This window comes from Platalea leucorodia (assembly GCF_965183815.1).
Source record: "Platalea leucorodia genome assembly, chromosome: 5".
Classification (NCBI taxonomy): Eukaryota; Metazoa; Chordata; class Aves; order Pelecaniformes; family Threskiornithidae; genus Platalea; species Platalea leucorodia.
This window is the reverse complement of record NC_138827.1, coordinates 102,339,338-102,916,053: the sequence shown is the minus strand read 5'-3', so window position 1 is coordinate 102,916,053 and position 576,716 is coordinate 102,339,338. Positions and strand designations below refer to the sequence as shown.

The following is a 576,716-nucleotide window of genomic DNA, read 5'->3' as shown; positions in this document are numbered from 1 at the left end:
GCACCTCCCGGGCGGCGAGAGCGGCGCTTCCTTACCGGGAGGCAGCAACGGCTGCGGCGGCATCGCCCCGCGGGCGCCGCGCTGTCGCATGCCCGGTACCGGCCACCGGCACCGGGGATCACGTGCACGCCACCGCCCCTGCGCGGCTCCCGGCCTGCAGTACCCGCTTTTGGACGCCAGGCGGCAGCACCGAGGCACGGCCAAAACGCCCCACCGCCCCCGGGCGCCACCCGAGCTGCAGTACCCGCTTTTGGACGCCAGGCGGCAGCACCACACCGAGCCCCGCGCCCCGAGCGCTCCCCGCGGGGACAAAGGACTCGCACCCCGGCCCGCCTTGGGCCGCCCGCAGCCGCCGCCGCCGCCTTACGGGGGGGGGGGGGGGGGGGGGCCACAAGCCTCGCCCTTCTCTGCCCCTGCTCCCGCTCACAGCCCACGCAGCCAGAGCCATTGCCTCGCCCCCAAAAAGCACCCAAGCGGCTCGAGCATTTCAGTCCTCTGCGCTTGACAGCTCGCAGAGGGCTGCTGGCCCTTTCTCTCCGCGCCCCTCACCCCAGGACCCAGCCGGGGGAAGCAGCGCAGGGAACCTGGTCAATACCTTTGCCTTGGCTCGGCTTTTTTGCCCCCAGAGTAAGCCCCCGGGATTGCTGGATTCATCTGCAGGTGGCATCAGGGGTGGGAGAGTGACACCAGCGAGCCAACAGACCCTGGAGAGATTTTATTAAAAAAAAAGAAAAAAAAAGCGACACTGATGACATCCTGAAGGCACGCGAGGAGATACTGAAAGCTGCTTTGTGTGAGAGGGGCAGCTACGATTATCAGGAAGCGGTGCACGCGAGCAGACCGCCGGCAAGCGCGCGATCTGCGAGCGAGCGATACGCCGGTGACCCTCGGGCTCTGCCGCGGTGCCCTCCGCTCATCCTGCGCCGCCCCGGGCTTCCCGCGCAGGGCTTGCCACTTAAATAAGACCTGCGCGATGTTACTTACCACCCTGCCCTGCGGCACGCAAAGGAATTAGACGTGAAACAGGGAAAGCAAAGAGGCCCGTCGGCTGGCCGCACCAGATGGCCCTAGAGCCCTGCCGGTTCCCTCGCCGCTCTGGACGGCAGCGCAGCTCTGCGCTCCCGCCAGCGAGCGCGGCGCCTGCGCTTTGACCGCCTGCGGCGCGCCAGACTCGGGAGGCTGGAGGGGCTGGTCCACCAAGGCAGCTGAGCCGCTCGCTTCCTTCGGCTGCCTCATTTGCCGCCTTCAAACAACCACTTCCACGCTCCCTTTCTTTGTTTCAGACCCCTCTCAACATCTCCTGGCCTGCAAGCCATTTGCAGCAAGCAACACGGCTGAAATACCGTGCTGCTAGAGACCTAGCTGTCATCTTGCTCCCACGTCCAAAGGCTTTGGGAACCTGAACCCCCTGCTTGTTTTGGCATCGAGACTGCGAGGCGAGAAACACGCCTGGACTCCAACAAGCCAGACGCCTGCCCCGTCGCTCAGCACAGTGCTACGCGGCTGCCCGACCGACACCTTCTGCCGCTAAAACCAGAGCGCGGTTCCCTTCTGAAGAGCCACCGGCAGCGCGGAGAGTCCCTCGCCTTTCCCTGCGCCAGGTCCCCCGGGAACAGCGTCTCGCTCGGACCGGAGCGTGCGGCAGCCTCCGGTCGTCCCAGCCCCTCGCCCGTCCAGAAAGCGCCTGCCTGTAGCAGCGGCAGAACCGCTGCTGCCCAGGGGGGAAAGGAACGGCTCGGGGTGAAGCTCCCCAGGCTGCCCGTGGCCCGTGCGGAGCTGGGGGTCCAGAAGCAAAGGGGTTAGGGGAGGGGTGGAGCAGGGGAGCGGGGGCGCGAGACTGGAGGGCAGGGGACGCGGGGGGCACGGCCCAGGGAAAAAAAAAAAAAAACCCGCACGGGGGGAAAAACCTTGTGTGGGGGGACGTTCGGGTGGAGAGCACTCGGGAGGGCGGAGAGACACGCAGAGGAGGACAGGGGGGAGGAGACGGACACGGACGGACGGACGGACGGCGGCTATGTGTGGGTACAAAGGTGCACGGGGGGACACGGGTGGGGATGACCTACACCAGGGGGTCCACCCGGCATAATCCACAGCAGATAACTCACCTGGGATAACCCGCAACGGATATTCCGCTCCGGAGAAGGAATCCACGCCAGATAATCCCCAGCAATGCCCCTCAAACTGTCCGCGGTTCACCCCAGATTTGGCCCAAATTGGCGCCGGTTTTTCGTTTGGGGTTTTTTTGTTTGTTGTTGTTCTTCTTTTTTGTTTTTTCTTTTACGTCATACAAAACTTGGGGGTTTCTGCTTTTCCAAAATATTCAGTTCTGGGGTTTTCCGGCGCTTTTCCACATCATAACAATGGGTCATTTTTGGTTTTCTGCGTTAAAATGCGGGGGGGGGGGGGGGGGTGTGAGTGTGTGCGTGTGCGTGTGCGGTGTGTTTGTGCTTGCTTTCCAGCTGCACAAATCCAGGCGGATTCAGCTTTCCTGGGAGCCCCAAACTGTGTTGCTCTTGGATATTGGATATTTTGCTCTTGGACTTGCATATTTTGACACTTTGATATCTTCGACTTCTCTCTTTAGACTTCGGTATCTACTTACAATCCTACCTCTTTAGACTTAGTTATCTGTTTACACTTCCATAGAACCTTTACTTCGATTACACGGGATACCTACTTAGGCTTACTCGGTGACACAGGGTAAGCGTAGGTACTTCTACCTATCCAGACTGACTTCTGGTTTAAATTCCTTCACCTACATCATCTCTTTTTGCAATTTAAACTCCTTTATTTCTTAACATAGAGACAAGTTCTTTTTTATTTTAAAACCTTATCTATCTCCATTGAGATTTTTTAATAATTTCTATAACATAGCAGGTACAGGTTTGTATTTTGAAATCCTTTTACATATATATATATACACACACATAAAAACGAATATTATTTTTCAATATATATATATATATAAAGGCGAGAGATTTTTTTCTACTGCAATGCCTCGCACCCGTATTTCCAGTTCTTCACATGGTTAATCACACACACACACACACACACACACACGAGTTTTCAGGCATTTTGGGACTGTGACCCCCCTTCTCTGGGGGGAAACCTCCCCGTGACACCTTCATCCCCCACTCACCTGCTCCTCTGTTTCATCATCACGCCCCCGCCCCCCGTGACGTTGGGGGGCCCCAAATGACATCATCACCCCCCAGGCCCCTCCACACTTTTTAATCACCCCCCCCAAAAAGGCACAGAACAAGGAAAACAGCTACTTTAATAATGCCATTTACATATGTAGGCGCCCCCCCGAAAAGGGGAGCTCCGCCAGAAAAATAAAATGGGGGCAGCCCCCCCAAACGGCTGCAGCCCCCCCCGGCCCCCGTCCCGCAAGCCGGCGGCTGCCCCACGCCGCGGGGGGAGCCTGCCGGGGGACGGTGCCGCACCTCTCGCTCAGGCTCTGCTCTGCCGTGCTCCCCCTCCGTTCCCGCGCTGGGACGGGCTCCCCGGGGCAACGAACCTCCCCGCTCCCTCTTGGCCCGGGACTCGCCCCACCACGCAGCCCTCGCTGCCGCACCCGCGGGGCACCCGCCGGAGACAGAGCCGGGAGCCTCCAGGCACGGGGCCGGCCCCTTACCCTCGGGACGCTTCACGACAGGCAGGCCAACCTGGGCCGGGGGGTACCTAGCGAGCACCACGAGACGCTTGCAACAAGACACCTGAAAAACAAAAAGCCCAAGCGATATTTCAGCATGTGAAAAAAATAGCACAGCAGCGAGTACAGGAATTCAGTCAGAGCAAGGGAGAGGAGAGCAGCTGAGCTCAAGGAGGATTCGAGGTAAGCAGGTCAGCTCCAAATACAAGACATCCTTTAAAAGCTAGAGCGACCTGAACGCTTCCCATCAGCATTAAGACTAACCGGTACGATTCCGAACATGTTCTTCGCATACAAGCACACGCTCTTGCCGGCGTTGGAAAACGTCTCACCCCTTCCTTACGGCACGGCTGCAGGGAGACGTCCCTGCGAGGCTGCAGGACGAGGGCGTACCGCAATCAGAATCTACGCTTACAGGTCCGCCGCAACAGCTACGGCCCTCGCAGCTGCTGCTGCACATCTTGCTGGCTCGGTCGACAAAGCTGGAAGCGAAGCGTAACGCTTTCGAGGGGAAAAGGAAAAGCAAAGGACAAATCGCAGCAATTCGCTTCATACTAAAAAAGCTGTGCGTGTGTTTATAAACATCCAATAAAAATACTTCTGCTGGAGAAGGACTGGATTTTCCTTTGGCGTTAATTTAACTTGCACAGCTGTGAATCGATACCAGTAGATTATCTGTCTCCAAGATACGCAGTTATCATTTGACCAGGGGTTTTTTGCGCCTTACGTCATTAGGAGCGACATCTGGCCAGCCACGCCGCCCAAGAGAGATGCTGCTGAACTGCCAGGGAAACGCACCCTTGAAAGCCAGACAGAAAGAAAGTACTTCAGAGCACTCCGTCAAAAGAGCGGGGGGGAAAACACCCCGTAACGTTCAGTTGCCTCTCCTGGTCAACGTTCAGAACAAATACCTAACTGCTTAAACACACCTAAGCAATTGTACGCCACAGCTAGTTGGTAGTTACAGCTGAAACAACGCAAGGCAGTTTGTAGATCCAATTTTAACTTTTTTTTCCTGAAGTTACATCTAGGAGAGAAAAATCCGTGACAGAAGAGATCCCCCATACGGTTTTACTTTGGGGGCAGAATCCAATCCCCGGGGCTGCAACGCGTAAGGCTACCAAAAAGGACCGGCAGATTTGCTAACGCTTTTGGCTGCGCCGAAGCACGCAGAGGAACGCGTGTTGATGACATCTCGGCTGTTGCAACTGAGAACCAGCGATGCCATCAACTTCTGGAAGACGCGCTGTGCTCGGGTCTTTGGAAGCAAACGGACTTTTTTTTTTTTTTTTTTTTAAGAGAGTGGAAAGTCTTGCTGCTGCTGACTTCCACTGCCAAGCGCATCATCTCTGAAGATCCCCACTCTGATGGGGAGCTCATAAAACACAACTTCTTTGAATGAGAAAGATTTCCATTCTGGAAAATCTCTTTCCAGCTGAAGTAAGAAATCACACGCTGTAGGTTAAGAAAAAAGGATGCTGCCGAAGCAGTAACTCACCGAAACCACGTCAGGACTCGCTGTCGCTACTTACAAGGCTGGCAATGCTTCTCGGGAAAGCGACGCCGATTCCTCCTCTTTTGTCCACGTCTCTCCTTGGACCTTGATCGCTTTTAGTACGGACGCTAGTATCGCAGTAAGCTTTTCAAGACCTACTGTAAGATATTTTAAAAACTTATTGACTGAAAAAGCACACAGCTTTTATGACAAAAACAAAGCCTGTTTCTTCCGAACGCCTGAACTCTCACAAACATTGTCTTTCCTCTTTTAGGATAAAATTGTTTTCCCGATATCCTTTCCTAGTAAGCGCACAGAAACACAAGATTGCGCTTTCGGGAAGGCAAAATAAACGGAGGGAAGCCGACTTTGCACAGGCGTTAACACGCTCCAGCGCAGACCTTCTTTGACTTTTAGTATCTGCCTTAAAACAGTTCCTAGAAAAACTACAGAAGGAAGGAGAGCCGGCACATTCTTGACGTTAACTTTGAAGTCCGTACTACAAGCGCCTTAGGAAAAACGCGGACACGCATCGCGGACGTACCTTGTACTCGCAGACCGCTATGGAGCCTTTCCGTCCGTCTTGCACTTTCACGGCAGAAGAAAGGGCGACCACGGTGAAACGGCGGCAGCTGACGCTCTGCTGAGAGAGGAAAAAAAAAAAACCCGTAGCATAAAGCTGGGTAGGAGTCCCAAGCTTCCTGGTTTTGTGAAGTTTTGCAAAGACTACAACCGAGGGAAGGAAAAAATAGCCGTTTGGAACATGTTGCCAAACAACATTTGGCCGTAAAACTCGGATGCGTTTGACACGCGCCCATTTTTTGGGAACTTGCTATTTGCTTCCCGTTATCGTTGTTCTTCCTTCAGAACCTCTGCTTGTAGCCAACTTGATTTGCTACCGGTTCAAGCGCTTCCCTTCCCGGTATTACTGGCACACGGACCCAGGCAAGTCACTGAACCGCTCTTCTGAACTTCTCCAAACGACAATTACAGCCACGAAAGAGGAGTTCAAGAGAGGAAAAGGAGAGGTCGGGCAGCAAAAGAGCCCTGCAGGCTGCCACCAGTCAACACTGCGCTCTTTTTTTTCTTTTAAATCCACCCCCCCCCCCCCGCCCCCAAATACAAACAAAACCAACCCCCACGACCTTGTATTTTTTGCCTTTGGGAGCTCATCCCTGTCTCAGCACGAAGCGCAGACGACCCGTATCCCGATTTGCACGTGACGAATCCGTGTTCGGAAGAAATAGGCCAGATCCGTAAGACTGGTGTTATTTTGCGGGTTTTAACAATCGCAACGCAATCGCATCGACCGACGCGTTTGTGACAAAACTCATTAACTTCTAAACGTAGCACCTCCTTGGGTAAAAAAACGTGTTTGAGACTGAAAACAAAATGATGATTCAGAGCTCCCGCTCCTGATGGAGCCGTGGGGGAAGGAAGGAAAGTGAAGACAAACAGCAGCAACATCAAGTGAAATTCGCCTCCAATTCCGAGCACGTGCCTAAGAGACTCTGCAAGTCCACACCTCAATCCTAGGAGCGACTAGCCCTTTTCTGGAAGGACAAACTTCCTTACTTCAAAGTCCTAGACCGAAGGCTCCACGGAACAGAACGTGGACCGAGCCACAGGACACCGTGCCATCCACGCCCGTACGGCAAAGAAAAATCACGGAAAACTAAATTTAAGTATCAGTTCCCATCGAGCTTCATTCCTTACGTTTCCACTGGCACCTGGGTGCTCAAAAATGAACTCTACTGACACCGCGTATTACTAACAATTGACTTCTGCGTATCAAAACAAAAGGCTATTTCCAGCTCGCCCATCCAATTAGCACGACCAACCAGAAGTGAAACACCGGAGCCTAAAGAAGGGAACAGGCAGCTCTTCATTTCTCCTAAGGCAAAGTCTGTTCTTTTGCCTGGAAGGCAAACATCCGTAACTCCCAAGGGAGCACTGCAGGAACGAGGTGCGCTCTCTTACCTGCAGTTTGTCCTCGGCTTTTCTGCACGGGCAGCAGATTTGCCTTTCCTCTGGCTTTGATGTGGCGCACCTGTGGCGTCCTTGAACCGGCAAGTGTTTCTCCCCGCTCCCGCAGCCCCAGACGCGCCATTACCTGAGCAGCGAGCGGAATCAAGCACGCAGGATTTTCTGCACGGGACGCAGAAGGTGACACTGGAAAGGAGGAGGCAAAAAGAGAAGCGGTTTGCCCGGCAGCCACGACCATAGAAACTACACCTGCCGGCACGGCCCGGGGAACCAACGTGGCCGACCAAAAGCCCCGGGCTCCAAGATGCCGCGAGACGCAGCCCTCCCTGCTTTTGACCCTGCGGGGACACCGTTCCCCACGCCATCGCCGCACGTGGAAGCCCCGCCGAGCCCCCAGCACGGCTCCGGGCAGCCCCCGCCACCGGCTCCGGCCGGCCTCCCACCACCGGCGCCGACCCGCCGACCCCCGCCGCCCGGCCCCGAAGCGGCGCGGTGCCCCCCGCCGCCCGGCCCCGGAGCGGCGCGGCGCGGCGCAGCGCCTCCCCGCCGCCCGGCCCCGGAGCGGCGCGGCGCGGCTCGGCGCCTCCCCGCCGCCCGGCCCCGGAGCGGCTCGGCTCGGCGCGGCGCCTCCCCGCCGCCCGGCCCCGGAGCGGCGCGGCTCGGCGCGGCGCCTCCCCGCCGCCCGGCCCCGGAGCGGCGCGGCGCGGCTCGGCGCCTCCCCGCCGCCCGGCCCCGGAGCGGCGCGGCTCGGCGCCCGGCCCCGGAGCGGCGCGGCCCCCCCCCCCGCCGCCCGGCCCCGGAGCGGCGCGGCTCGGCGCGGCGCCTCCCCGCCGCCCGGCCCCGGAGCGGCGCGGCTCGGCGCGGCGCCTCCCCGCCGCCCGGCCCCGGAGCGGGGCGGCTCGGCGCCCGGCCCCGGAGCGGCTCGGCGCCTCCCCGCCGCCCGGCCCCGGAGCGGCGCGGCTCGGCGCCCGGCCCCGGAGCGGCTCGGCGCGGCGCCTCCCCGCCGCCCGGCCCCGGAGCGGCGCGGCTCGGCGCCCCCCCGCCGCCCGGCCCCGGAGCGGCGCAGCGCCTCCCCGCCGCCCGGCCCCGGAGCGGCACGGCTCCCCCCCGCCGCCCGGCCCCGGAGCGGCGCGGCCCCCCCCCCGCCGCCAGGCCCCGGAGCGGCGCGGCTCGGCTCGGCGCCCCCCCGCCGCCCGGCCCTCGAGCGGAGCGGCGCGGCGCCCCCGGCCCCGACCGGCTCCAGGAAGCTCCGCCCGCCGGCTCCCACACGGCACCGCACCTTCCCCGCTCCGTGCCTCCCGCCGGCCCGGCCGCTCCCCCGCAGGCACCGCCGTCCTCCTCGGGGCTTTCCCCGCTCACCTCCTCGCTGCCTGCAGCCGCAGCCCAACGACCGCGCCGCTCCGCTCCGCGCGGGGAACCTCCGCCCACCGCCCCATGCCCACCCCCGACGCACCGCGCATGCGCCGGTTGGGACCGCCAGTTTAATCTCGAGGCGCTCGGCGACCTTCTGGATCATCCAGGGGACCTCTGGTTTCATCTCTATGCTCTGGACGACCTTCTCTATCGTCTGGGTCGACTTTCGCTGTCATCTCGATGGTCTGCGGAGCCGCTCTATACTCCGGGAGGACTTCTCCTTGCAGCTCTATGGTCTGAAGGACAGTCTTTCTCATCGGGGAGGACTTTCTGGCTCATCTCTATGCTCTGGAGGACCTTCTCTGTCATCCGGGAGGACTGTGTCGGCTAGTTTGGTGCTTTGGACGAGTTCGGTTTTTGCCGCGCTGGGTTTTGCTTTTTACACTTTTGTGTGCTGTGTACAATTTTGTTTGAATGATTGTGGTTGCATTTCTCGTTGTTTATTGTTTCTTTTGTTTTGTAGGGGGTGCCAGAGAAATGTAACTGCTTTGAATAATTAGTTGATTCAGTTTCATAACAAGATGGTAATTGCCCTTCCATGTGGGAGGAATGAATTTTTATAGGAATATGTGGTGTTACTAGTTTAATCATTGCTTCCTCCCACCTGGGAGGGTGTATGTATATATTTGTATACATATTTATATAGTACAAAGGAAAAAAAAACCAAATAACAAACACTATAAAAAAAATGAACTAAAAAAAAAATTAAAAAATGGTAAGGCTGGTGCAGCAGTAGCAACCAGCTCCTACCCTGGGAGTAATTTTTTTTTTAATTTAAATTAATTATGACTCCCAGGGATAATTGTCATAATTGTCATTTTGTTTTCATTTCTACATGTCTGCAAAGGAAAAATTTCAATTCCACCTGGAACCTGCAAAGAAACAAAGCACCCCCACACCATCATAAAAGGTTAGATACATTCCAAACGCACCGCTCATTCAGCTACCACCCAAACCACGCCTCGGTCTCGGCCGATCCATTCCACCACCAGCACGCCACAACGGACCGTCGCCCTGCCTCTGCGGCGCTCCCTGGGAACGGTGTTCCCGAGGGCCTCAAAAAAAAAAAAAAAAAAATCGCCCTGCCTGAGAAAACCCCGGCCCGAGCCTGACCTCCGCCCAAACCTTGGCGATGATCATCGCCTCGCAGAGCAGCCGGGACCGGGGGAAAAAAAACGCAGCGGGGGGGAGGGAAATGCCCCAGCTGGGGTTTTTTTATTCTATAGTATATATGAAATAAATTACTCTCAACATTACATACGACCTGCAATAAAATACTTCACACGTACAAGGTTAGGCACATTCAGGAACCGAACAATCCTTCAACCACCGCTCACTCAAACCACTACACTTACACCACCCAGCTGCCACTGCAGCACAGCCCCCCGGTTCCAGAGCTATCCCTGCAACTGCCTCGCCGCGCACCTCTAAACAACCTTGGGCTCCGTACGATTCCCAAGTTTCACCTTCCGCTACGGCAAGGCGAAGAAGACGCTTCGCTACGTGCGCCGGTCCAGCCTCCGGCACCCGCAAAACACAACAGAAGTAACTGCGGCACCTGTCTACAGCTGCTTGCCTCGAGATGGCCCGTACAATCTTTGCCTACAGATACTGTACAAATGGACGTATCACCGTGAGGCTATGCTACCCCCAACTCCAATATCGCAACGCTCCTGGGCAGAGCGGCTCCAACCCCGACACACAGACAGACACTGCACACAGATGCCACAAACGACGTGACCTCGAGACCCGAGAAGATCACGAGCGGGAACGACTCCGGTAGGGAAGACGCCTCCGGCACGGAACCCCTACGGTGCCTGCCGTGGCCCAGGAGATAAAACTACCATCTAAAAAAGATAAATGGATGCATGACAAGCCAGGATTTAAGACCTAAGACCATTAAGGAACCAGGGATGAAACCCCTGAAGACGACCGTAGAAACGTAACTCTCAAAAGCAGACCTGCGGAGACCGCCCGGCCGGCCACCGCAACAGACGATCCCTCGGAAACATCTGGAACGCGACGCTTCCCGGACACGTCCGTGCTTTAAGCTACGACGGCAAGATAAGCAGGGCTCAAGAAACGCTATGCCGATGAGGCGATGCGTTCGAGACGCCCTCGAGGTAAGCCTCCCGAGGGGCCCGATGATCACAAAGAGCTACGGAAACATCGAGACCTGAGAAAGCCATGGTACGAGACACAGAAGACAGACAGACTACGCAAAAGCAAAACGCACAGACACAGGATGGAACTGCCCTGCTCAGCAAACGTCAGCAGCGCGCTAACAACAGTAACCCGCTCCTTTGCCCTTCCCAAAGGAGACTGCTCCTGGACAGGCCTCTCCCCGACACCAACTTTATAACCCCTCCCTGCAATTCCTATCCTTGTTACCTCCTCAGCCCTGATCCCGCAACTGAGCTTTCAGAGGGCCAGGGATCTGAATCCACCCTCAAAAAAAAAAGAAAACCACCACACACCTAACTAGAACATTCCTGCACTCACCCGGTTCCTCTTCGTCATCTAAAACAAAACAAAAAAAACACAAAAACCACACAACAAAAAAAAACAAAAAAACCCAAACCAAAACAAAAAACCACAGAAACCACAGAAACCACAGAAACCACAGAAACCACAGAAACCACAGAAACCACAGAAACCACACAAACCACAGAAACCACAGAAACCACAGAAACCACAGAAACCACAGAAACCACAGAAACCACAGAAACCACAGAAACCACAGAAACCACAGAAACCACAGAAACCACAGAAACCACAGAAACCACAGAAACCACAGAAACCACACAAACCACACAAACCACACAAACCACACAAACCACACAAACCACACAAACCACACAAACCACACAAACCACACAAACCACACAAACCACACAAACCACACAAACCACACAAACCACACAAACACAACAAAAAAACCCAAAACAAACAAAAAAACCAACACCAAACTCCCAACCCACAAACCCACAACCCACTAACAAACTAAAACACAGCGCTGGTATTCAGCATCGGTCTGGTTACTGCCAACCGCTTCTGCGACACCCTCCTCCTCAAAAGCACCCTACCGCTCCGCTCACCTGCTCCACGCCTATTCTAAAGAAAGATGCTGCGACTGTCACTCGGTGCGCCTAGGATGCCAGGAGACACAAAGTGTCCGTGGCGCTCGGGTGAAATAGCCAGCCCCGGGTGCCTCCCCTCTACAACCCAGCTCACCTCAAATTCTCAGCTGATTCTAAAGGCAGCCAGCACAGCTCCCACAAAACCAAAAGGTAAATGATTAATCAACGTGCCATTTCATACTTTACTATTAAATGATGACCCGGCTGACAACCACCTCGCCTCCTCCAACCGCTCCTCAGCGGGAAGCTACGCCCCCTCCGAGGCTGTTAAAAGGGAGGACCCTAAGGAAAGAGAAGAACTAACTGCAAACTAAAGACAGGGAACGGGATAAAAGCAAAAAAAAATTCAAGAGTGACGGGAATTAGGGCAACAAAGAGAAAAAAATGAAAAACAGGGACAGTGAACTAAAAGAGAGACGTAGGAAGAAAACGGACAAAGCAAAGGTACTAATAGAGACAAGGAAGAATTAAAAAATGGAAACGGCAGACGGAATACAAGTCGACAGAAGCTTTTGTCGTGGTTTAACCCCAGCCAGCAGCCAAGCACCACACAGCCGCTACGCGGGAGAAAATTGCAAGGGTCGAAGTCAGAAAACTCGGGGGTTAAGGTAAGAACAGTTTAACAATTGAAGGAAAAGACAACAGAATAGTAGTAACACTAGTAGTAGCAGTAGTAGCAGTAATAAACCAATAAGAGTATACAAAGCAAGCGCTTCACTAGACAGGGGCTCACCACTCGCCGACCGATGCCAAGCACGTCCCCGAGCTGCCATCGCTGACTCCTGGCCAACGCCCCCCCAGTTTCCATACCGAGCGTGACGTCCCACGGTAGGGAATAGCGCTGCAGCCGGTCTGGGGCAGCTGAGCTGCCTGTGGCGCCTCCCAGCTTCTTGCGCACCGGGCAGAGCACGGGAAGCTGAAAGGTCCTTGAGTGGTGTCAGCGCTACTTAGCGACAAACAAAACGTCAGCGCGTTACCAACATGATGCTCATCCGAAATCCAAACGGCAGCACTGTGCCAGCTACTAGGAAGAACCTTAACTCTCTGCCAGCCGAAAGCAGGACGTTTGAACAGCAAGGGCGACGGAAGAAATAAGGAAAAAACTTAATAAATAGCGACAGGGAGCTCCATCGGGGAAGGAAAATTTAGAAAGCGAGGGCACTGAGGGAACACTAAGGGAAGAGAAGAAACAATTAAACCCAGCTAAACCCCCAGGGGAAAAGTCAACCTAGAACATGGAAAAAGCCACAGGGATTAGGGAAATAAATGGGAAAATTAAAAAACAGGACAGCGAACTAGAGGGACGGAGAAGGAAGATTCAAAAAACGAGGGCCCTAAGGAAAGACAAGAAAGAATTAAAACAGAAATACAGGGGAATAAAGGCAGCAGCAAAGAGGAGAAAAGGAGTCAGGAAAGTGTTTAAAGGAAGCGGCGATTAAGAACATCGGGAAGTGATTTAAAAACCCGCATGGGTGAACTAAAACGGAGACGGAAAAAAGGGAAAAAGACAGAAAATTATTTTTTAATAATTTATATAATACAGCAGATACAGGTTTGTATTTTGAAATCCTCCTTTTTAAAAACTTATTGACTGAAAAAGCACACAGCTTTTATGACAAAAACAAAGCCTGTTTCTTCTGAACTCTTGCAAACATTGCCTTTCCTCTTTTCGGATAAAATTGTTTTCCCGATATCCTTTCCTAGTAAGCGCACAGAAACACAAGATTGCGCTTTCGGGAAGGCAAAATAAACGGAGGGAAGCCGACTTTGCACAGGCGTTAACACGCTCCAGCGCAGACCTTCTTTGACTTTTAGTATCTGCCTTAAAACAGTTCCTAGAAAAACTACAGAAGGAAGGAGAGCCGGCACATTCTTGACGTTAACTTTGAAGTCCGTACTACAAGCGCCTTAGGAAAAACGCGGACACGCATCGCGGACGTACCTTGTACTCGCAGACCGCTATGGAGCCTTTCCGTCCGTCTTGCACTTTCACGGCAGAAGAAAGGGCGACCATGGTGAAACGGCGGCAGCTGACGCTCTGCTGAGAGAGGAAAAAAAAAAAACCCGTAGCATAAAGCTGGGTAGGAGTCCCAAGCTTCCTGGTTTTGTGAAGTTTTGCAAAGACTACAACCGAGGGAAGGAAAAAATAGCCGTTTGGAACATGTTGCCAAACAACATTTGGCCGTAAAACTCGGATGCGTTTGACACGCGCCCATTTTTTGGGAACTTGCTATTTGCTTCCCGTTATCGTTGTTCTTCCTTCAGAACCTCTGCTTGTAGCCAACTTGATTTGCTACCGGTTCAAGCGCTTCCCTTCCCGGTATTACTGGCACACGGACCCAGGCAAGTCACTGAACCGCTCTTCTGAACTTCTCCAAACGACAATTACAGCCACGAAAGAGGAGTTCAAGAGAGGAAAAGGAGAGGTCGGGCAGCAAAAGAGCCCTGCAGGCTGCCACCAGTCAACACTGCGCTCTTTTTTTTCTTTTAAATCCACCCCCCCCCCCCGCCCCCAAATACAAACAAAACCAACCCCCACGACCTTGTATTTTTTGCCTTTGGGAGCTCATCCCTGTCTCAGCACGAAGCGCAGACGACCTGTATCCCGATTTGCACGTGACGAATCCGTGTTCGGAAGAAATAGGCCAGATCCGTAAGACTGGTGTTATTTTGCGGGTTTTAACAATCGCAACGCAATCGCATCGACCGACGCGTTTGTGACAAAACTCATTAACTTCTAAACGCAGCACCTCCTTGGGTAAAAAAACGTGTTTGAGACTGAAAACAAAATGATGATTCAGAGCTCCCGCTCCTGATGGAGCCGTGGGGGAAGGAAGGAAAGTGAAGACAAACAGCAGCAACATCAAGTGAAATTCGCCTCCAATTCCGAGCACGTGCCTAAGAGACTCTGCAAGTCCACACCTCAATCCTAGGAGCGACTAGCCCTTTTCTGGAAGGACAAACTTCCTTACTTCAAAGTCCTAGACCGAAGGCTCCACGGAACAGAACGTGGACCGAGCCACAGGACACCGTGCCATCCACGCCCGTACGGCAAAGAAAAATCACGGAAAACTAAATTTAAGTATCAGTTCCCATCGAGCTTCATTCCTTACGTTTCCACTGGCACCTGGGTGCTCAAAAATGAACTCTACTGACACCGCGTATTACTAACAATTGACTTCTGCGTATCAAAACAAAAGGCTATTTCCAGCTCGCCCATCCAATTAGCACGACCAACCAGAAGTGAAACACCGGAGCCTAAAGAAGGGAACAGGCAGCTCTTCATTTCTCCTAAGGCAAAGTCTGTTCTTTTGCCTGGAAGGCAAACATCCGTAACTCCCAAGGGAGCACTGCAGGAACGAGGTGCGCTCTCTTACCTGCAGTTTGTCCTCGGCTTTTCTGCACGGGCAGCAGATTTGCCTTTCCTCTGGCTTTGATGTGGCGCACCTGTGGCGTCCTTGAACCGGCAAGTGTTTCTCCCCGCTCCCGCAGCCCCAGACGCGCCATTACCTGAGCAGCGAGCGGAATCAAGCACGCAGGATTTTCTGCACGGGACGCAGAAGGTGACACTGGAAAGGAGGAGGCAAAAAGAGAAGCGGTTTGCCCGGCAGCCACGACCATAGAAACTACACCTGCCGGCACGGCCCGGGGAACCAACGTGGCCGACCAAAAGCCCCGGGCTCCAAGATGCCGCGAGACGCAGCCCTCCCTGCTTTTGACCCTGCGGGGACACCGTTCCCCACGCCATCGCCGCACGTGGAAGCCCCGCCGAGCCCCCAGCACGGCTCCGGGCAGCCCCCGCCACCGGCTCCGGCCGGCCTCCCACCACCGGCGCCGACCCGCCGACCCCCGCCGCCCGGCCCCGAAGCGGCGCGGTGCCCCCCGCCGCCCGGCCCCGGAGCGGCGCGGCGCAGCGCCTCCCCGCCGCCCGGCCCCGGAGCGGCGCGGCGCGGCTCGGCGCCTCCCCGCCGCCCGGCCCCGGAGCGGAGCGGCTCGGCGCCCGGCCCCGGAGCGGCTCGGCGCGGCGCGGCGCCTCCCCGCCGCCCGGCCCCGGAGCGGCGCGGCTCGGCGCCCGGCCCCGGAGCGGCGCGGCCCCCCCCCCCGCCGCCCGGCCCCGGAGCGGCGCGGCTCGGCGCGGCGCCTCCCCGCCGCCCGGCCCCGGAGCGGCGCGGCTCGGCGTCCGGCCCCGGAGCGGCTCGGCGCCTCCCCGCCGCCCGGCCCCGGAGCGGCGCGGCTCGGCGCCCGGCCCCGGAGCGGCTCGGCGCGGCGCCTCCCCGCCGCCCGGCCCCGGAGCGGCGCGGCTCGGCGCCCCCCCGCCGCCCGGCCCCGGAGCGGCGCGGCTCGGCGCCCGGCCCCGGAGCGGCGCGGCGCCTCCCCGCCGCCCGGCCCCGGAGCGGCACGGCTCCCCCCCGCCGCCCGGCCCCGGAGCGGCGCGGCCCCCCCCCCGCCGCCAGGCCCCGGAGCGGCGCGGCTCGGCGCCCCCCCGCCGCCCGGCCCCCGAGCGGAGCGGCGCGGCGCCCCCGGCCCCGACCGGCTCCAGGAAGCTCCGCCCGCCGGCTCCCACACGGCACCGCACCTTCCCCGCTCCGTGCCTCCCGCCGGCCCGGCCGCTCCCCCTCGGGGCTTTCCCCGCTCACCTCCTCGCTGTCTGCAGCCGCAGCCCAACGACCGCGCCGCTCCGCTCCGCGCGGGGAACCTCCGCCCACCGCCCCATGCCCGCCCCCGACGCACCGCGCATGCGCCGGTTGGGACCGCCAGTTTAATCTCGAGGCGCTCGGCGACCTTCTGGATCATCCAGGGGACCTCTGGTTTCATCTCTATGCTCTGGACGACCTTCTCTATCGTCTGGGTCGACTTTCGCTGTCATCTCGATGGTCTGCGGAGCCGCTCTATACTCCGGGAGGACTTCTCCTTGCAGCTCTATGGTCTGAAGGACAGTCTTTCTCATCGGGGAGGACTTTCTGGCTCATCTCTATGCTCTGGAGGACCTTCTCTGTCATCCGGGAGGACTGTGTCGGCTAGTTTGGTGCTTTGGACGAGTTCGGTTTTTGCCGCGCTGGGTTTTGCTTTTTACACTTTTGTGTGCTGTGTACAATTTTGTTTGAATGATTGTGGTTGCATTTCTCGTTGTTTATTGTTTCTTTTGTTTTGTAGGGGGTGCCAGAGAAATGTAACTGCTTTGAATAATTAGTTGATTCAGTTTCATAACAAGATGGTAATTGCCCTTCCATGTGGGAGGAATGAATTGTTATAGGAAGATGTGGTGTTACTAGTTTAATCATTGCTTCCTCCCACCTGGGAGGGTGTATGTATATATTTGTATACATATTTATATAGTACAAAGGAAAAAAAAACCAAATAACAAACACTATAAAAAAAATGAACTAAAAAAAAATTAAAAAATGGTAAGGCTGGTGCAGCAGTAGCAACCAGCTCCTACCCTGGGAGTAATTTTTTTTTTAATTTAAATTAATTATGACTCCCAGGGATAATTGTCATAATTGTCATTTTGTTTTCATTTCTACATGTCTGCAAAGGAAAAATTTCAATTCCACCTGGAACCTGCAAAGAAACAAAGCACCCCCACACCATCATAAAAGGTTAGATACATTCCAAACGCACCGCTCATTCAGCTACCACCCAAACCACGCCTCGGTCTCGGCCGATCCATTCCACCACCAGCACGCCACAACGGACCGTCGCCCTGCCTCTGCGGCGCTCCCTGGGAACGGTGTTCCCGAGGGCCTCAAAAAAAAAAAAAAAAAAAATCGCCCTGCCTGAGAAAACCCCGGCCCGAGCCTGACCTCCGCCCAAACCTTGGCGATGATCATCGCCTCGCAGAGCAGCCGGGACCGGGGGAAAAAAAACGCAGCGGGGGGGAGGGAAATGCCCCAGCTGGGGTTTTTTTATTCTATAGTATATATGAAATAAATTACTCTCAACATTACATACGACCTGCAATAAAATACTTCACACGTACAAGGTTAGGCACATTCAGGAACCGAACAATCCTTCAACCACCGCTCACTCAAACCACTACACTTACACCACCCAGCTGCCACTGCAGCACAGCCCCCCGGTTCCAGAGCTATCCCTGCAACTGCCTCGCCGCGCACCTCTAAACAACCTTGGGCTCCGTACGATTCCCAAGTTTCACCTTCCGCTACGGCAAGGCGAAGAAGACGCTTCGCTACGTGCGCCGGTCCAGCCTCCGGCACCCGCAAAACACAACAGAAGTAACTGCGGCACCTGTCTACAGCTGCTTGCCTCGAGATGGCCCGTACAATCTTTGCCTACAGATACTGTACAAATGGACGTATCACCGTGAGGCTATGCTACCCCCAACTCCAATATCGCAACGCTCCTGGGCAGAGCGGCTCCAACCCCGACACACAGACAGACACTGCACACAGATGCCACAAACGACGTGACCTCGAGACCCGAGAAGATCACGAGCGGGAACGACTCCGGTAGGGAAGACGCCTCCGGCACGGAACCCCTACGGTGCCTGCCGTGGCCCAGGAGATAAAACTACCATCTAAAAAAGATAAATGGATGCATGACAAGCCAGGATTTAAGACCTAAGACCATTAAGGAACCAGGGATGAAACCCCTGAAGACGACCGTAGAAACGTAACTCTCAAAAGCAGACCTGCGGAGACCGCCCGGCCGGCCACCGCAACAGACGATCCCTCGGAAACATCTGGAACGCGACGCTTCCCGGACACGTCCGTGCTTTAAGCTACGACGGCAAGATAAGCAGGGCTCAAGAAACGCTATGCCGATGAGGCGATGCGTTCGAGACGCCCTCGAGGTAAGCCTCCCGAGGGGCCCGATGATCACAAAGAGCTACGGAAACATCGAGACCTGAGAAAGCCATGGTACGAGACACAGAAGACAGACAGACTACGCAAAAGCAAAACGCACAGACACAGGATGGAACTGCCCTGCTCAGCAAACGTCAGCAGCGCGCTAACAACAGTAACCCGCTCCTTTGCCCTTCCCAAAGGAGACTGCTCCTGGACAGGCCTCTCCCCGACACCAACTTTATAACCCCTCCCTGCAATTCCTATCCTTGTTACCTCCTCAGCCCTGATCCCGCAACTGAGCTTTCAGAGGGCCAGGGATCTGAATCCACCCTCAAAAAAAAAAGAAAACCACCACACACCTAACTAGAACATTCCTGCACTCACCCAGTTCCTCTTCGTCATCTAAAACAAAACAAAAAAAACACAAAAACCACACAACAAAAAAAACAAAAAAAAAACAAACCAAAACAAAAAACCACACAAACCACACAAACCACACAAACCACACAAACCACACAAACCACACAAACCACACAAACCACACAAACCACACAAACCACACAAACCACACAAACCACACAAACCACACAAACCACACAAACCACACAAACCACACAAACCACACAAACCACACAAACCACACAAACCACACAAACCACACAAACCACACAAACCACACAAACCACACAAACCACACAAACCACACAAACACAACAAAAAAACCCAAAACAAACAAAAAAACCAACACCAAACTCCCAACCCACAAACCCACAACCCACTAACAAACTAAAACACAGCGCTGGTATTCAGCATCGGTCTGGTTACTGCCAACCGCTTCTGCGACACCCTCCTCCTCAAAAGCACCCTACCGCTCCGCTCACCTGCTCCACGCCTATTCTAAAGAAAGATGCTGCGACTGTCACTCGGTGCGCCTAGGATGCCAGGAGACACAAAGTGCCCGTGGCGCTCGGGTGAAATAGCCAGCCCCGGGTGCCTCCCCTCTACAACCCAGCTCACCTCAAATTCTCAGCTGATTCTAAAGGCAGCCAGCACAGCTCCCACAAAACCAAAAGGTAAATGATTAATCAACGTGCCATTTCATACTTTACTATTAAATGATGACCCGGCTGACAACCACCTCGCCTCCTCCAACCGCTCCTCAGCGGGAAGCTACGCCCCCTCCGAGGCTGTTAAAAGGGAGGACCCTAAGGAAAGAGAAGAACTAACTGCAAACTAAAGACAGGGAACGGGATAAAAGCAAAAAAAAATTCAAGAGTGACGGGAATTAGGGCAACAAAGAGAAAAAAATGAAAAACAGGGACAGTGAACTAAAAGAGAGACGTAGGAAGAAAACGGACAAAGCAAAGGTACTAATAGAGACAAGGAAGAATTAAAAAATGGAAATGGCAGACGGAATACAAGTCGACAGAAGCTTTTGTCGTGGTTTAACCCCAGCCAGCAGCCAAGCACCACACAGCCGCTACGCGGGAGAAAATTGCAAGGGTCGAAGTCAGAAAACTCGGGGGTTAAGGTAAGAACAGTTTAACAATTGAAGGAAAAGACAACAGAATAGTAGTAACACTAGTAGTAGCAGTAGTAGCAGTAATAAACCAATAAGAGTATACAAAGCAAGCGCTTCACTAGACAGGGGCTCACCACTCGCCGACCGATGCCAAGCACGTCCCCGAGCTGCCATCGCTGACTCCTGGCCAACGCCCCCCCAGTTTCCATACCGAGCGTGACGTCCCACGGTAGGGAATAGCACTGCAGCCGGTCTGGGGCAGCTGAGCTGCCTGTGGCGCCTCCCAGCTTCTTGCGCACCGGGCAGAGCACGGGAAGCTGAAAGGTCCTTGAGTGGTGTCAGCGCTACTTAGCGACAAACAAAACGTCAGCGCGTTACCAACATGATGCTCATCCGAAATCCAAACGGCAGCACTGTGCCAGCTACTAGGAAGAACCTTAACTCTCTGCCAGCCGAAAGCAGGACGTTTGAACAGCAAGGGCGACGGAAGAAATAAGGAAAAAACTTAATAAATAGCGACAGGGAGCTCCATCGGGGAAGGAAAATTTAGAAAGCGAGGGCACTGAGGGAACACTAAGGGAAGAGAAGAAACAATTAAACCCAGCTAAACCCCCAGGGGAAAAGTCAACCTAGAACATGGAAAAAGCCACAGGGATTAGGGAAATAAATGGGAAAATTAAAAAACAGGACAGCGAACTAGAGGGACGGAGAAGGAAGATTCAAAAAACGAGGGCCCTAAGGAAAGACAAGAAAGAATTAAAACAGAAATACAGGGGAATAAAGGCAGCAGCAAAGAGGAGAAAAGGAGTCAGGAAAGTGTTTAAAGGAAGCGGCGATTAAGAACATCGGGAAGTGATTTAAAAACCCGCATGGGTGAACTAAAACGGAGACGGAAAAAAGGGAAAAAGACAGAAAATTATTTTTTAATAATTTATATAATACAGCAGATACAGGTTTGTATTTTGAAATCCTCCTTTTTAAAAACTTATTGACTGAAAAAGCACACAGCTTTTATGACAAAAACAAAGCCTGTTTCTTCTGAACTCTTGCAAACATTGCCTTTCCTCTTTTCGGATAAAATTGTTTTCCCGATATCCTTTCCTAGTAAGCGCACAGAAACACAAGATTGCGCTTTCGGGAAGGCAAAATAAACGGAGGGAAGCCGACTTTGCACAGGCGTTAACACGCTCCAGCGCAGACCTTCTTTGACTTTTAGTATCTGCCTTAAAACAGTTCCTAGAAAAACTACAGAAGGAAGGAGAGCCGGCACATTCTTGACGTTAACTTTGAAGTCCGTACTACAAGCGCCTTAGGAAAAACGCGGACACGCATCGCGGACGTACCTTGTACTCGCAGACCGCTATGGAGCCTTTCCGTCCGTCTTGCACTTTCACGGCAGAAGAAAGGGCGACCATGGTGAAACGGCGGCAGCTGACGCTCTGCTGAGAGAGGAAAAAAAAAAACCCGTAGCATAAAGCTGGGTAGGAGTCCCAAGCTTCCTGGTTTTGTGAAGTTTTGCAAAGACTACAACCGAGGGAAGGAAAAAATAGCCGTTTGGAACATGTTGCCAAACAACATTTGGCCGTAAAACTCGGATGCGTTTGACACGCGCCCATTTTTTGGGAACTTGCTATTTGCTTCCCGTTATCGTTGTTCTTCCTTCAGAACCTCTGCTTGTAGCCAACTTGATTTGCTACCGGTTCAAGCGCTTCCCTTCCCGGTATTACTGGCACACGGACCCAGGCAAGTCACTGAACCGCTCTTCTGAACTTCTCCAAACGACAATTACAGCCACGAAAGAGGAGTTCAAGAGAGGAAAAGGAGAGGTCGGGCAGCAAAAGAGCTCTGCAGGCTGCCACCAGTCAACACTGCGCTCTTTTTTTTCTTTTAAATCCACCCCCCCCCGCCCCCAAATACAAACAAAACCAACCCCCACGACCTTGTATTTTTTGCCTTTGGGAGCTCATCCCTGTCTCAGCACGAAGCGCAGACGACCCGTATCCCGATTTGCACGTGACGAATCCGTGTTCGGAAGAAATAGGCCAGATCCGTAAGACTGGTGTTATTTTGCGGGTTTTAACAATCGCAACGCAATCGCATCGACCGACGCGTTTGTGACAAAACTCATTAACTTCTAAACGTAGCACCTCCTTGGGTAAAAAAACGTGTTTGAGACTGAAAACAAAATGATGATTCAGAGCTCCCGCTCCTGATGGAGCCGTGGGGAAAGGAAGGAAAGTGAAGACAAACAGCAGCAACATCAAGTGAAATTCGCCTCCAATTCCGAGCACGTGCCTAAGAGACTCTGCAAGTCCACACCTCAATCCTAGGAGCGACTAGCCCTTTTCTGGAAGGACAAACTTCCTTACTTCAAAGTCCTAGACCGAAGGCTCCACGGAACAGAACGTGGACCGAGCCACAGGACACCGTGCCATCCACGCCCGAACGGCAAAGAAAAATCACGGAAAACTAAATTTAAGTATCAGTTCCCATCGAGCTTCATTCCTTACGTTTCCACTGGCACCTAGGTGCTCAAAAATGAACTCTACTGACACCGCGTATTACTAACAATTGACTTCTGCGTATCAAAACAAAAGGCTATTTCCAGCTCGCCCATCCAATTAGCACGACCAACCAGAAGTGAAACACCGGAGCCTAAAGAAGGGAACAGGCAGCTCTTCATTTCTCCTAGAGCAAAGTCTGTTCTTTTGCCTGGAAGGCAAACATCCGTAACTCCCAAGGGAGCACTGCAGGAACGAGGTGCGCTCTCTTACCTGCAGTTTGTCCTCGGCTTTTCTGCACGGGCAGCAGATTTGCCTTTCCTCTGGCTTTGATGTGGCGCACCTGTGGCGTCCTTGAACCGGCAAGTGTTTCTCCCCGCTCCCGCAGCCCCAGACGCGCCATTACCTGAGCAGCGAGCGGAATCAAGCACGCAGGATTTTCTGCACGGGACGCAGAAGGTGACACTGGAAAGAAGGAGGCAAAAGAGAAGCGGTTTGCCCGGCAGCCACGACCATAGAAACTACACCTCCCGGCATGGCCCGGGGAACCAACGTGGCCGACCAAAAGCCCCGGGCTCCAAAATGCCGCGAGACGCAGCCCTCCCTGCTTTTGGACCCTGCGGGGACACCGTTCCCCACGCCACCGCCGCACGTGGAAGCCCCGCCGAGCCCCCAGCGCGGCTCCGGGCAGCCCCCGCCACCGGCTCCGGCCGGCGCCCCCCCACCGGCACCGACCCGGCGCCCCCCCACCGCCCGGCACAAGCGGCGCGGCGCGGCTCGGCGCCCCCCCGCCGCGCGGCCCCGGAGCGGAGCGGCTCGGCGCGGCGCCCCCCCCGCCGCGCGGCCCCGGAGCGGAGCGGCTCGGCGCGGCGCCCCCCCCGCCGCGCGGCCCCGGAGCGGAGCGGCTCGGCGCGGCGCCCCCCCGCCGCCCGGCCCCGGAGCGGAGCGGCTCGGCGCGGCGCCCCCCCCGCCGCCCGGCCCCGGAGCGGAGCGGCTCGGCGCGGCGCCCCCCCCGCCGCCCGGCCCCGGAGCGGAGCGGCTCGGCGCGGCGCCCCCCCCGCCGCCCGGCCCCGGAGCGGAGCGGCTCGGCGCGGCGCCCCCCCGCCGCCCGGCCCCGGAGCGGAGCGGCTCGGCGCGGCGCCCCCCCCGCCGCCCGGCCCCGGAGCTCAGCGGCTCGGCGCGGCGCCCCCCCGCCGCCCGGCCCCGGAGCTCAGCGGCTCGGCGCGGCGCCCCCCCGCCGCCCGGCCCCGGAGCTCAGCGGCTCGGCGCGGCGCCCCCCCCGCCGCCCGGCCCCGGAGCTCAGCGGCTCGGCGCGGCGCCCCCCCCGCCGCCCGGCCCCGGAGCTCAGCGGCTCGGCGCGGCGCCCCCCCCGCCGCCCGGCCCCGGAGCTCAGCGGCTCGGCGCGGCGCCCCCCCCGCCGCCCGGCCCCGGAGCTCAGCGGCTCGGCGCGGCGCCCCCCCGCCGCCCGGCCCCGGAGCTCAGCGGCTCGGCGCGGCGCCCCCCCCGCCGCCCGGCACAAGCGGCGCGGCGCCCCCCCGCCGCCCGGCACAAGCGGCGCGGCGCCCTCCCGCCGCCTGGCCCCGGAGCGGCGCGGCTCGGCGCGGCGCGGCGCCCCCCCCGCCGCCCGGCCCCGGAGCGGCGCGGCGCGGCGCCCCCCCGGACCGGCTCCAGGAAGCTCCGCCCGCCCGGCTCCCACACGGCACCGCACCCTCCCCGCTCCGTGCCTCCCGCCGCCCTCCTCGGGGCTTTCCCCGCTCACCTCCTCGCTGCCTGCAGCCGCAGCCCAACGACCGCTCCGCTCCCCTCCGCCCCGGGCTCACCCCGGCCCCTCCGCGCGGGGAACCTCCGCCCACCGCGCGATTCCCGCCCCCGACGCACCGCGCATGCGCTGGCGAAGCTCCGCCCTCCCCGCGGCAAACCCCGCCCTCTGCAGCAAAGCTCCGCCCTGCACACACCACGCATGCGCCAGCGAAGCTCCGCCCTCTCCGCGGCAAGGCTCCGCCCCACGCGGCAAAGCTCCGCCCTGACACAGCGCGCATGCGCCCGTGGAGCTCCGCCCTCACACGGCAAAGCTCCGCCTTACCACCGCAACGCTCCGCCCCCCGCGGCTAAGCTCCGCCCCCGACACAGCACGCATGCGCCAGCGAAGCTCCGCCCTCCCCGCGGCAAGGCTCCGCCCCACGCCGCAAAGCTCCGCCCCAACACAGCGCGCATGCGCCCGTGGAGCTCCGCCCTCACACGGCAAAGCTCCGCCCCCCGCGGCTAAGCTCCGCCCCTGACACAGCACGCATGCTCGGCCAAAGCTCCGCCCTTCAGGGCAAAGCTCCGCCCTCCCGCTGCAAAGCTCCGCCCCCCCATGCACTGCGCATGCGCTGGTGAGGCCCCGCCCCCACGCGGCAAAGCTCCGCCTTACCACCGCAAGGCTCCGCCCCACGCGGCTAAGCCCCGCCCCTGACACAGCGCGCATGCTCGGCCAAAGCTCCGCCCTCCCACTGCAAAGCTCCGCCCCCCCGTGCACTGCGCATGCGCCGATGAGGCTCCGCCCTCACGCGGCAAAGCTCCGCCTTACCACCGCAAGGCTCCGCCCCACGCGGCTAAGCTCCGCCCCCGACACAGCGCGCATGCTCGGCCAAAGCTCCGCCCTTCAGGGCAAAGCTCCGCCCCCCCGCGGCAAGGCTCCGCCCCCTACGCACCGCGCATGCGCCGGTGAAGCTCCGCCCTCACATGGCAAAGCTCCGCCTTACCACCGCAAGGCTCCGCCCCCCGCGGCTAAGCTCCGCCCTGACACACCGCACGGGGTGGTCTCCAGGGGCGGGGCCTGTCGCTAGGGGTGGTGCCCTTCCCCTGCCGGGGAGCTCCAGGGGCGGGGCCCGTCGCTAGGGGAGGGGCCGCTCCACACCAGGACGGGGGCGTGGGCCGGGGCGGGGCTGCAGCGGAGGCCGAGGCAGCCGTGCCAGCAGCAGCCAGCACCTCCCGGGCGGCGAGAGCGGCGCTTCCTTACCGGGAGGCAGCAACGGCTGCGGCGGCATCGCCCCGCGGGCGCCGCGCTGTCGCATGCCCGGTACCGGCCACCGGCACCGGGGATCACGTGCACGCCACCGCCCCTGCGCGGCTCCCGGCCTGCAGTACCCGCTTTTGGACGCCAGGCGGCAGCACCGAGGCACGGCCAAAACGCCCCACCGCCCCCGGGCGCCACCCGAGCTGCAGTACCCGCTTTTGGACGCCAGGCGGCAGCACCACACCGAGCCCCGCGCCCCGAGCGCTCCCCGCGGGGACAAAGGACTCGCACCCCGGCCCGCCTTGGGCCGCCCGCAGCCGCCGCCGCCGCCTTACGGGGGGGGGGGGGGGGGGGGGGCCACAAGCCTCGCCCTTCTCTGCCCCTGCTCCCGCTCACAGCCCACGCAGCCAGAGCCATTGCCTCGCCCCCAAAAAGCACCCAAGCGGCTCGAGCATTTCAGTCCTCTGCGCTTGACAGCTCGCAGAGGGCTGCTGGCCCTTTCTCTCCGCGCCCCTCACCCCAGGACCCAGCCGGGGGAAGCAGCGCAGGGAACCTGGTCAATACCTTTGCCTTGGCTCGGCTTTTTTGCCCCCAGAGTAAGCCCCCGGGATTGCTGGATTCATCTGCAGGTGGCATCAGGGGTGGGAGAGTGACACCAGCGAGCCAACAGACCCTGGAGAGATTTTATTAAAAAAAAAGAAAAAAAAAGCGACACTGATGACATCCTGAAGGCACGCGAGGAGATACTGAAAGCTGCTTTGTGTGAGAGGGGCAGCTACGATTATCAGGAAGCGGTGCACGCGAGCAGACCGCCGGCAAGCGCGCGATCTGCGAGCGAGCGATACGCCGGTGACCCTCGGGCTCTGCCGCGGTGCCCTCCGCTCATCCTGCGCCGCCCCGGGCTTCCCGCGCAGGGCTTGCCACTTAAATAAGACCTGCGCGATGTTACTTACCACCCTGCCCTGCGGCACGCAAAGGAATTAGACGTGAAACAGGGAAAGCAAAGAGGCCCGTCGGCTGGCCGCACCAGATGGCCCTAGAGCCCTGCCGGTTCCCTCGCCGCTCTGGACGGCAGCGCAGCTCTGCGCTCCCTGCCGCTCCCGCCAGCGAGCGCGGCGCCTGCGCTTTGACCGCCTGCGGCGCGCCAGACTCGGGAGGCTGGAGGGGCTGGTCCGCCGAGGCAGCTGAGCCGCTCGCTTCCTTCGGCTGCCTCATTTGCCGCCTTCAAACAACCACTTCCACGCTCCCTTTCTTTGTTTCAGACCCCTCTCAACATCTCCTGGCCTGCAAGCCATTTGCAGCAAGCAACACGGCTGAAATACCGTGCTGCTAGAGACCTAGCTGTCATCTTGCTCCCACGTCCAAAGGCTTTGGGAACCTGAACCCCCTGCTTGTTTTGGCATCGAGACTGCGAGGCGAGAAACACGCCTGGACTCCAACAAGCCAGACGCCTGCCCCGTCGCTCAGCACAGTGCTACGCGGCTGCCCGACCGACACCTTCTGCCGCTAAAACCAGAGCGCGGTTCCCTTCTGAAGAGCCACCGGCAGCGCGGAGAGTCCCTCGCCTTTCCCTGCGCCAGGTCCCCCGGGAACAGCGTCTCGCTCGGACCGGAGCGTGCGGCAGCCTCCGGTCGTCCCAGCCCCTCGCCCGTCCAGAAAGCGCCTGCCTGTAGCAGCGGCAGAACCGCTGCTGCCCAGGGGGGAAAGGAACGGCTCGGGGTGAAGCTCCCCAGGCTGCCCGTGGCCCGTGCGGAGCTGGGGGTCCAGAAGCAAAGGGGTTAGGGGAGGGGTGGAGCAGGGGAGCGGGGGCGCGAGACTGGAGGGCAGGGGACGCGGGGGGCACGGCCCAGGGAAAAAAAAAAAAAAACCCGCACGGGGGGAAAAACCTTGTGTGGGGGGACGTTCGGGTGGAGAGCACTCGGGAGGGCGGAGAGACACGCAGAGGAGGACAGGGGGGAGGAGACGGACACGGACGGACGGACGGACGGCGGCTATGTGTGGGTACAAAGGTGCACGGGGGGACACGGGTGGGGATGACCTACACCAGGGGGTCCACCCGGCATAATCCACAGCAGATAACTCACCTGGGATAACCCGCAACGGATATTCCGCTCCGGAGAAGGAATCCACGCCAGATAATCCCCAGCAATGCCCCTCAAACTGTCCGCGGTTCACCCCAGATTTGGCCCAAATTGGCGCCGGTTTTTCGTTTGGGGTTTTTTTGTTTGTTGTTGTTCTTCTTTTTTGTTTTTTCTTTTACGTCATACAAAACTTGGGGGTTTCTGCTTTTCCAAAATATTCAGTTCTGGGGTTTTCCGGCGCTTTTCCACATCATAACAATGGGTCATTTTTGGTTTTCTGCGTTAAAATGCGGGGGGGCGGGGGGGGTGTGAGTGTGTGCGTGTGCGTGTGCGGTGTGTTTGTGCTTGCTTTCCAGCTGCACAAATCCAGGCGGATTCAGCTTTCCTGGGAGCCCCAAACTGTGTTGCTCTTGGATATTGGATATTTTGCTCTTGGACTTGCATATTTTGACACTTTGATATCTTCGACTTCTCTCTTTAGACTTCGGTATCTACTTACAATCCTACCTCTTTAGACTTAGTTATCTGTTTACACTTCCATAGAACCTTTACTTCGATTACACGGGATACCTACTTAGGCTTACTCGGTGACACAGGGTAAGCGTAGGTACTTCTACCTATCCAGACTGACTTCTGGTTTAAATTCCTTCACCTACATCATCTCTTTTTGCAATTTAAACTCCTTTATTTCTTAACATAGAGACAAGTTCTTTTTTATTTTAAAACCTTATCTATCTCCATTGAGATTTTTTAATAATTTCTATAACATAGCAGGTACAGGTTTGTATTTTGAAATCCTTTTACATATATATATATACACACACATAAAAACGAATATTATTTTTCAATATATATATATATATAAAGGCGAGAGATTTTTTTCTACTGCAATGCCTCGCACCCGTATTTCCAGTTCTTCACATGGTTAATCACACACACACACACACACACGAGTTTTCAGGCATTTTGGGACTGTGACCCCCCTTCTCTGGGGGGAAACCTCCCCGTGACACCTTCATCCCCCACTCACCTGCTCCTCTGTTTCATCATCACGCCCCCGCCCCCCGTGACGTTGGGGGGCCCCAAATGACATCATCACCCCCCAGGCCCCTCCACACTTTTTAATCACCCCCCCCAAAAAGGCACAGAACAAGGAAAACAGCTACTTTAATAATGCCATTTACATATGTAGGCGCCCCCCCGAAAAGGGGAGCTCCGCCAGAAAAATAAAATGGGGGCAGCCCCCCCAAACGGCTGCAGCCCCCCCCGGCCCCCGTCCCGCAAGCCGGCGGCTGCCCCACGCCGCGGGGGGAGCCTGCCGGGGGACGGTGCCGCACCTCTCGCTCAGGCTCTGCTCTGCCGTGCTCCCCCTCCGTTCCCGCGCTGGGACGGGCTCCCCGGGGCAACGAACCTCCCCGCTCCCTCTTGGCCCGGGACTCGCCCCACCACGCAGCCCTCGCTGCCGCACCCGCGGGGCACCCGCCGGAGACAGAGCCGGGAGCCTCCAGGCACGGGGCCGGCCCCTTACCCTCGGGACGCTTCACGACAGGCAGGCCAACCTGGGCCGGGGGGTACCTAGCGAGCACCACGAGACGCTTGCAACAAGACACCTGAAAAACAAAAAGCCCAAGCGATATTTCAGCATGTGAAAAAAATAGCACAGCAGCGAGTACAGGAATTCAGTCAGAGCAAGGGAGAGGAGAGCAGCTGAGCTCAAGGAGGATTCGAGGTAAGCAGGTCAGCTCCAAATACAAGACATCCTTTAAAAGCTAGAGCGACCTGAACGCTTCCCATCAGCATTAAGACTAACCGGTACGATTCCGAACATGTTCTTCGCATACAAGCACACGCTCTTGCCGGCGTTGGAAAACGTCTCACCCCTTCCTTACGGCACGGCTGCAGGGAGACGTCCCTGCGAGGCTGCAGGACGAGGGCGTACCGCAATCAGAATCTACGCTTACAGGTCCGCCGCAACAGCTACGGCCCTCGCAGCTGCTGCTGCACATCTTGCTGGCTCGGTCGACAAAGCTGGAAGCGAAGCGTAACGCTTTCGAGGGGAAAAGGAAAAGCAAAGGACAAATCGCAGCAATTCGCTTCATACTAAAAAAGCTGTGCGTGTGTTTATAAACATCCAATAAAAATACTTCTGCTGGAGAAGGACTGGATTTTCCTTTGGCGTTAATTTAACTTGCACAGCTGTGAATCGATACCAGTAGATTATCTGTCTCCAAGATACGCAGTTATCATTTGACCAGGGGTTTTTTGCGCCTTACGTCATTAGGAGCGACATCTGGCCAGCCACGCCGCCCAAGAGAGATGCTGCTGAACTGCCAGGGAAACGCACCCTTGAAAGCCAGACAGAAAGAAAGTACTTCAGAGCACTCCGTCAAAAGAGCGGGGGGGAAAACACCCCGTAACGTTCAGTTGCCTCTCCTGGTCAACGTTCAGAACAAATACCTAACTGCTTAAACACACCTAAGCAATTGTACGCCACAGCTAGTTGGTAGTTACAGCTGAAACAACGCAAGGCAGTTTGTAGATCCAATTTTAACTTTTTTTTCCTGAAGTTACATCTAGGAGAGAAAAATCCGTGACAGAAGAGATCCCCCATACGGTTTTACTTTGGGGGCAGAATCCAATCCCCGGGGCTGCAACGCGTAAGGCTACCAAAAAGGACCGGCAGATTTGCTAACGCTTTTGGCTGCGCCGAAGCACGCAGAGGAACGCGTGTTGATGACATCTCGGCTGTTGCAACTGAGAACCAGCGATGCCATCAACTTCTGGAAGACGTGCTGTGCTCGGGTCTTTGGAAGCAAACGGACTTTTTTTTTTTTTTTTTTTTAAGAGAGTGGAAAGTCTTGCTGCTGCTGACTTCCACTGCCAAGCGCATCATCTCTGAAGATCCCCACTCTGATGGGGAGCTCATAAAACACAACTTCTTTGAATGAGAAAGATTTCCATTCTGGAAAATCTCTTTCCAGCTGAAGTAAGAAATCACACGCTGTAGGTTAAGAAAAAAGGATGCTGCCGAAGCAGTAACTCACCGAAACCACGTCAGGACTCGCTGTCGCTACTTACAAGGCTGGCAATGCTTCTCGGGAAAGCGACGCCGATTCCTCCTCTTTTGTCCACGTCTCTCCTTGGACCTTGATCGCTTTTAGTACGGACGCTAGTATCGCAGTAAGCTTTTCAAGACCTACTGTAAGATATTTTAAAAACTTATTGACTGAAAAAGCACACAGCTTTTATGACAAAAACAAAGCCTGTTTCTTCCGAACGCCTGAACTCTCACAAACATTGTCTTTCCTCTTTTAGGATAAAATTGTTTTCCCGATATCCTTTCCTAGTAAGCGCACAGAAACACAAGATTGCGCTTTCGGGAAGGCAAAATAAACGGAGGGAAGCCGACTTTGCACAGGCGTTAACACGCTCCAGCGCAGACCTTCTTTGACTTTTAGTATCTGCCTTAAAACAGTTCCTAGAAAAACTACAGAAGGAAGGAGAGCCGGCACATTCTTGACGTTAACTTTGAAGTCCGTACTACAAGCGCCTTAGGAAAAACGCGGACACGCATCGCGGACGTACCTTGTACTCGCAGACCGCTATGGAGCCTTTCCGTCCGTCTTGCACTTTCACGGCAGAAGAAAGGGCGACCACGGTGAAACGGCGGCAGCTGACACTCTGCTGAGAGAGGAAAAAAAAAAAACCCGTAGCATAAAGCTGGGTAGGAGTCCCAAGCTTCCTGGTTTTGTGAAGTTTTGCAAAGACTACAACCGAGGGAAGGAAAAAATAGCCGTTTGGAACATGTTGCCAAACAACATTTGGCCGTAAAACTCGGATGCGTTTGACACGCGCCCATTTTTTGGGAACTTGCTATTTGCTTCCCGTTATCGTTGTTCTTCCTTCAGAACCTCTGCTTGTAGCCAACTTGATTTGCTACCGGTTCAAGCGCTTCCCTTCCCGGTATTACTGGCACACGGACCCAGGCAAGTCACTGAACCGCTCTTCTGAACTTCTCCAAACGACAATTACAGCCACGAAAGAGGAGTTCAAGAGAGGAAAAGGAGAGGTCGGGCAGCAAAAGAGCCCTGCAGGCTGCCACCAGTCAACACTGCGCTCTTTTTTTTCTTTTAAATCCACCCCCCCCCCCGCCCCCAAATACAAACAAAACCAACCCCCACGACCTTGTATTTTTTGCCTTTGGGAGCTCATCCCTGTCTCAGCACGAAGCGCAGACGACCTGTATCCCGATTTGCACGTGACGAATCCGTGTTCGGAAGAAATAGGCCAGATCCGTAAGACTGGTGTTATTTTGCGGGTTTTAACAATCGCAACGCAATCGCATCGACCGACGCGTTTGTGACAAAACTCATTAACTTCTAAACGTAGCACCTCCTTGGGTAAAAAAACGTGTTTGAGACTGAAAACAAAATGATGATTCAGAGCTCCCGCTCCTGATGGAGCCGTGGGGGAAGGAAGGAAAGTGAAGACAAACAGCAGCAACATCAAGTGAAATTCGCCTCCAATTCCGAGCACGTGCCTAAGAGACTCTGCAAGTCCACACCTCAATCCTAGGAGCGACTAGCCCTTTTCTGGAAGGACAAACTTCCTTACTTCAAAGTCCTAGACCGAAGGCTCCACGGAACAGAACGTGGACCGAGCCACAGGACACCGTGCCATCCACGCCCGTACGGCAAAGAAAAATCACGGAAAACTAAATTTAAGTATCAGTTCCCATCGAGCTTCATTCCTTACGTTTCCACTGGCACCTGGGTGCTCAAAAATGAACTCTACTGACACCGCGTATTACTAACAATTGACTTCTGCGTATCAAAACAAAAGGCTATTTCCAGCTCGCCCATCCAATTAGCACGACCAACCAGAAGTGAAACACCGGAGCCTAAAGAAGGGAACAGGCAGCTCTTCATTTCTCCTAAGGCAAAGTCTGTTCTTTTGCCTGGAAGGCAAACATCCGTAACTCCCAAGGGAGCACTGCAGGAACGAGGTGCGCTCTCTTACCTGCAGTTTGTCCTCGGCTTTTCTGCACGGGCAGCAGATTTGCCTTTCCTCTGGCTTTGATGTGGCGCACCTGTGGCGTCCTTGAACCGGCAAGTGTTTCTCCCCGCTCCCGCAGCCCCAGACGCGCCATTACCTGAGCAGCGAGCGGAATCAAGCACGCAGGATTTTCTGCACGGGACGCAGAAGGTGACACTGGAAAGGAGGAGGCAAAAAGAGAAGCGGTTTGCCCGGCAGCCACGACCATAGAAACTACACCTGCCGGCACGGCCCGGGGAACCAACGTGGCCGACCAAAAGCCCCGGGCTCCAAGATGCCGCGAGACGCAGCCCTCCCTGCTTTTGACCCTGCGGGGACACCGTTCCCCACGCCATCGCCGCACGTGGAAGCCCCGCCGAGCCCCCAGCACGGCTCCGGGCAGCCCCCGCCACCGGCTCCGGCCGGCCTCCCACCACCGGCGCCGACCCGCCGACCCCCGCCGCCCGGCCCCGAAGCGGCGCGGTGCCCCCCGCCGCCCGGCCCCGGAGCGGCGCGGCGCAGCGCCTCCCCGCCGCCCGGCCCCGGAGCGGCGCGGCGCGGCTCGGCGCCTCCCCGCCGCCCGGCCCCGGAGCGGAGCGGCTCGGCGCCCGGCCCCGGAGCGGCTCGGCGCGGCGCGGCGCCTCCCCGCCGCCCGGCCCCGGAGCGGCGCGGCTCGGCGCCCGGCCCCGGAGCGGCGCGGCCCCCCCCCCCGCCGCCCGGCCCCGGAGCGGCGCGGCTCGGCGCGGCGCCTCCCCGCCGCCCGGCCCCGGAGCGGCGCGGCTCGGCGTCCGGCCCCGGAGCGGCTCGGCGCCTCCCCGCCGCCCGGCCCCGGAGCGGCGCGGCTCGGCGCCCGGCCCCGGAGCGGCTCGGCGCGGCGCGGCGCCTCCCCGCCGCCCGGCCCCGGAGCGGCGCGGCTCGGCGCCCGGCCCCGGAGCGGCGCGGCGCCTCCCCGCCGCCCGGCCCCGGAGCGGCACGGCTCCCCCCCGCCGCCCGGCCCCGGAGCGGCGCGGCCCCCCCCCGCCGCCAGGCCCCGGAGCGGCGCGGCTCGGCTCGGCGCCCCCCCGCCGCCCGGCCCCCGAGCGGAGCGGCGCGGCGCCCCCGGCCCCGACCGGCTCCAGGAAGCTCCGCCCGCCGGCTCCCACACGGCACCGCACCTTCCCCGCTCCGTGCCTCCCGCCGGCCCGGCCGCTCCCCCGCAGGCACCGCCGTCCTCCTCGGGGCTTTCCCCGCTCACCTCCTCGCTGCCTGCAGCCGCAGCCCAACGACCGCGCCGCTCCGCTCCGCGCGGGGAACCTCCGCCCACCGCCCCATGCCCGCCCCCGACGCACCGCGCATGCGCCGGTTGGGACCGCCAGTTTAATCTCGAGGCGCTCGGCGACCTTCTGGATCATCCAGGGGACCTCTGGTTTCATCTCTATGCTCTGGACGACCTTCTCTATCGTCTGGGTCGACTTTCGCTGTCATCTCGATGGTCTGCGGAGCCGCTCTATACTCCGGGAGGACTTCTCCTTGCAGCTCTATGGTCTGAAGGACAGTCTTTCTCATCGGGGAGGACTTTCTGGCTCATCTCTATGCTCTGGAGGACCTTCTCTGTCATCCGGGAGGACTGTGTCGGCTAGTTTGGTGCTTTGGACGAGTTCGGTTTTTGCCGCGCTGGGTTTTGCTTTTTACACTTTTGTGTGCTGTGTACAATTTTGTTTGAATGATTGTGGTTGCATTTCTCGTTGTTTATTGTTTCTTTTGTTTTGTAGGGGGTGCCAGAGAAATGTAACTGCTTTGAATAATTAGTTGATTCAGTTTCATAACAAGATGGTAATTGCCCTTCCATGTGGGAGGAATGAATTGTTATAGGAATATGTGGTGTTACTAGTTTAATCATTGCTTCCTCCCACCTGGGAGGGTGTATGTATATATTTGTATACATATTTATATAGTACAAAGGAAAAAAAAACCAAATAACAAACACTATAAAAAAAATGAACTAAAAAAAAAATTAAAAAATGGTAAGGCTGGTGCAGCAGTAGCAACCAGCTCCTACCCTGGGAGTAATTTTTTTTTTAATTTAAATTAATTATGACTCCCAGGGATAATTGTCATAATTGTCATTTTGTTTTCATTTCTACATGTCTGCAAAGGAAAAATTTCAATTCCACCTGGAACCTGCAAAGAAACAAAGCACCCCCACACCATCATAAAAGGTTAGATACATTCCAAACGCACCGCTCATTCAGCTACCACCCAAACCACGCCTCGGTCTCGGCCGATCCATTCCACCACCAGCACGCCACAACGGACCGTCGCCCTGCCTCTGCGGCGCTCCCTGGGAACGGTGTTCCCGAGGGCCTCAAAAAAAAAAAAAAAAAAAATCGCCCTGCCTGAGAAAACCCCGGCCCGAGCCTGACCTCCGCCCAAACCTTGGCGATGATCATCGCCTCGCAGAGCAGCCGGGACCGGGGGAAAAAAAACGCAGCGGGGGGGAGGGAAATGCCCCAGCTGGGGTTTTTTTATTCTATAGTATATATGAAATAAATTACTCTCAACATTACATACGACCTGCAATAAAATACTTCACACGTACAAGGTTAGGCACATTCAGGAACCGAACAATCCTTCAACCACCGCTCACTCAAACCACTACACTTACACCACCCAGCTGCCACTGCAGCACAGCCCCCCGGTTCCAGAGCTATCCCTGCAACTGCCTCGCCGCGCACCTCTAAACAACCTTGGGCTCCGTACGATTCCCAAGTTTCACCTTCCGCTACGGCAAGGCGAAGAAGACGCTTCGCTACGTGCGCCGGTCCAGCCTCCGGCACCCGCAAAACACAACAGAAGTAACTGCGGCACCTGTCTACAGCTGCTTGCCTCGAGATGGCCCGTACAATCTTTGCCTACAGATACTGTACAAATGGACGTATCACCGTGAGGCTATGCTACCCCCAACTCCAATATCGCAACGCTCCTGGGCAGAGCGGCTCCAACCCCGACACACAGACAGACACTGCACACAGATGCCACAAACGACGTGACCTCGAGACCCGAGAAGATCACGAGCGGGAACGACTCCGGTAGGGAAGACGCCTCCGGCACGGAACCCCTACGGTGCCTGCCGTGGCCCAGGAGATAAAACTACCATCTAAAAAAGATAAATGGATGCATGACAAGCCAGGATTTAAGACCTAAGACCATTAAGGAACCAGGGATGAAACCCCTGAAGACGACCGTAGAAACGTAACTCTCAAAAGCAGACCTGCGGAGACCGCCCGGCCGGCCACCGCAACAGACGATCCCTCGGAAACATCTGGAACGCGACGCTTCCCGGACACGTCCGTGCTTTAAGCTACGACGGCAAGATAAGCAGGGCTCAAGAAACGCTATGCCGATGAGGCGATGCGTTCGAGACGCCCTCGAGGTAAGCCTCCCGAGGGGCCCGATGATCACAAAGAGCTACGGAAACATCGAGACCTGAGAAAGCCATGGTACGAGACACAGAAGACAGACAGACTACGCAAAAGCAAAACGCACAGACACAGGATGGAACTGCCCTGCTCAGCAAACGTCAGCAGCGCGCTAACAACAGTAACCCGCTCCTTTGCCCTTCCCAAAGGAGACTGCTCCTGGACAGGCCTCTCCCCGACACCAACTTTATAACCCCTCCCTGCAATTCCTATCCTTGTTACCTCCTCAGCCCTGATCCCGCAACTGAGCTTTCAGAGGGCCAGGGATCTGAATCCACCCTCAAAAAAAAAAGAAAACCACCACACACCTAACTAGAACATTCCTGCACTCACCCAGTTCCTCTTCGTCATCTAAAACAAAACAAAAAAAACACAAAAACCACACAACAAAAAAAAACAAAAAAAACCAAACCAAAACAAGAAACCACAGAAACCACAGAAACCACAGAAACCACACAAACCACACAAACCACACAAACCACACAAACCACACAAACCACACAAACCACACAAACCACACAAACCACACAAACCACACAAACCACACAAACCACACAAACCACACAAACCACACAAACCACACAAACCACACAAACCACACAAACCACACAAACCACACAAACCACACAAACCACACAAACCACACAAACCACACAAACCACACAAACCACACAAACCACACAAACCACACAAACCACACAAACCACACAAACCACACAAACCACACAAACCACACAAACCACACAAACCACACAACAAAAAAAACAACAAAAAAACCCAAAACAAACAAAAAAACCAACACCAAACTCCCAACCCACAAACCCACAACCCACTAACAAACTAAAACACAGCGCTGGTATTCAGCATCGGTCTGGTTACTGCCAACCGCTTCTGCGACACCCTCCTCCTCAAAAGCACCCTACCGCTCCGCTCACCTGCTCCACGCCTATTCTAAAGAAAGATGCTGCGACTGTCACTCGGTGCGCCTAGGATGCCAGGAGACACAAAGTGCCCGTGGCGCTCGGGTGAAATAGCCAGCCCCGGGTGCCTCCCCTCTACAACCCAGCTCACCTCAAATTCTCAGCTGATTCTAAAGGCAGCCAGCACAGCTCCCACAAAACCAAAAGGTAAATGATTAATCAACGTGCCATTTCATACTTTACTATTAAATGATGACCCGGCTGACAACCACCTCGCCTCCTCCAACCGCTCCTCAGCGGGAAGCTACGCCCCCTCCGAGGCTGTTAAAAGGGAGGACCCTAAGGAAAGAGAAGAACTAACTGCAAACTAAAGACAGGGAACGGGATAAAAGCAAAAAAAAATTCAAGAGTGACGGGAATTAGGGCAACAAAGAGAAAAAAATGAAAAACAGGGACAGTGAACTAAAAGAGAGACGTAGGAAGAAAACGGACAAAGCAAAGGTACTAATAGAGACAAGGAAGAATTAAAAAATGGAAACGGCAGACGGAATACAAGTCGACAGAAGCTTTTGTCGTGGTTTAACCCCAGCCAGCAGCTAAGCACCACGCAGCCGCTACGCGGGAGAAAATTGCAAGGGTCGAAGTCAGAAAACTCGGGGGTTAAGGTAAGAACAGTTTAACAATTGAAGGAAAAGACAACAGAATAGTAGTAACACTAGTAGTAGCAGTAGTAGCAGTAATAAACCAATAAGAGTATACAAAGCAAGCGCTTCACTAGACAGGGGCTCACCACTCGCCGACCGATGCCAAGCACGTCCCCGAGCTGCCATCGCTGACTCCTGGCCAACGCCCCCCCAGTTTCCATACCGAGTGTGACGTCCCACGGTAGGGAATAGCGCTGCAGCCGGTCTGGGGCAGCTGAGCTGCCTGTGGCGCCTCCCAGCTTCTTGCGCACCGGGCAGAGCACGGGAAGCTGAAAGGTCCTTGAGTGGTGTCAGCGCTACTTAGCGACAAACAAAACGTCAGCGCGTTACCAACATGATGCTCATCCGAAATCCAAACGGCAGCACTGTGCCAGCTACTAGGAAGAACCTTAACTCTCTGCCAGCCGAAAGCAGGACGTTTGAACAGCAAGGGCGACGGAAGAAATAAGGAAAAAACTTAATAAATAGCGACAGGGAGCTCCATCGGGGAAGGAAAATTTAGAAAGCGAGGGCACTGAGGGAACACTAAGGGAAGAGAAGAAACAATTAAACCCAGCTAAACCCCCAGGGGAAAAGTCAACCTAGAACATGGAAAAAGCCACAGGGATTAGGGAAATAAATGGGAAAATTAAAAAACAGGACAGCGAACTAGAGGGACGGAGAAGGAAGATTCAAAAAACGAGGGCCCTAAGGAAAGACAAGAAAGAATTAAAACAGAAATACAGGGGAATAAAGGCAGCAGCAAAGAGGAGAAAAGGAGTCAGGAAAGTGTTTAAAGGAAGCGGCGATTAAGAACATCGGGAAGTGATTTAAAAACCCGCATGGGTGAACTAAAACGGAGACGGAAAAAAGGGAAAAAGACAGAAAATTATTTTTTAATAATTTATATAATACAGCAGATACAGGTTTGTATTTTGAAATCCTCCTTTTTAAAAACTTATTGACTGAAAAAGCACACAGCTTTTATGACAAAAACAAAGCCTGTTTCTTCTGAACTCTTGCAAACATTGCCTTTCCTCTTTTCGGATAAAATTGTTTTCCCGATATCCTTTCCTAGTAAGCGCACAGAAACACAAGATTGCGCTTTCGGGAAGGCAAAATAAACGGAGGGAAGCCGACTTTGCACAGGCGTTAACACGCTCCAGCGCAGACCTTCTTTGACTTTTAGTATCTGCCTTAAAACAGTTCCTAGAAAAACTACAGAAGGAAGGAGAGCCGGCACATTCTTGACGTTAACTTTGAAGTCCGTACTACAAGCGCCTTAGGAAAAACGCGGACACGCATCGCGGACGTACCTTGTACTCGCAGACCGCTATGGAGCCTTTCCGTCCGTCTTGCACTTTCACGGCAGAAGAAAGGGCGACCACGGTGAAACGGCGGCAGCTGACACTCTGCTGAGAGAGGAAAAAAAAAAAACCCGTAGCATAAAGCTGGGTAGGAGTCCCAAGCTTCCTGGTTTTGTGAAGTTTTGCAAAGACTACAACCGAGGGAAGGAAAAAATAGCCGTTTGGAACATGTTGCCAAACAACATTTGGCCGTAAAACTCGGATGCGTTTGACACGCGCCCATTTTTTGGGAACTTGCTATTTGCTTCCCGTTATCGTTGTTCTTCCTTCAGAACCTCTGCTTGTAGCCAACTTGATTTGCTACCGGTTCAAGCGCTTCCCTTCCCGGTATTACTGGCACACGGACCCAGGCAAGTCACTGAACCACTCTTCTGAACTTCTCCAAACGACAATTACAGCCACGAAAGAGGAGTTCAAGAGAGGAAAAGGAGAGGTCGGGCAGCAAAAGAGCTCTGCAGGCTGCCACCAGTCAACACTGCGCTCTTTTTTTTCTTTTAAATCCACCCCCCCCCGCCCCCAAATACAAACAAAACCAACCCCCACGACCTTGTATTTTTTGCCTTTGGGAGCTCATCCCTGTCTCAGCACGAAGCGCAGACGACCCGTATCCCGATTTGCACGTGACGAATCCGTGTTCGGAAGAAATAGGCCAGATCCGTAAGACTGGTGTTATTTTGCGGGTTTTAACAATCGCAACGCAATCGCATCGACCGACGCGTTTGTGACAAAACTCATTAACTTCTAAACGTAGCACCTCCTTGGGTAAAAAAACGTGTTTGAGACTGAAAACAAAATGATGATTCAGAGCTCCCACTCCTGATGGAGCCGTGGGGAAAGGAAGGAAAGTGAAGACAAACAGCAGCAACATCAAGTGAAATTCGCCTCCAATTCCGAGCACGTGCCTAAGAGACTCTGCAAGTCCACACCTCAATCCTAGGAGCGACTAGCCCTTTTCTGGAAGGACAAACTTCCTTACTTCAAAGTCCTAGACCGAAGGCTCCACGGAACAGAACGTGGACCGAGCCACAGGACACCGTGCCATCCACGCCCGAACGGCAAAGAAAAATCACGGAAAACTAAATTTAAGTATCAGTTCCCATCGAGCTTCATTCCTTACGTTTCCACTGGCACCTGGGTGCTCAAAAATGAACTCTACTGACACCGCGTATTACTAACAATTGACTTCTGCGTATCAAAACAAAAGGCTATTTCCAGCTCGCCCATCCAATTAGCACGACCAACCAGAAGTGAAACACCGGAGCCTAAAGAAGGGAACAGGCAGCTCTTCATTTCTCCTAGAGCAAAGTCTGTTCTTTTGCCTGGAAGGCAAACATCCGTAACTCCCAAGGGAGCACTGCAGGAACGAGGTGCGCTCTCTTACCTGCAGTTTGTCCTCGGCTTTTCTGCACGGGCAGCAGATTTGCCTTTCCTCTGGCTTTGATGTGGCGCACCTGTGGCGTCCTTGAACCGGCAAGTGTTTCTCCCCGCTCCCGCAGCCCCAGACGCGCCATTACCTGAGCAGCGAGCGGAATCAAGCACGCAGGATTTTCTGCACGGGACGCAGAAGGTGACACTGGAAAGAAGGAGGCAAAAGAGAAGCGGTTTGCCCGGCAGCCACGACCATAGAAACTACACCTCCCGGCATGGCCCGGGGAACCAACGTGGCCGACCAAAAGCCCCGGGCTCCAAAATGCCGCGAGACGCAGCCCTCCCTGCTTTTGGACCCTGCGGGGACACCGTTCCCCACGCCACCGCCGCACGTGGAAGCCCCGCCGAGCCCCCAGCGCGGCTCCGGGCAGCCCCCGCCACCGGCTCCGGCCGGCGCCCCCCCACCGGCACCGACCCGGCGCCCCCCCCGCCGCCCGGCCCCGGAGCTCAGCGGCTCGGCGCGGCGCCCCCCCCGCCGCGCGACCCCGGAGCGGAGCGGCTCGGCGCGGCGCCCCCCCCGCCGCCCGGCCCCGGAGCTCAGCGGCTCGGCGCGGCGCCCCCCCCGCCGCGCGGCCCCGGAGCGGAGCGGCTCGGCGCGGCGCCCCCCCCGCCGCCCGGCCCCGGAGCTCAGCGGCTCGGCGCGGCGCCCCCCCCGCCGCCCGGCCCCGGAGCTCAGCGGCTCGGCGCGGCGCCCCCCCCGCCGCCCGGCCCCGGAGCTCAGCGGCTCGGCGCGGCGCCCCCCCCGCCGCCCGGCCCCGGAGCTCAGCGGCTCGGCGCGGCGCCCCCCCCGCCGCCCGGCCCCGGAGCTCAGCGGCTCGGCGCGGCGCCCCCCCCGCCGCCCGGCCCCGGAGCTCAGCGGCTCGGCGCGGCGCCCCCCCCGCCGCCCGGCCCCGGAGCTCAGCGGCTCGGCGCGGCGCCCCCCCCGCCGCCCGGCACAAGCGGCGCGGCGCCCTCCCGCCGCCCGGCCCCGGAGCGGCGCGGCTCGGCGCGGCGCGGCGCCCCCCCGCCGCCCGGCCCCGGAGCGGCGCGGCGCGGCGCGGCGCCCCCCCGGACCGGCTCCAGGAAGCTCCGCCCGCCCGGCTCCCACACGGCACCGCACCCTCCCCGCTCCGTGCCTCCCGCCGCCCTCCTCGGGGCTTTCCCCGCTCACCTCCTCGCTGCCTGCAGCCGCAGCCCAACGACCGCTCCGCTCCCCTCCGCCCCGGGCTCACCCCGGCCCCTCCGCGCGGGGAACCTCCGCCCACCGCGCCATTCCCGCCCCCGACGCACCGCGCATGCGCTGGCGAAGCTCCGCCCTCCCCGCGGCAAACCCCGCCCTCTGCAGCAAAGCTCCGCCCTGCACACACCACGCATGCGCCAGCGAAGCTCCGCCCTCTCCGCGGCAAGGCTCCGCCCCACGCGGCAAAGCTCCGCCCTGACACAGCGCGCATGCGCCCGTGGAGCTCCGCCCTCACACGGCAAAGCTCCGCCTTACCACCGCAACGCTCCGCCCCCCGCGGCTAAGCTCCGCCCCCGACACAGCACGCATGCGCCAGCGAAGCTCCGCCCTCCCCGCGGCAAGGCTCCGCCCCACGCCGCAAAGCTCCGCCCCAACACAGCGCGCATGCGCCCGTGGAGCTCCGCCCTCACACGGCAAAGCTCCGCCCCCCGCGGCTAAGCTCCGCCCCTGACACAGCACGCATGCTCGGCCAAAGCTCCGCCCTTCAGGGCAAAGCTCCGCCCTCCCGCTGCAAAGCTCCGCCCCCATGCACTGCGCATGCGCTGGTGAGGCCCCGCCCCCACGCGGCAAAGCTCCGCCTTACCACCGCAAGGCTCCGCCCCACGCGGCTAAGCCCCGCCCCTGACACAGCGCGCATGCTCGGCCAAAGCTCCGCCCTTCAGGGCAAAGCTCCGCCCTCCCACTGCAAAGCTCCGCCCCCCCGTGCACTGCGCATGCGCCGATGAGGCTCCGCCCTCACGCGGCAAAGCTCCGCCTTACCACCGCAAGGCTCCGCCCCACGCGGCTAAGCTCCGCCCCCGACACAGCGCGCATGCTCGGCCAAAGCTCCGCCCTTCAGGGCAAAGCTCCGCCCCCCCGCGGCAAGGCTCCGCCCCCTACGCACCGCGCATGCGCCGGTGAAGCTCCGCCCTCACATGGCAAAGCTCCGCCTTACCACCGCAAGGCTCCGCCCCCCGCGGCTAAGCTCCGCCCTGACACACCGCACGGGGTGGTCTCCAGGGGCGGGGCCTGTCGCTAGGGGTGGTGCCCTTCCCCTGCCGGGGAGCTCCAGGGGCGGGGCCCGTCGCTAGGGGAGGGGCCGCTCCACACCAGGACGGGGGCGTGGGCCGGGGCGGGGCTGCAGCGGAGGCCGAGGCAGCCGTGCCAGCAGCAGCCAGCACCTCCCGGGCGGCGAGAGCGGCGCTTCCTTACCGGGAGGCAGCAACGGCTGCGGCGGCATCGCCCCGCGGGCGCCGCGCTGTCGCATGCCCGGTACCGGCCACCGGCACCGGGGATCACGTGCACGCCACCGCCCCTGCGCGGCTCCCGGCCTGCAGTACCCGCTTTTGGACGCCAGGCGGCAGCACCGAGGCACGGCCAAAACGCCCCACCGCCCCCGGGCGCCACCCGAGCTGCAGTACCCGCTTTTGGACGCCAGGCGGCAGCACCACACCGAGCCCCGCGCCCCGAGCGCTCCCCGCGGGGACAAAGGACTCGCACCCCGGCCCGCCTTGGGCCGCCCGCAGCCGCCGCCGCCGCCTTACGGGGGGGGGGGGGGGGGGGCCACAAGCCTCGCCCTTCTCTGCCCCTGCTCCCGCTCACAGCCCACGCAGCCAGAGCCATTGCCTCGCCCCCAAAAAGCACCCAAGCGGCTCGAGCATTTCAGTCCTCTGCGCTTGACAGCTCGCAGAGGGCTGCTGGCCCTTTCTCTCCGCGCCCCTCACCCCAGGACCCAGCCGGGGGAAGCAGCGCAGGGAACCTGGTCAATACCTTTGCCTTGGCTCGGCTTTTTTGCCCCCAGAGTAAGCCCCCGGGATTGCTGGATTCATCTGCAGGTGGCATCAGGGGTGGGAGAGTGACACCAGCGAGCCAACAGACCCTGGAGAGATTTTATTAAAAAAAAAGAAAAAAAAAGCGACACTGATGACATCCTGAAGGCACGCGAGGAGATACTGAAAGCTGCTTTGTGTGAGAGGGGCAGCTACGATTATCAGGAAGCGGTGCACGCGAGCAGACCGCCGGCAAGCGCGCGATCTGCGAGCGAGCGATACGCCGGTGACCCTCGGGCTCTGCCGCGGTGCCCTCCGCTCATCCTGCGCCGCCCCGGGCTTCCCGCGCAGGGCTTGCCACTTAAATAAGACCTGCGCGATGTTACTTACCACCCTGCCCTGCGGCACGCAAAGGAATTAGACGTGAAACAGGGAAAGCAAAGAGGCCCGTCGGCTGGCCGCACCAGATGGCCCTAGAGCCCTGCCGGTTCCCTCGCCGCTCTGGACGGCAGCGCAGCTCTGCGCTCCCGCCAGCGAGCGCGGCGCCTGCGCTTTGACCGCCTGCGGCGCGCCAGACTCGGGAGGCTGGAGGGGCTGGTCCACCAAGGCAGCTGAGCCGCTCGCTTCCTTCGGCTGCCTCATTTGCCGCCTTCAAACAACCACTTCCACGCTCCCTTTCTTTGTTTCAGACCCCTCTCAACATCTCCTGGCCTGCAAGCCATTTGCAGCAAGCAACACGGCTGAAATACCGTGCTGCTAGAGACCTAGCTGTCATCTTGCTCCCACGTCCAAAGGCTTTGGGAACCTGAACCCCCTGCTTGTTTTGGCATCGAGACTGCGAGGCGAGAAACACGCCTGGACTCCAACAAGCCAGACGCCTGCCCCGTCGCTCAGCACAGTGCTACGCGGCTGCCCGACCGACACCTTCTGCCGCTAAAACCAGAGCGCGGTTCCCTTCTGAAGAGCCACCGGCAGCGCGGAGAGTCCCTCGCCTTTCCCTGCGCCAGGTCCCCCGGGAACAGGGTCTCGCTCGGACCGGAGCGTGCGGCAGCCTCCGGTCGTCCCAGCCCCTCGCCCGTCCAGAAAGCGCCTGCCTGTAGCAGCGGCAGAACCGCTGCTGCCCAGGGGGGAAAGGAACGGCTCGGGGTGAAGCTCCCCAGGCTGCCCGTGGCCCGTGCGGAGCTGGGGGTCCAGAAGCAAAGGGGTTAGGGGAGGGGTGGAGCAGGGGAGCGGGGGCGCGAGACTGGAGGGCAGGGGACGCGGGGGGCACGGCCCGGGGAAAAAAAAAAAAAAAACCCGCACGGGGGGAAAAACCTTGTGTGGGGGGACGTTCGGGTGGAGAGCACTCGGGAGGGCGGAGAGACACGCAGAGGAGGACAGGGGGGAGGAGACGGACACGGACGGACGGACGGACGGCGGCTATGTGTGGGTACAAAGGTGCACGGGGGGACACGGGTGGGGATGACCTACACCAGGGGGTCCACCCGGCATAATCCACAGCAGATAACTCACCTGGGATAACCCGCAACGGATATTCCGCTCCGGAGAAGGAATCCACGCCAGATAATCCCCAGCAATGCCCCTCAAACTGTCCGCGGTTCACCCCAGATTTGGCCCAAATTGGCGCCGGTTTTTCGTTTGGGGTTTTTTTGTTTGTTGTTGTTCTTCTTTTTTGTTTTTTCTTTTACGTCATACAAAACTTGGGGGTTTCTGCTTTTCCAAAATATTCAGTTCTGGGGTTTTCCGGCGCTTTTCCACATCATAACAATGGGTCATTTTTGGTTTTCTGCGTTAAAATGCGGGGGGGGGGGGGGGGGTGTGAGTGTGTGCGTGTGCGTGTGCGGTGTGTTTGTGCTTGCTTTCCAGCTGCACAAATCCAGGCGGATTCAGCTTTCCTGGGAGCCCCAAACTGTGTTGCTCTTGGATATTGGATATTTTGCTCTTGGACTTGCATATTTTGACACTTTGATATCTTCGACTTCTCTCTTTAGACTTCGGTATCTACTTACAATCCTACCTCTTTAGACTTAGTTATCTGTTTACACTTCCATAGAACCTTTACTTCGATTACACGGGATACCTACTTAGGCTTACTCGGTGACACAGGGTAAGCGTAGGTACTTCTACCTATCCAGACTGACTTCTGGTTTAAATTCCTTCACCTACATCATCTCTTTTTGCAATTTAAACTCCTTTATTTCTTAACATAGAGACAAGTTCTTTTTTATTTTAAAACCTTATCTATCTCCATTGAGATTTTTTAATAATTTCTATAACATAGCAGGTACAGGTTTGTATTTTGAAATCCTTTTACATATATATATATACACACACATAAAAACGAATATTATTTTTCAATATATATATATATATAAAGGCGAGAGATTTTTTTCTACTGCAATGCCTCGCACCCGTATTTCCAGTTCTTCACATGGTTAATCACACACACACACACACACGAGTTTTCAGGCATTTTGGGACTGTGACCCCCCTTCTCTGGGGGGAAACCTCCCCGTGACACCTTCATCCCCCACTCACCTGCTCCTCTGTTTCATCATCACGCCCCCGCCCCCCGTGACGTTGGGGGGCCCCAAATGACATCATCACCCCCCAGGCCCCTCCACACTTTTTAATCACCCCCCCCAAAAAGGCACAGAACAAGGAAAACAGCTACTTTAATAATGCCATTTACATATGTAGGCGCCCCCCCGAAAAGGGGAGCTCCGCCAGAAAAATAAAATGGGGGCAGCCCCCCCAAACGGCTGCAGCCCCCCCCGGCCCCCGTCCCGCAAGCCGGCGGCTGCCCCACGCCGCGGGGGGAGCCTGCCGGGGGACGGTGCCGCACCTCTCGCTCAGGCTCTGCTCTGCCGTGCTCCCCCTCCGTTCCCGCGCTGGGACGGGCTCCCCGGGGCAACGAACCTCCCCGCTCCCTCTTGGCCCGGGACTCGCCCCACCACGCAGCCCTCGCTGCCGCACCCGCGGGGCACCCGCCGGAGACAGAGCCGGGAGCCTCCAGGCACGGGGCCGGCCCCTTACCCTCGGGACGCTTCACGAACAGGCAGGCCAACCTGGGCCGGGGGGTACCTAGCGAGCACCACGAGACGCTTGCAACAAGACACCTGAAAAACAAAAAGCCCAAGCGATATTTCAGCATGTGAAAAAAATAGCACAGCAGCGAGTACAGGAATTCAGTCAGAGCAAGGGAGAGGAGAGCAGCTGAGCTCAAGGAGGATTCGAGGTAAGCAGGTCAGCTCCAAATACAAGACATCCTTTAAAAGCTAGAGCGACCTGAACGCTTCCCATCAGCATTAAGACTAACCGGTACGATTCCGAACATGTTCTTCGCATACAAGCACACGCTCTTGCCGGCGTTGGAAAACGTCTCACCCCTTCCTTACGGCACGGCTGCAGGGAGACGTCCCTGCGAGGCTGCAGGACGAGGGCGTACCGCAATCAGAATCTACGCTTACAGGTCCGCCGCAACAGCTACGGCCCTCGCAGCTGCTGCTGCACATCTTGCTGGCTCGGTCGACAAAGCTGGAAGCGAAGCGTAACGCTTTCGAGGGGAAAAGGAAAAGCAAAGGACAAATCGCAGCAATTCGCTTCATACTAAAAAAGCTGTGCGTGTGTTTATAAACATCCAATAAAAATACTTCTGCTGGAGAAGGACTGGATTTTCCTTTGGCGTTAATTTAACTTGCACAGCTGTGAATCGATACCAGTAGATTATCTGTCTCCAAGATACGCAGTTATCATTTGACCAGGGGTTTTTTGCGCCTTACGTCATTAGGAGCGACATCTGGCCAGCCGCGCCGCCCAAGAGAGATGCTGCTGAACTGCCAGGGAAACGCACCCTTGAAAGCCAGACAGAAAGAAAGTACTTCAGAGCACTCCATCAAAAGAGCGGGGGGGAAAACACCCCGTAACGTTCAGTTGCCTCTCCTGGTCAACGTTCAGAACAAATACCTAACTGCTTAAACACACCTAAGCAATTGTACGCCACAGCTAGTTGGCAGTTACAGCTGAAACAACGCAAGGCAGTTTGTAGATCCAATTTTAACTTTTTTTTCCTGAAGTTACATCTAGGAGAGAAAAATCCGTGACAGAAGAGATCCCCCATACGGTTTTACTTTGGGGGCAGAATCCAATCCCCGGGGCTGCAACGCGTAAGGCTACCAAAAAGGACCGGCAGATTTGCTAACGCTTTTGGCTGCGCCGAAGCACGCAGAGGAACGCGTGTTGATGACATCTCGGCTGTTGCAACTGAGAACCAGCGATGCCATCAACTTCTGGAAGACGTGCTGTGCTCGGGTCTTTGGAAGCAAACGGACTTTTTTTTTTTTTTTTTTTTTTTAAGAGAGTGGAAAGTCTTGCTGCTGCTGACTTCCACTGCCAAGCGCATCATCTCTGAAGATCCCCACTCTGATGGGGAGCTCATAAAACACAACTTCTTTGAATGAGAAAGATTTCCATTCTGGAAAATCTCTTTCCAGCTGAAGTAAGAAATCACACGCTGTAGGTTAAGAAAAAAGGATGCTGCCGAAGCAGTAACTCACCGAAACCACGTCAGGACTCGCTGTCGCTACTTACAAGGCTGGCAATGCTTCTCGGGAAAGCGACGCCGATTCCTCCTCTTTTGTCCACGTCTCTCCTTGGACCTTGATCGCTTTTAGTATGGACGCTAGTATCGCAGTAAGCTTTTCAAGACCTACTGTAAGATATTTTAAAAACTTATTGACTGAAAAAGCACACAGCTTTTATGACAAAAACAAAGCCTGTTTCTTCCGAACGCCTGAACTCTCACAAACATTGTCTTTCCTCTTTTAGGATAAAATTGTTTTCCCGATATCCTTTCCTAGTAAGCGCACAGAAACACAAGATTGCGCTTTCGGGAAGGCAAAATAAACGGAGGGAAGCCGACTTTGCACAGGCGTTAACACGCTCCAGCGCAGACCTTCTTTGACTTTTAGTATCTGCGTTAAAACAGTTCCTAGAAAAACTACAGAAGGAAGGAGAGCCGGCACATTCTTGACGTTAACTTTGAAGTCCGTACTACAAGCGCCTTAGGAAAAACGCGGACACGCATCGCGGACGTACCTTGTACTCGCAGACCGCTATGGAGCCTTTCCGTCCGTCTTGCACTTTCACGGCAGAAGAAAGGGCGACCACGGTGAAACGGCGGCAGCTGACACTCTGCTGAGAGAGGAAAAAAAAAAAAACCCGTAGCATAAAGCTGGGTAGGAGTCCCAAGCTTCCTGGTTTTGTGAAGTTTTGCAAAGACTACAACCGAGGGAAGGAAAAAATAGCCGTTTGGAACATGTTGCCAAACAACATTTGGCCGTAAAACTCGGATGCGTTTGACACGCGCCCATTTTTTGGGAACTTGCTATTTGCTTCCCGTTATCGTTGTTCTTCCTTCAGAACCTCTGCTTGTAGCCAACTTGATTTGCTACCGGTTCAAGCGCTTCCCTTCCCGGTATTACTGGCACACGGACCCAGGCAAGTCACTGAACCGCTCTTCTGAACTTCTCCAAACGACAATTACAGCCACGAAAGAGGAGTTCAAGAGAGGAAAAGGAGAGGTCGGGCAGCAAAAGAGCCCTGCAGGCTGCCACCAGTCAACACTGCGCTCTTTTTTTTCTTTTAAATCCACCCCCCTCCGCCCCCAAATACAAACAAAACCAACCCCCACGACCTTGTATTTTTTGCCTTTGGGAGCTCATCCCTGTCTCAGCACGAAGCGCAGACGACCTGTATCCCGATTTGCACGTGACGAATCCGTGTTCGGAAGAAATAGGCCAGATCCGTAAGACTGGTGTTATTTTGCGGGTTTTAACAATCGCAACGCAATCGCATCGACCGACGCGTTTGTGACAAAACTCATTAACTTCTAAACGTAGCACCTCCTTGGGTAAAAAAACGTGTTTGAGACTGAAAACAAAATGATGATTCAGAGCTCCCGCTCCTGATGGAGCCGTGGGGGAAGGAAGGAAAGTGAAGACAAACAGCAGCAACATCAAGTGAAATTCGCCTCCAATTCCGAGCACGTGCCTAAGAGACTCTGCAAGTCCACACCTCAATCCTAGGAGCGACTAGCCCTTTTCTGGAAGGACAAACTTCCTTACTTCAAAGTCCTAGACCGAAGGCTCCACGGAACAGAACGTGGACCGAGCCACAGGACACCGTGCCATCCACGCCCGTACGGCAAAGAAAAATCACGGAAAACTAAATTTAAGTATCAGTTCCCATCGAGCTTCATTCCTTACGTTTCCACTGGCACCTGGGTGCTCAAAAATGAACTCTACTGACACCGCGTATTACTAACAATTGACTTCTGCGTATCAAAACAAAAGGCTATTTCCAGCTCGCCCATCCAATTAGCACGACCAACCAGAAGTGAAACACCGGAGCCTAAAGAAGGGAACAGGCAGCTCTTCATTTCTCCTAAGGCAAAGTCTGTTCTTTTGCCTGGAAGGCAAACATCCGTAACTCCCAAGGGAGCACTGCAGGAACGAGGTGCGCTCTCTTACCTGCAGTTTGTCCTCGGCTTTTCTGCACGGGCAGCAGATTTGCCTTTCCTCTGGCTTTGATGTGGCGCACCTGTGGCGTCCTTGAACCGGCAAGTGTTTCTCCCCGCTCCCGCAGCCCCAGACGCGCCATTACCTGAGCAGCGAGCGGAATCAAGCACGCAGGATTTTCTGCACGGGACGCAGAAGGTGACACTGGAAAGGAGGAGGCAAAAAGAGAAGCGGTTTGCCCGGCGGCCACGACCATAGAAACTACACCTGCCGGCACGGCCCGGGGAACCAACGTGGCCGACCAAAAGCCCCGGGCTCCAAGATGCCGCGAGACGCAGCCCTCCCTGCTTTTGACCCTGCGGGGACACCGTTCCCCACGCCACCGCCGCACGTGGAAGCCCCGCCGAGCCCCCAGCACGGCTCCGGGCAGCCCCCGCCACCGGCTCCGGCCGGCCTCCCACCACCGGCGCCGACCCGCCGACCCCCGCCGCCCGGCCCCGAAGCGGCGCGGTGCCCCCCGCCGCCCGGCCCCGGAGCGGCGCGGCGCGGCGCAGCGCCTCCCCGCCGCCCGGCCCCGGAGCGGCGCGGCGCGGCTCGGCGCCTCCCCGCCGCCCGGCCCCGGAGCGGCGCGGCTCGGCGCGGCGCCTCCCCGCCGCCCGGCCCTGGAGCGGCTCGGCTCGGCGCGGCGCCTCCCCGCCGCCCGGCCCCGGAGCGGCGCGGCTCGGCGCGGCGCCTCCCCGCCGCCCGGCCCCGGAGCGGCGCGGCGCGGCTCGGCGCCTCCCCGCCGCCCGGCCCCGGAGCGGCGCGGCGCGGCGCCCGGCCCCGGAGCGGCTCGGCTCGGCGCGGCGCCTCCCCGCCGCCCGGCCCCGGAGCGGCGCGGCTCGGCGCGGCGCCTCCCCGCCGCCCGGCCCCGGAGCGGGGCGGCTCGGCGCCCGGCCCCGGAGCGGCTCGGCGCCTCCCCGCCGCCCGGCCCCGGAGCGGCGCGGCTCGGCGCCCGGCCCCGGAGCGGCTCGGCGCGGCGCCTCCCCGCCGCCCGGCCCCGGAGCGGCACGGCTCCCCCCCGCCGCCCGGCCCCGGAGCGGCGCGGCCCCCCCCCCGCCGCCAGGCCCCGGAGCGGCGCGGCTCGGCTCGGCGCCCCCCCGCCGCCCGGCCCTCGAGCGGAGCGGCGCGGCGCCCCCGGCCCCGACCGGCTCCAGGAAGCTCCGCCCGCCGGCTCCCACACGGCACCGCACCTTCCCCGCTCCGTGCCTCCCGCCGGCCCGGCCGCTCCCCCGCAGGCACCGCCGTCCTCCTCGGGGCTTTCCCCGCTCACCTCCTCGCTGCCTGCAGCCGCAGCCCAACGACCGCGCCGCTCCGCTCCGCGCGGGGAACCTCCGCCCACCGCCCCATGCCCACCCCCGACGCACCGCGCATGCGCCGGTTGGGACCGCCAGTTTAATCTCGAGGCGCTCGGCGACCTTCTGGATCATCCAGGGGACCTCTGGTTTCATCTCTATGCTCTGGACGACCTTCTCTATCGTCTGGGTCGACTTTCGCTGTCATCTCGATGGTCTGCGGAGCCGCTCTATACTCCGGGAGGACTTCTCCTTGCAGCTCTATGGTCTGAAGGACAGTCTTTCTCATCGGGGAGGACTTTCTGGCTCATCTCTATGCTCTGGAGGACCTTCTCTGTCATCCGGGAGGACTGTGTCGGCTAGTTTGGTGCTTTGGACGAGTTCGGTTTTTGCCGCGCTGGGTTTTGCTTTTTACACTTTTGTGTGCTGTGTACAATTTTGTTTGAATGATTGTGGTTGCATTTCTCGTTGTTTATTGTTTCTTTTGTTTTGTAGGGGGTGCCAGAGAAATGTAACTGCTTTGAATAATTAGTTGATTCAGTTTCATAACAAGATGGTAATTGCCCTTCCATGTGGGAGGAATGAATTTTTATAGGAATATGTGGTGTTACTAGTTTAATCATTGCTTCCTCCCACCTGGGAGGGTGTATGTATATATTTGTATACATATTTATATAGTACAAAGGAAAAAAAAACCAAATAACAAACACTATAAAAAAAATGAACTAAAAAAAAAATTAAAAAATGGTAAGGCTGGTGCAGCAGTAGCAACCAGCTCCTACCCTGGGAGTAATTTTTTTTTTAATTTAAATTAATTATGACTCCCAGGGATAATTGTCATAATTGTCATTTTGTTTTCATTTCTACATGTCTGCAAAGGAAAAATTTCAATTCCACCTGGAACCTGCAAAGAAACAAAGCACCCCCACACCATCATAAAAGGTTAGATACATTCCAAACGCACCGCTCATTCAGCTACCACCCAAACCACGCCTCGGTCTCGGCCGATCCATTCCACCACCAGCACGCCACAACGGACCGTCGCCCTGCCTCTGCGGCGCTCCCTGGGAACGGTGTTCCCGAGGGCCTCAAAAAAAAAAAAAAAAAAAATCGCCCTGCCTGAGAAAACCCCGGCCCGAGCCTGACCTCCGCCCAAACCTTGGCGATGATCATCGCCTCGCAGAGCAGCCGGGACCGGGGGAAAAAAAACGCAGCGGGGGGGAGGGAAATGCCCCAGCTGGGGTTTTTTTATTCTATAGTATATATGAAATAAATTACTCTCAACATTACATACGACCTGCAATAAAATACTTCACACGTACAAGGTTAGGCACATTCAGGAACCGAACAATCCTTCAACCACCGCTCACTCAAACCACTACACTTACACCACCCAGCTGCCACTGCAGCACAGCCCCCCGGTTCCAGAGCTATCCCTGCAACTGCCTCGCCGCGCACCTCTAAACAACCTTGGGCTCCGTACGATTCCCAAGTTTCACCTTCCGCTACGGCAAGGCGAAGAAGACGCTTCGCTACGTGCGCCGGTCCAGCCTCCGGCACCCGCAAAACACAACAGAAGTAACTGCGGCACCTGTCTACAGCTGCTTGCCTCGAGATGGCCCGTACAATCTTTGCCTACAGATACTGTACAAATGGACGTATCACCGTGAGGCTATGCTACCCCCAACTCCAATATCGCAACGCTCCTGGGCAGAGCGGCTCCAACCCCGACACACAGACAGACACTGCACACAGATGCCACAAACGACGTGACCTCGAGACCCGAGAAGATCACGAGCGGGAACGACTCCGGTAGGGAAGACGCCTCCGGCACGGAACCCCTACGGTGCCTGCCGTGGCCCAGGAGATAAAACTACCATCTAAAAAAGATAAATGGATGCATGACAAGCCAGGATTTAAGACCTAAGACCATTAAGGAACCAGGGATGAAACCCCTGAAGACGACCGTAGAAACGTAACTCTCAAAAGCAGACCTGCGGAGACCGCCCGGCCGGCCACCGCAACAGACGATCCCTCGGAAACATCTGGAACGCGACGCTTCCCGGACACGTCCGTGCTTTAAGCTACGACGGCAAGATAAGCAGGGCTCAAGAAACGCTATGCCGATGAGGCGATGCGTTCGAGACGCCCTCGAGGTAAGCCTCCCGAGGGGCCCGATGATCACAAAGAGCTACGGAAACATCGAGACCTGAGAAAGCCATGGTACGAGACACAGAAGACAGACAGACTACGCAAAAGCAAAACGCACAGACACAGGATGGAACTGCCCTGCTCAGCAAACGTCAGCAGCGCGCTAACAACAGTAACCCGCTCCTTTGCCCTTCCCAAAGGAGACTGCTCCTGGACAGGCCTCTCCCCGACACCAACTTTATAACCCCTCCCTGCAATTCCTATCCTTGTTACCTCCTCAGCCCTGATCCCGCAACTGAGCTTTCAGAGGGCCAGGGATCTGAATCCACCCTCAAAAAAAAAAGAAAACCACCACACACCTAACTAGAACATTCCTGCACTCACCCAGTTCCTCTTCGTCATCTAAAACAAAACAAAAAAAACACAAAAACCACACAACAAAAAAAAACAAAAAAAACCAAACCAAAACAAGAAACCACAGAAACCACAGAAACCACAGAAACCACAGAAACCACAGAAACCACAGAAACCACAGAAACCACAGAAACCACAGAAACCACAGAAACCACAGAAACCACACAAACCACAGAAACCACACAAACCACACAAACCACACAAACCACACAAACCACACAAACCACACAAACCACACAAACCACACAAACCACACAAACCACACAAACCACACAAACCACACAAACCACACAAACCACACAAACCACACAACAAAAAAAACAACAAAAAAACCCAAAACAAACAAAAAAACCAACACCAAACTCCCAACCCACAAACCCACAACCCACTAACAAACTAAAACACAGCGCTGGTATTCAGCATCGGTCTGGTTACTGCCAACCGCTTCTGCGACACCCTCCTCCTCAAAAGCACCCTACCGCTCCGCTCACCTGCTCCACGCCTATTCTAAAGAAAGATGCTGCGACTGTCACTCGGTGCGCCTAGGATGCCAGGAGACACAAAGTGCCCGTGGCGCTCGGGTGAAATAGCCAGCCCCGGGTGCCTCCCCTCTACAACCCAGCTCACCTCAAATTCTCAGCTGATTCTAAAGGCAGCCAGCACAGCTCCCACAAAACCAAAAGGTAAATGATTAATCAACGTGCCATTTCATACTTTACTATTAAATGATGACCCGGCTGACAACCACCTCGCCTCCTCCAACCGCTCCTCAGCGGGAAGCTACGCCCCCTCCGAGGCTGTTAAAAGGGAGGACCCTAAGGAAAGAGAAGAACTAACTGCAAACTAAAGACAGGGAACGGGATAAAAGCAAAAAAAAATTCAAGAGTGACGGGAATTAGGGCAACAAAGAGAAAAAAATGAAAAACAGGGACAGTGAACTAAAAGAGAGACGTAGGAAGAAAACGGACAAAGCAAAGGTACTAATAGAGACAAGGAAGAATTAAAAAATGGAAACGGCAGACGGAATACAAGTCGACAGAAGCTTTTGTCGTGGTTTAACCCCAGCCAGCAGCTAAGCACCACGCAGCCGCTACGCGGGAGAAAATTGCAAGGGTCGAAGTCAGAAAACTCGGGGGTTAAGGTAAGAACAGTTTAACAATTGAAGGAAAAGACAACAGAATAGTAGTAACACTAGTAGTAGCAGTAGTAGCAGTAATAAACCAATAAGAGTATACAAAGCAAGCGCTTCACTAGACAGGGGCTCACCACTCGCCGACCGATGCCAAGCACGTCCCCGAGCTGCCATCGCTGACTCCTGGCCAACGCCCCCCCAGTTTCCATACCGAGCGTGACGTCCCACGGTAGGGAATAGCGCTGCAGCCGGTCTGGGGCAGCTGAGCTGCCTGTGGCGCCTCCCAGCTTCTTGCGCACCGGGCAGAGCACGGGAAGCTGAAAGGTCCTTGAGTGGTGTCAGCGCTACTTAGCGACAAACAAAACGTCAGCGCGTTACCAACATGATGCTCATCCGAAATCCAAACGGCAGCACTGTGCCAGCTACTAGGAAGAACCTTAACTCTCTGCCAGCCGAAAGCAGGACGTTTGAACAGCAAGGGCGACGGAAGAAATAAGGAAAAAACTTAATAAATAGCGACAGGGAGCTCCATCGGGGAAGGAAAATTTAGAAAGCGAGGGCACTGAGGGAACACTAAGGGAAGAGAAGAAACAATTAAACCCAGCTAAACCCCCAGGGGAAAAGTCAACCTAGAACATGGAAAAAGCCACAGGGATTAGGGAAATAAATGGGAAAATTAAAAAACAGGACAGCGAACTAGAGGGACGGAGAAGGAAGATTCAAAAAACGAGGGCCCTAAGGAAAGACAAGAAAGAATTAAAACAGAAATACAGGGGAATAAAGGCAGCAGCAAAGAGGAGAAAAGGAGTCAGGAAAGTGTTTAAAGGAAGCGGCGATTAAGAACATCGGGAAGTGATTTAAAAACCCGCATGGGTGAACTAAAACGGAGACGGAAAAAAGGGAAAAAGACAGAAAATTATTTTTTAATAATTTATATAATACAGCAGATACAGGTTTGTATTTTGAAATCCTCCTTTTTAAAAACTTATTGACTGAAAAAGCACACAGCTTTTATGACAAAAACAAAGCCTGTTTCTTCTGAACTCTTGCAAACATTGCCTTTCCTCTTTTCGGATAAAATTGTTTTCCCGATATCCTTTCCTAGTAAGCGCACAGAAACACAAGATTGCGCTTTCGGGAAGGCAAAATAAACGGAGGGAAGCCGACTTTGCACAGGCGTTAACACGCTCCAGCGCAGACCTTCTTTGACTTTTAGTATCTGCCTTAAAACAGTTCCTAGAAAAACTACAGAAGGAAGGAGAGCCGGCACATTCTTGACGTTAACTTTGAAGTCCGTACTACAAGCGCCTTAGGAAAAACGCGGACACGCATCGCGGACGTACCTTGTACTCGCAGACCGCTATGGAGCCTTTCCGTCCGTCTTGCACTTTCACGGCAGAAGAAAGGGCGACCATGGTGAAACGGCGGCAGCTGACGCTCTGCTGAGAGAGGAAAAAAAAAAACCCGTAGCATAAAGCTGGGTAGGAGTCCCAAGCTTCCTGGTTTTGTGAAGTTTTGCAAAGACTACAACCGAGGGAAGGAAAAAATAGCCGTTTGGAACATGTTGCCAAACAACATTTGGCCGTAAAACTCGGATGCGTTTGACACGCGCCCATTTTTTGGGAACTTGCTATTTGCTTCCCGTTATCGTTGTTCTTCCTTCAGAACCTCTGCTTGTAGCCAACTTGATTTGCTACCGGTTCAAGCGCTTCCCTTCCCGGTATTACTGGCACACGGACCCAGGCAAGTCACTGAACCGCTCTTCTGAACTTCTCCAAACGACAATTACAGCCACGAAAGAGGAGTTCAAGAGAGGAAAAGGAGAGGTCGGGCAGCAAAAGAGCTCTGCAGGCTGCCACCAGTCAACACTGCGCTCTTTTTTTTCTTTTAAATCCACCCCCCCCCGCCCCCAAATACAAACAAAACCAACCCCCACGACCTTGTATTTTTTGCCTTTGGGAGCTCATCCCTGTCTCAGCACGAAGCGCAGACGACCCGTATCCCGATTTGCACGTGACGAATCCGTGTTCGGAAGAAATAGGCCAGATCCGTAAGACTGGTGTTATTTTGCGGGTTTTAACAATCGCAACGCAATCGCATCGACCGACGCGTTTGTGACAAAACTCATTAACTTCTAAACGTAGCACCTCCTTGGGTAAAAAAACGTGTTTGAGACTGAAAACAAAATGATGATTCAGAGCTCCCGCTCCTGATGGAGCCGTGGGGAAAGGAAGGAAAGTGAAGACAAACAGCAGCAACATCAAGTGAAATTCGCCTCCAATTCCGAGCACGTGCCTAAGAGACTCTGCAAGTCCACACCTCAATCCTAGGAGCGACTAGCCCTTTTCTGGAAGGACAAACTTCCTTACTTCAAAGTCCTAGACCGAAGGCTCCACGGAACAGAACGTGGACCGAGCCACAGGACACCGTGCCATCCACGCCCGAACGGCAAAGAAAAATCACGGAAAACTAAATTTAAGTATCAGTTCCCATCGAGCTTCATTCCTTACGTTTCCACTGGCACCTAGGTGCTCAAAAATGAACTCTACTGACACCGCGTATTACTAACAATTGACTTCTGCGTATCAAAACAAAAGGCTATTTCCAGCTCGCCCATCCAATTAGCACGACCAACCAGAAGTGAAACACCGGAGCCTAAAGAAGGGAACAGGCAGCTCTTCATTTCTCCTAGAGCAAAGTCTGTTCTTTTGCCTGGAAGGCAAACATCCGTAACTCCCAAGGGAGCACTGCAGGAACGAGGTGCGCTCTCTTACCTGCAGTTTGTCCTCGGCTTTTCTGCACGGGCAGCAGATTTGCCTTTCCTCTGGCTTTGATGTGGCGCACCTGTGGCGTCCTTGAACCGGCAAGTGTTTCTCCCCGCTCCCGCAGCCCCAGACGCGCCATTACCTGAGCAGCGAGCGGAATCAAGCACGCAGGATTTTCTGCACGGGACGCAGAAGGTGACACTGGAAAGAAGGAGGCAAAAGAGAAGCGGTTTGCCCGGCAGCCACGACCATAGAAACTACACCTCCCGGCATGGCCCGGGGAACCAACGTGGCCGACCAAAAGCCCCGGGCTCCAAAATGCCGCGAGACGCAGCCCTCCCTGCTTTTGGACCCTGCGGGGACACCGTTCCCCACGCCACCGCCGCACGTGGAAGCCCCGCCGAGCCCCCAGCGCGGCTCCGGGCAGCCCCCGCCACCGGCTCCGGCCGGCGCCCCCCCACCGGCACCGACCCGGCGCCCCCCCACCGCCCGGCACAAGCGGCGCGGCGCGGCGCGGCTCGGCGCCCCCCCCGCCGCGCGGCCCCGGAGCGGAGCGGCTCGGCGCGGCGCCCCCCCCGCCGCGCGGCCCCGGAGCGGAGCGGCTCGGCGCGGCGCCCCCCCGCCGCGCGGCCCCGGAGCGGAGCGGCTCGGCGCGGCGCCCCCCCCGCCGCGCGGCCCCGGAGCGGAGCGGCTCGGCGCGGCGCCCCCCCCGCCGCGCGGCCCCGGAGCGGAGCGGCTCGGCGCGGCGCCCCCCCCGCCGCCCGGCCCCGGAGCGGAGCGGCTCGGCGCGGCGCCCCCCCCGCCGCCCGGCCCCGGAGCGGAGCGGCTCGGCGCGGCGCCCCCCCGCCGCCCGGCCCCGGAGCGGAGCGGCTCGGCGCGGCGCCCCCCCCGCCGCCCGGCCCCGGAGCTCAGCGGCTCGGCGCGGCGCCCCCCCCGCCGCCCGGCCCCGGAGCTCAGCGGCTCGGCGCGGCGCCCCCCCCGCCGCCCGGCCCCGGAGCTCAGCGGCTCGGCGCGGCGCCCCCCCGCCGCCCGGCCCCGGAGCTCAGCGGCTCGGCGCGGCGCCCCCCCCGCCGCCCGGCCCCGGAGCTCAGCGGCTCGGCGCGGCGCCCCCCCCGCCGCCCGGCCCCGGAGCTCAGCGGCTCGGCGCGGCGCCCCCCCCGCCGCCCGGCCCCGGAGCTCAGCGGCTCGGCGCGGCGCCCCCCCGCCGCCCGGCCCCGGAGCTCAGCGGCTCGGCGCGGCGCCCCCCCCGCCGCCCGGCCCCGGAGCTCAGCGGCTCGGCGCGGCGCCCCCCCGCCGCCCGGCACAAGCGGCGCGGCGCCCCCCCGCCGCCCGGCACAAGCGGCGCGGCGCCCTCCCGCCGCCTGGCCCCGGAGCGGCGCGGCTCGGCGCGGCGCGGCGCCCCCCCGCCGCCCGGCCCCGGAGCGGCGCGGCGCGGCGCCCCCCCCGGACCGGCTCCAGGAAGCTCCGCCCGCCCGGCTCCCACACGGCACCGCACCCTCCCCGCTCCGTGCCTCCCGCCGCCCTCCTCGGGGCTTTCCCCGCTCACCTCCTCGCTGCCTGCAGCCGCAGCCCAACGACCGCTCCGCTCCCCTCCGCCCCGGGCTCACCCCGGCCCCTCCGCGCGGGGAACCTCCGCCCACCGCGCGATTCCCGCCCCCGACGCACCGCGCATGCGCTGGCGAAGCTCCGCCCTCCCCGCGGCAAACCCCGCCCTCTGCAGCAAAGCTCCGCCCTGCACACACCACGCATGCGCCAGCGAAGCTCCGCCCTCTCCGCGGCAAGGCTCCGCCCCACGCGGCAAAGCTCCGCCCTGACACAGCGCGCATGCGCCCGTGGAGCTCCGCCCTCACACGGCAAAGCTCCGCCTTACCACCGCAACGCTCCGCCCCCCGCGGCTAAGCTCCGCCCCCGACACAGCACGCATGCGCCAGCGAAGCTCCGCCCTCCCCGCGGCAAGGCTCCGCCCCACGCCGCAAAGCTCCGCCCCAACACAGCGCGCATGCGCCCGTGGAGCTCCGCCCTCACACGGCAAAGCTCCGCCCCCCGCGGCTAAGCTCCGCCCCTGACACAGCACGCATGCTCGGCCAAAGCTCCGCCCTTCAGGGCAAAGCTCCGCCCTCCCGCTGCAAAGCTCCGCCCCCCATGCACTGCGCATGCGCTGGTGAGGCCCCGCCCCCACGCGGCAAAGCTCCGCCTTACCACCGCAAGGCTCCGCCCCACGCGGCTAAGCCCCGCCCCTGACACAGCGCGCATGCTCGGCCAAAGCTCCGCCCTCCCACTGCAAAGCTCCGCCCCCCCGTGCACTGCGCATGCGCCGATGAGGCTCCGCCCTCACGCGGCAAAGCTCCGCCTTACCACCGCAAGGCTCCGCCCCACGCGGCTAAGCTCCGCCCCCGACACAGCGCGCATGCTCGGCCAAAGCTCCGCCCTTCAGGGCAAAGCTCCGCCCCCCCGCGGCAAGGCTCCGCCCCCTACGCACCGCGCATGCGCCGGTGAAGCTCCGCCCTCACATGGCAAAGCTCCGCCTTACCACCGCAAGGCTCCGCCCCCCGCGGCTAAGCTCCGCCCTGACACACCGCACGGGGTGGTCTCCAGGGGCGGGGCCTGTCGCTAGGGGTGGTGCCCTTCCCCTGCCGGGGAGCTCCAGGGGCGGGGCCCGTCGCTAGGGGAGGGGCCGCTCCACACCAGGACGGGGGCGTGGGCCGGGGCGGGGCTGCAGCGGAGGCCGAGGCAGCCGTGCCAGCAGCAGCCAGCACCTCCCGGGCGGCGAGAGCGGCGCTTCCTTACCGGGAGGCAGCAACGGCTGCGGCGGCATCGCCCCGCGGGCGCCGCGCTGTCGCATGCCCGGTACCGGCCACCGGCACCGGGGATCACGTGCACGCCACCGCCCCTGCGCGGCTCCCGGCCTGCAGTACCCGCTTTTGGACGCCAGGCGGCAGCACCGAGGCACGGCCAAAACGCCCCACCGCCCCCGGGCGCCACCCGAGCTGCAGTACCCGCTTTTGGACGCCAGGCGGCAGCACCACACCGAGCCCCGCGCCCCGAGCGCTCCCCGCGGGGACAAAGGACTCGCACCCCGGCCCGCCTTGGGCCGCCCGCAGCCGCCGCCGCCGCCTTACGGGGGGGGGGGGGGGGGGGGGGCCACAAGCCTCGCCCTTCTCTGCCCCTGCTCCCGCTCACAGCCCACGCAGCCAGAGCCATTGCCTCGCCCCCAAAAAGCACCCAAGCGGCTCGAGCATTTCAGTCCTCTGCGCTTGACAGCTCGCAGAGGGCTGCTGGCCCTTTCTCTCCGCGCCCCTCACCCCAGGACCCAGCCGGGGGAAGCAGCGCAGGGAACCTGGTCAATACCTTTGCCTTGGCTCGGCTTTTTTGCCCCCAGAGTAAGCCCCCGGGATTGCTGGATTCATCTGCAGGTGGCATCAGGGGTGGGAGAGTGACACCAGCGAGCCAACAGACCCTGGAGAGATTTTATTAAAAAAAAAGAAAAAAAAAGCGACACTGATGACATCCTGAAGGCACGCGAGGAGATACTGAAAGCTGCTTTGTGTGAGAGGGGCAGCTACGATTATCAGGAAGCGGTGCACGCGAGCAGACCGCCGGCAAGCGCGCGATCTGCGAGCGAGCGATACGCCGGTGACCCTCGGGCTCTGCCGCGGTGCCCTCCGCTCATCCTGCGCACGCCCCGGGCTTCCCGCGCAGGGCTTGCCACTTAAATAAGACCTGCGCGATGTTACTTACCACCCTGCCCTGCGGCACGCAAAGGAATTAGACGTGAAACAGGGAAAGCAAAGAGGCCCGTCGGCTGGCCGCACCAGATGGCCCTAGAGCCCTGCCGGTTCCCTCGCCGCTCTGGACGGCAGCGCAGCTCTGCGCTCCCTGCCGCTCCCGCCAGCGAGCGCGGCGCCTGCGCTTTGACCGCCTGCGGCGCGCCAGACTCGGGAGGCTGGAGGGGCTGGTCCACCAAGGCAGCTGAGCCGCTCGCTTCCTTCGGCTGCCTCATTTGCCGCCTTCAAACAACCACTTCCACGCTCCCTTTCTTTGTTTCAGACCCCTCTCAACATCTCCTGGCCTGCAAGCCATTTGCAGCAAGCAACACGGCTGAAATACCGTGCTGCTAGAGACCTAGCTGTCATCTTGCTCCCACGTCCAAAGGCTTTGGGAACCTGAACCCCCTGCTTGTTTTGGCATCGAGACTGCGAGGCGAGAAACACGCCTGGACTCCAACAAGCCAGACGCCTGCCCCGTCGCTCAGCACAGTGCTACGCGGCTGCCCGACCGACACCTTCTGCCGCTAAAACCAGAGCGCGGTTCCCTTCTGAAGAGCCACCGGCAGCGCGGAGAGTCCCTCGCCTTTCCCTGCGCCAGGTCCCCCGGGAACAGCGTCTCGCTCGGACCGGAGCGTGCGGCAGCCTCCGGTCGTCCCAGCCCCTCGCCCGTCCAGAAAGCGCCTGCCTGTAGCAGCGGCAGAACCGCTGCTGCCCAGGGGGGAAAGGAACGGCTCGGGGTGAAGCTCCCCAGGCTGCCCGTGGCCCGTGCGGAGCTGGGGGTCCAGAAGCAAAGGGGTTAGGGGAGGGGTGGAGCAGGGGAGCGGGGGCGCGAGACTGGAGGGCAGGGGACGCGGGGGGCACGGCCCAGGGAAAAAAAAAAAAAAAACCCGCACGGGGGGAAAAACCTTGTGTGGGGGGACGTTCGGGTGGAGAGCACTCGGGAGGGCGGAGAGACACGCAGAGGAGGACAGGGGGGAGGAGACGGACACGGACGGATGGACGGACGGCGGCTATGTGTGGGTACAAAGGTGCACGGGGGGACACGGGTGGGGATGACCTACACCAGGGGGTCCACCCGGCATAATCCACAGCGGATAACTCACCTGGGATAACCCGCAACGGATATTCCGCTCCGGAGAAGGAATCCACGCCAGATAATCCCCAGCAATGCCCCTCAAACTGTCCGTGGTTCACCCCAGATTTGGCCCAAATTGGCGCCGGTTTTTCGTTTGGGGTTTTTTTGTTTGTTGTTGTTCTTCTTTTTTGTTTTTTCTTTTACGTCATACAAAACTTGGGGGTTTCTGCTTTTCCAAAATATTCAGTTCTGGGGTTCTCCGGCGCTTTTCCACATCATAACAATGGGTCATTTTTGGTTTTCTGCGTTAAAATGCGGGGGGGCGGGGGGGGTGTGAGTGTGTGCGTGTGCGGTGTGGTGTGTTTGTGCTTGCTTTCCAGCTGCACAAATCCAGGCGGATTCAGCTTTCCTGGGAGCCCCAAACTGTGTTGCTCTTGGATATTGGATATTTTGCTCTTGGACTTGCATATTTTGACACTTTGATATCTTCGACTTCTCTCTTTAGACTTCGGTATCTACTTACAATCCTACCTCTTTAGACTTAGTTATCTGTTTACACTTCCATAGAACCTTTACTTCGATTACACGGGATACCTACTTAGGCTTACTCGGTGACACAGGGTAAGCGTAGGTACTTCTACCTATCCAGACTGACTTCTGTTTTAAATTCCTTCACCTACATCATCTCTTTTTGCATTTTAAACTCCTTTATTTCTTAACATAGAGACAAGTTCTTTTTTATTTTAAAACCCTATCTATCTCCATTGAGATTTTTTAATAATTTCTATAACATAGCAGGTACAGGTTTGTATTTTGAAATCCTTTTACATATATATATACACACACACATAAAAACGAATATTATTTTTCAATATATATATATATAAAGGCGAGAGGTTTTTTTCTACTGCAATGCCTCGCACCCGTATTTCCAGTTCTTCACATGGTTAATCACACACACACACACACACACACGAGTTTTCAGGCATTTTGGGACTGTGACCCCCCTTCTCTGGGGGGAAACCTCCCCGTGACACCTTCATCCCCCACTCACCTGCTCCTCTGTTTCATCATCACGCCCCCGCCCCCCGTGACGTTGGGGGGCCCCAAATGACATCATCACCCCCCAGGCCCCTCCACACTTTTTAATCACCCCCCCCAAAAAGGCACAGAACAAGGAAAACAGCTACTTTAATAATGCCATTTACATATGTAGGCGCCCCCCCGAAAAGGGGAGCTCCGCCAGAAAAATAAAATGGGGGCAGCCCCCCCAAACGGCTGCAGCCCCCCCCGGCCCCCGTCCCGCAAGCCGGCGGCTGCCCCACGCCGCGGGGGGAGCCTGCCGGGGGACGGTGCCGCACCTCTCGCTCAGGCTCTGCTCTGCCGTGCTCCCCCTCCGTTCCCGCGCTGGGACGGGCTCCCCGGGGCAACGAACCTCCCCGCTCCCTCTTGGCCCGGGACTCGCCCCACCACGCAGCCCTCGCTGCCGCACCCGCGGGGCACCCGCCGGAGACAGAGCCGGGAGCCTCCAGGCACGGGGCCGGCCCCTTACCCTCGGGACGCTTCACGACAGGCAGGCCAACCTGGGCCGGGGGGTACCTAGCGAGCACCACGAGACGCTTGCAACAAGACACCTGAAAAACAAAAAGCCCAAGCGATATTTCAGCATGTGAAAAAAATAGCACAGCAGCGAGTACAGGAATTCAGTCAGAGCAAGGGAGAGGAGAGCAGCTGAGCTCAAGGAGGATTCGAGGTAAGCAGGTCAGCTCCAAATACAAGACATCCTTTAAAAGCTAGAGCGACCTGAACGCTTCCCATCAGCATTAAGACTAACCGGTACGATTCCGAACACGTTCTTCGCATACAAGCACACGCTCTTGCCGGCGTTGGAAAACGTCTCACCCCTTCCTTACGGCACGGCTGCAGGGAGACGACCCTGCGAGGCTGCAGGACGAGGGCGTACCGCAATCAGAATCTACGCTTACAGGTCCGCCGCAACAGCTACGGCCCTCGCAGCTGCTGCTGCACATCTTGCTGGCTCGGTCGACAAAGCTGGAAGCGAAGCGTAACGCTTTCGAGGGGAAAAGGAAAAGCAAAGGACAAATCGCAGCAATTCGCTTCATACTAAAAAAGCTGTGCGTGTGTTTATAAACATCCAATAAAAATACTTCTGCTGGAGAAGGACTGGATTTTCCTTTGGCGTTAATTTAACTTGCACAGCTGTGAATCGATACCAGTAGATTATCTGTCTCCAAGATACGCAGTCATCATTTGACCAGGGGTTTTTTGCGCCTTACGTCATTAGGAGCGACATCTGGCCAGCCGCGCCGCCCAAGAGAGATGCTGCTGAACTGCCAGGGAAACGCACCCTTGAAAGCCAGACAGAAAGAAAGTACTTCGGAGCACTCCGTCAAAAGAGCGGGGGGGAAAACACCCCGTAACGTTCAGTTGCCTCTCCTGGTCAACGTTCAGAACAAATACCTAACTGCTTAAACACACCTAAGCAATTGTACGCCACAGCTAGTTGGCAGTTACAGCTGAAACAACGCAAGGCAGTTTGTAGATCCAATTTTAACTTTTTTTTCCTGAAGTTACATCTAGGAGAGAAAAATCCGTGACAGAAGAGATCCCCCATACGGTTTTACTTTGGGGGCAGAATCCAATCCCCGGGGCTGCAACGCGTAAGGCTACCAAAAAGGACCGGCAGATTTGCTAACGCTTTTGGCTGCGCCGAAGCACGCAGAGGAACGCGTGTTGATGACATCTCGGCTGTTGCAACTGAGAACCAGCGATGCCATCAACTTCTGGAAGACGTGCTGTGCTCGGGTCTTTGGAAGCAAACGGACTTTTTTTTTTTTTTTTTTTTTAAGAGAGTGGAAAGTCTTGCTGCTGCTGACTTCCACTGCCAAGCGCATCATCTCTGAAGATCCCCACTCTGATGGGGAGCTCATAAAACACAACTTCTTTGAATGAGAAAGATTTCCATTCTGGAAAATCTCTTTCCAGCTGAAGTAAGAAATCACACGCTGTAGGTTAAGAAAAAAGGATGCTGCCGAAGCAGTAACTCACCGAAACCACGTCAGGACTCGCTGTCGCTACTTACAAGGCTGGCAATGCTTCTCGGGAAAGCGACGCCGATTCCTCCTCTTTTGTCCACGTCTCTCCTTGGACCTTGATCGCTTTTAGTACGGACGCTAGTATCGCAGTAAGCTTTTCAAGACCTACTGTAAGATATTTTAAAAACTTATTGACTGAAAAAGCACACAGCTTTTATGACAAAAACAAAGCCTGTTTCTTCCGAACGCCTGAACTCTCACAAACATTGTCTTTCCTCTTTTAGGATAAAATTGTTTTCCCGATATCCTTTCCTAGTAAGCGCACAGAAACACAAGATTGCGCTTTCGGGAAGGCAAAATAAACGGAGGGAAGCCGACTTTGCACAGGCGTTAACACGCTCCAGCGCAGACCTTCTTTGACTTTTAGTATCTGCCTTAAAACAGTTCCTAGAAAAACTACAGAAGGAAGGAGAGCCGGCACATTCTTGACGTTAACTTTGAAGTCCGTACTACAAGCGCCTTAGGAAAAACGCGGACACGCATCGCGGACGTACCTTGTACTCGCAGACCGCTATGGAGCCTTTCCGTCCGTCTTGCACTTTCACGGCAGAAGAAAGGGCGACCATGGTGAAACGGCGGCAGCTGACACTCTGCTGAGAGAGGAAAAAAAAAAACCCGTAGCATAAAGCTGGGTAGGAGTCCCAAGCTTCCTGGTTTTGTGAAGTTTTGCAAAGACTACAACCGAGGGAAGGAAAAAATAGCCGTTTGGAACATGTTGCCAAACAACATTTGGCCGTAAAACTCGGATGCGTTTGACACGCGCCCATTTTTTGGGAACTTGCTATTTGCTTCCCGTTATCGTTGTTCTTCCTTCAGAACCTCTGCTTGTAGCCAACTTGATTTGCTACCGGTTCAAGCGCTTCCCTTCCCGGTATTACTGGCACACGGACCCAGGCAAGTCACTGAACCGCTCTTCTGAACTTCTCCAAACGACAATTACAGCCACGAAAGAGGAGTTCAAGAGAGGAAAAGGAGAGGTCGGGCAGCAAAAGAGCCCTGCAGGCTGCCACCAGTCAACACTGCGCTCTTTTTTTTCTTTTAAATCCACCCCCCCCCGCCCCCAAATACAAACAAAACCAACCCCCACGACCTTGTATTTTTTGCCTTTGGGAGCTCATCCCTGTCTCAGCACGAAGCGCAGACGACCTGTATCCCGATTTGCACGTGACGAATCCGTGTTCGGAAGAAATAGGCCAGATCCGTAAGACTGGTGTTATTTTGCGGGTTTTAACAATCGCAACGCAATCGCATCGACCGACGCGTTTGTGACAAAACTCATTAACTTCTAAACGTAGCACCTCCTTGGGTAAAAAAACGTGTTTGAGACTGAAAACAAAATGATGATTCAGAGCTCCCGCTCCTGATGGAGCCGTGGGGGAAGGAAGGAAAGTGAAGACAAACAGCAGCAACATCAAGTGAAATTCGCCTCCAATTCCGAGCACGTGCCTAAGAGACTCTGCAAGTCCACACCTCAATCCTAGGAGCGACTAGCCCTTTTCTGGAAGGACAAACTTCCTTACTTCAAAGTCCTAGACCGAAGGCTCCACGGAACAGAACGTGGACCGAGCCACAGGACACCGTGCCATCCACGCCCGTACGGCAAAGAAAAATCACGGAAAACTAAATTTAAGTATCAGTTCCCATCGAGCTTCATTCCTTACGTTTCCACTGGCACCTGGGTGCTCAAAAATGAACTCTACTGACACCGCGTATTACTAACAATTTACTTCTGCGTATCAAAACAAAAGGCTATTTCCAGCTCGCCCATCCAATTAGCACGACCAACCAGAAGTGAAACACCGGACCCTAAAGAAGGGAACAGGCAGCTCTTCATTTCTCCTAAGGCAAAGTCTGTTCTTTTGCCTGGAAGGCAAACATCCGTAACTCCCAAGGGAGCACTGCAGGAACGAGGTGCGCTCTCTTACCTGCAGTTTGTCCTCGGCTTTTCTGCACGGGCAGCAGATTTGCCTTTCCTCTGGCTTTGATGTGGCGCACCCGTGGCGTCCTTGAACCGGCAAGTGTTTCTCCCCGCTCCCGCAGCCCCAGACGCGCCATTACCTGAGCAGCGAGCGGAATCAAGCACGCAGGATTTTCTGCACGGGACGCAGAAGGTGACACTGGAAAGGAGGAGGCAAAAAGAGAAGCGGTTTGCCCGGCAGCCACGACCATAGAAACTACACCTGCCGGCACGGCCCGGGGAACCAACGTGGCCGACCAAAAGCCCCGGGCTCCAAGACGCCGCGAGACGCAGCCCTCCCTGCTTTTGACCCTGCGGGGACACCGTTCCCCACGCCATCGCCGCACGTGGAAGCCCCGCCGAGCCCCCAGCACGGCTCCGGGCAGCCCCCGCCACCGGCTCCGGCCGGCCTCCCACCACCGGCGCCGACCCGCCGACCCCCGCCGCCCGGCCCCGAAGCGGCGCGGTGCCCCCCGCCGCCCGGCCCCGGAGCGGCGCGGCGCAGCGCCTCCCCGCCGCCCGGCCCCGGAGCGGTTCGGCGCGGCTCGGCGCCTCCCCGCCGCCCGGCCCCGGAGCGGCGCGGCTCGGCGCCCGGCCCCGGAGCGGCGCGGCCCCCCCCCCCGCCGCCCGGCCCCGGAGCGGCGCGGCTCGGCGCCTCCCCGCCGCCCGGCCCCGGAGCGGCGCGGCTCGGCGCCCGGCCCCGGAGCGGCGCGGCTCGGCGCCTCCCCGCCGCCCGGCCCCGGAGCGGCGCGGCTCGGCGCCCCCCCGCCGCCCGGCCCCGGAGCGGCGCGGCTCGGCGCCCCCCCCGCCGCCCGGCCCCGGAGCGGCACGGCCCCCCCCCCGCCGCCAGGCCCCGGAGCGGCGCGGCCCCCCCCCCGCCGCCAGGCCCCGGAGCGGCGCGGCTCGGCGCCCCCCCGCCGCCCGGCCCCCGAGCGGAGCGGCGCGGCGCCCCCGGCCCCGACCGGCTCCAGGAAGCTCCGCCCGCCGGCTCCCACACGGCACCGCACCTTCCCCGCTCCGTGCCTCCCGCCGGCCCGGCCGCTCCCCCGCAGGCACCGCCGTCCTCCTCGGGGCTTTCCCCGCTCACCTCCTCGCTGTCTGCAGCCGCAGCCCAACGACCGCGCCGCTCCGCTCCGCGCGGGGAACCTCCGCCCACCGCCCCATGCCCGCCCCCGACGCACCGCGCATGCGCCGGTTGGGACCGCCAGTTTAATCTCGAGGCGCTCGGCGACCTTCTGGATCATCCAGGGGACCTCTGGTTTCATCTCTATGCTCTGGACGACCTTCTCTATCGTCTGGGTCGACTTTCGCTGTCATCTCGATGGTCTGCGGAGCCGCTCTATACTCCGGGAGGACTTCTCCTTGCAGCTCTATGGTCTGAAGGACAGTCTTTCTCATCGGGGAGGACTTTCTGGCTCATCTCTATGCTCTGGAGGACCTTCTCTGTCATCCGGGAGGACTGTGTCGGCTAGTTTGGTGCTTTGGACGAGTTCGGTTTTTGCCGCACTGGGTTTTGCTTTTTACACTTTTGTGTGCTGTGTACAATTTTGTTTGAATGATTGTGTTTGCATTTCTCGTTGTTTATTGTTTCTTTTGTTTTGTAGGGGGTGCCAGAGAAATGTAACTGCTTTGAATAATTAGTTGATTCAGTTTCATAACAAGATGGTAATTGCCCTTCCATGTGGGAGGAATGAATTGTTATAGGAAGATGTGGTGTTACTAGTTTAATCATTGCTTCCTCCCACCTGGGAGGGTGTATGTATATATTTGTATACATATTTATATAGTACAAAGGAAAAAAAAAACAAATAACAAACACTATAAAAAAAATGAACTAAAAAAAAATTAAAAAATGGTAAGGCTGGTGCAGCAGTAGCAACCAGCTCCTACCCTGGGAGTAATTTTTTTTTTAATTTAAATTAATTATGACTCCCAGGGATAATTGTCATAATTGTCATTTTGTTTTCATTTCTACATGTCTGCAAAGGAAAAATTTCAATTCCACCTGGAACCTGCAAAGAAACAAAGCACCCCCACACCATCATAAAAGGTTAGATACATTCCAAACGCACCGCTCATTCAGCTACCACCCAAACCACGCCTCGGTCTCGGCCGATCCATTCCACCACCAGCACGCCACAACGGACCGTCGCCCTGCCTCTGCGGCGCTCCCTGGGAACGGTGTTCCCGAGGGCCTCAAAAAAAAAAAAAAAAAAATCGCCCTGCCTGAGAAAACCCCGGCCCGAGCCTGACCTCCGCCCAAACCTTGGCGATGATCATCGCCTCGCAGAGCAGCCGGGACCGGGGGAAAAAAAACGCAGCGGGGGGGAGGGAAATGCCCCAGCTGGGGTTTTTTTATTCTATAGTATATATGAAATAAATTACTCTCAACATTACATACGACCTGCAATAAAATACTTCACACGTACAAGGTTAGGCACATTCAGGGAACCGAACAATCCTTCAACCACCGCTCACTCAAACCACTACACTTACACCACCCAGCTGCCACTGCAGCACAGCCCCCCGGTTCCAGAGCTATCCCTGCAACTGCCTCGCCGCGCACCTCTAAACAACCTTGGGCTCCGTACGATTCCCAAGTTTCACCTTCCGCTACGGCAAGGCGAAGAAGACGCTTCGCTACGTGCGCCGGTCCAGCCTCCGGCACCCGCAAAACACAACAGAAGTAACTGCGGCACCTGTCTACAGCTGCTTGCCTCGAGATGGCCCGTACAATCTTTGCCTACAGATACTGTACAAATGGACGTATCACCGTGAGGCTATGCTACCCCCAACTCCAATATCGCAACGCTCCTGGGCAGAGCGGCTCCAACCCCGACACACAGACAGACACTGCACACAGATGCCACAAACGACGTGACCTCGAGACCCGAGAAGATCACGAGCGGGAACGACTCCGGTAGGGAAGACGCCTCCGGCACGGAACCCCTACGGTGCCTGCCGTGGCCCAGGAGATAAAACTACCATCTAAAAAAGATAAATGGATGCATGACAAGCCAGGATTTAAGACCTAAGACCATTAAGGAACCAGGGATGAAACCCCTGAAGACGACCGTAGAAACGTAACTCTCAAAAGCAGACCTGCGGAGACCGCCCGGCCGGCCACCGCAACAGACGATCCCTCGGAAACATCTGGAACGCGACGCTTCCCGGACACGTCCGTGCTTTAAGCTACGACGGCAAGATAAGCAGGGCTCAAGAAACGCTATGCCGATGAGGCGATGCGTTCGAGACGCCCTCGAGGTAAGCCTCCCGAGGGGCCCGATGATCACAAAGAGCTACGGAAACATCGAGACCTGAGAAAGCCATGGTACGAGACACAGAAGACAGACAGACTACGCAAAAGCAAAACGCACAGACACAGGATGGAACTGCCCTGCTCAGCAAACGTCAGCAGCGCGCTAACAACAGTAACCCGCTCCTTTGCCCTTCCCAAAGGAGACTGCTCCTGGACAGGCCTCTCCCCGACACCAACTTTATAACCCCTCCCTGCAATTCCTATCCTTGTTACCTCCTCAGCCCTGATCCCGCAACTGAGCTTTCAGAGGGCCAGGGATCTGAATCCACCCTCAAAAAAAAAAAGAAAACCACCACACACCTAACTAGAACATTCCTGCACTCACCCAGTTCCTCTTCGTCATCTAAAACAAAACAAAAAAAACACAAAAACCACACAAAAAAAAAACAAAAACAAAACAAAAAACCACAGAAACCACAGAAACCACAGAAACCACAGAAACCACAGAAACCACAGAAACCACAGAAACCACAGAAACCACAGAAACCACAGAAACCACAGAAACCACAGAAACCACACAACAAAAAAAACAACAAAAAAACCCAAAACAAACAAAAAAACCAACACCAAACTCCCAACCCACAAACCCACAACCCACTAACAAACTAAAACACAGCGCTGGTATTCAGCATCGGTCTGGTTACTGCCAACCGCTTCTGCGACACCCTCCTCCTCAAAAGCACCGTACCGCTCCGCTCACCTGCTCCACGCCTATTCTAAAGAAAGATGCTGCGACTGTCACTCGGTGCGCCTAGGATGCCAGGAGACACAAAGTGCCCGTGGCGCTCGGGTGAAATAGCCAGCCCCGGGTGCCTCCCCTCTACAACCCAGCTCACCTCAAATTCTCAGCTGATTCTAAAGGCAGCCAGCACAGCTCCCACAAAACCAAAAGGTAAATGATTAATCAACGTGCCATTTCATACTTTACTATTAAATGATGACCCGGCTGACAACCACCTCGCCTCCTCCAACCGCTCCTCAGCGGGAAGCTACGCCCCCTCCGAGGCTGTTAAAAGGGAGGACCCTAAGGAAAGAGAAGAACTAACTGCAAACTAAAGACAGGGAACGGGATAAAAGCAAAAAAAAATTCAAGAGTGACGGGAATTAGGGCAACAAAGAGAAAAAAATGAAAAACAGGGACAGTGAACTAAAAGAGAGACGTAGGAAGAAAACGGACAAAGCAAAGGCACTAATAGAGACAAGGAAGAATTAAAAAATGGAAACGGCAGACGGAATACAAGTCGACAGAAGCTTTTGTCGTGGTTTAACCCCAGCCAGCAGCCAAGCACCACACAGCCGCTACGCGGGAGAAAATTGCAAGGGTCGAAGTCAGAAAACTCGGGGGTTAAGGTAAGAACAGTTTAACAATTGAAGGAAAAGACAACAGAATAGTAGTAACACTAGTAGTAGCAGTAGTAGCAGTAATAAACCAATAAGAGTATACAAAGCAAGCGCTTCACTAGACAGGGGCTCACCACTCGCCGACCGATGCCAAGCACGTCCCCGAGCTGCCATCGCTGACTCCTGGCCAACGCCCCCCCAGTTTCCAGACCGAGCGTGACGTCCCACGGTAGGGAATAGCGCTGCGGCCGGTCTGGGGCAGCTGAGCTGCCTGTGGCGCCTCCCAGCTTCTTGCGCACCGGGCAGAGCACGGGAAGCTGAAAGGTCCTTGAGTGGTGTCAGCGCTACTTAGCGACAAACAAAACGTCAGCGCGTTACCAACATGATGCTCATCCGAAATCCAAACGGCAGCACTGTGCCAGCTACTAGGAAGAACCTTAACTCTCTGCCAGCCGAAAGCAGGACGTTTGAACAGCAAGGGCGACGGAAGAAATAAGGAAAAAACTTAATAAATAGCGACAGGGAGCTCCATCGGGGAAGGAAAATTTAGAAAGCGAGGGCACTGAGGGAACACTAAGGGAAGAGAAGAAACAATTAAACCCAGCTAAACCCCCAGGGGAAAAGTCAACCTAGAACATGGAAAAAGCCACAGGGATTAGGGAAATAAATGGGAAAATTAAAAAACAGGACAGCGAACTAGAGGGACGGAGAAGGAAGATTCAAAAAACGAGGGCCCTAAGGAAAGACAAGAAAGAATTAAAACAGAAATACAGGGGAATAAAGGCAGCAGCAAAGAGGAGAAAAGGAGTCAGGAAAGTGTTTAAAGGAAGCGGCGATTAAGAACATCGGGAAGTGATTTAAAAACCCGCATGGGTGAACTAAAACGGAGACGGAAAAAAGGGAAAAAGACAGAAAATTATTTTTTAATAGTTTATATAATACAGCAGATACAGGTTTGTATTTTGAAATCCTCCTTTTTAAAAACTTATTGACTGAAAAAGCACACAGCTTTTATGACAAAAACAAAGCCTGTTTCTTCTGAACTCTTGCAAACATTGCCTTTCCTCTTTTCGGATAAAATTGTTTTCCCGATATCCTTTCCTAGTAAGCGCACAGAAACACAAGATTGCGCTTTCGGGAAGGCAAAATAAACGGAGGGAAGCCGACTTTGCACAGGCGTTAACACGCTCCAGCGCAGACCTTCTTTGACTTTTAGTATCTGCCTTAAAACAGTTCCTAGAAAAACTACAGAAGGAAGGAGAGCCGGCACATTCTTGACGTTAACTTTGAAGTCCGTACTACAAGCGCCTTAGGAAAAACGCGGACACGCATCGCGGACGTACCTTGTACTCGCAGACCGCTATGGAGCCTTTCCGTCCGTCTTGCACTTTCACGGCAGAAGAAAGGGCGACCACGGTGAAACGGCGGCAGCTGACACTCTGCTGAGAGAGGAAAAAAAAAAAACCCGTAGCATAAAGCTGGGTAGGAGTCCCAAGCTTCCTGGTTTTGTGAAGTTTTGCAAAGACTACAACCGAGGGAAGGAAAAAATAGCCGTTTGGAACATGTTGCCAAACAACATTTGGCCGTAAAACTCGGATGCGTTTGACACGCGCCCATTTTTTGGGAACTTGCTATTTGCTTCCCGTTATCGTTGTTCTTCCTTCAGAACCTCTGCTTGTAGCCAACTTGATTTGCTACCGGTTCAAGCGCTTCCCTTCCCGGTATTACTGGCACACGGACCCAGGCAAGTCACTGAACCGCTCTTCTGAACTTCTCCAAACGACAATTACAGCCACGAAAGAGGAGTTCAAGAGAGGAAAAGGAGAGGTCGGGCAGCAAAAGAGCTCTGCAGGCTGCCACCAGTCAACACTGCGCTCTTTTTTTTCTTTTAAATCCACCCCCCCCCCCGCCCCCAAATACAAACAAAACCAACCCCCACGACCTTGTATTTTTTGCCTTTGGGAGCTCATCCCTGTCTCAGCACGAAGCGCAGACGACCCGTATCCCGATTTGCACGTGACGAATCCGTGTTCGGAAGAAATAGGCCAGATCCGTAAGACTGGTGTTATTTTGCGGGTTTTAACAATCGCAACGCAATCGCATCGACCGACGCGTTTGTGACAAAACTCATTAACTTCTAAACGTAGCACCTCCTTGGGTAAAAAAACGTGTTTGAGACTGAAAACAAAATGATGATTCAGAGCTCCCACTCCTGATGGAGCCGTGGGGAAAGGAAGGAAAGTGAAGACAAACAGCAGCAACATCAAGTGAAATTCGCCTCCAATTCCGAGCACGTGCCTAAGAGACTCTGCAAGTCCACACCTCAATCCTAGGAGCGACTAGCCCTTTTCTGGAAGGACAAACTTCCTTACTTCAAAGTCCTAGACCGAAGGCTCCACGGAACAGAACGTGGACCGAGCCACAGGACACCGTGCCATCCACGCCCGAACGGCAAAGAAAAATCACGGAAAACTAAATTTAAGTATCAGTTCCCATCGAGCTTCATTCCTTACGTTTCCACTGGCACCTGGGTGCTCAAAAATGAACTCTACTGACACCGCGTATTACTAACAATTGACTTCTGCGTATCAAAACAAAAGGCTATTTCCAGCTCGCCCATCCAATTAGCACGACCAACCAGAAGTGAAACACCGGAGCCTAAAGAAGGGAACAGGCAGCTCTTCATTTCTCCTAGAGCAAAGTCTGTTCTTTTGCCTGGAAGGCAAACATCCGTAACTCCCAAGGGAGCACTGCAGGAACGAGGTGCGCTCTCTTACCTGCAGTTTGTCCTCGGCTTTTCTGCACGGGCAGCAGATTTGCCTTTCCTCTGGCTTTGATGTGGCGCACCTGTGGCGTCCTTGAACCGGCAAGTGTTTCTCCCCGCTCCCGCAGCCCCAGACGCGCCATTACCTGAGCAGCGAGCGGAATCAAGCACGCAGGATTTTCTGCACGGGACGCAGAAGGTGACACTGGAAAGAAGGAGGCAAAAAGAGAAGCGGTTTGCCCGGCAGCCACGACCATAGAAACTACACCTCCCGGCATGGCCCGGGGAACCAACGTGGCCGACCAAAAGCCCCGGGCTCCAAGATGCCGCGAGACGCAGCCCTCCCTGCTTTTGACCCTGCGGGGACACCGTTCCCCACGCCACCGCCGCACGTGGAAGCCCCGCCGAGCCCCCAGCGCGGCTCCGGGCAGCCCCCGCCACCGGCTCCGGCCGGCGCCCCCCCACCGGCACCGACCCGGCGCCCCCCCACCGCCCGTCCCCGGAGCGGAGCGGCTCGGCGCGGCGCCCCCCCGCCGCCCGTCCCCGGAGCGGAGCGGCTCGGCGCGGCGCCCCCCCGCCGCGCGGCCCCGGAGCGGAGCGGCTCGGCGCGGCGCCCCCCCGCCGCGCGGCCCCGGAGCGGAGCGGCTCGGCGCGGCGCCCCCCCCGCCGCGCGGCCCCGGAGCGGAGCGGCTCGGCGCGGCGCCCCCCCGCCGCGCGGCCCCGGAGCGGAGCGGCTCGGCGCGGCGCCCCCCCCGCCGCGCGGCCCCGGAGCGGAGCGGCTCGGCGCGGCGCCCCCCCGCCGCGCGGCCCCGGAGCGGAGCGGCTCGGCGCGGCGCCCCCCCCGCCGCCCGGCCCCGGAGCTCAGCGGCTCGGCGCGGCGCCCCCCCCGCCGCCCGGCCCCGGAGCTCAGCGGCGCGGCGCGGCGCCTCCCCGCCGCCCGGCCCCGGAGCGGCGCGGCTCGGCGCCCGGCCCCGGAGCGGCTCGGCGCGGCGCGGCGCCTCCCCGCCGCCCGGCCCCGGAGCGGCGCGGCTCGGCGCCCGGCCCCGGAGCGGCTCGGCGCGGCGCATCCCCGCCGCCCGGCCCCGGAGCGGCGCGGCTCGGCGCCCCCCCCGCCGCCCGGCCCCGGAGCGGCGCGGCTCCCCCCCCGCCGCCAGGCCCCGGAGCGGCGCGGCCCCCCCCCCGCCGCCAGGCCCCGGAGCGGCGCGGCTCGGCTCGGCGCCCCCCCGCCGCCCGGCCCCCGAGCGGAGCGGCGCGGCGCCCCCGGCCCCGACCGGCTCCAGGAAGCTCCGCCCGCCGGCTCCCACACGGCACCGCACCTTCCCCGCTCCGTGCCTCCCGCCGGCCCGGCCGCTCCCCCGCAGGCACCGCCGTCCTCCTCGGGGCTTTCCCCGCTCACCTCCTCGCTGCCTGCAGCCGCAGCCCAACGACCGCGCCGCTCCCCTCCGCCCCGGGCTCACCCCGGCCCCTCCGCGCGGGGAACCTCCGCCCACCGCGCCATTCCCGCCCCCGACGCACCGCGCATGCGCTGGCGAAGCTCCGCCCTCCCCGCGGCAAACCCCGCCCTCTGCAGCAAAGCTCCGCCCTGCACACACCACGCATGCGCCAGCGAAGCTCCGCCCTCTCCGCGGCAAGGCTCCGCCCCACGCGGCAAAGCTCCGCCCTGACACAGCGCGCATGCGCCCGTGGAGCTCCGCCCTCACACGGCAAAGCTCCGCCTTACCACCGCAACGCTCAGCCCCCCGCGGCTAAGCTCCGCCCCTGACACAGCACGCATGCTCGGCCAAAAGCTCCGCCCTTCAGGGCAAAGCTCCGCCCTCCCACTGCAAAGCTCCGCCCCCCATGCACTGCGCATGCGCTGCTGAGGCCCCGCCCCCACGCGGCAAAGCTCCGCCTTACCACCGCAAGGCTCCGCCCCACGCGGCTAAGCCCCGCCCCTGACACAGCGCGCATGCTCGGCCAAAGCTCCGCCCTTCAGGGCAAAGCTCCGCCCTCCCACTGCAAATCTCCGCCCCCCCGTGCACTGCGCATGCGCCGGTGAGGCTCCGCCCTCACGCGGCAAAGCTCCGCCTTACCACCGCAAGGCTCCGCCCCACGCGGCTAAGCTCCGCCCCCGACACAGCGCGCATGCTCGGCCAAAGCTCCGCCCTTCAGGGCAAAGCTCCGCCCTCCCACTGCAAAGCTCCGCCCCCTACGCACCGCGCATGCGCCGGTGAAGCTCCGCCCTCACGTGGCAAAGCTCCGCCTTACCACCGCAAGGCTCCGCCCCCCGCGGCTAAGCTCCGCCCTGACACACCGCACGGGGTGGTCTCCAGGGGCGGGGCCTGTCGCTAGGGGTGGTGCCCTTCCCCTGCCGGGGAGCTCCAGGGGCGGGGCCCGTCCCTAGGGGCGGGGCCGCTCCACACCAGGACAGGGGCGTGGGCCGGGGCGGGGCTGCAGCGGAGGCCGAGGCGGCCGTGCCAGCAGCAGCCAGCACCTCCCGGGCGGCGAGAGCGGCGCTTCCTTACCGGGAGGCAGCAACGGCTGCGGCGGCATCGCCCCGCGGGCGCCGCGCTGTCGCATGCCCGGTACCGGCCACCGGCACCGGGGATCACGTGCACGCCACCGCCCCTGCGCGGCTCCCGGCCTGCAGTACCCGCTTTTGGACGCCAGGCGGCAGCACCGAGGCACGGCCAAAACGCCCCACCGCCCCCGGGCGCCACCCGAGCTGCAGTACCCGCTTTTGGACGCCAGGCGGCAGCACCACACCGAGCCCCGCGCCCCGAGCGCTCCCCGCGGGGACAAAGGACTCGCACCCCGGCCCGCCTTGGGCCGCCCGCAGCCGCCGCCGCCGCCTTACGGGGGGGGGGGGGGGGGGGGCCACAAGCCTCGCCCTTCTCTGCCCCTGCTCCCGCTCACAGCCCACGCAGCCAGAGCCATTGCCTCGCCCCCAAAAAGCACCCAAGCGGCTCCAGCATTTCAGTCCTCTGCGCTTGACAGCTCGCAGAGGGCTGCTGGCCCTTTCTCTCCCCGCCCCTCACCCCAGGACCCAGCCGGGGGAAGCAGCGCAGGGAACCTGGTCAATACCTTTGCCTTGGCTCGGCTTTTTTGCCCCCAGAGTAAGCCCCCGGGATTGCTGGATTCATCTGCAGGTGGCATCAGGGGTGGGAGAGTGACACCAGCGAGCCAACAGACCCTGGAGAGATTTTATTAAAAAAAAAGAAAAAAAAAGCGACACTGATGACATCCTGAAGGCACGCGAGGAGATACTGAAAGCTGCTTTGTGTGAGAGGGGCAGCTACGATTATCAGGAAGCGGTGCACGCGAGCAGACCGCCGGCAAGCGCGCGATCTGCGAGCGAGCGATACGCCGGTGACCCTCGGGCTCTGCCGCGGTGCCCTCCGCTCATCCTGCGCCGCCCCGGGCTTCCCGCGCAGGGCTTGCCACTTAAATAAGACCTGCGCGATGTTACTTACCACCCTGCCCTGCGGCACGCAAAGGAATTAGACGTGAAACAGGGAAAGCAAAGAGGCCCGTCGGCTGGCCGCACCAGATGGCCCTAGAGCCCTGCCGGTTCCCTCGCCGCTCTGGACGGCAGCGCAGCTCTGCGCTCCCGCCAGCGAGCGCGGCGCCTGCGCTTTGACCGCCTGCGGCGCGCCAGACTCGGGAGGCTGGAGGGGCTGGTCCACCAAGGCAGCTGAGCCGCTCGCTTCCTTCGGCTGCCTCATTTGCCGCCTTCAAACAACCACTTCCACGCTCCCTTTCTTTGTTTCAGACCCCTCTCAACATCTCCTGGCCTGCAAGCCATTTGCAGCAAGCAACACGGCTGAAATACCGTGCTGCTAGAGACCTAGCTGTCATCTTGCTCCCACGTCCAAAGGCTTTGGGAACCTGAACCCCCTGCTTGTTTTGGCATCGAGACTGCGAGGCGAGAAACACGCCTGGACTCCAACAAGCCAGACGCCTGCCCCGTCGCTCAGCACAGTGCTACGCGGCTGCCCGACCGACACCTTCTGCCGCTAAAACCAGAGCGCGGTTCCCTTCTGAAGAGCCACCGGCAGCGCGGAGAGTCCCTCGCCTTTCCCTGCGCCAGGTCCCCCGGGAACAGCGTCTCGCTCGGACCGGAGCGTGCGGCAGCCTCCGGTCGTCCCAGCCCCTCGCCCGTCCAGAAAGCGCCTGCCTGTAGCAGCGGCAGAACCGCTGCTGCCCAGGGGGGAAAGGAACGGCTCGGGGTGAAGCTCCCCAGGCTGCCTGTGGCCCGTGCGGAGCTGGGGGTCCAGAAGCAAAGGGGTTAGGGGAGGGGTGGAGCAGGGGAGCGGGGGCGCGAGACTGGAGGGCAGGGGACGCGGGGGGCACGGCCCAGGGAAAAAAAAAAAAAAAACCCGCACGGGGGGAAAAACCTTGTGTGGGGGGACGTTCGGGTGGAGAGCACTCGGGAGGGCGGAGAGACACGCAGAGGAGGACAGGGGGGAGGAGACGGACACGGACGGATGGACGGACGGCGGCTATGTGTGGGTACAAAGGTGCACGGGGGGACACGGGTGGGGATGACCTACACCAGGGGGTCCACCCGGCATAATCCACAGCGGATAACTCACCTGGGATAACCCGCAACGGATATTCCGCTCCGGAGAAGGAATCCACGCCAGATAATCCCCAGCAATGCCCCTCAAACTGTCCGTGGTTCACCCCAGATTTGGCCCAAATTGGCGCCGGTTTTTCGTTTGGGGTTTTTTTGTTTGTTGTTGTTCTTCTTTTTTGTTTTTTCTTTTACGTCATACAAAACTTGGGGGTTTCTGCTTTTCCAAAATATTCAGTTCTGGGGTTCTCCGGCGCTTTTCCACATCATAACAATGGGTCATTTTTGGTTTTCTGCGTTAAAATGCGGGGGGGCGGGGGGGGGTGTGAGTGTGTGCGTGTGCGGTGTGGTGTGTTTGTGCTTGCTTTCCAGCTGCACAAATCCAGGCGGATTCAGCTTTCCTGGGAGCCCCAAACTGTGTTGCTCTTGGATATTGGATATTTTGCTCTTGGACTTGCATATTTTGACACTTTGATATCTTCGACTTCTCTCTTTAGACTTCGGTATCTACTTACAATCCTACCTCTTTAGACTTAGTTATCTGTTTACACTTCCATAGAACCTTTACTTCGATTACACGGGATACCTACTTAGGCTTACTCGGTGACACAGGGTAAGCGTAGGTACTTCTACCTATCCAGACTGACTTCTGTTTTAAATTCCTTCACCTACATCATCTCTTTTTGCATTTTAAACTCCTTTATTTCTTAACATAGAGACAAGTTCTTTTTTATTTTAAAACCCTATCTATCTCCATTGAGATTTTTTAATAATTTCTATAACATAGCAGGTACAGGTTTGTATTTTGAAATCCTTTTACATATATATATACACACACACATAAAAACGAATATTATTTTTCAATATATATATATATAAAGGCGAGAGGTTTTTTTCTACTGCAATGCCTCGCACCCGTATTTCCAGTTCTTCACATGGTTAATCACACACACACACACACACACACGAGTTTTCAGGCATTTTGGGACTGTGACCCCCCTTCTCTGGGGGGAAACCTCCCCGTGACACCTTCATCCCCCACTCACCTGCTCCTCTGTTTCATCATCACGCCCCCGCCCCCCGTGACGTTGGGGGGCCCCAAATGACATCATCACCCCCCAGGCCCCTCCACACTTTTTAATCACCCCCCCCAAAAAGGCACAGAACAAGGAAAACAGCTACTTTAATAATGCCATTTACATATGTAGGCGCCCCCCCGAAAAGGGGAGCTCCGCCAGAAAAATAAAATGGGGGCAGCCCCCCCAAACGGCTGCAGCCCCCCCCGGCCCCCGTCCCGCAAGCCGGCGGCTGCCCCACGCCGCGGGGGGAGCCTGCCGGGGGACGGTGCCGCACCTCTCGCTCAGGCTCTGCTCTGCCGTGCTCCCCCTCCGTTCCCGCGCTGGGACGGGCTCCCCGGGGCAACGAACCTCCCCGCTCCCTCTTGGCCCGGGACTCGCCCCACCACGCAGCCCTCGCTGCCGCACCCGCGGGGCACCCGCCGGAGACAGAGCCGGGAGCCTCCAGGCACGGGGCCGGCCCCTTACCCTCGGGACGCTTCACGACAGGCAGGCCAACCTGGGCCGGGGGGTACCTAGCGAGCACCACGAGACGCTTGCAACAAGACACCTGAAAAACAAAAAGCCCAAGCGATATTTCAGCATGTGAAAAAAATAGCACAGCAGCGAGTACAGGAATTCAGTCAGAGCAAGGGAGAGGAGAGCAGCTGAGCTCAAGGAGGATTCGAGGTAAGCAGGTCAGCTCCAAATACAAGACATCCTTTAAAAGCTAGAGCGACCTGAACGCTTCCCATCAGCATTAAGACTAACCGGTACGATTCCGAACACGTTCTTCGCATACAAGCACACGCTCTTGCCGGCGTTGGAAAACGTCTCACCCCTTCCTTACGGCACGGCTGCAGGGAGACGACCCTGCGAGGCTGCAGGACGAGGGCGTACCGCAATCAGAATCTACGCTTACAGGTCCGCCGCAACAGCTACGGCCCTCGCAGCTGCTGCTGCACATCTTGCTGGCTCGGTCGACAAAGCTGGAAGCGAAGCGTAACGCTTTCGAGGGGAAAAGGAAAAGCAAAGGACAAATCGCAGCAATTCGCTTCATACTAAAAAAGCTGTGCGTGTGTTTATAAACATCCAATAAAAATACTTCTGCTGGAGAAGGACTGGATTCTCCTTTGGCGTTAATTTAACTTGCACAGCTGTGAATCGATACCAGTAGATTATCTGTCTCCAAGATACGCAGTTATCATTTGACCAGGGGTTTTTTGCGCCTTACGTCATTAGGAGCGACATCTGGCCAGCCGCGCCACCCAAGAGAGATGCTGCTGAACTGCCAGGGAAACACACCCTTGAAAGCCAGACAGAAAGTACTTCAGAGCACTCCGTCAAAAGAGCGGGGGGGAAAACACCCCGTAACGTTCAGTTGCCTCTCCTGGTCAACGTTCAGAACAAATACCTAACTGCTTAAACACACCTAAGCAATTGTACGCCACAGCTAGTTGGCAGTTACAGCTGAAACAACGCAAGGCAGTTTGTAGATCCGATTTTAACTTTTTTTTCCTAAAGTTACATCTAGGAGAGAAAAATCCGTGACAGAAGAGATCCCCCATACGGTTTTACTTTGGGGGCAGAATCCAATCCCCGGGGCTGCAACGCGTAAGGCTACCAAAAAGGACCGGCAGATTTGCTAACGCTTTTGGCTGCGCCGAAGCACGCAGAGGAACGCGTGTTGATGACATCTCGGCTGTTGCAACTGAGAACCAGCGATGCCATCAACTTCTGGAAGACGTGCTGTGCTCGGGTCTTTGGAAGCAAACGGACTTTTTTTTTTTTTTTTTTTTTAAGAGAGTGGAAAGTCTTGCTGCTGCTGACTTCCACTGCCAAGCGCATCATCTCTGAAGATCCCCACTCTGATGGGGAGCTCATAAAACACAACTTCTTTGAATGAGAAAGATTTCCATTCTGGAAAATCTCTTTCCAGCTGAAGTAAGAAATCACACGCTGTAGGTTAAGAAAAAAGGATGCTGCCGAAGCAGTAACTCACCGAAACCACGTCAGGACTCGCTGTCGCTACTTACAAGGCTGGCAATGCTTCTCGGGAAAGCGACGCCGATTCCTCCTCTTTTGTCCACGTCTCTCCTTGGACCTTGATCGCTTTTAGTACGGACGCTAGTATCGCAGTAAGCTTTTCAAGACCTACTGTAAGATATTTTAAAAACTTATTGACTGAAAAAGCACACAGCTTTTATGACAAAAACAAAGCCTGTTTCTTCCGAACGCCTGAACTCTCACAAACATTGTCTTTCCTCTTTTAGGATAAAATTGTTTTCCCGATATCCTTTCCTAGTAAGCGCACAGAAACACAAGATTGCGCTTTCGGGAAGGCAAAATAAACGGAGGGAAGCCGACTTTGCACAGGCGTTAACACGCTCCAGCGCAGACCTTCTTTGACTTTTAGTATCTGCCTTAAAACAGTTCCTAGAAAAACTACAGAAGGAAGGAGAGCCGGCACATTCTTGACGTTAACTTTGAAGTCCGTACTACAAGCGCCTTAGGAAAAACGCGGACACGCATCGCGGACGTACCTTGTACTCGCAGACCGCTATGGATCACAGCAGCGTGCAAAAGAGAGGGGGCCAGGGGAGCGGCAGGGAGGGCCTGGCACCCACCGCAGCTCTCGCTCTCGGCGCTGCCGGGAGAATTGGCCAGTTCAGACGCTTCTTTCTCCTTCTCTCCTCCCTTCCTCTTCTGTAACTCCGGTCACTCAGCTGTCCTGTACCTAAGAGGAAATGTGGGTGTCTTACAGCTCTTATGAGACAAGGCTTCCTAGGCACGTAACCTCTGTCTCTCACGCGCTACGCAGCTGCACCGTGCTTTGGGTTACGTGTACCAGCCCTGCGGTGGATGTTGGTGGTCTTGATACCTGCGAATATAGATAGAAGCTATCAATTCAAGTTGTTAGAATCATTGCACAACAGGTGTAACCAAACAAAAGTAAATCTTTGTGAATAGTTAGGACACTTGTAAGATAAGAAGCTCCTGAATAATCCCCCTTTAGACAGCTAGCCCTTGGGAGAGCAGATGTGCAGAACCATAAAGTAAGAAAGGTGCAAAATGGCCACTAGACCAGAACAAACCGACCTTGAAGGACATCATATACGTGATCCCAGAACCGAGTTTGTGCAGAAGTAAAGGTCAGTCAGCGAACACAGTGAAGAAGACTATGAGCCTTCATCTGAAGACCCCAAAGATCACCTGAAGACCACCACAGAAGGCGACTGCGCATGCAGATCGGACATTTACATATGTTAATAAGTTCCAGGAAATCCCATGTTTATGTAAACAAATTCTCAGAAATCCTATGAATGTGTATGATTTCATCATATGTAATTACTGAAAGTTTATCGAGCTGTCAGAGCCGTCATGGTGGAATGATCCCCAGTGCTGCCCAGCACCGCAATAAAGAATGCCTGCTTTCTAAAACGCCAAAATTAAGTTTTAGAGAGTGAATTATTTTGCCGCTTTCCGTAACAGATTTTGGCACCCCAGGTGGGACACTGCTCTTGAACATCAACAGATCCGAGGGATCGTAGGACCTCCGTCCGGCACCAAGGGATTCTCGGGGAGAACCTCCGATCCCCGGACCGAAGAGCTCTGAGCAAGGACCGGCAATAAGGTAAAGGCATTCTTTCAGCATTATTTTCTGTTGCCTGCCCATCAGTCCTAGCGAAAGCTGCGCAGGGTTGGGCTGTATCCCTGGGGCAAAGGGAAAGCCCCCTTGGATGCAAACTGAAGGATAGGTCTCCTTCCAGAAACCGAGGCTGGGGAGTTTGTCTGATCTGCGAATTTGAATGCTGAATACGGTCATGACTGTAACTGGGTGCTTTTGTGTGTTTGTTGCGCTAAGAGTTTGTAATTGTGTGGTGGTGTTATAAAAAGCTTGGTTTAAATTGTTTTGTGTCTTGTTTTTAAAATGGGAACTGCAACTTCTAAAGGGGAAACGATCTTAAAGAAATCTCCTCTCGGGTGCATTTTACACAATTGGAAGCAAACAGCAGGACCCCGGGAGGAGCTGCAAAGAAAGCTGATCTAATCAAACACTGTAATCAGTGGTGGCCATTGTATAAACTGGGGGATGGAGAAAAGTGGAGGTTAACGGAACTTTGAATTGCCATTATACTTTGTTGCAATTGCTGTGATACTTTGTTGCAATTGCTGATACTTTGTTGCTATTGCTGATACTTTGTTGCGATTGCTGTGATACTTTGTTGCGATTGCTGTGATACTTTGTTGCAAGCGCCGTTATTTTTAGGACGGGAAGGAAAGTGGGATGAAGTCCTGTATGCGGATATGTTTTTCACTTTACGTTCACACCCTGAATGGCTGAAGTGCGGGATAAATTTGGCTCCCTCAGATCCTTTGGTGCTGGCATTGGAAAAAAGAGAGTAAGAGCAATGGAAAAGGGAAAGGTTTGAAAAAATGTTGTTCTGCTGGTCGTATTGGACAGAGGTGTTTACAGTGAGTCCAGGATGAGCCAGAGGATGACCCAGAAGCGTTGGTTGCCCCCGGGCCGAGGCAGAGATGGCAGAATGACAAACCCGAGCCCCTTGACGCGGGCGACTGAGAGCAGAGGAGGACGCCGGTGGCTGGGAGAACGCGTGGCCGGCAGGAGCAGCGCTGCCAGCGCCATTGGGACGGCTGTCGGGAACGAAGGACCCCTGACTGTGAGGGGGCCCTTTTCAATTGCTGAGTTAAATAATTGGAAGCAGGCAGCGGGCAATTATAGCGATAACCCTGATAAAGTGGGTAAAGCCTTTGATACAATGATCAGAACTACAGACCCTGATGGGAAGGATATCGATGCTCTTATGTCGGTATTGTTTGATAGCGCAGAAAGAGAAGTCCTCTTTAGAAGGGCAAGAACTCAAACAGAGGGACAAATTGCTACAGGACAATTGCAGTAAGGCAAAAGCAATACCCTTTGAAACTAGAAGCTAGAATCGGGTTAATGCCAATTATTGAGAAATTTATAGAATATGGTCTGCTGAGGGAATGTGAATCAGAATACAACACCCCCATCTTGCCAGTAAAAAAGGCAGATGGGAAAAGTTATTGATTGGTACAAGATTTAAGAGCTATTCATCAAATTGTTCACGATATTCATCCAGTAGCTGCAAACCCATACACTTTACTGACAACGATAAATGAAAACCAAGAATAGTTCACAGTTATAGATTTGAAAGATGCCTTTTTCTGCATACCTCTTGAGCGAGAAAGTCAAAATATATTTGCCTTTGAGTGGGAAAATCCGGAAACTGGTCATAAATCACAGTACACTTGGACAGTGTTGCCACAGGGATTCAAAAATGGTCCTACAATATTTGGAAATTAATTAGCCAAAGAACTGGAAACCTGGAAAAGAGGATACAAGACAGGGACTGTGATGCAGTATGTCGATGATATTCTAATTGCAGCTGTAACCCGGGAAGAGTGCTTACAATTAACTATTGATCTTTTGAATTTTCTGGGAATGAATGGTTACCGAGTTTCAAAAGAAAAGGCACAAGTCATTCAAGAATCTGTCAGGTATCTGGGATTTGAACTTTTGAAAGGACGAAGACTGAGCACAGAAAGGAAGGAAGCTATCTGCCAGCGTCCCGAGCCCCAGAATGCACGGGAGCTGCGGACCTTCCTGGGAACGGTGGGGTGGTGCAGGCTGTGGATTGCAGGCTATGGACTCATTGTGAAATCTTTATATGAGCTACTGAAAACTTCACCGCCTGGATGTTTGGAATGGGACGACAGCACCAGAAGTGCTTTCAAACGAATAAAAAGAACTCTGATGAAGGCACCAGCTTTAGGACTCCCTGATCCAACTAAAACTTTTGACTTGTTCGTTCACGAGCGACAAGCTATGGCTCTGTCTCCTGGCATCCGAGAGCACTCCCAACAGACGCGCTGTGGGCTATTTCTCCAAGCAATGGGGCCATACTGGCAAAGGATGGCCAGGTGGTCCGAGGGCTGTCGCCGCTGCTGTGCTGTTAATCCAAGAAGCCCGGAAACTGACACTGGGACAGAACATGACTGGGTTTCTAGCACACATGGTACTCACTGTCCTGGACCAAAGAGGTGGGCACTGGTTGTCTCCGAGCCAGCTGTTGAAGTACCAGGCAGCACTTCTTGAACAAGATGATGCTGTTTTAAAATCAACTGCAGTAGTAAACCCAGTAGTTTTCCTGTCATCTCGACAACTGGAACAAGAAGAACCCACACATGACTGTTTACAGCCGCCCGGCAGCCGAGTGCTGCAAGACTACAGCTCCCAGCATGCTCTGCAGAACAACATGGCTACCAGAAGTCCCACGCCTCAGGACTACAGCTCCCAGAATGCTCTGCGGAACAAACACGGCCTACCGGAAGCCCCGTGCCCCGGGACTACACCTCCCATCATGCTCTGCAAAACCAACATGGCCGACGGGCAGCCTCGTGCCCCGGGACTACAGCTCCCGGCATGCCGCGAGAGGCAGCCCTCCCCTCCCCGCGTGCCGACCCCGCGGGGACACCGCCCCCCCCGCCCCCGCCCCCGGGCTCGCGGCAGCCCTCGCCACCGGCTCTGGCACGGCAGGGGGCCCCCGCCGCCCCGTGCTTCCCACAGGGACCCCGCCGGCCCGGCCGCTTCCCCGCAGGCACCGCCACCCGCCCCGGGGCTTTCCCCGGGACCCGCCGGCCCGCAGCCCGGCCCCTGCTCACCTTCTCCCGCGGCGCAGCCGCAGCCCGGCGACTGCTGCGCTCCTCCCGTGCCTGACACCGGCCCCTCCGCAGCCACGCGGGGCAGGGCAGCCCCGGCCCCTCCACCGGCAGCCCCGGCCCCTCCCCACGCAGCCACCCTTCTCAAGGGAGGCTCAGCACCAGCAGCCTCACTGCCCGCACCTGGGCCTTCTGCAGCCCCGGCCCCCAGCTGGAGCCCAGCAGGAGCAGGGGGCCCTCGCCCGACCCCCACAGTGCATCAGTCACCCCCTGCCCTGGGCTGCGCCACAGCCCCTTGCCCGGTGCAAAGGGAGCACAGCCGCAGGTGTGCGGGACAAAGGAGAAGGCGACTGTTGATTCGGTCAGGCACGGAACAAGTCCCAGGAGCGAGGGTGCTCCTGTGCTCGGGACCCGCGATGCTCCCTCTGGTCCCCGGGCAATTCGGGAGTTGTTCCCAGAGCCACGCTCGTCAGCTCGGTGGGGAAGGGACAGACGGTCGTCTGGCTCCTGGAGCCATGGTCTGCTGGGCAGAGGTGGAGGGCACCAAAAATGAGAAGCAGGGCGAAGGACACGAAAGAGAGGAGAGAGACGGCAGGCGGCTGGACGGGTGGGTGTAGCAAGAAAGCATGAGGCAGGAAGCGGGAGAGCAGGAGAAGGACGGGGACAAGGGAGCCTGACAGAGGTGGGGAAAGAAGCAGCCAAGAACAAGGAAGAGAGGGGGCAGAAAGGAGGAGAGGGAACAGGACAGTGACCGACAAGGAAGGACGGGGAGCAGGATGGAGACGCGGCAAAAACCTGGGAGAGGCAACGGGACAGAGAGGGCGATATCCTGCAGAAAGTGGAATTTTCCACGGAGCAAGACTATGAAGCACCTGTGCTCTGAGCAAGGAATCTGGGAAGGAGCTAAAAGATACAGAAGGTTTTGTTTAATTAAGAAACTGTGGAAAAGTAAGGGCTATGGCCTTGAAGAAGAGCTAAGAGACTGAGAAAGGGGACCATCTTGGCACCAAAGACTGGATGGCAGCCAGAAAAACATGGAAGCTGATTGAACTGCAGTAACTGGGTGAAAGGTAAATGCAGCGAGGGGAGATGGCGAGCATCGACTCAATTCCGGACTGAGAAGACTTGCCCCCGCCCGCCTCGAAGTAGCATGCGTGCTAATTTAGATAGCAAGTGAGGCTAATTTCAATAGAGTAATATGAAGAGAATAAAAGACCTCGGCTCTGTGTGTTAATTGGCATTTGCAGACGGGGCTAAGGACCTTGCCTATGGGACAAGAAGAGAGGAAATAAGCCTAGGGGCAGGAAGGCAGACAGAGAAATGGAGAAAGGCAAAAAAGTGAGCAGAAGAGGGCAGAGAGGGAGGAATGCAAAAGTAGGGAGCGGGAGCCAGCCAAAGAGAGACGGAGAAAGGAGCAAGAGTTTAAGCATGGTTTAAGAGAGTTAGGTAAATACAAAAACTGGTGAGCGACCCACTCTTTTCCCCATTTCATTTTCAAAGGTTTGATGAAGGGTCTCACCTCCTGAGCTCCTGTCACACCAACAACGCTTCTATTCTCCGAAATGAGTTCCCCTTCTAAAGTATTCAAAACCAAATCAGTTGCTCCAGTATCCGCTAACAATTGCATGTTTTCTTCCCTCCGCTTTGCTGTAACCAGAGGTTCCGCTGGGAAAGACTCCTCCGGTCCCTATCAGACATTCTTGCTTGGTTCAGCGAGAAATGAGGGAGGGGAATTAGAGTGTGTCTTCAGGGGACAATTCTGCTCCCAGCGTCCCTCTTTTCTGCAGTACGCTCACTGGTTCTCTCCTAGCCGAGGACCCGGTCGAGTGCTTCCTCCATACTTTGTTCCGCGTCTGCGTCCTCTCCCTTGTCCCCTAAAAGGGGCTCCTCTTCCTCCTCCTCTACCCATTTCTAGAGCCGCGCTCAATCTATTCTTTACAGATTCATTTTGTCTTTCTCGATTCCTATATGCAATCCATGCCACAGCCCATAACTTTCCCAAATCTCTAGCTTCATTCCCTTGCATTTTCCGCAACTTCCTTCTCATGTCATCTGAGGACTTGCCCAATAAACAAGGGAGCTAACTGGTTTCTGCCTTCCTCTGAGTCCGCATCTACGGTAGTATATTTTCGCACCTCGTTTTTCAATTTATTCATAAATTCAGTAGGTGACTCCTTCCTATCTTGCCTTACCTTCATAGAACTTGGACCAATTGATCACTTTAGGTATCGCATTCCTGATCCCAAATAGGATTCACTTCTGATACTGGGCTCAGAGTTGTCTCACTCTCTGCGCATTCGGGTCCCGGTTAGGATCCACTGAGGGAAAGTGGGTCTCTGCTGTCCCCTCCAGGGCTCCGGAGGCAACCTGCGCTTCCGCTTGCGTTCTAGCAGCTTTACAAATTATTTCTCTCTCTCAGTACTAGCAAACAGCACTTGCGTAACTGCCTCAATATCTTTCCAGTCAGGATCCTGAGGTTTCACCATCATTTCAAAAGCGCTGGCTACCTTATCCTGGTCATCTCGACAACTTCCAGCTGCTAGTTTCCAATGATCAAGATCTGTAATGGAGAATGGAACCTTTACGGTTACCGGTCCCTCGTTCCCCACCGCCTGACGGAAAGGGGCTTGTGTAATTCCACCCTGTCTGTTTCTTGGACATCCCGCTAGCGCACTAGACCCTTCCGCTCCTCTTCCCCATTCATTGCTCTGCTCTGTCCCCGGCTCATCATTTTCAGCATTCCGCTGTCCCAGACGGCGCTGGGGAGCTATTTTTAGTTCCGTTCCTCCTGCTCTCCTCGTTTCAGGCATCTCTGCCCAATGCTACAACCAGAACAACACCTCTTCAGGTTCCTGCCTCTTTCTTTCTCTAATGCCAAAACCAAGGGATCAGAGGGAGCCACAGGAAGACCACATTCCTTCTGCCATCCTGGGTGATTCCGCAATGTTCCCAGGGACCTGCAGGAAGGACAGGAAGCAGGAGGAGGCAGTGCTACCAGGGACCCCGGGCTGGTGCTGGGAATCACGGAGCGGCAGTCTGCGTTCTGTAGTGGCTTCTGGGTCTGGGCAGGAGAAACAGCCTGTACCTAAGTTTACACATGACACAGCAGCATGCACCACAGCCTGCCAGGAGTTGTAGTCCTTTGGCACAGGGATGCCACCCAGCCAGATTGTTCCACGCTGGGCACCGAGCTTCTGGTGCAGCAGAGGTGTATTGTGGCTCCCGGGAACAGCTTGCTGAAAGCTAAAGAGAGCACCCTGAAGTAGTATTAAGGGACAAGAGAACAAATGGAGAGTCTAGCGGTGCAACAAAAGCGGGGGGGGGGGGGGGGGAAGAGAGAAACACCATGTGGTGATGGGGCAGACAGATGACTCGGAGCAAAGAAAAGCAAATGGAGGGCCTTGGTACACACCAAAAGGCTCCTAATGCATGCAGTGGGAATCAGCGGGGCCGAGGGGAAGTCAGCTATCATCATGGAAACTCCATCTCCCACCCCTGCCAGCGAAGGCCCCACCCCTTGCCACCAGACATGCTGGGAACAGCTCAGGATGCTGACAGCAAATCCAGGGGCAACCTGAGGACGCAGGACTGGAGGAACCCTGGCTGCCCCCAGGACGATGCAAGGCATTTCGAACAGCCGAATGTTGATGGAACTGCAAGAAAAATCCCCTGCAGCCCTGCGAACAGCACTGGGGGTGTCCTGGAACATATTGAGGAACGCTTAAGTGGTCCAAGAACCCTTGGGACTGGTCCCCAGCCTCTCAGACACAACGTGTAACCTCCTCTCTGGGGCACGGTGTTGAGGCACTTCTGGCTGAGCACAAAGGGACATGGTGTAGCAGTCATGACCTGATCTGCAGGTGTGTAAAGATCATGACCGTGGGGTTCTCAGGATTCCGCAGTACACAAGGACATGAAATTCTCAGAAACCCAGATGTCCTTTATTACAAATTGCTAACAAAACTACTATTAAAACCAAATATACATATGTATCTATAAAAGTAATATATATAGTGGGTGTATATATACACACACACACACTACAAGTCACTACAAAATTACCACTAGGAAAGCAAGTATATATATTACAAGAGTAAAGCAAATATATACGTATTACATGATAGCACAGAATTCCAACTAGTGAAGCAAGTACATATTTATAAACTTTTACCTGTGTGCATGCCTGTAAGTATATTATGTGAGGTATTACCAGTATGACACTCACCAAACGGCTCCCAGGAGCGAGGCTAATTCGACAACAGAAGAGTCTCCCTTCAAAGATGGCCTGCGTTGTGGAGCCTGGAGCCAGCCACGCATCCCCCGCGAGGGTCCCGTCTGTCCAGTAGATCTCGTGCAAGGAAGGTCAGGCAGAGAAGCTCATTTTGGGTAGGTAGCGAGTTACTTTTTGTACCTTTTTGGTGTGGATACATAAGTATCCATAGATGGTCAGTTCGTTATCACAATTTATTTGTCCTGCTGACTACTCCTCATCAAGGATGCTTTGGCTGAGCTTATCAGGCACATCTCGGGGAGATATCTTTCTTTGTCAGTATGTTTACTGGGTCACCTTTGTGGCGGCTCCGTTGTATGGACATGACTTGAAAGAAGAAAGCAATTGCTTATTAATTAATGCAGATAAATGACACCTGGGAGCGAGTGTATCACACAGCTCGGTGCCGGCATGATCCCCCTTCCCCTGTGACACCCGAGGAGCCATTCCACTGTTCATCAGTCCAGGAGGGAAGGAGGCAAGAAACTTAAGTAGCTGTCAAACCCACCCCTCGCCCCTCTTTTCCTTCAGGGATAGGATTCAGCTCTGGTATTTGAGAGGAAAAGCCTTGATTTCACCTGTTCGTACTTCTGCCTGCCTCTGGAATAAAATCCCGCAAGAAATTTTCATGGCTTTCAGCTCGCTCATCACCTTAGCGGTCTGACTGTGTGAGGTGGCTGTACCACATCAAATCTAAACCCTATATGAGAGCACAGAGCTGAACCCGGGTTGGCACAGGGAAGGTTACAAACCCCGTGGAGGGGTTCACAGCCTAGTGTTGAGAGTTCAGGGCAGGCAGTGTATTATCTTAGGATTTAGATATTTCCATTTTTGTAAGTCATCAGTCCTGAATCTAAGTTGTACACTTAAAATGGTTGTTGGGGATTTAAAGTTTATGGATGATGATAGATTTTAAACCCTGATGTCTGATCAATAAATGAGTAAACTATAAACCCTGACAAATACTGAGCCTTACAAAAGAAACTATAACCCTCTGAGTAAGCAACCCTCAGCTACAAACTCTAAAAAATAAACCGTAAGTGAAAGAGACTGAACCCTCAGTTTTACGTAAGAAACACCAAAGCACATATGAGCAGGAAAACAGTAAAAAGAATCTGAGGAATTTTTTGCCCACAGCTTTAAAAGTTTCCAAGGAAGACACGCAGCTGAATGCACTCCCACTGAACCTACCTGCAACACCGTAAGCACTAATTCATTTGTATTAGGGACAATTAACATAATTTTTGGGGTCCTCTCAGCTCCACTGGCAAACATCCAGAGCCAGTCACATTTATTACCAGCAACCAGCCTTTCCTTAAGGAAAGCAGAACCTGCTGAGAGACAAAGAAGCATTTGTAACAACTGGCAACGTTCCTCCCGCAGTCACTAACAGCGCCTCAAAAACCTTTTCCTCTCGCCAGTAAATCCAACCCTCAAGACTAACGAGAAAATGCCTCAGAGTAGTCAGAACAAGGGTAGAACACTGGGGAAATGTTTTTGGGTTTGTTTGTTTGTTTGTTTTATGATGTAGAAGAGATGTTTTTTAGCATACTAGTCACATGATGAACATTGTAGTCCAAGCTACCTAACTACTTGGCACATCACTGAGATTCACACTGCCTCTGGCACACACCTAATGCTTGCAGCTTCAGCCTGACAAAAACAACCTCCAGCTCCCTTCACCAGCAGCACCCAGACTGTCCCCATCTGCCCTCTGTCCTGCAGGGCTCTGCCCGCTTGCCGGGCACCACCGGAGCCTGCCCGCACACTGGGTTTGAGCCTTGGGTACTCTCTTCCTCTCTCTCTCTGGCCACTAGAATACCATCCATAAGACTATGCCTTTCCTTTATTCTCTGGAAACAGCTTTTCTAACATTTTTCAAACGTGACCATGTGTTACTGCAAGTGTGTTGTGAAACCCCTGCAATACCCGAGTAAAGGTGTTTGTCTCTAAGCATACAAGCAAATCTGTAGACTGGTTCTTCAGTTAGCATGATGGCAAAGAAACAGATCTGTAACTGAAAATCACTTGTTTTCTTCTTGTAACTTACCAATACTCTTAAGGTATGCTTGGTGCAATAAGAGCCATTGTCTGGGTGAACTTGCCTATCTGGTGGTAAGCCACCATCATTTGCCAAAGTTTTCCATCGGCCTTCCTAACAAGCCAAAACTGAGAACTGTATGGGTTTAATTACTTGCACAGCACCTTATTTGAAGTATTCTTTAACCATTTAACAGTTGCAGCTTCTTTAAGATATAGGTATTATTTAAACAGATGAACTGAGGGTCTCTGCGGAAGAACTGTGTCTCCAGCCACCCATCTATGGAAGGCACTCACACAAACTCAGCAGAAGGGGCTTTCGTGACACCTTGACAGCCTGAGAAAGGGCACCTGTGCAACAGTGTCAGGGAACCAAGCTCACAGCAGTCAGCTCAGTAGAGAAAACAAGCTTGAATGAAGCAGTCCTTAGCAGTCCAAAGTTCCCATCCTCCTAACCCCTCTTCTCCACCTCAGAAAGACCAGATCACAATAGGAACTTGGGGCCTTCTATTGGGACACCAGGCAACGCAAAAATCAGCATCGAGTCATCACAGATTACCTGACTCTACAAAGGAACGTGCCACAAATTTAGCAAACCCTCACACATATTTGGAGATGCAACACATCCGTGAGCTGCCTGTCCTGCCACATCCCCATCCCCCTCCCCATCCCTCCACTCGTCACAGACACTGCTACATTGACAGCGGGGGAAGAAAATTTGCACTTGTGGTACTGATTTTCACGGACCAGTGTACAAAACTACCTGTTTTCTATTAGCTGTATAATCATTATGTTTAGACAAGCATTTGATCTCCGTCTTCGTAGTTAATAAAATCATGCATGCATTAAGATGGCTGAGGGATCGGGGCGTCATATGAGAGGCTGAAAGAGCTAGGATTGCTTAGCCTCGTGAAGGGAAGGCTCGGGGCGGGGGTGAATCCTACCAATGTGCGTAAGTACCTGATGGGAGGAAGTAAAGATGGAACCCAGCTCTTCTCAGTGGTGCCCAGCAACAGGACCAGAGACAACAGACACAAAACAAAATACAGGAAATGCCATTTAAACAATTTTTTAATTTTATTTTTTTTGACTGTGAGCATGGTTAAACAGTGGAATAGGTCACCCACAGAAGTTGCCAATTTTCCACCCTTGGAGATATTAAGAACCTGACTGGGCATGGTCCTGAGCAACCGGCTCCACTTAACTGCTTTAAGCGGGATATGTGTATGCATGGATGGTGGTGATGTTTGGACTCATGACCCCTAACACTCTTCACCACTCTGTCATTCTATGAATTGGAGGGCTCTGGGTCATACCGAAAGAACAATGGAGGGGTCCTGAAGAGTTTGAAGGGCAGATGGAGAATCCTCACAGCAAACAGAAGGCTCTGGGGTGGGCAACAGTGCGACATATGACACACAGAAAGGCAAATGGAGAGGCAATAAGGGGATCTGAGAACACCAGAGGAGCAGGGTGCCCTGGGTGCAAGGAGGGCAGATGAGGCATGAGAAGACAGGGTGACAAATCAATGGGTCCTGAAGGAACTGGATGACCATCAGAGGGATATGGGGAACACTGAAATGGAGGGATCCTGAGGGGGATCAGAGGACGAATCAGAGGCGGTCCTGAAGGAACTAGAAAACAAAGAGGGGGGGATCCTGATGGGAGTGACAGCACATGAGGGTGTCCCGAGGGGATCAGAGCATAGGCAAAGGGCTCTGGGATGCAATAGAGGCAAAGAAAAGGGCTCTATGGCAGACTATAAGGACAACGAAGTAGCCCTGAGGGGGTCTGAATTCTAATGGAGGGCTGTGGGGCATAATGCAGGCAAATGGAGATGTCTGGGTTGCACCAAAAAGCAAACTGAGGGGTCCTCGGCGAACCAGAAGGCACTGGAGGCAATTGGAGGAGTGCGTGGGGTACACCAGAAGACTTGAGGGCTCTCAAGGGGGTCAGAGGGCAAATGATGTGTCTAAGGAGTCTGGAAGGCAGAGGGATTTGGGGAAACAGAAAGGAAAATGGACTGGCAATTAGAGAATCTGACTGAAACAGAGGACATCTGAAGGGGCTGACGGGCCAATAGAGGGCTCTGTGATGCACAGGAAGGCAAACACAGGCAGCGCGAGGGGAAAGGGTGGCAGGTGGGGCAGTCCCAAGTAGCCTAGAAGGCAATTCTCTGTATTTACCCATTTCCATGCTGTTTGCTGGAAATCAAGGGCACAACTCAGGAACTTCTTCAGCCACCCTCAGCTGACAATTCTTCTCAAGTGCTCAGACTGCAGAGAAAGCCAAGACTGCAAGTCATTTTCTGTAACACAGAAACGCATTACAGTCTCCTATCCAATTCCATTTTCATCCCAGCGACCTATCCCAGACACACAAGGTTACATACATATGTAGAAACCAACAACAAAGCCTGCCCCCACGTCCTTTACGAGAGGTCCCAAGACTTCAGCGTTGCACCAGTTGTACCACACAGCTATCAAGCACGTGTGGTGGTCCACACAGAACACCCCCTTCGTTTTCCAAACCAGAAGCACACAGAATTCCACGCACAGAACCCACCTGACTCTAGAACGGAACAGTTCAGTTGGAAGGGGTCTACAATAATCATCTAGTCCAACTGCCTGAAGCACAGATACCATAGCTAGAATTAAACCCTCTACCCTTCCAACTCCAGTGCTATTACATGCTAGATGACCCAGAACTCCAGGCTATTCTCATTAAGCTCACTGAAAGCTTACACTGCTCATCCTTTGCTGTTCCAGCATCTTTCTAGACCTGGTGTGTAAGACACTTGTCCAGAGGTACTGGTATCGAGCCTGAAGTCACTTCCTCATAATGAAAGAGTGGCGGAAGAGCCAGGACCACGGCCAGGTTTGGGAGGAGCCTAAGAACGCACAAGATGAAGGACATTGAAACAATACAGCTCAGCGCAGTACAAGCAGCCTGGAAGATGAGGCTGGCACACAACAAGAGTAGTACACAGTAGCAAAAGTCAGAATTGTCACATGGAAAAACACGCTCTCCCCCTCACCCACAACACAGAAGCTGCTGTAGAACCCCAGGATGGACGCTTGCAAGCACCTCCATCTGAGGGTGCCAAGGACGTCTGTGGGAGCCACAGCCCTAAGGACTCACAATGGCACTGAGCAACACCTTTGGGCCCTATCAACCCTGCAGCTCTCAGCTGGCCCCAGGATGAGATGAGACACTCAACTCTGCAGCTTATGCCCATCAGCATGACATCATCCACACCCGAATCTGTCATCACTGGCCTCATCGTGGAGATCTGGGCCCACCACTGAGGATCAGGTACACCTGAGAACAGCTAGAACCAGCAACAAGCTATGGCCATTCCCTATGCCTCCAAACCCTGGGAAAGAGCATGGTGCAGGCATGAGACAGCATCAGCAGACAAGACAAATGCATGCTTGCACAGACACTTGCATGAACACACGTATGCTTTGTGCTGACACAAATACAGATGCATGGATCCACAAGGGCTTGCACAAACAGATGCTCCCATGGACAGAGATCTCACAGCACAAACATATGGAAGACAACAAATCCTGGCTGCTCCCAGCCTCTACCCTTCTATAGCTAGGGAGGGTCTGGGTTGCAAGGCAGAGCTCTCTTCAGGGGAAGCAACTGGGGCTGGTGGCAGCATTGTTCCCAACTCATGCATTCAGACCCTCTGCTCTTCACTGATTCCACCATGATATTCTCCCATGTCACTCCTTCATTCACACTGGAGCTCAACCAGGCTGCAGGACAACAAAGTGACAATTCACTTGAACCGAATTTGGATGTGGAACTGCAGCTACTTAAATTGCTCACCTCCATGGAATGCTATTTGTTACAAGGACAGAAAACAAATCTTAAAAATATCAAGTCATCAATTTATTAGGCTACCAGAGCTCATGCTTGTAACTCTAGATGTATTGAGTGCGTATGAAATACTGTCTGCTTCACTGTATGATGTTTTATTAAGCTATACCAACTAACTCAGAAAGGATGAAACATTTAACTTTTATTATAAACCTGAATTTACTTTCTCCAGAAATGAGTTAGAAACATTTTCACGTATGCCTGGACCTTCACTTTTCAAATTAAGGTCTGAAAGAGAGCTGCATTATAACTACTTGCTGGAATGATACTTCTGAGCGTTGGCACTGAATACCCAATGCCTAAGGTTACCAGAATGAGCATGGAAATGTGCAATTTCCTTAGCATTCCATCTTCTTTCAAGTCTTACAGATGACAGGCCATCTCATGTAATGCTAGCAAAGTTAACTCTTAAAATCACACGAGTTCATTTCAGCTGTTAAGGCACATCCTTTCTTCCACACAAGTTAGTTTTACATACTGTAACAATAAACTAAACTCAAGGTATTTCAACATACTGCACTCTTTGCAGATACATTGTTACGGTAGTAATTAAAAAAGCTAACATAAATATTTATAGCAAATACAATTCCAATACATGTATGACAATTTATTGTACCACCATTCATATAAAGCATTTCAATCGAAAATGGTCAGAAACAATCTTAAATAACGGCATAAGAATTTACAAACATTAGTAAGTAAAGATATACCACAGACTATAGTTTTCTAAGTTTTCAAGTGTAAGTTCTGGTAGATATCCATGTTTAAATAAAATGGACAATACCAGTAGAGATGCATACCTCTATCATCTTTATTTATAAAGAAGTGACAACACTAGAAAACACATTGATAACCAGTGCTTTGAACAGTGAAGGTGGGATCTAAAAAAGTCTGATTAAACTAAACAACCTTAGGTCTTTACCAAGTTGCATATCTGCCAGGAATGCTGAAATGCAAGAGTTTACACCTGCAATATTCCATAATGGAACAGCCACATAATATCAAATATAATCTCCAATTTCTAAACCAGTACATAAAAAAGCCATCACTAACACTAAGTATTAGAAGACCACTGCAAGTTCTTATTGCTTCTTGAGTTAAATAATAATCTTCAAATAAACCAAAACCCAAACAATCTCTACAGCATTTTGCTCATCCTCCTGTTCATTCATTAACACTGGAAGCAATCAGTTATTATATGATGCAGCAACAGAGGCATTTAAAAAAAAAAAATAAAACCCCAAACAAAACCTATTTTAGTACATGGACACCCCCACCCTCCCTGCCCACCCTCACCCTGAAACCCACTATAACCACTTAGTGCCAGCAGAGGAGCAAAACTCGATAGACAAAACCAGAAATCTGACTACAGTAAGAAGGAAACATAAAGGGAGATATAGCTTCCTTAAATATTCAAAATCTGATGTCTTCCAAAACAAAGCACATCATCCTCATCATTTAAAAAGGGAAGTTGCTTTATATGTATCTAATCCTCACACATGCTGAGTAGTTCTCAAGTCCACCGAGTTCCACTGTGCAGCAGTTGATTTTGAATTCAACAATGCTTCAAAAACTACGGTAATAGTCAATGCACTTTTTACTGAGAGAAAAAAAACCAAATGCATGTTGATATTGTTCTTGCTAGTTCAGCATTTCTGCAGCAAATCCATTTGTCTCTTGCAGTATGAAAGTTCTACCAGCATCAGTCTTCAGAATCATCCTCAGAAGCTGTTGGAACAACACAGTATAATCAGAAGCCTTGATAAAGGTCTGTGAAATTAGAGTACTTTAAGATGAGTAGTGGAAATAAAGGTAATTTTATAATATTAAATAGCAGATTGTAATACCCGCCCAAACCTTACGTAATTACATAGCTTAATTTTTAAATGCATGTCATGTCTGAAAAATATAGCATTTTCAAATAAAAACTCGACATTACAGAATGCAGTGTCCTCCTGCTGTTCTTCCTCAAAAATAAAAGGAAGAAAACTTAATTACGCCAGAGATTCAACTTTTATGTTGTGTTTACAGTGGCTAATTCCAACAGTAGTCAGAGGAGAATATATTCAATCCATGACAGCAGCACCCAACACAAGGGAAAGAAATGACTCACAAAGTTGACAATTTGGATACTGAAATATCTAGGAAGGTTCAGCAGCCTAAACAAGCAGAAAGACTCTTAAAAAGTTTTTATATATATATGTTGCTTAATGCAATTAAGTCAGGCTTACTTGGAAGCAGCTCCTCTCTCCACCCCCATTCTTTCAGCATATGCAAAATGAACATAAAGCCCACATATGCATAGGATTTTGTTGTTGCAAGGTGAATTAAAAGACAAATACACACTTGTCAACTATGATAAAAAAGTCAGTAAGCACATCTACAATAGGTTTGTAAAATGTTAGCTTGTCCATAACAGGAATTTAATCTGTCTTCTTAAGCAAACTCTGCAGTCAAGAAAATATTCACACTTGAGTAACTTGTTCCATCTCTGAAGACAGAAAGAAGCAAGGTCTGTCTCCTCACTTTTCCAGTTCTTAGAAGAGAAATGTAACTAAAGTAGCATCAATAATAAATCTAAAACTCAGTATTTCTTACCTGCAAGTTAGACAAAGCCTGAATCAAATAATAGATTAAATTACTGTGTAAAATGGCACTCAAAGATTATTTTTTACTCTAATAAGGATGCACATAACTTAGGAATAAATTCTGAACTCAAGTCCACCTCTGTCTGCTCTGAATACAGAAATAATCACCTGGTCCTTGAACTAAAACTTACACACGCACACACACCCCATTCCTTATCATACTCCAAATACATCCTATGCACTGAAAATTCATACGCAAACTTTGAATGTTGACAGACATTCATATGCCCACTGCGGGGGGGGGGGGGGGGGGGGGGGGGAAGGTAGATCAACTACCCTTCTACTGCCTACTCATCATGCCCAGAAATAATACTTAGATTCAGGATACGTTTACCAGAAGTCAGCATATAGTTCTGAATTTAAGCACGCTGAAGAAGCCATTATGTGAAAAGCAGGCTAGTGTTTTGCCAAAATTGGCAACTGTTAAATTTTGTTCCTGAAGTGGCTCAAGAAATATGTACAACCAAAAAGTGTGTGTGGACAGAAAAAAAGAAAGGGGAGAAAAGGGGGGGGGGGGGGGGGGGAGGAAGAAAGGGGGAGAAGAGGGGGGAAAAAAAGGGGGGGGGGAGAAGAGGAAACGGCAAGAGAAGTATGGTAATTTAAGTGCAGTGAAATTCAACTTTAAATGTTTCTTTTCTACTAGGACTCATGTAAAAGGCTACAACCTGAAGGTAACCACTAATTCCATAACTACATATTACTAGAATTACAATAGCCAAACTGTAACTAGTGAGGAATCTTATCACTTCCAGAAAACACTTCTGTTGTCTAAACAACTCTATGCTGTTGGGAAATTAATCATGGAGAATTAAAACCAGTTCCCCCTCGGAATAATTCTACTGATAATGGAAAAAGCACTGCTGGGTAAAGTCAAATTTTCCGTAATTAAGTTCAGTACTATGAATCTTGGCAAGGAGGATTGTACCCATTTAACTTTGAGTTGATCTAAAGGGAGGGGAAGGGAAGAGGGGAAGCACCTACTTTCAATATCTTCCATATGTGCCTGAAGAGTTCTTGCAAGGTTAATAAACTAGAAACAAGGCAGAGAGAAAGTAGTTTAAAAGTTGCAAAGTTATCTGCAGAAATTTGCAACAAGTTAGCAAAGTTTTCTTCACTTTTTCTTCACTTTTTACATCCCAAAGCTTCATTCCAGATGTCGGTTATCCTAACACATTTGCCCAACTTGCAAAAATCAATGCAAAATTTAATATAAATCCCCACACATTAGACTTCAAATTGCTATTGCACAGTTATTTCAGCTCCCACTCTATGTCAAATGTCTCTGGTAGCAGTTAGTGGCATCATCTTCATGTTCTACAGTCTGTAAAACACATCAATTTTGAAAGTAGCACACATAAACAAGTGCCAGTTTTATTAAAGCTGTTCCTAGAAATTGTAATGCAGAAAAACATAATCTGTAAGGATTGCATTATTTGGATCCAGTTCATGTACTTCACTATTAATATGGCAAAACAGAGCCCTCTGACTGAATGAGGTTAATGAAAAATACATAAATACACTTAAGATTTTAACTGTAAATAAAAAGTTTAAGAGCAGGATTACAATTAGGCAATAGTGGCAGTTTAACGAGAGGGGTACGTGGTACCAAAATCCAAAGCCAAAATCCCTGAGAATATAAGCTCCTTAGGCAACTAACAAAAAAAAACACTTGGCTGAGACTTTCGATCTACATCACTGTTTCAGTGATAGTCCAGATGTTGAGACACAGAAAATAAATTGAACAAGAATATGACGCTACAGTTTTCATAGCTCAGTTGTATGCTCGGTATCAAACACACATTGGTGCTCTCACTGGTTTAAAATGCAGTGTCACACAACTGTGTAATGTTACCTCTCATGAAAAAACAGTAAAAACATCTGAGTTCTGCAATACACTCAAGCTAATAACCTGTACTGGATGCTGGCTGCTATTAGATCATGTGTCTTTTACATCTCTACACCTGTAGCAGAGAAAACTGGACATTTCATTTGTACATCATGGAACACAAGCTCCACATTAGATGGATACAGAAAAGAGGACCACCGTTCTAACACAGTAAGAGATGAGAGCACAGTCCTGCCTCTACCCCAAAAGGCCTACTACCTGCTAGCAACCATTCCAGTAAGCATATATTGTCAATTCTTTGTATGTAATTTAAAAAAAAAAAAAAAAAAAAAAAAAAAAAAAAAATCAGCTTTTCAGGAGCTCAGCTGATGAAGAGCACTGATTCATTATCTAGCATCAAATAAACGTGTAAAATACAGGATTTCTAAAGAGTCACTATGCAGAAATAATTTTGCATGATGATCTCACACTGGTAAAATGTGTACTTACTGCATTTCTAAGCCAAGCCATTTAAGAGACAAGAATCCAGTCAAATACAACTAATAAGAGTTTTGACTAATGCCAGAAAATCATACTATAGCTAGTCAGTTTCAGAATGTAATATTCAAGTACATATTTAGGCACAATCCAGCAGACAAGCAATGCAAGGTTTAGACCTTTGCAACGTAGACTGGCATCATGAGAAAAAAATTAATCAAATAAGATAGACCAACATTCTCAACTGCACGTTTTGTATAGAGGGAGGTTAACCTTCCAGTTTTGCATAAATTCAGAACAATCATGACAACATACATGCAAAGCAGTGAATTACCAACAACCATGACAAAAATGATTTTGCAACACAGTAACTGCAATAAAGTAGTACCTTCGGTTTCAAATCAAACATTGTGTTACTGCATTGACAAAGCCAGACCATTTTAGACCTAAATTTGTTAAATAAGCATGCTTCTTGGGTATCTAGTTCCTAGGTCGCTCAAGGTGACAATCTAGTTCCAAGTTCTCTGTACAAGCAATTCCTGCCATAAAATCACTGCATACTTACTCTAACACGCGTGCTGGCCTCACTTGCCGTTCCTAGCATATCAGAAAAGCGCTGCTCGCATAAGTGTAACAACACTACAAGGTAGAGACCAGAGCTGATAAATTCATAGTCTGCCTTAAAGGAGATCAAAAGAAACATTCAGAATGTCAGTGATATGTTTGCATATACGATTCAAGAAGTAGAATAAGAATTACATTTTACTGGAAACATTACCTCTTTGATCTCTAGTTGTTCCAAGAGAATTAGGGAAATGTAATACTACAAAATTTTAATTACTGAAAAGCTATTTATACTTCTGGTTCTTCCCACGCACCCACCCCAGATCTAACATGTTATCCTTGAAGATAAATAGACATGAGTTCTACAAATAAAATCTCAGACAGCATGATTAGTTTACAGGAGGGAATCTGAGAATCAGAGTATTATACCACTGGGAAAATAAAAACAACAAACTTTGCTGTTTTCTTTTCAGTGGTCCCAATGCTTTACAGAAAGCAAAACCAAAGGGAAATATTATAAAAGAACTTTATGATGTTATAAATACTTTGAGAAATTATTTTCCCTGCTAAGATAAACTTTCAAAATGCTACTGCTGAACTGATCATTTAGGCTCAATTCTTTAGGAAAAAGTTTCAACTCTCTTATTTCTATCAAAGTACAGTGACAGTAACCAACAATCAGTAGTGGTAAAACATAAGATGATGGCACTCTTGAGAAAGACTTCTCAGAGTCTGGCCCAAGTGACAGGAACTAGAGTACTAGGGTAAGAGCTTACTCTAGTAAGAAAATTAGAGGTTGATGGTTGGCCCCAAAACTGATGTCACTTTGTATTTTCTTTCAATTTCTGAGGTAGACAAATTTCATTAGTCTTTCTATATTCACAGAATACAACCCAGAGAATAAGGAAAACCCTCTGAATAAAGTTCATTAAAATAACACCAGCTGTTTGTTATTTATTCATTTTTTAATACTACACAATCCAGTAGTTCTAAGGTAATGTATTTTATATAATGAGAGTAATACTAATGGGCCTTTAATTATTTTTAATTTAGGAAAGGACTTGAAGGAGCAGCAGGAAGCTGTTAGAAAAGAGGTTAATTTCTACCACTCTAATGAAACAAAAAAAAAAAAAAGAAAAAAAAAGAAAGAAGTTTTTAATGGTATGTTTAAAGCAACTGCTAAGTGTGTTAAAAAACAGCTAAAAGCAAAGACAATTCATGACTTAATGTGAAATTCAATCTAATCATACTAATACTCCCACTGCACCTATGTGGCAGAGACACTGGACTGCAAAGCTAGATGACAGATCTGCAACGAAGAAAAGGATAAGAGATATATTACACTTACTGAAAGCTCAGCTATAGGAAGCACAGCAGGAAGATAGAATTTGTCTGAATATTGAGGAGAAAGATCTGTTCCATGTTGACATTACTTTATGTGTGTAACAGTCCTTCTGAAAAGGAGACGCATTTTCCTTCTCTAAAGAACAGCGCCCTCCCAGCACTAAACCAACACTTACCAAATTAGGCAAAATATACTAACTTGTTCATTTGCATGTGCCCTATAGAGTTCATGAATGTCAAAGTCTTCCAGATTGAGATGCAACTTCTCCTTGCACAGTTCACAAGTTGTTACTGCTTCCAAAGAAGAACCTGGTGGGGAGGGGCAGGGGGAAAGTCAGTGTCAAGTTGCAACAATCTTTAATAACACAGGACACAATTATACAAGCATTACAAACTGTAACTACTTCTTGGCTTTATTTTGCAGAGCACGGCAAGAAGAAAGCCTCTTATACGAATGTAGTGACTATCTGCTACTGTCAGAATTTAAATGCGATAGAATGTTTATTCCCTATCCATCTCCACATTCTGGACACCATATGCCTCTTACTGGAAGTCTGCCATAAAAATCGTTGCTTGGGCCGTTTGAATTCTACAGTGTAATCCACACATACACAAAATAATAAGTATACTGGAATAGCTTAAGGTTATTGCCAGAGTAACATTTTGTCTTAAAGTACCAGGTTTAAAACAAGCTGCTCCATAAGCAACACGATGAAGAAAGCAAGTTTATGTGGATTTATGTCTTACATAGTTAAATACCTCAAATTAATTTATCTTACAGGCTGAGACTTCTAATACATCCCTACTCTGATGTGGGTCCTCTGATACAGAGTAAAAAAGTAAACAGATGCTAGTATCTTTGGTAAAAAGTATTCCATGATCTTCATGTCTTCTACCAAGCCACCTGTTTTTAAGTCTTAAAAATACTACAGATAAATTGATTGACTGGTTTGTAACTAAGTTACTACAAAAACGTTCGTACAGTGTGCAATTTCTGAAGTGTTTCTTAAAAAAATTCTATATGCACTTTGAAGTAATTTTTTGAACAAGCAGTTTTAACTGCCTTGAACAGGAGTTAGTATCTTTAAAAAAATATTAAGTATAGTTACAACAGAAAACCATTTTTGGATTTTCAACTTCGTATCACTCTACTACAGTCAGCCTGGCTATGAAAGTCAAAAACTAGAACCACATGCATGAGGAAGGGTGGGGAACAAACTCACCCAAAGTAGTAGAGTAGCTCTAAAGCTACATTTCTGCAATGTTATATTTTATCTAGTATCTTAGTAGACAATCCCAAAAATGTAGTTCTCTGAATGACAATTACAGTTCTTGGAACTACTCACACGAGAAGCTGCACAGACACACAATAAGCCTGGAAGTGGCACACTGTTGTTTGTCCCCAACCGCTTGTTCTTCAAACAAATGCCTTCATATTAGTAAGAGTAATCCTCCCGATAAGCCTCCCAATATAACCGAAGTCTACCTTGGTCTAGAGTGTGCTTTACCTGAATTAATCTTGGACTGCAGCCATTTTTTCATGCACTCCTGGTGAACATACTGCAGACTTCCAGTGCACTTGCATGGCTCTATTAAAAGGTTGTCAGAACTTGCAGAGGACATCTGACAGATTCTGCATAAGTCACCCTCTTCATCTTCAGAATCTTCTAGAAGCAGGCTGCATAGGAAGGAATATCAACAAACGCTGTGACACAGTTCATGTAAGACTTTTTATAATGACAATTCCATTCATCAAACTGTTCTCAAACCTATGAGGATTAAAACAAGTTTCTCTAAAGACAAAAGTCAGAATGCAGGTGACAGAGGAGTGAGTTGCCACCTCCTCTGAAGCAAAGTTTCCTTTTAACATCATGGTTACAGAAAACCCTCTCATTTTAAGTCAGCTACATTTTATTATCTCAAAAGAATATACTAATTTACCTCTCTTTAATCTTCTGGAGTCTTTCTGGATCTCTTGAGGGTGGTATTTTAGACTTGCCACTTTCTTGTCCATCAGACTGATTCCAGCCAGAGGGAATAATATCTACAGTTATCATAAGATTGTCAGACAGACTGCTCCCTAATGTTGGAGGCACTGCAAAGCGAAAGAGAGAACCAGGCAGAATTCCAGAACTTCTCCTACTGTGGGCTGAATCTGGTGGGGAGGCAGTAGCTGTAGGAATACCAGATACTGCAGGTGTTGGTGGTCTGCTAACAGAAGCCCGAGGAGGGCTATCTGATGCTTCAAGAGAGGTCTCCTCACCTGACTCTCTTCTTCTGAAGACACGTTGTGATCTAGCAGTTGTATCAGAGGTAGAGATCCTTGCAGATTCATCTCTTCCTTCTCTTCTTCTTCTGGAGAAGAGAGGTGTACATCTGTTCCTCAAAGATGATGATAACCAGGATCCTGTGCTCCTGCTTTCAGAGTCTGGTCTGTAACTTTCCCCATCTGATTCAGGGTTATGATTTTGTGAAACTCCTGATAAACCCCATCTTCGTCTAAGAAAACTAAATCCCTGAGAAGCTTCAGATGTCTGAAGTCCTGGAACTTCTGGAGTTGAGGCTCCATTACTGCTTGACAGAGTAGAAGCTTGAACTCTTGGGACCACTGTTGACTCTTCAGAGCCTAATGATCGTGTATGCAATGAGTCTTGGCTAGACCTTCGAGAGAAAAATGTAGATGACATACTAGATGCTAAACGAGACAGCAGCTGCCTGGTTGTGCGCCTCCCTTCGCTGTCAGCTGCAGGCTCATTCAACGACCTCTGAGAAGATAAAACCCTTTCAGAACTACTTGAGGAAGGAGTTTCATCTCTAATGGCAGTAAGAGAAAATGCTGGCTGCATGCTCCTCTGCGGAGATTCCAATTCATTTCTCCTTTGTCTTGAAGAATAGCTGGATCTCGAAGAGCTCATGTTAGAGTCTCTGTTGAAAAAAGATGGCTGATGATCAGAAGGCAACTGGCGGTTCATGGATGCATTCAGCCTCAAAGTGCTTAATGAGTTCTCTTTTGGTCTTGCTCCCTCTGCATATGAAGAGGCAGGCCTTTCTTGAAGATCTGTTGCAGAAAAGCAGAGGAAAATACTATGACAAGATGTGCTCTAATTATTACATTCCGGATGGATAACTCTAAAGTGTAAATGCAGCAGTTCAGGATTTCGTGATCCTTACGCAAAATTGTTTTGAATTTGGAGGTAGATTCCAAAGTAATATTAAGTTGAAATTTACTTACCAGAATTCTAAAGTTAAACTGAAACTTAGACTGGTTTCAGTCTGATAAATCCATTTGGAATCTAAGATCCCCAAAATCTTCAAATTATCAAGGCATGACTTGCTTTCTTATACGGAAATATGAAAATTCTGACCATCTGTCAGAAGTTACATAAGAACAGCATCTGAATTAATAACAGCAAACTATATACAATACTATTTATAACTTAAAGGTCCATCCTGCCTGTAGACTGAGAAAGACAGGTTAAATCAAAATTTCAGCAATGTAGCAGACACCAGAGCACCCGAAACAAATGCATGGATGAAGCCAAGTATATCCTCCATCTACTACAAGCTACCCTTATTCTTCTCATCATAAGTAGTGTTTGTAACTGCAGCTCTTGATGTTCTTAAAGGTAGCACAAAATTATTGACTCTGGATAACAGAAATAGAATAGTATCTAAATTAGATGTGTATCTTGCTCTAATAATGTTTTAAACCAGGAACGCAAAAATAAAAAGAATACCCTAGAAACACTGTAATTCCATTGCTCCAGCCCCAAACAGTTATCTACCTATTGCTTTTATCAAAGAAATGCAACAACTAAGTTAGTTCACATGTTCAGCTATGCCACTGGCTTAAGCGCAATCAGACTTAACAATTCTGGATTAGTAATCTCATCTGCTCTCTCAATTACCTTCATTACCTACAGTCAATTAGATAACTACCACCACATTGTTGTGTCCTCCCCTGCTTTTTAAGTGTACATTTGATCACCCAATGCTTCCCAGTGGCCTGCAGGTTAAATGAGGCAATTCTGCTCCTCTACTCTGCTCTGGTGAGACCCCACCTGGAGCACTGCATCCAGCTCTGGAGTCTTCAGTATAAGACAGACATGGACCCGCTAGAGCAGGTCCTGGAGAAGAGAAGAGTCCAGGGAGACCTTATTGCAGCCTTTCAATATATAAAGGGGGCTTACAAGAAAGATGGGGACAGACTTTTTAACAGGGCCTGTAGTGACAGGACAAGGGGTAACGGTTTTAAACTAAAAGAGGGTAGATTCAGACTAGATACAAGGAAGAAATTTTTTACAATGAGGGTGGTGAAACACTAGAACAAGTTGCCCAGAGAGGTGGTAGATGCCCCATTCCCGGAAACATTCAAGGTCAGGTTGGACGGGGCTCTGAGCAACCTGATCTGGTTGGAGATGTCCCTGCCCACTGCAGGGGGGATGGACTAGATGATCTTTAAAGGTCCCTTCCAACCCACACCATTCTGATTCTTATAAGCGTATTTTCTGTAAACACTGTGTAAGTACCTCAACATACTGAGCAGAATTCTGCTGTAGCTGAACTGTAGTTAGTAGGACATGAATCAGCTGAGGATGCTAATATCAGCTAGTCTCCTTCCTCAAATGGCTAGATTTGCAGGGCATGGGGGCAGGAAGAGGTGGAAGGAGGAAGCAGCTGAAGCCCACTAACCTCATAAGAAGGGAAACTTCTTCAGTATTTTAACAACTTAAGCATAGGTAGATTAAGGTATAAGGCAGAAGCTTTCTCTATGTATTCTGGAATTTAAACCTTTCATGTTTGTAGTTTTGGTGGGTTTGTTTGTTGGTTTGGGTTTTTTTTTTTTCATGGGTTCTGCATTGCAATCACCATTTATTGCTGAAGCTGAGGTTTATGCATCTGGCAGACTCTAACTAAACATCCTCACAGATGCCAAGCGTCTGCCATATGGTTTTGATTACACGGCAGGGAACGCAGTTGGGAGATATTTTTATAGCACTTAACAGTGGCACTACTGCTAGAAATGCAGCATGGACAGTACAAAGCATGGCTGTCCATCCATCTATTTCTCCCATTAGGCTCTACCAGGTAAACTCCAACTGTCCACTTATTAAGGAAATGTAGAGTATGATGACATTAAAACATACTCTTCTGGTAAGGCAAGACTGCAGGATGAAATCTTGAACTAGTTTTTATCTTTTCTGCTTATCTTCTTTTCCTGGTTTCAGCTGGGATAGAGTTAATTTTCTTCCTAGTAGCTGGTATAGTGCTGTGGTTTAGATTTAGCATGAGAATAATGTTGGTAACACACTGATGTTTTAGTTGTTGCTTGTAAAAATGGCATTTTTTTTTTTTAAATTCTGCATTATAAAATACCACTAATGCACCTGCAAAAAATGGCAGATCAAGACTGATGATGAGCTTCCCGCGAGACAGCTCTAAAAGGCCACAACGCTCCAAACAGAAAGTGAAAATGACAGTGCAGGAGTCCGCACTAGTCCTAGCAGTTACTATGGAACAAACCTCTCACCCCATGCAAAGTATGTGTTTATTCATTTTTATTTTCAGTGGTCTAGCAGTTTTCCCCAATAACCACTCAAGAACCCAAGTGGAAAGAGATAATATGATATGGGCACCTTCATGAAAACCCTTTCCTGAGTCAAATTAACATTATTTCTTTTCCCGTACCTAAAACAAAGAGATCTTAAGATGAACAAGAAGAAAAGAGGCTTACTGACATTCACACAGTTACAGTGGCAAACACTGATAGCACTTTCTTATGACTGAATATACCTACAAGCTAGACCATTCATATATTCTTTGATGGTTTAGCCAATGCATGGCAAGTGGCCAACCAATATTATTTAAAAGGATACCTTAAAATTAAATAGATCTTTTGGCTTTGCATTTTAAAAAAAATGTTAAAAGAACATGTGAAGAAACTAAGAGGCATGCAACCTATGGGTTTACAAGCTTTCAGCTGTACAATACGTACATGTTGAAGATGAAAAGTCACTGTTTCTGTAGCTGTGATCCACCAGGTTATTAACGGACAGATCTGTTCTTCTTTCTAACTCTCTTCGCTCTCTCACCAGCTCAGTTCCAAGGGAGCCAAGCATCACTGATGAAGATCTAGGAATCCTACTGTACCTCCAAGAGGAATCTAGAAAAAAAAAAAATCAATCCCGTTTTTGTAAACATTTAAAAATCCATTAAAGCTGGTACTTATGCATGCATTCTCGTTATACCATATCAAGGGTGAATTTAACAATACCACTAAGCTGATCAAGTGGCCAGCTGCCAACACAAAGCCAAGAGTAAGCAGCACTCTGCTGATGCTGGCACTTATTTAATCTTGCAGCGAGTTAGTTCTGAAAGCTAAACTGGAAAAAAGTAGTAAAACTTCTGTGAAGAGTTAGATCTAGTAACAGTCATACAGGACAGGAGGAGGAAGAGAAATAGCATCTTGCTTTCTAATGGTACCTAGTTATTAAATAGGCTTCACAATATGGCAGAACAGCAGCTTGAGACTTAGTAAATGCTGCCATTCTAATGATGCTTCGTAAATGCTCCTAAAATTAATTTTCCAGAAAGACAGCTGAAGCTTAAATGCAGCTTAGACACAACTTTAAGAACAATGACTAATACTGTTCTTGCTCATATTGCAGAGTAAAACACTTCAGTTTAAAAAGGGATCTTGTTTTTTTGCTAACAGCTCCACCAACTAAATAGGGAACTGTACATACTTCAGCTGTGAACAAAACTCTTGTTCTAAAAAAAGTGTTATTCAATAGCTCTGAAAAATCCTCCTTGATTTTGTTTTACTGCTAACTTATAAATCCAAATTTAAGCATTCATTGGTCAGCAGTGTGATGATAAGCCAATCTAGAAAGACAGATAGTCCTATACCATAATGAGAAATGTTAATGGTGGTCATTTTATTAACAAAGAGTAAGAAAGCATCAACAATACTGGGTTTTGAGCAAGAATTTATTAACTTTTATTTGGATGTCTGTGTGGTTCCATAAGGGGATATAAAAAGAACATTGATCCATACTCACAAGGGTAACCTGAATGGATCTTATGGTCTGTTTTGAAACATTCTAGAAATATTTTCAATATAAGTTTTTGATTGTTATTTCCTGACCGTTAGACTTTGGTTAGCATATTGCTTAACTTACATCTATCCAAGTATCACATACTTATTTACAGCTTTAATGAAAATCTCACTTCCTCCTGAAAGAGCTCCTAGTGTAGAATGTTTATTTTTGCCTGGCCTATAGAATGAGTTTAGGCCCTGCTAAAAAAGAACTCTTTCTTCCCTGACAGCAGTGCTCTAACGAGCCATGACACTGTGCTTCTTGGAACACAGAGCTAAGCAAGGCAAAGATTTCCTTTCTGCTGTCCCTGGCACACATAGGTTTACCAATACAATATGACTCATGAAATAACAGCAGCTGCACTCATTCTTTCTTTGAAATCTTAACCAATTAAGACATATTTGAGCCATGAAGTTCAGCTTTACTGCAAGTAGAATAGGTACAGTTAATAATTTTGAAATGACATGAGTACAATTGGGTTTTCAAAAGACTATGTTAACAGCATTCTCAGTAGTTTGGATACTGCTATTGGTGCGAACATACTCTTCTGTTAGGCATATGTTTTAATATTTAAGAATAATAGAAGTGTAGTATTACAAAGCAAGTCTTTTAAAACTTGATAAAACCTGATCTTACTACTCAGACAATTTTCATGTAACTCACCTGCAAAGGCAGTCAAGCCATTACTTCTCACAGAAGAGGTAGATGTACAAGATAGCTTAGGTCTCTTTGAATCACTATCTCGCTGCTGGCTATGCAGTCTTGAATATGCTCCCTGAGTTCTCTCAGACTCACCGTAACACCCAGATGTAAAATGAGAGGAAGAAGATGTAGACTGAAATAACAGTTAAAAAAAAAAAATTAATGACACAGTATTTCAGATGTACTTACGCTGAACAAAAGTGTACATAATGCAAGACTCACAAAGATGGTAAAAAATAACATTAAGATGCAAAGCCTTTTTATTTAAAAATAATGTAGGATTTATGCTTGTGCTTTTGATCAGTATTCCCAGGTTTACCCAAAGACACCTCTACCAACAAAAGCCAGTTTCTATTACAATCAGTGTTATCTTTTCTTTATGGATAGATGTGGCTTACAGGGGAAAAAGCTATTCCTGACTTGTAAGATGCTATAAACATGATCCAATACAGCTTTACAGATCTCTGAGGAAACAATTTTGCTGTCCAGAAATGGCCAAAACTGATCAGCTTCATTATTTTATTTACTATTTTAACTAATCCAGCTTATTTTTTACCAATCTAAAATATACTCAGCTAAGGAGTCAGCTCTAGCTTCTAGTAAGCTGTTTGGACCAGACATATTTTGATTGCATTAAGCTCAAGTGCAACTGAAACAGTCCAGAGTAAAGAATGGGTACAAAACAATTTTTGCAGTGTACAGCACTGAAATAAAACAATTTTCAGAAACTAGTACTTGGGAAAAAAAAAAAAAGGATAGCCTATAAAGCTGTTAGTCTGGTTACTTGCAGCCAAGGCATTAACTTTCTATTTGAAATGTTTTTATTTTATTTTTGGATACAAAAAACTTGAGCTCAATCAAAAAGCTTAATTGAGCTGTTTGTCCTCCCAGAAACTATCTATAACCAAGATCCTTTACGGATCAACCAAATTAGAGTAGATGTTATAGCTGTGTTTATTTTTATTGTTATGTTTTTCACTAAGCTTATGCCACTACTTTTTACTCTTTAAAACTGATTAGTACCTAAGTATTTCTCTTATCCCATTAGAAAAGACAGATGGGGATATACAGAAACTAACATCACAAACCAAGTACAAAGCCAGGTTAATTTCCCTCATGAATCATCTGTTTAACATACAACTTATCTTTTAATCATTTGCTATTTGATAAGTGGAAGTTTCAGAGTGTCTTCTGCAATGTTCACTTGCATTAGAACTTAATTTGAAAGAAAAATTAACCTTAAGGGGAAAAGGTGTATCATTTTGAAAACTCCGTATCACCAACTTAACTAGCTAGGTAAGCCACTTACAACCACAGACTCCGTTTGCATTTCAACTATATGTAGAGACACCTACTATGACTTCCCCTGAATGCCAGCATCTCCACACTAGTTCCTCCCTCACCCTCACTTACTTCAAAGTGTCTTCACCTTTAAGTCACAGTAAGAAAACAAACACCTATTTAAGGTGCGAGCACTCTCAAGTACCCAACATCTTTCAGTTTGAAACTGAGCAGAGTTTTCACTTGTTCACTATCTTCCTGCCAAGGATCTTCACATTGTTCTGCTTTTCCCATCTTAATATTTCTACTGCAACTGAAAGTGTTTTATTGTCACTCTACAGTGCATAAGCATGTCAAAGCAGCAAACTACTTTATTTTTGGAGTTATGAAGGCATATTCTGGAGCCAAGTTAAGACAAGCTGCTAAGGCCTGAGCTTTGGATCTCAGTCAGGTGACAGTTCAGCCTCCTTCTTCTTTGACAGTATGCTGTAAGCAGCATGTAAGTAAGCACAGTCAGACCATGAACTGCTACTCCACAACTAAGTTTTCTAAAGCAGGTCTCCAAAACCATGAGCTTTGTGTTAAAACTCACAAAGCTGCCACCATCCAAAAAACACACCCCCTAGAAATACCTGATGGAACAAGCTGAGTGTAAACAATATTAATTTTGTCATCCATAGGACTAGAACATGTATGAGATTCTGATCACCCCCTCCTTTTTTCTTTTTAAATGGATAACTGCAGAGCCACTCTCACTTCAAATTTATTTCTTAATTATTAGTAAAACTAATATACATTATTATTTTCATCCTCTGAATAATTTCTTAACACCTCTATCTTCTTGCCTTCCCTCCATCTTGACTTAATAAGACCTGCTTATCTAGAAACCTTACAGTGAGCCCCTGCTAGCAGCTTTTCAAATTGGGAAGGCTAAGGTAAAACTCTGTTGGTTTTTTTTTGTTTTTTTGTTTTTGGTTTTTTTTTTTGTTTGTTTTTGTTTTTTTTTAATTGTTTTGAAGTATTACACATTAACAATTCTCACCAATCTGCTTCTGCTTCCCAAAAATCTTCCAGAATGTGGATGATCAAGTGTCCCTGAGTAGCGAGTTGGAGAGGATGTTGTAAGCTTCCAAGGAGTTTCATGGGTGTCTCTTTCTCCAGTTCCCCAGTCTCTACTGGAACTATTCAATACACTGGATTCCTGAAGAACAACATACTTATCATATGCATCTTGCAACTCAAAATGAGCTCGATATCTTACCTGAATATTGAAAATACAGGGAAGTGGACGTACTAACAAATCTGGAAACCTTTAATGAGAAACCTCAAGGGATGCCCATGGTTCTCTTAAGCCTGTTTCATTTATTCTTGGGTAAAAAGAGATTTTATTTTTTTTTTAACTACTGTCTAGCAATTATCAGCTCATTCATCTGTCCTCTCATTTGACTGTGGCCAACAAAAAGCTTAAGTGTAAGGCTTTTGAGGCACTACCCCAACATAGATACTCCAGCAACAAGGCAGAATTAAGGACCCCACTTTCAAGTGTTAAGTAAAAAAACCCCACACATGTCGAAAAAGAGTCTCCGTGACAGCAAAAGTGCCACAGCAGAAGTGGCTTTTTGGCTACTAAAGCAAGCCATCTGTCTTGTCCTGGTCATAACTTTTAATACAGGAAAGGGGCGGGGGGGGAGAAAAATCATGTTTTGGGCCTATTAACAGATAATTATTTTTACGTAAGGAGCATAATCTGTCCTAGTAAAATAGATGGGACAACAAATGTAAACTATGTCATCAAGTTATTCCTTAAAAAAGAATATCACGCTACTGCAAATTACACAGTGTCTTCTCTGAGTCTTAAACACTTCCTTTTTACCACTATTTAAGTTTTTTATTTCTCTGCAGTCTAATAATCCATCATTGTGCTATTGGCAGGGAAGGCTTGCAAATTAGTCACTATTAATTCCAATTACATTTAATGCAACCAGCAAAAATACATTCCCATCTTTCATTACAAAATCGAAACTTTTCCATCTCTAAGATTCTTATAAATCACTAACATTGAAGACCACCATAAAACAGTAAACAGCACTGGGTACAAAACCACTTTGGGCTTAAGAAATAAGATAAATAGTTCTAGTGGCTGAGTTCAGACACAGTGCAAAGATACTGAATCCACAGTTTGATATGCCTAACAAACTAAGACTGTTTGGCAAAACAACCCTGCAAATAAATACTGTTTGCTGCACTACCTCAGAGCAACGTGCTCAAATTATATGAAGTCTGATGTCTGCAGGGCAATGACTGTAACTGTTCTTTTTGTGTTTTCTCTTCCAAGATACTCAGGAGCTCTAATCTTTACCTTCGCTACACAGGCAAGTTTCTAACAATGAAACTGGGAACCGTTTAAAATACAAATCTGTCTATCTTTAAGAGAACTTTAGGTTCTACACTACTAGTTTCACTGAATTTCAATGAATAGATGATAATTAAGGAAAGACATTGCCATTTAATTTGCTCCACAGAATAATTGTTGAAATTAGTAAAATTAATAGAAATAACAGAAATCCAACAATTTTTTTTACAGCTAAGCAGAGTTTGTAAGTGATTATTTGTCCATCCTCTTTCTATGAGCTATTAATACTACAACTACAGTAGTTTCTGTCACTGTTTCTTAGAAGTTGTAGCATTAGGATTTAAAAAGCTGAAGAAATATTCATGCTCATCATTCTCACAAACAAAATTAAACCTGAAAATAAAGCATCAGCCAGTAAGTTTTCTCATATTTCAAAGTCTCAGTAGGATTCATCAGGTTTTTAAATTAGTTCATATATGGGTAATCTGCCCATGGGCACAACACTACACAACTTTAAGATAAAGGTAAAGCTCTCTTAAAATGTTGTTAATATGAGCCATACCTGCAGACTTAACTGATCTTGAAATACTTGCCTGTCCTTTTTCTCCAGCTGTTAATATTCTGAAGATCTGAGAATTTAATCTTATTTTAAGTGTCTGGATAAGCACAGGAAAGACCTTAATCCAGGAACACCACACTCACACCAGCACAGCACTGAGAGCCAGTTCATGGAACTACACCACCTACCGTTCTAATGCCAACACAGCTTTTGGCAGCTGTGGCATCTCTGCACTGTGCTCATTCCTTTGAAAGATGTCCCAAGGCCAAAATAGAAAGGAAAAAACCAACGTATTGGGTATCAAAAAAGTGACTTTAAGAGAAAGCAGATGATCAGGCATGATGTCAGGAAAGCTCAACCTAATTGCTATATCTGAAACTAAAAAAAAAAACAAAACAAAACCAAAAAACTCAGTTCACTTTCTTCCTTCAGTTCAGCTTAAGACTTTTTAAAATCCCTTGTCAGAAGTTAACAATTAAAGTATTACACAAGGTATTCTATTTTTGCTGTCTATTTTCAGTAGCAGAAAAATGTGATTAGGAAAACATTCAAAACAATTTTATACATTACACTTGACCCTATCACTCCTTTAAAAAAAACAAAAACAAACAAACAAAAAAAGCCAAAAACCCCAAACTTCCACTTCATTTCTCACAAAATGGTTAACAAAGTTGCATCATAAAGCATACGACTTTTTATTTTTGGACTTTAAGTCACCTAGAAACAACGCTATGTCATATACATCAGATTAGTTTACAATTAACCTGCTTGTTATGCCTCCTCAGATGAGCAGGGGCTACTACCCAAACTGATCTCAAAAGTGTATGACATATGAGAATTCATGCCTATATGAAAAAAAAGGGAAGGGGAAAGAAAATAAACCCACCTGACAGAAACCTTTTTTTTTTTTTTTTAGCCCTAGTCAAAACCAACTACTCAAAATTTGACTGCTCTGTCTCCAAAAGTTTTTGAGTTAGCTATAATCAAGGATGGTCTCTAGCTGCAGAAATTACTTTATATTAAAAAGCCAAGTCTCCAAGTTCCCTTTCCTCTATATACCCAAAGCACTACTGATAGTCATACATTTTTTTTCTTCTAAATGACGAATCTTTTAAATGATTTGGAACTGAAGCAGCTCTTAATATTTTAAGGTAGGCTTCTGAATGGATTAACAAAGCAAAAAGGCCTACCCATTCCATTCCTATCTGACTGGACTTAATCTTATTTAGACTATTTGTTTCTTCTTGCCCCTCGTAATCTTAACTTGCAAGCAATAATGGAATTTGCTCCTACCAGCTCTGTAAGTACCAAGAGTTAGTAAAGAGAGGGAGCTTCCCTGTGCTTTTATCACTAAGCACTAGTCTTGTGTAACAAGCTCTCGGACTACCTTCTATGAATTGGAGTGGAAAGAAGGAATACAACATCATCTTCTATACAATTATTTCCCCCTCTGTTTTAACTGGAAGTGTTATAAAGATCATTCCTCAGATTAGAAGCACTTTCCTCAACAGCAAATAGCCACAAGATAATATGCAGTGCAGTGAACACACTGCAGTTCATGTAAGAAATGAAATAACATAAAGTAAATAACTCTCTGGTGTTATGATTTCATAACAGTGGTAACACATCTAACTTCACAGCACCAGTTCAGCTCAAGACTCATCTTCTGATCAACAGCTTTCAGCGTGATATGTAGACTGTGTGTGTCCATAAATCCCTACAAAAGAGTAAGACTATCCAATTTGGTTTTGCTGAGCAGACAGCCAGTGAAAAATGTGTAGGAATCCAAAAAGCAAAAATGACTGAAGACTACCCTTAGACACTCCCTATAGCCTATATACTAGTGAACACATGCATGCTAGATATGGCAAAATATAACACATATACATATAATTGTGCTAAAAATAATTAATGCGCTATCACTCGTAAAACTCTCTCTGGAAAAGGCATTATATAATGCAATGTCCCAGATAGCTTGTCAGCAGGGACCAAACTCATAACCATTTTATCAAAAAATACGAACATTTAATCACAGAGTTAAGTTTCTGCAATTTCAAAGATCAAGATGGGTTTACATTTCTGGGCCCAGAATTGAGGTGAGAAACGCTGACAGGAGCAGAAACAAAATAATAAGAGAATTGAGCCAAAGAGACATCTGTTGTTTCCAAGTGCCCAAAATAATTTCTGAAGTAGTTTAACCTCTACTTCCCATAATATCCTTTCAAAGTGAAAGTACCTGCACAGTGTGACTTCTTGTTCCTGAGCATGGCTCCCCTCCCCCAAAAAACCAATCTGGTTAGTGTAAAATGTTGTATGTGAAACAGCAAACGCTGTTACCTCCATCCTGTCTACCGCACCCAGAGCCCAGCTGTATTAACATACTGACATGACAGTATGGTGTAAGCCTAAAGGTCCTCTTCTTACCTTCACAAAATGCAAAGAAAGTAGATGCTGCAGAGCAATGTAGCCTACTGTCAACTCTTAGAACCGCAACATATTCCTGTACTTTTTGCATCATCCACACATGAAGTGTAATGCCGTACACACATCAAAATTCAAACAAAATCCTCACCTCCCCTCAACAGAAAACCCCTTTTAGCCAGGTTTAAGACTGCAGTGTCTAGTGCCAAAACAGATCCACAGTATCAGGGTGCCCTTCATTCATCAAATGGCTGATTTTTAAAGGTACAGCTACAAACAAAAGCAGGTAAAGATGTAAAACCTAGAACTACCAGTTCACACTGCAGAATACTGTCTGTCATTGGCCTGGTTATTAAATCCTTGCATTTTAGAATTAATCTTGCTTTTTATTCACAAATGCAAGGCCCTGGGTGGGACTTTTCCTTGTATTTCCCTTCCTGTCCGTTGTGTGTCCCCCTGCTGGGGTTTTAAGGTTTTTCTTGGTGAAAAATAGACATTAAATTAATTTATACTTTACAGAAGGAGACAAAACACATTACCTGGTATCCAGATTCTAATCTCCGTGAACATTCTCTTGCACTATATGCACCAGCTAAACTGTTTCCAGTCAATGTTCTAGATCCTAGTGAAGAGCTGGAAGCCTGAACAGATATCCTTCGAGGAATTCTTGAGGGTTTTGACTCCATTCTTTGTATTCTGTGTAAGGACACACTGATTATTTTTTCTTTTAGAAGCAGGGACCTACATGCAAAACATTCACAAGTCATTCTGAGTGTATCATAAATATGACTCACACATACAAATATTTACACAGCGCTTTCCTCTGACTGTGCATCAGCAAGATAGGGAAATGAGTTGTTATCCTAGTTTTTGTAACCTCTTCTTTACATCTCCTCCCATTCCATGTTAGAAAACTAGAAACATAGCCCCTTTTGCTATTCTTATTGTTATATTACAATATCTTCTTGCTATTATATTACAAGTGGGACTCCCTGAAGAACTCTGCAGCACTAGTATTAACACAAAATGAGCCAGGAGTCAGGGAAGGAGTCCTCAGATTTCCTAAATTCATATATTAATTTTTGTTACTGGACTGTATCTCAACACTTGCAGAAACTACACTCAGAGTTATTCTTCAGAGTCAAAACCATGAAACTTCACACTCCTATTAAAAAAAAAAAAAAAAACCACCACACACAAAAACATTTGCGGTCTACCTGTCTCAAAGAAATGTTTAACTTCTCCAAAGACTACTCCCATGAAAACTAATGTTTAAAAAAGAGCACATGCTGTCTCACAGGTATATATAAATTCATGTTTGAGTTGCTGAGTGTTTATTTGCTCTTTTGATATTTCTAGGTATTTCAAAAGAAAGGCTGGTGCCTTTTCCACAGGCAAAGTGATGCTGTAGTCATTCCTGTCCTTGAAAGGATATCTTGACTTAGTGTTGCTCAAAAACTCCAGAGAGATAGCTAGCTGGTTTGCTAACATTCCCAGATTCTTCCTCCTTAGGATAGTACAGACAGAATCAGACCACAAAGGGTAGTTCTTAAATAAATTTAAGAGAACTGTAGTATCCTCAGTGGTGTGGTACGGGAAGAGTAGCGTGATAACTAACAACTCTAAAACAGATGGCTGAGAACTCCATTGGTATAAGGTGATTTGCAGAAGTGGTACAATCTGTTTTATTTAACCACTTTTAATTCTGGCCTAACCTTCCAAGAATGGCAATAAGCTGTATCAGAAAAAAAAAAAAAAAAAAAAAAAAATCACTCAGTAAAGCACATTTTTTCCCCACACATCAGCCATGCTCATCAGTAACACAGTCTGTGAAAAGCTGCTGCATCAATCCTGATGCACCTCATGTCTGGCTGCAGTTTCAAGTTAAGTTCACATACTCAGGACTTTTAATCTTAGGTGAAAGTCATACTGCATTACATATTCTACCTGGTAAAAGCTGGTTTGTACAGAACTCCATTGACCAAACAGTTGGACAGCTGAGGTTAATCTCCTTAATGGAAGGTTTTTTAACCACTGTTCTGGTGCATGTTCAGTTGCCAGCTTTACAACACAGGTCACAACATAAAGTAGCCTAAATGCTTAATCTTGCAAAAAATTATAACATGAAGCATACCAAGTTTAAGTGAATGTTTACATTCGCGTACAAAAGAGCTACTGGGTTGTATTATGGAGAGGCACACCAGCTTCTAGACCATCCTTCAGACATTTGCAACCCATTCAGTTTTGCCAGAGACATCACCAGTTAAATAAGATCAGTTCAGGAATCTGAAATCCTCTCTTGCCTAACTTTGCATTAGGAACCTGAAGTCATGAATTCATTAAATTTCCCAGATCACATTTAAACCCCTAAGTAAATATTGAGCAATCGTATGCAATTCTCAAAGCTGTAAATACAGCTGTATTGATAAGAATGCTCTCAGCAGTGTTCCAAAGTACAGAAGAACACTGTCAATCGTGGAAGTTCAAAAGAAATTCAGTAAGGACAAATGTAACCATCTAAGCTACACCACTTCAAGTGGATTGTTTGTGCAATAAAATGTAACAATCGTATTTCTTCATATTTGTAACATTAGATAAGACACTGTAATGATGATTAATTTAAGCTTTAGAGTCATCTCCATAATGTGCACTGCAAGTCTAGTACTTGTCTGAAGCTGCACTGAGCGTGAAAAAGTAACTATTCAAGTTGCAAACTGTGAAGCTAAACTAATGTCACAGTAATACAGACTAGGGTGTATGCTGGACAGGACAGCTGTAGGTCGTGATGAGATCCGACATCCAAAGCACTGTTTATCTACGTTTTACCCTGATACAAAATATAAGGGACAGACACACAGAATTATGGATCCAATTCTGTACTATTAAGCACTTGACAAAGAGCACCAGCATTATCACTTTCGTTATGGATCATTCTGCTTCTGGATCACTTTGCTTCAGACAGGTGTGGAATCAGATGAATTAAATAACATAGATAAGAGTCAGACACAAACACACGTAGAATACGCAAAGGTTCTAGAAGAAGGGACGGAAGCTGCTACCAGTAGAAATTAATGTCCAGATGAACACGGGGAAGAGACAGAAGTGTAAGAAGTTATAAGAACTTCAAGACTGAATTATAGATCATCTAATACTAATAAAATTGCTTATGCACCATCCTCAGAACAGACAAAATAAGAGCATTCGGATAGGAAAGGACAGGGTGGAAGACTGTGGATGCCAGAGCCAACTATCTCTAGAAGCTGAAATGGAGTCCAAGATTAGCAAATTGCTTCTACAAACACATAGAAAGGCACAAGACTGATTTTTTCCTCCGGTGGTAACCCCAAGAGGACAATGTTATCAATCAGCTTAATCTTGCAAATTAGCACAGGTTGTGACTTCAACCTGATTATGTCAGGATGATACTATATAATATTTTCTTTCTCTAAGTAACGAAATCTTGCAGAAACTATACACCAAAAATGTGTTAAAACAAGATAAAGGCAGCACGTTAGAAAATGCAAGATTTAATACGTCAGTTTATGCATACACATTATGATTAATTTCTTACTGTACATTTCTTCTGCAGTCCTGGCCTCAGCCAGCAAACAAAAAGGATCTGTCACAAAGATTCAGCGACATGAAGTATGTCATTCAGATTAATAATTTTTTAAAAACCACTACACAAGAGCTCTTAAATTTCTGGTTATCCATTATAAAATTTACTTGAAATCCAACTAGCAGAAATCACAAAAGCCTGTACCTGCAACTGAAGTCAATGGAGCCATGACTTGAATATATTAGATACATAAAACTAGATACTAGGCATCTCAACTTTGGTAATCAACACTAGTAAGAAGTCTTCTGGGTTTTTTGGTTGGGTTTTTGGGGGGGGGGTGGTGGTGGTGTTTGTTTTTGTCCAGAGTTTTTTGAAAACCATTTTAAGCACTGTACCTTGGAAGCTTGAGAAGCAACCATCTTCACAGTTGGCTTGAATACACACAATACACAAATAAGGCTTATGCTGATCGTAGTAACACAATGAGGTGGTCAAGAGGTGAACATGCTAAGCTATCTCAGAACACAGGACAGAGCAAGACAGTGGTCTCTCTCTCTCTCTCTCTCAAAAAAAATCATATTATTAAAGTCACAATAATACTTTTCTGCAAGGGGAATATCGTGGTTTTATAGGATATTTCAGAATGAGAATGGTTTCCTTTTACAGTATCAGCATCTTAAGGGTTTTTTGACTGAGCACAAAGACAAATTAAAACCTCGAACATTTTGTTTACCCACACAGGAACTCAACAAATCCCAAGTGGTAATTAACATGCTGTAATGAGTTCTATAATGACAATGTAGTCACCTCAATTTACACAGAAAGCAGCAAGGCCAAAAAATACTTAAGTGACTTCTCTGAGGAACAAAAAAAAAAACCAAACCAAACCAAACCAAACAAACAAAAAAAAATCTAAGTTGTGTTGCAGTCTGAACTGATTTAAAAGCCTGTTGTTGACACAAACGAAAGGAATACCTTACTCAAATACGACACCTCCTGTGTCCTTCATTGAGCAACCTCAACACACTATCCTGGCAAAACACACTTCTGGCTTCTCTGTCGTTTTGACACTACTCACACTGGTATCCAACAAGACAGAAATGAGAAAAGGAACAGCAGGGCGAGAAGCACTTCTCATCAAAGCAACATCGTGCCATGTTATGCAACTTAGCAATCAAAACCTCATGGAAAAATCTGGAAACAACTCTTGTGTCTCCTGGAATAAGGGATACATGTGGTAACTCTCAAGACTTGGTAAGAAACCAAGTTCTGAAATCAAACTTTAAATTTAAAGTTGTACCTGGGAAACAGATGACCAACTTGTAACAGGAGGTGGAGCTGAACAGCCTATTTTGAGTACACAGCTCAAATGTCCTGCCCTTCTTGATCTGTCATCCCTCCAACTAAATTATAAAATATCAACTAGACCTAACATAGCCACGGATAGAGATAACAAGAGATAAAAGATCAAAGAGGTCTTTGCAGTAAAGCAGAGTAATCTCAAAACGTAAAAAATAACACAAAGAGCAAATATTTCTAATAAAAACCTCTCACTCCTCGTCTCTTCTGCTCTGACCCCCTCTACTGAGAAACGAGGAGCAATTTGAGGTAGTAATGTCTACCAGTAAGGGAAGCCTTCACTAGCTTTAATGTTTTCTACTAACAGCTTAAAGCATTCTTGCGCCCTCAATCAGAGAGGAGCACAGGCTTCACTCCCAGCTCCCGCATTCAAGTTTTCTACCTTGGAACTATGTGGTGACACTTCTACCTACGACTGGAGCTTTTATGCCTACAGAGTTTTGGATGGTCTGATACACAACTGTTCATAAGCCTTTCTCCCGAGCAACTTGTTATCACGCATCTTCCTCGGTGTTTACTCGGAATCATGTTTTTATGACAAACAAGATGGAGTTCAGGGACAATTCTCTCACGCTGTGAAATTCTTTGTTCGGGGTATTTTCTCAACCTTCAATCAACGAAGACTGACGAAAAACTCAGCAGCCTCTCAGGAGTCCCGTAAGCAAGAAAAATGTTTACAAATGCCGGTCGCCGGCCTACGCTGCGGCAGCTGGTGCCATGACGCCGGGCCGCTCCCCCAGGCGGGGGCCAGCGGGCTCTGGACAGCGGGTGCCCCGCGGAGCCGCTGAAGAGGGCACCGCACCCGGCTCCCCATGCTCGAAGGGAGAGGCCCGGCCAGCGGGGCTCCGGCCCCGGCCAGGACCGCCCGGCCGCACCCCTGCTGCGCCCCCGCTCCCGGCCAGCGCCGAACGGGGCCGGCGCCAGGCTGAAGGGCACGGCCGACCCCCCTGCCCCGGCCCCGAAGGGCGGGGGCTCCTCAGCGGGAGGAAAGGAACGGGGGGGGCAGAGGCGTCACACAGCTCCGCTGCCAGAGACGGCGCGGGGGCGTGCGGCCGCCAGAGGTGCTCCGCGGGGAGAAGGGCGGAGGAGCCAGGCGCCAGCCCCGAGACAAAATGGTTCCCCCCGGCCCCGCACACAAGCGCGAGCCGGGCCGTGCAGGGCCATCTTCCCCCTGGACACCGCCAGCGGTCTGCACTCACTCTCACGGCACAGGCCTCACGGCGCGGACATTCAGGAGCCGAGGATCCACCGGAGAGGCCGAGTCGGGCCGGGCCCAGCGGCTGCCACGCCGAGCCAGCCGCCTCTCCCTGCAACACAATGGCGACAGCGCGGAGACCGCACGGCTGTCAATCACCACCCGCGCCCCGCCCACGCCCGCCTCTCGCGAGAACTGCGGCGGGAGCGGCCGGGGGGGCGGGGCGGGTGGCCCCCGGCGAGTGGCCCCCGGCGAGTCGCCTTGCCCGGCCGGGGCTGGCCCGGGAGGCGGGAGCTGGGGGGCGGCCGCCGCCGGGCTGCGTTTGCACACAGCGCATGGTGCCCCGAGGGGACCCAGGATCGCGTTTAGCACTGCTCACCTCAGCTGCTGGAGATTAAAATGACGGCATTCCGCAAAATGAAGGCGATCTGAAAAACCCTCATATTAAAGACAGAATTTCTTTTCTTTTTGTGGAGAAGCATCCCAAAAGCCACAGTTTGAATCGACTTTCAAGTTCAATGTTCAGCCTTAAAACTGCAAGCGGAGGTTTTGAGTTTTCTTCCTATGCTACATACTCTTCCTAGTTCCAATATTTCATAAATGAAGCCACTGTATCCCGTGAACAGCCGCTGTATGGCTGCAGTTCCCTGGAGGACGTGGTGGGATGGGGATGCTGGAGAAAGCCTCCTCAATTGCAAAGCTATGGAAATGCCATTCATTTTAATTTTATTCAGACTTCAGTTTTGTCCTCTTGAAAGTAATAGACATTGGCAGCCATTTTTACTTGAGGGGAAGATTTTGCATGACTTAGGAAATCAGGAGATAATCTTACCAAATTCTGAAAACGCCAAGCCTTCGCAAAGTCTCTGTCAATCCTAAACAAATGGTGGTTTCCAGCGCCCCTGCCCATTACAGAATATGGCAGAGATCTCACACTGTTGTTTTTTCTGAACCAGGCTCTGAAGAAGACACGTTGTGTTATTACTATGGAGTCTAGGCTTCTATGACTGCAGTCACAAGTCTCAGTATGTGACTGACCCAATATCCATCTGTCACCAGTCTACAGCAGGGCTTTCCTGAATCCCAGCGCCACAGCGAGTGCCCTAGACTGCATTGTTGCAAGTCAGATAAAGGGGTGTACAATAGTGGCAGGCTGGCCATTCTTTAAGGGAGGGGAAAAAAAAACCCAAACAAACCAAAAAAACAGAAAACACAACCAGCCACCCTGGCACAGGGCTACAACACATACAAATTCAATGTGTGCATGTCTAATAGCTCTGACAGATCTGGGACACATGTAAGACCAGCCAGGCTGGTTAGAAACTAGCCAGGTGGCATCTCTAAATTATAGGACAGTCCTATGTTTAGCAATATCCTTGATTCTGTTTCTCATTCATGCTTTTAAATGTGTTTTTCCATATGTTTGGATTGTGGCGGGTTTTGTTCACTGATTCTCTTCCGTAGAGAAATGGTGGGCAAAGTACTAGTGAATTGGAGATGAGGACAAAGGGCTGGGAAGAGCTGTAAACAGAGAGAGAAGCAATTGAACAAAAACTGATAGGAGAGAAAGGCTGCCTTTTTTTGCTGATGGGCATGTTGCCTATCACCAGCATGCCCAAAGCAATGCTTATTGGACTTGGAAAAATCTTGTCTATAGCAGCCAGAAGCAGGCTGCTGCCCCAGCCAATACCATTTATTCGGCATATCCATCTCCAGCGAAAGAGGACAGCTGGGAATGGACTTTGTGAATCATTCCAGCAGTAGCGGCCACCCTTTTCCCTGGTTAGCAAATATAGAAAGAGTTACATCTACATTAAATTCAATCCTTAAAGGAGGCATTCTGTCTTTTAGTCATGCACAAATCAACCGTAATTCACAGATCAAGTAAAATGACTGTGTGAATGTAGAGGACAGAGCACACAGCCCTCCTGCAGCCAGAACAGATTATGGCCACCACTAAGCAAGTCCATTACGCTTTTCTTTTTAAAAGGAAGTTAGAAGGTAAGCAGGGTAAGCTCTATCCGATACAAAACTTCAGAGCTCTTCAACTCAGTCTCACTATCATCAGAAGAGGGTTTACTGGGGGTGCTAAGAAAGATGTTACCATTCACTACATTAGCCCTGTCCAATGCAATGCACAATTTGTATTACTTGAGGGTTAATGCAATACCCTTTTATTAGAAATCTATGAGCCATTTGTTGGCCATACTCTTGACACAACTTTGTTCCTCTTATTGGAATAAAAAAAATTGCACTATCACCTGAGCTCATAGGCTTGCATTTTTTTAAATCTGCATGATGGATCAAAGATCTACCCTGTAATATTGCAACACTGCATAAGAAAATTAGCTTAATTACAAATATACAAAATTGGGAAAGGTTAAGATATAATGATCAGTATCACCACATTGCACAAAGACTTCTCTACATTGTGAATCATTGCTTAAATGGAACCATCTAATGAGCCTGGAATACAGTTTGGGATTTGTCTTAAGGAAAATGTCAAAATGTTGGGTGGTAGTGGCTGAAGTCACAAAAGCCTGTGTAATAATGTGCTTGTAGATGGCAAAGCAGCAGGTTTAGAGTACATCTGCTTCACCATGTCCTTTGACCATATCAAGAATATGGAAATAGGCAGATTCAAGTCAGATAATTATTAACAGACTTACTATCCTAACTGTCCATTGTTACATCCTCTCAGAAAAGCTGTTTTTCCACAAATGACTGAACTTTTCATAGAGTCTGTCCTTAACTTCAGTAGATCATAGTCTGAAATTTTAAGATGATCTGAAATTGGTGTTGTCTAGTTGTCTAGTTTTAATCTACCAATGTTAGTAAGTCATTCTTAAGTAAAATTCACTTCTAATAACCATCTGGAGATAGACACTTTCCAAAGAGTTTTCATAACATTTCTGACCGGACTGCAAGAATTTTATTAGAGAGCAGTAATATTTTTAATTTTTTTTATGCAGTTTAGATTGCATCTTGAATATTAATTTGTTATGAAGGACTTCAGGCAATATCGTAAGAATTTTGACTCTCTCCTTTCAGTAAGAAATAGCAGCAAAAAGGTCCCAAATCAAGAAAAGGGTTTGGGATGTGGTATGTCTTCACATAGATGGTCCCAAATATTACAGTAACCATTCACATTTGTAAAGCTGGGCACAGGCAGGAGGAAGACCTCCATGGATAGCAGACATTGTGTCCTAGAAAAAGGAAAATGCATCCTTGAGTCAAAAGTCAGTCCATTCAACACTTACTATGAAATACAGTTTTTGGAATACACCACCTGCTGTCTATGTGTAGCTTAGACTGCAGAAAAGGAATTGGTTGAAGAACTTGCAGACCGACAAAACCAGGGCAATCTCAAATCATCCTTTTACTCTGTTTTTTTCTGCATTGAAGAGTTATTCTGGGTTATATGTGGACTTGTTCTTTTTATTGTATCAGCTAAAACAAGTACTATGGAAATAGTCCATACAGTTGACTCTATACAGATGCCAAGGGCTATCTTCAATTAGTTTAACCCTTGCCTTTTCTTCTTTGTGCTGTACTTTACCAGCAGGCTGTCATGTGCACTATGGTTACGGAGCATGGCACTAAATGTAATAGGTTCCCTGGCTTCCAGCCTGCCAGGAGGAGTTGTGGGGATGCTCCTGGTTGACTTGCTAAACAATAAGGCTGCACCACATAAGTAAGTTTAGAACATGTTACAGAGAAGGGAAAACTGGGATGCGAGGAAAAGCAGAGTTCATGTTAGACTGTCTACAGTCAGCATTACACAGGAAAGATTTCTGAAAGTGGATAGTGAACTAGAAAGTTGTCCTCAGAGGACAAATCCAAATCACAGTCCGTGGCTTGAACAAACCTTGTAAGTATGGTGACTGTCAAAGGCTCATTCTAACCATGCAAACTGCAAAGTACACAGTAGTGATACAAAAAAAAAAAAAAAATTATTGCAGAGACAAAAGAATTTAGGATAGATAAAGCCTTAAAGAAACTACTGTAATACTGCCAGTGAGAAACATTGCATAATTCTTATAGAAATAAGTAATTTATCAAACTATATGTCTAGCCTTTATTGAAATCAAACTGAAATAATTTTGGCCCATACAGATTCCAGTTTTGTGAGATAAAATGCTGCAGTGCACGCCCATTTTAAAAAGGTTTTCTTCTTGTTACTTTACCTTACAAATCTGTACTTCCTTTTCCAAAAAAATCACTGTCCAGTGTTCCTGATAATTAATATTTTTCAAGCATAAAAATATTTACTTCATTCTGTTAACAATTTATTTTAATCAGGAAGGTTTTATGTGCCTTCTCAATTACATCTGTTCTTGCTTTAAGAGAGTGTAAAGTAGAAGGCAATTAAACCATATTAATAGATTAAATTTGTCAGGTAATAATACTGTGGGTAGACAGACTAAGAGTACCTGTATCTTCTTTTAAAATTTTAGTTTTAGGCTACAGATATATTTTGCAAACTAAAAGAATGCATCTTAAAACTTACAGAAATATTTTAGAATTGTTAAAAATTATTTGGTTTTGTTTTATTAAGGTGGTCAGTTCATTTTTTACTGTAGTTACTATTTCTGGAATTCTAATATTATAGAAAATGTCAATATGTTTTAAAATCTTTGTTTAAAGTCTACTTCCTTCAACTGCATACTCCAAGTCAGGAAGAAGCCTAAAGCTCTATGAGGCACAGAATTCAACTTTTAGTAATGTTTTATTCACCAAGGAGCTCTTACAGCTGATTTGAATTAAAAACTTAGATCAAAATACTTCTGCTTGTTTGTCTTCTCAGAATACCTATATTCTCTTTCATTTGTTTCTGTGGAATACTAGTCGTCTTTCTAAAGCCAAGGCAAATGTTAGAGAGAGATACATAAACTTAAAACAAAAAAATAATTCAGAACTAACATATTATTCAGCAGACAACAGGAACCACAACTACCTTTCCCCTTTCCAATAGCTTTTATTATATGCTTAAAAAAAAGAAAAAGCTATGTATTTGTATACCTTGTATAGGAATATCCTAATAAATAGGAAGAATTCTTCACCTGCAATCACATATATGGATCGATACGCTTTTTTAATATATGAAGCTAATAGTGAAAAGCCACAAAACATTTCAGAGAAAACAGAATGTTTAGACATCAATATTCTCTTCCGCCTTCCTACCCAGGATGATGTCTTCGGTTAGGGACAGTGCTTGCAGATTTAAGAATACCTGATCTCTGCAGGTGCAGAAAAACCCAGGTGGCAGTTAGTTTCTATTGCTTAACCCAGGCCAGAGCAGTAGAAATTACTCCTTTGAAGATGAAAATGTCTTTGCTTATGGTCATTTAAAAAGAATTTTTGCTACTGAAAACTTAAGAAAACTTGGATAGCCTTAAGATATTTTTCTATGTGCCTAAGTTTTAAGAATCAAATAATTGCACAAAACCAACACATATATATATATACACATAAACATATGGGGTTAAAAAACTTTTTGAACAAGAATAATAGCAATGTAAGATTTTATTGAAATCTACCTGAGCTCTGTTACTGAGGGTAGTATGTAAGTAGGGTAGGGAGTACAACATGTTTTACTACTGTGTTGATGAGAATGACCGGAATCCATGCACAACATAATTATTGTTACTGTGTTATTGTGACTAATTTAGTGTTAAAGCAGAGAAGGAAGTGGGAGGAGCAAAGCATCAGGAATTATTAGTTGCACGTACACACAACAAGGGGATGATTGTGCGTTTCCTGTAATTGAAATACAGGCGGTAAAGTTGTCTCTCTCTCTCCCCCCCTCTCAAAATAACTACTTGAATTTATTTGTTTATTTATTTTCCTTAATTTGTATTTTGTCCATCACTTTTATGGGTAGGAACAAATTACTGTGATTGAAACAGAAGACACTTTCAACTCTTGGTGAAGCTACACCTCTCTGTTGCTCTTGTTATATGGTTGAAAAGATGAATATCCCTTTCTTGAGGTTCAACTAAGAAAAAGTCAAAATGAACAACTGTGTTTTGCTGTACACTTAATAAGACCAGAGTAAATCCCTTCGTCTTGTGCCTAACACAAATGAGAAAATAAATATCAAGAAGATTTGACTTAATAAACCAAGTGTAGGATTAGGAACATAGTCCTGGCTTCTACTGTTATATGTACCAGAAGTGTGTTTCACCTGTGGAAAAGCTGCTCAGCTACTCCCTGGCCACCTGACTTTCTTCTGCTTTACAGTGCAGATGTGGTAAAGTAATAAAGTAATGTAATTTAAAAAAAAAATAAATTATTGATTTAAAACAAAAGGGCATGTACCTAAATACAACAAAGGCCTAGTTAGAGTGTACCTGATAGCAAGTGATTTGCACTAATAAAAACCCCATATATTCTATTGTGTCCCTTTTATACCGGCTTAAGATAAAGAAATTGAAGGAGGAAAGAAAAGGATTTTGTTTTTACCAAGGATGGGAAGCCACCAGTCAGCAGAGATGGCAAGCGGGAAGAGAGGAGATGAGGTCACGCTTCTGCTTTTGGTGTAGGGTATTCTTGGAGATTTTTATCAGGGAGGCCCACATGGGCCTGAGACAGCATATCTTCACCTTTGCCTCCCAGAGAGAGGATTGGAAATAACAAGAGGACAACATAGACAATGCTGGAAACAGATCAGGGAGTAAAGATGCTCCTTGACTCCATGGGGTATTGGACAACTGAGGCCTTTTTGTTGCCTTTTGTTGAGTTTGTCACTGATGTGATGATATGCGCTACCAGTGTGTCACAGACTGTGATATTGGACACTCACTGTTTTTGTGAAGAGACACCAAATAACAGACTCGCAGTCCAGAGCTATACGTTGAAAACAGGTGGTGACACACATCTTCAGTCTTCATTTTTATGATGACTGATTATTTTATCCTCACAGAGGCAGACTGGTGCTACAAGATATTTTTTTCTTTCTTAGGTGCCGTTAAGGGTCAAGCAAGAACATAACTGGTTCATGTCTTTTTTCTGAGAATGTGCTATAGGCCAGTTACCTGAAGCAGGTTTCTGTGTTCATCTAATTTGAATGAACTCGGGGGAATCTCAGACAGCACACGATACTTCTAGCCGTGGACTCCTGAGTGCAGTGTGCAGTCCCAGTAAGCAGGTCCAGCCTTTCCTTCTGCACTCTCTTACTCTTTGTGTGCTGAATCACACTAAGTTGTTCTGACCTCCATATAAATGTTCTCATTTATTTTTATGTCTCCCAATGGAACAAGCTGCCCATAGCGTACTGCTATTATATGCTGACTTTCAGGATTTGCTTTTTGCCAGTACTTTACATGAGGTCAATACAATTTGCTTGTATTTGGCAGCAGAAAAAAATTGTTTCACACTAGACAACCCTAAAATATTTTCATACTTCATTATGCGTCTGTTTTCTGCACTCCTCACTCTTTGGGAGAGTGCTCAGCTTTGCCGCTCCTTTCCACAATCCCACACTCTCCCTCATGAGACCCCAAAGCTGTGGGCTGTTGCATTACTGTTAAAAGAAATGTCAGCGAGAGGGAGCTAGGTGGGGGGGGGGGTGTATGTGTGTTGGAAAGGAGATTTATAAATAAGAGACATGAGTGTTGGCACTTATGGTGACTAATGAATGGGAAATACTAAGGGGCAGCATACCTGTGCAATTGCATTCCACATTGCCTGTCATGACTGGTAAAGCCCAGTATGCTTTGCATGTGAGCAGAGCTATACTGTCATCTGTTTCTAAAAATGAGTATGACTGAAATAAAAATGCAATGTGTGTCCTAGCCCTGGCACAATTAGGCATACCGTGCTGCAGGGCCGACCTGCTAGTTTTGAACAAAACCAGCATCCAGCATACGTTCCCACATGCATACTGCAATAATGGACGTAGTACCACCGTCTATCAGAGCCCATCATGGGCACTAGCTTCTAGATAAGGATGTGGTCTTACAAAGAGGAGTGTATTAGCATTATCTCTGGATCTGATGTTACACAAGGATAGTTGTTGGAAAATCCCTTCTGAAATAACGAGTACAGCAAAATCACAGGGCAACATCTTAGCTGGAATCAATTGGAATACTCCAGTCTTAGCTGTAATCAATTTTTTTTAAGACTTTGTAACTTAGAACCAAAAATTTAAGTCATCTTGAAATGTGTGGAAAACTACTGATACACATGCACATAAGTGTGTATATATACACACACACATATTTATAAGTGTACTTATACACACATTACAAGCGATGTCTTCTCACTCTCCATTTTATACAGTGAGGGGATGTTCTTGGAGATTTGTCCTTGAAGTAAGTATGGATCTTGCTAAGAAGTGAGTAGGCTCAATCCGAAATAAGGAGGATCTAGTTCTGGGTGAGTCGTCACGAGAAAGGAATTTGAGTGCAGTAAGCCAGGGGGTCAGGGTGGAACCGAACTGCGCTCCCTTGTTAGAACATAAGAATAGCCGTATTAGGCTGATGAAAGGTCCGGTCAGTGTGGTCTCTCATCTCAAACAATGGCTGGTAGACACATCTAGCAAAGAGTATACGAACAGGGCAAAGCACGCTGTGAAACTTTCCTCTGTTTCACCAATCCCAGATTTCAGCAATTTGGACATAATACCCATGTTTTCAACAGCCTTTGATGGATCATAGTTTTACTTAATTGTTTTTTGGAACTTTTTGGATATTTTTATACATCCTGTAGAAGTAATTCCAGAATTTAGCTTTGTGCTGTGCAAAAAAAGGATCCTCTTGTTGTTTGTTTTGAACTTGCTATTTGATAATTTAATTTGATACTCCCTAATTCTTGCAATAAGAGAAACAGCGAATAATTGTTTCCTTTTCAAGTTCTGACTTTATAGATGCCTATCATCTTGACTTTAAGTTTTGCCTTTTCTGAGTTACAAGATTCTAGTCCATTTTTCAATCCATAAGTTCTTCTATAACTTTGAACATCCTTTCTTTTCATTTTTTATATCCTATTATATCTTTTCTGACAGGAGTAGCTGGAACAGAACTGATTATTCAGGATGTAGGCACAACATGGATTAATAGTGGTTTAGTGGTGCTTCCACTTTTATACTGTATTCCCTTCCTAAGCATTTGTAACATTGTACTTGGGTTTCACACCACTACAGAGCATGAAGAAGTACAGGTGCCTCAGGATTCAGTCTGGAATGAGTTTCATACTGCTTCCCAGAAGGAGGGTTGAAAAGTGCCTCCTCTGTATGCTAGGTTCTAAAGCAGATCGGAGAAGCTGCCGGTCACTGTGTCTTGTGTTATTGCTGTACTCTGACTAGACACTTGCTGTTAGCCTGGGTTGTGTTTGCGTGGCAAGGGTTTGGTAGTGGGGGGGCTGCAGGCGTGGCTTCTGTGAGGAGACGCCAGGAGCTGCCCCATGTCTGACAGAGCCAGTTCCAACTGGCTCCAAGACAGACGCACCGGTGGCCAAAGCTGAGCCCTTCAGCAATGTCTGTTGTGCCTCTGTGATAACATATTTAAGAAAGGGTAAAAACACTGTGCAGCAGCTGTGTGAGAGAGGAGTGAGAAAAACGTGAAACAGCCCTGCAGCCACTGAGGTCGGTGAAGAAGGAGGGGGAGGAGGTGGTCCAGGCACCGGAGCAGACATTCCCCTGCAGCCCGTGGGGAAGACCACGGTGATGCAGGTTGACCCCCTGCAGCCCATGGAGGACCACAGTGGAGCAGAGATCCACCTGCAGCCCGTGGGGGACCCCACGCTGGAGCAGGGTCCTGGCAGACACTGTGGCCCATGCAGAGCAGTCCACACAGGAGCGGGTTTTCTGGCAGGAGCTGTGGCCCATGAGGGACCCCCGCTGGAGCAGTCTCTTCCTGAAGGACTGCAGCCCATGGGAAGGACCCATGCTGGAACAGTTTGTGAAGGACTGTATCCTGTGGGAGGGACCCCATGCTGGAGAAGGGGAACAGTGTGAAGAGGAAGGAGCGGTAGAGAAGCGTGTACTGGTTCTGTTCAAGATAGAGGTAATTTTCTTCATAGTAGCTTGTATGGTCCCGTGTTTTGGATTTGTGATTAAAACAGTGTTGATAACAGGAATGTTTTATTGCTGAACAGTGCAAAGCCCATTCCCCATCCCCGCTGTGCCGCTCATGGGGGAGGAGGTAGAAGAGTCAGAACAAAGAGTAAAGTTGAGCCTGGGAAGAAGGGGGGTGGAGGGAGGGTGATTTTTGTTTTGGCTTTGTTTCTCACCATCCGTCTCAATTTTAAATTGGCAATAAATTAAATTAATCTTCCCCCAGTCAGTTCTGTTTTGTCCCTGATGGTAATTAATAAGTGATCTCCCTGTCTTTATCTTGAGCCGTGAGATTTTTCATCTTATTTTCTCCCCCTGAGCTGTTGAGGAGGGGGAGCGGGAGAGCAGCTTAGTGGGCATCTGGCAGCCGGCCAAGGTTAACCCACCCCATAGATGCTGTTGGAAACAAGATACTGGCCTGGATATGCTCATTTTCTGAACCAGTATAGGCAGACTTGTGTGTTTATTCACATTTTTTGAATGTCCCAGAAGTGGGAAAGGTGTCATACTAAATCTCTGCCAATTACTGAGTTGTTCCTTTCTTGCAGTGTGAGTTTGATAGCTCTACTGGCAAGATGACTCTACATCAACCTGAGGAGAGGTCTCTTAATCAGACTAGATAGTTGCTTGACAGAAGGAGAGTTAGAGATGAATGACACATAGCTGTCACGTAGCAAATATCTTCACTGTTTTCACTATGTCTGAGCCGTTGGAGATTTCAGTACAGCAAGTTGAAAACGCCAGGCTATGGAACAATCTCATGACATGGTGAACTCAGAGTTCCAAATAATTTTGTTCAGCTCCATTTCTAGAAACATTTAGGTTCTGAAGCGGAATTTAATTTTATACATCTGGGAGTAGGACTCAGAAAAGCAAAAACAAAACAAAAAAAGCAGGTAACCTCTTTTGTGTCTGTCTGTAGGTGACTATGTTTTTTCCACTGGTGTTTTGTAGGCACTTGCTGTTCTGCCACCTTAAGGAGCTAAAGATACTGCCACAGATCTCCAAAGTCTCTTTGCATGTACAAATAGGCATCTTTAAGGCCTCTAATGATGGAGATTTGATAGCATAACTAGCACACAGACAATACATTCAGCATAGAGCACATCATTAGCAATTTAATTCAGCTGGAGGGAGAGGTAGCGATCTCCACTGCTTTACAAAGTAGCCTAATGATTCGCAAACTTTGTTACTGCTATGCATGTGCCCCTAAATAAATCTGAAATCTTCCTGCCTGGAAGGACTGAACCTGAAATCAGAATCTATAGTTAGTGATACATGGCTTTTTAATTTAAGGAAAGCTTGTGTGAAAGTTGGCAAGTCTGAAACAAATTAATTAGATTATTTCCTTCCTAATACTGTATCTAAAACCATTGGGTGTCTCATATGCAGCACCTTACATAAAAAGGGATTAATTTTTGATCATACTGCCTTGATCCAGAAAAGGAATTTATATGTGTTAATTTCTGCTCCAGTTATTGTAGTACATCCAGCCCTTATCCACATGCATAAAGGAAGCAGCAGCTGTTAATACCCTTTCCTTCTTTCTTTTTATATGCAATCTGAAAGATCATTTTTTGTCCTCTCCTGCATGCCAGAACAGGTGTGTGATCTGGAGAGGTTCTAAAAGCTTTGGCCCAGTGTCTCAGCTGTTGCGGACAGGGAGAGGATTATCCAGGATGTGCTGTTGTGAGTGAGGTAGCATGTTCCCACCCCGCAGATACCATTTAATGGTAAGAATGTCTTTTTCTCCCCTAGCTTCATGTAATTTATTTCTGTTTCTTTCTTCATTTTAAATGTCAAATACAATATAAAAGGCTTCCCTTTAGATGGTTTGTACATTTTTTGGTTTTGTAAATAATAAATTGTTTTTATCTGACCTCTATAGCCTGAATAACAGATATATAACATCACATTCATAAGATAGAATAAGAAAAATTAGATCTTACGTTTTTAATCATGTTCTTAATATAGTTATTTAGCACTTCTTAACCTTTTCATTATTAGACCTTAAGACTACTAACAAATCTATTGCTTCCTAAAGTAGTCAAGGGAGAGTTTGGCCACAAGCTGTGAAAATAAGAAATTATCACAGCTAGAAGTATCTGCTGTCTTTGTAAATGTTTGTTGGGTAGATGGGAACTAAAATGTTAGTGAAACAATCACATTTTTCAAATCACTATTCAAATTATTCTTATTGTTAACATAAAAAAGTTAGTGTTTTGACTGCTGATTTAGCTGTGCTTGGCAGAAAGTCATAGAAAGAAAATGCATGGCAGACTACTAGCATTTTCACTTCTCATTAAAGATATAAAGAATAAAAAAAATCTAAAAATACGACCAGTAACATTTTACTCCTAAAACAACGATATGTGGGAGAAAAGGCTTTTACAATGGGAGCAGCTCTTACACACTGAATAGCAGCTGGTAGAGGCCTATTTAGAAGACTTTTGTGTGAATACTATGCTGAACAAAACATGGAATTTAAGCTGTTGTTGAATGCAGATAGAGGTCAGAGATCATGATCTCCAGAAATGATCATTTGCAATATTTCTAACTTCCTTTATGCACAGGAGGGATGTGCAATGCAAAAAAGTAGACAAATCACTGCAAAATAAGGTTTTCTTGGCTACCAGGAGGAATTTACTGCTCCTAACAAAGGCCAGCATACAAATGGGTTTGAAATTCAGACACAGACAACTGTTGGAAAAGAACTGCAGAATAGTATTTGTCTTGCATCAGCTGGCTGCTAGGGAAAGGATAGAATATGTCATTTTTTCTAGAAAGTTTCCCCTTTGTTGCTTGAGCAATTTCTTTTGAGTTCATACTTAGAATTTGTAAACTTCATTTTTAGTTATAACCATTTACAGATGTAAATAATGTTACAGAAACTGAGTTCATACATATTAACAGACCTGTCCCATTTACTTTTATTACAAAAATGTATGTAAACATTCCTACCCATACTGTTGTAGAAATGGAGTAGCACTTACCGTGGTATATTTATCACCTTATCTATTAAAAAATGAACATATGTATTATGGTTTGCATGGGTTTTTTTGTTTATTTTTCATATATCCTCCAATGAATCACAGGTATGTGTTTTGGTTTTGACCTGTGCAGATATTGACATCTTATCATGCTCTTCACATTCTAGTAAAAACTAATACTGCGTCTAGTATCTGCTAGAGGAGTGATTACTGATATATTGGAATTGGTCCTGCAGACTTCACTCAAATAAATAAGCTTTGTATATGCAACTGACAATTTAATACTAAACTTATATTTACAGATGTTACTGACATCCTCTATAAAGACAGCCTGTGACATTCATACTTAGATCTCTAGCCTGATTATCAAGCAGCTGCCCTTATATACTATGTGGGTTATGGAACTTCTCACAAACCATAAAGGTTTGCATACTCATAAATCTTTGTAATGCTAGAGGTTAAGAGTAGCAAAATATAAAATTGTAACAATATGGAGATGCTGGATGTACCAGCCGTGTGTTCCTAAGTTTGCAATAGGAACTTGGGCTTGGATGCTATTGCCACATATTAAAAAGTATGTTTTATAATTTATTGAAAACATACTGGTTTTCTCTGGAAACAATTTTGGGATAGCTGTTTTAACTGGTTTGGAAATGTAGCCTTGCTTTTACTCACTGATTACCTTGAGATCTTGCCACTCTACTGAACTAACTCCAGTAATTTTCTTTATCTTGCAAAGACTGAGAAATCTCCAGTCAGGTTGCTTGTATAATGTACACTGCATTTCTCTTTTCCAGTGAGACCTGCACAAAACTAGAAAGCAGTTTAATTTCCTTTTTTGAAATGTACATAGTCTTAATGGTTTTGTATAAATGCATCAAAGCTTAGTTCTACTTAATATCCATCTAATATATTTATGATCAACAAAAATATAACCAATGATTCCGAGCCATCTCAAATGTTTTCAAAGAAGCATTTATCCAAGCAAAGTCAAACTGCATAGGGTTAACTTATGCTTGTGATGGTAATTTAAATCAATTTTTAAATGGAAAATGTACATAAGAACTTTATGTATGGGCGCGCACGGAAATGCTTGCAAACATTTCTGCTTATATTGCTTGCCTGTAGGGCACCCAGTAAATGTATTATTTAGTACATAAGACCAATTACATCTACTGGTAGCAAAATTAACATAGCTTATTTTGTGTTTCAGGGAAGATAGAATTCCTCATGTAAGCTGTTTCACAATAGATACCGTTTAGCACAGGGCTATTATACCCTTTTTTCATCTATGTTATAGCAAGTTAAAATTCTTTTTCATGTTTCCCTTCAGATGAAGCTCCCTGCACCTGCAACATAATGGGCTTTGACATGAATCAAAATAGGCAGTATAGAGAAAAGAATAACAGAACGTAAACTTGTTTTAGCAAACTAGAAATTCACACCCCTCTGCTGAGTTTTCCTTTGGGGTCATATTCAAGACTGGGTGGGGAAGCAATGGATCATGCTAACATACTTTTGCCCTAGAACAAATAGGAAGATCAGTTCATGGCAACTGATGTGGTTTTGCTGATCTACCAACTTCCATTTTTACCTGACATGACACTCCTGCAATTCACGGAAGCTTTCCCCTAGATATTAAATCTCACTACTGGGTCATATACTTTCTGGAATCTTTCAAACATTTGCCCACATCAAGATCCTTGCAACTTCTTTGACTGAAATATATTTTGGTATACTGAGATTCAGTGTGTCCAGGACTGATATTCAGGCAGATAAGGTTTTTGTCCTGGATTTAACTTTAGCAAAGCTTTTGGCAACCCAAACTTGAATTTCATTACTAATACACACTGAAGAGTGTTCAGTTGTTGCATAAAAACTCACAATCTGTTTCCTTTGATCACATCTCCATTCAGTGATCATTTGCTTGCATGGTTTTAGTATTCTTCCCCTCGGCTTTGTCTTTCTATGTACACAATTCTCAATCTAACGAGTTACAGTTTGTTTCACTAGTGAAAGAAGTATTCATCCTGCTGCTTTTAATAATTTTGAGACTGAATATCAAAGCGATCTTGGACAGTGAGGATTGTTTGCTACTGAAATTTCTTTCAGAGCTAGATGTGAATTTGCAATGAGCTAATTTCAACAACTATCTTACTTCAGTAAATATTTATGTATTGAGTGGGAAGCAAACAAGATTTAAGTATACAATTGAGAACTAAGTATCACTGTAATCAGGTCAGAGTCCACATCCCTCTCCAACACTCACTACACTCATTATAATGTCTTTCACTTTTGTAGCTTGTACTGTTATTTCTAAATGAAGTTACAGAATTCTCAAACCATAAAGAATCTGCAAACATAAGTTAATGTTTTATGTCCTTCTCTGTATCCACCTAAGAACAAGTCTAAAAAACAATAAAAATCTTATTGCAAAATGTTGCTTAATTTCTCTTTTTTTTTTTTTTCCAGAGGCTCAATTTCAAACCAGAGAAGCCATAAAAAATTTACTTGCCAAGCTACTGGCTACCAGCATCTCACTTCTTCCCCACAATCATAGCACATTCAAAATCCCACTTGGAGTGCATTTGATTGTGGTGGTGTGATTGACCTGCTTGCTTATGAGTACCACTAAACATCTTTCATGCATGTGATTTTTCTTCTATTCTTCACCTTGATTAAATATAGAATCTCAAAATACTTTTGGAAACAAGTTTATACAAGCCAGTATTTGCTTAATGCAGTGTCAAAAGCTTGAAATGTGATTAAACTGACACCATCCTGTAGCTATGGATGTGTTGAACTGCATTCCCCAAATAGGAATGCAGTTTTGTTTTGCAGAAACCTTATGACTGACTATGAAAGTGGATTAGGTGCTACGGTGTATATTTATTTTTTATATAGATATGCATATTTCTGCTGAGCTTTTGAAGTAACATATGCAAATGCAAGGTACAAGGTCCTATGCAAACCTGCAGAATAATTTACTGACTTATCAAACCAGCTGAATCACTTTTAAACAAGAAGTTAAATGGTTTTCACCTTTTTGGAGCAAAGACTTAAAAGGAAGGAAAAAAAAGGGGGCTGCATAGGAGAAAACACTCTGAATGTGATAAAGGCAGACACTTTAAAGTGCATCTGAATCAAAACAACAGACCATTACCAGAGTTATTATAATTAAATACTGATCGATTTATAATACAGGTGTAATGCGTTGCTTGTTACACAGAAGCAATGGTATAGATATACAAAAGCAAGAGCTGTAGTAGCTGGGAATGAGTTTGATGGCTACATGAATTTACAGCAACAGTCACTTTGACATTGCAACCTACATCCCATTTTAATGCTTCTCAAGACTACACCTGTGCTTGTGGTCTGGATGCTAGGAGGGGGAGATGTGCACTGCACTGAGTTAGGACTTATCCACAGGAACAAGTTCTTGTAGCTAAACAAGATCCTGCTTGTTTACTGAGCTATGTGCACTCTGGTAGAGGGCACAGTCTTGGACCATGGTAAATATTAGGTGATGTATCCTAATTTAAGCCTCTTCCCTTTCAATGTAAGCCAAATTAACCTCAGGTTTGCTATGGGTAAGGAGCACTCATGGGTAGTTAGGATAGCTCAGCCGATATGCCGTTAAACTCCAGTAATTTGAGCTTCCATCTTCTTCCAGGTGTCCTTAGGGTGTAGCTCAACAGTACCACAGACTCATCTGTACTAGCACTGGCAGGGTCCTTTCCTCCTACCTAGCCACAGGCCTGTTCAAAGGCACTAGTACTTGTGCAACCTAGTGATGTTCTGGTTCAAGGACCGGATCTGGCCATAAGCTTTTTACTATTTACTGTGTTAACTGTCTGTCCTTAGGCTAGCTCCATGGGCAGCTGAGCTCATCTAGTGGCTCATGACTATCAAAAGGTAATCTTATTGCCTTTTCCATCTGCTCATTCTTGCTGATCCCCTTTCCTGCTCCTCCTTAGCTCCCGACTGTCCGCTAGTGGATATTCACAGATCGTACCCTTCCTTTATATTGATTCTCCTCTGTGATTCTTATGTGTGTGAATTTGTATCACTAAACTGCTGAAAACAATCTATGTTGGCAGGGGTGGGGGGTTGTTTTGTATCACTTTAATTGAAGTCAAAATAAAGTCACAGTACAAGTTAAGGGCAAGAGTGAATAGCTGGGAGTTGGGAGGAAGATGTGAGCTGAATGGTGTCTCCCTTTTTTCTCTGTAGTTACCTAGTAAATCAGCTTAAGTGTCTAATACAAACACAGCCTTAAACTCATTTCTGCATTTAGGGCAATAATTCAAGGGGATCAGTGATTAAGTAGTATTGGACTTAATGACAAATGAGATAAAGTATCAGACAGGTTGTAATAAAATGGATGGATATCTTAAAACAAAGATATTGTATAACTAACTCAGCCAAAAGGTTTTGAATAGAATAGACTATTTCAGTTGGAAGGGACCTAGAATGATCATCTAGTCCACCTGCCTGACCAATTCAGGGCTGACCAAGTTAAAGCATGTTATTAAGGGCACTGTCCAAATGCCTCTTGAAAACTGACAGGCTTGGGGCATCGACCACCTCTCCAGGAAGCCTGTTCCGGTGTTTGACCACCCTCTCGGTAAAGAAATGCTTCCTCATGTGCAGCTTGAACCTCCCCTGGTGCAGCTTTGAACCATTCCCAACGCGTCCTTTCACTGGATCCCAGGGAGAAGAGCTCAGCACCTCCCTCTCCATGTCCCCTCCTCAGGAAGCCGTAGGGAGCAATGAGGTCACCCCTCAGTGACCTCCAAACTAGACAAACCCAAAGTCCTCAGCCACTCCTCAGAGGACATGCCTTCCAGCCCTGTCACCAGCTTTGTTGCCCTCCTCTGGACACGTTCAAGGACCTTCACATCCTTCTTAAATTGTGGGACCCAGAACTGCACAGTGCTCACGGTGAGGCACGCCAACGCTGAATATGGCGGGTGAATCCCCTCTCTTGACCGGCTGGTTACGCTGTGTTTGATGCACCCCAGGATGCGTTTGCCCTCTTGGTGCCAGGGCACACTGCTGGCTCCTGTTGAGCCTGCTGCTGACCAGCACCCCCAGTTTGCCTAAGGCCTTTGGGAATTGCTTTGAAAGTATAACATAGCCATTCATGCTGGAACACAAAAAGTAAATGAAAAAAACATACGCAAATACTCAGAGTCAGAAACTCAGGAAACATGCCGTTTAGGCTAAACAGAGGAATGCCAGATCATTCTTAAATAATGTCAAGTCATCAAAAACGCAAACTATGACTTGAATCTATAAGAGGAGTTAGGTATATAATACAAGAATTGCATCTCTTTGTGGTCAACTGACCCCTTGCCTAGGAGAGGTAAAAATCAAGCTCAGTCTCCTTCTGGGGAAACTCTCTCATATCTTTTATGAAATGTCCTTACGTTACACTATTGGCTAGGCTGCGTATATGAGAGAGTGAGGAGGGTGGGTCCTGTCATTAGAAGCTCTTATGCAGAAAAAGGTTAAAAATAATTCAATATCCATGAAACCAGGAAATAAGGTTATCTCTTTTAAAACATTATGGCTTTTCCACTAATAATCAGATAGATTCATATATGCATAATTTGTTTGTTTTCACAGAAACAAATTATTCTTCTGGATGAAAAGATAACTTTTACGTACAGATTTTCACATCCAAGGCATTACTTAAAAATTAAGGGTCTATTTGGAATGTTAATGAGACTAAATGCATTTATGAAGGCCTCATCCAAAATTCAATTAGAAAAATTGTTTCTTGCAAAGACATAATTTTCTTTTGCTGATTTATTATATTTTCTTCCCTTTCCAAGAATTCTAGTTTTGTATTGCATATATTTCTCATGCCTTATTGACACTTCGTATATGGTCCATGAGGCTTTAGTCAATGCCTCAGTGATAACTTTCTGTTATATTATCTATCTATCTGTAGCGTGAAGCACACGTAAGCTGCAATGACCCATTGGATCTTTTTGAAATAGCTGCTGTTCTAATACAGAAAGAAAAAAAAAGATGGTCTTAACCTCAATAGCATGTAAAGTAAGTAGATAGGAAACAGGAGACTAGACAATGAGAGCATATTTCTCACTAGATAGGCAGTGGTCTCAGCAAAACGTCATCATGTATTTAAAGGCTGAATCCTAATCCATATGTTCAGGAAACCAATGTAAAGATGGTTAAGATGCAAGTGCTTAAAGATTTCTAAATGCAAGATGCTCTTTATCAGGTTATGCTGGGAAATAAATTGCTTATGTACATTGGCAATTCAGCAGATGGCACACTTTCCTCTGAGTAACTTAAATACAAATGTCCTGTACTGTAATGGGGGACAGCATTCTTCTAGAGGTGACAGGCTATTAGTTTCTCAGTTTGGATACAAAATCAAGATCCTCAGCATTTATAATTACTTATTCTAGGTCAATATTTGCAAGAGCTAAAATACTGATACTTGTGTACTCCTTATATCCTCATTTGGGAAGTATGAGTCTCTGCCTTTTTGCAGTTTCAGATTTAACACTATTCCTCTTTGTTTTAATCTGTAATGTTGCCATATATTGTCAGAGAGATGTTGAGTTCCACTTCAAGAATGGATTCAGTTAGCACTGAGTGACAGGATCCCTATATACGGTTTGCATCTTGGCTTGCTGTGGTACAGTTACAAAATATTTTGAATCTTCAGGATGAAAATTGCTAAATATCTGTAAAATAATTACTGCTGTAAGAGAGATACTGCAAAGCCTGGGTAAATAAAATGTATTTAGTTTTTAATTGAATTTCAAGTAGAAAAATAAGAAGAATATAGCCAGAAACAAATAAGGAGAGAGTTCTAAATGTACAGGCTATCAACTACATAAATCCATTGGCAATTTTTAAGTTTAAGACCGCTAGGTGGGGTTGTAAACAATATTGTAGTGGTGTTATTTGTTAGATTTGTTAGATTTCCCTGAAACTATACACTGCCAAAAATGTAATCTCCAGGAAATAAAGAAAGCAATAGTACACTAACAAAACAGAAATAAGGCTTTCACAATGATTTATTTACCTTAAAACACCAAGTCCCATATGTAGGTAGAAAAAAGTTTCTAAAACATAATCCAGGCTCAATGCCTCTGTTGTGTAATCACACAATATCATGTTGTGCCTTTTTTTCCTTTTTGTATCTCAGTGTCCATTTTCCTCACTGATGCAGCGTGGTTCTTCCCCTTTGTTGTAATAGTTTATTATCACCAGTTGACAGAGTAACACTGACTGGTGAAATTGGAAACCTTATGCTGCAGTAAAAACTGATTTTGATGTACTCTTCCTATTTCTGCTTCCTCTTGGGAGGAAAACCATTCAGATGAGTAGATCTTACTCTGGAAAGCTACACATTGAAGCAATTTTATAACTGAATTCTTATTGATTAACTGTATCCCAGTGATGTACAAAGAGGGGCAAGACCGCGCAGCAAGACAAATGGTACCACCCCAATCCTACTACTCTCACACTGCTTTTAAATACCCTTTTAGAAATTGCTTTGTTGCAAGACATTATGCTGCTTTGTTGTGTAATTTATGCATACTTTTTGAATGTAATGTGAGAAGGACAAGGTCACTTATTACATCACTGAAATGGCTGAGTGTATATTCTGGGGATAAGCTATCCTCTTTAATTTTGGAGCATATCCATTGCATCTTCTAATAAATTTACTCCTTTTCTTTGTCTCCCTTGCAAATAAGGCTTGCATCCATGTAACTACATGCAAAAACACCAGTCTTGTTTGTTTATATGTCACTATCAATGTTAAAGATTCTTTTGGTAATATATGAGAGACTTTCTATTCAGTTACAATCATAAAGGTTGATGTTATTTTCTTTTTGCCTTCTGAGTCTCGAGCAGTTAAGCATTGGTCAGCTTTGAAATCAGTCATGGATTTTTTAACTGTCTCTTGCTTCATCTTCAAGATCATCTGTCTTCTTAGCTCAGGCTATAATAAGAGTTTAGCATATTGCTGAACAAGTAATATTGTCTGGAATTTAAATAATGTAGATCCAGTAAGAAAAATATTTGCATTTGAGGAAGAGTGGATTGAATTATGGATTATTGCTTATCTGTGAACTTAAAAACCCTGGATTTGAATCTAGCTCCGGAGAGCAAAATAAGGGTCTGACAAAAAGAAAGTTTATGTCTTAAATTTTTTATAACATAACTCGGTCTACTTCTATTTACTGTGCAGAATTATAATATTCTTGTGCTAATATATTTAGATTCCTGTGATTACACATGACATAATTAAATTTAGATTGTGTTTTGTTTGGAAGGTGTCATTTAGCCTCTGCATTATTGTCACTTAATAAGATAAAGAACAAGTATGGTAAGAAATACTCATAATTTCTCATAATTTAAAGCACATTCATGGAATTAGTTAAATCACTTAATATCTTTTATTTGATATCAAAACCATAGGTTCTTTTGTTTGCCTTAATAAATAAGCATGACTGGCAGTTTCATATGAAAAGATAATGCAGAGGAAAAGAGAACACATGATTTTAGTTCCATCACCAAGCTCTGTGAGCTGCAAGTGAGAGGTGAAAATAAATACAGTACTCCTTTAAAATAATCAGTCTGCATTTATCATTGTCAGCTCTAAAATAACTAGTTAAGGATAATGTTTACTGTATGATAAACAGTCATCCAAGCAATTATCCAAAATAAATACATGCAATTAACATTGATTATGGTCCTGAATCCAACTAGTTACTAACCTTAAAAAAAAAAAAAGAAAGAAAGAGAGAAAGAAAACTCCCAAATGACCAGAATAGGGGAACTGAGTTTGCATATTACACCCTCCCAGCAATTTTGTCAGAAATCATTTAGGCAACAGTTTTAGACTTTTAAAAGCCTAGAGCCATCTGAAGATTCACACAGGATTTTTAAAAGTCCCGATAAAACTGATGTTCAAAGCCTTGGGCTCACAGGTACCTATTTGATTGGCATAATATTAAGTGCTTTACAAGAACCCGAATTGCTCTTTTCTGTCAAAGTCTAAAATAAAGGTTATAACGTGGCTCCCCAAAGCTTTGTTTACTAATAGGCTTGGTGCTTTTTGCAGTGTCTTTTCTTCAGATGGGTAGTTATTATCCTGGCCTGAGATATTGGTGACAATGATCCCCAAAACCATCAGTGGGGCTTTCTGTGCTCACCTTCACCTGTCATTACATCCTAAGACATGGAAGTTTTGGCTGATACAGCATTTGGAAAAAAGTCCTGAAATGTAAGTCCACTGCCTGTAGAAGGCTAATACTTATGATGCTTACTATCTGTCAGAATTGCTTCTGAATGATGGAGGGAAAGGTGACGTATGACAAGGGGAAAAATTAACCACTAATACAGTAATTCACTTAATGATAGTCTACTTATTCCACCCAACTTCTGTTGTACTTCTCTTTCTGAAGTTAGTAAAATTGTTCTCTGTGTTCTTTGCTTCCTCTATGTTGTGTAAACATAGCGACTGATTTGGGAGTCCTCCAAATATGAACTGGGGTAGCTTTTTTAACATTATACTTGACCAACTATTTATTTTACTTTTTTGTCCACTTTTAGTGGTGGTACTTTATAATGAGAAAAAGGAGTATCCTGTTAGAGCCAACAACCTAACAGTCATGAGAAACCATCATTATTGTCAAAGTAAAAAGAACAAACAAACATGAGAAACTTGCCTCTTTATCATGTGGAAACAAAGCTAATGAAAGAAAGTATAGGAATAATGCAAAGAGCTGAAAGAGAGTCATATTATTTCAAGGTAATTTCCTCCATGTGTACTGAAAACATTTTACTAAAAAGATTGTGTCTATCCCAGCATCTTCTCCAATCCTCTACAATAAAAAAACACAGATAGCAATATATACACATTCTTGGAGGAGTCTGCAGTCGACCATATGCATCCATTAAGGACCCAGCAGAACAGCTAGTCCCATACTTCTGGAAAACATGCAAATGCCAGGAATCAGCTGCTGCCTTCTTACCATTTACTTACTTAAAATGAAACCTTTCTGAAACTATTAACCAATGTGTGTGTGGCAATTGTTTGCTTTGTCTAGAAGATTGCCAAAAGAGTCTTACTCCTAAGTCTTGTATAAAGACAATGTACCTGCTTAGTTTTACATACTGAGCCAGTCTGTTAGTTTGAGTGCACTGTGTCGAAGTACATCTTGGCAGGCTTCTGCTCCTGCTTAGAAGATTAACTTCAAGCGAAGATCAGAGTCAATCTTAAAAATCTATTTGAAACAAATTTTGGTAGAGATTCCTTTTCATAGCCCTAAGTCATTAATTTTTCCCCCCAACATGCCTCTGTTTATATTGAGAAGAATCTTTTGCAGATGTCAGGAACCCATAGCTCCCCAAAATACCTCTGTGTTTTTGCCTGCCTTCTTCCTTTCTTCTTGCACACAGCTGCCTCCTGCTGCCTTTCCAGTAAGGTTCACTTTCAGCTCCTCTGCCATTCCTGGTTATCACCTTCCTTTGGACTTGAAAAAGGCATGAATAATTGTGTAAGTCAGTCAGTCATTTACCGGTTGCTTTTTCTTTCACACGTTATCTGTCTAATGTAAACATTTAGCATACATGAATTCCAGTGTTTTGTTAGAGACTTCTTGTACAACCACAGAAGTGAATGTGCCTAGGCCTGATGGACAGACTATAATGGAGGTGTGTTCTCAAAGGGGACAATTGTCTATCTCTGCTTACCTTGTAACTGGAGCCACTTTGACCCTTGCATAGGTTACAATGCTCTCACCAGCACGGTTGGGAGACATAATTCTAGTGTGCTTTCCTAAGGAAATGAGGCTCATACAAACGCCCTGTCAATCACATCATTCAATGTCTTGACCAATTTCAACCCATTTGAAAGATGGATAGAAATCTCTAAGATAACTGTGTTCCTACAAGTTTTTTGAAAATCAGTGGCTGTACAGAGGTAAATGCCAAAATAATAGTAGACATTTCAGCGATAAACCCAGGGTCCCTGAGAGCAGAGATTTCTAAATCTGAGCCTGAACAGACAGAGAGAGAAGTTGCTTGCTGAGACAGAGATGCCCAGTGAAGATCCTGGGCGAGCAGTAAAAGCAGACAGCAAGAATACATACTGGAGGTCTCAGTGGCTGAATCTTTCCACGCATGAAGGAGAGTAGTATGAATTAATATGTTCAGAGAGGAAAAGACTGGCACGATGCATATGCTGTATGTTCTGGTTGGAACAAATCTCCTGGCCAGTCAACACTCGTATGGATTTACATTAGCATAATATGTGTTGTCTCCTGCCCTGGAAAGGATGTCAAAGGGATCCTGGGATAAACTGGACTACTGCGGTACAAGAGGAGTCAAAGGACAAAAATCCATAGAAAGAATGCTTTCCTGATTCTTCTGTTCACTGAAAACTTGTGTTTTGTGCAAACATAAATATTCAGGTGAATATTAAGGACACCAATAAACACAAATTAAATAGGTCTATGACTAGTGGAACTAGCAAAGGCTAGTTTCCTTTCGCTCTTCCAGAAGGCCGTATTACAGCTTTTTCTGTAGTTAACAGGAGGTTAGTAGGAGGTAGGACATCGAATCAATGCATGGGTTATTACATAGTTTTTAGACAAAAATCTCTATTTTTTAAATTCAGTTTCCTTGAACAAGTTGTATTTTTAAATGAGAACTAAGCTTATGGAAAACCAAATGTTTAATTTATGGAGACAAAAATACTCCTGAAATTAGTGACAAAATAAAATAGATTCGTCACCTTTTTCACAAAGCGAGGACTTTGAGAAAATATTTTTTATTTCATTTGCCACGCTTACAAAGCAACAGTAATAAGAATCACCTTTGGATTGAGATGCATGAGTAAAATCATTCTGTCAGAAATGGCAGCATTCTGAGAGCAGGAATCTGTAATGAAACTACCTCTCCAGTCATAGGTCTCAAATTGCTGCTGTGTAATTTTAGCAATGGCAATACACATCAGATAGATTACAAGGAGATATTTTAAACAAGTCCTCATATGTTTGTTACTGCATTGACCGTAAATGAATTGCCCTGTTTGAAAGCAACTGAAGTCAAACTACAAAGCCAGATTATGTTGACAATTGCTTGTGTGTGCAAAATGAAGAAGGACAACAAGCTTCTACTTCTTGTACTGTAGCAAGGTACACACTAGAAAGGCACATGAGGAATTTATCAATTCAGAGGCAAGAAGTAGGCTATAACTAATGATTTTCTTACAGGTGAAAATTAATCTGGAACAAGAGCAGACATGAATTTAAAGTACATTCTTTATAATATGGTGATTAGGCCATGCATGAGACCTTGTTTATGTGATGGTTTATTCTGGAATAAGTAGTCCTGATTTGGCATACCTGTTTATATGTATTACGAATTATTTTCTCACTTTTCATATGTGGCATATTGGAACATATACCTGCTAACTTTGCTTGACCAGTTTGGATACTCAGATCAAGCACCTGTGTTTTGTGAAGATCTTTGCTCAAACAACAGGTCTAAATTTATGTCAATTGCAGTTGTGAATACCCTATACTTTCAGAAACCAGGTGGTCAAACTGCATATTTAGGTAATGAAGATTAATTACTGACCAGCTCTGAAAATTCAGTTTAAGAAAAAACATTTCATGTCAGAGGTAGAGATAGAAAGCCTGCTCTCCTGCGTGGAGTTCATTTTCCTTAACTTAAAGACCAGCAACTCAATATTTCATTAATTCTGTGCTCCAACTTCTGCAGCAAATGAGTCAGGAATTCAATAGACAACTGCCTCCTTTGTGTATAGCCCTGCTACCCCACCAAACCACTCTAGAATAATAAGCTCATGAGCACAAGGAGGCCAAATTCATGTCACACCTGCAGCTTTAGCTCTGTTTGTTCTTAACTCAGAGAGCTTGTCTTTGCAGTCTTGACAATATTTTTTTTATATAACAGCAAAATGTAAGGCCAATGAAGAGGCACGGGATTATTTCTATAATATATGTACATTGTTGGTCCTTAGGCCTGCTCAGCTCATAGATGACTGACATTTAATAGCTGTCAACTTTGTAGTCCCTGACAGGAAGCTAAATCTGAGATCCTTGTCTATTGAGTTTACTGAAAAATTTAAACCAATGGAATAGGAATCGAAGTTGTCAGTTCTCACTGCTCCCCTCCAAAAGTCTGTTCTTTCTTTCTTCTTTTACAGCTGCCACCCAGGATTTAGGAATCCAGACAATTCTTCCGTGGCCATCCAAATAGCTATTGCACTGGAGTGTTATTACTGATGCACACAGCAGTATGTAGTCGTCTTTTGTGATGAAGCTCTTGTGCATATGAGCAACCCCAGTACTGTCCTCTGGTGTGGATTTTCAAGCATCCATGAAAGAGGGATATTTGGAATTTTGACTTTCTTAGGTCAAAAAAAAAAAAAATCAAAAGATGATGGACAGTTGCACTTATTATTGTGCATATGTCTTAATATACAAACATATAAATGAAGCTACAGAATGTGAAGCCAGCATAGCTGCACTTAGAATAGATCAGATTAAAAGGGATCTCATGAACACCATTTGTAGTCGACTCAAGTTAATAACCAATGGGCAGGTGTGGAAGAGATCATTTCCAGGGCTGAATGCATCAAGCCAGACGTTCAAAACCTAAGTTGTTATTAGTGGGAGAGTTGTGCCGTGCTTTCAACCTAGCCCTTGTTGAAATCCAGCTAGTGTTTGGACTTGAGAGCAAAAAGCCTCATTTCTCAACTTCCTCAAACTGTGTAGGAAGCTTGGGCTTGTTAGACCAAGGAACCTGCCCCCCAATTTATTTTGATTCCATATACTTCAGTGCACATAGAAGACAGCCAAGAAATCTATAAATGCTGATGACTGCATGAGGGAAGATAAAGGTAAGTCGCAGACAACCTGAAGAGGTAACTTAATAGCTAATAGTAAATACGTGCTGGTGTGCTTATAGAACTCAGACATTTATCATAGAATCATAGAATCGTTAAGGTTGGAAAAGACCCTTAAGATCATCGAGTCCAACCGTTAACCCATCACTGCCAAGTCTACCACTAAACCATGTCCCTAAGCACCACATCGCCCCTTCTTTTAAATCCCTCCAGGGATGGAGACTCAACCACTTCCCTGGGTAGCCTGTTCCAGTGCCTGACTACCCTTTCAGTGAAGAAGTTTTTCCTTATATCCTACCTAGACCTCCCCTGGTGCAGCTTGAGGCCGTTTCCTCTTGTCCTGTCCCTTGTTACTTGGGAGAAGAGACCAACCCCCACCTCGCTACAACCTCCTTTCAGGTAGTTGTAGAGAGTGATAAGGTCTCCCCTCAGCCTCCTCTTCTCCAAACAACCCCAGCTCCCTCAGCCGCTCCTCGTAAGACTTGTGCTCCAGACCCTTCACCAGCCTTGTCGCCCTCCTCTGGACACGCTCCAGCACCTCGATGTCCTTCTTGGAGTGAGGGGCCCAAAACTGAACACAGGATTCAAGGTGCAGCCTCACCAGTGCCCAGTACAGGGGCACCATCACCTCCCTGCTCCTGCTGGCCACACTATTCCTGATACAAGCCAGGATGCCATTGGCCCTCTTAGCCACCTGAGCACACTGCTGGCTCATGGTCAGGCGCCTGTCGACCAACACCCCCAGGTCCTTTTCTGCCAGGCAGCTCTCCAGCCACTCCTCCCCAAGCCTGTAGCGTTGCATGGGGTTGTTGGGACCCAAGTGCAGGACCTGGCACTGAGCCTTGTTGACCCTCACACAGTTGGCCCCGCCCCAACAATCCAGCCTGTCCAGGTCCCTCTGTAGGGCCTTCCTACCCTCCAGCAGATCGACACTTCCACCCAACTTGGTGTCATCTGCAAACTTACTGAGGGTGCACTCAATCCCCCCATCCAGATCATCGATAAAGATGAGGAAATGAAAGGACATAGTATCAATCAATACAATTAATATTAGGCAGCAAAAGCAGGGCAAAGAAATCAGAACTCAGATTACTTTTGTCAATTCATTTGACTTGAGACAAATTGGCAGAAGTTAGGATGGCTCAGAGAACTGAACTAATACATTTGACATTGGGGAAAATAAAAACCCTTATTTTTATCAGAACTCTTCAGTAGAGTGAATGGAAAAAATATTAGTAAAAAACAATGCATAGTTCAAGGTCTTAGAGCAGAAGCATACCCTTTTGTACCCTGTAAGTTGGAAAATTAATGCTTGGTAAGAATGGGTCCAGAAATTCAGTGTTTCCTGAGTAAATACATTTTATTAATAAATGCTCCATGGAGGAAAAGACAGATTACTGAGGACTTGCTTAGTGATAGGTTTCAAATATAACTACAGGAATTCTTTGCTAGCAGTTTCCTTGCCAGCATCTAGATTTCTTGACAGTAGCACTATAATGATACTAATAAGGTTAGCTGTTAAGGTTGTCTGAGACTTACCTTGATCTTCTCTCTTGCAGTCATCAGTATCTATAGACTTCTTGGCTGTCTTCTATGTGCACTGAAGTATATGGAATTAAATCATTTGAGGTTAGTCTGCAATGGGAAAATTGCCTGTTGTTGGCAGTTTGTCCTTAGTCTTAAACAATGATGTTCAACACTGGACAAACTTGTTGAACTGCCTCTACTACCAGCACTGATTTTTGACAGCAGATAATACATCTAATAGAATCCAAGCCTTTTTTATAATCCTTTTTCATTGGAAATCTTCATTCAGTTTCTACATTGGTATCTCATGGGAAGAGTTATTCCTCTCTTTCTGTATGTATTGAGAGAAAAAGATCCAAAACTGGCTTGTTTTTTTCCCCAGTAAAATTTAAGACTTGCACTCATGATTAGTTTAGAGGCATTATTACCTTTACACTGACTGTGTTTACACTGATTGTGTTAAAGCTCAGGGTTCTTGGCTTCATGTTTCAGACAGCACCTACACATCTCCTTTCAAGTTGAAACTTATATATTTGCCCCAAAACGTTAAAAAATGCTTCCCTAGCCTCTTGTTCAGATACTTTTAACAGGAGATCGAGAAGAGTTTCTGCCATTACCTTCAATACTTTTACTGTAGAGTTCCATGCTAGAGCTGTGTCCAGCAGTGAAAAAAGGTTAATAAATATGCCTAGTCTAGCTTTTTCATAGTCCTTTCATAAAAGACAGTCTTTTAAGAAGCAAGTACACCTACTCACCTGTATGTGTACCTGCTTTGCAAAACAAAATAACCGAGTCTTTTCCATCTAAACTGTGTGTTGACGGCTACTCCTTTCCCTCATTGTCTGCCTCAATTCCTCTGTGTGCAAATATACTCTTACCTACTCTAAACATTCACATATTTTATATTAAACATTTCACTTGCTGTTGCCTAACACTTTTTATGTACATAAATTGACTCATTCAGAAGCACTGCCCTATTTGACACCTGCACACATTTTAAACAAAGGAGCATAAACTAGATTTCACTGTATTTAGAAGAATCCTTGCCAATGAGTGAGGTAGGTGAGAAAATTTAATTGTGCAATAAACCACTCCAGTTGAGCATGAAGTCACCTCCAGTCGATCTTACGCTAGCAAAACCCAACTTCAAGCAGAGATAAGTTTAATAACCAAGGTGGTACCTGGACCCAAGTGTTTTCAGGCACTCAGAGGCTGGTCTGGCAGTGGGAACACAGACTCCAGAAAAGCGAGGGTCAGTTAAGTCCAGAGCTGTCAGTTTTGCTGCCATGCCACACCGTGCAACCAGGAGGCGAGGCCACGCAACCAGGAGGCGAGGCCGCGCCTGCCCCCGCACAGCCAGGCAGGCCAGCATGGCTGCCCGACTTTAAACCAAGTTTGGCCAATCACCGTGGACGTTACTGGATGGGCGATCAGCACGCAGGCAGCTCTGCCCCGCCACCCGCTCCCTCAGCAGGGCTCTGTGCCACACCTGGCGCGGGGGAAGGCCCGAGCGCCTGCTGTGAGGGCGAGCGGACGGGCACGCGCTGCCGGGCGAGGGCCGCACCACACCGCAGGCCTGCGAGAGCGCAGCGTGGGCGTGAGGAGCAGCCAGGGCCCTGTTCCCTTGCGTCGCTAACTAGGTGAAACCGATGCCGGTTTTCGTGAGCTTCCAGCGGGCCTTAGTTTGGATATGCATGAGCGTGAGGCAAGAGGTGGACAACTGGGCGACAGCCTTGGGGCTTCAGGGGTAATGAAGGTACTGAGATGCTCCTTGGCGTAATGCTTCACGTGTGCTGGTGTAGGACTGTGAAAACCCAGGTCGGCTCTAGTTTGTGCGCTGTCTTCAACAGCTAGAAATCAAAAACATGGCTGAATGTGGGCCAAAGGCCATTAATATGGTAAAATCAGAGAAAAGCTGCAGGGCCTAGCAATTAACTCTATAGGTGTTCTGCTATTTGCTCTAACTTTTTTTTTTTTAATAGCAGTTTAAAGTTTTTGCTAAACTGCTGAAGTACCACAGAAAAGGAGATTGAATTTAGTATATATAGCTTATTAAAAATGCTGGGGAAAGCATAGAAGTTATTTTTAACTCTTGCATTTTATGAATGTATGCAATCATCTTTTATATTATCTGTGATGCAGCTGTATTTATATTTGCTGAGTATGATTTAATGTTGAAATTCAAGACTAGACGCTTGGAATGTTTTGGGTTTTTTTTTTTTAGTATTTCTCTGTTTATGTTAAAAAATAATGACATGAGAAGCATCAAAGGAATCTTTACTGATTTACTTGATCAGAAAACTAATTTTTAGAAGCTAAAATTTGGATTGACATGCTTAATTTGAGAACAGTATCTATTATAGTCATTAAAAGTTCAAACATGATACACTTTTCCCACTCGTGAGAATTCTTATGTGCTTTCACAGAACCACAAATTAGTTGTTTTACCATGCCAGCAAGTGCTTTAGGCAAACTTTTGTCATAGAGCCTTGCCAAAAGCTCTCTGTAGGGGATAGTAATGAATTTATGCAGATTTAATTTTCAACAAAGGAAGTTAGTATAATTTGGGGGGAGAGAAGAAGGGAAAAGGTAGCGGGAAGGCCAAGATTGTGAAAGTTCTGAGTTACCAGTATGTGTATGTCAGCTTTCTACTTTTCTACAGCAAGTACCTTTTTGTTACAATTGTTTGCCTAAGATACCCCCAAATATATAACAATAAACGTAGGGGGTTTTAAATTTTCACTAGTAAGGAAAAGGACCTTTTCATGCTTGCTTTTATATCAAGAAATGCTAGTTATTTGATGTACGAAGCAGTGTAAAACTTCCTTAATACATGTTTCAATCCTTTCAGAAACACTTTTGAAAAATATTCAAGTTCTGAAAGCTGCAATAATAATTTCTAGATCTGTATTTCAACACTCTGTAGTCCTGAAAGAAGCCTGATCTGTATTTGGGTTATGTTGTGCCATGCATGGTGATGATGTTCTGAGGGTTCTAAGTGAGTGTGAAGAGTTGAGAAATCAAACTGATGATGCAGAAAATGTGCTCAGATTAAGAAATAACGGATTAGCAAGAGTTTCTGAAGGCATGGAGATAGGAAAAACGTTTTAAAAAAATGGCAGTAGTCAGTATTACATTCAGGAAGAATACTTCTGAACTCTTCTACAAACTGTTATAAATTATTATAAACCAAATTCCTAGAAAACAATCAGTTTCTGGAATTTCTTTACCACCATATACAACTAACCTCAGTACAAAACTCCTCCTAAGAAGTTTTTGTCTAGTGTTTGGAAGGTGGAACTTTGTAGGACTTAGAATCACAAGCTTATGATTTCAGCTCTTAGTTCTGTCTACCTCAGTCCTTATCTATAAAAAGGACATAATCATTAGCAGTTTTCAAATTTAAGGATTACTGTTGGTGAGGCAATGAAGAACGAACAAGTAAATGTAACTTTTAAGGATCATTGTATAATTTACCTTTGAATCTAGCTCTCATCTAGAATAGCATTTATGGTATAGGGGAAAAATGAAATATACTAATTGGTTGATTCTGTTATGCTAAGGACATTCTTTGGACATTAGACCCATGTCCTCTGTATTTCTTTCACTTAATGGTATTGCTGGAAAAGCCATTATCCCAATGGATGAAAAGATGAGTCAGAGCACTTTGACGTATTGTGTACTTTGTCTTAAATTGCTTCACCAGTTATTGTATCAGCCATATTTAATCAAATCAATGAAGTTATCTGCAATAATACAGTATTGAATTAAGTTTTCTGGGAAGAAGTAGTTAATAGAGACTTTTGTAACTGAAAGGTACCAGGGGTTAATGTGTATGTTGGATGAACGGTATTTTAGGATGTTGGTTTTTTTTGTTATGAACATGGTTTTGTAAATTCATCCAACTTATCCTCCAGGTTAGCTTTCTTGCAGTTATCCTTATTCTGTTTTATATATTTTCTATCTTATGGATGCATCACCAGGTTCTTAAAAGATAAAAGTGTGTTTCTAATGTCTTTAGCAATAAGGATAGACTACGAGAAGAGCTAGAAGCCTAAGAATCTGAACTGCATAAGCAAAGACAGTTTGCGCCTCAAAACTAAAGGCTTTGCAGGCACCAGAGATCTTAATCAAATAAAATTTGGCCAGCATGCATCTCTTTCTTTAAAAAAAGAAAAACAAAACACCAAAACCCACCTACCCAACCAAAAAAACCCATCTCTGTTGTGTCACAGTATTGGTGAGCATTGAAAAGAAATTCTGCATTATTCTGTTTTAATATACTAAAAATCAGCTAGATAATATGTATAAATTCTTTGTAGCTTTAAAGGTAGCCAACTGCATAGTATTTTATGGATAAAACTATTTAAAGTACACTAAAGGTAACATCTTTAATATCATCATAGAATCATAGAATCATAGAATACCAGGTTGGAAGGGACCTCACGGATCATCTGGTCCAACATTTCTAAGCAAGAGCACAGTCTAGACGAGATGGCCCAGCACCCTGTCCAGCTGAGTCTTAAAAGTGTCCAACTGAGTCTTAAAAATAGCCCAAGTGCAACCTGAATATGTATGCACTGACAAAATAATTTGTCATAGCTTCCTTTGGTGCATACTGTACTATATATATGCAGTAGTAATATGCTGTGCTTTCAAATTAATGGACAATTAACAATTAACGAAGAGTATACTGAACTTTTTGCAAGAGTTCTTAATCCTTGTGACCTGGCCGGATTCCAAGTTGGCTAATTACATAAGCTTATTTCCTGCTTAGCTATAGTTTAATGAGAGATGCCATCACTTCCTGTCCTAAACTATTGTGTAGTCTTGTCTGCTGTGTAACAGCTGCTGTGTGCCGCCCCGAAAGAGTTTCTTTTCGCTGGTGGGTGTAATTACTACTGATCCACGCTGAATTTTGAGGTGGGCTTTTTTGAATCCTTGTGGTTAAAGAAGCAACAGGAGCAAAAAAACCCCCACACTACATCCTTTGATGAGAGAAAACTCAGCTTTAATTTTGGTCCAGAAAAAAGAGAGCTTCATGGACATAAAGAAAATGAAGCAAGGTATTTTGTAAGGTATTTTGGAGAGCTATACAGGGAAGGGGAAATGCCAAATATGCCTAAATAGCAAAAAGCATCTGATTTTTTGGAAGAAGATAAAAATGAACTGGATTTGCAAGTTAGTATTTCCCTGTCTTATATCTTATAAAAGACTTAGAAAAAAATGATACAAAAACCCCTTGATTTTTTATTTTTATGTACTCTTTTGGTCACTTTATTTTGCAAAGATTTTGATAGAACAATGTGAGCTCTCATGGCAAGAAAAGATTTTCAGTACCATAATTGCTAACATTACTGTTAGTGAGGCTGGTGTTTTTCCAGTCGAATAGAAACAAGTAACCTAAGTCTTTTCTAATGTAGAAGTATTTTACTACCTGACTGAAAAATTTAAAATGAGCTTGTTTTTTGTTCATTCCAAGGGTCAAAATTATCTCCTGGATATCTGGCCCAAAAACCTTGCAGTTGAAAGCACTCTGGTACTTAGAATTAAACATTGGTTCTGAGTACAAGACAGAGACATATATTTTAACTGTAAAATGGAATGACAATACCGGTATAGAGGGGACATAGTGAAGAACATTTTTTTATCTATCTACTTTTAAAGGGTTAATAGTTTAATTGTTTGGAATGAACTGACATTTCTCATTGTTAGTGATTAAATTGGTTAACAAAAATAATATTTTTGTTCACACTCAGGGCTTTCAGATGGGAGAAGACATGAAAGATGCTGGAGGAGCTACAGAAGCTGCAAGGTTGGAGTATGAGATGATACTGCTAAAATGGGGTTAGCAGAATAAATCATAGATTTCTCTCTTTTAAGAAGAGCAGAAGTACCCTTTAACAATTGAGGACTGAAGGGAAAGAAATTAACTCGTAGCTAATTTTGTCTCTTTCACAGCAAGATGTGTGATAAGAGGAGTGCACTTTCTCGAAAGTGCATTTGCTAAGTTGTGTGTGTAACATAGGCTGATGCAGAAGCTGCTTAGGGAAGATTTTTAGAAGCTTTGATAGTATATGCGAAGTTGCTGTCTAGCTTCTTTCCCATCCTTTGGAAGTTCTTATTTTGGACCTCGTTCAGATCATCTGACTTCAAATCTGTATTTTCTGCAAACAGTTATGGCTGTTCTTCTGGGGATTCATTTGCCTCAGCACCTTTGCAAAGCTTTAGAAGAAAAGCTACCTACCTGCTGATTTTCAGCAATTAAACAGCATTTCTTAATGGAAGCAACTTAGTGGTGAACACATCAATCCAGATGCAAAGCTATTACATTTGTTTTGTCTTGTATATAAACTTGTTTGCGCTTTTAAAGATTCCTTGGCCTTTTGTACTTCTAACCTCGTTCATTATAGTGAGGACAAGTAGATCCTCTTTTGACCACTCTAGGATGACATAATAAAACCAGAGGTGCAAGAGCACAAAGCCAGGAGTACTTAGACATGTTAACTTGTATAAATAGCTGTAAGAGAGTGGTAGCATAACCTCTGTGATGCCGACGAGCATCTGTGATGCGAATAAACCTGCTAAACACAGAGTAAATTCAGCAAAAAGGCTATGCTTTTAACTGGTTTATACTGTTATTACTTTTTAATGTAATGTTTTAAAACATAGATTGCACATCAAAATTGAATGATATATTCAGTTTTTTATGAAAATTGGCCTTTGTATTTTTTTATTAATAGCATGCATTAAATGCTGTTTCTACCCTTCATCAGAGGAATGACTTGTCCTACTAACCTTGCAGAAACTTTGTTATTTTTTATTTGATGGTAACTTTCTGCTGGTCCTTACGGTGTGTCAAATTTGTCTTATATTTTATAACAATAAAATACGTGCTTTGCCAACACTACTCCAGGACATCTGTTAACAGAAGTATATAGCATGGTTTCCAGCCTCTAGTAAATACTGCGTAGTCTTTTAAAACACTTTTAAAGACTTTTTGTTTGTTTAGGTGGATAAGAAGGTCTGCCTAGAATAGACCATGTTACAAGATCAGAGTCTGGAAATATTTGTGTGGGTTTTAACTTTACTTGCTGACCTTAAGAGTGTAGCCCCACAAACAGCTGAATTGCTACAAGCGAAGGGTTGTAAACCTGTGCTGTTAACCTGTGAACAGGGCTGGAGAAGAGAGGAACCTCTTAAACTGGCTTTGCCGTTGGGGAGGTCATTACAGTGAACTCCACCTACCTAGTCCCATAGGAATTTTGGGCTTGACCTCCCAGACATTTATGTATGGTATGTAAATGGTCCTAGTGACATCAGTATAATTATCCAAATGTGTAAGGTTACATGTCTGTAAATATGGAGCTAGCTTGATTTTATTTCTGTTTTCTCCCAATTCAGCAATTAATTTTATGAATGCATTGGTGCAACTAGTTAAAGAAATGTTAACGATAGGGTCAATAAGCATAGCAGAAAAGATGAAAGGAACTACAAAACAATACTCTGATATGGTATATGTATATATATATATTTTTTGTGGCGCTTACACTGGAAGCCTGAAAAGAATGCAAAGGCTAACTATATTTGTAATTAATTCATCACACAAAGAAAGCATAAGAAACAAGAATCCTGTTTTTGTGATATACATGCTGCAGTTTGAATTTGCATTTTTTAAAATTGAGAATTACAGCTTTAATATTGCCTCGGGGAGAATGGCCAAATTTGAAAGCTAGGAACCCTTCTGATGTAATAGTTAATCACTTTAAATGCATCGGTAGCATCCACTAACAACAGCTTCTGTTGAATAAGCATATTAAAACAAAGGAATTGTTAATACATTTTTAAAACCGTAGTAAGTTTTGCAGTAGTAAAACTGATTTGTTTGTGACTAATGGAAAAACCATAACTTTTTAAACATATTTTGGTATAGACTATAAAATACTATGTAGTTACCTAAAACTATTTTAAATTGTTGACTGAAGGCCGAATTGATATTCAGTGCAATGAGAAAGATATTGTTCATATTTTGATGTCAAATATATCCCCGTGGTTTAAATTTGGATAGTTGACTGAACTTTGTGGAGACAAGAGGTATGTGTTGGGGCCTGTGGTTCTGTACTCAAGTTGATTAAATTCTGTCCTGCTGAGCATTACAGAAAACAAAGATTACATAACATTGTCCAAACATACACACGTCTTTATTTTTCACAAGATAACTATGGTTTGGCTTATTAACAGCAACAAATATATTTAGAATGGTCATTTAGAGTAGTCATAATAATCATAGATACTAGAATTTATTTTAAATGTTACAAGCAGAGATATGAAATATGTACATAACAGCCAATAAATTTGATAGTGAATTATCTAAATCCATTGTTTGTTTCCCCTTATAAAATCCTGTTATCTCCTGAGTGACAATATTGTTGTCTTGGAAAATGCATGAGTTTTTGATGCATAACATCCTGAGCAAAACAGCTATTTATTGTACCCATACTCATTCTTATCCCACACTCTTGTTTCAAGACCATTATTAGTAAATTTTGAGGTTAGAGAGGTACTGACCCAATCAAACATGTACAGAGCTTGGCCTCCGAGTTAATTAAATACGGGTTAATAACATATTATAAGGAAATCAGTGTCCTTATTACAGTTATTAGGTAGTTAGTCAAATTATAGCTTCAAAGGAATGCAGAGCATGGAGAACTCAGGACTAAATTATGCATTTGAACCTTAGGCCAGCTTTTACTGTTGAGACAGTTTGCTGCTAAAAGAAATTGTGTGTCATTGAAATTAAATGCCTTTCTGGGGATGGAAGGTTCCAGTTTTTAATGAAATTACTGAGTGTGGTGTAGTGAAATGATTAAAATCTGTATTCCGGGAATGTGGCGGACAAAAAAAATCAATAAATGCGAGCAAACCTTTGCTGCTGGATGTGAATCCTGGGAATGAAATAAACTAGTACAAAAATAATAATTAAAAACATATCAGCACGTTAATGTATTTAGCATGACTCTCATGAGACATCATCTTCACTAATTTTTAGCATACATTTTACTGTGTAATGAGAAGCTTTCTTTTCTCATATCCGTATTAGGCAGCATTTTTGCCCTTCCCCCAATGTTCCTGCATTGCAATCATTGTGCTTGCACTTATTATGTTACAAATGACCGAGGTAAGGCTGACATTCTCATTGCATGCAAAAAGAGCTAGTCTGCCAAGCTTTTTTTTTTCCTAATGAAGCAGCTTTGTGAAATCTCCCCATGTGTTAATACTAATGAAGATCCTCCAGCACAATTAAAATCACAGCCAGTGGCTGAAGAGGAAACAGAAAACAATGGCATCTTTCTACATATGCATATTTCTTTATGCTGAGATCAGCTTTATTTAGAAATAATGTTGATTTTTAAAATGCTTGTATGTAGCATTTAACAAGGTTAACAAGCTGTACATATTCTTGAATTCTGCAAGTATGATTTTTGCTCGCTCGTACTGAAATCACTTAGATTTTCTTAATTGCACTGTGGTATAACTTTAAATCTACGGTGTTACGGTTTATAGGGAGCAGTCCTTTGGCTCTTGAAGTGTACTTTAACCCTGCCTGAGTTTGAGACTATGCCAAAGAAAGAAAAAAGAGGAGGATACCATGTGTGTAGTTTGAAGGGTTGGCGTATGGAAGCACAGCTTTTACTTTTTTACCAATAACCTGTATGGGTTGTTTCGGGCAAGCGAGAACATTGGTACTTAAGAAGTGTACTATATTTTTTTTTTAATTCTTGTGTCAATAGCTGGTGAATTTTAATACTTCCCCATAACTTTAACTTGATTCCCTCACCCTTGTTGCCGGTTTTACTTGAATTTAATTTATCTAGTTCTTCTAGAGCATAAAGTCGCACGTTGCTTCCACTGTGGATTTCTCATTTACTAGGCTTCTTTAAAATGTCTCCTCTTTCGGAAATGGGTCGCCTTTGCTTTTTTTTTTTTTTTTTCTTCCCCCTTCAGTAGATGGCTATTGTTTGCATCACAGATTCTTTGTTGCTATATTAAAATCTGTTTTTTTACCTGAAGTTAATCTGCAGCGTGAGAATTGATTTAGGTACCAAAGGTGGGCAACCGTGTTTCTCCGCCGGTCGACAAAGTCATCATTAAAAAATTACCGAATGCAGACTTGCATCCTTTTGTCGTTGTTTGAAAAACAGGAACTGTTGATAACTTTTCTAAACAAAAAATGACCGTGCAGAGCGCGCGCAAGGGCCGCGCTTGGGAAGCGGGAAGGCGGCTGGCTCCCCTGCTCCTTCAGGAGCGGGGAGGTCATTCCTGGCCGGGGCTGGAGCGAGATAAACAATTCTCCCTTTTTCCCGTCTTGTTAACAGCAGCTCGCATTGTCGGCGCGAGGAGCCGGGCGGGCTGACGTCACTCCGGGTTGGCGAAGCTGAAGAAACCTCGCGCAGGGACCGGCTCGCGGCGGCGAGGGCACGGAGCGGCCGGCACTGCGCCCGCCGCGCGCGCGCGCAGGCCCCCGCCCCCTCCCCGAGCCGCGTGAGGCGCCGCGAGCGCTGGGGAGGGACGGCTCCCGGCACGCGCGCCCGGCCGCGGCCACCTGAGGGGCAGGCGGCGCTCCGGCGGAGGTGAGTGGGGGCCGCTCGCGTCCGGAGCCGGGAGAGCTCTTCCTCCAGACGAACGCCCGAGACGTTGCCGCGTTTCGCCGCGCCGAGCTGGCGCTCGGGCTCCCCAGTCAGGCTGCGCCCGCCGCTCTGGCCGTCTCGCTGCCGGTGCGTATCGCCTCTTTGTTGTGGCGGGCCGGCCGCCTCTCCGGGCGCGAGCGCAGGTCCCGCCATGGGGCCCTGCCCGGGCAGGGCTGCGGCCGGGCGGCGGCGGGGCCGCGGGGAGGCGAGTTCTGGGGAAGCGGCCGGGGCGTCCCGGGACGGGACGGCCCGGGTCCCGAGCGATTTTAAACTTCGCTGGTGGCCGCGAGCCCGTCCCTTGCCCGGGCGGCGCCGGTCACGTCTCTGCCGGCGGTCGCCCGCAGCCTCTCGGGCGGCGCGGCGGCCGGTGGCGGCCGCCGGGGCGGCTCTTTTGTGTGGCGCGGTGCGCTCCGCGCCGGCCCTCCCGCCCCTCTCGTCCCCCGCCTGCGCTCCCGCTCTCCTCTTGCCGGCGCCGAGCTGCCCCGCTTCCCCCGTCCGGCGCCGGCCCGCCGGCCGGGGCTGTCAGGCCGGCCCGGGCGTGCCGGCCGGCAGTGCGCGGGCGCGGAGCGGCGTGAGGCGTTCGCCGGGGCCGCGCGGAGCGGCCGCTGGGAAGGGGGCGCGGGGGGGGGGCGGCGGGAGCGGGCTCTGCCTCCCGGCGGGCGGCCCCCGGCCCCCGCGCGCCGCCGCGCTCCCGAGCGCGGGCGCGTAGGCGCACCCCCGGCGCGGTGCGCGCTGGCGCGCGGCGGGCTCGGGGCGGGCGGGGAGCGGGCGCCGCTCCGCGCAGCCGGCTCGCGGCGGGCCCCTCCGCCTTTATCTTTTGTGCGGGTTGCTTCCTTGTAAAGAGAAACAAGCAGCTGCAGCCCTGGGCCGAGTTGTTGAAATTTATCCCTTTGTGTATATTACAATATCCTCCATTTTTCTGCCCTCTAAACAACGAGCCTTTCGCCATCTTGGGCAAATTTTTATTCCCAAGTCTGTCCGTCTCTTTTAGGAGGGAATGAGTGGAAATCCTGAAAGTCCTTTTGGATAAGACTCAAAGTTTAGGAAATGTTACAGGGACCGACAGTGACGTCATGTAAAGTTTAAGGGGAATTTTTCCAAGAGTGTGTGCTTTCCCCCGGAATTCCTGATCTAACGTGCTGTAAACCGCACTTTAAAGAGAAAGGTTCCTGGTTGAGACTGCACGTTCAGGGAACATTAAGAATATGCTTCAGTCTCTGGTTTTGTAACAGTAATTCTGTAATTGTGCTTTTGGGTTATTCTCCTTCCCCCACCCTTTTTTTTTTTCCCCCCCTGGCCTTTAGTATTTAATATGTAATGCTTGCTTAACTGTTTGGTTGTTTAAAAACAACAATTCCAAAGTTCTTATGTTAAATAACGAATCATCTGGATATTTGCGTTATTTTTGTTTACAGAAAGTAGTAATCTGATGTGAAGTTTACATGAAACACTCGGTACAGAATCTTCCCTGAGGAATAAACAGTTTCTATTTGGGATGAGGAACATGGAAATACAGAGTTGTTCCGTTTTTAAATGACAGATTTGGGGGGCATATTTGAAAGCAACAAACTCATTAAGCTATATTGTTAAAAAGTTCAGCTTGGAAAATACTTATATGCATATGTTACGTGTAGTTTGGGTTATGTTCCAAATACTGTATAATGTGGGTGGCAAAATGTAGTTACTATGCTAAACTAATTTAAAAAAAAAAAAAAATCTCTTTACCTCTGGCAATAAGCTCTGTGTCAGCTGTTGTGAAAAGGGAAACAATAAAAGGTACTGTTCTGTTAATTTACTTCTCAATTGCACTTTTTTTTTAAATCTCATACAAGTTTTTCTGGTCACATGATATGACTTAGTGAAACACGGGGTACTTGATAAGGACTAACTATTGTAGGTAAAGTTCCATTTTTCCATTCTTCTTCCTATACTCGTCTTACTTGCTGCATATTTACAGTCACACTAACGAGAACATGAAACTGCCTGTATTTAATTTGCATTTTCTTTGTCTTCAGCTTGGAGAAAAACATTGACAACAGTTAACATAGAAAGTGATAGGAATAGCTGTTAGTACATCGAGACTTTTTTCCTATCCAAGTCAGTATATTGAATGATGTACCTAAAGTGTCCTTAAGCTTATGTTGGAAGAAATGTCAGATGCTTACCTCGAGGGGGGGGGGGGGTGTGTGGTTTGTTTGTTTTTTTTTTGTTTTTTTTTCTTTTTTAAATGCCTCAGAAGGTGTGGTTGAATTGAGTATTTGCCAGCTACGTGAATATTAGGTAGATGAAAATGTTTAAATAGTTGAAAGCGTGTACAACAGATGGTTCTAAATTATACATGCAATGAAGGTCTAGAAGATTTGACAGATTATAAATGGTGAGCAACAGAGGATAAATAGTTTCAGAAAATGATAGTATACGTGATGTCTCATACCCGTAATAAACTATGTACACGTTTTTTGTCACTGCTGCAAAATCAATAAACTACATGATATTAAGAAAATGGTAGCCAAGGTAATTTTTGTAAAGTGTGTATAGAGGAAGCATTAGGAGTTGTTAAGGGATCTCTTTGATGTTCAAAAAATTTTATGTTCACTTCAGGCAGGGGCTATTTGTTTAATCATAGATGGTACCAATTCCTTGCAAGTAGGGGAGTATTAATATCAGGTTGTGATGAAGTTCTTCATAAATAGAACTCTCTGGAGAGTAATAAATGTTTCTTCAGAGGATCAGGCAATGTTCCCTTTTCATTACTGACCCAAAGTCTGTTCTGAATGGCACAAAATAAGGCTTTGTGACTAATGTATATTGAAAATAAACTAGCATTGTGGTACTGGTATTTCTCATGCTAAATTTTTTTTAACTGACTACCACTGTGCTGGGTTCCTTACAAGTCAGTGTTCCCACAAAGAGTAATTGTTTTTAGGATTCGTTCTTGTAGATTGTTGTAGGTTGTCAATAACATTTTTGGTGAGAAATAGTTGATTTTCACGAACAGGTGATAAGATGCTTTGCATTTTCGAAAGATAAATTAGCAATATTTTCATATTACGGAGGGAATAAGCATTGGTTGACCACTGCAGTATATTTGTTTAATCTTTATACTGACCTTATGATAAGAGAGACTGAATTCTTTGCCTTTTTGGGAGACACTGAAAATGCAAATAAGAAAGTCTTTCTTTTTAGGTCCTGTTGCCCTTTTTCTCATTTTCTTTGTTTGCATTGTTTATTATGGAGCTGCAGTGTAAAGGAGCAGATGTTTTGCAAAACATCCTGATGTGTTGCTTTTTCTTATGGGAGTGCATAACTGTTCCTTCTGATGCATCGACTTGACAGCTGGTTGATTTCATGGAACTGCTAAGAAGCCATTAGTGGTGTCATTGAATTGAAACAGAACAGTCACTCCCAGCTTGAACTGCAATTGTTAATGTCTTTGTTGCTACTTTTCTGTTCCTGCACAGAGATGTGGAATATCACAGTTGCAAAGAAAAGGAAGTTTGTGCTCTCTGTCTCATCTCCCTGAATTAGGGAAAGGAGGCATTAGTACTTGATGGGTTTTAGTTTTATAATATTCTTGTAATGGCCTGTTTGGGATTAAGAGATCTTAGCTGTTGGGAGGTAGATTTAGCACAACCAAAAATGCAATTTGCTATACATACACACCCTGACACAGTAAGGGCATCCCACAGTTCAAATCGCTTCACTGTGATTCTGCCCCCCTCAGTCCCTAATAAGGGTATCTTTAAATAAAACCAAATAGGTTGTGGTGTGTTTTTGTGTGCTGTGTTTTTTGTTGTTGTTTTTTTTTTTAAATCAGCAAACTTTATTCTAATAGAAGATTACAGAAGAGTGGTACTTTGTGTTTCCATCACTTAGATAATTTGGCCCAACACAGATTCCCAAAGTCTACCAGTTTTCTCCCAAGTGTGGTTCAACTTTTGAGTTAATTTTGTTTTACTACAGTACATTCAGTAAATTATGTGATACCACATTATAAACTAGTTTGTGAGTATGAATTGCCATCAGAAGAAACACTGACACGGGTGTCAAGGACAGCAGTGTTTTTTGTGATTGCTGGATAGTTTACAACATCTCGAACATTGACAAAATGTAGTTAGTAAGTATGTGTTGGTCAACATGTTTTAAAGAAATTGGAAGTTTGTGGTGAAGATAACATTATGCAGAATTCAACGTTTACGTACAGATGATCTTCCCCACTGCATCAAAGAAGGAAATGAAATGTCCTCCTTGTGACTGAAATTTATGCTTTTTAAGAATTTTTGGTTATACTGCTTTTTACTTAAAAACTATGTTTGTTGTAGTCTTTCTCTGCAATGGTAGAATGAAAGCGCATCTTTGTTCTAAGTGAGAGGTAGGGGTTTGGATTTCTTCCCTGCTTACTCTTTACTGATGAAGAACAGAAACAAGGATACTGTATTAGTAAGATTAGAGAAAATAGATCCTCCCCCACCCCACTCCCCTGAATTTTCCTGCTTATTTAAAAAAGGGGGGGGGGGAGGGGGAGAAAAAAGCAATAAACAAATCAACAAGGGGTCACCAGAAGATTTGCATAAGGAAAATAGTAGGTTCACATTAATTTTTTTTTATTTGTTTCTTAGTACTTTTATGAAGGTGAGAATGTGTTAGTTCACTGTTACACAGATAAGGACTCTGATGCACAGAAGGATTTAGTCTTTTACTAATGTGACACGAAGTAGAAAGAAAAGCTGTCTTCGCTGACTTTAATCTGTAGTCTGCTGGGTAGATGTTTCCTTGAAAACTGAAATGCACGGTTTGTTATTCTGCAGAGCGTAATGCTACTCGAGTAGGCAAGTCGAGTGCACACAGTTGTTAAAAGAAATTGGGACCATGTTTTCATCTAGTCTCTGCAGAAGGGCCAAGCAAGATGCAGTATTTTTCTGTTACTTTCTTAATCATACAATTTTAAGTTAAAAAAAGTATGTAGAACATTTAATCCAATTAGCACACAGTTTCACGTATTAGCGGTGTTAAGTTCTTGCTTACTGTTTTATTTCTTTACTGCCCTAAATTTACAGTTATATAATGTCATGGTCTTGAGACGTTCCTTAAAAACAAAAAAGTCAATATATTTTTTTAAAGTCTGATACAGAAGTTCCTTCGAGATTTAGATGAAAATAAAACAAAAAAAACCTTACTAATTTTACAGTATCATTTCGATTTTTGTTTCTTTTTTGGGGGAGGGAGGAGAAACTGTGATTTATGTTATTGTGGTATTAGCATTTAATGAGCCCACCAGGTGGAAGAAACACTCCCAGAGAGTGAGGAAGTCTTACGCTTGTTTCAGTTTTTTAATGTAGCAACAAGGAGAGGAGGACACAGGGTTTTCCCATGGTTAGTTTAACAGAATTAATTTATGCGTTTGACAAAATTCCTAATATCAGTTTCTTCTCTTTTTATGTGAGTGTTTTTCAGATCGGTGGGGAAAAGACAAGTATCAAAGGAAGCATACATTTTTAAACCTTACCTAGTGACAGATGATCTCTCAGACATAGCCTCTGAAAGTACAGACTTAAGATATGCTGGGCTTGTCAGTGTCTGTTTCATTCTTTCAGAAGGTTGATGCCTGTTGCCATTAACGTGAAATCTCTCCCATTGCCTTCCTACTCACACCCATCAGGGCCTCCTGAATGTCTTGTTTTCTGTGTGTAAAGGACATAAGACTCTCTTTTCACTTGATGTAGGTCAGGCATTGTAAAGAGCTGAATGGGTTAAGCCTTGGTAGTTTGCAAAAAGCGATTGCAGAGATTTTTCTAGCCCCTGAGGGAGGAATCACACAAAACCTTAACATTCAAACTACTAAAAATGTAAAGGTATCACTGAAAAATTGGTCTACCTGATGGACTGTTTACATTAGTAATGGTCCCATTGAAATCAATGGGACTGCTGAGTATAAAGACTTGTCTCAGCTAATGTTTGCAGTATAAAAGCTTGGAAAAGAATGTAGGTTTAGAAGTAATGCAGTGGCCATCAGATAGTGTTGTCTTCTTTTTGGAGCCTCACACAGAACTTCTGCTCTGGAATTGTTGGAACGGATAATGAAGAATTTTAATTTTTGAATAATGGAGAACCCTTACGGTGTGTTCTTGCAAATTACAGGAACTGTAAGCTAGATTTTCTCTAGAATATTTATTAAATACGGTGATTTAAAGGCACTCTGCCTAGCTGTTCTTGAGCTTGAATCTCAGTTGTGAGACTGTTGCATGAGAAGCTAAAACTTTGAAGTCTTCTAGGGAGTATTTTTTCCTTCACTTTGAATACATGGCTAACTTTTTTTGGATTGTGACCCTATTTATTAATCGATTTGTATTAATGAATTAATGTTTTTCTAATGCTGAAAGATTCTTTAATAAACAATGCATTGCGTTTTATCAGATGCTTATTTTAGAACAGTGGTGTGTGGTATCCAAATATAATCAGCACAATAACCCCACAACCCCCTCCTCAGCCCTCAAGTCTTTTCTTATACAAAAGAAAACCAGATTGACAGAAATTATTGCAGTGGTCCATCGGATGCATAGGGACATAATTGTGTGGATTTTGCCCCATTTTCTGTTCTTACACTTTTCTGCAAGCATGCACTCATTAATCAAAGACACTGTACTCCTGCTGAGGGCAGAGAGGTTCATCAAATTGGCAGCCAGTTTGGTGTAAAGAACAGTGTACTGAAGCTCTTAACGTGCTAGGACATAAATAAATCTAAGGTCTTTGTATGCAAACCCGGGAGGTTAATACTGTATAATTCAATGTCCTGTCTTTGTTTTTATGATTGATGTTTTTAAGTGTTTGAAGCTTGATGCAAGCCTTCAAGCAGGTCAGGGCTGACCATCTGATTGGCTGAAGCAAAAAAGCATTAGCTTGGCAGAGGGGCTTTCGTATATGCTGTGGAGATTTTTTTTCTTTTTATTTTTTTGACTGGGACATCATTGTTGTATTGCCTGAGCTGTTATAGGAAAGTTCTAGAGATTGACAACCCCTGCTGTGATAATGGACTTAGTGCATGAAACGCCCATAGTTTGGTCCTGTTTGTTCTGAAGCTTACTGCTATTTGTATCCTTAACAGAACTAACATGTAGAACAAGCAAAAACTACTGGGATTTCCCTGTAGAAATAGTGCTGGGATTTGGCTTTAACATGAATTGGTTGCATATTCATAATTTAAGAACAGCTGGTTACAGCAAGCACATAGTCATTTGCAAGCTATTATAAACCGTTCTACTTGCACATGTAGGCTGTGCTTGAGCTTTTTTTTTTTTTTTTTTATTATTGATCTACCTGCATTTGAAATCCGGTCACTGCAGCCACAGAGGCCTTTCATTTTAGCTGTGCTTGCATCATAGAACAGCCTCAGTATTAAATATTTAATTTTAACTAAATGCTGAATAAAATGGTAAACTGTGAGCTTCGGAAACAAAGTGTAAGGGTGAGCAGTGACATACATCTTGAAAACAAAATCTTGTTATGTAAAGTAGCCTAAAAAAGTAACATCAACCAGCCTTTATAGTCTTTTGATAGCTTTATTGTTCTGAATAAGAAATCTTTGTTAGACTTACCCAAGGTTACCTTGCTGAAACTGTAGTTGCTGAAATTTGTGGTTTTCATGCATTGTATGCCCAGTGCTTTGGGAGGAAAGCCCACAAGTATAAAACGTGATTATATAGAGTAAGCACAGTCTTGCTGAGTGTCACATGGAAAAAATAATGGATGTATTAGAAGTGACTGTACTCTTACATGGGTAAGCCTATCTGTTGTTATAATGTGAAAAATACTTACTTGGAAATATTGGTTAGTAATATATATGAGCTATGTTAGTGAAGTTCACTCCCCACCCTCTTTCAGTTTTGCCTTTCCAGGTTAGAAATAAAGTGAGGCATTTCCACTAGTTTATACACTTAGTCTGATAACTTTTCTGTATCTTTGCTTGCCCTAGTGACTGGAACTTCTAAAAGGAGAACTATACTTTTGACTATAAAAATCAGTTTTCTGAAAATCCTTAGCTCCTGTGGGAATAAAGGGGAGCCCAAAATACCCACTCTAACACGTCTTTTGATCCAGTACGTTGTAAGTTACTACCTGGCATGTAGACAGAAAGTATTGCTGAGGAAAGATGTAAACAAATTCTTACTTCATATGTGTGGATCCAGGAAGATGGAAGCCAGTAAGGAAGGTTCTTTCCTGTGTCAGTTAGTGAGTTAAAAATACCAGGCATACATGCCTGAAAGAGAGTCTAGTTTTTCAAGCTGTATCAGTTGATTTAATAAAAGATATTATCACTCCCTACAGCTGTGGTCTTTTCGAAGTAGTTACAGCAATTTAAAAAAGGCTAAACTGTAAGAAATGCAAACCAGTATTTTTCCATTGCAGCTCTGATCATTTTTCATCCTTGGAGTTACCCTTAAGCACCTCACTGCTTCTTTTCAATGTTGATGAAAGAGCTAGATCAGAGATAATAGTTGAGACTACAACTGTGTGGTTTAGGAGAAAAGTGAGGCAGAAGAGTGCAGTGCTCAATAGGTAGATCATTTGGGGACCCAACCTCTGTAACAGCTGTGTTGCCAGAAACAAATTCTTTATAGCACAGCTGTAAGAGCTTTCAAAGCAAAGCAAGGAGAATTTTTTTTTTTTTTTTTACTTACCAAGTCTAATATTAGAAACAATAGAGTCCCATTTTGGCTCTTTCAGGGAAATTACCTTAAGTGGGACTCCAAAGAAGTAAATGGATGCCCCTGCCCCTTGAAACACTGAATGGGAATAGCCTACTTAGTAATAATCATTGACAATCAGACAACAACAGACAGTGATTGAATTTTTTTCACCGTATTGTCAATACAGACCCTGTTAAAAAGCTACTGTCCCAGAGAAGGTCTGAGAAATGCAAAGAAAGCTGAGATCCAAAGTCTTGATTAAAAACAATGAAAGGGTGTAGATTATTGAAAAAAATCACAGTAATGCATTCCAGCAATATTTTATCTTTCTGGCAACTTAGTAGAGAAAACACTCAGATTTAGTTGTACCTTGAATGTATCGGAGAAAGATGTGGAGGATAGGGTTTAAACAAAGTGGGTGGGTGTTTGAACACAAAATAGGGATATCTGAAACTGCTAAGTCTTTGGATGGTATACTAGAGGCCTTCCATTTGGCAAATTTGTTTGTTTTTCTTTTTTTTTTTTTTTTTTTAAACTCGCCAACAGCTACCAAATAAAAATAATACTGAGGGGTTTGTATAGTTTACTTGCTACTTCATGCATGTGAGAGTGTTTGGAGAAGTAAATTTTAGAAGAATAAAAAAGGCTTAAGGAAAGAATATATTCCTAAAATGACAACAAACTGTTGCTGAAGGTCCTTTATTGTTTGGTGTTAAACTGTAATATTAGCAGTACATTTTTCTGCAGTTGTCATCTTTTTTTCTTTTCTAGAAGTGCTTTTCAAGCCTTGTCTCCCCTAAGTCTTAAATGTATAGCAAGTTGTCTTCACTGAACCAAACGTATTTTTGAACAACAGTGGGAAGTATTGATTCGATAGTTGAGCCTTGTCCAGAGGGTTAGTTTTGAAGTAGTTTTTTATGACTGCGTGAAAAAGTGTGTTCATCATGCAAAGCAGTAGTCAAAGGGCAAGCTGGGAAGGAAGGAACTTACTCTTTCTTGTTTCAGGGTAAAACTAGTGTTAAGTGCACTAATAAGTGCGATCAGTTTTAAAATGCCCTTTTTCTCCTGGCATTAGGAAATAAAAAGGAACAGATTATGCTAGGAAATTTCCCTTTTATTTGTATGTGATAAAGATACAGAGCAGCTTGGAATACTTTGCTGTTTTTCTGAGAGATGTTTTCTGTGTGTCAAGCTGTTTCTGATTATCATTGAGGTAAATTTATAATCTTTTGACTCTTGCAGATGCCAGTAGATTTTCAGTGTTAACAATTATGATGTTATGGATATACAGCATATTGCAAAGTTTATTGTGTTGATACAAGTGGTTTATACACAGTAGTGTTTAAATGTAGCCTACAGTCTTTTTGCAGTCGTGGAAATGAATTATGTATTTTGAGAGATCCATTAATAGTGTAAAGACTTTATAATAAAACAGGCATGTTGGGGGGACAATCACTTTTAAAAATTTCTTTTCCTCAATGCTTAATTTATGTAATTATTGTAGTTTTGGTATCTTGTGAAGTGCTTAAAATAAATACACAAGCAATCATCTTATGGAATGATCTGTGTTATATGTTGTAGGAGACATTTGAAATGCAGGTAAGTGGGAACTCTAACACACTTGGTAAAGCTGAGTTACTTTTTTTTGCTTCATACTTGGACCTCAGCAGAACTGGCCTGCATTCTATGAATTTTATAAAAATTGGACTGAGGGAAGGGTTCATTCTTCAGTTGTCCCTGTTGCTTCCAGCAGCATAGGAGCATAGGCAATAATATAGATAATTTTGAGTGCTGGGATAGTTAGGTAATGTGTATAAATCTTCATGTTCATTGTATTATGTTCTGTTTATACACAGAATCTTATTCTTTAGTTTAGCAGCCCCTTACAGGTGTCTGTTGCCATATATAATTTGAGTGATTCATAACTCAATAAGAATTTGCAGAAAACTACAAAAGTTTGCTTAAATTTTAAAGAGCTATTTGGGTGTCAAATTTAAAGTCTGTTTCTTTATAATAGTCACTTAAGATTTTTTAGAAAAAAAAGTATATGCTAACTTCTGGGAGAGACCCATGCCAGAGAAGATGATCCAGAAATAGTACATCAGTATTCTTGGCCAAAAATAGCACTGCAAGTTGTAATACGTGGTTTAGCAAGGGCTGCTGATTGTGGAAAGCATTGACAAACACTTACACAGACAGTTTTTTCAGAGATGTTTCAGAAGAGTATTTGAGGTATACAGTACTTGATGTTTAGAAGCAAAAGTTCCGTTTTATTGTGTTAAGATTTAGTCAGCCTGGATATGCACAGTGACCCCTGTTTAAGTACAGCATTAGACAGATTGGTATATAGTTCTTACCAGCCTAACAGAAATAAAGGAACAGTTTAGAGAAGTTACCTGTGTTGTTTAGTTATGTTACTTACGATCTCAGAATGTCAAGGGTAGAAATGAAGATTCATGTATTGTTTTGGATGTACAGTGATAAAAGGTGTTTAACCTGTGTTAAAAGGTTTCTCTGGCTTGGTAAGAAGGGGTAGTTGCTGACTAGACATGCTGGTAGGCATGACTAATTGTCACTTTTTTTTCATTCATATTTTTTAATTTTAAAGTTTGCAATGGTTTACTTGGAGAAAAAAGTAGGATGACAAGTAAATGACAGGTACTTGTGAGTTGTTTGCTTGTCTTACTAGCCATGGAAAGACATTCACAGAATCAGTTAATGCCCATTTTTCAGGTCAAAACTATTGAAACCTCAACTGTTCCCTGAAAAAAGGACATAATCGGCCTTTTGTTTTATGTGACTTCAATTTCTTGAAAAGACAGTTATTTCTTTTGCAGTTGGTGTGGTGATGGGGTCTGTGTAGCCCTGAACCCATTGGCTTTAACCTATCCCATTGCAATACCATAATAAAAGTTAAGATATTACTTGTTTGTTGAACATCCATATTAGTGTTTATGGACAGAAAAATGCAAAACTGACTCTATATAATGTTGAATTACGTAGGCAAAGGGGCATCATGTTACTTCATGTATACCCAATTTTGTAAGAAAATTTCACTTTCAGCATGAATTCACAAAATGCTTTATAGATTCTGGTTTACTGAAATTCTGACTTATTTATCAAGTTTTATTCTGAAAAAGCAGCAGCCACATGCAGATTAAAAGTAAATTAAGATTTCACACTAGTTAAGACCTTTCGAACAGTGTTTACAAACAACGTACTTCAAATTCATGAGACCCATATTGATTTCTGCTGCTGGGTAGCTTGTCTTTACAATGAGTGATGTCAGATTTTTTGACGGCTTGGTTACAATGCAGGATACTTTTTTTAATAGGATGTGATTTGAAAGGGCCTTATAGGGTACAGGCTGAGTTTGTTAACGAAAAAAAAGTTTTACTATGGTGAAAAAACGCCATGCTTATGAAAAGATCAAACTGAACTGGAAGAATCTCAGGAAACTAAGTGACTGCGTGAAATTAATCACTGATGAATCTGAAGTAATGCATGTGGAGCAGAGGGAATCGGGAACAATAACATGAACTAAACATACAGAGTGATGGGTTCCAAATTAATTTCTTGCCATCAGGTGGAGATATTGGAGTCATAATGCATAGTTCTGTTAAAAACATCAGTTCAGCAGCAGTCGCAATGCAAGTTTGACACGTAACTAGGAGAAAAAAGAAAAAGGACAAAACAAAACACATCTAGGGCACTATATTAATTCAGGTCACCCTGTCAAGTAGAATAAAAAGCAAGTAAAGCTGAAAGGAATCATCAGTTTTGGAATACTTTTCATACGAGATGGGAGTATATAGAAATCTTCAGCTTGGGCTATGACCAAGTGCTATAAAGTCATGCTTGGAATAGTAAAGTAAACAGAAAACATTTTTTTTTTTTTGCATTTCAGACATGACTGAAATATACTATTGGAACTAAAATAACCCAGTGAAACAAAACCCAGTAGTTTGTTAACATAAAACAAGAAGTAGTGCTGTTCACTTGATGCTGGGTTAGATTGTGGAATCATCCTTGGCTGCTATGGAGAGCAAAATTACAACGCACTTAAAATGATTAGATATATTCATGAAAGATGTATTTATCAGTGGCTGCTGAACATGGTGATTGAAATGTTACATTTGTTAGGTCTTCATACTTCCGATTTCTGAGAGAGAGAGAGAGAGATACCTTTATTTCTCAATATGTTTATTACTTGCGTAGATGGACCTTTATTCTGAATTAGTTGCTGTTAATTTTGTTTTTGTTAATATTCAGTGTTTTGTGTCTCTGATCATTTGTGTAGATGGAATAACAAGGATGCCAAAAATATGAAAATTCTGCTAAGATTTAAATGAATATAGACGTTTCTTCATGTTTTTATGTGAGGGATTGAAAAGTAATAATCTTTGGTTTGTGATTGTTCACCACAGTTTTTTCAGTCATCACTGATTATCCTGTCCTTCATTCTTGGTTCCTTACTGTGCTCTTTTTGCATAGAGTTTGTTAACGTGCATTCTTCCTTTAACATAATGTAATAGAGAATAATTTTATGTATTGTAACTTCAACCTTACAGATTTTTTTCGTATCCCTTTTCTTCCACGTTCCTATGTGTGTATATTTAGTCTTCAGGTATATCACCTGTGATCTTTGTAAACTCAGTCTTTACCTCACCCCTGCCATTTAAGTATTTCTTTACCTTCTCTCCAGCTCTAGGAAATTAATTCTGGGGAAAAGGATATTTTTGTTCTGCTTCTTGAATAAAGTCTCCTAACACCATAGCTGATAAGATGAGCCTCATACATTTCTAAAATAGTCTGGATCTCAAATATTGTCAAAATTGGAAGTGGAGGGTTGAAGATAGTGCATTCCATACCTAGTCCTTAGTACTAATGTATGTATTTTCCATGTATGAGAAAGTCTTGAAGTAACTGCATGTTGCAATGTTGCTTATATTAAGTATATGTTGGTGTATGTAATCCTCTCTCAAGCTAGCTGGAAACATCGGGGGGGAAAAATAAGATCCTTGTAGGTTGTAGGCCATAACCTATTGTTAGTTTCAGCTCATTTATTATGGTGCCAGATATACGCATGAGCAAATACATGACAACTGTGTGTATGGCAATATATATATGTGTTCTTATGTAGGAAGGGGGAAGAAGGATTTTGCTGGATGATAAAGAGTTTTCCTGCTGTGCAGATTCTTTTATAAATGAAGAGTTTGATGCTTCAGATCATACTTCTGTGGTTATTTTTGCAGACTGGTTTTTGACTTGTGGCACAGGGCCTCTAACGTTGTAATTTATGTTTATTCGCATTTTGGAGTACAGAGGTAAATTTTTTTTTTTTTTTTTTAATTTGTCAAATAGCACTTCTACCCTCAGCTGTTGTTTATCCTTTTTATTTTATTTGTTTTTCCTGATGCCACATCAGTTGCCATGGGAACAAAAGCAGAACCAGAGAGCCAGTAGCCAGCAACTGAACTGTCTGACTTAGTTTCTCCTTCTCTTTCCATGGGAACAGATGTTTTGGAGGGGAGGATAAAATAAATACTTAAATTACTCTGGCAGCTTTCGGTTTACCTTTTTGTAACTCATCTGAGTTGGGAAAAAAGCCACTTGAGAATGGGATTTTTGTTATGGATTTGAGGAACAGGCCATGAGCAGTCAGATTAATGTGTCAGTAGAAGATAGAGTTGAAGAGCTGCTTCATTTTTGTATTTGACAAGTGATTTCAGGATTCGATACATAAATATGTTGTGTCTTAAATTGTGTACGTTTCCATTAAATCCTAAAAATGAACAATTGGGACTACAGCGCATGTCTCCATAAATGCCATTCAGTCACTGATTTAGTAAATATTTAGTAGGTGCGAGTAAAATTCCATTCAGACCAAACTGCACAGGTGTCTCACAAGCAAAATAATAACATGTATTTTAGCCAAATAAAGCATTCAGAAAAACAGTGACATGCCATCAAAACAATTCCTTTGGTTTTGAAACTGTGTGTAAACAAACATTTGGGCCAGAGACTGGATTCTTATAGGCCTCAACTGTTAATCCTAGACTAATTTTACTACTTCCTAGAGCACTGACTACATTGTTATATTGTAAATTTAATTTTTTTTGTTTTGTTTAAGAGAACTTTTGAAACTGTAGACTTTGCTTTGATGCATTTGAATAGTTGTTAGGTTTGAATATTTTTCTTGACTACTAGAACTGATCTTTTGTTGGTTTTAGAAAATCTGTTTAAGCTTTGGATAGCATGTTGGTGTTTGTATTAACATACATAAACATTTAAATATTTGGACCACAGAATTACAAAATGCAACATTTTCAGTGCGCATAATGCATATCATAGCTAAGATGTAACAATTTACATATTAGAGGTAGAAATTAAAGCACATACTAGAAAAATAACAAGAAAATCCAGTTCTGTAAATTTGGAATTCTGGATTTGTCTTACAAGTGTGAAAGTCTGAAGCCATCTGAAACAATGTCAGAGGTGCTGGCATGAAATTTTTACAAGGAAGAGAATTTTGAGCACTTAGCAGCATGTTGTTAGAATTTTGTTTAAAAAATGAGTTTTTATTTTTTATGTGAAGAAGCTCTTTTTAAATAAAGCTTTATGTCATGGATGTATTTTAAATATGTTTTTATGAACTTTCTGAAAAGGTCTTCAACATGGAAAAGAATTTTAGGAATAGGAATAATGTGAAACTACTAGTATAATGTGCATAAATAGGTTAGTTACTTGGCCAATACAAGTTCGTTCTTTTCATTGGGGAAAAAACTGTGATAGCAGGGTAGTAAACAACAAAACTGTTACATGAAAAATACCAATTTCTTGTGAATTATGACCTAAAAAAACCCCGAAAGACAAACCACAGTATGTGTCAGCTCAGAGTATGTTGTTGGCATTATACTAAATGGAGATGAAAAATGTCCTGTCCTAAAGACTTCACACAACACTGCAAGTAAGTTGCAGTTAAATTTGAGCTAATGTGTTTGGCTGGAGTAATAAATAAAAATGTTGAAGCTACTTGTGTCCTGTGGGGCTTACAGTAGCTGAGGCATAGAGTTCTCATCTGGTTTAGAGAAGGCCTGTTCTAACTTGTATATAAAAAAGGCTAAAAGAGGCCACCTGCTACGTACATTCTCAGCCTGTTTTCCTTCTGGATCACCTGTGAAAGGAGAAGATTAAAAACACATCAGAAACTAGTGTAAAGATGTTACTCTGTTTGTTTTGTCTTTTTTTGTGTGCATCAGGTAACCTATCAGTGCTGTCAATGTGAATGACATAGTACTAATAAGCAGAGCATTTTTGGGGGTAACTGCTCTCTGAAATGCAGCTTATAAAATAAGAATATCTCAGAATTATACTTGCTATGACATTGCTCCTAATAGCAAACAGCATTGTTTTTAAACACAGAAGCCTCAGTGTATTAATTGTCACAAAAAGGCTTAACTATTAGGTTGGCCATTCTGTACGTGGATATACTGTGTTTATCTTTCATTACAAGAATAAGAGAAATAGCAGTACCAGGAATTTGAAAAATTGTATGTGATAGATGGGTAGTTAATTCTAAAGTATTGATATACATTTTGCTCTAGTGCAACAAAGCTTTTAGTTTGGATTTTTTTTTATTGCTTTCTTGAGAGGTCTGTGGCTTCAATATCACAATGATATTTTTAAAGGAACTTTTTGGATCTTAGTTACTTAGAAAATAAGCGTCTTATTTTGGTTAGGCTAAATCAAACAAGTTAAGTCTGGTCATGAGCTTAAGTTTGTCTCTAATTCATATATATTGTGAAAATTAAGGCATCCAGTTAGTCGGATATGCTTGTTTTCTGAATGGAATGTGTACAATTGAAGCAAAACTGAACTAATGCAGAGAACTATTAAGTGAAAGTGACCTGATCCAGTGTGCTTATTAAGAGTAATATACTGGGCTAACATACATTTTAAACCTTGATTCAACAGGTTGAAGGTATGCATTTATTCCCAAATTGTGTTTCAGTAAAGGAGATAAACTAGGGAAGGTGCCCCGCTGGACCTGTTGTTTGCGAACAGAGAAGGCCTGGTGGGTGATGTGATGGTTGGAGACTGTCGTGGGCACAGCAATCACGAAGTTATGATAGAGTTTTCGATTCTCAGAGAAGCAAGGAGGGGGGTCAGCAGAACTGCTATCTTGGACTTCTGGAGGGCAGACTTTGGCCTGTTTAGGAGCCTGGTTGACAGAGTCCCTTGGAAGGCAGTCCTGAAGGACAAAGGAGTCCAGGAAGGCTGGACCTTCTTCAAGAAGGAAATCCTAAAGGCAAAGGAGCAGGCTGCCCCATGTGCCAAAAGACAGTCCTGGGGAAGAAGACCGGCCTGGCTAAACAGAGAGCTTTGGCTGGAACTCAGGAAAAAAAGGCAAGTTTACAACCTTTGGAAGAAGGGGCAGGCAGCTTGGGAGAACTACAAGGATGTTGTGAGGTTATGCAGGCAGAAAATTAAAAGGGCCAAAGCCCAACTAGAACTTAATCTGGCTACTGCTGTAAAAGACAAAAATGTTTCTATAAATATGTTAGCAACAAAAGGAGGGCTAAGGAGAATCTCCATCCTTTATTGGATTTAGGGGAGGGACCATAGAAGCAAAGGCTGAGGAAAAGGCTGAGGTCCTTAATGCCTTCTTTGCCTCAGTCTTTAATAGTGAGATGAGTTGTTCTCAGGGTACCCAGCCCCCTGAGCTGGAAGGCAGGGACGGGGAACAGAATGAAGCCCCCATAATCCAAGGGGAAATGGTTAGTGACCTGCTACACCGCTTAGACACACACAAGTCTATGGGGCCGGATGGGATCCCCCCAAGGGCACTGAGGGAGCTGGTGGAGGTGTTCACCAAGCCGCTTTCCATCATCTGTCAGCAGTCCTGTCTAACCAGGGAGGTCCCAGTGGACTGGGCCTTATGTATTCATTGATGATCTGGATGAGGGGATTGAGTGCACCCTCAGTAAGTTTGCAGATGACACCACATTGAGTGGAAGTGTCGATCTGCTGGAGGGTAGGAAGGCCCTACAGAGGGACCTGGACAGGCTGGATTGTTGGGGCGGGGCCAACTGTGTGAGGGTCAACAAGGCTCAGTGCCAGGTCCTGCACTTGGGTCCCAACAACCCCATGCAACGCTACAGGCTTGGGGAGGAGTGGCTGGAGAGCTGCCTGGCAGAAAAGGACCTGGGGGTGTTGGTCGACAGGCGCCTGACCATGAGCCAGCAGTGTGCTCAGGTGGCTAAGAGGGCCAATGGCATCCTGGCTTGTATCAGGAATAGTGTGGCCAGCAGGAGCAGGGAGGTGATGGTGCCCCTGTACTGGGCACTGGTGAGGCTGCACCTTGAATCCTGTGTTCAGTTTTGGGCCCCTCACTCCAAGAAGGACATCGAGGTGCTGGAGCGTGTCCAGAGGAGGGCGACAAGGCTGGTGAAGGGTCTGGAGCACAAGTCTTACGAGGAGCGGCTGAGGGAGCTGGGGTTGTTTGGAGAAGAGGAGGCTGAGGGGAGACCTTATCGCTCTCTACAACTACCTGAAAGGAGGTTGTAGCGAGGTGGGGGTTGGTCTCTTCTCCCAAGTAACAAGGGACAGGACAAGAGGAAACGGCCTCAAGCTGCACCAGGGGAGGTCTAGGTAGGATATAAGGAAAAACTTCTTCACTGAAAGGGTAGTCAGGCACTGGAACAGGCTACCCAGGGAAGTGGTTGAGTCTCCATCCCTGGAGGGATTTAAAAGAAGGGGCGATGTGGTGCTTGAGGACATGGTTTAGTGGTGGCCTTGGCAGTGCTGGGTTAATGGTTGGACTTGATGATCTTAAAGGTCTTTTCCAACCTAAATGATTCTGTGATTCTATAAAGGTACTTGTTTACTTGTCATTTGTATTCCTTGAATTGGGGCCTGCACCTGCTAGAAGAAAACTTAAGCAGTATATAGATCTCAGGTGACCCCACTACACAAGTTTACCATTAGATGTAGGGCACGTATCATAACTCAGATGCAGTTAGATTAAATCAATACATCTTAATGCTGAATAGATCCAAGTGTGTGCCTGTGTTCATAAACAAGCATTGACCTACTGACTCTTAAAGGAGCTAAGCATGTAAAATTGTTTTCAGAATCTCAGCCTTAAATTAGTCAGTGACAGGGCTCTTCTCGTGATTTCAGTAGTAACATTAATGCTATCTTAAAACCTTCAGTAATTTTTTTTTTCTTCAAAACATAACAATGTACACTTTTTCTCATCAAAAATTATTTACCAGATTTCAACAGTCTTCTCATATTATTAACTGATATTTTTCTTTACTATGAAAAATGCTTTACACTGAATCACAGTAGTCAGAAGAATGTAGGCTATAAAATTTTAGGCTGTTTTGTTCTGGGCAGATTCCAGGTTTTGAACACTTTTGGTTTTGTTTTTTAAACATAGCTACCCTTTCTAGACACAATTGTCAGAGAAAGAAGGAAGGTCTTATATGTGGATGCTAATTCAGTGAATATGTAACTGTTTTGAATATGGTAGTGTTTTGTACCTAAAAGTTTGGATTTGGTGCATGTACACTGTTCGCATTGTGGTTCTTAATGATATGAGGTACCATCCCAACTCAAAAAGCTGCCTGTGATGCATAGAATGGCATTAGTTAAATAATGAAACACTTTCAAATGCCGATTCTACATAAGGTAGATTTTTGAGAATCCTTAAATGGATTACCTGGACTTGTGCAAAGCATTTGATACTGTCCCACGTGACATCCTTGTCTCTAAATTGGTGAGGCATGGATTCGACAGATGGACCACTCGGTGGATAAGGAATTGGCTGGATGGTGTCCTTCAAAGAGCTGAGGTCAATGGCTCGATGTCCAAGGGGAGATCAGTGACAAGTGGTGTTCCTCAGGGGTCAGTATTGGGGCTGGAACTGTTTAACGTCTTTGTTGGCAACATGGACAGTGGGATTGAGTGCACCCTCAGCAAGTTCGCCGATGACACTGGCGTGCGGTCGACATGCTGCAGGGTAGGGATGCCATCCAGACCTTGACAGGCTGGAGAGGTGGGCTCATGCGAACCTCATGAAGTTCAACAAGGCCAAGTGCAAGGTCTTGCATGTGGGTTGGGGAAGTCCCAAGCACAAATACGGGCTGGGTGGAGAATGGATTGGAGCAGCCCTGAGGAGGAGGACTTGGGGGTCTTGGTTGATGAGAAACTCAACATGACCCGGCAATGTGCACTTGCAGCCCAGAAAGCAAATCGTGTTCTGGGCTGCATCAAAAGCAGTGTGACCAGCAGGTCGAGGGAGGTGATTCTGCCCCTCTGCCATGCTCTCCTGAGACCCCACCTGGAGTACTGTATTCAGCTCTGGGGCCCCCAACATAAGGAGGGCATGGACCTGTTGCAGCAAGTCCAGAGGAGGACCATGAAGATGTTCAGAGGGCTGGAGCACCTCTCCTACGAAGACAGGCTGAGAGAGTTGGGGTTGTTCAGCCTGGAGAAGAGAAGGCTCCGGGGAGACCTTGATTGTGGCCTTTCAGTACCCGAAGGGGGCCTACAAGAAAGCTGGAGAGGGACTTTTTACAAGGGCATGTAGTCATAGGACGTGGGGTAATGGCTTTAAACTGAAAGAGGGCAGATTTAGATTAGATATTAACAAGAAATTCTTCACTATGAGGGTGGTCAGGCACTGGCACAGGTTGCCCAGAGAAGCTGTGGATGCCCCATCGCTGGCAGTGTTCAAGGCCAGGCTGGATGGGGCTTTGAGCAACCTGGGCTGGTGGTGGGTGTCCCTGCCCATGGCAGGGGGTTGGGACTGGATGATCTTTAAGGTCCCTTCCAACCCAAACCATTCTATGAAATAGTTATGGGTCCAGAGCCTCCTTAGCCTTGGAGCTGGAGATTAACTTGTATTTACAGACTTTATTACAGAGATTGAACTCAAATGCTGTTTATGAAATGAAACAACTAATTTCTAATAAAACTCAACTGCTTCTATAATGCTTCTGGTTACTCCTAATTACACAGGAGGTTCCTTTGTGGCTCTTTCCCTTTTATGTACCTGTTGTCAACACACATAAAATTTTATGACCACACCGTGTCTGTTCACCTGTTTGTCCATGTGCCTGTCCATTCCGTGCAGTAACTTCTGTTTGCCATTCATTTTCAGCCATAGTTGAAAGTAGGCTGGAGATTCAAAGGTAAAGTTCTACAGTTTTGTGAAAATCACTATTGAAGAAGATGCACAGGTTAGACCCACCAGCTGAGGAAATGGTAGGCGATATTAGTGTTACTTCACCCCTGCCCCAGGCAGTTCTCCGATTCCTCAGTGTGTGCGTGCTGTCCAGCCAGTGCATCTCCACTGTCATCACTGTCATTGCCAAGTGGGTTGTTGCAGTGCACTTCTATTTCCTGGAGAGGATCTGGTTTATGGCAGTAGGAAAATGGAAAGGACCATCATAGGAACATTGCTCACAGGAGAATTTTTTTCTGCCACCTCAAAAGTTGCATGCACATAAGGAAACCTGTAGTAAAAAGCTTTCGCATGGTCCCTTCTTACATGTGTTCTGTGCATAATACGATGTGGATATTGGATACTAAAGTTTACTTTTTGGATCAAAATTTTTGTTTTCAGAATAAATTTGGTATGATTTCAGTTAGAAAATGTTGGTCACTTTTAAGTAACATGAATAGAATGATGTTTACGTATGTAACTGCAAGCAGTAAGCAATCCAATTATTTCTGTCGGTGAAAACACCTTAGAATCATTCCTATGTGCACATGTAAGTATTTCTTACTGAGGATGCAGATATGCTAATGCAAGTCATGCTAATTAGCTGTTATCTTTTCATTCCACTATTACATGAGAGAACATTTGCATTGATGTGTGAAACGAAAACTTGCCTTTATGAAATGTATGCACATAATACACAGTTTTCCAGAGCTTTCATTTTAGTTGGGGATTTTCCAGAACCAAAGTTTGTGTGCTTAACAGTGTCCTGTGAAACGGATTGTGCGCATGGTTAGCTTACGGACAGCTGATTGCAGTTTCATCAATAAAAGTAGGACTTGCCATTTTACTTGGTCAAATGTAATGGAAAACTCCAGGGTTTTAAAAAGTATAGCCATAGCTATTTTTTAAGGCAAGTGAAGGGTGTTTTTTTTTTTTTTTTTTTTTTAGTATCATGGACTGGATTTCAGTGATGCAGTAGATCATTCCTGATTCACTTCTGTAGTGTAAACTGTAAACCAGACTAGCAAGAGTCAGACCTATTCGTCAGATATTAAAAACCCTGCACAAATGACTGCTTTATTGCAATGTAAATCACCCTGGTTCACGCATGTGGGAATAGTTAACTTCTGTTGATGTTAGAAAAGAAGTCATCATATCATTGCTGAAAAACAGGTTTCAGTATGTTTTGACTCAGCTAACAGAAGTTAGGTGCCATTAGACCAGTATAAATTTAACTAATCTTGAACACCAAAAGTGTAAGACTACAATTTTTACAGGACTTCAAGAGAAGCTTTGTTGTTTTTAAACAAGACATTTAAGGTCCCCCTTTTTTTTTTTAAGTGGAATATTTTGCATATAGCAACCAAGGAAATAATCAGAAGTTGCATCTTTTAAAGGGTGTGGACTCGGAATGATTAATCTTCACCTTCCCTCTTGCTTTCTTTCCTGGTTATTTTTTACGGGTCGTCAAGAAGCAGTCGGGGGTCAGGTTACCAGGGGTCTGTAGATCAGAAACTGAAAGCAAGTGTGTTAAGTTTTAGAACAAATGTATATCTTGGCCATCTTTCCTTCTAAATAAGTAGTAGTTTGTTAATAAAACTATTCCAGGGTGGATTATTACTAATTTGCTTTAATGTTTTGTTGTCTGAGATATTCAGATATTGATTGATACTTAGGGCAATATTTAAAAAAATGTGTAGCATTTTTATTCATATTCTTGTTAGAAGTGCTTTGGACTCCATTAGTAGCAGAGTTAAATTTGTGCTAAGCAGTGGTGGAAACTTTGTTCTCTAGCTCAAGCTCCAGCCTTTAAGAAATGAAAAGACAAGGATATTCTATTAAGAAACACTATATATATTTAGACTTCAGCTAGCTTGTGGGCTCTTGCCCCATCGTGCCCCACAGTGGTCCCTTCCACTCAGGTTTTAGTGCCCTTTCTTTACAGTATTTTCTCTTTCAGTCACTGGGCAGATGACTTTCTTCTAGAGGTTCATAAGTTACCTTGTCAACCTTTGTCTTAGCAGAAACCTGAGTCAAAACAGCGTTCTTACCCTGAACCTGAAAAGTCACGGACCAAAAGAAAGTACTCGCAAGTGTATTTTTGCCCAGAAAGAGTAGGGAAGCAGAAGGGAAATCATCTGAAACACAAAGCTATAGTTATTTTCAATAGGTAGCCATTAATAAAGTCTTCAGGCTTGCTGTAATCCATGCTGCAGTTTGCTTACCATCATCATCAGAGGCCAGGCCATTGCTATTGTACTAGAATGATGCTAGGATAATTAATTTTATGTATGAATGGTTTGAAGTAAAAAAATTATGACTACCACTAGTTCCTTATTTTTAGACTCTTTTATTTTGCGTGTATATATAATTCACCCTCCCCCCCCTCTCCCCCCTCTCATATGTGGCCAAGATTTACGTCATTGCTTCGGCAAGACTTGGCTCATAGGAAAGGAGAAGGGGGAGTATAGAAAAAACACTGGCACTCCTGGCAGCAGAGCCCATCACTCCTGCCTAATTCTCAGTTTTCTTTTAACTAGTAGGAGGTTAAATTGCTAGCTTGCTTTATGCTTCCAACTTCCAGTGATGTCTTGTAGTCTGTTGTTTTGGTGGTTGATGTTTTTTGTTCATTAATATCCCAGAACTATGTTTTCCAGTATTATGGAGAAGCATCTGTATGCAGTTTCTGTTTCTTTGAACTAGTTGTTATCGTAGTTGCCATAAGAATTATCATAAGTTGTTACCATAATTCTTTATGGCATTTCACTGTTTGAAATACAGCTAACTACATGCTGAAGGACAGAGGTGAAACTTCTCAGAAGCATAGAGTTCTGTGTCTGGTTCTGAGCTCCTCGGTATGGGAGAGAGATGGAGCTACTGAAGAGAGTCCAATAAATGGCCATTAAGATGTTGAAGGGACTGGAGCATCCCTCATGTGAGGAAAGGCTGAGATGGCTGGGGCTGCCCAGCCTGGAGAAGAGAAGGCGCAGGGGGATCTCATCAATGTGTATAAATACCTGGAGGGAGGGTGCAGAGAGGATGGAGCCAGGCTCTTTTCAGAGGTGTCCAGTGACAGGACAAGGGGCAATGGGCACAAACTGAAACACAGGAGGTTCCCCCTGAACATCGGGAAACACTTTGTCACTGTGACGGTGACTGAGAACTGACACAGGTTGACCAGAAAGGTGGTGGAGTTCTCACCCTTGGAGGTACTCCAGAGTCATCTGGACACAGTCCTGGGCAACTGGCTGTAGGTGACTCTGCTTGAGCAAGGGGGTTTGAGAAGACCTCTCTTTCAATCTCAACCACTTTGTGATTGTGTGTCACTTGTATGTTTTAGGATGTTTTGGTGAACTGTCTATAAACTTATTTTGTGTCAGAATGATACTAGGAGCATGTACGGAGTCGTAAGTTTTGACCAGAAGAGTGGAATGTTGCTACAGTCTTGAAGTAACATATTCTAAAACTCTGAGGTCTTTAAGTTTCATTGGAATAAGATGCACAAGGGTTAAAATACAGTCTACCCAATGTGATCTTTAAAAAGATAACTTTTGTTCTGTTATTCCTTAGTTTATACTGGTTTGACATCTAATGCACAATGTCCTGAGAGAGGAGGACTTTGTAAAAGCGTGCCTTAAGGAAACTGACAAATGTGGAAAGCACAAAATGGCTTTTCTTGTCCTGCTGTTATATCGTGTTACTAGAGAATGTCCACACAGGTGATCTTAGTAACTTTGTGATAAACTGTGTGAGTGAGTACAGTGAAACCTGAGCATTGTAGGTTAAACTTCCATTCTTTATGTTGCTTTTCCTCGGAATAATAAAAATGTTGTAAGTTGACAGAATGGAGCTGCAGACAAGAAAGTTGTGTGTTTTGTTTAGGCATGGATAAAGTTGAATGGAAATAATTGTCGGTTTTCAGGGAAAAACAAAGGAGCTAATTTTAATAAAAGAAAAATCAACACTTCTCTCTCTCCCTTCAGATTTTGGGTACGGGAGAACTTGGCAATGTAAATATATGCAGTAATCCATCAAAGACAGAACTGAAGAACTTGCCACTAAGCTTATAATAAAATAATTATGAAGTCCGACTAAATGTAAATCACTTGTACTTGCTTTTTTTCCCTAACCAGGCATTACAGAGCCATGGTATAAATGACACTATTGGCATGTATTAAAACAGTACTTATCTTGTCTTTGGGAGAAGGAAAATGTTTTCCTCTTACTGGGAATATAGTTGTTGCATATCTGTCAATGCTCCTGTAGTGTGTAAGACTCGTTCATCTGACTCCTATCCTGTGTCTGCTTATTGGCTTTCTCAGTGCCTATGTTTTGCATGCTAGCAGGAGCAATGTAACTTCTCTGTTCCAGTCTTAGCTGGAGGGTCTGCTTTGCCTCTTAGCTTCAGGGAAATGAACTTTCTGTAGCAGGGTTCTGTGTTTAGGAAACTCTGTGGAGCAGACTTCACCCACCAGGGTGTGGTGTGTTTTTTTTTTTTTTTTTTTCTTTCAGGTAACATGTCTTACACCTGTACTTATCATGTGGTATGATAAATCAGCTAGGTATGCCTGTCAAATGGCTCATGTTGTGTATCTTGACAGTTGAGCGATAAACAACTGCAGATGTCCATTAGTACTATTGTTTTTCTGTAATGCAGGCTTTTATGTTGCCTTTGATATGATTATTTGCACATTGACCAATTTGAAGACTTTCATTGTTCATTGTGTAATATATTACTTTAAAGTCACTGTTTTAATTTTTTAAAATATGTCCACTAGTTTAATTTTCTATGGATGTAATTCCACCTTTTAATAATCACTCTTCATTTCTGCAAATATGAAGACATAAAGGGTAATATGTAAACATACCACGAGTTTGAAAATTGGGAAAATCAGCGTTTCCCTTTGCTCTTTGCTGTGCTGAAGTTAGCTTATCAACTTCAGTGCCTTTTTTTGTTAAGACAGTAAACTTCAGAAACTAAACAAATACTTAAAAACCCAAGGAACCGTCCTTAATAACAAAACTGATTTTTACATCTTTTGTTGGTTGTTTTGAAAGGTAATGCTGCCTTCACTATACGTGTAACTAGGAAACATGCTGTATGATCCATTATCTTGTAATTTCACTGCTATTAATAAGAGCAGTGTTCCAGTCTAAATGTGGTGGAGTGATGTCAATGAATAAAGTTTACTACCAGATTTTTAATTTAAATCAGATATTTTACTAAACATTATTAAAGGAGAATGAAGGTGCAATATTTGAATCACAAATGGGGTATTTTATTATCTCAGTTTCTTCATATCTTGATATATTTTTCTTATGTATTGCTGCTATTTATCTTATGTTATTAGGTATTTGTTAATGGCATCTCCCAATACAAGGCTATGTAACTCAGATTTGAGTATGGGCTTCTTCTGTAGTAGCATAAAAGCAGCAGACTATGTGGTTCTCAAGACACCCCCCCCCCCCCATTTGTGACTTCAGTTTTATGAAAATGCGTTATGTCGTGCCTGCTTCGTGTCATGTAAATTCTTGTGTATTTAATCTTAAAAATGATTTTTTTTTTTAAGTATATCACACGTCAAGAGAACAATTACAAGTAACTGTTAAAAGTATCTGTGTGTTTGCCTCAAAAATACTACTTCTGCATTAGGTCTAAATTAAGTCTTCAGTGTCACACATTATGGGTGGCCTTTTTCTCCCATGATATCTCAGGCTCTAAATGGCAGGTGATTGGTAGGGTAGGTTTAGATTAGATATTAGGAAGAAGTTCTTTACTCTGAGGTTGGTGGGACACTGGAGCAGGTTGCCCAGAGGAGCTGTGGACGCCTCATCCCTGGGAGTGTTCAAGGCCAGGCTGGATGGGGCTCTGAGCACCCTGGGCTGGTGGTGGGTGTCCCCCCCCATGGCAGGGGGGTTGGAACCAGATAATCTTTAAGGTCCCTTCCAACCCAAACCATTCTATGGTTCTATGATTGTATGTATGATTCAATGAGAGAGATATTTGTTAGTGTTTCAGAAAACCGTATATATAAGAATTTTTCTTTATTTTCCCTGTCTAGTTAATTTTTCAGAGTAGGATATATATATATATATATAAAAAAATAATCTTTTTTTTAACAAGTTGGATTAATTGGTTTTGCTAACAGGCAGGGCAATGTTTTTGTCATTGATGTGAAAATATAGAGAGACAAGATCTGATGCAACGGATGTTTAAATGTAGCTATACTTGATAACCAATTAATTTCTAATTTCATTTGGTTAAGGCACTTTATCTTGCAGCTGGTAATTGCTTTTATTAGAGAAGATACAGGCTGTTTCTGTTTGTCACATCAGAGGGAGCACAAATTCAAATTTTAGAGATCAAACTACTTTCTTAGTTAAAGACCTGGGAATAGGATCTTTATGTGGAAGGAAGTAGCTTCTTGATAGAGTTTTCAGAATAGGACTCTTGATATTTGCTTGTGTACTTGATATAACTTAATTGGGAATCAAATCTATATTTCACACTTCATCTAACCATGTGTTATCAGGAAATTTCAGTGCTGGGAGACTTAGTAAAAGTGACGTACCAACCTTTTAAATATGATGCCTCAACTTTGTGCTGGCTGTGATAGTGAACATATCTAATAAAGGTACCTATATCAGTGGTGAGAATTTGCAAAAATTAAAAGAACTTCAAACTATTTGTATTCACAGTTCTAACAACTGTAATAATAATAATGCAAAGAACTGTCACTTCATTCCTGTATGCTTTTTCTCCTTTTCACTTGCATTGTGTTTTTGTTTTTCAGTTAAGTAACCTTATTTATTCATTAAAAACAAAACCAAGGCATTTCGCCCTTTATCATAGGCTTGCTTTTTTTCTTATTTTCTTCCCTTGACTGGCTTTTTCATCCTTGTTTTCTCTCTCTTTTCCCCCAGGTGCGTTTGTGTCTGTGTGATTATTGCTTTTTTAATACTGTGCGAGTTTCCCTGAATCATGCAAAATGCAGTGAAGTTTCATTTGTGACTGGGGTTTCTGGCTAATGGGGCAATATGCAAAACAATTACTGTGTCCTTTTGGCAGACAGGAGCACCCAAACGAATGCTGAACTCGCGTCTTCCTGCTCCCTCTGTGTTTGCTAGAGCTTACAACATTGTAGAGCAAGTATACAGTCTCAAGGTAGTGGTCAGTCTTTAAACAGAGGATCATAGAATCATAGAATACCAGGTTGGAAGGGACCTCGAGGATCATCTGGTCCAACGTTTCTAGCACAATCTAGATGAGATGGCCCAGCACCATGTCCAGCTGAGTCTTAAACGTGTTCAGCATAGCAGAGTCAACCACTTCCCTGGGGAGATTATTCCAATGATTGACTGTTCTAATTGTGAAAAATTTCTCTCTCGTGTCCAGTCGGAATCTCCCTGGGAGTAACTTGTACCTGTTACCCCTTGTCTTCACCATGGGACTCCCTGTAAAAAGGGAGTCTCCATCTTCTTTGTAGCTCCCCTTTAAGTACTGGTACACGGTGATGAGATCACCTCTAAACCTCCTTTTCTCAAGGCTGAACAAGCCCAGCTCTCTCAGCCTGTCCTCATATGGCAGGCTGCCCAAGCCTGGATCATCTTGATGGCCCTCCTCTGGACTCCTCCACCCTGTCCGCATCTTTTTTGTATAACGGGGACCAGAACTGTACACACTATTCCAGGTGTGGCCTGACAAGTGCCGAGTAGAGAGGGATAATGACTTCTTTATCTCTGCTGGTGATGCCCTTTTTGATGCAACCCGGCATCCTATTGGCCTTCTTGGCGCAGCAGCACACTGCTCACTCATGTTGAGCTTCCTGTCCACCAGGACCCCCAGGTCCCTTTCCACAGAGCTGCTCTCCAGCCAGGTGGATCCCAGTCTGAGCTGCACTCCTGCATTATGTTTTCCCAGGTGCAAGACCTTAAACTTGTCTTTGTTAAACTTCATAAGGTTCTTGTTAGCCCACTCTTCCAGCCTATCCAGATCTTCCTGCAGGGTGGCTCTCCCTTCCAGAGTGTCTACTTCCCCACTCAATTTGGTGTCATCTGCAAACTTCATCAGGCTACACTTAATGCCGTTATCCAGATCGCTTATGAAGATATTGAATAGCGTTGGGCCCAATATTGATCCCTGGGGGACCCCACTTGTGACGGGTTGCCAGTTTGAAAAAGAGCCATTTACCACCACCCTTTGGGTGCGGCCCATCAGCCAGTTCCTCACCCGCTGCACAGACCACTTGTCCAGGCCATAACGCATCAGTTTCTCCAGGAGGAGGCCGTCGGGAACCATATCAAAGGCCTTGGAGAAGTCCAAGTAGACAATGTCGACCACTCGCCCCATGTCAACCAAGCAGGTCACTTTATCATAGAAGGCCACCAGATTTGTCAGGTGCGATCTGCCTTTTGTGAAGCCATGTTGGCTTTTCCCAATCACATGCTTCATTTGACTCAAGATGACCCCCAGGAGGATCCATTCCATGACCTTCCCGGGGATTGAAGATAAAGCCCTCTTAATGCAGCAATACTCAGACTTTCTCTTGTTGTTCAGCTTAAAATGGATGTTAAAGGATGAAATAGCACTTCCCTTGCTAGAAGAAAAACTTAATTCTTTTCACGTTTTTCTTTCATCTTCCACTGATGATGATGGCAGGAAGTGGAACAGTATTGTATTTTTACTGACAGTATTCCTTTCTTCAGTTTATACTGGCATGGTAGAGTTGTTAATCAACATGTCCCCACTTGTTAGAGAATGGCCTTGACATCATTCTTGTTTATCAAATGTTCGGAAGTGACACACAGGGGAGGTTATATAGAACGGCCAACGCTTTTTAGTCATAAGTGTGCTTGCTGATCCCTGTAATGCTGAGTCAGAGAAAAATTCTATCGTGTCTGTAGGATGTGGGAGTCGATGAAAACTAATTAAGTGATGCAAAACCCTTTCAGCACTTTTAGACAAGCTTTGCCAAAAGATCGTTTTTTCACAAGTCTTGAATCTTGATCAAAATACCTAATCATGATGTAGACCTTCTTGTCATTGCTGACATCATTGCTTTCATCCATCATAACAGTGAAAGGTCCTGATGTGTAATGGTTCATGGCCTGAGTGTGTCTGATGTGCTGACAGAGCTTTGACGATCTACACAGCTTTTGTTTCTTCCAAAGGAATTTTTTTTCTTAGTAGCTGAGTCAGTCTAGGAATCTCACCAAGTCGAGCTGTGTGAAATGGTCAGCAATGTGAATAAAAAAACATACCTCAGCATTCTGAACTTTTTCACTTTTTAGCTTGAGTTCTGTTTCAGTGAGAGGATAATGATGCTACAAAACTGGCATGTTTCGCAGACATGTTTTGCCTGAAAAATGCAAAAAGGACGTAGAAGTTGAATTCTTTTTTAATACTACTGAACTAAATAAAGCCTCAGATCAGTAGTTAAGCTTCTGTGGCCTGTTGCACTGAAAGAGAAATAAGCACGAAGGAGGATCGTCTTTGTTCTTCACACAGTGTATATAGAGATTTTCAGCATTTGGAAATCAGAATATGTGTAATACTTCTAGTGTGATAATTAATAATAATATTTTGAAAATATTTGAAAATGGTCAAACAAGCAAATTTTAAATTAATATAGATTTAGGGGGAAGGATAACAAATCAGAGAATAGTGACTGTGTCTAGAAGGTATTTACTTGATCGTGATCAGACAGTCTTGTGCCGGGGAGGTTTAGGCTGGATATTAGGAAAAATTTCTTCACCAAAAGGGTAGTCAGGCACTGGCACAGACTGCCCAGGGAAGTGGTTGAGTCCCCATCCCTGGAGGGATTTAAAAGCTGGGTAGACGTGGTGCTTAGGGACGTGGTTTAGTGGTGGACTTGGCAGTGCTGGGTTGATGGTTGGACTCAATGATCCTTAAATGTCTTTCCAACCTAAATGATTCTGTCATTCTATGTAAGTGGATCCCTGTACCCAGAGAATTGAATATGAGAGAAGCCTCCAGGTTCATAGATGAAATTGCTTGAATAAAAGAATAAAGAGGAACTGTGGGCTATAGAAGCCTCAGTCTTGTGTTTTGGGGCCAATTCATAGACTGGTTTAGTTTAACAAAATTAAAAACTGAGAGCTTGCATACTCCCGCCCTATGGGCCACAAACTCCAAGCAAAACAGTGTAAAGAACAGAAAAATTGTAGGATTCAAACAAATGGGGCTAAGCTGATAAAGAACAATTTTAGGCTGAAAACCTGAGGAATGTAAAGATGGGAGAAGGAAGCCAAATTTTAAGATGGCCTTTGATCCGTTATGAGAAGGATTGCATGATGTGGGATAGGAAGGAAGTAGATTTGATCCAGGAAGTCTTTTCCAGTCATGTGCTCTTTTAATAGTAGTACACTGGTTTGTAGAAGGGGGTGGGGGAAGAATTGGAAGCAGGCAAAACCCCGCTACATAAATCTTTTAAAAGAAATTAAACCCAGAACCTAAATCTTAGGGAAAGCATTTGATTTCTGGCACTTAAGTATTCCTCATACTGACTGATGCCCAGTCTTTGCTAGCACTAATATGCACATTGCTGAAATCTGCTGCTGAAATACTGAACTGAACTCCTGTTGAATTATCAACTTCCAAAATCATAAGGGATAATTTTGCTTTGGTAGATTAAAAATTTTATGCGACTATATCATATGTTTGCACAAAGCTTATATTGTTGACTGTACTGTCACAGTGGAGATTTTTTGTGGTTTATCTTTTGTTCTAAATCCATATTTTGAATTATTGGTTCTCCACGCACTCGTTCATCAAAGGAGATAAAAGCCTTTGAGAAAATATTTCTAAAAATAGGTGTGTGTGTGTGGTGGTGTGTTTTTTTTTTTTTTTTTTTTTTTTTTTTAAATCAGTTTACTTTCCTAAAACTGTGTTTTAGGGCCATGAATTCTCTTTTCTCTTCCTTTCGACTGTTCCGGTAGAAGAGTTTTCCAGGAAGCAGATTGTCATGTGTTAGTCTTTAATAGGTATTAATGACTTCTCTGCTAAGACTTTTAAAAGTATCAGTAATGGCATATCTTGTCTTGTATAGAGAAACTTGTTTCTGTTTTTTCAAATATTTATGTAAGTTTTAGGGAACAAGTGCCCTTATTTTATAAAATGGTCTTTCTATCAGGTTTTCAAGAAATATGAGTTACAAATGTTAACAGAAGTATGAAACAGTTTGACAGTTTCCCTAATCTCACTTTTTCAGTCTTTTATAATGCCATAACTTTGTTTGCTCTCCTGTTGCAGTAAACTTCCAGAGCAGATAAGTCCTGAATTACTAATGAAAAGCAGAATGAGTGTAACTTGAAAACTCATGTTCTTTCAACCTTTGTTTGCAATATAATTAAAAAGGGCACCAAGGAAATTTTTAAGAGACAGACATATCTTTTGTAGTATGTTTGCATTGGAGAAAGAAGCAAATTGCAGTCAGGAAAGAAAACATCTTGCCTCACGGCTTTAGGAAAATGGTGCAGTTTTTGCTGCATTCTGCAGTGCTTTCAGATTCTAAGTTTTGATTTAATTGAGAAGATGCCATTGCCAGAATGCAAACCAGTTATTCTAGTCTTGCTTAAAAACCACCTTGCAAAGTGATAACAGTAACAAAGGTGGGAATTCACCCCACCCTGTCTTCCCACTCAAGTCAAACCTCAATTAGCTCCATTTATATGCTAATATTAAGCACAGGAAACTTCCTTTTTCTTTACTTTGTGTACAATAAGGAAATAATGCAGGGAAAAAAGATTAGGTTACATTAACATTGCGTGGTTAATAATGAAATATGAAAATAAAAAAATATAATCTTTCCTGTCCACATAAACTGTCCCATTCTTGCAATGAGAAGCAATTGTTACACCTAATATCATAGAATGCCCTGAGTTGGAAGGGACCCAGAAAGATCGAGTCCAACTCCTGTCCCTTTATAGGACAACCCCAAAAGCCTGTCTGTGTAGCGCAATGCAGTCAATGAGACACTTTGCCTGCACTGGGTTGATAGTGGGAAATACAAGCATAAAAGAAAGTTTACAATCTCTTCTTCCAAGCAGTCTACATTTTCTGTTCTTTCAAATATTCAGTTTCCACCGATCTTAATTGAGTGTGGAATGTTGGCTGTTTCTGGCCTTCTATTCTCAAATTGCATTAGGATTTTGTTTGTGTTTAAGCTTTGTAATAATCAGTTCTAAAAATAAATCTAAAAAATAAACCATGATAAAATGCTTTCCTGTTGGGCTTTGTTAGCGGAATAACTGTGAGTACTAAAAGGGAGAAGCAGTAGCTAGTTGCAAGGACTTTTGTTATTGCACAGATGGTAAATCCTGAGCTTTGTGTGTGTGTATGTGCAGTTGTGTCAAGGAAGAGAATACTTAGTCTGAAACAATATTCTTTGGTCCTTTTTAACTTTTTTTTTTATATTGGAGAGAGAAGTTGATGTAGCGCAAGTTCCTCAAGTTCCTGCCAAATCATATCTTTGCTGTTGAGTTTTAGCGTAGTTTTCCACTTAGTATAGTATTTGTATACCTAAGGCACCTGTTTACTCTGTACTTTGGACGCTGGGGCCAAAATCAGTCTGTGAGAATCAGTGAGAAGAAAAATACTGAAATACGTAAAGAATATATTATTTATAAAAGTAGATGCTTCCTTTGTTTTTAGCTTCAAAATGTTAAAGTTTCAGTCTTGGTATATACATATCCACAGCAAATAGTATGATTTTTCAAACCTCACAGCCACTTGTCTTAGTCATGTTTTCCTTAGTCCCAGTAAATAAAAGTTGGGTCTTTTTGTAGATAATGATTTAAGGTGTGTGGTTTTTTTTTTTTTTTTCTTTTTTCTTTTCTTTTACAGTCTGTTTTTAAAACCTTCAGTAAACATAGAAATTTGGATTCTTCCTTGAGCTGGCTTCTAAAAAAAGTTTTTATATGTTAATTTTATACCTGTTGTGCAAACCCTTACATGGTCAGCTAATGCAAATTCAATTTTGAGTAAAGCAAACATGAGGATGGACTCTTAGAGGAAGTAACAATCAGAATCATGTTTGCCACGGTAGGTGTGCCTTTTAGTTGTTGGTTGATACATGCTGGTGATAGAGTCGGACCTGTCAGTAAGTTGTAAAGTGAATGGTAGAAATGTGTGATAGGCAGAGCTATAAGGTACTGAGGTAATGAAACCCCACAGCTATCAAAAGGATGTGCTGTTATTTACGCTGGAATACTTACCTTTATTTCAGCCATCTAATCTATTCTGGTCGTGATGATCAAAATTCTTGCTTTTTCCTATTAGAAGTTTAAAACAATTTAGAGTTGGTACTGCTTTCATTTAATTCGTAGAGTTTTCTATCGTGCCTCATTTGGTCTCGTGCTGAGCTGTTGCTGTAAGGGGCAGTCCCACTGATTGGAAGATGTGTGTGTGTGTGTGTGTGTGTGTGTGTGTGTGTGTAAATAAACTACAGGTTGCTTTACTGCAGCACACTTCCATCTCTGTTACAACTGGCTGGGCAAGAGCAGTATTACTGAACTCCTGAGCACAGGACCAGTACATTCAGACTGATTTTGATAGTGTCAGAATAGAGGATTTGTTTAGAAGGAGTTGCAACCAGAAGCAATGGGATGTGAAGGAGAAAAGGAGTATTTTAAACGGAACTACTGTCAGTTAAATTTTATAAATGGGTGAGGGAATAATTTTGGGAGATGTAGAATCTGGTTCCTGACAACTTTTACAAAACTTTGGGAAGCAAACGTGTTTGCAATGGAAGTACTTCACACGGAATCCTGAACCAGCTTTGGGCTGGCTAACAGTGTAGATGCCGTAGTATGCAGCTGCTCACGGGCTGAAGGGAAAAGCAGTAAATACTTGAAAATTAACTGCACTGTGTTGTGTGCTCTAAGAAGATAGCTGCATTGTTTAGCTTAGCTTAACCTTGGCTGAAAACTAGTCGAACAGTCACAGTGGGGATTGTAGTGTGGATATGTCCTATTTATGGGAGAGTCTTCTGCCTCTGAGAATCTATCAAGTGGTGTGGTAGATCTATTTTGTTTTTACCCTTGATTTTATGAGTTAGATGTCTTGCTACAATTAAATTTTATACAAAGCAGCCTGAACACGGGGTTTATGATAGCCCAGTTTAAGCTTATAGGGTACAGACTGTGTGGGTTTCACGGTGCCCCCCACTATGTGCATTTTCTACATTGTCTTATTTAATGTTCTTTGTGATAGTAAAGTCCTCTACCTTTTCTCCACCACTTCCTCATGTTTTCATTGCTTATAATATGCAAATGTCCAATTAGGTCTTGGAATGTTAACCAAAAAATTACCTTACTACTGAGTGCTGCTTCCCTTTAGGAAGAAATGCACAACTGTATTTACTTGGAGGGTTAAAGAGTAATTTCTTTCAAGCAAAGCAGGTTTATTATTTCCAATTTTCCAAGATAAAGTGTGAAATAATTGGATTGTACCACTGATAATCATTTTTGACTCTCTTGGGAGCACCAAATACAAGGTGCTGGAAGGAGGGGGAAAATATGAATTCTGCGTCATGTGTAATCTTAAAATAATTTTTTAAAGTAAAGTCAGGCTAATTCAATGTGTGACATGTTTTATGGCCTCAAGCTGCGCCGGGGAGGTTTAGGTTGGATATTAGGAAAAACTTCTTCCCCCAAAGGGCTGTCAGGCCCTGGCCCAGGCTGCCCAGGGCAGTGGTGGAGCCCCCACCCCTGGAGGGATTTAAAAGCCAGGGAGATGTGGTGCCTGGGGACATGGTTTAGTGGCGGGCTTGGCAGTGCTGGGTTAGCGGTTGGGCTCGATGATCTTAAGGGTCTTTTCCAAACTTAAGGATTCTATGATTCTATGTGTATATCTCACACAGGTGAAATGTACAGGTGATGGCAGATGTGAAGTTCCTCTGTGTTTAAAATAAAATAATCGTTAGAGTTACAAAAGTATATTTTCTGCAACTACTGTGAAGGGAGAGAAGCATTATTTTTGTTAACATGTTACGGGGAGGTGAAATTCCTTTTTTGAAAGGGACAGTGTGTGGCTGAGATTTGCCAAGGTAATGGAGGGAGGTAGATTCAGGACTCCTGCAGAAACTGAATAGGAACCAAATGAATAAATGATACTTGATGACACTACTTCAAGCCATTTGTTGTGCTTTCATGATGATGTGTTAAGGAAATACTGTAACCATTGTGGAATGAAATGTATATTTAAAACAAAAAAGAAGAGTTTCAAAGTAGTGGAGTAATGAATGCATTTTATATAACATTGTTTGAATCTTGTGATAGAAATACAAAACATACTTAAAGCCTAAATTACGCTGTTAGATCCTGGGACTTTGAGTTTTTGACTGGTGCCCATCTTGTTTTAAAAAAAAAAAAAAAAAAGTTGTCATAGAGTTATTTTAAGAATAAAGTGAATACCTGGGAAGGTTAGCTATGTCTATATAAAAATGCCATTATCATTAAGAAAAATTGACGAGGCAAATTCCGATCCATTCCAACATGTGAGCTTGTAATATTTCTTTGATGCTCGGGAAGGCAGGGTAATAGAGGAAATACCACGTTTCCAACTTAGAAGAAGAAATATGACTGTTTTCTACTTTCTGAAGGACAGTTCAGGCTTCTAGTCAGCCAGCAGGGTGGTTGAGAGAGTAGCAAAATACCTACTTTCTTAAGCTTTTCCTCTCTGAAAGGCTTTGCTCCCACTTTTTAAATGGTGTAGTTACTGTGTCATATCTCCTTCCATCTCTTCGCTCTTTCTTGTTTCTGGTCTAGTAGGTTGGGGTTTTTTTTGGTGTCATCAAAGCATGGCTGTAGGGTAGAGAAGGGAAACAGTAATCTTTCTCCTTGGGAGAACAAACGTGATTCCTTTCCTGTATAGGGTGATGATGTTGCCACTGACAGTTACGAGGAACGATTTGTTCCTGGCTGTCCTTTTGACAAGGGAGAGAAAGACCTGTTGTTTTCCTGGCAGGCTGGGGAGTGTAGTTTGACAGTAGTGGGCATAACAAACAAAAAAGCAATCAGTGTTAATGCCCACATATTTACAGGTTGTAATTTAAAATTAAATTTAAAAAACTATAGCTGTTGTTGATGTAATTACCTACCTAGATTTAAATTGTTACTTAGCTTACCTAACTCTAGAAAAGAGGTTCTTGCTTATGTAGAAGGCTGAAGTTTTGTTTGTGTAAATTTATTGGTATGTTTTCTTGACTGTGCCACTGTGGGATAACCCAGCTTTATGCTCCCATCAGTGTGATGCTGTAGAAGAAATTCTAGAGTAAAAAAGGTCAATTTTTCCACACATTTGTCCCCAGAAGAGCCATTTTACACTAGCATTTTTTGATATGTAGGCAATTATGCATATTTGCTCAGTTTAAATTTTTTATCGGTGTAGCTGAAGAGAACATCTATGAGCTATGTATAGCAAGTATATGCTTAATGCTACAGAAGATAGTTTTAAGAGATTGAACTGTAAAATTTCACTGACTCTTTACTAGTCTTCCGTGGAAAAAAAAATTATTAGAAAACCCCAACAATATCAGATTACTACTATAGCAAGTAATATTTTCCCGAAATGGTTGTGTTCCAAATTTTGCATCTGTTACGCTGTTTTCTGTTTTGTGTACAGTGTGTAGGAACTATATGCTTAGAAAAACTTGATCTACCCAGGGGAAAAAATCTGTGAAGAAAGCAATCCAAACAAGTGTTCAAAAATCATTTTTAGTTTTAAATTTCCAGTGAAATATGTGTGGATTTTGTACTGACATAGAGATGCTTCTGAATTCTCCTAGCATGAGGAGAATTTGAAATCCTCATGCTAGAGAGCATCAGCAATGGAATGAAACTCTGATTCCGTATAAACAAAATTGAAAATTCCCATTGATTTCTGGGAGGCCAGAATTCTTTTGCATTTTAACAGAAAGATTCCTTTGACTTACTGTGTACGTCAAAGGAGAACACATTGTATTATATCATTCACAATTTAGTAAGGGTAAAATGAGTATGTATATTTAAACAGCTGGTTGCCAACAAAAAAAGCGTGATTACATAACGTTTGGCTTAAACTATCTTGTTTTAATGGCTTCATAGCTGGCTGTGGGAAACAATTAAAGTGTTTTCAGTACACTAGAAATATTTCACAGATGTGTTTTTTTGAGAAATTTTACTGTTCTGTTTGATGTGTCTTTCTTTGTCCTTGTAAAAGTTACTTGATGAAAGCGTGACTCAGCTGATCATTAATTGTTTTCTGTTTTCAGGTTGCAAAACAGCAATGTCACAGAACTGACCACAGTCATCACAGTAAGTAAGCCGTGGTAGTAAGCATTCTGATAATTTTCGGAGAAGCATGACTGATATAGGGAAAAGGAAAAAGTTTTATATACTGTATGGCTTAGTGCTAAATTCTGCATCCAGGTCCTGATTTTAGCAAGACATTAAGCACAGGCTTAACTAAGACTTTTCGATGCTTAGTCCACATGTGCAATTACTTTTGTGAGTTCAGGCTTAACTATTGAGTAGGTCTTCAACAATTAATGTCCATGATAACACTATTATCATGCTTTGTGGATTTCTTTGTATGTAGGTTTGAAATATAAATATGATAGAATGTGATTTTAGTGTGTGGCACATTTTCAGTATACCTTTAGTAGTTTTGATGTCTGATGTTATAGAGTTTAAGGAATATTTAAAGTGAATTGAGAGACTGTGCTGAGAGTTTTGATTCCAAAACCAATTTTAGCAACTTCGAAAAGTATTTTGTATAGTCAGAGAACATGTTATCTTTTGCTACGTGATGAGGATGAATTATCTTGTTTTGTTAATAAGTAGTTTAGTAGACTGTTAGGAAATGAAGAATTTTGCATTCACATCAATTAGCTTGGTTTTTTTCAGGATAACTAAAGAAAAAAGTTATTTCTGTCTTACTCCAGTACCTTGCTTTAGAGAAAGTTGACAGGGAAAGCTAAGATAGATAAGAGATTTAAACAGAAAGCCTGACCGTCTTTGCTTAGTTCACAGATGCAACTTTCAGGCACACTGTGTTACTTTATGTACCTGACAGACAGTAAGTACAATAAAAGTTAGAGAGGAAAATCTGAAATAGATTTGAAATGATTTTTCAAGTTTATTATTTTGCTGCTCCTCATATTAACCATCAATTCTTCATACCCTTGTGATAATATGCCCTGAAAATAGCGAATAGCATATTTAAAGACATATTTTAGGTTTATGTCCAGTAATGAGATATGTTGGTTAATAAGAGCCTTGTTTAGATCCCGGATACAATATTGTGTGATACAATGGCGTCTTATGTTTCAGTAGCGACCTTCATGCCCTCATCTCAGAGGTAACTTTACAATCAGTAAAGATAAAATTTGCACTGACGGGGGGAGGGAGGATAAATTTTTGCATGCTGATTAAAATAAATTTTAAGATCAAATTTAAAAGGCCTAGGTTTTAGAAGTACTTCAAGTGTACAGTTGCATGCTTTCAATGCAAATGTACTGTGTGGAAAGAGAAGATACTAAAACCACTACGTGTGACGTAATACAGTATTTACGGGAATGGCAAGAGCACCAACATTTGCTGAATTCAAAGAACGAATAGGTTCATATGGAGAGAGCAGATGTATTAAGTAGGAGGGATCAAGTGAATTAAAGGTCAAAAGAACAGTTTTCTACTTGAACACATTGCTTAGCAAGCAGAGATATGAGAGCAAGGTAAGATTGCTGCTCCTCACTTCAAAATAGCAGGCTATCTGAACCAAAAAAAGGGGGGGGCCAGAACTAGGAAAGTCATTAAGTAATTTGCAATAATAGACAGAAATATGAAGACTGTATCTAGGATTTAGGCTTTACTGCAGGCATCAGACATTGTGAAACTTTCTGTAATACAGTAGTATACTGCCAGCTTCTGTAAGGTGAGCCAGTTTTAATGAAAAAGCTTTCTTTTCATAAAAGCTGAACCCTGTTGGTTTTTTTGCTAATGAGGTAATGTGGTTGTTTGTTTTTTTTTTTTTTTCTTTTTTCTTTTTTCTGGGATGGACTGAAACTGAAAGACTGCTACCTTCTCAGCCTCCTTGTGCCTGAAGAAAGGTGTTGAAACTTCCTAGAAGAAGGTTCCAGTTTTGCAGGGGGTAGGGGGGTGTAGCGCCTTACTCAGTAGAATGAGAAGAATGCCCCATAAATGGTCGTTGACATGCATAACTTTTGTCCCTTTAAGTATGCAATTGGAGAAGAACAGGAGGAATTTATAGAAAGATTTGTGCTTTTTGATCAATTTTCTTGTAGGCCTTAAAAAATGCAAGGGAAGCAATAGCCAGGTGTAGATCTCTTTCTCTGAATCAGCTTATTTTTAAGGCTGATTGTTTGTACTAACTCAGTGTACTGGTTTATTCTGCTTGTGTGTTTATGGCCAACTATAAGTTACTTAATCCTTTTGTGAGGGATGAAAAATGTCAAATCTCTGAAAAAGAAGAAAAAACGTATCCTTAGTCATCTCTAGCATTTTTGTGGGTGCAGTCAATTCTTTAGCCAACAGAACTTACTTTCTTTGTTATGAAGCAACAACAATCCTTCCATCCAAACAAAGAAATGGCACCTCAGTATGCATTCTGTTGTAACAAGTAGGTTGCTCAAGGGAGAGCTTGAAAAGATTAGGAAAAATGGCAAGTAATAATTCCTTGTACTTTGAGACTTGTGGGTTTTTGTGGGTTGTTTTTTTTGTTGTTGTTTTGTTTTGTGTTAAAGTCATGCCATTTTTGATGAGAGGTTCTTGAGGATACTAATTTCTGCTCCCAAAATACAAAATTGTTTCCATCCCTAATGATGGCTCTTTTTATTTGTTCCAAAAGGTGATGGTGGTGAATTCTCATAGTACCACTTTACCTATGGAAACAGAAATAATGTGGTATCTTGACACAGTACTTGAAAGTTCTGCAGATAATACTTTCTGAAAATTTTCTATGTGGTTGTATGTAAAGAATTTATTAATGGCTATAATTAAACAAGTGATTTAAAAGTAAAAGATCAGCTGAGCAGAAGGCTGAACAGAATTTTCTAAATGGTTAAGGTAAATTTAAGAAGAGAGGCCTCAGAATTTGACCAAAATTGTGATGACAAGTTAAGTTTGAGAGATGTTGCCGTTACAGCATTACAGGAATACTACGGTTATCAGAAGAATCTTTGTAGGTGAGATCTACGCTGAAGTTTTTTTCGGGGGGGGGGGGGGGGGGGGGCGGTGGAGGAGAAAAAAAAAACATCTTGAGCAAAGAAGAGGAAGATGTTAAAGGATGCGTAAATCGTGCTTTCTACAGAAAGTAGAAGTAAGGATTTGACAGGTTTTGAAAACTACCCAGTTTCTTTTCACAGTAATGAAGTATGCATTGGCCTACTTTGAATTGGTGACTAGGAGTGTGAAGGTGAACAACAACAAAGAAAGTGTTTGAGTTTTTTTTCTGTCAGACCCAGGAAAGATTTTGCGTATTTTAATTACTGGTTCTAAAATATAGAAGCAGATTGCCAAGAAAAGCACTTCCCTTACATGAAACTTAAGTGTGTGCAAATAGTAGCCTGTTTGCAAACTAAATAAAAACGCAGCAGACTTGCAGAAACATGCAAGTTAGGCAAACATCTTCCTTTTTTAAAAAAACAAAACCAAAAAAACCCCACCGTGTGCTTTATCACTTGTCAGCTGCTGTGTCTCAGAACAAAAGAAATTGCACAAGAAATGTGATTATTGCATTTTAAGTGAAATTCGATAAGAAGTCTGGGAACTGGCAACTAATGAGAAACTCTTGATAACAAATTGGAACACACTGTATGGAGTGGTAAGGGGGAAAGAAAGAAGAAAAATTTGGTGAACTCAGGTTAACAAAAATAGTTCTGTGCTTTTATGCCAATTTGGGTGTATCATTACCTCCCTTCCCACAACTGTTCCTGTTCTTCTCGTCAGAAGTTAACTTAAGCATCTAGATACATAGCTGTATTTGCCTTTTTTCATCATGCAAATACTCAAAAGGATGCAGAGAATTCATGTGAAGGTGCATTTGGTTACGGAAAAGGAATCTTTGTTTTTATGTTCCCCCAAAACAATTCTGGGGTCTACAGTACAAGACAGACATGCAGCTGTTAGAGCAGGTCCAGAGGAGGCCACCGCCGTGATCAGGGGGCTGGAACACCTCTCCTGTGAAGAAAGGCTGAGAACATTGGGTTTGTTTAGCATGGAGAAGAGAAGGCTCCGGGGGAGACCTGATTGCAGCCTTTCAATAAATAAAGGGGGATCATAAGATAGACGGAGAGAGACTTTTTACTGGGGCCTTTAGTGACAGGAGAAGGGGCAGTGGTTTTAAACTGAAAGAATGTAGGTTTAGATTGGACATAGGGAAGAATTTTTTTTTTACTGTGAGGGTGGTGAGACACTGGAACAGGTTTGCCCAGAGAAGTTGTGGATGCCCCGTCATTGGAAGTGGTCAAAATCTGGTTGGACAGGGCTTTGAGCAACCTGACCTAGTGCAAGATGTCCCTGCCCACAGCAGGGGGATTGGACTAGATGATCTTTGAAGTTCCTTTCCAAACCAAAGCATTCTGTGATTCTATGAAAACATGCTGTTCATTGCTTGTAGTAATAGTATTTGAAAAGTAGCAGTTTGTTTTTTTTGACAGTGTATGTGGATGTACTTTTGGCAAGCTCAGAAAAAATACAAAAGCTTCCAAAACAGCCCTTCCCCAAAGAATGTGAGAATTTACTTCCTTCATACGTGTGTAACACCTGCCGATTTAATTATATCTTTACTTCAGTGTAATAACAACAATTAGCATTGACTAAGAAACTAAAAATAATATGATTTTAACAGTTTTATGTGCTTACAGTAATTATACAGAGTGTAAATAAAAGGCAAAGGGCAATTATGCCTTTTTTCTACTTATTTTTGCATAGTTATTTTTAGAAAATCATGTAATTAAAAAATTGAAATAAAAAGTTTATTGCTGTATGTTGCTGATTTCTCTGGTAATGTGGTCATTGTATGTGTACGTGTATATGCTTGCTTGTATGTGTATATTTCGTTTTATTATCAAGGAAAACATATTAACATGCTAGATAAAACAATTATGGAAGTAAAATTACAAAATGACTGAAAGGAAAAAAAGAAAACAAAAAAACCCCCACTACTGACACAACTTCTGTAAGAGTTACTCCCAAGTGTTTTAATGCTGCTGCTGCAAACCAAATTTAATAATGATTATTTGCTGAAAGGGTTAAAAAGCAGATTTTGATTATGTATTGTCAATCCATGATTAGCATCTGTTAGGAGGAATAAGTGGTTTATTAAGCTTTACTGTACAGATGGCAACTGGAGGAGCTCAGATGTAAATTGAATTTTCGGTAGTATCACTGTACTGTTAAGCCCAGCTGGTTTTATCTTTGCAATAGCAGCAATCGGTTTGCACAAAAAAGTGTTTTTGTTGTTTACAGTTACTTCAACAGTTTATAAGTTCAGAAATCTTTCAGATTATGTATGATTAGATAGGAGTTTTCACTTTGTTTGCTTTGGCTTTCTTATAGAAAGAAGTGTTAGCATTTAAATACAAAGCTTTGTCCACTTATGGGAAATGAAGAAATATTTTTTTCTAATTAAATTTCAGAATCTTAATATACAGTAGCTCTGTAATTTAGATGTTTAGGTTAAGACGACATTTCTAGTCAACTATTGAAAAGATAATTTTCCATATGTAAGTTGATGAAACTTTATCTTTTGAATCTAAGTCTTCAGGGACTTTACTGCTGGTAGGTAATCCGAGTTTTGTGTTCCTGTTTCAACGAGAAAGCTGCTTTTAGTAGGACTTCACCAAACCACCACTCCAAAAAGTGTGGTCTGGGCAAGGGTTACAAGTTCAAGGAGGAAGGCATGTTGTATGTTTGTGGTTGTTTTTTTTTTTTTTTTTTTTTTTTTTGTTTTTTTTTTTTTTGTTTGTTTGTTTGTTTGTTTTTTTGTTTTTAATTCATAATATTACTGTGAATCATTTGATATTTGATTATATTCCTAAGGTCTTAAAAATCCTTAGGCAAAACTAAATTTGCTTTGTTTAATTTCTTTTCTGGTTTTAAGGTAAGTAGCAAATCCTGTGGTAATGAAGAAAACTTGAAATAGTGGAATCAAGAGTCAAAACTGAGAAGGCAACTGAGATCCTTAATTAAATAAACAATGAGTTGAGAGTTCTTTTATTTTTAACTTGATAACTGGAAGAGCTTAGATGTGTGTATTGTGAGAAACTGATGTGAAAACAGAACAGCTTGGTAACTGGGAGTAGCATACTGATCAGCATCTCTCTTCAACCATGTGTGAAAGGCACAAGGCCTTTGGTCTTTCTTGATTTGTGGTTGTAGCTTTGTTCTTCCATTGCTTGTATCACTGGTAGTCCATAAACCATTTACTAATTTGTCTTTACAGTGAATGAATGAAAGATTTTTTTTTTTTTTTTCAGAAATTTTTGCCTATTGGGACAGGTTGGGGGCAGTAGCAGAAAGGCCCTTGGGGTTTTGGTAGACAGCAAGCTGAACATGAGTTAGCCATGCACTCCTGCAGCAGAGTAGGCCAGCTGCATCATGGGGTGTATTAGCAAGAGTGTAGGCAGCAGTCCGAGGGAAGTGATTCCCACTGCCCCATTTGGCCCTTGTGAGACCACATCTAGAGTGCTGGATCCCAGTTTTGGGGTCCTCAGTACAAGAAAGATAGTGACATACTTTAGTGGTTGGCTACCATGATAAATAGGGAACAAGAGTGCATGATGAAATACAGATGTGTGAGAGAATTGGAATCGTTCAGCCTTGAGGAGGCTCAGGGAAGCTAATGGTTATCTCGAGCTGACTAAAGGGTGTTAGAGAAGAAAAGTCAGATTCTTCTTGGAAGTGTACAATGAAAAGAGAAAAGGCAAAAGACACAAATTATGTGAAGGGAAAATTTGATTAGATAAAAAGGAAAAATTCCTGAGAATGCCAGCTCATGAAGTTTGACAACTTTCATTGTGCTCTTGCAGCTTAGAAAACCAGTCATATTCTGGGCTGCATCAAAAGAAGCGTGGCCAGCAGGTCGAGGGAGGTGATTCTGCCCCTCTCCTTCACTCTGGTGAGACCCCACGTGGAGCACTGCGTTCAGCTCAGGGGTCCCCAGTACAAGACAGACATGGACCTGTTGGAGCGGGCCCAGAGGAGGGCCACAGAAATGATCAGAGGGCTGAAGCACCTCTCCTATGAGGAAAGACTGAAAGAGCTGGGGTTGTTTAGCCTGGAGAAGGCCCCAGGGAGACCTCACTGTGGCCTTTCAATATATAAAGGGTGATCATAAGATAGACGGAGAGAGACTTTTTACTGGGGCCTTTAGTGACAGGAGAAGGGGTAATGGTTTTAAACTGAAAGAAGGTAGTTTTAGATTGCGCATAAGGAAGAAATTCTTTATGATGAGGGTGGTGAGACACTGGAACAGGTTTGCCCAGAGAAGTTGTGGATGCCCCATCATTGGAAGCGGTCAAAATCCGGTTGGACAGGGCTTTGAGCAACCTGACCTAGTGAAAGATGTCCCTGCCCACGGCAGGGGGATTGGACTAGATGATCTTTGAAGTTCCTTTCCAACCCAAACCAGTCTGTGGTTCTAGGAGACACTGAAATGGGTGCTTAGAGAGCCTGCAGAATCTGCATCTTGTTTACTGGGCAAGGCTCTGAGCAACTTGGTGAATCTTCGAAGTTAACCATGCTTTAAGCAGGAGATGGGACCAGATGACCTGTAAAATCCATCCAATCTAAAGAACTTTAGGATTCTATCTTAACTAGAAAGTTCTTAATTATTTTCCTTTTCTTCCTCTTTGTCTCTTTTTCCTCTTAGGATTTTTAAAGGAGGAAGGTAGAATTAGAGGCAGTAGCATCAAGGAATTGTTGAGTCAAGTCAGTGCTTCATAGCAGGGGAGATGTGGTGGAAGCTGCAGTTGTGTAAGACTGAGAGGTATTGGATTTCTTAGTGATTGACTCTTGTTTTTTCCACTGCCCTTCCATTTCCTCAGTGAGATCTTTCTTAGGGTAGTGCTATAGTAGTCCCAGATGTGGTCATGCCTGAGTATTGTATCTTGGTCACTTCCTTAGCTCTGCTGTGTTGTAGTACATCCTCTCAAAGATGTGTTCCTTTGCTTTTCTGTTGGGCCTGGTTTTCCCCAGTTTAGGAACAATTGTCTTAAACTTGGATGCAGCATGGTGCTCTTCTTCAGGTTTGACTCTTAGGTGCAAAAAATAGCAAACAATGAATTGCTCGTCCATATTTGATTTGAGACGAGTATGTTTCATGGAGGTGCTCCCTTTTATTCTCTAGTTTGCCAACCCACTTTAACACCACTAAAAAACCCAAGTAGTTAGCTAGTGGTAATGAGGAGATGGGTAGGGATAGCTGAATTGCAGATGAGATAAGAAATGACTGAAATGTATATTGATAGCAGGTGGAAAATTGAACGAGTTTTGTGGGTTTTTTTAATTTTTTTTTATTTTTTTTTTATTTATTTGTTTGGTTTTGGTTTTTTTGGGTGAGAGATGTGATATGACAGTGTCAGGTGAATATCTGTAACTCATAAAATAAACATGTTGGATATGTATCCGTGTATATCTGATCCTGCCCTTTCTAGGGCAAGCATAAAGGTAATGCCTGAACTAGTTCAACCTTATACTGCAGTCTACCCAAGCCCTAGTGGGATTTAGCTGGGAAAATTCTAGGGGGCAATGTATTTTGGGGGATGAAGAGGCATTTTTTCCGTATGGATTTAGAAAAATATTTTTGGCTTAAATTGCATTTACGTTTGGAATATTAAAAGCAGCCCGAACAAAGTGAGTAGTGGGCAGAGAGCATGTAGAACAGATTCAATTTATCAAGTGTCCGACACTATTACTTCTGTAACTGGAAGAAGTAAAGACATAGGCAATGAGAAGAAAGGATGGGAGGTAAAGTTGAGATTGTAAATTATGTACTTTACAGGTGTTATGAAGTAAACTTTCATAAAGTTGCTTGCAAGTTTTGTCTAGTGTTCAAATGTTTTGCTCCTATATATTTAACATATGGGGGGTTTGTATGGTAATAGTTGGACATCTAGCTATGCGACCGTATGTGTTTTCATATATATTTGCAATACAAAATTGTTTCTCCTGTGGTTCAGTTTCACTGCAAAATCAAGCTGCAAGTTTGCACGTTTAAAAATTAGTCCAGAGTACCAACATCCACCTGAATTTCAAGACTCCAAAAGTTGCTATCAAGGAGTAGGTTCACTAAAGTCGTGTTGTGATGAGCCTGATGATGAACTGTATGTTCGCATAGTTAATGGAGAGCATATGTGTGCATATACGTGTATGTGTGTATACATGAGTGTGTGTATATATATATATAGTTTTATCAGTCCATGTATAATCTGTTTTATCTGAGGATCTAATTCTTCAGGTATTCATTCAGTAAGGCAAGATTCTCTTTCCTTTTTTGTCCCAGCTCTAACCTGGAGGGTTTGTTTTGTTTGTTTTGTTTGTTTTGTTTGTTTGTTTGTTTTTTGTTTTTTGGGTTTTTTTGTGGTTTTTTTTTTTGTTGTTGTTGTTGTTTTTTTTTTTTTTTTATCAGTTTGTATATACATCAAGAGATATAGAGCTGAATGTAGTTTTGTTGGTTTCAGTGAAGCTGTGATAATTTATTCTGCATGGTTGCCTGTAATAAGGATCTTATTAGGCATGTTTTGTTTATTTGGAAAAGAAGAAAAAAAATGAGATTGTATGCATGTATGTTATGTAAATACAGATTTTAAAATGATCAGATGTTTTCTAACTGTTTTTACATGTCTTGTCAATATTTGAAAGGTTTTCTTTTTAGGTTTTCCAAAGGTAATTCATTTAAAAGAAGCACAGCAATGAAAAGGATATAGAATTTGGAGTTTTTATATTCTTGCACAATTCAGAGGAAGTAAAGAAATGGTTAGAGCACAGCTTAAATGCATATCAGTTGAATAAAGCATGGGCTTAGAGCTTGCAGAGGGGTTATATGTATCATCTGTTTTAGATGTATTACAGAGGTGATGTCAAGGTGAAAGCAGACTTGCAGAATGGTTGGAAATCATTGATATTCTGACTCTGAGGCTGTAAATGGCTCTGTGGCAGATGGAGTCTTTGTCAAGGAAGAAAAATGGCAGCTCTGGAACATCATAGATGTTTTTGCTTAGCAGCTCAGCACATAGGCTGTGACCTTCCAGCGTTCAGGAGTTCCTCCTGTGCTTTAATAAATTGTCCTCCACTTCTGTTCCCTAAAAGTAGATAAATAGTAGTCATCATAGTTCAGTACAATTTGGGGTATTTAATTATGAAAAAACATAAGCATGCTTCATTGACAGATTTTTTTAAAAGTAAGCTTTGAAGGATGCTCGCAATGTCTGCATGAAGTGCCAGGAACAGCTTTTAACTAAGCATTGTGTGTTACTGAAAATAAAGGGGTGTGTGTGTGTTTGTGCGTATAGATATGACTACTAGTACAGCACAATGCTACTGTTAATTCTCTGGAATATGATTTTAACCCACAACAAAACCCACAGTAAACTAGACAGCGTTAATTTTTGGAATATGTTCATACCATGGACATCTATATTTGTGCGATATATTCCAGCAAAGTACAGAATTTTAGACTATATGTTGAAGAAGCTATTTCTGGTTAGATCAGAGAGGATAAATGTGGTTGATAAATTCAGTCTCATTTCTGAGTTAATGTTTTTTCTTTATTGATAAAAATTCAGGTATCTTTTAGCACCTGGCAGCATCTAATTCTGTGTACTGTTGATATGGTTTCATCTCTGTTCTTCTATGAAGTTGAGTCTATATTTAGAGAACGAGGGTTCACTTTAATCTGTAGAGTAACTGGTTTCTATATTCTCATTCCTATTAATGAAATTTGTGCCAAGTTGTGTAAGCTGTGAAGCTTGATGTCCTGTACTTAAGATCTATGCATGATTACCTCATGTCAACAGTTATGTACCAGAATCACGTATTTTATATGTACAGTAGATTTGGGTATCTTAGAGTCTTTCTCATTTAATCGTTTGAATTAAGACTATATCCTTTAACAGTTTTCTATATTCTTAGGTCCCTTATACACTAGTTTGATCCCTAATAAAACCATTGATGTCAGTTGTTGTAGTATATGGCTTCAAGAGCCTATAACATCTTGTAGATGATGTTCAATTGAACAGTTGACCTATATTACAGGGTAATAAGTCATTGTTAAAAGTGGAAGCATTTCACAACTATCACCTGCCAGCCATACTCTTTAGCCTACTTGACAATTGTTAGAATTATAGAAAGCAATCACTGTTCGTCACAGAAGAAAATGACCCAGCACTTTCAAGGGTCAAGGTTGTTGCATTAGAGACTCTTTCTTTCAAACCCTGGAGGTTGTGTAGTCTTTGCTTTTAAAGGTGAGCCCACTATAATTAACTGTGCTTCTATTCAGTTTCAGTCATTTTGAGATGCAATGTGGATGGGTTTTTTGCAGAAGGACAAATGCTTTGTAATTGAAACAGAAGCATTTTTGATAGTGTGTGATTGAAAATAGTCTTCATACATCTTTTTATTAGGACATCGTAATGCACGAATGAGAGTAAGACCACTTCACATGACATATGCCTGGATGTTTATATCATGTAGCCGCATATCTTTAAAAGTGGGAGAAATGGAATGAAAAATAAGGCCGTGTGTTATATGCTTTCAGCTTTCAAAGCTCTCAATGACATAAGTGCTTGTTAACTTAAAAAGGAAGAATTGGAGCACGTATGAAGAGAGTTTATGGAAATTTTTATGCTTTCAATTACTTACCTAGCTCATTACATCCAGTATCTTGATGGTATTCTTTCTGGGTTGTGTAGTGACAATTTGATATGACTGGCTCCAGGGATGGTTAAGTCCATTTTCAGACATTTCATTATTTTTCTCCTCTATTTTTCAGTGGTCTCTTGTGCCTTTTTTTTCTTTGGTGTTGTGATGGCCATCGTAACTATAGAATGACTGAATGACTTCCTTATGCCCTCAAGATAAAATGAGAAAATAAATTACAAATTACTTTCGTTTATTCCAAAGGAGTTCTCTATGCGGTTTTGGTATACTAAAAGTAACTAACTAATTGGTGGTTTGTCTTCATAGAATTAGGGTTTTAGAGTGTTAGTTGAAAAAGAAAGGAGAAAAAGAAGCAAACAAACCCACACACAAACAAAAAAAATAAACCTACCATCAAGCCAGCAAGCATTTATTTTCTACCGTTTTGTATTAGTTTTTCATATGACTTTGGAGCTTATCAACAATAATGCTGACTTGATAGTGGCATTATAGTAGCAATATCTTAGTTGAATTATTTCAATTAAAACATTCTGTAAAATGAGAACAGTTGAAAAATGTAGTGGGCTATATTATTAGTTTTAATAGTTTTGGAGTGAATTCAAAACATAGTTTTGATACTCTTGGAGCTAGGGGGGTGTAAATAGGTTGCTTGTTATCTGTGAAGTATATGGCAGCATATATCCCACAAAACCAAAATATGGTATTACTGTAATGAGGGAAAAACGTCTTTTAAAAGACTTCCGTAATGTTTTAATCTTTATGGTCAGGTCTGAGTAGCAGAGTAAATAATTCCATTCAGTATTCATTTCTTTTTCAGTAAAGATGTTTTGCATAATTGATATGTATACTACATGCTTATACATACTGTTACTGAACTTGCTGGATTGTTTTACTTGGTTTCATGATGATTTTGCATGTTCATGCAAAGCAATTACACTTTTATTCATGCAGTGGTTCTAAATTCTGTTCCTGTACAATCATTAGATAAATATAGAAGAGATTTTAAAAAACGTGTTGTTCTTGTATTAAATTCTTGTATTAATTGGAGCACAACTTTAGCTGTGAAAGTGTAGTTTGTTCAAAGTGACAACCCGATTTTTATTAGATATTCCTGCTGTTTTACAGAGAAATAAAACTCCTTTGTCTCCTTAGCACCCATTGATTTTTCTTTCAAGGCTACGTTAACAATGTTGATAGAACCCATGCAATTAGAATCTATGTTTAGCAATAAGTAGAGAAATACATTTTGTAAAATAAAAAGTATTGCACATACAATGTTAACAAAATATTTTGCAATATTGCTGTACTTGAAGCAGTGAAACCAGGAGGAGGACAAGATACTGAAAGGTCGAGGAAAAATGAGAGAAAGAACAAACGATGCAAAAAGAAAATGACACTGAGGTCTTGGTTTAATACATATGTATTCCAGGTTGATAGCTGATTTCATTAGCAAATCTCATTGTTATGCAATGTCTGTTCTTCTGCAGCAAAATGAATATTGTATTCTCTGAGGGTCTGTGAGTGTGTGTATGTGTATATTATGATGATAGATAAAGAACATATATTTATAGTTGTTCTAACCTTTTAAAACTTCTGAAAAATCTTTCTATTTTCACAGTAATTTTATATTTCAGTTTTCCAATAAAATGGTAAATTAATGGTTATTTTTATGGAAAATAGCAGTTTAACCCTCCTTCTCTGCATTTCTTTGCCATGTTTGCTACCTATGTGATCTTTCCCTCAAAACCTTCAGTTTGACTGAATAACAGTTAATACTGAATTTACCATATCAAAAATAAAAATTTAACTATAATAATACTGGTATCTGTAATGCTTTTTTAAATGGCTGGTAGTAATGTATATAGAACATTGAAACAGGCACCTCAGTCTCAAATCTCATCAAACTTGAATCACTCTTTATATTTTAAGAGAATATATTGAAAAACTGTTTATTGTAAGATACATCGACTTTATTATGAAATGGCATGTTTTGCTACAATAGGACAATGGGTTCCTTTAGATACTGGTGTGCTTTAGTTTCTTTTGTTTCCAAGTTGCTTGTTAAAACTACTCTTTCTGGAGTATTAAGACATTTTGATAAACACAATATTCAAAATGAGAAGGAACATACGAGAAGGCTTTGATGCAGGAAAATTAAAATGCACTGAAATTATTTAATTCAGGTATTTTTCTATGCTCTTTCAGGATTTATTCTATATATAAACTTTGTGGGGTTGAAATCTAGTGGCAAATGTATGAAATGCTACTAAATAAATTATAATTTGGGATTTTGAATAGTTTTGTGGTTAGTTCTAGGTAATGAGCCAGCATGAAGAATGGTTTTGGGCACTGTAGTAATGTAAAGAATAAACTAGTTTTTTGGATTTTCATGTGAGTGGCTTTTACATGCCTTGAAACAATTCTGTTCATATTAGGGTTTTTTTAGAGATGTGTCTAATAATAGTAGAATATGGCTGGCTCTCTCTTAGTGATAGTTCTGTAGTAGCTACTGTGTTTATTCCAATTCCAAGACACTATTTTAAGGATCAGATTGATAGATGAAGTGTCCATGCGTTTGGTAAAAATTCACTGAGGACCGAAGGGCCTTCAAAGTGAAGCTAAATCATGAGCAATACGACCAATATATGCGACCATAATATGGACGAGGTAGAACAAAAAGAAGATTGCTTGCCTGTCTTTTCCCCTTGGGAAAGGGAGCCCCTTTCCCTTTGCTTTGGTAGGGCTATAACCAGTATAAGGACGCAGATTACGTAGCGTCAGCTGCTGGATTTTAAAGATTGGTTCGTTTAGGTTCTTTTGGTGGCAAGAAACTAATTGAAGTGAGGTAATCTCTCTGTTGTTGCATCTTAATGTTTTCAAATGTGGAGACCGATTTAAATATCTGGTGTTGTGCTGTGTAATAGTGGAACCCAAGAATGGTCTCTGTGGAGTAGCATATGTGGGGAAAAATGATATTGAGGCTTGTGAATGTTGTGAGAATCTACTTTATAGGGACACAAATAGGACTTGCTTTGGTATGCCATCGTGTGAAGGGCTCTCAGGAGTAAAAGGTGGTCGACACTTTTGGCACAGGCTGACTATTAGGAGCAAAGTTGTTTGTTTGTTGTGTCTGTCTGTGTTGTGTGTCTGTCCGTCCTCAACTTTTGTAGTTTAGTTGGAGGTCACTTTTATTAACTTGTTAATTTTTCTCGAGCAAAAAGATGATTTAGAACTTATGGTGTCCCACCCCAGAAAGTTATTTCTGTATGTAATGAATTGTCCCTTTTGTTCCCTCCTTATTCGTCCATGCAGCTAGCGTGAAAGGATTCCAGCTAAAATTGCTAGAAGCGAAAGACAGACTAATACTGCACGTGAAACTTTTAGAAATAAATTTATTGATTTAATGCACTACAGAGATGGCTGCAGGGAGTTCATACTCTCCAAAACCATTGCTGCGGGTTGTATTTACAGATGATGCTGGATTTAGGTATTGTGTTTATATTCATAAATGTTTACTATTTTAAGCAAGTGTTTCTGCTGTGAAGTAGTCTGTATTTCTTGCAGCAATTTTGGTATTTGCATCAAGGTATGATGCAAAATATAGATCTCTGGCTTTGTTGGCATTCACTAGAGGTTGCACAGAGATTACATGCTATTCTCAGGTGAGTGTAAGCAACATTCATGGCTTAACTGCTTTTATATTTCTTTATCACAGGGTAAACTATGAGGTTTTAAATCAAAACTTTTTTTGGAATAATGCTACCTGTTGTTGTGTGGTGTTTTTTTTTTTGTTGTTGTTTGGTTTTTTTTTTTTTTTTAAAGTTTTTCAGGATTTTGTATTTTCTTTATGACCATAGACTTCATTCCCCTGGGTAATGTTTGAAATCTCAATAAAAGAACACTTCAATATTTTACTCACTGTTATTGTATGTATGGTTTTCTAAATATTTTTAATTATTTTCCAATACCCATATTTATAGCTAGACCCATATCAATAGCCATATTTATAGCTAGAATTTGCTGTATAGAAACTGATTTTTTTTTTTTTTTTTTTTTAAAAATCTCCTAGAAAGACAGTAACTGTTCAGTTGGGCTCCACGGCTTGACGCTGTGCCATTTTATGAGGGCAGTGCTGATGTGTATTTAAGACGTAGGTGGAGTAGTGATTTACTGTATTATATGTTCCAGTATCCTATTAGGCCTGTTTTATAAAAAAATTTTTTTCCGGGAGTTGAGGTGTTGGACACCAGAATTTTAATAGCCTGTAGAATTTCTGTCCAAGGACATAAATTGCTGAATCATTATTCTCTTAGAATCCTAGAATGGTTTGAGTTGGAAGGGACTTTAAAGATCATCTGGTTCCAACCTGCCCCTGCCATGGGCAGGGACACCTTCCACGAGCCCAGGTTGCTCAAAGCCCCATCCAGCCTGGCCTTGAATGCTGCCAGCGATGGGGCATCCACAGCTTCTCTGGGCAACCTGTGCCAGTGCCTGACCACCCTCATAGTGAAGAATTTCTTGTTAATATCTAATCTAAATCTGCCCTCTTTCAGTTTAAAGCCATTACCCCACGTCCTATGACTACATGCCCTTGTAAAAAGTCCCTCTCCAGCTTTCTTGTAGGCCCCCTTCGGGTACTGAAAGGCCACAATCAAGGTCTCCCCGGAGCCTTCTCTTCTCCAGGCTGAACAACCCCAACTCTCTCAGCCTGTCTTCGTAGGAGAGGTGCTCCAGCCCTCTGATCATCTTCATGGTCTTCATGGAAATACTAGGAGGAAATTAAGCAAGCATTCAGAGAGATAAGCAAAGGATAGTCACCACCATGGATCCAGCGGCATCCCATTGGTCCTCAGTCTTCAGTCTTTCAGTGGTGGATGGCCACACTCAGGTTTTGTTGTGCCATCTTTTATCTGGTGTTGGAGAGGGAGTTTGCCCTCTCGTTTCTGTTTGGTTACTCAGGGCAACATCACGTACCCAACATATGCACATCTAATATATTGCTGGTGGGCAAGCGGCCTGACCTGTATACCAGTTGGTGTCCTATTCTTGGTGGTGCCTCATAAGCCAAAGAATGGCCTGCTGCTTCAGCAAGTTTGCACAAGTTTCCTTGCCAGATGGTGGTACTTGATAAGCCAAAGAATGGTCTGCCCTCGGGTCTTATCAGACAGAAGAGTGGTCTGCTGTCCGGTCATATCAGATAAACACACACAAGCAAGCTTTGAGAGAATTGTTCTTAACACTTCAGTCTCACAAGGCCAAAGTCTGATTTCCTGAAGTCCAGGGCAGTGAGCTTGCTGTGCACCCTCCTCGGTGCCCTAAGGATCTTGAACTCCACCATTTCATGGTCACTGCAGCCAAGGCTGCCCTTGAGCTTCACATTCCCCACCAGCCCCTCCTTGTTGGTGAGAACAAGGCCCAGCATAGCTCCTCTTCTCATTGGCTTTTCTGTCACTTGGAGAAGGAGGTTATCATGAACACATTCCAGGAACCTCCTGGATTGCTTATGCCCTGCTGTGTTGCCCCTCCAGCAGATATCGGGGTGGAAGTCCCACATGAGGACCAGGGCTTATGAACATGATGCTGCTCCTATCTGTCTATAGAGGGCCTCATCCACTTGTTCTTCCTTGTTGGGTGGCTTGTAGCAGACCCCCACTATAATGTCACCTTTCCCTGCCCCCCCTTTATTCCTGACCGATAGGCTCTCAGTCGGCTCCTCATCCATCCCCAGGCAGAGCTCCATGCACTCCAGCCGGTCACTGACAGAGAGGGCGACACCCCTTCCCCATCTCCCCTGCCTGTCCTTCCTAAAGAGCCTGTATCCTTCCATTCCAACACTCCAGTCACAGGACCTGTCCCACCACATCTCTGCGATGCCAGTAAGATCATAGGCCTGCAGGCATGCACACATCTCTACCTCCTCTTGTTCATTTCCCATGCTATGTATGTTTGCTTAGAGGCATTTAAGTTGGGCCCCCAATGAAGCTGACTCCCTGGCTGGAATTCCTTTGTGCTGCTCTTCAGGTGCTCTCCTGCTGACCTGTGATCCTTCTCCAGGCTCTGGGCATCTATTGCTGGCACTGGCACCCAGCTGGTAGGAGTGGGATGGATTGAGGTTCCCCTCCGCTGGCAACTTTAGTTGGAAGCCCTCTTCGCCAGGTTGGCAAGCCTATGACCGAAGATGCTTTGTCCCTTCTCTGGCAGATGGACCCCATCAGCCCGTAGCAGACCAGGTTTCTCAAAGCCAGTCCCATGGTCTAAGTAGCTGAACCTCTGGCTCTGGCACTGGTCCTGTAACCATTTGTTGATTCACCAGATTCGATTGGCACTTTCAAACCCCTTCCCTTTGACTGGGAGGATTGATGAAAAAACTACCTGTGCTCCGGAGTCCCTTACTGCTGCTCCCAGGGTTCTGTAATCCTTTGATACTCCTCAGACCGCTCCTGGCTGCATCACTGGTGCCCATGTGAAACAGCAGCAGCAGATGAAGTCAGTGGACTGTACGAGGCTTGGTAGTCTCTCGGTGACATCCCCGATAGGCTTGCTGACTGACATGGAGGTAGAGGGTTGTAATTCAGTATATTTAGCTTCTCTAATGGCTGCACTGGTAGAAAACAGGTCCCTGCTTTTAACATCTTGCACAGGCTGTTGCTGGGCTAGGGTCTGATATGACCTGGAGTTCAGAAAGTAAGTATGGACCTTCTGTTTGGCTGTTTCCAACATCATATTTTTGTTTCCCTCTCCTTCATTGCTATCTCAATGCAAAACAGCTGTTCCACAGTAAATATATTTCACATTATGAGCAATATGAATTGAAATAATTTTAGAAAAATCATAATTTATAAGCTAGTATTTTAACATGTAGAACTATTGTACATGATTCTTCCTGAGTCATATAAGACTTGAATTCATTGTGCCTGTATTTTAGCGTGCAGATTTCTGGAATCAAGAATAATTCCCAGATGGAGACTTAAGATCAGGATCTCCTAAATGTTGCTGTGAGAGCTTGTTTGCAGTGGTACTAGTACCAAACTTGCCCTGATTAAATACAACATGCATTGCTTTTTAAAACTATTTTAAGACTACTGTGAAGAGTTCTGCTGATACTCCTTGTCTTTGCAGAAGGCTTTTCTCATCTGATGGTTTGGATTTTTATTGTTTTCTGCAGAAACACTATATATTGTTTGACAAGACTGCTTTTTTGTAAGATGAGGAACAGTAGAAAACCAGATGAATGAAATGCTGAAGTTTTGATGTGGTTTTACTTAAGGGAATGAATTATATCCAAATGTTTGATTAGGAAACTGTGGCTGTACTAATTATATCTATAACAAGTGCAGCTTGCAAAAGTCCTGCTTTGGGTATTGTTTTGGTTGCAGAGATCCCTGTTCTTAATGTGTCTTACCTTCTTTGGGAGACTGTGACAGCAGAATAACTCCTTCATTGGCACAAGCTGCGTCTTCAGTAGCAGGGTTTGCTGATACAGATACACCCTTTCATATTTCATGATCTTTCCAGTAATGCTTTCTGTATTTTTTTTTCTCATAGCTTTCCTTTGCTCCTTTCTTGAGCTTAATGTGAAAAATGGTGGCAGCGTATTTTTGACATTGTTATTAGAAACTTCTTTATTGTTCTGTTCCTCGTTGTGTTTCTTCAGACATGTTACTGTGGTGTATTACCTAGGTTGTCTCCTTTCATGCTGCTGAGTTTCCGAGAGAGGGAGAATTATTGTTCCACCCCCCGCCCTTGCATTTTTCCTCTAGTGTGCAAATAATGCTTTATCTTATTGCATGCTAAAGTTCAAGCCCTTGTGCTGTTGTTTTAGGCACTGTAGCAGTTTTACTTGCATTGACCTGTTGCGTGTAAGTTGACTGTATTTATCCCTTAAAGAAATTCTGTCTTCTGTCAGTGGACCAAATACTTTATTCTAGTTGCTTAGGAGTAGCAAGCTTTTTCTTTCATTAGTCAAGGATTTTCTTGTGGGGGGTTGTTGTTTGTTTGTTGGGTTTTTTCTTTTTTTCCTTTTAATTTTCATAGTAGCCTAGGGCCCTCTTCAGTTCCACTGTGAAAATCTGATTTTTAAACTGGAGCTTGTTGAAATTAATTTTTGGAAAGATTATAGGTAGGAAACAACTAGCTTTTCTCACTGGATTGCTGCCATGTGTCTAGTCCGTATGTGATTAGTTTTTTGAGGAGGAAAAGTGTTAGGCCATTTAAAAAAAAAAAAAAAAAAAGGCATTTGAATTTTTTTTTTCTTTTAAAATTGTGTTCACTAAGTCAATTTTGATAATTTCTGAATAATGTTGGTAGATTTCTTTAATTGTGCTTTTTTGGAGATTGATGCTTAAATTCTGAACGTAGTGATGAGCCTTTGTTTTTCTCAGTTTCAGGTTTTTCCAGGGTTGATTCAGGTTATCATTTCATAGCACTTTCTCATACCAAAACAACTTTGTGAGCAGTTTGTTCTGGGGTGTGTGTGTACATAAGCATCATTTAAAAGAAAAGAAAATACTTTTCTTGGGCTTGGCTTAAAAAAGAAAACAAAATAGGGCATTGATGACTATGTAACACTGTGGAAAAAAAATTCCTGCATGGTTCAGTTATTTTTCTGGTTTTTTGCTACCTTGTTGCCTCATCGAATTACAATACAGATACGCATTTTATTAAAACAGCATCCTGCACCTGGGCTGGTTTTGGTCATGTGAGCGTGTGTGTTCTCGGGCGATCTAAGTGCTCCACCTGCCTTCCAGTTTGTTTACCAGGAAATCAAGATGTGTAAACTGCAGGAAGTACTATTTGACCCTCTCCGACAGTATCTCATTACAATAATTGCTAATCTCTGAATAAGACAGCCATGTTTTGTGTGTAACACAGAGGGAGGTTGTGGTAGATTTTAGAGGCTTCCTCAAATACAGCTTTGTAAATGCTTGCTTGAATTTCGTTTTCAGGGTGGCTTTTGACAATAGACATCTGGCGACCTTTGGGCTCAGCAAAGCTCGGACACAATAGCATGTGTTCTTTCTTCCTTCAGGACTGGGGGGGGGGGGGGGGGGGGGGAACCAACAAACCCCAACACCAAACCCACGGCTTGTTGTTTTGGAGTGCTGTCATTGCTCTGTAGCGACAGGATAATGGCTACTTCCTGATTAACCACTCTCCACAGTAAGCTGTTCACGTTCTGTATGTATTCTGCTGCAATGCCAAGTGTTCAGTGCTTTTCTTCTGTGCTTCCTTCCCTCTCCCCCTCCCTCCCTCTTCCCCAGGTTAATAGTTTGAAATGTTTATGCATTGAAGAAAGGATATATAGAGTTGCAACTTCCAATTTTTTGATATTCTAAGACAGACAACTACTGCTTTTTGGTAATGCTTATCTGATAGTAGTGATGAGCAAATAGATGTGATTTGCATGAAATTTTAAAAAAACACTTTAAAGTCTATTTAGGTGCTAGACAACTAGTATTAACTTATGAAAAATTCTGATGAATACCCATTGGACAAATACAGTGACATAAAATGCATGTGTTTCATGCACATTCTGAAGCATTAGTATGTCATAGCTTATTTTTATCACGTGCAGAACTGTTTCATGTCTAACATAAACTTAGCTTTCAAATAAAACAAACCTCCCTTTTTTCCAGCTTTTATTCTATGTATAGGAAATGTTGTGCTGTTTCTATATTTATTATAGTCGATGCATTATTTTTCCTTCAAGTAATTTCTCGGCTCTTACTGATGAGGACTAGGTGGGTGTGACAGCTCTCACTCAGTGCACAGGTCCAGTTTTATTTTGCTCCAGAGTATCAGTCTAACAGATTTCATATTGCAAAACAATGGTTGCAGTGCATTTTCGGTCTTACTGTGCTCTGTTAAATGGATCTACAATGATTTTGTTTGTTTGCTTTAAGGTTGGTTTTCTCTTATGCTAGTATAAATGGCATAGTATTGGCAATAGCATTGTATGTACCATGATAAACATTACTGAAGTTTTATACCAGGTAATACCAATGCATATTCTTGGTTATTTTGTGAAAGTTTAGAAAGGTGCTAAGTCAAATTTTGCAGTTCCAATATAAATGCGTATTAAAATAATGTTGTGCTTTTGGTACCAAAGACTTGTCCTTTTTTGTAAGCTAGTTAGAGTATGGAAAAAAACCTGTAGTGAATTACTAACAAAAATCATTGCTGCTCTTTGAAATGTCCACTTTTTCTATTATTTTATCTTACTGTGGAAAATTGTTTACAGTTTCACTTAGTAACAGGAGGTATCCACTATATTGACAGATACTGGAACCAAAAATGAAATCCGGAGAAAAATTATGATTCAAGTTAAAAGAAATAGATCTTTTCGTAATAGATAGTTAAAAGAATAGGTAAAATTAAATAGCTATTATTAAAGAACTTGTAAAGTAGACAGCATATACAAGAAATCTATGTTTGTTCACAATACGAGAAAAATAAGTAGGTGATGAACAGAGACAGTGCTCCTCCAGCTTGGGGTAGAAAGAGGTTTTTGGAGATGCTTGACTATTAGTTCACGTGGGTTGTTATATATAGAAACAATGGTGTGGACAATAGAGTGGCTAGAGCGTGTGGGTACAGGTCTATTTTGAGGGGAATAAGGCAGGAAAAATGCCACGGGGAAGAAAAGGAGGGATTCAACCTACATTAATTTGTTAAAGGGCTCCTCTTCTCAAGTGGTGGTGAAGACCTGGTATTTGGAAACTGTTGGTTTGCACTGTTGTCGTGTGTCGTCCCCCGTCCCCCCCCCCCCGTATTCTGAGGATTACTGAGGAATGAGTGGCAGTCAGCCTTCTCTCTGAAACTATGACCTCTTCATGTTGAGAGCTTTAACTGCAAAATAAAGGTTTCATGGGATAGCCTTAGGTTTCTTACACACGCTGCCTCTCTTAGAAGCCCCTTAGCACCCGCTACGTAATTTGAAAGACCTGTGATCTGGAGTACTATTCTATATTAATCCTTCTTACAAAACAAGATTCCATTGTGTTTGGTTTTTTTGTGTGGTTTTTTTTGTTTTGTTTTGTTTTTTTTAAAAACAAAATACTGAACCGCTCCTGTTACTAGATAAAATTTTATATAATTTCATGTTCTAAAAAAGTTACAATAATGCTTAATATTGACAATGTGTAAGAAATGTCCTAATTTGGGTGCCAGCGAAACGTGTACCATCTTCCAACAGGCTTGCACCCCCTCACTGTCTAGCTGGCTTCTTGTACCTCTGGTCAGGTTTTTCCAAAGTCCTACAATCCTGGTGTGTTATAAACATTTCCCTTGCTATTTTTAATCTTTCTGCATACTCTGCCTCTATAGAGGCTCATAAACTCAAAGCTCGGTGCCTCACAGCTGAACTTGTTGGCTCAAAGCTTCAGCTTAGCTTACTTGACAAAACTGGATTCCTGTGAAACAGGAGGAACAGCCCTGATGGGTGCTGCCAGAGCTACCGGTTCACGGGCTGCCTTTCAGTTCGTGTCACTTCTGTGCCCCGCGGGGAGAGGGAAGTGCTGAGGGATACAGCTGCCCTTGCTGCACAGAGAAGGGCAGATCCTAAGCCAGGCTGCAGCCATGGGCCATCACTGCGCACTTCTTGTTGCCATCCTCTTGAGGTGAGTGCTGTGTGGCAGGAGTTGGGGCTGCTTAGGCTTCCTTCTCCCCCACCCTGCAAAAGAGCTACTGTTTTATCTGTTACTCAAATATGACCATGATGTACCAGGTTGCCTTTTGCCGAGTGCCTTCTGAGAGAATGGTTTATCGGAATACTGTGTATAGTTGTTAATCTTTAAATGATTACCAAGCTTTGCCAAGACGAAGATACCTGATACCGAAGATACCTAAAATGGACTCCTGTATTTTAACTAGTATTCTTCAATAAAGTAGGAAAATGTAATGTTTAGCATGTGGCTTTGTTAGAAGCCTGAAATCTAGATACATATTCTGACGCGCACTTTTGTTTTTGTAGATGGAAATATGGATGGTTTATTATCTTCTTTCTCTCCAGTATGTGGAAATAAAAATGCAATCTGTCAGGTGTTTTATGTCCAACCACTTCCTTCAGGTGTGTAAATAACATTGAGATGTCAGATTTGCATCTGCTTGGTTTGTAAGAATAATATCGTGAATGGAGTCAGCAAGGATAATCTTCTGACATGGTAATAGCTACTGTGGTTTCTGTTGAGGCTTGGTTTTATTTCTTTGTATCTAAACAACCCTAGTATTATTCCTTCTAGTTACTCTGTTTAGGTAAACTTCAGTGGACCTTTTTTTTTTCTTTTTTTTTTAGGGGGGGGTGTGTGTGTGTGTGGGTGTGTGTGTGTTTTTGTTTTATTTTGCTTAAATGTCTCAATTTTTTTTAAAGATCATAATCATAGAATCGTTAAGGTTGGAAAAGACCCTTAAGATCGAGTCCAACCGTTAACCTATCACTGCCAAGTAATGCCTTAAAGCTGGAACAAACAATGAACAAATAACCTAAGATAGATATTTTGGAAATGAGCATGGATGCCAATGATGAAGCTGACTTAAATCGATGGCTAGTATAGCACAGAATACTTCCTTCTAGAACTGGTTATGGGGTTCCAGAGAACTATGTGAGTGGCACAACATGAAAACGTGGAAACCATTTACCTGTGTCTCAGCCTTGGTGCCTCGGACTGTTAGGGGGAACCACTGTATTTCTGCTAGATGACACCACAAGGTGCTTTAAGAGTTCAAAACTGAGGAATTAGCATTCCTCAATGCTAATGAGGATAAGTTGGTGGTTTTTTTGTTTTGTTTTGTTTTAGTGAAGGTGCCAAAACTCATTAATGACATGAGAAGCTGATGGACTTCTTCACGATCATATCAGCTAAAACTAGTCTTCGCTGCCATTGGAGAACTGAATGTACAATTTGGATGTTTGGCTTTTTCTCGTTTTGTTTAAATGTAAAACGATATTAATGTAAGAATAATGAGACTGAAGTTTGGTGCTATTCTAAAACAAAATCAGGACCCATTCAAAAGATTTGTTTCTCCTGAGTGCTTTTCTGGAACTCTGACTTAGTATCCAAGAACTCATTTCTCATCAGAGTATGCTGGTTGTTTTAGTTTTAGCAATCTTTAAAGGAGTAAATTAGTATCTTGAAATTGTTAGGATGAAAATTTCTTTAAAAAAAAAAAAAAAAAGTTGCTAATGCAGACTCTGGACCATTTATTGTGAACGAGTTTGATTAACATCCTTGCCCCCTCTTACTTGTTGGAGTATGTGAGGTATTGCGATAGTCCGTAAGTTTAGGACTGCAGGGTACAGGAATCCTTTTCTCTGTATCTTTTATTCTTTGAAGGATTTACGGGGGAGTGCCCATGAACTAGTTTTGAGATGGTTACTTTGACATGAAGTTCATGCACACAAATAGGTATCTGGGTTTGTAGTTATTTCTTCCCAAAATTATCTTTCCCTTAGCTTATGCTTTTAAAGTTTAGCTGTTTGGATTGACATTTTTCTCTGCCCACTCATTTTTTAACGTGCTTTTTCCCAACATGAAGCAAAGTAATACCAGGTGGGCTCAATATGTTGTTTGTAGTCGGTTTTTTGGAGAGTTTTTGTGTATGTATGTTACAGCAGATACATTAGGTTTCACAAAGTTAGCCTTTGTTTTAATGCCTTCTATCATTCTTTGGCAAAGATAGGCAAGGTTCAGTTGTGGAAATACTAACCAGCATGTTTGGCACAAGCATGAATTTTTAACCCTCTTGAATTTTAACAACTCCCAGACAAACCTGTGGCAGCTTTTGCCATCAAAGGTTCAGCAGGGCACTTCCTCTGTAACTTTTTCTGAAGCTCTGTTGGCACCTGTAATTGGAGCTAACCCTAGGTTTTGAGCTTGAGGTGATGAAGTCTGGCTTTTGAACCATGGGAAGAGGTGTACGATACAATGGCTAAACTGGAACTAACTTTCTGAGTGGCAGAAAGTCAGCAGAAAAGCAGAAACTGTGCTTCTGACAGATTGAAAGTCAGGTTTTGGAAAAGCACAAAAAAAAAAGGCATTGACTTCAGCTGTCCCAATTTTTAACTTCTTGGCCACACTGTTGTATTGTATTTCCCATTTAGTTCTGTATCTGGTCCAAGACAGCTCTAATAGAGTTAAAATGCTTGAAGTTACTGCTATATGTATATTGGTAGGAGATGAAGAAACAGGTTCTGAGATTGAAAAGAAAAGATTTCTTGAGCTATTAAGCAGAATTTATTTAAAATAAATACATACTTTGACAGAAAGAGGGTTGTATGTTTTGGGGATTTTCCTTAATACGAGGTGAGATTTAACAGATATTTTGAACACTATATCTATTCAATTAATATATTGTTTTATTTATTTATGCTGTTTTCATAAAATACAATGCTCATTAAGAGTACATAAATGGATTAGAAAATTGTAGATGAATCATACAATGGTCAAGAATACCCAGCCGCTAAGCAACACTGCTGTATCCTGTTTGTTGACTCTTTAATAATAAATGCCATTACATAATACTAAAGAAAGTTCATGTTGAGAGCTACATACATAAGCAGTTAATTTCAGAGTATAACTATTAAGTTGATTTAGAAAACAGTCTGCATAGATTGCTTTTCTGTCTTTTATCATGTTGATTTGGTGCTAATATGCAGTTAAGAGAATTTATTTAAATAGCTGAGCTGCAAGTTTCTTATAACTCTAGGACTTCCAAAAATATTAGAAGAGACAGTATTTTTTGTTACAAACTTGACTATCATTCATGTTTAATCAAAATAATATATTTGAGAAGGTAGTGGCCATTTACACCCCCCCCCCCCCCCCCCCGCCCCTCCCAGCCCCTGGAGCCACCCTTCTCTTAGTGGAGGTGTTAGTGTAAAAGGTGAAGTTTTTTTCTTGGTGCCATTTTTTTCAGTTGTAAAGCTGGCAATGGAAAACATTTTATGCAATAGTAATTACAGTTAAAAGGACAGGCATTTTTATGGAGTACAAATGTAAAGTACCAGTGTAATCATTTGACAACAGGCTTTCAGAACTCATTACAAGAAATCTAATCTTACTTTCTTGAAGGTGCACTTAAGTTATCCGTTATTTGAACCCCATTCAGTTTGAGCATAACAATGCAAAATTTGGATATTTTCACTGGGCATTAATTTAAACGTTTTGTTTAGATAATAGACTGTTGTATACCGTGCACACGACTTCATGAACACACCGAGACAAAAAAAAAAAGAATTAAAAAATAAGAGAACACTAGTTCAGCTCAGTAGATCACTTATGGTAGCTAGCTACCTTAAATACTTGTTTCTACTTGCATTTAAAAATAAAACACTTAGTTTCAGTCAAGTATCAATAACCTTTAGAATTATGTGTAAAGACTTCAGTGATTCAATTCTGTGTTTATTTAAAAATAGCTTATTCTGCTATGATAATCAGGTTTAATTAAAAGCGCTTCGCTGAAAGAAGAGCGGTTACTTTAACATCCCAGTCCTCGGACAGCTTCTGTTTTGCTGCATGAATATTGTCAGATGAAATAGAACAGAATGTTGGAATCTTTTATTTTTCCTTTTTTTCAAGCTGTTTATTGTGAAAAGTCAGATACAAAATAGCTACTAGTAATCTTTCCCAACTGTTTGTATGACAGTGCAAGAAACTATCATTGCTTATTCAGGTTTGCTTCATCTTGATGAATCAAACATTGATAGAGAGTCGAGCAAATCCAGGAGAGATTTTCACGGGTTGAGCTCTCTGATGTACGAGGGACAGTGGCTCAGGCCCTATGGACCACGACCGCAATCCTCGCACAGCCCTCAGCAGGGCTTCGGGGCCCCTCTGCTTGCTCCCCTGTGAGCTGTGCTGCCTTTTCTGTAGCCGTCCCCAGCGCTGGCTGAAGAGGTGATTGGCACTCCCTCGGTTGTAGGCAACAGGTACCGCGCTCCCCGTTCAGAAATAGGCTAGTAGACGCTGACAGAGCTGACAGAAGCAAAAGGCGCCAGCCATCACTGTCAGCAGCAGGCCACCAGAAGTTCCTAAAAGGTGACTCCCAAAGAAATCGCCCCCAGAATTCCCTGAAGAGGCAACCTGGTTAACTGCTGCGACAACTGCTCTGCCTCTGCCAGCTGCCTCATTTGCTGCACTGTCATAGGCAAGGTCAGAAAGCTGTAATACGGTTTATGGAGCCACATTATATATGTGACTCTTTCACCTGTTTTCAGTTGCATTTTAAAGAGATTATTTTGTAATTAGTGTTCCTTTCACTGTTACTTACGAGATGTAACTATGGGTAAGAAATTCTACTTTATGCTCAACTGAAATATGATTTTCATTTTTCAAACTGTTATTTTCTCCTTTTCTTCCCTCCTTGTAGAGAAAGATAAGGAGAACAAAATCAGGAGGTAGATATGTTACCAAGTGGCATATATCTAGATACTAACATTAAAAAGGTTAGAAAGTGATGTCCTAAAGCCCTGGTATGTGAGCTACTGTTAGGTGGTAATAGTTAGAAGTTAATTATGCTTTTTCCCTCTTAGCATTCTCAATGGTGGTATTTACCAAGCTTAAAAATGTTGACTGCAGAACATTGCTGTGTCACCAGTTTTGAAAAAACTTGTCAGAATTACCCCATGAATGACTAGGTCATGGAAAAGCACAATGCTGATTCTCATTTAGCTTAAGGAATAGGGACTTAGGTGGGAAGAGCATTTCTCACCTGGTTCTCACAGAATAAAGTGTATTCAGGCTTTCTTCCCTGAAGGGAAAATATTTATCTCGGAGGAAATACTAAGATGTAGGATGTAGAGGGAAGATAAACTTTTTTGTAGGGCATCTATTTAGGTGTGTAATTATTGGAGATGAAGGCAATTTCAGGACATGTTAGTGTCACAGGCACTTCAGTGAAATGACTCTATGTAAATTTTCTGGAGCTTTTTCTGTTTTCAGTTGCTTCTGTCCTTTACACGCAGATCATCGTTACAGCATCTGTAATTCAGTCCATGGACACGTATACCTCCGAGTGATTGTAGATGGTGTGTCTACAGAGGGGAGTTGGAAAAGCCAAATCCAATTCTTTTCTATACATAGAGCTTTCTAGCACCTGAATGATCCAGAGATTTCAGGCAAATTAGAAAAGGAGGTAGTGTCAAAAATTGGCTGGATCACAGTGACTTTAAAATAGCAGTAGTTCAGTAAAAAGTACACATCCTAATCTAGTGTATGACCCTGTTAAACTGGCTTCCTTCGCTGGGGAAAAAGTTTTTGGTGCTTTTGCCATTCAAACAACTGAGCTGTTTTTTCGCAACTGACCTGCCATATCCTACGGAAAATAAACACCTCGGGAGCCTCTCTTGGTGTTGATGAAACAATGAAGCAAGTTGGAGGGAAAACAGTGACAGAGAAGTTTGGTTAGCTGTTTACACAGTTAAAGTACAAAAAGGCCAGTTAACATAGTTCTTAGCGGCAAGTCCCAAGCGTTCAGTTGTGTGAGGTCCAGGAACGTTCTCACCTAAAGTTGCCAGTATAGGATATCTGTCTTTTATTATTAGAATATCTGATGTCTTTAAAGCAATGATGGTGAGAATTTGAGACAGATAAATAAAAAGTAACAGTTTTTAATTCACACTCCTGATTTCAATGGATTTGTCTGCACAACGGTGTTCAGACACTCTTTTCCTCTTCCTTCCTGTTGAAGTCCAGTCAAAGCAATTCTTCGTGTCTGTGCTATTATTTTGGCACTCAAGTTTTGCTGCTTTAAAGACCTACTTGGGAAGTGTATTGAAAGAGACTGTGCTGCTGCACTTCACTGGTCATTCTGGTACCTTAATTTCTAAAACGACACTATTCTTTGTTGTCCCTTCTTGGTAGGTGAGGAAAAGGGTAGTAATATAAATGTGCACTCATACTTTTGTGAGTTCTAAATGTGTTTCTTCACCTCTGTGAAATACCTAGTGCATAAGTAGTGCATAGCTGAATGAAAAGATTAGCTTGATAGACATCAGCAAGTAAAAAATTTGGATGCATAATAACTAGTAAGCAAAATACTATGGGGTATATCACTGGGTAAATATATGCAGGAATACTTGTCTCAGATACAACGTTTTAGATATAAGAAGGGAAGATACCCAAGTGATTCTGAGGAAAAGAATCTGAAAAAGTCCAGTTGTTTAGCTTAGAGAGGTGAGTAGGAGAATAGGATACAGATAACCACGAAAGTAGGTGATGGTGCTTACTCTCAGTCACGGAATGCTAGACTAGGCAGTGGCCAGATAATGTATTACTGACTAGTCCTGTTTCTTTTAATAACGTTTGGAAACTGGGGGCCTGGTGTTCCTAGTACTGGGAGCCCTAGCACACAATTAGGTTTGTAAGACTGTAAAGCAAAATGTAATTCTTTTGAGTCCTTAAATATAAATTATGCTACCATATTGCAGTGATGAATTTTTTCCTTGGAACAGAAAGGCTTGTGAAACATCAGTTCTGAAATGATGACACATTTGTTTCAGTTTGATGACAGAATCTGGCGGAATTGCCTCTTTTGGGCACTTACCAAACTGATGTCAGAGAATCCTTGCATTTGAATTTTCTTCAGATACTGTCATTTCAGCCTCTGCAGTCATGACAGAGTCCAGGCTCTGCAGCAGTTTTAGGTTGTGCCAATACTTATTTGCTGTTTAGAATCTGCTTAGAAGTGTTGGAACACAAACGCGTAGTGCCGGCATCTCCACGCCATGAGCTATGTCTCTGCGAGCTTTAATGTTGTCTCCACAGAATTGCACTGTACCGTTGTCATGCTGCTATGTAAAGCATGAGTACTTATCTTCTTGAGCTGGATGAATTGCACAGCTTTTCCTTTGGCAAAAGTAAATTATATGATGGGGTCCTTTTCTTGTTACCTGATTGAAATTTGCTGCGCTGCAAGGAGTGGCTTGTGTAGATGAATTGTACTAGCAGGCTGCTTTTGTAGGGTGAGCCTTCCTGATTGAAAGTGTTTACATCTGTGTAAGGAGCTGTCTCCACTAATCTATTTTTGTGTTTTGAGGGTGCTGGTGTCAGCTTCTCCTGTCCTAACCCAACATAGAAGTGAAAACAACAGAAGGTGAAGGGGTGCTTATTTGAAATAAAAGTGGTGACTGCTAAACATACATGTATAAAGTTGATAGCCTCATACAGAATAACAAACAATACAGATAGACTTGCATTTATTTATTTATTTATTTATCTATTTATTTATTTAAACCAGACTCTTGATATTCTGGGGTTGAAATGTTGGTTTTAAGTAGACTTGGGTCACTTTGACATTAAGTGATTCCCTGCAGTGCTGTGTTGCTTGATGGGTACCTGGCATGGCCATTCGCTTTTTGTGGTACAAATTGGATGGATTGTATTTCTTGCCCAGCATTATGCAGCTTTCAGGAATATATTCTGAGGTTTATCTAGAAGTGAGGATCACGGAGGATTGGAATTTAACCTGACCTGTGTGTCCCTCCTCGCTGCATGGAATGTAAAGCAACCAAATTATAATGCCCTGTGTCATTCATAAGTATTCTTTCTTTACCATAATCATGATGATCATGAAATGTGTGAATGCAGAAGTATTTGAAGTGAGGTTTGTTTCTAACTAAAAATAACACAATTACTTGTAAAATAGGAGAAAAGAAGATTTTTGAGGTACAACCTAATTTGCCTGTATCATTTAATGATGAGTTTATCTTCTCAGATTGAGTCAAAACAGATGCATTTTTTAAAATGTCATATTTTATCCTGAGTCTATTTAAAAAGGCCGTTGCATGTTACCAAATAGTAGAATGGCAACCAATTCCCTTCTCTGTTTCCATTTTTGTCAGGCCAGTCCTGACTCAGTTGAACTACACTTGAGACTTGGATCTGCTTTTAAGTGGTTTTTATTAAGTCGCCTTATGTAGATAAAGACTGTTAAAACAAACATTTGTGGAATTGTGATGTGATATATTTGTGATTTTATGAATATTTTCACTGCTTTGGATTCTGATGCAATAAACAGTGAGTTGTTACACCACTGATTGAATCTGGCCTGGTATTAGCAGGAGGGCGGCTGTAAAGGGTTTAGAGCTCAGTGCAGGAATGTACCATGTGCCTTGCACAGTGTAACTGACAGCAATATATTACGGTTATTTGTGGACAGAAGTGTCTTTGTAGTTGGTATGATACCTATGAAACACAAGCCAATCTTGCTGTTGATTTATAGTGGTGGCTTTTTTCCCTAGAGAGTTTTATGTAAAGTGCTTGGAGTAAATTATTGAAAGTGACATAATTACAGTGAAGTTCTGCAAAACTTCGAATATTTAGCACTTAACCTGGCCTTTAAGGCTTGTACAGCATTTGAGACATAGGAAGTGAATCTCATTAATTATATTGACACTTTTATTTGAGTTTGAAAGTCTTGGATGTCTAAAACATTGTAGCAGTAGTAGGCTGTGTGTTGGAAGGTCTGTGACCAGACCCTGTAACTAGAGCTGGGAGCATCACTGGGAGCCTCCTGTGTCCATAGCTTGTCTGCCATGGACTGCACCCATTCATGGGGGTGCTACACTTCCTTCTCTGTGAGGTTTTAGTCAGGGTACTTGTTGGGTTTGTGTATTTTTTGGCACACCGCTGCTTTTACACCCACTTGTCTTTGGTTCCGCGGCCGTTGTGACACGACGGTGCGGAACCCCTGGGCGCCGCTTGGCCTGCGGGGTCACCCACCCGGCCAGCACCCGTGCTCCCGTTTGGCCTTCTGTGCGCTGACCTTTTTGGGCTCTGCCCCACTTCGAAGGAGAAGTGTTAGATGTTAAATTTTACGTCATAAAATGAAACTGCATTTCAGATTTGTGATGAACTTTACTGTGCTGGTCTGAGAGACTCTGATGTGCTTTCCTTCAGCAGCTGTAAGATCTTCAGCATTAGAGCACTCATACTGACTCAAGAAATAGTCGCGGACTGACAATACTATGATACAATACGATTAAATACCCTGCTATAAGGCAAAAGAACACCAAGTGTTGTGGGACTCTTCTCCAGTTGTCAGATAGTTGGTACAAATTTCACTTGGTCATTGAGGAAGACTGAAGTATATTTTTACCCCTGCACTTTCAACTTCTTTTTCACTGTGTTAGAGGTTATCATTGAAATAATGAAGCAATACATGGGAGTGTAGAAGTTAAACTGGAAGTTGGAGGTGAGTAAGTCTACTCTTTAGACTTTTTCAAGACCCACTTTGTAGTATTCACTCATGCCAGCTGACATTGACAGGATGCTATTATATCCATGATAATATCCCATGAAGGCAGTTACTTGTTAATACCTATTTAAGAATATATTTTTTTCCTATGTTAGTATACATTTCAGCAAAGGTTTTAAGTGTGGAATTGGTAGGTAGTTTAGTTTAAAGACATTTCACCTTGTTAAATGTGAAAATGATTTGATTCTTATTTCCTTTAGTAAACCTTTACCTGTTCTTAGTGTTCTTATTTTTATTAAACATTAGTAATTTTTTTCCTTTGTTTTTTTGCAGAAAAGACAACATTTTCCTTGTGTAAAGCTGCACATACTTCCCTTTGTTCCTTTTTAATGAGAGATTGCTTTCTGTTTTCATTGGGTTCAGTTGCATTCATGCTTTTATTCACTATGGAAAATTCTGGGAAAATAACTGGAGTTTCAGGCAAAGCATTGAGAGGAACTGACATAAATCACTACACCTGGAAAATAAAAAATGTCTGTTTTTTTTCCTAGTTTTACTTATTCAATTTCTCTTTTACAAATATGAGAGTTTAAAAAGCAATCATGGAAGTTCATCATAAGTATTGACTGGCAAAATACACTGAAATGGGACGAATGTCTAATTTATACTTGAGGTTGAAAAGAATATGGATCTGCTGTAACTGGTATGGACTTTTTTAGTCACAGAATGCATTAGGTCTACAGTGTAATTATTGCTGATCCTGACTAATGACTGTTTCAGGGATTATCTCTTTGGAGTTGGCCATCTGCTGTGGTTAGAGTAATAAACTAACTAAACATAATTGAGGGTTGACTTAGTTTGAAGGCAGAAGTATGTATGTCTCTAGGAAAAGGATATAATTTCTTCAGTTCAAAATCATTCAGAAATACCAATATTCCAGTTTTCTATTAATGACTTTAAACAAGCAGCTGAATTTAAAATGCACCCCTCCCAGCCCCCCGCAAACTGAAACAAAAAGAGCGGGGAGGGGAGAGGAAGGAGGGGAGCCTTAAAAAGGCAGTTTATTACTATTCTCCCAGTTCTTATTTGATGCTGTATTACCAGTTCAAACAGATGGCTTACGTTGGTTAAAAGCTTGCAAGTATAGCTAAATCTACATTTCTGTATTAAAAAAAGTATTGATTTAGCAAGGATATCTTCCCATTTATGACACAAATGTGGCTTGCTTATAGGTGGTTCTTAACTGTGCTTATTTATAAAATACATTAGATGGTAGAGACTTATTTTAATGCTGTATTATTACACACAACATGACAGCATTTTTTTTTTTTTTTTAGAAATTGGAGAGTTCTGGATGTTTTTGTCAGGAAACATAAGTAAAATACAAAGTTTCAATCCTGAGTTTTGAGTGCAGTGCATTAAAGCTGAGAAATACCTTCCTTTTTTACAAGTGATTACTGTAATACTACCATTATGATGCGTTTCTAATTTCACTTATGCCATCCGTATATAGAGTAGATTCACTGTGGCCATACTTACAACAGTGAATACCAAAATACAACAAAACCATAGTTTTTTTTTTGTACAAGGACTGCCTGTTGGCCTCACCTAGGTTCAATCATGCATAGTGTCTAAAAATGTACTTTGTTATATTCATTTATATGAATGAATTCATATATTGATCTCTATATATATACTAAAGATGGTAATTTTTTTGTAGCGTAAAATAATGCATGTGTTTGCAAATGCTACAGACTTAAATCTGTAGATACAGATCCCTTATGAAAGGGATTTCTATTTATTATTATGCTTAGGAATAATGATGAGATTTAATAGACATAATAGAACAGTTAAAGTCTGCAGTATATATAGTATTTTTCAGTGGTCTGCTTCCACTGAGTAGCAGGTTAGCTGAATTATATTCACAGATTACTAAAAATCAACGAGGCATACTTTAACTGTGGATAGAAAATGTTTAATTGGAGAAAAGTATGTATTTAGGAGTCCTGAATTAAAAACTTAAAATGTTTAATAGTATTTTTGCCTTGATAAATTCTCTGAAGGTAATAGTTTTTGTGATTTCTACTATTGTTATGAAGGAAAGGTTCGTAGCCCTCATATTCAGTATAGTAGTAGATACTCTTTTTGTACCATATCAGTGTAAGTAGTTGATTTTTCTGTATTTGCAGAAAGAAATTATTTCTCTTCTGCATGCATGAAAATTATGTGTGATAAATGGGGCTGTAAAGAACAAAAGCAATGAAGTGTTTCAGTGCTGTTGTCTGCAGAATGGTTGTTTGCGGTTTGTGTAAAGGATAGGCAGTTCTATATGATATACTATAGTTCCCTTGTTAGCAGATTTTTCACTTTGGGAAAGTAGCATCTTTTGTTCTGCTAGCTAGCAAAGTCTAGAGACTATATCCAGTACCTAGAAATCACCACATATAAATACATATAAATATTATTTGCGATAAGGAATTAATGATTTAGTTAAAATGGGCACAGTGTGTCTTCCAGATATTTTGTGTGTTTCTCCGCGACTTTTGCTTTTGTATTTCCTTTGGCTTTTTAAGATTCACTTTTACTGACTGAGAGGAACCAAGGATACTGCATCTTTCTGGAGAAGGAGATAACAGCTTTTATGCTGGCTTTCCAAATGAGTATTTGGGAAGTCACTGTTTAACATAACTTTGGATCAGAAGTGCTGTTTAACACATCAGTTTTCTAAATTGATTGAAACAGAATTTGGAAAAGTGCGTCTCTTGCGTACTTGGCGTTCTGGTTTACCAAGGCTGGGAGTGAGATTTTATAGCAGTTGTTTGGCTTACCTGGCTTCCTCATGTTTCCAGGGATAGGCCTGAGAAAGGGCGTTGCCTGCAGAGGCTGAAGGAGAGCCCAGGACAGGAACCGGTTTCTCAGGCGTTGCCCTATTAGGAGTTAACTGTGCTTCGTCTCCTTGCTTTTGTCGTAATAAAGGGACTCCCACAAGATTTCTTCCCCACCTTGTTTATACTCTGATCCTGACTCACCATCAACTGCACTTCTGGCAGATTGAGTAAGATAGTCTTCTGACTCTGCTGTAGCTATGCTTAGGCATAATTTGCTTGGCTGAAATTTTTAAGTATTTGAGAAACTGCTTCTCAACAAGTAGTATTTTTAATAACAATTTTACTGTGTCTTTTTCTTAGAATACATGTGCTTGTTTAGTGAAATAAGTCTGGTAACTTTTGATTTAGGTAATTCATGGCACAAATGAAAATACCTTATTTTATGTGAAAACCTCACCAGGAAAAAAAAAAAAAAGCTAGCAACTTACAGGAGGTCTTATATTTATACTATCTCACCATAATTGCTGAGTCTTTCCCTAAATTAAGAGACTAGATACAGACTTTTTGGCCTGCATTACAGGTTCTTTAAAGCTGGGGTCTGTCAGGAGCAGCGAGAGCAGGGCTGCTGTGCAAGGAGGGACAAGCTGGCAGTCGAGGATGATGCAGGCAGTGCTCTTCCCGACCCTGACACAGTCCCACAGGATCTCAACACTGCGCTGGTCGCAGGGTCCAGATAAAATAAAGGAATCTGTCAGGCCCAGGGTTCCTCTGGTAGTCTGGTCAGGAGTAGCAGAAGGTAGGAGCTGATGCAGGCCTGGAGGGAAGCTCTAACACGAGACATGGGATCTAGCCAGGAGGTGTGGGGCACAGACCAGGCTGCAGAGCTATGACCTGACTCAGACAAGGGCCGGAGGTGCCAGCCTGAGGTGAAACGGATCAGAAGGTGTGGGTGGTGGTCCCAGGTGAGGCTGTTGGCATTGAATTTGAAATGCGACGTAGCTCTCAACAGCACTACCTAATTCCCTTACTGCTGCAGTTGTGTTGGATTCCCCTGATGACTGAGTGCTGTTCATGTGATGTGCCTCTCGTGTGAAGGTCTCATAGGAACCGCTCAAGAATTGAGTGCAGATCCTGAGACATGGTCAGCACAGACACTCCTGTAGTCTCCTTATGATTTCATTTCCTTCCATAGAAGACATTTATCTTCTCTCTTATAGATATGGAGTCTGGAGAGCGGTTAACGTCATCGTCAGTCTCCTCTACTGCAGCTGCTTCGACTCCAGCATCTTCTACACCGTCTGTAGCTTCAGCAGTATCGAAAGGTGGCCTTTCCACAGGAGCTGCGTCACTGAGTTCCACAATCAACACATGTGGTAAAATTGACTCAATTATATATTGCAATGTGATTTTAGTGTTTGTCAACACCTGTAATAATTATTACAAGTCAAATATAAAATGGTTGCACAGATGCATTGAAGAAAAAGGTTGTGTGTTTTTTTTTTTTTTTTTTGCTAAGTGACATTCATATCATGTGAATACATTTTACATAGTGCTTGTTTATAGAAGGAATGAAATCAATTATAAATTGCCTATTTCAAAAGTGAAAGAAAATTTCAGTTCGCAAAGCTGCCTTGGAAGCAAGGATCAAATTAAGGATTGATTGATCTAGCAAGCTCTATACCACTTTCAGATTCAGATCTAATAATCAACTTCTTGAATATGTATTATGTTCTCAGCATTCAAGCCCAACCCCTACTGTATTTTTGTATCTGGAGGAATAGTTTCTCGTAATGGAACTTGAGATTGAAAAGGTGAATTTCAAAATGTCATAGTCTTATATAGTCTTGACTAGAGTGAAACATCTTGGCTTGAATCAGAAACTTATATGCGAGATTTCTCCATGCAAGAATCACATTTTTGTGAATGAAACTCGTATTTCAACTGAATGTTGCATATGTTATCAACAGAACAAGAAATGGTAAATAACTCTTCCCTGCTGTTTCTTTCTTCACTTTGGAGAACAGATTATATACATTCTTTTTGTTAGCCTGAGTACTACTGATTCTTATAAGATATACAGTAAATAGGAAGTTTTTCAGCTTAAATTCATGGTAATCCACTGCTTTCAAACAAACTTGGTTCTTGCAGTAGAGTGAGCAAGCATGTATTCTCCAAACTGAAAAACTCTTCTGCCCTGATACTATAAAACTTTCTTGAATTTACAAGATATTCTGTAGTCAAGATAGACTAGTATACTAGCCTGTTCCTAAACTGAGGTGTTATTCACTTCTGTGATATTTAAAAAAAAAAAAAAAAAAAAAGATGACAATGTCAGTCAGTCTCAATCTGATAATTAATTATCTTCACATTTAAAAATGCATTTCTCTAGCATCTAATAAAATAATTGTTTTAGAATGAACAATTATTCTTGCTAAGAGAAGGTAAAGGCATCTCAATCTATGCATTAGATTAGAGAGGTTCTTTTTATTCCAATTCATCTATTTATTTTCTTTGCAGCAATCAATAGTCTATTAAGTAGTCTCCGCAATAAACTTGATTGCATACCCTGTCAGGTCCTCACGATGCATGGTGAGTTAGGACTGAGAGTCTTTATGCTTTGCCAGCGAGATTACACTACAAATAAATTATTCTGGCATATTCCCAGGTCAAATAGACAAAGCACCTGTGTGAAACCATTATGGAATATATCACATACTGTTAGTTTAATTGGTTAATACAGCACTAGTTCCTGAATAATTGAAGCTTTCCAGTCAAGTAAACAGATACTTCACTTGTTTTCTTCTTATTCACCCATTGCTGAAAATAAGAAGGCGAATTGGAAAAGAAAATTGACTCTGGAAAGAGGTTTAAATTCATCCTCATGAGAATGTTAGCAACTTTGGAAAAATATAAATCAACGGTCTTTTCTCACATGAGTAAATGATATCATAATTCAGTGTTCTGTCTTTATGAGGGGCAATAATATCAGCATGTGAAACTGTTCAAAGCTGAACAATCAAGTCTTACTGTTTTGACATTATCAGACCTGAAGCGTTCTTTATTTTCAATTTTTAAGAAAAAGGAAGTTCTATTAACTTTTTATAAAAGGAAAAATTGAAAAGAAAAAGAAAAAAAAAAGTTTTTTCCAAACCAGAAGCTGCTTCTATCAAAGCAAAAATCTTCAGTCTTTTTGGAGTCCACTATTTCTCCTTAAATGAGACCCAGAAGAATTTTAAAATTGTGGACATAAATGCACAAAGTCACAGGATAGTTTTAATTGGAAAAGTCTGTAATTTTCCACTTGATTTTTTCAATTTACAATAACAAAGTTGTTTGGTTTTTTTAACACCAGCTACATTTTTTGTGTCTCAGTCTTTATATAAAAGCGACATTGTGGCTGCTGAAATAAATGTTGAGACAGATCATACTTATTGCCTAAAATGTAACACTGCATAAACAAATTTCTTTTGTGGAAAGTGTTTTTCATAGTCCTTGGTTTTGTCACAATTTTCATCTGAGGCTTGTAGGTATTTATTGACTTCTGGAGGTTTTAAGGATTCTGAATGCTAAGTGACAATAGCAACATTGAAATGGATATGTAAAAACAAAGTGGTTATTTACAGTTTATGGAATGTATAACAATTTCAAATGTTGAGGGAGAATGTGATGGTAATAGTTGAAGTAATGCAGATCCTTAGTTTAAGTACAAGGATGTGAACAATAGTAGAGTACAATTGCCTGTTCTGATACTAACAGAGTACCCATAGTGTCATACAATCTACATCACAAGTTCTCAGTTTTTGGAAATCGATGTTAAGGTGGTCAGTACATCTTAATTTTAGTGTCTTATATATGTACCATTAAGAAGCAGTTTCTGATTTCATTATTATCGATAATTCTTTAATTATGATACCAGCCTTGTTTAGACTTCCCGTTTCATAGTATTACCTTTATAGGCCAGAAGCTGATTTCTTTCTCAGTGTTCAGATTGCACAGTGCAGTGGGGTCCAGGCACTGGCTAAACTCTGTTTTTTAGGGACAAGACAATGAGAATAATATGCCAGATGTAAAAAATAAAATAGGTCTATTTTTCAATGTTATTAAAGAACATAAAAGCAAAAATACGGAGGAAAAAAGGATGGCGTGGGAGAAAGTACTTTGATAGGCATAACTCAAGTACTTCCATGTTTTAAAATTCTGTCTCATCTAATATTTGCTGTAAGGACTACACAGATGAGTGAATGATTTTGAGTATTGTTTGGACATAGAATTTTACCTTGATTTGTAAGGACTTGGTGGAAACAACATTGAAACAAAAACAATTTCAATGTATTGCTCTTTGAATGTTAGAGATTAAAGGAGACCATTGTATTTGAGCACCTAAATAATTCCATGTAAAACCATATCAAGCACCTAGTAGTTCTTATATGGAGAGCTACCATGTGATTGATACTTTTTAAAATATGGTTTAATAGGTCAGTGCTCTGTGTACGTTCCTTGTATTCTGACTCCTCAGAGTTGTTAATCTGCAGTGTTTGTGCCTAAATTATGTATGAATTTTCTCAGGAGGGTGCAGTTTTGTCAACCCCTTTTGAAAATTTCCTTTTTTTAGAAAATTAGTCCAAGACTTGCTTCTTTTAACCTATGATTTATGAAGGAAAGTTAAAGATGGAGTCCTTGCAATTGCATTCATGTTTGTTACCTGTGTACTTGCTTCTGTGAGAGATTATTAAAATGCTAATTTTTTTTGTTTTTTTGAAGTGCTTTAATGAGATAGCCAGTGCTTTGCTCTTCATTTAAATTAACAGATATTTTTGATGTTTCTCTATTCAGACGAGGGTTTTTGTTTTTTAAACCAATGAATAGAGTGGATGATTGTTACTTATGTGTATATAAACCATTTCCAGCCTTTTCCATGCTTTCCAGCTTTTTCACTGAGGGATGTTCACCAGTACTATGAAATCGAGCATACAAGTAGTTTGGAATCATGCATACAAGGAGTTTGGAAGACTTACTGGTGTTGGGAGGCATGTAGAAGGCAAACTTTGCTAGCACTGTAATGATTAAAGAACAACACAGCAAGGAGGAAAATACACAGTAATTTCTGTCACCCTAAGCAGTTCTCTAGATTTGCTGTGTATGTTGGAATGCCCTTACCCTTGTTAGAGATACTACGTTATTTTTGTATTTGTGCCGGGTGGTGCATTGATGCTTTGTATTTTAAGGCATTATTTAAGTATTTGTTCCTTTTTAGCTCTTTTGAAAACCTTATATTGCACCGTGAAGTTCATTAATATTAACAAAGGCATTCACAGTTATCGTTCCTTGTTACTAAGAGACCAGCATTGTTGAAATGCGTGTTGCCCTTTGGAGTAATGCTCTCAATAATTTATCTGTGGAGTGGTTGGTAGAATTTCGAAAGCTGTGCTCAAAAATATTTAACCTATTTGAAGTAAGTCAAGAATGTGAAGGAGTGCAGTTTAATATGAAATTTTGCTATGCAGAGCGTGTTTGCAGTAAGTTAGTAACTTGAAGAGCAAACACTAATATAGGAAAATTAAGGAAATAGTAGAATTAATTGCCGGACAGACTGTTGATGTTTTCATCAAGTAAGAAAGAGGAAAAATGTTACTACAGTTCAGTTTATTGGTACAAGACTTTGCTTCCATTTTTCCTTTATGTTTTATTTCTTCTGTGTTTCTAAATGCATATTTAAAAATTGATGGCTTCTCTTTTCTGGACACAATGGCCTAGGTAGCACACAATATATTTTTTTAAAAGGCCATAATCTTTTCTAAAGGGAAATGCATACCACAGACTGCTAAGTTTGTAGACACCAGACTTATTTTTCGTTCTTCTCTTTGTTAAAGCCAGAGATTGAAGACCTTTTCTGTAGACTGTTGTTTTTTGGATTAGGTAACCCTGTTAATTTAAAAAGAAAAAAGGAAGGGGGGAAAAAAAAAAAGAATTATGAGAGTTGTTTAAAAAAACGTCTTTCTTATAGTGCCTTTACTTTTTGGATGCTATTGTTGAAGTCCAGCTATATGAAAGATATCCTACTGTAAAGTAGGTTTTTGAAAATAAAGTATTTGGCTTTAAGTCAAAGCTTTACAGCAGTCAAGAAAAGGAGAAGAGTCTTACCAAAATGGAGGATGCAAACAGCTGTAACATATCCAAGCTTGACTTGGTGAAGTCACTTCACATGACTGTTGACAGAAGTCAGACAAAGCATTGTAACTCTTCCTCTTGTTTGATCAGAAAATTAGTTTGATTGGAAATTAGTATTCTAGGAGTTTTAAATGAAGTTGTGAGCTTTGAAAATATCAATAGTGTAAGATTAGAACTAACTGTGGTGGAAAAAGATTTAGGAGTAATGTATATCTGCCATTTAAAACAGATTTTGTTTTTGGTTTTGTTTTTAGGATCATCTTCAGAAATTGAGCCATGTTTAATTCAATGTAGTTCATCTAGGACCATAGCTAAAAAGATGAAATACAATGTTTAAGCAATATAATAGCACTTTCACAACTTCTAAAGGAGAAGCTAATGGCTTCCCTAGAAATTCTATTTTGTACTTTTGATACCGTTAAGGACTGAATGTAGAAGTGCCTACAAATGGATAATTTGATAATGATCAATAGAATTTTCTTCAAATTGTTTTCTAAAACTAGCTTACATACATTTCATTTTAGCTCTCAAAAATGACTGAAGTTATTGGGGTTTTGAGTTCTATTTTAAAATTTACAAAATCTTCATTATTTTGTGTATTTCATTATTAGTTTGTGCATTGTGTGTTTTGTAGGCCCCTGTTGATCTCTGAAATGTGTTATTTCATGTGTATTAAGGACAGATACATCAAACAGTTCTGCTTATAAAAGGATATTCCTCTGTTTGTGATCCCAGTATGTTAAAGGGATGCACTCTTTTCCTCTGCTAACAGAAATTGCCATGGCAATTATAATACCTTTTTTCATTTTTCCTTACAAACCTTTTGTTAGAATTGCTCATGTTTTCAGATATTTTCTGTGCTGTGGAAATAGGATGCCAATACTAGAAGAAGAACTTAACAATAGCTTTTAAAATATAAAAACTTTTTAGTAAAATTTTTTTAAGCCTTCACAGCATCTGTTTGGATAGTGCAATTTCAAGTGCTGTTTTTTCCCCTCAGGACATACATTCGGAACAGCTGGGGATCAGCCGTGTAACCTATCCTGTGTATCGAGCGCCTTCCCAGTGGTCAGCCACCCAGTCTTTGGGCCACACACAGCCAGTCCAGGGTATTCAGAGTTTGGTAGCTTAGGAACACTTGGTATACCCACAGCCTTACCGGCACATCCCCAGCTAGCACTTTTTCCATGTAAACGTTGTTGCAAGGAATATTAAACTAAAGAAGAGAGTTAACTGTCCTTATCCACGAGGCAGACTTTGTAAAGCAGTGCTTGATCTTTTTTATTCTTTCCATCACGAGGCAAATCCTTCTTCATTACATGGGTGTGTTGATTGCATAACCACAATTCTTGAAAGTGCTATTACAGACATATCATTTGTCTGTAATAGGATTGGCCAGCATGATCCTGTTTCTTCCTTGATTTTATTCGTAAATTTTGGTGGCATCTTGTAAAAGTCAGTAGTCTCCCATCCTTTAAAATACCAACATACCACACAAGAGAGATGAATACAAATGGATGCATTTGACTTCCACCGTAAGATGTCAGTTTCTCAGCTAGTGTTTTCCAGTCTTGCATGCCCTGTAAATCTTACATCTGAGACCAAAGCTTTCTAAAGTAAATTAACTTTAGGACGAGAGGAAACGGCCTCAAGCTGCGCCAGGGGAGGTTTAGGTTAGATATTAGGAAAAACTTCTTCACTGAAAGGGTGGTCAAGCATTGGAACAGGCTGCCCAGGGAAGTGGTTGAGTCTCCATCCCTGGAGGGATTTAAAGGATGGGGCGATGTGGTGCTTAGGGACATGGTTTAGTGGTAGACTTGGCAGTGCTGGGTTAACGGTTGGACTCGATGATCTTATGGGTCTTTTCCAACCTTAACGATTCTATGATTCTATGAAATACTGTAATATATTCTCCAAAGCCCGCAGTAAGTCAAGATGCTTCTTCATTCACTTCTTCTGTAGTTTGAAGAAAAGATATTCCTGCCAGGAAGCGAGTCTCTTGAAGATACCTTCCCTTTTCTTCGCTGGCCAGGCCCTGCATGTCCAATCCCCCACCCCCCCACCCCCCCAGCCCCCCCCCCCACCCCACCCCCTCCCGCAATACCCAGTAGAATTTAGGATTGTGGGATTCCACCACCAGTAGAGCTTTAGGAGTGTAGGATTAGGTACCGGCAAAAACCTACGGCAAATATTGCAAAGAGATCTTTTAGTATTTTTAAAATTTTGCTTTGATATAAATGACAGAATTTTGTTTTAGTTATTAATGCCAGAGGAGTTAAAGCAAAACTTTTGTTATTGGGAGGATAATGAGGTACTATAGACATACTTACACAAAGCAAAAGCATCCGAAATAAATGCATGTAGATGTGAAGTAAGGAGGGGTAAAATACTTCAAAAAGCAGTGAATACTGATTCATTTGTAATGTCTCATTCAGTGGATTTTTTTTTTAATTGTATGTAAAGATTCATTCAGTTATCACAGCCATCTAACGTGTGTTAGTGCAGCAGAGTTAACGAGTACTCGTTTTAAGCTTTGCTATAAGGGATAGTATTTGTTCATAGCTTCCACTGACTTTGTTCCATTTTGCAAGAGAAACTTTCCTCATTGAGAAAATTTTATTTTTGCTGAAGTAGGAGTGAAAGAACTCTGCACCTGACCTTAAACAACTTTCTGACCTTCTGTGGTGTTCTTAAAAGTTTTAACTAAAAATTGAGACACTCATGTCTGTAAAGATGGGGTTTTTACATTTATGTATCTGGGTAAATAAGTGTAGGGGGAAAAAAATTAATAATTTTGGTTTTGCTGTCTCATTGAAGGGCAGTATTTTCCATAGATCTTAACTTCCAAGCTATTTATTGTGTTATCATCTTAAGCAGTCCAGCTTTATGTAGTTGTTATAATCTTGCTTAAGCCTTTGAATGGCACCTTTGTCCTTAATTTAGTAGCAATTTGTCTGCATGTGTACTATTTTTTAAATTTCTTGGTTAGTACATTGCAAGGCAATGAATCAGTAACTTTGTGGGACTACTCAGAATGCATACAAAACTACTATGTATCACTACGCTCAAATTCGAGAATTAAGTTAATAGAATAATGTGAAGTTTTTGCAGATCAATTACAGCCTGCTTATCATACCATGATGAAAATTTTGGAATTGTTGCTTTAGAGTGTCCAGTCTTCTGTTTTCATCACTGGTGTTCTAGCCATATTTTGTGTCTTTTTAGCAATTAGAATCTTTCATTTATAATATTTTAAACTCACTGTGATGTATATTCGTACAATTTCAGTGTCTGTTGACACTGACAGGTTAAAATCTGTTTATTAGCATTGTTCAAACTTCATTTATGTGTTCATTAAGTCTTAATTACTGTATGTAACTTCCATATACTTATGTAGCTATTTCTTACTTTCTTTACCTTCTTAATGTGTTGTATAGCAATATGAAATAACGGTCTTAAAATGCATTAGACTAAATCCTGCTCTACTACATGGTTTAATTCTTTTAATCACACTGGTAATGTATGTGTGTAAAATAGCAGACGTTCTATACTTAGGCTCAGTTTTCGTCCTCGTAGTGTACAAAACTTGATATCTTTATTTTAAGAAATGAAGCATAGCAGTGGGCCAAACCACAGATTTTGCTCTTTCTCAGCTGTTCGCAAGGATATTATGCAAACCTCTTTCTATCCTGAATGTATGCCACAACTTAATCTATGTTTCAAGGTTCAAAAAAGAAATGATAATTGCACTTAAGCCGTAAAGAAATAATTTTCAGGAAGAGGAAAATCAGTAAATCACAGAAGTCAGAAGAGATGTGCTCGCCACCTAGTCCATGCTGCTACTTGTGCAGATTGTGCCTTCCAGTGTTTCTAGTGTTTAGTGTTAGATAATAAAGTTTTAACTATAAGACTGGAAAGCGTACTCACAAATCTGATATTTAAGTTTGAAAAAAAATTTTAAAAGCACTGTATTTTAACAACTTTTTTGTGTGAGTCAACTGTATCAAAACATTTACCATTGCTGCCCTTTAAACGCCTTCGCAGAGTCTTATGGCCACTATAGGACCTGGCCAAGAGATAACCATCTCTTCTACGACTTCAATTATTTTATGTGCACTTGCTTCTTAGATTTAGGGTTTATGTAGACCAAACCTATGTTTCTAGCCCTTGTCACAATGGCATTTATGTGTCATGTTTCTGATTCTTCTGCTTCTTGTAATGTGATATCGTTTCTGTTTTGATTGGTGGTGGGTGGGGCAAGTTAGTTTTAACAGAAGTTTGGAAGAGATTTTTCTTTCCTGACAAAATATTACTGCATTTTTTTTTCCCTCCACACACACATTTTCTCTCTCACATATATAATTTTTAACATAAAATCTTCTTTCAAAAGTGTCTTTCCCTTTAGAGGGGTTTGAAAGATTCTGCTTTAATTATGCTTTGTGTTTTTTTTCCAGTTGCTGACTAATAAATGTGTTACAAAATGCTGTAGCTACTGCAACAGCTATTATAAAAGAAGACCTTGATACTTTTAAGGAATTCCCCTATGTAAATCTGCACAATGTTTCTGGGCTCCTGTTTAAGCACAGAAACCTATGACAAGAGCAGTGCACTGGATATTTGCCTCTTATGTGGCTGTTTAGGCTTAGCAGTGACTTATTTTAAAAAAAAAAAAAAAAAAAAATTCAGTTTTGTCTTGCAGAGTTTCAAGAATCTGCAGAAAAGGCTTGCATAAGGGTTGCATAAATATTCTAAACTGTTGCTGCTATAGTAAAGAACTTTAAAAATTGAAAGTTGTAGGGACCGTATCAACTCATTTGAAGTTCATTTTCCTGCAATACAAAAATCAATAACCATTTAAGATGAACGTTTAAAATGGCAACAAAACCAAAAAGAGAATTAGATTGTTTTTAAAATAAGAAATCTTTATTCCTTGCTCAACCACTTGAATGTATGTAACAAGCAGCACAGAGTAGCCCTGCTTCTCGTTGTGAAACAGCCATTTTAGTATGGATGTTACAGAAAAAATAAAGACTACTTTTTTCTGACCCAGTGTCAAATTCCAGGGTAGAAACTTCTTAGAGTAGGTATAGAGTTACTATAGAGTAGCTAGAGAGTCCTGTGTTAAATAGGTCATTTCATGGGGGAACTGCTTCAGGTATGTTTTTGTGGTGGAGGCCTTGGAGTATGCCAAGACTGAGATTGCAGAGGTGACTTAGGGCTGTTGTGCTGTTTCATTGTTCTGATGTGGGAAGACTGCTGAGGTAATAATGATTGTTCAAGAGTGACCTGTGAATATTGATCTTGTTTATAAGACTAGCGGTTTCATTTTGGGGTGATCACTGTCACATAGCTTTCTATTAAGTATTTATTTTCAGAATGCGTTTAAATAAAACTGCATTGAAATCTTTACCAGAATGGCTTTAATGACTTAAGACCAGAATTGCTGCAAGAAATTCACGTCATTTAAGATGTTCCTAAATGTTACGTTTCCTTCTTACTCCCAGATTTAGTAAATCTGCTCTAGGGTATGCACAGCAACATGCTTACAGAAATATTTAAATATATTACTAGAACAACTGAAGTTTGCTTTTATTTCCTTTGTGGTGCAGAATGGTGGCGAACAGCGGACACACACTCTCGTCCCAGCGCAGCTTTTTTCCCACCACTCTTGGGAATTCCACCGCTGTTTGCACCTCCGTCACAGAATCATGATTCTACTTCATTCCACTCAAGAGCTACAGGAAAAAATAGTCGGAGCAGTACAGAGAAAGGTAATGGCTGAAGTTGTAAAGGCGATAGCCTTATTGGAACATCTGCACATGCAGAAAGACGTAGAATGTGAGCTTTACCTCTCATTGTTCTTCCCATTCCTAAACAGTTCTGTAAAAATTGGTTCTATTAGCTAAGCATGAGACATACAAGTATGGGCTTTCAATAATGAAATACTCTTTCTGCTAATATTTTTTCCCCCTCTTTTTCCTTAGATAGTTTGTTTGGAACTGAGTTGTAGGGGAGAAGTTTTCTTTTAAAGTTTGTGGTTTGATTTAGAGGCTTTGTACTTCTGTAGTGAATACTGTTCCTCTGCATATAAGAAGCAGGCATCAGGTAGTTATTTGTTGGGGGGGCATGGAGGGAGGGCTGGTCGTGGCTACAGGATCTCATTGAAAATAGCCCAGTGACATTAGAACATTTTCTTGCATTTCAAACCAGTATTTTATATAGTGGTATTGCATGCCTTTTGAAGGTGTAAGATGTGTTTGATGTTTGATACTAGGTTTGTTCAGCTTAGAGGAGAGGAGGCTGAGGGGTGACCTCATTGCTGTCTGTGGCTTCCCCGGGAAGGGGAGCGGGGTGCTGGTCTCTTCTCTCTGGCGTCTGGTGACAGGATGCGAGGAGATGGCTTAAAGCTGCCTCAGGTGAAGTTCACATTGGATATTAGGAAAATGTTGTTCACTGAGAGGGTGAGCAAGCTCGCCAGGGAAGTGGTCATGGCCCCAAGCCTGTCTGTGTTCAAGAAGCATTTGGACGATGCTCTTAGATCTATGGTTTAACTTTTAAGTTGGTGTGTGTAGAGTCAGGAGTTGGACTTGATGATCCTTGTGGATCCCTTCCAACTTGGGATATTCTGTTCTGTGATTCTATGATGTACAAACAAAGGGTTTTTTTTTAAATAGTTTTGGTAGGTTTTAGGACCTGATGTGTGTTTCAGAATCAATCTGATAGTAGCCCTGGTATTGCAGAGTAGCAAGTTTGTGTGGTTAGGGGTATTTTCTTAGAAAACAAAAGTCTTCTTGACAGATAAGTAAACAAGCTTGAATGAGGATGTTATTTCAAGTAGCATTCCCACAACTCCCCCCCCCCCCCCCCCATTTTACACATTGCAAATATTTTGGGCTCCATGTGGCTTTCTTTGGAGCTGATTGATACTTCAAAATTGTAAACAGATTATTCTGTGAGATATTTACTGGAATGTATATTTTTGTTTCATCTTTCTTCAAAATCTTATTTTTCTGCCCCTGACTAAACTCAAGGATAGTTTGGGCTTAAAAATGGAACATTTCAGAATTTTTTTTTTTTTTTTTTTATTTTTTTTTTATTTCCCCCCTCTCTGTACAGCGTTAAATGTGTGTTTGTCCTTTAAATCATGGGTGCTCTGCATGTTTTAATTAAAATAACTCCATGAGCAAATCAGAAAGACTCTTGGATGGCAAATTTTTAGTATATGTTAGGAGTAACCTGTGAGCAGTCTAGTATCTTGTTATGTGTTTATGGAAGCTAGGTTAGTGTGACTGGAATATCTCAAAGAAAGTATGTGCTACTTCAAATTTTTTTTTAAGTATCACTTCATAAATCTGTCATCTTAAGGTATAAATGGATCACTGAATGGGAACAGTACCACTGCAGTATCTGGTATCAGCACATCTGTACTATCCACTAGCATTGCAACATCTGCAGGACAAGTGAAAGCTATAACCTCAGGAGCAGGAGGCCGCAAATTCAGCCAGGAGCAAAGCAAAATTCAGCTTTTGGAAACCAGAGCTGACAAAATCAAAGATAAGGTAAATATACAGAAAAAAACTCCTTAAGATTCAGACAAAAAATTGACATGGTAAGTGTTCTGATTGTGCACACAGCAGCATTTTTAAGTGTTCTCTCCCAGTACAAAATGTTTTGTCTTTTTCTTCTTATTATTTATTAGTGCAAGATCGGTACCCTTGTCTCTATGTGTGGTGTTTTGTTTTGGTTTTTTTTTTTTTGTGTGTTGGGGGTTTTTGTGTTTGGTTGGTTGGGGTTTTTTTGTTGTTTTGTTTTGTTTTTGTTTTTAAATTTGTTTGGGTTTTGATATCTTTATGAAGCAAAAGCTACCATTAGCACTAATTCCACTAGTTAATAGCTGTATGCGATAACATATTTTTATTTAATTTATATAATTATAAAAATATTTTATTTTTAACACCAATATTTGATTTTATTATCTTAGAGTATAAATATTTGTATTATAATTATAAATCACAACCTATTATAAATTATATCTGTTTATTTAATTATGTTTTTTGTAACTTAAAATATAAAATTCAGAAGCAAAATGAAATTTTTAGGCATTAAATGAAAATTGCTTTTCTGGGAGTAATTTCCTATTTATCAGAAGAAGGAAGTATTATTTATGGCTGTGATTCGGGAAAAAACTTAGACAGCCATCTAACATGAAAGGCATGAGTAGTCTCAGTGTGTTAGTAAACCTCCTTATATACTGACCCAAGCACTCCTTAAGAATGTTGCTACTCTTGGAATCAAAACTATTTAGTCAAAACACAGGAAATGCTGTACTGGGAAATGGATTACTGTCAGAATAGAAGCTAAGGGAGTCGTTCCCTATGGGCAGCCATCTGGGCTAAAATACTTTTATTTCTTTCTTTCTTTTTTTAAATATTTTTGTTTTGTGAGTGATTTAGGCCTGTTGCTTTCTTTCTCTTTCTGTTATTGCATTACATTCAGCTCCCAAATCTGAGTGTTCTTAGGTGACAGGTTGGCATTTTCAAAGGACAGTTGGTGTTGGCATGTATCTGCATAAAAATAGCTGTTAGCACTAAAATGGCTGATTATATTTGTGTAGTAATATGGTGTTTAATATATTGACAATAGGAAAATTACTAACATATTAAAGAACATTGTCCCATAAAACATTCTTCATGTGTTCAACGATGAACAACTTTTGCAGGTATTAAGGTAGTTACAGGTATTTGGGAAACCTTTGACGTTTTTCAGGCTTAAATACTAGAAATGGCTCTTTCCTTTCTAAAATACTGCTTTTATCCTGGATATCTATGTGCAAAACGTAAGCTTTGTTTCTATAGTGCAGAAGTAAAGCTTTTTCCAGATAATGTCTCTGCATTTCTGACTATTACTGCAGTTCTGCAGAATACCAAGTACATTACTATCTTTTACTATCTCCAAATACCTTCCCAAAAGTCTGTATCATAAGTAAATGAACAGACTCTTTTCTGTTCACTTTTTGGCTCTTTGCCTTATTCAGAAAACTGAGCTGGTTAAGCTAGGTACTTGTTAATATGAGTATCACGGAAAATTTCACCCCTTTTTGCTTTTTTTTCAAATTTCAGTCAGGATGTTTGTCAGCATTGTTACCTTCTCCTTCCATTTGTCTTTAAGTATAAATTCTGTATCCTTGATAGATTTTTTTTTTTCTTTTTTTTTTTTCTTTTGATGTGGGTACCAATTTCAAACTTGGGTTTCAATTTGCTAAATACTGAGTTGCTGTAAAACAATATACTCAATCAATTAGTGTACCTCCTATCTTAAATTTGTTCAGTTTTGTATCTTAATGTTTAAATCGTCTATCTAATGCAGGTAAATGTCAGGTTGTCAACAGTTTTGCTTCCTAAGTTTTTGTAGTAATTTTTCTAATATGGAAGTGGAGTTTGTTGTTTCTGGTCTTACTCGATATACCGACATTCTAGATGTTCCTCTAATCCTTATTCTTAACTTTTTTTCCTCTGCAACTTTTGAGGTAATTGGTATTTGTCAATGTAACGATTTGAAGAAGCTTTCCAATGAACAACATACAGAATACTCTAAATGAGAACTCCAACATGAGGAGAAGATCAAGAGATTTGATTTAAAAAAAAAAAAAAAAAAAATCAATATTTCAGTATGTTAGAACAAAGCCACAACTGGAACTGAAGGCAGAGGAATAAGTAGGGAGCAATAGGCAGATGTTTGTACAAGTGATGTTATGTTTTTAGATTTCAAAGTGTAACAACACTTGCCTGTCCTTCTAAAGAGCACAGTTTATTTTAAAACATTTTAGTTATACTTCTCTAAATGTTCCTTTCTTTAGGATTTTATTTTATTTTTAGTATTAATCTGCTGATTTCTTCAATCATATCCTTAGTTGTAATTTTCTTTTGAGGTTGGTATTTAAAAAATTTTTAAAATAAAGGCAAAGCTGATACCAAGCTGTTCTTACAGTTACTTTTTGTGCAATGTTTTCTTCCTGGTTGAATTCTAGTTCTGTTGTCCTACCATCTAGGGAATCCTAAAGTGTATTCTGATAGTAACTTGTGTTATATAATTTTTTTTTTTGCCTTTAGTGTGTGAAGAACAACTTCTGAGTTGATAGAAGCATCTGATCTTCAAAGCTGTAGTTATTAGAAGTTCTCATCCAGTTCCTTTTGTCTAGGGTGTGTATTTGATCATTCAGAGGGCTATGCATATCAGACAATGATAAACTGGAATCTGTCCAAAACATGAGTTTAGAAGTGTGCCACATCCTCACTCATCACTGTATGTTTGTGGCGTATCATGTTATGTCCGTTGAGCATAACGATGTGTTGAAGAAAGATATCATCGTGATGATCTGATATACTATCCATTACTTCTTACATACAAAAATTTGGTAAATGCGTTACCTTTTTACTTTGCCGTGTTGGTCACTCAGTTGATAACTTTAGCATGCTTTAATTGTCGTCTTTTAAGCCTGCCCTGTTTGTGGCCCAGATGAAACTTAATAAGCAGATACACTTTATAAATAATCATTCATCTGAATGTGCTGCTTCAGCCTCACAACTCTAAAACTGACTGCCCCTCTATTGATCACATTAGCGAATTTCTGGGATGAGGAAGGTCGGCAGGATTTTTACATTGGTAAAGCAACAGTCTCCAGGGAAAGAAGGCATAACTGGTGAACTTGAGTCTCATTTGGCTTAGAGAAAGTCCCCTACCATTGTGGGCAGCCGGTGAGATAGGAATCCAGTCTACGATCTTGTGCTGGGGGGCTTTTACTTACCTGGATTCCAGAATTAGTATCAAGATGCTGGGTTTTTAACTGTAGTCACATCCTGTACCTTTAATAGCTCTTCTTGAGAATTACCATGTTGTATCTCCTTTATAAACTTCAGTACTTCGAAATCATGACTAAAATATTTTTGAACTATCACTTTAGTCAGCTTTTTATGGGACTGACCCGTTGGGTCTTTAAGGTTGGGCTACTTTTCTTGGTAGTTGTATTCAGTCTACCTATTGCTTTCTGAACAATGGACGTTTTCAGTTAGCGTAACCATCCAGCAGATTTGCTAAAGTCAGTGAACCAAAATGAAATATGAAATTTAGTTTAATTGAACCCACTCTTGCTTCAACTTTTGTGACTATATTGTTGCAAATAGAGGAACTAGTCAAAGTGAAATTTGCCTTTTAATATAACTTAATAATAGGTTTTTATTGAGTGTATTTCTTGAAGAGTCTTTTATTATCTTTTTCTAAACAATATATTTTTTGATATTCTATAAATATCTGGTCTTACATGTGTCTTCAGAATTCTAATTCTCTCTTTTTTTCTTTCTAGTATATTTCAAATGAAGTAAAACAGTACTTACTTTTTGGTCTGTACTTTTCCGTCTCTTGACCATTTTCTTTTGTGTCAGCAAGCTTTTAGAATTTCTTTCATGTATGTTTTGTTGTTCTAAATGTCATTGCAGAGGTATTTTTATTTACAGTTATCTTTTTCTCCTTCTGGCTTACATTATTTGATTTAGTCTGAATTATTTCTTCCCGATGCAGTTTACTGCCTGCCCCCACCCTCCCCACCCCCCGCCCGTTCCCTCAGCTGCTTTACCTTTTATGCTGGATTTGATAGAAACTTCTCCATGAAGAGTAATTCTTTTATATCCACTAAATGCATGAGTTTAAATTTTCCCTATCATTACATTTCTCTAAGCTACTAATTTGCCATCCCTTCTTTGGAATCCTGCTAATCCAACTTCTTTGTATTGGTTTTATCGCTGTCAAAAGCGATTCTGTTTGTCTATGAAGTAAAAACTCCCCAGGAAGCAGTTGTGTTTCACAGTGTAGTGAAGTGCCTGATTTGTTTTGAAGCATTTGATTGCTTATAAGGTATACTAAATTTTAGGTCAAAATTAGCTGTCCCTTTTCTCACTTGAGGTAATTCTTTTGTGAATCAGACTTATGTATCAGATGTTGCTTGGCACTTGCTGCCTCCTTTTTCACAAAAATGTTCCTGACTGCTTTCTTGGTATGGTAATTTTCTTATGTTCTTGTCTGCAGTATGAAAAGATATATTTGTAAGATATAGCAGCTAACGCATTTTGTAAAGGTAGATGGACAGCAAAAGTTTTAAAGTGTTGATGAGTGGAAGTAAACACTACCAGCTAAGTACTCTTCTTTTTCCAGACTGTTACGTGCATCTCTTAAGAAGCTGATGTTATGGATATGTATTTCATCAGCATCGTGAATAAACTGGATATTTCTGATTTTAGTATTATTGCAGTGTTTTGGGTGTTTCCCTTTCCATATACAGAGATAAATGGAGAACCATGTAGGGGAAAATCTAGAATAGAATCCTAGAGATGTGATTCCATGAGGCATTGTAACTTTTACCGCTTCAGATCATGGTCTTGTCCTTCATTTTATGATCTTAACCTTCATGAAGAAATATTCTGCATCTGTGCCAAATATTAGACAGGAAGATACTTAAATATGATCTAAAGGACACCAGCGATGAAACACAGAGGACCTACCATAGACTGGCACAGTTATTTAGATCTGTTATTTTTTAAGCATCTGCATACATTCAGATCGTTGTCACTCATGTGAAGTATCAACTGACACCTTTCTGAATTGAACAATGAAACAATAAATGCAAATAAATACACTTAAATTCTTAAGATTTCCCAACAGTGAAGCAATGCATATGACAGTATGCAGAAGGTACGACGATACGGAGTGTTGCTGTGTTCATCACAGGAATTGATAAAGGGAACCTAGTTTAAAAAGAAGATACAGGTACCATCTAATTGACAAATAGATGAGCCTTATCCACCTACAGCTTCCATGTTTCATAGCTGTCACAAAGTGAATTGAATTGTGTTGTTGCGGTTTAGCCCCAGTGGACAGCTCAGCCCCACGCAGCTGTTCGCTCACTCCCCCCCCCAGTGGGATAGGGAGAGAATCAAAGGGTAAAAGCGTGAAAACTCATGGCTTGAGATGAAGGCAGTTTAACAGAGATAGCACAAGTCGTACGCACAGGCAAAGCGAAATAAGGAATTCATTCCCCACTTCCCATCAGCAGGCAGGTGTTCAGCCATTTCCAGGAAAGCAGGGCTCCGTCACATGTAACGGTGGCTTGAGAAGACAAATGCCGTAAGTCCGCCCTTCCTCCTCCTCCTGACCAGCTTTTATTGCCGAGCGGGATGCCATACGGTGCGGGATGTCCCTTTGGTCAGCTGGGGTCCGCTGCCCCGGCTGCGTCCCCTCCCAGCGCCTTGTGCCCCCCAGCCTGCTCGCTGGCGGGGTGGGGAGCAGAAAAGGCCGTGACTCTGGGTAAGCCCTGCTCAGCAGTAACTAACACATCCCGGAATTATCGACACTGCTTTGGTCGCTATCGAAAACATAGCACCACAGGAGCTACTATGAAAAAATTAACTGTAACCCATCCGAAAGTTTGTTATGTTCTCCCACTAATTTAAGTTAATTTCTTCTTCATAAGACAAAGATCTTTGACATAAAATTGCGCTTTCTTTTTAGCCTCTTAGTTTTATAATACACCTACCATAAAAAAAAAAAAAAAGATTTGAAAAACTTTCGAGGAAAGTTTTGTTAAGAAATCATATATTTTTAGATACATGCTTTAAAGCTCTTTCTCTGATGCTCCTGTCTGCATTGTTATCTATTGTTGCAACCTTTTTGCCCTCCAGTCACCTGCTTTCACTGTCCACCTATCTTCCTTTTGACTAATTCTAATCTTACAGTTCCCTCAGTGACTCCATGTGCCCTGTTTAGATGCTACATAACACTTCGTTGCTGCCACCTGACATCTGCAATGGTTTCACATGTTTCTCTACCTTCCAACATCCTTCTACAAACTCTATTTAATGATTAAATACACTTTAATGCAGTAATACGTACTTTCATGTCTCTCTCACATAGTCACTGTCAGAACACTTGAGTCCACATGTACCTCCTTCAGATGTGTTTGCAAAAGGCACACGCTTGTTTTAGTTAGCTCCCCAAAGGCTGGCTTTCCTCATCCATTGCACTTGAAAATCTGGTCTTGCAGTGTCAATGTTTGGAGTTCTGTGTTTTTTTACACCTTTCTTCTTTTTCTACATTCTTGTGTGTTGCTTCCTTTACTTTCCCATTCTGGTCTGCAAATTTGTTCTTTACAATACTTTAAACTTAATATAGTTGTCAGAGTATTTCAGCAGATTTTGGTCCATTTTTCAGAAGCAAATCCCAGAAGCAATTTGATGAGCAATTTGATTTTCAGTCCTCAAAACGTTACATTTGCTGAACAATGCATACTGTGAATTTACAAGTTAAGTAATGTAGGTAAATGAATGTGTCATTGAAACATATTGATGAATCTAATGTGTATTGTTCTTTCTATGTTAGTTTCCAATAAAGCTTTTGGTTTTAAATCTTTTTGGAAGCAGTACATTCTGTGGAGGTTAGCTAGACCTGAGTTCTAGGCCAATTTTCTAGGCCTAAATTTGATATACTGCTTTGAAATGTAGTGATGCCAACTGTTCTGCCAGTGCGTGTGGTCAGAAAAACACTTCAGCGGAACCTTGTGACCAGTTTTTCATTTTCATCATCTTGTGAAGCACTTCTTTCTCTTTAGTCTTCTGCAAAGACAGTCAGTCGTATTCAAGGATTTCAGATCACTTTACTCCAAAGTCTTACTGTTCTTTGTTTTAAAGATTATGCATAATAATAAGATGATATAGCAGATTAAAGCTGAACCATTAATAGAGCATTCATCTTCCTGGTAGAAGCCCAGAAAAAAAGCTGCGGAAAGCTCTAGTAACAGTGACAGTGATTCGGGCTCCTCTTCAGACACCTCAAGTGAAGGCATAAGTAGTAGTGACTCTGATGATCTAGAGGAGGATGAAGAGGAGGAGGAGGACCAGAGTGCTGAAGAGAGTGAAGATGATGAATCTGATTCTGAAAACGAAGCACATCACAAAACCAAGAACAAGGTAGGATATCTCACTCTGCTGTTCACAGTCTTGTCACTGAAAGCTATTGTGCACAATTGATTTGTTCATGTTTGTACCAGTGAGCAGTTATTTAACTACACATTAACGAATGCTAAGAGTACTCTTTCTGGTTTTGCTTCAGGGTTTTCTGGGGTTTCTTTGCTTCCTTTGTGTGCGTGCATGTGTGTGTTTTGTTTTTCTTTACAGGCTAGGAGTTTAACATTTATACTGTTACTTTTGGTATAAAGTGGGAAATATAAAGAAATTTAAGTGCTGTGCGCTGATAGTGTATTGGAAATGTGTCTTTCTATGGATATTGCTTTGGCAGTTGCTTTTTCCTAGTAGAGTGGTTACTTTTCCTGGTAGCCAATAGAAGAACAAGACTGGAATCTTGGGTATCCTGTTAGGTTTACAGTCAAAAATACATTTAAAAACAACCATGGTTTAGTACTCCTCTACTAAGCATTGTCTTCACACACTAAAGCTATCTGAGGAAAAAAAAAAACAAAGCAATAAAATATATGACAAGATTGATTTTAAAATTATTATTGTTCATCCTCTGCCAAGAATAGTATAATTGTTTCATGGGGACTGATAATGTACATTTTTCTAAAGGATCTTTAACTGATCTAGTATGAACATTCAAAAATACATATTTTGCAGGTGCTAATGCATAGTGGCGCAACAGATATGAAAACCGATGGACAAAAACCACATGAAAAGTCCCAAGAAAAAAGAACACACCAGCAGATACCTCTTGTGTCTGATTCCCAGACTCACTCATCATTCCAGTCCCAGCAGAAGCAGCCTCAGGTTTTGTCACAGCAGCTTCCGTTTATTTTCCAAAGCTCTCAGGCAAAGGAGGAATCTGTGAACAAACACACAAGTGTAATACAGTCTACGGGATTGGTTCCCAATGTGAAACCTTTGTCTTTGGTGCATCAAGCCAAAAAGGAAACCTATTTAAAACTCGTAGTTCCTTCCCCTGATCTACTCAAAGCAGGGAATAAAAATACCTCTGAAGAATCTATCTCTTTGACCAGCGATGTAAGATCCAAACGGGTGAGTGAAAAATCACTGGTATTTTTATTATTTGTAACCTGTGTTGCCTGCTTAACAAGATGCAACATTGTGCTATGAGGCTCTTTTAAATATAATGTTTTAAAATCATATGTATATTTATTTTCATATCATGGTTTTTTAATGTGTTTTTAGAGTTGACATAGATTTCTGAATGATGTAAATTAACTAAATTGTGTGGATAGTATATGTTCTGAACTGTGATGGGTTTTTTTTTTTTAATTAATTTTTTTATTGAAGAGCAGCACGTATTATACTTCAATTTTAGAGATGATTCACTATACATTACAAGTGCCCTGAACTATTCCATAACTTTTATCTTGGAGAAAAGTCATGTACTTGGTGGTGCATGTACATGTAGGCATACCCTAATGTATACATGATGTAATTGTATACACAACTTACTGTCACATAATGCCAAACTTGAGTTTCATGCTCATCACGTAGTGAAACTTTACAGCTCTGCTGAAAGCAATCAGTGTACTGGTGAGAGTAATGGGTACAAAGAAAGCAAAGGATTTTGTCATGCATCTCTTAAGGAAAATAAGCAGCTAAAATCAATATCAAAATGAGAAAAGTACTCATGAGAAAATTGTTTGGCCTGGATATTTTTCCTGTGCTTCTCCTAGTTTCAGTCAGAACACTGATTTAATACTTTCCATAAGTAGTATGTAAGCATGGCTTCACTTTGTTTCAAGTTGGATAGTTTTAAATCAAAGTAATTAAAATCACCTATTTTAATAATGATTTTTAAAAAAGTAATTGAAAGCCTTTTTTAAAAAAAATGTTCGATTTAATCTTGGGTTTTGTTTGCTCTTTGAAGATGAAGGATATTTATGCACTGATAGCTATTAAAACTCAGTGTGGCCATAGCCATAAATTTGATGTTCCTTTTTGCTGGTCAGGACTCTACAATATGTTTACATGTGTCTGTCTTAACAGTTCCAGATTCTTTGTAGATTCTCGGTTTGTTTATTTTGTTAATAGTGATTATGGTGTCTAGTGATGAATTTTCATATTTTCAGTTCAGTTAGATTTGAATGGGGATTAGAGCAGAATAAAAATCTAGCATTTTAGAAACGTTGAGGCATTAATAAATATATTAAAAAGTACATTTACCAAGGCAAGTTTCATTATTAAAAACAAACTTTGTTTTAAACTGAGTAATATTGGTGAAGAGTAAACTGAACTCTGATTCACAGCTAACTCACAATCCTCAGTGAGCACTGAAAAGTATTTTTAGTACATAGTTTTTATTCCTAAACCAGAAGAGAAACACTATTTTTCCTTTCAACTCCAAGTTCCTTCCTAAAATTCAAATAAGCTAGTAATTTACCTGAAATGGATAAATAAATTATAATTATGAAAACATACATCTTTGTCATTGGAAGAGGCTTCTGCTGTCAGATTTAGGTTATGAATCTTCAGCTGGTAATACATCACCCATTTAGTGGTTTGATTTCTTTAAAACTTTTACTGGAAACGTGCACTGTGTGAATATTTATTTTATAGGTTTTCATAATTTCATATTCAGTTTTAAATGTTAGTAACTTCAAGAAGGTATTGTATTTGACTTAATATTTAAAAATTTATTTAGAATGTACCATCTTTATCCAGTCTATTATTTTTTTCCATCAAAGATGATGTGTTTTCTTTTTCCTTGGAAGAGTCTTGAGACTAAAGACAGTGTAAGCTTTACATACATTTCTGAGCCACTACTGATTAAGTTTTACCTGAAGAACTTTCAAGTACTATTTTTTCAGAGTTAAAAAAATGAGCATATTGCAGTACTTCTGAGTAATACTGCCCCCCCCCCCCCTAATTTTTTTTTAATGCCAAGAGCTTTCTCTTGGTTTTCTGATAGTATTGTAGCCATTGGTGTGTTGTATTTACCTTGTGCTTTAAAAAGAACAAATTACTAAAGCTAGTTTTACATTCACTAATGAGATTTTTATATGCTGAAATGAGTAAAAAATGGGTATTTCCTATGCCAGTACATAACAGTAGTGTCTTTTTAAACATTTCTTATTTCAAGATGCTTAATACCTTTATGAAAATCCCTGTCTAGAGCGATGTAGCAAGTGAAGAAGCTTCCGTACATAATTTAGCTCAGCTTCATCCTGAGTTTGGTTTGTCTTTTCCTGCTTGATTTACAGTGAAAATCACGAGACTTACATAACTTGTAGTTACTCATCTCTTCTGTTGTAGCTAGCACCTACTTTTGACCTATGAGAAATAGCTTAGCAGATGTTTAAGATTTCATAGAGTTCACCTGCCTGAATAATAAAAACAAACAAAAAACAAACAAACAAACAAAAAACCAAAACAGAAAATCCACATTTTATTCCTCTGTCTTCTTATTTCTTTAGGAACAATATAAACAGACATTCCCAGCAGCACAGCTAAAGAAACAGGAATCATCTAAGAACCTGAAGAAGGTTATTGCAGCTTTGTCAAGCCCCAAACCAACATCTAGTTCACCAGCTCATCAAAAACTCACACCCTTGGAAAACAACCATTCTAATCCATTCCTGACAAATGCACTTTTAGGTAATCACCAACCCAATGGAGTCATTCAGAGCGTCATCCAGGAGGCTCCTCTTGCACTTACTACGAAACTGAAATCCCAGACCAAGATCAATGAAAGCGTAGCCATTTCTAGTAGTGCCCCCTTTTCTTTGCCAGTAAACTTGAGTTCATGTGGGAAAAAAACAACTGGTAACCGGACACCTGTTATGCCCTCTACCTCTCCTGTGTTACCTGGTTCAGGCAAGGATAAAACAGTCAGCAATAATGCAGTAAATGCAGTAAAAACACAACACCGCCTTCATTCTGCAAAACTGGTGGTGGAGCAGTTCAGAGGGGTAGACTCAGATGCCCCCAGCAGTAAGGACTCTGACGACTCAAATGACGACGACGACGATGATGAAGATGAAGATGAGGACGATGAAGATGATGATTCTGATGATAGCCAATCAGGTGGTTTAACCTTTTTAATAGGAAAAACAGAAACTTTTTTTTTGAGTGTTGAAAACGTGCATTTCCCACCGTATTTTAAAATAGGGGTAGGAAATTTTGGGGCAGCATGACCCACACATTGTCCTACAGATATCCTGGAAAGTAGCACATGTCCTCCCAGTCCCCCATTGTGTCATATCCAAAATCATGTTTCGGGTATTCTGCCACTTGGTCGTATGGCAAGTATACTTTCAGCTGTCCTGGTAAGATGGCTCCAACCTTCTGGAAAGGCTGTCGGAGACCTACCTTCCAGATCAATCACCCAGCCAGCAGCTCGTGTACTGTTTATGCGGCAAGGTACCCAGGAGGGGGATGGAGAGAACAGGCTGGTTGATGGTTAATTATTCCGGCAGGCAGAGCCCATCTGCAGAACAGGCTTCCCCAACCAGAGAGGGACTAAACAAAGGCCTTCAGATTGTCAAGAGTGGCAAGAAAAGCATGATTCTAGGCTTCATTCAGGAGCACAGTGGTCAATGAGCAAGATCAGAGAAAAGTACCAGGACAGTTGTAAGGGCTGCAGTGTTCACAGATAGCTTTCAGACTGCTATTTTAAAGGCTCTTACGCAATTCGGAAAGGCAAGGCCTGTTCTAAAGGGTTGATTGTATTCCCAGTCACTCCTTTCTCCCCTGTGTGCCGATATCCCTTGGCTCCAGCTCCACCTTCATCATTCTCTTTCCCTTTCTCATCCACACACCCTGTACTAATCCTCCTTTTTCCTCACAGCTGTAGCCTATCTTCAGTTCCTTATGCTGTCTGCCCTTTACTGTATCTCTAACTCTTTCTTTGCCCAGATCGCAACACTTCCAATTCTGACACCTTTCAGCCTGTACCCAGTTCCATCATTTGCTTCCTCTTCATGCTAGATACCACAACCTGTGAAGTGCCTTCCTGCGGTAGTGTTCAACTGCTGCCTGGCTCACCGGGGATGTCTTAGCTGTAGCTCATTCTAGGGCAAACAATCTCTTAAAATACTGCAGCTTCTGTCTCTCACCTCCTTGTGGAAAAACAAAGGATTCCTTCCGAAACAACAGTGCATTATCATACAGAATTACTTTATGCTGCCATAGTTGTAGTCATTTTAAAGTTTAGGTAGTTAATTATAACCTCCTATTTATACTCAAGAGATGTTATAAAAAAAATTTGAGTCAGAAAAGCTTCTTATTTAATAAGACAAAAGACTTCGCAAGTGTTAGAAATTAAATATATTTGCCATTAGTAACCAAGTCATAATGTGCCTTTTGCCACACTTTTTTTTAAACAGAGTCTGACAGTAATTCTGAGTCAGATACAGAAGGGTCTGAGGATGAAGATGATGAGGATGATAAAGATCAAGATGAATCGGATACAGACACTGAGGGAGAAAAAACTCCACTGAAACTGAATAAAACTTCATCCTCTGTGAAGAGCTCTTCCATTGGTCTTGCAGCTCATTCCACCCCACTTAATCTCCAAGTAGCAAAGACCCCAAGCTCTGCGCCAGCTGCCTTATGTCCTGAGTCCCAGCCTGCGGTTTTTCTTGGGACAGCACCGTCTGCTCTTACACCAAGTACACACTGTGGTATCTGAATATCTTTTGTTATAGTACAATGTGACATCTAAGTGGCAAGTGTTGTAAAAGTAGTTACAAAAGTATTTTAGACACTGGTATCAAATTACATCTCAACAGAAGAAAGAAAATTTTTTTACTGTAAGAACAATCATTTACTGAAACAGCCTCCCTAGGGATGTGGTAGAGTCCCCGTTGCTGGAGGTTTTCAAGATGCAGTTGGACAGGGTGCCAGATAATCTCATCTAGGCTCCCTTTTCCACAAAAGGTTGGACCAGATAATCTTTTAAGGTCCTTTTCAACCTTGGCTATTCTGTGAATCTGTGATCTTTTCATGGGTGTTTGCAACAGACATGAAAATCAGTCAGCAGAATTGCAAGTTCTCAAGACCTGAACGTTACACTTAGTCCAGGACATTTTAGCTTATATAATTATTTGAGAGAAGGTAGGATGAAGTAGCCAGAGCTGATATTTATTACATTAAAACTCTTCATTATTTAGTCTTTGTTATTTACCATTTTATTATAAACTAGTTATTCTTACTTATTTCTAATTTCTATGCACTATAGTTTGCATTCTGAGTCTTCTATTTATGCCCCTTCTTCAACAAATTCGATAACTGTATTTAGGTAAAATACAACTTTATTCATTATTATTTAAAAAATCTCAGTGGCATTTATGGATTACAAGCAAGGAATTATTTGTAAAAGGGTCGTGAAAATTACATTTCGCATTTAGCTGGTGTTTTATAGTGTTTATAATCCTTCATTTGGTGACTAATTTGTAAGACTTAGTAATCACTACTGCTACAGAAAAGAATGCATTTTTGAAAGTCACACTTCTCAATTTGCATGGTAACTATTAAATGAAATTACATATTTACTACTTTGAATCAGAAACTTGGTATTTAATTAACATGCAAGTAAGTACATTTTAAATGGGGACATCCACTCGTAAATTGGTTTTTATATTTGGATTCAGTGGAATAGGAATTTTCATTCTATGTCATCAAGGGTGTTAACTGTGAAGCAGTGTAACGTGATCTGCTTCATATTTTTCCCAGAAACAGGCCCGTTAATCACACAGTTTGTAAAAGAATTTCCATGCATTAGGAGCAATCCAAATTGTTAAAATACAAACTTAATTTTTTTTTTTCTCGGAAATCTCTGTTGATTTATGATGCTTTGAAAAGGCCGGTAGCAGATTTTTGTCTGTTTACAGAGGTGGAAGGTAGAATAAATTAATTTTGTGTTCTTGTTTTAGGTGTAGTACTTTTTCCTAATAAGAATCGCTGTAATACAATTAAAATATTTTTCTGTCCACTTTACCTAAAGCTGGTCAGTCACTGAAGAGGTCTTGTGTCTCTTCTCTGTATCTGTTTTGCACTGGACAACTCATTTTTTTCAATTCACTTGTATTTGGACAAGCAATCTCCCTCCTTCCACTGTGACTATTAGAAGTAATGTAACAGTCAGTCATTTTAGTTTAAGACTGCAGACGTGCCCAAGAAGTTTGGCATCCAAGCATGGGCAGTTCCTCAGTGCTTTCTGTAGAGGACTCTTAGCAATCGCTTCCAGATCGTGCAGGCTTCTCAGTTGGAAACCTGTGCCATTGCGCCATATGGCACTCCTCCTGGCTGTACGAGGTTGGAGCAAGTTTCAAGGGTTCAGTCTGATAATGACACTATCTCATGTTCATTCCCATGGGGAAGAGAAATGTCACATTCTTTACACAAGGTCCAAACTACCTTTTTGAGAAACGTGTCTTCCAAAAGTTTGTCTGTGTACGTAGTTCATGTCCTACAGTTCTGTCGAAGAGGCTTGAGAAAAGTATCAGCCTTTGGCACTCTATAAAACCCCATGCTTGGCAAGTGTCTCTATGATATTATTGATTCAGTCTCTTGACTAGCACTAAACACATCATCTGTTTGAACTTCGAAAAACTGGAATAATCTTGAGAAACTTCTGCTTTTGGCAGTTGACCACAATCTATACACAGTGCTCTTTGAAGACTGAGCCTATTATAATGTATGGATTTTTAAAGTAAAGAGTGTTTTCATTTTCATCTTCTGTACTGAAAAAATTTAAATATGGTCTTATATAGAAAAACAGGTGTGCAAGGAATTATTTTAGCAATATCGGAGAGAGCCAAACAAGGCAAGCAGTTCAGTATGGCATAATTAGGTTGTCTTCTGTTTACAATTTTAGAAGAGGTTAAAGGAAACTTAGAGAAAAATGTATTTCAAAAGGGAGAATAGTTACATTAATTTTCTTGGTACTTGTGGTATGTAATGGCTAGAATGTAAAAATGATTTATCTTTTTGGTTTGGGGATATAAGGATAAAAAGTATATTTTAGGAACATGTTTTCATTTTGTAAATCCTCTTAAGTGTTAATCAGAAATTCTGTTTTAGGTATTTCAAAAAGACGAAGAGTAACAGATGAACGGGAGCTGCGTGTTCCTCTTGAATATGGGTAGGTTATGTATATACTTGATATTCCCTAAAGGGAGAGAATACCTTCAAAAGTCAGTTGGTAAAGAAATGACAGTTTAAAAATTTTTGAGTCTGAACAGTAAGGAAAGGATTCCAATGATTTAGATTTCCAACGCACAGTGACTGTGGATCTGTTTAAAAAGTGTCAGCATATTTCATGTATTAATTTTTGTGCATCAAACTCGCTCTTTTGCGAACATGACCTGTCTCTTAGCAGTTTTGCCACTGGAAATTAATCCTGATGGTTAGATCTGAGCCAGTGTAGACTGCAAATAACTCACTGAAATATAGTTCTAAGCTGTTTAAAATCTGGTAATATGTAAGTAGCTTGATACAAATAAATCCACATATAGTCAAGAGTTTGGACAATCTACATAATAACAGTTTCTGGTTTTGCCTATTTGATTTATGATACTCTTGTCACATTTTAGGTATGTGCCTTTTCCCTTTTATGTAAAAATCTTAAATTGACATTAATTACTTGTTTTTTAAAAAGTGTATTGTTGTATGCAACTATTTCATATTACTCTAGCTGGCAAAGAGAAACTCGAATAAGAAACTTCGGTGGTCGTCTTCAAGGAGAAGTAGCATATTTTGCACCCTGTGGAAAGAAGCTGCGACAGTATCCTGAAGTAGTAAAGGTACATTCCTTTTTTTAACTTCTGTGTTCTAATGCTACTAAGCATGCTTGCAATTAAAAAATGCCATTTTTTCCCCTTCAATAAAGATACTTATTTCAAAATGTCGGATGATGTGAGGCATAATGTGTCTCAGTCTGTTACTGATTTGATCTCCTATAAATGCATATCCCTTTGATAGAATATGCAAAACATTACACTCACAAAGTTAGCTGTACATCAAAGCTGGGTTGTAATTATTTACAAGCTGAAGTGGAAAAATATGTGATTTTTTCAGTATCTCAGCAGAAATGGAATAATGGATATCTCAAGGGACAATTTCAGCTTCAGTGCAAAAATAGGAGTGGGTGACTTCTATGAAGCCAGAGATGGACCGCAGGTATCCACTTTTTAAAAAGTAAAGTCTTTGATCCGAGGAACATTAACTTAAATTTAGGTGAAGTAATTTTTGCTACAGTCTGAAGCATTGTCTGTTTTTAGCTAATTCGTTCTAAAAATTGTGCGTATTTCTTAATAGTAGTGATAGTGAGATGCTGAGAGCTTGATCCTGGGCAGTGTTGATAACTGCTCCTCTCAGTGATTTTATGAGGAGGTTGCAGGAGTTCGGCATGCCTTATGATCAGCTCTGAGCCTGGATTTATCTAGTATGAAAGAACTCTGAGCTACATATTTTATCGTAGTCGGTGTTCAGATATTTCTGACTAAAACTCTCTTTCTTCCTTTACTGTATAAACCTAATATTGATAGTAATTTATGTGTATGCATTAAATCACACTATTTTCATGTATGCGTGTGCATAATGTATATAAAATATGTGTTTAAATACAACTGTTTCATGTATGGAGAATACAGCCTGAGCTTCCTGAAGCATGAGATTTTTATGGGAAGGAATGCTAGTTATGCTTTACCATGGTCACAGTTAGCCTTTGTGTAGATAAACCACAAAAGGATAAGTAAAATTACATGACATGCATCCAGTGATTGGGTAAGTTTCACAAAGCTCAAAGATGGAACAAGATACGAAGAAAATTATCTAAGGGCTAAATCAGTATGTGTTAAAGAATTACCTATAGCAAACCAAAAGCATGTGGATTCCTTGCTTCTGATAGCACCTGTGTTTCTCTCTCTGCTGGTGCACAAGCAACCGGATATTATGGGTTATTCAAGGCAGTGACTAACTGCTTTAACAGAGAAGCATATCTGGCAGAAGTGGGCCCTGAAATAGTAGGATTAGAGGAATGTTTGAAGTTTGGCAAATGTGGAAATTCAGTAACAGGACCTGGAGGCTCTAAACTGCTGTGCTTTAGAAAGATCAGTGTGAATGTGATTTGGGGTGATGGAGAGGACACGGGTCCTTATGAGTTCTAGTAATATGGATAGGAATACCATGTCAAATAGTAGGTGGAAGAGTGTGTTGTGGAGTGATGCTGAGCTGTGCCCTAAGATTGCATCTCGCTGGCTTTGTTTCATATGTAACAGCAAGAGTATCCATCACAGAATCACAGAGTGGTTGAGGTTGGAAGGGACCTCTGGAGGTCACCTTGTCCAAACCCCGCCTGCTCAAGAAGGGTCACCTAGAGCCAGTTACCCAGGATGATGTCCAGACAGCTGTTGAAAATCTCTAAGGTGGGAGACTCCACCACCTCCCTGGGCCACCTGGGCCAGTTCTCAGTCACCGTCACGGTGACAAAGTGTTTCCTGATGCTTCAGTTTGTGCCCGTTGCCCCTTATCCTGTCGCTGGGCACCTCCGAAAAGAGCCTGGCTCCATCCTCTCTGCACCCTCCCTCCAGGTATTTATACACATTGATGAGATCCCCCTGCACCTTCTCTTCTCCAGGCTGAGCAGTCCCAGCTCTCAGCCCTTCCCTTCGCAGGGTCATTATATAGTTAGAGAAAACTTGACTCTTCACGCAGCTCCATTCATACCCGTTTTAGTTGAAAGTGAAATACCAGTAAGGCCAAAATACAGACTTTTTAACGTGGATTTAGCTCTCTGGGAGTAATCATTAGGTCATGGTAAACATAGCATGCACTTTTTACCCCAATAAGATTTTGCGTAAATATAAAAATAATGTTGGTTGGTGGTGTGTTTGTTTTGTTTTGTTTTGTGTCCCGTCCCCGTGTCCCGCCCCCGCGGCCCCCCCCCCCCCCCCCCCCCCCCCCCCGAGTCTGAATGCTTGCCTAAGAAGGCAGCTGAATTCAGATACAGGAAAGGAGGAAAGTGCTTGAAATACTTTTTGCCATCTCCTTAAAGTACTTCTTGGCATCTCCTTAGTGTGAAGTAACTCCTATGTACGTTAGTCTTTCTCAGATTATCTGATTATGGTGCCGCCTCAGAACAAATGCAGTGCATCTTTATAAGGCATGAAGTCTACCTCTTTTAAGCCAATTCTTAAGCTTACTGTTGTTTACTTAAGAGACTTATGCTGTGAATAAATATTTAGAAGTCTAAAATGTTTATTACAGATGCAATAGAAATACCATACAGAACAGCCAACTATAAAATCGGCTGTCATACGCATTTGTAATGTAGTAGGAATTATTTGCTTCCTTTTCTAGAAACTGGAATTTAAAATGTTTGTCCTATTCTGAATTCTGTAATTCAATTTAGAAAGCTTTGTTGTTAACTTTTCCTCACAAATCTAAACTGAAATTAATGAGGATGTCTGCTTCTTGCGAAGTGCCTATGGTTTTGTTCATTAGTTTGGTTAAGAGGCTTCGAGCTTGATTCTGCTTCCACACATCCTTATCTGGTGCCTTTTTGGCAAATGTCCTGATTACAGTACGGTATTGCAATAGGTGGTAGATGCCTGAAGGTGAGAAATTGAATTAAGTTCTTATTTTGATTAATTTCAACACTAAACCACAACATTTCACAGTGTTATTCCTGGTTTTTCTCTAATGTTTGTGTAGTGAAGCTTAGATTTTATGGAAGCCCCTGATTCTCCTATGTTGGGGACAGCCCCCATATTTTTTCTTTGGAATATTGAAAATCCACAGAATATCAGATTGTACATTCTTTTAATAGAAATGTATTTTCGGTCAGATTTTAAAAGGTATATGAGCACAAAATATAGATGGTCAATTAACTCCTGCTTAACTGTGAATGGATCTGTTCTGGACTATTTTTGTCTTGTCCTCCCATAAGCTTGTGGAAACTTGTTGCATCCACAATGTCCTTTGGCAGGACATTAAACAGTCTTTTCCCCATTCCTTGAAACACCAGCTCCTTTTGCTTATTAAACCTTCTGCTAGCTTCATTTGATGGCCTCTAGTTGCTCTCTTGGGAGGCATTAGAAAAATGTAACACACATCCATAGTCTCTGCGGCACTAATGATCTTGTAGACCTCTCTTTCTTTTCCACATATTTGTTATCGTTAGTATCATTAACCATAGAAAATACAAATACAGAGGAAGAGCAATCTCCATTGCAGGACCTAAAGTACTTCTTGAACTATGGCTGCTTCTCCTCCTTTTCTTTGAATTCTATTTTGCCTCCCCCCCGCCCCCAACGCAGCACTTGCAGTTTGTGGGATAAGATTTCCTAGGTTGGAGGCTGGTGTAGGTGTTAAGTACAGTAGTAAATCTAGCTTACATTGCTCTACAAACTGAACCCATAATAAATTGTAAGTCGGGTACCAGACAGTGAAATGTAAGTGTACGCCTAAGTAGTACTCTTAAAGACAGAAGATGAATTAACTTCTGTTTAAGTGGTAGAGGTAACTATTTTGGATTAAAAAGTCCTTAGTGATGATGCGTTGTACACATAGTGATATGGTCATGATTCTGAACAGCTTGTTTTTAGGAACATAGCTAATAACAAAGTCCTTTGGAATGTCTGTAAAGTAAGTGTGAGATGTACTCTTGGGATAGTCTTACCTTTTTTTCAAGCGTGGATCACTCCCAGTTATCTTTGTAGATACTGATAGCTTCCTTGGAATGTGAATGTTTCATTAGCAAAATGTCATTTCATTTGTCGAATCTATGAAGAATGAGTAGAAAGAATTAAAAGATAAATTTTCAGAGTAAGCAAATAAAAAAAAATGTATTTTATGGTACAGCTAATTTGATTTCAGTTTTTATGTACATATAAATGTGAAAACTTTGGTAATGCAAATGTATTTTTTTCTGAACAGATATTTAATTAGTGTGTTTTATAAGTTACCAACTTTAATTCTTGCTTTAGCAGACATTTTCAAAATCTTTTACAAACCTTTTTAAGGGGAATTATGGAGTAGTCCCGAAGGATACTTAGCTTACATTTTTTCCCCCGCATTTTTCAAAAACTTCAGAAAATGGGAAAGGATGTTACAATTTTGAAATACTCATGTTCAATCAAACAGGATCAGATAGATTGTGCTCCTGTTCTGCTCGGTAGACGTAATAAACTCTATTTTTTATCACTTAATGTAAAGCTATTTCTGTGTGAGGACTAACTTGGGTATTTGTATTAACAAAGTATTTCAGCATTTGTTTTTGAGATTCTGTTAAAAACAGTAGTAATAGTGAAAGAAAGGCTTGAATGTATTGCTGCATACTTTGTTTAGTTAGAGAGTATAGCTAATATAACTTCTAGTTTAGATAGATGGATTCTTAAAAGTTAAAAACTTTTGATTGCTTCAGGTTGGCACAGAAATTAATTTTGTTGCAGTGGATGAGGGGAGAACTTGACACATTTTTTCATTCATGTTGAGCAGTGGATTATGTGAAAGCAGAGTAGTTATTTTTCACTTCACATAATAACAACGATGAATCTGTTTCACCTTTTAAAAAGGGTTGAGCAATAAGCGATTTGGTCAGAAATAAATAAAAATAACACAGTAGTGGCATACCTGCTAAGTAATAACTGTGTATGTCACTGAATAGTCTTCAAAATCTTGCATAGCAGTACAATTTACAGAAGTTTGTAGTGATAACCACTCAATATAGAGCTTCTGTGCATCATCAAAACATCGTACTACCCAAATAGTACATCACAACTCTCTCATATTTTATATATATAACTTACTTGGGGTGAAAAAAAAATATTTTGCTGTTCATGTTCTCAAGTGTCTTAGATTTATTTTTCCTTTTTTTAAATCTGTGTTTATAATACCTGTCTGTGAAATCTGTCAATTAAAAGGGTGTGCAGTGGTGTCTTCTGAAGGAAGAGGAAGTCATTCCCCGTATCAGAGCTATGGAAGGGCGTAGAGGACGACCACCAAATCCGGACAGACAGCACTCTAGAGAGGAGTCAAGAATGAGACGACGCAAAGGCCGACCTCCGAATGTTGGTAGCACTGAATTTCTAGACAACACCGATGCAAAGCTTTTAAGAAAGCTCCAGGCTCAAGGTAAGAAGTATGTTACTGTTTTCATGGAGAGAGGGTATTGGTATATAGAGAGTTAATGCTTTTTCTAAAGAGGAGTGATGTGTTTCACTAGGATATTAGTATACAACATTTTATTTTGGAAATTTGTTACATGCTTTTATTGAAGCCTTTTTCTTTTTCAAGATCAGTAAATGTATAGATGGTTAAAGGAAGAAGTGTGTGTGTAAATGTGTGTCTAAGAGCTTCCTCTATAGTTACTTTTTTTAGATTTATATTTATAATTTAAAAAAGCAGACATCCAATAATCTGGTTACCACTAATGTATTTTTTAAATTGGCAAAAATTAACAGATCTTTGTTTTCCTCTGTATTGGCTCAAACAACAGCGGACCTAGAATTTGAAATTGAAATTAAGAACCACTGAAGTTAGCATTTCTGTGAAGCTTGTGGCTGTTACAGGGGAAATACTTTTCTTGTGAAATCCCTGATAGTGACAAGATTTAAATGCCTATAAAGTTGAATAGGATCCTATAATAAGTGGTACCAATGTTGACAGTAGAACTTTCATGATATCAGATACTACTGCATATCAAAAGCATGAGGGCCTGGTTTTAAATGAGCATCAGGTACATGTCTTTTGAATTCCAGTTCTTCAGTCCATAGCTGTTTCATATTTTCTGAATGCACCTAATCCAATATGAAAAATTCTTAGAGCCCAGGAGTAGGATGTTTGTTTTAATTTAAGACTTAAGTATTCTTTCATGTGCTGACTGTGGATGGACATGTTTGGGTAGCTACCTTGTATTTGGCATAATGTCCTTGCTAACAGTACATGTGCTGCCTTTAATATCTGCCTTGGTGCGATTCTTTACATCTTTTTCCCTTGTTGCCTGCACAGAGTACTGTTCTGTGTAGATATATTTAAGGCATATTTAATGCTTTGGACACATGGACAGAGAGAAGGCAGTTTTAGAAACACCTTAGCACATAGTATGTCTTGTAATGTGGCACAGCTGTTTTACCTGTGTGTTAAGGTCACCACCACCTTTTGTTCAGTTGGAGAATTGGGAAACTGTGTCAACTGCTGAAGCTTTGTAGCATTTGCTGCGAGGCTGTGTATTTATTGTTGAGAGACAGTAACTGGTTCCAGAAGTCTTTTCTTCTTAGTGGGAAGAGATAAGCCCTGGTCACTAAGCCATTTTGCTTTATTGTGTATCTTCCCTTTCCCTATACTGGTCACTGTAAGGGTTGGGGGGGAAGTATTTAGGAGCACTCTCCCGTGTCTATTTTCCCACCACACACTGTAGCATTTAATAAAATGAACAAAAACATACGGTCTATATATACAAGAAGATTCAGAATGTATAGTATTTGATGTTATGTACGTTCATATCTACCTTGGTGCTTTTGTCCCCTCATGAGAACATAAGAAATGTCTCAGTGGCTCAGCCCAGAGATTCATCTAGTGCAGAGCTCTGTCTCCAGTAGTGGCCATAGGAGATGCTGCTTGGAGAAAGCATGTGAACCTGATCACTTCTTGGTCCATTTATTTCCTCATACATGCACTGTGGCATTCTGAGGTGTTTTATGAATGGTGTTGTAGAGCATGTTTTTTCTTGCTCTATTTATTTTCCGTGAATGGAACTGTTGCCCGTGAGTTAGCCTATTCTTTGTTTTTTAACCTCCTGACAATGTTTGCTCTACCAGCCTGCTGTGGCAACAAGTTCCAGAAGTCTGCTAACTACTGGACTGTTTTCATTTTTTAAAAATTATCTTCTGTTACTGTCAGCGGGTGTTCCCTAGTTACATTATTGCGGAGTTTGGAGAATAACAGTTCTCCAATTTATGTTATCCACCACCTTGATGATTTTGCAGACCTTGATCCTCTCTGTCCTTAGTCTTCTCCTCTCTAAACTGAAGAGCCCAAGTATTTTTAGTCTTTACTCAGAAGGTAGTTGTCCCACCCCTTTGATCCTCTTATGTGGCCTCTAATCTCAGTATTTCCTTTCTAGGTATATTACCGTACATTTATATATGATGAAGCTCCTCTGCTACCTTTGCCTACTGTTTTGCAGGGCTCTTCCAGAGTTCCTTGCTGTCAGCACAGCCTTGGATTTTCCAGAATGCTTAATATCATCTTCACATTTTGGGATTTAACTTTGCAGTCCCCTTTACAGGTTTCATTGATGAAAAAAGATATTAAATAAAGCTGGTTCTAACGTTCATTTGTGAAGAAACCCTCTACTAACTCTTCTTCATCAGAAGAGGTGACAGCTGATCTCAGCCCTTTGCCTGCTATCATTTGAAGAGCTTTCAGTCTGTGAAGCTTTCCTTCAATGGCATAACAGCTTAGTTTTATTAATAATGTTTGACTTAGAACCTAGTCAGATACTTTCTGAAATTCCAAATACATGAGGTCCATTAGATTCTCTTTATCTCCCTGAACTGACACGCTCATTGAAACCCGAAATTACGCAGAATTTCTCTTAGTAGAAGCCATGCTGACTGCCTGAACTGTTGGCGTTTTATAATGTACTCCATAAGTATATACAAGACATAATACATACAATAAGACTACCACCTCAACAGGAAAGGAAAATCAGATTAACTGATCTGCAGTTTCCAAGACTTCTGCTAGAGCCCTTTTTTTTGGTTAATGGGACTCACCAATCCTATGACACAGTGGCTCTTTTTAATAGTACGGTAAACATCCAGACCAGTGTCTCTATGGTTTCATGTTAGTGTTCCTTCAGATTTCTCAGCTTACTCTGTCCCGTCCTGGTGACCTGTTAACATCTGACTTACCTTCTTGATCTAGTACTTCTTTTATATTTACCTCAAATTCATCTAGCTCTTCTGACCTGTCTGCTGTAGACGATGCACTGAGTAGGGGAATCTACCCAGCATCTTCAGCAGTAGAGACTGGTACAAGGAATGGAGTAATCTTTTTTCCTAAGGCTCTTCTTTCTATCCTGTTCATCGCTACGTCCCACTGTTTGCATTTCTGGCTTCCTGTTGTGATGTATGTAAAGATCTTTTACTGTCTGCTCAGGCATCCTTTGCAAGGTGCTCTTCAAATTCTTTCTTAGCCTTTCTAACCCACTCTTTAAGTTTGGTGTGTCATAGGCTTTCCTGTTCTTATTTGAACAAGCTTTTCATTTTTTACATGCTCACTGCTTTCCTATGACGGCCTCTTTTTCTGAAGAGCCACACATGGAATACCTTTTTCCTTTTTTAAATGTGGCTCGGTATTTACCTGGACAAGTCTACATTTTTTTTTTAAACTGCTTCTAGGTTGTTCACTTGAAGTATGCATGCTTGAAGACTGCTTTTGTAGAGTTTCTTTTAGGGTTCCACCAAATGGTCTACATAGATGTTTTTTCAGTCATTGTTTTTATGCTGTGTGACTTGATATTGCACGTTGCATAGAAAGCTGGTCTTCTGCCAGTACATCTCATTCTGATATTCCTGTAACGTTGGTACCTGGCAACACCATGTATTATTAATTATCCTTCAACTGTGTCCGTGAGATGTCCATTACATCTGGATTACATTTGATACCAAGAGCTCTAGTTTCCCTAATTTCTTTTTAGATTTCTTGGCTTGATTTAGAAGCCCTTAAATTTTGCTCGATACAGCACATACTAATTTAATGGAAGTACAGGTGGTCTGATTTGTCGTCCCTGTTTTTTGCCGAATAGGTGTTTGTTTCCCATCTGTGCTTTTCAAAAGCATGCTGAACATTAACCACATCTTCCTTGTGGGTTGTGTCAGTTCAGACTAAGCTGTGCTCTGCATCTGTTGGCCTTTCCATGTAGTTCATAGTTTTAAGTTCTCCTCTATAATGTAAATTCTAATTTCCAGCTACTGGTTATCTTTTGATTAAGGTGTAACTTTTCCTTCTGTGTGTTTTCCCCTTGGCCCTGAAGTTTTCCCCGTTGTCGTATACCTGTTTATACTACTCTTGCTATCTACAGCATCATCTTATCCATACATGGATTTTCCATATGTCTGCTTGCCTCTTGGTTGTTGCACCAGAAGCTTACAGTATTTTGGAGAATGCTATCGAAGAGGTGCTGGACCTCAGTCCTTTGAGTAGCAAGCTGAATTCAACGTTCAGAAAATCCTTCCTACAGCTGTCTTGTATCAGTGTGTCCATGAACAGTTCATCCAAATTTCATAAATATTCTCACTTAACGTAGTAGAATGCTTCAGGCAGTTAGTAATTAGCAGAAGGCTGGTAGGTAGCCACAGTAAATAGAAGCGTGACCCAGATGAGTGTGCTCTTACTGCATTGTTAAAAAAGGATTAGATAATTACATGAAGTGACTTGTAAGGAAAACAGTAATTCCATGCTTTCGGAATAAAATGTTGATTTAGTACTCTGAGACAAATGTTTTCTGCTTTAAAAAGAAAGAAGAAACAAGTTTTTAAATGAAGCAGCGTTATTGGCCCGATGCTATTGCTTAATAGATATTTTTTTCCTCAAAAAATAGCATTTTCTTTTATGTAGAAAGTATCCATGTTCATTTGCGCTGTTGATGTAGTTACTGATACATGAGATACCACTAAAAGTAGTTGATAGTGAAATGTTGTCAAGATAAATGTGTGCAAAACAAATCCACTGTTTTCTCCATCTTTACCTCATGCAAATGTCTGGAATAGGAGTTGTGTCTTTATTGTTGGACAGCACTGTTTTTATGAACTTAGTATTTTCTTTTTGTAACAGAAATAGCTAGGCAAGCAGCGCAGATAAAGCTACTGAGAAAACTCCAGAAGCAGGAACAAGCTCGAGCTGCCAAAGAAGCGAAAAAACAGCAAGGTAAGTATTACTTGTGAAAGTTTGTGCATGCTAGCAGATTATTTTGAAAAGTATTAATGAAAAGTTACCTGTCTCTTGTCATGTTCTGCTGATACTAATTTTTTGTTTGTTAGCTATTATGGCAGCTGAAGAAAAGCGAAAGCAAAAGGAGCAGATAAAGATAATGAAGCAGCAGGTAAACTTTATGTGATTGCTAAATAAGCTCTTTAAATTATGTCTCAAATTATTGAAATAGGGGTATTTTAATTATTTAGTAAATTATTAGGTATGTTGATTACAAAGTGAATTTTTAAAAATACAGTTTTAAAGAGCACACAGTATATTAGTTAAAATTCTAAACTCTATAGTTATTGTTCATGTTGTCAGGACATCCCAGTTTTGTCTGTGTTGATTTAAGCCACCCAACGTATGTAATTGCTTGCCAATATTGGTAAGAAATTAAAAAGCTGGTATTAAAGTACAGTGATACAACTGTTATATCTGTTTATGTAAATACTGGAATAGTGTAATTAGCTTCTTCAGTGATTCTGGCTGGCTGTCAATGATTTTTGGTTGTGTGCAAAGGGTTGTATCTCAGTATGCCAGTGAATTTATACATGTTTTTAAACATACAAGTATTGTTAAATACTGTCATAGCAAATACTTCCAATAAAAGTGAGCCCATATAAACTTTACCAAATGAAGCTACCTACGGAAGCAGGCTTTTAATTTTTTTAACAACTGATTTTGACAAATTGGTGAAAAGTTGTGTATGTTGTGAATCTGAAGATTTTTAAAAGGGAATAATTTGCGTTCAAAAATATATTTGTGTGGTTATTTTTTTATATTAGTTCTGTTCAGTATGAAACTTACTGCAGAGTTCAGAAATGAAATACTTCATCTGGTAGCAGTCAAAGGACAAGTTTTTTAGCTTTCAGTGAAAAGACATTTTTTTGTGTTCACTACGATTATTGCCTTAGGTTTTTACCCTCCTACAGTGGCAGAGAATAAGCATATAGAACCTCCGAAAAGTAGGAAAAGTTGACTTTGGGAGGCCAATTCAACCTGTACTACTGTTAAATTAGTATGTGTATGCATAGTACAGATAATACATATAGTTATTTTTAAACAAGAATGTCTAAATATTGTTTGAATTAACAGTTTTATGTTCAATGTTAATATTCTTATTATAGTAGTATTTGCAGAGGCTTAAATTAAAGGGATATATGGAGATGGGAAGGATGAACATTTACTTTTAAAACCAATACCTTTTATTTGTGATAGAAACTTTTACTGAAATTTCCATTAAATTCTATAAATATTTGTACTTGATGATATGTTACGTTGTAACGTAATTTGTATTTTTAGCTCTAAATAAAATTTTGAAGTTGGACATGGGAAGAGAGGATTCCAGGTTTGACTTCCACTGCATTCACTGCCTCAGCTTTTTGGGACATTCCATTAACTTCATGATTTAAAGTAGCTCACGCCTTTCATACAGGATAAAACTGAAGTCTGTTGCAGGGAAAATGTTTCTTCAGTGGTGCAATGTCTTCACTGTAGTCTCAAGACTGGTTTCTATTTATGTTGTAGTTCAGTTGTGTTTTTTCTAAAGATGGTTTAATTATAATTTTTTTGAGCTCTAGTTGCACCTTTTCAACCTGTTGTGTTGGGCTCTGTTGAGTAATTTTATTTTGCAGCTAAGTTGCATTTAGATCTCTATAGAAGCTTCACATCTAACATTCAGATTCAGAAATTAGCAAACCAAAAAATGTCTGTATTTCATTTATTTTCTTTGTGGTTTTTCCTCCCCCCCCCCCCCCCCCCCCCCCCCCCCCAATTAGGATGAAATAATAGAATCGTAGAATCATTTAGGTTGGAAAGGACATTTAAGATCATTGAGTCCAACTGTAAAGCCAGCACTGCCAAGCCCACCACCAAACCATGTCCCTAAGCACCACATCTACCCGGCTTTTAAATCCCCCCAGGGATGGGGACTCAGCCCCTGCCCTGGGCAGCCTGGGCCAGGGCCTGACAGCCCTTTGGGGGAAGAAGTTTTTCCCAATATCCAACCCAAACCTGCCCTGGCGCAGCTTGAGGCCGTTCCCTCTCGTCCCATCGCTTGTTCCTGGGGAGCAGAGACCGACCCCCCCAGCTCCAGCCTCCTTTCAGGCCGTTGCAGAGAGCGATGAGGGCTCCCCTCAGCCTCCTCTTCCCCAGGCTGAGCCCCCCCAGCTCCCCCAGCCGCTCCTCCCCAGCCTTGTGCTCCAGCCCCTGCCCCAGCCTCGCTGCCCTGCTCTGGCCACGCTCCAGCTCCTCCATGTCTTTGTATGATCTTATCCTACCACTTAGAAATAGTTCTAGAAAACCAGATCTCTCATTATTTTGCCTGTAAGTGGCATCCTGAGCTGTTAAAACAGCCAATGAAAATATGAAGGCCTTTCACATCTTTGAAACCCAGATATTAAAACCTAACTTACTTTTCTTTAAAAAAAAAAAAAGTACTTAACCAGAATTGGTGTTACTGCAGACTGCCTTAAATATCCCAGGAATAGATAACAATTAATCCTTGTTGGTAACCATTTAGATTTTTCCATTAAGAAAGTGCTCAGTATAGTAGACAGTGGGCTAGAAGTTGTCACTCTACTATCTATGAGTTAAACTAGGAGAGGGAAGGGGCTGAGAGCTGGGACTGCTCAGCCTGGAGAAGAGAAGGTGCAGGGGGATCTCATCAATGTGTATAAATACCTGGAGGGAGGGTGCAGAGAGGATGGAGCCAGGCTCTTTTCGGAGGTGCCCAGCGACAGGATAAGGGGCAACGGGCACAAACTGAAGCATCAGGAAACACTTTGTCACCGTGACGGTGACTGAGAACTGGCCCAGGTGGCCCAGGGAGGTGGTGGAGTCTCCCACCTTAGAGATTTTCAACAGCTGTCTGGACATCATCCTGGGTAACTGGCTCTAGGTGACCCTTCTTGAGCAGGCGGGGTTTGGACAAGGTGACCTCCAGAGGTCCCTTCCAACCTCAACCATTCTGAACTTTTGTAGGTAGTGACAGCTTCAAAGTTTCCACTTCTGAAGGCAACCCATACTTGTTAAAGAAAGGCAAATAATTGCAGACTTTTTTTTTTTCCAGAGCATTGGACTTGGGTCCGTTCACATCACCCTGTTGTTATAAAGTGGTCCTTACATTATTAGGTATGCAGGGAGCAAGAATTGCTTAATTGGCAAATACATCAAATCCAGACCCTGTTTATCATCACCATATTCCTTCTTGATATATAAACTGATAAAATTTTCATGATTCCAGTGTGTAGAATACTATGCTCTGAGCTTTTCATGTTGAAAATAAAAGTTCAGCACTGTATAAACATGGTCTCCAAATTAATTTCCTGGGTAAGGTCGTCTTATGCTAGACTTCTCAACAGTTTAAGGAGGTGGTAAGATGTGCCTGAAGTTTGTAAGACTTCATGTGTTTGTTCTGTATTAGAGCTCCATTCTTCAGGAAATTTTCTATGTCTTTCTCTCCTGTGATTGCTCCTTTTCCGTCAAATATTTCAGATTGTCTTGTCTTAGGGGCTTGGCTTTGGTTTTAGTTATTTGTCACTAAAGTATATACATCACTATGTGTTCTCTAGAAAGTTAAATTTCAGAGTAGTCCATGTTCTAGAGTCTCAGACCAGCTCACAAGAAAACAGTGTCTTTCATACAGATGGGTTTTACCCTCACTGTTGGGAAAACATCTGCTGTTCCAGAGAAGAGCATTGAGCTCCATCGCAGGCTTCTGATTTAGGCCTCCCAGCTCGCAGGTCTTTTGCATGGTCTGGGTTTTACTGTTAAAACTTTACAGCAAGTCCAGCTGAATGTATTGCAACACTTCTCTTCATAATGGTCCCTTCCTAGTCACTGTGGCTCAAGCAGCTTTTTTGAGATAATAAAACCTCAAATAATGTGCTAAGAAATTTTTAATATGAGCTTGGGTTATTACTACTTAACAGACAAGGCCCATGCAGCACAGGAAATATGAACTAATCCCAAAGTTTGCAATGATTGCATTTCTAAATCATTGTAATAAGACTTTATTCAGATTTTAGGAACTAATTCTTGGGGAAAAAAAATAAATTAGAATACGGATACACAGCATCTTATCTGTGGAGTGCTTAGCTTGATCGTTTTCTTCTTACCGTGATGAAATGTGTTATACTGCCTGTGGCTGCTGTTTTGGTTACTTTTTTTGTTATTTTGCTCTTCAGCATGTATAAAACTCAGTCCCCTAAATGACATATTAAGGCATCCAAACTCATCATCAATTACTTGAATGATTTAAAAATCTGGAGAAACTGAAGTGTACTGAACTGTAAATATATTACCCAGGTTTCATGTGGGTGACTATTACTGGCTGAGAGAGCTTGTGCTTTGGGTTTCACAGTACTCGGATTCTCCTTGTTGCCCATGGTACCATAATGAACGGAAAGGCTGCTAGAACCAAGGCAGAAAATAGTGGTTTGACAGAACCCCGTATTTCTTATTCAGGGAGATCACATCAAAACATGTTTTTCATGTCATAGCTCCCTTTCCCATTAATTCCTAAATAGCTCCACCATTGCCAGCTAGAATTTGAATGCTTCTAGCTTACTTACATTGTCATTAATCTGGTCCCCCTAAAGCTGTTAAAAAACAATACTATGACAACTTAAACATGAGCACCTAGCCGTAACTAAGTGTTGGTTCCTTCAGGGATATAGCAGACATCATCTAATGCTAGTAAGAATTCTAAACATACATTGTTATATGGGAACAACTGACTACAATGGGTGTGAGACTTGATAACAAAAAGTATATATGTATAAACTTGGTCATTTTTTAAAATGTAAAAGTAAATTTACTTTCTCAATATTGTGTTTTTAAAAAGAAATAACTTTCTTCCCCTTGTAGGAGAAAATCAAGCGAATCCAGCAAATCAGAATGGAGAAAGAACTTCGAGCTCAGCAAATTTTAGAGGTAAAAAAATGGCTCAGATATAATTTTTGTGTTGCCATTTTAAAGAATGTTGTATTTTAAGTCACACATGTGGTTAGGAATGTAACTAAATGTAACAGCTCTTACAACTTAGACTTTGAAAGGCCAGTTCAGAAAAGTGTCTTAAAATATTTTTCTTAAAAAATCTATAGTAACTGCAATCCAGATACTGCAAATGTTCCCTTAAGTTCCTGACTTTCTATGCAAATAGTCTTGTGTTTGCTAAAGTCAACAGCACAGCTATTCCTTTGTTAGAAAACAAGTTTGCAGTAATAGGATGTTAAAGCAGTATCATGCTAAGTTTCTATATATGCTAGAATATACTGGTGTACTATACTAGTTTGCAAGTATACTAGCAAAGATAGATTGCTAGTTTTCCAGTCTTCATTCATGGAAAAATTAATGGTAATCTCTTTGCCATTTATATTTTATTGTTTCTGTGTATACTTACTTTATTAGTTATAATAGCCAGGTGAAGAAATTTTGAGTGGAACTTGAAATTCTGGCTTGGTTTTTAAAAAGTAAATGAATTGTGAATTGATTGATTGTGAAGGCTGCATTGGGGAAGAAATCTTTTGTAACGTACACAATATGTGATGATGTTTTGAACTTTTAAAGGCACATAACTTTATTTCTAGTCAGATTATTTTCAAGTTGTGATGGTGCTGTTGTGTGACCTGTTTTGCATGCACAGGCAAAAAAGAAAAAGAAGGAAGAAGCAGCAAATGCCAAATTATTGGAGGCCGAAAAACGAATAAAGGTTAGTTTAGAGGAGCTGCAAAAAGAAGAACTATGTTGTTGTGCATAATATATGTTGATGTATAAAAGCAGTAAATTTGGAAGAATATTCATTGATAAAGAAACTGTAAATTGAGACGGCATATGAATAATGTGTACATATGTTTATATAAATACATGAAGCATACACACAGATAAGTTTGTCCCTGTGTGACATACACAAACACACACACATACATATATTCGTACATACACACGTGAATATATAGAGAGACAGTAATTTTTTGTGTGCCATTACCATGTGTTTTGCTTACATGATGCTTGGTTTGCATAACTTAAAAGGCTCATGCAGTAACATTCACAATATTCTTTCAAGCACACTGTATCAAAAAACTGTTGCTTCTCAACAAGCGTAGTCTTTTCTAGATTGTATTGTATACAAGACTACAGAACTCTTTTACAGATGTTGGAAAATACAGTTTATATATGTACTTGTATTACTGCTTTGCTATTCTTTGTGTACTTTAACGTGCAACTCCCAACTGAATAGACTTGCTGTCACGTATACTATGTGTACTTCTCTGCGGTCAGTTTATGGGGGGCAGGGAAGTAAGAATTTAATTTAGTTGTGCTGTTTGTGTGGCAAAAATGTGCAACTTGGTAAGTAAATTTTAATAGATATTTTAAATGCATTTTTGTTCTTTTGTTTAAGGAAAAAGAGATGCGAAGGCAGCAAGCTGTTCTTCTGAAACACCAGGTTGGTATACACTCAGTTGACCAAACAGACAGAATGCCAGTTGTGAAGTACTACTTAAGCCATATGGGGGGTGGGGTGGAAATCTTCAAAATATGCCCTTTTAAAATTTCTGGGTTTGATTCCTGCACAAATTTTCTTTCACCTTATGATTTGTTGCTTTGCTTTGGTATTGGGGTCTTTTGGGGGATTATAAAGTGGTTTTATGACTTTGTGATTTCTGTTTCATAATGTTGTGCCAACTCTTTCTACCAGGAGTTGGAGAGGCATAGACTAGATATGGTATGGGTATGTTTATTTTTGTACATCTAACACCGCATTGTGATTTGGTTGTGATATGGTTGTCATAGCAATGCATAAAATGTAGCACTGGCTGCTGTCATATTACATACTGCTGCATGGCTTTACAGCACAGTGCATTGCATACATCTGCTTGTCTTGTCTGTTAAGAAAAAAAAAAAAAGATGTCTTGAACATGTGTATAAATTGAACGTGGCGATAAATAAATGAAGTTTTTAACCAGAAATCTATGTTACTGATGTCCCAATAGGAATTGGACTACTGTATAAAATCAGGGATTAATTAATACAAAATTAATAGGTAGTCACTTGGATAATTTTTGCAAGCCTTGTCCCTTTCACTGGGAATGAATTTGAATTGATGTATTTTAAAAATCAGGATGATGTCTTTCCTAAGTTTGTAAGGTACTGAGGAAATTAGCTTTCAGTCAGTGGTAAATACATAATGTTATAAGTATAAAATGAAGCATTAGAATGTAATCCTAGCCTCACTGAATTAGATAATAAAATTCCCATAGCCTTTACTGGGGCCAAGATTTATCTTACAGCTTTTAAGGCAAAACCCCCATACTTAATGCTCATAAATACTTAATACAGCATTTGAAGTTACCGACGTAGTTTATTGAGGGACAGGCATCAGTAAATGCAAGTGTTGTTGCGTATGTATATGCGCCGCCTCTAGCCTGACTAAAACTGATCTAGAGCTGAGGAAATTAATCATATTAATTTGTTGCTTGGTTACAAAAATGTTAATATTTGCAACGTTTGAAAATGGCCAGTTTAACGTTTCTGCTGAATTGGCTATTGAAGAAGTAAATTGCAAGTTTCATAATAGCAGATGTAAGGTAACTGACCTGTTCCAGCCAACCATTATGCTTTTTGTTCTGCCAGCTTATGAAGGAGCATCACAACTGACCATAAGTAAATCTGTATGCTTCTTTTTTACACTGTCTCCATGTCCATTGCTTTACCTTTTTGCTTTTGATTGTTCTTGTATTTGCTTTCTAAACCTGAACTAAAACATGCACAGACTTGGCCATTCTCGTCCTATATTTAGTATTTACTGTGACTTGTCTATTAATGCTAAATTTGTTACTCAGCTTTTTTACTGATTTGAAAATGTGGATTAGTTTTGTTCTAATCTTACCTGCTTCAATAGGAACGAGAAAGACGACGACAACATATGATGCTTATGAAAGCCATGGAAGCACGTAAAAAAGCAGAAGTGAGTATTAACCTCTGAAAGTTTGAAGATTTCATGGTTTTATTCTGCAGTGATCTGTAGAAGAGCAGTATCTTTGATCTACCTGTATGTATAATTTCATTTGTATACGTGGCAGTGGCAGGATGAGAAGCAATAGGCGCAAATTGAAATACAGGGAATTCTGTTTAAACTTAAAAAAATTTTTTTACTTTGAGGGTGATGGTTGAACACTGGCACAGCTTGCCCAGGTAGGTTGTGGAGTTGCAACCTGCTGTAACTGGTACTGCTGCGGGGGGGTGATGATGGGGGCAGGACACACACGGGGATGGGGACCAGATGATCTCAAGAGGTCCCTTCCATCCTCAGTGATTCTGAGCAAGAAGCCAATAATTGCATAGTCACTTCAGAGTTCTTAGTATTTCCTGGAAAGGAAGGTTTTTTTTCCTCTTCTTCTCATTGTTCGTGTGTGTAAGAAGAGTAAGGACTTCATCATACTGACTTGTCAGACTTGCTGAACAGGTTTTGCTGAGTACTTATCCAGGGGTAAAAATACACATCTTATTCCAGTCCAAGCTTCTTGGAACTTGCGGATTTTGTAGATGATTCTAGATTTGGACCACCACAAAACCAAGCAAATAGGATTATTATGCCTTAATAATTTTATTTTTTTCTGCTTCAGTAGAAAGTACTGCTGCACTAGAGAAAATAGATGCTTCATTTCTTGTTTTGTTTTACTAAAAATATGTCATAAATTCTGAACCAAGAGATGGAGAAACCTAAAGTCACAAGTGTGTATGTGTCATTTTGTGTACAATCATTTTACTTGGTCCATCTTTGAATTTAGTTATTTTGTTTTCTTTTTTGAACACAGTGACATCAAGCTGATAACAAAAAACTGGTTGATTTCACTTTTCAAAATTTCAGGCTTCTTTTGATGTTGATTATCTCAACATCTAGATTTTTTTGTTGTGTTTTGTTTCCTGAAAATGAGACTATTTTCAAAATAGCTGCCCTTTCCTTATGATGAATGCTTCTTATTTTGGTGACTGCTTTCATTTCATAAAACTAGTATATCATGAAAGGACCTAATAACACTCACTCATTATGAGGATTAATGGTAAAGATTAAATACACGTTCTGTGCGATAACATTGGGTGTTTGTTGGGCAACTGAATTAAACTACTCCTTTAAAGTACTGCAAAATGGAAATGTTTTTCTAGATACTTTACTTAAAGGGGGAAAAATATTCAGGAAACACTGGTAGTTCATATTGGCACAACCTACCCCAAAATCCATCAAAATATTATCATTGCGTTGACTAATCAGGCCTTTAACTAGTTAAATTTTACTCTTAGCCATAGTATCACATGAAAGACACTGAAGTTTTCCTGCTCTTAAGCTAATGTAATAGTGTTTTTGTAATAGAACTTGTTCTTACAGCCAGTTGAGAGGTCTGAATTTCATTAGAAGGTTGCAGAAGGAAATGAGGGAAAAGTCTTTAGCTTTGCCTGGAAAAGCAGTTGTATGTTCATGACTAAGGTAGCTTGGGGAAAAGCCTTTCTTACAGGAATACCGCATCCTGCTTATTCAGGTTACACTGCAGTAAATGAAATGTAACTAGCTAAAACAACTCAAACTTTTTTAGCTTCGTTGATTTGAAATAATACAGTAGTTTATGTTGCATTATAGATGGTTAAAAAAAATTATCTAAAAAATAAAAGTACACGATGAAATAGCATTGATGATAAAACCAGAGCTGTACAGTGTGACTGATGATACTTTTGTTAGACCACGATAAACTAATTTATGTCTTAATCCTGAGGCTGTCTTCAGATTTAACCCTGATGTTGTCTTAAGAGCACAGGAGCAGGCAATTCCAAAGTGTGGGAAGTCAAGCAAACGGGGCAGAAGGCCAGCTTGGCTGAGCAAGGATGATGTTCTAGAACTTAGGCGGAAAAGGAAAGTGTATGGACATTGGAAGCAAGGACAGGTGATGTGGGAGGACTGTTGGGATGCTGTTCACCACTGCAGGGAGGAAATTCGTGTGGCCAAAGCTTGATTAGAGTTCAAGCTGGCTAGTACTGTGCAGGACAACAAAAAGGGCTTTTTAAAATACGTTAACAGGAAAACGAGGATCAGAAATAACATTGGTTCATTACTTGAAGTCAGTCACCTTACAAATAGGGGCATAGAAAAAGCAGAGATGTGTAGTGCTTTCTTTGCCTTTGTCTTTAACACCGATGATGGTCCCTGGGACCCCCGGAGCACTGTGTTGGAAGACCTTGACTAGGGGGATGATAAACTCCCAGCCGACTCTGAACATGTTGGAGACTTGCTGCTCCAGCTGGATGCACGTAAGGCTATGGGGCCTGATGGGATTCATCCCAGGGTACTGAAAGAGCTGGCTGATGTTATTGTGGGAACTCTCTCCATTATTTTTCAATGGTCTTGGGAATCTGGAGAGGTCCCAGGCGACTGGAAGCTGGCAAATGTTGTCCCAGTTCTCAAGAAGGGAAAGAAGGAAGACCCTGGTAATTACAGGCCTGTGAATCTAACTTCAGTGCCTGGTAAAATTATGGAGAAGGTTATTCTGGGAATTGCTGAAAAACACTTGAGAGACAATGCAGTCATTGGTCGTAGCCAGCACAGTTTCATGAGGGGAAAGTCCTGCTTAACTATCTTAATTTCCGTTTATGACAAGGTCACCCATCTAGTTGACCAAGGGAGGCCAGTAGATGTGTGGTGTTTTTTATTTCTAGCAAAGCTTTTGATACTGTGTGTCACAGTATCCTTCTGGACAGCATGTCCAGCGCACAGCTAGACACGTGCATAGTATGTTGGGTGAACAATTGGCTGACAGGTTGCGCTCAAATAGTTTTAATAAGTGGGGTCACATCAAGTTGGCGGCCAGTCACCAGTGGGGTTCCCCAGGGCTTAATTTTAGGGCCAGTGCTCTTTAATGTTTTTATAAATGATCTGGATGCAGGAGCTGAATGCACATTAAGCAAGTTTGCTAATGATACTAAACTAGGAGGAGCTGTGGACTCCCTCAAGGGTAGAGAGGCCTTACAGAGAGATCTGGACAGACTAGAGAGCTGGGTAATCGTCAACCGTGTAAAATTAAACAAGAGCAAGTGTTGGATTCTCCATCTGGGATGGGGTAGTCCTGGTTATACATACAAATTGGTGGATGAGAGGCTGGAGAGCAGCCCCACGGAAACAGATCTGGGGGTTTGGGTTGATGGCAAGTTGAACATGAGTCAACAGTGTGCCCTGAGAGCCAAAAGAGCCAACTGTGTCTTGGAGTGCATCAAGCACAGCATCGCTAGCTGGTTGAGGAGGGTGATTGTCCCACTCTGCACCGCACTGGTGCGGCCCCACCTCAAGTACTCTGTGCAGTTTTGGGTGCCTCACTATAAGAAGGACATCAGACTATTAGAGTGTGTCCAGAGGAGGACGACCATGATGGTGCAGGGTCTTGAGGGCAAGACTTACGAGGAGTGGCTGAGGTCACTTGGTTTGTTCAGCTTGGAGAAGAGAAGGCTGAGAGGTGACCTCATTGCAGTCTACAACTTCCTCAAGGGGGGCAGCGGAGGGGGAGGTGCTTCTCTCCTCTCTCTGATGACCAACGATAGGACATGAGGAAATGGAATCAAGCTGCATCAGGGGAAGTTCAGGTTGGACATTAGGAAAAGGTTCTTCACTGAGGGTGGTCAGTCACTGGAACAGGCTCCCCAGGGAAGTGGTCATGGCACCAAGCGTGTCAGAGTTCAAGCAGTGTCTGGATGACGCTTTTAGTCACATGGTTTAGTTTTAGGTAGTCCTGCGAGGAGCAGAGAGTTGGACTCAGTGATCTTTATGGGTCCCTTCCAACTCAAGGGACATGGTTGAACCTCAGGCAGTAACTAAGCCCCACCCAGCCGCTTGCTCACACCCCCACCCCCAGTGGCATGGGGGAGAGAATCGGAAGAGTAAAAGTGAGAAAACTCGTGGGTTGAGATGAAGACAGTTTAATAGGTGAAGCAAAAGCCGCGCGCACAAGCAAAGCAAGGAATTAATTCCCTCCTTCCCATCGGCAGGTGGGAGCTCAGCCATCCCCAGGAAAGCAGGGCTCCATCACCTGTAACAGTTACTTGGGAAGACAAACACCATCACGCTGAACGTCCCCCCGTTTCTTCTTCCCCCAGCTTTATATGCTGAACATGATGTCTTATGGTGTGGAATAGCCCTTGGGCCAGTCTGGGCCAGCTGTCCTGGCTGTGCCCCCTCCCAGCTCATTGTGCACTGCGCAGAGCATGGGAAGCTGAAAACTCCTGACCAGTGTGAGCACTGCTGAGCAACAGCTAAAACATCAGTGTGTTATCAACATTATTCTCATCCTAAATCCAAACCACAGCACTGTACCAGCTACTAAGAAGAAAATTAACTCTATCCCAGCTGAAACCAGGGTATCAAGAGATTCTATGATTAATTGTTGTTAAAAAGTTAGATTAAGTTGCTTCTGATCTTCCTACTAGTATCCCATAATACAAACTGGAAAGGAAGATAATGGCAGTTTTGTTGATAATATTTTCATAAGCTAAAATCAGGAATCTATTTCTGACCTATATCATTCTGGTAAGTAGTGACAGTTACAGTTGTGCAAATTGAGCTATTAAAAGCTGAATATTCTGAAGATGGTTTTTCCACAGCAACCATAAATAAGGGATAGATCTAATTTCAAAAAACTAGTATGTTCCATTTTAAAAAACGTGTTACCTTTTTCTGTGTTCTTCACATCCTTTTTGAGGTGGAGGGCTCAAAATTGGACACTCTTTCAGATATAGTTTTATCAGCACTGAGTAGAAGATGATGATACCGTAAGCATCTGATGTACTGTTGGAAATCAGGATGCAAGGCTAAATGGTTGTATAGTCTGATCCAGTGCTGTAATTATATTCTTACTATAATAGAAATAGAATAGTAAATGTTTATTGCAGCCAGTTAAAGTAATCTCTAAATACATTCATGAAACTTAGTGTGGCTAAGGTTTGCATTTTTAATCATAACTGCAAATGAATGTGTTGCCAGTTAAATATCCATATGTACTTCTCTTGTTTTCTTCTGACATAGGAAGTTTCTAGTTGTCAGAAACAAGTTGTAGGAAATGCCAGTTGGCTTTCAGACCTTAACATAGGTTAAGAAAAAAAGGCAATGAACTATTTGAAAAAACAAGTCAGGGAGTATTTTCCATTTTGAAATAAAGGTACTGATTTTGTGTGCTGCTTTAGTGTGTTGTGGTTTTCCACACAAGATGTATGCTGGTAAAGGGAAAAAACCATGAATTAGCAGTGTGCCCCTTATGAAATCATCACAGACATGAGGGCCCGTGTTGTCAATACAGAGGATGCTTAAACAGCTGCAAAGCAGCAGTTTGGCAGATGGGTAGTTCTGTACATGACTGCTTTTTTTCTGCCAGTGTGATTGCTGGTCCAGACGTGTTCTTTGTGTCCAGCTCCGAACTCTGTCTTGCCTAAAATCTACTAAAGACTGTAGTAGTAGAGGTCCTTATCAACTGCTCTGTGCAGTCATAGTGTTTAGCCACAGTTATCACCAGTGATGTAGTAATATTCAGTATAGAATCAAAAGAAAGAATAAAAAGTCATGGGGCCTGACAGAAGTATACAGCAAAGTCAGTAGTTAATGCTGTTCTACAAATGCAGGTGAGTCCTGACTTACAGTTACAGCCCATACTCTAATTTATGCAAAATTTGGTAGTAGTAAACTGAAGAGACTGGAGTGACCTCTTAAACTGCCACAGTAATGGGGAGTGATTCTGAATAATATGAATCAGCTTAGCTTGGTTCTTTAGCTCTTCTGTGTCCACAGGTGAAAAGTGCGTATAGTGTCTTCACTTTTATATTGTATCAGGTTCTTAGGTCGTGACAAACACTCACACACACACAAACACATACACTGTGTTTGTTTACATGCACTCAGTTCTGTGATCTAACGAGGTAGCATTGATATATGGCAGATTCCATACATGGTTTCTTACTCAATATTTTGCATTCCATAGCGGTTGCAGAGAGGTATGTAATGAATTGTGTAGGAAGGCCAGCATATCAACACTGGGCATGTGACAGCGGAACCGCTGAAGTCAGGGACGGGAAACGCAATTGGAGCTCCAAATTCAGTCAGTCTTAGCAGGTTAGAGAGAGCTACAGTTAGTATGGTATTCTGTATGACATCAACGTGGAGGGTGTTGGAAAAGAAAAATAATGGTTGACTTCTCGCTTCATTAATAACTGTTTAGTTTGCAGATTGCATGCTAAGGCTAGAAGCTGTGTATCGAAAAGATCAGTTGTGTTTTATAAGCTATTCATATCCAGTTTATGTAGTACGGGAATTTTTAAACCATGTGTTGTCCAGAGAGGTCTTCCCAAGTGCTGCTTTCTTGAGTTGTCTCTGCAGATGCATGTTCATGATACTAGCGTGTAAGTGGGGCCTTTAAAATCGGATGCCTTGCATGTATGGTAGTTCTTTACCATATTGTCACTCATTCATCTTTCTGAAATGGTACTCCAAAGAGTCTTTCAGTGGAAGCATACTCAACACCCATTTCCATGTGGACAGGAGAGAAAAAAATATATCTTAGATTTGCTTACAAATCCGATGATTTTGTCCTATTTCTGTAGTTTTCTCCTTCCCTTTACTGGAATGCAGGTTCCTTGATTGCTGTGGTAATTATTAAGATTATGTAAGTAGTGCTTTTCAGATTCTTAGAATTTTTAAGTATAATACATGGGGTTTATTTTCTGCTGTTTCAATTCTATTTAAGGAAAAAGAGCGGTTAAAGCAAGAGAAACGCGATGAAAAAAGATTAAATAAAGAACGTAAACTGGAACAGCGAAGATTGGAATTAGAAATTGCAAAGGAGCTAAAGAAGCCTAATGAAGATATGTGCTTAGCAGACCAGAAGGTAATCTTAATAACGTAAACTTTTTTTCTTGCCTCTTGTTTCTGTATTTTGCCATTGTGACAATAACATCTTCTCTTGGAGCCACTCCCAAAGTGTTAAAGTTTTGGTCTAGATAATTAGATAACTATTTGAAACATATACAAATACAAGATAGTACAAACACTAAAGTAGCATATGTTTAGTTAATTAAAAGCATTTTGTTTAAAAGTGGTCTGCTTCCCAAAAAGCACTTGCAAGATTGCTAAAAAACAAAACAAAACAAAACAAAAAATCGATTACTCTGAGTTATTTTTAGAGCAGGAATATGCATCATATCTCAGTACACAGGCACTAGATAGAGCTTTTCTCATATGTGTAAATATTCTAAGCTGTTACTCAAAAAAATTGCTCTCCTAGTCTTCTGTGTTCTTAGTTCTTGTCCTTCAGGACTTGACATACCTCAGGTTCAAGCCCTCTCTGTTCCAGAGATTTCCCTTCCCTATGTCCCCCAAATATTTTTACACCACCCTTTACAGTATTTTGGCTCAGAATAGAGCCTCAGAGCGTCTCCTGGCCAAAAAGTAAGTATTCGTTAATATCTTGCTTCCTCTAATATGTGAAAAGGTAAATGTGCTTCAGTTTTAAATTGAATTTACTGGATGGGATGGGATGGGATGGGGGCAGCTTCTCTATAGCCTTTACCTTCTAGCATTGTCATGCCGTAGGTCACATGGAAGTATCAGCCAGTTTCCCTAGCTAGTATCAAAAAAGTTTTATTTTGAAATATACTACTGAGTCTTTCATTGTTTTTTCTTTACTTTTCAGCCTTTGCCAGAGTTGCCTCGCATCCCAGGCCTTGTTCTCGACGGAAGCACGTTTTCTGATTGTCTCATGGTAGTGCAGTTCCTGCGTAACTTTGGTAAAGTTCTTGGCTTTGATGTGAATGTGGATGTCCCTTCCCTGAGCATTCTTCAAGAGGGTTTGCTGAACATAGGGGACAGCATGGGAGAAGTCCAAGACTTGCTTGTAAAGCTTGTCTCTGCAGCTGTTTGTGATCCAGGACTTGTTACAGGATACAAGGTAAAAAAAAAAAAAAAAAAAAAACCAACAGGGGAAAAAAAATCCATAGTAAACACCCTATGTTTATGAATGCATTCTTCATAATGTGTCTTTGACACCTCTCTGATTTGGATTTCCATTCTGTTTCCTAATTCTTCTGTTTGGTGTCACTGTTCTAATGTTACTCAAAGACCTCCTGTGCCCTGTCAGCCTTCCCGTTTTCCAGAAGTGATAGATATCTGGGCATTTTCTCTACCCTCCCCCATTTTTATTTGGACCTCTTGTAGGGCACTATCACATCTGTGGCCATGTCTTTTAACTCCTTTTTTTTCCTCCTTTCATTCTTAACCTCATGTTATCCTCTCAGCGAATCTTGCCAGAGTCTGCTTTGTATGTCACTTCATCAAAGCTTTGATTCATTTATGATTCTCTTTCTTATTCTCCTTCTTTTTCAAGCCAATATTGCTCTTTTCTACTCTAGAACTCTACATGATCGTACAAAACAGTATTCATCAAGTTCCAGTTGGATCATGTCTTTTCTCATTTAACCTATTTCATTAATATTATCTCTGTTCTTAAAAACTCAGAGGTGAAGACATCCTGATTTGTTATGCTATTCAGTATTTACATTTGAAGAGTTTTAAAGAAAAATCCTGATTAAAGTCCTTATGTAAAAGTGCAAACAAACCCACCACACTGTTTTATAAACAGTAATATAGCCTGCAGAGGAAAATAATATTTTTAAATGTGGTTGTTCAAAATGTCTTTATTCTTTTTAGGCTAAAACTATTCTTGGGGAACACTTACTGAATGTTGGTATCAATCGAGATAATGTTTCTGAGATTCTGCAAATATTCATGGAGGCTCACTGTGGGCAAACTGAGCTGACGGAGAGCTTGAAGACAAAAGCTTTTCAGGCACATGCTCCAGCTCAGAAAGCATCAGTACTTGCTTTTCTTGTCAATGAGTTAGCATGCAGCAAAAGTGTAGTAAGGTAAGTTTTTTCCCAAACAGGTCTGTAAAAATAAACTTATAAAAATGTTATAGTTCAAAAATACTGTATGCACTGTGTTCTGTTACAGGAGGATTCTTGTTGTTCTTACAATGAAACAAATTTGCTATGTTACTGCTTCTTACCTTTATGTACTTCTGATATGATGGAAGAGTAGAACTTTTCCATGTTTGGTCTGTAAGTTTGTTTTCAAAGCTTGCATCAAAATTTCTCCAGCTATTTTTGGAGTAAAAGATGAGGTTGATTGCAAAGAAATTTACTAGGTATTCTAGGGGATAATTTAGAAGAGTTGTATAAGGCTTCTGTTTTCCCTTTTTTCCTTTTCTTTTTTAAGACCTCTTTTGTCCAAATACTTTAATTAGGGTCACAAGCTGAGGTGGCAAGCCTGATTTATCATGGTAGTAATTCAAGAAAGTGTGTACGTCATTTGTGGTCAGTAACATAGAGCATTTCATAATTAAAAAAACCTCTACGTTAAACAACATTTTAAAACCCAACAACGTGCAATTAAAACTCAGGAAATGGCAGTCTTTGGGATACCTATACCTCTGCGTACTTACTTACTGTCTTTTATCACGGAATTGAGTGCTGGTTTTGTTTCCTGGTGAATTCTGCTGCTTTTGGTATACTGTGCTGCAAAAGTGAATCAGGGTTGTGTAAGGCAAGAATGAAAGAGATGCTTCATGTTTTCCGAAGTTGAAAAATAGCAGAAGTGGGCAGTGCAAGTGCTCTGCATGTACTGTGCAAGAGAGTTCATGTGCATTAATGAAATTCATCATAGTAAGAAAATTTATGTTATTACAGATGACCAACTGTTAAGTCAGGTTTGTAGAAATGATCATTCAGAACTTGAGTTGCTCGATTTTCATCATAGAAGCAACTATAACCTGCTAAATTGTTGAGGCTGGAGTGTCTCAGAAGTGGGCTTGCAGACGGTCACTGTACTCAAGCACTTTTTTTGGTTTTTCAGTTTCTGCAGTGAAAAGTGAACGTTAGCTTGTAGATCACATGGATCCTAGTTAGAATACCATAGATGTACCAGCGATAACTTTGTTTTCAGCGCAGGGCTGGGTGTTTTGTGGCAAACACATGTGGAGGCTTGACATTGAACTAGAACTATGGAAATAAATGTCAAATTCCTTGAATGACATGCTTCTTATGGAAAGAAAGCTTACGTGATACTGTAAATAAAGACTGCCTGACATAAGTGCAGCAGTACGCTACATTGGCATTCCTGGTATTGGAATTGCCTAGCTCTAAAATTATTTTTTTAATTTTGAATTTTAAACATTTCTCCAAGGTAGTTCTTTGAGGCAAAGTGTCTGTACATAAATGTCTGTCAGAAAAAGATATGTAAGTGCACAGTTAATGGATTGTTTTGTCTTTGACAGTGAAATTGATAAAAACATTGATTATATGTCAAACTTAAGGAGAGATAAATGGATGGTTGAAGGCAAACTTCGGAAGTAAGTTTTGTTTCCTTTAATATTACAATGTATCGCTTTTTTGCATTTGCTCAGATATGCTGCTATATAGGCAATTGATTCTAAGGACAAAATTAGCTGATGCAATTACAGGTTTACCAAGAACTTAGTAACTGAACTGCTTAATTAAGATGGATGTGGATTTAGAATGGCGCAGCACCAGTCTTACAATCTATTAAAGATGCATTAGATTCAGAGGGTTGGTGTCCCTCAAGATTGGAGGAAAGTCAAGTCCATTTTGTATTCTTTGGAAGAAAGTAAAAATTTTTTTTTTTATTGGAATGTTTACAGGAGCTGTCAAATCACTATTGACATTATCAAAGTTTATTTGGACCTACCATAATTACCAATGTTCATTCTGAAAGGTGTTTTAATTCATACAACAATTACCAATTGAATTTTGCTAATTTACATTATGTTATCTTAGTGTTTCCCATCTGTCAGTGTTGCATTGTTCCCTATAGCTAAGGATCATATGTAGAATGCAAACTTGGAGATATTTTTTATAGTTTTATTTAAGGTAAAATTGGAACTTTTTAAGGGTTGTCAGTTCCGTGTCCACTGTTCTCCCATTCTACAAGACAAAATTCCATACAGCAAGCATAACGGCTCCAACTACCAGGAACCTAGAAGGCATAAAGTTCATGAATCACAGGGGGTAAAAATACATAGCCAGGCTCTACTTTCTTTTTTTTTTCTTAGTCATCTTTACCTCTTACTAGGAATGGTGAATCCTTTCTTAATCCTTGCTTTAGGTACTTGTGTTTCTAATCTTGTCTCCCTTTTTTCCCTTTAATGTATCTCAGAAGGAAGAAGGAAAGAAGTAAAGAAGAAGGACAAGAGGGAGGTAGAGGAAACAATTAGGCCAATGAAAAGAAATTGTCTACTAATACTGCAGATCCCAGTCTGCACAGGGTTAATATATTTTATCTTTTAGGACAATCCAAATATCTTTTCCTGTCTTCATCTGTAGCCCTTCTATGGGATATAGTTTAAAAAGTGTTTCTGAAGTTCTGATGTAGTCAACTGTCCATTAGTACAATGGGACCCTTACCTGTCCTTGTCTCCTTAGGGACTGCTTAGTCTTTCTCTCCCTCCATCAAACTGTAAGTACTTGTAGATGTAGGATCCTCCCTTTTCCTCGTGATCTCTCTTTTCTTCCCTTTCAAATAGTGGGCATAATACCCTGAAGTCCTAAGCCCCTCTTCCTTTCTACAATCATTTCTCCGTTTCTTGTGTTTTCCCCTCGTGTGGATTTCAGGTTCCAGTAGTGCTGTCCCTATTTTCGAGCGTAAGTATCGCGGGAGTGCTCAGAAATGTTGTTCTTCCGCTTCTTCGAATGCACTGGACTTGATTCATCTCTCTCATCTTTGGTTCAAAATCTTTGGATTTTCCACTGTTTTTCTGATGAACTCTGAGAAGCTTTTTAGAAGAGCCTTCTTTGATCAATTTTTAAACAATGTTTTCTTCTTTATTATGTCCGTTGGTGTTTTTCATAAACCTTTAGAACTGTTCTGGGGCTTCTCTGAAAAGAAACCTGTCCATTTCAGTCTTCTGTTTGGTCTTTTTTTCTGCTTCCAGACTTCATTCTTATGCATGTTATCTTCCTCATCCATTTCAAAGCCCAGTCTAGTTTTTAAGCATCCCAGTCCCAAACAGTTTTGCTTAGGAATATCTGATTTCTTGACTACTTGCCATGTGATCAATGGATGCATACTCTTTTCATATGCATACAGACCGTTACGTGACCCTCAACACAATGCCTGGGATGTGTATAGTGGTAGAATAACAGATGCTGAGGAATGGGTTTATTTCATCTCAGCCTGGTTTGCCAGTGTTTGTTGTGGTAAATCTTCATACGACTATATCCAGGCTGTCTTGAAGTACATCCAAGTGGGATGAGAAAAGATTTTACCTGTATCAGATGTTTTCACTAAGTGATTTTTTTTTTTTTTTTTGTGCTTACATTCTCACTTTTTATGAGATTAGCTCCTCAACTAGGTATCAGGGGCGGGGGGAGGAGGGGCAAAAGAAAAAAAAAAAAGAAAAAAAAAAAGAAAAAAAGAAAACCTGTGTTTGTGAGATACAAAAAAGCAACGTTAAAATCCCAGCTTGGAAAAAGGAATCGTTGTATAAAAGCCTAAAGGGATGCTTCTCCCCTCCTCTTCCCCTCTCTTAAGGATATTGAAGAAAATTCCTTGATAAGTATAATATATATGGTTGGAAACTGAATCCTGAGCTGCTGGGATTGTTTCTGCTGGGCTGATGGTCAGTGAGAAGTTGCATCTAGTTCCTTCTCTATCACATTTAGATGTGAATCTTGGTACTAATCACCATTTTTGTAAAGACACCTGTCTCATACAATCAATTCATCTTTGTGCTTTCTGTATCACAACTATAGTCAGAAGACTGTCTCACCTGAGATGATTCAGCTATTTTTAACTAGATAATCACAATCTCAGCGTCTCCTTTTCCATTACATGTCTTCTCCTTGGCGTCTGTTTTGTAGCTTGGTCAATATAAAAGGGAATAAAAATGAAAGATAGCTACTTGAAGGATTAGGTACTATCTGTTTCTTTACAAGACTTGAAATACTGCAGAACAAGGTTTTTCACTGCAACAGTGTTCTTCTTAACATGACAGTATTATGGCGTACTGCTTGTAAGTTAATTTCTTTCCAGTGAGGCCATCTCAACTGTAAATGATGATGGTATAGCAAAAGCAGTGTTACATGAGGGGAGAAGGTAAACCCTGAGTTTGGGTAGGAGGTGGTAATGCTGATTTGGGAAACTTTCATTTTTTGAGACTCAAGCTGAAGTATGTTAAAAGTGCGATATTTAGAATTTCTTTGCCTTGCTACTAATTAATATTTATGTGCAAGAATTATGAGGAAGGCATGAAAATTAAGTCAAAAGGTGAATTTTCCTTCTACGATCTAGTAAACATTACAGATTAGTTTAGAGCAGGCTTAAGTCACACATCTGATTATTTCACAGGCCACCCACTCTTTTTATAGGCCAACAGACTTTATAATTCTCTCAAGAGTTGCAGATGTTATTCTGGTATATACCTGAAAGTGAGAAAGATGGAACAGTTTTCTGACCGAAGGTTTTCTTCTCTCAGTGAGCCATATGTTTAGATAGCAGCAGGAAAATTATGCTACCTCTTGAAATACTGGAACATTTTTTTAAGTTATGCTCTCATTGATTTCTGCCTCTACGCTACTTCGGATACAGACTGCTCCCATCTAATGCTTATGGTGCTATTAAAAGAAAGCATCTTTGATTCATTTCCATCCTTGCAATTTGTAGTGTCATGCAGGCTTCCTTCAGAGCTTGACAGCATTATATCTCTATTTTTGCTTTCAGCAAAAGTAGCCTTTTTTGCTTCTTCTTGTTTCTTTGCGGTATAGGAAAGACGTGTTTGCTGGTCATTGAACTTCCACCCGCCAGCTTTATTACTGAATTGTCTTCAAGATTATCTTAGTCTAATTTGTCTCTAAAATTGTCCAGTCACGCAGAAGTCAATCCAATCATGGACTAGTGGCTTTGTTTGACAGTTAATTCCTGTGTATAGGCAGGAATTTCCAATCTAGATGAAGAGGATTCGATGGTTTGAAGTTATCCTCATAAAAAGGAAATTTTTTTTCTAAAAAACTAACTCAGTGGAAACCTGAGTAGTATTGATGCACAGTGAGACTAAGGCTTTTTGCACCAGACCTGAAAATGTTACTTGCTTCCAAATTCACTGGAAGGCTTGAGAAATTTTTTTTATCAAAAAATATTTTAAATTGCTAAAATAGCTAAAAATCCATTTGTATTGGAAAAAGCATAAAACTTTTTAAATTCTGCAGTGGATTAACCACTGCATAAAAACCCAACCAACCAACCAAAAAGCCACCCCCCCCTGCTCTCACGCCCCCCTCCCTCCCCAACCCCAAAACCAAAGCCCACCTGTTTTTAAGCAAACAGAAGTCCCCTTGATGGTTTCTTGCTAACTGTCTTTTTAAAATGTGCTGCTACCAGTTGAGCAGTGACAGCTTCACTTAAATCTGTGCTGTTGAATACGGGCTTTGTTTATCAGCCTTTTAGAAGGCTGATGTATTTGTCAGTATGCCCAGAAGCCTGTACTTCTACACCACTCGTCATACTTGTAGCCACTTGCTGTATGGAATATTGTTTTGTAGGATGGGAAGAGAGAGAAGTATGACAAGGAAAAATTACGTGCTGGTAATTGTGTTTGTCGTTACCGTTCTACTTTTCCCATCCTACCTTCTTCCAGTCATCTCTTACAAAAATCTTTGTCTTTTCTGCACATGTTTATGAATCTCTTCTAAGTCAGTTGCATTTTTGGTCTGCATTATAAGTGACTGGTATAGGCCTGGCTATTTATACCTCCTGTGATTCAGCATGTTTGCCTGCTAGCTCCCTGATAGGTGGAACTATAATTTTTTGCTGTGTGGAATCTTGTCTTATAGGGTTTTTATAGAAGAAGAAGGTCTACTACAACCATAATTACTGGTATGTAAGTTTCCCTTTTCTTTCATAAAAGGAAAAATGAGAGTTTGATTGAGTAATCTCCTAGTAGTTTAGGTAGCTAAGATTTCTCAGTGAAGAAAGTATGTCCTAGAATAAAAAGATCAGCCAAAGGACTAAAGCCAAATAATATATAATAAATGAAAAATGCATAAAAATCTGAAATGACAAAAAAAAAATTAAACCAACTTTGTTGTTGCCATGCAAATGTAAATAGTTTCATACTTCCAACTGAGGATTTTTGCCTTTCTTTTTCCCCCTAAGACACAGGTATTTTATGATCCTATTCTTAAATGCATAAAATAAAAGATAAAGAAGTTCAAATGGTTCTTTCTTCTAATTGTCTTTTCTGACTTCCAGGGGTTTTATAACCTGAATTTTTCTTGCTGACTAATGGCAATAAATATTGAGAAAATACAATGTCATATTAGAACAGAAGAGCTAATTTGAGTCTAAAATGTAGTATTTACTTTTAATCACATAGGAAGAAAGGTATGTTTATGCCATACCATAATTTCACTCCTTGTCATGTGTTTCAAGGCTTAGAATCATTCACGCCAAGAAAACTGGCAAAAGAGATGCTACAGGAGGTGGTGATGTAGGAGAGGAACAGCACTCTTTGGAAACGCCAACACCAGGCCGCAAACGCAGACGGAAGGGGGGGGACAGTGATTACGATGATGATGATGATGATGACAGTGATGATCAGGCAGATGAGGATGATGAGGATGAAGAGGACAAAGAAGATAAAAAAGGAAAGAAGGCAGAAGTTTGTGAGGATGAGGTGGGGGATTTTAAGTATAGTGAAACATAATTAATAAGTTAAAACTTGTTTTCCTTCTGTTTCTCTGCAATGTGGCACTGCTTCCCCAAAATCTCACAATAAAAAGGGAGGAAGAATAACATGCCTCCAATATTTTAAAATTTTGGGGGAAATTTTATTTTCCAGAGTACTTTTTCTTATTTTTGATAGCTATTGTAGTATGGGTTGGGGGGGGGTTTTTGTTTGTTTGTTTTGGGTTTGTTTTTTTTTTTTTTTACTTCCTGCTTACTTGTTTTGACTTGAGTTTTAATTTCTCTGAAATTCTGAAAGGTTGTACCAGATCCAGAGAACTGCAGCTTTGTTAGCAAATGAGCATCACTGTAGTTTTCTCTTAGAGGAGAATAAAGGTCATTTATTAGTTAACAAAATAACCAAGAAGTGGAAAGTTATATTTAACGTTATCTATTATAAACCTTGCCTGTGACCTTCCTGTGTATTTTTTTTTCATAACTTTTCTAGGGTAGTCACTGCCCAACTGTGTTTGATCACAAGATGATAAATTTTACTAGTCAATATCAGATAAGATACAGGAAGGATCACTGAAACATTTTTAGCTTGTTGAGCTGAATTGTATCTACAATAGTGAAGAGATTTTTTTTAATAGAAGTGCCATAGGTCTGTAAGATTCACTGTAGAGCTCTAGAATTCTCTGCTGGATGAAATCTGATAAAAGAGACAAGCAATACCGAATACTTAATTTTTTAGCACTGGGTGTTGCACTGTTTGCCAGAAAATGATCCATTTATACAAGGTTATTGAAGTTCAAAGTAAGGTTTTATGGGTGCTCTGGATATGGCCGCTTGAACAACGCATGTATACAACATGATACGTGAACTCACATTTTTGCAAACACTCTTCATTAGAAACCCAACTATTTGCTAGGGTAGGAACAGCCCTTTGTGCTATTATTCTGGATTTATTTCACATACTATAACGTGTATGAATTTAAGAGAATACCTTAGAGGCATAGCATGAAGTTCTTACAAATTAATACAGGATAAAATAAATTCAGGATTAAAAATAACTAATATCTAGGTATCTAGTCTCACATCTGTCCCTTAATCTTTTTCCCTTTAGTACAAACGCCTATTTTGGTGCACTGGGCATTTCACAGACAAAAGTCCTGTAACTCTGGTAGAGATTAATTTTCTGATACAACAGAAGTTCCATTGCATTCATGCTCTGTGTGGTACTTCAGGAGGCTTCACTCTGGTACGCTTTTACAGAGCCAAGAAATGCAAGACCAGTATCTTATGGTGCAGGTGATTGGGAGCTCCTAGGATTTTGCTTGTATTCTTTTGGACACTTACTGTTATCCCCCAAAGACTTTCCTGAATTTAATTAAAACTCTCTTTATGGAAACAACTCTCATTTTTAAGCTGTGTCAAGAAGAACGGAACAGACTTACTCCTGGGTGCATTCCTTTTCAAAAATCAGGAAGATTAATACTGGACCTTTTATAGCAGACTTGTAATTTAAAGTGGCTCTACAATTTCTTGTAGACATGGAAATAAAATGCAAGTGTGCACTGACCAAAGACGGATTGATAAGATTTTGACAGACTCCATTATTTAATGCATGAAAAACACTTAGAAATGAATTTGAATATCCAAAAGGCTTCATAGAAACTAAGATTAAATTCTGTAGTCTTAAGCGTTCATGCACAAACTGATTTATTTCTTCCAGTAGAAGAACGTTTTCAGCAATCATTTGGCCACAAGCTTTCTCCTTTGTATGCATCTGGGATGGTTTGGAAAGATTCAAGATATATCGTTTTCCAGTTACATTGTTCCTAGTCAAATATATTAAAAGAAGCACAAAATTCAAACTACTTTGCCCTTAGAATTTGCCTCTCATTTTCTGTTACATCTTTTTACTGTAATATTAGTAAGATGTGGTAGTATGATTTTACCCTGAAATAAATTTGGCGTGACAATATATTTGGTGATTATAGGATGATGGGGACCAGACAGCAAGTGTTGAAGAACTAGAGAAACAGATTGAAAAACTGACGAAGGTGAGAGGTCATTTGTCTTTGTTACACTACCAATTTAGTCACTGGATGCCATGAGTTAGAGTGTTAACCATCATTTTCAGTGCTCCAACTTAATATAAATTGAAACAAGGATCAGCTTTTGTTTCATGAAAATGTGAATGATGCTACTGTTCATGACACCTGAATTGTGAGTTTAGTCTAGCGGCACTAAGTGGATATGACTTAAAAGACAGTGAGAAAGCTGTTGATAATATATGTGCATATCTCGGAATAAAAAGTAATGTAATTTTTATCCAGACCTAACTGATAGACTTCTGTTTGTTGATCTTAGAAAGTGATGATACATTTTATGTACGAGAAGCAATGACTTTTCCTTTATACAAATGGTTGCAGTTCTTGTTCCCGCCTACAGCTGGCTAATCTCTGCAGCTGTGTTTCAAGCCAATACAGAGAGCTGTCTTTGCTTCAGATTTTGAAAGCGGCAGCAATGGATTAGGAAGAGAAAAGTAAATGAGAAAGATAGAATGCTGTAGACAGGGGTACTTGTGGCCCATGTTTTTATTCTTCATATTAGAAAATCAGTCATTTAAGACTTTCCCTCTTGGTTTCTGTCATGTTCCCAGTTGTAATAAATTAGCAGTCCCCAATTACACCTGACCTCTAGCAGTGTCGATTAACAGAGCAAGAATTGAATAAACAAAGTGAAATTCTTGTTGGCCTCTCTCGGAGAACTGTTTGTGTTTGAATACAGAATTTATTTTCAGACATGATTGTTCTCATTTCTTTATGAACCAGTTAAAATATCTCGTTAGTTTCCCATCAGGAACTGCAGTATCAGCTATCTCCAGTGCTCTGTTTACCATTTGCTGTTATTGTATAATTGATAGGATTTCAGCTGTTCTTGTGCAATGAAATCTTTGATCCCATTGTTCTCTAAGAGTCAGTGTTAAAAAGACAGGACCTACCATCACAAAATGTGTTTTTTAAAGGAAGACTGATAAACTTAAGCTGAACCAGGAAGTGATTGAATTTGATTTTTTTTTATAAAGGGAGCTCTGTAAGTAAAATCGTCAAGGCAGCAATTGTGAGTAGAATATCACATAACATGCACACCAGATCTCCTCATGAGAGTCTCCTCATGTGACCCTTGAACTTTTGTTCAGTCTGGCAGTCAGGAGATGTTTTCTGTTATAACAGATTTTTTTTTTCCCCTATTGAATTATAATGCTTTCCCTTTTTTAAAACAGCAACAAAGCCAGTACAGAAAGAAGTTATTTGAAGCTTCTCACTGTTTGCGTTCAATGATGTTTGGTCAAGATCGTTACAGGCGCCGATACTGGATTCTGCCCCAGTGTGGTGGTATTTTTGTAGAAGGCATGGAAAGTGGTGAAGGTGAGAAATATAAAGGAATAAGGTCACACCAAGGCATACCATGCCAAGACATACTGCCCGTCTCTGTAGGGTATAATTCTGTGCAGCAAGGTGTTTAGGCTTCACCTTCAACCAGAGGCTAAACAGGCTACTGTCAGTAGACCTCTGTATTCATATGGTGCTCCCTGATACTCTGACTATGAAATATCAGTTAAATCTTTCAAAATGAGGATTAATATTTTGGAAGTTTTCAGTTGTTATATTTCTGTATGTTATGCTTTTTCATATTTATCCACATGGGATATTTTTTGGCTCTTTCTGAACTATTTCACATTTCCCTATGGTAATGAACTCTGCATATGAAAACTGGGACGACTATAGAATGCAAAAAAAATTATTCTTCAGTTGTTTTATTTTGTGCAAATACACAAACTATTCTGTGCTGGAAGGTTTGATATATGTCTGCAAAAATATGAAAATTATTTTCACCTGGTGAAGTACTCTGTTTTCTAATCAACGATATGGTTTAGTCTCTGTATTTTACCAACTGATCTTTCTTCCAATCCAGCAAATGCTGAAGTTATTTTTGCTAAAATTAAAATGTAATTTTGTGGTTGTGACAGTTGTATACTAACTGTGATTGAATTTTCCCCACACTTTAAATTGGATCGATGCAGAAAATATGTATTAATCTGACCTTTTTGTGAATTTATTAGAAATTACATAAGCCTTCATTTTGGTCACAGAAAAATCCTTTCTAATTCTGATATAGATGAAGCAAAACCCCATTACTCTCACAGTTCCCCCCCCCCCCAATAATAATTTAAAAAAAAAAAAAAAATTCTGTGATACACATCAGAATTGCATGATCTCATGAGAATTGCATCATTCTAGAGAGCTATTTAATTAAAATAACTAACATTAGAGCATAGTATGAAATCTGAGCCCTGTTTTGGCCCCAAAAAGAAGCCATAGAACTTTTCCTAAATCTAATCTTGATCTTCAAGTTATCTTTCTAAAATGGGTAGCATAAAAAATAATTTTTCTGCATTATTTCATGCTACGTGTTAGGAACTGTTTTGCACATGAGTAGCTGGATACGGAACATAAACTGTCGTATGTTGTACTGCTTGCATTCCTTTTGTTCACTATATTTTATTTATTATATTTTAACCAAATGAATCCCCAAATGCTTCAGAAATTGTACACAAAGAAAATCATTGAAATACACCTACCTGTCTTAAGATAGTAAAAAGAAACAAACAAAAAACACACAAAAGTTTTAGCCAAGAACTGTAGGGCAAACCGGTATTTTTTAATATATTGTCTTAATGAAAGTGTACTCTACCTGCATAGCAAAATGGACATGTTCTTAAGTTCTCAACTACTCTCTCTTCCCCATAGCTCTTAGTTTGCCCTGTTTCAGTAAATTCTACAGTTTATCCACTCCTAATTCCTTTATCTAAACATTGGAAATGTGAGACAAACTGTTGAATGATCTGTCCATTTAAAAAATACTTCTTGCCTCTTCATGTAGTCATTTTAGTTCTTATGCTGATACTCAAATTGTTTTGACGTGTCTTGACATACACCACAACTGTGGACACATTTTTAAGTTTTAATGGGAGGGGATAGTCTTTTCTTTAATGAATTATCTTTATAGAAAACATGATTTTTCAGAACGAGCAAGTAAACTTTTGTGGATGTTCTGGCCATAAACCATAAGCAAGACCTTTGTTTATTTGTGATTGCAGTATCTGATGAAAATAATTTAAGAAGTTGAAATGTTGGATTTTTCTGCCTCCTTCCCCTTTTCCTGACATTTTTCCATCTCATTTTACACTTCTTAAGACTTTTAGTCTAAGTTGACACATCAGTGTAAGGGTAGAAATGGTTAAGAAAGACTAGGAGAGCAAAGAAGACAGAAAAATAATCTTCCTTTTCATAAAAGATAGATTTTTTTTTTTTTTTTTTTGCACCTCATGTGTTTGAAGAAACTGGCTTTTGCAATCAGCTTCTGCTCGTTGTACTTCAAATTGCTTAGATGTTATGCTGTCTTGTCGCATCTGTCTGCTTAGCTGTATGTAGAATCCCAGTCATCGTGTTGGGTGGCTCTTGAGAGAGTTTTAAACTTGCCAGAATGTTGACATTGTTTCACAGTCAAAGTTGCTAATGACTTTTATTGAAAGAGGTAAGATATTTAATGTTGTGTTTCAATATTTGGGGAATATTTGATTTCACAACAGGAATTTTGGTCCTCCTTTTTGTAGTTAGCTGTGAGTTTAATGAAATGGTCTTTTGCAAAAATAAGCTTTAATGCTATAAACATGATACCCTCTTGATATAAACAGAGGAGTTTTTTGATAAAGCATGGAGAGCTTTGCAAAAAGAAAGCTGCCAAAAATTTGTCCCTTTCAAAGACTTGTGCTGGCAAACTGCTTCAGACATATATGTATCTTAAGGGAGAATACTATAACTATGTTAACTGCGTTGAGGTTGTTTTTCCTCCAGGTGTTCAGCAGGGCTTAAATCTGTGTGTGCCTTGAAGCTTGTTTCCTTCTACAAAGCGTTACTTAAAGAGATTTCATTTAAAAAAGAAAAAAAAAAAAAAAGACATTGTGATCTAGCATGTGCTGAGCCAAAAATGAAGTAATTTTTTATTTAACTATGATGATAAAAATGATCTAAATTAGTTGGTCTATTATATTTCATCTATGTTTCCTGTATACTTTTAGGCCTAGAAGAAATTGCAAAAGAAAAAGAGAAGTTAAGAAAGGTAGAAAGCATGCATATCAAAGAAGAAGAATTTGAGACAGAAGAAAAATTACACTGTTTAAATACAACTCACTGTGAGCAAAAGGAAGATCTGAAAGAAAAGGACAACACTAATTTGTTTTTACAAAAGCCTGGGTCGTTTTCAAAACTAAGCAAACTGTTAGAGGTAGCAAAAATGCCACCTGAATCTGACATTATGTCCCCAAAACCTAACGGCAGCGCAGCAAATGGCTGCACCTTATCTTACCCAAGTAACTCAAAGAACTCTCTCTGCAGTCTTCAGCCTGCTGTATCACAAAGCACCATTGAGAAGTCTGACTCTAATAATCTTTTCAGTCCTAATGCAAGTGGGACAGGAAAGTTTTACAGTTCTCCACTAATTCCAAATGATCAGTTGTTAAAGACTCTTACTGAAAAGAGCAGACAGTGGTTCAGCCTTTTACCGAGAATACCCTGTGATGACATGTCAGTTACCCATATAGATACGCCAGCTGCTACAACTTCACTTACTCCTCAGTCACATCCACCATCAAAGTCACCTTCACCTGTTCCATCACCTCTTCTGGGCTCGACCTCTGCACAGAGTCCAATGGGATTAAGTCCTTTTGCATTGTCACCGCTGCAGGTAAATAAATGATTTTTTTGAATAGTCTGAATTTACTGTGCTTATTTGAGCAGAATTTCTGTTTAGACAAATTGTTTCACAGAAGTGCTATCATTATGTCTTCTTTTTTTTTTTCTGTTTCTAAATGTTAATAACTAATTCCATGTTACAGATGTTCTATAATACTAGAAGTTCTTTTATAAAAAAGATTAAGATAGGTAAAATTAGGTAAGCCAATGTATGATATTTTGTACGTGTGCTTCAGTAATTTAATTTGGCTTTTAGGAGGTTGGCCACTTTTCATTAAATGAAAAGCAGATGAATAAATAAAAACTAGTTTTCAGAAATGTGACACACCGCACCCTCCCTTTAAAAGCTATTATTTTTTAAGCATTAACAAGGCCCTAATAAGGTGTATAACACACTGGTGTTACGTTAGTTTTTCTTAAACTAATCAAAGTACTGAGTAAAGGCCTCTCTTATGTTTTGATTATTGTTTGACAAATAGCATCCTAATCATAATTTAGGTTTCTTGGTAATAATTAATGATGGTAGTAGTGATTGCGTTAACAATATATTCTGTGTAGCAGATGAAGACTGGACTACCTATAATGGGACTTCAGTTTTGTGGATGGCCTACGGGAGTTCTTACTTCAAATGTTCCATTTTCATCTCCTTTACCTGCTCTTGGATCAGGGTTGGGATTATCAGAAGTGAATGGTAACTCATTCTTGGCATCTAGTGTTCCCGCAAGTAAAAGCGAATCACCAGCACTACAGACCGAAAAAATAGCTTCTACCCCTTCTACAGCAGTTGAAGTAGCCAAGCCAGTAGATTATCCTAACCCAAAACCTATACCAGAAGGTAAGTATAATACATCAATAAGATGGAACTATGTGAAGGATAATTTCTGTGGTGCCACTATGATGTTAGAAATTTTTATTTTTTTTTTAATAATTTGCCTATTGAATTTGGCTGGATGATTTCCCTAATCTGATTGTGTGTGATCACATTAAAAATGCCTGCAAAGTGTTTATATGCTTGTCTTGATTTAGAAATGCAGTATGGGTGGTGGAGGATTACTGATCCGGAGGACCTAAAGTCTTTGCTTAAGGTGCTGCATCTCAGGGGAATAAGAGAAAAGGCCTTACAAAAGCAAATACAGAAACACATGGATTATATCACTCTGGCCTGCATCAAAAATAAGGATGGTATGTAATTGATATTTGTTACGCATGGTGTTGGGGCACAAGGCGACTGGCATAGAGCTCTTTGAGATGTGTTTAGATACAGAGTTAGAGTAGTGGCTGGAGAAAAAAGGTAAAGGTCTCATTGTCTGTAGTTGCCTTTTCACCAGCCTCGTTCTGGAAAGTTACAGGATTAGAGAAATCCCGTTTAATTTAAATTGCTCTAGTGGCATAAGAGTTGGTAACCTTTTTAAGCTCTTTCCATCTCTGTAACACTCTAGCTCAGCCTCTTCTTCCCCTTCTTGCCTTTAAATTGCAAGTTTGGAAACCTACAGAATTTGTTTTCCATATTGGGTATCTTAAGAGTAGTACACTTTTACAACAGTTCTTCAACATTTGACTGGAGTGACAGGTATATCAGCTTGAATTTACTCAGAGAAGTTATAATACTAATTAACATAATAAAAATGTGATTCTCAAATACAGTTGCAATTATTGATATCAATGAAAATGAAGATAACCAGGTAACTCAAGATGTTGTGGAAAACTGGTCAGTAGAAGAACAAGCAATGGAGGTGGATCTTGCTATTCTTCAGCAGGTGGAAGATCTAGAGAGGAGAGTTGCATCAGCTAGTTTACAAGTTAAGGTAAAACCAACTTTTAGTAAAATGTCTCTTTGAAATAAGTGGTAAGAATTTAAAGTAGATAGTAGCAGTCCTTATGCTGTTGGTAAGTGCTTTCTTATTCCATCTCTTAATTGTCTGCAAATAAAACAAATCCACTTCAGCACTATCATGGATATTTATGTTTGAAACATTTTATTGCAGTTAAATCTTCAGCTGAAGATGCTCAGAATGGCAGTTCCTGGAGAGTGTTCTCGTACAGTGTGCAGTTCCCTGCACATTTTGTTAACCTTCTATGAATGCAAAGATTTTAATGCATATAGACTGCTTAATTATAGTGGCTTCTGCCATAGTTATGCCTGGTTTGGATGATTGTTGCTGTTAATGCTTTCAGAAAAGCCTACAAGTACATCATAATACTTTGCTTGAGTATTGTAGAATCATGGAGAATATGTGATGGTTGTCAGTGTGAAAGAGTTAAGAATTCACTTGCTGTCATTGCAATTTGGAGTTTTTCCAAGGTGGGTGTAAGGATGTCAAATTGCATATGTTTGGTTGTAGTACAGGTGTAGTATTTGAGATCTAGTTTGTTGTAGGGGTGGATGTTATTTCTGTGTGACCAATTGATACTGTCTCCTGAGCCTGTTGGACAGACAGACCTATTCTGATGTTTTGACCAATAGAACAGGATACTTCAAAAGGAGACAAGAACGCAGACTGTTGCAGAAAGTCTGGTAATGCTTGTATTTTTTGATTAATTGTTTTAGTTCTCTGGATATTTGGAAACTGTCTCTACAGATGGATTACAAGTAACCAAGATCTACTGGAAACAGCGCTTCAGTTACTTAGTTTGATTCCATAACACAGTTCCTCTGTTTACACACTAAGTTAACAGCAACCAATAAATGCACAAACCTTTCTATTAACATAGGGTTGGCTGTGTCCTGAACCTGCATCAGAGAGAGACGACTTGGTATATCGTGAACATAAGTCAATTACTAGATTGCACAAGAAGCACGATGGAGATTGTGCTGGAGGCGGAGAAGGCAATACCAGCTCTCTAGAGCGGAAGAGTGACAACCCTCTAGATATAGCTGTAACCAGGCTTGCTGACTTGGAGCGGAACATAGAGCGAAGGTATCTGAAGAGCCCCTTAAGTACCACCATTCAGATCAAACTGGATAATGTGGGCACAGTTACTGTCCCTGCTCCTGCACCATCCATTAGTGGTGATGGTGACGGGTAGGTTATTGAGATTAACTTGAAAAATTATTGTGCTTCTTTGCTAATTGGAGCCTATTTTCTTATTGCCTGTTATCTATGTACTTTCTTGTATGTCTGTGATCCATATGGATCATGTTATTCTGCATGGTGCTTTGTAAAGATATTTTTTGTTATGTTTGTTGATAATCTTGCAAAGTTATCTTACATTTAACTGGTTGTGACTAAGCTTTGAGGCACGTAGCCACAGTCTGTGCACTACATGAAATTTAGTTGCTTAAACCTTATACTTATTGGCTGTGTACGTTTTGTCATTGCTTGGCTTTCAATGTGATAATGATTGTTCCGCGTTTGAACATAAGCACACACGGATGTGACCTACTTAATTTCTCTGTATTTCAATGCAGAACTGAAGAGGATATTGCTCCAGGGCTAAGGGTATGGAGAAGGGCATTGTCAGAAGCGCGCAGTGCTGCACAGGTAGCTCTGTGCATTCAGCAGTTACAGAAATCAATAGCATGGGAAAAATCTATTATGAAAGTTGTAAGTGTTTTTAATTTAAAAAACAATATTTTAACTAAACTATTTTTGCTATATCCTGTTTTCCCACTTCAGGCATTTTAAGATACCATGGTTAATAATGCATTTCTTATTACCGCGTGTAAAACTTAATACAGTTAAACTGTACATTGTGCACAGATAAATATAAGCCTAATGGAAAAGATTGTCCCTTTCTTACCAAATTCAGTATCCTGAATTTTCTAAGATAAAAAGCCCCTGTTGCTTTAAGATGGTAATTACTCTTTGTTTTCAACATTTTGGTAAAAAAGAGTCATTTCTGGCTCCATCTGATTGAAGATAATCTATCTGATGGAATATTTCTGATCTCATCCGTGACATAAGCTTTATGGAAATTCAACATCACATATCCCAACTAAGGACTTCATTTTTCAGAAAGCTGAGATGCTCCAAATGTGTGGCTTCTTTGCATGCACACTTCTCACAACTGAACATAAGAATCGGGCAAGTGTGTGAGCAAATAGGCTGAAGTACGTGTTTCCTTGTACACTTAACAAGTAGCTCTGCATTAACTGCATATACAAAGAAGGCATGCAAAAAATGCATGTGTCAAAATTTGCATGGACCTTTGCACCTCAAATTTCTGAAAACAGAACTGTTACTACAGCAATAGTGATTATGATGTGATTAAGTATGGCCAGAGCTATGTAGTGGGTGGCAAAAGTGATTCTTCCATTAGTGTTTTTTTCCCTAACTTTTTAATTTCTGCCAGTCCTATACAGATTCTAGTAACATCTGGACAATTAAAGGATGATTTAAATAAAAACTCTAGTATAAGGATGTACTTTTGAGTTTATATAGCTGTAAGTTTAAAGCTGTATCTTTAGAGCAAAAAGTTCATGAATTTAGTAGGAGCACCTGAAAAGGCATTTGAATATTTCAAGGTGTAGTAATTTATTATCCAGAAAAAATGTATAGTATCATTCTCAATTTGATTGAAATGTTCTATGCATTTCATTGTACATTAAACGTAAGTCTTTGGTGAAAACGTGGAGATCTTTAAGTTCCTGAAAAAGAAGTCCAGATATAGAAGAGTATCAAAATCACACCATGTGTGTAAGAAAATTGACAATACATGAGATATTTTTAAGTTAGTGTGAATTTTAGGAAGTACTAGGATCATTTGTTTTGCCTTACTGAATTTGTTTAGGGTGGCCTTTGGATAAGATCCTTACTGATTATTATTTGAAAACGCTGTTGTAAAATATGAATTATTTTTATGAAATAGCAACTTCTATATGCGGTATGGGCATAAATGAAGAGAAGATTCCTGAGATAGTATGTGTGGGCCAAGTGATTTTGATGGGTATAAGATACCTTTACTTCTCATGGACATTAATGAAATATATAAAGTATTCACAGTTTTGTGTGCTGTGGGACACCTATCTTATAATGAATTGCTTTTCAAATGTGTTCCCAAATGTAGCCTTTAGATTAGTTCCTCACATACTGCATATATTCTTTTACAAATGTGATCATTAGTAGACTCTGATTGTGGTAAAATGAAAGGACAATAATTTTGAGAATGAATTTGTGTGTTTGGAGGGGAAGGGTAATTTAGGTACCATTCCTGTGTTTCAAATTTTAAAAATTTAATTAAAGCCATTTTTTATGTATTATAGTACTGCCAAATTTGTCGAAAGGGAGATAATGAGGAACTGCTGCTCCTTTGTGATGGTTGTGATAAAGGCTGTCATACCTACTGCCACAGACCCAAGATCACTACCATACCAGATGGTGACTGGTTTTGTCCTGCCTGCATAGCAAAGGTAATACTAACCATAAAGGTGAAGTGACTTATAGTGACTTTTTTATAGATAGTAGAGTTATGGGTCTACCAGTGTTTTTTTTCAATGAAAATAATGGTATGTATGTTTTATGTTGGGCTGCCATTAAATGAGGTTAATAGTTTTATTTAACTTGGATTTTTGTTGCATAAAGGCTACAGTTTTATTTGGCTTAAACTGTATATTTTTTAATGTAAGTAGGTACAGAATTTTCTTGCTGATTCAATACCATAGTTTTATATTTCTCTTCCAGAATTTTTTCAGTTTTTGTCTTTTCAAGCTTCATCGTTAAGTGTTGACAGAGCAATGTCTTAGAGTCCATTTGAAAAGAAAAATCAGAGAAAATACTTAGTAAATATTTTTTGTCATTTTTATACAGCATACTTTAGTTTTACTTTCTTGATACACAGTACATTTGAGAGAGAGGCTATGTATATTTTCTGTGTGAGGTTTGGGGTTTTTTTTCTCCTCCCAAGAAAATAGTCTAAATAAAACTTCAGGATAGTTCTAGTCAAATGACCAAATTAGCGGTTAGTATTGTTTAAAAGTCCACAATTTTCCCATCCCTAGTTAGTCCTAAAATTAAATGAATTTTTTGCTAAACTTGTTAGTTATGCTTTCTACCCTCACCCGTGAATACTGTAACTGAAGAAGTAGCTTTACAGTAAATACTCAATTTTGTATTTTCTCTGGGTATTGTCAATGTGATCCTTTTTTTCTGTGCATCTTTCACAAAGTACTAAGGAAGACAAATTGTTTTTTAAACCATTATGTGCAACAGAAGTAATAAAACCAGGTTACTATTGAGAATTGATTGTGTAGTACTTTATAAGGGGTTAACTGATGCTGTAACTTTTTCTGTCATTATCATAGTTATATTACAACTTACCTTGTTATAAAGATAGAAATTACCCTGTCATGCTATAACTTATCCCGTCATTTCTCTTGATATTCCCCCCCACCCCCAATAACTACTAGGTTTAGTATAATAGAAAAATGGCTTTTTCTCACATTTTTTTTTCCCCGTCCCAAATTTGGCTGAAAGCTGGATATTTAAAGGTGTCAGAAATTTAAGGTAAAATTCCAGCAGAACTTTAAAACATGTTGAATATTGATTCAGAATTCTGCAAAACATGGAAACAGTTTTTTTGAAGACTAGGTATAAGGTATGCCATCCTAATGTATATCAACTTCATTTTTTTTTTCTTGTCTAAAACAACAAAAACATCAACATCTGCCATTCCCACCTACTTAGAATTAATATTCACAGAATGTCTCAAAATCAGGCCTTAGGTGATGACAGCTGATATGTTCTCATTGCCTTACGTTGTGGTTTTGGCTGAAAAAAATCAACAAAAATGGCTGAAAATCAACATTCGTCTTAAATTGCCATGTGAAGTGATGTACTTGATTGCTTTTCTATCCTTGGACCAAGAACATCATCATGATACAGAGTAGTGTTAAGAGAGTACCATTATTCTTTCTTGTGTTCTGTGTTAAGCAAAAGGAATTCCATATACAACATATGTTTTTCCACATTCGTGCATTCATTCATTGTCTGATTTGTACAAACTGACTACATTTTTCACCATGGTAGTTACAGTCAGTGCTAAATGCTTAAGAAAGTTCTTTATAACATTCATGAAATAAAGGAATTGTGTAGTTATGGCTTCTAGTAGGTAGCAAAAATCTGCATATTCTTAACTCTGAAAAAGTATATTATAAAAATACATGTTTAGACAACTTTAAAACCAAATAGTATTTTGATACGAGAGTATAAAATGTAAATGTTACAGTTCAAAAATTTTTCAAATGGTCTAAAGTCATCTTAGTAACACAGGCAGAGTTTAGTATTTTTGATGCTGGATCTCTTTCTTCATAAAAATTATTTTCTATCTTTTTATTCTTTGATTGTCAGTGAGTCTTTTCAATGGCATCGTGTGCTTCACTTGGCATTCCGCAAAGTTTCCATTCTAATGATCAGAATGATGACTTAAAATACTGTGCCGAGTTATGATGCTGCAATACCCATAATAACTTACTTTTTTCATCTTAAATGTACCCCTTAGTTTCATCTTACTGTGTCTAAATAGTTCTGTATTAAACAATGTTCCTTTTTTCCCACTTGGTAGCATTCTTGTATTGTCATACTCCTTTTATGTTCTCCTGTAGTTGTCTTGTAGCCAAACTATCTGTATCTTTCATATCTGGCTTTTAATCTTTAAATTAGTCGATCCCGTCCCTGACTTTTTAAAAACACTTCTCTGGTTTTTCATGTCTTGCAAATAATATGGTTGCTTGAAAATGAATATACCATTTCAGCTGTGGTTATATCAGTCTTTTAGGAATAGACAAATATTTGTCTAAAACTATGCCAGCCTGGTTTGTTAGGAGGTACTGTTTTACCAATCTGAAGGTCAGGTGCTTTGATATTGTCACAAGTTGAGAACCTAAATCAGTAGTAACAGGAATTTCTACAGCTTTACTTGCCTTCAGAGAAGAGCAAAAAGTGAATAATCTCTGATATTAAATATTTCAATTGTTTTGGTGCTTCTGTTTGTCTTATCTTCATTGCTGTCTATCAATAATAACAGAGGTTTCTGTAATTTCTTGGTTATTGCTTATTTCAGTTCTCTCTGTTGTAGGCAAGTGGTCAAACTCTAAAAATAAAAAAACTTCAAATCAAAGGGAAAAAAAGTAATGAACAAAAGAGAAGCAGGAAATTAGCAGGAGATACAGAAGATGAAGACTCTGCAACTACAAGCACCTCCTTAAAAAGAGGAAAAACAGACCCTAAAAAAAGAAAAATGGATGAAAATGTTTCTGTAAGCCAGTTAAAGCAAGAAAGTTTCACTGCTATTAAGAAACATAAAAGAGATGACTCCAAGGACCTGGCTATATGCAGGTAAACTGACAAATTCTAAACTTGGTAAGTGTTGTTGAAAGGAGGAGTGCCTGATTCTTCTTATCTGTGTTCTGGGGAACAAGAACCCTATTCTTTGTCACGTATCCCGTAGAGGTTGTGATAATTGAGTGTATATATAAAGGACTTAATGTGTGCTTGCTGGGAGTAACTGCTGTATTTGGTAATGAAGCCCCAGAGGAAAGTACCTGATGTTAGAATGTGGCCTGTGAGATCTGCTCCTACCTGCCCTTCCAGGAGTGGGAAGGAGGAACCCTGACAGCAGTGGTACTGACAGCTCCCTCAAGTGCAGCACAGGTGATTAACCGCTGCGTCCAGAAGGCGTTGCGTTACAGAGGAGGAGACCGGAATAGGAATGCATCTTCTTTCGTAGTATTGTTGGTCAGTCAAAAGTGACAGTTTTGGAAAGCCAGTATTAGCACCTGTTTTACTGGTTTGCAAATGGTGTACATTGAGGTTTGAAGTATTGAACTTGCAGGGCCGTGTTTTTCTTTTAGAATGTTGATCACTAGAATTTCATCTTTTGTAGGTTGCCTGGAGAGATCTTAATGCTATTTTAGATACTCAGTTAAGATGTTGTCTTTATCGACATTGTTCTCAGCCTTGCACATGGCACAGAATAAAGTGCTCTCCCTTTATAAAGGGAATAGGTTGGCAGTATATGATTAATTTATGGAACAGTGAAAAACCTCTGTGAATATATGAACAGCTTAAAAATATTGATTTAAAACCTTATTTTATTTTATTTTATTCAGCATGATTCTCTCAGAATTGGAAACTCATGAAGATGCCTGGCCTTTCTTACTTCCTGTAAACTTGAAACTTGTTCCTGGTTATAAGAAAGTTATTAAAAAACCTATGGACTTTTCCACCATTAGAGACAAGCTAAGTAGTGGACAGTAAGTAAACCTATTGTAAATTTTACTTTACATTTTAAAAGTATTTAAACATTGAAATACAGTACATTTTTTAAAATTAGTTAAACTGTTTCGATCTGCCTGCTCTGGCACCTTTGTGATTACTTTTACAATCAAAATAAAAGTTCTTAACTGTATACTTTTGTCTTTGCCATATGTAAGTGAAATAGCACGTCAGGTGGGAGAACCTGTGGAACTGACTGAAAAACAATAAAGCTGCCAGGTCAAACGCACAAAATCAATCAACAGGAAAAACTTTTTTTCCCTCATCTTTTCTCATTGAGACATCTTTCTTACTGTTGTTACATGTAAGCAAGAACCAGCTGTGTGGGCTTGAAGCTAATGGAGGCCCTGTAAATAACATGGCTGTGGAGTGGGTTGGTACCCTGTTGTGGGAAGCCAGGTAACATTCCAGTAATGGTGGTTAACCATTTTGTAATCCTGGAATTAGACTGCACAACTTCTTAAAAAAGAAAAAGACACTACGTTCCTCTGTTCTCCTTCCCTCCTTGTTACATCCCTGTGCTCTAATGGTTTACCACCACCAAAGAAAATTTTGTCATCCATAAAGATTGACCCTCTTCAGTGCCTGTCAGCTCCACACAAAGCAAGTTTCCTAGGATAACACAAGGGGCTTTTTAACTTCTTCAAGCTTTTTCTTCCTTGAATATGAGATTTAAATGCTCCACACGTGCTCATTGGTATCAGTAGACTTGTAAATTTTACTGCCTTTCTTTTTAATAATTCCCATGAATATTGAAACACTATTTGGGCCATCTATGTTCAGGATAACAAAAAGAATAACAATGTTACAGGATTGGCTTGGGCAGCCTTTGTTTGTACCTGATTGTTCCTCTTTTAGGTAAATGCAGCTGTACTCAACACTTACTTTGAACGGACTTAAGCCCAAGAATAGATGAATAAATGGAAAATAGTCACAGCATTTTAACTAGAAAGCTATTGAAGGGAAGGGGGAAGTTAATTTAAAAAAAAGTTTGTTTTCCAGTACAGGCTTGAAATTCTGCCTTACAGAGTTTTTGAGGAAAATAGCAAATACAATACGAGAGAGTATTTCGTTCCACTGATGTTCATTTTCTTGTTAATATTTAAATTAGAATTTAAAAATTAAAAGTATAATTAACACGTAGAGCATTCATTGAATATTCTGTGGCTGGTTGTAAATTCACTGATGTTAAGGTAGTTCTTTCTCATGTAGTTGAAGTGTTTTTCCCCTTTGATTCTCTATGTTCCAAAAATCATTCACCTTTTTCTTCTTTCAGGTACCCTAATCTTGAAGCATTTTCGCTAGATGTCAGGCTTGTTTTTGACAACTGTGAAACCTTTAATGAAGATGATTCTGACATAGGCAGGGCTGGCCACAACATGAGGAAGTATTTTGAAAAAAAATGGACAGAGGTTTTCAAAGTGAGCTGAAGTTACCAGAACTCTTTTTTCTTTTTTTTTTCTTTTCTTTTTTTTTTTTTTTTTCCATTAAATGAGGACTGATAAGACCAGCAATGTGAACTGTATTTACATGAAAGTGCAAGGCACATGCATAACTAATGACTGGTTTCTTCCTTTGAAATATCACAGAATTGTGATACTAGTTCTAAAGGCTTCACTCCTACAGCAACCATGGCCCCTTGGTTATTGGTTTGTGTGTTTTAACAAACTAATTTAGGTAGAACAGGGAAGCACACCCAAAGAATTTCAAAGAAAGGGGTGTTATAGTGCAATAGCAATTTAAAATATATCAAAACGCACTGAATATTCAACCACCAGAGCTCTACTCGGGGAAATGGTTCTCTTTTCCCTTTCAATAAATATCTATTTTTCTTTTTTTTACTTTGTAGTTTATTTTTTAGTGAATGTATTTAATTTTATGAATTATTTATGATTATACAGCATTCAGAATCTTCGTTTTCTGTGAAAAGGAAGAATTAGAAAATTGCTTTAAATCTTGAAAATACAACAAGGAATGTTTTAAAATATAAAACAAAGCCAAGTAAAACTGTTTACACTGATGTGCTGTAAAAGCACTAAAAATTAAACTTTACTGTAGAGTTACAAGTACATTTATATATATGTTGCTGCATCACTTGTGTAGTTAAATTGTATTTCAAGACAGTGAAGAAAAATTGAGACATGTATATACTGTTCATTATTGTTTATATTAAGTCTTGTTTTAAATATGTATGATGTGTACATATTGTTTGCAGACATTATTGTTTATGCCTTAGGAGGATGGTAGCATTTTATTTTAGTCTTAAGGTAATTATAGCTATATGGCTTGTACAGTAATTATCCTCTACCAACACTGTGGAGTCTCCTTAATCTTGGTAGTGCCTGCCTTTAAAACAGGGTGTAGGGGATATTAGTTTTCCATTTTTCTATTTTGTTATATAATTTCAAGCCACCACGGCCTCAAATTCAAGTATAATCATTTGTATCCATGTGGAATAAAATTGTGATGATTTCCTACGCACACAGTATTTTTTCATAGAAACATTTCCCTCCATTTGCCTTGCCACAGAAATAACAAAAAAGACATTTGTAACCACTGTGTTTTATCTACTGTGTGTTGTGGTGGCCTGTTGGGGCAGATAGATCAGAATTTTTTTTGTACTAATGTAAGAGTACTTGAAGTTTTATTTAAAAAAGATGTTGTGGAAAGGTAGCATTCTTTTTCTTTTCCTTTTTTAGGAGTGTTATTTTTCACTAGTATGTGTGGCACGGATACAATAAAAGACTGTTTTGCAAACCGGATTTTCTTGGCGATTTTAATACTTCAGGTCCTGTGTATACAGGAACTTTTTTAATAGTATCTTGGGAGTCTTGCATTTAACATTCAGTCCTTATTATGATACATCTAATTCTCCTGGCCTTTTAATGGTAATTCAGAAAGAAGGAATTGCCAAGCAGTCAGCATGCAGTTCAACCGCCTGTTTGAATGAGCGTTAATAACGTTAGGTGTAACCATCAGGCTGCCTAGTCTTTGACCTGTTTCTGCCAGTCCTGTTTACTGTCGTTACAGTGTGAATGCACATGATAATGTAAATACATGCCACACATAATGTTTCTTAAGACTGTCCATGCAAGGTTTCGTCCTTTTTTTGGTCTGTAGAAGGGCATGAGTCATAATCCTTGCTCTGACTGAAGAAAATAGAGGAATTACAAATTAATATTGTGGAACCCCAATAACTATAGCTCCCTCACCAAGTAATGTTTTGGGGTTGGGGGGGGTGGGGGTGGGCGAGGGAAGGTGGTGGTGTTTGCTTTTAAACTAGGCCTCCCATGTTTGAGTCTTAAAGCCTTGTTCTGTATACTCCCTTGCCATTATACTTCTTGTCTCTGCTGAGAAAGAACAGTCAGTGCCTGGTTTTTAATAAAATTTTTGTTTCTGTTGTCCTCCCCAGAACATCTTGTTCAATAATATTTTTCTTTTCCAGAGTCCTTTTAGAATAATTTGAGTTACCTAGAATAAAAAAAATCACATTTGGATGTCAGGCAGTCTTTCATTTTAACATTAGTGCCACCACTGACTGCTTCACACCTTTCTGAAGACTTCAATAAAAAGGTTTGCTGACATGTTCCACAGATGGGAAGATTACATCAGTGTTTTTGAACATATGATGGTAGGCTTGTAAGAGTGTTGTAAGTATGCTTAGATTATTGGGAAAACTATTTCTTTGATGCAAAACAATTGTTTTTTTCCTCAGATTCTGTACCGGTTAATGCTTTATCTGCCATACTAGATCTAATACTAGTTTTCTGAGGAGTCAGAACAACATTACTAGCTACACTACACGCATAGCTGCATTTTTTCAGCTTGTATCCTAATGCAGCCGAAGAGCTGGGAAAGTTAAGGTGCTAACAGCTACTGTAGCTATGACAGTGAGACAAGCATCACCTCTCTGGACAACTTTACCAATGTATTGCTTTGGCCTCTAGCAGCCAGTGTCTTCGTTACTATTTCAGTAAAATTAACTTCACAGGAATTACTATATTTGAATGGCAAGCTTGAATCGTACACATGCCATTATATATCTCCATAGAAGCAGGGAAGCATATAAGCATATCTCCATAGAGCAGGGATTTAGCGACTAGAAAAATGTACTTAACTTCTCTTCTTTGCTAACTTTCTCTCCTGTTCATGTTTCTGTCTGTTTTCTTAAAGGACAAGTTTTCCAGTGTGCTCTCTTCCTTTCTGAACGAAGTATGCTGGTCTTAGAGAATTTATTCACAAGCTTTCAAACTCTCCATTTTAAAGTACCGTTAATGGTGCTCAGTGAAGAGTGTTCTGGTTGTGAGCGTGGGTTCTCTGTTGTCTCTTGGTATCTCTTTGAAAAAAAATGGATGATATAAAAGCAGGTGAAAGTCAGAAGTTGTAGTTGTCTTGGACAAAATATCTATCTTTAAAAAGAGGTCTAAAGCTTCTTCTTTAATCTTTTTATGATTTCTGTAGTTTCCTAGTGACAGTTAGAAGGGTAGAGGTGCTCTGCTAACTGTGAATGGGCACAGACATCTGAGGAACAGTCACTATATATAGTATGCTGAATGGGTGGCCTAGGGGACTTTGTTTATTAAACTTGTAAAGTTCCTAGATGTCCTAGATTTACCAAAACGTGTCTGCAAACTGAGGGCTAAAGACTGAACGCCACAATTACGGTATTTGAGTATGTAACTCTTTTCGAACTACCTTGAGCTTAGAACTCAAAAGTTAACCAGAAATTTTTATAGCTGGTATGTACATTCAGAAAAATGACTGCATGTTATCTTTTATTACACAAGCTTCTGTTACTTGTATTGTCCGAACTAACCATCATTCCTAGAACTGATAGTAGCTAAGTTTCTGGGCATGTTACTGATTCACAATGTCTTATTTAGCAAGTAATTTCAGGTTTCCCATCTGGAAAATATTATGGAACAGTCTTTCAGTGTATTGGTGTGGTATTCACAATCAACTGTATATCCTCCTCTTCAGTAAGGAAGTCTCTAACACTTGATAAAAAGTTCTTGTAAGGCCATGAGGTGTTCTATTTAGTAATGTATAATCTTGTGGATTGCTAAGTCGATGCAGCACACATGAAATAGGCTGAATACGAGCCACCACCTAGCATTCAGAATAATTAATGGGCGGTAATCAGCCAGTGAGTCAAATAGCGTGCAGTCAGATAACACATACTGCAAAACAGAATGCAAGATCATACAGATTCAAACATGGGAGGTAGACCGTTTACATAAAAGGGAATGTTTCCTGGGAAAAGAGTGACTCTAAGAAAGCAATTTCGTTTTCCTCAGAAAATGTAGGTGTTGCGATAAACCATTTGTTCTGCGTGAGTTGCTGAGCTTGTATCTGGATGTGCAACTGGCAACGATGTGAACTTCCTGACCGATGATGGGGGTTTGTTTGAAACCCCGTGAGTTGAGCTGTGAATAGCAGCAGGTCGCCTCACGCGCGCCCTCGCGCTCTTGCTCGTCCTTCGCGGGCTGGAGCGGCAGCGGGGGGCCAGGGACGGGCAGCCACCCCCTCTTGTTCCAGCGGCTGCGGCTGCCACCCCGCAACCTGGCAAGCCCAGACGCGCCCCGGGTGGAAGCGTGCGGCCCCGGCACGGCTGGCGCTGCCCAGAGTTGATCAGCTCTGAGGACTCGGCGGCGGCCCGCGGCTCGGCTCCCGCCCTCGGCCCGCCGCCCTCGGCGCAGGCACCGCCGCCCTTCCAGCCCGCCTCCCGCCGGCGGGGCCCGTGTCGCACGGCGACAAAGCGCACCGCAGCAGAGCAAACGACCGCGGGTGTTGCATGGATCCGGGCCGCCAGATCTGGAAAGCGGAGAGCGCTTGGACAAGGGCTGTGGGCGCAGCGGGCTAAAAGCCACATCCGCGCCGACGTCGCTTCAGCGGGGGGAGTGACGGGGCAGGGAGGAGTCCGGTAACGCAGCAGCGCCGCCTCCCCCTTCGGCCTTGGCGCCGTGGTGCGGCCCGGAGCGGGGGGGGCCGCCTCGGGCTGCACCACGCTGAGAAGGCGGGGGGAGGGCTGGGGAGGGGCTTGCGCCTGCGCAGCGGCGCCGGCTGTGCGGCGGGGGAGCTCCGCGGCGGGACGGCCGGGAAGGGGGCCGGGGGCGCGGTGCCGGGCGTCCTCCCGGCCGGGGGCTGGGCGGCGGGCGGCGGCGGTCGCGGCCGTTTCCAGGCCTGTCCGTGGCGCTGCCGCGCCCGAGAGCGGCGGTTCGAGGGGCGGCGGGCCGGTGTCCCTGCGGCGGGCCGCGCCGCGCCGCTCCCCTCAGCGCCGGGCGGACGGGCGCGAGCTGTCGCCGCCGTTGCGGACGGGCGGCGGTGGCCTCAGGGGCAGCCGGGGCCGGGCCCTTCCCGAGCGCGTCCCTGACACCCGCCGTCAGAGGCCGGGGGAGATGCCGGCCTTCCTCTGGAGCCGTTTCCCTGGCTGCGCCGCCGGTGCAGTGAGGCGAGATGGCGGTAGGCGATGGTAAGGAGAGGGGTTGTCGGCAGTGCCTAGAGTCGCTGTGGCTTTTTCTGTGGGCAGCTGCCGGTGGCTTACAGTTAGGAGAAAACTGTAATTGCTAGAGAAGGTAACGCTGCAGTGCTGAACACCTCTCTGGTGGCAAATGCTCCAGGTGCTCGTTGCTCCCTCAGCTAGTTTAAGCTATTGGTACCTGAAACCTCCCGTTCCTAGGTTTGCTTTTCTGCAGTGAGCTCCTGAAAATCTCATAACGACGAGACTAAGGTGCCCTTTTCAGCCTCATCTTTCCAGGTGTCGAGCCTTGTCTGACTCTGCAGTTTCTCATAGTTGAAGGAAGTACGTTGATTTTCTCTCTACAGATAAGAGATGTTGTTTGCGCTACTTAATCTATTTAATGGTTTTAAACAGAATAGTAATAAAACTGGGAGAATCCTGAAGCTAAAATAGAGAGTATTCAAAGATCTGATCTTTAAATTGGCTGAAGGGAACAGTTACTTTGCCCATATATACCTTTGTGTCTATATGTATACGTAGATATGTGTGCAGGTATGCATATGTTTATACATACACATATTTATATATGTCCACCTATATATGAACATATGTGTGTATATATATTTATATGTAAACAAATGTGTGTGTATATATATAGAAAAACACACCTGTTTGTAGTTGCCTCAGCTCTGAAATTATTGTTCAGAATGAAGCACTTAAATAATAGTCTGCTGTTTTAGATAAGTTAATATGAATAGCATTGCTGGTTTTTTTTCAGCATAAACAACTTTTAAGAGTTGTAGGCACTTCCTTTTGGCTCTGTGCTTCTTTATTCTCAGGAAGCTTGACTGGGATCTGCAGCATGGGGAGGAACTGGTTGGAATGCACCTTTTAGGGGCTTTCCTGGACATCAGCAGTGTAAAGCACTTGTCTGATGCTGAGCTCTAAACTGGTCCCAGCAGTCTTAAGTACTGGGAAAATGTGCATGGAGTTCATCTTCTCTTTTGCTGTTTTATGTAGCAGCAAGTGCAATTTCTGGAGAGGTTCAGATTCTGATCAGCTTCTTAATATTCCCATTTTGACTTCGACTTAAACACGTTACTCAGTATGTGATGTTTGCTCTACGTGAAAATTGTGTCAAATCTCTGATTGGCAACATAACCCTTGTTGTTGGTATTACTCTGATGTTTTGCCGTCACTACTGTTGCTGCCTAACTGTGAAAGGCAGCAGAAATTTGACTTTGAATAAGGTTTTCAGGCCTGGAAAGGAAAATTTATCTTGGACTCTGGTCATCAAATCTTAGTGCTCAGCTCTGTTAGACCTGCAGATGTGAATTTATTGTTTAATCTGGTTTTATTCTAAAGAATATATACAATTGTCTACTCAGTTGCACTACAACAAGTGCTCTAAATGCTGTATTTTTAAAAGGAGTGTATCAACTGTTGAATCTGTAAACTGCAACATATAATGCATTGGAACGTATTTCAGCAAGCTCCAGGTCAGAATAATTTCCAGGAATCTTTTCGATACTGCTTCCTGATAAATTTTTGGGGGGGGTCAACGATGACGTGCAAACATACTTTTTTGGAGTTGTGAGTGGGAAGAGAAAGACTGCTGAATACATGTGGTTCTAGTTGCTGAAAGTGTTTATATAAAAACGTAAGATTATTTTTTGTATGCTCTTGGTATAGCTGAAGCATTACTCTTGGGTCTATATCGTACGAACTGTTTTCTGTTAGAGCAAAGGATAGTTGAGGACATCATAATAATGAATTAAGGCGAATAAAGAGTGAACAGTATATTTGACTGTTGCTAACGTTTATGTTTTACTAGGAAGCATTCTGAACAGGCAACCCTTGATTCTGTGCTCAGTTATTCTGTTTTTGTTATTGCTTCTTTTTAGGTAACTTTGTAAGTTTGTTAGTAGAAGACTTACCTTTTTTCTGTATTACATTCAAAACAACAGGGCCTCATTCTGGTTGCATCCTCTGTGCACTGCAGTACACAAATGTTAAAGAATACAGAAGATAAAAATGACAGAGCTTCTTGGCAGTACAGGGAAAGCACTGTGCTCACGCCTAACTTAAATTTCTCCAGCTGTCAGTTGATGTTTTCTGTCATAATGTTTTCAGTCTTTGTAAGTCTTCTGCAGTACTCTGACCAGCTCTGTTCCCGCCTGCCCCCTGCTCAGTAGTTTAGATTCCCATCTCTGTGTGTCTTTCCTGCTGCTCTCTGTATCTCTCTGGATCCTTGCTTCTCCCTGTGCATAAAAATTAATAATTGCTTATTTCCTTCACTCATTGCCACCAAGAAAAAAGAGGAGGCGTGGGCGGGTTAGGAAGGACCACAATAACAGCCTTTTCAGGTTCTAGTAAAGCAGCTGTGGCTCCGTCCCTGTTCCCTCGGCTGGCCCTCTGACTTCCAGTGAGGCTTTCCTACTCTGACCCTTGCATCAAGTACTTCAAACCCTCCCTTTTTGCATTGGTTGCTGTGTAAGCAGAGGCACAGAGTTGCTGAGAGAGGACGTAAATGTTCTTTTTAATATTCGGAGATTGCAGGGGAGAGGAAATAAATCGCTTTTTCCTCCCTCTGACGGGGGTCCCATGCTTAGTCACCTAACCAGATCTCTCCAGGAAGTGAAAGTACAAGCTGGCCTGTGTTGACACAGATAATTTGATTTCACAAGAGTAGGAAAGATAATAGAAAGGAAGATGCAGTGGCTCTTTCCCAGCAAATCAGTAGCTGTCGCATCCCCAGACCGTACCTCAGGTTAGCTTTTATTCTTTTCTCTTGCAATGCTTCCCGTAGTCATTAGTTCAAAATAGCTGTTAATCTTCCTTGGAAAGCAAAGGCAGTGGAATTTTCTGTGATTTGTATATCAGTCCTAGCATACATTTGTGGCCTGCTCCCAGCTGGAGATTTAGCAATCTGTTTCATTCCTGGGCTCAGGTGTATAGGTATGATGAGACACGTTTCTGCTAATTATGTGGATGGCTTGGAAATGGATATATGACACTTTCAGTTAGAGAGAGGATGGTTTGAAAGCAAATACAGACACCTTGTACCTTTCATCCTAGATTGGCAGGAAATCTTACCAGGCTTTTTTCATTTAGATCATATTTAATAAAAATGCATTGCTATAATAATCTAGTAATTGGTATACTACTAATAATTGGTATACTAAGGTAGCAACCTTCTATGGTGGAGTAACTGCATCGGTGGACAAGGGAGGAACTACTGATGTCGTCTGCCTGGACTTCTGTAAGGCCTGTAACACAGTACCACACAACATCCTGGTCTCTAAATTACAGATGGGTTTGATGGGTGGCCTGTTAGAAAGATAAGAAGCTGGCTGGCTGGCCGTGTCCAAAGAGTTGCAGTCAATGGCTCAGTGTCCAGCTAGAAACCAGTAACGAGTGGTGTCCCTCAAGGGTCTGTACTTCAGCCAGTGCTGTTTAATATCTTTATCAGTGACACAGGCAGTGGCATTGAGTACACCCTCAGCAAGTTTGCAGATGACACCAAGTTGAGTGCTGCAGCTGATTCGTTCGAGGGAAGGGATGCCATCCAGAGGGACCTTGACAGGCTTGAGGAGTGGGCCGACTCATGAAGTTCAAAAAGGCCAAGTGCAAGGTCCTGCACCTGGGTCAGGGCAATCCCCAGTATCAATACAGAATGGGGGATGAATGGATTGAGAGCAGCCCTGCAGAGAAGGACTTGGGAATATTGGTAGATGAAAAATTAGGTATGAGCTGGCAATGTGTGCTTGCAGCCCAGAAATCCAGCCGTATTCTGGGCCGCATCAAAAGAAGTGTGGCCAGCAGGCTGAGGGAGGTGATTCTCCCCCCTCTAGTCAGATCTCGTCAGACCCCACGTGGAGCACTGCATCCAGCTCAGGGGTCCCCAGGACAAGAAAGACATGGACCTGTTGGAGCGGGCCCAGAGGAGGGCCACAACAGTGATCGGAGGGCTGGAGCACCTCTCCTGTGAAGAGAGGCTGGGAGAGCTGGGGTTGTTCAGCCTGGAGAAGAAAAGGCTCTGGGGAGACCCAAGTGCAGCCCTTCAATATATAAAGGGGGATCATAAGAAAGAGACTTTTTACCAGGGCCTGTAGTGACAGAAGGGGCAGTGGTTTTAAACTGAAAGAGGGTAGGTTTAAACTGAAAATGGGTTTGCCCAGGGAAGTTGTGGATGCCCCGTCCCTGGAAGTGTTCAAGGCCAGGCTGGATGGGGCTTTGAGCAACCTGACCTGGTGGAAGGTGTCCCTGCCTGTGGCAGGGGGGCTGGACTAGGTGATCTCTAAAGGTCCCTTGAACACAAACCATTCTATGATTCTGTATTTCTGGTGTAACCCTAATTAATGCTTTGACTGTCTTCTGCAGTGCCCTTTTACTCCATTGTGTCTAGTGTAGATGCAAATAATAACAAACTTGAGCAGTGAACTTCTTAGCATAAATTAAATAACTAGAGTAACTTGTTTTCCCACTGCCTTAAGACCAAGTAGCTGCTATGTAATCTTACATGTTGTACTGCAAAAAGAGGCGTTAATTCTAACCGAGTCATAAACCCCTCATCTCATTGCTGTGATTAATCTCTGATTTAAGTTGAAGATAAAACAATACTTAGATGAAAAATCTGCCTCTGCAAATGAATTTGTGATTTTTTTTCCTGGGGAATGTGTCTTGTTAAGCTAGTATGTTTCATTTATGAAATAGGAGAGATAAGTCTAACTAACTGTTAAACTTTTTTTCAGATATTTTTGTTGAAAGTAGATAAAATGGCGACATTAATTCACACTTTAGCAGATCATAGTGATGATGTCAACTACTGTGCCTTCTCATCATCGTGCTTGGCTACTTGTTCCTTGGACAAAACAATTCGCGTTTATTCTTTAAACAACTTTACTGAGCTTCCGTACTCGCCTTTAAGAGGTCATACCTATGCTGTCCACTGCTGCTGCTTCTCTCCATCAGGACACATTTTAGCTTCATGTTCAACAGATGGCACCACCATGGTTTGGGACACTCGCAATGGTCAGATGCTGGCAGTGCTAGAGCAGCCCAGCGGCAGTCCTGTTAGAATCTGCCGATTTTCTCCCGAGTCCACGTATCTAGTGTCAGGGGCAGCGGATGGGAGTGTAGTTCTTTGGAACATGCAGTCATTGAAACAGTACAGGTGAGTGCTAAATATTTTTTGACGGCCTTGTTTACAATGACAATAATATAAGTAGTATGCTGTACTGTGTACAAGACTTGAAGACTTACACCACCAACTGATATCATGAAGAAACAGGAATAGGATGTAGAAGACCAAAAGATTATCAATAGGAGAGGGAGAAGTGCCGAGTCTTTTTTTTTTTTTTTTAAGTTAAACAATGCAAACTCAAGAAGCTTTAGTTTTTACTAAGTTATCTTTCATCTAACTCCTTATTTTTTTTAAGTTCATGGAAGCGTTTTCATTGATTTAACATGAAATCAGGATGCATTGCATACTGCATGCACCTGGTTTCTAAACAGTGGGTCAACAAACCATGATATGTAACACACAGTCAGTTAGTGGAACCTGACTGTGCTCTGTGCCTTGTATTGTATTATGCATAGTGGTTTTTAACTAAGTATTTAATTACAAGGCTGTTTGGAGTCCAGGAGCGTCTTAGAAGCTTGATAATAATCCAGCAGTCAAAGAACTTGGAAACTATTGACATATCCTGAAACCATACAGTTTAAGACATAACGGTGACAGAAAGGAGTATTGGAGCTGAGTGAGTTAAGTATGACAGTCAACATTTCACATGGGTTTCCAATAAACATTTGAAACAAAGCAGATGAGCATTTTTAGCAATGTTGCCCAGTTAAAGGCATGAACCTTAGGGTGATCTTTGAAGTCCTTCTCTACATCTCTATAATTCAGTAAAGTCTTCAGGCCAGTTGTTGTAATCTGTACTTGGGCAAGACATTATTTAAGTTTTAGAACAGCAATTACACAACATCTCTCTAAAGTTAGGAAAGAATTTAAGAATTTGAGAGAATTGATGAGATGTTTCACTCAGGATGAGGGAGCAGCCATTTCTGAAAGCCAAACTTGTTTGGTTTTGGTATTCCCCTGTCAAGCGTGTTACTGCTTTTGTGGCCTCTCTGCCTTTGCCTTCCACAGCAGTGATTTAGATGGGAACTGTAAAATTTTTCAGAATGACTGATTATACTTATCTGAAATTGGGTAAATCTGTAAACCTGTCCATAAACAGAATTCTAATAGATTTTTGCCAGCTTGTTGTTTGTAATGCATACAGAAACGCTGTTGGTTGTTTTGTTTTCAGAGAATAGAGAGCTATTGATTACATATTGTTCCTTAGTTTTATCTTTAAGAAAAATTGGGAATTTCAGTCATTAGTATTCTCAAATCTAACGGTTTATCTATTTTGAGGTATTACTAGTGAAGAGGTTCTTTTTTTTTTTTATTCAGAATACTTGTTACTGACAGGGGAAAACCCAGAAATATTAGAAAGTAATTTCTTAGAAGTATATGCTATTAATATATGCAGTGATGCATGTTTTAGACCTACATCCTTAATTCTTTCTAGTTGAATGGTGGATGTATAATAACTATGTAGAAACTATATTGTTTTAGGCAGAAATTATTCTACTTTGGTGTTTCTATTGTAAAGAAACAAGAAAGAACTTGGAACATTCCAATCCTGTCCCCTTCAATTCACTTTTAAAAGTTCATTTCAAAGTGTTAACATACCAACAGTAGTCAGCTTACCTTTAATTGTATGTATTTTGGGATGTGTGTGTTTATGTATTTTCAGCTGATGAATTGATGATGATGATGATGATGATTTCTAATTGCACCTGTCCTGTTTTCTTAAAGCTGAGATCGATATTACTTAGAAATTATCAAGGTACTTTGAAATTATGTCAGAAGGTTTTAGTTAACTGTGTAATGTCAGTCTGCGGTCCTCTGTTTCTTTTGCAACAGTTGATCGTGTTGATGCTAAAAAAAGAGAACACCTTTTCCCACACTATTATGGCGCTTGACTAAATACAGGGATGGTAATTACAACAAAGGTATCCAGTTACTCCTTATTAGCTCAACTGTTGTAATTGACTGTCTGTTCAAATTGTGAAGTAAGATGGCTATTTAAATCATCTCTATGATGGATGCGAACAACATGAAAGCAAGTTAATATGTGTATTTCTTAAAGTGTTCTCTATTTCCTGTTCAGTAGTTAACCGTGCTGGTATTTGACCCGAAAGTCTTAAATGCATACTCTGAACATGCATAGTACTATTTATTTTACTGTTATGTTTTCAGAGCAGAATCTGCAGCTTTTTGTGTGAAAGAAGGAAAGTTTTAAAAGCTGCCCTAAGGAAAAAGAATTGTTCCTATAAAAATGGGAAGTACTGTAGTGTATTTGGTAGTATTCTTAATGATAGAATTAAGGGAGTCAATGCTTTTTTTTGATGGTCCTGGATCTGATTAGAGAGACTGTCAGGGAAGTTTATTGACTTGTCTTCTGTGCCATTAAGTTTGAAACCTCTGGCAGTAAATAAAATTTCTATTGGCAAAAGAGAATGAGCAGCTCTTCTACAAAATGCAATGACAGAGTAAACAAGACTGACATTTCTTGCTGTATGACTGTTGCTTATGGCTGTAATTTTTTCCTGCGCTTAAAAATTCAACTGTGCGTGCTGGGCCGGATCTAGTGTCCATTAAAAGGAGTGAGACACTTTCAATTGACTTTAGGTTACTATCAGATAACCTAAAGGGTGTTAGGTTGACCCTACTTCCTTCCCGAGGATTGGCCACACTTCCATATCTGCTAAGAATTTTCTTTTAAGTTCAGTTTCACAAAGGGCTTTGGCTGACTTAGTTAAAATACAGAAATTATTTTTTTCACATTGCTTTCTCTTGTGTACAAGTAGTCCGAAATTAACCCTATATCATAAATCACAAAGTATTCTACTCAGCTACAGCTAGTCATATGGGCTAGTAGGTGTTCTGTTTTGTCTTTAAAAACAGAACAGAGAAATTGTGGGAGTCTTTCCCCCCCCCCCCCCCCCCCCCCCCACTGTTTGTGTACATGTAAATTTGTGCTATGATAGTTGTGTACTTATCTTTGACTTCAAAAATTTATCCTGCCATAGAATTTTAACAGTGCATTGTGCCTTTCAAATGGTAAGTCCATGCAGATTGTTTTTTGTTTGAAAATTATTTTATCACTCAGTTAAAATTATTGCCTTGGGGTGCCATCTCACATTTTTCGTCCTGCAGTCGAAGAGCAGGTCCTGGTTCCTGCAGCTGTGCTTATTTTGCATCTCTTTCCACAGCTGGTGTGAGTTTCTCTCCCTTCTGTTACCAAGTTCTGAAGTGTAAAACTTAGCACAGTTTGGCTTATTGTATCAAATTGTATTTTAGAGATCACATCTTCGGAACATTGCTTATTTTAAATTCCAATCCTGTGTACTCTTGCTTTTCAGATCTGGGAATGTTAAAGATGGTTCTTTGGTGGCCTGTGCATTCTCTCCTAATGGAAATTTCTTTGTCACTGGATCATCGTGTGGTGATTTAACCATTTGGGATGATAAAATGAGATGCCTGTGTAATGAAAAAGCACATGATCTTGGCGTTACCTGCTGTGATATTTCTTCACAGCCAATTTCTGGTTAGTTACTTGACTCGTCAGGGGAGGAACATGGGGAAAAAAAGAGTTATTTTATTTCTCTCTAGCTCTTGTTTTCATATTCTTTTTGTCATCGGTGCTCAAGATACAAATGACATTGGGAAGAGCTGAAGTTTTAGAATATTCTGAACATTCTTAAGTAAAGGTTGTGGACAGGTTGATGACAAGGAATGTACTAGGTCAACAAACAAGGTGATTAGCATGCTTATGATAGCTTTCAGTAGCTAATTACCCTGTCAGGGTTTTGGAAAATGTTTGGGCAGTGTCTATAAGTGAAGCCTATCTCCTGGGACTAACAAGGGTGTTAGAAGATGCAGTGCTTGATTACCATTCCCACTTCACTCTTTTGTACTTTGGTTCCCCAAGGAGCAGGACCGGATTAAAGCAATGCAGAGAACTGTAAACCTAATAAGCTGAATGCTTGAGCTGTGGGGTGTGAATACGTAGACTGCTTTCCTGCACCTGACTTTCTCAGTTGGAGGAATCTGGGGGAGCAATGAGCCCAGAATCTCACGTGTCCCACTAGGATGTGGTACCGTTCAAATGTCTTACAGCTTTTTTAGGTGACCTCAATGTATAAGTTGCATTTCAATTTTGTCATTATGTACTTCTTCATAGTTGTGATGGGCAAGAACTTAGTTTTTTCTTTTGAGAATGAAATCTGATATTCTTGTATATATTTGGGTATTGAGATCAAAAACATAAGACATGCATAGTGTATGCCTTTCTCAGGGCTGCATTACATATTATGTTCAATTTTCATTCGTTTCATATTTGTAAGGCATTCTGTGGAACTAAAATAATTAGAACCTAGATTTCTCTATATGCAAAAACATGTATATTGAAAATTGCATATTTAAACTGCCAGCTGTCTCAGGGAAAGCTTCGCATTTGTGTGTACAGGCTTTTAAAATTATTGTTGTGGTTTAACCCTGGTGGGCAGCTCAGCCCCACGCAGCCACTTGCTCGCTCTCTCGCAGTGGGATGGGGAGAGAATCAAAGGGCAAAAGTGTGAAAACTCATGGGTTAAGATAAAGACAGTTTAATAGAGAAAGCAGAAGCTGCATGTGCAACCAAAGCAAAAGAAGGAATTAATTCACTGCTTCCCGTCAGCAGGCAGGTGTTCAGCCATCACCAGGAAATCAGGACTTCATCACGCGTAACGGTGGCTTGCAAAGGCAAATGCCATAACTCCAAATGTCCTCCCTTCTTTTGGCCAGCTTTTATTGCTGAGCGGGATGCCATATGGTGCGGGATGTCCCTTTGGTCAGTTGGGGTCCGCTGCCCCGGCTGTGTCCCCTCCCAGCGCCTTGTGCCCCCCAGCCTGCTCGCTGGCGGGGTGGGGTGAGGAGCAGAAAAGGCCTTGTGCTACTCAGCAGTAACTAACACATCCCTGTGTTATCAACACTCTTTTCGGTCACAAATCCAAAATACAGCACCATAGGAGCTACTATCCCAGCCAAACCCAGCACAATTATTTCACAACACAGACTTTTTGTTTAATTGTGTGAAAATACTGAAGAGTTGCATGGCTAAGTTTACATAGCTTGTATAGTGGGAAGAAACATTTGCGCAAACAAGAACTTAACAGAAGTTAATTGCAGCACAGGAAAGTGTCATAGCCAAACAACTAAATATTGGAAATTCTGAGATATTTATAAGAGTCAGAAAAGCTGAAAGGTTAATTTGTAATAAGTAGTGCTGTCTGTGTACCACCTTGTTGAAGAAGGTGGTACAGAGCAGGAAGAAAGGAGAATCAGCAGGGGAAAAAAGGACAGAAGCAGGAGAAAGCTGAGGAAGTAGGAGGTGAGCATATACTTCAGTACAGAGAATTAGTGACTGACAATACCAAATCAGTCAAACCCGTGTCCACTGAAAGGTGGAGGGACAGCATTGAATTAATCTGTCACGCCAGAAAGGGGATTAATCTCTAAGTAACACCTCTAGATCTTTCTTGGTGAAAATACTACCCAAAAAACTCCATTGTGAATTAAGAGTTGCATCTGAGGGCAAAGGAACACGTTGAAGCTGAAACGGATCAGAGTGTGATTTCCACTGCTCCATCTCCTGTTGAGATTATTCTCTTGGTTTAAAAAGGTTACCAACCCGTCAGCCTTCTGCCAAGATAGAGAGAAATAGGCAAGAAAGCAAGTATTTCTTACACTGTGGATTTTTTAAGCTGATTTATGATCATTCTTAATTTTATTTAAGCCACATGTTATTGAAAGGCAACATTTTTCCTTTCTGTGTGTTACTGTTTAATCACCAAGGATTGAAATGTCTGGGATTATTGGCAGATTTAACACATTACAAAATCCATACAAGTAGTCCTTATCCAGTACAATTAAAGATGGGTTTAGATTGAGACTCTCTTTACCTGCTTAATTCAGAGCACCATTAGAACCAGAGTTTCTGATCGGTTCTTTGTGCTTTAGACTGTTTGTACCAGTTGATTCTCCTGCCTTTGGAGTGGATTCAGTCACACTTGCATAGAAGCTCGTCAGATCTAGAGCAGTTGTAATGCTGTGTGGGCTTTCCCATCCGACTGCAAAGTTTCAGTGCTGCCCTCCTCCTGAATAAGTAAACTTCAGTGAAATTACCTAGCGATACTGGTAAAAAATTGGCAGATCTTGCTAAAATTTTCTAGCGAACCTCAGTGGAAGACAGTATAGTCCTCTCCAAGTTATCCCAAAGAGTTCTGTGTGTGCAACACTGTAATACCCCATTAACAAGTTGGTAACTTGTAAAATAGTGTCAAAGTCTGTGCATCATGACAGAATTCTCATCCAGACTGAGTTTCCACATAACGTGTTCTTAGTTAACCAAGAAACGTGATTTTGCAACATGATAGCTAATGCTTGCTACTCATCTTTTTGTAATCTTACACTGTAAAATCCTAGCAAAAATGACGCACTTTGATGCTTTAACGTTCAACAGATTTGAGGTGAGTCATAAGATCTGCCAAAGTCATAGTGGCTCTGACTTTTCCTGTGAACAAACAGGTCTGTGTATTCTAGGATTTTATTGTGATAACCATATGAAATTAAAATATACTTTACGTGGTGGAAAAATGGAGATAAAATCTCTGGGATTATTTTATGAGACACTTGACAGTAAATATTTTGACATTTCTGGTAACTACAGAGCTGGAAAGATGAGCCCTTAAAATGTCTGTTATGATTTTGTGATTTCCAGCCTTAATCTTGGTGATTCTTGTAGGAATTCTAAGACTTGGTACTGGCAGAGGTGATGCCGCTGAAGGATTGTTATGGTGACTTGTGTCAGGCTGGTATGCCAGCTCAGTGGAGTAGAAGAGCAGAAATAATTGGCACAGGACTCAAGAATAAAAAAAAAAATTATAATAGGCTGAAACAACACATTTAGAATGAAACATGATAATTCAGAAATGTTCATATCCACTGAATAGAGGGGAAAGCTATAAAACTATTACTGTTGTATTTCATCTTTAATGCAGTATTTCCCGAGTGGCTGGCTGGACTGCAGTCATGAAACATCACTTAGTTTATAAAAACAAAGCATTGAACGTTTAAAATTATGAAAATAGCCTGTCAGATACTCTCAAATTTTGTACATGTGTATGTGGTTGAGAACTACTGAACTGTAGAAGAAATGGATATAACCATATAATTTAGGTTAAAAGACTATATTGTTGCACTCAGTAGATAGAGGAATCATTTACCATCAAGAAAACTTAAAATAGGAGCCCAGTTCTGGTCTTTTATCTACTTGTTCAGGAAACAGTATAAGAGTGATACCTATTTCTTCCTTCTAAATGGTGTTAGGACTTCTGCAATTATTTTTATTAACACTTTTTAAAAGTACTACTGAGATTAAGGAAATTTACCAAATTCCAGTGTAAGAATGTTGATATAGTTTACTGATATGCTGTTATTTTCAGTGCTTCTGATTCCCATTAATATATTTGAATTTTATCAGATGGTGAACATGGATTCCGATACTTCCAGATGGCTTCTTGTGGTCAAGACAATCAGATCAAACTCTGGCTTATTTTGTTTGCAGATTTGTTAGGTGTGTATAGTGATGTTTTTTTCATATTCCAATGTCTTAAGTCTTTAGTGACAATTTACATCTAAGATCAAATTTATACTGCTGTCATGGATTCACAGCCAAACTAACCACGAGTTGAAAGTTTTCTTTAATTGTTTATCAGGAGAGCAGCTAAGGCATGCAGCACTTTGTGACACTGGGCCCTGTAGATTTTATTCAGTGATCTATTTATCAATAATTGTAAAAGTAAAGATTTAAAAAAAATTTCCCCCAATTCCCTCAAACTTAATGTTGTGATAAACTTTTGGTTTTAATTAGCATTTTTATCTTTTGGTAACCAGTAACATTTCTACTGTGGCCTTTGAGCAGGTTGATAGGTTGAAACCTCAATCTACCAGGCCAGGGAGAGGTTTGCTTTCATCTTTAAGTTCAACTTGGCCCTTGCGCAAGAGCTGGAGAAATGAAAACAGTGTTGTCTCCTGCTAAAACTGCAATGTAGATGTGTGACTGCTATGTAGAGACTAGGCAGATGGCCAAAAACATCTACAGTGGGTATTTTTTTGTAATCTCTTATATATGGAAATCTGTAGGGATGAATATTGTGTGTACGCATACACATTTAATTATCTAAAACACTGTTAGGCATGCTAAGACTACAAAGTGAGGAAGTCAGAGATATTAAAATTGTCTCTGTGATCTTTTATCCCCTTTTTTGTAGACAGTATGTCACAGAATCAGATCTTTGGTGCAGCTTTGTGCTTCTAAAAGTAGCTTGTCTTATACCTTGTCAAATATGTCCATATGTAATAATTTACCTTTTGTATTTTTAGGTGTTGAATTAAAATATAAATGCACATTGAATGGACATTCTGCCCCAGTTCTGGCTTGTGCATTTTCTTATGATGGGCAGATGTTAGTTTCAGGGTAAGCAGTATCTTGTTTAAATTTCATGCAGATGGATGTCCAGGTTCACGCTTCGGTGTTGTAAAACAGAAAGTTCAACAGAGTTGGAGATTTCAAAATATATTTCTGATAATTAAGGAATAGTTCTGTGACCTCCAGAACTATTGAAGTGTCTTTCCAGTTGGTCTGTGTCTTGTGGGTGATTGAGTTTGAAATCTGGGATGTTGCAAGCTCTGTTCTCTTGAGTATTGTAGAGATTCATGATTTCTTGGTTCTGGGGCATTTATGTGGCCTTTCGTGTGGATACTCTAGCATCTGTTAAAAATACAAATCTACATTGCAATCTTACCGTCTCTTTGGGACACCATTTAGGATTTCCTTCTCACTCATGCACTTTCAGGAACTTTTTAAAAAGTTAAATATCTTGAGATTTTTGTCTTTGATAGATTTAGTTGAAATAAAAAATTTCTTCACTGATCCACACCCAGAGTACGCCTGGTGTGGCATAAGCCTTTTTTCCATAAAAAGTGCATGATTGAGATAACTGTAGACCTATGTTTTTGATGTCGGCCCCGTACAGAATGATGGTTAAGACCCAAATCAATCATGAACCATCAGTTAGAGACGAATATTATTATTAGTCTTTGTTAGAGGGCAATAAGGGAGCTGCCAGTGTCATTGTAAGGTCACTCTATTATGTTTGAAAGACCCAGGAAGGTGGAGGTGATGGGAAGATTCCTGATGACTGGAAACAGGCAAACGTCACACTTACCTCTAAGAAGGGCAAGGTAGAGGATCCAGAGAACTACAGGCCAGTCAGTCTAACTCCGGTCTCTGGGAAGGTTATGGAGCAAATCCTTCCGGTGGGCTTGGAAGCTGTTTCCAAGCACAAGATGTTTGGGGAAAGCAGCAGGAATTGAACAAGGACAAACTGAGCCTGACCACCTTGACCACCTTCTGTGATGGGAAGGCTGGCTGTGTGAACAAGGGGAGAGCAGTGTGTGTTTTACACCTCAACTTTAGCAAAGCTTTTGACATGGTCTCCCAATGCAGTCTTACAGCCAAATTGGAGAGATACAGATCAGAAAAGTGGACAGTCAGTTGTGGGGAAAAATTATTGGACTGTCAAATGGTTGGTGATCAGCAGCACGAAGATAAACTGGCAGCTGGTTACTAGTGGCTTTCCTCAGAGATCAAGCTATTGAAAGAGGAATAATAAATAAGGTAGATATAATAATTTACTTTTTAATGAATATTAATGACTGCTTTTATTCTGCACTTCTCATGAAAAGTGCTTAATCACTTCTAAACTGTCTAAGTGGCAACTTGAAATAACAAAATTACTTAACTCTAAATTTTAATTGTCTTTTTTACAAAGATTTTCTAAACTGAAACAGAAAGACTGATGTCTTGCAAAGGAAGGACTACAATAGCCAGCAAATAAACTTAAAACTATACAAACCCCAGGAGACAAAGCTTGCTTTGACATTTTGCTTTGTATTCTTTTTAAGGGAGTCTTTTTCAGCATTCGAAGATCAATTATGAATGTTTGTGATCTAGAGTTATTTTATTTTCCATTAGACATATGGATTATTGTTTTCACTTATATTGTCATAAGTGAAATGTCTATCCCATAAAGCCTTTCAGGAAACACTGCTGTCACGGTAAATAACTGTGCAGTTTGTATTTCATGAAATACTATGTATTGATTGCATTGCACCACTGTATTTTATGTGTTGCTTTGCACTACTTCCTCTAGCTTGCTTTGCAAATGAAAAGGTTTCAGAAATACATAGAAGTCCTGAGAGCATATCATGGATTTTCTGCATCTGCTTTACAGATACTGCTTGCAAAGACATAAAGTAGATATGGTGCAGACAGTGGGGGGCAGTAGGAGTGGGGGCTAGCTTGCATAAGCACTGTGCAAATCCTCTGCATCAGAAATTCTCATGGAAGTGCAGAGTTTTCATATTTACTGTTTTTTACATCATGCTGGAGGTACAGCTAATCAGTGTTTTGCTTTAAGGTGGGCATGGGTGGAGGGGATTTAGATATCTAAGCTTTTCGTAAAGTGGTGTTAAGAAATCTGTTGGCTCTTATTTTTTTTGTGGAAAAGGTTTTTTCCTTCCTCTTAATTAAAAATAGTTTCCTTTTTCCTCTCTGCATAATTTTAATGTCAATGTGTTTCTTTTAAAAAGGTCTGTGGACAAATGTGTCATAATATATGAAACTGTAAGTAGAGCATAGTGCAAGATCCTTTGTTAGATTGTTGTCTTTAAATATCAGCATTGCTTCTGCAGTGTCTTATCAGTGTGAAAGAGTATTAGAGAATAGGAACTTTATAAACCCAAAATATTTACTGTGCGTTTGGGGGCAGGGAAGGAGTTTGAGGAAAAATGTCTCTTGAAAATTGATCAGTCTTTCTCACTGTTTGTTTACATTTCTTTGAGGGGTTTGTTATTTGATTTCTTTACAGTAGCGTACTATTCAATGAATTCCATACTTAAATGTTATCTTCATATTGAAGTAGAAGGATTTTTTGTTATCCTAAATTTATCTTAGCTTCCAAAGCAAGAAGGACTGTAGCTTTTGACATAAAATCAGGACAGGTGATCATAGAAATTCTTTCGTTAGTTATATATAAAGTGCACATAAAATAGAGGCATAAAATAGAAGCATAATAAAGAATTCAAGAAAATTTCTATGTTAAATACAATGTCTTTAAACATATTGTTTAGGCATTTTCTATAACACTGTTATTACATCCTTCATGGTTCACCTGTAAGTGGTATTTACCTTTAGTACTTTATAGTATTAAAAATAATAATAATTTTGCTGAAAATGAAGGATGAACAAATTTTAAGCTTCTCCAGCTTGCTCTCCACATACTATTGTACTGATACAATTTTTCAATTAGGGTTAAAGTTTTTCACCAAGATCACTAATTTGATACATTCCCAATTCTTGGCCCAATTATTTTAGTAGTTTGAAGCTTAGACAGGTATGTAAGAAGTTCCCTAGATTTTTGGAACCCCAGAAAATTGAAAGATGCAGAAAACCACAGCATAAATATTTCTTAATACTACTTGTCAGCTTTTGTGGCCTTAGGTTTTTACCAAATGGAACAATAACTTCTATAGCTGTTGAGGAGAGGTGGGGACAATAAACCTTCGTGGGAGGGAGAGAGATTTCAGCCTAAAAGAGGGCACTTCCCTCATGGTGGGCAGCTCAAAAAACTGGGGCACTGACTGATCAATTAGTGATTCAGAATAAATTTGCTCTTCATCTTTCCAGTCTGTCGGTACCTCTCAAAGCAATAGTATCTTTCATAAGAAGGAAAATCTTTCTGATTGTAAGTTAAAACTGTGCGGAAATTCAGGAATTTGGTTTTTAGTAGCATCTAGTGGCCAACTAGGAGCACCACAGGTGTGATTAATTATTGGCCCGATTCAAGGATTGTAGCATGAAATCTATTTGAATTTCAGTTACCTCTTCTCTTTTGGCAATTTCTAATCCTAGATTTGTAGAAGAAATGTTTTTATCCACACGAGATGGAGGTAAATATTTGAGAGACATGAGCTGTCCAACAGGATGAGCATATAGCAAAATGTACTGAGTTTCCCTGCAGGCGTCCCAGCAGCAGTGCAGCAGAATTGCCTTAAAACCTTGATGTCTGGTAAGATTCCACTGCCAGCCCGGTTGCTTTGGGAAGTTTTTTCTGTTGTGTTTTTCTTTGAAATGTGAGAGTCCTTGTCCTCTTGTCACATCAATCCATGCACTAGTCTGACAGAGTGGGACCAGACAAGGAGGAACACCAGTTCATTCTTTTCTGCATGCAAGAATTCTGTTGTGAATTGAATCACTAATTGATCAGTCAGTGCCCCAGTTTTTTGAGCTGCCCACCATGAGGGAAGTGCCCTCTTTTAGGCTGAAATCTCTCTCCCTCCCACGAAGGTTTATTGTGAATTCAAGTGAATTGAACAGGGGGCTTCAAGCAGGAAATTCGGGTTGCATTTCTGACTGCTGCTGATCAGCTTTGGCAAGGTTGTAGGTAACCTCTGTCACCTTCCAAGAAGCAATATTATTCCTTATTTTGAAAGAAAGTATACAAATGAACGAACATTCTTTTTATTCTTTAAGATTTAAAATGGCAAATATTCCTTTACAGAGTACTGGCAATACCCTTCATACTTTGTCTCAGCATACCAGGTAAGAATTCAGTATGATTTTTCTGGTTTACTGTTAATAAATAAAAGAAATTAAAGCATTTTCTCGTGAATTTTCACATATTTATCTTTATTTGTAGATATGTTACAACTTGTGCTTTTGCACCATATAGTCCCTTACTTGCCACAGGTTCAATGGATAAAACTGTGAACATATGGCAGTTTGACCGTAAGCATCCCTGTGCAGGTTAGTGTGTGAAGTATTTGTAATCTGATCTTTAAATTTAAAGCATAATATTGTCGAACACCTTCTGAAGATGCAGAAAACCCACTTTTTCTTACATATAGTTAGTTTGTAACCTCAGGATTATGTGCACATTATTTATCTTTTCTCTGAATTGATCTTACTAATGTCCTACAGCGGTATTCTCTTTTTGTTTTTTAAAGAAAATATAAACTAGAAGTATTTTAATGTTATTAATCTGCTATATCTTCTTCTCTGATATTCACCATTTCTTGCTCTCTGGACAGCATTTAAGAGATGAATATTACTCCCAGAGCGCTGAAAGACTTTTTGGATAAGTATCATTGGCTATGAGTTAAACAGAAAATACGCTAATTGCAAGCATAATTGTCAACAAGAAATACAGCTTACCAGTTGTTATACATCAAAAAACCAGGATAATTAATGTTACAAAATATATCGGCGCCTAAAGTATGTGGAACAAAGGTACATAGATCTTTGTTCAAAGCACAAGAGTAAGTCTGGGCTTTGGTCTGCTTTTCTAAGGAGATGTGAGACTTGGTTTCAGTGTCTGCTGATGCTTTTCTGTCTTTTAGTTCAATTCAAATTTGACAGAAGTGTAGGCATCTGAGAGACTAAATTCCCCTCAACTTTGAAAATTGATAGGTAAAAGACAAACCCAAATTGTTGCCCCCCACTGAAGTAATGTCTAATAAGCATTTCTTTTATCAGATATTGGGGAATGTACAGTACTGAGAACACTTGAAAAACAATGTTATTACTGCCATTGTTCTTAGAACTAGGTTTTTTTTCATTGCTGGGGCTGCGGGGGGCAAGGGTGTTGTTTGTTTGGTGTTTTAAGTGTCTTTTATCTTTCCTTTCCAAAGGAAACACTGTAGAAAATGAATCTAAGGTGGCTGTTGAGGACTGGTCTGAGGACGATGTTTCAGCCTGGCTTTGTGCACAAGACTTAGCAGACTTCGTTGAGCTTTTCAAAATGAATAACATTGATGGCAAGGAACTGCTGAATCTTACTAAAGAAAGTCTGACTAATGAATTAAAAATTGGTAAGAGTATAGAAATCCAAATAATTTTTAATCTTTAGAGTATGTGTGAAATGTTGGAATGAAAGTGAGTTAGGAGTTCCGTACGTGGATGTTTTTTTCCCTGAAATGCGTTTTTATTTCATTACCAGGGCTGATAAAACCAATGTCACATTATCCACAGTACTTTTTTTTTTTATTATTTGCTTATACCTAGAGACATAAAATGTACTTCCACCAACAATGCCGTGTTAAGTGATCTTACCTGCTTTTGTTCTATTTTCCTTTTTAGATCTTGTATCATTAAGCTGTGGAAAAGGAATTTCAGCTTTTATGTATACTTAATGATTCTGACTTTGGTAAATAGGGTACTCTATAGTTTTTCCTATCAGTCTGCAAAAGTGCCATGTTTATAATACTATGTGGTCAACTACTAGTAGTGGAATTCTTCAGTGTACTCTTACCATAATAGAAAAGCACAAGGTATATTTTAGTTTTTACTTATTTTGGAGATGAGGCATTTGATGTTGACATTTAGTAAGGAAAGCTTGCCTGGATCAGACACTTTGTAATTCATCAGGCATCCTAGTTAATACATTGTCCTGTCACTCCATTGCAAAACTGTGATTACGTTTTAGAAGGAGTCACAAGGAAATGCCTTATTAGTAATGATTCCACAGCGGTAATTCTGAAATAAGAAATTTAAGGATGGTGAACTACACTGGAACTTTGTGAATATAAGCTCTCTATTCATTTTGATGGTAGATTTAGGTGTAAATCAGGTGCTGGTATGTTTGCCAAAGTGAGATCAAGTATAGCAAAAGGCTGAATGAGTTAAGAAACCTTTTAAAAAGTACAGTTTTATTTTTAGAAGTTATTCTTCTTCATTGTCAGAAGATTGCTCCCTTCCTTTTTTGTTTTGTGTGTGGTATTGGTCTGTATCAGATCATAGTATCTCTGTGTATCAACTAGCTTTGTTCAATTCTAGAAATCAACAGAGATGCTGGGAACCTGTCAGGAATTGTCACCCACAAAAGAGACTTGGCTTCATCAGTTTGCACACATTTTCTTTAATGTGGGAGTAGCCTAAAACTGTTGCAGCAGTCACCAGCTGAGGCTAATCAAATAATGCTGACTAGAAAGCTGTGTGAGAATTGAATGCAGGGTGACCAATGATGAGAACTGACCTGCTGAATATAGCATTCTCTATGGGGAAAAAAATGAACAAAAGCGTGTGTTGCCTGATAGATGTGTAATGACGCTATCAAGAACAATTTCAAACTCAAATAAGAAAATAAAATCTTGAGTTGTAAGAGCCCATTGTAGGCGGGCTAGAAGAGGCAAAGGATGCACGTGGCTTTAGACGGAGCACATGTAGAACACGGGCTGATTATGGGAAGCTGTTGCTTTCTGGCTCTTTCATTTGCTATAAAAGGATGCAGTGAGGATTGATTGTACATACAAGCTGAACTAGCTTCAGTATGTTCTTTCCCATTATCAGGTAAAATGCTCATTGCTCAGTCTCTGTTCTCAAGACTTCAGTCTTTTGCCATGCTTTTTCTTCAGTGGGTACTTTAACACCCATCATTAGATTATAGGATAAGGAGTCAGATTTTCACAGGTATCAGGCAGCTATGAGAAATGTTTAAAAAAGCTCTAACTGAAATCAATTACTGTCTTAATAAACATAAGCTACTCCACAAATAGGAACCAGCATATATGCCACGTAAAGGGATGAGTTCCACTTTAATGGTTATATGAAAGATGTTTTCAAAAGAAAATAATGAAATAAAATCATTCAAATCAGTCAGTTCTGAAGTGGTAAATACTTGTGATTCTGCTTCTACATATCATTCTACAACTATAATTGGCACAGAATAGAAATTATGGCCCGATATATTTGACTTGAAGACTTGCTCTCTGCCTGCCATGGCTCAAGCATTTACAAAATAGGAAAATACTATCTGCCTAAAACTTAGATGCTTTCAGTGTTATTCAGTTTCCGGTTTAACTAAATTAGCCTTATCACTATACAAATACTTAAATGAGCACGTCCTTTCTCTCCTTGATAACCAGTTTTCTTTACTCTAAAAATGGAACATTTACCAGTTCCATAAGATCTTGCCAAAGAACTCTTGAGTTTTTTTTACAGTCTTTGCAAAGGGAGTTTTCTTTAGACCATTTTACTTGATGCTTGATAGGATAGGCACTTTTTCTTCTATTATTTTTTGTTAGCTGCTGATACCTTGTCCTATTAGTCTTTGCTTCAACTCTGATTTGCATTTAATAAAAACTGTATCCTCACTCCTTTGAAGGTGTTTAAGAGAAGGCTGTCAGCAAGTGGTTCACGTAACATTTCATTAACTTCTTTGATTGTTTTTGACAGCTTTTTGAAAGAATGCTTCATTACCATGCAAATGGAACTAGCCTTTTTCCAACCTAATTGTCATATAACATAAATAACACTGTATTAAACTCTGTAAGATGCTGAGCAGAAGTAAAGCGACCATTATATACATTCTGGCTGAAAGGCTTGTGTACATTCAACAAAAAGTTCAGCATTTCTCATTCTTAACAGACACGATGACACATTTCGTTGCAATTCTGTGATGCAGTTGAGTCAGAAAAAAAAGTCGTCCAGGTAGATGACATCAGTAGTTCTTCCCTTATCCACCAATGCAGTCATAAAAGGCCACCGGATGAGTCAGGCATGATTTGCCCTTTGTGAAGCCATGCTGGCTGTCTCTGATCACCTCCCTGTCATCCATATGCCGTGACATAGCTTACAGGAGGACCTGTTCCGTGTTCTTGCCAGGCACAGAGGTGAGGCTGACTGGTCGATAGTTCCTGGGGTCCTCTTATTTAGCACTTTAAAAACTGGGTCAATCAAACTGTAACTCAAACTAAGGAATGGAACCCCTACAACTGGCGTGTGGTTTTATTTTTGGGGCTGCATGCTTCCATTTTGTAAATTGGCACTCATTGTTGCCACTTACAATGAAGGTGAATGCATGTATTAATGATGGCCTGAATTAAAGAAGTAGGAACGGGGTTCTGGATCTCCAATAAGAGAGTCACAAGAATTCATAAGGCCCGGATGCAAAGTCTCAGAACCTCTGTGAGAGTCTAGTTGTATGTGTGTTGTGCAGCCATGGCTTAAAGGTAGAAGATTAAATATATGCTAGTAAGCTTACACTTGAGTGAATGGTTCTACTTTATGTGTTTTTTTTCTCCAATTATGCAGTGCAAGGAGTGTAAGGAACAGGGGCCAGAACCTCTTAATGGCGTCTCCTGATCCTGCTACAGTGTCAGTGAATTTTGCTGTCCTGCTTGGTGTAATATTCTACTAGAAGAACGGTTGATGCATACACTTGGGAAGTGAGAAAGGTGGCCTTGATGCTGCCCAGCCTGAGGCACAGTGCGACGCAGGCCGCCCGATGCCTGGGGCAGCGCTGGAGCACTGAGCTGTGACGGCGGGTTGGAAGTGGAGTAAATATCACGTCCTTCTCACCCTGTTTTGTGTAATGCTGCACCGACAGCGGAGTCTTTGTGTTAAGCGTGCTCAGCGTTATTGGAATTAGACTTTGTGGGAGATATTAAGCAACGTCTGAATGCCTCCCTACTGATCTGTGACAAATTTAGCACTTTATGTCCATAATGGTGACGTAAATATGACTCTGTGCCAAACTGCAGGGCAAACCTGGTCCAAGGGTGACGAGTCCTCACGCAGGTACTTTGGTGGTAGGTAGTCTTGTTTGGAGGTGATGATGGCACTTGTGCACCTTTATACCTTCATACTGTTATTTATAGAGTCCAGTTTCAAGGGAGAAACACTGCTGTCTTCCAGTCCGTCTCAGTTTTATCTCCGGTTAGCTTTGCACATGCAGCACTGGATGTGATTCCGTCATGCATCAGCTAAAATGCCAGTCTGCCAGGTAGCCATGTCTTTGCAGGAATGGTGCCCGTGCATTTGTTTTTCTGTTTTGTAAACAATATAACAATAAATATTGTAACAACAACGTTATTGTTAGCCAGCAGGAGTGACATGCTGCAGTTGAGCTGTTTGTAGGGGTGGCTGCAGATGTTTCTGTATGAGGTGGGGTGGTGAGATGGAGCTGAGTCTCCTGTAACACAGCTGCTAATTAATGCAAGACCTCACCTCTTTGCCTTGCATGTCTGTGTTGTCCTCTTCATGTACGAATAACTTTGCAGAGTCTCTAGGCCTGCGCAGTAAAGTCCTTCAGAAAATTGAAGAACTGAGGAGGAAAATGATGTCTGATTCTGCTGCTATCCCTGATGAGTTCTTATGTCCTATAACAAGGGAGCTTATGAAGGATCCTGTCATTGCAGCAGGTATGGCCTTAAATGACGGTGACTAAAATGAATGAGTTAAGGGTAAAGATAGATGTGGGAACACAAAAATGGGCATATCTTATCAGTTGTAGAGAGATAAACTATTCTAAATAGTTGTTGCAACAAAATAGAACTGTGGTAAATGTTTAATTTGCCGAATTACATCTCTGATATGGAGAAAAATACTGTATCAAGCAGTGCGCTTAGCATCAGCTCTGCTGATGAGGCTGTATAGAGTTGGTTTTTTTTAAATGTTCCTTCCTTTATGTGCCTTTGCAAATATAATTACCAGCCTAATTACAGAGTTGTCTCGGTAAGTGCAAAATGGAATTGTGCACATGGGGGGGAACAAAAGACAGGCTCATTACTACTCTTAGCACACCGTGTAGATGGCAATTCTAAGTTTGTACAGCACGAGATTCATTTAAATTCAACAAGACCTTGGAACTAAGATATGCAGTTAAAACATTTTATGAGGAATCAGTGTTTTATAGTTCTAATCTTGGGGGTGGGGAGGGGCATATGAGCATTGAAAGACCAGTGTATTTTTTTTGATGCTCTGTAAACAGTGACTAACTTCATACAGTTTTGAGGTATCGGGCCAGACTTTTGAGAACTAAAACATTCAAAATATGAAAACATTTGCTAACTGCTGGAGTGGTAAGCACTGCACTTAACAGTGCTTGAGCATCTAAACAACAGCAGGAGGAGGACAGCCTTGCATATCCTTTTTTTTTTTAAATATAATTTCAAAATAAGGATACATAGTGTAGGAGCAGGATAGTTTTGTTGAAAAGCTGAAAATTACTGCCAGTCACTATTCACATGTATATTACAAAATGAAAGTTATTTTTAAGAGAAACTGTTGCCCTTTTAAAATAAAATGTTCAGTGTGTGTGATCAACACAGCTGCAAGATTTGCCAAACACTATGCTGCTTGATACTTGTCCGTGAACTGCTGCAGCTATAACAGACTGATAAATTTTCAGTGCTTTCTAAAATAGCTTGTACTGGTTTGCTAAGTACAGTATAACGTAAAAAGTTGAACCAAATTTTGTATAAAGTTTTATTATAATCCATTTAACAATGTAATGTGAAACAAATATGTATGAGGCTATGGTAAAGCTTTCACAGACCACGTAATTTTTCTACACCTCAATTTTCCTCTTTGGAAATACTGATTCCCTTACATCCCTTTTACATTTAAATAGCTAAAGTCTTTACAGTGTAACAGTGCCCAGCATCGGTAATAAAAGCGTTTGATGATGGTTTCTTTGTAGACGGCTATTCCTACGAAAAGGAAGCAATGGAAAACTGGATCAGCAGTAAAAGACGATCTAGTCCCATGACGAACCTTCCTCTCCACTCTCTTATGCTGACACCAAATAGGACACTAAAAATGGCTATCAGTCGCTGGCTGGAGACTCAGCAGAAATATAGTTAAACCGCTTTTAAGTTGTTTATTAAAAGTAATTGACATGAAATTGTCTGTAGCTAAAGGAAATAATCGTATCAGAAACAACTGGGAAGAAGAAATTGTGTTTCTGTTCTAATCTGTGGCTGTCATTTAAATGTTTCTTAGAAAGAAAATCTTCATTACTGAAAAACTTTTAAGTTATTGCTAATTTTACTTTGTGGTATTTCTGTTTAAGAAAGGAAGTATTCAGACTCACAGTTTTTCAAATAAAGTTTTAAAATTTTCACTACATTTATGGGTTTTGAGTCTTGATTTTGCCAAGTTAGTCTTTCAGACGATAAGAAAAAGCAAAGTATTCATCCTTATTTCTTTTCTAATTTAAAAACCAAAAATATGTCTTTTTCTGTTTCCTATTACTGAATATGTAGTTGGAAAAGTTGGGAGAGAGTTTCTCCAGTAACCATCAGTGACTGCACCTCATCCCACAGGTATATTAATAATCTTTATTTTATATGGAAAAAATACAGTAGCTGTGCAAAAATAGAACTACAGGACAAGACTAATATAGGACTTGTACAAAATATCAAGGAAACAATAAATAAGCTAAAGCATAACGATGCAAACTCAAAGAATTTGTAAAAATGGGTACGGCTGTTTACAATGGACATGAACACTGTATACAAAGAAGACGTGCAAAGTGACCAGGTAAAGCTGACCGCTCCAGCCCAACTGCGCTCAGGAATGTCACTACGTCTGGGTATTTCCAGAACGTTCTTGCAGATACAAAACCTCATTTCCTCCAAAAAAGCATCACAGCTGCATCCTGTCACGCAACTGCACATACACTTGTCCTCGAACTTCCATCTTCATCCATTTCTCGGGTTTCCCATAAAAACACTTACTAAACATTTCATTGCTGTACCTTTTTCACGAATAACAATAAATCATTTTGCTTTAAGATAGCACCCAAAGGTGATTAGATAAACTATATAAAGTGCGATTATTGTTAATATGCCATAATATTGTGTTCTTCAGTGCAATAACCAATATGGTCAAAGCCTTTCAATACACATGCAAATGTCGCTGTTTATTTTACTTGATTTCTTCTAGTTACTAAAAATAGTTATATTTACATGTCAAAACATGGCCGCTTATAGTTTACTCATACACAAATTATTTATGCTTCCTAAATGTACATCATGCAACCCAAATTGGATCCCACTAGAAAAGTGATAAAATACTTTGATTTTAAAAACCCCATACATATACAGATCCGAGTATTACGCAGCAGGTAACTTTCTTGACACTGTTTGAGAAGTCAGCACTTAAGCATTATAGAGGCACGATTATTACGTACGTGGTGAGATGTAGTATAACCAAAAGCCGAGATTAAAGCCCTATGTAAAAGGAAAGTAAGTCCAATTTAATGGTAAAGGGTAATGGAAAGGATTTCTCTGCTTGAGGTCCTGGGCTGGTGGATTGATGATCCTCATTGGCTCCTTCTACGCACATTTGCTATTCCAGTTACCGTAACTGTCCTGTGATGGTAGGAACAGTTTAAAGTGGTTGTATCCCATGAAGTACTGGCCAAGATGGACAGCTTACGCAAACTCACAAGTGACCAGCCAGTCAGGATTTCTAGAGAAGCAATAGCCTATGATGTTGTGAGCTAAGTTTTACAGCCCTGTAAATATACAAAATAGTATTTATACATTTGATTCAATGAATGATCGCTTTGGTTTTGTAGACGCGACGTGACTTAGATGGCCTTCCTTACTGATGGGAGACTGCTGTTTTGATAGAGCATCTGGGTATAAATGCGGAGCTTGTTTAGGTGCTCTGTTGTCTTGGCAGTGGGCAGGTATTTGGCACTTAAGCTCCTCGCGTTCTTTAGCCTGCATACCGTTCTGGTTGCTGTCTCCTGGGGCAGCACCAGTAGAGGAAATTTTAGCTTGGTAGTGTTTGACTGAGAACTGCTCAAAATTTGAGGACTGAATGCCCCCAGAAGCAACGTTTGTTGATAATCCATCCGATGCCTGAGAGTGCCAAGTGCGACTGGACTGAGTATTTTGCTGCTGAAACCTTGCAGTCTTATCCATGATCCCCATAAATGGGGTATTGCGAGGTCTGTGCTCAGCAATAGTACCCTGAACTTGATTCACGTTATTCTCCTTGAGCCGAACGTCTGGGCCTAGCCCCTTAATATTATCTGAGAAACTACCGGCTGCAGTTAAGCTGCTCGTTGAGCTGGCAAGAATCATACTGCTCGATGGGGAACTAGAAGAGACACCACTGGTTACAGGACTTTGCTGCCTTGCTTCACCGAAACTCGTTTGAGCAGGGGCTGTTAACCTGTCAGCGGTTTTAGACTTGCTTGCGAAAGAATGAGAAGAGAGATTCTCATTGTGCTGTGAACGGGAACACTGGCTGGCCATAAACTTCTCAGCGTACAGCTCAGAACTAGGACCTGTGGAAACACTTCCAGATGCTAACGTGCTTGTCCCATCCAAATGCTGAATTTTAGAGTGCCGGACTGGCAAGGGACTTTGGGGGAGATGCTGAAAAGATGATTGTGTCTTTGTATGACATTGACTGCTTCCCATTTTTGATCCGGGCTGGATGGAGCTCAGGTGCTGATTAGTTTTTACAATCTGTGCCTGCTTTGTTGGCTGCACGATCAAGCCTGGCTCTCTCAGGTATTTATTGCCTGTTCTGCTTTGAGGGGACACAGATCTAGCTTTCTGCTGAGCACCTTCTTGAAGGGTCCTGCTGTATGATGAAGCAGCTAAGGAACGTTGCAGCCTTTGTGGAGGGGAAACAGATTCATCAGAGTGTGGCAGTTCTTCCTCCCTGTCTTGAAGATTAAAATTATCATTTACGCCTTGTATAATGCCCTCCTCCTCGTTATCAGAGTTGTTAATTTGCTGTGGTAGCTGTGGAGACTGATGCTTCTGTTGCTGTGTTCTCTGGAACTGTTTGCATTCCTCTTCTACTCGAGCCAGGAGACGTTTTATCTCTTGATTGCTAGGACACAGCTGTGTGGCTTCACGTAGGTCAGCAAGAGCAGCAAGTAGCTTTCTGTTGGGGGGGGAAGTAAACAATAAAAACCTGGGGCAAACTGAGTCTCAGCATTGCCTACTACGACTCCACCTCCACCACTTTCAAAGAAATACTCTGATTTGTCATCTCCTGCTGCAGGTGGTGACAATATAAGAATTGGATGTTCTCCAAACCAGGAAATTCTTTCCTACAGTGAAAGCGCAGACCCAGCCCTAAACCGTTCCCTTTTTCAGGAAGGCAGCAGAAGTCCGCTGGTAACACTAGGAACTGAAGCTTTGTCTCCTAAGCCCTTTACTGTTATCTTCAGAGTAGGTAATTTGCGGAACTCTGCTTCATGACCGTTTATTGTTCTGCTTAGAAAAGACACGGTGAATTGAAAAGGCACCTCTCCCTACGCTTCAACTACAGCACTACAGTTTGGTATTTTTCCAGCTTAAAAAAGATGGTTCCTCCTCCCTCCCCTTGTTTTTATCTTGAACTGCCAATGATTCCACACAGCCTGTCCTATAAAAGCACCCAGTTGTTCCTGCCAATAGATAATGCAGCGCTGGAATTTGGTGGCACACTGCTGACAACATTCTGCTGAGTCACGTGGAGTAGCAGTCCCATTCACTCTTACACTTAAAATAATCCCTCTTCATATCAAATTGTTACCTTCTGGACTGCCCAATAATTACCTAAATGAGCGTTCAATGTTGCTTTCGGGGTTTGGTTGGCTTTAACTGATACAGAGACCTAATGCAGATGGAACGTGCACAAGGAAAATAACTTTTTCTTTGCAAGTCCCAAATACAACTAGCAGAAAAGAAAAGCAGTTTTTGAAAGTGTTAGGAAGTTTAAAAAATCTGTGCAGACAGATGCACAGAATCAAACAGTACCTGCTGTTCCTCTTGGCTCTCGCTCTAGCATAATAGGCTTCGTAAGACTTGGGTTTCAGATCCAATGCTTTGGTAGCAAACTCTTCTGCCATACCAAAGTCCTAATAATTTAAACAAATGCACTCATTATATTGACAATAAAGGAAAGCTGCATACTCTTTATTCGTGGCACTGCTTCGAACTGCAGACAGCTTATGCAGTATAGAAAGTCACCTGTATCAGTTAGCAAGAGCAGGTATTTGAAAGACTGAGAACAAAGCTCATCTTGCTAACCTGGTCTCTCATGTCTAAGGGAAACTGACTCCAAGGTAGCTAAAAAGCAATGTTAATATAGGTAAGAGATGGTTATTTTCAACCCAAAGATGTTGAAATGCTAGAAGAGACTGCATGTTTAGCAGGATAAATGACTAGCTCAGATAGCAAGGCTTTAGGAAGTGTTTTGAAAAACGGCCAGTTTGGTGGTAGCATTTCCCATTTAAAAGTACCAAAACCATCCAGCAGTTCATCATTCCAAAATAACTGGGTTACATAAGAACAGCTGTAACGGATCCCCCGCGGCAACGTGCCCTCATCTTATGAACCGTCCCCATTTGTTGACACAACAAAGCCCGATATCAGGATACAGTGAAAAGGATTCTACAATAGCAAAAATAAATGTCCAAGCACAAACTCAGTAATGCAGCAGAATAGAAGTCTGAGATTCCTAGTGCCAGAGAGGCAACAGATTAACAGCACGAGCTTACGTTTGTTTTTCGGCGACATCGTGATAAATTTAGGTATAACGAAACTCTCAGCTCATTGAATGCTTTCATTTCTTCTCCAAATCCTTCCCTCGGAAACTTCCTCAAGGCATACTGATAGCGCTGTGCTGCTTCCTTCATCTTACCTTTCTACAAATTTAGGGAACAACAGGCTTTTCACAAACTCTTAAAATTGCAATAGTGTTGCAAAAAAGCACATTTATATTTGACATCTACCAACAGGTGCTCTTCAAGTAGAAAACACAGAACCAGATTTAAAAAAAAAATAAATATACACAGTATGAATTGCACTTACACACAGACAAATGAGAGAACTTGCATGTTAACTAGTTTGTGTTTGTTTCTAAACTCATACCTTCCATGGTGTTTCACCAGGGTAATATTTGCATTAATACATACTGTTTGTACCAGAAAAATTCATGTATGATATAATTCATTCATTATTTATTTTTTAAACAGAGCAGTCAAATATCTGATGATGTAGTTGATTAAAGCTCTTAAGGCCTAGATGCTTCTAGTAGAGGACATCCTTAATCGTGTGGTGATAGTGCAGAACGAGCTCTGGCAGTGGCAGGGGCGGGATGGGAGAGGGAGAAAGAGTCCGTTCAGTGCTCCAACGTGCAGCCCAGCTACTGCCGGCTTCACTTCGGTGTCTCAGTCACGGTGAGCTGGGCGACCGAGTCTATGAATTTGAAGTAGTAAAAGGTCGCTCTCCTACTGCTTAGCAGAGGCTGAATAAGAGCGCTAACCTGCCCCTCAGGACTACCTGAATAATCCACCCTTGCCTTGGAAACGTTCAGACTCTCCCAGAGATGCCGGGGGTACATCTCCACAACAAACGGAAGATTTGAGACAGTTTTGCTAAAAATGCTGAAATCCTCCTAGTGTGGTAAGAAAAGCAAATCTTTTAGCTGACAGACAAAGACATTTTTCTCATTATGGATATTACAAGTTAATTTCTTTTCATAAACATTGGGGTTTGTTTATTATTTAATTCATCTTAATGCTCAAAGTGCTTAAAATTTACTGTTGAAACTGGCAAGGAAAATACTTCAGGTTTATCTTTCTCAGCTGGAGAGCTGAAAAGTAGTTATTGCATACTGTGAGCACACTCAAATACGTGTTACTCTGCAAAATAACTATCCATTTAAAACACTTTGGCAAATAAATAATCAAAGCATACTGGAAAAAGTTTAACGAGCTAAATGACATACCATAGCTCCAGCAAGTCCATTCGAATTACTATAATAAAATTAAGCACTCTAAAAATAGACACCAGCAGGGAATTCAGCCTCTCGTACCAAAGTGTAAAACATCTTAGACCACAGAGTAACACGGCAGGACTTGATACTCAGGGTCTGGGCAGGGTTCAACCTGTGGAGCAACTTGAGGAGAAACTGAAGAAAACGGATCTGAGGTGGCACCTCCTCCCCGAAGAGCCGGCGAGTCGCGCTCGACGCACCGCGCGTGGCACAGGAGAGGCTGCCCGGGGAGGACAGAACTGCCTTCGTAGCATAAAACCTGCTGTCCTTTAGGTTGAATATGTCCCAGGCTTAAGTCACCTGCTTGGATATAAAGCTCTAAACCCATTTCAGGATCAATAAACTTGATAAATTATCCAGATGTATTCATAAGACTCCTATACAGAATTTGGGAGAATCTAAGGAGGTCCACCCTGATTCATGACGGCAAAGTCTCAAGGGTCCCTCTTCTGTACTATGCAAAGCCACTTGATGTAGAACAAAGATCAGAGATAAGATGGCAGATATTTGAGCGCCCTTATAAAAAAAAAACAAACAAACCCTACAAATTACAAGTCTGGTAGCGAGAACAGACTTTGAATGATGCTTATATAAGCCGTTCAGCGCTGTGTTGCACTAGTGAAATAACGCAGGCGTAACATACAGTTTACAAAAATAATTCCAGTCTCTCTTCTGAGCAATATATCACCACTAGTAAAAAGAACGTATCAAAAGAGCTGCCACTTTCCTCATGATATATTTAAATAGCACACAAAAGAACATTATCCTGAAGAAAAGGGTATGCCTCACTGTCACTTAATTCAACAAGGCACTTCCAAACGAGCACCTTACATTCTGAGTTGCTCCTAAGCAGCAACTGACTGCTACAAATGTTCACAGAGCCACTTGCTCAACAGAAAGAAAATGTACTTAATATTTATTTATTTTACACAGGAGTTTTCAATGATTCTTTCCCAGGGTTCTGAAGATTTCTTGGTCTCATTCCGAACATGAGAGGATGTGCAAGTACACATCTTGTTTGAACAGAAAAGGAGGTATAAAGAACTTTAACCTGCTTTCAAGACAGAAGTCCAATTATAATGTTCTGCTATCAGGGGGGGGGGAAAAAAAAAAAAAATCTACCTACTTTGTACAGTATATTTCCTTCTTCCATCAGTTTCTGCAGCAGAATAAGGAGAATATCGGGTTTTGAGGTGGCCATTGCCCATGCTGCATTTCCTGCAAGTTAAATTTTAAGGATCTCTGACAAAAGGGAAGAAAGTGTGTTTCTGATATCTATTCACGCTAGAAAGCCTAATCCTACTTCAGTAGATATTCCACTTGCATGGAACTATTATTATTATTATTACTAGTGTGTGCACATATATTTAAAATACGTATATGTACATACCTGCCCCCTGCCGCCCCACATAGATAGCAGCCAGATATTAAATGGTCTGATTCATTTAACCCCGGTCTAAAGCCAGTACAGGACAGTATGAAAGTCATGGTAAAGTTCAGACCTAAGAAAGGATCTGTATTTGATCATACTTAGTACCCAAATAATAAGAAATGATGATATAAGGGTACTACAGATTCAATAATTATCATGTACACAGACGCACCATCTACTTGCCTACTGATAATACGTGATTTGGACATACATTTTTTGCTCACCCTTTGCAAAAATGTATGATTCTATAATTTATTAAAAGAATGTTATTTAAATGTAAAACTTCTTAATCTACATCGTTAATAGTGTCAGAATTAAGTGTCACTAATAGTGTAATCACCACTTTCTTGTTTAAGTATATCATGATAGAGTAACCACGTAAAGACTGACTCCTCCAGACCTCCTCATCAACATACATCAAAGAAAGGCACAGAATAAAATTACTTGCATTTCCTCACTTCTGAAGTGAGTCTTGAGTGTCTGCCTTCAAAAGAAAGATTGATTTCTCTTGAGTGGGCATCCACAAACCATACAACCTGCAAAAGTCTCGTGTGTATGTCAAGATTTAATTATTTAATCTACTTTCCAGAACTGACAGTAATTCTAGCAGAGCAGATATTCAGTAGTTTCTCTTGAGTATAGGATAGTTTTACTAACCTAGTTTAGCTCCTTTTCTCAGTAGCGTAACCACGACTGACGTATTCCGACATCCGATAGCTCTGTCCAGTGGCCGCATGCCACTGTGGTCAACGTGCTCAATCATTGCTCCCTTCTCTACCAAATACTGCACCTGTGAAAAGAAAGAAGACAAGCCTTGTAACATTATTTTGGGTAAGAAAGAGAGGCAGAACAGTGAAATATTTAAGCTACCACCTAATCTGCCTTGAAGTATACCGAGCATACACTCCGGAGTACGCTAAAGCCATTTCAAATCCACTGAACTGAATCCATTGAAGACGACACAGCATAGGAATACTATCAAACTGCACCAAAGAGCTGCAGTTAAGGAATTAAAAAAACCCACCACCCAAGTTCCTGGAAGTACCTGTGTCAGAAAAACACTAAGACCAACACATTATGCTTGTTTTCTCCTTTGTTCGTGCACTGCGTGCCAATATGCAGACACAGCAGCTCAGGCGTAAGGGCAGTAAGCTCAGATGAGAACAGTAGCAGCGCAGGCCCTGTGGATTCACCCTCAAGTACACCGTACCACTACAAGGACAAGCACGAAGCGCAGCACCAGAATATGCTCCTAGTATAGGACACAATGCTGTACAAGTACAATAAACAGAAAATACACAGACTACTATCGTGTAATGCGAGATATTTAAAACATTCTAGTTAACAGTGTAAATACAAGTTACGATGCTGAGGGACCGCTTCTTGTTCTATACAAAGAAAAAACACGTTTGTAATTTTTTTAATTTCTTCACCATTTATCATGACAGTTTAACGCTGCAGTTGGACATAAATGCAGCAAATGTAAAATGCAGCAAGGGCAAATAAGAAAGTTGTTTAAGCAAGCAAAATAGGTATGCCAGATATCATCAGCTTCCACCAAGCATTCAGAGCAACGGAGTAATTCTAGTACTTGTCCATCAGCAATACTAATTAAAAGTGCAGTATAAAGGAAACGAGAGCGATGGCAGGTTTGATGTAAGCAATAGTTCTTTCACATAACCATTGCTTGCCCAAATGCAACTGGCAGTAATCTAGCATGGAAAGAAGTATTAACAATCCTTCCCACTGACAGGCCCCCAAGACCCAAAGCTGCCGGCCTGCTGAGTCATCTCTTAATTAGCACTATTCACCCTCCTCTGCTGCCCTAGCACAAAGACCAGGCCGTTCAGCCACGTGAGCTGCTGATGCGGCCAGTCTATCGGGTGAACTGGCCGTCTGGACTACTCCAATGCAACAGCCTGCAGCAAATGTACAGGCGCCTGGATATCCCTCATGCCCAAGCAGGAAAGGAGTCCCTCTTCAGGTACCCAGCGTTACGCAGAAACACTTGCGGTGGCAGGAATAGCTCCGTGATGTGACTTCTGAAACCTGTTAAAGCCAGTACAGAATCTAAGGGCTTATTTACAATTTCAAGTTAACTCTAAGAGTGAATAGGACTTAAAGTGCTATAGCAAGTTATACTGTATGGCAGCATTTTTGTTCAAGAACTGCTGTTTTGAAACAGGGCGTTGTGTATGCAAACTCTAGAAATAAAGATGCTAGCCAGTTTGAGAGGCTGCGTATGCCATTCTCTCTAGTTCCCTGGTGAACTCTTGGATCTGTTCATAGTGTACGCAGACTTAAGCACGCCCTTCCACGCAGTTTGTGGAAAGCGCATTCCTACCTGGTCAGGCTTCTGAATTGTGCTTAATTACCGAGTTTTGAACCATGAGAACAGAAATATACAATCACTTAAAATATCTGTGATTTTAAAGATACAGAGACTTCTAAACCACAGACTTTTAACTTATTGTATACTTTTGATCTCAGTTACAGGCACGGTCCATTTCAGATTCAGAAAAACTTCACCTAAAATGCCTTAAATTCTTGCATTGAAACATTTATTATCGAGGAAGAAGGCAGTATGTGAGAAAGGTACAGGACTGAAAAAGGAATTTCAGTTGTTGCCCTATTTCTGAAATGACCTGTGGAACAAACTGAGAAAAACTGAATTTACACCTCAAGCCTTGTATTTCCATGTATATAAGCTGGACAGTAACACTGAGATGTGCTCAGTGCTATCTTCACAAGATCAAAAGCGTAAGGATTTCTAACAGTTCTCTTTGCTTTGTTTTGTATTATGAAAATTCAATACAGGCTTAGTTTTTCTACCGTTAGTTCTACTTACAATATCAGCATCCCCATAAAAAGCTGCCAGGTCTAGGGGTGTTCGTCCATTTTTGTCTGTCTGATCAGTTGTTGCGCCTTTCTCAACTAAATACTGAACCACTTCCCTGTGGCCTTTTAGACATGCCCAGCTCAAAGCTGTCAGTCCTTCTTTGTCCAGAGATGAAATAGTTGCACCTGTAAAATGAAAATTAACTTTGTTATGAGGATGTCTTGTTTAATAAGCAAAATTACCTAACTCACACAGATGCAGTCTCTTGCACAGCTGTGCAGCCTTGAGCCACTATTTATTTTCTACCTTCAGAAAGCAGAAATTCCACAGTGCTCAAATGTCCTTCACAAGAAGCCACCATAAGTGGAGTTCGGCCTTGCTTGTCACTTAAATTCACATCAGACCCATGCTCCACTAGAAGTTTAGCAATCTGAAATAGAAAATAGCAATTTAAAAACAAATTGGCAGATTTAAATTTTAGCCATAATAGCATGAACTTTTAAAGAAGAGGACTAAGCTCCTTTTTATAGCAATGATTGAGAAATCCTGCACAACTCAAGTCTTAACAGTTTGCAATTCAGGGCCTTCTCCTGAGAGGAGTGGCCAGAGTGAGGAAGGCTCCTGACTCTAATGTTCTCTCTCCATTAATACAGAAGCAGTATAGAGGATCTGAAATTGCCTCTGTTCTTGGTCTAGGAAATAAAATATTTTAACTCCCAGGTATTATTTTTCAGGTATACTATAACTAAGGTTGTCATGCAGCCGATGTACTTTCAAATCCTTTGTATCACTTTAAATAACTTAAAAAGTGAGCTTCTGAACATATCCCGTTGAAGCTGACGCAATGCGTTTTAGAAAATTTACACTAATTTATTACAGGACTAGAGATGGGAGGAATCAAGGACCGCTTCCCAAAGGAATCCGTTTAATTTGCGAAGATGTGTCAGACCTGCCAGTGCCCCTGCCGTACTGCACAGAACAGGGGAGGAATCCCCCTCCTGTTAGCTCTCGTCACGGCTGCTCCGTGTTCAAGAAGCAATTCGCAGACTTCCAGTTTTCCTCTTCCTGCAGCAGCTGTGAGGGCTAAAGAAGGCATTTTCATCAACATCATCTCTTAGCTGTTTTACCACATCTTTTGACACACGCACACTATGTGAGTGTTACTGAACCCCCGATTTCTTCAACCCAGCTGCTCCATAAGACTTTTCATAGCTCAAATGAATTAGTCAGAATCAGGTTAAGTCAATAAGCCACAGACACTCTCTGGTAAATAAAAAAAATATTCTCAAAGATAACAATTGTATCATGTCCATAGCTTTTAGGTTAAAAGGAATCTTTATGAAAATTTTGGATAAACCCATCAGCCTGAGGCAGTTCTAGTTCCTTTTTCATTACTCATTTTTTTCATGACAAGAAAGCTTCATCTCTTTCCATCAGGTGCTTGCCAAAGGCGACGATGACAACAGTGCTGAGATTCAACAAAGGGGCTGTAACTCAGGCGTCAGGAAGCAGCGTTCACTCAGTCCCTAGCAGGGATGTAGTACCAAACAGATATTTAGATCTCTGCAGAAAGCCTGTGTCTTGGACAATTTAGCTTCATTCTGCGCTAGTTAAAATAGTTTTCCCTGCTTTTCATGCTGAAAACCACAGCAGGTTATCAATCAATAGTTCTAATTCCTGTGTGTTAACCCTTGCTCTAGACTTCAAGGGGGTACTGTACATTTTCCAGTACAGAAGAGACATCAACATCCTAATTCACCTTAAACATCTCTTTTGAACTGAACAGTGTGTGTTGTCAGGAGCAAGCGCTCTTGACCTCTATATAAAATGCAGTAACCTTGCACTTTTAAACAGAGAGACACCACTATCAGAAGACACCTTTTCAGCCCTGGCTGAAGCCACCAGAGTATCGCAATGGCATGCACACCTACGCACACTGGCGACGGAGCAGTCCAACACAACATAGTAGCACACGTGTCCAGATAGCACAATAATAAAACCATTGCTATGATCTTTATTTTAGATGTTCATAAGATACAAATTACCGCACATCTGTGTTCACAATACATGCCTTATGAGAAAGCAGGTAATTTCCATACATCCGGCACTAATATTTTGTGACTCTACTCAGTACCATAACGCTGAAGCGTTGCTGTAAGGCTACACATTTAAGCAATTTGCCACCTTCTCCTATAGCTTATTAAATTCCTTGCTTTTCACTATGACACTCACTGAAGCTTGAAAATAAAATATTTTCCCCATCATGATTTTTCCTCTCTTCCATTTGGCTTGCATCAACTTCTCCTGTGTTTTAAATGGAGCTTGAAATGAAAATGGTTTTTTTGTTGTTCGTGTTGAAGCATCATCAGTAACGTTAACACTGTTCAGAAAATGAGTTCATGTGCTAACTTCTGCAAGAATCAGCAAAAGCCTCACCCCTCCATTTTCTAAGTCCTAATATTGTATATTTTCCAATAAGAAGTGGGTCAAATTGTGAATTTCTTGTTACTCGTTTTTTAGCATTTTCAAACATGATAAAGTAGAGTTTTTAAAAATTACAATGGATGCTGAAGGTAAATGAAATTACAAACACTGCAGGAAGCGGTAAATTCATTACTTTTTTCTAACGACAATATCTAACGCATTCACTCTTCGCTTACTGATATGTCACTGTATTACAGTTACATCAACTGTTTAGATCTGCACAACTGGAAAAGTAACTGTTAGAGGTAATCAATATTAAAGGTAAAACAAACTATCTTGTTCAAAAACGTCACATTTTTTCTTCTGTCAGTACCAGCATTTTAGCTCATGGTGTAACTAACATTACAGCACCAATATACCTCCCTATACCTTATCCAGGTGTAAGAACACTAAACAATTCCTTCAGTCAGCTTAAACAACATCAGGACTAAACCCTGCTCAGGAATTCCAACTATTCTACTCAAAAGGATCACCTCTGATATGCCTAATGGTACTCTGCAAAGGTTGAGAGCAGCCAAAACGATGCTATTTTTCTATCGCTTTTACTAGACAGTAAGTAACGCTCCAAACTAGCTAATCTGTATAGAACACGTAACATTGGAAGCGCACCTCAGAGATGTCTTCAACCCAAGATCGTCTTTTCCAACTAAGACATAGTAATGTGGATTTGGAAAAGGGTAAACTAAGGAAATTTAGAAAACAGGCTTAAAAGTCTCCCACCCCTACATCCTCTCATTTCACGTGTTATGTGACTTTTTTATCTGCTCCACTTTAATTTGCTATTTAACTTGCCTTGAACCTGTACTTCATACAGACATGGCCTTCAGCTGCATTAATGTGATAAGATATCGGCAATGGCAATGATGATCTCTAGCTGTCTTTCCCTCTAAAAGATTCACAATATAAAATGCTATTGAAACAGCCTCCACAATGAGCAGAACCAACTTAGGATTCAAGTAGATAATAGCAGTGCAAATATATGAACAGAAACAAGCTATTCCCGAACATGTTACGACACGAAAGGGAACGATCTTTAAGGTTGTTCTGTGCTGTTTCAAGGTGAGATGGATTTTCACTCTTTAAAACAGGCACTCACAAAACACACTGCTCCTCACTCCATTTGCCTCATACTTCTAAGCTTTATCACTATCCAGTTCCATACCATGATCCATTTACAAAGCAGACAGCAAAGAACCATGCAGTACAATGCAAATATAAGTTCACCCACACATGCAAAACTGTGAAGATTCCAGCAACATATAAATTAGCATCCTTTCCACATATTTTTTTTTTTTTTTTACATTCAGTAACTGAAGAGTACTATTTCATGTAATGCTAATCCTGTAGCTATCTTGACTGACTACATGTTTTTCTTGTCCCAAACTCACTACTCTGTATCTCAGAGAACACAAAAGTGCCACAGGGAACTGCCCGTAGTTCTCTGGACTTGGACCTTCACCCTCCATCACAAGTTAGGACTGCATAAGGAAGCGCTTACTTAATGAGTAAGCAGTCCCAATATGTTAAAGTAAGAATTTTAATACAAAACGTTAACAAGAAAATATTAAAGGAAAATCAATTTAGAAACAGATGTATGGTTTTTGGAATTAACTGGATTTGCACCAAGAGTTTGTATATGCATAGGAATAAAGAACATTTGCTTCTCCAGTGTGTGAAGAGGCTACTGACAACCATTAAAAGAGACTGTTTTCCCACCTGCTTGTGCCATCTCAGCTGTTTAAATGAAATCGAGATGCTACTCATGGTAAAACAGGAAAACTTTCAGCTGCAGGCTGCACAGTTTACAGTCTGTCTTTAAAAAAATATTTGGCATTTCTCATACATACAAAGGCATGTCTTTTCATCCATTGCCTAATCAGAACACGAGGCAATTGCCTAGCTCTTCCTGCAAACAAATGAGATTTTTAAAAAAGTTCCCAAACAGATAATCCTAAGAAATTCTACACTGAAGCTTGAAGCACTGTATTTCCACAGACAATTTTCAATTTAATGAGAAAGTCAGTAACTTACAGTGATTTTAATATAAAATAACTTTTCCATACATGAGATGAGTAGATTTAGTAAGTTAAAAACTCTGTATTTATGCTTATAAACTGCATTTTACTATTAAAACTGGTATTCCCCACTTTTATCACAGAAAACCAAATTTAAAAAAATCAAAATTAAAAACTCTCACTTCTTAAGTGAGCAACTCTAATTAGGGAAAATGAGAGGAAGGAAATACCTGTTTCTCCCCACAAGGCATCAGTGCCATTGACGTCTATGCCATGTTCCTTTGCGGTTGTCAGGATGTAACAAACCACCTGCCAAGACAGTGAGCAGAGACGGCGTGAGTCACGAAACCCGGCAGCTGTCACTTGCGACAGGTAAAAGACTGAAAACCAGCGGGAGCGCTTCTCTCTTAATGCATATGAATCAAAGAAAAATAATATTGTTCATAATCCATCAAAGCAAGTTCAGTATGACTTTTAGTATGACTTGAAGACAACTGAATGTTACTGAAAGCAGTTTTAAAAAAAGTCCAGTGCCTTTCTGTTAATTGGTTCAGGGTGTTTTACATGACTATGATTTAATGAGCTCCTGTGCGACCTACATATACCAGAATAATCAAGACAAACAATGCCAAAAATAAAGCATCCCAGTTCAGCGAGAAAATTCCATATTCTCTAAAATGAAGGGGGGAAAAAAGAGAATATTTGCACGCATACTGTAAAATAGGGATTCCTATGTTTTTCCTTTTACATTGTTTAGATCTTAGCTGTTTTTCAAAATTTCTTCACAGAATGGTTTAAGCAGATATTGTTAAACGCTAATTTTTAAACTTGAGACAAGTTATAAATTACATTTTGCTGTGGTTTTATTTTATTAAGGAAATCTATGTTTTGTAACCACTTGCTAGTAAAAGATTATTAAATTAAAACCTCTTCTACTGGCTATTTTAAACAAATTTTCTAATGGGGGACACAGTCACTGAGACTGCAGCAAGCAGGTAAGGGAGTAGAAACACACTAACAAAAGTTTTGGATGCTATGGGAAAAAGCAAAGGTAGGAAAGGAGAAAGTACGTGGCTATTTTCAGGCTGTATGAGATGTGTTGCATACGATGTATGGAAAATCTTAAAATTCGAAATGCTAGAATATAATTTACTTAAAATTCATGAAACACACAGGTCTTTTTTCTAGCTAAGAACAATTAAGCTTCTTATTGTCCTAAAAATAGAGAAAGATGGACATTTTCAGGTAAGAGTAAGTATTTATGATTAATGTGATCTATTTTGCTGATATTCAGGAGTTGACTGCTTTTATTTAATCAGTGGATAGCAAACAAGAACTTTTACGAGAGTAAAGGAGTTATCCGTTAATTCAACTTAATCATAGTTCAGAATCCTCAAATTTATATTGTGAGACAGTCATGGCTTATATATCATATAATAAATTAATTGCACATAGACATTTCTATGTTTCAATCATGTAAACAACTTTAAAGATCAGATTATTGATCTTATAGCAATTAAAAAATAGATGTAAAAAAGTAAATATTGAAATGGTTTTATTGAAGATATTTTAAGTCTCCACTTTTGGCACATCACTTATAATACATACACAGGAAATTCCATCAGCCTAGCGTTATCTTTATTCAAGTATCTCTACTTATTGATTACTTTTATATCAAGGTTAAGATTTATTTTCTCAATGAACAGAAAACATACTTTTATTATCTAAATATCTAAAGCATTTTGAGTATTTCTTATGTGTTTACTTTTAACGTTGCTTTTACCGAATGAGACTGTAAAGCTGACAAACACTTCTTTTATCATATATATGCACAACCCCAAATTTCTGCCTGAAGTGACATTAAGCTGAAGTAAGCCAAAGTCTGTAACTTGACCTTGATGTGCATCAGGTTAAAAAGTTAAGCATGTGCAAGTATGTGCAATATAGAATTTGTTATGCTATGAAAAAAAAAAATTCAACCTGAAGTAGAACCATACTAGGGTGGATCACTGCTACAGAATATCATCATTACCCCTAGAGATTTAGGACAACTTCCAAGAACAGTGAGGAAACAGCAGACAGAAAATTACATATAAACAAATCCTGAAGCAAATAATATTATTGGATGATTAGCTACAGCATTTAAAACAGCTGCTAAGAATGCATACTACTTTAAATATCAGAGGTTTCAATAGTTCTGCTTTCCAAACTTCTTTTAAAAACAGCTACAAGCACTGTTGTACAATTCTGATAAATTCAAACAGATTTGGAAATATTTGAACTATCAACCTACCTGACAGTGTCCCATACTGGAAGCTGCTGTTAGTGCTTGTTGCAGCGCGTGGCTTTTTCTTAGTGCATTTTGTTCTTGGGAAGGAGTTATCCAAACCACATTGAGCAAGTATTCAAGGATATCACAATGCCCTCTCAATGCACTATGGACCAAAGCACACTGGCCTTTCTTGTCTACATAGTCAGCCTGCAGTGGAAAAAAAATGTTAAAAGTTAAAAAGTCTAGTGAAAGGCCATGGAGAGGAGAAGATCCTGAGCACTGCAAGAGAGCAAATGTCACTCCTATCCTCAAGAAAGGCAAGAAGGAAGATCTGAGGAATTAAAGGCCAAACAGCCTCACCTTAGTTGCTGGGAAGGTGATGGAGAAACTAATCCTGGACACCATTTCCAAACACATGAAGGACAAGAAGGTGATCGGGAGTAGTCAGTATGGGTTTGCAAAAGGGAAATCACGCTTAACCAACCCGACAGCTTTCTACAATGAGGTGACTGGCCTGGTGGATGCAGGGAGAGCTGTGGATGTTGTCTACCTTGACTTTAGTAGGGCTTCTGACACTGTCTCCCATAACATTGTCATGGGCAAGCTGATGAAGGGCAGGTTACGTTAAACGCACAGTGAGGTGGACCCAAGAGTGGCTGAACAGATGGGCCCAGCGGGTTGTGATCAGTGGCACATGGAAAATGCTTCATGGAAGTCCGTGTAGATGATCTGGACTCCTCATCCCCAAGTTGGGGACTTGTGTTAATTATACAATTATGTAATCAACAACAGTTGTCTTAGGCCTTTGCATGATTTTTTATTGCAGCAAACACTGCAATCTTTGCGCATCACCTTACCTTTGCACCTTTTTTGCACAGCAGAGAAACTATGTTCATGTGACCTGCAGCAGCTGCATAACTAAGCGCTGTCATCCCGTTTTCCGAAGTTCCATCAATAGCAGCTCCAAATTCTAGTAAAAGAGTGACCACCTCTTCATGTCCAAGGTGCGACTGAACACACAGCACTGGAGCATTATTTAGTACTTCAGTCCTATAATTCACATTTGCTCCTGCCAAGATCAGCAACCGACTCACCTAAAATTTAAACAAAACAATTTTTTTCCCCCGATTTGTCTGAATTTATTAGGAGACTTTAACATCTTGATTCAGGTACTCATATGTTAACTCCCTAATTTTGATGCAGATTTTATTGGCAGACATCAACTTTATAATGAATATAGCAATATGAAAGTTTAGCATCATCTGTTAGCAAGTAAATTATTGCATTACTGAACTATGGACTCCTAATACAAGACTCACCTCTCCCCTGAAACTCACTACTCTCTCACCACAATTTCATTTATTGTAACAGTAGGATTTTTGAAGGTGTGACTTGCTACTACTCTGCAGATTTATGTAACTGACTCCATTAATACAGAACCAGACTGCATAAAAAGCAATCGTAAAGAAATTGTAAGAGCATGCATGTGTGTGTGCACGTGCACGCAAATTTCCAATCAAGAGGCTTAGGAGTTGGCTAAAATTGCTACTGATCAACTTGGATTTCCCTGTCCATAATCCAGGGATTCAAATAATAGTGCAAAGTTCTGGCATTTTACATCCTTTCACTCTCACAGTATTTCCCCTTTTACAATTCTCTTGCTACCTCCCCATACAAGAAAACACAGCGGAACTCTGCCCAGCAAATCAGGTGGCACATCTGACCCCTGAAAATGCACCCACACACATCCGAGCTACAGAGCGTGGTTACATCCCGATCAGGGTGAAACCCATCTTGCCATCAAAACTATCAAGGAAAACCGAACTGGACTTTAACAACAGCTTTAAAAAGTACCTGAAGGCTTGTTATAAAGGAGTTCAGTTACAGATGCATAGTGGTGGCTTTTCTTCTTCACATTAATTTCAACATTCATCAACAGAGTTACAGCAACAGTGGCAGAGGAAGCACTGATTGTACATGAACGCTTATTTTCTTACCTTCACGTTGGGTGTATAGATGTTTCTCAGAGAGGCAAGGGCTGCAGACAGTCCATCCGTACTATAACCAATCCACAAGGCTTGAAGATGACTGGAAGAAATTCCAGTCCTTTTACTGAGACCCTAACAGAAATGACATATCAGGAAATCTCTCTATAGGATTAGAAATACTATTTATATCTACACTTCATCAGTATAAAGAGAAGTAACAATTTTGTTTGTTAGCGCTACCAAGTATTTTGCATAAGCTTCTAAAAAAATTATTAAAGCAACTCAGAGGAGAATCTGAGAGACGCATTCATACGAATAGATCATAAACCTATTAAAGCTGTGTTACCTTAAAAATGTGAGCTTTAAGTATATGATGACCAAGTTCCATAGTTTGCTGGCGGTTTAACTTTCCCTCTTGTCGAGAAAACATGAAAGCCAGTAGAGCATGTCCATTCCTAGCAAAAAGAATTAAGAGACAACTGGTTTTCTAACTATACTTTCAGTAAATATCCTCACACATCTGTGTGCCTGTCATAATAGCGCAACTTTCTTTGTCAGGCTGCTGAAACATACCGTTACATCTCAACAAAATTCCTTCCGTAACAAAATAACGCAAAGAGAAAGAAAGCAATTTCAAAGCTGAAACACACTCCTAATATTTCTCTACTGTCACCTCACAAGAGGCCCACGTCAGAACCAATGCAGCTTTGGACACCAGTTTGCATACTGCTGCCCTTTTGTCTTGGTTCATCTCACAGTCAGGAACTGCAGGTACCTCAGACAAAACCCAATCCTTTCAGGAGCAGAAGATCTGAATCCTTTGGGAATTTGAGATAAAACGTATATTTAGTAATTCTATGTCTACATTAGTTGGTGGTTAGTGTTCTCGGAAACAGTGGAAATGGCGTAACCCTAAGAAAACGAGGTTATCACATACTATACATTAATCAGACTATATACTGGAACTGGACAATTAACCATATGCTAATTAGACTATTCACCTGGGGGATGAATTTGCGGGCGGCTTCTCGCCCCATCTTCAGAAATTTCTGAACAGCACTTTTCAGAAACGGAAGCTTTACGTAAGCCTAGGCAACACACTGCCTTCTGTTAGAGCACGCACTGTGCATCGGGTATTCAGCAGGCCCAGGGTGCAGCTAGCGACGTTGAAAAATGGTAGGGGCCAAACAGTCTGCAACCCTGATAATTCCACCTACTGACCTGTTTTTGTTAAATCTGCTCAAAAGCACAGAGAAGTCTTGGGTTGGTGATAATTTTAAATGTCAGCATTATTTATTCTTTTATAAAAACAGAAAACCTAAACCCATGAAGAATATGAAAAAAATGGAAGATGCAGACTGCGAGAATGTGCATGTACAATAACAGCTTATTGTCTCCAATTTAACTAATTCACACTCTCCAAGTCAAAGGTGAGATGAACAAGCTGAAACAATGCCATGAGGATATAATTATAGAATGAAATGTCTTAATATTTTTACGTTTAAAAGAGCCTAAATGATCTGTTCTTTCTATTCCTGCACTCTAAATAGACATAGTGTTGCTGCACGTAATTCTCAACAGTTTTGCTATATTAATAACAACGTAATACTCTCATTTCCCCATGAAGGCAGCAAAGTCAAAAGCAAATTTGCAAATTTTACAAAGTCAATTATGCATTGTAACCTCTGATACTTCTGCTCAAGTCCACCCCTAAATATATAAAAGTTTTCATTTTGGAAAAAATTAGGCATGCTTGTGTTTTAATATTACTCTCTCCTCTCACCAACTGTTGCAATCAATTATATAAAACATAATTGCAGCTATTTGAACATGATTTACTGCATGTTTCATTTACCTTGGCTCACATAAGAAGTCAGTATTTTCACCGTCTGCTCTCCAAACAAGCCATTCCCTGAAGGACGGATGGCAGAACATACGTGTTTTGTCACGTCTTTTTATCAGAAAACACGAAAGGGCTTCCATCCTTTGGCTGAAGTCTTCCCATTGCTGTTCACCATTTATTTGGCCTGCATTAATAGCTTGGAAAATCTGGTCATCTGTCATGGGATGTAGGGATGCCAGTGCCACATTTAATATTGGCAGGGCTCGCTCAAAAGCAGAGTTTGTCATGAACTTCATATTGCACTGAAGTAAATACAGTTCTGATAGCGACACTGGAACAACCTTGTAGCTTGCACTTTTGATTACTAAGTGACCTTTTTGGAAAAGATCCAGAGTGAGTTTCAAATAGAGATAAGATCCCAGGCTTCTCATGATCAGGTGGTTACTCACTTTCCCAATAATAACTGCATCAGCTTTTCCATTTAAAGATATGTTGTTTATAATTTCCTGGCTGTTACTAATTCTGTACTGAATATAAGCATTCAAGTCATCATGAATTTCTTTGTTGTCTGGAAAATTGTCCAGGGATATTGCGATAAAGGGCAGTGAACTTACTACTTCCTATGAGGGGGAGAGGGGAAAAAAAGAAAAAAAGAAAAAGAAAAACCACACAGGTGTTACAGTATTCCAGCACTGAAAACTTAACAATGCATCTTTGCTATATTTCTCTTCTGTCATGAGTACCAGACAGATCAAAAAGAAACTCAGTATCTCTGTGATAGCTTTGCAAATATTGTCCCCTGCTAACAGGTAGAACAGTATTTCTGCATTTCATCGTTTTTCATAGGAAGGTCTCAAATATTTTACTGACCAAGCTCAGCAAGGCAAGTGAAGGGGATGAGCTATAGAGATGATCACTTCAAAATTAAGGGAAAACAGTTACCAGCACTGGACCCTAAGACAGGTCAGGGGAAGGGAGGCAGTAGAAGGAATGGTCTATTAGGGAGGAATGATTTATTAAGAAATATCACAAGTGACAAGAGAGAAAAGAATCTCCTCATCGTTACGTCTTCCAGTACCCATGTAGCAGGAAGGTACCATCCACACATACACAGCCCCGTTTAGTTTAAGGCAAGTACCAAGTGCGGCACAGTCAGACACTTCAACAGGTCTACCTGAACACATTTTTATGCACAGAACACATTTATGTTTATGTAAATAAAGATCCAAAAGACCTAAAACTTCGTACACAGAAGCATACATCCGAAGGGTCTAACAAAAACTTCTCAACACTTTCACAACACAAAAAGGAACGCTTTATTCCACTTTGAAGTGGATTTCAAAAAGCTGAACTTTCAGGCTAGTGAGATGTTTTGATCAGACACACACTTCTCCAGCCAGGAAATAGTCCCTAATACAGAAATCCCGTGTTAAAAATAAAGATTTAGTTGAGAACTAAACTCTTCAGCCAGCTAAATGCTTGAAGTCCTAGTGGCAAGAAGGCAAATATGAAATAAACTCTCAGAAGGCCGTACCGAAGCACAGCTGCACCTTAACGTCGTCAAAACAGACTTCGCATCGGCACTGCCTTGCACCTTGCCAGCCTGGTGCGCAGAGCAACTCTGGAGCATCTGCCTGCGCCTGCCCAGACACACTCTCAACTGCATTAGGGAACAGCTACTACAGAGCTGGACTTCGGTCCCCCTTCAAGTCGTCTTCTCTGAGAACGAGGGGTGCCTAGCCAAGCGGCAGTACGGGACTGGTAGAGCTGTATCTCAAGCATTGCCAAAATACATAAAGGTGCTACCTCAGAGATACGGCGAAAGACTGAAACACACACACCTTCCTTATTAAACTGAAGTGAACTGAAGGCGACCATCTTAAACCAGCCTGGCTAGTGCTGGAAACAAAACCAGAACTTTGTTCAGAAAATTGCTGTCCAGCGCAGAAAAACGGGAATTCTGTATGGCCTCACTTAAACACTCTCAGGACTCCTGCAAGTATCTCTTAGCTGCTTAATTCTGACAAGATGCTTTAACCACAAGTTTTGAGGCTGGGTTTTTTCAGGGGCAGCAAACAGATGAAGAGATGCAGAGAGATTAATGGTGATAAGGCCAGAAATCAATCTCATCAACATAGATAGTGGAATTGTGGCTTATCGCTTCCTAAAATGTGAAAATCCAGAGCTTAATACTAGCAGAAATACACTCCAACAAGTAAACATTGAAGGGAAATATCACTATGGGGTTCTAATTACTTTCATTTTTTTTTAAGTTTTCAATCATTCATTTGCCCGTTTCACTCTTGAAGGCCAAGGAAACATACTCTGATTTCACCACTTCTTGTACTATCAACTCTTCTAGCATACTCAAGTGATTCAAAACAAAAAAAGCCTCAAAAATCATACTTGTGCGCTATAAAGAAACATGCAACCACAAAGGAAGGAAGGAAAAAAACCCAAGAGACTTTACTTTGAATTCCTCTAAAATTAGTATTTTTCATAATAATGCAGCTGCACCGATATAGATCACTTAGTCTTTGAGGGTAAGAAAAAAGTTAAAAGGTGTTTTTACCTGGAAGTTAGTTCTTACAGTCACAACAAGCTTCAGCCAGGGAGGAAACTTACAGATTATGCTTGTGATAAATGAAGAAAGTGTGTCACCGTAATCAGGTTTATGAAATTCAGCATCATTTAAACCATCTATCAAAATTATGTAGTCTTCCTCAGGAATTTTCCGCTCTTAAATATGAAGATAAAAAAGGAAACGATGAATACAAATTCTCCTATTAAGTGACATATTTTTATCCCCAAATTTTGAACATCAAGAAATAGAAACGTATCTTTATGCACAGCAATACATCTTACAGCATTTAAGCATTATTTAGGAGATTAAAAATAACATTAGGAGACATAAAACAACATTGCCATAAAATGCTAAAAAGTGGAAGCAATCACAATAGTGGTTTTTACTGCACTATGATTACGGATCTACTTCACAACTGATTTAAAAAGAGTTAAAAGATTAAACAAGGTTGTTAACACGTAAGAGATAAGAGATGCATGGATACAAAAAGAAGGCACATGTAGGCTGTTTAAGCTATTAGTTAACACCGCTTCTAATTATTATCTGTTTACTTAAAACTTATCCTTTATTGGACTTACCAAGCAAAAATAAGTTTACAATTTGCAAAAATCATAAAGGCACTGCTTCACACTTTCAGTTCTGAGGAGAAGAGGTTATTTTGCAACAGCTTGAGAAACTAGCAATATTAATTTTGAGCACGTGTTAAGGATGAAAATCCCAGAGGTAAACATAAGCTTTGCCAAAGAATTTCACAGATATTTGTTGACAGTCAACAAAATTCAAGAACTGCAAACCAGTTTTCGTAAGAATGACACATGCTCTGTTCACACACAGGCAAATCTCCTCCTCCGTCTTGCCGTGCATCAAGTACCTGCTCAAGCTGGCATAAACTGTGAAGCTAGCTGTTTTCAAGGAGGAGTTTGCTGGGTTTTTTTTTAAGTACGAAAATCATGTTGTTACACGCTTTCTTGGAAAATTGCCATATCCATTTTAAAAGCAAGCAAAAAACCCACATCCACTTTGTAGGTGTTCAGGCACAGAAAATTACAAAACAAAAAAGTGTGACAAAACTCAAAGGCATCTGAAAACAAAATGCTTTAATGCAAATGTGCCAGCCTTAACTTCAAGCTACAACTTCAGTTTTCCGGCAAAAAAAGAAATGTAAAGTTTCCATGATCTTTATTAAGTTTCATAAAATTTTATTTAAAATAGGAAACAACTGTTCAAAACCTACCTATTATTGCTACAAACAACTACCACAATTAAGGAATTCCTTTCTCCAGGAATGTTCTGATTTATTTATTTTTCTTAGAGCATTAAAATACATATTCTTAGACCTCTTTTTTCCCACTTTTTATGCAGTTCAGATTCAGTTTCCAAGTCACTTCCCGCTGAACCTACCTTTCCTGAGGTTTGAAAGTGGTTCCAGCACTCCCCTTTTAAAAGCTGCTGCTGGATCTTGGACGCAAGATCTCAGGCTAAGCATGCTTTGTAAGTGAGGCTCTTTTATTAGAAGATCTCTGTATGCTGTTAATTGATTTGAACGGCAAAGTAAAGCTGCAATACTGTGCACGAATTCTGGGACAAGACACGTGTATGTGTTGTCAGCTTGGCAGTAGTGATAAGCAACGACCTGGAGAATTTAAAAAAACAAACAAACAAACAGAAGTGTTACCTCTTCAATATTTATGTTGGATACCAGTTAGTCCGATTATGATAAAGTGTTACTGAATTTCTCTTTCAACTACAAAATAGTTTTCAGTGTTAGAATAATTTCCCAACTCCGCAACTGGTCTCAGATGGCCTGTGTCAGGGACACAGAAAGGCAGAAATGAAATAGATTTTGACCTTGTAGGTCATGCAAAGAGGAAAAGAAATAAAAATGTCAGATTCTGGCAGGAAAACGTAGTGATTTGAGTTCATGCCATTTAGACACAGTGGGTAAACAGCTAAGTAACTAAGTAGCACAGGAAAAATAACTTGAGGCCCCGACTAAGCAACTTATTAGCTATAATTTAACAACATTGTGTCACACACTGTAATGACGCAAGGACTAATTTGATCATCATCAGGCAAAAGTAAGTGACACACAGCTATTAAAGAAGACATCCTCATATAGCAAACAGAGAAAGAGGACAACTGGCCTTATTCAGATTATTGCAAAGGTGTCTATTACTTAAAAATACAACATAACATAGGCCATATTTCTTTAGGAAAAAAAATCAAACCACGAGGAAAACATGGTGTTCACACTAAATAAAAAGTCTGCACTTCAGCAGCTTTCATAACCTTGTTTTCAAACAACACACATCACCTTAAAGACTGCAACAATAACCCCATGTTTTCCTCACAACTATTTGCATAAAGTATGCAATTCAGAAATTAATTATTTTTACGACTTAGGCAAAAAATAAAACACATCATCATAATCTAATGCAAAAATAACTTTTAATTGCTTACTTCAGACTCTCAGGGTTTGGAAAACAGGCTACTGTCACACTCAACCTCTATCATAGAATATTGATGGATTATACGCAGACCAAACATTTTATCTTCTTTTTTTTTTTTCTCCAGAATTTTGCTTTTGGAAGGTACACTGAGCATCTACCTTCAGAGAACACATGGCCCCTTTTGCAAGTAAAGGATCCCAACCTCCCATACACACACAAAACAGATGTGAAATTTTTAACGTAACTCTTCCCAAGACCAAGCAGAACTCAAGTAATAACCTGAAAGGCAGAAAAGGTAGGTAGCTGCTTTCACCAGTCATGAAACGCACGCTTCTTCTAGAAGTGTCCGAGGTTACTGCCTGTTCTCCCACCACGACTACTGGCGTACCCAGGAGGCTTTGCGAAGCAGACTGTCTCCCCCCAGGTTAGAGGTTTTCTAACATACTGAAAATCTATGAATAAGTGAAAACTCACCTTTGAAGCAAGGCGCCTCACAGAATCACCTGTTTCATTTTGGTATTCAGGAGTACCAGGACAATTCAGAGTCTTCATTGTATTGGTACCACTTGTTGGAGGAGCAGACGGGGGTAACTGACTTAAGGGAATCTCCTGACTGGAGTCACCACCTATTTTTAAAAGACAACAAATACAAAAGAGACCAAATGTGCTGATAGCAGATTGCTTCATAGGAAAACATCACAGAATATCTTTACTGCTAGAGTAAAAATTAAAACTGAAAAACAGCATCAAAAGAAGCCTGCAAATAGTCTGATAATACAGGCATATATTTGCAACTTTGCAATTTTAAAACAATTCATCTGACTTTTAGATCAAACTATAGGATTACTGAAAGCAAAACGATGCTGACATGAAGAGTTTCCTTATGACAATTACATATGCGATCACTCATTTAAACTAATAGTTATTACATGACTGAACTCTTGGGAAATATAAATGATTTATCATTATTATTGATAATAATATTATTATTATTTGAAGTGTCAGCAGGGGAAGTAGCAGTAACAACAGTCACACCGTCCTTCCAGTTAACGTAGGCACTGGATTGGTCAGGTGACAGAATCCTGTGGATCCCAGCAGAAGACAGAATGGATTTCTCCATAGCTTTATTCTTTCCTCTACTGAAATTCTATGGAAAACGCGTGGTACTGAAAAGCGTGTGGTACACAGTGGGGAAGAAACATGTCACTTCTCTCTTTCCAAACTAATGGGAGAACAAGCTACCACAGTCACACTACCAACAGAATTTAGGGTACACACCGCCTGACCGAAGGAAGAGATTCTACGTATTGTCTCCATTTTACCATGTCTTTTGATGGGCTGAGTCCACACTATATTATGTGGAAGGTATTTGTCAAAACATACAATTTCAACAGTTTCCTTTCCTCACTGGAGGAAACAAGTATTTCCTGAGGAGTTCATGAGGCCCGAGTACCTTAAGCCAAAAAAGCAAACAACATTCAACTCTTATCAGTACAATAACCCAAACAATTACTCAGAAAAGGAACGTACTTTTGGGGGATGAATTAGGGCTATTTGAAGCTATTTGCCTCATGCGACTTCCATGGCAGCTAAGTGCCACCAGCCGTGAAATAATTGCAGTCTTCCCAAATCCCACGTTTCCAGTAATGACTGCTCCCCTGTTCTCTGCTGGATCAGTATTCTTCAATTTTTCTTCAATTGCTTGAAACAGCCATTCTCTTCCAACAAACACCGAGTCTGTTGTTATGCTTGGCACTTCAAACAACAGTGGCTTCAGTAGAATGTCTTGAGGCTTATAGGGGATGAAACGAGCTGAGAAGAGGTGGCAAGGAGAAAAGCTTATTAGAAGAAACTTGACATGCAATAAAGCAACACTGTTTCCGAAGATCATTTCATTCAGTGACCTTGTTAATAGCCTTCATAATCAGACTTCTTAGAGCTTTCATCATGAAAACAATAAAGAATGATTTCCTCAGTTCAGGACACCTCCATAATTCGTACGTGAATTAAGTTCTAGAGGAGAGAAGCTACAAGTATAATTTGAGGATTTTTTTTACAATTGAACTTGAGTTAATAAGTTGCAGAATCCAAAAGTTTTCTTAAAAATGCATTAATAATTCTACAAATGGGGAAGTGCCAAACATTTTTCAGTTTAGAGTGAACTACACTGCTGAGCATCTCAGTGTCAGGTCTTCAGATCTGTAAAGACATTTACAGAGAAACAGAAAAAGGTATGGAGAATAAATAAATTTTTCTGTTTTTAAAAAGCCCGTATTTTTAAAGTAATGTAAAAAAAAATACTACCCTGTTTTTCTGTACTTTTGAAGCCACAAGAACAGAAATTACACAGCACAGCTGAAAGTGTAGTCATCTTTGATTACTTTAATCTATGCATTTGGCAAACACCTGACAAGACTTAGAGAGAGAAGAATAATTTGGGGTTGTTTGCATAAAATACATTAAAATTTACAGAAATAATAATGTTCACTAATATAATGCTCTGAGGATTCATTAACCAAATCTAATGTTACACAAATGCCGCTTCAGCATTAATATACAACTATGAAAAAACATAAATGAAAGAGGACAGCATAGCATCTATATACGATCTCAAGATGAGTTTTACCAGGAATTTGCTTAAATTCTTCCGCTTTTAATTGTTATTGGGTGTGACTGATGCACTCGACTCCTTAACCAAACTAGCGGTAGCTTGGGTCAGGCTCCAAAGAGGTAAAGGCCTAAGCTATAACCAGGCCAAGAACTTCTCTAGTTCCAGTCCGTTCTCTGGAAACCCACGCAGGAGCAGAGTGACACAGTGAGCATCGATGCATATGAGCTTGCAACACCGATCATGAGATGGACACATGAACAGCAAGTGGCTTTTCGAAGACTCATTCATCAAGGAACAAAGTTAGTTGTGGGTACAAGGAGTCTCATGCATACCTTTTCCATTGCATGGAATTTGTCTACAAGTCAACCACTTTATTCCATAAATACGGCAGCCTAAGTGAGCCTTCTTTGAGCTCTACCTGCTAAGCAACTGGCTGCACAGCAGTGACCTCCCCTTGGGCTGGACGTCCTCAAGCTTGCTCCTTGAGGCAGAGAGACCTCTCACACACTGCAGATCTTTTGTAAGTGACCGATATTGCGCGTAACCTTGTGTTAGAGTGTGCTAAGATTTTGTCTTGGTAGTTTTGAGTCATTGTTATATCCTTTGCGCAGTAAGTGATAGAGTAAACCTTGCCATCAAACTTTTTCAAGTCGCACTTTTACAACATCATATTTCAATAAAAGCACGTTTGGTGATACCTTTGACAGTGGTTCTCTAAGAAGTCCAAATCACCCATTTGCGACATTGGTAAATTAACAGAGCTTGCAGATGGCTAGGTTAGTTAAAAGGAAGAAACAAAAAATTGCATACCTCACTTGCATTTAACATAAACGTGCTGTTTTCAGACTCAAAGACCAGAGATATCAAAGTACATAGTCATAAATAAGTCTAATGGTATCAGATCAGTTTTCTTCCTAAAACAGAATTCTAGTGACAGCCTCTTGAAGATTTTAAATTCAGCATAGTATTTCTTAAGTTGCAGTACACTCTTATCTGAATGTCACATGATAAAACCTGGCAGTCAAGAAAATATTCAGTACAGTTCCTGAACACTTGTATTACACAACTTCAATCCGGAGATTCACATGATCTGCACTGCACATGCACACTCAGATAAACAATATACTGATTTCTTGTTAAAAACCATACATTCAATTTCTAAACCACACCATTATGCAGGAAAAGTGTAAGCGAGCATCTTATTTTCAGACATGTTGAGTGATCTGTCAGGAGCACTATAAAATAACACTTTGTGGGATGAGGGTGTTTACAAAGACCACAGAACATCCACGTTACAAAGCTGCTGAAGAACTGTATGACTGTGCCAAGACAGACGCAGATGTAAAGATGCGTACCTTTACTGTCCTGCTGCACTCTTCCGCCAGCAGTGTTGTGCCAAGGTAAGCGAATTGAAGTGCGTAAAGGAGTACTTCTTTGTCCATCCAAATAACTCAGATCTTCCAGTTTGGTTGAACTTGTTGCTAGAGTATTAAAGGATTGAAGGTTATTTTTCTCTCAGCATAAGTTACAAAGAACATAATTATTTATTATAGTTCTTTCCTCGACGTAGTACTTCGAGATTAGTTTTTCCAGACAATGGCAGTGGTTGAAGTCATCCATGTTATAATATTTGCAAAATGCTTTTCAACCAATTTCATTAAAGATTTAGCTGGATTTTTCCCCTTTCAGGTGGCCCTCACGTCTGCCTGAACTTCCTCATATGGCAAACAGTTCTCATGTTAGTATAGTTTCCTTTTTCACTATGAGAACAACCGTATCAGTGAGGTCAGAAGCGTTAGGAACAAGTTCAGATACTAGCTGCTAGTACACTATCTGCGACAAAATATTTATATTCTTTTTGTATTGAATGCTACAGAATTCTAGATAACATTTTTTATTTTTTTCACTATTTAAACCAAAATGATAGCTATACAAAAGAAGAACTGAAAATTCAGAGAACGTATTTGCCAAGTCGTATCAGGGATATATACTTTTTCACCAGAAATAAATGAATATTCACATTAAAAAAAGCAGTTTTCAAACTGATACCAAATCGAAAAGTCTTCCATTTGTTGGAGAGACAACACAGCAGGGCATAAGCAATTCAGATTTCTGGAGTGCACTGACAACAACTTCCTGACATGGGTGACTGAGAAGGCAGAAAGGAAAGATGCTCTGCTGGACCTGATGCAAACAAGGAAGAACTTGTCACAGACGTGCAAGCTGAGGGCAGTCTCGGCTGTGCTGACCATGAGATGGTGGAGTTCAGGATCCTGATACGAGAGAGCAGAGCAAAAAGCAGGAGCATAACACCAGATTTCAGGAGCACAGACTTCAACCTCTTCAGAGTTCTGCTTAGAAGAATCCCATGGCATATAGTCCTGGAGAGAAGAGGGATCCAAAAGAGCTGGTTGACACTCAAGGATAACCTCCTGCAAGCTCAAGAAAGGGTAATCCTGACAAGTAGGAAATAAAGCAAATATCGCACGAGGCCTGCATGGATAAGCCAGGAGCTCTCAACTGAACACAGGCTGGATGGGGCTTTGAGCAACCTGATCTAGTGAAAGATGCCCCTGTCCACAGCAGGGGGGTTGGAACTAGGTGATCTTTAAAGGCCCCTTCCAACCCAAACCATTCTGTGATTCTGCGATACCATAAGATGACGATGGCTTGGTGGATGAGGGGAGAGCTGTGGATGTTGTCTACCTTGGCTTTACTAAGGCTTCTGACACTGTCTCCCATAACATTGTCATGGACAAGCTGATGAAGTACAGGTTACATCAGCGCACAGTGAGGTGGACCCAGAAGTGGCTGAACTGGGCCCAGAGGGTTATGATCAGTGGCACAGAGTCCAGCTGGAGGCCACTCACTCGTGGTATACTCCAGCAGTCAACACTGGGTCCAATGCATCTTCATTAATGACCTACACGATGGGACAGAGTGTAACCTCACCAAGTTTGCAGATGATACAAAACTGGGAGGAATGGCTGATATGTCAGACAATTGTGCTGGCATTCTGATGGACCCTGACAGGCTGGAGAACTGGGCTGAAGGGAATCTCATGAACTTCAACCAGGGGAAATGCAAAGTCCTCCAGCTGAGAAGGAATAACCCGAGGCATCAGTAGACGATGGGGGCTGACAGGCTGGAAAGCAGCTGTGCAGAGAAGGACCTTGGGGTCCCGGTGGTAAACAAGCTGACCATAAGATTGCAATCCGCCCTTGCAGCAAAGGCAGCCAACAGCATCCTGGGCTGCATTAGGAAAAGTGTTGCCAGCAGGTACAAGGAGGCAATCCTCCTCCTCTACTCAGCACTGGTGAGACCACATCTGGAGCACTGTGTCCAGTTCTGGGCTCCCCAGTACATGAAAGATACAGACTTACTGAGAATTAATTAATGAGAATTAAAGTCTGAATTCTCAGACTTACTGAGAATTAAAGAGATTAATCATCTCTTCCTAGGTAAAGCAGGAAAGTCAAAACTACAGGTCCAAGATTCTTAGATGTGAATGAGGTTTGCAGTGGGATGGATGTTCAGAGTCAAGGTTTTGGTACTAAGGTAGCAGAAGTTCAGCCTGAAAATTGAAGTCCAGTCCAAATTTACAGCAACAAAAGAAATCCTGAATGCAACGGATGAATACTAAAGCAACGAAATGAAAGATTTAAAGACTAGAAAAAGAGCCAGAGCCAAAAAAAGTCAATGGTCCTGTGGATGTCACTTTAAAAATCTGAGAGGCTGGGCAGAATTCTTTCGTGTCAAACTGGGAGGGAGGTCTCGGGTTTGAACGGAGTTTGTTCAGCTTTGAACAGAGACGGCTAAGGCAGCAGCTTATTGTCATTCTTTACCTAACAGGAGGCCACAATCGGACTCTTCTTGGAGGGGGACAGTAACAGGATGAGAGGCAATGAACACAGGTTAGAACATGGGAAATACACACTAGATATAAAGGGGGAAAAAAAAAAAAAAATCACTGAGGATACCCAAACAAGTTGCCCAAAGATGTGGGGGAACACTCATCCTTGGAGTTACTCGACACTCAACTGAACAAGGCTCTGAGCAAACTGTTCTAATTGGATGTGCTTCCAGTGAGACGGCAGACCAGAAACCTCCAGGGGCCCCTTACAACCTAGAGTAGTCTAGGCTGTTTTAACACTTGGAAAACTCAGGTACTCATAAGTTTAAGAGAAGCCGAAGTTAAAATCTGAGGATCTGTATTTCAGACAGCTATAACAATGAAAGGGCAGCTACTGCAGTCCTCTTGGGCAACAAAGCCATTTAGTTCAGAGTGAAATTCCCCAAAACTTATGCAGTAGTGCTATAATACCCATGAAAAGAAGGTGGTTGCTGCTTCCTCCCTCGTTATGTCCTAGAGTCGGCAAAACTACCGTCCATCTCCAAAAGGCATGAGTTTTAAATGGACATGCAGATCAAGTACGTGGAAAAAACATGAATCACACGCAAGCAATACAAATGCTCCAAATGATAACCAGAGCAGAACATGAGCTTGACATATGATGCAGAGTTGGAATATCATCTTTGTCATGTTCATGAACTAGGAAGTTTTCTTCAGCAAGAGAATAATGCAAGATAAAAGGAAAAGCAGGAGCATGGCATGGTTACGGTCCATCTCAGAACTCCAAAATAAGAAGTGAGACATAATAAAAGGGGAAGCAGTAACAGCAAGACACAATTAAATGATTCCTAAAACAACACTCCTGCTTCTCTAGAAGGGACTGGAGGCGTGACAACTTCCAATCCCACATTCTACTAGGAAAAATTTCTTCAGTCACCCTTATCTGCAAGGATATTGCAGATTAATTATTTAATTTCTTGCATGTGTAGCACAAGTATCCAGTTTTTAAAGAGAGGTATTTAGCACTGGCACTCAAAAGCCAGAAAACGGTCGTTTACAGTTTAAAAGGACACTAGATTTCACAAAAATCTGTAGCCTAAATCTCTGCACTATTGGATACTAGAACATCTAACATCAGGATACTAGACTTCCTTTGCCATGGGACAATTTGCACAGAGCATTAACTTTTTGGCACTATAAAACAATAACTCAGGTCATTCAATAGGCAAATTGCAGATAAATCAAGCTGTTTTCAAAGCAGACTGAAAAATTCTTTCTAACATTTGTAATTTTGTAACTATGTAAAATAGCTAGACACATGCAAATTCATTACAATTGTTTGCTGCTGTTCACTGTAAGACATTCGCTTTTGTCAACAGGATGATTCCAAGGAACAAACACAGCAGAAGGCCGGGAAGCTTTGGTCTGTGGTGACAGCAGTTTTACGGAGAGCCGTGGTACTCGCTCTCCCCCGTGAAGCTGGGCATTATTGTATTCCTATCATAACATGTTGCTGCAAAATAATCCTTCAACCACAGAATTTTGAAACAATGTGCTAATAACTTTCCTTGTATTTTAAAACCTCAAATTACCTTTATTAAGAGTGCAGTGTGTGTTTCAGTATCTTTGAAGACACTTCATGAAGCATTCTAAATGTAGGACTGTTTTGTTTGTTTGTTTGTTTTTAAAGCATTGGATTTTGGCTATTACTGACAAGTCTTAAGGTCTTGATAACATTTACTGAGCTGCATATTAGCACCTTTTTCTGTTGCAATTCCAATATATTACCAGTTGTGGGAATAAACACATTATATACTTCCTTTCAAAATGAAATGGAGAATGTTTCTTTTTTTTCCCATTTGAACCAACATGTTTGTGCCTTCACAACCAAAACACAGAACTAGTGCTCATATTACAATCTATAAGCTTCCAAAATTTAAAGTGGTATTGTCAGAACTTAAAAGATTCTCACCAAAATTACTAGCATGTTCTTTGCCAAAATTTTGCCATTGACAATTTCAAAAGTTGGTTTACTAGCAATATTTCCCCTATACATCTTATCATACTAAGAAAATTCCATGCATCAATTTTTGTTTCACCTTTTACACTAAAAATACTCCCTTTTACTGACAGTATTTTCTAGCTGGAATGAAGTATACTATCCTCCCCTCTTCCCTCTAGGAATCACCAACTCCCAAGCCCTAACCTCATTACTGAAGCTTTCTTCACTCTGCATTTACCAAGTTTTTTAACTTTGAATTTTTAGTTAGCTAAACCTACCGCCTTATATATGGTGCCCATGCTTCTGAACACTATCAGGACATTTTTCTTGCAGGGTTATATTTATGTAAGCGAATTGCCCGTTACTGTTAGAATTTGATGGGCTCTACTAATAGATTTCAAGTCAGAAGTGCTTTTTCAGAGATTTGGCTATTTCACAGCGCTTAGAAAAAGTAATGGTAAGGTCACATATGTATCTATCTCAACTGAACAGACATTTTCTGAATGAATGGTTCAACTGGAAGGCAGAATTCCACACAGTTCTTTAGAAAAGTATATACATTGCTTGTTCAACAGGTCTTAGTGTTAGTCAGATTTACAGATCTGGCAAGTGCGAGCGCACACAAAAGCAACACCCTCAAGGATTAGCTGACAGCAGATACAGACCTAGAACGACTGACAGACTTTTGAAGTGTTCCAAAAGTCCTGACCTAACCAATACCTACGAAAATGCACAATAAAAGCCCTCTGTATGACAATTTTAAACAACTTAGATAATGCTCATCTATCCAGTTTAGAACCTATGCTTTTTTCTTTTTGTCCTATAAAATTCTTTCATACTAACAACGTAACTTCAACGGAAGGATTCAACAGAAATGTCCTATCATTAGGAACATCCTTTTTTCTACCTCAGGACTTTACCTGCAACGGAGTTTGGACGAGGCATTATTAAAGAGCCAGAACTTTGAGCATAAGGAACGGGACCCTCCCCTGTTGGTGGTACTTTTGGCAAATTTTCAGCAGATCCAACACCTTCCTCTTCTGCAACCGGTGAACAATTATCTGTTCTTCGATCATGACTAATCCCTTGATGTTTTCCAGCTCTGAGACTCCCATCCTTGCTCCATTCCAAACTGGAACCACTACGATCATCATTTTCTGAGGAACTTGTTATGGTTGCTGAAAAAGAGAGAAAAAACCCAACTAAAGTACACATCAGAGAAAAATGGCACACTCCTGTTAATATGCGTTATAATTTTCATACCCAGCAGATATTCAAGTATTTCTTCACTGGATATTTTGTTAAATTTAAGGAATATTACTTATCTAAAAGAGCTGAACAACTGAACAACAGCTTCTCAGACTGGGAAAAACACCTGAGAAAGGAGGCAAGAAAATGTTCTGAAGAATCCAGACGTATCTTTAGATCTATGTAATTTGGGGGGGGGAACAAACCCAACCACCAAAACATTTATGACTTTATATGAAGAATCTACTACTTCACCAAAACATGTCTCAACTTCTTTTAAAAATTAAAATTCCGTAACATCTTGCAAATTTTCAAACTACTCTGTAAACATGGAGACAACAAAAGCTCATTAAGAAGTAAAAATAGCACCTAGAGCAAGAAAAAAAATTTAAATGCATCTTTTTGATAATTCACACTTTTAAAGACTAATATTTTACAAAAAGAATTCAAAATTCAATTCTTTGAAAAAACTTGCACAGTTCTTCCAAAGCTGGGAGGCTTTCCACAAGCCTACTTGTGAGCAAGCATCCTGTATGTTGTGAAGCATAAATGATAAAAATTCAATGTTGTTCAGAGATCTAGCTCACTTAAAATAGTTAGCTTAGCTACATTAGGATGGCAATCAGCCTGCACTCACATACCTGGCAAACTAATCTGGATAGAAAGGTTCCAGCAACTGAGTTTTATACTACTCCTTTCTTAAGTACCTGCCACATTTCACTGCCAGAAAGAGCATACAAGGCTAGATGCATGTTTGATCAGACCCAGTAGAGTATATGAACAAACTTTCAGATTATATTAAACATATTAATTTAGGTTTTTAAAGTATTTCAGTGTACTGCAGTATAAAGTAAATCACAGGCTCAAAAAAAAGGCTTTTTTTTTTTTTTAGTTTGTTTCTGATGTCATTATAAACCAACCAGAAAACAGGTACAAATAATTTCTCAATACTATGTGAAACTTTTTGACAGTAGGATGTGCTTTTTTTGCTATGAAAATTTCAGATGCCACAAAATAAGCAACATAGAGCTAGACAGATCCACAGCTAAAAGACAACTAAAGACCACACAGGTGGTTTTGGATGTTGCATTACAGAACAGTAGTTTTCCACTGCTGTAGCGATTCACTCAATGAAAGCTGAAACAGCACGAACTGCATTATGTACAGCGCTCCAAATATTCCAGTTTGGTGGCTGAGGGTTATTAGAGTGCATCTTTAGTCGCTCGAGATTGCAGTTAATCAAGGCCGCCTGCAATAACTGAAGGTGTGAAGAATTTATACTCCTAAAGACCTACTTGAGTGATGTTTGATAAAACTAGGCTAATGTGCTCATGTAAGAACACTTTGCAAATATATACTGTTATTTGTATGTTTAATAGTGAAAGCACTCTGTTTCATTTAAAATGTTTTCAATACTTACATTAAACTCTCACAAAATAACTGAACAACAAATATTTATTAAAGGTTAAGCCAACACTCAATACATTTTGAACACTTGAACACAACAGAGGAAAATACAAAATAGGATGAAAGGACATCAGGATTTAAAAAAAAAAAAAAAAAAATCAATGCCAGTTCAAATAATAATATCTATGTGAACTGTGGGTCCTCCCCAGGCTAAAATTTTAAACGTTAAATATATATATGTGGTGATTCTACATTCAACTGACCAAATCATTACGTAAAACACTCTGGCATATTAGACCGCTAACAAAATGCAAACGCACAGACTGCTCCTTAGAACTCTGAGGCTTCTTCGGTCAGAAGAAACACCAACTATTCTTTTGCATCAACTGCACTGCGGCTTCAGCCTTGCAGGATGATGAGGTACTCATACAACTTTGCATTCTTCCAGCTTAGCCTCACATTCACAAGAAATTTAAGATCTGATGGTTAAATTCCAGAGCTCGTATTCTGAGAAATACCAATAATACAAGATACGTTTTAGAGGCAATAGAAGAAAAAGCTTTCCAGGCATTCCACTAACCTTTGCACACAGGTTAGACTATACTTCTGTATGACAAATCTATTTCTTTTTTTGGTTGTGTCAAAAAAATCTGGCTCCTCCTGAAGTATGAAATATTTAAAACTATGATTCCTCCTGGAGTGAAATGTAGCATCAGGAAACCTTGCTGCTCAAGATTTCCATACTGAAACAGTGGCAAGTATCCAGAAAAGCTTACATTTTGGCCAATAGCCCAGTCTTTTCTTCTACTTAGCTCATTGCTGAAGATTAAAACCTGCCTCCACTACTATTATGTCAAACTCAATAGAAGCAAAGAAGAATTCAACTACAGCAGTAAAACATTAGAAAACTAAAAGAAACCTGAACCATAAGTAAAAAAGAGGGAAAGGAAGAAAAGCTAGATTTCCCATCAGAGTCTGCTGGCCCAGAAAACATAGTGGGAGTAGAAATACAATGGAAGCCCACATAAGTTGCATGAAGGAGCAAGCCATTTTCATGGTTGGATGAACTCTGTCAAAGACATTAGAAAACAAATACCTGCTAAACATAATTTAAAATGCACATTTACTACTAACAACGAATTTGAATGCACAGACGCATCTGTATTTAAAAAACAAAACCACGGGTCATTTATCAGAGAGATGTCTCATTTCCCTTCTTCCTTTCATGCCTTTATAGATCTAAGGGGTGCTGCCATGGGTTGCCAAGGGACAAGGGGTGTTCAAATTCTCCCTGAATTTGAGATAGGAATGACAGCTCTGCATAACTGCGGAAGATGATTTTCATACAGTCCCATGATCATGAACCACGTATACTTGACTGAAGGAGGTATACAGGAGTTACCCCCCACCCTCCTATCTTCTCTAGGGTTTTTCCCCCTGCTCTCACACTCATACGCTTCAGAACTCCACCATCCTCTCTTCTCCCTGTATAACAAAGGACTTATTTTCGTGTTTCTCCTATTTTTGAAACTCCTTCCTTTTCATCAGTTCAATAAGGAACTTTTATCACTGGGTTCAAAAATCTTTTCTTAAAAATATTAGTACTTACAAGGTTATACAAGGGATGATGTAGTTGTCATGCCAATATACTCTTTTAAACAAACGTGAGGCTAGTTCTGACCTCATTTAGAACACGGACATACTCACAGAATATTTCAAGCTTGCAAAGCATGGGTAGCAGGTTCATATCAGTATCTACATCTGTCCAATTGAGAGAAGGGAAGCTATCACTCAAGAACAGGTTTTTAAGAAGGTTAAAGAACAGAGCTCCAGCCTATTATCCTGGCTTTCTGGAAGGAAAGAAGGAACACACTCCACACCAAAACCAGCAGCTGCTTCTACAGTCTTGGATGAACTACGTGTTACTGATACCGTAGATGTATTTATTCCAAGACTTCATAAAGTATCTGCATAAGAAACGCATCTTCTGTGCTATTAAACTGCATATATAAAACATGCATGCATCCCTCCCCTGGGCTGCAGGACCTCACAGAAGAGCTCAGCAAGGCTGAAAGCATGCAATTAATGGAGAAACAGGATCCCTTTTTCCCCTTCTATATCACGTACCAGAGAAGTAATCTAGTGTATTGTAATGCCAATTTTTACATTCACGTTGATGCAACTCTCACTGATATAAACAAAAGTTGCATGCAAAACAGTGTGCAGTCCTTAAACTTTTTTTGCAAATTCAACTAAGTTTTTCAGTGCGGTACCTCCTTAAACAAATGAACAAACACATTGATTTAGGTCTCCAAACAACTAAGTATTCCAAACCAATATGCTTTTTTTATAAAAGGCAAACATTTACCACTTAGAGAAGCTTTAAGGTCCCAAATTTCTAAGAAACATGCCTAAGCAGAAGCACCTATTAGTCGGTCTACACACCGCTTACAGAGCTAGTAAGAGCTTAAGCATAGATGCATTTACGAAGGCAGAACTATCTTTGTAACCAGGTCCTACCTGCAAAGCCCGTTTTCTTTTAATGGCACAACTCTCATAGATCCCCGTGTCATTCAGAGAACTGATTTAAACTACTCTATTAAAAAAGCAAAACCCCTATAAAACTTTTTAAACAAGGAAAGGACTAAGGTCTACCGACAGATAAGTATTTTTTGCCACAAGAGGCATTACCATTTCTTCTAGTCATACATTGCTGTATTTTTACACCAATATACTCATTTGTACCATCATTTCAGTTTCTTTTATATGTGTATCATTGTAATCAAAACAGGAAACCCTAAATTCTGACAAAGCCTACAACTGATGTACTCTATTCTCAAGTCAGGCAATGACTGAAATCTGTGAACCCAAGAACAACAATTCTGATACAGCCCCTCCTTTACATCAAAATGTTAATGCTATCTCAAAACTAGATCTCACACAAAATTGACCATGCACAATGGCTTTTATCAATCTACTACAGAATGAGTTCACAAAATCATTTTCTAAAACTGAAGTACTTCAGTGTTACGCAAATGAGTCTTTTGATCCATGATGAACACCTCTTTTAGGGTAACCGATCAGTAGAAATAATAATATGTCGTAAGTTATAACTATTATTTACTTCACTTTATAATAAAATGCAAGAACATCTATGAAGTCAGAGTAAAGTGTTGTTATCAACTGCGTTATGAAAACATGTATTATCACTACTTCTTGGCAAGCACTACACCAGTGACCATCATAGCAGTATTGGTAATGGCAGGCCGAGACCACTTTCACTTGGAATTCCTTCTACAAACAAACAAAGGTTGTAATTAAAAAAGTACTAAGTTCATTAAGACAATGATATATCTTCAGTTTACTTTGTCAGATCTAGGCATTTAAGATTTAGAATTGCTTCCCTTTTTCAGCCTCCCTCAATTTAGTCCATCAGCTACACTTAACTAAAACTGAAAGCTCACTTTTGTATACTGAGAAAGCATCAGGTTAGGCAGCATTTTGTGCTTTGTTGGTAAGCTTAACAGCTGTTACAAAATCAATTTTAAAAGGGATCAACTGGTTAAGGAGTCAGCATTTAAAAAAAAAAAAATTGACCAAACCAATAAAGAAGAATAAACCTTCCTACAACAGTTTATGACCACATGAAAAATACGCTTTGTACATTTTAGTCTGACCTTCCAGAAAATAATACTAAAGCAGCCACCTGGGTGCCCAAAGGTACTGGTAGCTAGCGGTACAGACAGAAACCCATTAGGGCAGGGAGCAGAAGTAGGGAAGATGGCACAAACGAGGCAGCAAAGAATTTAGATCTTTTCGTTAGCACTGAATAGACTTACTGACATATTCAGCTAGTTGGAGCCATGTAACAGTTGGTCTGCGACGGTAGCTGCCTCTCTAAAGATAACTGACTCCCCACAGGAGATGCATCTATAGCCTCAGTTCAGTCATCTATTCAGTGGAGGATCACACAATTTCACCTCTTCCATGATGCCCCATTTTAGCATCATTTTCATGCCATTACTCAAGAGTTTGCACTGTTTTTAAACAGTTTGATTTAGGTTATTCTTACAAGTAGCAGCATCAATTATTTTTTCCTCAGCTGGAAATTAAACCAGCTTCAAGCTATGCTGTGCTTCACCATTATGAAATGCATTGTAGAGACATATATAATGGAAAAGGAAAAATGTAGAAGAAAACAAGAAATGGAGTGAAACACAGGTAATTCATGGTTTTAAAGGAAAACATGGAGAAATTAGAACTGCACCGGGAAAACAAAAGAAAAGAAATGCACACCTAACAACAGCAACTGTTATAGCCAAAGAATGTGATTTCAATCTTTCAAGTACAGAGGATTTGAAATGGGATCCATGAAGAACATAAGTGAACACAATGACATGAAGCAGCTATTCAGACTTGTACTATTAAGAGAAGATTAATTTCTATTAATTGCATTACCAATTAAGATGCTTACCTATAATTCCACTGTCCTTGCTCTCCAGGGTGGAGCTAGGGCTGCTAATAGTGCCACAGGGACTACCTTTGTTAGCTGCTGTTTTGCCAACACAGCTATTGAGAGTTGAGCAGGGACTATCAGTGCTAGGTGATGTAGTGCTGCTTGTGAGGGTGGAACACGGACTCACTCCTTGACTGGCTACTGTACACTGCAATGTGAAGAAAAACGAACAGTTATTGCACAGGAGGCAGTACACTACTGTGCTGAAAATTCAAAACATCAAGGTGAACTAGAATAAGAACAAAGCAAAGAGCCCATCTTTCAAGCAAAAATTTCAAGAAGCGGAAACTTTTATCTTGATTGGGAACCTTAATGACATGTTTTCAGATTACTCTTAAAAAGCGAGTTCTAAAGAATAAAGGGAATTTCACAGTTCAGTGGAAGAGTTGCAGTGAGGCAGATTTCTTCTCTATTAAACATTTTACTGGATACCCCTCCCCTCCGCCCCCAGTATTTATTCTTTGGGTTAAAAACACTAGAACTGCAGTCTTATTCACATTTCACTATCACAGAACCATAGAATGGTTTGGGTTGGTATCCTGGTTTCAGCTGGGATAGAGTTAATTTTCTTTTTAGTAGCTGGTACAGTGCTGTGGTTTGGATTTAGGATGAGAATAATGTCGATAACACACTGACGTTTCAGTTGTTGCCAAGTAGTGTTTATACCGGTCAAGGGCTTTCCAGCTTCCCCTGCTCTGCCCGGTGCACAAGGAGCTGGGAGGGGGCACAGCCAGGGCACAGCTGGCCCACACTGGCCCAAGGGCTATTCCATACAGTATGATGACATGCTCAGTACGTAAATCTGGGGGGGGAAGAAGGAAGGGGAGGGGGGCGTTCAGAACGACAGCGTTTGTCTTCCCAAGAAACCATTACAGGTGATGGAGCCCTGCGTTCCTGGGGATGGCTGAGCACCCGCCTGCCAATGGGAAGGAGCGAATTAATTCCTTGCTTTGCTTTGCTTGCGTGCGTGGCTTTTGCTTTACCTATCAAACTGTCTTTATCTCAACCCGCGAGTTTTCTCACTTTTACTCTTCTGATTCTCTCCCCCATCCCAGCGGGGGGGAGTGAGCGAGCGGCTGGGTGGGGCTTAGTTGCCAGCTGCGGTTAAACCACAACAGTTGGAAGGGACCTTAAAGATCATCTGGTTCCCACCCCCTGCCACGGGCAGGGACACCCACCACCAGCCCAGGGTGCTCAAAGCCCCATCCAGCCTGGCCTTGAACACTGCCGGGGATGGGGCGCCCACAGCTCCTCTGGGCAACCTGCTCCAGTGCCTGACCACCCTCATAGGGAAGAATTTCTTGTTAATATCTAATCTAAATCTGCCCTCTTTCAGTTTAAAGCCATTACCCCACGTCCTATGACTACATGCCCTTGTAAAAAGTCCCTCTCCAGCTTTCTTGTAGGCCCCCTTCGGGTACTGAAAGGCCACAATCAAGGTCTCCCCGGAGCCTTCTCTTCTCCAGGCTGAACAACCCCAACTCTCTCAGCCTGTCCTCACAGGAGAGGTGCTCCAGCCCTCTGAACATCTTCGTGGCCCTCCTCTGGACTCGCTCCAACAGGTCAATCAATGAAACCCAAACTGATGCACTAACATTTACGAGGCCGGGGACTAAAAGTAGAGAGAGGAAGGGGAAGAAAGAGAGACTGGTTGTTACTGTGCAGTTTTGGTCAGCAGATGAGTTTCATATGGATAGTAGCTGCTTGCTTCTCCCCAATTCTTCCACCCCCAAATGACAGAGAAAGACTGTCAAATGGAAGCGAACTTCTCAGGAAAAAACAAACACACCCCCCAAAAAGCATTCTCCTATTTTAACAAACCACTGACATTTTCCATTCTCATAAATCACTGAGAATAGAAGGAAAAAAAAAGTTCCTCCTAAATCCTAAAAGGCAGCAGAGAGAACCCTACAAGCTATTCACATTCATAGTAGATTAGATTTAACTTCCAGAAATGATGAGGAGTCTATTCTTTCTTTTTTTTAAGAATGCAAGATCAACTCACAATTTCAAAACAAACACACACACACTTGTTATAATTAATTTACAATTCTATTACCATATGTCTATTAAAATGGATTGTATTTTGGTAAGTATCAAGTAACCGCAACTAGCAAATAGAGGAAATAACATCAGTCCTCTCAGAAATAGGATGAACATTAAATATATTATTTCCATTATCTTACCATGACTTCATTTTTCTCTTCTACATGAGCAGAAGTTGGGATCCCTTCTCCCAGTAAAAAACCCAGTCTTGTCATCAATTCTTGTGCTGCAGGAGAACAGCTTGAGTCTTTATCAGGCTTTGCTTTGGAGTGGGGGAAAAAAAGTTGGTGAAGATTAGTGTCTTATATTTGGAAACTGTTACAACAGGTAGAAAAAGTACAATCAAACGTAAACACCCGTTCTTCAGTCAGCAATATATCTAACAGAGAAGCTACTGCCATTTAAACTTTTTATCCATTAGACTTTAAATTGTTGGTGGGTCTTGGATCCTCTGCATATCTGCACAAATCTAGGGGAGAAAAAAAAATCACCCCGCCAGTCAAAACAGAAATGGTTAAGTGCAACCAGTTCATCACTGGACTGATGATGGACGTGATTATTCTCCTAACAGCAGCATTAAACTCAGCACTATCAAAGCTCAGTGGCAGACTGAAATTCTGTTCCAGTAACTTTATAAAAAGTTTTCGGTAATGTTAAAAACGTGAAAAGTAGAGGTTAATAATACAGATGTTTTGTAATCTCACAGTTAACACTACAACTAATACCATACATTTTTTTGTGCTTGCTATGCAAAGGATGTGACACCAGTTCTAAATGTCCCAACTTTTCTGGTTGCAAAAATATTTAATTTTATCAGTACAGTGCTTTAAAATGTCTGCTGGTGTCCAACAGATATAATGAGACAAAGTTCAACATGAGGCAACCTGCACCAAAACCAGCCAGTCATAGATCTGCTGAGGGAAAGCACCTATTGCTAATGTAATCTCACAAACTAGCATCTTCTGCCGTTTTCTTTCTTTGATGCCAACGCTTTGGCATCACTTACCAACCTGAAATGCTCTTCCCTAGCAGAAACATTTATACAGTATTTATTTCTCTTGGCCATTAAAAAAAGAATAATATGTAGGCCTGTCCCATCCTCAGGTATAAACAGTCAAATTGATTACGGAGCATCAGCTAACCACTCTGAGATAGCTCACAGCAGCAATTCTCAGCTACAGAACCGCTGCCTGCGGTAGCTCCCGCCTGACTCTGCAAAGAGGGAAAAAAGCAGGAGCACCCGTACTGTCACTTCCCAATCGGGGCTGCGTGGGCAAGGCACTGCACTCCTGGATGTCATCCCCACACAACGGGAAGGCAGCAGGGACATCCAAACAGTTTTATCAGTTTAAAATTTGCAGACTTCATGCAACAAAAAGTTCCTAATTGATAAGGAGTGCCTCGGAGGAAGAGTGAAGAAAGGGAGAGAGGTGTAAGTGTATGGACTCACTGATGAGGTCTAAAAGAGGACAGACAAGCCTCTCGGCTGCCATGCCTTCTACACTACCAACGGGCAGAGCGGGCCGCGGGAAGGCTGAGCTGCCCCCTTTACTTTGGTCTTCCCTTGACGGCTTCACTAAGCCAAATGAGTGTCAGGACAGTATTCACTCTTCATGAAGAGCATATAGTATCCAACTACGTAAGACACAGCTGACGTTCAGTGGTATTTGCAATACATAGCACATTTTTCCCCAAGCTGCAGATTGTAAGAAAAACAAAGAAAACGATGATTTTAACTGAACAGCTTGACCAGTAAGCATTATTTCAACAATGCGTCAATTTTAGGAGTGACATAAACCCCATGGTTTGCAAACACGAGTAGTTTACTAGTCAACCATCCTTCTTTATTTCACTCCAGCTCAATGTCTACTTCAACACACGTATTTCTTAACTTTGTGGACAGCCTAAGGATTTACTCTGGAAGATCGAATTATCTGATTCTCATTTAATTCCAAAAGGAGGAAGTCTATGAAATGGTGTCTTTTTTGAAGTTTTTATATCTCAGAATATTTTGCAAATTGACAGGTCTTAGAATATTTGACTGGAAAATATATTTTCTCTGTAAAATTGTCATTTTGAGGATTACAATTAATCTTTAAAATTACAATCCTGGAAATTATGGAGTTTGTGAAATCACCGTCATTCTTCTATCAAAGTTACAAAACCCTGTTGTTGTTATATTTAATCTTTGACAAGCCTGAGTAAGTGTTAGGCATAGTACCAAATTCAGTTCAGCAACAGAGATAAAAGCCAAGAGTCTAAGGTGTTCAACCCAGCAACCACTGCTTAATCCTTAAACACTAGCATTTAATTTTGACCTTCAGTAGTCTCACTGTCTGGGAGTACAACTCTGAAGAGGAGGATCATCATGAGATGGTCTCCTTTAGATTAGGGAGATGAGGACTACATGCTCTCCCAGTTGGACAGAAAACTTTAATGCCAGCACTAAGATGGCTGCGAAGATGCAGGCACAAGAGGGACCAGGGTAACTGTAACGTATCAAATAGGGCATACGGAAGATGGTGAAAACAATTTCAATGAGTTCCATTTTCACAAGTAAGTATCAAAAATAAGGGGCTTTTTAAAAAAGAAAGCAGTGGCTTTTAAAACTGTAGTTTCCTTGAAAATTGAAGCAAACAGAAAACAAAATTGTTCAGCTAGAACCTCATCAGTTACATGCAATGACTTTAATGAGGTTAGTTAAACTGAAAACTTAATCTAAAAATACGAGGCATATGAAATCCATGTTACAGTGCATATAGTCATACACCAACATATGGGTCATTCTGCTTTGACCATGACATTCACTGTCAAAGCGACACTCTGTGATGCACTAGTCTAATTTAACAAACATGAAAATTTCCAAGAATACCAGTTAACTCCAGGGACACAGCTTTTCCCAGCTTTGCCAACACAGGAGTCTACTGTTACTGCCTTCTTATTTAGCAAGCTTTTACAAAATTTCTGAAATGAAGCATTGTACCCTCTGCGGAGGTACACACTTGGAATCAATTTACAATGAAAACAAGTTCAGAAAAATTCTAGTAGGCCTTTGGCATATGTAGCAATCAACAACACTCGGACATCATTCTGCCTGCAGTACATGCACAGCTCCAAGAACTGAGACTGTTATGAAGACCACGTAAGTATAACGGCAAGCATCTCCTCCTTACCACAAGCATGTTAAATCTGCAAAACATTCATAAAAATAAAGGATCAGATTTCCTTATCACACAGGCTCCGTTGTATCACTCTGTCTGAAATGAACAGCTGTTCTACCAAATAAAGTATCAGTGAACAGACTCTTACCATTTTGACTGGGTTCTCCTTGCTCTGATCCTTTTCTCAGCGGTAGAGCTGCCTCACCTGGCACTCTAGGACTTTCCACATACTTGGGCTTCCTGAGCGGACCTGCAAGGGGAATGAGCTGCATGTATCTAATTTTTTCCAGATGGACTGCAAGTTTCCTATGTACAGTGTCCATCCTCACGATGCAAAAAAAATGGAGGAATTATTTCTTACATATACAGCTGCTACCATAAAGACTAGCGAGCTGCTGCACTTCCACTCCTGTGAGAAAGAAACACTCTCTCTGGGCTTTCTGGAATGCGGAGCCTGCTGGAAAACAAACCCAATCTGCTTGCTGTGACAAACCTGAAAAAGTCTCCTGTATATGTAAAGCGAGTGACTTCTTCACGTTCAAACTCAAACAACTTTCAACGGGCCTCCTTGGTTCAGAGCTTTTATTTTCCATTATAACAGGAAGATAATTTTATTATCAGCATCTTTGAAGCTAGGAGAAAACGACTACAGGCAGACAGCTTGCAACGTCAACACACTAAATAATCCAAACCCAAGAAGCTTTATCTTACAGCGTACTTTCTCCAAATACCGACACATGCCCTGATCATGAGGAATGGTGAAGATGAGTTCGAAAAACAAAAGAAAACATTAGTGGCTACTAATGGTTTCTGGTTTCATTAAACAGCAGCATTCCCAGTTCACGTGCATACCAAGCTCAAACATACCACCTTCAGTATTAAGAAGAATTGTGTATTCAAACACACGCATACTTTTCAAAAATTAAATGGATTCACTCTTTACTCTCACGTTTAGCTTCATGCTTTGGTTTCAGGCTGTTTATGATCCTATTCTTTGCTAAATATGGTTTAGTAGCACCCACAGGAAATTTTAACTACACAACTTATCTAACAGAAGGGGAACGATGCTGCCCTCTAAAGGTTTACCAGAAAAAGTATACTGGTCCTATTGAATCAACAAACACCTGCTTGCACTGCAGACACAGGGTGAAATTCTGATCTTAATTCACAGCAACTGATAGTACCGGCAGGTAGACTGCTACGCTGACGCACAATACATCGCAGAACTGAAACTCCACCATATATTTATCAACATCCTGAAAAATACCTCAACAGAATTTTCTATCAATAAAGGCATTTGCAACACTAATCTGGAAAAACATGAACAGGGAAACTTGCAAAGTTACATGTTGGAAAGCTAAGATATTTAAACGGCATGGGGAATGGAAACATCATCATCAGGAGTACTGAAAACTCAAACCCAAATTTTTGTCCTAAATTTTCATTAAGACAATTCCAATTTCTTATAATATGTGTAACAAAGCCACTTGAAACTTTCAAAGTTTTAGTGAGCTTGAGGTGTGGTAGGCGATTCCCATGTTTCATCCAGAAGAACCTAAATATTTGCTGGAAGTCCCTAGAAACAGAGTCAGTTGCTGGGCTTAACAAAATACTGAAACAGGTATTTCTGTGGATTTCCCCAGCTTTGGCAATACACAGTGATTTCCCTTTCTTATTCACATACAACCTCTTGTTATACTACGGAGCTACAACCTCAGGTTCTCTCTATCATGTAACTTCATTGTAGAGTAGGAAAGGAAGTTTCCTCACTTGAAAATATGTCTGACATGCTGCAGCCAAATGATTTTTAAATATGTACATTAGGCCACAGTGACAAAGCACAAGTGAAAATCATTCTACTGGCAGCATTCCACTTTTGCATCTTGCATGTTTGTATGTTACTCTTATTATTTTATTCATAATAATAAAATCAGAGTCTCAAATCAAGCATGCAGAACTTGGCATATTTCATGAAGAACGCTTCTTGTGATACTCCACAGAATCCTGAACTTACAGTCACATCATCACCTTTTTTTTTTTTTTTTTTTTTTTTTAAATCAAAAGAACCTCAAAGCTGAATTCTGTCAAATTCAAGCAGGAGAAGCTGAAATGCTGGAGCTCAAGTCAAATACTGTATTATATCTACGCTAGAGTACATCATATATCCTGGGAAAGACGAAAACGCAACAACAAAATGGCACCAATATTTTAGGAACTCCAAAAAGCGAATGTTTTTCACCTGTGACCAATTCAGTAAAAAAGGTGTAACACCAAACACGCACCTCTAACGAACACTCCTAAGGTTTATGGAAAAGGCTGCAATGAACGCAGATGTAGCACAAAGTATCAGAGAATCAGACTAGAAAGAAGTTAATAACTTTGTCTTTAAGCTGTTCAAATTCTTTAACCCAGAATTGGTTGAAAAGATTCGGTCACTGGAACAGGCTCCGCCGGGCAGCGGTCACGGCACCAAGCCTGTCAGAGCTCAAGGAGCGTCTGGATGCTGCTCTCAGTCACACGGTTTAGTATTAGGTGGTCCTGGAAGGAGCAGGGAGGTAAGACCCAATCATCCTTATGGATCGCTTCCAACTGGAGATATTCTGTCACTCTAAGAAGGCAGAGAAGGCACTGGAACCTCATACTGAACAATAAAAAGGAGAAAACCCCTTGAATAGATCTGCTTACTAAGCGAGCCCTATTTGTCCCCATCTAACTAAAAGAAGCCAGAGTAGTACAAAAATATCCATGTAAGTGTAATGAAACAGCATTTAAGCACTACAAAAGGCATCTTCAACAGTTTGAAATACTGGCTGTCAGCAGAGGAAGGACTGTTAGGACTGCCACACTCGCTGGTGAAGCTCTTCCAGATCCTGGAAGGAGAGGTTTCCCCACAAACCTTCCCTCCACCCTACCCACTCCAACCCGTCCTTGCAGGAACCCGGGTCCCAGCCCAAGGCTCTCCGTCACAGCCACAGCGCAGCTCGATGCCCCAGCCAGGCTCAGGTCCTCTTACTTCCCTGCTCCTCTCCCCTGAGGACGCTCTTCTCCCCCTGCTTTCCTACTGTACCCCTCTCTCGCCTTCCCAGTACATTGCACTCTGCAGTTTAAGTTCAGTGGAAAAGACGCCAGACCTTCTCACTGCCGGGTCTTGGTCTTCATCAGGAGCATCTGAACAGTACTAAAATTCTTAAGCACTAACAATTATCAACACTGTGCTATACATGTGTCCAGGTCTTGTTTCCCAGACCCTTCACCTGCTCAAATGCATTACAGTTCCCAAGTTAAATATTTTGTTTATAACCCAGGATTAAAAGTACTTTCAGAAGTCTTTTTTTAAAAGCACCTACCAAATAGAAAGTCTAAGGCTACAGTGACTTCATCTTCAAGTCATGCCAATCTTTGGCTTTCAAAAAACATTCCTTTTAGATCCTTTATTTAATCAAATTCATGATAGACTTGAAATCAAAACAAAATCCCAAGATCTCAGCCAAATGTCTTCCCTGGCTAGACTGGTTAAGTTTGCACTGATGTGCTTTCAAGCAACTGAAGCTCTAGAACCTAGATGTGTTTCCAAGCTCCACCTTTCATCAGTAATAAGCCCCTACTGAAAGCAGATGATGAATTCAAGTACTAATATATTTTTTATATCTCTCAGTAATAAACTACTGGCAAGGCTACCCAATATTTTTTTCCTTGTTGGCTGTTGTTGGGGTTTTTTTCGGGTGGGTTTGGTTTTGTTTTTTTTTCCCAAACAGAAAGCAATCAATAAAACAATACATAGTACGCAAAACTAATCAGCCTTTAAGAAGCAGACCTACAACACTGCTGCAGAACATGCATTTTGTTATTATGAAACTTTGCAGTTTTCAAGTCGCTTCACTGCCTGACTCTGCCCGTTGCAGAACTAGGGACTGGGTGATGGAAGGCCTTTTGCAAACAGTTCAACTTACGGTTAACGAGAAGTGAAAGAGCAGCAGGCCAGGAAATGCTGCCATCCAGGATCTGAGTCCCAGTTACTTCTGCGTCCACACTGTAACTGCGGAGTGCCAGAACTCTGGATCTCAGCACTGACCAGTGCCTCCGAAGGAGGGCAGAGCTGAAGCCAGGAAGCTCCAAGAAATCTAGAGGCGTTTGCACGTGAACCAGGGGAAGTTCACGATACACCTTGGAGCAACAGCCAGCTATGCTACCGGGCAAACACATCCTCCACGCCCCGTCCCCTCCTCCAAGCTGAACTGCCTGCTCCCCAGCCGAAGGGAGCCAGCCCTGCCGCCCCTCGGGAGGTCTCGGATGCAAAGCTTCCACGAAGGCAGCAGCTGTGCTCAGGCACCCACTGCTGACAGCGTCTGTTTTTCTCTGCCCTGGGAGCCTGCTCACTGAAGGAAGACGGTACATTTTACAGGGTCCTACGAAGGAACAGTACAGTGACATCTATGTAGTGCATCTGTAAAACAAGGAGAATATCCCACAAGGCCACGGTTTCTCACACTGTTTTGTGCACTCCGAGTATCATTGGTAAAGATGACAAAATTGCAGGCATAGTTTTTAAAGCTCCCCAACTTAATCACTATAATCACAGTAGTATACTGATGTCTGGTTACAGAACCACTGACCCAAACTCAAACCGATATTAAAAGGCTTTTTAAATTACAGTTCATAGTCTTCTAATCCCTTAAGCTTATAGACTAACACATTAGATACTGTTTGACTGAGAAATCATGCATTTCTAAAAAGAAAGGAGTGAAAAAAGGTTTCAGGTAAGTATTCTTTTATGTAGGAACTATATCATCATGAATGAAGTGCCAGATTGAAAAGCTGATTTTACAAATATAACCTCATTAGAAGTTAGAAGATTTATATAACAAGCTCAGCTTGCTCATTTCCTAAGGAAACCAAGCTAAAAAAACAGAGAAAGGGGCTTAGTTATCAAGCTATTAAGCAAGATATTTCCTTCCCATAGAAGTTCACAAACTTATCAAGTAGAAGCGTAAGTCTCACAACATGAAAAAGAGTTCCAGTAGATAAAAGTAAAAGGCTACTGGTAAATTCCCAAATAATTGTAAAAGTAATTTTTCACTATTTCTGAAGCCAACATTTGTCAATCATGACCACATCTCAGTGTCTACAGCTACTTATTCTTTTAGTATACATGGACAGCTATAACTGCATCCACAGATGTTACCACAGCATTTGACAAGTGATGGCTTCAGTTAGTTTTACAACGATATTTCAAGAAAGCAATTAAGGACAAAACCAGCACCTTTCCTTAAGTTAAATACACAAAATATAACGAAAGGTAGAGTTTTCAAAACAAAGGAGGTGGATGTTCCATTAAACACCACCACCACATCCTCAATAACAACAACAATAAAAAAAAATAGCCTATATCAGAGAAAAAATGACAAAAACCCCCCAAATTAAAACAACAAAAACCAAAATGGGCACAAACTGAGTTTCAGTCCTAATGGATAACCACCTCACCGTGCTACTGGCTTGCTAAATGCTACTTTGCCACTGCAGCCCTCCAGGTCTCACTTTCCTCCTGTCACACCAGTAACAAAAGGAGAAGTACCTACCTGCCTCACTCGAAAGCGCTTGCAGTATTCGGCTAAAACACAACTGGCTTGCCAGTTATTCTTAGTCTGTGGTGTGTAAGTTGCACACTGCAAACAACCCCAGCAGGCTGGCTTCCCTCCTCTCTTCCTCCTTATTGCTAGTATATAACTTAGGACTGCACTTCAGGCTTTCAACTTTTCCTCCTTTTTTTTGGTCTGCAGTCTCCCTTGCTAACAAAGTAAACTCCTTTCAGAAAGCACTGGAGAGAGACTGCAGGACTGACACCAACTATACCGCATAGCCCTCGATGAGGTGGTTTTCCTGTCTTCAATTTGTGTCTTCAAATAGCATCCTTCTACTTGGCTCGAAATTCAAGGGCACGCCAAAGCTCTCTGAGACATCCCACACTTTGCTTATTAAAAACCCACAGTATATTTTGGCTATGACACTTGCAGTCATACGAAGTGTCCCATCCTTCCTTTTGGCAGCAGTCTCAGATGCTGCATTAAGTCTCTGAAAACTACATTGACTTCTTGCTCATTTTCATGAGTACTTTAAGGCTGACGACTGCTTTTAAAGACAAGTTGCAACCCTCTCCGTTTTGGCCTGAGGCTCCCAGGGTACGAGGCTGCCCACCCCACTGCAGCTGACCTGGCGAAGCGTGGCCTGCTGCGTCGCAGGCGTCTGCACACTATGGCCCGGGAACGATCGCTTCCACGAGAGTGCGGAGGCATTGGGCTATTGGACCTAGCTGTTCTTTCACATTTCCACCTAAAATATGGTGATAACCTCACTCCTTAGCTAACAAATCCTGGGCAGGGAATTTAAATCATATATGAACATAGGTTCATGTATCTCTACCTAGAGACTACGAGATGATTATATTTTTACACTAAAAGCTAGCTTAGTTACCAACTAACACCAGAGGGTGCTCTTTGAACGCTATTTCGTAACAAAAATAAGGGACATTGGCCCTGGTAAAAGGAGCTAAAAATACATTCCTTTGAAACAAAATCACATTCTTTAGGGAGACAATAGTCCAAATCTGTCATTTGTAAGCAGAAGTATAACTGGACGTGTTCAAAAATTTGAACAACAAAAAGCAACCATTCTAAAAGAACCAGAACAACATGTAGCAGTCATGCAAAATAGATCAGAATGGAAATATCTTCAGGATGTATTTTTAACACTCACACCTTAAGCTGTGGCCGAGACCCTTTATTGAATTTTCATTCTCACCATTCTCACCACCTAACGTGGAAGTGACTTAAAGTGCTTGCAAATCTGATACACAACATCACAACAACTAGGAAAATTCATTGTAAGTTTATGTTCATGCACTAATCTAGAGTAGGACGCATCAATTAATCCATGGATAAAAAAGGACCCATTTAAACCTGAACTGTATCTGCACAAGGGAAGCTCTTTTCCAAAAGTGCAAGGTGGCTGAATCAGGGCTGATGAAAGGTTCCCCTGGGACAGTATTTTATCAGCAGCAAGTGGCAGAGAAGAATCTAAGTTAGGGAAAACATACTTCTCGGGTACGCTTTTCCTGACTTGTGTTAAGTGGCTTATTGTTTCCCGAGTCAGAAATGGTCACTTTCTATTTCAGAGTTCCAGATGGATTTTCCTTCCAAGAACCTATCCCAGCCTTTCTTTAACAATCTGCACCATCCATGAGTTAACCCAACATTGCATGAAATAGTAATCACAGTCTCCTTTTCCCACCAATTGTCTTTCTTCCAGGCAGAAAAATACCAGCCAAATCTATTTAAATAATTTCTCCTTCAGAGCCATTCCACACCTTTAGTCACTCCTGCAGCCCTTCTCTAGCTCTCTCCTAGCTCTATTGCTGATTTTTAAAGTCAGTGTCACCAGAGCTACACCAGCATCTTCCTGAGGCAGATGAACTACAGATTTATACAATTCCATAATGATACTTTTTTTTTTTTGCTTATGATCTATTGCTCTCCTAGCAATTTTTAATGCTTTTTGGACTGCAGAAGAGCTGATTTTTCCACAAGATTATTGTAACTTGTGCATCTCCTTCCTAATCCTCTAAACTGGCTTTCCCTCCCATCAGCATTAAATGAATCTGCATCTGCACCGACACTGGGGATTGCCCCCTCCGGGCGCAGGACCTTGCACCTGGATTGCTTATTGCACGTAAGACGAACTGCTTCCCAGGGTTCTCAAGATCGGTGCACAAAACTGAAGCCTTAGATGAAACCAGTTCTCTTACCTAGTCTAGTCTCAAGTATCAAGTATGATCATTAATTTCTTTATTACTTAAAAGTTTTAATTAAAGTTTAATTTAAAAACTAACTAAAAGTTGTATTGCACATTTATGGAAGACTCTTCCAGCAGTCATCTTGGGCATTCACTGATGTCTTTAAAAGAAAAGCTGCTTCCTTTCTCTGTTCAAGCATGATCGTATCAATAATTTAAGTCAGTAAACATTTACTTCAAGGGCAGAAGCAGTATCTTTCATTCACACCTTAAACTCCAACAACCAATTTTTTGGAACCTCCTTTAGAAATCAGTATTTTCATTCTTTTAGTTGACCCTCCTAAATCAGAGTACAATCAACTATTGCCCCTTTAAGAACACGAATACTGGTTTAGTTGCACACCTGTAAGATTACCAATCCAAGCAATGTTCATTCTGGCTTCACAGAAAAAGAAACTCAACTTATTGTGACAGTTCTTCATGTACTGCTCCCCTTCCCAGAGCTGTCCTGCTGACAATTTCTTCCTTGTTCTGTTCGTTTCTGCTCTTTTAGCCACCTCCTCCTCAATGAACTATTTCATTAAGGAAGCTTTTGACTCCAAATGAACCGGTCGCTTTAGTGCTGCCAATAATTTTAGGCTCCTTAGTAATTTAAGATATAGTTTCTCTCTTCCCTCCTTTTATAGTTAGAGTTGAGGACTGAACGGGGGCCAGAAACACTGGTACTCTTCCAAGCTCTTCTCACAAAGAAAAAGCTCCCCCACCTCCTATGCAAATAATTAAACCCCAATGTCACTCACAGCAGATTGTGCAAACGGGATCGTGCCGCTTCCCGTGTGCCAGTGAAGAAGTTCAGCTTGCTCTCCCGTGGTTTTGCCTGCCCATGTGTTATGAGGTTCTAGTGGCTGACCTACTTGCAGATGGATGGGCAAAAAAGCAGCTATGACCACACATGCGCTGCAGCAGAGACGCCTCTCAGTTGTGTCCATTTGTCATCACGCCTGTCCACTGTGATAGGAACAATAAAACAGCTAACAGCGCTAACAGACTGGTCTCCTGGCATACGGGAACTGATCAGTCCAGTCTCAAGCCTGAACCCCTACCTAGAGGGGCGGCGGACGAGAGAAAGGCATGAAAAGTGTGATGCCAGAGGTTGGGACACCAGTTTCAAAGAGACACCAAAAAACAAAAAGTCCCGTGTTGGTCCCAGGGGGCCCCAGACTAGCAATTTCCAAACCTGTTCTGAACAGATACCTCCAACTCACTAAACATTAAGGTATCTAAGTGCTTTTCTCAGTGACATGAGTCCAAACCTGAGAAGTGATAATTAAATTATTCATGGAACAAATATGCCTACAAGGGAACAAAATCCTGTTAGTCTAAAGGGTAAGAAGGAAAACACCACACTCCCCACAGTACCTCTGTGGCTAATCATACTGGCAAAAGCATTCTGTTCTCCGAGTCATCTGGAGCAGAAAACTACAACATTCACAGGGAAAATCATTTTAAGCATAATATCCTTTTCCTACCATTGCATTTTTAATTAAAAAAAAAATTAGACAAACTAAAAAAATCCTGAAGCAACCTAGAAGGTAAAATAACTTTCAAACTTAGCAAATGTTCACACGAGTAAGAATATGCCTGGCAGAAAGGGGGAAAAAAGTACTTTTATAAATTAAACAGTTTCTGTTTGGATTTATACATTGCTTGAATGTAAATTTACAAACTGGCCTTATATTTTGGTTGTTGTTGTTGCTGTTTTTTCATATGGTACTATTGCTAAATGATACAGTAAATTACCAAAATTTACTAAGACGTCCAAAACGTTTGCAATACCTTTTGCTTAACAAGATGTAGTCACAGAATTTGCTTTCTTTCAAGCATCATCTATCTATGAGTGTGCAACTTTCTAACAAGATAGGAAATTAAGTATAAAACATACTTCCATCATTCACTAAATCACTTTTGGAGGAACTAAACCGCTGGTTTTTCAACACTTTTATGCGATGGATAACCAGATCACGAGTGGACGAAGCAGTTATAGAAGGAAAAAGTTTGCTCAAGTCCTACTAAAAATGCTCACACATTTTGAAGAAACGACAATGGACAGAAATACTTGCTGCTCAGGCAGTAGTGAAGCCAAGCAGAGAGGTGAAATCAGAACAAAAACCAAAACCAAATCTGAAGCCACAGATTAACACCCACTTGAAAATAGGCAGAAAGGGCAATGAAGAGAAAAGCAGTAAGAGCACTTGTCATTTAATTGATTTACATTGAAGATTTTTCTGTTCTAGACATCACCAACTAGAGTCTAATTCTGTGAAAGAGTTTTTTGTGTAACTGATACTGACATTCAATGTAAAACATTTTACAGTGCATCTCTTACTGCAGAATGTTCTGAACTCTGAAACACACTGTCAGGAAAATCTGCCTGTTTTTAACTCACTAACCAAAATTTTTAACTAGAACTACTCAGATTCAATAAAAAGTCATGAAAAACTCTTCATTAAAACCTGGGTAGCATTTAGTGAATACACTCTTTAACCATTACCATTGAGTATATGTACAGTATATTGCTTTAGTCTAGTAGACACTAAATAGAGTTTTATTTCAAGGAAATAAGTTATGCAAGGGTATCACCTTATATATATGACCACCAACATGCCTGAGTTATACGAGCAGAACTACAGGACAGAAACAAAGGTAGAACAAATGATTACATGTCAAGGGACAGTTTTTTCCTCTGCTCTATTACACAGCTTCAAAGACTTTAAAAAATATTAATGATACGATTTACATTGAAAAATACATCTCTAAGTAGTTGCTTTGTCTTCACCTGTACACCAAGAGCACTGAAATTAAAATTTTGTTCTACCACTGGTTAGATAACTTCATCACTACATCTTAACTTCAGCATCCTACTTCAACTTTCTGTGCAATCCTTTCTTCTTTCATCCACCGTATCCTGAAAAATCTTTAACTTGCTATTTGTAAGCTACTAAAACAGAGTGCTGTGAAATCAGTACATTAGTATACACTCTCTTTTTATTACTCCTGGCCCAGATGCTAGACAATTTGTATTAACTCATCTTCCATCAGCTATAGTTTGTTGAAAGGCAAAGGACTAGCACAGAATGTTTCCATCAGCGTCCTGTCACCTGGTTAGGTACTTGTACAAAATAATGATACATAAATGCCAATGCATTCACAGCACTTCATAATCTTAAATCTTCTTCTTTGGCTATATACCACAGTGGAATGACTTTGAAGTCATCATTAATATGGCTTTTCATTCAAAATTTATCAACTGTTACACATTTTCTTCAAGAGAAACAGTTAGCAGCCTACACTCGGCTTATAAAAATGCGTGTCACCAAACTAAATCATGGAGTGGGGAGGTTGGTAAGGTATTATCTCAAACGTACCTAGAATGCAGTTAAGTTTTCCCAACAGTAACAAAACTAAGAGTTAGATCCTGACCTTCACTTAAGTCTTTGGCAAAAATCTCATTTCCTTCTCCATTACAAGGACTTCACCCTATCTTTTAAAGTCGTTTAGCAAGCAAATCACTTGTAGTAAGAGACAAAACAACCAAATACCATTCTGTGGCTCAAAATTTTTACGTGAACTGTCAAAACCAACCCGAAATTATTTAAACATGATGTGAGATTATTATTTTTAAATTTTGAAAGGAAGAAATAAATATTGACAGGCAACTTACACCAAGAATACTTTTTACAACTTGTATTTACTATCCTGTGGCAATTCTTTGAGCAACACCTGTTCTTTAATTTTATGTAAAATGGGTCATTAACCAAGACATTTCTCAGTGCTGACAAAAACCAACTTTCGACACTCTTTGTTCCTAGACCTTACAAACTTTACAACAAAGAACCTCAAAACTGTTGAATGTCTCCACAAGTAATAGGAATACAGACAATTTCACATGACACTCAAGCTCTGACCTGACTGAACCCAAGTGATGCTAGCGCGTTGGAATGATTTATATGTACAGAACGCTGATAAAACGGCAACCAGATGGAGCACCTTATTTAGCAAGGCTCACACATAAGTATGCGGTCATTACTAAGGACATAACCGCTGAAAATTAACAAGTTTCCTATCACAACTTCAGCAGCAATTTATCTATTAATACATTTATGTATGTAGATACAAGTAAAATAAATGAACTGTAAAAGCCACAAACAACATTCACTCTTACAGAGTCACTAATGTATACATAAACAAAGGTTTTTGCAGCTGTCTTCTACCTAGCTGATACACTAATCATAACTAACCAGTGTTAAACATATTTAGACATTTCAGTATAGGCATTTGTGATACCAATTAGAATAATTCTTTGCCATATGAAATAATATATTCCATTTAATCACCAATTACCTTTTTTCCCTGGAAACATGCAAAAAGCATTCACTGCTCTTGTTCTTATTGCAAAAGATTAACAGGATTTTACTGTTACTTTTATATAAAGTGTATCAAAAGCTGAGTTAAAGTGCTATGAAGAGTTTAACTGCTCAGCAGTTTCGTTTTACCTGGAGACTTTTTGTTTGATCTTGACTGCATCAAATAGGACTGGCGTGGCAGCAGAGGTGAAGATGGCAGCGACATTGAGACTCCTTTAGCCAAGTTCATTCTATAAGCGTCCTCAGAGACTGGCTGATCGCCAATGGGAAAATCTGCATTGTGGCCAGATGTTGCTATAACCTGCAAGGCATTCTCTGGACAGGAGTCACCTGCTAAAAATAAAATTTTGTCATCTGTTATGTGATATACCAAAATAAAAAGCATAGAGTTGCATTGAAATACAAGCATTTAACGTAGAAAAACATACTTGCCAGCAACAACTCAGCATGACTCATCTTACTGCGCACTCCCCGCTTCCCTGCACTCCCTTCCACAGAACCCAGATAACCACCAGAAAAATTTCAATACACAAGTAAGAAAAACCTCACGTTCAACAAAGTAAGTACTTTTCAGCTTTCATCCTTAGAGGTAAAACCAAGTTTCTTATGAAGATAAAAGTATTTTTACAGCTGAAAAGGTATTTTAGGATCACTGGGATATCCTGAAAGTCAAGACCACCTGAAAATACTGTTTACTGAACTCGTTAAAGGAGGAATTTAGTTGGGTTAGCCCTTACAGTCAATGAAAAGGTGGATCACTAAAAGGTACACTCATAGATGGCCAGCCTAAACTTTATTTTTCTGTTTTAAAACTGAGAGGTGCAGTTACGTGCAATTTGACAGCAACAGTGATTTTTTTACCTAAGGAAAAACAAGCTATTGGTTCACAACACACTAAGTGGCACACCAAAGCAGGGAAACACACTCAAAACAGAGAAATGCCTTGCTGGTGCAGGAAATGCAATTTCAGCTAAATCAAGAATATATTTTCAAAACAACAGAAAAATAGATTGCACATAGTAATGATTCAAAGACAGCATAAATACATGTTGAAAGCGCTAGGGTTTTCCTAGTCAGATGACAGAAACAGAGCTGAAAAACAAAGGTTAGCAACTAACTACAGCTTTTTTTAATATCCAAATTAGGGTATTGCTCAATAATTTACATGAACTACTGTTGAAATTGAATTGGTATGACCAAAGATAAAAAATAGCAAAACAAAACTGGTGCGAAGAGGAAGGAGAACACCAGAACATTTTTTAGACAAGTCCCTGTGCAACAAGCAGCATGCTTGAAGTACTGGAACCCAAATACAACTAGAAAAGACAAATGAGGAGAAGTAATATCTTTTCAAATGTGAATCCCTCATACCAGGCTTATTTTCGTACAGCAAGGAAAACACTTCAGATAAATGTGGCTCTACAAGATCTGCATTTCTTGTTCATTCTGTTGTCATTCAATTGTTGCCTTCGATTTTTAACAGCTGTTCTCCTACCACATTCCACTGCAGGCAGCATTAACCGCATACAACGAACTTCCACACTGTGTCAGAAGGAAAAAACCAAACTTAACCCTTTGAGAAAAGTAAAAATATTTTTGTCAATTTAACTACTGCTCCCTTTTTTTAGACGTATGCATGGAAGATAAGAAAATCAAACATGCCTGAATGTTAAAGTCTATTGCCAAAGGTGCATGTCTTTAAGATTATTTGGGGTTTTTTTCTAGCCATACTTTTTTCCTCACAAGAACCACACAAGGGCTTTGTATGATACAGGTCCTTGAAGAATGCTATGCTAGATTCAAACTTTTCTTAACATTTTGTAAACTGCAAAAAACTTACTCTCTTATTCCTCTGAAACCAACTAAACTACCACCTTCCAAAAGTTGCCCTCTCTGTTCAAACAAAATTCATAGTAGCAGGTAATGATTTTAAGGAAGCAACTCTAGTTTCCTCAAGTCAAGATGGAAATTAAAAACTAAGTAACTGGAACTCTATATTCTTTTTTTAAATCCATTGCAACTATTATAGGAGTGTAACTATTGGTTTAAAATCCTGGGAACTAGAAAAGCAGCTTCAATGTTTTAGCAAGCTAGCTCTAACACACTGTTCTTAAAAAAAAAAAAAAGTACAGCCTAAGTGTATATTTAAAATAAAAAGACTAAATATTTTAGACACTATAATCACATATATGAGGTTTTTTTGAAACACCAAGATACCTGAATTGCTGAGTTCCCATTCACTTTCAGTGGAAATCAAGAGGCTACGGGTTTTCTTTCTCTGTTCTTTTAGAAATTAAACCTTCACAATAGCTGTTTATAAACACAGATTTAACGTTAGGTATGTTATTATTTATAATTCAATACAGTACATGTGAGTTTGCTTCATAAATTATTGAAGAACGCACAGAGAAACTTGTGATATTCCATTTTTTCCTTTGAACATAAGCAAAGAGCAAGGAAGTAGCACGGTAATGCAGCTAACTACGATTAGAAAATACAGGCATTCTTTTTAGAGTTTTTTTACTAGATACATTGCCAAGGTTGGAATTTGTGTAAGTATTCCAGATGGAACGCTAGTGAGGGAGTGCAAGAGACGAGAGAACAACAAACAAAAGTTACTTACTCCCCCATCAGGGTTAATAAGTCCACCTACAATGCCCTAATTTATATTTTCCCTTTTACTATGACACAAACAATCAGTGTTTAATTCATCGTCTTCTTAGTAGACTTGCGAATTTTGAATTAATTTTAATTTACCCTTCTCCATTGTATATGAAATGTTACACCACGGAAGAGAGCTAGATGGGGCTAAATACAGTGCTGGCGTAACTCTAATCAATACATTTAGATTATTTGATCATGACAGTAACTTGAAAGAAAAGGAAATTCTCCTTTTCAATCACTTATTTTCCTAATTCTACAACAATAAGCTTTTGCTTATTGTCACTCACGTACCCATGCTGTTAAGATACAATAGCTCTTCAGAGCAAAAAAATCACACCTTGAGAAAACCCAACCACAGTGGCTTCAGCCTATGAGGACATCATACCCTCAGTGAGGCTGGAGCACGTTTAAACACCAATGTATTCTACTGGAGCAGAAGAGAGCACGTTATAAATGAAAAATGGTTAGGATACTGTGGAATAGCAGACAGCTATTAGACACAACTCATTCCAAGAAAGCAGAAACTGCACAGTTGCTCCTCCAGGACCTTTCTAGAGAGCTGTTAACTAAATGCAACACTAGCTAACGGACCAATCCCACATTTGTGCCCTCAAAAACCAAAAACAACAGGAACAGAAGGGAACCAGCAGAACTCATGCACCACAACCCTCCGAATACTGTCCCAGCCGTAGGCACAAACCAGACCTTCTACCAGGAGAACAACTCCCCATAGACCCCCATGGTCCAAGAACTCTCCTCGCAATAAACAGTAACTGGAAACCTGTGGCGTTTGAATGCCAGAACCTTACATGGCCTCAAGGGGCTGTTCACAGAGACATAATCTGTTGATGGTAACTAAAAGCTGCTTTCAGCGGAGGAAGTCCCCAGTCCATTAACAGCCAGAGGCCGGTGACAGCTGCTTGCTTTATTTTCTCTCTTCCCTACACACCTCCTCAGGGTTATTCTTCCCGCTGGCTTTCTCCCCAACAGAAGCCAACGTGCTCTCACCCCCAAAAGGGAGCAAGAGGTAAAGAAAGGGGACGCGGGGACACAAAGAAGTAAGCGCGTAGGAGGGCAGAACTGGGTAGAAGATTTGGAAATGCACCCTGCCTCTGATGCTGGGATGAGGCTCCCCTTTCTGCACCGCATACAATGGTGTCGCAGCAGGAGGACGAGCTGCTTCATGCCAAGTTAAGACTGCGAGGTACCAAGCTCCCACAGAGACAACCCAGTTCAACTGAGTATTAAAGCACTTGCCTCAGACGTACGCAATTTTATAATAGGATCATGGGTCCGTATCACAGTGAGGGTTACAGGACAAAATCAGAGGCAGATGACCTCTATCTCTTGGTCCTGCGGGCTCTCTAAATGGACCTACAAAATTTAACCTATTCTTGCAGTACAGCATGAAGGGAGGTTCTATATCCACACAAGTAATGTTATTTATGGCTGGCTATAGTTAAATTACACATGTGATAATGTGGGATGGCAAGCTTGATTTTATATGCTTATATCGTCCTTTCCTAAGTCTCTGAATCTATCCCGTATATTTAATTTATCCTAATCCTGCATTTACTATTTTATATAAATCGGGCTGATGACCAAATCCACACATTTCATCCAACAATTCCCATAAGATACTTGGGTCTACATACATGACAAGGCAGACCCCAAATTACAAGCTTGTGGGATCCATAAGGTAATACATTATGCTTTCCACACAACTACTGGATATTAGGGAAACAATACTAGAAAAATGCATGAGTAATAGCTGTCAAAATACGACTTGTTACAATGCTCAAATATAACCAGATGCCACACGCTGATGCACACAGAAAACCAAAATTATTTGTTACTAACTTAACGGTTAGTAATTTCAAGTATTTTAGCTACCCGTACAATCCTTTAAATTTACATTACATTTCTTGGTCTCCATCCCAATGTGAGACAGACAAACATCAGTTCTAGAACAGGAGGAAGATGACCTCTCACAAGTTTTTGAATAATGTTATAAGGAAAGGTCCTGTGAAATCCTACTTTCTTATTTTTAAAACCTCTGAGTTGTACATTTTCCACTGCCAAGTAGCCTCCAGACAAAAAAGTTTCATAAGCATCAATCAACACCAGAGTTCTTATTCAGTGGTCAAAGTAACCATGGAAACAACTTAATAGCTTTAAAAACCACACACAAAAAGCTTTGAGAATGGAAATCAAATCCCAGTTTAGTTGCACCTAGGGATGCAACTGAAAGGCATAATCTGATTAACAAACTACTCTTTTTTTTTTTCTTCCTTAAGATACAAAAAGATACAAGGATGGCTGACTAACATAATGATTTTGTAGAGCCTAATATCCTAGAAGAGAACTTGAACTTTAAGATTAAACTAATCCTTCTATTGAATAGAGAGGATAACTAAACGAAAACCTTTACAGTGTATGTGTCAGTATTAAACATAATAAAACACATCTAATTCTTCATTCAATATACACTGAATAGAAACCAGAAGAATGCTAAATGCTTTACCAAAATACATGTAAACTGGAGTTTGGTGCAAATGTTGGAATTCAGATTATTTTAACATGAAGGAATAGGACCACAACCCTCAAACCAGTGAAAGCCAGAACAATGAAAATGCAGACTCCTTAAGTCTCAGTATTGACAGTGACTGCAGAACAGTGTTCCACAGGCTTCTCTCAATATGTATTTCTGAGATAGCTGATTTTGTCTTTCTCTCCTTTAACCTATCTATTAAAGTGAAACGAAAGACTTTCAACCCACTTAAAAAATATATCTGATATAAAATCGTGCTATAGCAGGAAAAATCTTAAATTCTGCAGTTCTGCTTAAGATGTTTTTAAAACAAAACATAACAAAAAGAAGTGCTAACACTATAGGATCCTATTGCTGAAAAAGGTTCCTGGCAAGCACCATGGGGCGAAGTGCACCAACACCACCTCCCAAACAAATGAGAATTTGACTGTAACAGCCCAGCTCTGACCAGATTACTCTGGCATGAACTGGAAAGCAAAGGAGCAATAAACAACAGTTGCAAACTTTGCACTTTTATAACACGTTCGGGGCAGGAGACCAGAAAGTGGCAAAAACCCCAGTACCACTGCTAACTATCCTTAGGAAGAGAGAACGTTAATGGGACTGGTCTAGGGCTACGTGTCTACCAAGGCCACTGCTAGCTTATGTCAACAGTCCTCAGAGATCAAGACACAGCAAAGACAAGAAAGAAATCGGTATTCTCTATAGAAGAGAACACAACCAGCATTAAACCTGGTGGCTGGCTCAGTCTCAACCTGCATGCAACTGCTCTGTCTGCAAACTGCCCTGACATTTCTACTGGAACAGAGGAATCACTAAATTTGTCAGCCACTAGTGTATTGTTGTCGTTAAAAAACTGTGAGGGTGGTAGAGCAGTGGAAAAGGTTGCCCGGGGAGGCTGCAGAGCCTCCATCTCTGGAGACTCTCAAAAGCTGACTGGACGCAGTCCGGGGTAGCCCTGGTGCTGCAATTCTGTGATAACTTCTGCATACACAGCCATCACTGAAACTCTTGTAAAGCTCTCTGGAGAATCCTGACCACAAAAAGCTGAAAAGGTGAGCTTAAGAAGTATAATTCCTTTGCTATTTTAGAGCAAGCATGATGGTCTGAGTTGAGACAGAATTAAATCACATTGACATGGGGAGCACGCAAAAGATTGTAACGACAGTAACTACTGCTGGGTTATTCCACTAGCTGCTTTACATGAAGCTTCTGCGCTCTTCACACCAGGCGCCCCATGATACCTCTGTGAAAACTGGAGATTTGAAGAACAGCACAAGCAGCAAAGTGCACCGATCTACACGCACACGCAGCACTATGAAAAGAAAGACCATCTCTGCAAACAGGAATATCCAACTTTCAGATGTGCTTACACGTTACTGACAGTCTTATTAAGCTTTATTCTGCTTCGTAGGATGTGTTTCATCGTAACAAATGTTAAGAAAAGAAAAGACTTTACAGACAAGTTCATGAGGAAATTATGAGTGGGAAAAAGAAATTAGTTGTATGGCACGAGGAAAGCTATACAGCTGGAAAGCACTTTCCAGAACGAGGCATCGCTGTGTCTAAGTAATAAGAAACTGATTAAGGATTACCAAAAACAGTGGGTTTGATATTTTAAAAACCAGTTTTCGTCTATGTTCCATTCCCATCCTATTTTTCAATAGAATTGATGGGCAACTGTAAACAGAACGCTGCAGCATGGTTCAGTGACTGTGTATGAGGTTTTTTATTTTAATTGCAAAACACTGACAACTGCCCTTTAAAGGATCTGTCTCTTTCAAAATTAAAATGCTTACACATGTGCGTGTACTTGTACATACATAGCCAGTCCAACTCAGTGAGAAGGCAATCTAGGAGGACAGAAGGAGCCAAGTGACCTGGTCTTTCCAGTTAGGACAAGGTAACCACTCACACTACTACCAACACTGATCAGGAGCTGAGGAAAAATTCATGCTAAGTGACGTAGTTCATCAGTTAACTTTCCGGGATAAGAAAACAGGCTTCTGTCATGTAAAATACATGCATTAGGGAAGATCAACATTTAATTCTTTTGCTCTTGAGACTCTGGAGAGACCAGGAAAAGGGAGAAACTAGCCTGGAATGGGAAGAAAACTCATTACAGCCCGAGTTACAGAAGCAGTGAAGCGCAATGAGTGAGAAACAAACCAAGTAAAGATTAGAATAAAAGGTCCAACTGGACAATCTTTGCCAACTATGCTCGTACTTGACATTATTTGCTCACTTTCTGGCATTTATTTCTGAACTCTGGATTATTTTTTCACTACACAAAATACTAATGTTCTCTTGTAGTGCTTGCTTACTTAAAAAAACAACCAATTTTTAAAGAAAACAGTGATAAACAGAGGTTATTAGGACCACTGAAATAATCTCCATTTACGTGTTTCAAGGGCAGGATCTTTTTTTTTTTCCCATTTATATGTACACGGGATATATCACTGGAATGAGCTTCTGGGAAAAGACATTCACCACATTAAATACTCACTGCTCAGCAAAAAAAGGAGTTTAAACTCTTAAATAACTGTCAACAACCGCAGAAAGTGGGCAAAGCAACACAGAATAATCAAAAACAGCTCCATATTTTCAGCATGAAACAATGCTTCTTCTGTTGCAAGATATTTTTAGAGCAACAACAAAAAGTCAAGCTGCAGCTTGGAAGTATTCCAGTACAAGTTCAATGTTCCAGCTAATGGACTAGTACTTTATGCACCACAAAGTCCCTTAGCACTTAAAATTCAAAGCCTAATATCATAGAGAGTTTGGATAGAAAAAGCCAACTGAATTTGCATATTTAGTTTTAAAATGCAAGCTTGTTTTATTTAATGATTTCAAGCCTTTCAATTTGCCAGAAGGGTCTCTGAAGCTCTTCATGCTCTCAGCTTGGTTACAAGTATATTAGTCAGACAGAAATGTTTAATGAGACATAAAGGTGGGATTCAAATATGCATTTAACTAAATAAGTTCAGCTGAGAGTCGAACCTTTACAGCTCCAGGGAAATAACTCTGAAAACGCTTCATTTTAAAATAATGATTAAGTAGTAGGTCTTAATAAAAGATTAGGCCTTCTTGCATAGCAGCTTCACTTTTAAAGTAGCAATTTGGTTGCCATTAGCAAAAAACAAATTGTGTCAGTGAATTTAAGCACATTTATGTTTATCATTCAAAGTGCGGCGCTAGTGCTGTGCGTCAGGCTTGTAACAGCGGCCTGTGCTAATAGGAAAGGGAGAAAGAAAAACAAGAACAGCAGAACATCATATGAGCGATCGCAGCTTGTGCCTTCGAAAGCCATTTTATTTTTCAAAAAGAATACTAAGTATAATTTCAATGTCTTGATTGTATCTGATCATATGTAAAAAAAGAAAGAAATTTCAAATTCACAGATTTCACCCAACCTGTTTAGTATAAAATGTTGATAAAGAGCAAGGCATACAAACAAAATAACTAAAAGTATGCCAATCTACAACAGAACATAATGCAGAAATAAAAGCATCCATTCTATCCTAACATTCAAAAACGTTGTACACTCACATTTAGGTCAAAGATACTTATATAAAGATACTGGAATACAAGAAGGAAAAACAAAGGAAACTAAGTCTCAGGAGAGTATTGTAGAAAATTAAGTCTGATCTACAGGAGAATCAAACAAGATCCAAGAAAGATTTATTAACATGTAACTTTTTTGTAGCCCAAAAAAAAAAAAAAAAAATCTGAGTACGAAGACAATCACTGAAAGTACAATGCAAACGAATACATAAGCACTTCAATACCGTTTATTTCATCATCCAGAAATCAAAAAGATTGATCTCATTTCTCCAGATTCGCTACCTTTAAAGCGCTATAGTATTACATTCTAAACGTTATTTTTTGTTGACATAACAATTTGTCCCTTGTTATCTGAGCACTACACGAATGTCTAACAAGCCTTTAAGCTGAAAAACCTAAAAGTCCCAACTACTTACCACATTAATTTCTACTGAAATCAACGAAGTTTTCATGCATACCATGTACCACACTTGATGTTAAACTTCTGATGGGATTTAGTGCAGGAAGAATACTGCAAATTAAGCACAATACCTCCATTATTCATGTTCCTTCAGGCCTGATATTGGGTCAACAGAACAACAATGCTCATGCTACTAAAAAGCCATCTGAAATAACTGAGCATGTTCTGTAGAAATTTAACATACAGGATTTTTTTTTTCTTTTCTCTTTAAGTTGAAATATACTACAAGTATTTTATATTGAAACGTCTTTCGCTTAGTAAGTAAAAAAAAAGCAGATTCCCAGAACGCAGGCAAGTTGCTGGCTTTAGGGCAGTTAAAGAAAACAAACGTAATTATATACTGCAAAGCAGCTGGCCACATATAAAACCAACAGGAAATACTAATACAAGTCTCTCTCTGAAGCATTTTTAAGCATTTAAGAACGAGTAGCTGAGTAGAACTTCTACAAAAAGTATTTTTTGTTTATATTCTGGAGCTTATTACGTATGGTCTTTATACTATCACCTCGTCATGGACACAGACAAGACTTGCAGGTAACCCTGCAGAACTTGAGTTCAAACAACAGTCTCCTGGCTCTGATTTCTTGAATTGTGACACTAAGACGCGACGTTTCTGTGCTATGCTAAAACAAGAAAGGTCAGCTCCCTCCAGGAGGGGCCAGGGGCAGAGAATCTCCCAGTGGCTACAGCGGTGAATTCAAAAACCTCAAGGAAAGAAACTGGAAACCATACAATCCACAATCAACTATGAAAACACCACAGAAGAAAGAGCAGAAAGAAATTTCCAAGGTAGTTAGAAAGAAACACAGGGTAGAAATAAAGACAAAGAGACAAGATTATCTTAAATCTAGAAAATGAAGTCCATTAACAAAACACAGGCAAAAGGCAAAGAATAAGGAAAGAAAACGTGTGCCCTAAGCAGAGCTCACAGGGCCTCGGGAGAGTTACACTAACGGGCTCCCAGTCAAGAGGATGAGCTAAGCAGCTCACTTCTTACTAGGAAGACACCTCCTAAGGAATCTCTAAAGGACTTGGAAACTCTTTCGGAGTTTAAAGAGATTACATTTATTTGATGATCATAACCTGCCAAAGAGGAGAAAATACCAAATTTTTATTTTGTTTCCGAGACTGAATGAAAACCTTGCGGAACAATGGGAAACTGAGAGAGTAATTGCTGCCCATTTCCAGCTCAGGGTACACGAGACAGTATAAAACCACAGATTACTTTCCAGGACACAAAAATTAATGTTCCTGTTTGCCCTCTTCCTGCTCGGTTCCAAACATTCACCAAACGGTTTTGTGTTGCTTTAACGTGACAGCTGCAGACTGTGGGTTTTTTCCCCTTCAGTTCTGTCCTTTACCGAGTATGTACCACTTTAATGGAAGGAAGGGGGACAAGACAAAACAGAAATCAACTTACAGATACTTATTTCCATACAACAGAAATAACTATGTCTGAAGGGGTGTAAAGACAGGTTGCTTCATACTGCAGAAAACCTGAAAAAAAAGCTGGATGCAGAAAAAGTTGGATGCCTGGTTCAACAAATTGGTTTGTCTGAAATTCTGTTCCTTTGGCACATCAGTTTACCTAAATACGATATCAACTACCTTGTCTTCAAATCCATGTTTAGAAGTAAGTTCAGTGAGTTTTGTTTTGAAAAGTTGTTCTATGCATAAACAACATGCTGTCAACACTGCTCTCTTTTCATCTACATTCACGTATGTTTGCACACACTGATACACAATCATGTACGTAATTACGTATGTGCATGTTTAAGCACACAAATTTTGCTTCATTTAGATTTTATCTAATCCTACAGCAGCCACCTACCTATCAATAATGCCTCCCAGCCACATCTAAATAAACCCAGTTTAATAAAACAATTGTAGAAGAAAGAATTATTACTGAAGCAACTGCAGGATCTGAGCCCAACTATCTATCGCTAGCATACTGCTAGTGGAGTAGCCTAAAGCACCGTTTTTCCATCCAAAAGCGACATTCCCACATGACAGTCTTCCACCTGATCAGGGCAGAACTTGTTCATATAAAGACCCTCTACCAGTCTTTGGCCTAGCGCTTCAGTCTCTCTCCCAAAAGCATCAACACTAATTCTTGCAACCCTCTTTTTCAAGATAACCCTTAATTTAAAAAGCTATTAAAAATTGTAATTAACATACTCAGCAGCTAGATTTCAAAAATACTATGTGCCTCTTCAGCTCTTAAGCCCTTATGTCAGGGCAAATGAGGAAATTCTAACATTAAAATCCATACAAGCTATTTTTAAAAAAACAGTCCTAATTTCTTTTTGTTCTTTAACCCTCTTACGGACTTTTTAATACCTACAGCTGTGCCTTCAATGCAGGAAAAAAAACCCATTCCTATTTGCCCTGGTTCCGCAAGGCGAACAGATGTAAAACCAGTAAGATCCTGTTTGTGCACGAACAGGAACTCCCATTCAGTGCAACAGGAACCATCCCGCTCCGATGCGCATGACGCAGACTTCCAGGCGTTCCTTTTAAGCACAAGTCAACCCATGGGACAACAGGGGTTACTTCAGTTTAAGAATAAGCTATTGCAGTTTAGCCCAAACCTCTTCCAACCTGACTTCGGCTAGAGCGAAGCGATCACCAGCGGCCAGGAGAGAGCTTTCGGGAGTCCCCGCTCCTCAGCTGCAACTCCACACCTCGGCGCCTCTCCCCTCTCTCCGGGGACGCGCAGCGCGATCGATTTACCCACCCACCTTAGGGAAGCCTGCAAGCACGTTCCGACAGGCCATTCTGAAACGGCTATGGCACCTTAAGGTTTTACTACCTTCTAGCTGTTCAGCATTATTCCTAAACTGGGTATATATCGAAAAAAGATCCCAGAAGCCCTCCTAATCGGGTTCAGTCTGGCAGTACTGAGCTGCGCTCTCTCATCTACTTCCTGCTACGTTCTCAAGCTCTGAGAAACCTGAAGACTTTTTCAAAACTTCATCAGCAAAAAAATCAAAACTACGTGCCCGTGAAGCGGAGAGAAGCATTTAAATTTACTATTGCATCACTCTCTTAAATGGTGGCTAGAAGGATGATGTTTCCACATTAACCGTCTCTCAAGTCAGCTTCCACCATTAGCATGCATTTTCACTCTCTTCGAAGTTCTAGGAGTAAATTTTAAGAGCTGCTGTTGTTATTAAGGACCTGAAGGGCCATGAACTGGGACAACTCTACAACTAAAAAAATTTCCATTTCTCTTTGTTTGGAGTTTAAGGATCAGGGAGGCAAGCAAGCAAAAAAATAAGCTCTACAATGACCACCGTTCTTCGCCTTGCTTCACATCTTCTCTAAGAGCTGAGAAATGTCTTACCCCTGAAAGAACTGGAAGGTCCTTCAGAACAGAAGAGAAAACTATTAAACTGAACACAACTTTACAGGGACTCCTGGATGTAACACAGAACGGAATGCACACATCTCTTTCAAACTTTTCACAACATCTTCAAATACAAAATAAGCCAAAATCTCTGGAATCCACTGTATAAATTAATTACTTCCTTTTAAAAGCAGCTCCTGCACTCTTCCTTACTCTAGCTTTCACCAGCCAGGCGTTATTCGCCGATTTTTCCCAATACTTGGTTTCCGTAACATTCAATTCATACACGAAACTCTAGAGCTTTGCTTAACAAACAAACAAAGCAAAAAACCCAAACAAAAACAAAACCAAAAAACCTCCCACACTCTTAACACTCCCCTTGGTGTTCAAAAATACAGCAGCACTGTGTTTGTAAAAACAAAGGGAGAAAATCCTTTCTTTTGCGCACATTAATCCAGACAGATGTGATGAGATCCTAAAATAAAAAAAACATGTGTTTTCTGACCTGAAGGAAAAAGGCTTTTCAAGCTTCAGATTTTAATCATAGCCTGGTCAAAGCTCCGTTCCAAACAGCCTGATTTTCCTTTTGAGCTTAAACCAATTTCCATCTAGTATTTTAAGGAAAAATGTACCAATGAAAGCCTCACCACAGGAATCTTTAGCCCACTATGTTTAAACAACTCCAGCTGGTAACTTCAAGTCAGCAGTACATACAAAATTAACGGGATGCCTTTCGTCTTGCTCTGTGATCACTTCTGTGCATCTTTGATCTAGTGTCATTGTTTTTTCTTTTGAGGATAGCTCTCATCATTCAGTCACTTAGAAAGAAACTGTGGTAGAGTCTAAACTTCAGAAGACCACAAGAATTTCCTGAAGAACACGTTACCTGCCAGATGAACACAGAACTGCTTTTTGCAAAGGAACACTTGAGATACCCTCCCCTTGCAGGGCTCAGTGTAACTCAGTATAGTTTTAAAAGCTACAATGCAAGATACGTATACAACTTGCTTGTCAAAGAAAATATGACTTCATTGTTTTAAAGGTTCTGACAAATGTGAATGTGGTAGTCCATATTACATTCTGTACTTAACACATCAAAGGAATATTTGTTTTTACTATTTTGTTATTCTGAGACTAACAAATTTGCGTTGCCAAAGAGCATAAATTCACTCTTATAGATAATTCAGGATCTAACTCATAAAAAAATCAGATGTATTAGTCTACAATAATAGTTTGAAGTTAAAAATGTAACTGTGAAGAAAAGGTAACTGTCGCTCAGGTCTATCAGCTTTCTAGCCAGTGCAGCAAAGACGTCAGCATGACCTGTGCGGAGCAGGCAGGTTTAATACTCAGCCACCAACACCTGCACTTCAGTAACGGTTACTCCTTCTCAAAGGGCACTGCCGGTCCTTCTCTGCCCTTGAAAATGGCAGAGTCCTTAGCTACCCTTCTTCCTGAAAGGCAATACAGGTAAGTAGTGGCCTACTAAATTTATCATTAATAGTAAAATAAGCTTTATTTTTTTAAAAAGTAAAATTCGTTGATGATTAATTTTACCTTCAAAAATCTCTGTAGTTAAAGCAAAAGCTAGAACATGATGAAGTTTGATAACCACCTTAAAAACTTTTCACTAAATTTATTTTCAATAATTTTTTTCTAAATACATGAATAATAAAAATTCTGTCGTCCATAATACCTAATTTTTTTTTTTTCTATAATATAATCGAATAAGTAATTTAAAATCTATTTCTGTATTTCAGGGTTCTGAACCTCTGGCCCTGGGCCACGTTTAAGCTGGCAGGACAATACACACAGCCTGCTCTCAGTATTTCTACGGTAAGAACCAAGAGCACGCTGCTCTCATCTGTCCTTCCCGGCGGCGATTCAGGAACCAGCGCACTGGATACACCTTCCAGGAAGCTTCAGACCCGCTCCTCGTGCTCTGCCTGTAAGCAGTCCGGCCAAAACGGCGGGGAGGGCCGGTGGCCTACAGACCCCCCCGCAGCTGGCGTCAGCAACAGGAGTCACCCGCTGCCCTAAACATGGGGCATCGCTGCTGCAACAGAATAAATTTAATTGCTCGATTTATAATGCACAACTCATAAAATATTTTATTAATATTCATACCTGAGTCTTTCTTGTTCCCTTTTCCACCCTCTCGGCTCTTTTTTAAAACTGCCTTTAACATTTTAAATGTTGCTCCTAAAGGATAACAGAAAGAAACAAAAATAAATGCAACATTAATAACATCCATTCACGCAAAACCGAACAAAATAAAGATAGGATCAATACAAATAAAACAGTGAAGTAATCAGAAGAAACTTTTTGGTAGTTACATTTATTTTTTACAACGTAGCTTGGTTAAGCAAAGTCCTGATGCACAAGGAATGTTTTAATACTTGAGCTAAGCAATTAGAGTTCACTGTCTTCTTATACAGAAAAATAATACAGCATTCTCCACATTCCACATATAATTAAGGTTATAAGGCTAAACCCCTGTAAGTTACTTTAAAGCACTATGGCAAAACCAAAACAGAATAAAGGTCTAACTCCCGACCGGAGTTACCAGCATAGCTGGGGAGCAGGCGACACGCGAGAAACCTGCTATCGGCTGGGGACCCCACGCTGCAGGAGCGCACAACAGACGGGTGACAACGGGACGTGCTATCACCACGCAACCGTTCTTCGCCTATGTGCAACACGCTGTTGACCAACACAGAAAAAGCAGAACGAATTCCCTAAATCACTGCACTGCTACGAACATGCCTATGCACCCACATATCCACGCCTGCGAGCACATGCATTTCTGTCTTCCGCATCTCAAATTTAAAAATCACCTTCAAGTGAGCAGCAGTTGCAGATTTCAGAAGATTATTAATGATAAGAAAAATATATCTGGGATGTAAACCTGGAAGACAATTAAGTTGTTTCAGACAACTATCTTCAGATACAAAGCAAGGAAAATGGAATGAAAGGAATTATGAAGAGCACTTCTTTCTCAAAAAGCTTTCTGGAGCATCTATAAATTCTAATTTCGTTTGTTTTCTCTATTGAAAAATTCCAAAGATATCTCATTTCAGAAAACTTGCAGTACAGAATATGCAACAAGAAGGAAAAAAAAAAAAGTAATGACTATGCTGTCTTGTGTAAGATTGCCATAAAATCCACATGAAATCAACAGGAAAAGCAAAAATCTTCCATCCAAAAAAAATGGATTCTTCTTCTTCACTTCTTTTTATGAAATAGAGCAGAAAAAGAAAAATCAGTACAGCAGAGTTCTTAAGCTTCTATGAATAACCTGAAGCACACACAACTAATACCCATTAGAAAGCTGGAAGGTTTCCACAGCCTGTATTATATTCAGTGCACAAATCCCTGGGTCACGTCCATACAGGTACAGCTGTGCACACAAACGGCTGCTTTTCATGTGGCAGGGTAACATCTCAAGCAGTCGCACTGACGAGTTACACTCCTTGGTATCACACACCATAGGGCAAGCAAGCAGCAAAGTGAAGTATCTGCCAAGGATTACACGCAGAAACAAAAGATGCTCTGCTAATACTAGCTCTTTGCAAACTACAGGAGTAAAACAAGTTCTGCGGTATCTTCAGGTGTTTCCCAAAGAATGTAAACTAAGCAGCCCTCTCCAGTTTCAGCATTAAAAAAAGCCAACCAAAAAACCCCCCAAAATTGGATCATCTAACTGAAAAATTAAATAAACTAAAAGGAAGCAAATTATGATTATCTGTGGAATACAAAGCATAAATAAATTTCTGAAAATAAGCATCACTATACAGTACTAGAATGTTGAATGCCAATTGGAAGAGTGAAGCGGTTTTTCTTAAACATATACTCTATGTCCTTATAATATCAGTAATTCAATATCAATCATATTCTGTAGGCAAAGGCTACATGCCAGCTCTCAACACGTCTGTCCAGCAACATAGGAAAGGCTGGATTGAAAGAACATGGTGAACGACACTCCCCTGAACAATGCTCATTTGGGGGGGCGAAGAAGAAAATATCTCCTAAAATTCAACCACAAGATCATGAGAAGGAAAAACTAAATGCAACATGAGGGAACACCTAAATGCAACATGAGGGAACATCTCCCTTCCTTGCTTGTCTGAACGAGCTAGATACAGAGACAATACACAACAGGAAAGAATTCCGAGATTAACAAACAGCCCTGACAACTAGAAAAAGAAGTTTAAAATGGAACAACCTGAACCAAAATTTACCTGCAGCCCTGGTTACTTCCACTGATACACCATATACTTCATGTTCCCCGACAGCCAGTTACTGGGGGGATGAGAAAGATAGCCAAGTACTGTATCTCCACTCTCGCTCATCACGTGTGTCCCCCAATACTCATGCCTTCTAGCTTTGCAAAGGAAAAAAGCGGCATTTCTCCCTCACAGAACAGCTTTCACATAAAGCAGTAACAAGGAAAAACGACAAGTCACGTCCTCAGGTACGCTATTACGAAAAAAGGAAGAATGACTCTTCCGAGAGACTTGGACATGGTCAGCTGGAAACAGCCCATCTGACGGAAGGAGAAAATAAACCACTCATTAAACTGTATGAAGACCAACACTGTTAAAACAAAGAAAGTCATCATTCCGCTCTCTCTGGTATTAACGAGGCCTCTGGAGGAGCCTACCTCCCATTGTGGGCACCAGAATTTAGATCTGGACCAGGTGGAGGGATCGGAGAAGCCAACGCCAGAGATCAGAGGTCTAGACACTGCAACTTAAGAGACTGAAAAGGTCGTTTAAGAGCAGAAGACTTAAGGAGAGACGTAACTACATTAGCCTGTTATGTATTTTAAAAGTGTTACACAGAAGGGAGCAATCTATCCTACGTATCAGCTCTTGATAGACCAAGTAATTTGCAGCAAAGTTTAGTTTAGAATCTAAGAAAAAACTTCCCAGCAGTACGGACAACAAACTACAGGAAAACTGCCAGCCCATAAGGAAAGAGTGGAATATCTATCCCTGAAACAGACATCTGCAAGGAAAAAAGCACACAACTGGTTGCGGCTGGAGTAAGCGGTGTTATGCTGAGGATGAAAGACCCAGACAAGTTAAGGTATTTCATTCGCGTGACAGTTGTTAGCGGATGGGGACAAAAACAAAACAAAAACCACAAGACATGCCATAAACTTCACAAGCTTCTGCTTCAGGCATGAAAAAAGATTGAACTTTAAAGCTTATTTTTCTTCCAATTCTATCAAAAGTTGTTTTAATAACAGAAATCCTTCCGATGGATCAGACCTGTAAGCTGGGGGATGTCCTAACCCACCTCCCAGCAGCCCTTCCCACACCTGCTCTCTGTGCTGTCCGACGTCGGCCAAGAGGAACACCCGGGCTACAGAAGGGTTCATCAGAAAGCCCAACTAGTTACCAAATAGCCAGTTACGAAACTGTACATAAGAAGGAAAAACATACTAAAAAAAGGGTTCAAACTCTGAAGATTTAAGCAGCTTTCCTTTCTTCAACAACTGGTATCTCTTATAGAAATTAAGTGCATGAGAAAGAATATAATTTTTGATAAAATAGAGTCTGGTGCTTTTGTGGTTTTTGTTTTGTTTTGGGTTTTTTTTGGTTTTTTTTTTTTTGAGAAAGTAATGTAAAAACTTTATATTTTTGGAACTCGAATCCATGTTCAAACAGTATTAACAAATCAAGCACCTACGAATATCTTCCATAGTTTGAAACAGGTATGAGGCGAGAGTGACTTTACATTAAAAATTATACATAAAAGCATTCTCTGAATTATTACAGATATTCTAATGTTACAGACAGCTAACTTTCCTGTATCCCTATAAAATACTGGTCTTTATTAGGTATGGAAAAAGATATTTAAAAATATTACTTCCATAACAGCACAAGATTAAAATTTGCAGATTAAACAAAAAAGGTTTATACACACACATAAATGATGCCAAAACTGTGAGGGCAACTCAAATTTGTGCTTCTTTTGCCCAAAAATTGTGCTAGAAACTTTTATGATGTAAGCACGTCCAGTCATGCGGTGCAAAGGACGTCCACCAACAAACTAAACCCTTGTTTGTCCCCCGCGCGCCGACCGGGGCCCAGGAAAGCTGTGTTCTGTTCCTGGCTCTACCACAAGGCCACTGTGCTACACAGAGACAAAAGACTGCTCAAACACTTTAAATGTATTTTTCCTAATATCTGAATTATTCACTTCCCAAGTTTATTAACTATTTTTTCAGAATAGCTTCCTCCTTGTGCATATCACGTAGGCTGCAATGACTGTAAAAACATGCATGTCCAGTGTGCACGGCATGTACTTTGCCTATACAAAATAATTAAAAGTGCTGTAGTGAATGTTTTTTGCTCAAAGACCAGGCTTCTTTGATGCTTCCTGAATCACGCAACTGTGTGAAGTACAGTACTGTTACAGGACAGCTGGGATACACATTTCGTACCTATCAGCCAAACTTTTAGAAGTCTTCATTGTTATTTCTTCCAGCAAACAGCAGACTCCAGCCCCATTGTTCCCTTTCCCATGTTCTTGATCACCATTTTAAAAAGGATATTTCTAATTTTAGTACAAAACTCTTAAAAAAAAAATCTGAAAACAACTGTTCTGACTCATCTCAAATCCTTCCAGCCACTTCATACCTCAAGATAGCAGTCCATCTATGAGTTTGGAACTAGCGCAGACTTTATGCTTCATATTCAGACACTAGTCATTTGTTCCAGAAACCTAGATATATAAATTTCACCTTAATATTACAATCTGAAGGTCTTGCGTTCTTTGGAACCCATTTTTATATGTAATTGGACAGTTTCTTAAAATGAAAATTTTCTCAGCTCATTTTAGTACATTGCAATTTAGGTAATTGCACTCAAGGGTATTGTAGCTTTTAACGCTACTAGCAGGCATTCACAGGTCCAGTTAGAGCATTTAGTGAAGAAAACAGTGTTTAATCACATAATTCAAGGCTGAAGCATAATGTATATGTAGAATAATGGGAAGTCTAATTAGAGCTGCAGAGACATTCTTCATTTGGTATTCTCTAACTTCTGCCTGGCTTTGAAACATTAATGTTCCCTCTAAAATTATTCAGTGTTGTATATTGTTGGTATGTTGCATGATAAATTTTACTTACAAGCATTTTAAAATCTCTTTAAGTCTTGCAGAACAATAGTGACTTTATTAAAATTCAGCTGCTATCACCACATGAACAAGGAAGAAAGTCTACCTGAAGTCTTGCTGACGTTCACAGAGCACGTCTCATCTAGCTCTGCCCTACAGAGACCACGGGATGCCTTTTTTTCCCCCCAAAGCGATACAGCTTAGTGGTGTAATGCAACCAGAACCAAAACCACAAGAGGGTAATTATGAAAGAGCTTGGTTTCACAGAGCTGATCGTCGGAGGGGACAGCCTACTGCAAGTGAAGACAACTACATCGTCGCAAAAGAACTGGATGTTTCTTAAGAAAAATACAGTAATAATAAACCACAACATTTACAGGATCTTGAACAGGTGCAGTGCTAAACGAAACCCTCCATAGCAGCTCAAAGAGAGAAGAAATGTGAGCTTAAAAAAACTCAGTGGAAAAAATAATGGGTGCAAAGAGGAATCCAATGGCCAAAGAGGCAATGGGCACAAGCTGAAACGCAGGAGGTTCCCTCTGAACATCAGGAATACTTTCTCACTGTGAGGGCAACCAAGCACTGGCACAGGTTGCCCAGGCAGGCTGTGGAGTCTCCCTCCCTGAGAGTATTCAAGAGCTGTCTGGACACGGTCCTGGGCAACCGGCTCCAGATAACCCTTCTTGAGCAGGGGGGGTCGGACAAGGTGACTCCCTGTGGTCCCTTCCAACCTCAACCATGCTGTGATTAATGGCGATGTTGAGCAGGATTAGACTCAGTATTGACTCCTGGGGTACACCACGCGTTACTGGCCTTCAGCTAGACTTCGTGCACTGAGCACACGCGTTGCACGCGTTTCACACCGCACCATTTACGGCACGCTACTCCCTTTGAGTCTATCCGTCCTGTAGGCCCATACACTGCACATACTGCTTTTAAGGGATAAGCCCCACTCACACTCAAAAGAAGAGAAACGCCTTGAAATGTACCTAACATACTGAGGGAGGGTGATGGGAATGGCAGGAAATGCAACTGTAAATCTCTTAGGTTGGTCCACGTGTGTGCCCTTCCTCCAACAAAACTCACCTCGGATCCAACTCCTGGCAGAGGCAGTAAATAACCAGCTCAAGGGGCTCCAGAGAGGACACCTTCTGCCTCTGAAGAAAACCTCACGGCACGGTCCAGAATAAAAACATTACAGAAGCTAGCTGTACTGTAGTAGAAAGTGCATTCTAACTCGCTCAATCTCACTTTAAATGCTATATGCCTCCCAGTACCACAAGATCTAAAAATTCTAATTATCAGATTCCAAAAGGAAAGAAAAACAACTCTAAGCATTTTCTCTAAATACACAAACACCCTCTCCCAGATAACCTCCTAAGCTAAGACATCAAAGAAAATAAAAGTCCCAATGTATTTATTACACTCTGCTTTTTAAACAAAAAGATTTTTTTTTTCTTTTCCGTACAAAAAGCATGCCATGTTAGAAAGTCTGCATTATGCAATGGTGAGATCTGGATGAATTTCAGAATCTGAGAATGATAGTCTACATACATAGCTAGAACAGAGTGGCAATTAAAAGAAAAAAAAAAAACAACAACAGAGCACCGCCACCTGAAAACCTGCATATTATATTTCACTTTCTTCTTATTTTGCAAACATGACAAGTATAAATTTTCAATTAACCAGAGCAGAGAAGCTTGATATAGACCTGAAATTTTACAGTATGTTATTCCCATCCTTAGGATATAGGTGGGGGTAATAAGAGATCAAATAAAAGGAATCAAGGACAATTCCATCCTAGATTTTCTCCTTTTGGAATTGAGGCCAACTTCCCTGCTGCACATATGGTTCTTCACGGATCTACTCCAATACAGAACAGACACGGCATGTGAGAGGGTTGCTTATTCAGACATGTTCAGTGTAGATACAAAGGTTGCCTATTACCTGGAAGCAAAGTCTGCTTCCTTCCTTCTCCCTATAAATGATAGGCAAAACCGGCAGATAACCACTTCCAAGGAAACCCACCTTTTGATACGTCAGTTACAGCCAAGAAGCCTCACCAAGAAGGGCTCTGAACAGGAAAGCAAACACAGTGAAATTTACTGTTCATTTGCAAGCCGGAAGGTCCAAAAAATAAACTGTTGTCTTAAGTAATTCTAAAGCCAATACCTTGGTTACTTTACAACAGCATTCAAATTCCACAAAGGTGTGTAGTTGCACCATTTAAGAAACGAACCAGATACTACAGCTTAGAAATACTGATTACAAATAAACTATGTGTTATTTAAAAACAAAACAAAACAACTTATTTGTACATATTGTGAAGCTTTCTGACATATATGCAAAAGCATTTCAGCTTCACATAAAAAATGTCTTCATGCCTGTCTTTCGTACTTCAAGACGACTGATCAAATTGAACAGCAATACTGTCCATTTGTATTTCCTCATCCCTTTAAACAGACATGGGATATTGGATCTTGTTTGCTTTTAAAGATATTTGTATTAATAGGATATTTTCCAGTAATGCTGGCGTCTTATCTTTTCTAAGCACATTGTATTCCCCTCTTCTCCACAGCTAAGCTTGAATAAAATCATTCACGAAGATTTCAGAAACACTTTCAACCATTGCAATTGTTTTGCTTTGGTAAACAATTCAGCTTTAGATTTTCTTGGTTCCAATTTTTAAATTCTGCCCTGAAACCACCTGTTTGTTGTTTGGGGGTGGGTGGTGTGGGTTTTTTTTTTGTGGTGTTTTTTGTTTTGGTTTTGTTTTGGTTTTGTTTTTAAAGATTTGAAGGTCTTTTAAAACCTTCAACTATTATTTCTGGTTTTAATACAGATACCAGATGTGGAGTTGTTATCCAAGGGTTGATATTAATAATGTCACATAAGAAGGAAAATAACCTCAACGCTCTTTTGTTCATGCAATCAAAGATCACGTTAGCTGCTTACAAAACTGGATCCCCCACCCCAGCTCATGTCGAATACATTTTAAAACGGCTGCCGCCCTCCCACCAGTTCAACTGTTTGTCTTTACATACCCAAGACATTTCATACAATTGCCTCATACTCAGAGCATGAAGGGAAGGGACAGAAAGTCCCTTGATTTAAGAATTTGTATGATCAGCTTTTTTATAAATGAAGGACTCCAAAACAGGATCAGGTTTATAAAACACAAATGCTAGGTTATGTAGAGTTGGGAGCGCAGACATACACAACAGTTTACTTCATTCCCAATCTTTCACAAAATACTTCATTACCGAGGGAATCCCCTCCGAAAAGCAAAAAGACAGGGGGGAAAAAAAAAATCTCTCCACATTTTCACTCTGCCTGCGAGTCTCCCTTGAAACTCAGCAACTTCCTTGCACGAGAATATTTTCCACGTATAGCTACTACTGACAGATACTAGCATCAGTAGCAAGAGGATTCATAGCTTTTGTTTGCATTCGTAACTTCTGTTCCACCTTCCTTAAAGGTTTGCAGCAGGCACATTTTATACACCCTACCTATCACAGTGGGTTATTTTCAAAGACCTATGCACAAGAGTTCATCACGTCTGGAGAGATCAAATAAACTAATCCTACATGGTATGTAACTACCTGAGCTAATGAACTCCACATGGACCTGCTTCCCAAAGTTGTGTTGTTCAGTCTCTCTATATTTAAATACTGAAAAACAGTTAGCATATATTTGCAAAGAAATAAATGGTGGAACATCTTAGTCATTCTACCATTTGCACAGAAGTGCTTAAGGATTTGCCAGCTTTCAGTGTAGGATTTATTAAACATATACTTAAAAAAAAAAAGCTGTATTTTAAAAAGTGCATGTTGTATTTTGTAAATATCCCAAGATTCAGTCCTAAGGTTTGCAGAAAACTTCATTTAGTCACAACTGCTTTCACTGCCTTTAAACGCATTAAGAATTTCCTTGTTTATACACAGAAAAATTTCAACATTTCCCTTTTCTGGCAAAGTAAAATTCCTTTAGCTTAACTGTATTTTTCAAACAAGAGGAAAACAACAACACTTAAAAGCAGCAAGGTGTTACTGATATAACAGAAATCAAGACAAGACAGTAAGCAAAAAATTCTTTAAAATGACTACATTTTGAGTCATCAATACCTAACATTTTATAATAAACAGAAGGCATATTCCCAGATCAAAGAGACTCCTAATTCAAGAATGAACAAACACATGTGAAAACAAGAGAATAGTGCTTTTTACTTTTTTTAAATGTACAACTTCTGATGAGATGTATTTGTTTTATTATTATTGAAATGCATGAATGAAAATGATAAAACAGATACACTGAAGAGGTCTGTCTCTGACTTCATACAATAACAAAGTAAATGGTGTATATCATGTTTCCAATGGGCTATATTTAGCCAAATCTTAACAAACTCACTGAAGTTAAACAGCTGTTATTGACATATTTTTCTACAATACCCTAAACAATTACAGTCTTTACCCTTTGCAGGTATTTCTTATGCAGGAAGGTCAATACAGATACAAAACTGACAAGCTATACTGCATTTGCTTCATTTGCTGCTCACTCAATAACCTGATTATTATTAATCTTACCTATGAGATACTCCACATCCTCCCCCCGCATCTGACACCCCTGAAAGCTATGCATGAATTTAACAGGAGACTGCAAAAGAACACCAAGGTTTCCAATTTGCTGCTCACTTCTGAAGAGTGGAATTATGCCCTGAAGCACTATTAAAATACAATGAAAGAGGCGAAAGATGAGGAAGCGTGAGAAAAACCTCATTATCATGTTAGCTATTAGAATGTGCCTTTGCAGTAGCTTTTTTCCCCACCAGTCTGGTTCCAGATTTGACTTCCCAGATGTCACAGATGTACCTATTCTGTCCCGCAATCACCCAGTTTTCTGCTATGCTACTCTTTCACCCTATCACTGATTATTTTGGCCAGTGTCTCTAAGGACTGCCAACACAGGGGAAAAGATGGTCTCTTCACTTGACTGCTGTCCAAAAATTCTTGGTCTGGTGCCAGATACTGCAGAAATGACTGTTTATCACTTTTAAAAATTACTGTTCCCCAGCTACTTGTCACTACCCTGAAGCACTGAAGAAACCGATCTCGCACTGAAGCAGAGGAAGAGCACTCACAAGTCAGAAATATTAACTTCAAAGGTCATAAGCACCTGTTCGAACTAACCTGAACGATTGGGCAATGATGCCGATGAAGAATCATCAGCTGAGCCATTTGCCTGTCTACATTGGGGAAAAAGAGCAGCAGTTGTCAACGGAGGAGCCAAAAAAATCTTAAAGATTCGCAGCTGTTTCTCATATGAAAAATATCTGACCACAGATGAGGTGTAGACAAATTTATTTCTCCCATTCTCTTCCCATTCTGCTGAGTCCCTCCAGAGAAAATGTCAAGACCATAGCCTTCTACCATTTTCTACAAAATTTCCCCTTTCTTCAGTTGACTTACAAAAAACCAAAACAAAACGAAACAAAAAACCCAAAAAACAAAATCCAAACAAAACCCCCCTGCCTCTCATCCCTACTGAATTTATCAAATTTATCCTTGCTATTTAGGCTTCTTTCTGAACCTCACCCCTCTAGCTGTTCTCATTTACAAGATACCGCCAAATTCTTCAAAGGATCAAAGGATCCACTGTACTCTCCCAGTCTCATCTCATTTAGCCTAACTCCAGTCTCACCAGGGCTGTTTTCTCCCTTCAATTTTATCTTTAGGTATCACAGAAGTAAATTACCCTCTATCATTCCACTGCCTTTTATTTCTGAATTCAGTGAATTATCTTTCCTCTCCTTCAGCTTTGCAAGACGGGGATCAGTGTACATAGATTATGCTGCAAAGTAAGTTTTTGCTTCAGGGGCAAGAAGAAGGTGGGTGGGTGTGGCGAGAGCAGAATAATGAAGGGTGGGTAAGAGGAAGACTGCCTGTTACTTGGCTTCAGCAATAATCCTCACCTCAATAAAAATGGTTCAAAAAGTTGGCCCTCCTCTAAGTGGAAGGTCACTATTTAGAGAGGCGTTCTAGAATGAAATAAGGTCACAAGGTTTACAAAAAAGTCCTGAGGAAACACCATGATGAGCATCCCAGCCAGCAATCCCTAGAAACCAGCACATGCCACAGACGTAGCTTGCACTGAGGCAGGAGTGAGCGATGGAAAATGAAATATAACCATATTTTTTTCTTGCCTTTGTCATAATGGCCACTTTCATCCCACCTCTCTCCATCCTCCCATGTTAAACAGAGAAAAAGTGACAACCCCCCCACTTTAAAACTGATTATGAAAGGGTCAAAACACTAGGCAAGAAAACTCATTGCTTTCCAGCTGGCAGAAGTGACACCCTGCACACACTATGTCAGCAGAAAATCAAGAGCCTAAAACTAGATGAAAACTAGGTCAGAAACTGCCATTTCAGCTTTACTAGCATACAGAAAATGAAAGGAAGACAAAAATCATGCTAACCAAAATCTTGACCCAACTCATAGTAATCAAGTCGTATTTTACCAAATAGTTGTATGCTTAGGTTATGACAGAACCGTCCTCTCCAGAAAGCACGGAAGATGACGAGTACAGAAACAAAATGCGTCTCCAGTTTCTCAGCTGTCCTAGATACTGTCCTAATTTCCAGATGAACATCAACAAGCTGCTGTAAAACAACACAATCATTCACTCCAAACAGCTAAAAGTAAATGCAATGCAGAATGCATCCATCTTACATTACACAGGCTGCAGTTTAAACAACTTAGTGGGCAAAACTGTTTTCCTTCAGCCCACCACTCTACATGAGTTTAAACCCGCTTACTCCAGACTGCTGCAATTCCAGACGTGGTTTCATCACCCACAAAACTGAAGACAGGATTGATCTAGCAAAGTAAAAACGGGGACAGATAGTACATTGGTATCTACATTAATTGACCCCAACATTTTAACAGACTGGATCTCTGGCCTATTCAGGCATGATGCAGTCTCCAGTACATCCATTAGAAGTTATGGGTTCCCCCACTTCTAAAAAAAGGCTCAACAGGCAGCCTGTATGGGTTAGTCTTTGCAATTTGTATTTAAGCAAGTTTTTTCTGCTCCTGTTAAACTACATGTACTATTAAGGAATCACCATGGTCTAGAAAATTAAGTAGGGGAAGAAGCAGAAGAAATCAGTCTAGATGTAACAAATATTTTTATGTTAAAGACAAGCAATAACCAGAAGTAATACCTACTTTGCAAAAAATCTATTACTACAGGACAGGCTACAAACTTCACGTAACAGTAGCAAACTGATTGGTCACACATCAAATCTGCAATAATTTTGGGCAGGATTTTCAAAGGGCTACAACACCTACTTCTGATCAGGGATCCTTTCTTCTTTGTGCTGCAGCAAAGGGAAAAATACAGTTTCTCCTACAGCCCCAGTAGCGATGTCTTCACCACATGAAAATTCTGAGCCCGATGACAGTTCATTTCACGTCTGCATGGCAACGTAATCCTACCAGCTGATTCAGAAACAGTACCTGGCATATTGGATTCATTACCGCTTTAAAGCTCACATGGCTGTCTCCTCTAGCTGTGCATGCAATTTTTATACCTTCCTCCATAGGAGAAAAAGACCAAATTTCATTTAGTAGACAGCAAAATGACACTATGACACTTGAATTCTTATCAATTTTTGGTACAGGACATTCTTTTAAGATGGTCAGTGCTTCCTCATCAGATAGCATTCACAAAATTTGTCTACTATCATAATCCAGGACAGAACTAGCTTAACCAAAACTCAGTTTTGTGTAAGTCGTACCATTTCTACTCAGACTCCCCCCAAAGGATAGACAAGTTTTCCAGCCACACGATGGGTGAGTAGCCAAGGGCTACATTTCCCTCATATGTCACTACTGAGAAGATTATAAGGTCCACCCAGTGAGGTTAAATACTAATGACTTAACCTTCCTACACTTACTAAATATCACTAAAATCCATAAGCTTAGCAAATGAACTACTGCAGCTGAGACACGCAAACCACCATCTGCTTGTTTATTGTGGCTTTTAGGCTACAGCTCACATAGAGAAACAAATAAATTACTATTTATTTCAACCACCTTAAAACTTCAAGGGAAGGAAGTTATCCCATGTAAAGGGATTTAATATCATAAAATACTTTATTAGAAGGAAACATCAGGCTAAACCAATAGCAAGGGGGATAAAGTTATGAAGTTTCACTTTCAGCTTGCTTAACACTTTCAACTTGCCAAATACTGGAGATGAGAAATCCTATATAAAAAAATCCTACATAAACCTATCCAGTTATGTGCCTGCATGGAGTCTTGTTTTCAGATTTAAGATGTGCATTTATAACTCAGATCTTGTAAAGCAGCCACTTTTATTCCTTTTCAGTCCAAAGAACACCAACCAAGCTCTTATCAGCCTCAATATTAAAAAAAGAGAAAAGAAAAAGAATCACAGATTATCTTTTCCAAAATCAGACCTGACCAAAATGAGTAATGCCTTGAGAATTTCAGTGGAGTACATTGGTAAGCTAAGGCAGCTCTCAAAACAGGACTCTAGGTAATATCCAAAAAAATATGACTTCAAAGTGATCTAACACCACAGGTCTCTTCTGGACATACTAAAATTGCATGTGGTCCAACAAACACATTAACTTCCACATTTGTTTCTTTTGTCTACAAAGCTACACACAACAAACCCGCAAACCAAAACAAGGATAAAGGAAAAAAAACATTAGGCAGCTCCAGATTTGAAGAAGCTTTGCTGTACGTCAAAATGAGATGATTCTACCACCAGACTACATATAAACACGCAGCATGACTGTCTTCGGTCACATTTTTGAAAAGGGGATGTTTTTGTATATCTAAAATGCCACCCGCTGCATCTACTGTATCTAGTCTGACAGTGGTACCACTTCGTACATGAAAATGATCACTGAATTACAAAGACTTTAACAGACTAACTGCCGATCCTTTCAGAAAAGGAAAACAAACTCCCTCCAAATGCTAGATGAAATCATTTGATACCAAGCCAAAGCAGGCACTAGTGAAACCTGGCAGTATTTGATTCGTAGATGCATATAACTGAAGGAAAATACTGTAGGACATAATATGAAGATATATGCTTAGCGTCTAGAGGTGAAGGCTTCTTCCACCATTTCTTTCACCCATTGAAAAGCAAATTTGCAGTAAGCATGGACGATATTCCTCACACAATTACTCTACGCAACAAGAGGAAAGGGGACCAGTCAAAATGCTGCTGAATTTACAGAGCGCCGATACGTACTTACACCGCACATCGCCTGCCAAAAGCCATCACCCACAGCTTGCTTCCTTTCCGAGTCCTCAGCCCTGTCTCTGGTTGCAGGTAACTCAGCAGGGCAGATCACTACAGATGCTAAGAAGATCTCTCAGAAGAGGAAAAAATTTTGAGATAGTTGACAGTCACTCTACTAAGGAATATGAACTTTGAAAACAACACTGAATCTACAAGTGGAGAGGCAGCAATAAAGCTCCCTGTGGTACATCATCATCTCTCGGAGGTGGCAGCTGCTTAACTTTCACTCCTATACTGAAACCAAAGCCAGGTCTATTCCTGGATACTTCTACTGATACATTAAGGAAACTCTACCAGCAAAGCCATCAGTAGCATGAATGAAGTATCGTCGTCCCCGTCGGAGTGGAGCAAACCGGCAAGGGAGCGGTTTTGCTGGCGTGGCTGTAGGCTGCAGCCCCCCGTAACTGCGACAGCCACAGGACCTTCACGTCTCTGCCCAGAGCGCCTTTTAACGCAGCTTTGCTGCGCAGGGGTGCGAACAAGTGCCACCCTGTAGCTTAACTGTCCCTGACCAGCGACCGCGACAGCCGATCCCTTCCATACATCTAGCAACAGACAAAGCAAAGCTGTCAAAGAATTATGGCCAGGACACAGAAAAGGTGGCTTTTTCATTATCACAGCTACTTTCCAAGTTTCCAATAAATCTAGTATGCCTGAGATCTTTTTTTTTTTTTAAAGAAAAGGTCACACTAATATAGACAGCTGTATTTCCTTGAATGACAGTAAGATGGTGCTAATAAAACTCAAAGCTTTTTTCTATTTTAGTTCCTTATCATATCTAGCTCCAGATCTCCTATATGCTTCACCCATCCCACCAGATTATTTTCAGGATTTTATTCTCTGCTTTTTCATGGAATTTTCCTCCCTTTCAAAAACCAAAAGTGGTCCCTCTCCTCCGGTTTTACAAGTACTTTTCTCCTAACACTACAGGTCTCTATTTTAGACATCAATGTCCAATACAGGTGCATGTTCTGGTCTATTTTTTTTCCCCCCATGTCAGGTGTTCTTAGAAATTCTGGGGCAGTATGTTTTCTGTAATCCCTAATCATAAAATACTTGATCTTGAAATGGCTGGGAATCACAGCCACTCACTTGTGCCAGAAATCAAATGCAGAGCTCCATTCAAACTCTGTATACAAAGGACACATTATATACTTCCTGCTTCAGAGGCCTAAAAATAGAGATGAACGTATCTATTATTAAGTAAGCACTTTTGGAGGTTTTAATGTGAGTTTTAAAAAATATTACTCTGGTTTCAAATTGATGATATTTTCTTCATTAGGATATCTATCTTCTAGCTTCAGTTACTAGAGGTAGAGTGGTATGTGTGCAACAACAGCTTGAAATATCCACGATGACAAAAAGTAACCACACTCATTAAGACTTCTTTGATTAGGGCAGAGTAACAGAGTGGCTGAGGTTGGAAGGGACCTCTGGAGGTGATCTGGGCCAGCCCCCCTGCTCAAGTAGAGCAACTCATGCAAGAAAATCTTGGAAACCTGTATTAAAAATGCAATGCAGACAGAGTTATTTCCTTCAGAGAATGCAACTGCCTAAATGGATCTGTTAACAAACAGACACACACACACACACTTCCCCCCTCAAAAATAAGGGAGCATGATGCAACTCCTAAGCGACCCTAAAACGCAGAAACAAGCAGGAAGACAAAGCTCAAACCTACCGGGACTGTCACAGTTCTCCAGGACGCATTAGCACAACACACAATAAAAGAAGGGTATAAAGCAGTAATCTAAGTGGATAAAATAAATTAGCAAACTTGGGAATCTAACACTAACATTCTTGAGGCTGCCTACAGACTAGACCTCTAAGTTACGTGAATCAGAACGTATCTTAGGCATCTATAGACACTGCCTTTTCCTCCTCAGAGCATCTCAAAACATATTACAGCTCATAACAGCCTGCAGCGAGGGGAGCAGTCTTATTTCTCTTTCACTTCAGACGAGCAAAAACCCGTTTGCTCCAGGTCATAATTGGCCAGTCTGTACAAGATGGCCAAAGGGGTCAGCTGTATATTCCTGCTGCATTGTGCCAGCGCTGATCCAGATTTCTGTGTGTTTACTGAACTGCACTGCACTGCGGAGTCTGATGAGCAACAGAGAGGACACAGGAAAAAGAGCAGGATCTGATGGCAGGTACAGAAGGAAGGAAAACCACGCCTTTGAATCACAACAAACTGTTAGATGGGCTCAACTGTCTCCTGAAATCTCACCCATAGGAATGTGGCAAAGCAGAAATATTACCCTCCCTAGTTCCCATCTCAAATCCTGGGATGCTACCTTTCTGTGTCTCTTGTGAAATGTAAACCTTCCATTTTTAAGTACCTGATTATGCTATTTTATTGGACAAGACTCAGGCATTCTTCTATAGCGTAAACTGCAAGGAAACACTCCAATATCCATATTCTTCCAATTCCTTTTCCCTTAAAGCACTTTTCATTTTAACGTACAATGCAGTAGCATTGAGAGACCTTGTGACAGCGTTAACATAAGCTCTGTTTGAACATTTCTGACAGGCAGTATCTACCACAACGGGCGTACAAGCAAGCCCTCCAATCCTGCCACAACCCAGCGTTTGTGTACTCTCTTTACACAAGCAGACCACCAAAATCAATCAGATTATTCACATGAACTAGATAGGTATTATTCCTTGTCAGCCATAAGTCCACTGCAGAGCTCAAACTACGGACAAGAACATACATGGAACATCCCAGAGTTTGCTCTTGAAGAAAAATTAAAGACTTGTCTATACAAGGGGAAAAGTGCTTCACATTCACACCCTGCCTCATTCTGCAATAACTCCCTGGTGTAGACAAGATCTTACATGCTCTTACCAAAAATATGAAATACTTGGCAAGCCCATATTTATTAAAATTTTACAGTTGTCCTATTGCTTTCAGTAATTAAACAGCCAAGCACCGCTAAAGCCTCTAATTCAGATGCGAGAAAGCATTCCCTCCACAGGCAAGTGTCCAAAAAAAAGAAAAAAATTAAATCCTCACAATCAGAATATGACTAGTAGTGGAATACAAACTTGTATCCTTCAAAAAAAATTAATTATTCATTAAAATCTTAGGTCTGTGTAAATCTTTACAACTTTGCCAAGACAGCACATACTGCCTCACCTTAACCTGTTAATGAGATGCTTGCAAGTCCCATGTAAATCAAATGAGCTGAGTTCACCGATTTATGAAGGGAATAGATGTAACACCAATAAGAACTCACTTAGCTCAAAATCCTGCGAACAGAAGAAAAACTGCAAAGAAACAAAATTCAATTTTTCTCCTGAGGAACACTAAGAACTGAAGAAAGGAGGCTCAAGCAAGGCTCACTAAGGAGAAAAGCATTTGTTTTACCTATTAGCAGACATGATGGAAACAGGAAGAAAAGAATCTTGTTTCTGCCAGACTGAGGGACAGCGTTAGACTTCTCAGATGCCAGTTAGCCAGGTTCTTGGAACACTTTACTGACCTTTCCCCAGTGTGATCCAAGGCGCAGCTCTGGTGGCACACGCTGCTGCAGAGGATGCAAGACCCTTGGAAGAATCCTCTGCGCAGGCACCAGCGGTGGGGAGGGGGGGGGAGAAAAATTAAAAAGTCCTCTCTAACAAACCTTTCAGTATATTCCTCTGGTGCAGACTTTTACAGAGCTTTGAACGCTAGCAGAACAAAATAGCTTAAGGTCACTTCTGTCCTCCTTTCCATATTGTCTTTTAAAGACAAAGGGCAGCATTTTTGGTCAGGAAAAAAACCTCCCAACATTAATTAGATCTTTTTCCCCCAAACTTTCAAAATAAGCCTAGTACCTCTGAATGAGTGTAAAACTTTTATAAAGTGGTCCCATCACTCATTGATTGACTTACTGCAAACTTACAGAAGATACAACTGGTAATGTACTACAGCGGCACAAAAAATAGCTTAGAGAATAAACAAAAACTCTATACACCCCAGCTCTGTATTCCCAGAGTTCTAGATATACCAATGAATTCTGAAACTGTACATTACTTTGGTACATCATGCTAGAAGGCACAATGTTCCTATACTCCACTCTACCTTTGCCAAGTATAATTTATCCGAGGAGAAAGCAAAGTTTTCCCTGATGTCTTTTCACTGTCTCTTGAACTTTTCAAAGTAATTCTTACGTGCACACAAAGATTCTGTATCAGTAGTTGGGAAGTGCTGAAAATTTTACTTTGTCATTGCAAAACCATGTCTATGCTTTGTGGCAGTAATATTCCTCCCTCTTTTCTTCAAACTATCCGTTTCTGGCAAATATTGTAGAAAAATCCAGGAACTCGGTCCTTACTAACACAAAAAACCCCCTTTGTGACCTCAATGGGAATTTAGCCCAGTGTAAAACAGACCTTGAAGCATATTAACTAAATAATCAACTCAACTCAAAGGCATTTCTGGTGTAAAACACAAGAACAGTCTCCCTCCAAAATTCACATTCAGAATATTTTGTGTTTTGTCATTCTTGTTCAAAAACAACAACAAAAAAAGAAACCAACAACAAAAAAAGACACAAGAAAGCAAAAAAACAAGTCCAAACTAAAAACAACCCACACATTAAACTCTCTAGCAACTTCCATCTCATTCAAGTTTCAAAAAGCAAAGCTCATATTTTGCTTCTATTTATTTACTTGTATATTGTTCAAATACTAACTTGTTAAAGTATGGTCAGAAATACCGATTCTATGGAAAGGACATCTGTTAAGAAAGAAATGGATTAGTTTCATTGTAAACGACCGAAAGAAGAAAAGCACAATCTTTAGGCTACTCAAACTCCAATATTTTTCCAGATAAAACAAAGCTGAAGTGGTTTAATCTGGACTCTGTCTTTTCAGCAATTAAATGCCTCAGCTATTTTAAGTGCAATAGCTTTGAATTTGACTTAAAACTACCAGCTTTTGACAAGTCAGAGATATTCAATAATTAATACTTAATTATATTAAGTATACAGCAGCAAAGTTCCGCCAGAACCTAATACAACATTTAAAGATGCAAAACTATTGTAAACTAAACAGAGCTCCCCACAGTCTAACTCCAGCCATGTAGCTGCAGAGTTCACATTTATACACAAGCGTACACATCAAAAACTTTCTTCCAGGGCGTTTCCTGTGTTGCTAACAAGTTCCAGCTTCTCTCCTACTGGATCTAAATTTAACCAAGACTAAGATAGAGTTTAAAAAAAAAAAAAAAAAGCCAAAACAAAAACCAACAAACCAAACAAAAAACCCCACCAACAAACCAAAACAAAAAAACCCAACCCACACCATACACGCAGCTTCAATGCAATGCAGCAAACGTTTTACAGGCACCTTTGCTTTTAAAGCTGTTAATTATCAAATATATGAAATACGCAGCAAACAAGTAGCAGCCCCTCACCCTTTCACCCTACACATCTCTGACATTGCACTTTACGTGCTACTAGGCGCAGACAGCATAAGCACCACTAACAGTTGCTAATTCAATAAATGTATGTAAAAACGAGTGCCCCTTACAGAAGTCAGAAGGTCAACCAGAAGGCGAGGCTCCCCAATACGGCCAAGCACGCTTTGCTATCTGAATTAGAGGACTAACCACAGTAGTAGCTTGGATTAAGCCGAAAAGACTCCTTACAAAGTCTTCAGACTTTGTTACAAATGTGCCAATTCTGGAATATTTTAATGACAGATGTGTCTGACCTAGATAGGGGGAACACGCAGGTAGAAGGGAAAGGGTAAGAAACATCTTGAAGTGAAGGAGGGTCAACATTCAAGCTACCGACTCCAGCCATGAACTTGCCCATTCACACACCGCCGCTGTCCCAAGACGTGTTTGCCAGCGTGCCACCTCCTTGAGACCAGCCACACAGGCCGTTCCCACTCCATCAGTACAACGGTCTCACTCCCCACGCCGTGCAGTACGTGCCATACGGTCACCTTGCGTGCTTTTCTTTGATAGGTTAATTCTTGCAATGCTGGAATACGATGCATCTTTTTTTTAATAAAGGTGTTAAATTTGAGTAATACTTGGATCATCAATCAGAGGGGAAATTCTGCTGCAGGCCAGAATGAGACTGCAAACAATTCTACCGTAGGCTATGGAGTTTTTTCTCTTTCAACACCATCCTGTATTTTAGAAGTCTAAAACACAGGAATCTGCATTTATTGGTAATTCACAAGTTCTAACTCTAAAGCAACACCATGAATTTAAGGCAGCTGATAAAAAATGCACAGAGAGATTCAAAATACGTATCTGTAGCTTTGTACCTTCTGTGGGTACAATATTTAAGATCACTAGAACTCTAGGTTGCACCTAGTTTTCCCATTTCATACACGTCTAGATACAGCTGAATTCACCAAGGCACATGAGGAAGAACTAGATGACTTCAAGATTAGCCCTATTCCCAAAATTATTTTGGTCATCTGGACTGCAGCGGTGCCTGAGAAGTACTTAACAAAGCAGTGCTTCACCAAGTAAGTCACCATGCAAACACTAAAAAACCATAACCCCTACACCTGTTGACACAAAGTATTTACAGAAAGAGGTCAAATGAGCAATAATTTATTCAGCATTGCCACCAACTTCAACAACATCAAGATCCTAACAGCAGCTCTTGATTTGACCTTGAAGACATTTAAGTTTCTGCTAACAGCTATGCAAAGAACTCATTTACTGGTATCACTGAACTGATCCCTGTTTAAGACCCATCGAGATTCTCAAGCTGGAAGCATTATATAGCCTATGAAACCCAGCAAACTGTTCCCTGCAAACACTTAAGAACTGACATCCCACGCGACAAGACACCGATGAGGAGACACTTCAAATCTGTCAAGCTGGCTGATCTGCAAGGCGTTTAGTCCAACAAGCTAGTGGAACTTCTGTTTTCAAATTGGCATCAGAAATTATTATTCCTGATCAAGAAGAGAAAATAAAAGAAGTGAAATACTAAATTGGAGGTGGCACTACCTCAGGGAATAAGGCACATATTCCAGCAACTGCTCCCGGTCACAGAATGGAGAAACAACTCTAACAGACACTTTTTGTTACCTGGCCTTCTGCTTCCAGGCTCTTACAAACATTACTTAGGCACAGGACCATCTCCATACATCACACAAGGAGGCCAAGCACTGAAGTTAAAATATTGCAAAGGTTGATGTTCCAGCACCAAAGCGCCTTTACAGATTAAGCCTATAGCTTAATGGGCCTCCTCTCAGCGAGTGGAGGGGAGGAAACAAAACCAGAATTCTTGAAACACGGCAAGAGAAACAAGACTGCAAAAAGTTGAAGTCATTACATTAACATGAACTACAATGCATATATTTCAAGATGCAGGAGTGACAAGGATGGATGAAAAAGTCTATACGGTGACATATCACCTATACAGCGCAGAAACTTGAAATAACTAGAAAGCACACTCTGCGGGATTAGTCTCTTTACGAAGCTGAAAGACGGGGCAGGGGGAGCAACAGGACACTTTAGCTATGGATAAGGAGATCGAAGGCACGCTATTTTGCTGAAGCACAAAACTGGATGGCAGAAAACCTGTGTTCGTTTCAGACTCTCCCCACTTAAAACTGTCTCCATCCTAAGTAAGCAGGAAAGGTACGCTGTGCTAAGACTCTTAAAGGTATATGGTGAGGGTAAGCACAGAATAGAGAGGATCTCGTGATCTCTATAGTATTTTTATACTTAGATAAATAATCTCATCAGGTAAGCATGCTGAAATACCATTACAGAATTTCCTAAATACAATGAATACTAAAGGATTTAATCAGTCATCCTAAACAATGACTTTCAAAAGGAGAAGGTAGTAAGAGATAGCATAGGATGTGGACGCATTAATATTAGGCCACACAATAGATATTTTGCATTAACGAGCAACTGATATCTTTATTTACTTCCCTTCAGGACAAAATCAGAGAGTTTAAGGCTCCACCAAAACAAACTTCTCCCCCTCCTCCCCTTTTTTTCTTTCTTTCCTTTTAAAAAAAAAAAAAAAAAACCAACAAGGTACTTTTCAAACAAAAGTTAAATACAAAACCAAATGCTGTGAGCATCATGGACTGTTTCAGTGCTTGCTTTTGGGTGGCTTTTTTTGGGTTTGGGCTTTTTTTTTTTCAGTTTGGTGCTATACTATGACTTACTTATTATTCAGAAGTCAGTTTTCTAACAGCAGTGCCTCCTATACACAAACATACTTTTAAAAAATAAGACCTTACACATTTGTTTGGCCCTATGCTTTTCTTTTTCCGTTGCCACAGCTTTGTGATACATAAAGCCAACAACGTCCATGTTAAGTCTTGGGAGCTGAAAGCAACCAAAACACATGAACTAAGCCAGTTTTCTCAAATCTCACCCACGCACAAAACCCGAAGCTGACCCTTCTCTGTTTTTCTGGAAACCATGAAGATCTAGCTCCTGATAGAGCTTGAAAGACCAATTTTTAGTCAAAACAACATCTCTACAGAAAAATCGTAATTTTAAAACCATTAATATAAACTTTAACTTACAGATGTTTATGGGTGTCATTACAAATAATCAACAGATCAGGTCGATTTTCTTAGACACACAAGAGTTTGAATGCTTGCTGATTAATCTTTCATCTTCAAAGAAAGGTTTAATCTTGATGACAGTAAGAAGTTCAGCTAAAGAAAACCAGAACACTTCTGCTAAGTCTGCTTAGCTGTCTTCAAGAGTATATACTCAGCTCACGAAGTTGCTATGGCATCAACTTCAGGACTGTGGTTAGACACACAAAATGTCTTTTTCGTACAGACTGTTATGGGAAGCTGAGCAACTCTGGCCATGAACCAAATATGTTTTGGCTCTAAAGTAGACATAATTCATCACCATTTGGACATTCCAATGGTTAGCTAAACTGAGAAAGCAAGACAACCAGCACTTTAGAGCATCCATGTAAATGAAGCTCTAAATACACTGCCCTAGCAATAGCAAAAAGAAATTATATTTGCGCTTACCTTGTTTACTAGCATTATTTAATAACATAATACTATTTTTCCAGCACTTAACTGTCAGATCAGAACAAATAGGAAAGATTCATTTTTGGCAGCTGCGCATCAAACTACAGCGGGAGGAAATTCTGTAGGATCCAAGGTACCACGTTTATTTCCCTTATTCCCTGGTGTTTTTAATTTTATAAGCATCAGGCTATTTTTAAGCAACAGCTATCAAAAATACAAGCTAACATAGGACTTTCGCATATACTGAATAATCCTGCAAAACTCTGAAGTAGCCTGGATGAGTAAAACGTTTAACGTGCTCCAAAGCAGTACCCCTCTTGCAAACTGTTTTACACCCAGCAATCACAGAAGCCCAAAGGAAACCTCCCACGTCCCCAACCGTTAGCTTTCCAAACGGTAAAGCAGCGTTTGCTTCATCAGCTGGAAAACACAGCCTCTGAAGCAGCCCAGGCATTGCCACAAAGCGGGAAAAGGAGGTGGGTACGAAGCAGAGAGCAGGGCTGAGGGGACCCACTCAGTATCACACCGAGGCAGATCTAAACCCCCTTGTCCCCCCCGAGGCTCATCCTCACAGAAGGAGGTCTCCAGTTACGTTCTGTTTTTGAAAACAATCATTTAGGACCCAGTTTACTCTCTGTCCAATAAATATGCATTATGAGGCTAGGGCAAACAAATAACTGAAATAACACCGCTGAGAAATCAAAAAGCTCTAGAAAGTGTATTATAAAATACACAGTTACTGTACATTAGCAACCCACACAGTAAAAGACAAATCAAATTGTCATCGTATCATTTTACTCTTGGGATGGCAGCAGGCACCGCTGGCCACCGCCAGCGCAGGACCTTCTACTTCAGCGGTCAGAGCAAGGCCGCTACCGACGGGCACGGGCAGGGACACGGGCACGGGCAGGGGCAGGGGCAGGGACAGGGGCAGGGGCACGGGCAGGGACACGGGCAGGGACACGGGCACGGGCAGGGGCACGGGCACGGGCAGGGGCACGGGCAGGGGCACGGGCAGGGGCACGGGCAGGGGCAGGGGCACGGGCAGGGGCACGGGCAGGGGCACGGGCACGGGCAGGGGCACGGGCAGGCCCGCACCGCCCAAGAGCCGAACGCCTCCCTTCGCGCCACCTCGCGCCCACCGGCCGCCCGCGCGGCAGCGCGCGGCTCTCCCCGCCGCCCGCGGGAACTTTCGCTGCCGCGCTGCGCGCGAGGCCGTCACGGCGCGCTTCCTGTTCGCAGCAGCGCCCGCCTCGCGTGTCACCACCGCAACCCCGCGGCCGCAGGGAAAGCGAGTGTTCCTGAGAGCGCGACCTTTCCCCCCCGAGTCTCCGCCAGTCACGCAACGAAGCCCGCGCCAGTCACAGAAACGTGGAAGTCTGTGCGGGAGGCGGAAATCCCGGCCGCGCGGGGCGCCCCGGGCCTCGCCCCTGCGGGAGCGCCCCCGCCGCCGCCCGGGGAGCGCCTCCCCCCCCGCCCCGGGCCCCGCCGGCCCCGGCCCCGGCCCCGGCCCCGCGCCCTCCGCGGCCGCCCCAGGCCGCGCCTCCCCGCGCTCCTCCCCGCCCTGCCCCCACCTGTGCCGGCCACGGCCACGGCCCAGGCCCCGCCGCGCCGCGCCGGCACGGGGGCAGGCGCCGCCGCAGCCCCGCCGCCGCAGCCCGACGTGCCCGTACACGCTCCTCGGCCAGAAAGTTTCACTGGCGCCTCCGCTCCCGCCGAGCCCCCGCGCAGCCCTCCGGGGAGCCCGGGCGAAGGGCGCGCCCCGCACGCCCCGGCGGAGAGGAGGAGGAGGAGGGAGGGCTTACCTCCGCCCGCGGGGCCCGGCCCCCCTCGCCCAGGGGCTCCTGCGGCGCGGCCCAGGCACGGCTCCTCCGCGGCCAGCCCGGCGCGTCGGCGGGATGAGCTCACTGGGAGCAGGCGGGAGCAGGCGGCGGCAGTCCCCGCCCCGCGCACCCCCACGGCCGCCCCTCCACGGGACCGGCTCCGCGGGGCGGGGAGCGCCCGGGGCGGAGCGGAGCCGGAGCCGGGCGGCAGGGCAGGTCCGGCGGCCGCCTCAGCGCCAGGGCGCCGCGCCCCGGCCCCGCAGCCGGGCCGCGGCTCCCCGGGACAGCTGCGCGCCGCCGCCCGCCCGCAGCTCCGCAGGCGGCGGCGAGGGGGCAGCGGGCAGCGGGCGGGCAGCGGGCGGGCCCGGGCGGCGTCCGCCCTGCGCGGCCTGGCGGGGCCGCCCCCGGCCTGCGCCCCGTGTCCCCGCAGGGGAGCGTTGCGCCGCCGGCCAGCTTACCCGAGCCGCGCTAAAACCGCACCCGCGGCTCTGCAGAGCAGCGGCTCGGGTCCGCCAGCCTGCTGAACCGGGGCGCACGCCTCTCCAGCAGCGCAACATGGGTTCGTCCTGTAATCGCCCGTCGGGTTCGCTGCGGTGGGCTCGGGCGTCCCTGCTCGCAGCCGCGCTGCGACGGCTCGCGGGCGCCCCCGGGCCTCGGGCTGCGACCGCCCCCGGCGCCCCGAAGCCGCCCGTCCCCGGGGAGGCCGCGGAGGGGCCCGCGGCGGCCGTCGCACTGGAAATAATTCAGCCTTTTTTAGCCGTAACCTGAAAATAAGCACATCGTTGCTTGTAAGATCTGCAAAGGACAAAAAGATGCGTGGAATATAAATGATAATGACAGAAGATCTCTCAGAGTGATCCAGATGACTTGCTAAACTGGGCCACGCAAGGCATTTAAGAAGGCCAGATTGGAAATTGCACGTTTAGGAACAAGGAACTTGGCCCTGCCCGCAATGCAGACGGGGACGTACTCCGTCCTGGACAGCAGCACCCTTGAAAGGATTTGGGGCTGTAACGGTAAAGCCACGCAACAGGGGTGTTGCTGCACCAAAAGAAGCTAGTGCATTCGCTGCCTGTGCAAACAAGGGCTTCGCAAGCATGTGCAGAGAGGTGGCATCACCTCCGAATACAGCTGTAGTAAAACCAGCAGCGGAACACCGTTCCCAGTCTCTCTATCCATATTTTCCAAGATACTGAAAAATCAGAGAGGGTGCAGAAGAGAGCTGCAAAAATGATCTGGAGGCTGAAGGTGATGCCTAGCAGTAAGAGTGTTAAAATATTTAGTTCCTCAAAAAGATGGCTCAAACAGGGGCTTACGAGAAAGAAAATGAGGTACTGGTATTCTTACTTTGGTGCACCTAACTGAGGTCAACGCTACCTGTGGTAACTCCGATGAGCTATAGCCAAGTAGCCACTACAGAGCGTTATCTCTAGCTGGTTTTTTTTTACATTTAGATAACCGTCTCACATTAATGGGTTTAGTGTTAAAGTGGTGTTTGGTTTTTTTAAGACATAGGTTTTGCAGTGATGGTTGGAATGCCATCATTACGAGCACAACACTTGATAACGTTAGCAAAAATACTCATCTGATCTGTTTTTCTCTCTCAACCTCAAACTGCTTGCCTTTTCCATCCCACACGCGCAATACTCCAGCTATTCCCCGCATAGAGGCCGAAGTGCTTAGCTTCCCTACACGTAATTTCTACAATACAGTTTCACATAAATAATTAAAAAATGAATCCTCCTCACACCAAAAAAGGAAAATGTAGGGACAATCCAAAATACATTTAGAAATAATAGTAAGGGTTTGCTGGGCAAACTATGATTTATTTTCATATGTAATTCATCATGAAAAACTAAATCTGAATTTAACTGCAAAAGAATTATACAGTGCCAGAGCAATCTAGAACGTTTTCTACGCTATGCATGCATTTCACAGGGTGTCTTTCAATGTGTCTGTAAGGGGTACAAAAGGGAATCCATAGATGTGTTCAGAAACGAGTTCCAGGCTTAGATACACGAGGAGCATCCTCTCAAGAACATCTGACATGATTGCCTTGTATGGTATTAGAGGAGCAGAGTAACATGGAGACAAAGCCTCTCAGCGTTACAGCAGCAGAGCAATTAGTTATCTTGCGCTTCTCCCATTGTGACTTCAGCAGCTTAGTAGCTGAAGACTTGTCCCAAAACAAGGGTAGGATGCTGTGTGCGACTCAGCCAGCAGCTGTTCTGTCTTCCAGTGGAGAATCCTCTTAATCAGATTCTCTTCCCTCTGTTTTGCCTGTGTGATGAGGCGTATGTCTGGAAAGAAAGGAATTTTCTCTCTCTCAGAGGAAATGTCTTGGTTCTGGCAGCCTTTTATGATTTTGCCTTTGTCTCTGAAATCCGAGACAAAAAACTGAGCTATGACTCCAGTGTTAGGGGATCTACTCCTCATCAGGTCCAGTGCTCACTCTCTTCCTCTGTATATGAACCCAGAAGTTTTGAAATGGTATTTACAGTCAATTGGATTTAGGTCCTGCTGTTCCACCGGAAAGCTCAGAATCAAAGTATTTTTAACGAGGCCTTGATTTTATTGCTTCCCTATTTGTCTTGGTAAAGCAATGCTTTTGATACCAGCAACATAAAGATTTTTGCTCTCATCAGTAACTTCCTTTTGGGAAGAATTTACCCCACAGCTGTTTTTCTACTTTAACCGCTCTGCCCTCTGCTCCTTCCACTCATTTGTTCAGATGATTTGTCCATTCCCAGCCACTGAACTTCTTCAGCTTTTCCTTTTTTTTTTTCTTCTCACAAATGTTAGAGCTGTCCTCAGAGCCTCACCCTTACCATGCAAGCTTCTAGTCGTTTTAAAGCCTTTTGGGGTTTTTTTTCGGAAAACAGGAACCTTAGACCAAGCTGAAATATAATGGCAGCAGCGTTCACTGTCATGCTGGGGACTAGGGAAATAAGAAATCAGACTTCTCACTTTTTCTGCTCAGCTTCAGCATTGTTTATGTTAGCTTGGGCTTCTCATCTTAACCTATGATTTCAATTCTTGGCTTTGGAGGGCTCCTTCAAAGAAGAGAATTTTGTAAATTTTAGGAGCTTCCTTTCAATGTAGCTGCTTTTATCCTGTCAGTTTCATTCTCATGCAAAATAGTAATTTGGTAGAAAATTCTCGATTTACTGATTTTAAGAAAACAACTTGTTCTATAACTAGTAGAATCAACACCGCCTTATATTCAGTAGCTTTGTGACTGCTGGATTTGCAGATGTCTAAGAAGGTATAAGTTCTGAGTTATGTTTTTTGTCTGTAAAAGTAGCATTCATAATGTCTATGCAGTGTGCAGTTATCTGATGTCTCATTCTGCTTTTGTTTGTGATGCCACCTTTGCCTAGTGGGAGAACAGTAGCAGGCAGTCTCATCTTGGCTACCTGTTTTCAACTAATACCATTTCATTGAAGTATTGCTCTCAGTTGATTTTACGTGAAATGAACCAACTGGTTCTGAAGCTAGTGGGGAAAGAGAGGAATGGGATTAAGTAGGGATTATATATAGGCCTGGTTTCCCTATGAAACCGGGCTCAAAGTTGGTCACATGGCGTTACAGGGCAAAACAAGAGTGAAGCTTCGTATCAGGTACGAACACCACCTATGTCAAACTACTTTATGATCACTACACGCACCAGCTTAGTCTTGCAGTTGCTGTCCACGGCAGATGCTGTACAGAGCCTCAGTGATTTCACTGGTAACACATCAGAACTCACTGTATTTGTAGTGTTTAATCTCTTATGATACTTGTTTGTCAACAGCTCCCTCAGGTGTAGATGCTACTTTGTAAAAGTGTTAATAGGATAGGTAGTAAAAAATAATAATTGGTGATATCAACTAAAATAGTCCAAATGCCATTACGTTTATTGCAACCGCTTCCGTTAATAATTTGTTTCCTGTGCTCTTTTCTATCCACTGTTTTCCAGCTCAGTTTCAATTATTGTTCTTCCCTGTGCTTTGCTTCCGTTCTGTCCACCTGTTCCCAACTCCTTCCATTATGTACTTTTTAAAAAAATTATCGGAACCTGACCTCTGCGTAAGGTCTGGTCTTGCAGACAGCAGCTTGGAGAGCTCGGCATTAGCCTGTGCTCTTGTCTTGTCCGTTTGTCCGGAGTACACTTCTGAAAGGTGCAGGGAGGTAGGACAACAAATAAGCCTTATCATTTATCATAGGAATTGCTGTTCTAAAGTCAAAGTGAAGGGGGCAGGGACTTACTCTGTGAATATATACTTAGACCTGAATGATTTTCTGTTTAAGTATTACTTTTTAGCCAGAATCCACATAGCTTCATTACACAAAACCAGATGCTGCTTAGAAAAGAAAGAAAAAGATAAGAAGTACATCTCCTACCGCATCACAGAAGCTGGACTGACAATGAACACAGAAGGCTAAAGCCATTTTAAGTCAGCGGTGAAGTATTGCAAGAGTAGATCTAAGTTACCCAACAAGTCTATTTCATCTGCAGATGAGCATTAATTCCTTATTTAACTTTTGCATGATTTTTTGGAGGCTGTGTGGGAGATTGTGTCTTTTCTGTTGCTCCAGTGAATCAGAAAAACAGCAAGAGATGGGTAGTAAACTTTGTCTGGAGTAAGAAAAGAACTGCTATTATTCAGTCCATGTAGGTGTAATGATCCATGAACACGTGTACAGGCACTGCTCAAAAGACAGCCAACAGCATACATGCAGCATGAGGAACAAAACCTAGGGTACATCTCTTCAAACATGTATTTATGCCAGTAGTCTACAGTCATATGAACTGAGAGGGAGTTACAGGAGAAACAGAACAGCTGAATAGTGTATTGCAGGTCCCAGTAACGTAAGCAGGTACTTAAGATTCTACGTGACGCTAAAAGCAGGTCTTCTGCTTTTAGAACAAGCAGAATTTGGATTCTAGCCTTGCTTCTACAGGTCATCTGCAGCACGGTCACACCTCTGAACTCCTAAGGAGCCACTGATATTTGAAATACTGATAAGGGCCACCAATTAGGAGAATCATATTCATAATGCATTCTGTCTCACTTTCAGCAATAGAACTAACTAACAGCAGGGAATCTTTTAAGGGAACGTAACAGACCGAGTATTTAAAAAATTACTCTTGGTTACAGGAAACAACAACAACAAAAAGCAATACAATTTAGCAAAAAATGTAGGGTGGAAATTTTAGTGCACTTTATGTAGCCTCCTGCTTGCAATCCAGAAACCACAGGACAAATCCCCACACTTATGACAACTCCTGTTCATTTGGCATTTCTCATGTAGCCCTCTTGTAACTTGGGCAGTTCTAAAGGCAGTGATAGAAAATGAGCGAGCAGTTACTCGTTGCCTATACACAAAAATATCTAGATGCTAAGAAGTTAGAACTAATGATCTGAAACATCTGAAGGTCTGAACTAGGGAATCTTTTACATGATACACATGGAGTTTTAATTACTGTTCAAGCAGTAAGTGATGATTTGGCTACCTAGACTGCCTATGGATTGTGTGTGCCAAAATTAGCTATATATATATATATATATATATACACAAAAATAAAAATATAAACCACTTAAATAAGTGAAAACTGTATACACTTATCTGAAAGAAGAATTGGGTCCAATGATTAAGACCTTTTATCTCCTTAGGTTTTCCTGTCTCTCTGCTCCTTCTATGACAATTTATCTATCATCTATTGACACTCAAGCATTCCAGTTTCTTTACAGAGTCATTTGAAGGAAAAAAATACAATATGATGATAAAATATAATGGTGGAAGCAAAACTGCTGCGGAAGAAGGCAGCAGGAAGAAGACAGTGGTAACATGTCCCAGAGACCAATCTGAGACAAGCCAGAATTTCTTCTTTGCCCTTTAAGCTCCCTCCCTCTCCTTCCCTGTACCAAAATAACTAATATAAACTGATGCAAAGGGCAGGGTTTGGGTTTGTTTGGGTTTTTTAGTCTTTTTTTAATTTTGGGGGTTTTAAAATTTTATTTTATTTTAGTGTATTTATTTAGCATAGAGCATCAGTTCAGAAAATGCACTTTAGAAAATGGAAAAAAAGTTTTCAGATCATAAAATTTGAGAAGCTTACTGTATATGAATTATGTGCTCCAACCTATGGTAAAATCACAGAATAAGGGACACACATGCTTTATATTTGAAGAACTACTAATAGTACTTGTCTGGAAATGAATCCCTGTGTGGAAAATACTGAACACAGTAGTAGTTTCAAGGGAAAAAAGATTTTCAATTGTAGGAAATAATGCCTTATAACACCTTGTACTTCGGCAATCCTCAGGATGTAACAAAAAAAAATTAAAAAATAACCAGTTAATGTCTTGAAAAGCTGGAAGCACTAGAAACATCTATCTGATGAAAAGAGTCATGCAAGTAAGGAGAGCTGTGCTTATGGCTAGTAATTTGTGCGGCTTCACTGGTATATTTTCTCTCTATACTTCCATGGCAATAGGTCTGACATACAGTATTAATTTATGTTTCTGAAGATTCTGTTGGGAAAGACTGTCTCAGAAGAGTCCTAATGGAGTTCTTCGGTTATTACAGTTCAGCTCTGCAAGCAGACTGCTGCAGAGATGAGCGCTACTGAGGTCCTTCTCAGGAACAGGGATTTTTTTTGCCCCACCAAGCTGGAACCAAAGCATGATGAAAACAGTGTGCTTTCACATTTTTGTTACAAGTATTAGGGACTGTTCTTTAAAATGAGAATTTATTTTTAATCAGTGAGCCATAAAAGCAAAACACTTTGTGCCTCACTGGCAGTGTTTGAAGGCACAATGCAGACACCAGGCTACTGAAAGGTTGTATGTGAGCTGGGGAAAAGACCAGAGGTGAGTAGTCCTTGTTGCTCCCTTTGAAAGGAAAAGTAGGGTTAATTAAAAAAAAAAAAAAAAATTCTGAGTTCATTATCATTCTACCATCCCTACTAGCTTCAAACTTAAAGTTCTTCAATTCGTGAAGTGTAGGCTTATTAGTTTAGAACAGTATAGGCATTTAAAACAGCAGATGCACACAGTATATCCCATTTTGCCAGCCAAATTTCTAAATTCCTTACAGCCAAGGCCTGCAGAGCTTTGGGATATTCTGCCCCTCCCCCCCCCCCCCTTTTTTTTCTTCATTACAATTCAAGGCAGCAAGGCCAATTTTAGGCTGTTACTAAAGGACTAGCAGCTAGAGTTTTCGACATAATTGGAGGGCTCTTCGTAACATATTTTAAAGTACTGTCTTTAGAAACCTCAAAAGACTTTTGTATAGAAGAGTTCAAATGCATACACGCTGTGGACAAGCAATTATATGGCTGCCCATCTTTGACTGGCATCCGTGAACAGCTCCAACAAAAATCTCATTCTAAATTTGGCTTTTTGACTTGTTTTACTTTTTAAGGCTGAGATCCATAGAATAAACCAAGTTAAGTTTTCAATTTCAGCTGTTTTTTTAATAGATAATTTTGCTTTTCATTGTTTTTGATGTTTCTTGATAGTAACATATAAAGAACAAACATTTCAGGCTTGTGGAGCTTAAAGATAGCTCAGAGTTTGCTCCAACTCCAACTTTGAAAAAACATACCAAATATGGAAAATTTAAACTAGAAGGAATTTAAGAAAGTTATGAACAATGAAAGTAGAAGGCTGGATTTAAATTTTAGAATCATTCTTCATTTTAGTGACTGTTCTATTTCAGTATACAGTAAATGCATATTGTGCAACTAGAATGATGGCTATTATATAAACATTTTTTATAATAGCTTAGCAAAAGTCTTAATCATTCCTTTATGTAAAAATAACTTCTGAATTAATCACCAGAAGTAAACCCAAAATACAAGGGCAAAGCACTGTGTATAAATGAAGTCAGTTTTCATCCCTTTATACAGAACTGTCGAATATGAAATGTTGCATCCAACTTTTCAATGTTGCCTGGTTTGTGAAGCAATGAATTTGTTCTGAAGTGACCACATTTAGAAACACAATATGAAAGCATCTACAAAACCAGCAAATCTTAATTAACCCTGTAACGTTACCTGATAGCAATACAGTATGCGCTTTACCCTATGCCTTGTTCTAGGTTTCATGTGCAATTGACTACAGCTGTGAACGCAGGGTGTAGGCAGGATAAGGAGTCGGATAACACTTTCTGTTACCATCAAGTTATGGCCTGCGTATCGTTACAACTTCTAGGGAGTCACGTCCTCTGTGAAATACCACATGATGCTTTCATAAGCTAATCTATTATTTTTTTTCTTTGAAACTTTTTCGGCAGATTAAGATATACCTCCTTGTAAGAAAATAGCTGTGTTTTCTGCGGCTAGCTGAGCTGACAGAACCTGAATAAGCTGTAGGCATATAGCAACCTCTTGTGGCAAAAATAGTATACACATAATAATTAAGAACTATTGAAATTTCTTAAGCCACTCTTGATGCGAGTCATAAACCTCTATAAAATCTTAAGTGTTAGCAAACAACTGGAGAGTTGGAGAGTCTGTTAGTTGGAGAGTCTCTCTCAGCTGGAGAGTCAGCAACACTCAGGCTTCAGAATCGTTACAGTCCTTCTCTTCGATTGAAGAATGAACTAAACATTGGTAGCCTGTTATAAATGAAGTGCCAGACTGAAATTTCTGTTAACAAAATTATCTAAAAGTTTTTCATTAAAATTCAGCAAGAGTGGAATAAAGGCCAGGAGTAGCATCCGTGGCCAGGTTTGACAAGAATAATAAACACGCTGTTCTGTTGAGTCATTGTTCTCGGCGTGATACTGCTGGATAAAGGGAAAACTGACTGGTTTCACCGGGGAAGTCAAAGTGCCTTTAGATTTTACAGTAGCTGAGCAAGACCAAAAACAGTTAGCGTACATGCCTGGTTCAATCACGTGTCTGCAGAACGCTGGCATAGCAGCAGCCTTTCAGCTGACAGCGGGGAAGACAAGGAACAGTCAGGCAATGCTACAGGCCTGGAAGGCAAAGCAAATGGAACCCTGGTATCTGCAGAGAATCCCACAACACCTACCCTCTTCAAACTGATTTAACACAAGTGGTCCGAAATCATGAAGTGCAGATTCCTCCAGCTGAGCTGATCAGCTGCAAACAGCTGTCCTGCTCACGCTCAGTAGGAGAGGATGGTCTAGGAGACGCGGGAAGGGAACAGGAGGAGCGGCAGCGCGTTGAAACAACGGTCCTCACGGACAGCGAGGCTTTCAAAACCAAGAGGTGTTTTACTGTGAACCTGATATGGGAGCTATGCACCACAGGAACAATCACAATACGAGTATCGCAGATGACACCAATTAGACCAAGGAATTTTTTTTTTACATTCTAGAAGTATACTCTTCTACCACTGAAACTAAAGATGAGCTCAGTAAATGCGTGGGCTTCTGTGCGTACCAGTTACCAGACTGGGTTTTGTACACCAAGGAGAGGTTACTGTGCTTGAAATGATTTGCAAATCTGTGCGTACTACTTCGAGAGGAACAGGCTGAACAAGTATATCTTGGAAGGGATAGAGGCTTTAAACAACAGTTAATATTTATTTATTAAGTCTTCTGTTATAGTTCTCTTTTACTGTAACTTCCCGGATTTGCCACATGTAATTTCTTTGCCATTTCATCTGCTGCAGCTTCATGCACGAGCCAGAAATCACATTCTCTCAATTCAGACCTCAGTGTGTACCCTGAACAGCACATACTACAGTTCATTCCAGACCAGTTAGAAGTTGCACACTGCCAAATTCCCAAACAGCCCTGTCAAGCACAACCCAACCTGGGAGTGTCAAGTGCTTAAAGGCAGAGACTCTCCCTTGCCCAAGAGGAGATGCATCGCTGCAGAGAAGTCCAGCAAAACATGCGTGTCTGACTCAGGCCGTCAAACAGCCTGTGTGACATTATCAAGTTTACCAGCATGATGAACCAATCAACATTTACTGAAATCTGTTTTCACTGCTTTCATTGCCACCTGGCTTCAGTCATTCCCATCTCTGTAAGGTGTTTTGAGGTCTACAGATAAAATCAACTGCATATTAACCAACACTGCGTCCATCAAAATGATCAAATAAAGATCGACAGAAGAAATCATTTCCTGAAACCATGCCATTCTTGTTGGATGCTTACGTTGTTTGTAATAACCCTCAAGAAGCCTGAAAATAGGCTTCCTGCAAGGTTTTGGTTTTCCTAGCAAACCAACTGTACTTGTTCCTTATGTTCTGAATTTAGCTGTAGTTCACATTTAAATAATGAAAGCAAAGTACTAAATTAAGACTTGAGCTAAATAAAACAAACTCCCTAAAAGACGACGCAAGCGATTCACCATGGTATCATCAACGATGGTGCAAAGACACACTAAAATGACATGCAGAATGGAGGGCACAAGCAGGATGAAAAACTTAAGTTGTCTATTATTTAGAAGTTCAAAAATCAGTTTTAGTTCCCTTTTTAGCTCTTGTTATTAAGAATACTGTTATAAGCAGCACACCTTAATAAATAGAAATGAATTAGAGAAAATAATGCACCTGACAGTGCACCTGTCAAAATACAATAGGTACAAGACTGACTGGGTTGAAAAGAGAGTGCTCTTAATTATAAAATATATTTAAGCAGAAGAGTTTAGTTTGTTCTCTATACAAATCTTTCAGATTCCCTCCAAAGACTAGCAAGTGCTATTGACACAAAAAGCAAGTATGAAACACTACTTGTAATGCCACCGCAGGGGACAACATCCTACAGATGTTGTCTGGAAATGAAACAGATCCTTTGCCAGGATTTCTTGCTCCGCAAGGTATGTGTTAAGAGCAGAAAAGGAGCTTGCACCTGCTTTACATTTAGTAAAACTATGAAACTGAGTTTATCAAAATTAGACCTCCTGACTTCTTGTTAGGTCCTCTTTTTACACCTGAAATTTTTTTACACAGGTAGAACATGGAAGATACTTTACATTAAAGCAGGCTTTCTGCTAGGCTGTTTGGAACGAGCATACCATCACTCCAGATACGTTCTGTATGTATGCAGACCCTAGGCACGGCTGCAATACATGCATGGATTCATTTTTCCAGGCCTGATGCTTCTTAGAAGCATCTGCTGAGCCTATGCTGCGTAACTCCCGTTTGACGATACAGTAGACACTATAATTCCAGAACTTGAGTTACTCTATATACTCAATTCATCTATATAGTATTGTACTTGCTAAATGTGCACTGCACAGGGTACTATACAGGACCTTTTAAACAGAACTATTACATCCATAAGCAATGACTCTATGACTACCTGATTTATGTCACGAAAGTAATTTCCTATAGCTACCTTCTACATTGAGCATGCCATCTCTACCCTGAACATACTGCTTTAAACAGTTTAAATAACATTAAAAAAACCCAACCAACCGAACAAAAAACCCCTGCAAAATCAAATAGGGAACTAACAGAAGGGCAGTCAGATCCTTTGGTTTATTCACTGCCGCTTGCAGCGATGCTGATGCTACGTCACAGCGTGGGTGTTCCCACAACTGCAATGACGAAGGCACTGCAGTAACAGGTCCAATTCCCACCGAGCCATTTGCACACAGCTAGGATAGTAATATTTCCAACCGCTCTAGGGATGTAGGATAGAAATAAGGATCCCAGGTATCTCCATTCCCACAGTATCCGAGTAACTCCTCGCAGCAGGGTACAACTTACCACAGCTACCCATTCCTGTGGCGTGCCAGGATACGTCCCATCCCTTCCAGGCACCAGGAAAGGGTGTTCAACTGGTTTCTCCACTCGGGTACATGTTAAGCACAAACTGGCAGGAACAACTGGGTGTCTCGTTAGTCCAGCATCCAGGGGAAGGCTGGGTATAACTTGGGAAAAGACAATCCTTTTCCTACAAGATCTCATTTTGCATTAAATCCTTGGCCAGAATATAAATAAATTCTCAGAAGCAGATTGGTTCATAGAAAGTAATGTTCATAAAGGCCCTCAGAATCAGATCCTGTAACTTCTCACTAGTCATTGATTTTCTTCAGAAACAAAAGGGGTAAAGATTAGAATTATAAAGATTTTATTAATATTCTTTTGGTAGGGAGCATCTATTAGCCATTGACATGTTGGAGTGCACGGTGCTATCTTTGGCCTTGATAGCATGAATAATCACTTCACGCATGACGGACAGCTTTAACTCAAATCACCTTTCATCGCTTTCATATTGACATTCATTTATATACAGTCAGCCTGGGGAACAGAAAGTGTGTATGTATGATATAAAAGCAGAACTAGCTGTTTTCCAAATCCTGTACCTACAACCTAAATATCCATGAAGTATATTGCTGTTGTTGGCCAGGGTAACAGTGACAATATTTTACAAGTAGCTACCAGTCAGTTAAGAAACATAGGAGAAAAAACAGTCGTCTTCATAGGAGCAGCACTATTTTAATTTTTCCTGCTTATTCAAGGTGTAACCAAATTATTTATTGCACATACTACTAATCACCACCTCCTGTGATCATAATTTAATCTTTAATCAACATATAAAGTTATTTACATTTTATGGACGGATGAAATGAAGCAGACGTTCATGTTAAATGGTAACACTAATTCTGGGTAATCCACCTGGGATCCCTCTATTTAAGTGGGAGTGCCTTTCATACGTTTGTAGTAGATTTCCACTGTAGTCATGTGGAAAGCACACTATAAAAAGAAGCCTCATTGACAATATAAGCATTTTTGAGCATCACCTTTCATATTAAGTCTATTTGGACTTCTTGACTACAAGTCAAGAGGCATATTCACCTGCAATCACTACCTTAAAAAAAACAAAAAACAAAAACCAAAAAAACCCCAACAGTCCCAGCAGAATGAAATTCAGAGCAAGAAGTCAGCTGAGCTACCCAGCCAACTAGCAGCAGTAGGAGAGTATTATCCTCTGGGCTGGGCAGGACCAACTACTTCTCTTGTCTTTTGCTGGCAGTGTAAGCAGGCAAGGCTCGAGGATATTTCCTCTACCTGTATTTACAACTGCTCCTCCCCATTATTAAGCTTGACCCCTCAAGACCCTACTACTACCAGTCCATGCTCAGTCTCATCGCTTTTCAGCCTCATATCCCATTCGGCCGTCCTTAAACTCCATACTCCGCTCACTGCATTCTCTGCACCTTGCCTCCTCCCTCCTATCTGCCCGCTCATCCCAGAGGCTCAGCTCCCAGGCCAGGTTCTTCCCACGCTCATCCTCCCCAGCCCCAAAGGGGCTCGCACAAACAGACCATTTTCACTTGGTTCTTCCTACTGTCTGCATCCCAGCAGAGGAGCTGGATTTCCTTACAGAAAGAAATGCAAGGAAAAAGTATTTTTTCCGCTGCCGGTAAATCCTCCCCAGGACTTTCTGAAGTGTCTTATTGTGCAGTAAGCCTAAGGCATACATTCAGCATGGAACACCTCGGCCTAAATTAAAACAAAAACCATGCCTTTCAGTTGTGACCTGCTTTCTTAGGATCATGTTCACTTCAGCTTTGCTATCATTAAATTAAAAAAAATAAATTAAAAAAATAGGGCTGACAGTTTCCAGTACTACAGTCAAAATTCACACAGTAAGTGAAGCTGTTAGACGTCTTGGCATTGAGTAATTACTGAATGCTAGTAAAACCAGGTTAGACAGAAGCCATGATATTTTAATAAATCCCAAGTACATTTAGTAACTCTTCTTACAAAGTATTTTATTGTCAGTAACAGAAATACAGTAAGGTAGAAGGCACGCAGCTTTTGACCATTTTACCACAGTGTGCTAAGTGCTATTTAGAATAGAAACTCACTTTTAAGTAAAGATGAGTATTTTAATGAGTATCTTAACATTTCCGTGGCTGTTGAATAATGTAAATTCTTTTAGGCAGTATGAACTTCTCCAAGGCAGGCCGTGGCTTTTGGTGAGCCACTTGTAATGCTGCTGCATGAATTTTGTGGCTCATCTGTAACATTAAAGGGGAAGGAAAAAAAGTGGTGATAGAATATAGCTTTTTTGCTATTCTCTTCCTAAATTCCATCATATGAAAGTAGTTTAAAAATGGTAATAAAACCTAACTCGACAAAAAGTTCAAATGATCAATACATAAAACTCATGGTGACTGTACATTTCATTATAATTTCTGTTTTCAAAGCGTTATTAGCCTGACTACCTTCAGTGAACTATTGATTTTTTTTTTTCCTCCCTTTTTTTAGCAGTTCATATAATGAGCTGTCAAGATAAGGAAAGCAGAGCAAATAATCAGTATGCCAGAGGTAACAGTAAGTTGCTTCAAATTCTTATTTTCCCAGATTCAAATCATCATCATTACAGGATCTAATTATTACTTCTCAAACTACTGAGGAAGCTTCATGTATGAGATTCTGGAAACCAACAGGAGAAGGAAGTGGTAGGCCAGAACAGAGGAGATGGGGACAAGTGGAAGAGAAACAGGATGAGTTGTATCTGTTCTCCTTAACAAACAAGTCTAAGCAAAAATTCAAGATCTACATACTAAAGCTATAATCACATCTGCTGATAAAAGGCTTATGTTGAAATGATGCAACTGATGTTTTACCAAGCTCTATGGATGAGAAACTCTTGTATGCTTCAGAATCTAAAGACTGCAAGTATATGAAAGATAGACTGTAACTGTCAGATCTTCAGATTAGCATGCAAATTAAAAAGCTGCTTGTTAAATCAGCTCTTGCAAAGTGTAGGTGTAAGAGTCTGCATCAACAGCCTAACAAGAGATACTGGACAGTAGTTGTAAGCATAATGATGAATAGAAGGGTCCATCAACAGCTTTGCAACGCAAAATTTTAAATGATCTTGTAGTATTTCCAAGGGAGAAGTCAAGAAGATGCTTGGCTACCTAATGTCAGGCCTCAGGTGAAATAGCTGCATATGCAGCAACAGTGGAATATGCTGTGCCTGTTGTCTCCGGGATCACTTACAGTAGTCTGACGTTAGCTTACCGTCTTGGTATCCACTGTGCGCGGTCAGTGACACTACCCGCCTCCTTCAAGAAGCTATCTTTTCACTTCTCTAAGTCGGACCCTTACAGAAGTTAAAGCTATTTCCACAGTGGGATAAAGAACTGAAGACAAGGTTTTGTTCTGGGTTGTAATCCCAGGTCTGCCACAAGCTTACTACGTCACTGACAATTCTTCCTGACATTTCAATAAATCTAAATCAATATACCACTTTAAGAAAAGGACACGCCTTAATATCTTGCTGTACTTTCTGTAACCAGTATACATAATTACCCTGGGGCTACTCAGTGTTAAATAGGAATGCAATCAAACATAGCAGAAAAAGGAGGGAAGGCTAGTTACTTTTTAGCCATCTAGCATTTTAGCCACACAACTGCTAAAGAAATAGATCATCTCAAGAGTATTTAGTGGTAGGTGACAAACCTACAAATGTCAGATGACAGCAGTTTAAGGAAAGTTCTCTTTTTGATTTCTTTTTTTTATGTTTAGCTTTATGGAGAAGCCCTGACAAACACACATCTTATTCCTCCAGATGTACTTACTTTGCTCAGCACTTCTGCTAGCAAGACACTCACGTTCTGAGTTTTTGAAAAACTGGCAATAGCACTGTAAAGCAAAAGAAAAAGGTATTTAGCATTTCCATCTCACAGGAACACTTGTCACTTTCATTTTCCAGACATAATACAAAACATTTTGTAATAAGAAATTCAGGTTTTGGAGCTAAATCCTTTAATCACATTAAAGACTATAGGATATTAAAAAAAGGTACGCTGCCTCAGAATAGAACAATGAAAATCTGTGTTGCAGGCTGTTTTATTTAGATACAGTTTTATACAAAAAAATCTCTATATAAAATATCCTTAAATATCTCAAAAGGGACTTTTTTTTGTACACCACGGAGTAGCTTCACAGAAGCTGAGCACTGATATCCAGAACTACAAAATTTGACTTTGTAATTTTCTTGATTCCAATCTAGATCCATGAAAAAAAAAATCACCCTCTGCCTTTGGGGAATGTTTCCTTTGACAGCAGTTTGTCACGCAAGAACTTTTTGCGCAAGATTATTCCATTAACCGCTCCATATTCCGATGAAGAACAGTCATGCTACTGATGTTCCACAAATAAACAATCTGTGGATAGGAAATAATTTAGTTTAGCAACAGGAAGAACTGTGGAGTGCACATTCTTCTGATAATACCATTATTTGCAGTCACACCTTGGTAGCTTAAAATGGAGTTGAGAAAAATCATTATTACCCTTAGACATGGAACCACATAAGTTAAATGTGACTCTTGAAAAAGCAGATACTGCTTTAGTTAAGTTAATGATTCTGCGGATCAGGCCAGACACATTTCCTACTGAAACTTCAATTTAGCAATCGATAGTTTGCCACACTGACAAACGTAAGTCATTCAAGATCTGTTTATGCCATCAGATAACTGTAACTATGGAAAAGTTACATACATACATACAAAAAGCAGCAAAATTACACCCAGACAACTAGCAATCAATGAAAATAAAAACCTTCTAACTCCAGAAAAAACACAAACCAAAAAAAACCCCCAAGTCAAATTATTAAACAACAAAAACTCAAGAACACACCAAACTTTGAATTGTGTCTCTTAAATAATGAGGTATAGCCAAATGTAATGTATTGTCAGAAAACTGTCAGGCAGGCATCTTGTTATTAACATGATACATTACATTCTATTATGCCATATATTAAACAACTTTAGAGCAAGCATGCTTTTTTTTTTTTTAGAATTAAATCTCAAAGCTCAGCTCCTGCCAAGACCAATCTCGGCTCTGAGTAGCCACTTTAAGCTATGACAGTGACTTTGAGCCTCTCATAATCTCATCTGAATCAGAAACTTAGAGGCAAGGAGTCTGTGTATGATAGCTACTAAACTACATTACAAACTTCTACGATTGCAACCTGACAATGAAATCCATCATCCCAACAAGGTATGCAGACTATATGGAGTAACCATTGATTCTAGCGCAGAGAACTAGTAAACGGGAAAGAAGTCAGTATTACTGGCTCAGCTGTGTTCCAAAAATTCTGGGTTTGGTTAGCGTCCTCCAAGCCAGTGAGCCAAAACACAAATAAAAACCTACAGTGGTGACTTCTGTAGCCTGCCAAGAGATAGCATCAATATGTCAGTGTTAAATATGGCTAAACCCAGTTAATTTAAAAGTCATCCAGCTGATTACAACATTTTAGAGGAAAATAAAAATAATAAAATCACATCTTGGTCCAAAGACTGAGTTCATCTGTCAGTCTAGTCACAAGCCTCCCTTTTAACTCCTGGCAAAATAATCTATTTCACAATGATGTTACTAGATTACAGTACTTTGTAGTGACTGTCAGACACTGATACTATGATTGCAATGTACACACAGACATTGAACTAAAAAGGAAGCCTTCTTGACAGCAGCTAAAGATATTCAGAAACACCAGAGATAAATCTGTTTATCAAAAGTAATACAGGCACCTTCAATCTCTGTGTGGAAAAAAAAAAGTGGAAATCAGAACAAAGTCATGTGGACCACTTACCTACCCTGTCTAATCCAGGCTTTTTAAATGGTTACCTGGGTACCACAGAAACGCCATAGTATAGGTAGCTCCTTTCTTGTAAGTAAAAAGTAACGGATGTCCCTAAACCCCCAGCAGCAGCAGCAGTAGTTCACAACTTTCAGGATAATTCCAAGATATGCTTTAATAACGGCATGATTCTAGAGCTCCTCCCAGTTTGCACAGGCCTCTTCAGCACGCCCAGAGCAGGCTATCATGAGGACAATACAAAGACTGCTCGAAGGGAGTTCTGTTCTTAAGAGATACAACAGAATATCTAATCTTGTTTTGTTTCAGTTTATTTTTATGCATAAAACTAGTTCGAAATTGGGACTGCAGGAGAGGCATCTACATCTGGACAGAAATCAGAGCCCACTGCTACAGGTAAAAATATGTGCTTACAAATGCTTTTTCATAGCAAGATGATAAAGTCATTTTTAAAACAAAAACAGATGTGTTTCTTACCCATACCAAATGAAGTAATGCTCAACAGTTTCCAAGGGAAGAATGAATTCCAGGCTGCCCTCATTCTAAAGGGAATGAAACCCCATCTTCTGCTTTCAAGAGTCTACAAGATCAGACCGTGCTCTCCTCTTGGAGCTGGGCCACTGAGCAGCAAAAATTTAAAGTTTTAGAGGGCTAGGAAAAAAGTGTATACTAGGTGCAGGAGCACTCATTAGAGAAGGATATCCAAGTTCCAGTCTCAACTTACACATTATTTTGAACACTGACAAAAGGGATAAAGGTATTAAATGCACGAGTTACAACGCTGAGTGGAATTTTAGATCCACCTCCCCAAGCACAGTACTTTAACCATTACATTTTGTCTTATCCCCACAAATCTCAAGTCTTTTTCTGTGAGTCTTTTTTCTGCGAAACTTAAACAGGAAGCATCTAGCTCACTGGTGAAGGCAACCAACACAGCAAGGTATGTACCAGTTTGAGCTGACAACAGGCTAAAATTCAGGTCTTCCATTTCCTCACAAATACCCTAATCATCACGTGGAGGAGGAGATGTACACCGCTTCCTTGCACAGCAAGGTCACAGCTATCAGGACACAGCAGATTTGTTCCAAGAGCAAATCACTGGATTGGGCTCCTTTGAACAAAAACCTTAGCGTCACGCTGACAGGTTTCTGAAGGCCACAGCAATTACGAGGGCTGCTAGGTACTTGGCAATCGCAGTTCTAGATATGCCCCAAAAGAACTGCAGGCTCTTAAAGGGAACTTTTTGTGCAAAAAAGAAGGTATGTGGTGAGGTAAGGAGCATCCAAACTGGGTGGCCACTGGGAAAGTTTAAAATTGCAATAGAAGCAAAAACCCGAGTGTCTGAATCCTATTTAGGCACTGTATTCCATTTAGGATTTGGACTCTAATGCAATTTCAGGAACACCACAAGTCATTAAAATTTTACCCTCTTATCCTTATATTGGTGAACTTAACTTTTTGCTAAGTGATATTTATGAAAAGTGCATAGACTTTAGAAAAGCATTCAGTCTTCATTTGAAAAAGCTGTAATAAAATATTTGTTTTGATGACCACTTCAACCAGTCACTGCTACCTTATTCAAAAGTAGAAGCATGCCTTCATTTTAGGGCAAAATAGCTTAAGTAACCTTATGAAGTAGAAAACAGAAAAAGCCAAATTAGATTTCAGATTGAAATAGGAGATATAGCCTGTACAGGAGAAAATAGACTCTTTGTGGGGGGTAGGAGATGTGTGTTTAATTTCCTTCAGAATGAGGACATAAAATGCATTCTTATTTCACTGGAAACTGTTTAACCGTTACTTTATTAGGTACAGGTAGGCAACACATAGTTTTAATTTCTGTTCCATAATATATGATGATAGAGAAGAGATTCAGCCTTTGTCTTTCATTGCAAGGCATTGTCCTTAGGTTTTGAAGTTGGAGGGGGGCGGGGGGTGTTTGTTTGGGTTTTTTTGTTGGGTTATTTTGGGCTTGTTTTTTTGTTTTTGTTTTTTTTTGGTTTTTTTTTTTTTTTTTGAGTCAATGATTACCTCAAAGTTGCCTTTTACCTATAAATTGCACAAGTTAATTTAAGAATTAAACTCTTCAGAGATTAAGAGTTGTCTTTGTTTTCAACCTTCAGCCCATTACCTATGAACTTTAACTATGGGGCAGGGGGGAAGAAGCCCTGCAGTGCAATACCTTGTTTTTTCTTTTCCTGGAGGCTTAGCATTTTTCTCAACAGGTCCATTTTCTTGCTTTTTAGACACTCTCATACCTCCAGCTTTGACTGCAAGAAGAAAATACAATTTATGTAAAAATATCTACAGAATTACATACTACATTACGTACACTTAGAGAAGAAAAAAATACTTACACCCCAGATAATCGTTAACAAGAAATGATCTTCCAGCATTTAACTCTATGCTTCACTTTTAAACACACACATACACAGAAGTAAGCCAAAGAGATCCAACAAAGACTTTAAACTCCTGCATCATGGCATACTCAAATCAACTTCCAAATCCTATAATCAAGAAGTCAGAGGGGTTTTGGTCACTGCTAACGATACTAAATCTTAACACCTTATTATGTTAATATGCCCCATTATGTTAATATGTCCCATAATCTCAGATGTAATAGTTTCCATTTTAAATTTAAAAAAGCAAAACAAACAAACAAACCTCTAAACACTTTCAGGTTTTTGAACAATGTCACTAACAGCAATAAAGGTTTTGTGATTTGATCAAGGTATTCTCAAATAAACCTAATAATGCAGATAAGAGCCAGCTGCATACTTATCCTGTACTTGTGTTCTAACATGTTTAATTATACTTTATTAAGATATCTGCCAATCACAAAATCAATTAGCACTAATTAAGCTACAGACGACCTAACAATAACAATTTAAGTTCTGAGGCCTGTCAGAAAATTCAATTCTGAACAAAGAATATGTAAAGTTATCTAAAGCATCTTGCTGAAACATCTTTCTCCCTGTTCACGAGGGTATTTTCAGTTTTAAATCTGTGAGAGTAAGAAAGAACAAACTTAGTATGCATTTCTCATTATTTTGAAGAAGTTGCTTCATCTCACAGCAAGGCTCCTATTCTTATCATGAATAATCAATGCTAGAGTTTTCAAACTCAAACATTTGGGGGCGGGAGTGAATAGGGAATGGAGAAAAGTTTCAAGAATTACTCAGCTAAATAGCATGAGAAATGTATTTGGCCATTTTTGGAGGAGCAGATGTGTCCATCTGTAACTAAACCCATTTTTTATCAAATCTGACTCTCACCTTTTATTTCCTCATTGCAGGTTTAGTTTTAGAAACAAGAATTTTCCTTCAGTCATGTCCAAAGCAGCCTTACAGTGCTAGAGTTCTGCAATATCTAGACTTAGCTTTTCTTTTCAAAATTACATACATACAGTTAATTATACTGCTGTATAAGCAGCAAATGAACTGCCTAGCCATCTTACAGCTGCAAACACACTAGAGATCTAGACTGAACCAAATTCTTTTGGGAGTCTAACTGCAAAATGAGAAGTCTCCTCTGAAATGGAAGTGTCAACCATTTTCAATTATCTACCAGTAAAAAGAATCAAGATTCTAAATACGCTCAGCTCACAAGATGCGAAACTCTTGTCTTTGTAAGCGGGAGATAACGTGAGAGGCATCTTTAAACAAGAATGACAAAGGATTAAAAAAAAAACAAAAACAAAACCCCATATACACAAAACCCTGGAATATTTCAAGATCTTAGACTGATGTCTTCTTGACATCACATTCCCTTTATAACAAGTTCATCCAGAACACCAATGGAAGTTATCCCTATTCTTCCACAGCTTATTAGGTGCTTAGATTTTGGGGCTTTTTAGCAATGAGTCAAACAGCAAATAGGAACTCAACTAAAATTTTGGAAGTAGATAAAAAACCGTAACTGAACCTGGATCCACGACTTTTGGTTTGGGACCTTCACTAAGCACACATGTGCAGGACTGGTGATTTCTAGATACAAGCATTTTTTATAGTTTTAATTTAGCAGGGTGAAGAGATCCCGACACACAGGGAGGCAAAGATATTTTAACACTATGAAGCTTTACAAAAAGCATGAGAGGGAGCTGGGGTGTGGGGAGGGTGGGCGGGAAGGAGAGAGATACCCAAAATGGGAAAAGATATTTAAATACCAAGTGGCCAATCAGGACTTGCGTCTACTGCCAATAAGCCCACAGAAGAAAGTTATTTTTAATGATTAGAAATAATGCAGGACTCATTTCAATCTTTTCACTGACTTGAAAATAGCTGCTACTAGCAGCTGTCAAACCTGTTCACACACATCCATGGCAGTGGAATAGTTAAATATGGATGCTTCTGGAATGCACCGGAGCGCTGTTTTGTAATTTGTTTTTTTTTTTGTTTTGTTTTGTTTTTTTAAGCAATTAAGAGAGATGTCAAAATTTTAATATAGAGTTCAATTTTTTTATTTTAGAAGTGCCCCATAAGCCATGTAATCTAACAGTTAAGAGTTAAGAACTAAGTGCCTAAATCTTTACTAAGAGAAAGAAAGAAAATCCCATTTCTCCCCCCCCCCCCAAAAAAAAAACCCAAAACAACAACAACAAAAAAAACCCCAAAGCCCAAACTGAAAACAAAGGCACTGAGCTCTGTTGAGTCCTGAGGTTACTTATGGATACTATGGTCAGAATAAGGGTGTCCACCTTCAACCTGTTTTGTTCACTAAGCGCACAGCTGAAACAACTTACTCCTGCCATCCCTACGCCCCTGCCAGAGACGGTCACCTCCGCTGCAGTGACAGACAAGCCAGATAACCCAGGTAAGTTTACTGCCATGCAAATTAAGAAAAAACAGTACCTGCACCAGGTCACCGCAGTGGTTTAAAGGCCCTTTCAGGTGCAACTCAACCATCCCTGCCACACACGGAGACAGAATAAATCCAGAAAGGACTAGAGACAAGTGAAGCTGAAGAAACTACTTGCATCACAAATTCATGTACAAGCATGCTTAAAAAAAACTTTCAAGAAAACAAAGCAGATTTTAGGGGCACGATGAGACACACGAGTTCTGCCTCGCGCTCTGCAGGCAGCAACTGCCGGCACCACAGCGGGGCCCGGGCCGAGCAGCGGCCGCGCGCCGCCCCGCGGGCCGCAGCCACGGCAGCTCCCGCGCGCGCGCGCGGGCACCAAAGGCGGGACCGACGCCGACCCCGAGCCGCGCGCGCCTCGCCGCGCGCAGTCAGGCAACGGGCAGCCGGAGGAGTGGGGTACCGCCCGCGTGCGGCTGCAACTGCTCCAGCGACCCGGGGCACGCATGTAAACGCTAAGTATTACATCGTTACGCATCACCCATGCCGCAGCGCAGTGGTTAGCGTACCCCGTGGAACGCTCATCAGCGCGAGCTCATCGGCACCGTTCAGTCAGATGAAGAACTCCCGGGGCGGGGGGGTCACGCTGCGCAGGGGGCGAGGAGCACGGCTGGAACGCTAACGGGAGGATTTCCTTGGAGCACGGACACCCGCTTCTCTCCCGTTCCTTGACGCCGCATTCCCGGCTCAGAGCACAGCCGCGCCTCCTGCCGCCCTGCTCGATCCGAGCCCACGCCGAGCGGCTCCCGTCCGCGTCTCCCGCAGCGGGCGCGCCCAGCACCGAGGCGCGGCCCCGGGTGAAGGGGGAGCGGCTGGGCACCGCGGCCGCGTGCTCCTGCCCGCACCGCGGCCGGCTGCGGCTGCACGGGCGCTCCGAAGCGCTTCTCCCGCGGGAGCTCCGGCCCCGCGCCCCGCCAGCGGCGGCGCCGGGAGGGGGGGACGGGGCGGCCCCCACCGGTCCCGTCCGCCCGGGCCCTCGCGGCCGGCGCCGCTCCGCAGCCCCTCGGGCCTCGGGAGCGGCGGACCGGAGCCCGCAGGTGCGGCAGCGCCGGCTGCGCCGGGGCAGCGCGGCCCGTCCCGTCCCGTCCCGGCGCTCCGCGGACGCCAGGCACTACCGGGAGCCGCGTTTGTCGAGAACGGCTGATGTCGGGGGTCGCGCCCCCTCAGCGGCCCGCCACGCTGCCCCCGGGGCCGTCGCCGCACGGCGGTCCCCGGGCACGGGGGGAAATGGCTCGGCTCCCCTCCCCTCCGCTCTCGGCGGGTGCCGCCGCCCGCCCGCGCCGAGGAGAGCGGCGGCCGCCGAGCGGGAGCGCCTCTCACGCCGCGGCCCCAGCCCCTACCTGCGGGAGGGCGCCTGCCCCGCGGCGGGAACGGCGACACGCGCCTCCGCCGCGCCATGGCCGGGCGAGGGGGGCGCGGCGCGCGGGGCGGCCGGGGGCGGGGCGGCGGCGCCTGAGGCGTGCGGGAGGCGGCGCGTGGGCGCGGCGGCCAGGCCGGCGGTCGGTCGGTCGGTCGGTCGGTCGGTCGGTCAGCGGCCGGAGCGGGGAGGTCCGCTGGCGGAGCGGGAGGGGCTCGCTGGAGCGCGGCGGAGGAGGGCGGCGGCGGGGGCGGTAGCGACTGGCCGGGTGCGCCGTTCCCGCAGGTGGAGGCAGCGCTGACCTCCCCGCCGCTCCCGGCTGAGGAGGCAGCGCTGAGAAAACGGAGTGCGACGCGTGAGGGCATCGTGTAAGTCAGGCGAAAAGGAGGAAGGGAGTGACTAAAGGAAGCAAATTAACTACATGAGGGGTTAGTGTTAGATTGACTGCTGTCCCATCTCGCTCTGCTGGAAACCGCCCTCGCCTTAGCCCTCATCCAGGTCGCCCTGTCGTTATTCCTTTTTCTTCGTTTTGTCATGGTTGTTCATCATAGACTTTTTAAGTTACTGCTGTAGACCCAGAGTTCTTCCCTATGAGGGTGGTGGGACACTGGAGCAGGTTGCCCAGAGGAGCTGTGGACGCCCCATCCCTGGCAGTGTTCAAGGCCAGGCTGGATGGGGCTTTGAGCACCCTGGGCTGGTGGTGGGTGTCCCTGCCCGTGGCAGGGGGTGGGAACCAGATGATCTTTAAGGTCCCTTCCAACCCAAACCATTCTATGATTCCATGAAAGTTTCCTTCAGCCAATTTTACTTTCCATGGTATTTCACTTAGAATTTTTCTCACTTGTATGTGTCTCAAGTTTTTGTTGTTGTTTTTGGAATTCTATCATTGCTTTTGTTGATTTGTTGTTTTATTTTCTTTTTTTAGCTGAGTTTCCTACGGAATCCAAGGTTATGCATTCAACTCGTGTTTTGAGGTATTCCTTCCTGTGACTGAGAACTTTTGAACCCCCCAGGTGCTGCTGGCCACATTTGACAGAGGGCTAGAGATTGCAGATATAATTCTCTGCTCTAAGTTTAGTGAAAATCAATTTCTGGGTAGAGAAGTACCTCAGTTGCTAGTACCTCAGTTGAGGGAAAGGCTCTAGCAGGAGTTTGAACGTTGGCAGACAGGAGAGAATCTCAGTGCTACAGGACATCTCGTTTGGAGTTCACATCCCCTCAGAACCAGAGCCAGTCACTTACTGGCTGTGTATTCCATGGAAACGTCCTCCAATACACGTGTAGGTGAAGGAAAAGTCTACTTTAGTCAATGGAGTTAACGCTGACTTAAGTGGTACAGAGGTAAAATTTCATTTGTGGTACCAGGTATCATATTACAGCATCTCTTTTTTTGCTATCTTAGTGATAATATGTATTTCATATGTGTGTGTTTTGCTATGTTATTTTGCTGTGCCTTCTAACTACTTCTAATGAAAATAATGAAGTTAGTGTAAAGTTGGGTATGACTTTGTATCCTGACTGAAGAAAGCATTCTCTTCTGAGACAAAAACTAGTCATCAGTTTCTCGTGGAGTTTTTAAGAGGTACTGCAGCAGAACTTGGTTTTAACTGTCGATGATACAAAGTTCAACTATGGATCCGTGGTCCAAATTTTAGACTGATGTCTAATGTTGTAATAGTTATGAACAACCTCCATACTGTTGTGTGAATATACGTAACTGTGCATTTGTCTACTAGGTTTCTATGACCAATGTTTGGGCAAAAAGCCTCTAAATCATACATTTTTGCTCTCTAGAGAAGGCTTGAAGGTTTTTTGTTCAGGGCATGATCAGGAGATGCACAAGTATTTGAGGAAAACTTTACAGTTAATCCTTATTTGTTGGGGGAAGCTGTAGTGAAATACAGAAGCTGAAATACATCAGAGATGATAGGAGACTTTTTTGAGTCACAAAAATAAATGTCCTATGTAGGAATAGCATCACCCAAGATAAATGTCTGATTACAATAATCTTACAATGACATATAAGAACTGGAAGTAGATATAGCTAATCTGGAATTATTTATTTGATAAATGCCTTCACAGTTTCATTTTCAGTATTTAAAATTAAAAACTCCATTAAGGAATTATCTTTTAATGTTTACCATCTATGTTGTAAACTATGTTGTGGATGAAGAAGTCTTCATCACAAATTTTGGCATTTTCTTGAATCTGCCAGTGATTATAATCTTTTGTGTTAAGATAATGGTACCTTCATGTCCCTAGGCATTGTGTAAGATGATGGGCAGGTAGAGTAGAAGGTAGTTCATTCTCACTCTGTCCCTACCCCGACAAGTCAAGAAAAGCTTGTGTGTGTGTGCATTTGTGTGCCTATGCATGCATGCGTGCTGGGGAGGGAGAATGGAAAGCAATATTAGAGTACTACCAACACTTGCTATTTTATTGTGTTGCAGTACTTGGTGGCTTAAAAAGACAGCTACGAAAGCATTGCTCACAGTTCCCTGACTCATGCAAGAGTAACCCCTGCCTGAGTCAGAAAGCAAGATCTGCATATATTGTGATGAGACCGTGTTAATTTTATCTGCAAGCAGTTGCTGAAACCATAACACATAATGCAAAAGAGATTTTTCTAGAATGCTGTAAACATGTTCTGCTTTGCTGTGCCAAAGCATTTCATCACAAAAATCAGCTCTTTTAGAGACTCTGAAAGCAAAACATGAAAGAAGAAAAAATTGTTAGTCTCATAATTTGTTCGGGATTGTCTTATTCTTGGATCTCAACAATTAAAAACAAAAGGAGGCAGAAAATGTAAAAATAGGATGTGATTAAGTGGAATCAGAAGATGGGGGAAATGAAATAGAAAAAGCAGAAGAGAACATGGAATAAGAAACCAGTAGGGATTTACAGCACGACAGATACCTTATGGATGACTACTGTTGGCTTGGATTTTTAGAGCACAAAAAGTTAAAGGACATCCAGTGTAAACCAGATCTATTTGATATTTTAGTTCTGTATGTATGAGGCAGGAAATAGCTTTGAAATGCAGCAATTTCCTCCCTAGAAAAGCAACTTACTTTGCCAATATTAAAGTCAATAGTACTGCATGTCTCTGCCAATAAGTATTTAGCTTGAAATGGATGATGACAATTTTGTTTGGGGAAAGAAATTCTTTCAGATAAAATGATCTGAAGGAGAAATAATGTTGTGGTTTAACCCCAGCCGGCAACTAAGCCCCACCCAGCCGCTTGCTCACTCCCCCTGGGTGGGTTGGGGGAGAGAATCAGAAGGGTAAAAGTGAGAAAACTCGCGGATTGAGATAAAGGCAGTTTAATAGGTAAAGAAAAAGCTGCACGTACAAGCAAAGCAAAACAAGGAATTCATTCAATGGTGCGGGATGTCCCTGTGGTCAGCTGGGGTCCGCTGTCCCGGCTGCGTCCCCTCCCAGCGCCTTGTGCCCCCCAGCCTGCTCGCTGGCGGGGTGGGGTGGGGAGCAGAAAAGGCCGTGACTCTGGGTAAGCCCTGCTCAGCAGTAACTAACACGTCCCGGAATTATCGACACTGTTTGCAGCACAAATCCAAAACATAGCCCCATAGCAGCTACTATGAAGAAAATTATCTCTATCCCAGCCAAAACCAGCACAGATAACAAAAGAAACTTTTTCTGAACTATTTGTTCAGCAGTAAGGGTTTTTCATATTAATGTTACTCTACCTTAGCAGAGAAGTATTGATTTTTCAGTTTATTTACGTGAACTTGGGTATGGTACCCTCATATCAGAGCTGAATGATTCAGGAGCTTTTCCTTAAGGTAATACAACATTTATTTTCTCTGCTGCTACTAGCAATGACAAATGAACCAAAGTCAGTATCTCTTTACACTGGTTAGCTATTAGAAGTTTCTTTTTTCTATTTGCATGGTAGTCACTATCAGATATTGTCCACAGGTTTCAGTCCTGGAAGTCGAAGCATGCAATAGCAAACCCATTAAATCCTTATATCATTCCTTCTCCCAGCAGCAGCATCGTTCTCAGGCAGACATCGTAAAAGAGCTATGAACTGACGTATTTCATTACTGAACGTATTTTGGAAAGTTGTGGTGGTGATTCCCATCCATGGTGCTTTCATTTCAAATTTAAGGCCCCATTAGAGCTTATCTACTCAGATCAGACATAGCCCTCACCAGTGGATACTTTTTGTAGGTAGCTGTTATTTTAATGTGCTGACGCAGCCTACTTTACTTTTTTGGGAGTGGACCTAGAATTCACATAGGAAAATGAGGTATCTTAGAGATGCTGCTGAATCTGCTAGCAGGATAAGGAAGAAATAGATGTGAAGAAAAGCGAGAGTGAGAAAATTAAAATAAATAAAGCACAGAGAGCAGAAGAATCTGGAAAACCCATGAGAGCCTGCTTACCTTTCTGCAGCTTGCACCTCCTGCATGCAGGTTCAGTGTCAAACTCTTCTCCATTACTCTGTCCCCTCAGTACCCTCAATTCAAACTTGGAGTTTGGCAGTTGAACTGTTGGGATTCTTTTGATACCATGACATCTAATAATTATGTATATTGGCTTTATGTTTCTGCTTAAAATACTAGCTGTGTTAGTGAGGTAGCCATCTCTACCCATTGTCTACAACCATACTTCAGTATCAAAACCTAGTCCTTCCTGGCTTTAGTTAAAAACAAAACAATATTCCTACTAGGGCATGAAAGCCATAGCAGTTCTCATCCATGCTTCCTGCAATATCTTCCACAACCTCTATAAAACTGATTGAAAGAAGGCAATTCTGAACAGGTTTAGATTTGTATCTGTTGGTTTTAATGTTTAAGCTTGGATTTTCAGAGAGTTGTCTAAAAGACAACTCCTTCACTGCCTTTAAAATCCAGACTTTAGGTGATCTAGTGAGAGTCTATGCTGTTAATGCTAAAACTATAGCGGCAAGCAGAGCCATTGACCCATGCTAAATTAGTCCCATAGTATGGAAATGTAAGTGCAAAACTGAAAACCACTTTGTGCAATCTGATAATGAGTGTGAATCATGAAATGTACGGAACATAAAAGAAACTGATTTTTACCATACAAATTGCAGAGGCGATGGTTCATAACTTGCCACATAAGGCAGTCAGGTAATACAGATTTGGTGTGCTTCCTAAAGCATTAATAATAAAAAAGTTTGTACATCTGTTCCAGAAATTCTTGTGAAAATTGTGGGAACTTGGTTTAAACAAGAAATAGTGAGTTGATACTGTGGATTTCTTACAATACTAAATATAATTCACCATTTCTTTTTTGTTTTTCTTCCACCCTCTTTCTCTTTACTTCAGTACCTCTGTCACTTGTTATTTAGTTAAACCAGAAGCTGTTGTGCATGGAAATCATATCTGCATAGTACTTACCAGAGTACCTTGTTCTTGACAGGTAGCCCTTGGCACTATTAAAATACCACAACATCAGCATACATTTGTAAATCTGATTTTATTTAATGCTTTCATTTATTTAGATTTTTTTCTGTTGGAAATTATTAGGCTGGTTTGTCTGGGTGGGAGGAATGAGTGAGAGAATCATTCTTCTGTGACCATGGGATAGTGCAGTTGAAATCTCTTCCTTTTCCTGCCATTCTCAGTCCTTTTTCCATTGAAGTCCTGATCACATAAATATCGGACTTCAGAGATGTTAATCTGATACTGAGGATAGATTTCTTTTAATGGTAGTAGTCTGTGAATGACTGAATGAGGAATGGAATTTATACTGTAATGGTTCTATGTATTTTTAGAATGCAGGTTTTTTTCATAATGGAGGCAGATGTGGGAAAGCCTGAGGGCAGACGCAGAATTTTAACTGTGATAAAGAGACAGGAGTCATAGGAAATTTTTTTGAGCAGTGCTCTCAGTGCTCTGGAACGCTTTCACATTTCATGACAAATCTTCCTTTAGAATCTACATTCTATGGGCACGTTATTACCTGGTTGCAAAGTTTGAAAAGTCACTTGGCAGAATCAAGAATCAACATGTTTCCAAGCAGACTGTCTGATTACTTGATCTAATCTAGCTAATTGCTATTAGCATAATTATAGACCAGGCATAGTCCACATCTAAAACAAGCACTTCGGCACACAGACATATGGAATATCTTCCCCATGTATCATGTTTTAATTCATATCTCTGTTGTTAAACCTATTGCTCCTGACTCTGCAGTATTTTCCCTTATCCACCTTATCTCCAGTATTGCTCGTTTTCAAATATCAGAATTACTAATTTGTGGCTACTGATATAAACTGATACTGGGTTTATGTCTGGTAATTGAATGGTGAAATACCACTGCTGTTTTCTTAAGCTCACTTACAGATAAGCAATACATTTTTCAATTGAGTCAATATAGCTATTTTTAGATGCTGCAGGAGCATGACGGAGACAACAAATATTCTGGTGCAGGTATATGACTTTTTTTTTTTATTAATAAGTGCTTTAAAAATTGTTTTTTTCCTCTGTCCTGGGTTATTATTGTCTGTTTATAGTAGTTCAGCATAAAGATAATAATGTTGCGAAGAACATTATTGTTAGGTATCTAAAGCACGGACATGACCAATTAGTGAAGGCAGAGATATGTTCAGTGATTTTTAGATTGATATAATTGTTCACTAGTGCATATATTATGCATCTGACAAAATCTGTAGGAAGTCTGGCTTCACATCTGTAAAGCTTACCTGTTTCTTCTGGGAAACCTGAGAAGTTCAAGTTCTGGTTCTGATCTGGATGCCAGTTGTTTAACAGACTACAAGAGAAAAAGAAGTGTCCAGGCACTGTACGATAGTGCTGGAAGGTAAAGGGTAATATCATTAAGGAGAAGATATACCTTACTGGCTAATTTTGGGTTATAGAATCAAACTTTTTTGACAGAATGACTAGAAAGATATACCTTTGTCATCGCATGTTTTATCCACCTAAGTGTCCTTGTTAAAAAAAAAACCATCATGGGGTAGTGGAATAAGTGAATCAATATTAAAGAATTAAATTGCAACACAGTGAGCTGTATGGAAGGCCTTACGCAGATTTCACTGTTTTTGTCATATCGTAACAGCAACACTTGTTTCCTCAAAGGTTAAACTCGAGAATTCACTGTATTTTGTTGCTGTTGATCATGGCTTTGGACCTTCACCCTCAGAAAACAGCTTAATGGTGGGAAGCAAAGTAAAGCAAAATATTTTTTAGTATCTTGCAGGTTTTACATGTCATGTGATATTGAACTCCTTGGAGCTAGCCAACTACAAATTACTTGTCATCATACCTATTTTTCTGAACAAGTATACAAAAGCAATTTTTTGTATTAGAGTGCCTAGCCACTAGAGGGCACGTGATATTCAGTAATTGAATAGTAATGCTGTACCATACATAACTTCATGCTAGACCCAGTTGTAAACAAGAAATTTACTTTTTTCATGGTGGGTAGAAACTGATTCAAATTCTCCAGTAATTGCCATTGGAGTAGCAGCTTTCTGAAACAGTAGTGATTACAGCATACTCCTTGGAAGCATATCAATAAGCTGGAAAATAGAGGGAGAGAACTGTGAATTGCCCCTGCTCTTGTTTGGCTGGTTATCATTTATAGCAGGGTTGGGATAACATTGTAGTAGTACAGAGCTAAAATGTAATTGCTGTATTAACATAGAGGAATAAAAATGAAAGTTAAATAAGAAGATAATGTTATAATTTGTAGTCTTTGCAGAATGTCATAAAAATTATACAAAGGTGCTAAAACTGAATAATCAGAATTAGTTTTAGTATACCCATTTCATACCCATTTTTCTTCTGTTTGTGTTGTTAACGATAGTTATGGGGATATTCATCTTGCAAGCTAGATTACAGTCTTTCCTTCTTTGAGTGTGTGGGTCAAGGGTGAGGATAAGTAAACTGCAAGCCTTCTCTCTAGTTGCTACCTGATTAGCTTTTTCAAAGGCAATGCTGTGCAGATAGAGTGGGTTAGCCCTTCTGTCTTGTGAGGTGCCAATCACTCGGAAGAAAACGAGGAGGAAACAGAGACACAAGGATTCCTCTCTTTCCCCCATCAGACTACAGAATAGGATCAGCATGTATGGGGCAGTAATACGTATTATGCTATATAAATAATATGTGTTGCAGACTGTGGAAATGGAAGTCTTGGGGAAGCATGTCCTCCTGATCCTGTTGACATGCTGCTTGGAGAGTGCAGGAAGTGATTTGTCTGTGCTGTGTTGCCAGGGAAACAAAAGTATTTCATATTCTCATAAATGTGACTGTATACAGAAGTGTGACTGCCGCTAGATGGTGGTCATGAAGCAGAGGATTTTAGCATTTCTAGGACCAACAGAGCTGGCAAGCTGAAATGAGCTTTCCCAGCTCTTCATATCTCCTCTTAACACATAGGCTTTGTAAACTACACAACTTGTACCCCTGTGCATCACTAGGACAGTTTCATGCTATTTGAAGAGAAATCTTCATCTTAGTATGTTTGTCCCCGTAGCAGGATAGCAGCTATAGTGATATAGAGACAGTTTGTCCCTATAGCCCTGTAATTTACAGCCAGTTTGTCCCTCTAGCACTATGGCAGGATAGTGCTACTTGCACAGCACTACCTGTGCCATTGGACCAAACAGGCTTTATGGTCTTACTGGTTAACTGCCACCATATCTAGCACATTAATTTAAAACCACTTAGATTAGGGAAGATAATCACTAAGGCAAAGAAAATCTCATGGCAGCTAGATCTGCAAAAAAATATATGGAGACACCTAGTGAGCATTTTCAGCGTGACTTGCTTTTTTGTGCAATGCGTTAAGTCAGTAGGCCCTGTTGAAGACTATATTCTTAGGTTTCAAGTTTGGTTTCAAATATGGGTCATTTTCAACCTTGTTCAAACAAACGGACTTAGAAGCTTACTTGTGCTATATGGGAAAAGTTTAAAAAAACAGCGGAGAGTGGTTTTGCTTAGTCCTTTTTAGAAGCTTCATTGTCAAAATTCGTAAGTGGTGAACAGTCAAACAGGATGGATGTTGCAGAGAGTTGCAGTCATGTGAAAGGATTAGGGTTATAACAGAATTTCCTTTGTAGCCCTTAGTATGTCAGGCATGAGCAGGGGTTAACATACCTATAAAATTTAAAATATTTTATTTTTTTTTCATTTCTGATGTTTCAATGTTTAATAGTTATCAGCAAGCTAGAAAAATGGAAACTACATGCCTTTTTGACAATTGATGAATGGTCTTATCCCTGTTTCATTGTATGGGTTTGTAATTGTGTGCAATATTTGAAATTAGATAAATCCTCTTCTAAAACAACATAGTAACCTCTCTGGATGAGTGACAGCTTTAAATAGGATCTGGATCAATAGGCGTGCGGGAGAATTTACAGCCAAACTAAAGGAATGTATATTTGGTTCTCTTATTAAGCATTCATATACAAGGACTGATTTTTGAGCAGCGGGGAGATTGTCAACAGTAGTAATTCAGCATTTCATGGAATGTGATGATCTCAGTTTCCTGTATCTCTCTGGCCATTCTGGGGATGCACTGGCAGGTTCTGGATTTACTTAACTTTTTGAATAATTTTAGGGCACTATCAAATGAACTGTGCTACAATGCAGTGACTTGATTATAAGCCTTTTGTAATGAGCTGGAGGTCTTTTGTATTTAGTCCTAATGGAGATCAATCTCTTCTCATAGCGTGTGATTACTTTGTGCCAATGGACAGGTAGATAATTAATTTCACGCTCTTCCTATTCAAGAAAAATGAACCCATATATGACTTTAAGAACCAGCTGGAAATTACCCCATTAAATATCCTGCTGCTTGTGTTATTCTTTTACACGTAGTTCATATAAAGTAGAACAGACTACAAGGTGATATTTAGTGTAAAAAAATGGTATGTGTAAAGATATTTACTAATAGTTAGGGTGCCCTGAAGTAGTAAGGAGATACGGTGCCTGAGATTATTGGCCTGCTCTAGGACTCAGACCGGTTAACTTCATGGCTAAGGTCAGTGAACCAGCTGACCCTGGCAAGCTGATCCAGGCCTTCGGATGCTGTGGAAGGCTACTGCTGAGTCTCCCAAAGCGAATGCCTGCTTTGCTTTTTACAGCATTATCGATCTCTATTGGCATGACAAAAAAAAAAAGTTGAACTTTGTTTCTTCCTGTGGCAGGATGGTGCTCTTTGCACAAACCACCTGCAGGCAGTTGGACCAGACAGCCGTTGTGCCCTTGCTTGTTATTAGCTGCTGCCACACCCGTTACATTCTTTTATAACCACTTTTCTTCCCTAGACTCACCACAGAAGCAAGAACCTTCTATTTTTGCAATTTAATAGCATACCTTCCCAGTGAACAGTGCCTTACTGTGTACTTTTCCTGGCCTGTGTTCAGAACGGGTGTGATCAACACCTGAAATTTCATCTGTCCGTGTTAACTAGTCTGCCCTCACTCTGTGGTAGCACTCCACATATCTTTAAATAATGCGTAGGAGTTGAATCAACTTTTCATGTGGTTTGAGCAGAAAGAAATGCTTTGAGCATATAAAGAGAACCCAAACCTTAATGTTAGGTATGAGTGTTCAACAACGGAATGGGCAGTTACGTATGATGGTATCTCTGAAGAAGCTATTGCATTCTCTTTTTAAATCTCCATAAAGTATTCCTGTTCTGATACTTTTTCTTGTCCTCACATCCCCTTCTAGAGCTTGCCTACGGATGTGATTAATTCCTCAGTTTTCTTTTTCAACTTCACTCTCCATCTTTTTTTTTTTTTTTTTTTTAAAAAACTCACTAGGTTCCAGAGAGAAGGGAAACTGTTGTCTCAATTGTTTGCTTGCGTGAGCCAACGTGTCACTGAAGATTTAATGTGCAGATTCATAGTAGTCTCATTGGCAAAGTATTTTAGCAGGGATCGTCATCATCATCATTCTTTGAATTACTAAATCCTTTTGTTATGGGGAAAGAGCCTATTTTAAAACATTTACAGCGACAGACTTCACAGTGGAAGAGCAAATGTTTAGTTTTCTGCTCTTTGTGTAGGCTTAACCCTCCTCCTAATAGTTCCATTGGTGGAGCTGTGAGTGTCTGCCATTTCATTACCTAGGGTAGCGCTGCTACTGGTGACTGGCAGGTTCTCATTGTTCTTCGCAAGGCCTTCTGTTAACACACTGACGGATCTCTGAGTCCAAAAATGTCCGCTGTGTTAGTGATCAGCTCGTGTGGACCGATGGAAGTCTTCCCTAGAAATTTCAGGCAGTCTGCACATTAGCTATGACGTGTAAAGCTTTCATGTGGCATGCTGACTTTTTCCCAGCTTATCTTCAGTAACTAATGAAAAAAAAAAAAAATAAATCCCGTGTGTGAAAGTACTGCAGGACTCATTTCAATAGAAATAGGGATAAAAAATGTTCATCTTTTTGTCCATGATATTACTTTTTAATTGTTTTCCGATATTCGTATGAAGCTTTGTATAAATGCATGTTACAGTCTTGAGGACATATATGTGCTATCTAGGATATACGGAAGTTGCCTTTAAATTTGCGAGTGTGAGCACAACTAGGAATAACAAGGCGCTCAGTTAACAACTTGAGTATTTACCCAGCTTCTTGGATAGGTTTTGCAGCCTCCACTTACTTCCATACTACTGAAGCTACACATTTAACAACAATCAAAGTAGACTAAAGCTTTAGTTCCCAAACTGTGCCACTTGGGCCTGAGGGGTTATTGAATTCATATTAAGTGTTTTAGAGAAGTGTGTTATCATTACAGTGTTTCCAGTTACACATATGACAGGACAGATTGACATGCAATGCAAGTTACCAACAGATAACTGTAACCCATTTTCCTGCTCCTTCCTTTAGTGCAAGACACACATACAGCAATCCAATGTAACTGTGTTATCGTCTGTTGTTTTTAAATCTCCTTTGTATTCTATAAGCTCCTCTGGCCAGATGATTACTTTCCTGAGTGAAAGCTGAAACATAGTAATATCATTAGATAACTGAAATCAATGTCAGTTAAGGGTTAGTCTGAGCTGAATGTTGTTGTCCAATATGCTTTTTCCTTCTCTCATGAACTGTAATTATTCTCTTGTGTGGAATATATGAGTAATTCCCCCATTTTGCAGTTCTCCACTGACCTTTGTCAAGAAACAAGTCAATGCTTCCTCACACATCTTCCACTGTGGTGGGCAGTCGTACATGTAGATGACAAGGTGGAGCAAAGCAGAGTGCCAAAACAGTAATAGGTCGTGAAGGCTGCATCACAGTCAGTCTTTTGACTTGCTCTCATTAGAACAGTGTTTTGTTTCTCAGACACAGATCCTCAGTCTTGCACATTATGTTTCTGACTCTTGCTTATTTTCCAGTGTTTATACTTCACTTATTTTCACTTTACCTCTTTACTTTTGAAGGATAAGTATGGCTAGTATAAATGACGCCCAATTTTGTCCAGCAAAGTGAAATGTAGACAAATTCTAAATGGGTTGTGTTAGGTTGGAGTATGTAACACATAGGACCTTCTTTCATAGCTTTTATTTCTTTATTTTGTTTATTTAAATTTAGTTTGATACAAATTTGGTTCAGCAGAGCCTGCTGTTCTCTGTTCTAGAGGGATACTTGGATGTATAGTCCATTGTCTACCTGAGGTACATCTATATATGTAGGATGGATGGTACATTATTGTGAATATACCTTTCCTAACCTTCATTTTAATAGCAAAACAATTGATATTAGAACTTGATATCAACAGCACACGAGGCTTATTTACTATAATAAACTCTATTGGAGAATTTGCATTTAAGCAGAGGCTATAGTGCAGAAATAGCAAGTCAATTTAAAGCAGAAGGAGGCACCCCACTGTTACGTATGAGACTGATATCAGTTAATGCTTTTTAAAGAATAAGTAATGCATTCTAGTTGGGTTTGCTGATATAGTACAAATTTCTTATTTCCCATGTCCATTATTTTTTTAGAAAGCGATGCATCCATATGGAACTCTGCATTTGGTCTCAGTTGAGATGGGAGTCATTGCACGGGAAACGTGAGCATTCAGTGTGCTCTAAGCCATGGAGGAATGAAAAAAAATACTTTTCCAGCTTTTTTTTCTCTTTTAACCAGAAAGTTATACAGAGAATGTAGCTATTCCATAAAAGGGTGTAAAATGAAATTATGCTAAAATCTCACAAAGTATTAAGTTACTTTTTGAGTAAACTTATTAAAAATATGCAGAACTTAGAAAACTGTAATGAATCCTTTCCATTGAAACACCCTCCTTGACAACATGCAAGGTTAAGGGAAAAATAAAGTATGACTGGTTTTCTGTAATTCAGCTCTTCGTCTGTAGGTGGTTTACTTTCTAAAGCCTTGAAGAGCTGGCTTCTTTCATTGGAAAAGTGCATGCTATTGCTTTTCGCCTACCATATATGCTCTAGCTGCTAAAATAGCTGATAGAAAGTCTTTGAGATGTAGCACTATGGGTGCTTGCTTTCTTTGTTTTGGCACTGCCCATTTTAAAATGCTGCCATAAATGAAATTGTGCTCATGGCAGATTGAAATCGCAGTACACAAGTCTCGGAGAAGTCTCCATGTTTTCTTCTCAAAATTGAGAACACAGGCTTTTGACAGTTAATGTTTACTCTGGGAAATAAACTATTCTAGGTACTTTACTGAAACTTGTACTAGGTTTGTGGAGACACAAACGCAGTCCCACACAGACTTGAGGAAGGGCTTGATGAAGCAGACTGTCAGTGCAGTAGTTGAGTAGTTGGTACATGCTCTAAGTCTGTGTGTTACTTCAGTTTTATTTATTTGTTTGTTTTTAGTAGTATGGTTTCAGAATAGATGTCTGGTGTAGAAAGCGATACAGCTGATGATGGATTTGATTGTCCTACATGATGTTCACAAAACCCAATCAGAACTGTTTTTCTGGGGTTAACCTAAAAGTCCTCTAGAATGTTCCAGTTACACGTTTTAAGCATACCTGATTAGGTTTTATGAAAATAGCACATCTAGGATGATTACACTAGCATGTCTAATTATGATGTAATTATCAACTCTACTGTTAATTAAAATGCCGTAAAGAAAGCTAAGTAAATATTAAAAAAAAATTGATAGCCTGAAAGACCTAATAAGAGCAAAAAGAAAACTCCATATTTTTTGAAAATACATGCATTTTAAACTGATGAATGCCCTGTAAGTTGCATGCATCTAAATATAAAATATTTATAATATCTAATAAAGGATATCTTTGGATAAGGAACTCACAAAATACCACTTCGATGCTAATTGTGAGCAAATGAAGAACCTTGCTGCTGATTTCTGCCTTCCTTTGCAGGCTCTGACTTCTCCCACCTATATTATGTGTTTGGAGAGATGTATCTCTCCATATCCCCTGACAGAATGCTCTGAACGTTACCTTGCTCCTGATTTAGGCTTCTCTGAGGTAAAACGTCAAGGTCTTCTCCTTAACAAGAAGTAATTACATACTGCAAACAGTGCTTTATGTACACCAGTCTTATATCATGTTTTCATACATTAAGGGCTTGGCTGGGAAAGAAATTGGATTGCTGGCTGTTTTCCTGTCTTACATTTGCCAGACTCAGTGACTGACCATTTATTTCAAATCTGTCTGGATGATTAGAAGTGCTAATCTTTTAAGAACTTGAGTTTTGGATCCAGGCTCTGACAGTATTCAAATCCTAAGCTAATGGTGGGGTGCTTGGAGAATACAGCCAGCAGCATACTTCAGATCAGAATGAAGTTCATGGCTGTGTTTATTCAAGACCCCTCACCCAGTGACCACCCGATAGAAAGCAGAGACATCTTCTCATGAGAATGTGACAGGAAAAAAAAAATGGAATAATTTTACTGTCGGATGTTACAGGATCCACAACGCGGTATATATGTTGCATTCCCATTGTGTTGAAGGCATGTCTTAGCTTTGGAAAATGCTGTTACGTGCTTCATAGAAAATGGTTGTGATAGGTAGGGAATGTTGCTCAGTACTCACAGCAGGGCCTGAGGCCTCTGCAACAGATTCTTCTGAAAAAGTTGGTCTGAAAGGCATCAGACCTTTTGCTGTAGGTCTAACCTGACAAAGGTCAGCCTTTTCAGGTCTCCCTTTCTGCAGTCCAGTTGCCATGCTTACATGTTGCTTGGCAAGAAGGGAGGCAGCGTATCCCCTGTGAATTGTCTTCTGGCGTTCTCCTCTACTGGCATTCAATCGTGATGATAATTGTACCGACATATTTCCTGTCAGGCTTCCCATGCAAGCCAGTAGTGCAGGAGGGGTGCATAGCTGTTAGTTGTTTGTGAACAGATCTGCAGAAACTCAGCGTCGAGAGTGGTTTCTTGATACTAAAAACTATTGCCATGAGCGTGACAAGTTTAGCTGAATAAACTTTGCCATAGGTGAGCAGGTTTAGCCAGCCAACGCTTATGGTTGTGTTGCTATGGCTATCTCATTTGGCATAGTTCTTATGAGTAAAATGTGGCATTTGCATCACTAGCAGATCATTTTGAACATGTACTCTCGTGAAGCAGCTTAGCGTAGGTTTTGAGAGTATTGCAGCGCTTCTTGGAGAAGAAAAAGTACGGTATGGCTGCCTGTAGAGAATTGCACATGAGTAGCTTGAGTGTTCATATCAATCTACTGACTGAACTGCTTGAGATGCTGCCGGTTGTACAAAGGAAATGTCAACCTTACAGAAGTCATCATAACTCCCCTGCAGTTTAGGGCACATGTAAATGTTGGAATCCAACTGAGCTTGGGCACCTCTCTTTGGAATGGTTGTACTTCGGATACAGTTTGTCTTTTGTCAAAGTTTGCATAAGCAGTGAATGGCAAATCAGCAAGAGTATTAGAATCTACTGATTCACTGTCCCTTTTAGCTGGAGGAAAATGATGATGCTTAGAAGAAATGAGAAGAATGTAAGTTAATAATAAAAGCATTTACACTGTACAAACAAGAAATTAGATATCTCAGCTTTAGTGAAAATAAGGCTAGTGTGGCATCTCAGGTACGAGCTCAGATAAGAATCAGTATGGCAAACCCACAGCTTGTAAATCCTGTTTAATTCTCTCATTACTCTCTTGTAGTGTAAATATGAGATGGTTTATAGATCACCTGGAAGAAATTTCAGACCAGAGAAGTTCTTTCACTGACTTGAAATGTGTACATTTTTTAAAGGGGGAAAATCATATTTATTCTGAAATTATATCTGTGCTGTGGCCCTGCCTCTTTTGTGCCAAAATGGGCAATAGAAAGAGTGTACATTTTCTGATTTTTTTGAGAGTAGGGAAAGATACGTACATTAAAAGGATTAATGTCCAAGTGCTTTGATTAACAAGCAGTTATCTTTAACGGAAGGTCACTTACTGCATTAGGGAAATTATAGTTTGTGGTGTTTCTGTACAGTTCTTCAATTCTGTGTGTTAAATCATAACCCTGGCTATATGAGCGGAGTGGAGCATGCAGAAGTTGACTGTGCGTAGTATTTTATGCAGTAGTTATTTGCCAACGTGTGGTGGGTTTTTGGTTTCTTGTTTGTTTGGTTTTGTTTTGTTTTGTTTTTGTTTTTTTTTTTTTAAAGTGGGATGTATTAGGAATTTGTAAGCACAGTGGGACAGGAAGATAATCAACAAATGGAATATCAAGAACATGTGGCTCCGGATTGGTGAGGGAATTCTTGGTCTCACAGGCCAAGGTGTTGATGCTAAAAAGGCATGACTTCTCCCTGGCAAGAGGTAATTCCATCTCCAGGAGAAAGCAGAAATGGGAAAAGCAGTGAGCTGTATGTGCTTGCCTATCAGTGAGCTGTATGTGTTTATATATTCTTCTGTTCACTGCCTGTGTTTAGAAAGGACCTTTTTTAATGAAAATATGCATTTCAGATGAATCGGCCTTGATTTGCAGTTGTTGCTCAAAAATGACTCAAATGGGCTGGTTCCAATGGAAAGAGAGCTTCCTAGAAGTATGTGAATGCTATGCAAACGCAGTACTCTCTAAACACTAGTTTAGCTGTTACTCTGGAATGGGCAGAACTCTAAATATTAGGAAGAGGAGGAGATATTGTGTATACCAACTTGAAAACGAGGTATTTGCTGGTCCTTATGTAGAAGCAGGTAGCTGTGTTCAATGCTATTTGCAACTGCTGTGGAGATGAGAAAGTTCTTAGTGCTTTCTCCATCTGTGGAAAGATAAAAACCAGGCACGTTTTCCATGCAGTTGAAAAGAACCCACCTTTTGTTCTGCCATACACTGCTCAAACTGTGGACTAGACGTGGCCCCTTCCACCTCCTTAGATCTTAACTGACACACTGAGTTAGTGAACACATGTACTTACCAGACTGTGCTGTACTAAGCATATCCTTTTCCATAATATTTCAGCTCCTGTGGGGAAGGGCATGGTCAAATTTTAGCTTAGCTTAAAACATATAGTCACTGCTGTGTATTTTCTTGTCATCTTAAGCACAGGCCGTTAATTGTATCTGTAAAGATATTCAGAACACACAGACTACTTTGTTGTAAAAAAGAACCCTGAAATACAAGTTTTGACAGACTTTTTTATATCCAACAGTACAAAACCAGTAGGTTCAGCTCAGTTTCTTCCCTTAATCTGACCTTGTCCCACAGGAGATACTTTTTGTGTGTTCAGGTCTGGAAGTTCACATCCCATTTGATACACCTATGTTGAAAACCATCCCTGTTCTATTTATTAATCAGAGGAAGAACATTTGAAAATATATTGTCTGATCTTCAAACTAAAACAAATAGGGGAGAAACATGCATTAATGTAAATATCCCCACATAAAGTGTGTAAGACACACATACCTCGGGAGCTAGACAGATCTTCTATAGAGATACTTGGCTTGTACTTACGTTCCAGTTCTTTCATAAAGATGATGAATATGATTACTGTTCTGATGTTTGCTGAAAAACAAACAGCTTTGTAAATAGTGACGATCAAAATAAAGCAAGAAAATGAGAAAGCGATTTACATCAAGTTCCAAATACTTATTATCGTCATGGCCACTACGTACTGGGAATTTCAATAATTCTTCTTAATCTGCTAAATGACTCTAAACTTAACTTGTTTTACGTAAAAAAATAAATCTCAGTAAGAATCTCAAAAGATTTGGTTTTCCTTCTCTTGATGCTTTTAAGCTTTCCTGCTCTTTAGTCACTCTGCATTTCCACTTTAGCTCATTAACCTAGGCACTAAGAAGCTCAGTTTGTCCTCTTTATCAGATTCGCTCCTGAAGGTTACTGACAGAATGCACAAAGCTTTTGAAGAGACAAGCAAACTTCAGAGGCATATTTTAATAGATTTTTAAAATGCAGTATAGTAGCACATGGACAGACAAAATATTTAAGCTATAAAATTAAAGCAGTACATCTTGGGACCTGGTGTGACAATCCAGGAAGAACACATAATAGAGATGGTCACGGTCGTTTGCACTAAGCTACTTTGGACAAGCACAATTCAAGCAATTCAAAGACCAGCTACAGTGCCTTTTTTTTTCCCTCCCGCTAGTGAGCCTTGGTAACACAGATGAGCTGCTGGCACGCAATGGTAACAGAAGAAACAGTTCAGGCGCTTCACTAATGAGCTTGTTAATAGTCATAGTCAATAAAGCCTGACTACGATCGTGCTCACCGTGCCAGCATACAGTGTAATTCGGACCATGTTCTCAACAGTGCCCTCTGTAGACAGATACTTTAAGACCTTTCCATATTCTTGGTAATTTTTTTAGAACTCCGCTAAGTGGGTTCTTTTATAGCTGAAGGGATGAGTTGCATTGCTATGTCTTTTATGTTCCCCTAGCATGGCAGTAAATGATTACACAACCACGGATAAAGGAAGGGTGTCCTGTGGACCAGTCTGAAGAATGTGTCAAAAATGCTCAGTCCCCTGCTTGCTGCTGTCTTTTTGGCAGCAGCTTGAAGGAGCCTGGGGAAGAAATGCACCTTTTGTCTGGCGCAAGGCGGTAGTAGTGGTAGCAATAATCTCTGCAAACAAGGTGGTAAAATGCTTCCTTTTGGCTCTGTATAAAGGTATAAGTTGCTGAAATATTAGGTCTAGGGAGTCTAAATTCCTTGGTGTGGAAATAAATCTGGAATAGCCTTAGTTGAGTCCATACAGCAGCCAGACTTGGAGTTAAACTTTGTTGCACAAAGTGATTAGCATAACTGGAAAAAAATACTTGATAACAGTCTCCCATATCTTAAAATATTAGGAAAAAAGTTTATTCCAAATTATATATCTATTCCATGACACTGGAGCAAGGTTTGTATTTTTCCAGAATGTTTAAAAGGTTCTATTGGAAATAGGCCCCAGGTGAATTGTATACACAGGGGTAAGTCCAGGTATTTTTGAGATCGGGTTGGTCACAGTTATTTAGTGTTATGAGATCTGGCTATATAGGATTCAGTGGTGTTGCCGATGCTGCAAGTTGAGCAAAACACATGTAAATGCAGTCTATCAACTCAGACTTTTAGAAGGCAGAAGTGAGTTTTAGCAGCTTATTTCCCTCAATAACTCATTAAAAATAATGTTCTATGTGTTTTTGATCTCCAGAAATGCTGTTGTCCACCTTAAACCTAACAACAGCTTTACCCTGTCAGACAAAAGATCTGAGCACTTTCCTCTGACAGTGACCTGTAGGACTCGGCTAGGGAATAGGGTAGGACAGATGTATTAAACTCTCACTACCTTCACTGACTGTATTAATAAAGACAAGAAAGATTCGCTAGTAATTTTGCAGTGTACATGACATCTTAATATCCATAGTATCATATTATCCTGAGGCAAGGGGATGTATGTGTTAGATGTTTGGCATTTCTTTCTTTTTCTTTTTCTTTCTTTTTTCCTCATTAGCACCTTCAAATATACCTCTGTCAGACTTACTGTTTCTTCAGTATTTGAAAAAGTAATTAGTTTTTAAAATCCCTTCCCAAGTAAAGCTTTTTTTTTTTTTGGCAGAATTTACTGTAGTTTTTTGCATTTAACCAACCAAATGTTTTGACTCTTTTTCTTTTCCTCATTTGTACATAACTGCAGTCTTTTGAAGGATTGATGTTTACTTCTCTCTTACTCCGTTATCTTGCTGTTTAATCATACTAGCTTTTTTTTATCTTTTCAAAATATCTCAGTAGATAGCATTTGCTTTGAGACTTTAATATAATGCCATTAAGTACTCTTCGATTCACAAACACCCCTTTCACAGTGCTTTTAAATTTTTTTTTTTTTTTTACAAACTTTCAGTTTTTATGTAATCACCATTTTGAATTTAAACACCATAATCACAGCTATCTGGCTTTTCCTTAGCCTTGTTTAAAAAAGTTAAAATGAAATAGTGAAAAGGACAGTTCCTGAGTGCTAGTTCTGAGCCCCTGTAGTCACTGCTTGTGCCGTTTCCATTTCATCATTTTGGAGCAGGATCTGGGTGTTTAGGAGCAAGTCAAGAGTTCCTTCCCCTCGGATGGAGAAGCTATGGAGAAATTCCCTTTTTTTTTTTTTTTTTTTTTTTTTTTTTAAGGGAGAGGTTGCTTCCCCCCGCCCCAAGTGCCAGTCTGTCATGGTCAGTAAAAAATGAGTTTGGGCATCACACCATAATGTGGCATTTTCCCAGTCTCCATGGAGGTAATAGAGATCTCCCATTAGTATTGCGTTTACTGAACTTGCAGTCTTCGGGGCCTTCCTCAACCCGTTAAAGCACTCGCTGCCGTTCCGGTGCGGCAGGGAGGGAAGCAGCTGTAACACCTATTTCCCGCTCAGGCCCGGAGGGCTTGTTGAAGAGAGAGAAGCATTCTAACCCAGCCAGGCTTCTTAGAAGTATGTCTGTCTGTAGTCGTCTTTTCAATTTTTTGGTAACCCTTTAAATTGGGAATAGGTTTTTTTTCCTCCTTCTTCAGACCGTTCCTCACCATTTGTATCTGAGTTCTTGCCAACTTGTCTTACCCTTTTCTTGAGGATACCAAGCTTTTATGCTTTGCTTCAAAGACTGCCTCATTCCGAGTTGTGTACTCTTCTGAGCCTGTTGTACGTCCCTAGACTTTGATTTAAAAAAGATCAGTTTTAAAAGTGAATATGTCAAACTAGAAGCCAATGGTATTCTTCAGAGATCTTTAGCTCATCTTTGGAAACAAAAAGTTTTTACCTACAAGAATCACCTAAAATTTCTCATTTAGCTATGTGGATCTAATATGACTCCCTCGTATTAGACTTACTCCAACCTGATGGAGGTTTTGAGAAGAGCTACAAATATCACATATATCAGAAGAGGTGCAATATGAGGCTCAAAATTTAGTCACAGAAATTGGCAGTAAAAAAATCAACTCAGCATTTGTTTTCAGAGCTTATAAATGCTGTTGTTATTCCTATCATCGTTATCCTTATCAGTTACTACCTCCGTGACATTTCATTGACTTTATATAAACATGAGCTGCCAACAGATGTCAATTCAGTGAAAAAAATCAGATGGTAGAAAATTAATAAAGGCCATGATTTCTTTCTGAAGACCTGTTCATTTCATACGTAGCAATGTACGGTGTTAGGGGCTATTGCGTGAGGTTCACGTATCAGACTTGGTTCTGAAAAAAGGCACAGAAAAAATAACCCTATTCTTGTCAGCAATTTACCCGGATCTCAAAAGGTGTAGTACCTTTGCCTAGCTTACCGTGGGTCAGCTTAAAAATCGCCTGGCTTATCTTTTTTCCCTCATGGGTGATTCTGTAACAGAGACTGCATTACAATGTAGAAGTTTCTGAATACTTAATCAGAGGATTTTTCCTGTGTGTAATGTTAGTACGGTTAGCCTAACTGAGTTTTAGTTCCTAATCATCTGTTAAGTGTTACAGGCCATGACACAGTGTGACAACTGTATATTTTAAGTACCTAAATAATTTTGTTGCTCTTTCCGTTTTATAGGATGCATAGCAATTTCTCCCCTTAAAGTGTTTTTAGACCTGTATACTTTAGGCTTTTGGAAGCCTAATGCTGCTGTATTTATGCTGATATTCAGCTTGATCCTAGCCTGCAGGGGAGCGAGGTTTGCTTGGAAGGCAGAAGCACTGGGGGCTAGTTATTCTGAAGTTCTGTTTTGTTGAAAAGGGGCTATTTTCTTTTTGATGACGACTAGTGGATCTTTTCAAATCTACAAGACTGACATCTCCCTAGATGCTGACCATTGTTAGGAAGGCAACATTGTGCACAATAGCATTGGACAGAAACTTCAGTAATAATTGTCCGGTTCCACGGACTGATGGAGTGAAGCAAGTGGTGCAGCCAGAAATGAGTCCTTGCCTCATTTCTGCCTCGCAGCCAGAAACGAATCCTTGCACCTTTATGCCACAGCACGTGAAGATTCCTCCCGTCACTTCTATGCACCCTTACCTACAAGGAATCTCATAGTCGGCCTCAAAATGACAGCTTTCCTTCTAAGCCCTTTATCTACTGTTGTTGACAGCTGCAATAATTTACCCATGGCCACAAAGTCATGTTTTGTTTTGGGTTTTTAGCACTTGATTACTGTTTACGTTGTTACCTTTTACAAGCATTACTCTTCCTTACAGTAACTCAAACACAGAGGACACGCCTGACTAGCGTCCTTGGCTGAGATGTTTTCTCTTCAGCCAAGCCAGGGCCTGCTCGCTCCGGTAAGCTGAAGAGTTGGTCTCTTTCCAGGGGTCACAATCCTTCTTCTAGCTAGATCTTGTTCTTCTGCATAACTCATCTCTGCTCCTACCAGGCTCCTCCACATCACTCTTCTTTTGCTACCCTGTAAAGTCGGGCTTGGCCTTAAAGGTTTCGTTTCACTTGGCCATTCACCCCTATTTGTTAGGCCTGTTCTGACCTCGTGTAGCTGTGCTGTCATGCCACAGCTCGGTGTTCTCACTGGAGCGGTCTGCCTCTGTGCACGTGTCTAGAATTAGGATTTTAGGATATATCCTAGAGCTTTGTGCTACACTAAGATGAGTCGCTCCATTTCTCTCCCTTAGGAGCGTACAGGAGAAATTTTATAAGGCACTGCAAGAGTGCAGCACTTACATTTAGCTTCGGTTACAGGGGAGTCGGTATGAAGTAGCAATACCCAGCTTGGGCAGAAGCAATCTGCTGACTAACCTAAATCCCTAGCTGAACAAACGAAGCGCGTGGGGGTTAAAGATGTGAGACGCTATCTGAGGAACGGTACAAGCGGACTACAGTTCAGGCATGCTCTTCAAGACAACTCATAGAAATAAAAGAATCATCTCACAAATGCTGTCCTGAAAAAAAAATTCTCATCTGTCCTTTCATATAGACTTCTTGTATGGAACTGTATCAATTCACCAACATTTCAGGTCAGTCTGTTGAGAGTTACGAACATTCATGTAAGACTAACTTGGTCGTAACGGGTGCTTCTCACTCAGGCAGGAGTAAAGACCACAAAAAAAAGTATCTTTTTAGGGACCGGGATTCTTTTGAGCCTATTTAAATAATAATCCTAACTCAGTTAGGATTAATCTCCTCCTAAAGCGTATTGTATTTAGGCTTTTTCCAAGACAGAGCATCATGGACACGCGTTGCTTTAAGCACTTGTTTCCCGTCGTTCTCTGGCATTGAGCGAGCGTAGCTGTTTCACCGAGGTCAACGCTACTTCCAGTTGTCCTCCCTGGGAGCGAGTTACACAAACGCACACGTACAAGCCTGCGGAGTCTCACCGCACACCACCGCAATCCCTCCTAATCCAAATCATATTTAACTCCCTGCTTTTGAAGATTAATTCCTCTTTTTCTTTCACCACATTTGCAATTATTAGAAAGGTGGAAACAAAGTAGTGAATTTCCCAGGGCACTACCGCTATTTAACTTCCAAATCAGCATCACCTTCTCCTAAGGACTTTTTCAAAAAGTTAACAATTTTTATCTTTCTCAGTGGAGTATCAATCTGAATACAAAATTGTGAATATAACGAATTCTGAAAGCATTCAGCTTAAATTTATGCTCCTGACATTTTGGAACAGGCCCAAAAGCCAGGCTGCGCTACCAAAGTGACCCATGAAATGAAGTCGTGCCCTATTTCTCCCCCACTTCCACGCGTTCACTCTGAAACTACACGTAAAGGGAAAGTAACCAACAAATACACTGTACAGATAATTTTAATCAGTATAGCACCAAGACATAATGTGAAAAAATACATAAATAAATGAGACCAATAAAACCGAAAGAAAAGTAACATAATGAACTCTCTCTCTATATATATATTCTACAGCATCGAAGATCCAAATTGGGGTGCTGTCCCAAATCTTGCTGGTTTTGATCTTGATGACACCGCCTCAGATGAGAAGCAAAAATCATTCCACCACACAGCTGTTTTGTTGAAATGGCTACCTCCCTCTTTTTTGGAGTTACTAGCAGATTCAGAGAAGCAAATAATAGCAGGCGATGACCCTTTCAGGCTATTATTTTGTTATCTGAAGCTAGTTTAAATCTCACTGGGACAATGAAATGCCAAAGACGCGTAGTTGGCTCAGAGAGCTTACCACCTTTAGCAGGCTGTAGGCATTGACCTGCGTTAGTCTGCGCGCCAAAGCTCGAACGGAACTCTGAAGACAGGCAGAACAACGATGAAAGATCAGTGGCAAAATTACTGCTACAAGAAACAAAGTCAAAGTCAAGTAAATGGAAACTATCTTCTGTCGTAAAAGAAAAAATAAATTCTTCTAGAAAAGAAAAGGCAGCACCTGCACAAACCCGGCCCTCAGCAACGCACGGCACGCCGCGGCCGGGGGGAATCGCGTGGCTGTACGTCAAAGCCAAGACCTAACTCACCGCTTTTACTGTGCTGTTTACCCCTTCATTTCTTTTCCCTGTTACAGTCGGGGGCTGAAGTAGCCTCATCAAGTAAGGAGAAGTGAATTTGCCTTCTCATCGAACTTTGGAGTAGTGCTGCTTACCTTTTCTCATTTCACTGACGCACTCGGGATATTTGGAAACACTGAAAACTGCAGAGAAGTGCAATGATAGGGAACAACAACGATGATTACAGATGGTATAAGGTTAACAGGCTCTACGGCATGAGGAAAGTAGGTGATTTAGTTGTTTAAAATAATCAAAGATTTTTATTGTAAATAAATCCGAGGCGACTGTAGTCAAAATGGAGACTATAATTTCTATGAAAGCAAGATCATCTTAATCTTCTTGGGCAGAGCACGGGGAGGAGTAGAGGAGCGATGGGAAGAAAACAGGACAGAGTTCTGAACTATCTTGGATTGCCCATATCAGAAGCAAAAATGCCTACTCTAAGGAATAACGGGGGGAAGGGCATAATCTCACACTGCGGTCTGCCGGCCTGACAAGTTCAGCATGTATGCACTGAAGAAAGCTGGGAGAATGGCCCAAATGTTTTGATACATTTAACCTGCTTAAAAACATGCAATTAGACTTCCTATTCATTGTTTCCGAATATCACACACAGAAAATAAATAAAAAAAAATGAACAGGGAACAGCTTTCCATGGATGAGACTTCCATATTTATTGTTATTCCATGTGCATAGAAAATGGCAGTGAAGTTTCTTATGACCTAGGCGGGGAATGGGAGAGGTGTAGATATGCTGGACTGGACTTTGTGCTTCAAAATTACACGATTCATTTTTAAAAGTTTTTTTTTCTTTTAAAATTTATAACATTTTCTTGGATTTTTTTTGTGCATGATGTTTCAAATTCCTTTTAAAATGACACACTGCGTTACAAATGGATGGCACTTTAACCAACGTGGCATTTCCATATTTACACCAACGAAAGAAATTTACAAGACGTAATAGCGTACAATCTTGACATTTAGTAATAGCAATAAAACAAGGGCATCCATTTTATTGTTTCTGTACAAACTATCAGAACAAGACTTTTATTCACATAAAAAAAATCAGCTTTAATTTGCTCTGACCTACACTCTTTCCAAATTCATTTTACTCAATTCTCAAACCTTTCATCACATCGCCCACACCCTCACCAGACTACAGGAGCTACAAGTAATTATACCTAACACCTAAACAGAGCAAAAAACCATCCCTTCCAGCTTTTCTTCCTGACAATTCCTCACTCAAAAAAAATAAAAGTTAAAAAAAAAAAAAAATCTTCCTTGTTCCTTCTTTTATTTCACTTTCACATTTCGTAACCAAAAGAACAAATGAGGCCATTCCATTTCTTCTCAAGCAAGATGAGAAATACACTGCTGGGTTTTCTCGTTGATGCTACACCCAGGAGTCGGGGGAACCTGGGTACTGTTCTGCTCTATAAGAAGATCGTCTGGTGGAATAAAAGTCTACGTAATTTGTGGATGATTTCAGTCCATATTGTGTCGTGTAATCTGAAGTAGCAGGAAAGTGAACTCGATCGTCAAAATATGGGTCTTCATAGCTATGTGGGGACTGCAAGTATAATCTGTAGGCATCATAGTTTTTTCTGTTGGCATCTTCTTGACTGTAGTACAATTGCTGATGCTGTTGACAAAATGACAGAAAAATAAGCTTTCAAAATATCATTAGCAAAGAAAATCCTTGTTTCTCAAACTTACACACATTATACAGAACCTTTCCCTAAAAAGTTAAGTGCAGCTCTGCCAATGACGACGGTAACCTAGGCTCCAAACCTCCATGAAACGCACCTCATTTTTAAATGAAACTAAATGGGGGAAAAACCTCTAAGCCTGCCTGCGCGTCTCCTCCTGCATTCCCTGGGAAGCTAGGAACGCTCCAAAAGTACTACTTCTGGAGCATAAGTAGAAAGTACAGAACAAAAAAAAGGCAAGCCACGTCAGAAGGGTGGTCTCAGATCCCCCCGTAAGAAGAACTCGCTAACACACGTGACTATAAAAAGAAGACAAAGGTAACAGAAGTGCCTAAGCAGTTGTCAGCGTCAGTACGCTGATGCCCTGTAGCAATTCACTGTGCCGTAGCCAGACTCTGGAACAAAGCCCTCCAGTAGTACGAAGTACACTCCGACTCCCTTAAGTTCCATTAAACCCGATACGCTGAGCCTTGTTATCAGGGTCGTTTCAAAATAAAATTTTGGAGTCACCTGTAGTCGTCTGTTTTGTTCTCTTGCTGGTGAGGAATAGGAACTGATGTAAATTGGTGAAGGTTTGCTGGAACCTGCGAGAAAACAGTTTATGGCATAAACCTCAGTCTTTATTCTTTCGTCTGCAAGTCTATTTGCTTCTCTTTTACCTGGAAGAAATTACGTAGCACCCAAACAATTAAGTCTGCAGATTTTAGTGCCTACTAATAAATACAATACAGGCAAATCTTGTCCCTCAGCAGCAGTTAAATTGAAACCAAGAGGCTTTTTTGTGCTGCTGGTTTTTGTTCTACAGACTAATAACCTTTAAAACAAGGAATTTCCTTCTTTTTATTCACTGTCATCTCAACTGTTTTGCAGCTTGTGTCAAATAGTAAGGAGGAAAAGGGAGATCAGGGAAAAGACGAAATCTTGGTATAATTTATATATAACTTCCAAACACCTCTCACCTCCCACTATAGAAACAGATCTTCTCTTATTCTGGTCATGTGTGCAATTTTAAAGAAAATCGCAGAGAGAGATGAAAAACCTGCTCTGTTCCACATGCAATGAATATAATGAATAAAAATGGAAAGCAACGTGAAGTAGTAACAAGCCTGCTAACGCAGCTGTCCCTACTGGGATTGTATAAACTCCTCATATAAGGAATATTTACATGCTCCAGTTAAAAGTTCACCTAACCGGTATCTTACCACTATATATGTCTTTATGTGTAATGACGTCGCCTTGGTTATTGTAATACTGCATAGAAGGTTGCGTTCTATCATATTCAGAGCGGGGTTCTCTAATTCCTAATAAAGCCGGTGACGAGGACGTGCTGCCAACTGATGAAAAGAGAAAGATCATCAGTACCTACACCAAAAGCCTTTCCCATACCAAACCTTCCCTTTATTCTCTCCTCGTCCCTTCCTTCCTCAAGGACTGGCAAACGAGAGATGTGGGTAATGGACAAAAGCAGTGTATAGTTCTTCCGGGGCGAAGAACCCCAATGACAAAAGCTATCAACAGCGTACCACGAGATTATCATTTATACTTTAATGGCGAGTCACTGCTCTACAATGCCCACAACTGACATAAGAGACCCTACCCATTTCCGTTTGCATTTAGAAGATGATACTCCTGCTAATGTTTACGATTTTATGTAAGTTATACTTAACTAGAATCTTTAAGTCCATCCTATCACTTGGGACAGGACAGAAGAATTTACAGCCTGCCTGGTGAGGCGATCCATGACACACTTGGATTGCTGTTCCTCGATCAGCATGCCGAAGCGTATCTTGGACATTTTGTGCTCCAGCTGGCTGACAACCGTAAGATCGTAACAACGGGTTGGTTACTTGATATTCCTACAGTGAACAGCTGAATCTCTACTGTAGTTGTGAAAAGGTTGTTCTGCAAAACCTTCCCCGTGTTACAGACCCCTCAGCTTTGGTTGGCTTACAAGGACTCCAGTAACACAGGAGAAAAATACTTAAGAATAATTTCTCGAAATTCAAAATATTAATCAATGATATCTTCTTCCATTAGCTGTGTCCATTACATCATATCTCACGGTTTTGTGTTATTATGGACAGTTTAATTACTGATATTATCCTGGCATAGTCACGGCTAAAACAGCTAAACTGGGGGTGTCGTTAAAATTCTGACACGGGTCAACATAATGTGTGTGTGTCGTGGTTTAGGCCCAGCCTTCTTAAGACACTATGGGTATACTTCTCATAGGAAAATAAATCCCCGGTTGAATCCTTGTTTTGCAAGTCAACCGCGTCATGAAGGAACGTGTGAGGGCTGTTACTTCTATGTAAAGAAGTAATTAAATAAGAGTATTGTAGGAACTGGTCACTTATTTTAGCAGTCATGGCAGATAGGTATTTCTTGGTATTAACAGAGATCTATTCACATAAAAATAGAAGTGTGAATTGGATAAAATAAAACGCCAAATGAAGACAATATACAAGGCGTCAAGTAGGTTTTGTATCAGCCCCCTCATGGACATCTACATCCTAGCGCGGAAGATGTTAAAGGAACAAAGGTGAGAAATAAATGAGGAGGAGTCAGAGAAGTGCGATTTTTGTATTTGTCTGGCTCATCCTAATGGGCCATGACGTAACTGGGAACAAAAATAGGTTCCTTGCTATCGGTCTGTTGCTCGCTATGCTGGGGTACTCGAGGTACCCATGTTCTGCGAGGCCACGCAGCACAGAAGGAGCGCCGTTGCAGAGGGAAATGGGCGGTAACAAAGGCCAGGTCTGTACGCCGAGGATTTTACTGAGCGCCGAGTCTAACCTGGTCCCCTGAGCCGAACGCCCGTTAGCAGCGGGAGCGCGTCAGTGGTCTGGCAGCGCACCAGCTGATTTCCTTTCACCCCAAAGGAACACAATCCACACACTGAGACTGCAGTTTGATTTGCATTAAGGAGTACGTGGGGAGATTTCCTTCAAAGTGCTCCTTATCCAAACTAAAACGCTCACGTGGAGGCAGCCACAGATCCCGTGGAATCTGAAGCCTGCCACAAGTAACGGCGAAGGTAACGTTCAGAGTACGTGAGGTGCTTCTGTCTAAATACAGAGGAGAGACGGCAGCACCTCCGGCTTTTAGACAGAATTAGTACTAAACCGAGAGGCTATTTAAGTGAAAAAATGGGATACCAGCTACCCCTTCGGTAAATCTCCTTACACTTCGTGACTGACCTGACTGTATGACTGGTGACATCTGTTGATTTGTTGTTGATAAAGAAGGATGGGATTTGAATCTCTCTCGCTCTAGTGTTGATACTGGTGTAATAAAATGACTTTGATTCCATCCATCCTGTGGAGTGGCCAAAAGAAAAAAACATCAAAATAAATCGCTTTTCATCAAATTAGGAGTTTTTGTACAACTGTTTTCCAGTGTGGGCTAATTTTGTAATTTACCTTTTTATAAATGCTACGGAGATCTCGGTATTGCCATAATGTATTCAGTACCTGGGCGGCTGCCTTGACAACTTTCAGTGACGATCTAAGGAAGTAGAGAATATTACATTATTAGAAAGCCACTTAATTCCACTTAGAAAGAACAATGTTCCTGAGCTACATAATAGCCTAAACCTTGATGCTGTGAAGCAAGTCAGGCCGTCTCTCCAGGTCTCAGTAACGCACGCCTGCATTACCGCAGCGTGGAGGCAGCTGTGTCAGCAGCCTCGCCAAAAGCCTGCCGCAGAACCTGCCCCATTAAGCACGACAACCATTTCCCTCTCCAGCCCAGAAATTTTGGCTTCGGGTCCCCCAGGTGAGGAATACAGATAGAAGGGCTGAAAGAGCTACTGTCATTGTCTGCAAGAATTCAAAATCATGAAAAGAAACGTTCTATTTAGTGCATTGCATAAAAACTGAGACTACATACTTTAAATCATTGTACAAAATTCCTAACTGTAGAAAAAGAATAAACAAATAAAAGAGAGCTGGTCTTAAAAAGCCTCCAGATGTTCTCGTCGTGAGACTTTGTTCTCAGTTCTGGGTTGCACTACTGAAAACTTTTATTGGTTGGGAAAATGCTTTTCCGCTCTCAAGAGCAAGGCTAGGAAAATTGCTCTAGCTATTATTAAAAATAAAACCGTGCCATCATTTTAAAGAGAAATGGTAGTAAGCCGGTAGCGGTACCGAAGTGGTGATTTGACATTAAATGCCACAGCATGACATCTGTGTTAAACACGTGCCTTTTCCTGTCACTGTGAAGATTCATCCAAATACAGTTTTTGAAAGAAAAGACTGAAAAAAATCGCAGTGGATAGTGTTAATCCATGAGTACACACTCTTAATATGTTCACAAGATTTTAAATTTGCTTAGTGTACTCTCTTGCCTCATCAACGTAAGTGCAGACGCAACTTTACACGTTGTCTCACCGACCAGTGAAGTCATATGAAGGATCACTGCATTCACCCCTGCAGCTGAAGTGAGGCTGTGTCCCTTGAACGTGGGGAGCGTTCCGAACTGTGGATACTCAAAATACAGCCATTCCTTCGGGGACAAAGACTTTGCTAAAAATGCAGCATGTTTAACTGACGCTGACCGACTTCTCCGAGAAGAGATCCTTTTCTCTCCTTTGCCATCTGGTCCAACGCTGGGAGCAGCACACGGGGCTGCCTGTACGATCGGCTTTCTGCTCCCCACAGAAGGGAGATCTGCGACACCCTGCTCTACACCAGAGCGCTGCCGACGTGGTTTGCATCGGTCGGATCGCTACGGAGCAGCGCCGCTGCCCAAAGCCAGGTGGGGTCCGCGGGGCTGACTTAGTGCTGACCCTGCGCGGCTCAGGAGCCGTTACGTGTGCCTGTTGTTGATGCTCAGCTGTCCCCTTCTGAAAGGTTTTATGACTACAAAACGAACACAATGCCTGATCAAGCCCAGCGCTGAACTCTGCTAACAAACCCCCAGCACAGGGGCTGGCACAGCCGTACCCGAGCAGCCTGCAAAGAGCCAGCTCTCCTCAATCGACTCCTGCGTTGCAACCCTACGCAAGGAGATCCCACCGGCTAGGGAAACTGCTTGGTAGGCCAGGTTTTCCTCACAGCCTACCGAACGGCCGTGCTAGATGTAATTAATAGCAATTGCGATACATCCTGACCAAGGCGCTAACATAGTCTGACTTTGGAAAGCTCTAAATATTCTATTAATCTTGTAGGTGTTTAAGAGGGGACAATTTTTTTAATGCCATTTAACCTGACTAGGCCCCATTAACATGGTTGCTGCGTGCCGCTGGAAAAGCCTCCAAAAGCTTTAGACGGAGAATACACTGCAAGAGACTGGCGGTACCGCCCGCCTCTTCTTTCCCGACGTGACTCAGGCTTTGTTAGCTACTCAGATCAGGACTACAAAAGCAGATTGTTTTTGGTTTTTTACTCAAAAAACCATTTCCTGCACTCTTAAGCGTTGTAAATGGAACAGAGAAACAGCGTAGGTATGAACTTTGTTGCCTACTTGCCTGTCACCTCTTCCTTTCGTTATGTTCACCAGCTTTTCTATTCCTCCAGTGTCAGCGAGGGCTTTGGCGTTTTCCATGTTTTTGCTAGTGACCTCGTGCAAAGCACAGCAGATTGCTGCCACGGTCTCATCAGACAGTATGCTCGGACCATTGCCTCCCGGAAGGCGATTCACCAGATCTCGCATAGCGTATTTACCTATAAAGACCCATCAACAGAACCGTGTGAAAAAATACATTTTGGTACTTGGGATCTGAAATTGTAGGACTCGTCACAAAACTTCATCTGAAAGCAGTAAAAAGAAACACAGGATCAAAACCACGGAAACCTTCCAAGAATTCACATATTACACAGAGTCAAGAGAGACTAGATAGCAATTTTTAATTTTTTTTTCTTCCTTTTAGCTTAAAAATGTGAGAAGTTGCATTTTTGCATTAAAACAGGAGCATCTGTAAACAGGAATTATTTGGAGAAAGCAGAATCATTCAAGGAAAAACGTTACACTATTTATATGACTGAAGGAGTGGGGCACGTTCCCGGGCTGCATTTGTGGGAGGGGTAAAGAAAACCTTACAGTAACTGGGAGTTTTTCCTCTTTCAGACACCGTTCACCTTATTTGTTACCCGTAAGAGATCAGACCTCAGCCCTCAGATTTCGGTTCCTGGCTGCGGCACAGGAATAACCCCGCTGCAGACAAAGGGCATTAACTAAAGCTGAGGCAATTTTTTTTTTCCTGTTTAGGCTGTGCTGTTAATTGAAGAATTAATCGATGTTACTGAAGACCCGTATTTGTACGTAACAGTGAATAATGAATAAGCTTTACACAAAGCCATTAGCTATCTATTTGCATAATGTGCCTGAGGGGAAAAAATATCCAAAAAGGAATGCTGCAAACAAAAGGAACAACTTTTCAAATACACTGGAAAACTTCCGCCAACAATGCCGTATACAGTCGTGCCCTGACACTGCCACTCTCGTCGACACGCGCTTGCGTGTGCCAATTGGTGGTTGGTTGTTCAGGGTTTAGACTCTGTAAACCCCTTATTCCTGCCCCTACCAATGGCAGTGAAGTTGCATAAAATAGATTACTAGCATGGGGTAATTTATGACTCGCTTCACGGCTCAAGGTATTTTATAGAAAGATTAGTTTCAGAGCGTATCTGGAAAGCCGGTAATTCTTTCCTAGGGAAGGCTTTGACAGGGAGAGGGAATAGGTGGAGCTGCATTCCTGAATTGAAAAGCTCTGCCAGGAAGGGAAACAAAAATCCTGAGAAGAGAATATCACCTGAGTATGACCTGTATACGGCTGGTGCTATAGAACAGAATTTTCTTTTTCCTAATATCTTACGTATGTAACACTTACACTGCAAGAAAACATGTTCTGAACACCCAAGATGGAGAAGCTTCAGAAATATCTAATAAAATTCTGTTCACCTGCATTTATCTTTTTGAGAATAATGATACTCTTATCCGTATAAATAGTTGCTATATACTTATCCCACTAGTCTACAACACAGAAAATGCTTCTGTATCACAAATGAAGCTTTTTTAGATCGTGACACGTGTCAGCAGGCTTCATTTGGGCCACAGCGGCCTGAAGCTGAGGGTGAGGCACGTTCAACACTTGCCATAGTAGGCTGAGATGCCTGGGCAAGGCAGGGAAAATGTTGTTTGGGTTTTTTTAAAATGCTAGATGAGAAAGGCACAGATGAATGCCTAAAGTATTAAATATTGAAACGGATGAAAGGCAAACAGTAAGTTTTTCTAGCAGGCACCCTTGCTGATTCCGTGGTTCAGCAGACACATATACACTGCTCTATATCTGGGGTTTCGTGGAAATATTTTACTAGGAGAGGATTTCTTCCCTCTCCCTATCCAATACTATTAAATATTTACTGACGTACTGGCAGCAGAGCTGTCCTATCCTCTTAGGATACGTAAGGGACCTTGAAAGCCTCTGCGAAGGTTACTGTTTAGCTCCACAGAAGTCGAGTTGTGCTTTCCATCATATTTTGTACGGACAGTTCCCTGTCCAGTTTAGTTTAGCTGAGGTGACTTCCATCCATTGTAAAGAGATCGCCACGCAAGAGAGCTAAAGGCAAACTAAAATGTCGATATTACTCTGAAAAGGTACTGCTGTCAAAAAGATTAATTTCTGTGACACAACTGACATGACAGAGTAAGATCAACTGTGCTGCTTCTATTGGTAGACTCTCATCCTGGTCTCTTTTCAACACGAGGCCTGAGACGCTGGCAATCGTGCTTTCTTCAGCACGGTTCCGTACTTACCAATAAGCTCCTTGTTACGAACATCTAATGCCATGTTCCTTAAGGCAGTTGCCACAGATGAAACAACTCTATCGTTGTCCATTCTCAGCAGCTCCACGAGGATCGGCAGGCCTTTTTCTTTTCGTACAGCAGCTCGAATGTATGCTGCGAACTATAATAACACTCCAGTTACTCACCAATCGACCACAACGTTCTGATTGGAATGACCTCTTGCTAGATTGTAATTCTTAGGTACGTTAGGGGATGCTTGCCAAAGAAAAGATGACACGTTAAGTGCGTATCTTTTCTATTATTCTAAAGGGTTAGCTCGTTGTTGTTTTTGACTCATTCCTCTTACAAAGCAATGTTTAAAAAAGGTGGTCTAACAGACAAAATATCTTAATAGATGACAATTATTGAAAAGGGAACGGTTTTGGTTTCTTTTGTTTTTTTAAAACCCAATTTTATAATGGTCATAGAATGAAAAAGTCTTAGCTGTTTTTCTATAGGCAAAGGAAGCAATTAATATTTTTTTTTAATCTCTCCATAACAAATACGTAACATGAATAAAGTGTTGTCAGGTGGTGCTTTTGTAACACTGTATGCAAGGGCCACAGGCAAGAATGTATGGAAATAAATAGTACAAATAATAAAGCAAATATGAACAATTTCTTTATGCTGGTCTTATTTTGACAGTACCTTCCCACCGGAACTCACAGCTAGAAGACGCTAGAAGATTATTTTGACCTAATGTGCATTGGAAGAAAGCTTTTTCTGTTTATTTAAACTAAACGGTACCGATTTCAAGGCCCGTTTCCATATTGCTCTTCCTGCCTACCATCTTTGTCATCGCTTTGCACTGTGGAAATAACAGTACTGCAGCACATAAGCACTAATGATACGCACTAGAGAGAAACGCTCAGATGCATACTAGAAAATTACATGTTCCTTCCAAACACATTCCAATATCTTATTTAAAAAAGCAGCTAAAATACAACGATAGAGGGAAGAATAGCAATTCACAGACCTTCCAGTTGCCCGCAGAAAGATTCTGGAGAGATCCTGCAGAGCCCTCTAGAGTAGCTGGATTGGAGCTTTCTGCTAGAAGCGTTAGGTATGGCTTTACCACAGATGGGTGCCACAGCATTTCCACCCCTTTAGGAGACTTGGAAAATCCTGGTATAGGGCCAACTCCATCCCACTGAGAAATGAGCATATATTTGTGACTACATGAAACCCCTGTATTTGCATTCAACACATGACAGATTTTCTTCAAGCTATGTACTCCCCCCGTCATTGGCTAAACTACAGTTGATATATTTGTAATACAAGGAAAACAGCAAACCTGATCCTCCTGTGAAGTTTTTTTTTTCTTCTTCTTTTTTTTCCCCCAGCAACTTGGCTCCGAATCTTTGCTAGGCGATTCCTTTCCTAACAAGTCATCCAATTCATTGATGCCTAGCAGACGCGCCTGAGGTACCTCCAGTTCCAAACGGTAAGAAAGGTTTCTCAAGGTACATACACAGTTTTCCACTGTCTGAAGCCAACCAGAAAGATGTCATGTAATTAGTTACTTTCTTACATAGCGATAAAGCAAACCAATTAAGTAGAAGTGAAAAGGCATTTGGAGCACAAGCACTAAATTCTAATTTGGGGCCTTGGGCATTGCTTTGTCCGTTACTCTGAGAAATCTGCAATCTCTCTCCTGATATCCTCAAATACGAAAATATTTATAACAGTAATCTCTACTACAGTGGCTTATTTTTTTCATATTCAGAAAACGAAAAGCAGAAGAACTTATTGTTATTTTATTAAAGAATGAATACTTCAGCACTGATGCCAATGAAAAGCGCAGAACAAGTTGCACTGTATTATGCAACAGAATTTGACTGTGCATCAGTAAACTGGGGTTGGGAGAGAAGACCAGCTGAGCTAAGCCCGTCACAGTGCTAAATTATGCTACACGAACCCCAAAAGATCCTAGCAGACAAACAGTTTAGCGCTAAAAATCACTTAGATGAGACATGCACACACCTTGCTGTCGTAATCCGATGTGTTCACGCACGTGTGGATCACGTACAGCAGGGAATCAACCAGCCCTTCGCAAGCCCTCATCTGCTTCCGCGCCTCTTCCCCCGCGGAGCTCAGGTTCCTAGGAAGGATAACGGAACACGGTGTGCTCACAGATGGACGTACACGCAAGCGTTTTATTAGACAGTTTGCACAAGTTTTTTATACAGGTGATTGAGAACTGAGAAGTTAAAAGCAAACGCTCCATTTTGTGCAGCAAGCCATCCCCGATTCTTATAAAAGGTAAATGATTCAAAACTGCAATTTCACGATAGCACTGACAAAAACGGCCACAAATAGAACCCCTTTCCCACGCTTTTCCATTCCAAGCCCTCTCTGTTGTACGAGCCCAGATCTACAGTTTGTACGTGCTGTAGAATAGATTGCTGAGCTTCCCTGTGTTAGAAACGCCCTTTGTTGCCTCTTTTTTAACTCGGATCCATCCAGAGATCTGTTCTGTGGTGCAGCCTCATTAACATTTGTAATGGCGCTACGCAGACAGAAGTACCAACGTATCAGTTAGGGCGCAGGGAAAGGAAAAGGCTGCTCTGTGCTTTAGAATAAGCAGCGAAGGACGGAGGCAAGTGTCTACCTTCGAGGCCACCGTACTGCAAAACCTGAAGCTCGCACTGGGACTGGATGGACGCCGAGAGCGGTGCTGCTGCTGAAAGAACGCCTCCGTGCCTGCCCACAGAGGCGCTTTTTCTCTAGACATGATGTTTGCTCTACTACGCTAGCGCAACCCTGTGTTCGAAAGCAGTGTAAAACTCGTCATCTTGAAAAACAGCCCAGTGAACAACAACAAACAAGTTGAGGAAAATATTCTGGAGTTTAGAAGGGTTACCAGCAAATAAAAAGCAATTCCAGTTCTGTTTAAACACAACGGCCTCATTCTGCTGTTTAACGGAACACAATTTGAAATCCAATAAATAAAAATTATAAAGAAACCTACAAATGCATGGAAACAGCTCATATGCTACCCCTGGCCCTTGAATTCTCTTTTCAGATATTTTAGTTTTGCTTTTTATTATTCTGAATACTTTCTTTTCTTCTTACTACTGTTTCAGAAATCCACAAAGGGAATAGTCAAACACTTCTTTGCTGATACGTATGCACATACAAACATAATTATTTAAATGTATACAACAATAAAGAATCACCAAATGCATGATTTTTTTCCTAAATAATACTCATAAGCCCTACGCACAATAAAAAAATTGCAGTAATTAATAGTGGAAAAGTGCAATGATCACAATTTATAAAAATACCAACCAAAATTTAACCGCTAGCCATTATAGTTAGCATCTCTTAGTGACTAACTTCGTACTTTTTACATTTTTCTAATATGAAAAAAAAACCCAAATGCAAAAGCTGCCTAAATGATAGAATTATATGTAATCCATAGAATGCAACAACTCTTTTGTCTTAAAAATTACAGTAGAAAGAGGACCTGTTGGATAACATCATTGCTCTGTAAAAGGGAGTCTTCCAGAACAGCAATTACCTCAGGCACCCTGTAGTATTGCGTAGAACTAGGGAGGTCTGAAATTTCATTTTATGATCGTCATCAAAGGAAGAGCTGTTCCATCCAGAATGCGGCACTATCACAGTGTTTGTCAGCGTCGACAGAGCGTCTCTGATGATTGTCATCTTTACTGCGTCGCACGAAGACAAGTTCCAGAGAACCCCTGAAGAAAAGATTGTCATTGCAGTAAAGTCAGAAAAGACTCGGCAAACAAATACAAAGCAACATTACCAACTTAAAAGACGTCACTTTCAACAGGAGAAAGAGAGTTTATCTATGCAAACCCAAAAGTAATAGAATTAATCTGCGATGTCACTTCAATATTATTACAACATTATTGGTCAATAAGTGGTCAAAGCTGCCATTAAAAGATTCACATTACAGACTGAAATAAATATTTCTAAACTTCAGGCCTTCGCTCTCGCTGTCTGGCTGCTGCCTAAGCTCTTTGCCTAGAGCCGGAACGCGAGACGATAATCGGAGTAACCCTAACAGGTCAGCAGCTAGGTCTCCCCCAATACTGAGAAGGAAAACACGCATATCGGTGAATACGTACTCTTTTCTTAAGGGAAAATACTCAGCAGAAGCAGGCGCTGACTGACAGGAGAGCTTCCCCTCTTCCTTTCCCGAGGTACAGCGCATCCCGCTACCCGAGCGGAGGGGGAAGGCCCCGCTGCACTACGGGAGTCCGGAGGAACATTCCCCACAGGCACACACGCTCATCCCATTTGCAAAAAACCTTTCTATCTTTCTGAAACATACGTGCCTCAAGCTCAGTGTATCTCTCTAAGGCTAACAGCTTTCTTACATATCCAAAGATCAATCCCATGCCGACTACCTGTAATGGGAAGAAAAATCTTTCTTTTTTTGTAGTATGCCAGGCAACATGCCACATCAGTGCAAGCTGCTATAAACATGCCATAGCAGGCGCTTCTGTTCCTAAAGAGGTCACTAATGGATTTGCCAGATTAATTCAGCACGAAACTTCATAGAAAACAAAAAATGAAAGTCATTTGGTCATTTCCTATTAACTAGAGTTTTACTGACGTCTGTCATCTCCATGCACATTTGTAGGTGTGCACGCAGTCACTGCAGCTGGAAAGGAGCGGGATACCAGTGATACCGCTTCCCGAGCGTGCCTGGCAGGAATGGCACCCTGCGCTACTGGTTGCTCCCTCTCCCAGAGGAGAATTCCCGTAGAAGGAAAGGTGTGAATATTTACATGAACAGAAAAAGTATCTCCGAAGAAAGCAGCTGCTGGTAACCTCCCTCCAGTAGCTGTTGACGCGGACATTACAACTGCGGGTGACCACCAGCAGTAAGCTCCTGACCTGCAGAGGTCACGACTGGAACCATCACTGCTCTGTCAGGAGAAACGGGCCACGCTTTGTACTTCAGACAATGGCGCAGCCTTCAGTGGAAGGGCAGCTAAATCTCAGAAATAAAAATGCTCCTTACAGATGCCACTGAAAGCGCATGCCCTCTGTGAGTACAACCTGATCCCTAGCGGTATTTTCATTTGTTGCCGCATTAGTCCTAGCCAGTCGGCAGTCTGAGATGAGAAGGCATATTTATCAGGAGAGATAAGGCATTTTTCTGAACTCTTCATCCTATTCAAAAAAAGGCATGAACATCTGACCTCCAAAGGGCGAGTCTTCAACAACCCTGAAAGAAAGAGGTTTGGGAGAGGGAAGAAACAGGTTGTTACCCTAATTTATACGAAACTTGGAGATTAAAGTTATAAACTACTTCTTCAAAAGGAACATAGAAGAGATTTGGCAATATTCTTAAGAGAAAGACTGTTTACATTGGAAATCTCTACAACTTTGCAGGCAGAAGGTCGTAAGAGTACAAGAGCAAAAATGAAGCCAGAAGAACCCAAATCCATGGATGTCATGGCTGAAAGATCATCAGTGTCTTGCAAACACGAGGTCTTGTGAAAAAATTTCTGAAAAAATGACAAAGAAGGTAGATTGGCAGATGGGTAGTAGCCATTAAAGAGTTTTCAGTAAAGGTCCCAAGTGCGTGACGTGACGTGATTCTGTATCAGGCAGAACCTGGAAAGCCAGCATTGAGAAAGGAGGAACGCAAGATGAGCAGTGGAGGGGGGATATGGTTTTGGTTTTTTTTTCCCCAGTGATAAACATGGGAAGAATGGCCTGCACTGATATTACTGCTTTCTTGCATTGGATGCCTGGGATAGCAGAGACTTAAGTGCAGAGCTTGACACACAAGAGCGAATGTAAAAATCCTACAGAAACTTTCTTCCTGGAAACTATAGCAAGAAGCCCAGAGTATTTTACATTCACCTATTAGCCAAATGAAACTGCTGTCGATCTTTTATCCTCAGGCAGAACTCTATAGTTCCCTACCCTGCGGAACCTTCTTACATGACATTCAGATACAAAGTCTGAGATCTGACATAAATTATCAGCAGAACTGTATACGCAAGTAAAATGCTAAACATGGCATTTACTCATCTTTTTCATCATGAAACACAGCTTAAAATGCATCTACATTCTCACCAGGTACTCATCTCCCTCTAAATATTTTCCTCACATACAGTATTTTACTAATTGTAAAGCAGTATAGCTGCGTATAGCTCAGCAAAACCCATTAAACAGCATTTCCACAATAGCCCAATAAAGTTGCTACTATAAACCATATGGTTTTCAGTTTGACTAGATCTTGAACATTTAGTTTCCTCAGAAATAAATTATGGGGGGACAAGACAGGAAACGTTACAAGAGTTAACAAAACTGAAAATTTATAAGACAGCAAAAGTTCAATACAGCCGCACAAAAATAAGAGAAAAATCTTTGCATGAAACATCCTGTCTTTTTCTCTCCAGTGGAACAGTTACGAGGGGGCTCCGTCGGGGGATGCGTACATCAGGATTTATGACTGTCTTGATTTCTGGTTACGAGACAGGCAGCCAACGTACTTAACGTGTCATACAGTGGTTCCTGGAGATGCTTACCTCTGTGGTTTAGCTCACACACAAAGATAACTTGAATGTTTGGATGAAGATGATGGTTGCTAACTTGGCTGTCCTTGAATAACGCAACTTTCTTCAGCAGCTCACCTACCGAGCAAACGGACTTTTGGGCCGCTAGGCGAAGATTGTACAATGAACCCTCAGAAGAGCCAGAACACCCTCACAAAACTTTCAGCTGCCTTTTCTAAATCCAAGGCATCTTTATTTGACTGCGGTTGCTTCAATGGAAAGCAGAACGAGCCCAAACTTTGAGATGGGGCTGTTTTTATCACCTCCTTACACTGACCTCCCCAAAGATAGCTAAAAACTTTAAAACTCAAAAGTATCATTTTGTTGGAATCTAAACTAGGATATCTATCTTCAATGCAAAGAAACCACATAACGATGGAGTTAGAAACAGTTCACAGACAATTCTCCTGGCTGCATCATTGCTGAAGAATCCAGGTGTGGTTTCACTCAAACAAATGGCTTGAGCTATGGAACCTAAGTTACAAATGAGACAGACACAGGACAACTTTCACGTTTGCCATATTGTTGTAATGTGGTGTTAGCTGGAAAACAGCTGGAGAGCAGCCCTGCAGAAAGGGATCGGGGTGCTGGTCAGCAGCAGGCTCAACAGGAGCCAGCAGTGTGCCCTGGCACCAAGGGGGCAAACGCATCCTGGGGTGCATCAAACACAGCGTAACCAGCCGGTCAAGAGAGGGGATTCACCCGCCGTATTCAGCGTTGGCGTGGCCTCACCGTGAGCACTGTGCAGTTCTGGGTCCCACAATTTAAGAAGGATGTGAAGGTCCTTGAACGTGTCCAGAGGAGGGCAACAAAGCTGGTGACAGGAGCAGCTGAGGACTCTGGGTTTGTCTCGTCTGGAGAAAAGGAGGCTGAGAGGCGACCTCATGGCTGTCTGCAGCTTCCCCAGGAGGGGATGTGGAGAGGGAGGTGCTGAGCTCTTCTCCCTGGGATCCAGGGATGGGACGTCTGGGAATGGCTCAAAGCTGCACCAGGGGAGGTTCAAGCTGGACATAAGGAAGCATTTCTTTACCGAGAGGGTGGTCAAACGCTGGAAGAGGCTTCCTGGAGAGGTGGTTGATGCCCCAAGCCTGTCCGTGTTTAAGAGGCATTTGGACAGTGCCCTTAGTAAGGTGCTTTAACTTTGGGTCAGCCCTAAGTGGTCGGGCAGTTGGACCAGATGATCGTTGCAGGTCCCTTCCAACCGAAATAGTCTGTTCTGTTCTGTCAGGGATGCGCCTGTGTGTGGTATACGCTGAAGTCCTTGATTCCCTGGGTGGGGCAATGGACTGACTTGTGTTAGCTGAACTCCTAGCCACCTTCCAACAGAGCTTTTGACTGACTGGTGCAGAAGCTCTCCCAATGGGAACTTTTGGACTGTCCTGAAGAACTCCCCCAGTCAGCTCCTGCTGCGCCTAGACCATTTTTTGTGTTTTAATATATTGATTAACATAATGGGTGAAGAATCTGGTTATTCCAGGAACTGCTCTATGCTGGTCCTACGACAGAGTTGGCTAAACAGTATATATAAAAGACACTTGTAAACAGACTATAGAAACGGCATCTGCAAAAACAGTCATGTAAGACAGTTTTCTGAATACGATTAAACTACATACAAAACATCTCCTAGCTCTCTTACGATGATCAATAGCAACGGATCATGCACACACTGGAGAGATCTCATAGGACCAAGTGACAACTGGAGGTAAGAATTCAGCAGAACAGCAGTTTGGGGAGTCTCAGCTGATGCAGCTAAAGACTCCATTGCAAGGACTCTTGCAATAGAGACTCCTGTCACCATCTGGGAGTGACAAACCACTGTGTTGAAGTAATCTGCTTCCCTGGGTGTTACCACATACCAAGACCCCCAAAAGCTAGGTTTTTATCTTTTTTAAAAACACGCTGTCTGTGAGTGCCCATACATGAAGCCTGTGTTGCACCGCGCCTGCGCTGTCTGCTTTCGTTCCCCTTGGCGGTCCCGCTGACCCGGCGTGAGCAGCGCCCTGCTGCGCCTCTCGCTCCTTCCTCTGCCCGCTACCCCTCGCCATCAACCACCTCTTCCCACCTGATCCAGTCTTCTGGAAAGGGACTGGATGTGCAACCAAGAACAAATAAACCAAACGTACTGTTTCAACAGGAACTTTTGAAGATTTCAAAGAATACAATGCCCAGCTGCTTCCTTTTTTCTTATCCTTCACACCACCTGTTTATTACACTCATCTTGGTGCTCCGGTATCTCACCCTCACCAAGTGATGACAGAAATCTGACAGCCAGTCTCAGAGTTGCTCTTTTCTCCTTCCCAAGTCCAGGCTCTCAAATCTAATTTTGCCCAGCCTGGCACAAGACGATAAACCTCCAAGTCTTACTTGTTAGATTTGCTTCTCCTGCTCTCCTCCCCTTCCTCTGCTCTCAATAGCTAATGCACAGGAGCGAGCGAGTCTTCTCCAGGACAAGCAGCACTTGCTTTTCCCAGTAAGAGCTCACCCCCTAACGGAACGGCAGGGGTTTCGGGCACCTCCGAAGCACGCACCACCGGAGCGTTCCCGTGTGACAGAACGCCCGCTGAGTTGTCTTGCGTACAACTGGACTTCTTACTTGTACTCACTGTCTGGTGACTTTTTAAATCGCCTGCTATTTCACAGAAATATTACTTCTGTGAAAATTATCCATTTCCTTCCAATAGCTTGACATAGAACAAGATAATAAACTAATTTGTAAGCAGCAAAAAGCAGACTCTCTCATTCACGGTCTGATAATCCTGAGGAAGTAAAGAGGAAAAATCTACAACGGATACTTCACATGTTAAAGCATTCAGAGATTTTTGATACTTTTAATACTATCACAGACCCATTTTAGAGCCACGTTAAAAGTATTATTTATAACTTTTAACTCCAGCTCCTGTACAGCGAGACTTCCACTAACAAAAGAGAATTGATTACAGTCTGGAAAATAAAAAATAATTAAAAAAAAGTACTCTTTAAAGTTGTTGTGTAGGGTTTTTTCATAAAAGTTTTGAGTGATTCTCAAAAATTATTTATGGCTTCACCAAACTTTGTATTGCATTACATTGACACACTCAAAATAAGATGAAGTTTACTTATTCTTCAGGTTTAACAATTTGATTACATAAAGCAAGCTATTTCAAATACATATCCGATTTCATACCATAAATCTCTTCTGTGAGTGTATGCCCTCGCTAAAGAAAAGTACTTCATGGGTAACTAACAGTGAGAAAGCTAAATGCTTCACTGGCCTATAGCTTTAAGTTTTTGAAACCGTATTTCATGCAGTTTGTGATGCAAACTAGAAATTAGATCTCACCTAAACCTCCTCCCCGCCCCCCAAACATTTGTTGTCAAAGGAAGTTATGCAAGAGAAAAATTCTATTTTGAGTCTCAGGCTACTATTAGTTACCTAACACGTACGGGAAAATAGCATGCTCGAGTCTATGCGACCTAGCTTTGAAAATATTACTGCACAGTTAGTTGCATGGGGGTAAATCTCTCAGCCTTGCTAAGTACGACCGCCTCTAAATAGTTACTGGCTAACCTATAGCTTGTGAAAAAGCCGGAGCAGCTGGCTGCTGTTTGAAATACCAAGGCCACAAAATGATACGCTACCTACCCAGGCATTGCTGGACCAATGCAGTTACCCGCAGCAGCACTCGCTAGAGCCAGAAGGGACGCGGCATACGCGCCCCCGCCTTGCCTTCAGAGGAAGGCTGTAACGCAGATGCTTGCAAGACATTGGAAGAGAATAGCCAGCAGCATCTCTTTTTCATATACGGGCACAATGGCACAGACTGAAAAGACCAGCCAGAGGAACTCCCTGGACTCAGTCCCTCCAAGAAGCCTGTTAAACTTTTGCAAATATTAACTTGTCCACGAGGATTAGCCTGGGAGTGTTCGAGGAGCAAATCACTAGAGTTCCACTCAGTAACTATGTCAAAACTTGCCCAGGAGCTGGACTCTCAAGGAGGTAGCTTGATTAGATGATGAATGATTTATTACCCCTGTGTTCACTATGTGAAGGCAAAAGCTCTCACCAGGACGCTTCATTTCCTAATTTGGGAGAAGTCTTCAGCTATTTATTTTACAAAGCAGAACTGTGTATTAGACAGCCCTTTAGTCTTCATGTTAAAAATGAGAATAGACTCTGATTATTTGTGGAGTGCTCATTTTAAGATAATTGGGACCAAATTTAGTGCTTATTAGAAATAAACCCTGAAGGCAAAGGCAGTTATAATTTGGGAAGTTTCCATTCAAAGATAAGGAAAATGGTGGTAGGAGCTGGTACAATGCTGTATTAAGGTAAGGTCTATGAGACTTCTGGGACAACAGTGTAATTTTGCATGTCATTTAAATAACAGTGCCTTTTTATGCCTCATTGTTGTGGAGGTACACTTAAAAGTAAGTATTTAACTGTCACAGAATCATCTGCCAAAGTGCAAAGAGGCAGTCTGAAGCTGTAGGTAGAGGATGAATTTCCAAAAAATTACTTTTCAACAGCTATTAGCTGCAACTTCCATCATTCTGGAAGACTGGTGAACATCCCAGACACAAACAACTCTGTGTAGCAAGGGGAGTGCTAAGTCCATTTACCTACCTAGGCAGATCTCTCTTGTCCCTAGCACCTCTGGGTTTGGAAGGAGAGGAACTTCTGCTTGCTACTCACGTTACCCTTTAATTTGTGTGTAATTCAGCTGATTGCTTCAGCTGGCCTCGTGTTTCTTGCTTAGTCTGTGAATGTACTATAAAATACAGCAGAAAAAAAATCACAAACCACTATTAGTGCTTGACATTGCCTAGAGGTGGGGAAAACCTGAGAAGAGAAGGCTAAGTTCAAAAGATACCAGCATTACCAAGGACGGATAATTCGTAATGGAGGAAGGAAATCAGCAGTAACAGCACCAGGGAAAAAAAAAAACATCAGTAAGCTTTGCAGGAGGGTTTAAAATGCCATATGAAAAAGCTTCTGCAGTTCTAATGAAAAGTGGGTCTTTTTGTTTTCTTCTTTTGATCAGGGATTGCCTGCCTTATTTTTATAGCCTGAAATTCTGACCCTTACAGCTCTCAGAGATGACCATGCTAAAATAACATTTCTGTGAACATTGCCCAAAATAATCCCACTCAGGAAATTAAAATAAGTAGCATGATAAAGTTGAGAGCCTTATCTACATGAAAATTTGCAGTTGCTATCATTGACAAAACTGCTTTGGTATTAGCAATGGTTGGACATTTTTGTCATAAAATTTATTTCAGACAAGACAGAGAATTTACCTTGACGTTTGCATCTAAAGTGACAAGGGACATGAATCTTTAACAAACAAATACCCATCTCCAAAGTTTTAGCCAGTCATTTAAATTGAGTAGATCATAAGAATAAAAACGAAAACAACAACCTTTATGGAATATGTCTGCCTTCTCAAAAACAAAGCAACTTTCCAGGTCATATTTAATACTACCTAGTATACAAAAAACCTACATGTCTGGCTCTTGAATGAAATATTCTAGCATAAGTATTAAAAAATAATGAAAACATCTAACCCTGATTTAACTGTAGAGAAAATGCTTTTAAATAGCTGAGATGTTTAAAGATACAGATATACATCTGTAAGATCGCATCCCAACAAAGTCAATATAAAAATCCCAATAGCTTTAATAAAGAATCTTGATGTAGAGTGTATAGGTTCATGCACTAGATCTTAAAATTAGCAAAATTTAGGGACTATACTGGAGTACTGACAGAGTCAAATGAGTCCTTTAAGTCAGAAGTTACTCACTGAAGGTATTTTAGAGCCCCCTGATCTTTTTCCTATCCTGTCCTGAAATTTTTTAGAATTGATGTAACATCACAAATGAGGATAATAGACAAATATTTGTCACACAGGTAAAACATGGACATGGTCCTGGGCAGCCTGCTCCATGCAGGGAGGTGTGCGTGTGGACAGGGTGACCTCCAGAGGTGCCTTCCAACCTCAACTACTCTGTGATTCTGTGAAAACAGAAGCCCAAAGTTGTGCACAGGAGGACTCTCAAAGAAGAAACACTTAAAACAGTAAAAAATATTGAATTATACAGCCTTCTAAAGCAGATGATGCATCTGTCATCTTCCTTGGCATAACAATACTTGCTGACAGCAGATTGAGCAATTGGTATTTACAGGGCTTTGAAGTTGTTTTGGACCTCAGATAAATAAATAGAAGATGCAACAAGGGACAGGACCAGCTAGTGGCAGCTGATAAAAGCATGTGGAAGTAACAACCACCTGGTAAATGGGAGGCAACAACAAAACATAACCCTCCAAACACAATACCATGAACGAAGTTGAGGACTACTGATACAAAGACAAGGTATTTGAGGTTTGCCTTATGGACGCAGAACAGAGTTCTGTTTTAACACCATCAACTTCACAATAGATCGCATGTTTGAAGTTAGTGGGTGCAGATAGGGTGAGGACAGCCAGGGTACTCTATTCTCTAAAAATAATGGCAACTAGAAATAGTACCAGTAGGTGTTTTGAGGATATTTTCCACATAGGATTGGGATATACGTTAACACTTACAAATGAAAAAAAAAAAAAAAAAAAAAAAAAGCCTTGCCCATAAACTTCTGGTTTTCTAGACTGAAACCCCTACTACTTAGAAAATAAAAAGAGAAGAAAACTTGACAAGCTTTGCTTAAAGCCAAACAATCTTGACTAATGTAAACTCCAGTCCAGCAAAAAAAAAATAGAAAGTAGGATAATCTGGGAGACTTTTCTGAGGAACTGACTATAGAAGTGAGTGCTTAAAAGGAGCAGAGATGAACTAAACTGAAGAAATACATATACATAATAGTGCAGCAGAGAGAGTTTGGTTTAACAGTTTTCTCCCGAAAATTAAAAGAATCAGCTTTCTGTTGTAAAGGTCCAGGGTCTCTGGCTCTAAGATGCTGGTCAAACTGTTCCCGTACACCTTTAATAATAGAAATTGATTTTAACTGATGATATTCTTCCTCATGTAAAGACACTTTGAAAGCACTTAAAATTTCTACAAACTGTAACAGAGCAGCAACAGAGAGACAAATCTAAACCACTAAATTTCAGTGACTGAGGTTTTGAGGGGTCGTTTTCTGTTTTTTTTCCTAAGGATTCAAAAAATATTTAGAGAATAATGGAGAAAAGGATTCTTCTCAGGAAGGAAATTACTGTTAAAAGGGAAAAGGACAAGACTCTGGAGTAATACAGCCCTCTCTTCAGTCTTCATGTTTTTGTACCACTTTGCTCGGAGCATACCTGGAGGTTCAAAGATCTGTGATGAGGAAATGTCTGCCAGTTAGGCCCAGAGACCAAACTCCACATGCCAGCTATGACACTCCCTGTAATGCCAGCCTGTAATGCCACTAAACAGCAGATCTAGCTGTATATAGAGAAGACAACTTGGGTGAACTTCTGTGAGGATGACATATGCTTGAATTAACTCACACGATGTACCAAAAAATTATGGAGAATCAAAAAAAGACCTCAAGACTTAGGCAGCAAGGATCAAATTTTGTCCTGGAAATGTGATCCGGACAAAGCGATATGAAGTAGAATGGGAAAAAAAAAATCTAGAACTGGAATATCTAGTGAAAACAGGTACTTTGGAATCTATAAAGACAAAACTTGATGTTATTGCATTTAGTGATAGCAACTGTTTCTAATCAAATCCCACTGCATGTGGATAGGTCATAGAAATACTGAAAAATCAATTGAATTTTCATAATGTTCCATAGGGCTCTTTCAACTGGGGAGAAATTATTTACAATGAACTGTTTTTTCAACACACTAAATAGTAACAGTCTGTTTCTATATGCTGCTTGCTGCACATAATGCTCTGGGCTGGAACGGATGCAAGCAAAGTATGTGTAGCCAGATGGATCTGTGATTATGCCCAAGATTACTATACTGGGCTCAGGAGAGTATTACTGGAACCCATGACCCGACAACAGCTGTGAAATGCCTCACTTGGTGCTCTAACGTATGGAAGGTAGTATGCTAATTTAGATCTGCAAGGGTCAAGATTTCGCCTATAATGAATTGTAGTAACAGAAGGAAAAAGAGCAGCTCTGTGTTCTTATAGCACTTACCTACTGTAATCTGAGCTTGGGAAGGCTGCGTGTCCAAAGCTGCTGTTCTTTGTAAAGCTCAGCAATCTGGTAATTTCTATTCCAGTGTAACTCAAATCAACACTAGCATTCACTTTTCTATTGTGTTGACATAAAGAACTCCGTGTATATGAAGTATATCTTATATTACTGTTGAAACACGTTGGTGTCATATACCACTCAAGAAAAATATATGGACATTTTCTTTTGATACCTTTACCATTCCTTCTACTAGCCCTATTCTAAGAACAGTATCCTTTAGGCAAACAACTGAAAAGAATCATTAATTTAGACAACTTGATGTCTTCTCAACTGCAATTATAAATCCTGAAATAAAAGGTCATGTGATTACCTAGTACAAATCCAGATTTATCAGCTTGTAAGGAAACAAACATGTTTCTACCTAAACTTTCCAAATACAACAATGAAAGCACTAGAACTAGCATAAATATGGAAAAAACACTGCTATGATTTTTTAACACCTCCCGCCCTCCAAAAAAAAGATCTCTATAAAATTGCTGGAAATTACTCAGGAGTAACATATTCAAGCATACAAACTGATGGCTTTCTATAGAATTAAAATAAATTATATTTAAAACTCCAGTCACAGATTAATAAATGCAGTAAGCTTCATCTCCTATACTAAGGTACGGAAGAAGACTAGCCTTGTAATAGCACAAACATAGTGCTCTTTCATTTACTTTACAAATGGCAGCATCAGCTGAAAACTAACAGCGAAGTATGTAATATACAGTAGAAACTAATAGTGAAGTAGATCATAGCTGATCTTACTGAAACGCAGAAGTATGAAACTAATGTCTATGAAATTTCACTGGCCTTTTTCTACCATTATGTGGTAAGGTGTATGGAATGCAGAAAATAGTGCAATAGCAGCATACCACACGTAAATATTTTATTAATTAGTATAAAAGTTAATAGCTTGTTATCTAGAATTTCTCAGATTTGCAACAGTTTTGTGGTCACAGACTGTAAGCACCTCATGAAATACAAGGTTTTATTTTTATTGATTTTTAAAGGTCAATGCCTATCACAGCAATGCTGCTTTAAGTCTTTGGGCCCTGGAGCAAGAAAACCAGTAGATGCTACTTTACAGCAATATACAAAACCAGCAAACCTAACTGCGTCAAATGTTGGCTACTTCACTTACAAATCATCACTTTTCTTCATAATAAGAATTTTACATCCACTCCTGGACTGAACTTGGACGAGACTGGTTAGCTTCTGTAACAGCAAAAATTAAGCAGGCAAGATAAATAATTGTTTTGATCCTCAGCCACTTTACTAGCAGTTGCTGGAGTTACTAGAAGAGCTGTAATTTGTAAGCAGAACTTTGGCTTCATCTTTCTCACTGCTCATCAAAAGTAAGCTGGGACCGAAGGAGTTTGTTGATCCTTAGCAGCGCCTCATGGATGACAGGCTAGCGATGTTCCTTAACCAAGAGAAGTTGTTTCATGGGAAATAACTCCTAACATCTCCTTGTCTCTAACATTTTCTTCTCAGGGAAAAATATTAAGACAATTGTGTATCGACTGTTCTGATATACAAAATTTTCTATCTTTATTCATAATCCTTCTGGCCTTGGACCTATAGCAATATTTTCAGGTGATAAACCTGTCTTTTCCAATAGATAGCAATGAAGCGTGAGGAAAATTAAAAACCACCTTCTCTCTGATTCAGTAGCTTTTAGTGTTGTAAGGGTTTGCTTTTGTCAGTTTGTTTCTGCTGGTTACGGGTTCGGTGTTGAATTGGTTACATTACTGATGTAACTTAAGCAACTGTAATAGGATTGTAAAATTGTAAAATAATTGCTCTGTCCAGAAAATCCCTTATGTGATAACTCTTCAAAGCTTTATTTTGTTACCTAATTCAGAGAATACATGAAATGTATATGGTAAGCCAGCAATTTCATTAGGACTACAAGACATCAATGCATAATGATCTCTGTCTCCTCAGTCAACAGCTTTAGCTGTTTAAAGTCAAGCTTAAGTCATGGGTTAAAAATACCAACCAACCAACCAAACAAAAAACCAATACAAACGAAAAGTCGGCAGATAAAATTTCTGGATGGGAAAGAGAAAAGTATGATTTGCTCATTCCTTGCTGGATGGCTTTGTACTCTGGGGTGTTGTGGGGGCTCAGCTACTCATGGAACCTTGGCATTGCCAGCGGCAAAGAACTTTGTCTCTCCTCTGTATCCAGCCACATTTTTTCATGCTTCATTTTGGTTTTGAATCTTGGCATTTTAATCCAGATTTTTAAGACCCTAGACGAGTTTACTGCAATGAGTTCCACTGCCGCTGCTCACATCAGGTAGCGTTAACCAAAGGGGGAGCAGGTTTATCGAGAGTTCTTCAGCAGCTGCACCAGCTTGGAGGTCGGCTGCTGAACATGGATGATCATACGCTACCTCTGTGATCCATTGTGTAAAACCTGCAAAGTACTTCGGACTGTATGCAGAGTAGAATTGAGGTAAATATTATAGTAACGTGAAAGTTGTGACAGGAAACTATACCCATTTCACAGAGTGCTTAGTTTGCAAAACTGCGTGGGACTTGCAGCTGTTTCTGTACTTTCTCCCAAGTTCCCTTGGGTTGCCTGGAACTGCAGAACCCAGGGTCCCTTTTCCAAAAATACACAAGCAACAATGCACAGTGTCAACTGCTGCAAGAATGCAATCTCTCACAAAGATGACACTGTGTATACAAAAGATCGTGCTGCTGGACAGAGAACAGCATTTCTCAACTGAACTGGCTGAGGTAGTACTAATTTGAAGAAATAAACTATGAAGAATTGCCAGGACCATCAACAGCAACCTCTTTCCCCTTTAAGGACAGAGCTTTACCATACAGCTAAGCTAGTGATTAATTGTTGCTGGAATTTGTGCTCATCCTTCCTTCCAGCTATAAAATCGTACCACTCCCCAAGTTCAGCACTGTCACTTGCTTGACGTTTCAGGGAGGAATCCCAACAGAAAACCATCTATTCAAAAGACTGGATCAGACGTCTCTCTCTGGGGAGGGCACGGTTTGTGGCTCATCTCTGCTGCTAAAGATCTGATGAAAATCAAGAAACTACTCTATTAAGGTAGGCATCTGACTCACTTTCTCTGGAAGACTTACAGTAGTGGAGTACACCAATGTTTCTCACATTTTAACATACTAAAGGGCTGTTTCTGAGGTCTCTTGAAAATAAACTCAATTGTTAGAAAACTGCGTCTGGGTTCAAGAACATGCAATATTTTGATATCTACCTCATAGACAGTTCTCTGCTGTATAAGCCTTCCAAGACAGGAGATCCTGAAATTCACAGATGGATTCCAGACTGTGCTGACTGCAACGTAAAAACATAACCAGACAGCACGAACCAGTGCAGATCCTTCACGTCACTTGCTAGGGAGTGGAGCTCTTGCACACAGTCAGGAAGGCCCCAACAATATTTCTGCTGGCTAGTGCTGAAGCTGTGCTGGAATGTGACAAAGAGTAGCCTCCAGAAAGCGCTGTGCTGAGATCTAATGAAATGTGTTGCAGTTACCAAAAAAAGGGTATTTTCCCTCTAAGGACTTTTTGACTGCAGGGCACGGGACAGCAAGGCTGACATGGGTCAGCAGCAATGGAAACTGCATGCAGCTGGAGCGAGCTCAGTGTAGAATTATCCTCTTCCAATGCATTCCAAAGTCCAACTTTTAAAGACGTTTGCTTTAAAAAAATATTACTTCATTTTCATATAATGATTATGAAAAGTGATTTCATAGCACATTTTATTTTCTGAATAATCTATAGCCATTAAAAAGATTACTTGCTTCCCTCTTAAAACATTCTTGTGGTTTTGCAATTATGCTTTCTGTATTTTTTAATGTAGCTTTCCATTCAGTTTCCACTTCTTTATCTCCCTGCATTTCAATCGTGTCATTTCAGTTACTGTTAATTAAATATAGACCCCAGTATTCCTACTGTTTTCTAACTCCCCTAAAACATGTTTGTGCAATTAAACCCTCCCCCAGTATGCTAGTTTTTCAAACTTATCATAGTTAATCATTAGGGCATGTTCCCAAATAATTTCTGAGTTTAAAAGATTGCTTTTGACTACATAATTCCTCACAAATTTTATATAAATGAATCCATGTGAAAAATAGCTATACAGATTGCAAGAAGTTTGTTATTCTAATTTCACTTATCTGGGATAATAATGTTTTCATCTATCTAACTGCATATTAAAGTAAACCGGATGAACGTCACTTGCAGTGACACCAGATATACCTGTTCTCTTTCAAAGGCAATTGATACTGCTGATAATGAAAGTATAATTCATTTAGTAAGGAAGAAAGACCATCCTCAGGAAAACAAAAAGCATTGTACTTCCTTAAGAAATGTTACACTGGAAAATCCATTTTATATGAAAAACGATGCATAAACTACAGCAGGAATGAAGAGTGGTAATTTTAAACTAGAAGTCAGACACGTAGTGTTTCTAGTGGTGTAGACTGATACTAATTTAACTGTATTTACATTATCTTAATCTGTGAACATAGTGAACTGGGTGTGGTGTGCTAGTTTTAGTTCTGACATAGGTGGCGGTTGTTAATTATTAAACAAATAATCATTGGATCTTTTCCATTTCTTTTCTTTACATTGCTATTTATAGAAAGCATTTAAAAATCCCTAAGCTCCGAAAGTCTGCTCTGGATTCTTCTCAAGCATTCTAACTCTAACAGAAGTCAATGCCACTGACTTAACTAGAAGACAACTGGGTCAAAACTTTCCATTTTGTTGTAGCTGGTTAAAAAAATTAAAAATATGTGTGTTAAAAAGTAAGAGTCACCTTTTTTGAAGGAGTCACCTTTAATTATAATTCAAATTAAATAACATATTTATTTGAAAAATCTGTTTTTTTTTTTCCTTACAGATGATGTGCTATACCTTTTTTGATAGATAACAGTGTAGGGTTTGTTTTTTTTTTTAATAGTGACTAAATACCTTCTATAATTAAGAATTTGACTTTGGCTTTGTCTGTGGAACCATCCCTAACATCTTAAAAGCACATGTAATTTAGATGCATAAAACATGAATTTTGTAGAGCAGACAAGGCAGCTAATGTGTAATTCTAGTTTTAAGTATTCCATTTACATAACTCCTTAAGGAAAAAACTGTATCCTTCTAGAGAGAACATGAAAGCTGCAGGTTATCTTAATGCTTGCTTATGTGGAAAATAATAGGCTGTGTGGTGCTTAGTTGCCAGCTGGGGTTAAACCACGACACCTGCATATGAACTTAAACTTAAATACTTTGGATACATTCTGTACAGAGTCCTTTCCCTGCTTAATAGCTTTTCTAAACAAGGCAATAACTTGGAAAGGCTCCCAGTATGACACCTCTGTTACTTCTAACTTGCGCACTGTTGCGCAGCTTTGCTTAGTAGGTAACTAGTTTAGCTTCGTAGCTTAACAAAATCAAAAGAGGGAGCTACTAAAACTGGAAAGGAACTGTTTAAACAAAGTGAAAACTCTGCTTTTTTTTCTATCTTCTCATATTTTTCAATCCCCTAAAACCTTCATAGCCAAATCACTCCCACACTAAGAAAAAGAGATAGCAGATGTATGCAGTACCCAACAAATCCACCTTGTTTTGATGGAAATGGAGTTCCTTCATGTGTTAGAACTGCAAATCATTTATTATTTCTGCGCTTTCTGTCTGCACCAAGTGCCAAGTAGGTGCATGGGTTATAAGCTAAATCTGCTACCTCGTACTGAAGAGACTAGGAGTGTGTACACAGTCACGTGCCACGACTCTACTAGCAGGCTGGGCACTGAGATGCTTCTATAATTTGCATACGTGCAATTTTCTGTCTGTACTTTAACACACATTTACATAGTTTGGGTCCATCTTAAGAATTCTGCAAGACCTTATTTAAAGCTGTTGTCAGCAGATGATAAAAAATAAAGCCTGTAATAAAACAAATGTTAGGAGTCAATAAAGAAATACCTATCCAAGACCAAGCTGTGTCTGTAGGACAATCATACCAGGGGAAAATTTGTTTTAAGTGGAGCTGTAGTGCAACTCCCTCAAGATTCACTTCTCCCAGTGAATCTATACTTCTATGCTAATACTTTAACTGTCAGTAATCAAAATAAGTGATTTGGTATTCACAAAAAAATACCAATGCACAAATAAAAATCCAGTCGATATATTCCATTCCAGTCACTTACCAGTTATTCCAGTCTTGGCCACTTTAGAAAAATAATCTGTATTATAGTTCTCTGCTTGTTTCTATTCAAAACTTACCTGTTACAAGCTCTTTTATTTCGGCATCGACAGATTTTCTCAACAATCGCAAAAGGGCAGGTATCCCACCAACATTCTTCATTGCTATTTTGTTTTCATCAGTAGACTTCCCGTAAACAAGGTTTCTCAGTGCGCCGCAAGCGTTCTTCTGAACTTCCAGGACTCTGTGATCCAAGAGATCAACCAGGTGCTTGATTCCTCCCAGCCGACATACCTAGAACATGGAATGTCGGGAACATCAGCACCCACTGATTTCACCCATTTCACTCTACAGATTTAAAAGGCTTTTATTTTTATAAAAATAGTACATTCCATTCTACTTCAAGAAGAAACATTGTTGGTAAATCTTAATAACTTGATTGTTACACTGTACTGAAAATTCCTGCGAACCACTCACGTCCTTGTCGAAAAGGACATTTTCAGTCATTTGCTGTGTTCAGAGAAGAATTGTTACTGCTAAAGTTTTGTTTTCAGTAATGCAGTTTTTAAAGTAATTTCCCATACCTCAGAATATCTCTTTAGGGAATACTAGAAATGAGAAGTTGCAAAGATTTAACCGCCAACTTTTACACTTAGCTACACACACACAAAAATCAGTTCAAATTAGCATATATCCAGTCCTATTGGCATATCTGGAGTTCTATTTAAAAGGAAGGTCTACTCTGCAGAGATTTTGTAAAACAAAAAGAAATTTTTATATTGTTTGCTTTAAGCAGGTTAGTTGCATTTATTCTCTTATATATTTTTCAAAAAATTTAACATTGTGTTTTGAGATCTCATTTCCAGGTACTACTTTCTTTCTTCAAAATAACTTAGAGAAATGATAAAAGATTAAAGTATTTTAGAATTCTGTAATATTTACTGAATAAAAAAATATTTTAGAGAGATAACTAACTTACAAGATTAACATTACTTTTACATTAAAAATCACCACCAAAAAGCTCCCAAAATATTTTCTATGAACTGTTTTAAAAAATATGAGCTATTTTGCAATGTAAGATTGACCTATTATAACCTGGTATTACTTCAGCAGGGGACAGTAACTTTAGTGCCATACTATCCGGAGAATAAGCCTAACAAAGTTGGCACAGGATCTCTGTAAAACCCCCCCACCTACAGCAGCTAAACTGCTGCTGCCCTAGAAGGAGATCCTGTGGTGAAAAGAAAGAGGTACCATCATTCCTGAATACTTTGCTTATACGGGATGTGATTCTGGGCCAAACCGTTAGAAGAGGTCTAAAACATGATAGTCCTAAGGATTCTCTAGTTCAGCACTGGAAGCACTTTTAGAGGCCCCTTTTCTATTCTAACCTGTATAACGACGAGTTTGGCAAGCCACAAGGCTATTTGGAATACACTATTGTGTACAAGTTTTCATGGATTTTTGGCTTTAAAAGTTCAGTGTCTTTTACTGGCCATAACACAAGGAGAATAAAATTATTCTCAATAAAAACATAAGTGACCAGGGGATATAAAATTTGGCGTTGATCAATTAGACAAGCCACTGCTATGACAAAAGCTACCAGGAATCTGAATCTAAAGGCATTCAGTGGACTTTAAGCTTAAAGTTATTCACCCTGCAAGATTTCTGTAGCTCAGAAATGAATATTACCTTATAGATTATTTATTTGATACAGACTACATTGAAAGCAGGATGCTATAAAAAAAAATAATTTAGAGAGTTGTTCTTTTTCAAGGCAAGTCATTCTTATTTCTGTTACTAAAAAATAAAGCAACAAATAACTATACATACTTCTCAGTTAAATCTCCCTCTTGTATGTCAATACAGCACATCAAACACTACATCTACAGTACTCATCCATGATACAGATACAAGTTACAACTGACAAAATAGCTTTATTGTTTTTTCAATCTTTTCTCAAAACTTGATGGGTTAGTTTTTGTGTATATAACTCAAAATAAAACTGGACTAGAAATCCATTCTTAAGATTTATATTTTGCTGAGTCATTAACTAGTTTAAAACATAGCAGCTCTTGCTAGTTTGAACAGACGTTTCCATTTCTAAATTTAAAAAAAAAAATCAGTATACTTGTAAAATCATACATTCATGAACTAATAAATCAGTATAGTATGTATTTACAGATAGATATTCATTACATGAAAGTGTAATTTATTCATTCTGTATAGTTTCATAGCTAATTTAAATGGTAAAGGTTCCTCCTCACAATAAGCAGTTTCTTATGCTTACCTTCAGGTTTTAGCAATGCAAGCATTCTAGCTCATTTTGCTAGGCTTTTAATATCCTTAATAGTCTAGCAAATTAATCTGGTCTTTACCACAGCAATAAAATAATAAATTTAAATAATGCATGAAAATACAAAAGCAGTCCTCAAATAAGGCTTTACTGACATTGGCACTAAAATAATTACAATCCTTTCCGATTCCAAATAGCTTCTTGCGCTGGCCTCTGCTTTGAAGGTAACGTGAATTGCAGCTTTCCTATTGCCACAGATACCAGCGTGCTTTCAAAACGTGCGGATCCCTACCCACCATCCCAACCCAAGGCACAGCTGCTTCTTACGAGACTGAAAGCCTCATCAGGAAACACTGCCATAAGGCTCGCTTTCCCAAAAGCCCAGGAATATTCTTTTCTCCTAGAAGGCAAACAATTGCATTCTTTCTGTCATAGTATTCTAAGAATTTCTAACGGCTGATTATTCCCATTCAAAAGAAATAACTGCCAGTACATAAATCTTCTCTGTTTGAAAAGGAGCAATTTTCTGTTCCAAAATTCCACACGCTAACTGGAAGGCAGGCTACATTTACAGTTGTGTCTCTGACTACTGTAACTCATTTTGTCTTCTAAATCAAAAAGATGACCTTTTTCTTTGGATAAGGTTTTATGAGCTTGATTATATGGTATCATATGTCTATAACCCTTTATACCTGAACTGATTTAAAAATATATCAAATATTTCTAATGCTAAGTAGGATAAACAATTGAGACACCACTTCATGTATGACATACAAATTAGCTTCACATTCAAATTCTGCTTAAACTTTGGCGTATTTCTTTTAGTTTTGTGTATTTTTTGAAAAAAGTAAAGCAGATATTCCATAATTTCTAAAACAAATTCTGTAATAATGAAAATGAAAAGAGTGAAGAAAAACAAGATCTCCTATAGATGAACATGTGCAGACAAATAATATCCCAAGAATTCCTAAATAAGCTGTCATATCCCTTATAAAACAGCAAGACTATCTTATGAATCTGTCTACATCTGATTATCACTACGATCTTTAACAGAACATCAAAACCACCACCATCTTTTCATCTGCCTTCCAGCAACAGTGAATTATGTTGGGCTATCTTATAAAAATTGCACCAACATTTTATTAACATAAATAATATTTATACTGAAAGTAACAGATAACACACACATATGATACGAACAAAAAAGCAAATGCCTTCAGATCAGTAACTCATAGCTGCTCTGCAAAAAGAGCAGCTCTTCAAATGCAAACAGTTTCTAGAAATCTGAATAATAATCTGAATTTTCACTCAGATGTATCCTTCCTTCACAGCATTCTGACATAAATACTATCCTCTATATATTTCTAGGGTTGGATTTCTTTCCTTTGCTTGACAGCTCACTCATTTCCTATGATGCCTTAAAATATCTTGATCAAAACCAGTGGAAAGCCTTACAGAATTCTTGTTTTCCTTAGTCTCCAGTCATCAACAGGCTACACAAAACCAGGCTCTGGTAAACATACTTTACATTTCTGCTAGATTACACAACTTCAATGTAAAATATTTTCATATGATTTCCATGCAGCCTCTTATGACAGGAAAGATCTTTGTGTGTGTAATTACACACACCTAGGTACTTCAGTATTATCATACATTTGGTACAAACAGAAACACAAAAGGCCCCAAAATACCATGTTATGATGAATAAAACCAAAAAGAGGTGAGAGATCTAGTTTTTCTTTATAGTTTCCCCAGGAACAGAAACACACTCAGTACAGTACCTCCGTTTTGACTTTGTTATCCCCAAAGCACAGGTGCTGCAGGTAGGCGGCTGCATTCGCCTGAACCGACGGGAACTGGTGCTGAAGCATGTGAATGACTTCAGGCAGTTCTGGATCTCGCCAAGCAAACTCCCTTCGTTAGATGAACACATTCAAGAGAAAGCATTAGTTATAAATGTATGTTTATTTACTAAGTAAAATTATTAGAGCATCTTAAGTGTTTTTCAACAATTCTGATTTTGTTCTGGAATATCAGGGCTAGGAGGAAAAACAGGTATATTAGAATAACTATGAGTCACATCACCTTTTAGTCTTCCAACTGCAAAAGGATGCTTTATATCCTATGTTCTTCAGTTAGCTTGGTGTTGATCACACAAATATATATATATACACACACTAAGATTATACCAACTCAAACACTGCAACCTACATAAATCCCCCCAAACTTAAATATATAATGCAACAGATATCCACTTAGCAATGCTGCTCAGGGGCAGCTCTTCCACACAACATTTTTTTCTCAGTGCTCAACGTTCTTCCTACTCTGAAGTCAATTATACTTCAACAAAAGCTGCGCAGCCTGAAATTTCATCATCGTGATCGGGTGCAGGAAGTTTGCATAATTTGAGTTATTCCGGGATTGTAAACTTAAAATCATTAAAATAAAATTTCCTTTGTTAAACAAAATGATTTAGAGCAGACAAATCCTGGAAAAGGATTAAACGTTAAAAACATATCCCTGCGCAATTCACAGATTTAGAAATATTAATATTTGCTGGGCTATCTTCCTTCTGTAAAGGAAGGTTGAGAAGGAAAAAAAAAAAAAGTAGTATCCAAGTTTTCCCATGCTCAAAAATCCAAGTAAATTAAAAAAGACGTTCCAAGAAGAGTATTTTGGGAGCTATTCAAAGCTAATGCTAGCCTGGCCAGTCGGGTTTCCCCAGGGTTCCTACAGTCACCAAAAAGGGAAAGTTGAGTTCTGTGCCTACTTTGAACTGCCCAACAACTTAGAGGTTTATTTCTCCATACTAATGATAGGAAGACCGTAGGGAAAACTGCCTTTCTAATAAAACCAGTAGCTTTCTGAATGCTCCCTCACTCTTATTCTAGAGTGATGCTTTCAAGTAGTCCAGTTTGAGGCTATTGTAACACACTAGCCTAACCTCTGCAATAGCACGATATGCAAACCAGAAACCGAAACAGATTAAAATGTAAGGTAAAACTATTCCACTGTGAAACTACAAGATAAGAAGGTGCATCAGCAATGAAAACTGAGTCAGAATTTCTTTAAAGTTCCCTGTTATGAATGGGAAGCATCCCTATTATAAGTAACTTCTCTTGTAAGCCATGCCAGAACAGGCCAGCAGTAGCATGCAGCTAGCAACCATTACTGCTTAGAGGCAAGATTATCCTATCAACATCATTTCGATGAATGTACCATTCAGTTAAGTGAAATTAATCCAGTCTCTCAATATCTATTAAAAAAAATAAATATATTAATTTCCACTAATAAACAGAACAACAAAATCTATTAAAACCAGCGCTTTTGTTTTCAAGACTGAAGAACAGGGCCAAACTAGAAAAATAAGTGAATCATGCTATGAGCCTTCTGTAACACAGGAAGCCCAAAAGATTTCAGTGTAAGACTCTAGTCTGACCATAGCTGTTAGCTATCTTTTTTCTAAGTTTGTTTTGTTAGTTAGTTTGTGCCCCAACGTTTCCATGCAAAACTAACAAAGTTTGTCTGGTGCCCTAACGTTTCCATGCGAAAGACGCCGGAGCCATCACTGGACTCCATACCTCCAGTATGAGGTGCTCTGCTTTCAGTTCCTTCTACACCAGCAGAATGCGTAATGGGCTTTCATGGCCAAGGAGTGTCTTGGAGCTGCCTCAGTGAACTCGGACGGACTGGAATTTCTAGCCATCACATACTCATACTGAAGATAAATATTACCGTAAATCCCTCCAAGCTTTGCATGGACTGGGTTTTGATACTCCCATTTTAAAATACGTTTCAATGAATAGTGCCTCTAATAAGTTGTCACGATATTATTGCACTTGTCACATGCCCGCACTGCGTACATACATTTACAACATCAAACTAGTAACTATTTTAAAAATATGAATGTGCATTCGCTTTCAAAATGGTACATTTATATAACATTTTTAAACTTATTCTGAAATTTAAGCAGGCTGCTCATGAAAAATTCATTCAAATAAATTAGGCATGTACTTTCTAATTTTCAAACCCTGATTCCTATTCCCATAAAGAGAAAACTTACTACAACAATATTACAGGTTGCTCTGTAGTGTTACTCAAAAATATTTGGAATAATCGAGTCATTTCTCATCAAATTTGTAAGTGTTTTCTGTAATAACTTCTATGTGAAAATAAACACAAGAAAAATGTAATAATACCTAAATGCATAAAAGCTGCTCTTTCTTATGGTAACAAGTAGACTGCGCTTATTACTTTGGCTATAAAGGTATAGATCTTAATATCTGAAATAGTCATGATTGCTTAAACAATGTGAAACTGGAATATGCACAACAAAGTGCCATATGTATTCAAGGAATGTATTAAAAATCTTATTACGGCAAATATGTACGATTCTTGAAAGCACAAATGGACTTGCCTGGGGTCTTTCTGAATGCTGTCTATGGATGGAGATCGCGTGGTCCCATCATCGGCGGGCGTTGCATGCTGCAGCCTGTTATAACTGGACTCTGACAGTCGATACTGCATTGACCTGTAGGGTTCCGCATAGGTAGCTGTTGTGTTCAGAGCATAATTATTTCTTTGGTATGTGAGTGTGCTACGCTGACTGGATGATCTTTGCAGATTTCCGACTCCTAGTATAAAATCAGTATTAAAACAAACTAGGTAACAAATGTCTATTGAAGAGAAGAGGCAATACGTGGTTAAAAATGTAAGCAAAAAAAAAAAAAAATCAGTCCTAAAAACATGTAGCGTGCTCAATGTTGAAAGCTATCGCCAGATTTAAGGGAGCAATTACTCAATGTCTCAGGGAAGACAGAGAGGTTAGTTACAGAACTAAAGGTTTGGTGGAATCAGGCTTATGCCTCAGCTTGCCTCAACAAGTATTTAAAGTAAGAAATGCATCTTGTGCCATCAAGCAGAAATCAGGATGTGAAATGTTTTCAAGGTTTGTAATAAAATTCAATTGCTAACAGTAATGTCAATTTTCCAACTGTACTAAAACAAAAAAGGAAAAATAAGTAACCAAAAATTTACATAGTTTATATGATATTTTCCTTTTCCCAACTACGCGTACATTTTCCCCGACAAAAAGCTAACAAGATGATTTCAAAGATTAAGCTGGTCGTTTCAAAACCAGGAACATGTATCTTCCTGCTTAACAGAGGTGTTGTGGTAGCTTTTGTTCTTCCAGGGTAAGTGATATGAGGTAGACAAGTAAACAGAGAATTCCAATTTCTGGTCATATTTCCTCATTGGCACCTCCTGACAAACTTGTTTCCTCTAGGTGGTAGAAGACAGGAGAACTGCAAAACCTGTTGCCTCCTTCAATATTCCATACTCTTAGTATTTCAGTCACATTAAAAAACATTAAAAAGCAATTTTCAAATGTGTGAAAACATGACATACGAATCGGACACTTTTCCATAAATACTTCTAGAGAGTTACTTAGTTAAATCACTCTAATATTTTTAGATTTTTTGGAAATCACTCCACTATACAAATTATTAATCAAACTTAAAGAACAAACTGCACTGCAACATGTATTACATTTCTCTTTACAGAAAATCAGTTCTAATACTAATCTAATGCCTATGCACTTCATAATATATGAGTAGTAATTCTATGAAATACTACAGAAATATTTCAGTTTCAATATACAATCTTCAGATACAGTATTTTAACATTATCCTTTGCTGAGAAGTTAGGTAAAAACAGTATTTTTACTGTGAAAGATGCAGTAGGTAATCTAAGTGTGCAAGCTATCATTTTACTGTACTGATGAATAAAAAAAATATGAACAAACTCAGTTCGTAAGAGAATGATGCACAGAGAATGCAAGAGGAAGCAACAAATTTTTTGTCATGAAATACGCTTTGCTTGGATATACCTGAGCATGTGATATCAAACAAAATATTCTGACCCTAAGCTGACACTGATATATAGCCTCAAGTATTTCTTGCAAACATCACAAAAGCTTTTTAATTCCTGCTGGTTATTTTAAGTCCTTCAAACCCAGTTTCTACCTCCATTAATTTATAATGTCTAGTTTTTCCTTTTAAACTGGCATACATCTCATATATGTTCTCCTCTATGCCATAGGTTCCAAGAAAACTCCAGTAAGTAAATTAAGCATGACTTTGGGACACAATCAACGGAAGAGCTTTGGAAGCCCTTTACCCACCTGACCCCGTTCGATACAAGGCTGACTGGGATCCCTGGTGGAGCTCGATTGTTCCATGATTTGGACTACGGTACACGGGGCTGTAGTAAGTTCTGCCTTCATAGATAGGGGTGATGTGCAAGTCAGGAGATACAGCTGATCGCAGTTCTTGTCCTAACTGACTGTGTTGACTAGCATATGAACTCCTCAGGCCTAAAACCAAGAAGAAGGAAATATGTACACGGCCCTTATCAATTAAAAATGATAAAGCTGTCATGCTTGAATCTTTCTTCTTTTAGCCAAGAAAAGGTGCTAGTTGTATCTACAGTTATAAAGGTTTATTCATTAAACTTCTTTCCATTATTAAATGATCCATAATGAAAGATTAATTGACAAAGCAGCATTTCTTTGATGAAAAATTTTGTGCATACACTGACAACAAGTTTTCCAACTCAATTTTTTTGGTAGCATTTACAGTTGAAAGTCTAAAACATACAGAGCAAAAGCTAAGTCAGCATGTGCAGTTCACAGAATCAGCAATGACAAGGTAAGTTGTGAACCTGACAGAAATCCAGTTGTGAAACAGGGCACAGCCTACAGGGGATCATAATCCTGAAAACGAAACAACACGTGGCAGTAAGAGCAAAAGTCTTCTTGGTAGTGGCAGCAGAGATTTAGGTATGTGGAGAAAAGTCTTTATAGAGGTTTAAGTAGCCCATGATGTGTGTATATACATTGCTATGCTGCAGCTGCACGAGAATCTCTTTTTTTTCACCTTGCCTTTCAGCTGTCCCTCTTGAGGTCCTTTTAACTTATCTCTGTCTCATTTAACTTAAAATTCCTCAGCAGTGGACCTCCTGCGACCACTTTTGCAGTGCTAGATCCAGGTACGTGATTGGCAGAGGGCAGAACAGCTTTTCAATAACAGCATTTTGAATAGCACTGAACAAGTTCAGACTTGCTTCTCCTTGTGAAGGTTCCCCCTCTATCTGCTCCACGAAAACTTCATTCACGTTGCCTAGAATTTCTTTCCATGCATTTCAGTGTGTTACTGTACCTCTGTAACCAGCACTGATGTATCTTTCCCTTACTATTTCGCTAACTGAATTAGCAACCAATCTCCTGTTAAGTTCACTGCTGCCATCCTGATTAGGAGGTTAGTGGTACAGCCTTAATCCTGTATTTCTTCTTTTTCAGTCCTGGAACATTTTTGACATATAGCTAATGCATGCTTTGTATATACTTTTTTTCCTGGTATTGGTGTTGTACTAACTAGCTACCCTCCACCAACTTTCTCATCTATTTTTAATGCTTTCATTTAAAGTGTCCTAGTTCCCCTATTTTATATTTCCAGAGTCTACAGAGAGGCACTAATGTACTAGACTGGGTAGTGGAAAAGTAGTTAGAATTTAGTTAATTCTGAGAGTTCTTCACCATCTCCTACTTGAGTTTTGTCAGCTTCTGTGCTGCTCTCAGAACTGAGGGTACAGAGCTTTTGCAACTAACAGGACGCATCACCCAAAGGAAAAGCTCTTCTGCACTCCTCAGTTTCTCCCCTACTCCTACTCTTAAAAAAATTCTCCTGGCAGCATTTCAGAATTGCTGTATTTCAGTACTCCTCTCTAATCTCCCACACTTTTCTATCATCTGTTTCACTGCCTTACACGCTCTTAACTGACAGTCTCCTTGGCCGAACCTTTAGCTAGCTAAGTGCTAAACAAGCCTCAGATGCTCATATTTAATAAAATATAAGCCAAACCCATATTTATTTTCAAACTTAGTTTACTTATATAAGTGCTACGTAACACTTTTGCCACCTACACCAACTTGGGTTTTGAATATTACACTACCAGGAAAATTCTCTTTAATTTTGAAAAGCTTTTGTTTTTAATGTCCGTATCCCAGTCTCTTGAGTTTCTACTCCCTTTGAAACAATTACACAACACCTCTCCTTTTGCCTCTGAGATTTACCTTGCCGTGGGGCTCCTCTTCCACTCTCTGACTTTTCTTTACTGCATCTTGCAATGGTCTAATCTCCCCTTCGCTTCACCCATTTTGAACTCATTCCAGTTCCTGCTGCTCTTGGCATTCTTCGTTTATTCTGTGATTTCACCAGTTTTGTTCTTTTAATTAAATTCTTCCGAGTAAAGATTACCCAAAATACTTCCCATTGTACTACAGTAAGTAAGTGTGACAATCACATACATCCCACTTGGTCTCAGACCAGCATTCCTCATGCTTCCCTTCCTAGACTGCTAACCTAATTTTTTCAATCTTACAACATAATTTATTGTCATCTTTCTTGCCTAAAATTATATGCAGAGTTTATCTGCAACATTTACTCACTACATCAAATCATAAATTAATGCAGTTAGAAAAAAAGTTAGCAAATAACTATGTAACATATGGGTGGTATAGCCAAGGCAAACACATTTTTAAATGTTTAGTCATTCACAAACTCAAGTAGGGCATAAAAACAGCATAATTTTTGGTTTTAAAGGATATTTTAAAAACTATTTTATAAAATTAATACCGTTTGGTCTACTTTGGTGTTACCATTGTGGGCACTAAAGCTTTAGCAGCTATCAAAGCAATAGAATATGCTAAGTGAACTATGCAAAGGCAACGAAATGATGGAGATTACGGAACAATTTCAAAATACCATTAAGTAGTGATGTGTAACCAGATGTATCCTGCATTTGAGTACTTTTCCCCCCAAAATCACAGACCTGCTCTATCACAGTGTCTGCAAGGAAACCTTTGGGGGTCTCGCAGGTTGTCACTAAGAAAACAGAGGTGGTGAAAACAGAGCAAAGCAGGCAACTGGACCCATGTCTAATGCAGAGCAGGCAATCGGACCTATACCTCCCAGGTGATGATGCTATCTCCTGGGAAGACACCTTATTCACATCACAGCTTTCGCAGAGCATGCACCACACAGACACCCTGCTTAGAGCCTGTAAGCACAGAAGGAATAGAGGACCTGATCGTATATCCATCCTCTCCTTCAGCTTACGTAGCAGGGAAGAGTTCTGGATGATACTAAAGGCTGCTACAGTAGTAACCTTCCCCGCATCCAAACTTCCTCTCAGAAAACTGACCATATACAAATTTGAGTTTAAGATTTCCGGTGTTATATTGAACTGTTCCATCTAAAGAGACATGAGAACTAATTTATACTACAAAATGTAAGAGCTTTTTTATAATACTGCGGGATTCTTACTCATAGTTTGTAACACAGAGCCCAGGAAAGTCAGACCGTTTCAAGTTTCCTGAAAAGATTACAGAGGAGATGGCTATAAAGCAAGATGCTCTCTAAGCTTGACTAACCCAGTTGCTGATTACTTCCTTAACACCAAAAGCATTAAAGCATCTGTTTCTGAATTACTGATTCACTATCCCAATAACTGTATCACGTATCAGTTCACCTGGTTAGACAAGGTGATATTCTCAAGCAGTGGTATTTGTACAGTACCTTAATAACATTTTAAGAGTACAAGACTGCTGTTACATCACAAGTTATGCAGCCCACCGGACTGCATTCATTTAAACTGCTGAATACCCTTCCATGCCAAACTGATTCCCCCCCCCTTATCAAACTGGTAGATTATTGTGTCTTGCAAAGAGAGGTGAGGGAGAAGACACCTTACACCTTTTGCTGAGGAATGAGACTATTTGGGCATTTCCTGCAGTATAATACTTTAAAAGAAAAAACAGACATTGCAGTCTGTTCAAAAGAACACATGGTCTAACTGCAAAATCACCTTGTCTGTGCTCATTTAGGTGAAGGTCAGAACGAAACTGGTAACACACACAGAATTGAAAATGTAAAGTAACTGCATCTTAATAAGAACTGCCTCTCAGATTAATAGATTCTACCTTTTAGGGCTTTACTTTAAGCTAATATTACAATGGTTACCCTACATTTAAGTTGAAGTACTTTGAGATAACCTAGAAATATTAGGGAAAAGACGACTAAAATTCAGCAATACTAAGTTACATATGAAAGAACTAGACATAAAACTAGTTCCAGCCTAGTATCTTTTACTTTATGTATAGCCTGCACATACATTTAAATGTACATTTAAATGTACTTTCTCTTTCAAAATACTGAAATGCCTCTGTTTGGAAGACTCAGAATTTCACTTAGCTGCTTAAAACATACGATTTAATTTAATGGCTAGCAATCCAGTAATTAAAGAGAAAGACAGTGTTCACAGGGAACTTATGGTACGATTGATACATAGTGCTTGACATCAGTATTTACAACTGATTTGATCCATCCACCACAATTATGACCTAGTGCTACAACGTTTCATCCATAAAATAACTATTGCATACAGGTTTTCTACAGTTGCAGGTTTGTACCAAGTTTTAAGCTGTGTCTTTACCTTTTTACTAACCTGTAAGGCTATCTGGACGTGGAGGGACCATTCTCTCGTATATATCATACTGCTGTCCATATTGTTCAATATCATGAATTGTTCTTTGCAGTGTTGTTCCCAAATGCTGTGGAACTGCAGTCATGCCAGCACGCTTCGGGGAAGAAGATCCCAGCTGAGTTTGGGATGGAGAAGCTACTCTGGTTTGTACATCAGTAAGGGCAAGAGGAGAGCCAACTCTGACTGATGTTTGGTATTGGGAAGTCCCGCCATTGGGATTTGCCGTCTGTCTGGATGTAACGGAGCCGATCCGCCGCACAGCCGTTGGAGAGGCAGGTCTCTGTGCAGCATAGGGGGATGCTGCCCGCTGTACTGGCAGAGTAGTGGATGAATATGCATGAGAAGTAAGGGATCTTTGCTCAGTAACTGATGGAGAACCGTACCCGCTACCCAGAGACGTTCGCAGCGACCCCCTGGAAGGGGAAACACCTGTGCTGACCATGTAAGAGGGAGACTGTGCTCTGGATGGGACTGAACTGACACGTCTCATGACTCGGTTGGTAGCAATATTCACTGAGGGCTGTTTAAAAAACAAAAACATTTATTAGTTTTATCATTTAGGCCACGTAGTTGATACTTTTTTTCCCATAAGACAGAGAAGTCAACAAGAAATGCATACAATGTAACAATATATAAAAGCAGCTAAAGAATAGCTTTCACCCTAAACATAATTCCTTCAAGCTTTCCTATAAAATAACTTTTTTTCTAACCAGTATTTCTTAATATATAAAACGGCAATTTAGCATTAAAAAAACATCCGTTCCTCATTCTTATTTGGCTTTCTATGTTCATATGCACCTATGCTTTCTTTCCTCACTACTCTACCACTTCGGAAATTCAGGCACAGCAATGCAAAGAGTTCTAATATAAGCTAATAAAGTTTTGTCAATTACTGTCTTACTGTCATTCTGATTAATGAAAAAGAAGAGGGGAAAAGCCAGAAACAGTAGAGGGCACAGGAACACAAATGCCATCTTCCTTTAAGCACTATATTTACACACAGGCTAAATCCTAGGAGGTTTCCCCAATATCACAACTGAATTTTAAGCGAGTGATACTTTCTTGATACTATATTAGCAGTGTACTCTGCAGTCAGGAGTCCTCAGAAGTTTTACTTAATTTCAGCTGCAGTGAATGAAGGACATCACACACATGCTGATTTCAGCAAACAAGTCTGTCTGCTGCAAGCCATTTCTGGTTTTTAACCAGCGAAGGTGTTAAATAGAAGTGTAATTTAATAACATTAATTCCAGCCTACACAAAGGTAGGTACAGCTATACAATTACTCTCTTTAAAACTGTGTTACAGACAGTGTACAGACAGAGATAAAGTGTGCCATTTTGAGCATACCTGGACTGATGTCTGCCCTTCAGCTCGCGAGCTTCTCGCCAAATGGTTATTAGCGGTTCCAATAAGGGAATGCTGCTGTCTGTTTTCTGATTTGCTCAAGTTTTGGCTGTTATGGAAACTGCTTACTTCCTGGTAACCACTGTCAGAATAAGAATTCATTTGTGTTGAACTTCTTGAGTTACCTACAGACCCTGTAGATATGAAGCCAGCATAAGAATAAAAGCATCAAACAACTTCACAAATATAAAATATTATATAACTTTGTTATTTGTTGCATTCATAATTATATTACATTTTTATACAGTCAATACAGAAATATATTCTATGATTTAAAATGCACACAACAGACCCTCACTTTCATGGAGAGATGTCTGTTCTGGCGAGTAGAGGTTCCCTTGTTCTGGTTCTGTCCTAATGTCATAGGCATTGGTATGAACACTCTCTGACGCTTGGGGTTTGTTTACACTGGTGGTCGGAGGATCTGAAAGAATAAGTTGATTACATAAATCCAACGTTTCATATGCAAGTTTCCTGCAAACTCAATCAGAATAATTTTCTCACACATACTAATAAAGAACTTGCTACTACTGGTAGACAGGTAGCATCTACCAGACTAAATGAAAAGCGTGTTAATACTAGTGTCCGAGTATCTTGTTTCCTGTAGTTTTAACATAGTTCTACAATTGTAACTTTTCAAACATATGTTCCAACCTACTTTAATGAAAAATGTAATTGATTACCTAGTAAGTATACTTTGCGGAGTAGAAACATTGTGCAACGGTGTTGTAGTACACAGAGGATAGCTATCGCTTGTCTTAAGGTCCTGTAATCTCAAGAGCTTCATAAGTAAAAGGCTGAGCTGAATTTCATCCCTGTTTGTGCACCATCAACAGAAGTTGCTGCAAATTTTATACATTTTTTACTTCATATACTACTATCCAAATGTTTACTTTTGAACAACTCTTAAGCTAACTTCAGTTCTAAGAATATTAGCTGAACCGCACAGAGGGCAAAGGAAGGTGTCATAAGAGAAAGCAAAGGAGACATCACGACACTGTTGTTAAGAAAGGAAAAAGTTAAACATAGTCTGGAAAAAAGGACACGAAACAACAGGAAAAACTGAATCAAAATTATTTTGACAGAAATATTAAGCATTCAGTTGCCATCATGCTACACTTATTGATGAAGAACAGGCGTCAGAGACGCAGTATAGAATCACAGAATCATTAAGGTTGGAAAAGACCCTTAAGATCATCAAGACCAGCCATTAACCCAGCACTGCCAAGGCCTCCACTAAACCATGTCCTCAAGCACCACGTCTACCCAGCTTTTAAATCCCCCCAGGGATGGGGACTCAGCCCCTGCCCTGGGCAGCCTGGGCCAGGGCCTGGCAGCCCTTTCGGGGAAGGAAGTTTTCCTAACCTCCAACCTAAACCTGAGGAAGGGGAATAGGAAATGTGGGTTACATTTAAAAGTAACAACAGATATGTAAATTCTTGCTGAAAAAATACATGAATGAACCTAGAGTGGAAACCGAAAGAAACACGCTAAGAAGCACCAGTCTAGTAAAAACTTCTGCGACTGCTTCATGCCAAAAGCTGTGGGTTGTGGACAGTGAAGCCTGCTAAGTGCTCTTTGAAAATGAATACAACAGCACGCTACAGGAAGAGGCAAAACTGTTCGGAGTTTGCAGAAATTTGATGCTAGGAGGAAGACAGAAAAAAAGGGCTGAAACAAATTGAACGCAATAACTAACAAAAACTCTCTCAAACTGACAAAGAATACCCCGATATAAAATCTCGTGGCACTCATGGAAAAAAATCCCACACAAAACCAACAAAACCCAAACCAAAAAAATCCTGACAGATGAACTATTGGAAATTCTTTATCACAGTTGTTATTGCAGTATACTTCAAAAGAGAACTAAAAATCACAGAGTATTTGTACCTATCAAGCTGTAAAGAAATACTCTGATTTTTGCCAACAGCTGTACACAAAACACTGGTGTCTCACTATTTGCACAATTAGCCATAATGGAACATTCATACTAAAAACGTTATTCATTAATTGCTATTATGAGGAATGTTTGAACACTTTCAAATACCAGATTAAAAAAAAAAAAAAAAAATCAATACATCTTAGAAATTACAGGCAGTCAGCACAGTTATTTATCAGTAGTACGTTCTTTGGTCAAAACCATCTAGTAAAATTTGACACTAATTAATTTACTATAATAGGAGTATTATGACCGAATTTAATTAAGATTTAATAAGAAGTGTTACTACACTTCCATTAATTTAATCATCAGTATGCCTAGAAATGATAGAGAACCAACGCTGAAATAACGCGCTTCCACAGCTCCTGTTACAGGAACTCAGTAACAGAGCATAACAGACACCAGCGGGTATGACATTCTTCAGCATTGAATACCTGCAGGTACTGGGACATTTAAATTATAATTCTATTCAACTTCAAGATTTTAATCTTCAGTCCTTTTGTTTAAATAATACAAGGCCCTGTTATTTTAGTTACTTGATATTACATGATACCAAACCAATTTCAAACTGACAAATAATCAATTTTGGGAGAAACACATAGGAAGAATAAAGTTCAATTGTGCAGTGCCATACAGATGTTCCTAAGACAGAGGTCTGAACCAAAACCTCGCTTCCATCACACATTTGCCACCAAGCAAATGCTTTCACAATGCTAAAAAATAAAGATTGTTTAGGCTCTATAACAAAGGCAAGAATGCACAATAAAATGAATTGTTGTCTTTCTATGTCTTTCTGCTACTATAAATCATGAGGAGAGTGCCCTGAATAAAATAATAGCCTTTTTATAAATGGCTGCTGATCTAATATTCTATTTATAAGCATTTTATATTTCTGTTAAAAAATTCTGTATAATTCTACCGCCACATAAGGCAATTACAGCTATGTTCACATCTTATCACGTCATCTACTGATTTTTTGGATATAAACTACTGTCTACAGTCAGGAAAAAAGGTGATTTAAGGGAGTGTTTTCATTCATCTTTAACTTCAGTATTTTTCAGATTATAGTTGGTAAAGCATCATCTAGTGACACTTCTTCAAAATAAAGATCAAGAGTGAGTCTGTAAGTAAGTAAAACCTACAATCATGCTATAATCACAACATAAATGTAAACACTAAATAAAATGTATATCAGAAAATTCTAAGCAAAAAACATTTTTTTCCAAACATTCTCACTTCTGAGCAATTACTCCAGAAAAGCCTTACTTTAGATACATAGAGAAGTAAGAAATATACATCCAGATTTTTATTGATGCATGCAGTATTTAAATAGAAATATGATTTTTTGCCATATGTTAAGTGGCTTCTTAGCAGGGATGCGCACATGAGATTTCTAAAGAAAAGAAACACACAAATGGGAGAAGAGAATTAAAGGATAAAATAAAAATATGAGCTGCATAGATGAAAGAAAGAAAAAGAAAGAGAGGAACTAACAGAAAGTCAAGGAGAAAAACAAACAGTAGACTAGAATAAGTTACAGGAAAAACTGAGGAGGAAATAAAGAAATGGAATGCAATTGGATGAGATAAATCAGTAAAACAATGACCAAGATCTGTCAGAAGGTATCTTTACCAGTTGTGAACTGTCACTGGAACATTATAGAACCAGGGGAAATAATGTGATTAAACAAAAAATGCAACAACAACAAAACAACAACAACAAAAAACCCACAAAAATAATTTTCACATTGAAAGAGTAAGTAAAATTAATTTCTCAATTACTTAAAAAAACAAATTTGACTTCTGTTTAAAAACATTGCTAAAAGAATACCTGAAAAGCACCACCACGACTAGCAAAATTTAAATGCCAAGACAAGTAGGCTGTTGAGAATATTAGATTTAAAAGAAAGGAAAAAAGCTAATGTGTGCCTCACCTCAGCTGAGGCGATACCATGATGGCAACTGAAACCATGTAAATACAATTATGCACGAGCTTAAGAGCTTAAGTCTCTAAATAAAACAAAAAACAGGAAGGGGAAGGGAAAGTAGATAGTTTGAGAGACATTTACCTAAAATAGTCACAATTATCATAATTATGAATATGCTTGAGTGAACAAGCAGATAACTATGATGTGTTAGTCTTTGTACAGCAGAAACTGGATAGCTCTTAAAACTGCATGCATCCTTATATAAAGATACGATATTAACACTATGCAGAACTTTGTTAATAAAACACTTTACAAGCTACCTAAAATTCTAATTGCATTTTGATTACATCGGACCAGTTTTGCTTAATATGACATTCTGTCAAGAGTACATGATTGAATTAGAGAAACACAATCCAGTGCAAAAAGCAATTCGCAGGGAGTCAAGGTCCCATTTCTGGTCCTGCTGCGTGGTTCTGATGTGTTGACTTCCGCACCTACACTTCATCACTCTAAAGAGATGACCACTGTTCAGAAGATTGACTCTTTAATATTAAAATATTTTAACTGATGCAAAAACCCTAACTAGTTAAATGCTCTGATCTGTGAAGGACAGATTGGATTATTTCAACAGACGCTTGAATGTCACTTTTAAGATACAGAACTATACATTCCACCTAACACACTCAAGAGTAGATGTAGAAGTACTACAAGAGAAGTGTTTCTCATTTTGGAAAGTTCAAGCTGTCCTGAGATACAAAAATAGAAAAAGCACTCTCAGAAAAACCTTTGCTTATTGGAGATTTTCTCAGTTAAGTAAGAACATCTGTAAAAAGAACAGCAGTTTTCAAGCTTAAAACATGCAGTATTTTTTCATGATCCTTACCTGCCAAGGGGGACTCAAAAGTATTTTTGAATTAATTAACAAAGGAGACCCAATACACAAGACTTTTGTTACCATCACATCTCACACAAAAACACAAAGGCACAAAAGGTCCAAGAAAAGTATCTGCCACTACCTCTAAGCCAAAACGACCTTTTACAATAACACAGGAACACACAAGTCTCTTCCTGTGTGAGAAAGAGGACATTAATGTTATACTTCAGAAAAGATACTTGAAAAAGATATGTAGCATTGCTACTAATGTTCAGTTCACTTCAAAACAAGTAATGAATGCCAAGAAAATAAAGTTTTTTGGGCTTAAAGCAAAATGTACACATAAAAGATAATACCTGATGATCTCCAAGGAAATGACTTCTCAGTAGAGCTGCAGAAAGAAAAAAAATTATCACACAAATGAACCCGCTGGCTAGTTTGGATTTTTTTTTTTTTAACCAAAGCATACAAAATTGTACAAACAAACCCAGCAGATAAAGTTTCAATAGCCCATGTAAATAACACTCAGCACCACTATACACTGGTCAACTAAACCATTGGTTATTGAGTTTAATTTTGTATTATTCAGTGGGAATGCCCTGTAACTTACTGCATGGTAAATTATCAGGCAGCATAATCTGTCCGTACCAGGACAGGTAAGAGCATGATTTATGATATGCACTTCCTATTTAAGGTGTAATGACGTAAATAAAATAGCATACAGCAAGCATTCACAGTCATATGTGTATGATTGGCAATAAACAAACCACCTCAAAGACAGGAGCATTTGCTGCTCATGGTCGGGTCTAGCAAAGGACATTTGGGAATCACAATTCTAGAGCATTTTGCTTCTACATGCAAAACAGCTTGAAAAAAAAATGAACAGAAACAGACCTACAATTTTTACTGTTATTTCATTTTCCAGTTTTCCAGAGAGAATTCTGATCCTTTGCATATGATGGGAAGCCAAACCATTTGACATACCAAAACATGTACACCTCTAAATGTAAACAGATAACAGGTTTTACACCATGAAGGTTAAAGGGATGCCTTAAGAAACAACTATTTCACAAGATCAAGCAGGCGTTTCATATCAGTGTAAACCCCTACTTCTTACTTCTCTTGTATTTTTCCAATAACTATTTTATATCAACTTTCTTAAACATTTTGTTTCTTCTACAAAGCAATGTTCTTTCATGTATTGATAACAGTATTGATGCACGACTACTTTTGCAGACAAATACAAAATTCATCCATGTATTATTAAAATTAGATACATTTTTTCCATAAAAATATGCAGAGTAGTTCCTCACTTGACATACAAACCATCAAACTTTGAATATTAAATCATTTTTGTAATGATTATAAGCTGCTGTTTTCCAAACAAAAAGCTATTTAAAGAAAAAGTAGGCAAGTCCCTCAGATTTTGTGATGTCTAAATATCAGCATGAAACTCTGATTTTGGGTAAGATGTATCTATTTCTAAATTAGTGTTATTTATTTTACTTCTTTCTCCCACAGCTACCAGTTACAAAAAACTTTAGCACAGCAATATGAACAACACTAGACACTTATTTTCTAAAATAAAAACAATCATTTAGGAACCTTTTCTGGAAACAAAATGTTTGTGTATAAAGGAGTGCTAAACTTGCATACTAGCACAAATTAAACTACAATTACAATGAAAGTTAAAGGAGAATTTGAATGGAGGCTTCAAGTGTCTGAAAGCTAACTTCATATCTAGGTAGTGACAGAATTTTTACTATGTATTGGCTATTCTTTCCCTCAGTCTACAATTTTAGTGTCTTTTGGGGTGCTCATTTTTTCTTTAGAGTGTACATAAAGTGGACCAGTTAAATAGACTGAACCTTGGTGTACAGAATTACAGGTGAAGAGATGAACTCCAGACTGAGACTTTCCAGGCTCATCTGCCTTCAAAAGTTTCTTTGTGTTCTACTGTATTTCTGAGACGCTTGTGGAGAGAAAGGTGCTCAAACACAGACTCCGTCAATTCAGATGCACGCCTGAACTTTCACAGATATTTTCCCTTTCCTGAAGAACCATCTTGTCCAAGCCCAGAAGCACAAATATCTTAAGTTTAGACAAAGACGAAATCACTTAGCAGCACTGGAACACAAGTCCAACGTCAGAAACACTAAATAAGTACATAAACAAAATCAAACTACATGCCAAAGCAGGATAAGCGACTACTTCAACTGAACGTCATCCTGTGGGTTTAACTAGGATAGTTTAAGAACTCACCCTACAACAACCAGCAGCTACCTTCCCCAAAACTCAGCTACTGTGACCACGCGAGTTCTGTCAATCCACCTGAGTACAAAGTCAGGTGGATTAGTTTAAACTACCTTTAGTGGTATAGTTTAAATTGGGATTTAAACAAACCCAGATTTTGCATGATGGAATCTGCTAAGGCATTTCAGGAAAGAAGGTCATAGCCCCCGGCTAACAGGAGGCTATAAACAGCTACAGATGGTTATTTCTTAAGCAATTACAACTTTCTCTGCAGAAGAACAGACCAAGTGAACGTGGTGCACAAGCTAGACAGCTCTGTGAAAAACTAAAAGTATCTAGAGACACCTGGAACTCTGCAGCAAAGGAACTGTACCACCATCACCTGCCTCTTCCAGAGCGGGAAGCAGTGCCAAGACCACCAAACCTTGATTTTTGCACAGCCTTGGGCTAAAGTTCATTCAATTTAAATAACAACTTAAAAAGTATTTCTCATTTCTAGTACACTACCATTGAATCTAACTAGTGCTTTAACTCCAGAGTGTTTCTTTGGCATATTTTGGGGATTGTAACTACATGCCAAAGTAAATTCTGTGCAACTTTACCGGTTTTGTGCTTGCAAACTGAACCTTTTAACTATTTTGATGAAACATTTAAAAATGTTTCTATTGTTAAAAATTCATGAGGAAATTTGCACGAAGATTGGTATTGAATTCAAAAGAATTTGTATAAAACGGAATGAATTTTAATTATTGAAAGCTGAGTTCTGAATGTTAGTTAATCTACGTGAATTCTTTACAGAGTATATTCTTTACTCTCCTCCAAGCAAACTTGGATATAACGGGTTCTTTAATCAGTTACTGTTAGCCTGCTCATTAATACTTTGCTGCACTGAAATGAAGAAATATGAAGACTATTTGACAGAGACTGTGAACACTGGCCCCAGAATTCTTGTGCTACCTGAACATCAAGTTTTACACCCTTCACCTTTTACTTTATTCCTCAGACTTTCTGGAAACTCAATTCCGTATAATGAGATGACATCATTCTGTGGTGCTAGCAAAGGTAAAAAGTGCTAAGCATACAGAAATACTTTACTCTTACATACACAAGATTATAAAAAACCCCAAACGTGTCTCTACCCAACACATCTGGCTAATTGAACTTTCTTTACGCGTACAGGACTTACAAATGATAAAGGTTGCTTTGTGTATGGGTCTTAAGTAGAAATCTACTTCATGAACAATTAAACTGGTTAAGAATTTAACTTGATTCTTATTAGTTATTTTTGCAGAAGTCCAGTTATCTACCACCTACTGACTTCATCATCTAATTTTGTCACCTTACAGATGAAATGTTTTGAAGGTACCAAATCTTTCAGCTTTGATAAGCAAGTCTAATGCATTTTATTCCACTGTTTAAAAACCAGTGCGGTCAAATACTGCACTACCAATGAGAAGCTGCTGCCATTAACTTGTCACTACACTGCCTCTTCCTGACAGGAACATGTAATGTATCTAAAGAGAGCCTATACGTGGTGTCCTGCACTTCTAAAAATACTTAACTTTAGCTCGCTATTATCCTTGAAAAAGAATTAGGTTAGTAGGATAGACATGCAGAAATTATATTTTTCTTTCAGAACAGTTTGGTATGACGTATATAGTTTTCAATTAAAGAAGTTAGAGACAAATATTATTACAGTATAGCAGCTGTTTTAAAATGCTACGGAAGGAAACCATAGATAAAATATCAGACATACGGTCATGTACACGAAAAGAATTTCCTCCTCCCTTCTCAATCTGCTTCACAAGAGCACAAAGAATAAGTGAAATATAAACATAACTCTACACTAAGTGCATATAAAATACATACACTGAAACACTAATTTTTTTAGCCAGTAACACAAATATTTGGTAACTGAAGATGGAGCATGCATACAAACTCTGCTGAAATCAATCTATTCACTTTTTTTTTTTTTGGTCTTTAGCATTTTTTTCCTCACTTGTATTTCCTAAGTATCTGAATTTTTTTGTCTGTTTTGTTTGGGTTTTTTTCCCCTTTCTAAATTTCACACCTTTTCTTTGCCATCTTACAGCTTTAGTTCAAAGCTGATGTCTTAGACACAAAATTGAACCAGCTGCCAATCTGGAAAAAAATAATACTCTGATAAATGGAAAAGGTTTTTTTATGAAGTCACTTAGAGACAAAACATACTAAGTATCACTAGTACCATTTTACATTCTTCAAGAGACAGATCTCAGATAAACACTTTCCAGCTTTGGATTTCCAAGTTAGCAAAGGAGATCAACCTTCCTCTCAGTTGAATGGCTATGACAGCTCAAGGACTTGGCCACACTTCAAAGGCAGACCTGGCCGGTCAAGGTCACGGACAGGTCTCTGACAGTAGCTGTGTATGAGAACAATACTACAATATAACAAAATTGCAGATTTCTAATTTTTGTTGAGATGTCTTAAGCAGTACACTAATTTTTAAAAATTACGTAAACACAACTATGATCTTCAATTTCTAGACTCGGCAGTTAACTTAAATTCTTAGCGCTACATACATCTTTTGCTGGTATTATATGATATGAAACAGTTTTAGCCTATTATCTTAGCAAGTATTCCATAAGATGAAATGTATTTCTGATTTAAACTACTGCTTGAGAGAAAAGTAGCGATTTCCATTGCCTGTCTTAACTGCTTGAATATATCACTGTTGTCACCAAAAAAAAGGCAACAGCTGAAAAAGTTACGTATTATTTATTAAATATTTCTAAAACGGTGAAAAGCTGTAAAAAGCTAAATATATAATTCTGTTGAAAATGTATGTACTTCACACATACTTCTTTAGTATTTTAGTTTACTGCTTGGCTAAGCTTTCATCATTGGAATACATCTGTTCTGTCAGGCTCCCAGTAGCAAATGGTTTATTCACAGAGATTCGTGCTTGCTGCTTAGGCAGAGCTGCCAGCCAAAACTTAAGTGCCTCTTAAGACTGAATGTATTGTTTTACTTGTCCTTTATCTTCCATTTTAAATATCTACATCAAGAACACGTTTACAATTATACGCAGTATGAAGGCTTAAAGCTTTGTATAACTGTAAATTTTTGGTATAGGGGGATTTTTCTAATAAAATGGCATATATTAAACTCCATAAACTTGTAATACACATTACAAGCAAGTGGCAACCATCAAAATCAGTATAACGAGATTTCATATTTTTGTTTTTCTTGTTGATACAGGTTAGCAGAAGTTTTCACAAATATTTTAACTAAATGACGTAATTTGCAGTCAACCTTTCTAATAGCTATCTTCTTGATTTCACTGATATGCCTAATTCCCGTACCCACTCCGCTAGACACTGTACAAAGTACCATAGCCATCTTATGTCCCACATACAAAAACTGAACAGCTCTGCCACCAAGAGCAAGTGGTCCGACGACTCACTAGATGTTTTCAGCAGACAGGCAAGCACTAATGCTCTGGGTATGAATTCAGAAAGCTGTATGTGGAACACTACGCCCAGATGTCGTCACTCATACCGAAGGATGCTATTTCAGTTTGAAACCCAATGCTGAGAAGTGACCGAGACTCCCAAGCCCCCGGAGCAGGCAGCCGCAGAGGCAACACCAGCCCCAGGGACAGCAGAACACCGCTGCCGCCCTGCAGCCCTGTGCTGCCTGACACCGCGCACAGCCGGCACTGACAGCAGTAACAGCACACCACCCATCGCCAGCGCCTTCCTACCGGTACCACAAAACAGTAATTCAAACCGTAGGTCTCTGGCGTGTTTGACTATCTTCAGAAAGAATTAACAGTCCTTCAAGTATTATGTTAGCTAAACGATGCATCACAGTAGCTACCATGGCACTCGCTGCCCTTTCAGTGCTTCGGGTGTTTTCAGAGGGCGACAGGTTAACACGTACTGCCCGATACGTCACAACTGTCCACTAGAGACTTGAGGTCATCTTGTGTGAGCGCTCGTACGAGCAGTTACCATGATTCAGCTGGCTCACGGTCACTTACTGCATCTCAATCTGTAGTGTGTGGTGGATGTACATTCACAGTAAAAATAAAAATCCTATTTTGTAGCCCAGTCTACTATTGGGTAAGATAATAAGTATTTATATATGCCACTGAAGTCAATATTAAATCATCACTCTTCAATTTATCACCAGAGCAACTCATCAGTAAGCTACATTTTTTTTTTCATATTTGAACATCAGCAAATTGCATAAACCCCCCCCCAAAATTCCTCAATGCTACTGGCATCCAAAAGCTTTGATGGAATTTCAGAAAGGCTTACAGTCTGGCTAAACAGAAAACAAAAATACGAATACTGGAGCTATAACAAGAAACTTCACAAGTTTCACTCATTTTTGATGTAGACATGCAAAAATAAGCATTTCTAAATTTCTGTGGACTCAAGACAAATGATAGTACACCCTGTAATTTTAAACAAACAGTTGATGCTGTTTGAGTGCCACAGCTAAAGTGCCAAAGGAAGGACATAGCATTCAGCATCAGAGACTTGGAATGATGTCTTCTGTATCTCAAGATAAGTGCTTTTGATCACCTGCTCACTAAGCGGAACATCTTAATTAGCCTTATTAAATGATAGATTGACTGGAAATATAGTGACTCTTTAGGCCCTAAAAGTTAGAGTAGGGGACCCTATGATGATTCCTGAAGTCATCTGGTAAAACTACAACCTAGAAAATATGCAACACATAACCCATACACATCAAAGGTTGTATGTCCACCACAACCACTAATGAAACTACCTACAAGCATGGTTCTTCCTGTATTTACGTTCCCAGGACAGCCTGAAGACCTGAAGCAGGCAAGTAAGAAACTGTACAAACCAGAAAGAAACACATCACTGGAAACTTCTAACATGTAGGTACAGTCAAAAAAGCAAACTTGAACCAGGCTGTGAAGAAAACATGAAAAAAATCATGAAAATTTTCTGATGTATTCATAGACCAATGGTTCCATTCTTGGTTCTAATTCTTTTCTTTTTCCTTTTTTTTTTTTTTTTCCTACTAGGGGATTAGCAGAAATGAAAGATAAGAAAAAATAAGTACATTTCCTAAGACAATTCTAAAGTAAGGGCATTTCAAAGTTCAATCAAATAGTAAAGACAGAGGAAGAGACACTCAATGAGACCATTTTTAAAACAGAAGAATAAACCTAACACAGTCCGTTCTCAAGTTCTGAAGTTAACGTCACAAGATACCATTACAGTCCAAAATGTAATAAAACCCAATTCTTTACATGTAATTATTTGTAATATAGAGAATAGAAATTCTACAGCTAGATTAAAGAAGATTTATAATACAGTAAGAACAAACTGTAATGCCTGAAACAATCATAGCATGGACCAGTTTCTAACAAAAGGAGATTCCTTCATTCTGCAACAGAGGTGGGTACTTTCTCTGCATGCTTAGCATCCGCAACTGCCAGGTGACGTGACGACCAGTTATTTTATCTAACATGGCAAGTAGTTCCTAGCTAGCTACTAATGACTGAATTAGTCATCATGTCTTCTAAACTGTTAGGATAAATGGACTATTAATATCTGTGCCCAAAATAATCTTCCAACAGCTCTATGGTGATCAACGAGGAGATCTTGATTTAAAATTATTCATTACTTAGCTAAATTCTGTCGAATACTTTTCAGCCCAGCTTTTATTGTATGCTGAAGCTCTGCAAAGAAAATTAAGTATGTCTTTTCTTACTTACTTTTAAATTTAATGTAGCTCTTTAATTGATTTGTTTTCAAATTTCAGTAAGTGTAATACTAGCGTAAATAAATTAATAAAGTTTAAATTACTGTGATTCCTTCCCTCTTCCTGCCCTGAAAGCACATACTGATTCTAAAGGTAATTTTTATGGAGCTTATAATTTGCCACAAAAGTTTGGTAACATCATATATATTGCAACATATGCAAGCAATTTCAAGTATACCTTTTGGAACCACTGCAATATTTGATACGTCATACGAGCAAAATGAAACCAGTTTCTGTAAGGATAATTACACCCTCGCAGCTCACTGCGAACAGTCTGGTCAGGATAAACCTGCTGCCGCACGCCGTGGAGCGCCCGGAGCGTGGGGCGGCGCACAGCTTGGAAGCGTCTCGCATGTTAGTGCTCCTCAAGTGGAACAAAAGTTACACAGCGTAACACGTCGGCATGCCGGCTTTCAAGCAAAACTACTTGCTCTGTTTGCACTCTTCATAAGCATTCTCCCATTTTATGAGAAAAAAAATGCGTGACCATGAAATACAATACATGGTCGTCTCACAGCAAGTTTACAGTGTTCAGCCACAGAGTGCAATATTTTACTGAATCACTTTGGAATATTTTCTACCACTACAGAAAGTGCCCACTGTATTTTAGTTGGCATTGGGAAAAGACAACTATCTGCTATGTAGAGCAGAGAAAATAAACCATCCTAGTAGCTATGAAATACATTTAATTTTGCAAAACTCTGAAAGACTTCAGGTAGGCACATTATTACTCGAACTGACCGTTCAGTACTTGAAGTGTTAAAATTTTTTTTATTATTTACTGTAATGCCTAAAGGGCTTGCATTCTGACGAAATCTAGTGTGCCGTTTATGTACTTTTCTTTTGTTAAAGTGCTTGTGACAAGCTGCTATTATGAATGCAGTATTTTACAATTAAATTAGTAAGTATGAGCCTTGTGGTTGCCAACACCACTCAGTTTTCACAAGTTGCACACCACAGGTAACTCACAAAAATAATTAGTTGACTGTGAGAGTCATACAGCCAACTCCCACCTGAGAGGTGAGGCAATGCGTTTTATAAACCGAGCCTAACTACTGACCCTTGATACATATGGGTATCTACCTGCATCAGCGCATAATCCAACACACCTGGCAGCCCAGAACTGAATCCAGCTGAATCAGTAACACCACAGATGGCAAGCTAGCTGCAGTGCTGTATCTGTTTGTACGGGAGGCTGAACAGCCCAGTGGCTTCTTCACAGAAACCTGTGCACGTACGTTACAGCATGAAACGAACGTAAGAAGATACAACTGAAACCTCATGTTGTTTTTCCCAGTCTATCATCTCCCATCTTGTAGTGTACAACATGGGTAAAAATATTTAATACTTACATGTAACACTGATCACGTATCATTTCAGGCTCTTAAGAGGTTTGAAAGTGTACAGGATGCCATGAAAGATCTTAGAAGTGCTGAGCACGATACCCATTTATAAAAACAACTATGAGAAGAGATAATTTTAACAGGAAAGTAACCTACAGGTACACAAAAATAAAGCTGTATTGGAATTCAGGGCTGCAGCTGATCTAGTGCTTCCTTATCCACCCATTACACTACAATTGCTTAGGATCTGCAGATCTGCTCTTGTTCTCATCTTTTACACTCCTCTTAAGAGAGCAAAACATCCATCTGCTCCTGTGTGTTGCTTGCACTTACAATATAGTCGTACTACAGGTGGGCGACAGGCTAACAAACCTAAACTACAAGTACCTTCTGTTTGTTTTGCTTTGTTCCTGTGTACAAAGCGATACGCACATTTCTTAAGGACTAGCAGTAACAGAACAAACCACGCTTCTGAAAGGAGAGTCCTTCTCAGGAGCACTCATGTAGGTGACAGCCTGATCACCGGTGCCTGCCTCCAGATGGATTGCTCCAGGTGTACATCTGCATGGCCTGCACTCCGTACTGTGCTAGTGTTTGGGCTCGTGGCCATGAAGACCAGCTGAGAAGCTACACGTACTAGCTGCAGAGAAGTTTAAGCTGGTTTAAGGTACCGGTGCTGCATTTCCCCATTCCCTTGCTAGCTGTCACCACAACCTCCCTTGGGCTGGCACTTGGGCCAGTGGGCGATGAGCTGGCTCAGAGGGATGGCTTGACTGACACCCAGAACACCCTGAAGCCGAAGCTGCAGCCACCAAGACAGGCATATGCTGCCGCAAAAGTACCTGCGACTTCACGTCAGCATCTTATTTGCAAAGCAGCACCACCTCCAGGCCAATGCCAGCTTGCAGGAATCCAGTTTAGAAGCAGGTAAATCAGAGGCATTGCTACGATCACCGAGGTCAATAAAACATTCAGTTGGACCTCTGAAATGAAATGCTCCCGAACTTTTTAACCACATTAAAGGAGATTAAAGGACTATCTTTGAAAGAAAGTATTGTTGATTTCCTCAGGGACAGAAAACTTGAAAAAAGGATAAAAATAAAAAGGTGTATGCATCTTATGATGTAGTTTTGCTTGCTTTTTTAGTTTTTACCATTGCTTTGGTTTTGTGTTTGTTTGTTTTTTGTTTGTTTGGGTTTGGTTTTGTTTTTTTTTTTTTATGTAAGACTATTGGACAATTCTTGTATCTGGCTAGGAGAAACATCATCTCGCTCTCTAAATGCTTAACTTCTCTGTATTTCTGGGAGCAGGCTGCTAGCTGTCCATGACCAATCTCTCAACACGCCAGTCCGTTTCCAAGCCTTTTCTCCATGCCCTCTTCATGTTTATTTAATTTCTAGTCAGCCTTAACAAAACATTTACATCACCTAGTTTGTAGAAACACATGTACCTTTTTACGGCTATAAATTTTGCTGCTATATTTGTGGCTGCTGTGATACTGCTCTAAGAGATTTTTTTACCTTGATTCTTTCAACAACTCTAACTACACTGGAAGCAACTGGTTGTGAAGAAATGAAAGCATCTAATTCAAATACAGATTCCCCCCCGTTCCGAGCTTCTCACACATCTCTTAAAAGGAATATCCACATTAAAGAGTAAGTCAAAAAATTAACCAAGGACATACACATCTCAGAACATATTGTCCAAACCAAGTTTTAATCCCGTGTCCCTCAGTAAAAAAGTAATGTAGAATAGCCTCCTCATCTATACAAGACCAGACTCCGCTGGGGTAAAAAAAGTTAGAAAAACAGGAGCAGTGGTCAGCATACAGTGGTGTCTGTAAGAACTAAGAATATAACCAGGCTTTAATTTTAAATGTGTAAAGTATTTTATTAATAACTATGAAAAATTTATGGCCCAGAAAACAAGAGCTTGAAGAGGTTATCTAGATTCACAAACGTACTCGTACCAAAGTATACTACAAACCAACTTCTGTGCTAGTATTTTCTCCCCCTAAACTTTCATCATCTTTTTTTTATTCAAATAAACATCATTTAGCCATAAGGAAGCAACCAAAAGAAAAAATGACTCCGTGCTGCTATAAATTATGTTTTCCATCTTGGTAAATGATAGTATTTGATAGAAGTATAGGATCTAACTTATTGCGTAGAAACAGGTAATTATACATTATTTCAAAAACTACACAACCGTATGTGTGGGATAAGCTAACTCTGGTGTTCTTTGTATGTGAAATTCTCTGGACCTGGGACGTAGAAAAACCTTCTCCTTTGTATTACTCAGGCAAGTTCACTGAAAATGAACATTCAAGACTGAATGAAAGGTGGCCGGAGGCATAAAATAACTGAGGCTTTTTACTTATTCTTCCACAGGAATTTAACTTTTTTTGCTTTCAAAACAAAATCTGAGCAACAGCGGGAGAACTATGTGGACCTAGAGGGAAGATAGGCAAGCATGAAGGGTATAAAATAGTCACCTTGTCGAAGGAGTATTTTTGAATATTTCAAAGTTTGTTAAACAAAAGTTCTCATGCTAGTAACAATACTGTCAAATGACAACTCTGGTCAAGTAGTTTGATGTACAAAAGCCAGCTGTGTTAGCTGGTACACTGTATTTTTAAAACTCATTTTTGAATAATCACCTCCTGTTTCCTAAGTTTTTGTAGGAAAAGCTTTCCATTTAACTTACAGAAATATTTATTATGGCCACAGGAGGAAACATTTCAGAATGATACCCAAATTTATTGCTGAAAGAATATAGAAACAAACAGTATTTAAGGCAGGAGATTACGCTGTAACCCAAAATGCAGGTATAAATGTTTCATAAGAGAACACACTGTTATCTAGGCTTTCAGAATCAAAAGCTACCAATCATTTAATATGCTTGAGATGAATGAGTGCCCAAACACATTTAGAGTTAAAAAGTTTGCTAAGGAATTAAAAAAAAGAAAATCATAATACTAGTTAAAGCTGAAATATTAATAAAATGCTTTGCTATAGTTATTGTATGTAAAAATATATTAGGTATGTTTCACACTATTTAAATATGCTAACAATACACTTCTAAGATGTTCCCTGAAAACAAATATAACAACAAAAAGTATTTCAGAAAAGCTGGATGAAACTAGATAGCTAATTCAGGAAAAAAAAAAATATATATAATTGGATTACTGCATTTAACTAGCACTGTTACTTTGACACAAATATGTATAAGTCTACTCTATTTCTCTTTGGCTGAATCTTAAAAACAGACTTCAACATATTTAAAGAGAAATTAAAGCTTTACATACACTCTATTGAAAATGTAATCAATGATTAGACAGGCCTCTTTAAACTGTCCCATAACTCTTTATACCATGTCTGCATTTTTTTATATACTTGAGATACTAATGGAAGGTGAACAGCTATCAGTGAAAATATATGTATGTAGGACATAAGCACCACTAAAAAGACCTTTAATTTATGGGACATATGAAAGTAAAGTCATCAGGACTTGTACCTTGTGCTGGCGATACTTGGTGATTCTGCTCCAAGCCTACATCTTTCTAGCTGATTAGCCACAATTTGCCTTTCCACTTCCAGTTCTCTGGTAAGTCTTTGAAATTGGAGCTCCTGAAATTTCAAAATAAAAAGAAAAGCATTCTTGATGTTAAAAAATGGGTGTGGATTAATTCTGAAACAATCACTGTTCCATCACAATCATGTTTCTTGTTTTGACTCTTCCTTAGTGGAATAAACTATTAGAAGATTAAAGTGGGAATTTAATGGTTCTTTAAATCAGTGGTTCATGCAAATATTGATTTATTACCTGTTACAAAAGGAAAAACATGTTTAAGTATTTGTGGATTTTATTCCTCCTGCAATTAAAATTTTTGTATATCCTTCTGTTGCCACAATCTAACAAAATCGGTGCCTATAAAGTCAATCCTCAATTTCATCTATAACAGAGGTATACTCGAAAATATTGTATCCTAACCTTTCCAATTGCAAAACCTCAAATCCTAAGCTATGCTATGTTCTGACTTCAGTATTCCAAAACTTAAAATTTATTATTTCAAACTGGCTGAGGGTAGAGATGTGCTATTTCACCTTTCCCGATTTCAGCTTTTGTTATATTTCTTGGTCAAAGGCACCAAACCTCAGCCTTTGTAAAAGGCCTTTGGAACATAATGCTCAGAGGAAGACATTAAAATCCTTTTAATCCTGAGACCTGATATGAAAAGCCTCATGAACATGATAACCTGCAGACCACAGCAAATCTTAAGGGCCTGTATATGGACTAGAAAGTATGGGTAATATCAGAAGGTTTGTATGACATCTAACTGCACCCAGTAGCAGAGACCCAGTCGTCACAGTCTGATACCAGGTCTTAGCACGATTCAAATTCATGTTATACCAAAGAGGTAGGTACATATGCACCCAGTCAGTTCATTTAGACAATTTGTGTTTTGGAGAGAAAATATTAAAATGTGTATTAAGCAAAAAAAGTCAGACATTATAAATGAGAATAGATTTTTCATTTCTAAGTCTGAATATAGATAATATACCCATCTAAAAGCTGATTCACCAGCCAGTCATTAACATGCTAGAGGAGAATGCCATGATTTAAAAAAAAAAAAAAAAAACAAACAAAAAAACAACTCAGATGCCGAAGCTCTAAGTTTTGAAGTGAATGTCAACAAGACAAGCTTCTTCCCCAAGTAAAACATGATGTATTATATAGCATGTAACAAACATAAATCTTTAAAATAAACAGTATTGCACTGCTTGTTTGCAGAAATAATAGAAAACATTTACCCTATGTTTAAAGCTGTTTCCTGTTCCTTACTTTAAAATCCATATTTAAATAGCAATGTCATTGATACAAACTATGAATTTGAACACGAGACTCAAGTTGCCTACTGTTATTTGCTGATCTTTTAACTAGATGAATAAAATAAAACATATGCTATCCATTATTTACTTCCATTCAACCACTCTCTATTAATTTGCTTTTTCATTACAGGCAGAGGCATTGATGAAAATAACATTATTCTAGAAAACACTCTTAACACATGCTATGAACACACATTCATCTGAGCTCTCTCCTCCCTTTGCTATCTTCTCCTGCACTCTAACACAGTCCTTTACACCAGCTCACGTGTATTTCTGCAGGAAGGCATTTTACAAGGCAAACGTTATCACTAGGCAACTTTTGCTGTTTTGCATTCCAGAAGGAAAAAAATTACAGTAAATTACCAAATCCCACAAAAAGGTCGACATTGTCTAGAAAGCCTTTTTACAAAAAGTGAATCAATGAAAAAGGAGCATGTAACAAAGGAAACAGGACAAAGCTCCAGCTCCAACAGTTACAACAGCAGAAATCAGACACACCAGAGGGAAAATAAAATCTGGGCTTGTCAACCAAACTTGTATCTACACAACCACAGCTTTTTAAACTAATTTGTCACACACTTCTGTCCTAAAGGTGCTTAAGAGATGAACCAGATAATTGAGATAATCAGAAAAATCAATAATTTATTTATGATTTATATTTTACAGATGTAAAACAATTACTGGTTTAAAAGACAAAAACGCCCCACTGACACTAAAAGAATGACCAATGCGAGAGAGGTCTTCTCTAAAACACCAAAAAAGTGTAACAGCTACAGAAAATACTATGTTTTTGCAGCACAGAGAAGGGATCAAGATAAAATACAGAAAGTGGAAGATATGCTATATTTTTCTCATTTCACAGTGTACTTTCTTTATACAGTATTAATGGGTATACAGTTTCCTTCCCACCCTCCCTGAGAACTCCTCAGAGTATATTCCAATTCTTCGTCTGGAAAATAAAGGTCCACCCAACTCCAATAATCACCTTGGATTTTTGAGAATTTCAAGCAATTAAAAAAAAAAATAGTATTAGTGAGATTTTGAATCATAGAATGGTTTGGGTTGGACCTTCAAAGAGCACCTAGTCCAACCCCTCTGCCATTGGCAGGGACATCTTTCACTACACCAGGTTGCTCAAAGCCCTGTCCAACCTGGCCTTGAACACTCCCGAGGATGAGGTATCCACAGCTCCTCTGGGAAACCCGTTCCAGTCATCGTAAAAAACGCTTCTTCCTTGTATCCAGTCTAAATCTGCCCTCATTCAGTTTAAAACCATTGCCCCTTGTCCTGTCACTACAGGCCCTGCTAAAAAGTCTTTCACCGCCTTTCTTATAAGTCCCCTTTATATATTGAAAGGCCACAATCAGGTCCCCCTGGAGCCTTCTCTTCTCCAGGCTGAACAACCCCAGCTCTCCCAGCCTTTCTTCTCAGGTGAGCTGTTCCAGCCCTGATTGCGGTTGTGGCCCTCCCCTGGACCCGCTCCAACAGGTCCATGTCTTTCTCGTACTGGGGACCCCAGAACTGGATCCAGGGTGGAGTCTGACAAGAGCACAGTAGCAGGGGAGAATCACCTCCCTCGACCTGCTGGCCTCGCTTCTTTTCATGCAGCCCACGATACAGTTGGATTTCTGGGCTGCAAGCACACATTGCCAGCTCATACCTAATTTTCTATCCACCAATATTCCCAAGCCCTTCTCTGCAGGGCTGCTCTCAATCCATTCATCCCCCATTCTGTACTGATACTGGGGATTGCCCTGACCCAGGTGCAGGACCTTGCACTTGGCCTTTTTGAACTTCATGAGGCTCCTGTTGGCCCACACCTCAAGCCTGTTAAGGTCCCTCTGGATGGCATCCCTTCCCTCTAGCAAAGTGAAACAACTGCATCCCTCAGCTTGCTGTCACCTGCAAACTTGCTGAGGGTGCACTCAATCCCATTGTCTATGTCACTGACGAAGACCGCAAATAGTATTGGTCCCAGTACGGACACCACTCGTTACTGGTTTGCACTTAGACACTTAGACATTGAGCCATACTATAACTCTTCGGACACAGCCATCCAGCCAGTTCCTTATCCATCTTACAGTCCATCCAACAAACCTGTCTTTCTACAATTTAGCAGCAAGAACACTGTGGAGGACCATATCAAAGGCCTTACAGAAGTCCAGGTAGATGACAGCAGGAGCTCCTCCCTTGTCTACTGATGCAGTCACTCCATTGTAGAAGGCCACCAGATTAGTCAGGCACTATTTGCCCTTGGTGAAGCCATGTTGGCTTCACCTCCCTATCATCCATATGTTTCCACAAGTTTCCACACATCTTCCAGAAGAACCTGCTTCATGATCTTACTGGGCATTGAGGTAAGGCTGACTAGTCAGTCAGGATAGGGTCCTCCTTTTTACCCTTCTTAAAAACGGCTGTGATGTTCCCCTTCTGCCAGTCACTGGGGTCTTTGCCTGACTGCCATGACTTTTCAAATACGACAGCAACTACATCAGCCAATTCCCTCAGGACCCTGGGATGCATCTCATCAGGTCCCATGGACATGTGTGTTCAGGTACCTCAGGTGGTCGCAAACCTGATCTTCACTTACAGTGGAAGGGATGTCATACCTGCCCTGAGGCTCAGGGACTTGAGAGATGGGGGCAAGAGACTCCCACTGAAAATTGAGGCAAAAATCTTTTTAAAACTAAATTAATTTCAGTTACTTTAACTGAAAACAACACAGTAGGAAAAGGGAAGAACTCTTTTTCTGCTGATAATTCATCTTCTAACTTGATATAGAATGTCTTAAACTTATGCAGTTCGGTCTTCACAGTGAGAGTGTAATCCCTATAGAAAATTATACAATTTGGTTTTGACTGGCAGAATGATGTAGAAAGATATACATTTAGTATTGGACCATCGGGTGGCATGCCCAACAGAGCTCTTAATACAGACAATTTTTCTCTTAAAAAAACAACATTGTGATATAAAATTGGTATAGGTAGTTGCACAACATCAGAAGTAACAAATTGCCTATCTAAGTAAAAACCCCTATTTTTTCCCCACACTGCAAAAATCCAAAGCCAGTTAAAACAAAAGAACCGTACTTCTATTTTTCTTGGGGGAAGAGGTGAATGCAACAAATGGACAACACAGCAATAAATTGTACTTCATTTATTTATACTATGTTTAAAAAGTAAAATTCGCTACTATTCTATCAGAAAAACTGTGCTAAGTAGAAATAAGAGGAAAAAAACACCAAGCCGTGTTTGGCCACTTCCTCTCAGGTACTTGCGCTGTTATTTTGGAGAACACCGTCAGTTGTCTATTTACAATGTTCTTCATAACTTCATATTTTGGTGCTGACAAAAAAAAAAAAAAAAAAATCACCGTGCACTGAATTGCAAAGGTGTAAAAGGCATGCAACTAATTTGCCATTTTTAAATCATGATGATGCTTAGGAAGATCTAATGTATTTTTGCAAGTGCAAGCAAAACAGCAAAAAAAATTCAGCTCTTTTCTAGTCTGAGTAATGTTCTAATGTGTGCAGCCTGTGGTTCCAATGAAGTAGCAAAGTTTACATACTTTTTGAAACAATGAATGCTGACTTTTGTATGTCTCTTCTTAAATATCTGCAGTTGTAGTTGATATGTCTTAAATACCTGCATAAACACATAAGAGGGATAATTTTAGAGGTACCATCTTCTTTACAGCTGGAATACCTCACATTTTAAGCCTTTTTTTCTTTTAGCTTAAATCATCGTATTATTACATAAAACTAAGTCCTAACCAATTCTACATACGTGCATTGACCACCTTCATAGCTTATGCTTCCTTATAATGACATTTTATACCACTCTGAATGGATACCTACCACCACCATGTTTATCTATCAGACAGTATACTATTTATTGCAGGAATCTATTTGAATTTGTTTCTCTAGCCAGCTTCTCTGAAAGCAGTGGGAGAACATGCTCCTCAAACAGGATGCTCCCACACAATGCTGGCTGCTAGCAACACAGAGAAGCTGCTGCCCTAGGCAAAAATCACAATTAACTGATTTTTGTAGTACTGGCTTGTGACGAAATGACATGACAGGAGTCAGATGAAACAATTAATAAGCTTGTTTTCATCTGCAAAAGAACATCTATGTGGCAAGAACATGCTAAAATTATACATGTAGATTACAGAATACGCTGCCATAGTGCATCAAAAGGACCAGCCAAATCTTCTGAAACATATGTACTACAATGCCTCGGCCAGAGCTACTTTTTATCCAATGTACATCGAGGGACAAAAAAGCTCTATAATTCTATTCACCTGTTCAACAGTAACTACTTAATCACCTTATAAAACTACAGTTTTTGTATTCATAACCTAAATTCCACTGCAAAACCACAGACGATCTTTCTTAACATGAAGCTACAAAAAATGCTGGCTTTAAATACAATTACATTTAAGGAACAGGAAGCATATACATGGTTCAAGAAAGAGAAGAAAGCAACTTGCTTTGGAAAGGCAATCACACAGACTACAGGCAGACAAGCTTCCAAGAGTGAAAACCAAAACCCATCAAATTTTAGAGCTGTGTAATTTCCTTTTAGAGGCTGAAGTCTCTAGAGGAGGGACAAACCCTGCATGGCGTGTCGACATTGTAGTGTATACCCCAGGTGACCAATAAGAGCTCTTACTTGGCAAGCTCTGCATGCCAAGTGGCAATTTGTCTGCAATGATGTTGAGATCTCACTCAAGAAGACACTGTAAGGTCTTCACTGCCACAGGATACAGATGAGACAAGTTATACCAATCCTGAAAACAACATACTCTTTTCATTTGAAAGCTGAGTACCTCTGACAGGCTTGTGGCTCCCTGGCAAGTGAAAATAATTGCCAATACACTATGCCGGGCTATTAACAGCAAATATTTGAAAACAGCTAAGTAAGGGGAATGTAATTTGTATGACTGACCACGAAGACTGTAATTTTCCTGTTGCAGGCTTTGGATAATAAAAGGTTTGGAGGCAATTTGAGCTTCCTATCTGCATCCCATTATGGTACCACGTTGCAGAGACCCAACACTTCCATTTTTGTTAACGAGGAACTTTTATCCCTCAGTAACGTGGATGAGAATGAGAAGCCTACATTCACAATGTTGAAAAACAAAAATTACTTTCTTCCTGCCCTGTTGTGATTTGAAAACCTCTGACAAAACACAGGTAACTTAAAACTTTAAACAAACGGCAGTCCAATTGGCTAACTGAAGATTTTCTGGTGACAACTATGCAAGAATCAGCAGCAATGGCACAAGCAGTGAAGACAACTCACAAACTGTTTTTGAATGGTACATGCCTGGCTAGTCAGATCGGGCAAGTTGGGACATCTGAGAGAGATGATGCCATTGACAGAGAGATGCACCTCTTGCAGCATCTTGACTTCTACCAGTTCTCAACAGTTGCTGTGGTTGAAGACAGGGCTAGGATGGGATGTTATTTCAAGTTGTAGTAACACTGGGATATGCTAAGTTGCTTCAATTGCCAAATGACACCGTGAAATATTAAGAAGGCAATTTTAAGTTGAACTATGAAACACTTTCCTAATCATAAAAATGTTGCCTGTTGAACAATTCAGCTGAGCATCTACCAGTAGTTGGAGTTGATGATCTAAGAAAGCGTAGCCCACATTTGAGAGGAATACTTTTGTCTTGCATTTACTGTTTCTCATTCAACTGTAAGCTACAGTGCAGAGACACACAACTCCCATTGCCTAGGAAAGTTCAAATGGTGCTAAAGAAAAGACAATTACATTTTGGACATTTTTATGATACAAATGTGCAACAAAGAAGAGGACAAACAAAATTAAGTTCCTTTATACCTTCTTCACATTAACCTCCTACACTGATCTATGCAGAGTTCTACATGTTTCCACTTCCTGTAATTCAGAGCCAGATCAAGAAACTGACTACTTAAAAACACATTGAATACTGTATTTTTCCAACACGAATATCATACTGTAGTGATCTAATATTTAAATTCTCTACCAGAATCTATTAAGAAAAAAAACCCTGTACTTTTAACTAGCCATATTAGATCAACCTTAACATTTTCCATAAAATTAAAGTTTACTCACGCACACAACTGCATTTGCATGCTTTCAGTATCTTCCAAAATAGAAGACAAAAGATAAAAAAATTGGACAGGGTGAAAAGAATCACAGATTACAGGATGTGAAATGACACAGCTACAATTATTGGCTGATCACACTTACTCTGTATTCAACAGCAGCAGACCATTAAAGCCCTTAATACTTTTATGCCTGCATTGTTCACTAGTCTGGTAAAACAGTTTAGTGCTGCTCTAGCTGATAAGGGATGAAAATTTAAGCAATTCATAGAAAGCTTGCTCTTAGTCAACGGTAGAAAGGAAGACTGCCACTTGAGGTACTCACTGACTACATTTGAGCAGCATCCTCTTTGGAAACTGTTTGTTACAATGCTAGGTTGTTTTAAATGGGTGCCGAAGCTAAGTATGCTGTTCTGCCAGCTGGTGACTAGAGTTCATTTGCTGCTGAGTAGACAGGCCGATAATCTAAACATAAAAGCATTACAAAATGTATAAACACTCCAGTATATTTCAGGGGTACCCACGGTTCTAGGCAACTCCTTTTCAAGGGGACTTTCTCCTCAGAAGCCTAACAGTACATGCTAGAAAGAAAAATTAATTTCTAGACCTTCATATGAATAAAGGACTACACATAATTTTGATTAAGGAAATGAGTTAGTTGTTTCATCTGAGACAGGAGTGGCATAAATTTTGTCCTAGAATAAAAGCATTGGGAAGCGGACTTCTCAGACTTGATTCACCAAACCTGGAAATGCTTGTAAACAGCAGAAACAGTAAACTTCAAAGTTCTGGGATTAAATAGGGAAGAATGATCTACGCAATTGAACACAATATTAAGAGTGTTGGAAAAAAAACAGTTCTTCCAGTCATTCAGAAAATGTTGACAAAGATTTTTGTTCCACTCACACGAAGCTTGGAAGTCCATTTGATAAAAAGTACCACCTTCATTTCAGAACTGATACACATTTATCCACCTAACTGATCACTAGATACATGCAAATCAGAATTTCAAAGTGAGACTGTTCAATGTTTGTGCCTAATTACTAATGCATTTAGTAAGTCTTTTTTTCAGGTATCTTGTTGAAACGACATGCCTACACAGTCGGATTACAGAGTACTTGATACAAAGCACTACGTATCTGAATTGGTAAAGAAATCTCCCAAACAATATCAAGATACCGTCATTCTACTAAAGATGTTTTTAAACATGCAGTAATAAATTCTTTGCTGTATGGAGAATGCATTCTTTCCTCCACTTCCATCTGAAAAACTGAGGTTTTTGCCTTTCCCCTCGTCCCCCCACAAACCCTATAAAAAACATGTCAAGAACTATGTGAAGAATTTTGTACTTAAACAATAAAGGGGAAAAAAGTAAAGCGCACACTTTCTAAGAATATGATATGGTTCAATACAGTTATACAAAAGGAAAAGGTTTTGCTGAAGTGTTAAACAAAAGTGAACACCTCTAGGAAAACACTTAGGAAAACCCAAGACATTTACGATTATTCATCCGAAAGCATATCCGATCATTCTTACTCTATTGTCACCTATTTACAAAAGTAACGGTGAAAAGTTGTCCATCTTTAGGTATCAAAACCAACTAGACTAAAGAACGAAGAAACTAAAAACCTCTGCCACTGCTGCAAGTGCTCCTCTCTTAGCAAAGAAATTACAACCAGCATACTCATGTTACTTTTGAAAACTGGATCGATGGGTAGTTTTTTCCTGTGAGACCTTTTCTCTCAGCCCAATCACTGAAAAGGAAAACTAACATGCTAAGCAGGAAATTCAATTCCAAATGATCCCATTTAATCTTGCCAGTTCAGCAGCAATTCATTCCAAATTCAGCAGCATACGGCTTGCACATGTAAAATAGCAGCGATTCTACAAATCTATCCGGAGTAGTTGGCAACTAGCTGCCTCTACATTCCCTCCCCCCACCCCCAAAAAAGTTACTGCTATGATGCTGCCCCTCCACTTTGTAAGAACTTGTTATTTTAGTATTAAAGTAGTCAATTTACTTTTAATATGGGTAAGAGACTTCCTACAGAACTCAACTAAACTTTTATCCAAGGACCCCCCAGGATTCAGAAATCTAGACACATATATTTTAATGCTTTAGTTTTACTTAAAACTTGTTTCAGCATTTCCTAAGATACTGCTATCCATTATGGCATGGACATTTCATAATATTTTAGAAGTGAAATACACATTCTTAAAAAACAAACAAACAAACAAACCCAACAAAAAACACCTCCAAAACAAACCCACAGAAAACAACCCCCTCCCCAAACCAAAAACAAAACCAAAAAACCCACAACCCATCATCAAATCCACTAAAAGAAAAAAAAAAAAAAAGGCCAAAATATGCTTCAGCTTCATTACAGTTAGCCTTAGAATTTCCCTGCATTCATAAAGGAATTCCTCTAGTAGAGATGCAATTTATACCGGTAAGAGTCAGTCCTTCCCTTGATTTTCATCCAGAAGCATATCTACTAGTGTATCTGCAAACAGAATAACTTAACCTGGTAAAAGAGTTATCCCCGCCCTACCCCAACCAAAGCCAGTGGTGCTTGTGGTGGTAGTGTCATCATTTATATTAATTAGGGATGTATTTTCACATTAAAACAAAACTTGAGCTTTGTCAGAAAAGCACAAAGCTGCAGTAATCTAAATTCCTGCGCAGATTACGCTTGTTCTGCACATATTATTCTACAACACTAAAAGTGAATTGAAATGTTTTTTTCCTAAAATATAATCGAGGGAGAGTTACACAGGTGTCTGACAATTTTGTCTCAATGAGAGACTGTTCAGAGTGCAGGGCACACAGTCTAGTTTGGTAAAAAAGTTGCTGCAAACTGATTGGGGTCATAGGAAAAAGAAACAAATGGAGAGCTTATTTAAAGTGGCTTGTAGGGTTCATAGACTAATTAGTGCAACTTTTAATATAATTGAATCTATGCCACTATGGTAGAACAGTCTTAAAGTCATTCAATAAATTTATCTACCTATTTCAGAACTACTGTAGTAATTTAAAAAGTTTTTATTAAGTTAAAATTTTGTACAATTTGACAAGTAATAACAAAGGCTTTTCTGAATCGTATTTCCACTGTAATAAGTGTTTCTGAAGTAAAGAAGTTAAGGTGTGGCAACTCTATTTTGCAAATACAGACTTACTGCAAATAGAGATTCCTGTATAAAAGGAAGTTAGGCCATAGCAAACAGCATAGTAGTTTCTGTTCAAGCTTAATAAAGTAAATAACTGCACTGGAAAATATTCTGTTCTGGGCTTTCTGCCATACAGGAAGGGTGTTGAATATGTCAGTGTCCATAATTATTATCAACAGAAAAAATACCAGAACGCAACAGTTCAGCTCTTAATTCTTTCACATTATCATTTTCAAGAGCGAAGTACAATTTACATCTTCCTCCCCCTTGTATTCATTCTAATGTGTCTATACATTTTAAAGTGAGGCTACAGTTCTGAAGTTTGTGTTTCACTAACTATTAAACCCCATTTTAATTTTATTTTTTCCTTTCATCAGAATTGAGTTACTTAATAGTCCACATATTTAACAGTCTTTTTATGAATGGAAAGGGGAAGAGGTCTTAAAATTAAGAAATATTCCATTATCATTTTTTCTCCAAGAACCAGAAAAAGATAAAAATGTTTCTTGGGTAGGAAGGGGGGTGTTAACAAATGCCTTTTTACTGTATATTTATCTTGTATCAACCCAATATCGACAATGCTGTCATAATTGTATGTTCAGTTTAAGCAATCACTATTGCATCAAAGCTGCACAAAAGCACTTCTGGACAGTAATCACAGCAGTAAGAGTATTGGCTGGTGATCACTAGCAATTACAGTACTGACATTTATTGCAATGCTGCTCATCAACTAAGCTACCATTATGAGCATGTTCTTTGTGAACTGCAAAATAAAATGGACCAACTTAAAATCACCACAAATGTACTTTAAGCAAATGAGTTCTAATTTACATTTGTGATAAGGTAAGACAGCACAAGGCAAGCTACTGTCTTAGACGATGAGAGGAGACTCAAGATCACTGTAACTCAGATGACTGCAATTACTTGCATCTCAATAGCCTCCAGCATTAATATCTTCCGCATTGGAAGATTTAACATTAGTTTTAATATCACTAAGAAATTACTAGGGTTGCTATTGTCATCTTAAAGTACTTTTGAAACTATTAATTTAGTCATGAAAATAAAGATCCAAATTTCATCATCCTGCAGAAAATTTTCATTTAAGACTGAAGGTTCTATGGGTACAAAATCCATTGATATCAAGACCATATAGTCCAATTCTCACCTTTTTTTTTTTGTTTAATATTAATATGGGACAACATATGAGAACAAATACATCAAGTGTTTACATTCAGAGTTAGTAACTTGAATCAAGTACTGATTGATCTTAAAAGGAGTTCTGAAACAGAGACAGCAAAGCAGATAAATTATAACACCTGAATTTCAGAATGTATGTATTAAGCCAAGAAAGATGATCATTATTCCTAGTTCTGACAGTAAGAGCCAAACTATTACTTCTGTTTTAAAACAAAACAAAAAAAAAACCCACGCAAACCAAAAACTTTAGTTAGAATGTTTCTTTGTAGAACTGCAATTTTTTTCCCCTTGAATGATCTTTACAAATTAAGGCTGAACTTGACCTAAAACACAATTTTATCTTCCCTATTAAGACTATCATTAATATACTTATCCATAAATGTGTTGCAGATTTATAATATATTACTGCCTTGGCATTGATAACTGAAACCAAACTCAAAGTTTAAAACCCATTCTTTAACAAAATACAATTAATCATACCAAAACCGTTATGTGCAAGTTTCTGTAACACTGTACATAACTTTGCAGAATGTACAAAAAGGACTGGTTCTCAATGTTGCATCGATTCTAGGCTAGCTTTTCTTTTTTAAACAATAGCCCTGCATTTCAAGTCTGATTTACAACAACAGTGCATACATTCCAAGGGATACAGAATACCATAATGATGCTTCTGTTCAATGCAATTAAATGAACCCTTTATATTCAGATTCTAACATTCTGACCCACAAAATATACTATACCAAAGCTAGGCAACACATTTTAGAAACAATGTTGGTTTTTTTCCAGCAATCCAATAAAAGACAATGGTTAACTCCACAACGCATACTGAATTTCTGAATTGCTGAAAACAAGGCATATACCTGTTCCTTTACAGAAGCTAAAATGGTAGTGGCAGTAGTCTCTGGTTCCATGCCCGGGCCTGTGGAAGTTTCCTGTGTTGTCTGCGGCAGCCCCTCCTCCACCATTGGGGTCTGCTCAGGGGCTGGCATTTCGCCTGCAATAACAATATTTTAAAATAGTTTACATTTCGAGCCAGTGATGTTTAAGAAAATTCAAGTTTTGAGGATTATAAATTCTCTTTTTTCTGAAAATCTTTCCAAACTTAAGCAAATTAGCAGAGAACTTTGCATTATTAATACCAACGTATGTTGCTATTACTGTGCTTCACCTTCACAAACTGAAATCAGAATTACATACAGAACGTGAGGGTTGGGCAGAAGCAACCAGGCAGCGTGACATTTAAAGGTTATTTTTAAAATATTATTTTGTGGTAGTTACTAAAAGTAGCAAAATCCAAGATGCGTGAAAAATACTAGTGTTAAACATTAAGAACACCCAGGATCAGTAAAAGTTCACCACGTGTGCAGTTTTTAGCATAGAAGTATGACATGTAACAGCAGAGTGCTTTGCTGTTAGGAACTAACCATGGAAGAGACTAATTATGGTAATAAAAAGTTAATGGGAATAATGCTTCCAGTGTTCTTTTTGCAAAAGAGGAAATTAAAACACTGAAGTTAAACCAATTGCCCTGGGCTATGGATAGCGTGGAAAGGACAGACAGGATTAGCGTTCAAGAATCCCAAACCTCATTATCGCAGAGGCAGCGCACTAACAATTCCAGTACATGTAAAAAAGGCAATTTATTTGTTTAACTATAGAAGTCACTTTTAACTAATATTACAGAGATAGTTATGAAGCATGTTTAATACTTTGAAAATAGCAAGTAGGTGGTACTGATGTAGTTTCTGCACATCTACCATGCTTTAATTTCCTTCAGAAAAAGAGAAAATAGAGGTCATGAGGTCTAATGTTAAAAGTAGTCAATATTTCATTTCAGACTCTCAGAACAAACTCAACATTCCTAGAGGAGACAAATATGAACAGCAGCTTCCTTCCCTTCATCTCGCAAGGAGCAGCTTACACTGCAAACAGGCTGTGTACTGGTGCCTATACACAGGGGCCGAGGGCAGGCAAAGCACTATGTTGTCAGAGGACTTCTATGCTACTACAGGCAGCCTTGGGCAGAGGAGATGAGTGGAAACCAGAGGAGAGATGATGTAAGAAAAAGTACTTTCGTTCCACTTCACGTACAGCGGCACATGCACCATTAGAGGGATGTTCAGGCTTATGAGCTGCTTCAAGTGTGCCAGCAGGCGGTCTTTATTAACCACACTATTCTCATCTGCTAAAAGAGCTAGTAACACTGTTATTGTGCAGTTTCACATCGGTCACTGAGGGAAACAAACAGCAACTTCAGAGAAACTAAAGTGAGATGAGCGATGAGAGGCAGTGGAGTGGTCATGGGGGTAACACATGGTGCGGGCGCCTGCTCACCCATCAGCTTCTACCGCTGTGAACGGGAAAAGAAAAGCTGCTTCCAAAAGCACATTACAGCAAGAGCCTCACTTGGGCTCAGACACTTTCTGGAGAAGGGCCTCTCCTCCCCTCAACGGCCGCACAAGTCATACAGGGAGACTGTCCATTAACCTGAAAAGAGTCTGTATAAATAGCCCGTTCTCACCTTATGTCCATATTGCATTTATCCTCTGGAACAAAGAAAAAGAAATTGCACAAATACGGCGCTGCCAGGTTTCTGGCGTCAGGCTTGCAGGGGGAAATCCGAGCACACTAGTTTGGCGACACAAAGAGCAACTCCTTTTCCTTCTTCCCTCACCTCACCTTCCAACAGGACCGAGCCCCCATCGCGGCAACGTAAAGCCTACGCCACGCTCTGTCCTGCTCCTCATCTCAGAAGAATTTAAGCCCAGCGTAGGTGTTTCTTCCTTCCCGCCACTGCCAGCCCCTCAACGCCCCAGCAGAGCCTTCCCCGCCCCGCGCTGAGGGAGAGGAGGCCCCGCCACCGCCCCCCTCCTCACCACCGCCCCCCGGGGCAGCCGCCGGGGCCCTGCCCGCGGGGCAGCGGGGTGCGGGCGGCGCGGCCCCCCGGCCCTCCCCGCCAAGGCCCGGGGGCGGGAGGCGGCAGCCCCACCTGCACCGCGGCCTCCGGCCCGCCTCGCCTCCCGCCCGCCCGTTCCCAATGTACGCTCCGCTCGGGTGCCAGAGACTCGGGGAGAGGAGCCGGGAGGAAAGGGGGGAGGACGAGAAAGGAAGGCGAGACGGCGTCCTGCTCCCCCTCCGCCCAGGCTCCGCGGGGCGGCCGCACCTGAGGGAGCGGGCGGCCCCGGGGCGCGCAGCCCGCCGCCCCTCGGCCCTCCCGGCCGGAGGCGGGAACGGCAGCGCGGCCGCCCGCTGCCAGCGTCGCGGCAAGTCGAGCTCTCAGCAACAACCAAAAAAAGGAAGGAAAGAAACAAGAAAAAAGGGATAACAACCGTTCCTCCCACTGTCACTTCATCCGTGCCGAGGTGCCGGCGGGTATGTCTGAAGGGGACCGAGGCGGGTCCCTCGCAACCGGGACAGAACTCACTCGTGGGGAGTAGGTATGAAGCAACACCGCAGCTACTTGGCCTCCGAAGTTCCACCGAATGCATAACCAGCCATGTCTGGCTATTTTGGAAACAACATTTTTATTCATTTCAAGCTTGCAAATACAAAGGCTGCCACACAGATTTTTATAAGCTAACCCTAAGCCTGGCGTACGCCTAAAGCTTCAAGGACCCTTGTTTCTACAAGAACGAGTTAAATAGCATTCAAGAAAGCAGAATAAAAAATGTGCTCTAATACTTATATAATGGGATTTTGAACAGTCAAAGTGAAAAATGTAACTTTAAGGTTTTAGGAAATAAAAATGAATTCTTTTAAGGTTTTACTTGTAAAAATCAACTCTTTCATCAGGCTGTAATAACCCAAAGAATCACAGAATACACGTTATGATTGCCTGGGTCACACCTGATTTTTTAAACCACTTTCCAGAGTTCGTTTATGACTAGAACGCAGTGTTTCAGGTTTCTAAATGGACTGTTAAATTTGCAAGCATATCATGAAGTAATAAAACTACCCAGTCAAGCTTTTCCTTCATTTAGGAATATTTGCTAAGTAATCAAAAGGCCAAATCTCAGAGACTCTCACAAGTTACACATGAGTTTCTTTCAGAAATGGGCTGCTTTCTTGCCCATACATCCCAACATGTCTTCATCTGCACGGTAACCAGGGGAGTGTCCGTTGTGTTTTGGGACTTCCAGGTAAGAAACACAAAATACAGTACAATAATAAATAAAGCCAATCTTTTAAGTAATAAAAAAAAGGCAGCACTGAATTCTCAATTATGCAGTTATGCATGTGTGCTACTTTAAATCAATTAAATATTTAGATGCACTGTGGTTTAACCCTAGTGGGCAACTCAGCCCCACACAGCCACCCACTCACCCCCGCTCCCCCCCGGCGGGATGGGACAGAGAACTGAAGGGTAAAAGCGTGAAAACTCATGGCTTGAGATGAAGGCAGTTAAACAGAGAAAGCACAAGTCGCACTCACAGGCAAAGCAAAATAAGGAATTCATTCCCCACTTCCCATCAGCAGGCAGGTGTTCAGCCATTTCCAGGAAAGCAGGGCTCCGTCACATGTAACGGTGGCTTGAGAAGACAAATGCCGTAAGTCCCCCCTTCCTCCTCCTCCTGACCAGCTTTTATTGCTGAGCGGGATGCCATACGGTGCGGGATGTCCCTTTGGTCAGCTGGGGTCCGCTGCCCCGGCTGCGTCCCCTCCCAGCGCCTTGTGCCCCCCAGCCTGCTCGCTGGCGGGGTGGGGAGCAGAAAAGGCCGTGACTCTGGGTAAGCCCTGCTCAGCAGTAACTAACACATCCCGGAATTATCGACACTGCTTTGGTCACAAATCCCAGACGTAGCACCATAGGAGCTACTATGAAAAACATTAAACTCTGTCCCAGCCAAAATCAGTACAACATGCCACCATGATCGTACTTTTAAGTTTCCAGTTCTTTCCAAACGTTTAACTATGGTTTACGAAAGATAAGTTATGAGATACCTTAAAACACTGAAATCAGTGCAATACTTAGTCCATGAAACAAAAGACTTCTTAATTTTAAGACATATGGGGAAGAAAAGCACAGCTTTTTTCTTTTAACTTTACTTAAAAAAAACCCCAACCTTGACTTTTTGAAGCTTCTATCTATGATGTGCCACAAAAGTGCTATAAAAATGTAGTGCCAATTCCTTGTAAGTGATCACTTTCAAAGTATATTGTCTAAATGAATACTTAAAACTAGACCAACTAAAAACCTCTACAAAAATAAGATATAATGAGCACAGATACGAGATGATCTCAATTTGTCTTTTCCATAATCTTATCTGTCACTCTCTTCTCACCCCAAAACTGTGAAATAACTCTTCAACCTATCCGTAGTAAATTTCTGTAACCAGTCAAGAAAACCTACATCTGAACTAGTTGGAAAGTATGACAGTTTCTCTGAACAGATAATATACCCCATATTGAGTCTCTAATAACAACACTCAGATGAAAACCAATCAACTTAATTATTAATGAAGATGTCAATGTTAAATGTACATCTATCTCAGTGTTAAGAGGTGTAATTAGAGCGCTATACCCTTCCACACAGGCAGTTGTTTTAACTGCTGTTCTTTCAATTAACACATTTCTTGGCAAAGTAACTGATTTTCTAATCTCGATTTCAAGATTAGACAATTGTTGGCTTTGATCCTACAAACACTTACGCACATACTTAAGCTATTGCAAACGAGTACGCTCATTCACTCCGACCTCCTGCGTGGCCAGGCAGCTGCCAGGCACATGAGCTGAGGTGACCTGGTGCAGGAAAGGAAGGAACGGGGAGATGCTCTCTGACGCCCAGCCCCACAGAGGACCCCGTCCCCACCACCGTGCCTCCCTCCAGGCATGCTGTTGGAGGAAAGGAACTCAACAAGGCAATTTAG

At 41.8% G+C, this 576,716-nt stretch overlaps 5 protein-coding genes across 20 annotated transcripts; 2 read left to right on the top strand and 3 right to left on the bottom strand.

Moving 5' to 3' along the window:
• Positions 1 to 98,922: 98,922 nt before the first annotated feature.
• Positions 98,923 to 125,190, bottom strand: MARCHF7 (membrane associated ring-CH-type finger 7). 7 transcript variants are annotated; one of them, XM_082314602.1, is made up of 11 exons: positions 125,039 to 125,190; positions 119,461 to 119,662; positions 114,631 to 114,789; positions 112,269 to 112,440; positions 110,501 to 110,668; positions 106,447 to 107,563; positions 106,014 to 106,183; positions 104,705 to 104,814; positions 103,163 to 103,276; positions 101,256 to 101,304; positions 98,923 to 99,354 (listed from the first exon to the last, which is right to left on the bottom strand). In XM_082314602.1, the coding sequence occupies exons 2-11, from the start codon at positions 119,605 to 119,607 to the stop codon at positions 99,329 to 99,331; spliced, it is 2,232 nt and encodes a 743-aa protein (XP_082170728.1). In that variant the 5' UTR covers positions 119,608 to 119,662; positions 125,039 to 125,190; the 3' UTR covers positions 98,923 to 99,328. The 7 variants fall into 7 exon arrangements, 5 of the variants coding, with proteins under 5 accessions (XP_082170728.1, XP_082170727.1, XP_082170729.1 ...); XR_014228448.1 differs by lacking the exon at positions 101,256 to 101,304 and having other exon boundaries at positions 104,682 to 104,814; XM_082314601.1 differs by lacking the exon at positions 101,256 to 101,304.
• A 77,243-nt stretch (positions 125,191 to 202,433) lies between these two features.
• On the top strand, positions 202,434 to 319,757 carry BAZ2B (bromodomain adjacent to zinc finger domain 2B). Its single transcript, XM_082314673.1, has 36 exons — positions 202,434 to 202,467; positions 239,288 to 239,443; positions 249,848 to 250,009; positions 251,604 to 251,797; positions 259,043 to 259,249; positions 259,913 to 260,311; positions 262,699 to 263,308; positions 264,610 to 264,906; positions 267,308 to 267,368; positions 267,921 to 268,029; positions 268,304 to 268,405; positions 273,151 to 273,361; positions 278,069 to 278,161; positions 278,275 to 278,336; positions 283,076 to 283,141; positions 283,854 to 283,919; positions 284,610 to 284,654; positions 284,907 to 284,933; positions 286,110 to 286,175; positions 292,975 to 293,115; positions 293,920 to 294,174; positions 294,933 to 295,147; positions 296,557 to 296,631; positions 301,725 to 301,968; positions 303,962 to 304,024; positions 305,251 to 305,395; positions 308,110 to 308,774; positions 309,341 to 309,617; positions 309,809 to 309,964; positions 310,427 to 310,587; positions 311,495 to 311,805; positions 312,192 to 312,327; positions 313,986 to 314,132; positions 316,796 to 317,055; positions 317,829 to 317,972; positions 319,271 to 319,757. The coding sequence occupies exons 2-36, from the start codon at positions 239,290 to 239,292 to the stop codon at positions 319,422 to 319,424; spliced, it is 6,480 nt and encodes a 2,159-aa protein (XP_082170799.1). The 5' UTR covers positions 202,434 to 202,467; positions 239,288 to 239,289; the 3' UTR covers positions 319,425 to 319,757.
• Positions 319,758 to 323,842: 4,085 nt separating this feature from the next.
• On the top strand, positions 323,843 to 349,532 carry WDSUB1 (WD repeat, sterile alpha motif and U-box domain containing 1). Of its 8 annotated transcripts, XM_082314313.1 has the most exons (12): positions 324,124 to 324,466; positions 324,674 to 324,796; positions 329,209 to 329,630; positions 332,936 to 333,120; positions 337,096 to 337,188; positions 337,998 to 338,091; positions 340,269 to 340,302; positions 342,239 to 342,279; positions 342,377 to 342,483; positions 343,368 to 343,547; positions 347,736 to 347,876; positions 349,157 to 349,529. In XM_082314313.1, the coding sequence occupies exons 3-12, from the start codon at positions 329,233 to 329,235 to the stop codon at positions 349,318 to 349,320; spliced, it is 1,437 nt and encodes a 478-aa protein (XP_082170439.1). In that variant the 5' UTR covers positions 324,124 to 324,466; positions 324,674 to 324,796; positions 329,209 to 329,232; the 3' UTR covers positions 349,321 to 349,529. The 8 variants fall into 8 exon arrangements, with proteins under 8 accessions (XP_082170440.1, XP_082170439.1, XP_082170437.1 ...); XM_082314314.1 differs by lacking the exons at positions 324,124 to 324,466; positions 324,674 to 324,796 and adding an exon at positions 323,843 to 323,917; XM_082314311.1 differs by lacking the exon at positions 324,674 to 324,796.
• Positions 349,533 to 349,696: 164 nt separating this feature from the next.
• Positions 349,697 to 448,140, bottom strand: TANC1 (tetratricopeptide repeat, ankyrin repeat and coiled-coil containing 1). The gene is made up of 26 exons (XM_082314310.1): positions 448,060 to 448,140; positions 422,930 to 423,004; positions 408,344 to 408,547; positions 396,154 to 396,255; positions 392,985 to 393,106; positions 390,757 to 390,946; positions 384,548 to 384,805; positions 379,128 to 379,253; positions 376,692 to 376,973; positions 375,636 to 375,787; positions 374,113 to 374,344; positions 372,700 to 372,866; positions 370,140 to 370,747; positions 368,631 to 368,739; positions 368,294 to 368,416; positions 367,154 to 367,390; positions 366,318 to 366,503; positions 364,255 to 364,333; positions 360,475 to 360,608; positions 359,832 to 359,955; positions 359,535 to 359,710; positions 357,344 to 357,476; positions 356,381 to 356,472; positions 353,975 to 354,121; positions 353,232 to 353,332; positions 349,697 to 352,371 (listed from the first exon to the last, which is right to left on the bottom strand). Exons 2-26 carry the CDS (start codon positions 422,988 to 422,990, stop codon positions 351,000 to 351,002), a joined length of 5,517 nt encoding a protein of 1,838 aa, XP_082170436.1. The 5' UTR covers positions 422,991 to 423,004; positions 448,060 to 448,140; the 3' UTR covers positions 349,697 to 350,999.
• A 49,203-nt stretch (positions 448,141 to 497,343) lies between these two features.
• On the bottom strand, positions 497,344 to 571,841 carry PKP4 (plakophilin 4; the record flags this gene model as incomplete). Of its 3 annotated transcripts, none has more annotated exons than XM_082312558.1 (21): positions 497,344 to 498,306; positions 498,884 to 498,957; positions 499,576 to 499,707; positions 501,574 to 501,691; positions 501,796 to 501,880; positions 503,844 to 504,039; positions 506,132 to 506,282; positions 507,138 to 507,311; positions 507,456 to 507,647; positions 508,145 to 508,262; positions 509,685 to 509,868; positions 527,136 to 527,349; positions 531,133 to 531,261; positions 533,765 to 533,985; positions 535,536 to 535,727; positions 539,918 to 540,476; positions 541,307 to 541,497; positions 541,662 to 541,787; positions 546,460 to 546,494; positions 559,009 to 559,121; positions 571,710 to 571,841. In XM_082312558.1, the coding sequence occupies 21 exons, from the start codon at positions 571,836 to 571,838 to the stop codon at positions 498,058 to 498,060; spliced, it is 3,582 nt and encodes a 1,193-aa protein (XP_082168684.1). In that variant the 3' UTR covers positions 497,344 to 498,057. The 3 variants fall into 3 exon arrangements, with proteins under 3 accessions (XP_082168684.1, XP_082168682.1, XP_082168683.1); XM_082312556.1 differs by having other exon boundaries at positions 533,765 to 533,904; positions 571,710 to 571,838; XM_082312557.1 differs by lacking the exon at positions 559,009 to 559,121 and having other exon boundaries at positions 571,710 to 571,824.
• Between the last annotated feature and the right edge of the window lie 4,875 nt (positions 571,842 to 576,716).

Excerpts from the sequence above, each read along its gene's own strand:
- MARCHF7 (XM_082314601.1), bottom strand. The coding sequence starts at position 119,607 with ATGGAGTCAAAACCCTCAAGAATTCCTCGAAGGATATCTGTTCAGGCT. Across the intron at positions 114,790-119,460 it reads GATTAGAATCTGGATACCAG|GAATCCAGTGTATTGAATAG; the intron begins GTAATGTGTTTT and ends GTTGTTCTTCAG. Across the intron at positions 104,815-106,013 it reads GCAGTCCAAGATTAATTCAG|GTTCTTCTTTGGAAGCAGTA; the intron begins GTAAAGCACACT and ends CCTCCCCACCAG.
- BAZ2B (XM_082314673.1), top strand. The coding sequence starts at position 239,290 with ATGGAGTCTGGAGAGCGGTTAACGTCATCGTCAGTCTCCTCTACTGCA. Across the intron at positions 251,798-259,042 it reads CTGACAAAATCAAAGATAAG|AAGCCCAGAAAAAAAGCTGC; the intron begins GTAAATATACAG and ends TCTTCCTGGTAG. Across the intron at positions 263,309-264,609 it reads TTCTGATGATAGCCAATCAG|AGTCTGACAGTAATTCTGAG; the intron begins GTGGTTTAACCT and ends TTTTTTAAACAG.
- WDSUB1 (XM_082314311.1), top strand. Across the intron at positions 337,189-337,997 it reads TTTGTTTGCAGATTTGTTAG|GTGTTGAATTAAAATATAAA; the intron begins GTGTGTATAGTG and ends TTGTATTTTTAG. Across the intron at positions 347,877-349,156 it reads GGATCCTGTCATTGCAGCAG|ACGGCTATTCCTACGAAAAG; the intron begins GTATGGCCTTAA and ends GTTTCTTTGTAG.
- TANC1 (XM_082314310.1), bottom strand. The coding sequence starts at position 422,990 with ATGTTAAAGGCAGTTTTAAAAAAGAGCCGAGAGGGTGGAAAAGGGAAC. Across the intron at positions 374,345-375,635 it reads TGAGGCGCCTTGCTTCAAAG|GTCGTTGCTTATCACTACTG; the intron begins GTGAGTTTTCAC and ends TAAATTCTCCAG. Across the intron at positions 370,748-372,699 it reads CTGTAAGAACTAACTTCCAG|GAAGTAGTAAGTTCACTGCC; the intron begins GTAAAAACACCT and ends TCCCCCTCATAG.